Source organism: Lissotriton vulgaris, chromosome 5 (assembly GCF_964263255.1).
Source record: "Lissotriton vulgaris chromosome 5, aLisVul1.2, whole genome shotgun sequence".
In the NCBI taxonomy this organism is placed as follows: domain Eukaryota; kingdom Metazoa; phylum Chordata; class Amphibia; order Caudata; family Salamandridae; genus Lissotriton; species Lissotriton vulgaris.
This window is the reverse complement of record NC_141693.1, coordinates 1,489,483,289-1,490,060,004: the sequence shown is the minus strand read 5'-3', so window position 1 is coordinate 1,490,060,004 and position 576,716 is coordinate 1,489,483,289. Positions and strand designations below refer to the sequence as shown.

Here is a 576,716-nt window from a genome sequence, read left to right as displayed (position 1 = left end):
GCCAAAGAGTCCCGTTATATATCATAGAGCTCCACAGTATGAGTCCGGCTGGACTCAATAATGATGAGGAGCTTTGGACACACCTAGAATAACTTTACAATTTAAGGCAGTGTTACATCAACATAGAAATAGCTTTATAGTGTGGTAAGAGGGTGTTATGCTAACATGAGAAAAACATACATCAACATATAATAACATAATATTGTAACATCCTTTTATTGATATGTCTTTGCTACTTTACATTAAAGAAGAATTATTGTAATATCTAAAGTAGCATACCTCACTAGGCATATGTATATAATAATCATGAGCCCATCCAGGGCACAATTCTGTTACCTCAGCATGCTTAGTAACAATATGAAGTTGAATGTAATGTTTATCCATTTCATGAACATTTACTCTATTTTCCTTGTTACCTAACTGAGGTTAAAATGTATAACAGGTAATTTGTATGGCAGGTAATGAATTGCTATTACATACACAAAAAATGATACCTGTTTATCGAAAATGCTTTTTAATCGTTAATTCGGTTAATTGTTAATGTTCATGTTAAATTTATTTTGAGCACTTGCACTTTACAAATGAAAAGAACATTATTGCATTTTATTTACCCACTATAAGATGGCCACCACACAACTGATACCTGTGGGGTTGGTTAAATGTCCGTCTTTTGTTTTCATGGCTGTGGAAACGAATGGAGGGTTTAAAATGGTTGTTGCACAAATGGGTAATCGACATTGAGAAAGCCTCGAGGCGAAACGCATCTGTCGATATGGAGGGGAGAGGACTTTAAGCACCGAATAAAGCATTTTTAGCTTTATACATCAACTCCGTGTGTGCCTCTTATTCTGCCAGCCAGAAAACTGCCTGCTACGTGAAGCAATATCTATATATATATATATATATATATATATATATATATATATATATATATATATATATATATATATATATTTACTAGCTTACCCGTAGAGCGTTGCTGCGATCTCAGAAGAAAGGAAATTTAAGGAAACTTGTTATGATAACATTTAATTTATATTGTGTCATTTTTATTGAAACTTATTCATTTTAATATGGAAAAATTTTAAAGTGTTGTTTTAATTCTGTTTATTTATTCGAGTGCTTGTGGATACACTGTATTTTTTGTTTTTCCGTCTGGTGCGTACACAAATAAATCAGAAGGTTTTCCGACGCGTGAGCTGGCCACATACAGTTGTCCATGTGAGAAGCACGGATTCTCCAAATCTAGTCACACACTTGCAGCGATTATCCTTGTGCTTTGTTGATGGTCATTGCAAAAGCGAGTCGCACCGGAAACTGTAAACGTTCAGCATTGGAAAGATTATGAGGGCCCTGGGGGGCCGGGGGGCCGATATTTAACAAATTTTTTATTTTTTTTATTTTTGCCAGAAACCTTTGCGGGAGTGTACTCAACAACTTCCAAAAGTTTCATGCAGATCGGATGAATGGTGTAGTAATGCATAAAGGACAAACAGACATACTTTTGTTTTTATATATATAGATATCTGAAGCCCTGATTCAAGGATTGCAGCACCACAATTGAAAATGTAGATAAATCTTTCGAAAAAGCTCGTCATCACCGGGTTGTCAATTTAAAAAGCTGACCACCTCTCAGATGATATATATAGTCTTAATATTGAGTGCTGCTTCGTCGCTGAGCGCTTCTTTGGAATAATCAGTTTGGAATTCAAATATATCTTTAGGATTGATCCCGTTTTGCCTCTGAGCTATTGCTCAAAGACGATGCAGGCCTTACTAGTCATCAGTCTGGAAAAGACCCTGCCCAACCCACTGTTTTCAAACTCTCCAGAGAGTCCCTAGGCAACTTACTCAGCTTTAACTACTTAAAAGCAGATTTCCACACCTGAACAAGGACTGTTACCAGTTTGGCTAATCTGTTCATTCTGACAACTACAAACAAAGACAAGTCCAGCACTGCACCGAAGAAAACGTGTTTTAAATAAAAGTGAAAGAGAGATCCAAGCTTTTCAGGAAGCTGCTACCATTTCCCACATTCATCACATGGTTGCCCTCATACACCTGAAAGACGTCACCTTCACTGGCCTCACACACTTCAATAGAGCCTAAGAGATTCCTCATCAATGACCTCCTGCACTTCCTTGGCTTCTCACACATTTCTTATCTTAGCAGTCACGTCACTTAATGTAAAGGAGGCTGACTCGACTCATACACTTCACTGGAGTCTCACTTCTGCCCCATTGCTGGCCTCCTATGCCTCAATGGAGGCTCACTCCTTGTGCTCACACACTTGAGTGGAATTCCACTCTTTTCTCCCTCACTGGTCTCATACACGCTGCTTCCCTGCCCAGGGGCTCTTACCCCAGCTCTTGAAGTTTCACCACCAGTTATCCTTATTACAGCAGCTCTTTATCTTTCGCATACTGTAAAACCCAATGACCAACAAAAAGAACAGGGGAACACAAAGAGGCCTTTGTGCACGCAAAACGCCTCCGGGAAACCGATCTGATTGGAGGGCAAACGGCAAGCACTCCAAAGGCCAAAATATGCCATTGTCTTCATAACATCACAAGTGACATTCCAGGACTGAAACCAGCCCAGGGCACATTCCATACACAGCGAGCATCAAGGGTCTTAGCCTGAGCACAAGAGGCAGGGACCTCAGATCTAAATCAGTGCCAGAGAGTCTTAGACCTGTGAAGGTTGAATTACCTCTCTGAACCTCAGTCTCCGTACAAGATGTAAAATGATGGAATTCCTCCTGTCAAACACATGGAACACCCAAGATTACTTCGAATTCAGGAAGGAGATAAAAAAAACATGGATCTTCCAAAACAGAGGATGAAAGACCACAAACAGAATGAATTGCCCACTGAAGGAGGCTATGGACATCAGATTACATGGGATCAAACCTGCCCCACGAACCAGATTTATTACCTCCACAAAGAAGGTTGACCTGATCTCGCTCATATTAATTCATTCCACTCAAGAGATTAGCACAGCTACAAGATTACGGAAACATAAAAAGGAAACTTGCTACTCATCAAGCACAACAACAAAATACTCTGATGAAAAAGCCACACTCATCACCTGACCCAGGCCCTTCCACACAGACACAACAATAATATAAACCTAAGGGGCTCTCTAACCCTCACCCCATCACTTGCGTAAGCACACAGCAGCGCATGACGGTATAAGATCACCACTCTGGTTATCATGAACAAAACCAAAGCACTTCCCATATACACCACACTGCAGATCAACATCCTTCCAGACAAGCACGGCCTGTGCTGTAGTGTGATGCTCAGTCGCTGATAGACTTCAGTATGTAAAGGGCATGAAGCACAGTAAAGTGCAACTGCAAAGCAATACAGTGGCACTCAATGGCATGACAGCACAGACTTTCTGTTTTGTTTACCACATCAGACCATCATTGACTTGTAGTTCAATCTAAACATTCCACAATGACACCAGCAAAATAATGATTGGGAAGAAAAAGATGAAAATTAAAAACGCTGTGTCCTTAATATGATATGGACTTATATGGTATCCTTACTGGATCACACCTGGCGATGTGCAAAAACCAGACTTTACCGAGGGACTCACGCCTAGAAATATTTCATCTTTTTACATTCCATTTTGAATTGAATCACCCACCAACCTCAAGTAGAAACTCATAACTACTGGAGTGGAAAGAAGTACGAGAGGCATGTCCTGTTCTCATAGGCAGCTCCAAAACCAGAGGAGCTGAAATCCTCAAACAGGGCTACTGCCAAACCCAAGACCTTGCAATCGCCTGCCAGAAACGTAGGACTCAGTCCTAAGCGGCTTCCATTCACGAACGAGCTATAGACGCACGTTTTTCTATCCCTTACAACTTTATACGTTGCTTGTATCTATATCGCGCATAATCTGTGTATTACTTTTGTTAACTATAAACAACATTGCTGCCCATGTGACCTGGTCCGGGCTCTATAAACACCTTTAATAAATACTGCATGATAAGTGGCAAGCTTTTCTCTTTCATCAAATGCCATGTTATATAAAATACATTCTATCTATTAAGAGCTTTATTTATTAAATAAACAAAGAAAAGAGGACCGCAGTCATCCCCTGTAGTCTGGATAATAATTCACTAGCATACCACAGACAGTGTAAGTGACACAATGCATCCTTAGAGCCCCTGATGACATCATAGCGTTGATTCCTTAGCGTTGGCTCTAATAGTCTTGCTTTCTGTCCGTTCCTGGCGTTGCCTTTGTGACTCCTGGGATCGACGTGAAAAGGGAAGATTTTAGGGGTACCAAAAGGCAAGTAAGGGGTAGGAACTGCTGCCACTAACGCTCCGTGTTTGCTAACCATGCCCCTACCCAACAACGCCTCATTCATAGCACGATATAGAAGTTATACCAGGCTATACTCTGAAATCACCCTTGTACCTCCTGTAAGCAAGAGGGCTCACCTCACCCTGGGGCTGATGAGAACACATTTGTGGAATTATCCATTTGACTCTGTTCCTTCCAAGAGCTTGCAGAAGGTATACAAACTGGGCGTACAAGAGAGGCTAAAACAATGCTCACATACTGATCAATCAGCTCTGACAGTTTTCTTAACTAATGTTTGACAGTGGCATCTGGAGCTGCGAAGGTGAGAGGACGCTCACAGGCACTTGGAAGGTTACCACTGGCTGACCAGAGCACAGGCCATTTAATTCAGGGAAGTAAATCTCTGCCTCTTCTATAGGTTTCTCCATCCATAAGTCTGTGTGATTAGATGGCTCTTTGGGGCGAGTCCAACGCCTCAAATAGTTTACTCAGGGATATGCCTTTATTATCAAAAAGAAGGCTGAACAACTAGGTCATGTTGGCGTGGCTGAGATGAGATCCCAATTCTGGATTGGGGTTCAGGCAGAGGAGCTCACTTTTCCAAATTACCGATCCCCTTGGCAGTTCCGGAGGTACCAGGCATCTTTTGACATATCTCTAGGGAGTGAAGCAAGTCAACTCAAGTCAAGTTTAAATTTGTATAGCACACTACTCACCCAGAGGGTCTCAAGGCGCTTGAGGGAGGAAGGGAGCTTACTTATCAAATAACCAACTTTTTAGTTTTTTTCTGACGGAGAGGTGGTTCTGTGTGAGGCGGAGGTGGGTGGGGAGGGAGTTCCAGGTCTTGGCCGCTAAGTAGGATAAGGATCTTCCTCCCATAGTGGATCTTTGGATGCGTGGAATTGCGGCAAGGGCTTGATTGGACGAACGAAGATGGCGGGTGGGGGTGTAGAAGGACAGGCGCGTGTTGAGGTATTCGGGTCCTAGGTCGTAGAGGGCTTTGTGTGCGTGGGTGAGGAGGCGGAACGTTATTCTTTTGTTGACGGGGAGCCAGTGGAGGTCTTTCAGGTGACCGGAAATGTGAGCTTGTCGGGGGATGTCTAGGATGAGTCTGGCTGAGGCGTTTTGGATGTGTTGGAGTTTTTTCAGAAGTTTGAATGTGGTTCCGGCGTAAAGGGTGTTTCCGTAGTCTAGTCGGCTTGTGACCAGTGCATGGGTGACCGTCTTTCTAGTTTCGGTGGGGATCCAACGGAAAATTTTGTTGAGCATACGTAGGATGTTGAAGCATGATGATGAGACAGCGTTGACTTGTCTGGTCATCGAGAGGGAGGAGTCCAGCATGAAGCCCAGGTTACGTGTGTGGTCCGTCGGTTTGGGTGCGCTGCCCAGGGACGGTGGCCACCATGAGTCGTCCCAGGCGGAGGGGGAAGATCCTAAGATGAGGACTTCCGTTTTGTCCGAGTTAAGTTTTAAACGGCTGTTCTTCATCCACTCGGCTACTTCTTTCATCCCTTCGTGTAGGTTGGTTTTGGCGGTGTTTGGGTCTTCGGTGAGGGATAGGATCAGCTGGGTGTCGTCTGCGTAGGAGATAATGTTGAAGTTGTGTTGGCGCGCAATGGATGCGAGGGGACTCATGTATACGTTGAAGAGGGTGGGACTGAGTGAAGATCCTTGGGGTACGCCGCAGATGACTTCGGTGGCCTCTGATCTAAAAGGGGGTAGGCGGACTCTCTGGGTTCTTTCGGCAAGGAACGAGATGATCCAGTCCAATGCTTTTCCTTGTATTCCGACGTTGCTGAGGCGTTGTATGAGGGTGTTATGACAGACTGTGTCGAAGGCTGCGGAGAGGTCAAGTAGGATGAAGGCAGCTGTTTCTCCGTTGTCCAGTTTGAATGTCGTCTGTTGCTGCGATGAGGGCGGTCTCGGTGCTGTGTTTTGCTCGGAAGCCGGACTGTGAAGGGTTGAGGGATTTGTTGGATTCGAGGAAGGCGGCAAGTTGACTGTTGACGGCTTTCTCAATGACTTTGGCAGGGAATGGGAGGAGCGAAATGGGGCGGTAGTTCTTAAGTTCAGTGGGGTCTGCTGTAGGTTTCTTCAAGAGGGCGCTGAGTTCGGCGTGTTTCCAGCTTTCCGGGAAGGTGGCGGAGTTGAGGGAGCAGTTGATGATGTTTCGAAGATGGGGTGCGATAATGGAGTCTGCTTTGTTGAAAATGTGGTGGGGACATGGGTCGGTTGGTGATCCTGAGTGAATGGTGTTCATCAGGCGGATGGTGTCTTCAGTGGTGATCGGGTTCCAGGCATAAAGGTTGTTGGAGGGGGGTTTTAGTACGGAGGTAGGTTGGGTGGGCTGGTCTCCAAAGCTGTTATGTATGTCAGCGATTTTGTTGTGGAAGAATGAGGCCAGAGAGTCGCAGAGGTCTTGGGATGGAGTAATGTCGTTGGTGCCGGCGGTGGGGTTAGTAAACTCTTTGACGATGTTGAATAGTTCCTTGCTGTTGTGGGCGTTGTTGTCGAGTCGGTCCTTGAATGCTGATTTCTTGGTGGATCGGATCAATTGGTGGTGTTTGCGGGTGGCGTTCTTGAAAGTGGCCAGGTTGTCAGTTGTTGGGTTTTTTCGCCAGGCTTTCCCGAGGGTGCAACAGATCTTCTTGGATTTCTTAAGGTCATCATTAAACCAGGGGGCTTTTTTGCTGCCTTGCTTCATTTGATGGTTTTCCAAGGGTGCTAATTCGTCAGCGCTGTGGGTGATCCATTGTGTGAGGTTGGTGGTTGCTTGGTTTGGGTCCGATGATTTTGCAGGGGGGTTTTGGAGAAGCGATGTGAAGAGCTGGTCGGTGGTAATTTTATTCCAGTTTCTCCGGAGAATTGGTTGTAGGTGGTTGTGGGTCATAGTCTTTTTGTAGTTGAAGTGAGCGCAGCTGTGGTCTGTCCAGTGGAGAGCTGTGGTGTGATTAAAGGAGATGTGCTTGCTGGAGGTGAAGATTGGGTCGAGCGTGTGCCCGGCGAGGGGGGTGGGGGTGTCAACAAGTTGTTTGAGTCCGAGATTGGCGAGATTGTCTAAAAGGGTGGTGGGGTTGCTGTCGTTGTTCTTTTCCAGGTGGAAGTTGAGGTCTCCCAGTAGGATGTAGTCATCGGAGGGGAGGGCGTGAGGGCTGATGAAGTCAGTGATGTCTTCGCTGAATTGTGTGCGGGGTCCGGGTGGTCTATAGATGAGGGGGCCTCTGAGTGTGGTGTTCGGATCAGTGTGAATCTGGAAGTGAAGGTGTTCGGCGGATGTGAGGTTGTCATCGGAGCTGGTCGTAATGCGGATGGTGCTCTTATGAACGATGGCGATTCCTCCTCCTGTTTTGGTTGATGCGGTCCTTTCAGATGATCTTGTAGTCGTCCAGGATGGCAATGGCAATGTCGGGCGCTGATGAGGCATTCATCCAGGTTTCTGTAAGAAATGCGACGTCCGGTGCTGTGGTGTCGCGTAGGTTCCAAAGTTCAATGGTGTGTCTGTGGACTGAGCGCTGTTGAGCAGGATGCATTTCAGGTGGTTAGTTTCGGAGCTCTGTTTGGAGTTTGTGGATTTGGTATGGGTCCTGATGCAGTCGAACTTGCAGGCGTGGAAGGTGAAGGGTCCATGGGTGTGTCCTGGGGCGGCTTGGTGGCAGTCTGGGAGACGGCCGGAGTTGAGTGCTGAAAGTGTTGCGGAATCGTACGTTACGCGGGTGGAGTGGGGTTTGCGGGGGACAGGGGGTCTGGCGCTGGGCGTGGTCCAGGCACGGAAGGGCGTAGACGGGCTTACCTTTGGCGCACCTTCGGCGCGCATGGGGCGCTTCCGCTGCGCGTGAACGCTGCGCGCAAGTGCATCTGACATAAGTGGATAATGGGGGGGGGGGTGGAGCGAGGGAGGGGCAGCTGGGAGGCGAGAGCGGGGAGGAGAGACTGGCCAATAGTCACAACAGCAAAATGGCAGCACAAACAGAAAGCGAAACAGGGGCACAGCCGGAATAGCGCTATGATCCGGGAAGTGGTAACAGCACAATCAGGCACAAATAATATTGCAGGCGATGCGAGCTGTCTAACAATGATTATTAAAAACCAATGAGCAAAGACAATTAACAATTATCAGCAAAGCGCTAAGATGCCAGGCGCTACGAAAATGATTTCAAGCAATGCGAGCTCAGTTAGTAATTATCACCAAGCGCTATGATACCAGGCTGCAAGGCGGAGTGTAGCGCTGCAAATTCTGGATGGTCATGGATCGTGGGGAGCGACCGCTTCGGGGCGAGCAAAGACGGTCACAGCGCTAGTCCAGATGGGACAGGCCTTCTTTATCAGTGGGAGGGAGGGGCAGCTGGGAGCGGGGAGGAGAGACTGGCCAATAGTCACAACAACAAAATGGCAGCACAAACAGAAAGCGAAACAGGGGCACAGCCGGAATAGCGCTTTCATCCGGGCAGTGGTAGCGGCACAATCAGGCACAAATAATATTGCAGGCGATGCGAGCTGTCTAACAATGATTATTAAAAACCAATGAGCAAAGTACAAGTAACAATTATCAGCAAAGCGCTACAATGCCAGGCGCTATGAAAATGATTTCAGGCAATGCGAGCTCAGTTAGTAATTATCACCAAGCGCTACGATACCAGGCTGCAAGGCGGTGTGTAGCTCTGCAAATTCTGGATGGTCAGGGAGCGTGGGGAGCGACCGCTTCGGGGCGAGCAAAGACGGTCACAGCGCTAGTCCAGATGGGACAGGCCTTCTGTATCAGTGGGAGGGAGGGGCAGCTGGGAGGCGGGAGCGGGGAGGAGAGACTGGCCAATAGTCACAACAACAAAATGGCAGCACAAACAGAAAGCGAAACAGGGGCACAGCCGGAATAGCGCTATGATCCGGTCAGTGGTAGCGGCACAATCAGGCACAAATAATATTGCAGGCGATGCGAGCTGTCTAACAATGATTATTAAAAACCAATGAGCAAAGTACAATTAACAATTATCAGCAACGCGCTACGATGCCAGGCGCTACGAAAATGATTTCAGGCAATGCGAGCTCAGTTAGTAATTATCACCAAGCGCTATGATACCAGGCTGCAAGGCGGAGTGTAGCGCTGCAAATTCTGGATGGTCAGGGAGCGTGGGGAGCGACCGCTTCGGGGCAAGCAAAGACGGTCACAACGCTGGTCCAGATGGGACAGGCCTTCTATATCAGCTTTTTTGATTTGATGACATCTGATGGAGTGGTAGAAGTACTCTCTTCCATTTCTTCTGTCTCCCTTCTGGTCTCTGTTTTTTTTTTGCAGATTTATAAAGCGCAAACTGTACCAGAAGGTATTGGAGCGCTTTACATGAGCACTGGTTAAGTTACACATTCAGGTACGGGGAGATTAAGTGATTTGTACAAAATCACAGAATGTGGGCGCGACCCCGAGACTCGAACCTTGGTTTCCAGCACCAAAGTCGTCAGTCTAGCCAACAGACCACATCCTCTCCCCTCTCTCTGTTCCGCCTGAAATAATTTGTCTGGCATCTCCGTCTCTTTCAGAATGTCTATTGCATATTTAAGACCACTGACTCATTGTCAGTGAAATTGCTCTCCCACCCTCGCAGCTCCACCATTAAGTGAGGTGCCCCTGCCCCTGCACTCTTGAGTGTTGGTGATCGAGGCCCTCCTCCACCCGCAGGTTTCCCTGCGCCTCATCCCTGGTGGTCCAGTGGGCCTCTGTCTCCTTTCTTTCTTTCTGCTCCTTCACTCGTTTTTCTCCCCTTTCTATCTTTCACCTTTCTGCACCTCTTCTCTTTTGCACCTTATTTCTGCCCATTTTTCCTTTCTCTCCCTCTGCTCCTTCGCTCGTTTTTCTCCCCTTTCTATCTTTCACCTTTCTGCACCTCTGCTCTTTTGTGCCTTATTTCTGCCCATTTTCCCTTTCTCTCTCTCTGCTCCTTCACTCGTTTTCACTCGTTTTTCTACCCTTTTTATCTTTCACCTTTCTGCTCCTTTCTGCATCTCTGCTCTTTTGTGCCTTATTTCTGCTTATTTTCCCTTTTTTCTTTATCCCTTCTTTCCTCCCTTTACCTTTCCCCGCCGCTGCTGCCCCCACGGCCCCTCCCCCCCAGCGCAACCGGCCCAATCCAGCTCCCCTCCCCGCTCCCGCCTCCCAGCTGTCCAGCCCTCCCCGACCCCTACTTAATGGCGGCCACTGCCGCTGGTGCACCGAAGGCGAGTCAAAGGCAAGCACGTCTGCGCCCGTCTGCGAACAGCACCAGGAACCCTGGACCTCCGCCCCGCCAACGCTACGACCCAGCAGCACTCCACGCACTCAACCCAGGCTGCAACAACAACTGCAAGCTAGCATCACCAGCCGACACCCATGGACCCTTCAGCTGTCACCGCTGCCGGCACACCTGCAGCACCGCCAAGAACACGGATCCAGTACAACCCGCCCACAAGAACACAACCGAACCGAAGACCCTGCAATGCATCCTCCTCAACGTCCGATCCCTCCACAAACACGCCACAGAAATCTGGGACCTCCTAGACAGCACCACCCCAGACGTAGCATTCTTCACCGAAACCTGGACCAATACCACCTCGGGACCGTACATCGCCATCCCCCAAGGATACAAGATCTCCAGGAAGGACCGCCCCACCCACCCAGGAGGAGGAATCGCCATCGTCCACAAATCCAGCCTCCGCCTGAACACACTCCCTGACGAGTCCACAGAACTGATGGAACACCTTCACTTCAAGATACTGGCCAGCCCCACCGCCGCCCTCCGAGGAACCCTCATCTACCGACCCCCTGGACCCCGCGGACCCTTCGCCGAATCCATCACGGACATTATCTCCCCGCAGGCCATCGCATCCACCAACTACACCCTGCTGGGAGACCTCAACTTCCACCTCGACAATCAACTAGACCCCAACACCACATGCCTCTTGGACAACCTCCACAACATTGGACTCCGCCAGATCGTGACCGAGCCCACGCACTCAGCAGGACACACCCTCGACCCCCTCTTCACTACAGGAAACTCCATCACCTTCAGCCACACCACCGAACTCCCATGGACCGACCATCGTTGCGTCCACTTCACCTTCAGAACACCCACCATCCTCAGACACCAGCACCTTTTTCCACAAAGAAACTGGACCAAAATCACTGATGACCAGCTCACCTCCTCACTCAACAACTCCACCCCAACCATCGCGGAAAACGACGACCCCAACACCGCAGCCCGAACCCTGCATAGATGGATCTCGGACAGCACCAACACCATAGCCCCCCTCAAGAAAAACAACAATACCCGTGCCAAGAAAGCCAGATGGTTTACCACCGAACTTTGAGAGTCCAGGCGCACATGCCGCCGCCTCGAAAAGGCCTGGAGAAACACCAAATCCACAGAAGCCCACAACAACTTCAGAGCCGCCACCAACGCCCACCATCAACTCATCAGAGAAACGAGGAAAAAAGCGATTGAAGACAGAATCTCCACCCACGCACACAACAGCAAGGAACTCTTCAGCATCATCAAGGAGTTCGCCCAAACCACCAGCGAGTCTACCAACATCCCTCCCTCACAAGACCTCTGCGACAAACTGAGCATCTTTTTCCACCACAAAATCAAGAGCATCTACGACAACTTCGACGAAGACAACCAACACACTGAGCCCTCACCAACCACCCCCGACACCCGGAAACCAGCGATTGATGACTGGACAGCCCTCACCACCGAAGACACACTGAAGACAATGAAGTCAATCCCCTCAGGGGCTCCCACGGACCCCTGCCCCCACCACATCTTCAACAGAGCCGCCAACACCACCGCACCCATGCTCCGCCAAACCATCAACCGCTCCCTGGCGACTGCCTCGTTCCCCGATGACAGGAAACACGCTGAGGTCAACCCCCTCCTAAAGAAACACTCAGCGGACCCCACCGACCTCAAAAACTACAGACCCATCTCCCTGCTCCCGATCCCAGTGAAAGTCATTGAGAAAGCCATCAACAGCCAACTCGCCACATTCATTGAAGAACACAACATCCTCGACTCCTCCCAATCCGGCTTCAGAAAAAACCACAGTACGGAACCCGCCCTCCTCGCCGCACCAGACGACATCCGCACCTTACTGGACAAAGGAGAAACAGTAGCTCTCATCCTCCTCGACCTATCAGCGGCGTTCGACACAGTCTCCCACCGCACCCTAATACACAGACTCTACGATGCAGGAATCCAGGACAAGGCCCTCGACTGGATCTGCTCCTTCCTCTCCGGCAGGACGCAGCTGGTCAGACTCCCCCCTTTCCTCTCGGACCCCACACCTACCACCTGCGGAGTCCCCCAGGGCTCCTCCCTCAGCCCGACGCTCTTCAACGTCTACATGGCTCCACTTGCCCCCATCGTCAGAACCTACAGACTCAACATCGTGTCATACGCAGATGACACCCAGCTCATCCTCTCCCTATCCAACGAGCCCAACACCGCCAGACGCAACTTTCGAGAAGGCATGGAAGCCGTCACCAAATGGATGAAAAACAGCTGCCTACAACTAAACACCAACAAAACAGAAGTACTCATCATGGGCCCAAACCCCGACGCCTGGAGCGACACCTGGTGGCCCACTGCCCTCGGAAACCCGCCAACCCCCACAGACCACGCACGCAACCTGGGAATCATCCTGGACTCCGAGCTCAAAATGGACCGCCAGATCAACTCTGTCTCATCTTCCTGCTTCCACACCCTCCGCCTCCTTCGTAAGACCTTCAAATGGATCCCCCTCGAACACTGAAAGACAGTCACTCACGCCCTGGTCACCAGCAGACTCGACTACGGCAACGCACTCTATGCCGGAATAAACAAAAACCTCATCCACAAGTTACAGAACATCCAGAACGCTGCCGCAAGACTGGTCCTCAACCTGCCAAAACACTGCCACATCTCCCAGCACCTGCGCACACTCCACTGGCTCCCCGTCAAGGCGAGAATCACCTTTAAGATGCTCACCCACGCACACAAGGCCCTCCACGGCACCGGACCAGCATACCTGAACAGCCGACTCAAATTCCACGCACCCCAAAGGACCCTACGATCAGCCCAGCTTTCCTACGCCGTGGTCCCCCGCACCAGAAAGACCAGATTGGGAGGCCGCTCCTTTTCCTTCCTCGCGGCCAAAGCATGGAACGCCCTTCCGCTCCACCTCAGACAGACAACATCGCTCCCAATCTTCGCAAGAAACCTCAAAACCTGGCTCTTCGACAGACCCCCTCCTTCATGGAATGGAACCTGCACCCACCCAACCCCCCCACCCCTAGCGCCTTGAGACCCTTACGGGTGAGTAGTCGCGCTTTAACAAACTCCTGATTGATTGATTGATTGAAAATAAATTTATCACCACAGCTTCTGTACCTGAGGTGTGGAAGAAAGCCTTAGTCATCCACTTTTGAAGAAGGCTATGGCTGATCTTTCCTGCTTCAGCAATTATTGTCTGGTCTCTTTGCTTCCTTTTTGTTGGAACCATTATTTTGTTTTAATGTGTAACAGACACGAGCATGGTATTGCGTATCATGTCTTGTGTCTGTCTCATTGTGGCATCTTTCAAAATGGAATGTAGTTGGGTGATCAGGGGTTAGAGAATGTGCAGCATCAAGTAACTGACTGATGTCAGCTTCAGACGTGTGTATCTGGATTAAACCTTCGGAAAATGACCTTCTGACTCCCTTGTCTTCTTTCCTACACTGGCGACGACAGGGAACGAATTTAAGAGTTGATCTACAGGCAGAATTATTCCAGTGCTGGAAATTTACGTTTTTATTTTTTTTGTACGTCTGAATGCAAACTCGTCTTTCGAGGCTACGTGAGAGGAAACTACTCCCTGGATTTTGAGGGATATTGTATCAGCTCATAAGATACTGTTTGTTTCAAAATTCGTATTAAACCTGCAATTCTTGTGCTGTCTGGAATAGAAACTAGTTTATCTTTAGTTTCTTCCCATGTGAGCACAAACTGGAACTGAAGATTAACAGGATAGTTTCTGAAATTTACCTTTAGTGAAACTGCCACTAAGTTCGGTGGATGTAGGTGTAACTGTTTTGTAACTACATGCTTGTGCATTCTTTAAGTTACAGCGGTATTCCATGCCTGGCATTCTGTTTTGAGCTTCTTTTCCTCGAAGACGGCAATTAGAGTAATGATGGTGCAACCTAAGGGACAAACTTTAACCTCGACGTATGACGAAATACCTTTTGTACGCAAAGGTCACGTTTAATCCTGCCATTTCAGTCGTGTTTTGACGGTGTTTTTCCAGTTTCAACAAAACGAGGGAAATATTAATTTATATTATTATAAAAGAAATAATCTTCGGTGATACACACCGCGTGTTTTAAGGTATTTACAAGGAAAATATTTTTATTACCATTTAAGTGTAAATAAATCAATTATACATTCTAAAGAACAAAATGTCAGGAATTGTTGCACCACCACCATTCTTAGAAAATAAAGGAGAACCTCCTATGGATTGGGAAGTTTAAGAACTAGTATTTCTTGCTTATGTAGAAGTTTTGGAAGAAGGAGAATGTGAAGTAGAGCGAAAACTTTCATTATTAAAGCATTGTTTAGGTGGAATTGGCCTAAAATAATTCAATACATTACCTGCATTAATTAGTCCTGGCAACATACATGTTTATGAATATGCTTCTGCACAAATGAAACTAAGGTTTGGTAAAAAGAAGAATATTGTCATGGAAAGATTTGTATTTTATTCTCGTAAACAACATGCTGAGGAATCTGTTGATGACTTTGTGTCAGCTCTTAGATAACTAGCTGTCACATGTGACTTCGAACACATCACTTATGAACAAGTTCTCAGAGATCAGATATTAATGAGAACAAATAACAAAAAAAGTACAAGAAAGATTATGGACCACTTCAGATATGTCTTTAAATGCAGCCATAGAAATTGCAAGATCCATTCAACATTCCGAGACATTTGTAAAAGAAATTAAAGGAAATGAAAATGGAGACGTTTTCAATGTTCCAAAAGAAATAGAGAAACAAAAGAAGAGCTTTACGCAAAAGAATGAGAATTTTAATAAAAATGATTGGAAATTTTAAAATCCCAGGAATGAAAGGAAGAATACCCAATGGGCCTGCTTCAGATGTGGGAGTCCTAGTCATCTGGCTAGTTTTAAAATGTGTCCAGCTATTGACAAAATGTGTTCTAAATGTAACAAGAGAGGTAATTTCAGCAAATTTTGCAAAACAGTTCGAAGAAAAGTTAATCTTGTGCAAGATAATGATGATTATGAATGCTCATATGAAAATGACATCAATACTGTTATTAATATTTGTAGTAATGCAGGAGTAGATACATTTCTTTCATGTGATATTACCATTAATAATATGAAATTGAATGTTCTTGTTGACTCATGTGCATGATATACCATTATCAGGTTTGATGTATTCAAGGGTAACTGGCCTGACAAGGAATTATCCATTCCTGATATTACAACCGGTGGGTATACAGGACATAAAATTGATTTAGTATGGTTTTTTTGGGCCGACATAACATTTTCTGAACGTTCAACTTTTGGGAAAGTGTATGTAGCAAAGTCAGGGCAATCCTTGTTGGGGTGGCCACACCAGGAACAATTAGGAATCAGACTTGATCCCAGATCTGACCCTCCTGTTTATTCTATTAATACTACTGAAAATGATAATACCGGTTTACTACATCATTTAAAGCAACATTTCCTGATATTTTCAGTGGGAAACTTGGTGAATATCAAGGTTTTAAACATGTCATTAGATTAAATGATAATGCTATGCCGGTTTGTCATAGAGTAAGAAATGTATCACTCACTTACAATGGAAAACTTAAAGATCTACTTAAAGATTTATGCGGAAAAAATATAATTGAACCTATTGAATCATCTCCTTGGGTTTCTCCGATTGTTATTTCGGTTAAATCCAATGGTGAGCTTAGGTTATGTGTGGACCTTCGTAGTCTCAATAATGCAATATGGGTCCAATGCATCCATTGCCAAACTTACATGAGATAGTTTCCACGTTGGCAGGAGGGGAGATTTTCTCATGTTTTGATTTGGCTAATGCTTATCATCAAGTTGTTTTGGATGAGGAATCAAAGAATTTTACTGCATTCATCACGCCAGAAGGCCTTTTTAGATACAAACGCATGCCCTTTGGTCTTGCAAGTGCGCCATCAGTTTTTCAAAGGTTAATGAAAAAAACTCTTGAAGGTTTACCTGGTGCCATCGTCTTTCAAGACGATATACAGGTGTTGGGAAATATGTCAATGAGCATGATGAGAATTTGACGAAAGTTATCTCAGCACTATCTGTTAAGGGGCTTACATTACGTCTGGATTAATGCAAAATCAGACAAAAGGAGGTAGAGTATTTGGGACACACCATCAGTGGGATGGGAATCAAACCCAAACGGAAACATGTTGAGAGCATCATTAATGCTCCTGTGCCTGTCTCTAAGGAACAGTTAGTAGCGTTTCTAGGGTTAATTGAATTTTATTCTAAATTCATACCAAATTTTTCATCCAAAGTAGATATATTCAGATGTCTTTTAAAGAAAAATGCAAAATTTTCATGGTTATGTGAGATGACAGCTGCATTTCAAAACTTGAAAAAGTTTATAACGGATGCTCCCTGTTTAAAACCTTTTGTACCTGGTAAAAGGTGTATGGTTATGGTAGACACTAGTAACACTGGATTAGGTGCTGTTGTTCTCATGCAAAGAGACAATGGCAAAGAGTGGATCATATCGTATGCGGCCAGGGCATTAAGAGATGCTGAGAAACATTACTCTGTCATTGAAAGAGAATTATTAGCGTGTGTTTGGGGTGCAGAACATTTTAAATCATTTTTATGGGGGACGAAATTTACTATTAAAACTGATCATAAACCACTTATCTATATGATGGCACCAGGTGGAGGGCGCACAATGTCTGCACGCCTGGCAAGGTTAGCATCCAAATTGCAGTCTTTTCAATACCAAATTGAATATGTACAAGGGAAAATTAATATACATGCTGATTGTATGTCTAGATTACATTCACCTGTTTCTGATCACATAGAGGATGAAGAATGTGAGGTTGCGGGGGCGTGGCCAAGATGGTGTCGGAGTGAGACGCACTTTCGAGTCCCTCTGGCGCCTGTACTGATTAGCTTCGTAAAGCAGTGACCGCGGGGTGCTGACCAGCATCAGAGGTGTGGCGGAGGTCACTGGCACTGAGCGGCGGGGTCCGGCGCTGTTGGCGGGACCACGAGAGCCCTGAGCAGGCCGTTGGAGGAGGGGTGCTTCCAGGCCTGGAGACACCGGTCTTGCGTGGCGAGGAGGCGGGACCCTGAGAGCGGCAGCGTCCAACCCTGGTTGTGCGCGGTGCCGAGGACCTGCGGAGCTTCCCGGCCTTCCTTGTACTGGCCGGCTTCCCACTGCACCGCCGGAGGCGGGACGGCGACCTGGGACGAACCGCTACAGCTGGTGAGGAACGCCTGTGCGGCCGGCTGATCGCATGAAGGGCGCCGCCCAGCCTACTGGCGGAACACGGACAAAGTAAGTGCGGCCATTGGTGGAGGACATCTGAGGCGCTGGAGCCGGGTGCAGCAGACGACGGAGGGGAACGGCCCTGAGGCGGCTGGAGGCAACCGGGTGCTGCCTGCACTCCTGTACGCCGTGTAGCACAGCTGGTGACGGGGAGGAGGGCCCTGGCCTGTGGGGCACCGGCAGAACGCGGAGCCTGACAGTGGGTGGACCGCGGCGAACTCGGGGCATCCCGGACTGATCAGCTGCCGTCTGGGGAGGTGCGGCAACGCTGGGTGCCCTGGGGGAGCCGGGAGGCAGGAGCTGGAGAGTCTGCAGCCGGGGACAAGCTGAGGCCCACAATAGCGGTCCTGCCTGCGCCACTTTGCGGGACAAGAGGCTGACCGGACTGCTCATCTAGCTGAGGACGGGCATAGCCATTGGAGGGAGTAAAGAGGAGCTCTGCAGAGCCGGGGGTTCTGGGCTGGGGATCCCCGGTTTACACGTCCTGCGGACTTGAACCACCAGATGCGGGGGGCACGAAGTCGCATATCAGAAAGGCACCTCGTGGCGACGCCATCTTGGCCGGGTGGCCGATGACTGCAGAGTGAATAAGCTGGGCCGGTCTGGTCTAAATTGGCTCGCTCGTTCCTTGTGTCCTGAGCTGGGTGTCTAGGGAGGTCCTGATTGGCACTGGAAACCGCTTCCCTCTCTTAGCATTGGGGCCCCGCGGAACTTGGGTCCCCCCCGCACACCAGAGCGAATTGGCCTCAGAGGAGCCCTGGTGAGGAGGACCGCCTGTGGGGAGGGATCGGCGAGGAATCAGGGCGGGGAGGGGGAGATCTCCCTCTTGGCCGCATTGTCTGAAGTGAACTGCGGAGTGCTCCGCTGTCCCGGAGGCCCGACAGTAACGTTTGCCCATTGCCCTCGGGGAGGACGGGGCCACTCTGAGCCCGCGCCACACCCGGAACCTCACGATGTCCAATACACTACGCAAGGGGAGACCGGGGAAGGATGGCGCATCCAAATCTACGCAGCAACCGGCGTCCCCCGGGGCCAGTGGGTCATCTAAGCAATCGGACGACGAGGCTCCTGCCACTAAAGCCTTTATGACTGAGCTCTTCGCATCTATCAAGGAGGATATTTCCGAACTCCGCGCCCAATTGGCGTCGGACCTCCGGGAGGTCCGGAGGGATGTAGATGGCATTGGTGAACGAGTAGCGACGCTGATGGATCACGATCTGAGTGTGGCGAACGACGTGCACCAACTACAGCAGGACATCATCCGCCTCACCGAACAGAACTTGGATCTGCAAACCCACACACAGGATTTGGAGAACCGATCCCGCCGGAACAATATCCGTATTCGAGCGGCCCCATGGGACGGAGAAGCAGGGGACTTGCGTGGCTATGTCCAGGACTTGTTCTTACAGATCTTAGATGAAGAGGATGTGCAGGAAATAAGGATGGACAGGGTACATAGAGTAGGCCTGCCCAGAAGAGGAGGGGGGCCCCCGCCGGACATCCTTGTCTGCGTGCATGACTTTCAGGTGGAGGAGCGCATCCTGCGGAAGGCCAGAGCCATCACTTCCTTGCAATTTAGGGACCACCGTCCACAGCTTTTTCAAGATTTGGCGGCGTCAACGCTCCGGAAGAGGAGGGAGTTCCGCCCCGTGACTACCTTCCTGCGGGAGCGCAATATCTCCTATTCCTGGGGGCACCCCTTCCGTATCATATTCCGCTGGCAGAATCGGCTGGCGCAACTTCGCTCCCTTCAGGTGGCAAAGGATCTTCTCGGCCTGGAGGACGTTCCCCCATCCCAGGAGTCAAGCAGCTCACCATCGAGAAGACAACATTGCTCTTCCTCCTGGCACAGAGTTGGTTCGTTCCCGGATCGGCGGAGGCCGGATCGCGCAGCTAGCTTGCAGGAGAGGGGCGCGGCGGTGGCCTCGGTGGCCTCCGCCACATTGGCAGATTCTCAACAAAGCTCGGGAGCGGCATGATCCCCGGTCTTATGGAAATTTGGCGCCGGAGGGACTCTGGCCCTAAGGTCCTAGGGGTACGATTGTACTTTTGGAGAAGACACCCCGGACCATGGCCCTGGGGGTCACTAAGTTGGTACCCTCACCCCGACTCCAGTCCAGGAGGGACTTTTCGAACTATGGTCTGCTGGAACTGCTGGGTACATTGTTCAGGTTCAGTGCTTGAGTTTTTTCCTACTATTCTTGTTGTGGGGTGAGTTGGGGGATGGGGGTCGAGGGGGGAGGGGGTTGGGGAAGTTCCATGGTGGTGACAAGGATGCTATGTGGTGTGTATGGCTGAGGTGCGCATTGGTGGTACGGTGGACTGGGGCGGAGGTGGCGTACCTAAGGTCCAAGATGACCGGTTGCCCGGTCGGTGGAGTAAGGAGCGGGGTGGCGGGGTACCCCTCGACATTACATGTGGCGGGTGAGTTTGGGCCTTTGGGAGGGAGTACTCAAGAGTTGGCATTAGCGAGGGTTGGGGTGATATTATGTGATGCCTGTTAGCATAGGGACCTGGAACGTTAAAGGGCTTAACTCGCCGCAGAAGCGACAAAAAGTGTGGAAATATGTGATTGATCATCAGCTTGATGTGGTGGGCCTCCAGGAGACCCATCTAGCGCGCAAAGACGAGCTGCGCCTTAGGCACAAGGCTTACCCTCTTATTTACAGGTCGTCCGCTGCTACGAAACACAGAGGGGTGGCTCTCCTCTTCCGCGCTGCGCTGCTCTTCCAACCTATGGAGGTGCGCAATGACAAGGATGGCCGTTGGTTGATGGTGAAAGGGGTTGTTCAGGGACGATTGTGTACATTTGTTGTGGTATATCTCCCTAATGCTGGCCAAAATAAGTTCCTACAGGACCTGCTACAGAAGGTGGGGGACTTCGCTGATGGGCAATTGTTCCATATGGGGGATTTTAATCTGGTGTGGGATAAGGCTGTGGATAGCTCGAGGACTCAGAGGGCAGACACGGGGGTGTTCTCAGGCACAACACAACAGTTGATGGGAGAACTGGGGCTGGTTGATGGATGACGATTTTATCACCCTACATCCCGGGATTACACATTCTTTTCCCATGTTCACCACTCTTACTCCCGGTTAGATTATGTTTTCCTCAGTCAGGCCCTTAAGGGAGATGTCCTGGACTCCACCATTCTCCCGCTTTCAGTTTCTGACCACAGTTTGCTGGCGCTCACCCTTCGCTGGTCTCCGTCCGGAAGCGGACAACGGAAATGGTATTTTCCAGCCTCGGTGGTCAGGGATGACGCATCGAATAAGGCACTGCGGGAGGCCATTAGGGAGTTTTTTGTCCTCAACGCCACAATGGATACTTCGGTAGTCAATACTTGGGACGCCTTTAAGGCATCCATTAGGGGTACATGTATAGGCCTTAATGCCAATCTTAATAGGATGAGGCGGAAAGACCGGGAGGACTTGGAGACCGAGTTGGCCAAACTCGAACAGGCGCACAAGCTTACTCCGTCAAGGGCGACCCTACGACCACTTACGGCGGTCCGAGGGAAACTGAGAGCCCACTATAATAACAGGGCTGAACTCACGATGTTGAGGTTGGGGCGTCAATCTTACTCCTCTGGGAATAAGGTGGGTAGACACCTAGCGCGTCAGCTGCGTGACAGGAGGGAGCGTGAATATATTGGCGGGATTAAGGATGACGCGGGCGTGCTACAGCATAGGGACGAACTGAAGGCGGGAATTTTTGGCCGCTTTTATGCGGACCTTTATGCAGGGGACAGTCTCGGTACGGAAGCACAAAGGGAGTACCTATGATGTCTGCCACTCCCCCAGATCTCGGAGGAGTGGAATGAACTATTGGAGGCCCCGGTCACCAGGGAAGAGGTTCTTGAGGTTATCAAAAATCTGAAATTACACAAAGCGCCCGGGCCGGATGGCTATACAGCCGTCTTCTACAAGACGTACGCCACCGAAATCTGCGATTTCCTAGTGGCCCTATTTAATGACATGGCTACCTCTGGCACCTCGGCCGGAACAATGGCGGAGGCAGTCATTACGATTTTGCCGAAACCGGGGAAGGATCTTACCCAGTGCGCTTCCTTCCGCCCAATAGCGCTACTTAACATAGACGCTAAGCTGTATTCAACGATTCTAGCACGCAGGTTGCAAGACCTGATGCCGGCAATTATTCATCCTGACCAGTCCGGATTCATCAAGGGGCGCCAAACTCACGATAATACACGGAGGGTGGTGCATCTTATTGAAAAGGCAGATAGGTTCCGCATCCCGGCAGTCCTTGTGGGGCTGGATGCCGAAAAGGCCTTCGATCGTGTGGATTGGGGCTTCCTGCTCAACACAATGTCAGCGTTTGGCTTTTCGGACAAATTTATTACTATGGTGAGGGCAAATTTTTGCGGGCCCAGGTCGCGGGTGACGGTGAATGGACATCTATCGGCGTCTTTCCGCACTCCAGGGGCACCAGGCAGGGTTGCCCTCTCTCACCCCTCTTGTTCGCAATGAGCATTGAACCTTTAGCGCTGGCGGTACGGGAATGCGAGGAGATACGGGGCATTCCATTCGCGGGGGAACAACATAAAATTACGCTATTCGCGGATGACATTTTGTTTTCGGTGGCGGACCAGGTACACTCATTACCCTGTATCAGGGTGGCCCTGCTGCACTTTGAAGCAGTGGCCGGCTTCAAGGTCAACTACAGTAAGTCATATATCCGGAATCTCACCCAATCGCAGGCAGAGGTGGAGCGGGTCCGCCCTTTGACACCCTTAGCGTGGGCCACTAATTCGATAGTCTACTTGGGGGTCCATTTGACTCCAACGGTGGGCAAATTATTCTCGGCCAACTTCCCCCCTCTCCTAGCGAAAACGCGAGCTGAACTGGATAGGTGGAAACCTAAATTCCTGTCCTGGCTGGGTAGAATCCATTCTGTAAAGATGGTTCTCCTTCCTAAATACTTATACCTATTTCAGGCGCTGCCCATACCATTGGACAGCGATTTCTTTCGTCGCCTCAGGACTCAGATTTTGCGATTTATATGGCAGGGGGGGGCGGGCGCGTCTCTCCTTTACGGTCTTGCGTCGGCCGAAGTCAGAGGGAGGAGTAGGGCTTCCGGACTTGCAGCTATATTATAAAGCGGCACAACTGAGGTTGCTAGTGGAGTGGTCGCAACAAACATCGGAGAAGCACTGGCTCCACATGGACCGGAGCGTGTCTGGCAGATCAGTATGGGACCTGGCGTGGAAACCAAAGAAAGACCGTCCCATTAACGCTTACATCAGCACTCCTACAGGTACGACCCTGAAGGTCTGGGACACACTTGCCTCAGATGAGCGGTGGACTACGTTTCCCTCACCTTTCACGCCCATACATTTTAACCCAGCCTTCTCACCGGCGCTCCGAGAGGGAGCCTTTGATGCGTGGAGGGAGGGGGGCTGTAGAGCGCTGACCCATTTGTTTCATGGGCAAGATCCTCTCTCCTTTACTAACTGTATGAGGGACTATGGGATCCCCCAGTCTGAACGGTATCACCACGTGCAGCTGCTCCACTGGGCCACGTCACCTGGGACATTGGAAGCGGCTACGAGACCCCCATCGCCATTTGAGGCCTTCTTATTGCGCACATCCACCATGAAAGGAACTATCTCTTTCTTGTACCAGCTTTTGCTTCAGTCTGCTGTGTCGCCTAGACCTCGTTATATGGAACAGTGGGAGGAAATGGTGGGGAGAGATATCTCTGATAACGAACGGTCTGCACTTTGGCGGGATCTCACTGCGTTTAATCACTCACTGCATCTAAGGGAGGCACACCTTAAGACACTTATGCTATGGTATCTTTGCCCGACTCGGCTCCATCGCATATATCCGGTTACGTCCGACAAATGCTGGAGGGGTTGTGGGCTCCTTGGTGATTTTCGCCATATATGGTGGGACTGCCCAGTGATTCGGCCTTACTGGGAGGAGATCCTCTCTCATATCAAGGACATTCTTCACTATCCTGTCGAGAACTCCATCGCTTCTGTCCTGTTGGGCTTGCGGGAACCCGGTCTGGAACATCAGACCCGGGCGGGCAAGAAGATCTTGTGGCTCTGCCTTGGAGCTGCCAAGCTCACGCTGGCTGCCGCTTGGAAACAGAAGGGGGCGCCAACAATATCCCTGTGGCATGCAAGGCTATGGAAGCTCTTGAGTATGGAGAGAATGGCGGACATCTTCCTGGGTAACTTCAAGAACTTTCAATTTCAGTGGGGTCCATTGGTTGCCTTTCTCTCTAAAGGGTTGCCCTCAGCCGTCAGCCCAGCATCCGTGAGATCACTACACCTCTTTCAAGTCTAGCGTGAATGAATGAATGGCAGTTGGGGTGTTTGGAATCACCACCATGGGGAGGGAGGGGGTGGAGTGGGAGGGGGGCAGGGTGTTTTTCTCCTTTATTTTGCTTTAGGGCCTTCCGGGGTGCATACGGCAGGGCTTCCTGCCCTCTACGTCTGCTGCACAGGACCTTCAGCTTGTATGCCACTCAGTGCTGTCACTTTCGCGATGTCATCGCAGTGCTACTCGGACTGCTGATCTAAGAACTTTGAGCCTGCTTACTTCGGCCTGAACTTGATATCCTTTTGTCAGTACGTGATGCCGACACTGCCGATTTTCAATTGTACCCCCTGTGCGGGGAAATGTGAGGCACTTCGGGGGCCCTTACCCTGTTTCTTACACTGTTTAACTTTAAATAAAAATTTTACAAAAAAAAAAAAATAATGTGAGGTTGCTTTCTATTCCCATGATGTAAACATGGTATGTGGTGGACAAGGCACTTTACTTGAAGAATCCTGGTTACGGGAAATGGAACCAGATGTAGAATTAAATAGAGTCAAGAAATATATTTTGCATGGCTGGCCTGAACAGAGGAAGGTATCGGGTGACATGATGAGTTATTTAAGAGTCCAAGATGAATTAGCTGTTGAGAAAGGTTTGATCATGAGGGGAGATACATTTATTCCACCTCATTCATTGAGAAATGTCATCATTGGAATTGCCCATGAGGGCAATTTAGGTATTTCTTTCACTAGGAGGCGTATAAGAGAATTTTTTTGGTGGCCAGGAATTGACGTTTGTGTTGAATATTTTGTTCGTTCTTGCACGGACTGTGCCAATAGTGACAAGTCTGCTGTACCTTTACGCTCTGAACATTGGCCTATAGATTATCCATGTAGTCCATGGGGCAAACTCGGTCTTGACATTATTGGACCGTTTGGTAATCTGCAGAGACAGGAGGCTTTTGGAATTGTGTTGATACAATTGGTCTGAGGTAAAGATGGTAAAAGAGGTCATGTCCAAGAACATTGTAGAGTTTTTAGATGATGTATTTTGTAGAGAAGGAATCCCAGAAGAAATAATCACTGATAATGGGCCACAATTTATTAGTAAAGAGATGGAAAGTTTTTTTTCAAAGTGTGGTATTGTACATAAAAGAATTGCGGTTTTCCACCCAGAGGCTAATGGCCAAGTTGAGCGATTTAACCGCGTGGTAAAGGAGGCTATACAACTTTCTGTGAGAGGTAATTTGAATTGGCGTAATGCATTGCAGTCTATGTTGCTATCATATAGAACTTCCCCTAATTCAGTTACTTTAGTTAGTCCATTTGAACTTTTGAGAGGGCACAAACCAAGCACTATACTTACTCCATGGTGGTTAAAAAGGAATCTAAATGAAGACAACCATTTTTCTAATGTTGATTATAATCTAGTTCGTTGTAGAGTAAACGCTTACAAAGCAAAGATGAAAAGAAAATGGGAATGAAACAAGGAGCCATAAGCAAACATGAACTTTCTATAGGAGATTTTGTTTGTATAAAAAAAAGGGGTTTTAAGAGGATTTCCAGTTTGGTCTTCACCTAAAAGAGTGGTGGAAGTCTTTAAACATGCTGTCAGAGTAGAGGGAGGAAGTGTATGGAATGTAAATAGAGTCTCCATATTTAAAGGTACAAAGCTTTCAGAGTGTGACCCTGATAGCAATGTGTTTTTGGATATCAAGTCACATAGTGATGAGTGTCCTGCACCAAGAATTAATGATTGTGGTGATACTTTAAGAAGAAGTATAAGAGTTCATCGTTAACCTACAAGGTATCAGGACTATGTTATGAATTAAGAATTTTTGCAAATGAACAAATTGTTTATTTGTTGAACCAATTGTTTTTATTAATATATATTATTATTGTTTTTTATGTCTTATTATTTCATTTATAAGGGGGGAAGGTGTGTTGGAACCAATGTGGTGTTTTAATGTGTAACAGACACGATCATGTTACTGCGTATCATGTCTCGTGTCTGTCTGTGGGGCTGTAGTGTCATGATCAATAGTTTGACAGAAGCACAAAAGTAGCATGACCCATTCTGGGGAAAGGGGCGGTGGCGGACTCTACGCACCTCCTCCTATCGAAGAGCATCCTCCTCTCCTTATGTACCGCTCGTATCCAGGCTGCCAGCGAGGTCCCTCAAGCGCACGCTATTGCATTGTGATGCCTCGCTTGGCCAGCAGGAGGGCCAGCACTACGAAATGCAATTGGACCTTGTAGTGTTTTAGTCATCTGAATATACCCAATGAGCAGGATTCACATGATTAGATATTGGGGAGCTCCGTGACCTTGTGCATTGTGGCGGGGATAGTGTTCCAATAGTGCTGCAGGACGGGGCAGGCCCAGAACATATGGAGGAAGGTTGCGCTAGGGGTCTGGCAGCGGGGGCAAACAAACTGTGACTCTGAGTATTGGCACTGAAGTTGCACCAGCATCAGGTATGCCCGATGCAATATAAAGAATTGTATATTTTTGAAACAGGAGTTCCAGGATAACTTTTTCTGGAATTCCAGGGTGCGCTCCCACTCCTTGTCGTGTAGTGGCCTCACAAACTCCTCTTCCCCTTTATAACGCAACTGAGCAAGCGGGGCAGGGGTAGGTTCCTGGATGGTCTAGTATATCTAAGGAATACGGCGTAACAGTGAAAAGTTGAAAATAAAGTGGTTAAAAAAACTCACTTCCTCCAAACCAAAGAAACGTCTCCTCAGAGTCTTCCCCCACCAAATCAAGCCACCTTGAGCCCTTATCCACACTGCGCCCTTTCAAACTCAAAAGCAAACCACTGACGAAATTATAACCATATGCATTGTAGGTTCCCTAATGAATCCTTGCCAGCCCAAATGCTTTCCAATCAGTCCTACCCGAGTTGTCTCCTGCTATACCAGCAAGCGAGATTAATAACTCCTCCATATCAGTTGGCTAAATATCAAAAGACCATAAGACATTATGATTATTAAACATATTCCAAAGATACAGGTACTTACCAGCCTGACCAAGTTACCTAAATACCAATAGCAAATTGAGCCTTTGTAGGTAAACTCATCGAAAAGGCAGCTTGCATGCTCTATGCATCCCATAGAGTCTATGGGATGCTCTGAGGGGGTGGACCCCATCGTCACACTTTCTTCAAGGTACCTGTCCGTCCTCGTTAGTCTGCAATCCAGACAGGTAGACAGGAGGGTGTGATACCTTGAAGAAAATGTGACCACAGGGCCCACCCCGTCGGAGCATCCCATGTAGCATGAAACTACAAACCTAAGAGATGAATCACAAGAGGTGATTATCTCCAGTATTGATCGGGTTTAAAAGTACAAACCAGATTCTTGCATGCCATTGCACTCATGCGTTTTTTTTCTTTTGGTCCTGACGAAAGCCACATTGACCCTTAGAGACATAAACATAGATGGCTGAAACATTTTGACAACTCTAAGATAAGTGGGATCAACTAATATCCCACAAACATCCACCACTGTTCTTAACATTGACCGGGACCTCCACTTTAATTAAAATACAACTGGTAAGGAGATCTTGAGCCAATTTTAACACCACTTTTCACCATCACATACACAGTCCAAATCACACACAAAAACAGCTCCGCTGTAATCAGGTGCCGTAGCACACCCTGGAAGCATTCAGCGACCAGGGTGGGAAACCAATGATGAAGCATGTCACCAACTAGGTTGGTGAGTGAGGGTTCTTTTAAAACATCCTGTGAGTTACAAGGCACTTCAGCCTTAAAGATGATGAGGGACTTGTCTCTGGAGCAACATTAAAATAGGTAGCAAGCTCATTCTTCTATAACAATCCTCAACATACTGGCAGCAGACAGTAAATCACAACAATAAGTGTGTATGAGCATACTAAATAATGAACATCCTCTGCTGCCGGCCCCCACTGGACTGATGTGTCTTGGGCTTGTTTATGACGAGGGAATACAGGGGGCATTGGAGACCCAGCTATATTAGCCAGTTGCCAGTTGGTCTGCTGACATCTGCTCACCTACAGTTTGCTGTGGACTGCACGTGCTGTGGTGCCTGAGAGGAGGTCCCAGGTACAACACCGGGAAGTGACGAGGGACAACGGCTGGAGCCTGTCAGAGGCCAGATGGCCGTCTGCGTCCTGGACGGGTGCGGGTTCTTTTGCCTCCTTATGGTGTACCTGAGCTTGGCTTATGCAGATTACGTCATGCTGCGGCACGTCCTGCTGTTCAAATACGCTGACAGTGTATTGCTTCCTATCCATACAACTGTCATCCATATCATTACTTTAATGATCCTGGTCAGCCACCTGAGGGCGGTTTTCACTGACCCGGGTCGGGTGCCTCTGCCTGTGACAGCGATAGATTTCTCGGTCCTCCATGGAGGCACACCGCGAATGAGTGAGTGGGGGAATGAGGACTGGACCATGTGTAGTCGATGCCAAACTTACAGGCCTCCACGAGCACATCACTGCAGCACGTGCCGACACTGTGTGCGACGTATGCATCACCACTGCCCCTGGATCAATAATAGTGTTGGGGAGTTTAATCAGAAATGCTTCATCCAGTTCCTTTTCTACATAGGTGTATTGAGTCTGTATGCAATGGGCCTACTGCTGTCTGCCTGGCTATGGCCTTTGGTGAGGGGGCCTTCTGGAGAGACAGAAAAGACAGCACTTCCTGATAACCGTGCCCATCTAGTGCACTGGATCATTCTGCTGGTGGAGTCCATTGTGCTTGGTTTATTTGCGTTTGTTGTTACTTTTGATCAGGTGGGCTCGATGATTAGGGATGAAACGCCAATTGAGAGGGTGAAGAACAGTCTTAGGAAGGATGCTCAACGTGATGTACCTCACACCCGTAAACCAAAGATGGAACTTCTACGAGAGGTGTTTGGTAGAGGTCATGTGATTTGCAGGTTTTTCCCATGCAACAGTCCTCCCTCATCAAGAGGTCTCTCCTACAGTCGCATCCCAGACTACGATCTGTAACGTCACTTCTCCTGGATGGGTTCTTGTTGCCATCACTTCCTTCAGAAAATCCATGGATTACTGTACAGAAGTTTACTTGTCCCATTTCAGATCCGGTTCGAGTTTTGGGGAAAAGAAACATAGTGCTGACTTGAATGCTGCTGATTGAGAGCTAGGGTTGGAGTTGCATCCGTGTGACTCGTCGATTCCCAAAGAGAACTGTATTTGTACTCTTGTACTCTTCCCTTTAGCAGCCTCTGCCTTGATAAGTCTTACCAAACAGTCCTAGTAAGCCTGGAGTCATTAGTTAACTTTTATTAATATCCCTAGAGGTGTCTCTTTCTAAGTCATTGAGAAATTGGTGTTGTTCTCTGGAAGTATGACCCCTTCTTGTGTGTCTTTTATTTTTTTTTTGCCCTTTAATTTGACTAATCCCTATTCAGTGTACTGAGGTAACTTACAATGATTTTTCTATTTATTTATTTTTTAATGAAGTCTGTGATGGGATTTTGGACTTTTGATTTTGCACTGTATAACGTGGACCCCGACCTGTGGTCATGTTTCTATTGATACACTGAGGAGGGTTTGTGTACCACAGAGTCAGACGAGGTACGAGCCTGTCATGTCTGCTGAACTGTGACGCATACGCATTCACTTCAGAATCTGGTCAATACTTAGTTTCCTGTTACAGCAGTGAAGTTTTGGAACTGTATCACTACCTTAATTTTTTTATGGCTACAAGCACTATGTTACATAAAATAAGCGGGCCCTGACTATATTCTGAAGCATGGCCCCTCAGTGCCCACATAACATGAAGAAGGATAAAGCTATTAAACCAACGCAAACCAACAAAATAGACAAATACATCCATACAGTCACATCGGCAGGGAATACCGATGATGTACATGCAAGATCTGCTGCACAACCTCCTGAGGATGCCCAGGTGAGAGAACTCACTCTATCTAATCTAATGGCGGCTATCCAGGGTACGCGAACGGATTGGGCACCAAAATAGACTCGTGGCTATTTAAGTAAATTTATTCCGGGTGGATCTTCGAAGTGTCGCTGACCACGTAACCACAGCAGAGGGGAACGTGGCAGACCTGCAGTCTGAGGTTGTCCTTCGAGAGACAGTATCCTTTCTACAGAAGTTGCCCTTCCGGCATGAAGACTGAGTTGAAGATGCTGGGGGCAGATCCCGAAGAAACAGCCTGCACTTTGTGGGCTTCACTGAGAAGGCGGAGGTACAATCAGCGGAACTGTTCCTTAAGAATGGCTTGGTAAGACCATGTGTCCACAACAGCTGGTAATTTTTATTTACGATTGGACGGGCGCATAGGGCCCTGGCTCAACCACTACCCCTGGGTCCCCCACCAAGAGCCCTTATTGCCCGGCTTTTTAACTATAAAGACAGAGACGCAATGCTACAACAGGTGCTGGTGAAAGGCCAGCCGAATTTTGAAGGCCACTCAATTTCTATTTTCCTGGACTACACCCTAATGGTCCAGGTATAGCGATGAACCTTTATGGCAGTTAAAATAAGGCTCTGTGACCTCAGATTAAGGTACAGTCTAATGTTTCTTGCAAAGCTCTGAGTGGTGTGCCGGGGAAAAGTCCACTTCTTCACAGCATCTGAAACCTCTGAATGGGTGGAGACCCTGCTGATGGCTCTTTCCCAGAGTTCAGTGAGAACTGGAATACTGACTAAGATGGTAAAAATAAAGTCGCCCGACAGTGGAGGCACACTAGGTGACGCACGAGGGCTGGTTCCTAAACCAGGCAGGTGTATTATGAAGGATAGACAAAGTGGCCCGGAATACAGCACAAACAGCACAGACGAGGGCCCACCATGATTTTCAACCATATGGTGCGCAGTGAGTACAGGGGGTGTGGGACACCAGATGGAGGCCCCACTGGGAGCCTCTGCGGATCCACTGCTAGAGACTATTGAACTCCTTTACATGGAGTCTAGCCACTAAACTTAATGGACACACGCCACAGAGGGTGTTGGTTAAAATGTATGCACAATGTACTTCTGCTAATTGCATGTTCCTGATTACGCTAGGGGGGAATCCAAGTGTGGTTAATATAGTATAGAATCCTTTATATTCTCCTCATACAGGATGGGACAAGGTGGACAGCCTAAAGATGTAGGAACCAGGGGTCATTTGACCGTCGCTGTGTTGCGGGTGTATTTTTCCCCTGCATCTGTCATGGGGCACAGATCCCGAGCACAGCATATTAGTTGTCTCTTTTTCTGATTTTTGATTTGAGTACAAGCCTGATAATGGATGTAGGGCGGGACCTGCAGATTTATGTGCAAATAGTTGTAGGTGGGACGGGTTAGCGGTACTGCCCATGGGGTGGGGAGTTGAGGGTAGGGGAAGTTCTGTTTTTGTCCTATTTCTATGAGGTAGGTGACAGCTCATGTGTATGGATGTTGAGGGATGTGGCAGGGCAATGCCCGTTGCATTGCCTGGACCCTAGGCTGATCTTAACAGAATGTTGGGATGGCTAAGATGCAACTTGAATTCCTGACATGGAATGTCAGTGGATTGGCCCAACTAGAGAAGAGTCGTAGAGTGTCTGCATACCTCAAGCGATATCATGTATCAGTTGCCTTTTTGTAGGAGACGCATGTGTGGGGGGATTGTCTCCCTAATTTGCACAGACGCTGAAGGGGACAACTATGCGCTGCATCTTATTCAGGGTTCATGCAGGGGACTTGATTTGGGTAGCCTCAGGGTTACTGTTTCAACATAGAGGGCATGCAGTGGATCCAGAAGGCCGATTTGTGGTTCTGTCCTGAGTACTGGATGGATGAAATGTCTGTCTTATAAATGTATACGCTCCTAATACTGACTGTCCAGTTCTTTAATGAGGTGGCGACAGCTGTAGCCCCATTTCTTACTACTGACATGCTGTTAAGGGTGATTGCAACTGTGTGTTAGACGCAACATTAGACTGCGAACCTCCAAAGGCCCATAAGAAACCCCATTTGACTGCCCAGTTACAGGCGGTGATGCAGAATCTTGGCCTACCAGATGTGTGGAGGGAAAGACACCCGAGCTCTAGAATATTCTCTTGTTATACACCTGCTGGGGGTTTATACAGTAGACCAGATTATTGTCTCCTGCCTTGAGGCATAGCCGTACAGACAAGTGACGTAACATATTTGGTGCAATGCATTTCTAATCACTTCCCATTGCTACTATCACTAGCAAGGGGAAGAATGCGTCCTGCGATGCCACTGTAGCAAATACAAAAGCCACAGTTGATGGACAGAATGCAGAACAATGTCATACATTCACCCCAGTACAGAGATCTGGGCCTAAATCCATCGTTTTTTTGCACTCCACACCACCCCAGTTCAGACATGGCCATATGCAAATCAGTCTGACCCTGTGCCTCATGGGAACAGTCCAGCCCGAACTGCCAAGCCATGCCTTCCCTGGACCGGAAACAAGCTTCCGAGGACCGGTTTCTGGCATTCCAGCCGTCTTCAGCCCGGCTTGCTTGAATCCAGTGGTGTGGAGAGCATGGGACTCACGTCTGAGCATACCCATCCCACTCGGGGTGACAAATGCAAAAGCCACAGTTGATGGACAGAATGCAGAACAATGTCATACATTCACCCCAGTACAGAGATCTGCAAATCAGCCTTGACCCTGTGCCTCATGGGAACAGTCCAGCCCGAACTGCTAAGCCATGTCTTTCCTCGACCGGAATCAAGCATCCTAGGACCGGTTTCTGGCTATCAGCCGTCTTCAGCCAGGATAGCTTGACTCCAGTGGTGTGGAGAGCATGGGACTCACGTCTGAGCATACCCATCCCACTCAGGGTGACAAATGCAAAAACAACAGTTGATGGACAGAATGCAGAACAATGTCATACATTCACCCCAGTACAGAGATCTGGGCCTAGTTCCATCGTTTTTTTGCACTCCACCCCACCCCAGTTCAGACATGGCCATATGCAAATCAGCCTTGACCCTGTGCCTCATGGGAGCACTCCAGCCCGAACTGCCAAGGAGACAGCTGGTGTAGCAGAACAGTCAACCTCTACAGCTCTCTTGAAAGAACCATCACCGACTGCAGTCATTACAATACCAGCTGCCTGCGAAGGTTTGAGTGAGATGGTTACTCTTATTGTATACAGATCCAAGTGCCAGAGTCCGGACGGCTGGCTTCGTATCGGCGGCCTTCTGCTTAAACTGTGGCATGAGACAGGGCTGCCCTCTATTTCCACTGCTATTTGTGCTGTCGATGGAACCATTGGTAGCGCTGCTGCACCAAAAACAGACACCCTGGGGGATCTTGGTGGGGCACACCATACCTACGATCTGCTATACGCTGATGATGCCCGGGTATATCTGCGGGATCCAGCCGGAGTGATTCCAGTGTTATTGGCGGCCCTATCAGAGTTTGCCGGGGTGTCTGGACTCTCAATTAACACCCAGAAATCACAGCTGTTGCAGCTTGGAGATTTGGCAGCAATGGACCCCGTGTTGCTCCCCGTGCTTGCACTGCCGCAGAGTCCTGAGGGTGTATGTTACCTGGGAATCAGGATAGCCACTGAGAAACAGCGATTCCTGGGCATAAATATTGGTAGGGTGGTCGCCGGGCTGCGTGCCTCAGTCTGATTTTGAGAGCTCTCCCCCTTACATAGATGGGACGAATGGTCCAAGTAAAAATGGTGGTGCTTTCTCGCTGCCTCTACACCTTACATGGTGCATTTATGAGATCCCTGAACGCTACTTAGGGAAACTGGATAGCATAATAATAGCTCTATTGTGGTCCATGAGATGGAAGAGAATAGGACTGCCCATGTTAAGGCATGCCTAAGACCGAGGGGGTATTGAACTTCCTAACCTGGAGTTGTATTACATGGCAGTCCACCTCCAGTACATCGTCCATTGGTTTAACGAGGAGGACAATTGGGAAAATTGGTCGTTGGGTGACCCAAGTGTAAGTAATAACCTTCCAGAGCTCCTCAATTGTGGGGCAAGAATACCTAAGAAATATCTATTTTTGATTAGACAGGTGGGCCGCATCTGGATACAGGTAGTAACAAGGATCCTTATGCATGGGACAAGCCTATTTGAATACTAAAGCCATTTGCTAACATAGCAAAAGAGATGTCGATATGGAAATGGCGAGAAGGAGGATGAGATGTCCTGGGCAATTTACAACTTGGCGGATAGTTTATTACATGTGACGATGCAATAGACTCATTTGCGGTAGGAAATGGACAATATCTACAGTACAGCAAGATATTTGCTACAGCACATAATATCTGGCCCAGGTTCCAAGCTGAGCCCACACATTCACAAACACTGAACAGGCTACTAGACTTGACTGGGGTCAGAGACCTATAGCACAATTTTATAGAGCGCTACAAGAAGACTCTGGTAGTAACCCAGAGTGCACACAATAGATGGACAGAAGGGTTAGGAGTGGAATTGACACGATGTGACTGGTGCCAGATCCATGAGAAGTTGCGAAGCGTGAGCTCTAACACACACTTTAAACTCATACAGTATAACTTTGGCCACCAGTTGTACCTCACCCCAAAGACCTTGTTCACTATCTACCCCTCACGATCGGGCTTATGCCCCCGATGTGGAGCGGCAGAGACTGTTTTTTTGCATTTGATATGGAGTTGTACAGGTATAGTATCCTTCTAGAGTGACGTGCTGTAGAATCTAAAAGCGGCCACTGGATGGGAGATTGAAGGCTCCCTGTAGTGTAGTTCCTATTTTCCCTATAAGCCCTGCGCATTGGAATAACATAAACAGCAGTATAGACATAGAAGTGCGGTCTTCCAGGTCTCTACTGACTATGTTAAACTTAATTGGGTTTGTACCAACTAGCTCAGAGGTCACTGGAAACTTTCTTGACTGAATAGGAAGTGATCAGCTTCCCTGGTACAGACAAGAAGGGATTCAGTTTTCCAACAACCGCATAAACATGACAACTTTGCTCCTTAGAATAAGAGTCAATCTCTAGAGTCGTGTGAAACAATAGACAGTTATTTTACTCAGTCAGTTGTGCAGATTACTTTCACCAAGGTGCAGAGAATAGAGAGACGGGCGTTTTCAATAAAAGGTATTATTTATTGAACAGTCTTTCTTCTCATGCAAGAGAAATGAATTGCCACAATCGCAAGACTTGTTATTATAAAAAGTGCGTACAGTAAAAGGAGGATTGCGAAATAATACTGTAAAAGCATTGATATGGATTCTTAGCCATACAATGGTTAAAATGAATAAAATATACACATTCATATATACATTTAGCTAACGTACTCAACTGGTGCTTCTAAATACGCCTACGCCAGTGTACCTGACCTAAGCCTAACACTTGGAAGGGAGTAAGTAGCAGTTTTAAGTTAAGTTGGTTTTGCCAAGGTTTGCTTCAATAATTCTCTCTGAGGGTTTAGTCCACACCATACCTCTGGAATAGAATGTCGGAGGTCTTGTATCTCCTTCCGGATTCGATATCCCAGTCACTCGCAAGAGTAGGCTGGAAACGCCGGAGCTGGATATTCTCGACAAGAGAAAAGACAGCGTCTCTCTCAGCGCGGCAAGGAGGAGGAGGGGCAGCGTCCGTGGGCTGCTTGCATCTGTTGGGCTCTGCAAGGGACAGCTGTTCTGCTCCTGTATTCACCACACCATCGCTCGCGCTTTGCTTAAGGCAACGCTGGTAATATTTATACCTAAAAGGTGCCTTGTTTGACGTAAGTTTTTGGACATAAGACGTCAATAAAGATGTCATTAGGAAGTGATCGTCCTTTCAGTGCTCATTAGAGTTCTATTACTAATCAAAACATAGGAAGCGGGGTTTCCCCAGGTTGCTGAGTTTTATCTTGTTGAAGAACTCGGAGTGTAATCTAGGAATCTAAGATAGTGGCTTCTGCTGTGTCATGTACTGTAATGAGCTGCAGAGGCGAGTTTCTGAAATATGGCTGAAATATGGCTCTTGATCGTTTATGCCATTTTAGGGGTATGAATGGATTATAGCCGTATAGGGGCATAAGGTCACAATATTGATCGGGGTCCTAGATTAGAACACGACACCCACTCCACGATTTTATGTCCATCAAATTACTAAAAACTAAAGCAATAAGATGCATGTGTGACATTGCCCACCCCAAAATACATATTTGCATTTGAAATGGCGTATTTGAAATACATGGAAATATAGGTACTGTACGTCTTTAAGCATAGAAATAATAAAAAAATTATAGCATATGTAATCAGTGAACGATTTTGTGAAAAATTACACATGAAATATCTCTTTATATAGAAAAGAAGGGCGAGATAATTTCATCACATATAAATGCATTTGCTGTAAAATGTGCTAGAGGCTGATGTAAAGTTATTTAGTCTCTAAATTTACTAAAAATAGAAGTTCTGTTCTTTATGAATAGGTCTACTTTAAGCAAAGAATTTGTGCCAGAAAAAAGGTAAATATTTTGAAAAAATGTTCAATCCAAAAAAAAAAATTTTCATGGTGAACGGGGGAATAGACTTCCAACGCTTTTCAGTAGTTTTTGTTGATCAAAACTGAAGGCCGAATTCAGAGTTCATGGGAACGCTGTGTGTCGGAATGCTTTTCAAAAATTATTGTTTCTGTTCAGGGGAGAACATCATATCAGACAGGCTCTCAAAAAATTGGTCTACAAAATCAGGTGACAGTTCGACCAAATTCGATAATGCTGTAACTTGGCAGGTGTGAGAATGATTGCTATCATCAAAGTCTGGATCAGCAATGCTCACAGAAGGTCGTACCTGGGTGATGTTGCTTTTATTTCTCGCTCCACTGTCACCACCTAGTCGTAGCACAGGAGTCTCAACGAATGCCGTCATCAGGATTGGTAGCTGCTGGGGACAACACAATGCATGAGCCGTTACAGGACTTAGCAAACTATCGATATCCATTGGTACTGCTGATGGAAGTGCAAGACAGGTGTCTAACACGCATTCTTCTCCGCATAGCATACATCGAAGCACAGGTAAGATGCAGGTCTGCCATATATGTCTGAATGAAATAAACCAGGTCATGTTTAGATCTCTCAGCCTGGCCAATCCAAGGACTCTAGTTATCCGGTCCCGGTAGCGTATTGCTAGGATTGTTTCTTCCATTCCTGCCGGAGTCATGTCTGCGTCTTGGCTTGCCATATCGGAGCAGGAGGGTCAAAAATAAAATGCCTGCTACAAGTCCCAAAATCAGGGGTATGCCGCCAAAGACTGAATGGACAAAATTGGGAATGATTCCCAGAATTGCTTTGAATGGTGTTAGTAGTCCCGTATAAATCGTCTTAAATACATGTTTACAATTTGGCTAAGCATTTCTGTGAAATGCACAGGGCAATTTGTTGATAAAAGGTCATGTATCTCCGAAGCCATCCTTGCAACTTGGAGATCATACGTCTCTTTTGATGACGTGATGGGCACTGTTGTCTGTAAAAGCACAGACTTCATTCTGCTTAAAGTATCAATTTGTATAGAAGAGACATTCAAACAAGGCCATATGGGAGTCTCAGAGTCTCCAGGGCCGTTTGGAAACAATGCTTGCATACAGCAAGTGACCATGGAAGTTACTTGTACGAGATATGCTTTCCCTGGCATAAGGCCACAACAGCTGTGATCCGTTATTAGAATGTAACTCCCGTTAGAGAGCTGCTTAAAGAAAGGCTCTATCTGCGTTGCAGGTGTAACATGTTGGCGGCATGAAAGGTTGTCTGAGGTTCCTTCACAGGCCCCGTGTAAATTAATACCCTGGCACAAAAGTATACCGCTTAGTGAATGTTTGCAGTTTTCACCACTAAGAAATAAATTTTTGTTGTTGTCACTATAGCATGTGTGTGTATATGGTAATTTCCATGCTGACTTAATGTACCCTTTACCCAAACGTTCATACTGGCCAGTCGGTATATATTCAAGGCAATTTTTAAATCGGAAAGTTGTTATCGGAATTGTGATAATCCCGTGTATTATCAATTCAATGACAGGGCTTTCTGACATTGTCAATGGTAATCTCTCAAGTTTTTCGATGCTCAGGATTGTATAGTCTGCTCCTTTCTGTGCCAAGCTGATTTGTTTATCAGTAAGGTTAAAGATGGAAAACAATGACGTTGTGTTGATTAAACGCCAAGGCACATAGCCTGAACGAAGATTTTGCAGCGGCCAGCCTAGCTGTACAATAGAACGCAATTGTGACTGGCCATGCTGTAACATTAGCAAGTCTTTGTCTATTATATCTATGGCAGATGATACAATACTGTCCAGTGAATATATTCTGGAGGACAGAGTCATTAACCCATTGTCCACTACAGAAAGTGATTTTTCCAAATTAATACGATCAATTTCTCGTATTTTTTCAGCAGTTTCAATTTGTGTTACTTTCCATGCCTCGTTGTAAGCCGCATATATACTGGTCGCTATGAAACGTTTTTGACGCTGTTTGCGTGGTCCCAGAATGAAATCGCGCAAATCAGCACCATCTTTAAGTAAAGTTAAGTGTTACTTAATTTCTGCCAGTGTGGATGTTTCTAGCCATCCGAGGCAGAGTTTCCCTACACTGTATGTTGTTACTATCCCTGGATGTTGTCTCTGGGAGTATCTAGGGTCTGGTCTGGTCATTGTTAACCCCTGTGTCTTATTCAGGAATCTATCTTGACAGTTATTCGTGTCAGTAGGCCAGATTAACCACTTTTTCCAATCAGGATGTGTTCTGTTTAGATGTAGAATTTTGGATACGTCTATTTCAATATCTGTGGTTGCATTATCAGGTATTGGCTTTGGAATAGACGGTTTGTTAAGGTCTTTAATCTTAGCTAGGCCAAGACAGGTTGTCTGGTGTATTGTGTCATTTAAGAACATTATTTGTCCTGGGATCATGCAGGCTCGAAATAATGCTTCTAGGCCTTGTACCTGCCAATCTTTTGTACCCCAGATGGTTTTTGTTTCAATGTTGTTTTTCCAGAAATCAAAACCAAATGTCATCATTTTTTCATAAAATGCTTCTGAATATATCAATTTAGTATTTGTCAACATTGTTTTCGTCCCTGTTTTATCCAACAGTTTATAATAAAACGTTTCTGCATCACTTGTGTTAAACCCTGAGAAGTACTGGAATTTCTCATAGAATGTTTTAGAACTACTTTTATGTGTAGTAGCACAATGTTCCCATTGGTTATACTGAAAAACATTTCTAGGTTGTGCAGATTTATGTAAGTAATGGACTCCGTAATGTGAGAAGCAGTACATCTGTTCATAATTAGACGAACCTTGTAAATAATCATGTTCTGTAAATCTTGCTGACAACACTAAATCAGACATCATATTATTAATACTTTCAAAATCCCAATCATCAGAACATGTACTTGGTTTTACAAAGTCACTTAAGGAAACCTTGAACTGGTGAGGATATTTCAAGATTTCAACCGGGCCATATACTTCATAGTCAGTTTTTTGTCCCATACTACCCCGCCGGGTATTGGAATGGCTGTGACATTTACTGTTGATAGTTCTCTTTTCTTCACGTGGGATGATTTGTGTGGTTTCAGGACTAAGTTGATGTTCTGACTTGCTGTGTCCATTGAACTGTATTTTCCCTCAATGAATTTTCCCAAACAAAGTACCATGATGAGCCAAAGCAGGAGGAAAAATATACCTAGACCAAACCAAAACTCTAACCATGGAGAAATAAGGTAAATTTCCTTGAGTTGATGAAGGAGTTCTGTTGCCTTTTCTTTAAAAGTCTTTGTTTCTGGAATCACTTCAGAGTTGCTTTGATCTTCCGAAAAGTTATCGAAGTTGATGAAGTAGCCAGAGGCAGTTCTGTCAATTGTTGGAATTGTTTTCTCAATTTGTCTTTCGGTACCACATTCTCATGCCACATCATTGTAGACTGGTGTTTCATGGCGAACTGATTCAATCTGTGTTTCAAGAGGCACGAGTTCCATGGCATTATTGCATAGTCCCTCTCTGTGCACTGTAGGTTTATCAAATGTGATTAGTCTTTCAGTTTGAACCTCTTGGATTGTTGCAAATTTGGGTATTCTGTTGTTTCTCGGGAGTCCACTGGGCCTACTGTTGATTATAGGCCACATGCTTGTGGTTTTACCAGGTCGATTGATACAACTCTGTTCTCCTTTTTACCAGCAAGAGGCGGTAGTACTACTGATCTTGTTCCGTTGATTGCCAAGACAGGTACTGCTTTCCTGTAAGAAGGCCCAAATTCCTTCTTCACCGCTATTTTCTCTCTGACTAGATCCCCAATCTTTGGAATCCAGACAGGTCTTGCTGGGGCTGGTGGTGCCTCGTCAGTGGTAATTGGCTATTGCTTTAACTTTATGTTGCTTAAGGATTTTCTTGTTTCATTCAATTCCTGCAAAACAGCCAAATGATCTTTGATGTCAAAGTCTTTATTCTTATCTTTAACCACTGATGCCTGACTATTGAGGTCCTGAACATGCATTCTAGTTCCGAACAATAGTTCGTGCGGGCTGAAACCTTTTAGAGAATTTCTTTGCAAATTGTTCAGACTAAGTTGGACACTTATTAAATGTTTGACCCACCCCTCACCCGAACCTAATACCTTCGCTGTTATAGATTGCTTTATGTCCCGTTTTTTTCTTTCTACTACACTGTTCCCTTCAGGGTGTGATGGACAAGAATACCGCAACCCAACGCCCATGCTGGCCATGGCCTCCTTATAAGCTCGAGAGCTGAAAGCAGGACCCTGGTCAGAATGGAACATGGCAATTGCGTATGTGCCGATAAAGACTCGCAGATCTTACATAACGGTTCTAGCATCAGCCGAGCGCTGGGGCCACATTTTTTAAGTGAATTTTAGTCTTAATAATTAATAGGACGCTGGATTGCATATAGACAGCATTACCCTGTCTATAAAAGGTACCTGGGCAACAGGCAGGACCGGTTCACTACTGCGATCTCTGTCGCAGTCCGGGCAGTTCTTTACATATTTATAGTGGTGCCGGCTCATCCCCGGCCACCAGTATACTGATTGTAATTCAGTCAGAGATTCCTTCATCTGTTTGTGCCTTGGACCTTCACCCATGTGTGCGTCTGCTATTAATAACTTTCTCCTGTTCATGTTTGGAATTACCCTATCCCCCACTCCAGGGATTCGAGCAAAAGGAACGGAGTTTGCATCAATTACATATGCATAATTGAGTGGATAGTTCACGGGTAGTGCTGCACAGTCGCCTTTTAAGGACGTCTTTACTGCCAGCATGGTTTCCCCGTCTATATATTTTTCTGAACGCTTTTTTGTGGCTACGGAAGCCGGTTTAGCAGCTTCCGCTGTGGCTGTAATAGCCAATGAATTCCCTGCAACATGAACGCCATCACGTTGATGACTCAGAGTGTGTATCACGTGAGTCTTCTTTAGTTCTTTCTGTAAAAGAACTACCTGTTTCCAAAGCATTTTATGCTTGATTGTGGCACCTGTGTCATCTTTGTAATCATTTTGAACCCAGCTCTGTAAATTATTATTGTAAGAGTTGACGCAAAAATGCGAATCGCACACGATTAGTGTCAGGAATTCACGTTCTGCATTTTCAAGCGCCATCTTTAAGGCTCTGATTTCAGCTCTCTGAGCCGAACAGTTTCTTACTGATTCAGTTTTTGTTATTTTCGGTCTGAATTTACCGCACAGCCAGCGACCTTTAATAATCGCGCATGCTGCATCGTAGGATTTGTTTTCTACATTGTAGTGCTGGACAAATCTGTCTGTATAGATTATACAGGAGTACTGTTGGAGAGGCAGAATCTCGATTGGCAGAGGATATTCTTGTTCATATTTTAAATCATTCAGTTTTTTCATGTGCGGGACGAAATAGTATTTCACGTCGTCCGCAGCAAGAGAATTTACCCACTGTATCCATTTCGGATCCAGTGACACTGTAGGCAAGTTTACTGGGCTGAATAGCGCCTCGAAGGCGGGTTCCGCTGTGAGGACATTGATCCTTTTGCCATGTGCTAGTTCTCGTTCTTTAGCTATAGCAGTCTGCACTGCTTTCACAGTATTTTGCGTGAGACTGAATGTTTTTTCTGCTTGTGTGTACAAATGAGATTTGTATGCTATTGGTCCCGTTTCTGCCTCATTAGAGGTCAGGTACGTGAATCCGGATCTTCCTGGGATGACTCGGATTACAAGGTTGCGTGTGTTATCACGTGTTTCTAATTTTGTTTTTGCTAACATGTCTGTTTGCAGTGATCTCAAAATTTCTGTGTGTTTTTGAGTCCAGTTGATTGGTTTAAAATCAGGTTTAATTAGTTCGTAGAGAGGTTTAACCCTCTCCGCATAATTTAGAATGTAAGTTCTTCCGAAATTCAGGAAGCCTAGAATAGATTGTAAGTTCTTCAGCGTTTTCGGTGCTTGGAGTACAGCGCACTTCTCTAAGAAGTTGTCCGCTAGGCTTTTTCCTTCACTTGATAATTCGTATCCTAAAAACAATACTGTAAGATGGGCAATTCGAGACTTTTTAAAGTTGAATTTGTAACCCTCTGCAGCGAACCCAAGTATTATGGTGTTCACTCTTTTCAAGTGAGTATCCAAGTCATCATTTGTTAAATAGATGCCATCGACATAAGATAATGCCTCATCATCATATATTTTTCAAGTTATCCCTATTTCTAAGGTTATATCTTTTCTCAGAGGGCTCCCTCTGGGGAGACTGGTGTTCTCGAGTCGGAGTTCTTTCCCTCCGTCGAGGAGACCTTCCTCTGGACTGGAAAACTTTTTCCCTGGGAGTGGATTGTTTATTTCCATCCCAGCTCTTTTTAGGAGTATTCGAATTATTTTTAATAAATAATTTTTCAGGATTTTCGAGTAGTTGGGGTTTTACTGGTTTCCCACCCAAGCTGTCTCTACCTAATTCTTTATAACATTTTTCTATGATTCTGGCAAGCTCAATTGGTTGATCTGTTATATCTGTTTCCTTCAGCTTCTGGCGGATCGCCACAGATGCCACAGATGCTGCTTCTCCACGTTGTTTAATCTATACGTGAGACCGCTGGCTGAGGTTGTCAGGCAGTGGGGTATGACCATGGTGTCATATGCCGATGACACCCAGCTAGCGGTTACGATCAGCGGGGATGCGGACCAGGATGCCCCCAGGTTTCAGAGTGGACTTAGGGCGGTAGCAAGTTGGATGAAGGCCAATTGTCTCCAGCTCAACGCGAAGAAAACCGAGATCATGATCGTCGGTAGAAGGGCGGATCTCTGGGGGGATAGGTGGTGGCCTTCGGAGCTTGGGTCGGCCCCTCTTCCGGTGACGGAATTGAAAAACTTGGGAGTGTGGATGGATCCCACTCTCAGTTTTGTGGGGCACACGAAGAAAACGGCTGCCTGCTGCTTTGGAATCCTCCGGGCTCTGCGTCCAGTCCTGAAGTTCTTCAACCCCCGCACCCGGCAGCTGGTAATACAGGCGACTGTTATATCACGCCTGGATTATGCCAGCTCTCTCCTGGTGGGCGCTAACCTGGCCGAAGTCACCCGCCTTCAGCGCGTGCAGAACGCCGCTGCCAGAGCAATTGTTGGTCTTCCCAGATCCTGCCCTGTTTCCAGTACCTTGAAAGCGTTGCACTGGTTGCCAGTCAGGGCCAGAATTCAATTCAAGGTACTGTGTTTAGCCTTCAAGATTCTAAATGGAACGGCTCCTCAAATACTTATGGACCTCCTGTCCTGGTATGTCCCCACTCGGCATCTGAGATCTCTGGGCCAAGCTCTCACTATCACTCCCAGATACAAGCTGTGCCGCGTTGGTGGCCGTTCCTTCCGGGTCAAAGCAGCCGAACTGTGGAACTCCCTTCCGGTGGAGATTCGGTTGTTGGAAGATCTTTTTTCTTTTCGTAAGGCTATTAAAACTTTCTTATTTTAACCTGGTTCCTTCTTTTTAGCTGTTGTGTTTCTTGCGGCTGTTGCGTGTTACCTTGCCATGCCCCAGGACGCCCCTTAGCTGGGGCAGCTGTGCGCAGTACAAATCCACGTAACATAACATAACATAACATATTGGCTAGTAATATAGCCGAGACCTGTTTGAAGTCTTTCAGTAATTTTATACCAAGAGTTAAAGCAGGTTCTGGACCGTATTCATTTTGAATCTGTTTTAGCACATCTGGTATTACCGTCATTGACGGAACACCATGTGTTTTCGTGTAAATGGAAGCAAAGACTGTACCCCAAGTGTCACAGTCCTCTACGTGTGGTGCGACCCCCATTGGAAGCCAGATGGTCAGAATTCTGTGTTTCTCAATAGGGGTAGGATTCGGAAATACTGCCTCTATTTGAGTCATTTTCTGCGCTAACCAGAAAGGAATTTGTTCCCGTTTTATGGGTGTTTTACCAAGACATGATTGTACGTTCTGTGGTGTAATTTTATTTGTGTTCCCCTGATGAGGGGTCAGCTGTGGAACATTAACAGCTGATTGGACTGTTGCAGTCCGCATTACATATTGGACTAATTGTCTATGTATTTTAATTAGTGTTTTAAGCTGTACTAACAGCTCCTCTTTTGACATTTTTGCAATGTCCGGATGTGGTGTGTAGCTGGCTAGAACCGGCCACGTTGCTCCTGGTCTACCTAATGGACCGAGCCTGGTAATGTGATCATTGTGTTTTAGGGCGCCTTTAAACCAGAGCAGATGCTCTTGGTATTTTAATGGGATTTCAATCTCCTCGAAAGGAGCGTACTCATCCGGTGGATCCCATACTATGTAGTAGTGGAACTCGTGTACTGCAGCGTTTGCCGCTGGAAATTTTATCCAAGAATAGAATATCTCTGTCTGCCGATATTCGTGAGCCTCTATCACGAAGACGTCTGTGCCACCTAGTGTGGTCAGTCCATTTTCTATAAGTTTTGCTGTTATAGTTTTTTCTTATGTTGACCGGGATGTCTATCGCACCCGGTTCAGTAGTCCCTGTACCATCAGGACCTTGCTGAGTCGCATTTACTGCGGCATCAACGGTTCCGTTTTCATTGCCATTATTTGACATTGTATAGCTGCAAGTTTTGCAGAGCAGGTCTCCAAGGAGACAAAGATTAGGTGCACAATATTTTGGAACACTGTATCCTTCAACGTTGAATAAACCAGAGCTTTACATAGGAATCTCTTCCTACTAAGTTCGGGCGGATTTTAACCTTTCACCCACTCCAGACGTCTATTGGAGTATTTACGGGAGAAAGGGTCTGTGTGAAAAAGGCACAACTGAGTTACTCTAACGTCTTGCGTTAGTTTTATCGCCTTACCAAACGTTGGGCGCCATGTAGTGTAGTTCCTATTTTCCCTATAGGCCCTGCGCATTGGAATAACATAAACAGCAGTATAGACGTAGAAGTGCGGTCTTCCAGGTCTCTACTGACTATGTTAAACTTAATTGGGTTTGTACCAACTAGCTCAGAGGTCACTGGAAACTTTCTTGACTGAATAGGAAGTGATCAGCTTCCCTGGTACAGACAAGAAGGGATTCAGTTTTCCAACAACCGCATAAACATGACAACTTTGCTCCTTAGAATAAGAGTCAATCTCTACAGTTGTGTGAAACAATAGACAGTTATTTTACTCAGTCAGCTGTGCAGATTACTTTCACCAAGGTGCAGAGAATAGAGAGACGGGCGTTTTCAATAAAAGGTATTATTTATTGAACAGTCTTTCTTCTCATGCAAGAGAAATGAATTGCCACAATTGCAAGACTTGTTATTATAAAAAGTGCGTACAGTAAAAGGAGGATTGCAAAATAATACTGTAAAAGCATTGATATGGTTTCTTAGCCATACAATGGTTAAAATGAATAAAATATATACATTCATATATACATTTAGCTAACGTACTCAACTGGTGCTTCTAAATACGCCTACCCCAATGTACCTGACCTAAGCCTAACACTTGGAAGGGAGTAAGTAGCAGTTTTAAGTTAAGTTGGTTTTGCCAAGGTTTGCTTCAAGAATTCTCTCTAAGGGTTTAGTCAACACCATACCTCTGGAATAGAATGTCGGAGGTCTTGTATCTCCTTCCAGGATTCGATATCCCTGTCACTCGCAAGAGTAGGCTGGAAACGCCGGAGCTGGATTTTCTCGGCAAGAGAAAAGACAGCATCTCTCTCAGCGTGTCAAGGAGGAGGAGGGGCAGCATCCGTGGGCTGCTTGCATCTGCTGGGCTCTGCCAGGGACAGCTGTTCTGCTCCTGTATTCACCACACCATCGCTCGCGCTTTGCTTAAGGCAACGCTGGTAATATTTATACCTGAAAGGTGCCTTGTTTGACGCACGTTTTTGGACATAAGACGTCAATAAAGATGTCACTAGGAAGTGATTGTCCTTTCAGTGCTCATTAGAGTTCTATTACTAATCAAAACATAGCAAGCGGGGTTTTCCCAGGTTGCTGAGTTTTATCTTGTTGAAGAACTCGGAGTGTAATCTAGGAATCTAAGATAGTGGCTTCTGCTGTGTCATGTACTGTAATGAGCTGCAGAGGCGAGTTTCTGAAATATGGCTCTTGATCGTTTATGCCATTATAGGGGTATGAATGAATTATAGCCATATAGGGGCATAAGGTCACAATATTGATCAGAGTCCTAGATTAGAACACAACATCCCCTCATGAAGTATTATTAGGCTCCTCCCCATCTCTGCAAAAAAGAAACTTAGCCATAAATTCCTGTCACTGGGGTTGGTGCGGGCTAAAAGGCGGATAGCCATTAAATGGATGAGCACCCAACCATCCGGATATAAAGAATGACTGAGAGATATTTCTGAATGGGCGGTGGCTGAAGAGGTCAGGATGAAACATTTTAGATGAGATGAACAACTAGAGGATGATCTGATAGCCTGGAGACAGATGCTCACAGACCTGCATGGGGATGAAACTGAACCTGATGTTTACAGTGAGGATGCTTGAAGAGAGATGGATGCGTATGACATATATATTGAGACCATTAGCCGCTAAGGGCTATTGCAACTTAAAATAAAAAGTTACATTGTAATGTGGAAAGGAATATCTAATGTAGAGTGAGACTCTGGCAATGCCACGTCTTTGCAACCACAATGTACAGAATTGATTTATTACTTTACTTGAACTGCACTGGGTGGGAAGAGTTGGGGAACTGTTCATACGAACAACTAATGATTCACCCGAACATTACTTGTGAGATGTGTAGAGATACTTATCCTTCATTGTACTGAATAACCAACACAAATATTTGGAAAAAAAGAAAATAAATGCGAGAAAAAAATAAGGAACAAGAAACAGAGAAAGACAAAAAATAAACTTGACTTAACTGACAAACGTTCTGCTTGAAAATGTTGCGGTGCAGTGGAATGGCAAAGGTTCATGGTCTGAAGTTGAGTTTGTTTTATAGTGTGGTGAACAGGTGAACACAATTAGCCAAAACACATTAGGTGTGTGATGCTTGCATCCATTCTACAGCCACAGGAATAGTACAGTGTTGAACACGTGCCTCGACAGAATAACTCCGTCGGCACTCCGCCGCTAGAACATGGCCAGCACAACTGTGAAATCTAAATAGGCTTGGCACAATCTTGTCACACTGATGGTGACAGAGTAATGTTAGTCAGCAGAGAAGTCTGCTGCGTCAACAGCGGTGAACCGTTTACACGATGGAAAACACTCTAGACGCAGACGGCAATTCAGCCAGCACACATCTAAATAGGGTCGGCGGAATTCCATCAGAACAACGGAGTACTTGTAAACTCCGCCACGGATGGACGACAGGAGTCCTGCCAAGATCTAAATCAAGCCCATAGTGTCTGCAGTCTGGACCTATTTTGCAAATACACATTTTTGTTTTTAAAATGTCTTGATGGTACACAATGGATATCTGCACAATGCTCCTGAGGAGGGCTTTGTTATTACAATTTTGCAACCTCCAAAGCAAGAGCACTTCAATGACCATAGAGTTACTTGTGAAAATGTGTAAGCTTGCTAGTTCTCCACTGATCCCCTGGTGCAGTGGTGGTTATGTTGGAATAGGGTCTTGTGGGTGGTCCCACAGGGAGCAGTTATAACAACCGTCAATCGTTCATCTTGCGTAGCTGTGCGAAGAATTTAATTCATCTTTTGAATTCATGGCATGGCCCGTCTATCACTATTGTAACATATTCTTCCCCTGCATCAGCTGCTGTCTTCTCCATCATGTTGGTAGGTTGGATATGTTGTGATTGATAGTCAGCTGAGTTGGCCTTTCCTGATCAGTATCTACCTCAAATTAATGCTCTTATGAGTGGCGATTGCATTTTTCAATCTTGAGACGAAAGATTAGACTCTGTAACAACAGTGTCAATTGTTGATGATACAAGAAAAAATATCCTTTTCAGTTTGGGAGTATGTCGCTCAATGGCAGGCAGTGTCCAACTGGCATACAAAATTGGGGCCTGCTGTTCCTGGCGGTCTTCTTGTAGCAGAACAGCCCCATGCTGCAGAGACTTATATTCCGGACCAGCTTCAGCATTCCACTAGGATCATAGTTGGCTTCTGGGGATGAGGGGTTGTAGTAGTTTTTTCCCATTCTATCTTTTTTTTCCTAGGATGTGTGGCTCAGTATTTGACTCAACTAGAAACTGTGCTCCATGTTGCACTCCTCCACAGAGAAGGCGATAGACCTGGTTTGTACATTAGAGAACGATGCCTTATGCGCACAAAAAATAATGCTCGTACATCACAAATAGCGCATCCAAAGTGTCCAACACCTGAGTTTCCAATTTCAAGAAGAACTGTACTTTAAAAAAAAGATGTGTGCTCTTAGCTTCTTCTGAACAATGCTCATGCTTTGAAATGCTCAGCTTCCTTATGTACTGGTCGGTGTGTTAGCAACACTTGAGTGGCCAGTTGAACTAGCTGGATTTTTTATTTTTATTTGATGGCAAGCCGGGAAGCAAACAGTTAGCAAACATTCTACATTGTGGCTTTTGCACCCAAGTTAGGGAACCTTCTAGTACAAAAAGATAGTAGTACTTTACGACCTCCAACTACCTAAATATTTTTAGGCATGCAAAGTTAAAGGAGAAACTGTGGATTTTTTTCTAATGAAGTCTTGAGCATGTAAGCGAACAAAGAAAAAGCAATAACGGAAGAATCAAACACTAGTGAGCAGTCAAATAATACAGTCGGAGTAATTCCAGTAAGAAGCGTGATCTGCAGCAGATGGCATTAACTACTATGTGGGTAGAGTAAATGGTGATGTCAAGGCAGATCTAAAGATGTTTCTAAAGAAATTCATTGAAGTTCTGCTATGGAATATGGCCATGGCGAATAGCCAGAGGAAAAATTCACTGATGAATTTGGAACGGAAAGTTGTGGAGCCCAACCGAGTACAACCTGGTACACACTCAAATGGCTACTGACAAAGATGTTAAAAATCCTTACCAAAAATATTCCTACTTTTGTACTGGAGATGCAGCAGATGGAAGATGGGTATCCTCTGTCTACATATTCAGAACCGGGCTCAGTCGGTTCCATGTGTCAGCCTTTGTCTAGATTGAAAAAGGGTTGGAGAAGAAACAAAAGAGACACAAAGAGGTGTGCAAGTCTGTACCTGGCTATCAACAGCCACACTGACAGTGATCAGGAAGATAGGGAAAAGGGGGAGTGAGGACCACTCACATTCTAAACAACATTGACAGCGGTCCCACCACTCGCCCCACCATCTACCAAATAGTAGTATTCAGGAAGTCTAATAAACAGCACACTCCAACAAAAGGACGTTATTGAATTACTAACAGGAAGTGTGCCTCCTCTTTCCCCACTTTCTTACCTAGGCCCCCTCTCTAATAGTCTTGTGGCATAAATCACACTGGTGGAAATGGTTTTGGAGGCGTCATTTATTCCAGGCAGCCCCTTCCACACCATTCCCGCCATGTCAACAATGGAATCCTCAAACTGAAAAGTCCAGCTATGTCTCCCATGCACTGCAAGAAAACTCAGCACGTAGGAAATATGAGTTATCTTACTTTCATAGAAGAGCTGAGGCTTTTGGGGTCCAACTTTAAAAAAGAATAAAGATAGATCCGCTATCCCAGCAAAACATGGCCCACTGCTGCACTATTTTTTCTGTGAGCATATCCCGACGTAGACGCAGGAGTTATTTTGGGGGAGAAAAAGGAAACAAAGTGAAGGACATCTCTAATTTTGGTCGGCCTCCCATGACTGGGGCGGTGGAAGTGGTGCCTCTGGCACAGCACATGTAAGAAGGCAGGTGTGCTGCAGTTTAAATGAAAATTGCAAAAAACACAGTTGATGGACAGAATGCAGAACAATGTCTTATATTCACCCCAGTACAAAGATCTGGGCCTAAATCCATCGTTTTTTTGCACTTCACACCACCCTAGGTCAGACAATGGCTATATGCAAATCAGCCTTGACCCTGTGCCTCATGGGAACAGTCCAGCCCGAACTACCAAGCCATGTCTTTCCTAGACCGGAATCAAGCATCCAAGGACCGGTTTCTGGCTGTCAGCCTTCTTCAGCAAGGATAGCTTGACTCCAGTGATGTGGAGTGCCTGGGACTCACGTCTGAGCATACCCAGCCCTTGGATGCCTGATTCCGGTCTAGGAAAGACATGGCTTGGTAGTTCGGGCTGGACTGTTCCCATGAGGCACAGGGTCAAGGCTGATTTGCATATAGCCATTGTCTGACCTAGGGTGGTGTGGGGTGCAAAAAAACGATGGATTTAGGCCCAGATCTTTGTTCTGGGGTGAATGTAAGACATTGTTCTGCATTCTGTCCATCAACTGTGTTTTTTGCAATTTTCACCCCGAGTGGGCTGGGTATGCTCAGACGTGAGTCCCAGGCTCTCCACATCACTGGAGTCAAGCTATCCAGGCTGAAGAAGGCTGATAGCCAGAAACCGGTCCTTGGATGCCTGATTCCGGTCTAGGAAAGACATGGCTTGGTAGTTCGGGCTGGACTGTTCCCATGAGGCACAGGGTCAAGGCTGATTTGCATATAGCCATTGTCTGACCTAGGGTGGTGTGGAGTGTAAGCATGTGCGCAAAATCCGTTCCGCTCGCGGATTTTGCGGATTTTCGGTAAATCCGCGAACTCCCACGAATTTACTGAAAATCCGCAAAATCCGCGAGCGGCTGATTTGGGGGGCAAAAGTTCCAGCCTGTTGAACTTGTAAGTATTTTAGAATGGCGCCGGCAAGCTGCCAGCGCCATCCTAAAATAGTTACTAAGTTAGCTTCAAAAGGAAGCACTAATAGATAAAATAAAGCAGGTGCTCGAGCACCTGCTTTATTTTATCTATTAGTGCTTCCTGAATCCTGATGAAGCTAATTTAGTAACTATTTTAGGATGGCGCTGGCAGCTTGCCGGCGCCATCCTAAAATAGTTTCAGGACAAAAATGTGAGTTTTGTCGAGGTTGGGCAGGTGTGCGTTCTCCCCATATCTATCGTCGAAAATTAGCTATGATGCTTGATGGAGGCATTTGCATTATTGACTTTCACAAGCTCAATCCCTGTGCAGTTCCTGTGACCACGAGCTTCTCTGATCCGTGCCTGTCCTTTTATGCACACAAGAGGCATGTGAACTCGCATATAAGCCCCGTCCGTTTGGCCCTTGCCCCTCACACTAGTGGTGTGCACCGTCTTCGCGCCCTTTACCCACTTGATGGACAGCTCACTCGAGGGACCCCAGCGCTCTTTAGTGTGATGGCCAAGTTAATCAGCCCCCCCAAAACTGTGAGTTTTGTCGAGGTTGGGCAGGTGTGCGTTCTCCCCATATCTATCGTCGAAAAATAGCTATGATGCTTGATGGAGGCCTTTGCATTATTGACTTTCACGAGCTCAATCCCTGTGCAATTCCTGTGACAACGAGCTTCTCTGATCCGTGCCTGTCCTTTTATGCACACAAGAGGCATGTGAACTCGCATATAAGCCCCGTCCGTTTCGCCCCTCTCCACACACTAGTGGTGTGCACCGTCTTCACGCCCTTTACCCACTTGATGGACAGCTCACTCGAGGGACCCCGGCGCTCTTTGGTGTGATGGCAAAGTTAATCAGCCCCCCCAAAAATTTGAGTTTTGTCGCGGCTGGGCAGGTGTGCGTTCTCCCTGTATCTATCGTCGAAAAATAGCTATGATGCTTGATGGAGGCCTTTGCATTATTGACTTTCACGAGCTCAATCCCTATGCAGTTCCTGTGACCACGAGCTTCTCTGATACGTGCCTGTCCTTTTATGCACACAAGAGGCATGTGAACTCGCACATAACCCTCGTCCGTTTGGCCCCTCCCCACACACTAGTGGTGTGTGCACCGGCTTCGCGCCCTTTACCCACTTGATGGACAGCTCACTCGAGGGACCCCGGCGCTCTTTGGTGTGATGGCAAAGTTAATCAGCCCCCCCAAAAATGTGAGTTTTGTCGAGGCTGGGCAGGTGTGCGTTCTCCCCATATCTATCGTCGAAAAATAGCTATGATGCTTGATGGAGGCCTTTGCATTATTGACTTTCATGAGCTCAATCCCTGTGCAGTTCCTGTGACCACGAGCTTCTCTGATCCGTGCCTGTCCTTTTATGCACACAAGAGGATGTAAACTCGCATATAACCCTCGCCCGTTTGGCCCTGCCCCTCACACTAGCGTTGTGCACCGTTTTCCCACCCGGCCTTTACCCACACAATCTGCGAATCCGCAAATTCGCGGATTTTGCGGATCGCGAATTCGCAAATTCGCAAATTGCGAATTCGCAAAATTCACTCCACTCCACCATGCTTAGTGGAGTGCAAAAAAACGATGGATTTAGGCCCAGATCTTTGTACTGGGGTGAATGTAAGACATTGTGCTGCATTCTGTCCATCAACAGTGTTTTTTGCAATTTTCACCCGAGTGAGCTGGGTATGCTCAGACGTGAGTCCCAGGCTCTCCACATTACTGGAGTCAAGCTATCCAGGCTGAAGAAGGCTGATAGCCAGAAACCGGTCCTTGGATGCCTGATTCCGGTCTAGGAAAGACATGGCTTGGTAGTTCGGGCTGGACTGTTCCCATGAGGCACAGGGTCAAGGCTGATTTGCATATAGCCATTGTCTGACCTAGAGTGGTGTGGAGTGCAAAAAACGATGGATTTAGGCCCAGATCTTTGTACTGGGGTGAATGTAAGACATTGTTCTGCATTCTGTCCATCAACTGTGTTTTTTGCAATTTTCACCCCGAGTGGGCTGGGTATGCTCAGACGTGAGTCCCAGGCTCTCCACATCACTGGAGTCAAGCTATCCAGGCTGAAGAAGGCTGATAGCCAGAAACCAGTCCTTGGATGCCTGATTCCGGTCTAGGAAAGACATGGGTTGGTAGTTCGAGCTGGACTGTCCCATGAGGCACAGGGTCAAGGCTGATTTGCATATAGCCATTGTCTGACCTAGGGTGGTGTGGAGTGCAAAAAAACGATGGATTTAGGCCCAGATCTTTGTACTGGGGTGAATGTAAGACATTGTTCTGCATTCTGTCCATCAACTGTGTTTTTTGCAATTTTCACCCCGAGTGGGCTGGGTATGCTCAGACGTGAGTCCCAGGCTCTCCACATCACTGGAGTCAAGCTATCCAGGCTGAAGAAGGCTGATAGCCAGAAACCGGTCCTTGGATGCCTGATTCCGGTCTAGGAAAGACATGGCTTGGTAGTTCGGGCTGGACCGTTCCCATGAGGCACAGGGTCAAGGCTGATTAGCATATAGCCATTGTCTGACCTAGGGTGGTGTGGAGTGCAAAAAAACGATGGATTTAGGCTCAGATCTTTGTACTGGGGTGAATGTAAGACATTGTTCTGCATTCTGTCCATCAACTGTGATTTTTGCAATTTTCACCCCGAGTGGGCTGGGTATGCTCAGACGTGAGTCCCAGGCTCTCCACATCACTGGAGTCAAGCTATCCAGGCTGAAGAAGGCTGATAACCAGAAACCGGTCCTTGGATGCCTGATTCCGGTTTAGGAAAGACATGGCTTGGTAGTTCGGGCTGGACTGTACCCATGAGGCACAGGGTCAAGGCTGACTTGCATATAGCCATTGTCTGACCTAGGGTGGTGTGGAGTGCAAAAAAACGATGGATTTAGGCCCAGATCTTTGTACTGGGGTGAATGTAAGACATTGTTCTGCATTCTGTCCATCAACTGTGTTTTTTGCAATTTTCACCCAAGCTTGCCACATCACTGGAGTCAAGCTATCCAGGCGGAAGAAGGCTGATAGCCAGAAACCGGTCCTTGGATGCCTGATTCCGGTTTAGGAAAGACATGGCTTGGTAGTTAGAGCTGGACTGTTCCCATGAGGCACAGGGTCAAGGCTGATTTGCATATAGCAATTGTCTGACCTAGGGTGGTGTGGAGTGCAAAAAAACGATGGATTTAGGCCCAGATCTTTGTACTGGGGTGAATGTAAGACATTGTTCTGCATTCTGTCCATCAACTGTGTTTTTTGCAATTATCACCCCGAGTGGGCTGGGTATGCTCAGACGTGAGTCCCAGGCTCTCCACATCACTGGAGTCAAGCTATCCAGGCTGAAGAAGGCTGATAGCCAGAAACCGGTCCTTGGATGCCTGATTCCGGTCTAGGAAAGACATGGCTTGGTAGTTCGGGCTGGACTGTTTCCATGAGGCAAAGGGTCAAGGCTGATTCGCATATAGCCATTGTCTGACCTAGGGTGGTGTGGAGTGCAAAAAAACGATGGATTTAGGCCCAGATCTTTGTACTGTGGTGAATGTAAGACATTGTTCTGCATTCTGTCCATCAACTGTGTTTTTTGCAATTTTCACCCCGAGTGGGCTGGGTATGCTCAGACGTGAGTCCCAGGCTCTCCACATCACTGGAGTCAAGCTATACAGGCTGAAGAAGGCTGATAGCCAGAAACCGGTCCTTGGATGCCTGATTCCGGTCTAGGAAAGACATGGCTTGGTAGTTCGGGCTGGACTGTTCCCATGAGGCACAGCGTCAAGGCTGATTTGCATATAGCCATTGTCTGACCTAGGGTGGTGTGGAGGGCAAAAAACGATGGATTTAGGCCCAGATCTTTGTACTGGGGTGAATGTAAGACATTGTTCTGCATTCTGTCCATCAACTGTGTTTTTTGCAATTTTCACCCCGAGTGGGCTGGGTATGCTCAGACGTGAGTCCCAGGCTCTCCACATCACTGGAGTCAAGCTATCCAGGCTGAAGAAGGCTGATAGCCAGAAACCGGTCCTTGGATGCCTGATTCCGGTCTAGGAAAGACATGGCTTGGTAGTTCGGGCTGGACTGTTCCCATGAGGCACAGGGTCAAGGCTGATTTGCATATAACCATTGTCTTACCTAGGGTGGTGTGGAGTGCAAAAAAACGATGGATTTAGGCCCAGATCTTTGTACTGGGGTGAATGTAAGACATTGTTCTGCATTCTGTCCATCAACTGTATTTTTTGCAATTTTCACCCCGAGTGGGCTGGGTATGCTCAGACGTGAGTCCCAGGCTCTCCACATCACTGGAGTCAAGCTATCCAGGCTGAAGAAGGCTGATAGCCAGAATCCGGTCCTTGGATGCCTGATTCCGGTCTAGGAAAGACATGGCTTGGTAGTTCGGGCTGGACTGTTCCCATGAGGCACAGGGTCAAGGCTTATTTGCATATAGCCAATGTCTGACCTAGGGTGGTGTGGAGTGCAAACAAACGATGGATTTAGGCCCAGATCTTTGTACTGGGGTGAATGTAAGACATTGTTCTGCATTATGTCCATCAACTGTGTTGTTTGCAATTTTCACCCCGAGTGGGCTGGGTATGCTCAGACGTGAGTCCCAGGCTCTCCACATCACTGGAGTCAAGCTATCCAGGCTGAAGAAGGCTGATAGCCAGAAACCGGTCCTTGGATGCCTGATTCCGGTTTAGGAAAGACATGGCTTGGTAGTTCGGGCTGGACTGTTCCCATGAGGCACAGGGTCAAGGCTTATTTGCATATAGCCAATGTCTGACCTAGGGTGGTGTGGAGTGCAAACAAACGATGGATTTAGGCCCAGATCTTTGTACTGGGGTGAATGTAAGACATTGTTCTGCATTATGTCCATCAACTGTGTTGTTTGCAATTTTCACCCCGAGTGGGCTGGGTGTGCTCAGACGTGAGTCCCAGGCTCTCCACATCACTGGAGTCAAGCTATCCAGGCTGAAGAAGGCTGATAGCCAGAAACCGGTCCTTGGATGCCTGATTCCGGTCTAGGAAAGACATGGCTTGGTAGTTCGGGCTGGACTGTTCCTATGAGGCACAGGGTCAATGCTGATTTGCATATAGCCATTGTCTGACCTAGGGTGGTGTGGAGTGCAAAAAAACGATGGATTTAGGCCCAGATCTTTGTACTGGGGTGAATGTAAGACATTGTTCTGCATTCTGTCCATCAGTTGTGTTTTTTGCAATTTTCACCCCGAGTGGGCTGGGTATGCTCAGACGTGAGTCCCAGGCTCTCCACATCACTGGAGTCAAGCTATCCAGGCTGAAGAAGGCTGATAGCCAGAAACCGGTCCTTGGATGCCTGATTCCGGTCTAGGAAAGACATGGCTTGGTAGTTCGGGCTGGACTGTTCCCAGGAGGCACAGGGTCAAGGCTGATTTGCATATAACCATTGTCTTACCTAGGGTGGTGTGGAGTGCAAAAAAACGATGGATTTAGGCCCAGATCTTTGTACTGGGGTGAATGTAAGACATTGTTCTGCATTCTGTCCATCAACTGTGTTTTTTGCAATTTTCACCCCGAGTGGGCTGGGTATGCTCAGATGTGAGTCCCAGGCTCTCCACATCACTGGAGTCAAGCTATCCAGGCTGAAGAAGGCTGATAGCCAGAAACCTGTCCTTGGATGCCTGATTCCGGTCTAGGAAAGACATGGCTTGGTAGTTCGGGCTGGACTGTTCCCATGAGGCACAGGGTCAAGGCTTATTTGCATATAGCCAATGTCTGACCTAGGGTGGTGTGGAGTGCAAAAAAACGATGGATTTAGGCCCAGAACTTTGTACTGGGGTGAATGTAAGACATTGTTCTGCATTCTGTCCATCAACTTTGTTGTTTGCAATTTTCACCCCGAGTGGGCTGGGTATGCTCAGACGTGAGTCCCAGGCTCTCCACATCACTTGAGTCAAGCTATCCAGACTGAAGAAGGCTGATAGCCAGAAACCTGTCCTTGGATGCCTGATTCCGGTCTAGGAAAGACATGGCTTGGTAGTTCGGGCTGGACTGTTCCTATGAGGCACAGGGTCAAGGCTGATTTGCATATAGCCATTGTCTGACCTAGGGTGGTGTGGAGTGCAAAAAAACGATGGATTTAGGCCCAGATCTTTGTACTGGGGTGAATGTAAGACATTGTTCTGCATTCTGTCCATCAGCTGTGTTTTTTGCAATTTTCACCCGAGTGGGCTGGGTATGCTCAGACGTGAGTCCCTTGCTCATTGCACCATCAGGATTCAAGCAAACCGGCTGAAACTGGGATGGTGCAGTGAGCTAAAAAACGGTGTTGGATCTAGCCCTGATCTCTTGACTGGGTGAGAGCTTTCTGCTTAATTCAGAGACTCTGTCCCTCACCACCCCTTGTTGTAAATATCAGACGTGAGTCCCAGGCTCTCCACATCACTGGAGTCAAGCTATCCAGGCTGAAGAAGGCTGATAGCCAGAAACCGGTCCTTGGATGCCTGATTCCGGTCTAGGAAAGACATGACTTGGTAGTTCGGGCTGGATTGTTCCCATGAGGCACAGGGTCAAGGCTGATTTGCATATAGCCATTGTCTGACCTAGGGTGGTGAGGAGTGCAAAAAAATGATGGAGTTAGGCCCAGATCTTTGTACTGGGGTGAATGTAAGACATTGTTCTGCATTCTGTCCATCAACTGTGTTTTTTGCAGTTTAAATGAAGTCTTAGGTTTTGACTGCTTGGCCTCACTAACCGTGGAAATTCAAAAGCTTAAAAGGAGCCCATGAGCATCTATTGAGCTCTCAGTGGTACCTAGTTTCTAGGGTTTGAGATACAACAAGCTAATAATTGTTGCAAGGATTGCCCTTTTGCCACAAATTATTCATTGTCTGTAGAAGACAAAATGGCATAAAGGACATAATCTAGTTGCAAGGCCTTAAGAACCTGACCCCAGCTGCCCCTCTCTTACAGAGCACACCATGAGTAGTGAATAGCTGGAATTCTGTAACACCAACTGCCACCCAGCAGAGGAAGGGATAGTGCCAGTCAGATGGCACAACCCCTGCATTATCTACTGCCAGTTGCCTGCCAAACAACTGTGATGTAAGAATCGGATGGCTGTAATAGCCACCTGGATTTCACATCAGCTGGCAAGCAGGAGAGATGAAGGTAGGCCTCCCTTGCTCATAGTTAGAGGTCGAGCCCAGCGATGATTTGGGGGTCTCCACTGGCCCTTCACATATATGCAGTTTAGTGAGGGACTCACCAAGGAGCCGTCAGTCTGTGGTAGGGAGAGGTGGCTCTTCTCAACCCTGAGCACCATAGTAAACTAAGTGTTACCCTCCCTGTGATGTAAAAGCTCCATAAATAACAAGGAAGCCCTGGGGAGCCCTTCCCCTTTCGAAAAGTACAAAAAAGAATGCATGTTTAGGAGTGGGCAATGGTCCCACTCTCAAACAAACTCTTTTGGAATAGGTTTTTTAATGTAAATCTGTTTCCTTTAAGGAAATGGGCTGCATATTTTTTTTTTTTTACATTACTTAAATCCAATCACAGACATGGAGTTCAGCTGATCCCAGCGGGCAAACATCCCTGTGATGGCAACAAATCAGAGAAAACTGCAATGTGTGCCTACCGTGTGAATACTGATGAGGTAGGTCGAATTGTGACCCACTCTGAATGATGTTTTAGTTGGTTTGCAAAATCAGAATCAATTTGCAAAAAGTCAGTGCACAAATTCCGATCACTTTTAGTGAATCAATTCTTTGTACATCAGGCTCATAATGCTTTCTTTATACTCTTTTTTTAAAGGTATTTGCTTGTGGGTGTATATGTGTATAAGCATTATTAGTGAGCAGAGAGTTCAGTTTAAATAAAAACTTCAAAGATTCTGAGACACAATTCTACACTTACACCAGCATGCCCGACTCAGAGTCCCTGGACACAAGTAGATGCATTTGTTGAGGGGTGTAATCAGTGGCGGCTCCTCCGCTAAGGCGGAGAAGCGTCGCCCCACTGCTCAAAAGGAGAAATAAAAGGATAATAACATATAGTTACCCTATTCAGTCAGTGGTGGCGCAAGGCTGGCCAGAGCAGGGGAGGAGTGGCTTGCACTCTCTAAGTGTGCATGAACTGTATTGCCGGCCCTCTTGGGCCAAACAAACAGTTCATGCACACTGTGCATGTTCCTACCAGACTGCATTACACAGCCTGGTCAGGAACATGCCCAGCCTCCCTGTTCTAGTCTAAGCGCTGATCCATGGTGCTCAGACCAATCACAATGCAGCGTTATGATTGGCTCAGGAGAGCCTGTGTGCCCGGGTACTTCCTGCTGCCGGCCGGGACAGGAAGATGACGGGGACAGAGGAGAGGCGGCGGCCAGCAGGCAGTTAAAGATAAGCCTTTTTTTAATAACATTTCTCCCCTCCCTCGCCGCACCACACCTGTCCTGTAGAAGCCGCTACTGGGTGTAACATCCCAACGCACCCCCGCTCCTCAATAACTATGCCCCTGTGTATTACGAATCTGAATACCAAAGTGATATTCTATGCCAGGCTACGTGGCCTTTCAACATTTTCTCCACCAAATGCAATTACATACCTATAATACAACTACATCAACCATCCTAAACTCACAGAACATCACCAATTTTATTGGCTGCAACAACCAACACTCTTCTAATCCTCACAGGCATTTATCTGCAGGCCTCCTCAGGTAAGGTAACAGTAGCAAGCGTCACACTTAGGGCAGCAACACACTATTTAAAAGCAAAAAAAAGGCAACGTAAAATCGAAAAAATTAGGAATTAAAGCAAGTTTAAGGGACTACGTGTCATTCTGATAAGAGTGCTGAACACTATTAAAGCATTTACCATCGTCTGTATATCACCAGTGAATATTATGCATTGCGTTGTCAGTCACTTTTAGGTTTGCCTTACAAAAGAAATACTGAATATATATATACATACATTTTGTTCGGTTTTAAAGCAAATCTAAGAAAGAGTTTCTTCACATACTTGTCACATAAACTAAACTCTTCTATGTTGTTTAAAAGCGTCATGACAGAGTTGGCATGGCAACCAGAGCCAGTTGCAACCTGTCAAAAAAAAATTCTAAGTATATAAGAATAAATGTGGCGCGAACCAGATGTAGTGAGCAAAGCGGGTGGATACCGCCGAAACGCGTCTGAGCTATAACATGGAATAAAGGATCTTACTTTGGCAATATTCGCGGTCTCAGCGCCTTCTTGGATCGAAAAGTGTTGGACTGGTATTGGATATTGAGGATTCACCATCCTGGGAATCCTTACGCTGACCCTCCTCGTTTTGGCTGCGCTGTGTCTCCAGGTTATCGATTGGTGTTTGCTTTCAAGGAGAAAGACACACAGCGCTCCCCGGAACTGGCATTGGGGACCCGAGTACGCTGATCACTGGCACAGTGCCGACCTGCCGGAATTCTGCGATCGTTGGAGGGTAATCGCATTTTTAGGTCTCGCCTGTCGATGCGCATGCGCATCGAGCAAGGCGAGAGTATTGGGACTTATCCGCTCTTTATCCACACTGCAAGGAATCGTGGCGATTCCTTGCAGTGCCCGTGACTTTTAAGCTCAATGCGCATGCGCATTGAGCTTAAAAGCGCGTGCACGTCCGTCTTTGTTTACCCGCTCCGCCCCCTCCCCGCCGTCTCGCATTTCCCCCTGCCGCATCAAAGGCTTTCACGGCCGGCCGGCCATGCTTTCAGTTTCACGACCGGCCGGCTGTGTCAATTACATTCCAAAGCCCGCTCTCCCTGCTCCGCCCCCTGCTCCGGCCGAGACGCATTTCTCCTCCCTCCTCCCCCCTCCTGGGTCAGTTTCACTTGCCACCCCTACAGCCTGTCCTTTACACAGTGACATTTCTTTATAAACACTTTCCTTTAAAAGACTAACTCAAATTATGCCTGAAGAAACATCTCATTGTAACACATTGAAATACTTTATAACACAGTCATAAAAGCAAAAACCTGCTTTTACTTTAGCTTATGAACAAACTCCTACTCTTCCATTAACAATGCCTTTCACACAGGCACACGCACATGGCATATTAGGTGGCAGAGAAGCAGAGATTTCGAGGGTGTACTTTAGGCCGATTTTGTTTTTATGTTGCCATCTCTCTGTATTTTGGGAAGTTGGGAAATGTGTGAAATGTTTACGGCAAACACTTGGATGGCACAGAGGCCCATATTTAAAAACAAGAGATCTCTGAAGGTCCACCCACAAAATCAGTGCCCCTAGTTTAACCTCACATACATTCTCTCTCATTCGCCCCCTCCCTCGTCTTGCACGCGGGGTCTCTACTTCTGCTCGGCTTGATTGTAAATCTTTTTCTGTGGACTGCGCGCCGCCCGCAGGTACTCAATGATGTCTCGCTTCACCACGGACACGTTGGTTCGGGGGTGCCAGCGTCTGACGGGCTTCCCATCCGGGTCAACCAGAAACTTCTCGAAGTTCCACTTGATGTCATTCACCTTGAGGTTATCCCAGAAGAGACGATTGGTGGGATTCCCGAAGCTGTAGCCAACAGGCGGGCAGGCGTTCTGCAAGGAAGACAACGTAGGAATGTTTATGAATATATTCATTGTGGGCCGACCAGAAATAGTGTTTCCTTCTGGTTAAACCATTACAGTGTTGCATTTACTGATGGCTTTGCTGGGTCAAAGTGTGACCAGGAACGCTGCTGCTCCATGTTGTACACTGCATATTTTAGTAAGTACAACCTTGTTTTTAAACCTAGCAAAAGGAAGCAGTGTTTTGTGAGGAGATTCTTGTATTTGTGGGCATGGATGCTAGCTTCCTTTCAATGCCTTTCTGCGCCTCCTTGGAGGAAAAGATTCAGCTACCTGCATATTACATTCGTTCTGCTGCTGAGGCTAATTGCTGTCTCATAATCTCTCTGCATTGATGTGTTTTAGCAGGAAATGTATATATGCCGGACCAAAATGTACATTATGTAAGCATGCTGCTCCACCTGGCCATTTTCTAGCATCAGCCGGGGTTCATTTAAATGACAATAGACTTTTGATAGTTTTGCTTGGCTACCTGCTATTTTGTATTACACGCTCGTTGGGCTTGGACCTCCTTATGTGTTGTGTTCGATTTTTAACATCATTATTCTCCTTTTAAAATACACCTTTCCTTGCATTGGTTCTGTTTTAAACCTAATGGCTGTTAATTATATATTTTTTTTCTACTTATTTGATTTTAAAATTAAATCGCACTTTCCTTTGGCTTTGACGTTTTTAAACATGAGCATTTGCACTATTTTTATGATAGAACACGTAGCCATGAACCGGCCCACTATGGCATTGTTGAACACCCGATTGCGCTTGTACAAGAGAACATGGCATGCCGGTATCTCACTCACGTTTTCACAGGTCACACGTAATTTTAATATGAGACATCCCATACCGTAGCCACCCTCACTCACCCTCACCCTCACTCACCCTCACCCTCAACCCCTCACCCTCAACCCCTCACTCTCACTCATCCTCACTCACCCTCAACCCCTCACCCTCACTCACCCTCAACCCCTCACCCTCACCCTCACCCCCTCACCCTCCACCCTCACTCACTTTCAACCCCTCACCCACCCTCAACCTCAACCCCTCACCCTCACCCTCACTCACCCTCACCCTCACTCACCCTCACCCTCACTCACCCTCACCGTCACTCACCCTCACTCACCCTCACCATCACTCACCCTCACTCACCCTCACCCTCACTCACCCTCACCCTCACTCACCCTCACCCTCACTCACCCTCACTCACCCTCACCCTCACCCTCACTCACCCTCACCCTCACTCACCCTCACCCTCACTCACCCTCACTCACTCACCCTCAACCCCTCACCCTCACTCACCCTCACTCACCCTCACTCACCCTCACTCACTCACCCTCAACCCCTCACCCTCACTCACCCTCACTCACCCTCAACCCCTCACCCTCACTCACCCTCACTCACCCTCACTCACTCACCCTCAACCCCTCACCCTCACTCACCCTCACTCACCCTCAACCCCTCACCCTCACTCACCCTCACTCACCCTCACTCACTCACTCACCCTCAACCCCTCACCCTCACTCACCCTCAACCCCTCACCCTCACTCACCCTCAATCCCTCACCCTCACTCACCCTCAACCCCTCACCCTCACTCACCCTCAATCCCTCACTCTCACTCACCCTCAACCCCTCACCCTCACTCACCCTCAACCCCTCAGCATCACCCTCACTCACCCTCACTCACCCTCAACCCCTCACCTACCCTCACCCTCAACCCCTCACCCTCACCCTCACTCACCCTCAACACCTCACTCGCCCTCACCCTCACTCACCCTCAACCCCTCACCCTCACTCACCCTCACCCACCCTCACTCACCCTCACTCTCACTCACCTTCAACCCCTCACCCTCACTCACCCTCACTCACCCTCAACCCCTCACCCTCACCCACCCTCAACCCCTCACCCTAACTCACACTCACCCTCACTCACCCTCACCCTCACTCACCCTCACTCACCCTCACTCTCACTCACCCTCACTCTCACTCACCCTCACTCACCCTCACTCTCCCTCAACCCCTCACTCACCCTCACTCACCCTCACTCACTCACCCTCACTCACCCTCACCCACCTTCACCCTCACTCACCCTCACCCTCACTCTCACTCACCCTCACTCACCCTCACCCTCACTCACCCTCAACCCCTCACCCTCACACAGTGCAATAGGTCTCGGAGCATTTGAGTTAGAGCTTTTAAATTTGTTGATGGCTTTTTTTATTTGTAATTCTTTAGCATTGGCTACAGGAAACAAAAATGCTAAAGATTTACAAAAAAAACCCATAAACAATTCTAAAAGCACTAACTCTAATGCTGCGAGACCTATTGCATTTCCAATGCTTGTTTCAGGTAAGACGGCGAGTGCAGTGTGTAACAGCAAGCGGGCCACGCAGGGGTTTATGGGAGAGGTAGTCCCGGTGAGTGAAATACACACGGGCAGTGAATTTTCAAAGTGACATTGCAATTCCTAGTATGGCGGCGGAGTGGGAAAAGGAACGGGAAGAGGCAGCACTGGACATCTTTAATGATGTGGATACAACCACATTGTCGACCAATAAACCCACAACCCAGAATGCTGAGCATACAACTGATGACATTAAGAAATTAACTATTGAATTAGAAAAGCTGCGCAAAAAAAAAGTTTCGAAATGGTGGGAAGTGAAATCTTTAAAGAGGTATCTGGATGTGGGGCGTGTGCCCAGAGGGCTCAGAAGCCTGGTGTCCCCTACATATGAAAACCCTGACCCAGCAATGTTACAGGACTGGGCAGATAACAGCGCGCAGTCGTCACAAAACATGCTAAACATCCTTATAAAATATGCTGCCAATGACAGAGAGAAACTAATAAAGAGAATAGAGAAAATACACTAGGAACTCGAGAAAACCAGGAAGAAGTCGCGAAAGTGATGAAAGAAATTAAAACAAAGGTAATTAAACACGAAGTTCAAATAAAAGAGAGAAAAGCCATAAAATTTCAAAGAGATAGGAATGATTACCTGAATGGAAGGATATATACCTTTGCTAAGAAAATCGACAACATTAGTTGTCAGCAACAGCGAGTAACCCAGGCGCAAGTTCAGAACAAAGTGAAACAGAATGGAGCTCAGAAGTAGAATCTGATGTAGAAAGCAACACAAGTGGCAACAAGAAAGGCAAAGTGCTGACCCCAGTGCAGGAGTTTGCTTTTTTACGCATGCAACGTATGACGACCTTGCGACCACGACGACCACGCCAGGAGTGGGTGAAAGGGAAACAAAATCAAAATCAAAAACAAAAAGCAGACGCAGAAAAGACAGACGCTGGGGAAAAAGCAGTACAAAAACAAACAAAGGGACAATACAGAAGAAACAAACGCCGATAATGCAGAGCTACAACATGGGTAACATTGACAACACAGTAATCAACTTGACTAACATGGATTTGACAACAAAAGAAATGGAAATTTTATAGCTTGGACTCACATATTGCACACAAACTAATTTTGACTACGCACAAACTAGGATCGACCTGTTCCAGTTTGTGCGAAAACTCAAATTGCAAAAATATTTCATCAACACTAACAAAAAGAACATAGAAACACCAACAACTCTGGAACAAACTGGGGCTTTAACTACAGCTGACATGGGGACACTCAGAGACATCACAGCTCTGGATCAAGAGGACATAACCAGCAAAATCTCTCCCTGTAAGGCAGCGGCAAGATCAGAATTGGATATATATCAGACAATATGCACTCCTTTTAAACCAAAATCAGTTTTTATGCCTGTGTTACCAAAGGATGGGTTAGATCTCTTCTCTGACAATGTAATCAAGGATTTGAAAGAACTGTCACTCCTGAGTACAAGGGATTTCACCACTGGCAACCACAACCAGAGAATAGAATACAACAACTTAATTTCAAAAATACAAGCAAGACCGGACATCATGGTGAGGTGGTCAGACAAAGGGGGGAATATAGTCCTGTGGCCACTCACAATGTACAATAAAGAAGCACTCTCGCACCTACAGGACCAAGACTGTTACAAGCGAATCAGCTCAACACACATTGTGGGGATTCAAGAGAAGTACCACAATTAACTATATCACTGGAAAGGAATGGGCCTTATCAATAACCATGAATTTGACTTTCCCAAAAATGACTATGCCATAATCCCCCAACTCTATTTGATACCAAAGATTCACAAAAACGCAGAACAGCCCCCGGGGAGACCAATAATCTCAGCCATAGGAAGTCTGTTCGAGAGCACTAGTATTTTCATTGATCACTTTTTACAACCTCTAGTGCGTGATTTACCAGCTTTCATAAGAGACAATGGGGACTTTTTGAGTAAATTGTATGATTTTGATTGGAATGATGACTACTTGTTCATGACCCTTGATTTGATTTGATTGATTTGATTTGATTAACGATTTGTAGAGCGCCTGGTGACCCGAAGGCATCCCCGCGCTATAATGTTTGTAATATCCAAAGGAGGGGGGAGCAGGGAGAGTAGGGACTTTATTTTGGGAATAGGAGCGTTTTCAATTTTTTTCTGAAGGTCAGATAACTAGGTTCCAGCCTCAGGGTACGGGGAAGGGCATTCCACCCGGCAGATGCCTTCACGGAGAATTGTCGGCCACCGGTCCGTGTCTTCCTGTACATGGGGATGTTGGCCAGCCGCTCATTCTCAGACCGAAGGGATCTGGGGGCCTTATACGGAGTAACCAGGTCACTGAGGATCGTGGGGCCAACGCCATTCATCAATTTGTGTGCGGTACACATGGCCTTAAATTCCACCCTCTGGCGCACTGGCAGCCAATGAAGGGCCTTGATTGCTGGTTTGGCTGATACTCTGGAGGGAAGGTTCATAAGTAGTCGGGCTGCTGCATTCTGTGTGCATTGAAGTTTAGCCATGGTGGCTTCTGGGGCTCCCAGGTATACCATGTTGCTGTAGTCCAACCGAGCCAGTATTAAGCCTTGGACTAGGAGTTTTCTCGACGTGGGCGGGAGTAAGGGGAGAATCTTGCGGGTGGACCGCATCAGCCCGAAACAGGTTCCTGCAGTTTTGGATGCTTGCGTTCTCATCGAGAGCTCGGGTTCCAGCCAGACTCCTAAGGTCTTAATTTCTTGTTTCGGGGTGGGAGTTTCCCCGAACACGTCTGGCCAGACCGATGAGGGGATAGTTGCCCATTGCTTGCCCATGAGCATAACTTCGGTCTTTGACCCGTTTAATTTCAGTGATGATTCACACATCCAATTGTGGATATCCGTGAGGCAGTTTGCCAGATTGTCCGGGTGGTCGTCCAGTTGGGATAGGGAGACGACCAGCTGAGTATCGTCAGCATAACTCAGCTAAAACCTGGAACTCCCTTCCCACTTACCTTCGCCTTACTCAGAATCACCTAGCATTCAGAAAGCAACTTAAAACGTGGATATTTGACAAGTAATTCCCCACCCCTCCTCAAGCGCCTTGAGACCCTCTGGGTATGTAGCGCGCTATATAAATTCTTTGACTTGACTTGACTTGACTATTTTAATTCCGAAGGGGGTAACCACATCTTCAAGAAGGGCCATATAGGCGTTAAAGAGTGTGGGGCTTAGAGACGACCCCTGGGGGACCCCGCTCGTGAGGGGGAGGGTGGTCGAATGGTAGTTGCCATCCCATACCTGGAACGAGCGCCCAGTAAGGAAGGACTCTATCCACCTGAGCGCCGCCCCTGTGAGCCCTGCTGCCTCCAATCGATGGAGTAGGACACGATGGTTGACTGTGTCGAAGGCTGCACTAAGATCCAGGAGGATCACTGCCACTGACCCTCCTGAATCCAAAATGCGCCTTGCCTCCTCGATGACGGCAAGAAGGGCGGTATCTGTGCCATGGCTAGGGCGGAACCCAGTTTGGGATTGCCGTAAGATGTTATTTACCTCGAGAAATTGTGACAGTTGACCATTGACCAGATTCTCGGCCACCTTGCTAATGCAAGGAAGGAGTGAAATTGGCCGGTAGTTTGCCATGTCGGCAGGGTCCAGCTGGGGTTTTTTTATGAGTGCTTTAACTACTGCACTCTTCCAGCTAGAAGGGACAGAGCCTTGGGCGAGCGAGCTGTTTATGAGCTCCGTGATCGTGGGCACGATGGCTGGGGCTATGGTTTTAAGAAATCTAATGGGTGCGGGGTCCAAAGGTGAACCGCTTTTCATTTTGGCCATGGTTGAGTCTACCTCGTTCCAAGTAACTGCCCTAAACGTTGCTAGTTGATGGCCCAGGCTGCTTCCTGACTGACTGGTGGGAGTTACATTGTCCATGTGGCATGGTCGACGGGGAGGCGGAAGGGAGGCTAAAATGTGGCCGATTTTGTCATTAAAGTATGTAGCTAGTTCATTACTTCGGTCTACCGGGGGAGTGGTGGGGGGTGAAGGAGCTGGGATTTTCAATAGCTCTTTTACGATAAGGAAGGATTCCCTTGTTGAGTTGGTGGAGTTTTTATCCGTGTATCGTAATGGGAAGCTTTGGTATGTTTCAGTGTTGCTTTGTATACTTTCACTGATTTCTGATAAGCTTCCTTGCTGGCGTGCTGCCAGTCTTTCCTCCATAACCGCTCGGCTTTCTTGCACTTTTTGCGCAGCGTCCGCAGTTCCGGGGTGTACCATGGGGCGGATCCTGGTTTCCCGTTTTTATCCTCCCGGGTTCTAATGGGAAGTATGGAGTCCAGGGATGTGACGATCCACTCCCTGAATTTGCTGTCAGCGATAGACGGATCTGCCGAGTAAGTCGGGGTAGTAGACTTCAGTGTTCTGGCCCAGTCTTCTGTGGAGAGCTTGGACCATGCCCTGTCCCTGGTATATGTGGGAGGTTTGTGAGGTTTCCTGAAAACTCCTGGCAGATGGAAGGAAACTAAGAAGTGGTCCGTCCAAGGGAGGGGGAGGGATTCAATAGCTCGCATGGTGGGGATGTTTGTGAACACCGGGTCCAACAAGTGACCTTTGTTGTGTGTGGCTCCTGCGTTTAAGAGGTGAAGGTCGTAGGCCGCCAGGCCCGTGATCAGGTCGGCTGCCCCTGTGTCTAAAGGGTCATCCAAATGAATATTCAGGTCTCCTAGTACCATAAAGTTGGTAGTAGAATGGGCCTGTGATGCTACCGTTTGACCTTTGACGTGCAATCACTATATACTAGTATAAGACACAATGATGGGCTAAGAGCACTACAACACTACTTAGGCAAAAGACCCATATCCTTATACCAACACACCTGCATGTTATTGGAGATGACCGAATGGTCTCTTAATAACAACACATTCATCTTCAACAGGCTACACTATAAACAGACGCAAGGTTCAGCCATGGGTACTTGCTTCTCCCCCAGCTATGCAAATCTGCAATTCTGCATATGGGATGGTGGGAGGAGCAGGTATTGGGGGTCAAACACCTAGAACTAATGACAAACAATGTAGTAGTCTACAAACGATTCATAGATGATATCTTCATCCTATGGAAAGGGTTGAGTGAGGGCGCGGAAACCTTTGTATCAGAGATTAATGAGAACTCTTTGAACCTTAAGTTCACTTGCACCACCAGCAGCACAACAATAAAATTCTTAGATTTGGAACTCTTCATAGCTAACAACAAAATACATACACAGACATATAGGAAGCCCACGGCAGGAAATGCATTACTACATGCCCAAAGTTTCCACCCGACCAAACTCAAGGAGTCGATACCTTATGCAGAGTGCCTTAGAATGACACGTAATTGCAGCACTAAAAAAGATCTGAGAGATGCGAAGGAAAACCTTTTTTCAAGACTGAGAAACAGAGGTTATAGTCAGAGGACCCTATATAAGGCAGAAATAAAGTGTGGGGAAAAGAACAGAAAAGATCTCCTGTTCCCAGTACAGAGTAGAACTAACAACAACAAGGACAAAAATACACAAAACACCCCGAAACTTATCACAGGCTACAATACGTACCATGCCAACCTACGTAAGATCTTAAACAGGCACTGGCCATTGGTACGAAATGACCCGATCTTAGGTCCGCTATGTGGGAAATCACTCCCAGTTACTTTTAGGAAGGCAAAATCCATGAGGAGCCAGTTAGTCTGCAATGCCCCAACCAACACGAAAACAACTACGTGGCTCCAGGCACAAAGGGGATTCAGGAAGTGCACCAAGTGCAAAGCCTGCAAACATGGGATCAACATCAGCTCTGTTACACTACCTTTCAGACAAAAACCCTACACGATCAGGGGGAGTTTTTCGTGCAAGACTGAATATCCAGTCTATGTACTGGTGTGTATTTGTGGAAAAAGATATGTGGGGAGCACCATCCACCAGGCACATGTAAGAATCTTGCAACACCTTAGGGCAATAGCAAATGATGACCAAGCATACCCCGTGGCTAGGCACATAAACACACATCACGCAGGAAACACTCAGGATTTGACGTATTTTGTAATTGACAACATACCCAAGAACATCAGGGGTGGGAATTGGCAATTGGCGTTGAGACGCCTAGAGTCAAGATACATAATTATGCTTGATTCTAAGATTCCCAATGGGTTAAATGCTGATGAGTCCAGACTTGCTTGGCCAAGTTCTTGAACCACTCTGGTAACATCTGTGACTCTCCAACAGAAAATATAAACTTTATATTTTTTTTGTTTTTGACATGTTACACAAAACACATATTTTATTTAAGAGCACTTTAAACACTGAGCAACCCGGAACATGTCAGTTATGCTGTGATCCAAGGCATAGGATTGACAAGCCCAGTAGAACGCTAAACATGGGTATTTGATGTTACCATATTCCACTTGGACTTTATGTAAGCAACACTCCTTGCCCTACCTACCTGTGTGTCAGTAACATCACTGCTAATACGTGTGTTTTTGGTTCACAGATCACCCATTGCATTAGGCAACAGGCAAGGTCATAACTTTAAGACCCTGTATATTGGAAGTTTGGGTGATCACAGCGTTAATTGGTAGTCATACAGATCGCAAAAGTACTTGGGTTTGTGATGTGGCCTTGAAGCCTTCTAAAAACATCGGGTTTTCAATTCAATGTACATAATGACGAATATAATGTCATGAGTTGTTCCCAGTTTGTTTGGTTTTCAACCCTTTACGCTCATAATTTTGACAATTATTTTAAGTTATTGTATTTTATTTGAGTAATGTTTATTATCATGTATTCTACACATCTTAATTTGCTTGGCACAGAACTAACAAATGTGGAATTAACATTTTGTTTGGTTTCAAAGCAAATCTAAGAAAGAGTTTCTTCACATACTTGTCACATACACTAATCTCCTCTATGTTGTTTAAAAGCGTCATGACAGGGTTGGCATGGCAACCAGAATCAGTTGCAACCTGTCAAAAAATGTTTCTAAGTATATAAGAGTAAATGTGGTGGTAGCCAGATGTAGTGAGCAAGGCGGGTGGATACCGCCGAAACGCGTCTGAGCTATAACATGGAATAAAGGATCTTACTGCAAAATTCACGGTGTCAGTGCCTTCTTGGATCGAGAAGTGTTGGACTGGTATTGGATATAAATATATATATATATATATATATATATATATATATATATATATATATATATATATATATATATATATATATATATATTCACTCCGATCTCCTGCACAAACACTGCAACGTGAAGGAATCACAAGCCACTCCAGCCGGGTAGGTTCCAGATATTTTTAATGGGCACAAAGAAGACGCGTTTCGAGCGCACAGGCTCTTGGTCACATGGTCATATATATATATATATATATATATATTCACTGAAAAAACCATAGGTTTCACACCAGTTATAGTTAGGAATTAGCATTTAAAAAACCTATTAAATTCACTGAAAAAACCATAGGTTTCACACCAGTTATAGTTAGCTGGAAATTTTACTGACATGAAACCATTGAAATTCCCACTTTATAGTTAGTTGGACTCACTATAACTTGTGCGCCTGCAATGCACTGCTGATGACGTCACATATTACATCACTCATGACATGGTCAGTGACATCACTCATGACATCACTGATGACACCATCCAGTGAATGTGTGTCTTTCTGAAAAATAAATATGTTTTATATATGTATTTGTAAAGGTCGATGGACAAATAAATGTTTAAATAAGTGTGTAAATGAATGTTTTTTTAACAAAATATTGATTGGTTAACTGGCTTATAAAGTGTATCTTAGTGAATACATATATTAGCAAGTAATTTTTAAATATTTAAATATATGTATAAGTGTTTCACTTTGTGTATAAGTGGCTGCATGGGTTGGTGACTGACTCACTGTTTGTATGTGTTTTGAAGACAGCATATGTGCAGGACTGTATGGGTGGATGAGTGTGTATATGTGTGTGTTAGTGAGTGAATGCCTGCCTCACTAGTGTCTTTATGAGTAACTACATATGTTTTAATCTAGTATATGTGAGTATTGATGTATATAAGTGAGTATATGTGAGAGTGAGAGATTGAAAGAGTTCCTGTTTAAATAAGTACGTGTTTCTATAAGTGATTGTTTAAGAGAGTAAGTATGTGTAAGTTTCCTTAGAAGTAATGTTCTAGTGTGTGTATAGCTGTATATGCAAATAAATGGATGTTCAATAGTTTATTTGCATGTGTGAGTATGTGTGTGAGTAACTTTTGGATGACTGTCGGTGTGTAACAGGATGTATATGTGTATCACTACATATGATGAGTGAGTATATGTATGAGTGACTATATAGAACTGTTGCTGAATGAGAGAAGGTGTATATAGATGGTGGAATTACTGAATTGGTTGTTGTAACTGGTATGGGTATCTCCATTTTTTTGAAAATGTTAGTTTCTATTTTTGAATATGTGTTTCAAGGGTTACATAACACTGAAAGGAGGTCTGTCAGTCTGTCACAAGGATGGTGTCATCAGTGATGTCATGAGTGATGTCACTGACCATGTCATGAGTGATGTAATATGTGACGTCATCAGCAGTGAATTGCAGGCGCGCAAGTTATAGTGAGTCCAACTAACTATAACATGGGAATTTCAATGGTTTTATGTCAGTAAAATTTCCAGCTAACTATAACTGGTGTGAAACCTATGTTTTTTTCAGTGAATTTAATAGGTTTTTTAAATGCTAATTCCTAACTATAACTGGTGTGAAACCTATGGTTTTTCAGTGAATTTCAAAGGTTTTTTAATAGCAAATTTCTATAGCTATGAAATGTAATATTTTTTATAATGAATCCTATATTGTATATTTATGTAATACAATTTTTTTATGTATATTGTTCATGGTTTTTTTTTTTTTGCCCTGGAGCGCTCCCGGTGCGCGTCCCGGTGAGCGCACCGGTAAGCGCAGTCTTGCGGCGCGCCCCATGGCGCGTACCAGTGAGCGTCCCGTTAGCGCTATTGCTGCGAACGAAAACATCATTGTGACGTATCGCGTAGCCGCGTCCGCGTGATACGCACGGCGTAAACGCACCCGGAAGCACTCGAGGGCATACGATCGCGCAACGTAAGCATCGAATGCGCTTACGCGACGCGCCCCTGGGCACTCCCCGGGGCGCGTAGTGTAAGCACGTCGGGTCATGTGACCTAAAAATAACACTTTTTATTGGTTCAGGACAGTTTTGGTTTCCAAATGATGAAAGCCCTGGTCATGTGACCTGAAAATAACACTTTTCATTGGTTCAGGACAGTTTTTTTTTCCTAATGATGAAAGCCCCCACCTTTTTTCCTCATTCTCACTTTGTACTTTGAGTGAAGAAGACCTGTTGAAAGACCTCTCTGTACCTTTTTGGACTGAAAAATGGCTTCAGTAGCAGCAGCGGCAGGAGCATCTCAGCCACCACCACCACCACCACCAAGAGGACCACCACAACACCACAGTGGTGGCGATGAAGAAGAGGGGGAGGAGGAGGAGGAGGAGGAGGAGGGGGGGGGGAGGAGGACGTTCCTGTCAGAAGATAATACCCCATATAGGCCAAAGCAGCACATTATCTGGGAGTTTTTTTCCATCCCAAAAAACCTCAAAAAAGTGAATGCGCCAAGGGTTACTTGCCTAATCTGTGGCACTGAACTTTCAAGGGGGAACCCTAACAAGAAGTACTCTTTTGGCAATAACACCATGATTCGCCACATGCAACGCCGGCATCCTAACAACTATGCTGCGGCAGAGGTCCGAGAACTGGCCAGAAACCCTCCCCAATCTTCACCCAGCACCTCCAAAAGAAAGCAACCCACTTCATCGGGTCCAGAGACAAGTGAGATGGTCCCAAACATACAACCCCAGTTTGGGCAATACAAGATCACTTGTATATTTTGTGGTAAAACAATTACCTATGGTGAGCAAAGCATAAAACTCATTAACCGTGCTGGTGACAACCACAATTGCCCCAAAAAACCTGATTTATTTTTGCTCCAGCTGAGCCGTTTACAATTCACTGTTTTTTGTTTCTCCCCATAAAAATAACAAAAAAAATATAAATTGTTCATAAAAGCCAAAAAAAGTACAAAATGTTCAAAAAAACAAAAAACAATATATAAAACAACAAAAAGAAGAAAAAAACAGTTCTTTTTAAAACTACCTCAATTTATAAAAAAAAGCTACATTTTTTTAGAACTCTGTCATTCCTTTTTCCCCATGGTACGCTCCCCCGCGCAAACAAATGTTTTTTTTTTTGCCCCGCGGGGCCCTTTTATGGCCCCCACATCAAACCTAGGGGGTCAGGGGGGGTCTACTCTGCCCCCTTTTGGTCATTTCCCCCTTTTGTTTTTGCAACCTCTTGTGTCTCGATCCTACCGAGACACAAGATGGCGACCGCTCCGGACTGTTTGGAATGTTGACAGACACCCGAGAGCCAATCAGCTTTCCGCGCGCGAACTCGCGTAGCGCTCTGGTACGAGCCCCGGGGCGCGCTTATAGATATATATATTTTTTTTAACCTAAATTACTCAAAATCCACTGGACCACATATCTTGAGACATAGCAAAGGCACATCGGGCTACCAGTCCCTACAATTTTGCCAAGTTTGGTGGAAATCCATTCAGCCGTTCGGGCTAAAAGTGAGTTCGACCGCCCTATGGAAATTAACATGGGGAAAACACGTTTTGGGACCCCCCTTTTATCTCGGCCCCCGCGTGACGAATCCCCCCAAACTTTCAAGGAAGGAGCGGAGCTTCGCGAGGCAAATTTGAGGAAAATGTCAGGCAGATTCCTCAACCGGCTCCAAAGTTATTCCCAATAGAATGTTGCGAATTCCCTATACAAAATAATCCTAACTATAACTACCTACTGGCGACCGCCAGGAGGTAATATATATATATATATATATTCAGTATTTATTTGTAAAACGTAAGGTAGGTGAGGTAGCTGACTAAATGAGGCCAGGCCAAGATTAAAAGTGACTGACAACGCAATACATAATATTCACTGGTGATGAACAGCGTGCAACCACCCACACACAAGATTGCCCTTGATTTAGGAATGCCAACACAGTTGAAGGTAAGTTCCTTACTTTATTGCAGGTCGGGACAAACAGCACATTTACTCCTCCATATAGCGCCAAACGTTTGGGGCCATCATGCCTTTGCTCACTGGCTTTGAACACAAGCGCTGCTGCAGAGCCAAACTTAAACCTCATGCCCCGCCCTGATGGGACTTCGAAATGTCTCATGGGAGAGGTAGTTCGTGCATTTTATGTATTAGTTGCTGCAGTCATGTTGTGTGCAATAAAACCCTTTCCCCAAGTGGGTTACTCTGAGGAAAACAGCAGTGTCCCTCCAATAACACCACTGCAACAGCCGTCCTTCAACTCCACATGGCTCCCAAAATATGAGAGCAGCAGTCCGCAGATTACCCAGAGGGGCTTTCCCACTACAAAGGCATCGCCGCAATTCAACATCCACACACAAGATTGCCCTTGATTTAGGAATGCCAACACAGTTGAAGGTAAGTTCCTTACTTGCTCAAAGGTGCAGTTCCATTTTGATGCAACCAAACGGGGACATTGACACAAACTACATTACCCAGAATCCATCTGATGAAGCTCATTTGAGTCGCCCATCTGAGGGCTGTTCATTATAAATTAGAGGGAGTGTCTACAGAATGCTTTCCCAGGTAGAGCCTCTGAAGACGAGCAACATGGCTCAGAAATGCGTCAGGCTTCCATCCCTGACAGGGGAGCTGCAGCTGCCAGCGCGCACAGGGGTCCTTTTCCCGTTGAAATGATACCGCTGTTTGAGTGCGAGCCTAAGCCAGTGGGCACCTTGGAGCTTGAAATATTAACGCAGCAGTCCGGCCGCGTGGCTTGCACCACTCCAAAGAAGGGGGTCACGGGTTCTGCAAACACAGAGTCCATTAGGTGGAACAGTGTGTGAGAAAGTGCTATCTTTCTTGCATTGGTATGCCCCCACTTTTTTCTGAACTGCTGATGTACTTTGACTGAGTGTGCCCTGGGTTCTTGCCAACCAGGTACCCAGGGCCTGTGTTCCTTCCCTAAAACTGTGTTACAACTAAAAACCTAATTGGCATCTGTAGCCACCTGTCAGCCCCTAGTAAATGGTACCTTAGGTACCCAGGGCATGGTGACCAGAGAAAACCCCTGATGGCTGCAGCACCTATTGTGCCACCCTCAGGGGCCCTGTACCCTGGCACCCACACACTGCCTTTGCAGGCTAAGTGCCTAAGTACAGAACTAAACAAAGAGTCGACATGGCACACATCCCTGTGTGCCATGCCCTCCGAACCCACCTTCCTGGCATACTTCAGTCACCCCTCTAGCTGGGTGCCCTATGCCAGAGGTGTGGGTACAGGTGCAGGAGCCCTGTGCCCCTACAGTACCCAGGACCATTCCTGGGCACTGTAAGTGCAGTGATGCCATTAAGAGTGTATGGTGCTGGGAGGTTGTCATTACGAACTCCACAGCACCATAATGGCTACACTAAAGACTGACAAGTTTGGTACCAAATTTCTCAGCACATTCAACCCGCACTGATGCCAGTGTGGGATTTATTGTTAAATGCACCAAAGGGCATCTTAGAGATGTCCCCTGAAACCCTAACCTACAATCCACGTCTGGCCTGACTGGCTGCAGAGGCTGCCTTACAGCAGACATGTTGCTGGACCCCTGGGTGGAGAGCCCCCTCTCTCCTGGGCCTGCAACAATGCACATCCTGGGCGAGGTGCTAGGTCTCCTCCCCCAGGGTGGGCAGAGGGAAGCTTCGAAGGCATGTTGCCTCTGTGAGCTTCTCCAGACCATTTGCTGTACCCAGCAACTGGCCCCCACCAGTCCTGACCCCCACTTTGGCGGGAAGACTGGCGGGAAAAACTACGTCAGGAAGGGGGGGTACCAGCCTGTGCCAACCCCACCCCTCAGGTGGGGGAGACGAGGTGAAGCACGACCCCGGGCTCCGGCCATCTTGTAGATGGGGAGCCCTGCCCAATCACAGCTAGGCTCCTGCCCCCTCCCACAGGAGAGGAGCAGGCTAGGGGGTGTACCCACCCCAGGACAGGGGCCTATTGCTCCCTGTCCTTGCCCTACCTGTAACGCCCCTAAATTCTGTATTTAGGGGCTCCCTGAACCTTACCTCCTTTGATCCCGATAAGAAAAGAAGAAAGAAGATCAAGAAGAAGAAGACCCGTCGTGCAGCTGCTAACAACTGACTTGGCCCCAGCCCTACCGGCCTGTCGATCCTGGAACCTGCTCCTGCCTAATCCCGGCGACTCCTGCGGACAGCAACCTTGGGACACCCAGAGAACCTGCCTGCCTTGACCCTCTTAAAGCCTGGGACTCCCATCAGCAGAGGCTCTGCTGCAAAAACACCCCTGGTGCCAGCCAGGAAGCTCCGGACCAACCCACTCTGCACCCGCCGAGCCCGGCCCGTGCCCGAGGGATCCAGGACCACGAGGACGTCACCCCAGCGACTGGGACCCGAAGTCCAGTGCCCAAAGACCTTCCTCGACGACCCCGACGACGCCTGCAGCCTCAGGACAGAGAACCCCTCCGACCGCAACCAGCAGGGGGTAAGATTTCCTGACCTCAAAAGACACCCCTGCACTCTGCGCCCCACGGCCCCCTGTGCCCAACTCCTGGGTGCCTACCTATCCACCATGATCCCAACTTACCCCTCGAAGTGTTGGTCGCTCCAGAAGATCCTTCGTCCCCAAGCCTGCAGCCTTTGTTCCCTTTTCAGGTTCCTCATCGAATAACATTGAGCACCCGAACGGCTCAAAAGCACCCTGCAACCAGCCGCCCGAGTGCCCTTGGCAGTGCAAGTGTACCCTATCCTACTTCCCCATTTGCCCTGAGCAAGTGACCAGGAGCCCAGCTCCCACAGCTGTGTGGCCTGCTAGCCAGCAGCCACCAACCGGAGGCCCCCTTTCCCTCATTGGATAACATTGGCCCTAACTACCTCTGCATCCGGCCGCCCCTGAGCCGCTATCGGTGAACCAACTGTACTTACCTGACCCTGGGGGACCCCTGAGTCTATGCCCAGAACCCTAACTTCACCAGCCAAGTACTCACCTGGAAACCTATAACTCACTTACCTGCCATTGGATAACATTGACTAGTTTGACTCGAAAAATCTTTCAAATGTGAAGTTTTGGAAACTAAAAATATTTATATAAAATCACCCGAATTCCGAATTCAGAAGTACTCACCTGTGATCAGGGGAGAAGCCAGTACTGTACCTTGTAGCCCAGTACTGAACCGCCAAAGTAATCCTTACCGGGTTTACTAGTAATCTGTATTTTCTTCATAGGAATGCATTGTCTACTTTTCTATGAAATTTCTTCTGTGTCTACTTTTGAAAACTTGAAATATTCTTTAAAAATCATACAAAATACTGAAACGCAATTACCTACCTGTTTTAAGTTGAGACCCCAGTGCTGGACATAGGAGCCCAGTACTGTATTACAAAAGTAACAAGATCGTACTTTACTTGCAACCTGAATTTTCTCCCATTGGATAACATTGTCAGATTTACATTGAAAAGTTTCTAAGTGTGAACTTTTAAAACAGCTTTTAATGCATGAAAATTCACTACAGTAACTAAAATGTTTTTACTAAATTGGTTTCAGTTTAGACCCCAGGACTGAATCTAGGATCTAGTCCTGGAACTACTAAAGTAATCTGTATAGTAATCAACTGTACTTATATGTTGAAAACCCATTGAGCACAATGCTAAAGTGTGTCTAGAATTGTGTTGCCTTCTGCAACCCCTGTATCAATTGTGTTCACAAACTTTATTGCTTCCTGGCAAAGTAATTACATGAGAGTAGACATATTGAGAAAAGTATATTTCTATACCTGTTGGTTCTAAAAATAAAACCACTATATCTTTTGATATAACAACAATTGGCCTGGAGTTCAGTCTTTTGACTGTGTGAAATCCTTTGCTGACTGAGTGTGTACAACTAATGCTTTACACTGTCCTCTGGTACTGCCTTACTGCTCGACCAAACTACCACTTTTGAGAGTAAGGTCAGTCCTGACTTTAACCTCTGCTTTCCCAGGTCGAGCCTCTGAAGATGAGCAACACTCTCAGAAATGCGTCAGGCTACCATCCATGACAGGGGTGCTGCAGCTGCCAGTGCTCACAGGGGTCCTTTACCCGTTGAAATTATACCGCTGTTTGAGTGCGATACTAAGCCAGCGGGCACCTTGGAGCTTGAAATATTAACACTGCAGTCCGGCCGCGTAGCTTGCACCACCCCAAAGAAAGGGGTCATGGGCTCTGCAAACACAGAGTCCATTGGGTGGAACAGTGGTAAAGGAATTAATGGACCTTTTGCTCGCCGGAGCCCATCTGAGGGCTTCAAAATGGAACTGCACCCAAATGGGGACATTGACACAAACTACATTACCCAGAATCCATCTGGTGAAGCTCATTCGAGTCGCCCATCTGAGGGCTGTTAATTATAAATTAGAGGGAGTGTCTACAGAATGCTTTCCTAGGTCGAGCCTCTAAAGATGAGCAACACGCCACAGAAACACATCAGGCTTCCATCCGTGACAGGGGAGCTGCAGCTGCCAGCGTGCACAGGGGTCCTTTCTTTACCCGTTGAAATGATACCGCTGTTTGAGTGCGAGACTAAGCCAGCGGGCACCTTGGAGCTTGAAATGAATATATATATATATATGTATATATATATATATACACACACATATATGAGTGCGTGTGTGTGTGCGTGTATATACACACGCACACGCATACATTAGGGGCGCCTGTTTAAGTGTCAATCACATTTTGCTTCGCAGCACACAGCATGGGGCAATTGATCAGTGCCTACATCCATTGAGTGATGGCATTTTTCCTGATCAGGTTCACAGCTACCTGAAAAGAAATGCACTTCAGTCCCTGAATTCATTGGCTGCCTGGGCTTTTCCTTTATTTTTATATTTTTGTAAATTTCTATTTTTTGTTACCATATTGCATATATTATTAAAAAAACATTCCACACTTCATATGGCCAGGCCTATTTGCTTTGCCAATACGTATTAGGGCGTGTTGTGCTGGAATAACACCGCAGTACTATATTTAATCTTAACACATTATGTGGTGTTACTTAAAAATTGTTTGATTTAGGTGAAAAAAAATCACAAATGCCTGTATGATAGAACTCATCATATGCATGCCAGGGAAGTCCATCGCAGCCTCCTGCCCACGAACAGGCCAAAGTGTTCCAACCTGTTTGGGTTGGTAACGAACGGGTTGCTATTATTTTGACGTTTCACTCAATGTCGGCACTTAAGTTTTCCAAACTTACATCAAAGACCAAAAAAGGCAGATATGGAAGTACTTAATTTCCAATTTTCTAAAGGCGTCATTGACCCTCGAGTTGATAGAGAAACAAAATGTGCATTTAAGACGAATTGCAGTAATTCACAATTTTCGACCCATCACTTTGTGCGGTGTGATGTGAGGCCTGAGCCACAGGGGCCGACGGGACGTTGTTAAAGAGCAGTGCCTCGTGCAGTTCTCTCTCTGCAGGGTCAGTTCCGGCCTGCTGTTCGCCCTCCCTTTGAAGTCAGGAAGTCCAGTGGGAGTTGTCGGGGGAAGGATGATTGGGGTCAGTGACACCGTACACACCCACCCTCGTCTCATCTCATGAATGAGGAGAGCAGCTGTTTCACATGTCTTACTCGAAGCATTAACTGCTCTTTGGCCAACACTGCCGCCGTGTGGCACACAGTAATATTACCGGCAGAGCCAATCTGTTTGCAAACGCGGGTGAGCAGAAAAGGCTGCAGGAAGAGTGTGATTTGGCAGGAGGATCGCGTTCTGGTAAATGTAAGACAGCGACCACATAGGGAATGAAAGCAAGTCAAGTCAAGTCAAGTCACAAAACTTATATAGCGCACTACATACCCATAGGGTTTCAAGGCGCTTTAGGAAGGGGAGGAGGATTACCTTTCAAATATCCAGGTTTTAAGTTGCTTTCTGAATGCTAGGTGGTTCTGGGTGAGGCGAAGGTATGCGGGGAGAGAGTTCCATGTTTTAGCAGCCAGGTAAGAAAAGGATCTGCCTCCCATGGTGGTCTTGTTGATGCGAGGGATAGTGGCGAGGGCTTGGCTGAAAGAGCGTAGTTGGCGGGAGGGGGTGTAAAAGGACAGACGCGAGTTGAGGCATTCTGGTCCGATGTCGTAGAGTGATTTGTGTGCGTGGGTAAGCAGTCGGAAAGTGATCCTCTTATTGACGGGTAGCCAGTGGAGGTCTTTGAGGTGACCAGAGATGTGTTCGTTGCGTGGGATGTCTAATATGATTCTGGCTGAGGCGTTTTGGATTCGTTGGAGTTTCTTCTGGAGTTTTGCGGTAGTACCTGCGTAGAGGGTGTTTCCGTAGTCCAGTCGGCTCGTGACCAGAGCGTGGGTGACAGTTTTCCTTGTTTCGGTGGGGATCCAGCGAAATGTTTTTCTGAGCATGCGAAGAATGTTGAAGCAGGAAGAGGATACGGCGCTGACTTGTCTGTTCATTGAGAGTGAGGAATCCAGGATGACGCCTAGGTTCCGTGCGTGGTCCGTCGGGATGGGTGCTTTTCCGAGGGCTTCCGGCCACCAGGAGTCGTCCCATGAAGAGGGGGACGTACCTAGGATGAGTACTTCAGTTTTGTCTGAGTTCAGTTTCAGACGGCTGTGTTTCATCCATTCGGCAACTTCTTTCATTCCTTCGTGTAGGTTAGTTTTGGCGGTGCTGGGGTCATTGGTGAGAGAAAGGATAAGTTGGGTGTCATCTGCGTAAGAGATGATGTTGGAAGGAAATGGTGTATGCAATGTGTTTCTTTTTTTTATATGAAATCTTTTTGTTTTGTTGAACAATATAAAGACAGCACTTATACATAGGGTGACCAGACGTCAGGGTCGGATTGGGATCACAATTCGGCCCGGGCACTGACGAAAAAAGTGGCCCACATTCAAGAGGCGTGGCCCATATTTAAGGGGCGTGGCCCACATTCAAGGGGCGTGCCCTTTCATGAAACACCATTTGCACAGACAAGGAATGAAGTGGGAGGATACTGTTCTTGCACAGGACACAGGGCCAAGGTGACAATGGCCTACATGCTGAGCAACTAAAAAAAATAGCAAGGCCCCTTTTTGTCACAAAATTATTCCAGCCCTCCAGCACAGGAGCACCTGAAAAGCAGCAAAGCCCCTGCTATTACTAACCTACTTAGCCCTCCCCAGACCTTCAGCACAGAAGCACCTGAAAAGCAGCAAAGCCCCTGCTATTACTAACCTACTTAGCCCTCCCCAGACCTTCAGTTCAGGAGCACATGAACAGAGGTAAGGCCCCTGCAATTAGTAAATTAATCAACCCTCCAGGCCTTGGGAAAATGTCCTGGTAGGGGAGCACAAAACACAGCTTTCTGGGTCATCCAAGGTAGCCAGGTAGCCAGGGGGTAGGCTGAGGTGAAGCTGGTGCATGGGAAGTGCCTTCCCAGTGTGTTCTGGCAGTTTGAGTATTTACCATTTACTGTAGTATTACCCTTGTACCTGTGTATGGTACCCTTTTGTAACTTGCACACGTCACTTTTCTCTTGTAACACACTGTTTGCTACCTCTCACTTTTGTTTGCTTTAGATACTTGCACAAGTGCCACCATTGCCTACGTAACGTTTGTTCTTGTGCTGGAGTGTCTGCCATTACTTGCAGTATTATATCTCTACTTGTATTTTGTACGCTTTTGTAACCTGCACACATATCACTTTTTCCTCCTGTAATGTATCGTTTGCTCCTCTTGCATTTTGGTTGCTCACTATTGTCACTTTTGATTCATGGAACTTAACGTTTGCTTTTGTAATTTGTCCACTTATAATTTTCTCCTCATGTATTATTGCTGTTCCTAGTGTGAAGCGCTCTGACACCTTCGGGTAAAGTCCGCGCTATATAAAATTGCATAAATAAATAAATAAAACCAAAAATTTCCAAACATCACCAGGCCCCCACAGCAAGACCCATTCTTCCTCGCCCATGATGCCCTGAATGTGAAGGACTGTGGGCGAGGAGTTTTTTTTTTTTTTAAATTATATTTTTATTGCAGAGTTATAAACAGCAGGAAAAAGGTAAACAGCCAGTGCACTTGTGGGCCCCCCCCCGTCCAATAACAGTTCACAGTTGTACACAGCCATTCAGCCCGCATCCCGGAGGCCGGGCGGCATATCAGATCGCTCTAGAGGAGCACAACACAGTGTACGTCCCATTGGGACCCTGGCGTAAGGTCGTTTTACGTATCTGCTTTTACCCCCCCACCCGCAACAACATTCCCGTCAGCCATCCCCGTGGTATCAACGTAAGTGCCCCCGTCGGGGCCTGCTCTAGGCTATTCGGCCTTCGTGCCAGGCCATCCCACCCAATCAGTCCGCCCGCTACTCAATACCCCCCGTCCCAGTGGGTCGAGGCCTCCAACAGCAACCCTCCAATGGCTTCCGGCCCCCCCCAGCCCCCCTACAACTAACCCCCCAACGCCCCCCCCCCTGGCAACTGCTAAGGTGTGTACTTCGCTCTACCGAACTGGATGGTTCCATTACAGTGCGTAATGACATACTTCTGTGTTCGCCCCGCGGTGTCCAGCGGCTTAGTCCTCGCCGTCCTCATCCTCAACCAAAGCATCACGCAGAGCCTGTACCACTAACTCCCAAGCACGCGCCGCATCCAGAGCCCTCTCATTCCCCAACTTCACTGCTTGCTTCATCCGGAGCACGCTCTCGCAGTCAGACCATCGCAACAACTCACTCTTCCATCTACGCAATGAGGGACCCCCCCTGGCCTTCCAGTGCCACGATATTTCCCTTTGAGCCAATATCAGACCCAGATCTATGAATTTACTGGTCACCTTGGTGTGCTTAGTATGCGGGAACCAGAGCAATAGACACGTCGCCATGTCGAATTCTACCTCCCTGTCAGTCACTTCATTCAGGAGTTCCCCTACCTCCGCCCAATAAGTTCCTAGTTGTGGACACCCCCAAAACAAGTGGTCCATGTCCGCCCCTAGGGACGAGCACCGGGGGCAACAGGCATCCGGCACCCGAAAGTGCCGCTGTAGTTTCTCTGGAGTTAGATAGGCCCTATGGAGCACATAAAAATGGACCTGCTGAAAGCGCGCGTTCCTGGTGCCCTTCCACGTGCGTCGCAGGATATGGCCCCATGCCGTGTCCGGTATGGGCCGGCCAACGCTCTCCTCCCATTTAGCTTTGAGCCCATGGAGTGGTTCCAGCCCGTCGTTCAGCATCCTATTATGGAGGCACGTGACAGCTTTGAATGTACCAGCCGCCATCACCACATATTGGCATGCCATAGTCGTCGCAGGTTCCAGGAGCCCCTCTTTCCAGTGCTTTTGCATGGCAGCCACTACAGCCGCGTGTAGTAGGAAGCCCCCCTCAGGCAGTCCGAACTGGTCCCGGAGCACGTCGAACGGTGCCAACGCCCCATCGATATACAAGTCACCCACCACCTGCAGCCCCGCGTCCTCCCAATCCATCAACGGGGACCAATCCCCTCCGTGCGGCAAAGCCGTCAACATCCCGATCGGAATCTCCGGGGCATAAGGCCGCGATGCCCTCGCTCTCCGGAGGCTCCTCTGCCAGCACAGCCGGAGCGTCCGCTCCTCCATGGTGAGGGCCCGTAATTCGAGCCGTTGCTGCATAATGATGTACGACAGCACGTGGCGCTGTATCCCCCGACCCCGGTCTTCCTCCGGCCCCCGGAACACCCTGGCTACGTTCTGCGTAAGGACCTGCAACTGCGCCGCTAAATAATACAGCTCCAGGTCGGGCACGGCCATGCCCCCCTCCAGCTTGGGGCGAAGTAGCGTACTCAAGGCTATCCTGCGACGGCCATGCCCCCACAGAAAGCCAATGATCATTGACCGCAGTTCCCTAAACACCCCCTGGGGAATCCAGACAGGTAGCGTTCGGAAATAATAAAGGAAGCGGGGGAGCGCCACCATTTTCAACAATGCTATCCTGCCCAGAACTGTCAGCGGGAGGGTCGACCAGAAAGACAAGCTACCCCGCAGTGACCGGACACAACGGCCAATGTTACCCTCCAAAAGGTCAGTAGCCGAGTGGTAGATGCGGACACCCAAGTAGGTGATGCAAGAGGGTTCCCACGCCACACCCAGGTCGCTGCTAGGGGCTGGCGATCCCGCTCTCAGCGGAAACACGCAGGTCTTCGCCCAATTGACCTTAAGGCCCGACAGTCGGCCGAACTCGGACAGCAGATCCATCGCTCCAACCAGTGCCCCCGAAGTGTCAGCTAGGTACAGGAGCAGGTCATCCGCATAGAGCGATATATAATGCCATTGCCCATCACTCACCATTCCCGCGTATCGGTCGCCTGACCTCGCATGGACCGCCAAGGGTTCCATCGCCAGGGCAAACAACAGAGGGGAGAGAGAGCATCCCTGTCGTGTTCCCCTGCCCACCGGATACGCGGCAGATACCAAGCCGCCCAACCGAACTCTCGCCGTCGCCGAATTATACAAGACCCTCGTCCACCTCCGAAACCCATCGCCCATGCCAAACCGCTCCAGCACTCCATCCAAGAAAGGCCATTCCAAACTATCGAAGGCCTTCTCGATATCCACGGACAGAACCGCCGGCGATCCCTCTCCATCCAAGATGGCGTCCATTATTCCCACCAGGCGGCGGATATTCATCGCCGTGCTCCTCGTGGGTATAAACCCGGCCTGATCCCTGTGCACCAGGCCCGTCATGTGCGGGGCTAGTCTAGTGGCTAGGATGCGACTCAGGATCTTATAGTCCACCGTTAGCATGGACAGCGGGCGATAAGATCTCACGTCCGCGGCATCCCGGCCGGGCTTGAGGAGTGGCACTATCAAGGCCTCCCGCATGGAGGCAGGCAACGCCCCCTTCTCGAAGGCCTCCGTATACACCACCAGCAGCCTGGGCGCCAAAGCGTCTACATAGTGCTGATAAAACTCGATTGGGAGTCCGTCCACCCCGGGCGTCTTATTACGGGCCATATGTTTGATAGCCACTCGAATTTCCGTTAGCGTGATCGGGCTACCCAGGTCCTTCGCGTCGTCCTCGTCCAAGACCGGAAGCGGCCTCTCTCCCAGGTACTCCTCGATGTCCTGGACCCCCACTCCCAGCTGACTCCGGTACAATTCCTCATAGTAACCCCTAAAGCGGTCCAATACAGCTGCCTGGGAGTACACCATCTCTCCCCGCGCGTCAATAATGCTGAGGATCGGGCAACCCCTAAGTTCCGGGCTAGCTAATCTGGCTAAGAGGGTACCCACCTTGTCCCTTTCTGTGTGTGCCCTGATAATGTACTGCCTATAATCATAGCATCGCAAACGTTCCGTCTCCGCGGCCACCGCTTCCTTCGCTTCCAATAACTGGGCCTTTAGATCTGGCCTAGTGGGCCTGCGGCACTCCAGGTCCCTCAAAGCTTCCTCCGCTTTCATTAAGTCATTCAGCACAGTCGTTCGAGCATTCGAGAACCTGCCCAAGCACACCCCTCTCACCACCACTTTCATTGCATCCCATTCAACAGACCTGCTCGTCGCCGTTCCTTCGTTCACACCGAAATAACTATCAATGCCCTGCCGGACCGCATCGTCGAATACAGAATCCTCTAGCGTCTCCGGGCGAAGCCGCCATGTTGGTATTGCTGAGCGCTCCCGCTGCCATTGGATATGCACTAACAGGGGGTTATGATCGGATATCGTCCTAGCAAGGTACTCAGCATGGGTAATCAATGGGGCTAGGGAGCTCCCGCAAAGCACCGAATCAATCCTGACATGTAAATCATGTAGAGCGGAATAAAAGGAGTAATCCCTGGTTCCCCTGTGCCTCTCCCTCCAGACATCCAGCAACCCCCATCGTTCTTGCCAGTCCTTCCTGTGCGCGGCCAGCCTGCGCACAGGAGAGTCTACTAGGGGGGGATGGGACCTATCCAGAGCCACATCCGTAATCGAATTGAAGTCCCCTCCTAGCACTATCGGGCCCGCCAGGAAAGAGGCCAAGGACCCCGAGAGGCTATCAAAGTATCGGCCTTGGTCAGAGTTCGGTGCATAAACACAACATAAAACCACATCCCGTCCATACAGTCTCCCTTCCACCGCTACAAACCTGCCATCCGAATCTATTACCTGATTCAGCACCTGAAAGGGTATCCCCGCCCTCACCCAGATCAAGACCCCCCTGGCATACGCTGAGTAAGTGGTGCCAAAAACCTGGCCCGCCACCTTTTCTGCAAGGCAGCGCACTCTTTTTTGGTGAGGTGAGTCTCCTGGAGCATAGCTATCTGAACCCCCCTGCGTACCAGGTATGCATGTACTTTGTGGCGTTTCACCATAGTCCGCAGCCCCCGGACATTCCACGTCAGGCATTTCAAATTAGGTAATGTCCCCATACCAAGTCCGTACAGTCCGAATTAAACTCCAACGGTCCATGACCCCCCCAATGCAGTTGCCCCCCCCCAAACAACCCCAAAACTGAAACATTCCCCAAACCCCACTCCCCAGGACAGAGCACACGAACCCAATGGCCGCCCCCATCCAAACCTTGATCCAACTTCTCGCACACTTACCCTGTGGTCTCCACCACAGTCGACCTTAAGGGCCTAGGGGGGGTGAGTCGCCGCCGACCCCAGCTAGCGGAGCCCGCGTCCCGCCCTTCATCCCCTCTGATACACTCAGCTCCCCTGCCCGGCAACCCGCCCTCCAGCAACAGGATATCACCCTACCATGAAGTCCCGGTCTAGGCCAAAGTCTATCTTAGCCGCAGAAAATATTATCTGAGGTCTGTGGGGTCACTGTCGGCCCCTTCTGGCTCTCTGCTTCCGAAAGTTCCTCTCCTGTTCTGCTGCCTTCTCCTCCCGAGTCCGTTTCGGCCCGTTCACTGTTCTGTTGCGACCCTGTAATGGCCGCCGTCGCTGCGAGTGCATCCCTCTTCTCCGCCGCCATTTGAGCCTCCCGCTTCTCCCGCTGGCGCCTGTTGCGGGACCTGATGCGTTGTGACTGCCGCACCCGGGGCTGCTTGGGCTGGTCTCGCCTACTTTGGTGTGTCCTGTCCGTCCCCGCTCTGTACGATTCAAGCCAGTGCCAAACTTCGTCCGGAGTGAGGAAAAAGTGTGTGGTGCCATCCATGATAATCCGCAGCTTGGCGGGGTAGAGCAAGGAGTACTGAATGCCTTCCTCCCTGAGCTCCTTCTTCACAGCCAGGAACGATGCCCTGTCCTTCTGGACCGCCTGCGTATAGTCCGGAAAGATCGTTACCTTGCTGTTCTCCACCCCATAAGGGCCCGACATCCTGGCCCGCTGGATGAGGAGGTCTCGGTCTTTGTAGTGGAGGAGCCGCACCACCATTGGTCGGGGGGGGCGGCCAAGCCCCGGCGGGCGAGCGGGCACCCGGTGAGCTCGCTCCAGAGTGAAAAAAGGAGTAAGCCCCTCCGGCGCCACCACAGTGCGGAACCAGTTCTCCATGTAGGCCACCGCATCCTCCCCCTCAATCCGTTCCGGCAGGCCTACGACCCGCACGTTGTTCCGCCTATTGCGGCCTTCGGCATCCTCCGCCCTCCGCTCTAGAGTGTCCAGTCGGGCCAAAATGTCTGTAATCCTGTGCTCCGCGGTCACCACCGAGGGCTTCAGGTCCAGCAACAGTTGGTCATGATCCTTGACCCGATCCGCCAGCTTCGCGTGGTCCGCGCGTAGCAGCCCCAGGCCCGTGGCCACTTGGGCAATGTCGTTGTGCAACGCCTCCTTGGTGGAAGTGATCGCCTCAAGGATGGCATCCAAGCGCCGGTTCAACCGCTGTTCCTGGTCAAGCTCCGGGGAGGGACTCTCACTCAGCCGGGTCGATGTCGCCGAGTCCCCCTCGCGGCTCCCGGGCATCGGCCCTCCGATCGCCGCCATGTCAGGGCGCTGCGTCACAAGTCCGGCCACCCGTACTGTGGGTGCTCCCGTGGGTCCGTGCCGATTACCGGGCACCGGGCAATGCAATGCCACCGCCAATGGTCTCAGGAGCAATGATCAGGCGGATGAGCTCCGTTCCGTCACCCCCACTGGACCTGTGGGGGGAGGATGAGCCGTGGGACGGTTGCCGACGAGAACCCCCGACCTCCTGGGTGAATCGGGCAGCGTCCCCCGGTCTCAGGGCTTCGCGCCGCCAATCCCAGTGCGTCGGGCAGCCGGGTGCGGGGTCCCTCTCTGCTTGGCGACAGTTGGACTCAGGGCTGAAGTTCGGGACCGTCCGACCTCCACGCCGCCATTTTCTTCACACCCCGGTCTACACCTCGGCCGCCTCTTCCTCGATCTCCTCGGGGCCAGCAGTCCCCCAGCGATTCACCGATTACGTCCAGCTGTCCCCTCACCCTTCAGAGGGCAGGAACGTTGTCTCCGGGTCGCCTAGGGTCCCGAAAAACAGGAGAATTAGCGGGATTCCGCGCGGAGCTGCGAGCTCACGCCGCCATCCCGATCGGCGTCCAAGCCACGCCCCCCGACTGTGGGCGAGGAGTTAAGACTAACACAGTTTCTGGGCTGCATGGGCGCCAGGGGGCCGAGGTGCAAATGTCTCAAAGGCCTGAGAAACACCTGGCCCCCAGGGAGGCCGATTATTGCAAACAATCACCCCTGCCCAGCCTCCGCTTGATTGCTTGGCAGGGTAGGGGTGAAGGAGAGGCCACAGCTGACAATCGCTGTCTGGCCGCACAGCAAGGCTGCTTTTATTTTCTGTGTCTCTGTCTCCGTGCACTCTGTGGGCCGTTTTTTTTTCTCCCCTTTCCTAGTCCACTCTCTGTGGACTGGGACAGGGGAGAAAAAAAAAACGGCCCACAGAGGGCACTGAGACACCGGCCCTTCGGCCCATGCCCGAATGCCCGCCTTGCCAATCCGCCCATGCCAGACGTCCTGAATTTCCAAACACAGTCCCGGATTTCAAAGGACTGTCCTAGTGTCCCGACGCTTTCCTTAATTTTAAGCTTATGTCCCGGTTTTTTGGGACAAAGGTCACGTCATCCGGAAAGGAGACCTGAAAGGTGTGCTCTCCTTAAGTAAATTGTTTGTTTCTTTCAGGCAGCGCAGCAGGTCGGCTGCAGCAGAGCAGATGCGGAGACAGAGTGGAGATGGAGGGCAGGGGGACGCAGGGTATATGTTGTGGCATAGCTAATGTTATATGTGTGTGCGCGCATATATGTATATAAATGCATATATATATTTTATTTTTATTTATTTATTTGAAAAGTTTTATATAGCGCTGGCTAGACCCCTGAGGTATCAGAGCGCTTTACAGGAGGATCAGCGAATTACAGGTTACATAGTTACATCAATTAAATCAAAGAATCACGGAGGGAGGAGGAGGGGGAAGGAAGAAAACCCAACGGGGAAACGAGGAAAACAATGTCAGATGACCGCCTGGGTAGGTGACAGCTGAGAGGGTGAAACCAGGGCCTGACTCGTCTATAGCTGCATGTGACAGCTCCACCGAGCATCGGCCATGGTTGCTCGTGCACTGAGGTAAGTACAAACAGCTTTGGTAATCACCCAGGGGGCATCGTCAAAGGTCCATCGAAAGTTCCATCAAAGTTCCACCGGGCGAGGGCCCTGTTGATCCGGCTCTGTGGTGTGTACAATGTTCAAGGTTTCAGAGGATCAGCAAGTTACGGGTTAAATAGTTACATCAATTAAATCAAAGAATCATGGAGAGAGGGGGAGGGAAGGAAACACAACGAGGGAACGTGGAAAACAATGTCAGATGACCGGCTGGGTAGGTGATGGCCAAGGGAGTGAAACCAGGGCCAGACTCCTCTATAGCTGCATATGACAGCTCCACCGGGCATCAGCTAGAGTTGCTCGTTCACAGAGGTAAGTACAAACAGTTTTGGTACCAGCCCTGGGGGGGGAATCTTCAAACATGGTTCGAAATTTCCATCAAAGTTCCACCAGGCGTGGGCCTTGTTGAACTGGCTCCGTGGTGTGTACAATGCTCAAGGTTTCAGTCCGGGGGCATTGTCATAGATCAAATTGGTAGCACCCATCCCGGAGTTACTGGGAGGCCAAGACTTACTATAGGGTTGATATGCACTCGATATCAATGCTTCCAGGGGGCAGGTCAAGACAGCCATTTTATGGTGAGGCATATAGAGTGTGTAAGACCAGGATTGTAGGGCACTCAGCTGTTGCCCTAAACAATTCTCTCAGTGTGAGTGAGGCTGACGTAGGACTAAGTGTAAAAAAACAGTCCCATTGCAAGTCTTTTGCGCTGTGGAGACCCTGATGTGATATTATGTTCTAACTGCCTAATCTGTAATTCTCCCTTGAGGAGCACTGTTAGTGTGTGCCTCGCTTGAAATAAACTGTAGTCCTTCTTTTATTTTACTGAAAAATGTCCTAGTTTTTGGTTTTACAATTTTTTGTCCACCTAGTGCCTTCTGATGATATTGAAGGCAGCTCCTGTGTCGGGTGAGGAACAGTCGGATCCCTCCCCCCTTCAGACACGATTGTTTCACGCTTTCTCTGTAAGACCGTAAGAGCCTGTGTGCTGCTCACATTGAACATCAGTAGCCCTGCAGCCCTCCGCAATTTTCATTCAAATGAGGTAGTGATACATAACATTTTTCAAACTCGAGCCAAGGCGGTGCTTGGCGCTTCATAGGCGGCTCAGTTCAGTTCCTCACACACGTCCCTACATCCACGATCAGGGCGACTTGGGGGGGGGGGGGGGGGGGGGACTCTGCATCACCCTGAGATCAGCCACAACAACGGGGCACGCTTCGGAGGCGGCCCAAACCTTCACACACAGTCTCCCATCCGGGATGAGGTGGCTGAGGTGGGGGGGAACACCCTGAAAGCCCAGTGATCAGCCTCTGGAGCACTCAGAGCCCGGGTTGTGCTGTCAGGGAAATCGACTCACCCAGCGGCTGCGGGGTCGAGACCATGAGGGTGAAGCACAGCTCCTGTATAATAGGGGGGCCCAAGGGAATGACCTCTCTGAGAACCGCAAGCACAGGCAGGCTGCTGGTGTCCTGGATGCAACCAGTCTCAGTGAACCTAGACTGCCTAAATCATGGGTACTCACAAACTTTCTCTCGGGGGCCAAATTTACAGTGTGGTTTATGTCCGAGGGCCGCACCGGTGGGGGCAGGGTCAGTGGGGGAAGGGGCGGGGCTAGAGCAACAACAAACAAAATTTGACCATGAGGTTGATCACAGGTCCCTGCAGCGGACGCCTTCGCCCACTGAGCCACCAGACCCGGCATACACACATCTCTCTCTCTCTCTCTCTCTCTCTCTCTCTCTCTCTCTCTCTCTCTCTCTCTCTCCCTCTCTCTCCCTCACTCTGTCTCCCTCCCTCTCTCTCCCTCACTCTGTCTTTCTCCCTCCCTCTCTCTCCCTCACTCTGTCTCCCTCCCTCCCTCACTCTGTCTCCCTCCCTTCCCCACTCCCTCCCTCCCTCACTCTGTCTCCCTCCCTCACTCTGTCTCCCTCCCTCACTCTGTCTCCCTCCCTCACTCTGTCTCCCTCCCTCACTCTTAGCGGGCTCCCTCACTCTTAGCGGGCTCCCTCACTCTTAGCGGGCTCCCTTACTCTTAGCGGGCTCCCTCACTCTCCTTCCCTCACTCTCCTTCCCTCTCCCTACTTCCCTCACTCTCTCCACCCTCACTCTCTCCACCCTCACTCTCTCCACCCTCACTCTCTCCAACCTCGCTCTCTCCAACCTCGCTCTCTCCAACCTCGCTCTCTCCACCCTCGCTCTCCCTCCCTCCCTCACTCTCCCTCCCTCGCTCTCCTTCCCTCGCTCTCCTTCCCTCGCTCTCCTTCCCTCGCTCTCCTTCCCTCAATCTCTCCTTCCCTCAATCTCTCCTTCCCTCACTCTCTCCCCTCTCCTTCCCTCACTCTCTCCTTCCCCCACTCTCTCCCCTCTCCTTCCCTCACTCTCTCCTTCACTCACTCTCTCCTTCCCCCACTCTCTCCCCTCTCCTTCACTCACTCTCCCCTTCCCTCACTCTCTCCCCTCTCCCTCCCTCACTCTCCTTCCCTCCTTCCCTCTCTTTCTCTCCTTCCCTCGCCCTCACTCTCCCTCGCCCTCACTCTCCCTCGCCCTCACTCTCCCTTGCCCTCACTCTCCCTCGCCCTCACTCTCCCTCGCCCTCTCCTCGCCCTCGCCTCGCCCTCACTCTCTCCTTCCCTCACTCTCTCCTTCCCTCACTCTCTCCCCTCTCCTTCCCTCACTCTCTCCTTCCCTCACTCTCTCCCCTCTCCTTCCCTCACTCTCTCCCTCCCTCACTCTCTCCCCTCTCCCTCCCTCACTCTCTCCCCTCTCCCTCCCTCACTCTCCTTCCCTCCTTCCCTCGCCCTCCCTCACTCTCCTTCCCTCTCCTTCCCTCCTTCCCTCTCCTTCCCTCCTTCCCTCTCCCTCACTCTCTCCTTCCCTCTCCTTCCCTCCTTCCCTCTCCCTCACTCTCTCCTTCCCTCACTCTCTCCTTCCCTCACTCTCTCACTCCTTCCCTCACTCTCTCACTCCTTCCCTCACTCTCTCACTCCTTCCCTCACTCTCTCACTCCTTCCCTCACTCTCCCCTTCCCTCACTCTCCCCTTCCCTCACTCTCCCCTTCCCTCACTCTCCCTCATTCACTCTCCCTCATTCACTCTCCTTCCCTCGCTCTCTCCTTCCCTCACTCTCCTTCACTCTCCCTCCCACTCTCCTTCCCTCACTCACTCTCTCCTTCCCTCACTCACTCTCTCCTTCCCTCACTCACTCTCTCCTTCACTCACTCTCCCCTTCCCTAACTCTCCCCTTCCCTCACTCTCCCCTTCCCTCACTCTCCCTCATTCACTCTCCCTCATTCCCTCTCCTTCATTCCCTCTCCCTCCCTCTCTCCTTCCCTCACTCACTCTCTCCTTCCCTCACTCACTCTCTCCTTCCCTCGCTCTCCCTCGCCCTCGCTCTCCCTCGCTCTCCCTCGCCCTCCCTCGCCCTCACTCTCCCTCGCCCTCACTCTCCTTCCCTCCCTCTCCCTCGCCCTCCCTTTCCCTCCGTGTCTCCCTCCCTCCACCTTGCCCGTGTGTGCCCGGCTGAGACAGCTTCTGGGCAGGCACACACACAAACACAGCCTCACCGGAGCACTTCACGGGTCTTCAAAAGACCATTCGTTTGTTAATGAGGCTTTGTCACCTCTTAGCCCCCCTGCAGCCCCACTCTGACTACGAAGGGAATCGCCCGGCCCCCACAGAGCAGCAGTCTGAGTCACGCTGCTGCAGGGGTGTTTGCTGACACTGTAAAAAAAAAATGTTTTAAACACGGCTACATGTCTGCAAGGTCCGCGGGCCGCCAGGGAAGACTTGCCGGGCCGCTGACGGCCCGCGGGCCGTACTATGAGTACCCATGCTAAATGCATCCGCGGGACTCACCAGCGTCCACACATCAGGACTCGGACCCCTCCCAGCCACTCACCAGACAGACGCAGTCCCAGGGGAACATCAGCATCTTCCACGAGCATTTGGGTCAGCCTCAGGGAGAGTGGCTGCAAGTACGTCCCGAGCTCCCCGCAACGATATGGAGATCCGCTCCCTGGTCCGCGGCAGCTCAGGGGGAGCCCCGTTGTTGCAGTCGGCAACCGAGCAGATTGCCAGAGAATACGGCTGCAACCATGGCCAACTCTTCCCTGCGGGCCGTGAGGCAGACCACATCAATGCGGCAACAGTTCTCTCTGGTGTTGAGCAAATGGGTGGACATGCGGGCACAAATGGGCATATTCACAAAAAAAGTGATCCCCAGCCCTGGAGCCACTTCCCAGAGCTCCCTCCCAGCATCTATCTTGGGATCTGAAGGCCATCTTGGGATATATATATAAATATATATATATACTAGCAGCCCGCTCCAGCGTTGCCTGGGGCAGAAGGGGACTGGGGGCAGCATTTTAGGCTTGCGTGCACTCATGGCTCCCGCTCGTCCCTCTGTGTGCACCCGCGGCTCTTGGCTGCATCACTTACCTCACCCGCCGGCGTTGCCCGGGGCAGAAGGGAGCTGGAGGCAGCATTTTGGGCTTGTGTGCACTCATGGCTCCCGCCTGTCCCTCGGTGCGCACCCGCGGCTCTTGGCTGCTTCACTTACCTCACCTGCTGCTCCTCCCCGCGCTGCTGATTTTACCGCTCCACTGCTCCTCCGCTTCTCGCTGCTCCTCCCCGCGCTCATGTCCTCCGCTCTTCCTGTTGCTCCATGAACGCCGCTCCTCTCCGCGCTCCCGATGTCATCACGCAGACGTCGCGGCCGGCGCTACTTGCAAGGTACTACTTTATTTTTATTTCAACATTTTTTAAACAACGTATATTTTTTATTTTTATATAGCCTATGTCCTTCTGCTTGCCCTGAGGTTTTCAAATATGTCTTGGGTGTTTGGATTGGTGGGGTACTTTTCGAGTTTACCTGGCTCAAAGGTCACAGTTCTCTCTTTATAATAGAAGTATAGATATCTTGGTTATAGACAAGTTATGAATGTCTTTATTCATGGATTCAAAATCTTTTAAAACCTCTTTTGAGGTCGAGGACTCCGTCGCACTGCGTAAGCAGTGAGCGGAGCTCCGAGATGTTAGGTTTTTTAGTGTAGGGGGCTTGAACCTGCCCCTCTTCTCCATTGTCTGGCCTCGTAAATGCTGGCCAGCCATTGGAGGAGAGGGGTGTCACTCCCTTTAAGCCCCGTCTTTTTCGGATTCGAGGGCGTGTTTTTTTACGTTCTTTCTATCTGTTACGTCATCCGTCACTCAACAAAAAACACGCCCCCGATTCCGAGAATGTCGGAGCTTTGCGGCAGCTATTTCTGCCGGACCGCGTCCAGCCCTTGCCCCCGCCGCGAGTGTCAGAATATGACTTGTGATATGACGAAGTGGGCAAAAGGGCTGGAATAGTAAGCCTTAAACGCCAGAGTCAGCGAAGATAAGGAACCAGCCTGCCTGTTTGTGTGCTCTTTGAGCTCAGGCTACGTAAGAATCACCACTGCGTGCTGATTGGCCTGTGTGCTCAAAGCGGATGGACGCTTAACCGGCGACCAATTCCCTCTTCTCTCCAACTGGAAGTGCCGGCGACCAGTTCTCCCTGGTTTCTCAGCAGAAAGTCTGTTGTCAAACTGTTCCATGAGGGAATGGGACACATTATTACTCCGGGCCTTCGTGGTGACCCGGGGGCGACACCCGTAGAGTGTTGCGCACTTCACATACAAGCTGCATTGACCAGTGCTGTGCTTTCCAGGGCGGGCCCAGCGACACACAACATACTCCGTTTACCAGCACGAAAACCTTTGAACACCGCACAAGCCACACAAGTGCACGCTGCTTTCGGGTCATAGTAGCAAACGTAGGAAAGTAAAAAGCACTTTGCACACATACACAGTAGTACTGCTCGATTCACACATACACACTATGGAATGTAAGTGCGCTATACACACAACTCGTACACAGCAAACACAACACACGTACATCACAGGAGATTGTGGTGCGTGTTGGCCCACGTTTTAGCAGGAGACATTTACACACCACAGATATGATGCACACCTCATACATGGAACAGGGGGCTGGGGTAATTGACGTATTTAGTCGAAGACGAATGGTGGAGCGCCTCTGCACTGTTCTGAGTGTGTCAGGAGCCTACTGGGCGCAGTTCCTGGTGTAGATAACATAAGCGAGCGGGATAAGGCTCTGGCTGCAGTTTTCTGTCTGCAGCCTTCAGATCGCCAGCTCCTAATCAAGAGGGCCGACTTGGCATTTCAACTTTCCGAGGCCGATTAAATAAAGTCCATCAACGGATTCGTAGTCACAGTAGTTACAGCGATACAAAGCCACAAGGTAACGGCAGCAATGTATTGTTTGTCATTCTTAACCCCTAGCTGTGCTTTGAGCGGGCGCCCGTCCCGTCCTTCTGTCAGCAAGCGGCTGAAAATTCGTATTCGAGGCGCTGGTTCTGTGCTCTCATTATCATATCTGCCAAATTATCTGCCATTTCCCTAACTAGCAGTTTCCCCGCTGTGCGGGTCTGTGCTGCCTCGCCTGGTAATTACCCTGTGAAATATCATGTACAGGCAGGAGGTCCTCCGCCCGCCTGGTGAGGGGTTGGGGAAGCAGGCACCCCGTCCACCGCTAACACACACCGAAGGGACAAAGGGTTAACTAGGTGCAGGTCATTTATCTGTGAGTCAGGCCTCCCCATACCGGAGGAGTGTGTGTGTGTGTGTGTGTGTGTGTGTGTGTGTGTGTGTGTGTGTACACCTGCGAGTCTCTCTTTGTAAATCTAGCAGTCCTCACCTGTACTCGCGAGCCTACCTTTCCTCTCATGGTGTGCGCCATTAGCCATTACTTATGAGATTATCTGCGCACACCTGTTGTGAGCTGTTGCATCCTGGGGTGCGGGTTCCGCAGAGTGAGAAGGGACGACAGACCAGATACCGGGTTGTTTCATTTTATTTATTATCTCAGCGCTACATACAGCTAGAGATGGGCGAGCCAACAAGATGGCAGGCAGGACCGAGCCTGAGCAGAGCCAAGGGTGCACAGGCCGAGTCCTAAAAATGCTTGCTATGTAAATGGTGCAACAAACATCATTTACAATATGACAAAGTCTCTTCAAAATAAACAAGCATTTACAATGCAATGGTTTCGCCTTTGGAAAAGTTAGAGTTATTGGCATTGTAAATGACAAAATTTGTATTTATGTGTTGGTTTTGAAAACAGATAAATAAATGGCATTGTCATTTACATTGCCATTAGCTTAATCTCTGCAGTCACCACTCTGCACTCCCTAGTCACTCCCTAGTCACGCTCCACTCCCTAGTCACTCTCCACTCCCTAGTCACTCTCCACTCTCATTTTAAGCCTAGATTTTCATGATGCCCACTTTATTGACTGGTCCGAAGTTACAATTAAAATGAGTACATTTCTCACAAGAATTACAAAGGTATGGAGAATTGTAGGCATCAGCAACAGGTATTGGATATCAGTTTGTGCATGAAGAATTCCGGAAAAGAGTAAGTTACGCTACTGCCACTGAGAACTGTACCTAAACCAATAACGAGCACTGGCAAAGCCAAAGAGTCTGGCTTTATTATCCGGCCTTAGCGCTTTTGGCTTTTGCAATGATGGTTTTGTTTGATAGCACTTTATCAGTTTTCTAACCAGGTAAGCCAAAGAATTGTTTTCAAAATGTCGGCCATCTAGGAACAGTAAAATAATTAAAGTACGGGGGAAAAAAACATAAGGAAAACCATTAAAAAAAGACCAATCCTGCATATGTACATACAGACAGCATGCTCTGAATACTTTGCTAACTTTACCATTCCCAAGATGACTAACGTGTTATGGAGCCATGAGTGACCTATCTTAGAACGCAAAATAATTAGAAAGAATTTTTAAAAAAAGTATTCAAAGATAACACCCTATGTTTGCACACCGATGAACAGAGTCTTGATTGCCTGCAGGCTTTTCTTCAACAGTAAGCCTTGTCAGCCACTAACACATATGAAGTTGTAAGGCAGTGATCTATTTAACACTTTCCAATATGCCTGAACACATGTCTTTTCACTTTACGACTCACTAGTGTGACGTATTAACTGGACCACTGCTGCTAACTCCAAGCTGCATTTCAACTAATATTGTAATCTTAAATGTAAATTAAGGAGTGAGGCCAAAAAAACGAACCAGTTATGAGGCTTGCAACCGTAGGATTATTGTGGATCGAGGACAGGACTGATGCAGCCTAGAAATCAGGCATGCTGCTTAATGGAGATGCTAGCATGGCAGTGAACAATCTGAAATGTAGAGACTGGAATGGAAATCCCGAATGCCATAGCTCTAAAACAAACACACAAAAACTATCCACTCGATCTATCAATGTTTTTGATTTGAGAAATAAGCTTTCAAGCGGCACCGATTTGGAAAAATTATACGGTGGTACCGTATTCCTTCTCAACTGTAACTCTCACCCCTCTGAAGAGTTAGTTCACTTTAGTCATGCCGACTATATAACGATGGCAAGGGCTGTACTGTGCGGGAACAGACATTCACTCTCATCAAGGTTCAAGGCTGCCCGCACAGCTTCTGGGGTTTACTTGGACATGGGGGAGGGGTCCAATTTTTGTAAGCAAGGGGGTACAGATACCGGTGAGATGGTGCCAATCTTACAAGTGTGTCACTTTCACGCCCTTAAATAAGTGTGTCTCATATGTGCCTAAAAATAGATTGGAACACCGAGGCTCAGTGTGTGTACAAACACAGGAAGAAACGCAGCACGCACAAGTGGCGCACAGAGGCAGCAAGCAAGCACGCCAGAACGCCCGAGGTGCGGAGAGTGACCACACGCCGGACAGCGCAGACACGGAAGAGGCGCCTGCACACCCTGGGAATAGGGGTCCGACGCCACAGAGACCAGGACTAAGTGATACCCTCCGTGCGCGAGCGCTGTAAACACGACACCGGGTTGTGACTGGCCTGTGAGCGGTTGCACCTTTGTTCATGCCGGGACCGTTTGACAACCACAACACAACCCGCAAGGGCATAGACGAACTCCGCAGGGTCCTCCTCTCTGCCAGACAATTATTTATTATACCGAGCAATCTACCCTCTCACTCCCAACCCCCAAAATAATAAAATAAGGGGGGGGCGGGAAAGACACGGACAGCGGGAGGGGAGGGGGGGGGGCGGGAAAGAAACGGAAAGCGGGGGGGGGGGCGGGAAAGGACCAGACAGGAAAGGAAACACTCACCTGGACTTGCTCGGCCGGCGGTCGGCCGCCAAATGGCCCAAACAAACCTCAACCAGCCAAAAAAAAGCCTCGCCCACCGCCGCATGACGTGGCCAAAAGAGAAAAATTCTTGGGAACGCCCCCGAATCTGGTCCGGCCTTGACGGACAGATCCGGCACCCAATGGCTAGCCTCCATTTATGGAGCTAGCCAATGGGAGCCGGGGGACGTTCCTGAAGCACTTATAGTTAACAATGGATTTCGCCTGCGCCGAAAAGCTGCGCAGAGCGCAGCCTTCGGCAGGCGAAACCCAAAAAAGAGTATACTTAAAGTTTTTAAGGTTTCACATTAATATAGCACTGCATTGAGAAGTACTTATTAAAAGAGAGAGTTTTTAATCATAAACGTAGATCCATTCCTGCCCTGTCCCCACATTGGCGACAGTGCCATGAGCAAACTAAGAAGCAGGGCAGTTGTCATGTGAACCCTGTATGTGTCCCACATTCTAATGGGGCAAAGGAGGCGCGGGCCTTCACGTTTTTAAATCTCGAGGAACCAGCCCTCTAGGCTGATATTTAGAGTTTGTTTTAGTAACCTTATTGTGTTTGAATTACTGAGGATACCTTTGTTCTGCCGCCAAGTCATACCATGAAGTGTACACAGAGGGCTGCTCGCACGACGTTCACATCCCCAGAGGAAACCTAGAGCGAGAAAATGAATTCACACACAAAGGTAAAGAGGGGAAAGTGTTTGGTTTGGAAAAAAACCGACAACGGGCTCTTTGACGTGCAAAGATAAATATGCGATTTTGGGTACATACATACTTAAGCGCAGAGGACTAAAGAAGGTGAAGTTATGTATCTAAGTTCCTTTTGGCGCCGAGAGCCTTGCCAATGGAAAACCTAATTGCTTATGTCTCCTTACAAAAAGGTGCATTTCACATCAGCATGCGCGGTCATGCTCTGTAAGCCTTTCTACTTTGTTTGAAAAGTTCACTGTAAGTATAGCAGACAGGTGTGTGAAACCATGGAGCTTTCTGCACACTGTCTTGCCAAGTCGTCAAAGTGCCTTCCCCGAAATGGCTATTTGCACCTGCATGAGGTCAGGTTGTCCGTGGAGGTGACACACACACATAGATATGTGTTTCTTCCCTTTCACGTTTGACTTTCTGTTTCTGGTCAGTAATCTAAAGCATTGTATGAATGTATTGTGTGCTGGCTGAGGTCAGTTTTGAAAAGAAAATCTTCAATGTTATAGTTTTTGTGGAGATAGACCGGCATCGTTGCTATTCTAATTAATGTCCTGTGCATACTAACATTGGTTTGTCCCTCTGAAGATAAATATTTATAATCTTATTTTAGTATGCTTTGAAGTGGCTTGTTTCTGAAATGTTCCTGCCCGAAGAATGGCAAAACGTGACAGCACTTCACCGAACTCTCGTGGACAGTGGCGGCTGGTGACATTTGAAAGTGGTGAGGCGGAAACTGATAATCATACTGCACCGTAGCGAGCGAGCGTAGCGAGCGAATCTGAACCCCCTAAGGAGGGTTTGGGGGGATTTCCCCCGAGAAAATGTTGAAAAAATGGTGCATTTTCAAGCAAATTTGAGAAAGCAGGAAGGTTAATAAAGCAATTGTGAAAGTGCAGGTATTACATTATTAAAGAGCTGTCATATAACATAGATAGCTGGCGGGTACCAGGCGCTGGGATGCGGGTTTCAGTAGAGGAACCGCGTCAGGCCATCACATCCCTGCTTTTATGATACTGGGGGAACGGGGCTTTGGGTGTGCCTTGCTTGAACATGATACACACGGACACGGAGGGACTGCCAGGAGAGTGGAGACATTATAAGACCGGACCCGGCCATCACATCCCTGCTTTTGTGATACTGGGGGCACGGGGCTTTGCTTGAACATGATACACACGGAGGGACTGCCAGGAGAGTGGAGACATTATAAGACATGCGGCACCGCTTGTGACTGCTCTTTCAGAGCCATTGACTTGAGCAAATTTATGTGGAAATTGTGATTTAAAACACACTATTCGCCCCTAGTTTATTAAAAATCTCCTAGATGGGGAAACTTTACCCTCACCTCAGAACAGAAATCGGGCCCCGCTGGAATTTGAGCCAGTAGGCCGCCTCACCACTTTCAAAGCCCACCGGCAGCCACCACTGCATTCTGGGCCCTTTCCACTCACCTTCACACTTGCCGACCACCACTGAACATTCTAATGTAAACCATACGTAAAACACCGGTTTATATCTATTTATTACATACTCCACCATGCTGCTGTCCTCCCACCGTACTCATGACATTTGTTATTCATACTCGACTTCTCATAGTAGCACTATTTAAACATCCGCTAGCCCCAGCAGGCGTCCCTGCTCGTCTCCGATAATTAGAAAATGAAGCACGCACTTCCGAATTGCAGACTGCATAGGCACACCTCAGTAACCTTATTTGCAAATTTCAAACCTGTTCAGTGTTATTTATAGCCCTCATTTCAATAAACCCACTCATTATGTCGTTGATGTTAATGAGTCAGGCCTGCTAAATATAGCCTCTTCCTGCATTGCTCAAATCAGGCACGGCACCCCAGTATGATGCCACCAGGCCCAGCCACCACCCACAACACGCAGTCACACCGGTCCGCCCGCGAATGGGGACTGAGTGAATGTGTGTGTGTGCGCGGAGTCCGCGCACACACAATTCACTCAGTATCCATTTTATTTCTAAGTGAGTGACTGTCTGACGGTGACCCGCACCCGTGACCTCCATCGATTCGTAAGTTACGTAAGTCAGACCGGCCAGCCATTAAAAAAACTTAACTTACCGGTTTCAGACAGTCACAGACTGACTCTCAGTCTTACGTTGTCAGTCGAAGAGAAGACAACTGTTGCACTGCACACTGGACTGCACAGGCATGAGTCACGAAGTCTGAGTCACTCTTCTCGTGACTCTGGTGTTGTTGTTGTGCAGTCCACGTCAGGGCGCAGTGACGTCCCCACAGTGGTGCCAATCACAAGTACATGGATCCAAATGGCCACATGTGATTGGCCATACAGCGCTGAGCACAGCCAGTCAGTCAGTCAGTCAGTCAGTCAGCCAGCCAGCCAGCCAGCCAGCCAGCCAGCCAGCCAGCCAGCCAGCCAGCCAGCCAGCCAGCCAGCCAGCCAGCCAGCCAGCCACCCACGCGCGGCAGCACCACCATCCTCATGTGCAGCCAATCCTGGCACAGGCATAACATCGCCACTGCGCCAGGATTGGCTAAAGAGCAGGGCTAATACTGCCCATAATGAGACCCGGCTCCCCCGGGTCTCTGCCTGTGTCACGGCTAAGGGAGGAGGGAATGGGCTATTGCGTGTGTGCGCATGCGTGGGCAAGTCATAAAAATGACTTGTCCTAAATGCGCACACACTGACTGCTGCCTGCCACGACCCTGCCAGCCCCACATGCCACTCAGTGCTGCAGGCCCCCACACCTTCCGCGATCGCACTGGATGACATCACGATTTGTGACTCCGGTCCGGCCTCAACTGCTTAGTGCTTGTGGCTCATAATTTTACTTTCTTTAGTGTGTCAGAAAAATGTTGTGATAGCAGTGACGGTCATCCATGGATAGTGGGGCAACGCCCCAACGCCCCCAATGGACAAACCGCCACTGCTCCTGGAAATGAGTCATGATTTGATGATTTCTCTTGGTACCTGGTGCATTACTCCTTGAGTCGCCAAGCCCTTAGTAGTGTCTGTCTAATGAAGCCTAAGACAGTATTAAGAACGGCAGAGTTGCTGAGGATGGAAGTGCTGTCACTGGTCGGTCCCTTGATTGCGTTTGGGATACTCTTTAAATCATAAAACTACCACAATACCAGTGCTAAATTCTACTTGATAACTAGTAACATACCACATTGCGCCATCACTGAGGTAGTGATTCACATTAATGTGTATTTCAACTGTATCTATTTAAGGCCCATCAGCAAAGCTATATTGGTTCTAGTTGTCAACTATAGGAAGCACATCGCTTTCTACCACACCTGTCTCTTGCGCCCCCCCCGTTCCCGAAGGAGTCATGGGCTAGAGATTTGGGAACCTCTTTAACTATTGCCCTATTTTAGTCCGGAACTCACTGACAGCCATCCCTTTCTTAATGGCCTTTATGCTTTATTTATGCCCGGAAAGATTATAAATGTTATCTTAATCTTTCATTTACCTCTGCTCTCCAACTCAGAATGGGGTGTGGCTACTCTAAGTGGATATATATACGCGGAGCCCACCAGGGGGCAACATAAAAGTGACTGACACCGCAAGCTGATGTGAGTGCGCGGGAGGAACCGATGATGTCATGGCGGTCCTCTGAGGAAGGTCTATGTTAGACCGAAATATATAAGGACAAGAAACGCCAAATAAATCAAGCTTTCACCCACCTTCCTGTGTGCAGCTCAACTTTGTTCCTTAGGAGCATCCCTGTTGTTATATATATATATATGTATGCAACAGCTACAGCCTCCCAGAGCTCCGTATCACACGACCATGGAAAACCACACGAATCCAGCGTAATTAAAGGCACAAAGGTTTATTTAAAAGCTGAGCCTAACAAAATCTGACGCGTTTCGGGCATCCGCCCTTGCTCACAGACTCATATATTTATATATATATATATATATATAGAGAGAGAGAGAGAGAGAGAGAGAGAGAGGGAATGGACTTGTCACTAAGCTACAGAGAGACCTAACCTCAAGATCACATTGACATTGGTGACGGGCAGAGTAAAAGTTAGTCTGCTGGACTGATACCAAAGTGGTTGCAATGAATGTTGGAAATTGGTTTGGTATGCTAAGCGGAGTACCCCAAGTTCAAAGCGTAGCCTGAGTAGATAATTCCTTTATATTCTGTTAGGTATTAAGGTCAGTGTGCAGATGTTTTCACACTTTTAAGTGACACTAAAGGTTAGGTTTGGGTAGTGGACTTTCCAAAGAAGCGGACAGTTGAAATGAGACATATATCTGCAGAGTCGTAACTTTGTGAGTAATTAACCACATTTGAACTATTTTCCAATCTTTATCCGTTATTCTGCATGAGTCAGATATAGCTGGAGTGGGAAATGCATAACTATTAAGATGTTCACCTATAGTGTGACGGAAAGGAAGGCTTCCTATCAAAAATTATTTTCCAGGGGCAGGAAAAAGGTTTTTATTGAAATATCCGCGATTTCCAAAATGCTTTCATGCTTAGTTTCGACAGTGTGGTAATTCTGCACATGTTTTGTTAGGAAAAGCTAGCATATACTTGAATTCTACGTGTCTGCAATATATTAACACACAATAATTCCATATTTACAGGCAACACATCCCTCTGCCTGGGCCATTCAAGAATTATGTGGTGAGTTGGTTCTAAATCTCCTAGGTGTTGAGGCGCATAACTCATTAGCCATTGATTTTTGAATTTTTTATGCATTACGGCAGAATAATCATAGTAATTGTTCATGTTGCCCACGCATCACAAACTAAATTGTTTTAAGGTGGTTTTATCATACTTGTTGAGACATCCGTGTCATGAACGTTTGTCAGCCATTAAAATGTTTCTTTGTGACGCAAACTCCTAACCTGGTTGGTTTGCCTACTGAACCAGCCTGTGCGTTTCATACATCACAGTTCAGTGAATGAAATAGGTTCCGGAGTCCATTCGGTGCTTTCAAAGAAAAGCACACATGTGTGTGGCTCTGTGTGTGTGTGGCTGTGTGTGTGTCTGTGGCTCTGTGTGTGTGTGGCTCTGTGTGTGTGTGGCTCTGTGTGTGTGTGGCTCTGTGTGTGTGGCTCTGTGTGTTTTGTGTGTGTGGCTGTGTGTGTGTGTGTGTGTGGCTCTGTGTGTGTGGCTCTGTGTGTGGCTGTGTGTGTGTGGCTCTGTGTGGATAGCTTTTTTTGTAGGTGGCTCTATGTGTGGATGGCTCTGTCTGTGTGAGGGTGGCTCTGTGTAGGTGGCTCTATGTGAATGACTCTGTGTGGGTGGCTCTGTGTGGGTGGCTCTGTATGTGTGTGTGGGTGGCTCTGTATGTGTGTGTGGGTGGCTTTGTGTGTGTGGCTCTGTGTGGGTGTAAATGCAATAGGTCATGCATTTGCGAGTGATTAAGCTGTTAGCATTGTAAATGACAATGCCATTTATTTAACGATTAAGCTATTGGCATTGTAAATGACAATGCCATTTATTTATGATTTAAAAAAAAAAAGTCATGAGCAATGCCAATAGCTCTACCACTAATAATGCCGAGACCATTACATTGTAAATGCTTGTTAAAATCTGCTCTTCGCAATATACTGCATGTTTTCAATGGCTAACTTGGACTATGAAATCTTGTTCCTTTAAATGTGTTTTTAACTAGGATACACTTTTTTTGCAAACGAGGGAGGGTCAAACCAACCTCTTTATAATCACACTGCACCTATAATCATGAGATCCGGACGAAGGACGCTGGCCGAAACGCGTAGGTTGTTTGTTGCTTTGATGCACTTGGCACTTTGCACTTTTCACTAAAGAATGATTGAGAGAAAAAACTGAAAATAGAAATAAAAATAATGAACGTCTAAAACAACTACTTGCCTTAAGTTTTGCTACTGGGAGTGCTGCCTTTCTGTGCCCCTCTGAAGTTTGGAGTTGGAATCTGAGGGAAAAACACAGGAATCCCGTTTTTCCATATATATATATATATATATATATATATATATATATATATATATATATATATATATATATATCTCAAAATAAATGTATGTATATGTGCATGTGTACACATTTACAAGGCTATGCAACATCAGGGCATGCCAGACATAAAAGTAAGGCTAAAGGCTTTAGTCCTACTTTTATGTCTGGGCTGTCCCGGTTTTCCTAAGGTGGCCAACTGGCATGGGTGCAAATTCAGGACAATGAGTGTAAAAATTCAGGACAAAGGGTTAAAATTCAGGACAAAAATTCAGGCCAAGCCAGAATTTAGGACAACATTTCAGGACAGAAGGTATGTTTTACAGACACATAGGAGGAGGTTGCGCAATATTACATAGGTGAATAGACAACCAACACAAGTACAAGCCAAAATTAGTTAATATTAGGTTGAGACAACCTTGCACTACATCTGTTGTGTGTCCGAATTAAACTTAAACACCAGCGTTTGCATATTAAATAAATAAATAAGTGAAGAAAAAGATCAAGGCTGAAGACTTCTCAAATCGTACATGTCCCCTCTCCCCCATTAAAAGAAAAAAACCTGATCCGAGCAATCACCCCAAGGGGGTGGGATGTGTAAAAGCTAAGGGTGCTGGGCGGGGAAGGCAGGGTAAACATGAAAACAATTACAAATGCAGAAACTTTGCACTATTGGAGCAAAATAAATATATAATAAAGGACAATTATATTTGTACCATTATCACTGCTTGTGTGACAGTTTAAGAGGCTAACAGTGGATGCACCTGGGTAACATGTGCCAAAATGAAACCTCCACCTCCCCAGAGCTTGGCCCCTGGTGAGGTGACAGGAGCCCATAAACAAAAGCAGTTTGCCATGCCCTGGTCTCTACAAGGAGGAGGCCCAGCAAATGCTGTCACTGCACAGAGGCCCATTATCATTCTGTATGTAATAATTAAGCCGACATACAGAATGATAATGGGCCGATAGCAGCCTTTGCCAGGTCGGAAGCGGCTGCTGCAGGCCACTGATCACAGCAGGAGCGCAAGATGGCCCCTGCAGTGAGAGTTACAGAAATTTCAGGCTACTCGAAGGGGGACAGCTTGCTCCAATGCCTGAATTACGGACAAAAGGCATCCGTGGAAGAACCTTCACGGGCAACAGACCAGAGGCCCAAATAAAGGGCAGTCTGTGAAATGTATGGACAGTTGGTCACCCTAGGTTTCCCCTTTCAAAATTTGGTCACCCTACTTATACATCTAAAATCATAGTAGGATGTCTGTGGCAAATCATGCATCTGAAGAATTTATTTTTGTCCCGACCCTCCCCCTGACCTCCTGCCCCTTGTTAGTTCTGACTGAGCCATGTGTCCCACGTTTTAGGACATTTGCGGAGACACCCTCTCGCAGTGTAAACTGTTTGTTCACTTGACGCGTAAACATTCATACCCAGTGCCCCTCTGTTTCTTAATAAAGAGAAAAACACGTTTTTTAAAAAAGGGAGAAAACACACCAAGGTTTTAACTTTTGCAAGCATTTTCTTATTCTTAAATGTCTGGCATGAATTGATCACAGATAAACATAGAAATGGGTTGTCCAAAACATCAGTGACATAGGAATCACAAATAAAATGAGGTGCTCAAGTGAGTGATAGTGACAGGTGATGATCTGACTGTGCAGTGACACAATAACATATAGAGACATCAATTTACATCAGTCCATAATTTGGAATCAATGGTTTCAACAAACACGTATATTCTTTCTTTATCAGTTGAAACTTAGTATGGACAGATTTATAATACAACGTTGACGTTTCGACCCTAATAAGTGGTGCAGACTTTCTTGCAACCGTATCGGGTCTTCATCAGGACAAAAACAAAACCAAAGGACAACCTGATGACTTGGATGGGTATCTCTGCTTGTACAATCGTCTGAGCAGGAGGGGTGCCAGCCAACACCCTCGGGATGGGTTTCTCAAATGGTAGTATCTTCGGCAGTGTATGTTGATTTCTTCACCAACCGATGAAGAAATGGGGGGGGGGGAGTGCAGCGGAAGCGATCACTGTTGGGTAGAGCAGCAGGCGTCTGTCTCCTTCTTGAGTCGGCGAATAATGGCCATCCAAGTCATCAGGTTGTCCTTTGGTTTTGTTTTTGTCCTGATGAAGACCCGATACAGTTGCGAGAAAGTCTGCACCAATTATTATTATTATTTTTTTTAATTTTTAAAACCTTTATTATAAAAGAGCACACAGCTATTCAGCCTAACATCCAGGAGGCAAGGCAGCTTAGAACCAGGAGAACAAAAGTGCAAGGTGATTCACATCAGAACATTGCAGGTTGTTTTTTATTTTTTATGAAGAGAACTAAAACCAAGAAAAGAAACGCCCAGAGGCGCGTAAGAGTGGCAATGGAATCATCAGAGCTGTCAGGGAGTCGGCAGAAGGCAGAGGAGGACAGGTAGAGAATCAATAAAGGAGGATAAATGATAGGATGGAAGAGGGGAGGAGGAAAAGGCAGGAGCAGTACAAACAGCATAAAACAGTTGGTGTCACAGGTTACGGTGATAAGAGTTCGTACAGAGGGACAGGTTCTGGCGGCAGGCACACATCGCCCCTGTACGCGTTCCATGCCCCCCACACTTTATTCCACGTCTGGGGCCGCCCCCTGGCTACATAGACCGTTTTTTCCCGGAACATGCACCAATCCATGTTGGCTTTCCATTGTACCACCAGGGGGGCTGCAGCAGCACCCCACTTTTGAGCAATATCTCGCTTGGCAACCATATTGCCCAGGGTCACCCAACGAGTCTGCGCCGTGTTGTGATCAGACGGTTCCCAAACGTTGAGGAGACACCTCCGAGCCTCTGCAGCCAACACCACCCCAGTCACCTCCCCCATAATCCGGTGCACTCTCGCCCAGTAGGGGGCAATGACGGGGCATTTCCACAGAATGTGTAAAAAGGTTGCGAGGGCACCACAACCTCGACGACAAAGTCCGTCGGGTGAGAATCCCATATGCAAAAGACGAGGGCCGGTGACATACACCCGGTGCAGAATCTTGAATTGCACCAGCCGGAGACGGGAGGAGATAGCGACCTCCTTAGGGGAGGACACTGCACTCTGCCAATCCTCATCGTCAAGTTCCAGGCCGTCTGCCACCCATTGGTCCCGCAAGCCTAGGAGGAGATCAGTGCGAACATTGATCAGTTTTTTATAGGGCAAGGAAATAGCACTGTCAGGTATATGGCCATCCAGTATCCTGTCCTCCAAGGGGGAGCTTTCGGGGATCTCTCCCTCCGTCGGCCTGGCAGAGAGCAATGCGTGTCTCAGCTGGGCGTAGCGGAAAAACTCCGAATCGCCCAAACGGTATTCGGCCTGTAACTGAGGAAAGGTCTTGACTTCACCCTTAGTAATCATATCGTCCACCCTGGAGATGCCTATGAGGTCCCATTTGTCGAAGCCCTTGGTGTGCCACAGCTTACCCAAGATATCAGAGCCATACAGTGGGGTAAACCTGGTCAGTCTGCCCTGCCAGCCCTGTGCTTTAGTGATCGACCACCAAATGTGAACCGCTGCCTTGGTCGGGCCTGACATCCGCCGATCGAAGGACCTTGAGTACAGGGCCCGATAGTAGTTCCCACCGCTTAAGAGCCACCTGTCCATTGCGTAGCCGGGACTTTCAACAGGGCCATAAAAGCCGTGGTTGAGAGCAGTGAGCTGAGAGGACCAGTAGTACCGACGCACATCCGGCAGGGCTATGCCTCCATCGTACCACGGTAACGTAAGCTTCTGGATGGCGACGCGGGGTCGACCATCCCAGAGCAAGGCCCGTTGCAGACTCTCAATCTCCCGAAAATAGCGAGCCGGAACCGGGTCTTGAGTGTTCTGTAAGGCATATAGGAACCTGGGCAAGGACATCATTTTGAACAATGCTGCCCGGCCAAGGAGAGAGAGCGGGAGTATGCGCCAGCTATCCACGTCTCTCCGCAGCCGCTGGAGAGGGGGGAGCAGGTTGTGATCGTATCGCGCTTTAGGACTCCCGGAAATGTATATTCCCAAGTACTTAAAGCCCTGTCCGGCCATCTGGATATTGCAGCCTCTAGGGAGGCGTGGTGTGTCCCCCTTTAGGATGTAAAGAGAAGACTTGGCCCAGTTGATGACCAGGCCAGAGTGACGGCCAAAAAGCCTGAGTACGTCGCAGGCCACAATGAGCGACTTGCAGGGGGAAATGAGATAGAGCAGAATATCATCTGCGTACAGGGAAACTCTATCTTCAAAGCCCGGGGCCCAGGAAATGCCATGTAAGTCCGGGTGTGTACGCAGCATGGCCGCAAGCGGCTCGAGAGCCAGGGCAAACAGGAGAGGCGACAGGGGGCAACCCTGCCTGGTACCTCGGTGAAGGGCAAAGGACGCCGACACGCGGCCATTGACTGTGACATTAGCCAACGGGCAAGCGTAAAGGAGTTTCACCCAACTCACAAAGACCGGTCCAAACCCAAGCTTCGCCAGCACAGCCCAGAGGTAACTCCACTCAAGAGAGTCAAAGGCCATCGTGGCGTCAAGAGAAGCAAGCTCCGCCGGTTCCACCATGGAGCCGACGCAGGTTAAGGGCAGTGTTCCGGCGGGGAATGAAACCCGACTGGTCCGGGTGTATTAAATCACCAATGACTCCAACCAGTCGATTAGCAAGCAGTTTGGCAAGGATTTTAGGCTCCGCATTGAGGAGAGAGATAGGGCGATAGGATCGACACACGTCCCTCGGTTTTCCCTCTTTGTGAATAACCACAATGGTGGCCAGCCTCTGGTCCAGGAGAAGTAGGCCCTCTTCCAATGCCTTCAAAAACATAGTCCGCAGGTACGGGGATACCACATCCGGTCGAATTTTATATAACTTGACCGGGATACCATTGGGACCAGTCGCTTTACCCGATCTTAGTGCACGCATCGCCAAGGCGATCTCGTCAGCGGATATGTCTCGATCTAAGTCGGCACGGTCCTCTTCAGGAAGACAGGGAAGGTCAATCGTCGAGAGGAACGCCGCCGAGTCAGCCTCGGAACGGTCTGAGGTGGAAGTGTAGACACCCCGGAAGTAATCAGCAAAGGACTCGGCAACAGCACTCGGGTCCGTAACGGTAACCCCGTCTTCGCCCAAGAGCTCAGGCACAACGCAGCTAGCCATTTCGCGCCTGTCCAGCCAAGCCAGCAGTTTCCCAGCTTTGTCGCCAACGTCGTAAATACGACCTTGTTGTTCCTTGGCCAGGATAAGGGCAGCATTCGTGGCGAGATCATGGTATTCCGCCTGTTTAAGGGAAAGGGCATGCAAAAGAGAGGGGTCGGGCTCAGGCCCCAATCGGGACTCGAGGCGCAAGACCTCATCTTCAATACACGTGAGGTCGGCATCTCTGACTCTTCTGGCCTCCGCTATGAGAGCAAGAGCTTCCCCCCTTAGCACCGTCTTAAATGCCTCCCACAAGGTAACAGCCGAGCCAACCGAGCCCACATTCTCCGAGAAGTAGAGGTCGATGGCCTTAGCAAGGAGGGTACGAGTTTTAAGATTGCGGAAATACCATGGGTTAACCGCCACCGGCCGGTCAGACAGGACGACGTTAAAATCAAACGAGACCCACAACGGGGAGTGATCGGAAATGCCCCGTGCCAAAAAACGGGCCTCAGACACGGCAGGCGCGTGTGCAGCTAAGGTAAAGACGTAGTCTATACGAGAGAGACTACCATGGGCACTCGAAAGGACGGAGAAATGGCGGAGTGCGGGATGCAGAAGCCGCCAGCTGTCCACTAGACCCATTGAGTCAAGAAAGGAAGGCAGCCACAGTTGGGAGCTGCGGAGATCTCTCGGCGGATGGCGGTCAAGGGAGCCAGAGCAGACTGAGTTAAAGTCACCCCCCATTATCAATAGACCATCAGGCAAGGACAAAATGGCGCCACCAAGGTCCTGGAAAGTACCAGATTGGAGGCCCGGGGGAACATAAACCGAAAGTAGCGCAAGGGAACGCCCTTCCCATCTCCCCGCCACTGCAGCGAAGCGTCCCCTCTCATCAATCACAGTGACGTCTATCTCAAGGGGAAGGGACGCACGCACTAGGATTCCCACCCCCCGGGAGCCCAAAGAGAACCCAGAGTGGGCCACCATCTTGTAGCCCTTACGGTTAAGAGCTTTGCACGAGTTTCCAATCAAATGCGTCTCTTGTAAGAGCACAACATCGGGCATATGTCTCTTAAGCAGTTGAATCACCACCCCTCTCTTAACATGGTCACCCAACCCATTAACATTCCAACTGATCACTTTCAATTTCCTACCCCCCATCGTCCCGTAGTCCGCCCCACCCAACCCCACAAACCCGAACAGCAAGTGAAGAACAGCAGTAAACATGACCCATTGCCTAGAGGAAAGAAGAGAGAAAGAACAAACAAACAAAGAAACTTGCATAACTGCACCCCCCACCCTGCACCCCTGCATCAGACTAAAAAGCCCCCCCAACCAGCAGTGTGCCTGTCGCCCCATAAACTATTCTACGAAAAGTCCCAGAGGAGTAAGGAATCTCCACGAACACCTCCCGCCACCCTCCATGTAACGACAGGAAAGTCGACAAAGCCACTTAAGAACAGTACCGACAGTCTCATGAAGCGGGGTCACCAAACGCCGAAGTTATACAGTAGAGCTAAGTCTCATAGATCCGAGCCACCAGCCGCACCTCCATCATGTCCATCTTGAGCGTCCCGACGCGGCGACAGTGTGTCCAACCATTCACTCACATTCTCGGCGAAGTCAAAGAACAGGGCACGGCCTTCATGTTCAATCCGGAGTTTGGCAGGGAACATCATAGAGTACTTATATCCCATGTCTCGCAGTCGCCGTTTTACACCCGCGTAACTCTGACGCTGTCGCTGAACAGCCCTAGTAAAGTCTGGATAGAAATGTATTTCAGCGTTCTGGTACTGAAGCGGGCCATGCCGTCCGGACGCCTGCAAGACCGCGTCTCGGTCTCGGAAGTTGAGAAGCCGTGCCACGATGGGTCTAGGCGCCACGCCCGACTTCGGCGGGCCGCCCGGCACCCGGTGGGCACGCTCCACAGAGAAAAAGTTACTAAGACCAGACGGCGCCAAATGGGTCTTTATCAGGTCTTCCACAAAGAGGTCCGTCGCCGCCTCCTCCGAGCCCTCCGGTACACCGACAATGCGGACGTTCTGCCGCCTGGCGCGTCCCTCAAAGTCCTCCAGCCGCCTCGAGAAATGTTCCGTAGTCATCCGCAGGTTCCGGACCTCGGTTTGCAGGTCCGAGACGTCGGCTGTGAGGCTGGAGGTCTTAATGTCCAGTGTCTTCACTCGATCATTAGTCTTGCCCAAGTCGGCTCTAATGAGAGTCAGATCAACAGCCATAGTGTCCACCTTGTGGGTCAAGATCTCATGTTGTTGCTGCATGTCGGCCCGAAAACTGGTAATGGCCCCCATAATGTTGCTTAGGGTAGGCTCGGAGCCGTCAGGCGAGCCCGTCGATGGAAGGCTTTTAGCAGAAGACCCCGTGGCAGGCGGTGTCTTCGGCTGAACATACCGCTCAATCCTATTCTGTTGCGTCTGTGCTTTTCCGCGAACTCCTTTGTTCGACGTCTTGTCGGGGTCCCCTCTGCCCGCCATGATGGTTCCGATGAGGACAAAGGGCCGCGCCAGCCAAGCCCAAAACCAGCGAACCAGGGAGAGAGTCCGAGCTAGACAGGCAGACCAGGCCGATGGAAGCGAGCACTGGAGACACTAGCACTCCGCCAGCAGGGACAGCAGTCAGTCACTACGCAGTCCAATCGTGCGGAGTGGCGGAGACCGGAGAGACAATGGCACAGCCCTGGCACGGAGTTCAACTCGACGTAGCTCAGCGTAGGAACCACCAATTCGAAGGCGGAAGGCAGCTCCCGCCTCAGTAGACCACCAGCAGTAAGAATCCACCAGCGTGGATCAGGATTTCAGTCAGGATATATGAGGAGGATCGGAAGGTCCGCGGAGCTCCGAGCTTACGCGGCCATCTTGGTTGCCCGCGAAGCTCCTCCTCCTCTGCACCAATTATTAGGGTCGAAACGTTGGCATTGTATTCTAAATCTGTCCATACTAAGTTTCACTGAAAAGAAAGAATATACATGTTTGTTGAAACCATATATTCCAAATTATGGACTGATGTAAATTGATGTCTCTATATGTTATTGTGCCACTGCACAGTCAGATCATCACCTGTCACTATAACTCACTTGAGCACCTCATTTTATTTGTGATTCCTATGTCACTGATGTTTTGGACAACCCATTTCTATGTTTATCTATGATTAATTCATGCCAGACACTTAAGAATAAGAACATTCTTGCAAAAGTTAAAACCTTGGTGTGTTTTCTCCCTTTCTTTTAAAAAAACGTGTTTTTCTCTTTACAAATGCTCTATACAGTATTTCCAAAAAATAATAATGTGAAATATAACAAAAAGTATTGAAAATAATTGAGCTTAAACAAAGAAATTGTCGTACTTCCAAACAGAACCACTGTTTTTGTATAAAGCTTAGAACCCAGGTTCTGAGGGTCACTGGGCCACCCATTAGAATTAATGCCTCTGTTTCTTAAGGCACTAAATAACAAATAGATGAGTCTGTTGGTCAGGCTGACTTTGAAGTCTGGAATCCATACTATCGATTTTGGTCGATTAAGGCGATTGAAACCTATGGTCGCAATTCACTTCAGTTGGTAGAGGTGGGGAAGTCAGAAAAGTAGAGCTGAGCCAGACAGGAGAGTAATCGATGTATGCGTGAAGCCATTTAAAGGCAGAGCACTATACCTATATTTGATGTACATGTTTTTTACCAGCATAGGTGTTAACTTTGTCAAAAGACTTCACATTTAAGTGTTCATTTCTTTAGCAGAAATGCATGTGCACATGATCCTTTGTGTACTTTTCTGATGACATGATCTTGTAGCCACAACTTGTACATTACTTTAACTTTAGATTTCTTATAAGCAGCAACAGTATCATGCTGGATGGTAGCCCATAGAAACCTGTTCACGTTCTCAAATACCAAACATGCTTAAACTATGTAAGTGAACTGCCCCTTGCACATCCTAAATAGGCAAACATTTTATATAGTGATTTAGTTCTGGTGCCACCAAACTCTTCTCCCGTACATGAGTGGCCTACTTTTTGCCAATGTTGAGGTACAGATCAAACCTAGGTCAGTCATAAGCAGTGTGTTTGGCATGCTTATAGGCATATTTAAAAGCTGTTTTAAGAAGTTATTCTCACATACAGTTAACTTTGAAGAATTCAAATAACCCCATATTTCAGAGTCGTACTGTGACGTCTTTTGTCACTGAACTTTTTATACTTCTATAGCTGGGGAGATCATTCGCCAGCGATGGTCTTGTGCAAACGAATAGTTACGCCTAAGTGTTGATCTAAAAGGTTTCTTAAACTCACAATTTGGTTCTTCTTTTTTAAGTAGGATGATAATTTAAGCCCCTGGAAATCAAAATCTTGAACTCTCTGTAGGGGAATTACACTGAGCTTAGAGCTATTGCTAAAACACCATACATGTAAGTCTGTCCCCAGGGTCTAAGGAAAAAGAGATACTCTCCGAATGTCTTTACCCAGATCAGACAGCCCCCCCCCCACAAAGAACATGTATGTCTATAAAGTGGCTTTGTTGTAAACTCCACTCTTGTTGTTTCATTGGGGTACCCTCAGTAGCAGATAAGAATTTAACAGAATAAATATTGCACGACATAATTATATTAATTCCCTTGAAGTGCCTTAGCATGCTTAGCAAATTGTTCCTACAAGGAATACCATGCGAACCCTTTAAGACATTGATCGGTGTAAAATCTAATTGTTTTTTTTTCAAAGACTCCCCAAGGCTCCATTCTAGTGGAACGGGCGATTTACTGATTTCTTCAAGTTGTGCAGAGAAAAGATTTTTGAATGAGGGTTAGCCTTCCTGGTCTGTGTGCCACTAGAGTCTGCTGCCTCGCTTCCTGCCACAAGAACCAAGACCTTCCAGGTTCGGTCCTGCCGTCAACCACTTGGGTGCTTACTGCATTTTGGTAACTTTGTGCTCTGGTTCTTGGTGTTTTTATTCCTCTGGTTAATTTCTTAATTTAGATTTCTGGTTTTTAATTGAGCTCTTCTGGTTAATTTTTAGTGCTCTCTTCCCCGCCCTCTCCCGTTGTTTCTTCCCACCCGCTGATGCCCGCTCCCATTCTCCCGCCTCCCTGACAGCCCCTTCCACCTTCCAGGACCACTTATGCAGGCTGCTGTGCGGCTGCAATGCTGGTGCCAAAGGCAAGCCAGCCTGTGCCTGTCCGTGCCTGGTGCCAGGACCCCTGACCGTCCCGCCATTGGCCGCTACACTGCCAGGGAGTTCCTGGCCCTGGACTCCAGAATAACAGCTTCTGCACGTCCTGCCCCTTATCAACCAAAGGACCCTTCACCTGCCACCAGTGCCGCTTCTCCTGCAACACAGGACCGCCAGCCTGCAGTGGATCCTGTGTCGCTTGAACTCAGAAGACCACCAGAAGACCACGAACAACACAAAACCGCTCTACTGTATCCTGTTCAACGTCTGTTCGCTCTGCAAATATGCCACGGAAACTTGGGACACCATCACCACCCTCTCCCCTGACGTTGCCTTCATCACTGAAATGCGGCTCAACCCCTCCTCGAAACCCGACATCACCACTGCTACACCAGACGGCTACAAGATGTTACACCAAGACCGCACCAACAAAAACTGCGAGGGTATCGCCATCATCTTCAAGAAAACCATCCAATGCACCGCCACCCCACGTCTCTCATGAAACTCTCAACTTCTAACTACAGACGGATGCCAAGATCACAATAAGAGGCCCCCTCATATACTGACCCTCGGGACCCCAACCGGCCTTCTGCGGTGCCATCTCCAACCTCGTCAGCCCTCCTTCCCATCGACTCGTACCACTGCACCCTACTCGGCAACCTCAATTTCCACATCGATGACCCCAACAATGCCAACTCCATAACCGTTTAGGAGAACCTGAACAACACTGGCCTCACCCAACTGTTCACCGAACCCACGCATAAAGGCAGACACATACTCGACTCCATCTGCACCTCCAGTGACAGAATCAAATTCAGCCATGTCACAAAACATACCTGACTGACAATGCCATAGTTCACTGCACAATCTCCAACACTCTGCGCACCATCACCAAGCATCGCAGCTTCTCCCACCCCAGCTGGGGCAAGGTAACCGAGACACAGTGGATGCTTGCCCCCAGCACCACCCAACCAGAAGTTTCATCAGACTTGACCAGGCCATCCAGAATTTCTCCACATGGATCACCAAATGCGCCGACAGAGTTGTCCCATTAAAACAGGCAAAAAACAACAAAACCTCCAAACACACCAGCTGGTACACCCGAGAGCTCAGAACCACGAAGCGCAACTGCTACAGACTCAAGAAATGATGGCGCCTCACAAGGAACCCCTCTGACAGAGCAACTCACAAAGCAGCCATCACAGCCCGTATCAACACTGCAGCCAACAACATGAAGGAACTCTTCAAAATAGTCAAGGAGTTTTCCAACTCGACAGCCTCAGAGAACACCATCCACCCCTCCCAAAAAGTCTGCAACAGCCTCTCGGACTACTTCCACAGCAAGATGAACACCATCTACAACAGCTTTTATCCCCAACCCACTGCTCTCAACAACCTCAACCATCCAGTGCACACCAGCAGAATGATCGCCACATGGTCTCCACTCACCATTCAGACCACCACGGCCATTAAGTCTTCCATACACTGCGGGGAAACCACCGACCCCAGCGCCCCTCCGTCCATTTAACCTTGGAACAGACCCAATCAGCATGGAACTTACCAGCATCATCAACACCTTCATCTCCACTGCAGCCTTTCCGGACAAATAAAACAGGTAGAAGTCAGACCCCTCTTAAAGAAACCCTCAGCCGACCACAGCAATCTCAAAAATTATATACCGATCTTCCTGCTCCCCTACCCCGCCAAAGTACTTGAGAAAGCCATCAACCAAAACTCACTGAATACCTGAAATGAAACGACCAACTCGATGCCTCTCAGTCAGGATTCCTTGCCAAACATAGTACTGAGACCTCACTAATAGCTGCCATGGACAACATCAGACTCTGTTTCTACCACTGAGAAAATATGGCCCTGATTCCTCAACCTCTCTGCTACATTCAACACCATCTCCCACCACACCCTCATCAATGGACTCTACAAAATCGACATACAACAAAACGCCCTAAAGTGGTTCGCCTCTCTCCTCACAGGACAAATACAGAGCACCTACCTGTCTCCCATCACTTCCGAACCAAGGACATCATATGCAGTGTACCCCAAGGATCATCCCTCAGCCCCACCCTGTTCAATACCTACATGAGCCCAATCGCAGACAAAGTCAGACCCCACAGCCTCAGCATATTCTCATAGGCACACAACACATAACTAATCCTCTCGCTTACCAAGGATCCCTCTAACGAGAAAAAATCTACTTCTGCAATGCCATGACCAATGTAGCCCACTGGATAAGAGGCAGCTGCCTCAAACTCAACTCCGACAAGACTGAAGTACTGATCTTCGGGAAGAATACCTGGGACCACAACTGGTGGCCAGTAGAACTCGGAACAACACCCACACCAACAGACTATTCATGAAACCTGGCATAATCCTCGACAGCGAACTGACCATAAAACGACAAGTCAATGCAGATGTCTCCTCCTGCTTCCCAAACCTCCTACTGCTCTGCAGATTCTTCAGATGTATCCCAGTCAACACCAGAAAGACTGTCACTCAGGCCCTTGTCACCAGCCACCTCGACTGTTGCATTGCTCTCTACACCGGCATCTCAATCCAGCTTCTTAGAAGTCTCCACACCATACAGAATGCTGCAGCCAGACTCATCCTAGACCTCCCCAAATAGACCCACATCACCCCCACCTCAGAAACCTCCACTGGTTCCACATACAGAAAAGAAAGCCTGTTCAAGATCCTCACCCATGCCTACAAAGCTCTACACGATCAATGACCATCCTACATTTATTCAATTTCCATCCACCCACAAGGCACCTACTCTCCTCCTCACTCGCCCACAGGCACATACCTTGCATCCATCACAGCCACAGCGGGGGGCGCTCCTTCTTTTGTATTGCCACTAAGGCCTGGAACAACCTGCCACTGTGCCTCCGTAAAGCACCATTCCTGGCGTATTTCAGAAAGAAGCTCAAACGAACAAGTCCGTTAACGCTTTTTCTGGTCTGGTGGATACAGTATCTGCCTGTGGATTCCTCACCTTGTGAATATCCCCCTGCGTCAGCAACATTCGGAAATTCTTTTGTAGCTCTACACGCCGATGACGTCACAGAAGCACGGCATAATAGGCCTACGTCAGCGTGATGACATCAGTTCCGCCCTTTTTTCCGTACCTTCGAGGCACACGGACGGACCAACAACAGTAGATATATACACATGGTACACAGTACCAAATAATCAAAGTAACACACACAGTGTGAAGACAATGTAGTTAAGCAAATAGAATAACACACTACTTTTGAAAGTAACATATATACATTATAACATTGCCATTATTGTAGGTATACAAGGGTGGACAACGGAGAGGCGGGTGGGCATGTGAGGAATCCACAGGCAGATACTGTATCCATCAGAAAAAAAGCGTTACCGAAGGTAAGTAACTTGTTCTTCTGATGGATACATCTGCCAGTAGATTCCTCACCTTGTGAATAGATTCCCACAGCAGTCCCCACTCCCGGAGGAGGGTGTCCACCCTTCTATACCAAGAAATCCTGAAGGACAGAGCGCGCAAAATTACCATCCCTCCTCACCTCGGAATCTAAGCAGTAATGCTTCGCGAAAGTGTGGAGGGAGGCCCAAGTTGTCGCTCTACAAATATCCTCTACAGGAACACCTCTAGACAAAGCAGAAGTAGTAGACTTTGCTCTAGTGGAATGAGCCCTCAAACCCCCTGGAGGTTCCTTACCGGCCAGAGAGAAGCATATCTTGATACACAAGACAATCCATCTTGACAGCGTGCGTTTGTGCACCGCTTTGCCTCTTCTGGCGCCAACGAAACCCACGAAGAGTTGGTCATAAATCCTGAACTCTCTAGTTCTGTCCAGGTAAAAGCTCACCGCCCTCTTTGGGTCCAGACGGTGAAGTCTCTCCTCCTCCTTGGAAGGGCGAGGGGAAGGATAGAAGGTAGGGAGGGTAATGGACTGCCCCAGATGGAAAGGAGTCACCACCCTAGGCAGAAAAGCAGCCCTGGTCCTGAGTACCATTCTTTCAGCATGAATGGTCAAGAATGGGGGTTTCGAACACAGAGCTTGAAGCTTACTTACCCTCCTTGCCGAGGTAATTGCAATCAGAAAGACCGTCTTAAAAGATAACAACCTCAAGGGACACTTCTGCCAAGGTTCAAAAGGTGATCCCATCAAGAAAGTAAGGACAAGGTTTAAGTCCCACTGAGGTACAATAAAAGGAGTAGGAGGAAATTTATTTGTAAGGCCTTTTAAAAATCTTAAAACAATAGGAGACTTAAATAAGGACGGCTGATCCGGCAGACAAAGGAATGCAGACAAGGCCGACAGATAACCTTTGACTGTCGCTACAGCAAATCCTTGCTGGGCCAACGAAAGAACAAATTGAAGAATGTCAGACAAATGAGCCTTCAAAGGGTCAATGGACTTCTCCCCACACCAAGAAACAAACTTGGACCACCTATAAGAATAGATAGACTTGGTGGAATGACGCCTGGCTGATAATATGACATCCACCACGTCATGTGGGAGAGAAAAAGAATTTAGGTTGCCCCGTTCAATCTCTAGGCATGAAGGTGTAAGGTCTGGAGGTGGGGGTGTAGAACCTGCCCCAGCGACTGCGAGAGGAGGTCTGCCCTGAGAGGGAGACGGAGCAGAGGGCACGAGGAGAGGTGGAGAAGATCTGTGTACCACATCCTTCTTGGCCAATCCGGGGCGATCAATATGACTTGGGCTTGGTCTTGGCGAATCTTCCTCAGAACCTGAGGAATCAAGGGTATGGGAGGAAACGCGTAAAGTAGTTGCGACCCCCAAATCATCTGAAACGCATCCCCCAGGGCCCCCTGCATCGGATACTGGAGACTGCAGAATGACGGGCAGTGAGCATTCTCGTGAGTGGCAAACAGGTCCACCCGAGGAGATCCCCACATCCGAAAGACATGGCAAACTACCTCTGGATGAAGCCTCCACTCGTGATCGGCCGAGAACTGCCGACTGAGACTGTCTGCACGAACGTTCAGAACTCCAGCCAGATGATTTGCCATCAGACAAATCTGTTGGTCCTGAACCCAGGACCAAAGTCGCAGAGCCTCTCTGCAAAGACAATGCGACCCCACTCCTCCCTGCTTGCTGACATACCACATCGCGGTCATGTTGTCCGTTAGGACTTGAACCGACTGACCGCAAAGGGAAGGGAGGAAGGCTTTGAGTGCCAAACGTATCGCCCGCAACTCTAGAAGGTTGATGTGAAGTAACCTTTCTTCTGGAGACCAAAGACCCTTGATCTCCAGATCCCCCAGATGAGCACCCCACCCTAGAGTGGATGCATCCGTTATCACGGTGGCTACCGATGGAGGCAAATGAAAATGCTTTACTTGAGACAGATTGCCTTACACGCTCCACTAAGACAGATCCATCGCAGCTTCTCTGGAGATCCTGATTGACTCCCTGAGATCTCCATTGTGCTGATACCACTGCCTGCGGAGGCACCACTGGAGTGCCCTCATGTGCCAGCATGCATAGTTGACCAACAGTATGCAGGAAGCCATCAGACCGAGCAGGCAAAGGACCTTCAGGACTGGAACGACCGCTCCTTTGTAAAATAAAGGAATCATTTCCTGTATGTCGAGAATCTTTTGTGGAGGAGGGAATGCCCGACACACAGTGGTATCCAGTACCGCACCTATGAACAGGTTGCGCTGAGAGGGCACCAGGGAAGATTTGGGCACGTTTATTGAGAAACCCAACCTGTACAACAACTGTGTTGTAACCTGCAGATGATGGAGCACCCTCTCTAGCGACTCTGCTTTGATCAGCCAGTCGTCCAGATAAGGGAATACCGGTATCCCTGACCTTCTAAGATGGGCTGCCACCACTGCATCACCTTGGTGAAGACTCGAGGTACAGTAGTAAGACCAAATGGAAGGACCCAAACTGGTAATTTTGCGACCCCACCGTAAAAAAGGAGATACTTCTTGTGCGACTTCAGGATGGGAATATGAAAATACCCATCCTGTAAGTTGATTAACACCATCCAATCATTTTCCAGCAGCGCTTGAAGAACCTGCGCAAAGGTGAGCATCTTGAACTTCTCCTGTTTCAGATAGAGGTTCAAGACCGTGAGGTCCAAGATTGAACGAAGTCTGCCATCCTTCTTGGGTATCAGGAAATACCGGGAGTAGCATCCCTGTCCCCTTTCCCTCTTCCGGAACCACCTCTATCGCACCTTTTCTCAGTAACACCAGGACTTCCTCCTGCAGAAGAAACAGGTGGTCCTCTGAGCAAAAACCTTGGCAAGGAGGGTAATTCGGAGGGAATTCCCGAAAGGGAAGAGCATACCCATTCTCGACAAGATTGAGAACCCAAAGGTCTGACGTGACCGATTCCCAATCCTGTAGAAAATGAGTAAACCGACCCCCCACAGGACCAACATGATCTGGAATGGCGGATCTAGGGCTGCTTTGTTGTGGTAGGAGGGGGGTGGGAAGAGGAGGAAGAGGAGGAAGAGGCTTGACGCCCTCGAGGACGGCCCCTGAGTCTGCCTCTGTACGATTTGTACAGCGGATTCTGCTGCTGCAGCTGCTGCTGTGGTTGCTTGAAAAATCGAAAGGAAGACCTTCCGAATCCTCTATACCTTTTACTCACAGAACCTCTGGACTGGAGGCCCAAAGATCTAGCCGTAGCTCTACTATCCTTGAATCTCTCCAAGGCAGCATCCGCCTTCTTCCCAAACAGGCCCGAACCATCAAATGGCAGATCTATTAAGGTAGCTTGAACATCAGCAGAAAACTCAGATGACTTCAACCAAGCAGCTCTCCTGGTAGCAATTGATAACCCCATGATCCTTGCCATAGAGTCAGCTGTGTCCAAGCCACTTTGGATGACTTGGCGAGCAGCAGCTTGAGTATCAGCAAGAACCTCATTGAAGCTCTGCTTGTCCTCGTCAGGAATCTTAGGAACCAACTGCTTCAGAGAGTCCATTAGAGCGTGAATGTAACGCCCTAAAAGGCAAGTGGCGTTTGTTGACTTGAGAGCCATGCTAGCTGAAGAGAAAACCTTTTTAGCCGAATGATCTAGTTTCTTAGACTCTCTGTCACCAGGCTCTTGAGGTGGAGAATGAATCGACATCGGGGACCGATTCGACTCTCGACCCGGAGACTGCTCCTGTGACCCATCAGGCGATGGCTCACCTTCTGGCTCCGGTACAGTAGGTGAAGGAGAAACATAATCCTTCCAATGTCGACGACCTGGAGACTTCGACTTCGGATCCGACTCTCTCTCGGAATGACGTCGAGACACGTGCTTCCTTTTCTTATGCTTCTTCTTGGATCAAGAAGCATGCCCCGAAGCCGACCTCGAAGCCGACCTCGACCTCGAACGGGACCTCGAACGTCTGGAATGGGACTTCGACCTTTTCTTCTCCTTCTTGCCTTTCAACTTCGCCACAAGAAGCTTTGCCTCCCTTTCTCGCAATGCCTTGGGGTTCATCTTCTTGCAACTGGGACAGCCTTGGACGTCGTGGTCAGATGAGTGACGCCACACACAATCTTCATGCGGATCAGTTATAGACATCATCTTGCCGCATTCTCCACAGAAAAGGGGGGTGGTGATGAATAGAGTGTCTGAATTAAGCAGACCACTCTTACCCAGTCCAAGGATCAGGGCTTGATCCATCACCGTTTTTTAGCTCACTGCACCATCCCAGCTCAGAACCTGGCTACATGCAAATTAGTCTGTTCCTGTCCCAGTGCATGATGGGAACAGGGCAAACCAAACTACCAAGCCAATTCTTATACTGGGAAGGAAACAAGCTTCCGGGGACCGGTTTCTGGCATTTCAGCCGTCGCCGGCCCGGCTTGCTTGAATCCTGATGGTGCAATGAGCAAGGGACTCACATCTGAGTATACCCTTCCACGCTTATGGTGGACAAAATGATTCAGAAAAGGGGGGTGGTGATGAACAGAGTGTCTGAATTAAGCAGACCACTCTTACCCAGTCCAAAGATCAGGGCTTGATTCATCACCACCCCCTTTTCTGAAGCATTCTCCACAGGGTTTGAAACCAGTTTTCTTCTAAGACATCTTGAAAAGATACAAGAAAACACTGGAAATACTCGACAGTAACAGAGTAACAAACAAGCTACCGAGGATCCCTAGAAAAACCGTTAGCGTCGACGACGCGGAAAAAAGGGAACTGATGTCAGCACGCCGATGTAGGCCTATTATGGAGTTGGTGACGTCAGTGGAGCCGCGAGCGATGCCGTGCTTCTGTGACGTCGTCCACGTCGGCGTGTAGAGCTACAAAAGAATTTCCGAATGTTGCTGACACAGGGGGATATTCACAAGGTGAGAAATCCACTGGCAGATGTATCCATCAGAACTGGCTTTTCGACAGAAACATGACACCCTCATCACCCAGATACCTCTAGAGGTGATAGTGCTGCGCTGTAAAAATGCTGATTGATTGATTGATTGAACTATGAAAGAAACTTGGCTTGTAGCCCTTCAGGAGGTATTTCGTCAGGTAAAGGCTCTGGATGTTGATTAGTTTGGTTGATTATATTGTTATTGCTGGGGGTTTCCTCTATGTTAGTTTCATAGGGGTTCAATCTCTTATCTACTCAATCCATAACGTGACTTATAAAATTGTTGTGGACTACAGGCTTGAAGTTGGAAAATACTTTTTTGACTGTAGACTTTTTTTTCGCTGGAGGTTTTGGCTCTTTTACCAGGTTGTAGGTTTTCCCAAGTGTTTTAAAATTTTCTGAAGCTTTCTCATTTTCTTCTTGGTGCAGATAAGCTTGGAACTTTAATTTCCATTGGAACTGGTGACTATTCTTTCTGGAACGGGTTCATTGTTGTACTCTGATGACGGCCTATTCTCTGGGCCTTCCTGAAGTTGCACTGATTGGCCTGGTGGCAATAAGCCACACTCTACACGTGAATTTTGTCTCAGTCCTATATGTGACATGTTTCTATTGTTCTCCTCTACTGCAGGGTCAGAGAGTTTTTTTTAGCTTTATGTATTACCTTAGGAGTGTCCAATAAGTTGTCTGACTTACTTCTCGTTTAGTCCTTCTTTGTGTTTCTGGATATTAATCAGTTTTATGTCTTCGATTATAATATCTAATTTTATTGAGGAGATGCATGGCTTCAAATTATTGAAAATTAATGTCACTGTATTCCAGCCTAACTCAAAGGTTCTTTCTTTCTATACAGGATATATTCTATATTTGTCAGTGGGACTGTCTGCATTGCTGTCTTTTGTTTTTGGGCCAAAAGGATAATCCAGATAGTTGCTCAATATTGCATGTTTTGCCTACACCTACACAGTTGGAACATCATCTATGGTTTAGCTGGCTTTGCTTGTATTAGAAGACAAAAATGATGAGGGAATCTCCACCAATAGTAGGTTTGGCTGCTAGGGGGCCATCTGGGACACCCAGATTGTCACATGGAGTTCAATGCAGAACTCCAAATGTTTCCAAGCCTTCTGGAATTCCTTCTGTCACACTCTCCAAGTCATTATCCGTTGTTTCAAGGTATGTTAAGGCCTTTCAAGACGTTTCAGGAAGTGATTTCTGACCTCTAACAACTATTAAGCTTGGCTCGTTGTCAGACCAACTCAAATCTTGCCCATAGGTGTAATTCGAGCTGTTGTGCTGGAAGCTCTGAAAGGCCTCCACTCCTTAGCTAGTCAAATTAGGCATTCCAACACACCTAAAGGAAGAGCTCCTGACCTTTGTATCATTGAAAGAGTCCAAGGTTTTTTAAATCATTCTGTCAGGGCTATTTTTTAGGTCGAGCCTGAGCCAGCACATATGCACTGCGCTGCGAAACTTGTGGTGGAGTAGCGAATGGTTGTATGTCACTACAACACGGGCTATTACCACGCGTGCCGCTACAACGACTTGCGCTGTAAGCGCTGGATAGTGGAATAGTTTAATTTTCTATTCCAAACTCCAGCCCACGTTACAGTAGGGAAGGTGTTGGAATAGAAAATTAAACTATTCCCTATCCAACAGCGCCCTCCAGCGCAAGTCGTTGTAACGTCTTGCCTTGTAAAAGCAGCGTAGTAATGGCAGCGCGTGGTAATACCCGCGTTGTAAAGGCTGCCCACCGTAGTGAATAGAAGCTATGCCCACTCTCTGCCCATGTTTGCCATTGGTTTGTGTTATTGTCTGTCCTAAATGCTGGCTTCTGAATCATCAATAAGCTTGTTAGTCCCTCCTTAGTACCGCCTTGTCTTCATTTGTCACCTCCCATGGCGACTGGCCCCTTTACTTCGAGTGCTACACAGTACTGTGAGCACTATTTTCTTTAATAAGGTTCTACTACTGCCTTCTTTACTACCCCCTCCTCCGTTGTCGTGCCTTCTCTTCCCCCTTCCCCCTCCCTCCCTCCCCTTGTCCATGCCTTCTCCCTCCCTCTCCCCGCCGGCCCTCCCATTGTCCGTGACTTCTTACCCCGCCTGAGCCTTCTCCACACTTTGCGTCCTACTTTCCATAAGAGGTCCTGTGCAGGTTTTCACGCCTTCGCCTGTTGTATTCAAACCCCTCCCCTCCTTGGCCTCGCCCCAAGGTGAGCAGATTCAGTGTCATTCTTGGCAACACTTTCTTTGTCTCCCCTGCTAACAGAGGTTGGTTTTTCTGTTCATCCCTCACCTCACATGCAGCGAAACTAGACCCGAGTGTGTTTTTACGGTGCCATCCTACCAGACCTGCGTGCGCTTATGGCGCCCATATGGCTGCTTTGAAGACTTAAAGCCGTCAAGAGTGCGGCCACTCACCTGAAGATGGTTCTTCTGAACCGTGTGGTACACAAGGCCCGGCCTAAGGCACCCACACAGGCCCTCTGAGATGTGTGAATTTTGTATGTTTCCACCATTCTTTGGAAAGTTTGATGTAGCCCTAGTTTTTGTACATGTTGGCAAACTCCGTCCCTATTTCGGCGAGCTTAAGGCGATTTTAATGAAGCCTACCAAAAGTAAAACACTTCATTTTAGCAGCTAACACTGTTCCTTAAAAAATATTGTTTAAGTAGTTCACATGATAATAGCATATAATACCATAAATGCAGTGACAGCCAATTTAGGCAGGAAACTCATTTTTAAGCAAAAAATTGTTTTAATTTAGTGTTTTCCCAATTTAAATGTCGTTCTTTTCAGCAACGTTTAATTGGATAATTAAATCCCTGCATTTTCCTAAATATCTCTCATATCTGTTCTCAAATGTTGAACGTGTGTTTGTAGCACAATCACCAAAGAACGCAAAGACGAACGTGAAATACTTGAAAGTCATAGGACAAGTAACTGGTTTAAAAAAAAGTTATCTTGTTAGGTCTCGACCAGCAATGCTGTAGGTTGAGATTATAGTAAGCGGTCCGAAAAGTCTACCTAGCTGCGGATCGCGTACAGTTCATGTGACCCAGGCGCGTGCACATCAAACACCATCGGCCTCGGCATCAGACTTCAAAGGAAACCGCTCACCCCCACCCCCCATCAGACTTCAGAGGATGCCGCTACCGTGCCACGCAATGCCAAGAGCTTGTTCTAGATTGGGGCTTTACTGATATCAATTGTCCGTTTTACCTGAGCTTAGTTCATCCTCGCATTAACGTGCTTTGACTAGGTAGTTGTCTTCTTGCTAACTTTTAGATCAGCAGTGGCGCTGCCGCATGCGATCTTCTTTTACTTCTAACATATTGACGGCCACCTTGTTTCCATTTATTCAATGCTACCTTTATTTGTATCCTACACAAAACTGTAGCCTTTTAAGAAACTCTGCCAATCCCCTTGAGCACGACACGCCTTTCTTAACTACACGATTTTGCATTGGGCTGTTTAAACACCCGTATTTAATTTGCTCTTGTTTGCCGAACCGTTTCTAGCCGTGTTACCAGAAAGACGCCGAAGTAGGAATGTTCCTGACCGGCCACGATATATTTTTTACATAGACAAGGTACGCCTATTAGCTCTGTGTTCCAAAACGATGACCGTTCTTTTGTTACTTTGTTTCCCCTTATTCGGCACTTTTTTCGAAAGTATGTCCGCCTTTGTATTAAGAGCTCTTCACATAGCGGACAGATTATCCGGAGCCTCAGATTCATGGCCGTGACTCACTCACCCTCTCACCCTCACTCACTCTCTCACTAACCCACCCACCCACCCACTCACCCTCACACACCCTCTCGCACACCCTCTCACCCACCCTCATCCTCACACACCCTCACACACCCTCACCCTCACCCACCCTCTCACCCCATCAACCTCACACCCTCACACCCCCTCATACCCTCACCCTCACACACCCTCACCCTCACACCCCCACACCCTCAAACCCCCTCACCCACCCTCACACCCCTTACATCTCCTCACACATCCTCACACTCCCTCACCCTCACACCCACTCACCCTCACACCCCCTCACCCTCACCCCCTTACATCTCCTCACACACCCTCACCCCCTCACCCTCACACTCCCCCACCCTCACACCCACTCACTCCCTCACCCTCACCCTCACATCCCCTCACCCTCACAGCCCCTCACCCTCACACCCACTTACCTTCACACCCCATCACCCACACACCCCATTCACCCTCACACCCCCACACACCCCCTCACCCTCACACACACCCTCACCCCCTCGCCCACCCCCTCATCCTCACACCCCCTCACCCTCACACCCCCTCACTCCCATACCAAACTATTCATTTCGCTATTTTCAAAAACAAAACATTAAAAAAAATTGTCATTTACAATACCAATAGCTCAAACTTTCCTAAGGTGTAACCTATTGCATTGCAAATGCTTGTTTTCATCTTATGATTCAGTTTTTAATTAAAGGAGCCTGGAGACGCAAAGGCAGAACTGTTGCATAATGAGGTGGCAACACAACCTTTGACCTCCCAAAACCTCCGTGCTGGACCTGTTGTCTAATGGTGTCTCTCAGTTTTGGCAATGGCACGCATGTTGGAGGGTGACTTTGCCTTACAGACCTATCGAAATACTAGGTCCATTGTTTGATAGTGTAACACGAATTGAATCCATGCACTAGAGAGTGACCTTTCACCTCACGGGCATTTGGAAAATTGGGGATGTTGGATCGCTTGTCTCGTGGTGCAGCATCATTGGAGAAAGCCAATCACATGGTAAAGCGTGACCATCCATCTTAGAAACTCTCTGGAATTAGAATATTGAGTCCCTTGTGTTACACACTTTGAGCAATTGTCTGTTGGACGGCGACCTTCCACCTCAAAGATCCGTAGCACCCTGGTTCACAGACTGATGTTGTCCAACAGAATGCTGGGGCATTTGCATTGTGGTGTAACACAACAGGAACTGTCATGTGCTCAACTTGGCCTTTCACCCCACAGACTGTCCATTGTATTTGCCTGTCATATTCAGGACTATTGGACAGTTTTGTTTCTGGTGCAGGGGTTTAGGGACATGTTCGGTGTTGACATTTTCAACGACCAGTAGATTTGACTTAGCTTTTCATCCTTCTGGAGTCAATAACCTGGTCATCACTGAGCTGAGTAATGCTGACAACTCTTATTTGTGTCTTTAGGCTATGAAGCCTTCCTAAAATAGGCAGAGAAAATGAAGATTTTATTAAAGACACAGAGGCGGATATTATAGGCAAATCTATTTAATTAGTGGAGTTCTCAGCAGCAAAAATCTGACTTTTTGTAACATCACAAGGAACCCTATGTCAGTTTTGCCTGCTGATGGCCCATACCTGAGAATCTGGGACTGGGCGCTTGCCCCAAAAAAGATCTAGGGCGTGTCCACTTTTTCTGTGGGTGCGTCACCCAGGGGAGTGATTGACTGCAGCTGGTTTGTCACAGCACCTCTGGGTGTCTTATTACCGGTCCCCGACAACAGAGTGGAAGATGCTGGCATTGACAGGTGTCAGTCAGGGATGCCGTTTCCACTTTAAGTACTATTTTCTGTAATGACTTTCTTATACTGCAGGCACGGCATGCTTTCCTGCATCATTCAGCGCGCCATGCGCGCTTTCACTTTCCAAGCAGCCCGGGACAATGGCGGGCCGCTTCTTTGAAGTGAAATAGGTCTCGCATTTACAAGAGTCTGAGCTATTGGCATTATATAAATGACAATGCCTTTTATTTATGGGTTAATTATAAAAACAGATAAATAAAAGGCATTGTCATTTACAATGCCGATAGCGTGAACTCTCGCAAATGCGAGACCTATTGCATTGCAACTACTTGCAGCTTATCATATAGACTAGTGCAGTTATCGTAATTGGCCCAGTTTTCTTCAAAGCTAAATCTGAATAAGAATTGGACTTTTGACTAATAATGCTTATTTTGTTTAGAGTATTGATAGTCCATGTATCGAGATTATTAGCCGCATATCGAAGACTGTATGCTTCGGCCCCATCATAGCCATATTTGGTTTGGCAGCTAATTTAGACTGCGTACATATTACATTTTTTAAGCAGCAGATAAGTTGTGGGATGCCATTTTGCCTCTTAGCAGTCGTCCAATTGTTCTTGTAGGTAAACATTTAGGTGAAGTCTTAGTGTAAATAGAGTGAAAAAGAGATTTAATAAGAAATAAGTTAAAATGCCTCAAAGATCAACCCTTCCCTGCCTCAGTAGGTTTGCATGTAGTGAGTTTGTGACACAACCACCACTACAGCCTGTCACTAATGTATAAAAATGCATATAGAAAAGTTGGATAGACATAGGTGAAGTTAACATTACTGAATACCAAAACAATTTTATATCAAATGTAAAACATGATAGGGTGTGAGAAAACCTGATTTTGTAAGATCATGGGACACAATCTTATCTTCGTTCTCTGAGGATGAACCGGACCAGAACCAATTACCTTCATGCTACAGTAGACGACTGAGAATGAATTGAGAGAATTAAATACCTGTCCTCCTAAACAAGGGCAACTCATCGGGCCAGCGTACACCCCACATAGATTAAATAAGGAAGAACTGTGGTACCCAAAGTAGGTATAAACACACATCTTCTTTAATTTTCAATTAGAGCTGCCTTTATTTTAATACATGAGTTTATAGCTATCATCAAAATGCACAGAGCATCAAATTGACCTATTCTTACAGTATGCTTAAAGAAAAACCTTCCGGTTTCAAAGTGCTTTATTTCGAGTATTACTCATAAAAGCAGACAAACATACATGTAATAAAAAACAATTAAATTTACAACGTCATATTAGACTTAAGCACACAATTAATATTTAGAAAAACACAATACATGAAAGAATTATCATAGGCAGGATAGATATGAAAAAGTGCCAAAATAGTGATCATAAATAAGCAATTTTTAAAAAAGACAATATATCATAAAATTTCTAACCGATGATACATTAAAATTGAATATGTTATAAAAGGTGAAAGATGAATACAAGTCTAGCAGTCTCTGACCAAATAATCATTTTTTCCAGAGAATAGACTGAAGCCTAGCAGTCTCTGAGTATATCATAACTTATTGCAGAGAATAGACGTGTACTAACAATCCTGTAAACAACAGATTGAGTTATTGCCCTCTAATCGTTCTCTGTCTTAAAACCCAAGCCCACCCCAGGTACTTTGCAATGGCAATGATAATCCAATTAGCAGATGTAGTTCTTAAAATCCGCAGTGCTACCATGCTATTTTTTGTTCCTAGGTTCCTACACATTGGGGCCAACCAAACTCTCCTAGGAATAGAGTACCTTGAACATGAGAACAGAAAGTGACCAAGGGTCTCATTACCTACCCCACAGGCAGGACAGGTTGTCGCGCCCCCTGCTTTCCATTTAGATGTTAAGTTGGATAAAGGCAAGGAACCAACCCTCAGTTGAAAAAGCAGTTTCCTGTCCATGGGCTTTAATATGTAATCCCAATACATTTCATAATTTGGGTACAGCTTGGTCTCTAAGTAGCTAGTGGTCATGGACCCACTGTTTAAACTAAGCATACTTTTATTAACAACATGTTCCCAGTAGATACTTTTTATAGTAGACTTAGAAGGGAATAGGGCCCCGGCTGGGTCAACCCAAAGAGCATTAAGTCCTATCTCGAACAAGGCAATCTTCAATGATTTAAACCATTTAATTTTGTTGTAGCAATCTCTAGTGACAACATCTTTAAACCCATTCGCATAGTGAGAGAGCTCTGGCGTGGTCCAAAGCCTACGCCAATATAAAATCGGGCGTAGTTTGGCCTTGTCAGAAATTGCTCTCCTGCCTAATTCATATCTTAGAGGCAATTGCGGGCTGCTCTGGGGGACGCCTATCAGATTCCTGTAAAATTTATTTTCTGAGGTTTGGAGCTCCTGAAGGTTTTCATACCCCCATAGTTCCGCACCATACAGTGCAGACCCTATTGCTTTTGCCTCGTAGATTATCAGGGGTGGTTTGATGGGCTTAGTAAACGATTTCCTTTGCTCTTTAATGATTGTGCCAGCTATTTGCTTATGCCTTAATATAGAAATATTAAGGTGAGACCGCCACCTGTTATCGTTGGAAATATGTATCCCTAGGTAGGTGAAGGATTTAACAACCTCCAGGGTACGACCACTCAACGAAATATTAGATTTAAAATTTCTGTGAGGGTTGAAGGCCATGAGTTTTGTCTTGGACCCATTTACCTCCAGTCCATGAGCTACACAGAAATCATCAAATATTGCCAGTGCTTTTTGCAACCCTGCTGGTGTTTTTGATAAAATTAAAGTATCATCGGCGAACATTAAAATTGGAACTTTTTCACCTGCAAGGGAAGGAGCATCAACTGCCTGGGACTGCATGGAAGAAACCACACCATTAATAAAAAGAGTGAACAGGGTAGGCGCCATTGAACAACCCTGCCTAACCCCACGCTCAACTGGGAATTAGACGGTGTCATTACCATACCCACCCCAGCGAATTTTGGCATAATTGCCCTCATGCAGCCGCATGATTAGGGACAACAATTCCCCGGGGACCCCAAGTGTCACAAGAACTTCCCACAGTTTTGACCTTGGTACCAGGTCGAAGGCAGCCCGCAGATCAACAAATGCTGCGTACAGGCTGCCTCCGCCTAGCACCACGGTCCTCCACTGAATCAGCTGGAGGCGGAAGACTTGGTCGACAGTGCTGGTTGCCCTGCGAAAGCCAGCCTGGAAGGGGGATAAGATGTTATTATCCTCAGCCCAATCAAGCAGCCTATTTACAATTACTCGACCGACTATCTTTTGGACAGTATCGATCAAACTGATCGGACGGTAATTACTCGGCAGAGCACGATCCCCTTTCTTGTATATCGGGATGATGACGGCACCCCTCCATGTCACAGGGATATCTGCACCTCTGGCGATGTGGTTGATTAGCAGATGGATGTATTTAGACCACCTTGCAGTATCGTTTAAAAAAACGTCTGCAGGTACACCGTCGATGCCAGGAGCACGACCTTGATGGACAGATTTAAGTGCCATCATTATTTCATGCTGCGTAAAGGTGTCAGCTTCCATCGTTTCATGGGGTACACAAACGCTATACGTAGCCAGGTTGCTCGATGCGTATTGTTCACTAAAAAATTTAACCCAAGCATCCTGGGGGACGTTATTTGTAGAGGCATCTTCAATCCTGTCATGGCCCCATTTAACTATATGCCAAAATAACCTAGAGTTATTTTGATCGCTGGCACTCTGTAACATATTCCAATGGGCTTCGTCCCAAACTTTTTTAGCCTTAATTATTGAAGATTTATATTGTACCCTAGCCATCCTAATGGCCTCCTTGTTTTTATCTTTAATCGCGGCCCATAAACGGGCCCTGGCCCCCTTACAGTCTTGGTTATACCATTTGGCTGGCCTAAGTTTCCCTGGCTTTTTGTTATTAGTCGATTTTAAAAAATGGCGTTGTATTTCTTTGAAAAGGTCATTGTGGACCTGAGTAACTATGTTCTGGGTAGATGGTAACCCGACCACACCCTCAAGGGCCACAATGGCCCTATCAGTTGCCATATTTATTTTTCCCAAAGCCAGCAGGTCAGATTTAACACTGGTCCACCTCAGCCTGCGCATATCATTAGTGGGTATAATCAAAGGCGGGAGGGGTTCAGCACAGGTATTTAAAACGGCATCGGACTTCCACCAGTTATGAAGGACACATAAAGGGTCATGATCGCTCTCTAACCTTTCCAACACAGCCATATCAATGACCTTTGGCCATAGAGACATACTACATATTACGTAGTCAATACGGCTCTTGTTTCTTCCATTGTTAAAGGTCATGGCTGGTATTCTGTCAGACTTTGTTCGGCCATTCAAGGCCCTTAACCCATGTTCAAAACACATAGCGTTTAGGCCAAGAATGTCCTCAGTCCAACAAGTTATTGGGACTGCATTGAGAGCGGGGATATCCCATAGGGTGTCTTGTTCCATACCCAATTGTACATCGCCAGTGTCTAAAGGCTCAAAAGTGCGATTTAGGTCGCCGGCTATTAATATGTTATTCCCTGATGAATGAGTTTCTAATAGATTGTACAAAGACAAACCTTCCACTGAAGAATACTTGCCTAAGAAACATTCTACAAACGAAAAACTGCATCATGCAATGCCAGGCATATAAGACAAACTCAGATACAAACATCACAAAATACATACATCAGAAACAGTAATACTGTTACCCAAACAAAACAGTAGGTACATAACAGATAATCATCAGATACAAAATAGAAGAGCGACATATCAACAGACGAGCACCAAAATAATGAGCAACACATTGTAGTGCAGGACATTTTTGACTGCAGGGTTCTTCGGAGTCTTAGGGCTGGAGCAGAGCTTGACGCTTGCTATCTGCCCCACGCTATCCACTTCATAGGGACCGGTTGAGGAACAGAGTTTTGAGTTGGCTTTTGAATTCTACAAAGGAGATAATGGTCCGGATTTGAGGGGGAATGGAGTTCCAAATTTTGGGAGCGCTTCCGGTGAAAGATCGATCCGCAGTTTTTTTTTCTAGTTTTGGGTGGGATGAGTAGGAGGGAGTTTGAGCTTCTCAGGTTCCTGGACTGGCCGGCTTTTATGAGTTGTTTCACCAGGTACTCAGGTTTGCCAGTGTGAAGGGCTTTATGGGTGAGGCAGGCTGTTCTGACGCTAATCCGCATTTCGACTGAAAGCCACTTAAGTTCCTTGAGTGCATGGGAGATATGATCGAATATCTTGATACCAGTGATCATTCTGACGGCCGCATGTAACTTTGTTTTGATGGGAGCCAGATGTGATTTGGGAATTCCTGAGAGGACTGCGTTCCCATAGTCCAGTCTTGACAGTATCAGAGATTGGGTGGCTTGTTTCAGATCATTGGGCGGAATGTAGGGTTTTATTTTGTTCAGTAGTCTGAGGTCAAGGAACACGCTTTTGGCCGAGTTCTTAATGTGTCTCATCATGTTCAGTTTTGGGTCTAGGGTGATGCCTAGAGATTTGACAGAGTCTGCAAGAGTGAGATTCCTGTTGAGCGCATCAATGGCATTTAACCAATCAGCAATTTGGGGGTTATCTTCCTTATTCGAGATGAGGAGTGTCTCAGTCTTATCAGGATTTAGTTTCAGGTGGTTGTTTGTCAACCAGTGTTGGACATCTTTCAGGACATCATTAAGTCTTTGTATGTCTTTGAGAGAAGTAGTTTCCAGATAGATCTGAATATGATCAGCGTAGAGATGGTAGCGGATGTTGGCTTTTCTAAGTAGTTTGGAGAGAGGTTCCATGTAGATGTTAAAGAGTTGCGGTGAAGGCACCGAGCCTTGAGGGACGCCCTTGTGTCTTGCTGGAGGTCGGGAGTGAAGTTTTTTATTTTTATTTTTTGTGTGCGATTGTGAAGGAAGGAGGAGAACCATTTGAGGACTACCTCGCCAAGACCAGCTCTTTCTTGGAGAGCCCTTATGAGGAATTTGTGATCAACAGTATCAAATGCTGCCGAGAGGTCAAGGAGAATGAGGAGGCAGCATTGGTCTAGTGGTCCATGTATATCGTCGATGATGTTGAGAATCGTGGTTTCTGTGCTACAGCCTTTTCTGAAGCCAGACTGATGGTGGTCCAGGAGGTTGATGTGGTCCAGGTGCTGGGTTAGTTGATGTAGTACGCATCTTTCTAGTGTTTTTGAGAGAAGGGAAGGTTCGACACAGGTCTAAAATTACTCAGATTTGTCGCATCTAAGCCGGGTTTTTCAACAGGGGGGTGACTTGACCCATTTTAAGGCAGTCTGGAACCGCTCCGTTTTTCAGGGAGCTATTTATGATCGTGCTCCAAAGCGGTGCAAAGGCGTGCTTCATTTTTTAAGGCAGTAGGGGAGGAATGGGGTCTAGGACATGAGCTGAGGGTTTGGAATTGGAGATCAACATGATTATCTCAGTTTCTTGAATGGGACGAAAACTAAGCCAGGAATTGGGAGAAGAACCAGGAGAAAGATCAGGCGACCTGTACAGAGGAGGACACAGGCTTGGAGGTTTGTTGTCTGATAATGCTATAGAGCTCCTTGGGTCTGTTTTTGACACCGTCCAGCGCTGAGCGGAAAAGGCTGGATTTCTTGTTTTTGATTTGGTTGTTATTCTTCCTACAGGCTGATTCGAGTTGATCGTGGAGGATGGAGGTAGGGTTATTTCTCCACTTTCTTTCCTTGGCTGTTAGTTTTCTCCTTTCGAAGTTGAGGTCAGAGTTGAACCAAGATCTGGATGGGATGGCTCTGCTCTTTTTGGGCTTTAGGGGAGCTATTTTGTCAAGCATGGACACTAGCTTTGCATTGTAACAATCAGTGAGGTCGTTAGTGGAGAGGTGGTCATTGGTGTCCGGGAAAAGTGAGCTTATCTGTTCTTCGAGGACTCCCAGGGGAACCTGAGAGAAGTTTCTCAGCCATTTGGGGGGTCTTGCAGAGGTGATTGGGAGAGAGTAAGTTGATTGATATGAAATAAGATCATGTGGTGGTCTGACCAGTCATCGGGGAGTATGTGATTGATAGTGATTGTGTTTCTTTGAGCAATGATGGCATCCAAGGTGGCTCCTTTGTAGTGAGTCTCCTCTGTGCAGCACTGGATTAAATTGTTATCACAGAGGAGACTGGATAGCGATTGGATTAGTGGGTTGTCGGTCTCATTCCACCGTAGGTTCAGGTCGCCAAGAATTAGATTATTGGTATCACTAAGTGCACCCTGAGCTATCAGGTCAGATAATTGTTTTCTGAATGCAGCGGTTTTACCTGGAGGATGATAGAGAAGGTGACAAAGTAAAGAACTATTATCTTTGGTCTTGATGTTGAATGAGAGACATTCAAATGCGTTTTAGTCGTATGAATTTATTTCAGTGATGACCATGTTGTCTTTATGGATGATAGCAACACCTCCCCCTCACTGGTCTTTTCTGTCCTTGTTGATGAGGGAGAAGCCCGGGGGTACAAGCATGTCTAAGCATGCTAGGGATAGCTCATTGAACCAGGTCTCCGTGAGGAACGTAATGTCAATGTCATGCGAGAGGATGGCCTCTGCTAGTCCAGTTGCATGCAAAGAAGCCGACCTGCAATTGATGAGTAAACGGTTGGTAAAAAGCTCTTTGGTGCTGGCGGTCTTTTCTGTGGGCGCTCTAGGTATGGTGGTAAGGACGGGCAGTCTCTGGGGTTTTGTGCAGGGAAGGTCTTTTCGGAGACCTGTGATCACTTGGATTTTGGATTTAGGGGAGTCAAAGGGGGATGTCGTAAGAAGAGGCTAGAATGGCTGCTTCGTTGTCGGACATGGCTGCTTCTGTTCAAGTGGGTCTTGAGGTCAGGGGTTTAGTATCGGTATTTGAGCGACTCTGAGCCCTAAAGGGAAGGACTACGATTCTTGAGACTTTTTGTGGCCAGGGTTTCCGTGATCCTTCTGGGGGTCTCTGAGGCTGAGTTTCATGGGTTTCTGAGGGCCAGGAGGGGCTCTTGCGGCTGTTGGTGTTGGCAGTGGGGGAACCCGGGGAGGGGATTGGTGGGATATGCATGCTTTACCTAGGTTGGAGAGGATTTTGGTTAGGCCCTGGGAGATCACGTCTATCTGGTTTTCAAGTGGCGTGAGTCGCTGAGCCATAGAGTCATGGGAGGGGTTGAGGGCATCTTGGGATTCCTCTTGTGTGGTGTAGGTCGGGTTGAGGGAGTGTTGTCTCTTATTTATTGTGTGGGACAGGTTGCCCCTTTTTGAAATCATGGGAGGGAGGTGGATTGGGTCATGAAATGAATTTGAGTATTTGAGATCTGAGAGGGAACTAGTGAGGTTAGGGGTCACTGTCGGCGGGGCTCGTTCGAGGGGTTGCGGGTAGTGGGTCCAATGGGGTGGGGGGAGGTTGTGTTTTCCTTAGGGAGCTGTGGAGTATGCTTGGTAGGGGTACTGTGTTGAGTGGAGACTGGGGGAGCTGTGCGGTGGGGGCATGTGGTGGTGTGGATTGAGTTTCCTGTTGAGGCCGATTAGCTGGAGGCGGAAGTTGGGTTGAGGCGGGACGAGGCAGGTGGGGGGAGCTTTATCGAAGTGAGGGGAAGAGGGAGTCGAAAGCTTCAAGGTTAGCTGTAGCTGAAGGCGGGGGTTGGGTTGAGGCAGGTGGGGGAGAGCGGATTGAAGTGAGGGGAAGAGGGAGTCGAAAGCTTCAAGGTTCTCATTGTTTGCCTGAATGAGGACAGTGCCGTTAAGAGTAGATGGTCACAGATGTGATCCCTCCTCTAGACGAGCGATTAGGGAGCAGGGATGTTAATTTGCAGCTGTGTGGTGTGGATGTGGTTTTGGCAATGTAAAGTTGCGTTCTAAGCGGTGAGATCCAGTCTTCTGGTCTCTCCGTGAGGAAAATTAGGTCCATCTTAATCAGACCTTTGGAAGAGGAGTGGTAGATGTCTGTAAATAGGGTTTCTCTGTGTTGTCGGATTAGTTTCTGTTTGAAGTTTTGTCTCATTTTAGCAGAGAGGTGGGGGGAGTTAATAGTGTATGAGTTTGGGCTATGGGGTTTCAGATGTGTAGGTAGGGATTGAGAGAGGGGGTTGGCGAATCAAGAGCCATAGTGGGGGTACTGTGTGCAGGGGGGATAAAGTCTCTGAAAGGGAGTATGCGTGAGGTGGAGAGAAAGGTAAATCAGATCAAGCGACAGTAAGTTGGAGTTGGGTTGAAGGTTACCGTTGGTGTCTGATCTGGGCCTGTTATGCGTTATAGTCGGGACTCCGATGGTCGGGTGACGGCCATCTAGGGCTAAGCAGGGTCCTGAGAGGGGTAGTAGGTCTAGTGCTCTAATTTCAGGGATCTTCTTTGAACATGGAGCGGGTCGGTGGTATCTTCTTGTGCAGGGCCCTTGCATCTTAGATTAGGTTAATAGGGCTTGTCAGATGGTAGGCTGTGGCTCTTAGAACTCTAAGGGGCAGCCATCCTTGGGCCAGGCAGCCTCGGCAGGGGGCATGGGGCTTCCTGTTGGGCTGAGCGCTCTAGAGGAAGGTTCCAGTTTCATTGGGGGCAGAGGTGATCTTGTCCCATAAAGGTGATAGGCATCAGATCTAGGGGATTGAGCAGCACAGTAAGGGTTATGGATCCACCATTTTGGAGTCAGGCGGAGTCTAGGGGAGATGTAGCGCTTCTCTCGGGGGTTTGAGCACGCTGCAGGGCTAATCTGGGTCAGTTCTGGGCAGGTGCTAGGGGTAAGATATCTCTGATAGTGGGGAGGGGGGACCTTGGGACTTGTAGGGCTCTATTCCTTAGAAGTTGAGGTCGCATGTGGCGGCCATTTTGAGGCCAGTCGAGCTAAGCAAGTGTGTCCCCCTACTCTAGGGACTGCGGCTCTGAGCAGGCAAGAGCAACGGGAGAAAGCAGGGATTAAAAAGAACCTGCAAGACTCAAATAAAGGGGTAAGGAGTGTGTAGTGATAGATGAAAGAGACATGAGGTGAATAAAAGACTAGACAGCCTCGGTATTCGCAACCAAAATTCTGCAAAGGAGACGGTTGGGCCCTGCCACTTACTCTTTTAGAAATTAAGCCCCTAACCATATGCCTTGAGGCATTCAGCCACTGTACCCAATGTGGAGGACAGATTTTGCAATTCATGGAAGAGGTCATCACCTTCACAGTTTGAGCTGAAGAGTTCACCATGACAAGACCGGACTGTATTCATCAGTCTGGTATTTATTGACAAGACCTTGAGATTGCAGCTGGGAGAGTGGCTTTCAGCTCTCTTGCACTGGTATAGTATTGCATCATTTATATAGCACTTACTACCCCTATGTGGGGCGCTGAAGCACTTGCCTGCTGGACTAGCATGCTACACCATGTAGGGTGTGTAGTTGGAAGGATGCTGTTTTTGTTTTAATCCTATGTGGGAAGTGTCCATGTCATGTGTGATGATCTCTGAGGTGCGGTCACCCTGTTATGAGTCGCAGCACGTACCAGTTTGTTGCATGATGTGTAAGAGACATACACCCAGTTTTATGGTTTTCAGTATGTGGTTAACTTTTGAAAAGCTTTGCAGGTCTCGTTATGGTAATGTATATGATAGTCTGTTAAGCTGTTTACTGCACTGGGTTGTGTGAGGACCTTAGGCTTAATGAGCAAGTCAGAGCATGGCAGGTAGGACTTTAGAAATGGAGCGGAGGCTGCCATCAAAGTATTTTTCAGCAAAGGTATTAGGGCTTCAATGGACAATGCCATTAAAGCTTCAGTGGTCATGACTACATAGTAGTGGCTGGTTGCGTGCTTACCTTCTTATCTCGGGCAATAGTGTCCAGGTTGGTGTCTGGATTCCCCAAGTGCAGCCTTTTCTTGGAAGGAGACTCAGGGATGCATTCACGGGAGCAATTACCATCCCCGGAGACCATGCAGGGGTGTGTTGTTGCTGTCAGCTGATGAATAGGGAAAGTCCTTGGGTACTTGCTGACTCACTATGATTCGCAGAAGCTGTACCAGAAGAAGTAGAAGGTCAAGAGGAAGCACTGGAGCTCTTTCTGTATCTGTAAGGAGGCTGGTGGAGCAAGAGGGGGAAGGAGTGGGAGAGGCGAAGGTAAGAGAAAGGTGGGAGATGATGAAGAGACCCAGTGGGACGTGGACTTGGGAGGGTGACCAGAGGAGGAAGAGAGGACAACGGAACTGGGAGACAGAGAAACAGTTAAGAAGTAGAAGGCTGTATTGTTTAGGTAGGATTGTCGATGCTTCTGCTCCTAATAGGGAAGCGTGAAATAGTGATGCTCAACTGGTGCAGAAGTAGTGGCAATCCGCAACTGTCGCAATTGTCGAGCAGGAGCCACTTTCTCAACAAACCAAGTTATTGCTGCCATAGCAACAACAAACTCTATAGCACAAATGATTTTCTTATTGCAGATCTTAGCAACTTTTGATCTTTCAGCAGGCATGATTATTTTGTCGTAAAGAAAAAACAAAAACATGCGTTGGTGCTCTTATCCCTGGGCAGCTTATGATTTCTTCTCTGAGGGTCAAGAAGGGTGTCACGGGGGAGGAGCTACGTCACCAACCAAGATGGCCGCATAGTCTCCCGGCTCCGCCGACCTCCGTCTTTCGGTCTGATATCCTGTTGACTATCCTGGTTTCCCGCACCGGATCCGTGTGTGTGATCTGACCTGCTTTCCAGTGGTGCAGTCCCGGAGTTTCTCCGCAGTTGTGGAGCGGAGATACGTCTATGGTTGTGTGAGGCCTACTCCAGCGGGGACGCTGGGGTCTCAAGTGCAGGCCCTGCCGGGTCCGAGTCGAACAACAATGGACTGCTGTATGTGGTAGGGTCCGCTCTCCGGAACAATCGGACTTTTGATTGGTATGCTACCGCCAACTGCCTGGTGTTTCAATAGTAGGTGAGGAGACGAGGGACGCATGGCGATGTGTCGCGGGGGTCCCTGACCGGGGGTTCGGCAATCGCTTCGTAGATCCCCCCGGGTCGGTGCCTCGTTGCGTATTATTGACTGCTAAACAGTCCCTCACGGCTTACTCCTGCTCCGCCTAATTTTGCCCCGGAGAAGGCGCCGCTCCGTGGGGACCACCATGCTGGAGGAAGAAATGCAGCAAGCGGAGCAGGCACGAACTGGCCCGTCATTGCGAACGGTGCTGGAGGCACTTATGGCACTCAGGGGAACCATTGGTCCTTGCTGACTCCCCTCCCCTGTCGGTCTCTCAAGATGGCGGATGGGCTACAACTTGGCTTCGGAGACGGGGAGGGGCACCATTGTCACCAATCATCCATATTGAGAACTGCTGCACTTTTTTCAGCTTCGTGGAAATGGCTTTCTTTAACCAATGACTTTAGTGCATTTGATAGACGGGGCCAGGGTTGAGATTGTTATTTGGGTCTCTCACTGTCGCATAGGTTTGACGGGATTGTGTCTTTTCTGATCTAACGGAGTCCGGGGCGGGGTTGGTCATGACGGGGGAAGGAGACCGGGAGTCCGTAGTAACATGCCCTCTTCCGATTTCCCTCACAAGTAGGGTCTTTTGCCTTTTCTATCTTTCTCTCTCCTATATTTCGGGTTCTATTATTGGGCGACAGGCACGCTGCGAGGGGGGTGGCCGTAGTCATCAGCAGGGGTGCAGGGTGGGGGGGTGTGGGGATGGGTGTTCGTTTTTGTTTTTGTTCTATGGCCTCTTCTCTTCCTTCTCTTTTCTTGTCCTTTTTTCTTTTCTTTTTCAAGTTAGTGTAGTTGGTTCGGCTTTCTTGCATCCTGATCCCTATACCTGTACCTTGATTGTTCGGGGTTTTGGTGCTCTGGGGCGATCAGTACTGATGGAGTCGACGAACAAAATGCGCTAGTTTATCCTGATGACTCAGGTCTTACTCCGTTGACTCAGTGGATAGCGAATTTCTTTTGGACACGTTGTTTCCTGGCTCGCCCTTTTCTGTGATCCGAGACACTGTGCGGTACCCGACTCTTCTACTTAATACTTAAAAATGAAAACCTCCTATCCTGTGTTTAAATCGAATTACTTTTGCAACCGGTACAATTTGTGCATTGAGATCCTATGATTAGCGGCCAGCCCTGGGGGTTGTAGGCCCTTGTCTGTATTTGATTGCAAATGTTCAATAAAGGTTTTCAAAAAAAAAAAAAGGGTGTCACTTTGCAGGACTGATCCCCCCTTTGCCACATCGGCACTCCGTTTCACCAACCCAGGGCGGTAGCTCAACCAGTCCTTTTCTACAATGCAGGCTCTTTCCTAGGTCTTAGTTGGTATCGCGGTGCTCCAGAAATCGTGTGGTCCGGGAAGACTCCCTCAGATTCGTCAGGTGAGATAGCGTGGCCCTTCTCCGTTTCTCTCGATGATCAGTCAGCACAGCAGATTCGACCAAGGCAGGCGACACTCGCTTACAGCGAGTGCTATGGACCCAGTTCTTCCTGTTCGTCACTCGAACTGCTGTCCTCATCGCAAGGAGCACTTGCTCTGGTCCTCGCCACCTCGGCTCCAAACTGTTCGACCGCTGGTCTCCAGGATGGAGTTCGTGGGCCTCACCTGTAGATCTGTCTGGAAGAGCTTCTCAAACCTGTTGATGAATAGAAATCAAACTGCTGGTTAACTGTGCCAAATAATCATTCATCAGAACACATGGTACATCATGTACAGGGCGTGGCTTAGGAACTCCCCAAATGTTCATCGGTCTCCCAAATACCACTTCATATAGTGTAAGGCCAGATCGTGAATGTGGCACCGATCTTATGGACAGCAATGCCAAAGGTAGTGCATCTGGCCACTTCAAAGACGTGGAAGCAAGTATTTTTGCTAATTTCAGCTTTAGTGTAGCGTTGTAACTCTCCACTAATCCTGCTGATTGCGGGTGGAAGACTGCATGGAATTTCTGTTTGATCCCTAATCCTTTCAAGACATGATCAACAACTTGCCCAATAAAATGAGGTCTGTTGTCACTCCACAAAAGTTAACAAACACCATATCTAGGGAAAAATTATTTTAAAAGCACATTCGCTGTAGTAAGAGCCGTATTATCCTTTGTAGGGTACACCTCTATCCATTTACTGAAGGCACATACCACCACTAGAACATACTTTAGATTGTTACAGCGCTCAAGCTGGATGTAATCCATTTGCAAAACTTCAAAAGGTGCAGTTGGTGTAGCAAACCCTCCTGTAGGAGTTAGTGTCCCTTTTCCAGGATTATACTGCCAACAGATCAAAAAGGATTGTCCTATTCTTTTTGCTGTACTGGCAATCTCTGGATGCTCCCAGACTTGTGTGAGCAATTTCGTTATTGCTAGAGCTCCAACATGTGCCGGCCCATGTGCCATTTCGACCATAGGATGTAAATAAGCAGCAGGCAATTTCCACTTATTCTTCTCTTTGTTGCGCCAACAGCCCTCATCATCTAATATTCCTTCTTGAGACCATTGCTCAAGTTCTTTCACAGAGGCAGATCTCAGCTTGTGATTTCACTACGTACATGTATGTAGTGCTTTGTTGCATCGCAGTCTCAAGAGCTATGCGATCTGCAAAGGCGTTGCCTTGTCCTATCTTATCAATGACTTTCTTGTGCGTGCTACACTTAATAGCAGCAATATTCTTTGGATATGTAAGTGCAGTCAAAAGATTATGCACTAGTTCTCCGTACATTATCTGCTTCCCGTGGGATGTAAGAAAGCCTCTTTCCTTCCAGAGTAGGCCCAAATCATGGGCCACTCCAAAAGCATAGCGGCTGTCTGTATAGATGTTCACACGCAAGTCAGTGCTAAGTTCACACGCTCATGTTAAAGCCATTAGCTCAGCTGCTTGAGCAAACTTCTGTGGTATGCGAGCTTTCTCCACTACTGTCTTAAGTGTCGTAATTGCATATGCAGCTGAGGTCGTACCATCTGGTAATTTCAAACAGGACCCATCAGCCCACAGTTCCCCATCTACATCTGAAAGGGGCACATCTTGCAAGTCGATGTGACCCTTTGTCTGTTCCTCAGTAAGGAAGATACAATCGTGAGATTCTTGTGAATGAGCCTGAGTCGCTGATATAGCAACAAAGTAGCTGGGTTCAGTATCGCACATCTCTTTAAAGTAATGTGAGGGGCCAACAGTGTCAACTCATATCCTGTTAAACGAGCACTAGTCAAGTGTTGCGTCTTGGTCTGATTCAAAAGCGCATCTACTGCATGGGGTACTAGCACCAACAGTTTATGTGACAAAACTCTGACGTATGGACACAGCTGTTGCTGCAACTGAACGGAAGCACCCAGGCAATGCTCGAGCAACAGGATCAAGAACCGCTGAAAAATATGCACAGGGACGCTGCTGGTCACCGTGTGCCTGTACTAAAACTGACAATGCACACTCATCGTTCTTGTGTACATAGAGTGTAAAAGCCTTGTTATAATCTGGAGTGCCTAACACTGGTGCTGAACAAAGAGCTTGTCGTAACTGACGAAAAGCATCTTAACATTCATCGGTCCATGGTAGGTGCATTGGAGTGTCTTTAGTCAAAAGCGCTAGCACAGGTTTAACAATAAGTGAAAATCCTAATATCCATTGCCTGCAGAACGAAGTCAAACCAATGAATGCACGGACATCTTTCTGACTAGAAGGTACTGTGTCTAAAATTACTTGTATGCGATCTGGTGTAAGTGCACGACCCTCCTTAGACAGAAGGTGACCTAAATAGGTTATCTTCGGTCTAAAATATTGCAATTTCTTTCGTGACACACTTTATGATTGTGTGTAGCAAGCAAAGACAAAGTACATTCTTCACACTGTTCGGGCTTATCGGCTGCCAACAAGATGTCATCGACATATTGTATGAGAGCCACTCCTTTAGGCAAAACAAAAGAATCAAGTTGTCTTTTCAATGCTTGACTGTAAATGCTAGGACTCCCAGTGTACCCTTGAGGAATTCTACAATATTTGTACGATCTATTATTCAAAGTGAAACCAAACAAATATCGGCTATCAAGATGAATAGGAATCGAGAAGAAAGCATGCTTCAATTCAATCACAGAAAATGTAGTTGCTGTTGGAGGAACTAGGGTAAGCAGTGTTATGTCCAGAACCACAGGGTACTGCGGTACTACAATCTTGTGGACTTCTCGCAAATCAATGATGAATCTGTAAATCCTAGTGTAAGTATCTTTTCTCAAAATGGGAAGGATAGGACTGTTACAGACATTATAGGGAACTTCTTCTACAACCCCCACTTTAATCAAATCATGAACAATACGTATAAGTGCTTCTTCTCCTTCTCGAGAAATTTTATATTGAGGCAATCGTGGCAATGAAGCACCTTCCTTGACACTAATATGCACTGGCGGAATAACCATTTTCCCTACATCAGTGTCTGACGTAGCCCACAAAGTACTAGGGAGTGAAGCCAATGCAATGTCCTCTTTAACAATACAGGACCTCTCCATCACAGGGTAGTTGTCATTCAAAATAACCCGTACTCTTTCTGGAGAACATCGTATCGTCGCCCTGAAATGCTTGAGCATATGAAGTCCCACAATATTATCTGGTGTGTTTGGAGAAAGCAGAAATGGACATGGAGCAGAAAATTTGTCAACATGAAATGCAAGTGGTTGTGATAACGAGCTAAGGGAAGGTGTTCCATCGAAACCTATCGATGTAATAGTTAAGCCTGTAAGGGGAGCCCTTGGAACCAAATGTTTAGATCAGGCGCTACGAGTAGCTCCTGTATCAACCAGAAACTGATCAGTAGAACCCAAAACATGTGCTGTTAAATAGGGACCCTTCTGATCTACTGGAACTTCAACCGATTCCTTACCTCATCCTAGGCAATCCTAAGCATAGCACAATCTTTCAAATCAGACGGCACAATCAGATATTTGATATTGATTTCGTCTATCAAAAGTGTTAAACCCATCCTGTCCACGTGTATGAGCATCAAACCTAGCATGATCATCCGTGTTTCCTCTAGGCCCTGAATATCCTGAACGATTTCGCATTTGTCCCCGACCACATGGATACTGCTGAGCACGTAGTGCCGGACAATCAGAAGCCCAATGTCCAAATTTCTTGCAATACGCACACTGATCAACAGACAAATTTGAACAAGTATAAGAGGAAAAGGACGAACCATAAGATCCACGTCCACCTCCGTTATTGCCTCTAGAAGGCGGACCATAAGCCTGAGCCAACATAACCTTTGTTTTTAATTCTTTAGTCTTTTTATCCTAATTGCCTATCGCTTCTAATTCGTGTCGTTCGTAATAGCCATTCGCTTCTAATTCCTGTCGTTCGTAATAGCCATAGTTAAAAGAGAAACCGGAGAAGAAGTAGTCCATGAACTCTCGCTGGCCTTAGGCGACTAGCTATTCCTGGCAACAGGTTTGCGACATATTTATCGATGAACATATGCCTGCCCGTGTCATCGGTCAATGACTGGCCACTAAAATCGTGGAAGGCCTCTCCAAAGCACGTGAAGAAGTCCGAAACCGATTCATCAGTCTTTTGCTTACAAGACGCTAATACAGTCCAATCTATCTTTTTAGGGGGAATAATAGTTTTTAACTTAACTATAATACGTGCTATAAGATCTAGAATTAACTGACACGGTTTGTGCGCAGGTTCTCTTTCCTCATCTAATTGTTCTAAATCTTTCCATAATACCCCCAAAGTCGCACGACCATCAACTTTACGCACAGTTCTCCACATATCAGGTGGTAATATCAAACCAAAAATCAGGTCAATATTGGGTAAAGTCATAGTAGACAACGGCGAAACATTCACCTCATCCTCCTGGACTTGTCAGCAGCCTTCGACGCGGTCTGCCATTGCACTCTAAAGACGCACCTCTTAGAAGCTGGAATCCAAGAGAAGGCTCTTGACTGGACCACCTCCTTCCTCTCCGGCAGAACCCAGAGCGTCCGCCTCCCACCCTTCCGATCCGAAGCCACCGACATCTGCGGTGTCCCCCCAGGGCTCATCCCAACGCTGTTCAACATCTACATGGCCCCCCTCGCACAAGTGGCCCACCATCACGACCTCAACATCATCTGCTATGCTGACGACACCCAGCTCATCCTCTCCCTCACCAAGGACCCACACACCGCCAAAACCAACCTCCACGAGGGATTGAAGGCCGTCGCTGATTGGATGAGGAGCAGCCGTTTGAAGCTGAACTCGGACAAGACGGAGGTCCTCATCTTCGGACCCACCCCCTCAGCCTGGGACGACTCCTGGTGGCCGACCACACTGGGATCAGCACCAACACCCACCGATCATGCACGCAATTTAGGATTCATCCTAGACTCCTCCCTCTCCATGTCTAAGCAGGTCAATGCTGTCTCCTCCTCCTGCTACAACCCCGTCTGCTTCCTGCTACAACACCCTCCGCATGCTCCGCCGGTGGATCCCAACCGAAACCATAAGAACTGTGACACAGGCCCTTCGCAGCAGCAGACTGGACTACGGCAACGCACTCTATGCAGGAATCCCAGCCAAACACCTACGACGTCTACAACGCATCCAAAACGCCTCTGCCCGACTGATCGTCAACATCCCCCCACCGCAGCCACATCACCACCCACCTGAGACCTACACTGGCTCCCTGTTGACAAGAGGATCACCTTCAAGCTCCTCACCCACGCACACAAAGCACTCCACAACGCCGGACCAGCCTACCTGAACAGCAGACTCAGCTTCCACACCCCGACCCGCCAGCCTCGCCCTCGCCGCTGTCCCCCGCATCCAACGAACGACCTCCGGTGGCAGATCCTTCTCCTGCCTCGCCGCCAAGACCTGGAACACCCTCCCTACCCACATACGGCAGACCCAAGACCTACTCGCCTTCAGAAGACTCCTCAAGACCTGGCTCTTCGAGCAGTAGCAGCACCCCTCCTCCCCTCAGCGCCTTGGGACCCTCACAGGTAAGTAGCACATTTTACAAGTACTCTGATTGATTGATAGTACAAGAGCTAATAGCACCCTCAACTTCCTCATAAAAAGCTGCTAGATTTTTCATGGATCCGTTAATGCAGTTTTAAGAGCCATAACATCTGCTCTATTCTGAGGAGTGTAAACCCAATTATAAATAAAATAACCCTTTGCATCAGTAGAAGCCTGATCCTCACTCGTACCCACTCCTTTAGGAGGAACATACAAAGGTGCAGCCTCCCGTATAGGTCTCACAGGCACTAGAACATTCTGATCTGTTTCGGGAGTAGAAGCTGGTGCCATGTTAATCCGGGAAGTTTGTGCAGCTGCTTCTGCTGCCTTTTTCTCCTCTCGCAAACGGACTGATTCAGCATGCAGTTTAACCAAACATCTGATTGTATCAGCCACCTGAGAGAAAACAAAAAGATCACGCAGTTGCTTATAATCATTTGCTATATCAACGGGCTCCAATTCTTCCAAATATTTTCTAAACCGCTCAAGGACTTCTGCGGCAAAAACCTCAGTAAAATATATTTGCTCCCTTTCAAGCCAATCCTTTATGCTATCTAATAGTTCAGAAGCAGGAGCAACTCTACGAACGGTTTTACGAGCAGCAGCTCTAATCTCAGACACACGCTCAGCGGACAACATAGAACGAGTTTCTCGTGCTTTGTCCTGGTCTGTAGGAGAGTCCTCATTTGAGTCATAAGGAGCAGAAGGAAGAGTATAAGGAGGTGGAGAACGATCTAACAAGAGAGAATTATCTTGGGTTTTATTAAGAATAGGATAAAGAGGTCTACGAACAGCGTATTGGCCATTTACCTGTAAATGACGCTCCCTATCTTCTCTCTCTTTAATTTCTTTATTTTTTATTTCCAATGCTTTCGCATGAATGCTCTTACGCTGTTCTTTTTCAATCAAGGCTTGCTCATGCACTTCTTTCTCCCACATTAGTACACACTCAAACATGTTTGGTCTAGCCTTTCGCTAAAACTTTCTTTGTTCCACATACCGAATCTTTCGCAAATCAAATGACCCATGCATACGCCAACGGAACTCGGGATCCTTAAGAGTATCATTATTCCATAACTTGCTGTACATTATAGAAGAAATACCATATTTAATATACATGTCCCTATTAGGCGTCCCCTCCGGTGGGGTGGGGGCGGTTGTGCTTCATCGAGTCTCAAATTGGTACCACTACAAAAGCAACACGTCCTACGAAGTGTGCTAGAAACAGGCATGCCAAAAATAGTGCAAATATGCAGTATTATAACCAAAGTAGCACTTAAGGTACTGTAGTACGTTGTGCCGTTCAAATCAATTCAAACAGAGAAAAGTCTCCTCATTACCTGCCTATATAAATTGCAATTAATATATCGATCCCATACAAATCCAAAGTTGGCCAACACAAATTCCAAAGCCACAGTAAGCGTTACTAAACTACCTTACCAATCCCAGGCATCAAAACCAACAGCAAGTGCCGCATAACGACTCTTACCAATCACTTGGTGTCCAGGTTCCAACTGCCAAGTTCTCAAATCGACCAAATGGTCACTGCATGGCAAATCAACAGAAGAGATCTCAGTCGAGGACTGGCACCACCTGGAGGGTCAGATCAGAAAGAGAGGAAAAACGCTGTGGTTGCCAAGACGCGGGTCTCCTCGGGCAGTGATCGTACAAAGCAAGATTCCAATCCTCCTTTTCGACCACTCCTTCGGGTATCCGAGTCGCCGATTAGCCCCACGTGTCGGGCACCAATTTGTGGTAGTGAGCCTCAGCAAGGTCTACCAGTGCAAGGGGTTCACCCTTCTCTGCACAAGTCCTCTGACCAATAGGATAGAAGTTGGCACAGAAACTGGAATAGAAAATACAAAGTTTATTAACCTCATGAGGTGGAACTACATTCACACAACACCCTTCAGCAATGTATGAAGTAGCACACTGAATGGAAGGAGCTTGGTCCTTTTACACCCACAAAGGGGCTCAAAAGAAGGCGGTACAAGTACAAGAAGTAGGTTTTAGGCACATATAAGGTTGCACAGAAAATGCACAGTCAACAAGTGGGAGGAGCTAGCAGTTGCTAATTCTGGTGAACACATCCTGACATTTACAGACTAATAGCAGCTGCATGGACAGCTGCAAGCTCAACTGTGCATGTGCAAATTGGAAGAGGCTTAATATAACCTGTCTCTAGGCAGATTTCAAGAACAAACAGCAAGGTAGGACAGAGCACATGGCATACACGTGGTAGCACATGGCAAACAAAATGGCTGTCAGAAATACAAAATGGATTCCACAAAACAGACAAGATAGCCTCTATGTACAGGATGGCTTCTGCTAATGCTAACCCAATCGCTGCCAAATTACAACAGCACTGCCATATTCCCCTACAGATAGGGCCAATGGAATTATGCGTTTGTGCAGCCTCTGTGTTTTTCGCATAATTATGATTTGCCACATAATGTCTCATCGGCTGCAATATCTGCAGATTGTAATAAACAAAAAAATTGTTTCTAGCCGAAACGGGTTAAAAGTCACTAAAAATGCAGCAACATGTTGCCTTTGTAAAGGTTGACTGGTCACCATTCTGTTGCTTTTTGAGTCTTAAATTGGCACTCAGGAAGGTGAAAATGTCCAGACAGTGTTAAAGTAAAAATTTGCAAAATAACGAAGTAATACTATCAGGAAATGTTCTGCGTTTGCCGCATAATTTTCCTGGTCTTGCTTTATTTGCTCATATATTGGGTCACACCTGCCATATAATTCCTGTGGCCCTGCCTATAATCTAGTCTGACCCCGATAATCCCAATGGACACCAGCCTCTTTGAGCTCATTTGCTGGCCTCGGAGCGACCCTTTCAGATCACCTTCCACACAGACTTCACTCTCTTCCCCCTGCCACCCCGCTCCACTGACCCACCACACCTTCTACCCAACAGTAAAATGTTGAACACCTGGTAATTTGAAAAGCCAGCCTTCTCTTTAGCCTGACACCTCCCCCTTACTGTTCGTAATAAGTCTATTTGTAGGCACCTTGAGGCTTTTGTGTGTCGGGCCCTGTAAATCCCCAATATCGATACCTAAATGTTAAATTATAACTTTTTTTAATGTCTGTGTCGTGATATGTAATCAGGGACACTGGAAAAACGCAGCAAGAGAACTGCAAATTAAACTCACGGTTGTTTAAATGATGTAATAAGCAAAGGCAAGTTATGCGCAATATTCTGATAGTATTACTTGTTTTTTTTAAATAAATTTAACACACTAATACTATCTAGGCAAGAGATGTGCAGCGTTAATATAATTTAAACAAGTGAAATTGCAACAGAAGGGTAACATTTTGCAAGTGGTCGGCTTCTGCCACAGCGCAACACATTGTTTTTTTCAACTAAGGTAGATCTGTTTCAGCCAGAAAATAATTTGCATTTTGGTTGAAACTTACAAATCATACAGCAAAAGGTAAAATAACGAGGCACGCCATGTAAATCCATAATGAATGTGGGGAAATGTCACAGACAAAAGAATTGCATGCCATTGTTTTGTTCGAATGAAAAGCACAAATGACTTAGTCTATTTGTGCAGCAGCGCAGAGTTAGAGGCCTGGAGACGCTCACCGAACCCTGAATGTTATATTTAGGCTTTCCTGTTTTCAGTTTCTATTTTTGGTAAATTCTGGTGGTGTTTTTTCAGTGTTTTCCAGTGATTTCCATACCTCAAAAAAACAGTGCTTTTCAGAGTTTACTCATTTCCGCGCCATAAAAAACAACTGAAACGGTGTTTTACCGGGGTTTATGGAACACTTTGCTTTTATGATTGCTTTTTCAATTTTTATTCAGAAATTGTATACTGCTCTACAGTTCAGTTTTACTTTTTTTTATTCAAGAACACATACATACTCCCATGCACTGACTACCTTCCCACGAGTTACCCAAAATGCTGGTTTACTTTCTCTAATTGTTTATACAGCCTATATTACTATTAAATGTAAAGCAAGATTGTTTTATGTTACACACACAGAAGTTCGGTTTTTAGAACACAGATCCTTCACCAAATTATTTCAATGTGCTCGCAAAGTGAATAGCTAAGGAAAATGATTAGGGCTCCCGGTTTTATGGTTTTTATTTTTTTGCCATTTCCATCTGTATTTATCCATATTTATTTTTTGGGCATTTTTTCTGTATTTATCCACATTTATTTTTGGCACAAACAAAAGACGACGCTAGAGCTAGAATTTTTCCACATTTATTTAAATTGACAATTTTATTCGTTTTCTTGTACAATATAGTCTATATGTACTAGAAAACAAATAACAAGCATTGACATAGCCAATAAGTCTAGCCTTTGGGATTTTATAAGTATTTAGTTATGCAGCACAATATCCTTGGTGCAACAATATCAACTATTACATGGATAAAGACTTATAACGTCCCAAAGGCGAGACCTATTGGCTATGCCAATGCTCGTTAAGGTTCATGTGACACCAGTTTGCATGTGGAAGAATAGGTGCTTCAACAGCTGAGCACTGATTTTGAGGCTACGCAATAATAGTCACAGTATGCAATTGCAACAAAAGCGTGCACATTTGTAAAACAGTTAAACTTCTATTCAACGCTTAAAAATTAATGCCCTCATAGGAAAATAGTTATCAGGTTTAAAAGATTCCAATCAAGCAGTATGTCATAGCTCTGGGAAACCAACATTAATGACTAAATTAAACAAAAATTAAGTAATAATATATTCTTAACACAATGTTCTCTTGCAGACTATGTAAACAGAAAAAAATGGTCAGTTTTTTTTGGGGGGGGGGGGGGGGGGGGGGGGGGGGGGGGGGGGGGAGGGATGTGTGGTCCCTACTTGTGGGAGGCTTTTTCACTATTTCACTACATGCATTTCCCCACTGTGGCAGTAAAAATAAAATAAAAAGTAAGAAATAGCGAATAGGCAGATTGGGAACACATGGGATACTGGAATTAGTCAACAAAACCTCTCTAAGTAATGTAAATGCTCCTTTGAAGACCTGCGAAAAACGTGTGCTTGTCAAATAAGATGCCAGAAACAACAGCTCAAGTTGCAGCAGCAGCCCGGGCTCGGACACAGGACAGAGGACAGGGGGGCTAGGGGGGTGAAGGGGTGTTGCATTCCTTTGAGCCCTGTGATCGGTGTGCAGCCTGATGACAGGTAACTGGAGACAAGTCAGAGGGCATGTGCAGGGCCATTAGGTAGCGCTTTCGCGCGCTAATGGCCCTGTTAATCGCAGAGGGGAATTTCCTTTAAAAAGACAGTTAACGAGGCTTTGTTGTTTATTTCTCCCCTTCTAACCAGACTGCAGGCAGTGTCTACCCCCTGTGAGAGCTGCCTTTTACACGGGTGCTACGTGCCCAAGTCCATTAGCAAAACTTTGCTACCATCTGTCAGTGTCCCTTTGTTTCTACTCGGCGCCCTGCTGCTCTCTAAAGCCCTTCCCTTATCTAATCGCGCCTTATCTTCCATTCGAAGTGCCCCGTCCTTGCAATACCCAACGCCAGTGTGCCAAATTTACTAGTATTTTGCTGTTTATAAATATACAGACATAGGAAATATAGATTTCCGTCTGTATTTATATGTATAAATCCGTAAAAACGGAAAACCGGGAGCCCTAAAAATGATACGTAGTTATGGGGCAGTGGAATTATGCGGCCGAAGAGGAACAATTATGCTGCAGAAGAGGGCCAAGTATGCTGCAGAAGAGGGCCAATTATGCTGCAGAAGAGGGCCAATTATGCTGCAGAAGAGGGCCAATTATGCTGCAGAAGAGGGCCAATTATGCTGCAGAAGAGGGCCAAATTAAGTGGCAGGGTTGACCGAATTATGCAGCAAGAAAATGTAAACTATGCTGCATAATGCGGCACATTTGCTGATAGTATTGCTTCACTATTTCAACACTTGTTAACACTGTCTGGGAATAGGTTGTACCTCATTAGTACCAAGTTTAACAGTCAAACATAGCCATAAGCACAGAAAGGTGACCATTCAACCTTTACAATGGGCCTTCCATTACACTGCAACACATGGCACGAGGCTTTGCCAATGCTTGTAGCTAATTGCGATCAGGAGCTAAACTTTCCTAAAAACAGTTTGTTTTCAAAACAGGCGTTCCAGCTATAGCTTTAACATAAAATAGCACCTTCATTCCCCATCGCTTATTGCAGTATTATACCTCTACTTGTACTTTGTTCGTTTTTGTAACCTGCACACTTCACTTTTTCCTCATGTAATGTACTGATTGCTACCTCATGTATTTTGGTTGCTCGCTATTGTCACTTTTGATTCATGTAACTTAACGTTTGCTTTTCTAATTTGTTCACTTGTAATTTTCTCCTCATGTATCATAACTGTTCCTATTGTGAAGCGCTCCGACACCTTCGGGTAAAATCCGCGCTATATAAAATCGCATAAATAAATTGCTGGGTCCCTTGGCTTACATAACTGAACGATATTGGTAGAAGTTTAATACCTTAAGTACCACAATTAAAAGAAGAAAAAAAATTAAACAAAGGTGTCGTGCAGTCCCCAAAGATCTGAAGATTTGTTTATTCTTCATTTGCCACTTAAAAAAATCTGGTGGTGGGAATTGCCCCTTAACTCCCCACTCAAAAATCTGGTTGAAGGGTGATACATCCCTCGTAGTTTGTGCCCCCACCACGAGCAGTGGGTGGTACATGTGCACTCTTCGCAGAAGCACGACGGAGAGCACTAGGTCACGAGCGAGATTCATTTATATTTATTTATTAGAGCTCGGTTCTTGGCTCCCGGCCATGGCGTAGCACTCGGAACTGCAGGCAGTGGCAAGAGAGCTCAGGAAGGGGAGGGGGGGCTTCACTGCTGGAATTGCAAGGGGCGCTGTACATCCAGTCGGACAGTGGCTGTAACAAGGGGTGAAAACAAAAGCCTAAATTACAAGTAAATGGTCTTTTAAAGACCAGTTAACTACTCGTGTGTGGCTGCAATGAGACAGACGCCAGGCATCAAAGCTGTGCCAGCCCGAGGTGACACACACGACGGGGGTGGGGGGCTGATGCAGACACTCTTAAGAAAGTCTCTTCTGCCGGGATACCGGAAGAGCAGATGCTCGTAATTAAAATGGACTTGAGGAGCTGTTTATGGGGTCACAATCCTGGGATAGCATAGGCTGCGGCTAGTCAGGCCTGAGGTGAACTGGCAAAAAGACGTATATACAAGTGGTGCAGTAGTTTAAAAGTAAATATATTTGGTAGAGCTGTTCTTGGTCAAAGTACAAGTTCATACTTCCTGCAGAGCGGATTGGAAGTGCTCTGTTAAAGGTGTGCGGGTCGGGCATGCTGCACGTCACCATGGAGGTGCAGACGCTAAAGGGAGTGGTATCCTAATGCATCAATGAGTGCCACAAGCCGCTTCTGACCTGCCCTCACGGGTATCACGGCCTGGAGGGCCTCTTGCAAAGGCTGTAACCCTTCCCTTTCCCAAATCGTCACTGTGTGACACTTGGGAACGGGAGGGGTTGTACGAGGCGGCTCTAATTGACTGAAAGGCAGCCTCGGGAGTACAGGGCTGAAACTGTACATGCCCAGGGCTGCTTAAAAAATGTGACGCTTTAACACGTCATTACTCGGCGGTCCCGGGGACTCCGCAGTGTTGCTGGCCTGGGCTGGCAGAATTTCAGGCCATACCAGACGGCTTAAGTTAAATTCATTTTCAGCCAAAAACATGACATAACTGGCGCATGCGCTTTAGCGCATGCGCCCCTATGAAATCTGCCCGGGTGCCTGATGTCTGTTTTTTGACGAGGCGATCTGCACAGTATGCTTTGTTTTTAAAGCAAAATGGATGGTAATTGCTTTTTGCAATTACCATTCATAAAGCTGTGAAATTACTAAGGGCGCCCAACTATAGAAACTGCCACTACACAGAACCATCGCCGAATGCAAAGCGCAGTGCCCGTTTCAAGAGCAAGGCGCTGAAAGTAAGTGTGTTTGCAGGCCATGAACAACGGGAGGAGGGGTAAATGTTTCATGGAATTACCAATGCCTTGGCGATGAGGAGCCTCAGTCAGAACAGAACAGCACAGAGTCAGTGGCAAAGTACCTGCGTGTGCAGAGGCAGTTAAAATGGATCTGCCTCTGCAGCATGACGCAGCTGAGGGGTGAAAGTCTAAATGTAGTGACCCAAACGTGAAGGAGCTTCAAGTGAGTTGAAACGCTTTTGGGGTAAGGGAGTTTGTGTATTCACCCCGAAGCGCTGTACTTGCTCCCATAAATAATCAGAGAGATAGTGTCGCTGGTTGAGGGGCTAGAGGAATAATATCTAGAACCCCTGCGCGGCGTATTCATGAGTGTATGAAGACTGCGGAATACTTCTGGAACAGCGCTGTGTGATGTAGAAGTATTGCGAAGCAAGCGCTTTCGCACAGGAACAAAAGCCCTGGGACAGCAGCTGACTTGACGCGCTGGCGCACTTCGAATAAATAGACCGGCAGAGTAGAATGCATGAGACATGCTGAAAGGAAAACAGACACGCTGAGAAGAATTCATGAGATGCGCTTTGGCTCCCTCAAGTGGCCAAAAGGTGTAAATGGCCAAGTGGTGAATCAAATGTGAAAAATTCAGCGATACTCTGTTTAAACCGGGTCAGCTGATTTGCAGTCAGTAGGGTAGTATCGGGCAGAGTCGGTTTTAACCGAATTCCGGACAGCCTAGTTATATTATTTTACAACTCAAACAGCGATCTGGGGCCCCATTTCCTTCTTTGCACTAGGGCCAAAGACACCTACGGCTACCCCGCCATCATGGCTGCAATATATGATGGTCACTCCATTAAAAAAACTTAAATAAACAACCTGGTACAGAGCATGCTCGGAGAAACCGCATACATTAAGTTACGATGTTTAAATAAGGTTCGAACCATAGATTTTCCAAACTATTACTCAGCATACATTTGAGAAGCACTTATTCAGAAGTTGTGGCTGCAACAGATGAAAGCACAATCAGTTGTGCCAGCACATTAGACTCTAGAGTGCCTATCCTATATTCAGCTGAACATCCTTCTTCTGTGCGAGCATAAGGCACGAAGCTCCCTTTTGCCCCAGTGGAAAAATAAAAAAATAAACATGCAAGGCCGAGGGGACAAGATGCAAGCCTCTCAGAGAATGGGGGCTAGAGCGTGACAGCGACGCAGCACAAAGGCACTGCAACACTAGGCGGGGCCTAAGGGAGACAGTGCGGTCACCAACCCCACTTCCAAAGAAACCAGACAGAGAACCAATGCCAACAGATCTCGCCAAGACGAGCAGTGCATGCGCTGCAACGCAGGCGAGACCTAAAAAGGGGGTTGAGGAGGAGGGAAAATCATTAGATCGGCCTGTAAGGTACAGCAGAGGGGTGAAGGGAGGTAAGAGTTTTGAAGATAGAATGAATGGCAAAAGATTTGAGGCAGGATAAAGCTTAAGCAAGGATTCAAAAGATTTGAGGCAGTGCCAGATTAATGTGACAAGGGGAATGTGAAAGAGTCCTAGAAGTAGAGGGTGAAAATGTTCAGGGTAAGCGAAGGGAAGCAAGCAGTCGAGTAGATTTGTGTATAAGGGAGTCAGCAACTAGAGAGTTAGAGATTGAAGAGGAGGCTGTACAGTATGAGGGCTGGGAAAAGAGAATAGGGAGGATGTGAAAGGCAATGACTGTGTACAGAAGCATTAGAGGAGGGTACAGGTTTCTCTCAGATGTATCAGTAGAAATAGCGGGTGGAACTAGACTCATTGGATTGGACGTTTGACTCATTTATGAACTCAGAGTGCTCAGAACATTTTGTTTTGCATTTGTTAACCTCAAGTTTGGGGATATGGTTTGGGGTTGTATGGTAGCAAACCCTTGAGCACCATCAATCTATTACTCATTGTCTTTACTGCGTCCTGATAAAAAAAAAAAAACAGTGAACGCCTTATCTTAGACTTGGCAACCCTGTGAATTTGATTGATGTTCAACGCCACACTACTCCATTCTACATCACTCCAGTACTCCATGACACTGCACTATAAGTCATCATAATAATGTACAGCAATGTACTCCGCTCTACGCCATTCCACAACACACGATAAATCTTTAAACACTCCGCTCTGCAACACTACTTTACGATGCTCCACACCACTAACTTATAGCCATGCTGACCAGCAGCCAAGCTGGTGTACAACATAGCTAAAACATACTGGCAAAGTCAATAGTTCTGGCACGGGTGAGACCTATTGGCTTTGCCAGTGCTTGTTTGTATGTACTCCAATTACTCATCTTCTGGGTGATCGGGGTCATAGTTCACAGGCCTATGTATGTATTTACTGACCCATGCAAAAAGAACAATTGAGGGACAGAATGCAGAACAATGTCTAGCATTCACCCAGGTACAGAGATCTGGGCCTAAATCCATTGTTTTTGTTGCTCCCCATGCCATTCTTATTTCAGGGATTCACCTCATATCAGCCAGGATAGCTTGACTACAGTTGCCACTGCAATCAAGCTAGCCGTCCATCATCTCTTTGTGTTTGCTTTACTGACCTATGCACAGACTGTCTCAAACGAGAATGCTTGACTGACTTGTATATATTTAAAGTTTTCGTTGTAAAGTTGTAATTCACCTAAATGACCAGTACTCATGAACAGGTGAAGATCCCATAATGGAGTAATATCAAAACCATCAATTCTAAACCATACTCTGTTTATGCCTAGTAGATCAACAAAGTTGTACTTGCAGTGGCTACATAGAGAACGAACTGGAGTAGGGTGTGCCCAGAAGTGGGTCCCTTGCTCTGTGCCACTTGATGCTAGCTTGGCTGGTGAGGGGTGATACTCTGAAACCAGTCCCACGATGCTCTTGTACGATCCAAGAAGGACCTGGACGGACTGTTCCCATGAGTAACAGGGGCAATACTGATTTGCATATGGCTAGGGGCCATGGTGTGAGAAAGTGCCTCTTTTTGCCTGGTTTTCATGTGGTTTCAATTGTTGTACACAGGGGCCCTGCCAATTAGGTCCCATGTGCCAGTGCTCCATCCTGAAAACAAAACCTCAATTGGTACCTCTGCCCTCTATATGTCCCTAGTAAAAGTTGCGCTGGGTACCTAGGACCTGAATTGAGTTTTCTGGGACAACGACACTGCCTACGAGGTAGAAAATGAGTCAATGCCACCATGCCTGGGTGACATACCAGCCAGCCCTGCCTGACGGTATAGGTAAGTCACCCCTCGAGCATGCCTTACAGCCCTGTGGCAGGGTGCACTATACCTCAGGTGAGGGTATACCTGTATGAGCAGATTTGCCACTATAATAATAATATTGGGCACAATTTCCTAATATTCAAAGTGCCAGTGCTGCTTTTGTGATGAGAACCCCAGCCTCTGCTGCTAGCAGCAGATAGCAGCCACTGGTTTACACTCCCACTTTGGGTAGGAACACTTAGGAGAGTAGAAAGTGTGCCCACCTCTGCCAACTCCACCCCCCCTCCTCGCCCCCCCCCCCCCCAAGGTGAGGGAGAGGAGGTGAAGGACGTCTTTCAGTCCGTCATCTTGAATATGGGGAGACCCCTCCAATAAGGGGTAGGTCTACGCCCCTCCCAAAGGAAGAGAGCAAAATAGAGGGTGTACTCCTCCTAGGTTAAGGTGCCCATTGGCACTACCTGTAACTTCCATAAAACCCCCCTAAATCAAGTATTTAGATGGTTTCCCCCAGACCTAGAAACTAGATCTGCAACGACCTAAGAAAGAAGATATCCCATAGAGAAGACTGAAGACGGCGACTGGCCTGTCTCCAGCAAACCTGTTTTGCAACCAGCAACCTCTGAAAACCCTGGGAGGATTACTGCCTTTGAAAAAGTCTCCAGAGGACAGCGGCCCTGCCCAGAAGAATCCACCTCCAAGGACTCCTGGATAGATCCAGGCAGATCCGCATATCCTGCCCACGGTCAGAGTGGCTCCCCTGCGATCCAGACCTCCAGTCTAGCGTTGACTGACCGCTCCGGATCTCCACTATGTCTGCAGCCTGAATCCAGAGGCCCTGCGGCCATAAGACTCCACCACCAAAAGGAATCCCTGGGCCTTGGTGCACTCAACAGACTGAGCCTCGAAGATCTCCTACATAACATTACGGTCTGTCTCCCTCTTGCAACCTCCAGTGCGACGCCCAGCACTGATTTTGAATCCTGCCACCCATGTACAACTGTCGGTATATGTTTGCTGCTTCATGCCCGCCCCCATGCTTGTGCTAACCCCCAAATATTGGCCCCTGCAACCAGTGTGGTTCCAGGCACTCTCAGTCTCCATTGAAACGCATTGGGCAGAACTGAGACTGACCTCTGCACCCAGCCGCCCCATGCGCCACAGTTTTGGTACTCAATTGATCCGTGCTCATCTTTGGGCCAGAAAACTGGGTTTGTTAAGTGTGGTACTTGCACATTAAATCGCATTATTATTTCCCCATAGGATACCATTGAACTGCATCTGCTTTTGAAATTTTTCTAAAATTGGTGTTGATCTTTGAGTCTTGTCCCCATTATTGGTCAACGTTGTGCAACAAAGGTCCTGCACGCCTACCCGCTAACACTACCACCAATAGATCACTTTGGGTTTTACATTGAGCCCTGTTCACTTTTTGGGAATCCCTGAACTCTGTGCACGGTATAACCACCTAGTAACCTACCCAGATGCTGATGGTATTCCCCTCCTGTGCTGAGGGTCAAGGATTATGGGTGTGTTCATGACGAGCTCAGCTCGTCATCAGCACAGCTCAACCGTGCCTCATGAAGAGCCGAGCTCGTCATGAGCATCTGAGGGGTCAAAAAATGTCAGCACTCCGTCCATCTTGTGGTGACTACCACAAATGGGCAATTTCTGTTTTTTTTTTTCCTCCACTGTAAGTGCCCCTTTCCAGTTTACATATAATTTATGCATGCACAATTTTCCCACAGGAAGTGGGCAGCGATTTACCTCTTATAGGTTGAAGAGTCCCAGATTTTTCCTTCGTTTAAAGTGGGATCTCAGAAGTAAAATCAGGTTGCAAACTCCTTCAAAGATATTCAAAAATAGATGCAAGATTTCTAGATTTGCATCAACAGCCAAGCCATGCAGACCGCTCTGTCCCTTTCTGTTTGCGCAACTCACTATTAATGCGTACACTATAAATGCTTCATGGAGAAGGCACCCGCCAGCAGGCTGACTTGAACATTCACAGCTGACAAATGTGATATGAAGTAATCTTAGAAAAATGAATGAAGCCATCCATTCTGCAGCGTGGTAAATCACATCCCATATAAAAGGCAGTGATCAAGAGAAATGTCACCAAATGCAGTCCCCCCTAGTGTAATTTTGGCCCTACTCTGTGGAACACTACACATTCAAATTTGACACGAGTTATATTACAAATTGACTGAAGATCTGAAATGACAAAGATGTGCTCTCAACAGGCAAGAAGAAATTACACTTCACTAACAGTCTGGTTTATTTATCAAAATAATTTCAAAAGAAACACAAAGTTATCAAAGACACAGTAAAATTGATAAGCCCGGGATACTCCAAAACAAGAAGCGGGTTCCTCCTGCAACTTCCACCAACCAAACAAATGCTTTCTTGGATGCACTATTTCTTCAAATGTTCACTTGATACTGCAAGGTCGCAGATAGAAAAACTACAGTTCATGGATGAAGCTGCTTAGACAGTGACGCTTTGAAGTAAAGTGATGTTGTCCCCTTTCAACATGATACGACCTGCAAAAAGAGTGAAAATATATGTTTAAACCCATTATGCTAAAAAAACAATATGTTAATTCCCCAGCACGCCGAGCCATCTTTAAGTATTTACAACAGAACACTTGCAGCTTCATTATCACATCTTTCAGACACACCTCTTTGCCGTTTAGGTTATGCACTCACCCAACTGTTTCCTGGACTTGGTCTTCAAGTGAACTTCTTGTGCATCATCAAGCACCAAGTTCATGTATTCGTCAAATCCCTGAGGGGGGGGGAAAGAAAGATTTTGGAAAGGTTTCCATTATGGGGGTAGATTGAAGAGCAAGTTTAGGAGAGCTACGGAACATGTTCAACATACAACACTGTCCACCCCGAGATACACAATTCTGGATGTGGGCAAAATTATTGGAAAAAAAAAAAAAAAAAAAAAAAATCTAGATTACTGATGCTGAAATGCATCATAATATGCCAATGAAGTAACCAAGTATAATGACCCAAGTGTTGGTTTAAAGCTGAGTGGCACACATTTATTGTCCTTTCCTATTAGTACTTTTCCTTTCCTGTCTCATGTTTTGGTATGTGTTGAGCTTTATAAATTCATCACAGGCAAGCACAATTTTATAGGTGTGCAGAAGGTGCTTCTTAAACTAGCAGGGCCTTTTTGATCCTTTTTCGTTTTATACTTGGTTATATGGGTAGGTAAACCTGTAGAATAGAATTATGGTTGGAGGTGAGGCCGAAAAGATGCACCATTCAACTATTTTGAAGAATGCCAAATAATACACTGTGGCAAGAGTTACACCCTTTGGGTGCATGCAAACACCGCTGGTAAGGCCAATAGGGTTTTGTTTGACAAATAAATGGCTTTGCAATAGCTTGTACTGAATGAGTTAAGCTGTAAGAAAATCTAATCAAAAATGTCCAACACGTGTACACACCCACAGCAGTCATCTCGAACTGTATCCACTAAAAGCATAAGAAAGTTCTTTCAAGTTTGTACACCCCAAATGTGCATGCACTCAGTAGATATGGGTTTAAACTGCGAACGCGTTCAAACGCAGTTATCTAGAAATTGCATTTTTCCCCCAAACATCACAAACTTGGCCCAAAGGCATCACAACACTTTACAAGAGCGAAAGACTACATTACACAAGGACAAATGGTATTTTTCTTACTTTTTTTAAGGCATGGTAAGAAGGTAATTTGCCCTGAATCACAGTTAAACCCGAAGTTTGGACTCGACCCTGGTTGCCCCAGTACTCAAAGTTTGCAGCTCTGGCCGTTAGGGAGCACCACCTCCCAAAACGCTATTAGAACTTTTGAGCTCTGCATACTAGCTTTCGGTGGTTGCATTATGCTCTGGTTTCACTTTGCTTTAAAATTACAGAGAAGCAGTTGTCACGATAAAAACACTAGAGTAACTCTAGACCAATAGCAGGTCGGCGATATAGCTTTTAAAAAGATATAGGAATTAATTTAGAGAAGGATGCCACAGAATGAAACCCAGAAATGTGCTCCACACTCATTGTACACCCTCAACACAAGAGATATACAATGTACCCTGGAAAGTGATAATGGAAAGTTAAATGCCCGACAAGAATGCTTTAGCACTGAAGTGGTTCCAATGCATAGGTGTATGAACAGTCCCAGGTCTCGAAAAATCTGAAAAATTGTTCTAGTCCTACAGGTCTAGTACCTCCAAAAATCTCCTCGACCTAACAGTAACCTACTAGACCTCAGTCTCTAAAAGCGGAGCAATTGTGACAAGATAAGATTTAAAGGCCTTTTTATTGCTCACAAAGCAAATGAGCAATAAAGATGCCTTTAAACCTTATCTTGTCACATTTGCTCCGTTTTCAAAGACGGAGGACAAAAGTTAGTATGCTTTCCTACTCGCCAGAAAGGGCAAGTAGGACCTAAAAATAGTTTGACCTCATAAATTTTACCTCGCAAATGCGAGCGGTCGAGTGGATTTGTCGAGCCCTGAGTCCTCACCCTCAGCCCCAGGTTACATGTTTTTAGGTCTCGCCAGCGCATGCGCTGCAAGACATTAAGTAAACAGGCTTTTAAAAGTCCTACCACCGCTTTTTGGCTGGCCTTGAGCGTGCGGGAACGCACACAATGACGAGCAGAGGCGCCATATGGCTTTCCTCTAGTCATGGTGCGCGCACCTTGCACACCATCGCCAGCAGACGTGCCCTTTTTTTTTACTTGCAGCGCTGATACATGCACGCATGGCGATCGCTTTCACGGCCGCGCGGCAATTGCTTGTTACCTTTGCATTTTGATCTATGTTATTGTTATGCCGGCATCAGGAATCGTGTCTATGCGGATAAGTACCTCACCCCTACAAATTAAACTGCATTATTCATTGGAGCATGAGCCCGTACTGACTTCGCCTCCTCACTTCCTAACATCTGGCTGCCGGAGAGAAACGCTGCACACATCGTGAACAATAACAGGAAGAAATGGATGTTTCTTTCCATTGAGAACAGAACGAGTACCTTTCAGAACTAGCACATCTGTTAACCTGCTGTAAAAAATAGGATTGCACTACATAGCACTCTGCGGGGCACATGACGACTGCACTTCCAACCAATGGGAGACGGATGTTGCAACCGCATCAGCGTGCAAGAGATCTGAAAAGAAATCTCTTTGCTAGGTGAACGTTCGTTCACACAGCCCCCACAGCCAGAGCTCTTGGCTTCCACTCACCTCATTTACACTCTCACATTTACATTTTTCTGTGGTCATAATAACGTCTGCCGGCTGATTAATGCTCACTCACCCTCTGTATTCTATTGGACAATATCTCACGCGGAGAGGTGCGAGAACAATCTCTCACCCGGGGAGGTGCAAGAACAACGTATCAGGCATCCTTCCTGAGCACAGTAACTGGGGGCACTGCTGTTTCTTGAAGTCTAGAATGTTCCAACTAATTCCTCGCCATCTCCATTACAAAAGAGTTGTCCTTTCACCGTCCAGTTCTTTAATTGTGTGGTGATCCACCTTTTTAGGGAAATTGTTTTCTACTCCACCTTTAAAAGATAATAAAGGCCCACCCCAGAAGAGGAGAGGACAAATACTACACCCCACCCCCATCACACTGTGCACATCGAATCAAAAAGGTAAAACTGGTCATGTAATGAATGCCCTTTGCCCAGTTATCACAACATCTCCCAATAAACACATTCTAGACTCTCCCCTCTTCTAGCCCCCCCCATTATCCTTTTCAATCCCGCTAAAAGACTCACATGTCCACTGCTCAAATTAATTCATATTGTCACTATACTACTCCACGACTAATCCTTTGTTTTTTGGAGTCTCGTGCTACTCGCCGAAAAGCACGTTGACGCCCCGTATGGGGGTAGTAAGCGATAGAGATATCTATTTTTATTTTTTATTTAAAAAGTTTTATATAGCGCAAACAAGATCTTTACAGATATCAGAGCGCTTTACATAGACGGGTACATGAGGGAGCAAAGTCAAACAGGTAAACAGGCTTTACATAGAAGGGTGCATGGGGGAGCATATTCAAACAAGTAAATCAATAAATCACAGTATAAATAGTACAACTAAGTGACAAAGCCAATCATGTGATTGATAAAACAACTCATACAAATAAGTCAAGGGTCAAACATGTAATACAGATCGGTGCAGGGTGTTAATAGGGTTCGAGATAGTAGCTCAAGTGTATTTAGCCATGAGGATAGCTTTTACTTCTTTTTTAAAGAGTGTAGTGGAGGAGATAAGCCTGGTTTCGGGAGGGAGTGAGTTCCAGATCCTAGGCGCCATTCCTGAGAAGGAGCGCTTGTATGTTTTTTCCTTCCGGAATCTTCGAGGTTCCAGCAGGAGATTGTTTGTGCCTCTCGTGTTTCTATTTCCCCCAGAGATTGTCAACTTCTGTAGCCGGGTGAGTTTAGGTGTACCGCCTTGTGTGTCATGCAGGCGATTTTCAGATGTATTCTGGCTTCAAAAGGCAGCCAGTTCAGGGATTTCAAGTCAGGGGTAATGTGGGAGTACTTTTTTGACCCAGTGATTAGTCTCGCTGCAGCATTTAGAGAAGCTTTTAGTGGTGCGGTTGTAGTTAGGGGGAGTCCGCAGAGGGCGGTGCTGCCGTTTTCAATTCGTGGGATGACTAGTGCTTGTACTGCAGTTTGGAAGTCTTTGGCTGGGAGGTAGGGTTTAAGTTTCCTCAGAGTATTGATCTGGAAGTTCGCTCCCTTTGTTGCCTTGCTGATATGTTGCTGCATGTTAAGATTAGTGTCGAGTGTTATGCCTAAAGATTATGCTGAATCCACGATGGTGGGTTGGACATTAAGTGCGGTTAGGAGTTTAAGCCAATGTTGAGTGGTGGATATCTTCGCTGGAGGTGAGATCAGAAGGAACTCTGTTTTCAGGGCATTGAGTTTGAGGTGATTATCGGCAAGCCAGGATTGGGTGCAACTGATCGTTGAGTTCAGGAGCAGGATGTCATTGGGTGATTGTAGCTTGAGGTAAAGTTGGGTGTCATCAGCGTACATGTGAAAGTGTATATTGGATGCTTGTAGCAAGGTGGTGAGAGGTTCCATGACTAGGTTGAACAAAGTTGGGGATAGAGAAGATCCTTGGGGGACGCCTAGCGTTACAGGTATTGGCGAGGACATCAGGTTGTTGCTCTTAAATTTTTGCGACCTGTTGTGAAGAAAGGAAGTGAACCACTTTAGGACAGGTCCAGATAAGCCCATTCTTGTGTTTAGTAGTTCTAGTAGATTCTCATGTTTAACGGTGTCGAATGCTGAGGAGAGATCAAGAAGGATGAGGAGGCAGGTGTCGTTTTGGTCTAGCATTTGAAGTGCGTCGTCAATTATGTGAGTCATAGCAGTTTCTGTGCTGTGTCCTGCTCGGAAGCCTGACTGGTGAGGGTTGAGGAGATCGAATTGCTCAATGTGTTTAGACAATTGTAGTTGTGCGCATTTTTCCAGCAGTTTGGCGAGAGTGGGGATATTGGTGATGGGAAGGTAATTGTTGAGATCCGAGGGGTCGGCTGTAGGTTTCTTTAGCAGAGGTGTGACCTGGCCAACTTTGAGGGAGTCCGGTATGATGCCTTGTTGGAGAGAGCTGTTGATAATTTTAGTCCAGAGAGGGAGAAGAAAAGGGGTAAAGTCTTTTACTGCGGAGGCAGGGAGGGGGTCCGTGAGGTGATTGGATGGTTTCAGGGTGCTGAGCAGTTTGCCAATTTCTTTTTCCGAGTATATGCCGAAGGTTGACCATGTAGCATTGTTTTTTGGTTCAGTGGGTGCTAGGCATTGGGGTTTGGAGTAGAGGCTTGCGTCAATGAGGAGATCGCTTTTTATTTTGTCGGTTTTTTGGATAAAGAAAGCAGCGAAGTCTTCACAGGAGGGGTTTCAGGGTGCTGAGCAGTTTGCCAATTTCTTTTTCCGAGTATATGCCGAAGGTTGACCATGTAGCATTGTTTTTTGGTTCAGTGGGTGCTAGGCATTGGGGTTTGGAGTAGAGGCTTGCGTCAATGAGGAGATCGCTTTTTATTTTGTCGGTTTTTTGGATAAAGAAAGCAGCGAAGTCTTCACAGGAGGGTGCCTCACGCCCAGTGTTTAGTGGTTGTGGTTGCTCCTTTGATTGTGACTTGATTAGCTCAAACAGTTTTCTCGGGCGGTTTTTTGCTTGGTCGAGTTGGAGGCTGAAGAAGTCAGATTTTGAGCGTTTTATTTTCCTGAAGTAGGCGTTTCTCTTTTCCTTCAGATCTTTTAGGTGCATTGCGGAGGGGGCTGATCTCCAGGTCCGTTCTGCCATTCGCATGTCTCGTCTGTCCTCGTTGAGACTCCCGTCGTACCATGGTTTGGAGATTTTAGTAGAGACTCTTTTTAGCTGCATAGGTGCGACCTCATTAATTATAGAGGTCATAGCGTTGATATAGTGGTCAGTCAGAGTTTGGACGTCCGTGGCACCTGTAGGTGGGAGTAGGAGATTGCAACTGTTAGGGGGCAAAGAGCCTGGTTTGAGTTTTTTCAAGTCTCTTTTCCAGACTTTGGGCCTGGAGAGTTGAGCCGGGATGATTTTGACTTTTTCATTGATAAAGAATGTGATAATATAATGATCTGACCAGTCACAGGGTTGGATGGATTCGAGTTGGATAGACTCCTCTTTGGAGATGATCAGGTCGAGGGTAGAGCCTTTCTCGTGGGTTGGGCTGTTGCATATTTGGGTGAGGTTAAGGGCAACAAGGAAATTTTTTAGACTATTTACCACTGCGTCGTTGCGGTCATTCCAGTGAAGGTTGAAGTCACCAAGGTATATTTGGGTGAGCTGCCGTCCGGAATTGGTTGAGATCATATCCATGATTTGTTGGGAAAAGGTGAGATTGTCCCTGGGTGGGTGGTAAATGCTGTGAAGAGAGCATATCGGTTTGCCCTCACTAATGATGTCGAGGTAGATGTATTCCCAGGATGTTGGGGATGGTAGGGATGTGGAATTGACTGTCTGAACAGAGAGGTTGTCCCTGTAGATGCATGCGATTCCACCACCTATTTGGCCTTTTCTGTCGAGCCTGATAATGTGATAGTTGGGAGGGACCAGAATGTCCATTATGGGTGTCGAAGATTCAGTTAGCCACGTTTCAGTCAGGATGATTAGGTCAAGGTCCTGCGATAAGAGTAGTTCAGCAATGGCGGCGGAATGTTTCGTGGCCGATCTGCAGTTGAGAAGAGTGCATTTGAGACGGGGTGTGTAGAGGGTGTTAGATGGTTCTAGGGAGAGAGGGATTTTTCTAAGGTTATTGGGGATAGAGGATCTGCTGTTTAGTGTGGGTGGTCTAAGGGGATTTGGGTGTATCGTGGGAATGTTGCGGTGTGGTGTGGTTGAGTGAAGTTCGGGGGCTGGGTCATAGGAGCGGAGAAGGGTGAGTGTGTCGAGGTCAGAAGAAGAATTGTGGGTGCGGCGAGGGCGGTTGTTGCGATTAAGAACTGGGATTGAGGTCGGATTGGGGTGGGATAGCTGAGCGCAAGAGTTAGTCGGAGGGGTGGGGGACAAGTTGGGCGGGGATGTGATGTGTGAGGGGTTGCGGGGGCGATGCGGGGGACGAGGGCAGTTGCTGTGCCTATGAGCCGGGATTGCCGTCTGGTGTGGGGCGTGATTAGGGTGGGAGTCAGCCGGCGGAGTAGGGGACAAGTTGGGAGGGGAGATGGAGGTGGGTGGGGGGGTGTATGGGGCGTGTGGAGAGTAGTTCTTTGATGGCGTGTATCTCTTCTTTGATCTGAGTGAGGGTGGCCGTGATGTATTCCATCGAAGGGCAGGTGATGGGGGTGGGGGTGACCATCAAGGGTGAATGGCTGACCAGGGAATTCGTGTGCATGTGGGAGAGAGGGCTGGTGTTAGAGCAGGTCTGCGTTGTGTTGGTGTGAGGGATGGGGTTAGGTGGGCGAGAGGTTTTGCGCGGTAGGGGTGTGGATGAGGTAGGGAGGAGGATGGTGTTATGGGCGAGGGCATTGGTGGTAGGCGGGGGGTCAGGGTGTAGGCAGGGAGACTGATAGCCGTGGTGGGGGTGTAGGGAGGGTAATGGGGGCTGAGAGTAGGAGGGGAAGTGGGGTTGGAGATGGTCCTGTTGAGGGGGAGGGGAGTTAAATTAAGAGAGTGGGTATGTTCTGCGAAGTTGGTTGGAGGGTAATGAGGACTGAGAATGGGGGGGATAAATGGGGGGAATTGTCGGAGTGCGTGTTATTCTGGTGGTGAACTACGTTAGGTGTGTTATGGGTGGGAGCTGTGCTGTCAGCGGCGAGCGGGGTGTTAATGCCCGCTGTATGTGTGATAGGAGAGTTGAAGGTATGTGTGGAATGCGTGTTATTCTGGAGCTGGACTACGTTAGGTGTGTTATAGGTGGGAGCTGTGCTGTCAGCGGCGAGCGGGGTGATAATGCCGCTGTATGTGTGATAGGAGAGTTGAAGGTATGTGTGGAGGTCCGCGAGTTGGTAGAAGGGGCGGGGGAGAGAGCGGTGTAAGAGGGGGAGCGATCCGTGTCTGTGAGTGAGTGCTGAATTGCGATAGTGGGGTTGTGGGTAGGGGATGGGAGGTCAGGGGTGGTAGGTATGTCCCTGATTGAAGCGTATGTAGCTGTGAGGTCATGATTGGCGTGACTGGGGGAGATGTGAGTGTTTGTCCGTGAGTTGGAGAGGTGTTCTTTGAAAGTGGGGAACATGTTGTCTAGTAGTTCCAGGTTCCTGTCTGTCGATTGTGATAGGACAATCCCGTTATTGTAAATAGTGATGGTGGCTCTGCCTGGAAAGACTTGGGATGGCGTGATGGAGAGTTAGACTATGAGCGGTTTTTCTGGTGGAGGATACGGTGAGTAGGGTGAAGAACGCGTTTCTCCATTGTGCTCTGCGTGTGGTGTGGAAGATGATATCAGTGTTCAGGGATCCATTGACCGGTGAGAAGTAGGTGTCAGCAAAGGGCGTTTCCGGGTGTGACCTAAGGAAGTTGTGTTTAAAGCGTTTGGCGGCTTTTTTGGTGAGTGATGGTGGGTAGTTGATTTTGTATGTGTGTTTGCCGATAGAGTCCATGTTGCGTTGAAGGGTTAGGTGGGTATGGGAGAGTGCACTAGTGCACTATAGTGGTACAAATGTACGGAAAAGCAAATGTGCCAAAACAGGTGCATACAGTAGGTTACACAGTAATAAGTTATAGATTACCAAAGTGGCAATAGTAATCAGGCAGCCTCCCCAAGAAATAAGAGAGCAATAGAGCAAGTACATACGGTAAATTCTAAGGCACAAGGTGTAAGAATAGGCATAATACTGATAATATATCAGGGTAGGGTACAATGGGAGAGTGCACTAATGCACTATAGTGGTACCGATATGCAGAAAACAAATGCGTGCAGTGGGTTACACATTAATAGGTTATAAATTACCAAGGTGGTACAAGTGGTGAACCAACACAGCCAGGATATAAGCGTATGCGGTAGAGCAAATAAATATGGTAAATTACAGAGTACAAAGTGTAAGTGTAGGTACAATACTGATATAATATATAATATACGGGCAGTATACAAAAAATAGATATGAGGTAGCATACGGTAAACTACACAGTACAAGGTGTAAGTAAGTGTAGGTGTAATCCTGATAGTGTATAAGGGCAGGATGCAAGAAAAAACTATGAAGTGGCACACGATACAGTTTACAGTAATATACGTAAATATATGAGGAATCAATCGGTGCATTCCAGGAAAAAGTGAGATAGGTGCAGCTTACAGGAATGAACAATAGACTGATACAAAAATGGTACTAATGATGTACTGAGACAGGATACCGGTGCAACCACAGAGTTGCATGATGATGTATGTGAGGTATACCTCATGATATCGTGCAGCTTACAAAAAGTACACTAAACAAATCAGGAATGATATACTGAGACTAGGTGCCGGTGCGGCCAAAAATCTGCGTGAGGCAGAAATGACATTAGCGAGCAGCCAGAATTAGTTGAGGTAGCGCTCTGTACATTACCAGTAGGAAATACTGCGTAATAGGTATAGGTATATGAGGTAGCAATCCGTGCATTACAACTGTTCAAAATCCAGGCAGAAATATAATACTACAGTAATAGGCAGACATTCTTTTCAATATGAGGTAGCCATCTGTGCATTACAAGATATAGGCGCAAAATATAGGTACACAAGTGTTCAAAATATAGGTAGGCATCTGAGCATTACAAATGCTCAAAATATAGGTACACAAGAGTTCAAAATATAGGTAGAAGTACAATATTGCAGTAGTGAGCAGGTATCCTTTCCCAGGAAGGTGTAGATAGATCACAGAGCAGATAACTCAGAACTGATGAAAGTGACTAGACCAGGCTGGCCGCCCACTAGAGAGACTAGTCTAAAATGGCCGACACAAAGGTGAGAGAGGCAGTAGTCCTCTGTTCGTTGCTGTTACCTAGATAGCAGGGAGGAGCAGTTTCCCTTCACAGTCCTCTGTCTGCTGCTATTATTTTAAGCATAAGGGTAGCTTTCTGTTTCTGTTTGAGCAAGCCATGCTCAGTCTAGCTGAGAGGAGTTCTTATCTCTGTGGGGGAGTTAGCTGAGGGGCCTCGTGGACATCAGAGGTAGGTAGGAAGGGGAGATTTATTGCTACAGTTTTATGGCCCCAGCCATTTTGAACAAAGGAAGTAGTTTTTTAGGTGGGCGAGTGAGAGAAATAAATACCTTGAGACACTGTGTGCCTGTTGCGCTTGCCAGCAGAGTTTTGCAGAATTTTGCAGAAGGACTGTTATGTTGTAGTCCGAAATTGGCTCAGTCCCTTCTCCTTCGTAGATGTGTGTGCACTGTGTAAACGTGATGGCAAATCAAGGCTCCGTGTTACCCTATGAGGCCGGTCAAACGATTGCCATGTATCAGGGCTCCGTGTTACCCTATGAGGCCGGTCCAACGATTGCCATGTATCCAACAGTGACAGTGGGGCATGCTACGGTCTTCTGCCGCCCCTGCAGCTATTGTTGTACTCTGGGTTAACTTCTCTCGCTCCTCAGGGCAGGGCGCCACATCCTCCGATCGCATCCAGTTTCTGGAGCATCCGGTGGCAGTCTCTACTCCTCCGTCGTCGTCTCTGCAGTGCTGGGTGATGGGGGGGGGGGGGGGGGGGGGGAGGTCTGCTGCAGTGTCCCTTTGCAGTCACTGTGCGGGCGGGAGGGGGGCCTTTTTGATGCCGTTGGGGCTCCTCTGCTTTGGCGCGGCCGGTCTTTTTAGAACTCCACAGCCTCCGTGATTCACTGTTCCACTGCTGTGGAGCGAGCGGGCGACGTCCGTTAGGCAGACTCCCGGCACTTCAGCCGCCTCTGCGGTTCGGGAGGGTGTCTTCATATGCTGCTGTGAGTCCTTTCTGCCCCCCGGTGACTCTGGAGCTCCTTTGTTACTTTCCGGTGCACGGAGGGGGGGGGTCTCTCTCAGCCCTCCGATGCAGGTGATGCAGGATGATCCGCGGCGAGGGTTCGGCAGGCTCCCGGTGCTCCAGCGATGGTGGTGTCTGCGTTTTCAGACTCCAGCCGCGGTGAGGGTTCAGTAGGCTCCCGGTGCTCCAGCGAAGGTGGTGTCTGCGTTTTCAGACTCCAGCTGCCAGTGCTGGTCTTATGGCGGTACGATCCGCGGTGAGGGTTCAGCAGGCTCCCGGTGCTCCAGCGATGGTGGTGTCTGCGTTTTCAGACTCCAGCTACCGCTACTCCAGTCAGTGAGCAATCCGGCTACTTGTGCTGCTTTTTCGGATTCCGTTCCGTCGTGCTGGTGGTCGTGCTGGTGGGTGCTAACAGGGATAATGCCCTTTAAGGGATCCCAAGCACCGGGAGCTCTTCACAGGAGCTCCTACCAGGCGGCCATCTTCCCTGGCCTGGCCTCTATCTCTATATAAATAAAATTACGATATTCAGCTCATACTTACATAGATGGCATGATCCTCACCCCTACATCATCCAAATTGACATGATGTTACTCGCATCACTTATAACACCACTTAAAATGACCGCCAATTAACAAGCTGTGACCCAAGCACATACAGTGGCACTCTGTCATCACCTTACTCTGGAGCAGCAGCATACATGTCAACTTGAACAATCTCATATTCAAGTGTGAGGAGGGGGCGGGCATTGAAGTGGGTGGGGCCTCAGGCCAAGAAGTACCTACGAGGCACTTTTTAACCCCACCCCAAACAGACGCCCTCCTCAAAAAACAAGCATAGGTCTCCCATTTGGGACCTTACAAGTGCTTAGCCATGCAACAGTTGGTGTTGTTGCACCAAGGATATTCTGCTGCATAACTAAATAGGTATAAGGTCCCAAAAGCGAGACCATTTGGCTATGCCAAGGCTTGTTTAATGCAGCATCAGTGTGATGCAAGGCAGACATCGACCACACAATACGTTGTAAAAGACTAACATTTATCTGGGGAGTTTTTAACCACCGTTTCGTGTGACATACGAAGGAGTGAGACTGCTGTTGCATGTCTGATGTACATCTGGCATTTAATAGTGTAGATGATGTCAGAAAGAAAAGGCTATTTGAGAAATACAAATACTATCAGTTTGGCCCGCCTACCATAGGATTCAAGGACCTTATGTCAATTTCCATCACCAACCCGCTTAAATAATCCAGCCCAGACTGCAAACCTGTTAATATAAGAGTAGTAAGGCAAGATTGTGGAAGTTATATGCTTGCGGATCACATAATGACAGACTTCAAGTGCGCGAAAAACTGACAGTTTCAAAGTCTGGCTGAACAGTTCCAGTTGGAACATACAAGGAGCACTACTTCAGTCCTATCTTCAGTCAACAGATACCAGGTGCTGAGACAGTGAGTCATAAGTATATTTTACAGCCTGTAGAGCTGTGGTGAGAAGATAAACCCCCTACCACCAATCAAAACAACGTGGACACGTTGTGAAGCCATCTCAAGTTAGCATGCCATTTGAAAGGATTGAACAGGGCACATCAGCTTTGCAGTCTGATACATTTATTTGAGTTTGCAAAAAAAATAAAGCAGGTACAAGAGCTGAAGAGTGAGGGGGGAAACTAAAACTAAAGGACTACTCGAGATCCCCCAATATTAAGTAAGTAATATGAAATGTAAGTTGCCATCATTGCACATAAATTACCCAGTTCCACAATGGCTGCTATATAAACAGTACCTGCTAAAAATGTTTACCGGAAAGCGCAATGCAATTTAAGTAAAAGTAAAGAAAAAAAAAATCTGGCGACCAATACGCAATGCTGCAGCATGAGAAGCACTCTTGCAAACGGCTCACGAAAAGAAAATGAAATTACTTAGATGGGCGCTCACCGGCTGAGCAGATTAGAAGCTGGCCAAATCTCTGCAGCACTTTCTTTGGTACATTTCAAATACAATATAAAACATTTCCTTCAAGTCAAAGCAATCACAAGCAAGCTTCTGCACCAAGTTTGAAGAGGAAAATCTACCCTTCTTTTTCTTTAAGTAGTCGTGCCTGGCATTCCGCACAATTCTATGGCAGGATGAAGTGTCAGATTATGCTTCGCTATCTTAACTGCAAAATTCGCAACAGCCAATGAAGAGTTAAACACGAAAAACTACATTTTCCAATAAACTTAACCAATCAGCACATGTATAGTCCTTTAACCGCCAGAAGTCTTGCCTCTTTGCTGCAGCAGCCAAAAGATAAGTCAATCTTTGTGTTCCTATCTGAATATCTGGTTTACTACGGTCATAAAAGAAGAAATTTCAGCCTATGGAATTCCAGACTGATGAAGCACTTTTTTTGGCCAATTCAGAAGATAATCAAGTGAGAAATAAAATTGGTTTTGTACAAAGATTGCTCCATTGCAGGTTATAGCCAGTATTGTGGGCCTACTGGCTTCATCCATCAAGACAACATGTATAGGTGCTGGACACTTGGAGTTCTTAGCGGGCTTGTTTTCCCTCAAAACCATGTACAATCAGAAAAATGTTTCTTGTATACTGCTTTGGATGGACTGTTTCAGCTGTAGACCTTATCAACAAACCGTGGGGGTGGGAGGCAGGCAACGTTATGTTGTTGGGAATCACCAAGGACCACTGACATTACAGCCTCCAATTCAAGACTTCAGTAGTAGTGCAATATCTACTGGGGAAGAGCAATGTGGTGGCAGACTAGAATTACATTCATTATATTAGAAAGGCTCCAGCGATGGATGTTACATCCTCGCTTAATTCAATATTAACAGCAATTAGGAGGTCTGAGATTGATCAAATTGGAGAAATTTCAGTTGGAGACCGGAAATGTTGGCGCTAGCAATAGATCTTTCAAAACTGGAGTGGGGCTCTTCATCAGTCATCTCTCAGTTATTGATGCTCCAGGGAATGGTTGCCCAAGTGATAGAGAGTGGATCAGTTTCCTTTTTTGGTGATTTTATAAGACTTAGTGCATGCTTTGAAAATGCCTGGCCATTCACAACAAGCTGACTTATTTATCTATACCTGCACACTTAAAGCAACTATTTTGAGGGGGTCCAACACGAAGAGACCCACCGAAAAGTTACACACAATCCTCTCCAATAGTAAGACTAAATTTGCCTTGGGTGCACTTGGTGATATACAACAAGGGAGCAACGACAATGTGCAGTGATAAGCAAGCACAAGGGTGTAATGTAAGTCTGGAGTGGTCTTAAGCCCAAAAGGATAATGTGCCGTTTGGCAAGTTCCTTAGATTAAGGAGAAATTGCTCCAGTTTGGAGGACTTCTATAAACATGCTGAGAATACCAAGACAAAGTTGAAAGCACGGGGTTATCCCAACAAATTGATAAAACATGCACTTAACGTGCACGTTTCTATGACAGACAGTTTGTTAGATCAAAATAAAAATAACAGAAATAATGCCTCTCTGGATAGAGTGGTTTTTGTGACAGTTCTCGCATGTGAGCAACCAAATTAAAAATAGTTAACAGTCATTGGAAAATGTTAAACTTTAACACAGACAGCCTAATAAACCTTTATTCTCCCTTCGGCGAAATAAGGCAATCAGAAACTGCCTAGTTCATACATATAAGCCTCTAAAGGAAACCCAACTAACCCTGACCGGCAGTGTAGCATCTGGTAACTACAAATGTGGGACATGTTCCATATGTCCCCACTGTATTATCAGCAAGAACCTTGAATAAAATGGCAAAAAGGTAACTCCCCCGACTTTTAATAATTGCCGCAGCCAGAATGTGGTGTACCTACTTCTTTGCCCTTGTAATTTAGGTTGCGTAGGTGAGACTAGCAGAGAATTGCGTATCCGTGTTCTTGAACACAAATCAGCTATCAAATCAGCTAACCGCACTAATAAATTTAATACACCCTTGAACATTTTAAACCTTTGAACCACTCGTGCGAGGACCTCAGATGGTTCATTCGCGAAAAAAATCAGGACCTATCGGCGAGGTGGAGACATAGATAAAACAAGATAGATAAGAGAACAATGGTATTTTTGCCATCTCAATACCATTCTAAAAGGCCTTAAAACGAGGGAAGACTGGGCTAAATGTCTATAATGTTCCAGAGCAAGAACATGGGATAGGCTGTAGATCCGGAATGTGGCCCTCCGGTTTCCATAAGACGTGTTTTGGGTTCGTCTCCACTAGTCTTATTACATATTAATTTCGGCATAATTTAAAGCCCATTCCAGTTGTTCTAATTGTTCCCCTTATGGGGTGCATTTTGTGAATGTTTATGATAGTGACACTTATATAATATAAATCACCTTCCACTTTTTCATCGTATACCTTTAGCAAGACACTCTATGGCATTCTAGGTATGTCCGCCAGCGGAATATAGTTTCCTGTTTCCTCGCTGTTTCAAGCGATAGGCCGCTTTTACTATATTGTCCCCGAGCAATCTATGCCAGTCTATGACAAATTCAAATTCCGTCGCATTTTGATATTTTTATTTCACTTCGACCCAATGTCGGGCATTAACAACAGATAGGGCACCTTTACCTTTAATACATATTATGTACAAGGAAGCCGATTGGACTCCTTAGTTTACCAATGGAAAGGCTATTCTAAATAGCAGCCATTGTGAACCTACGATTCAGATCCGGACCAGAAAGAGAACCCCTTCCTGGAGGAGGAAGGGCGGAGCTCAGACGATGTCAGGACCAATTAGCCTCCAGGATTTTCAGCTAATTGATTTGCAGACTTCAATAGCTTGACTGCAATAGGCCCACGGGGACTAGCTAAATTGGCCAATTAAAGATCACTGAAGGGTTATTAAACAGGACCGGAATGTAAGATCCGTGTCTTCATCACGGATCCCCAGTACACGCCGGTGTTACCAGAGACCTAGTAGGTAATAACTAGCCGAGAATTCTATGCCGATTTTCTAGCAGGCTTTGATATTTTCAGCTGCATTACATTAATTAATGCGGCACTTTGCTTATTAACCTTCAAGGTAGCTGCAAGTACCCTGACAGCAAGTGAGCGAGATGGCATTAACCCACACCTATACTCTATATACGGGAGAAGCTTATCTTTTTAAGACACCGCTGCAGGTATGCCTCTCAGATATAGTGTTTGCCCCAGATAGGTGGCTAGAAGAAGGATTTATTAAGTTTTAAGAATAATAGCCCTACCTCTCTCCTCTCCCCCATCAGGTCATCTGGTACTTGAATTTTAATGGTCACATTTTGAAAAATCCACTGGAAGGAATACTGGTTTTACTTGTAAGAGTGCAATAAATACCGGTTCGCAGACTTAAACAGGTAGGCTCCAGATTAACATTTTAGATACACGAAATGATGTAACGTAGAGAGCTTTTTTGATTGGCGCTCATTTTCTATTTAGGAAAGAGAACCGCCGCAGAGTTTCACGATTTTCACCAGACCAATGGATCATAATACGTGCAGACTTTGATATCTAGAACTTAAGCTGCCTGGGAAATAAGGGTAAGAGTAATCCTCAATTAGACCCCCCCTAGATCTGGCACTTAGTCATATATGAAATGTGAGTAATCAAAAATCTCCCGTGTTTGGTAAAAAACAGTTATGTATTGAGATCATGCATATTGAAATCAACTTTTTAAGTAGGGGCTTATGATTATAACCCCCCTTTAACTGTTATTATACAGCAATTCTGTTGCACATTACGCAAAATTTGTTGCCACCAAGCTGGGGCAGTGGGCCACGGTATACTTTGTTGTTTTTCTGTTGTTTTCTCTCTAAAAGTATGAAGTTAATAAACGACACGTATAAATTTCAAGTAATGGAGAAGAGGGAAAATGTAACAGACTGTGAACCCAGGAAAAATGTCGCTATTTAGTTTTTTGGTCGTTATAGTTAGAACATTACAGGCCTTATAATGGGGCTAGCGTTATTAGATTGTGTTTACATTGGTCTAACTATAAGTATTTATAATAGACCTCACGTGTTTTTCTAACTGTATATATATTTATTATAGGGAGATCTTACTGACCCCCTTATGGCGACAGATAAACAGCAAGTCTTGACAAAGGTGGTTATGACCATTAGAACCCATTGAAACGCGTCGACGCCTATTCCTTGTATAATTCAAGACTGACATCGATGTTGACGTACAGATGCTGTTGTAGCAAAATATCGATGGAAACATAATGAGTCCGAATGTACAACCTGTATTTAACAATTTTCATGTTTTAAAGAGGCTAAACGAGTTTGCTACATTGGAGAACGATGCGAATAAAGGTATAGTTCCTAGCGAACACATGAATAGAGTCTGTGCATCCTACGACTTAACGGATTTGTATTTCCATTATTTGATGAATACTGTGTGCTGATCACTTATTTGCAACAGTGAAAGCTGTGATCCTGGTTACACTCAAGAAACACCAATATATCCCAACTAGTTGATTCTATCTGGAACCACTTGTGCTGATTTTGACATGTGCAAGTTTGATGGCTTGTCACTCATACAGGCCTAAGAAACAAACTTAAAGTTCTATGAAGCAATAGAATACTTTATTTCTGGAACTTGCTAAACTGATCCTCCAAAGAAAGGGCCTTTTGGACAGCACATTTCGAAATACTCACTTCAGTGAACTTCATTACTACTTATAAATGGTATTGCTGTCTACTATCAGCAGCACGCGCCTTGCAGGCCAAGTATCAGAATGAACTCAAACAAGGTTCAAATACTGTTCAGCGGGGGAAAAAAGCGTATTTTACAAATCAGCAGTACAATCTATTGTAAGTAAAACAGATTTTCTATGTATGCATTACTTACAATGATGCAGCCCTCTATCCGCATGTTCACCTGTTCATACAGCCATACTTGGATTTTGGACCTCTTAACAAAGGGAGAAAGCATAGGTGGTAAACAACTCTGCCCATTTAAAACAGTTACTCGCTGGGTCTAAGAGGCAATTTAGTTAGCAGTGAATTTCACAGGCAGACAGCAATGCAAATCATATGCAGTGGCGCAAGCGAAAAGTTGACAACATCCTCTAGTCTAGACTCTTAAATTTTATGTGGAGTAACTGGAAGCGTAGCATTTGAGAGAGCTGGTAATATGTATGGCAGGTAAATTTTATTAAACAATGGAAACATTGCATTTTCTGTTTGCAAGTGTGCACGGTTTTATTTTTAAATATTTCAAACCGGGCTTGGAAATCAGCAAAATGTGATGTATTCTTCCACAACCAACCAATATAGATAGCGCCCACCCATTCCACTCCCTTCCAGCCAGCAAGTTCAATGCACTACTCCCCAATTAATTGTGTATACTTACATTTTGTAGGTATCTGAAGATGAGATTCTGAAAAAAAAGCAGTTAAGGAAAACCACCAAACGGAAGAAATGCAAACGATGGGGAACAATAACCATTTCCACCTCTCTGGTGAATCTGTAAAAATGTGGTTGAAGGAAACGGCAGAGTTTAATAACAGCAGGGGCAAACTCTAGAATGTGGTTATAGGTATGAGAACTTCTATAACACTGTACAAAGGGGGAGGGGTGGTGCGTGCCTTATTTCTTTACACATCATGACTACCTGGTCTACGAGGAAGATAATGGTACTAACACGTTTCCCAAACAGCACCTTATGCTCGCCTAGTAAACTATTCCCAAACATTTACCTTTACAACTTAGGTCTTCAGTCCACCGAGGGGTGTTTGCAGCTCCTTTTGTCAGGCGGTAAGACTTTTTTTTTACTCTGAAGAAGGGAGTTCACCGCCCCAACACCCACTCTCGCAGGACATTACATTTTACACGATAACGTACTAACATGCGCGTCAAAGTCGTTTACCTCACGGATGGTTTAAAATCACAAGCCACAACTAATGGCCATTTCACCATTAATAGATTAATTAAATCACATAGTACTACAGAAAGGCAATTTTACAGTACGAATTCCTAACTGTGAGCTATCCCAGACTCGCTGGGACATTACTTTCCGGTACGCACCACTCGCATCTAAGATTTTTCCACAAGCTTTTAAGGATACGCTGGCTTGAACAATGCTTTTTGCATATTCGCTCCTCACTCTGGCTTACCCTCCATTCAATCAAACGAATTAGTTAGCAGTCCTAAGAGCTCAAATAAAAGCATGTTGGCGCCTAAGGGTCGCTAAGATGTGTGCCAACTGTCTACAGTAACCTGTACATGAAGTCTGATCTCTTTTCGGTTTTTAACTCGCTCTGACACGCCCTTGGCGGCACCCACTCCTTGCGCGCCGTACACTCACAAAGGAAACCCACCCAAAAACAAACATGCAACATTTTCAAATAGGTTACGTGGTTCACTCGCCATTCAACAACTCCCCATCCCCCGCCTTCACCATACATCGTATTGGGAGACACTAATATTTTGGGACAACTATACAAAATAGTCTCCGTCCTTCGCCTAATGCGCGACAACGGTTTCAGGATACAATGGGCTGTACCATCACTTTCTGCACCTTCGGACCTTGCCCACGGTAAGCCATGACTGCAGCTGTTGAGACTGAGAAAGACCGGAAGACAAACGAGCCCAAACGCACGGTGAGCGCGAGGGAAGCAGGAAATGACGCCACAAACTGCGCGCCGGCATAGACAAAAACAACGGACAGACATAGTATGTTTTTTTTTTTTTTTTAGCAGCAGTGGAAATAAACGAAAGACTGTTGTTTGTATTATGGGCGGTAAAAGGAACAGAAAACACATAAACCTAATCTGCAATTATGTGTTTTGGTTTAAAACAACAACACGTGGGCCCTTTAATACTGACCTAGATGCCAGGTCTTTGCTGTTCTAAGGTATGATATTTACACGTTATCTGGCGGCTTATTTGTGACATTTCAGTGCTTTATTCTAGCTGTCAAGGTTCAATCTGCATAATGTGGTATTCTAGATTAGGTCTTCTGTAGAATTATTAGTGGTAGAACTGTTAAATGTCATGGAGAATGTTGGGGGAGGATTCATAGGATCGGTCGTGCCTGTCCGGGTTTCTTTCTGTGGTTGTTAAGCTGTCTCTGTCTGGAATACATCTTATTATCAAGACCTACGTTTCCTGACATCCATTACTACATAAATATTGGCGGCTTTTGGGCTGTCTCTGTCCGGAATACATCTTATTATCAAGACCTACGTTTCCTGACATCCATTACTACATAAATATTGGCGATCTTTGGGCTGTCTCTGTCCGGAATAAATCTTATTATCAAGACCTACGTTTCCTGACATCCATTACTACACATAAGTGTGACATTTTACATACATGCCAATAGACCCGTTTCAGGTGGGAGACTCCCGATTTTTCAAGCAAACAATAGCTTTATTGTACCTGTTTCCTGCCTAAAATTACATTTTCTTCAATAGAAGTCAATGGAGCAATTACATTCTCCATAGCTGCCAAGGTTTCAAATTGCGTATGTGTGACATTTTCATAATTTCAGTGTACTGAGTGACATGCAACGACTATGAGTGACATTTTACACAATCAAAAATCAAGCAATGAATACGATGAAAACAAATCGATATTAAAAATGACAGCCATTTGAGGAAAGAGAAACTGTATAATAATCCCAGAACTGCTGCAAAGCACCAGAAATTGAAGGGCACTAACCGACATGACACACAGGCTCTCAATTTTGGGACAGGACTGTAACCAAACTGAAACAATATGTGAGAAAGGTCCCAGCACTCGTATTTTAGCTGCCTCAGTGTCATAAAGGAAGACGCTCAGTCCAACTGTATAGTTGAGTAATAAGGCTTCCCGCAGCTACCAGCATACCATGTAAAACACTTGCATTTTTTCAATGTGCACTCGCTGAATTCCGCCGTAGAAATGAAATGTCACAACGTTGGAAGGTCCATCCTAAGTCACACACCTGATCGTGAGCCAAAAGTTCCATTACCTCTTCAAAATTGGCGCAATGTCCTCTGCTTTTCATGCCGCACCGGCCGTTGACCATCGGAGAGAACTGTGTCACTCACAATGTAAGGGAACTAACTGGAGCCGACCGGGTAATTTTTGTCTGGAAAACTTTATTGGCAACGCGGTTGGCAAAAGGAGAACACCGCAGTAAAGATTGCCAAGAAGGAGGAAAACTTCCAACCACAAAATGGCGGCACGCATCCCTGATGCTGTTCAGGGTGGCTTGCTGCAGGAGCATGCACCAAATGTCCACCACAGCAAGTCATTGGAAGAGGAAACGGACGTCACAGAAGATAGATTGCAGGCATCACTAGACCGTTAAGGCTGCACATATCGAGTGCACGTGCGCGGTGGGGGCTCATGGGCTATTTGAAAGGCAGCGGTTAAACTACCATGAAGCAAAAGTAACATCTCGAATATCCAAATAAGTAACGTAAAGTGCCCCACACACTGGTATAACACGGCCCCAGTCCCTGCCTCTCCAAACATGTGCGTCGGCTCACTAAAGGTGCCCCTCGTAACACATACGCTGGGACAGCTTGCAAAGTACTCCCAGTAACTGACTTGTCTAAAAATGTGCATAAGCTTACCAATGGTGCCGTTATTTTTGACACTCATAAGTCTTCTCCAAGGCATACTCTCATGCAGGCGCCTAGCTTCACAGACAAACCAATAAAGTGTGTCTATATTAAAGAGTGTGCCAAAACAGGGAAATTTGTAGCGTCTGTGGGAAGTGTGGAGCTAGCGAGGCAGATCACGGTAGAAGACTTCCAGGTGACACTATGGAGTGTGCCACACAGGGAAACTTGTAGCGCCTGTGGGCAGGGTGAAGCTGGAGAGACAGATCACTGTTGAAGACTCCCAGGTGACGGTAGACTCCTCATCAATGAGAAAACAAACGCCAAGTCTGCAGGCTGTCCAGATGGTATAGGACACTGGTGGGGCTGGCCAGGGCGTTACCTTAGAGTTTCAATTGACGTTTTGAAAGTCCTTAATGCCTTTAGTTCCTTGTAGTTCCTTAGTTGTCTTTACTCCTGACTTCACACATAGGTTCAAGATCGCTGCCAAATTGTCGTAAAGGAAGATGCACAGTCCAACTGTATAGTTAAGTAATTCTTTATTGTAGCTTGGTTCTAGGATAGGTGAGTAGGAGAAGATTGAAGGTACAGATGTAGCCCCACCAGGAGCAGGCTCCTAGCAGCTCAGCCTGAGTTGACTAACTGACACTCTAAACACAGAGAGGCATTCTATAATGTCATGGTACATTCTAACAGAGTAGTACAGTGGAGAATGGTAGAGAAGTAATTTACTACACTCAACCTGCTATTAAATTATAATTACTAGTCACAAATTAATTACAGAGTGACTCTGGAGCACAGTTGCCTAGCATACCACAGCACTGGGCTCTCTGTCAATTTGTTTCCTCGTCCATATCGAACTTTGTAGCATTAAAATGCAAAGTATTTGTATGAAGATTTTGGAAAATGTTCACATCTACAGATCCCTCACCAGGCACTACAGAATGAGAAGAATACATTGCGAAAAACATGTTGGATGAGAGGTACTTTGTTAAGGGAAAAAAGTGTTTATTGCAGCTGTTGAAATCCCGGAACAGCTTTCTTACAATAATACCACGGGCTGTCACTGGCACAAATACACACCTGTCTCCCTACATCCCGTTGAAAACAATCCTGCTCTGTGTTTGTCTAAAATATGAACTCGGCTCATGGAAGATGAAAGAGATGTTTTAATAAGAGGTAAATTATAAAATCCTAGGAAATTAGTTGGTGCCTAAAATATATTCCTTTAATATAATGCAGCACTTTCTGATATTGGTGTGGAACAGTGGCAGATAGGTGAAAGAAAAGGGCGGCGGGGTGTGGGTGGGGGGGTAGAAAGAGAGTGCAGAGTAACTTAGATTGAAAGTGGGGGAGATGAAAGAGAGGAAAGACAGAGAGAGGCACGCAGTAGCACATTGCACTTTGGGGCTTGCCGTTTTGTTAGCATACAAAGTGCTGCAGGCCACATTGCCAGGCAAGTCATTACGCCCACTGGGCATAGCTGCGCGTTATAAATAATATTTCATTCATTAGGTGTTAACTAAAGTGCAAGTGTCCAATATTTTGTCAAGCTCCACAGGAACTTGGCTCCAGGAAGAGCGCACACTTCTGCAGTAGGAGTTGGCTCTAAACTGCTTTTCTGATACTGTCCTGTCTCATGTGTATGTTGAGACAGAACAACGAAGACCATCTATCGAAGCAAGCTTTGTTAAAGTTAGGGAAATCAACAGTAAAACGGTAAACATGGCGCTGCCCACTGGACACAACAGACCCTCAAACAGCCCAAAAATATTAGCTAAGGATAACCATCTTACCTTTTAGTTCTTCCCTCTATATTGCACTGGCTGTGGCGCAGCAAGGAAAACGAAAGCTGTGGGCCGCTTCTTTAACATCTCTAGCATCAATCAGCTACTGTGTACTGCGGTGGCACCTTCCTCAAAAATAACAAACATCAAGGCACCATCCCCTGAATCCACGTAAGGGCATTGCAGGGTCCTCCTGATTTGATTTTATATCAACTTGGGTGGCGCAGGCAGACCACCTGGTACAGTATGCTGTAGCGGGAGGCCGGCTCGACTAGTTGTTTAAAGTCACGACCAGCTCGCGCAGCCCCTATATTACAGTTCAGGGCAAAAGTGTATTTGATACAGCAGGCCCGATTCTTAGGCAGCACAGAGCACGCTCTCTGCTTAAATACAGCTCTAATACTCTAGGTTCCTTGAGCGCACCTCTACAGGTGTAGTCATGGCATTATAAATGTGTGACTACTGCATTTCAGTGCAGCAATCCAGAGCACCACACTGAAATGCGTAGTCTAACGCCTGATGCGTAGTACTTAGCAGGACTGATTCTCCCGATTTCTGTTTCAAAATCTCCCACTTCCCTGTCCTAAAATGTTGGCATGTATGCATTTAGGTGTTAGTAGTTTGTTTATGTGTTAGATTTTACTCGGTGCCCACTCTGATCAGTGATCACACTCGGCAACTCTGGGCATTAGCTTGCCTCATCTTCACTAACGGCCCCACCAGACCGCCGGGGATGCCTGGTCTCACCATGGAGATACCCATTAAGGGACCATCTCTCAGGGAAGCCAGGAAGGGTTTCGCAGCGGTCGAAGCGCCTTGGGACCCTCCGGGTAAGTAGTGCGCTATATAAATGCCTATACATACATATACATACATACATACATAATGCCTTATATGTGACTAGGTGTTCAATGCAAGATAGGAGGGTCATAGCTGCCAAGGTTTCAGATTGCTTATGTGTGACATTTTCATAATGTCAGTGTAATTATGAGTAACATTCAACGGCTATGAGTGACACTTTCTCGTGAGCAAAAATTCAAGCAATGAAGTCGAGGGAAACATATAAATATCAGAAATTACACCCATTTAAGCAATGAAAAACTAAGCGCCTATCTCTGCCCCCACCCTCACATCTTCCCAGTTCGTGCCTCCGAGATTATCATGATCCTAGAGACGAGTCATAAATAATAATGCCTGTGTGCATTTTGATTGCCCGCTACACAGTTTAAAACAAAACGTCAAATTTAACAACAAAATGTGTGTAAAAAAATAAGAGTCGAGTTGCTACACATGGCATGCATGAGTCCACTGTCCAGGTATATAATTACAGAATGGAAACATGAAACTACATATTCAGAGTCAAGATACAGATTCAGAGTCCAGATTTCTAAAACCAGACACCTTGTACCGATCACAGTGGGGCTTTTTTAATTCATGCTTACCACCCCCGTGTCCACGACCTCATCTGGGCTAATCATCTCCTGCGTCACTACTTGCAGGCTTAGGCTACTAAAATTAAATTATATATTTACAGTGTACTTGATATAAATGATCAACATGTAGGTTCACACAGACCTGAGCGGCAGACAAGTCTTGCAGGACAGATTCGGAACTTAGACAGTCAGATCTTCTGAAAACATAATCCCTGCATCTGCAGCATGACTCTCTGCATTCTCTCGGGTCTCCTAATGATCGTGCATGATGATGCACAGCACGCACTAAACTGGCGGCACAGACAACAGCACGGCAAAGAAACACAACCGCCGCCCGTGGCCAAATAAGAAGCAAGCTTCAGTCTAATCACTTCTTGTTGGCAAATCACCACACTGTGTAATTGTTGTTATGTGACCCTATGTCATGTGATGCGGCCTCCCTGGCTGGGTGACTCTCAGAAGCTGAACATATGTCATTGCAGCCATTACAGATGAGTCACAAGGCCCGCTACACCCACTGCCACAAGTCAACTTCAATCAGGCAGCATTACACAGTGTGCTGTAGGTGCAGTGCACTCTGCCAGATCAGCGCGCGGTCCGGGCTACTTGCTTGAGTGCTTTTAAAGGGCATTGCTTCCATCTAGCATGTCAGGGCTGATGCCGTCAAGAGGCGCTGTGTCGTCTATGCGCGTGCAAGTACATTATGAACTTAAGCAGCCAGGGACTCACGTCTGAGCATACCCTGCCAACTTAAGGCGAACAAAGCGATACAAAAGGGGATGATGGACGGAGCGTTTGAGCAAATCAAACACTCATCCCCCAGTCAACTGATCTGGGTTTAATCCATCACCATTCTTTAGCTCACTCAGCCAGCCCAGTTCAGTCATGGCCATATGCAAATCAGTCTGACCCTGTGCCTCATGGGAACAGTCCAGCCCGAACTGCCAAGCCATGTCTTCTCGTAAGAAGACCCTCACCAGGAAGTTTATAATTGAGGTTGAGCTGATGTCAGAGACGCATTTCATTTCTGGCCATCTTGAATATAAGTTAACCAAATTGTATGGGGAATTCCTCTCTCCTGTCAGTGACCCAATGATGTTGATATCTATTGCTACATCCATCTATGGACTTTTAGTTAGGGTGTGACAATGCAAGGGTGGAGTGTGTACATAGCTGCAAAGGTTTCAGAATGCTATGCGTGACATTTTCATAATTTCCATGTAATTATGAGTGACATTTCAACGACTATGAGTGACACTTTCTATCGAGCAAAATCAAGCAATGAAGACGAGGGAAACCTATAAATATCGGAAATTACACCCATTTGAGCAATGAAAATTTCAAAAAAGATCTTAAAACAACTGCAAAGCTCCAGAAATGGAAAGGAACTAAGCTAGTGCCCTTTTAACCTGATCGGACAGTGGCCACAGACACTCTGCATTGGCCAATGCTCAGGAGAGTGAGGCTGAGGCACACATAGGTTACAGCCAGACAGGGCGCTGTTGTGTGTAAAGCGGTATGTCCCCTTATGAGGAAATCCATACATATGGCAGACAGGGGTGTGAAATTTACTAAAATATCTACTTGTCCATGGGGCAGGTTGCTTCATAAATCTACTTGTCCTGTAACAAAATCCACTTGTCCCTTTGGTGCCATGTAGTGCTCCACAAATTATGGCAGCAATCTCATTATATAAGAGCTCTTATATAGCCTCTCGGCTTATGCCAGGGCATAGCCCATAGTAGTGTTTGAATACAAGTAATCATTTTATGTTGCCACGTTTCCGCAGCTCCACATACTGGGACTGAAGATGGTGGTAAGCAGTAGTTCCAGGCTTAGAATGCCCTCTTGTATCTGTGCAAACCTACTAACGTGCTTGTTTTAGGGTTTTCAACAAATCTTCTCTAATCTTTCCCATACTGAGAAATGTTGGAAATTTACTTATGAGAGTGGCATACGTAAACCTTCTTTCAGAGTTGGGAAAAAAGTAGTTGGAGGGAAAATGAACTTTCAAACATCCAGGTTTCACATGAGCAAATCTACACATGCATATTTGCTCATGCTAAAATGCAGTTCACAAATATTTGGTAGATGTACAATTTCTTGCCCTACTAATGTATATTCTTGTGAATTCACGAAAGCCGTATACCAAAGTTGCACTTTTGAGACTTTCTTTAATAATTGGGCCCCTAATTTGGTCTGGCGTTAACCATGACCTTTTGTGTTTATTAAAATTCTCTCTCCAAATTGGCTGGCTTCACTGTGAGTGACAGCATTCTGCTCTTTCACAAGGAGCATATCGGTACACAAAGTAGTTTTGTTCAGTGCCAGTAACTAATGTGGCAGTGTGTGCCTTTTTGAGACCAAAAACAATTTTTGTGTTTCCCAATGTTTGTTATAATGGTGAGGGCCTGGTAGCTCTCACATCAATAAGGTTTTACAAAAGCCATGCCAAAACAAGTCACACATTGCCAAAACTAAAAAGCTGACCACCAATGTCAGACCTTCTGGCTTTGCCAAGGCTTGTTTATTTTTTTCCCCATAATCTTATTGAAACTGGTTACACAAATTTTCCAATATGAATATTTTTGGGAAATATTAGCATGCATCAACACATTTTACTAAATGATGTTGCAAAGAAATGGTACCTGAAATTTTACAGTAGTTTAGCAAAATGTTATTTGCCTACTTTCATTTTTTAAAGGAACATTTTATATTGAAAGCAAAGAAACATTAATCTTGCTTTCAAGCTTCTGCAAATATTTGCATCTAATCAGAGAGCATTCTCTGAGCATCATGCATAGCCTCATGTTGCTAAACTTTGAAACCGTGTGTACACATTTTCATACTGGAACCACTGTCAGTAGTGCAGTCAGAACGTACATTTACTTAGAGCGCTCTCCGTAATAATAAAGGCTTTCAATTAATGAACCATAAATACAAGTTTTGAACAGCATTAACACATGCACACAAATATTAACTAAACTACAGGAAGTACCCTTCCCTGATCCTTAATGTGGTACTGCAAACTGGCAACCAAAGGGTTTGTGCTGCAGGGGGTTGGGCCTACTTGTCCCAAGGACAAAATACACATTAAAACTTGTTGCCCTTGACCCCAAACAATATGTCCTGGGCGTCGGGCTATAGGAATTCCACATCCCTGGGCAGACACTGACAGACCAAAAGAGAAATGGTTAAAGTTTGACACAGGCAACAAAAGGGTGTGCAGTTGAATTGTTTTATTAATCCACCATCCGATTTGGGAAGAGGAGCATTTTTTTATCAATTACTCAGATAAGGACGGATGTCCCATTAATCCTGAACACAAAAGCCTGGAACAATTATTAAAGTCAGAAAAAGTAATGGTAGCAATGTGGAAAGTGTCTAGACTAATAGCCATTCCCCATTTTTACGTTGAAGAGAAGTCATAAGCACAAATAGAGCTATATATATATATGTACTGTAGCACATAAATAGGTAAGAGCTGTCAGTCAGACCGTCAAATCACAGAGAGAGAATAAAAGAGAGTTGCACTCGAGAGACAGTGAGTTTAGGTACCTTCAGGTCTGTGGATTGATGCTGGGCTATCGCTGTTGCCTAGGAGATAAACTATAACGTGCACTGTTTTAGATAGTGTCTTGTGCATGCATTTAACAAGAATTACTTTTCAAATTATGTTGCTCAGGGACACTAATGCATGTTACGATTTTCAGTGCTAAGATACTTCAGAATTGTGAATGGAAAAGCAGACAAGCTAATTAAATATAATACAGATCTTGTTTTTAATTAATTTAGGAAACAGTCACTGTACGGGACCTCTATTCGGGAACCCACCAACCTTTCCCTCACAAAGCTCGAGGTTAGCACATCTCAATATGTACGTCACAGTATCAACCTATGGAAAAGTTATCTTACCATCATGAGGTTAAGTGCCTGCTGACGAGACCCTGGACACCTTCATAGGCAACAGGTTGGTTGCTATGCTCCCATAACTGTTAACCCTCTTAACCAAACTCTGGCCTTGCACTTTTGGCGCTCCATAATTGAAGGCAACGACTCTGGTCTGCAAGGCCATGGCCATTCGAATTTGCTGCCCGGCCCACCTCCATTGATAGTCTTCCAGGCCGCTCCGCTGTCCTGACCCATATGAGCCCCAGGTGGGGCCGTCCTATGACAGACTGACTTCTCTCAGCTCCCTCGGCTGCTTATATATATTGAATTAAGCGTGAAAGAGGTAATAAAGAATAGCTTATAGCAGGCATTGGCCCAGGCCGGTGCGAGCTGCAGCAAGCCGCGCTGAGAGCACCATGGCCAGCACCATGATTATTTGCTGTGCTCTGGCCATGATTATACGCAGCGCTGCCCACAAACTAGCCACCTGCCTTGTAGGTCCCAAAACAAACTGCCCGCGCTCCGGCAGCTGAATGTGACGTCCGCCGTGATGATGTCATGCTGATAGAGCCGTGCCGCGCCGCAGGGATTGGAAAGCACAGTCATGATACATTGTAGCAAGCAGTTGAGTGAGGTTGCCAGCAGACGCAAGCCATAGGTGTCGCGCTGCCACAGGTTCAGCTTTAAGTGACAACTGACACACAGTGACATTGCATTTCAGTGTGGTAATGCGGAGTACCACATTGAAATGTGTTAGTCTAATGCCTGATGCCTGGCACTTGGCAGGACTGTGTGTAATTTTGCTGCCTAATCACTGGTGGAGCTAGCTATGCAATTTCTTATCTCTCTCTCCACTAGTCCACCCATCTCAGACCACCAACCAAAAGTCTAACCTCAACCCTTGCTTGGTTTTGGTGATCCCCAAATGGCCTTTGTGCGCTATGTCAGCCAGCTTTCTCCTTAGTGTTTCAGGAGGTATCAATTTGGTGCCTCTAACGAGGTACCTATCTACTTCTAATAATTCTTCTCTGACCAGCCAATATGGCCTCAGCCCCTCTTCATTCTTTTCTACACATCCCACCCCAGGATTAACAAATCTCATACTTTCCTTAGAATGGGATTTGTTTCTAACTCTTTTTTCAAATTTCCCTCCTCAACTACCCCTTTGAAGATCACACACAAATTTTCTTTGTTTAATTCTATATCCTCACTTCGGTTGTCACAGACTCTCTCTTCCTTTTCCGTGTCTCTTACCAATTGGGACAATCAATCTGCTGCAAAGTTACGTGTATCAGGGATATATTCAACGTAAAATGTGTATTCTTGTAGATTAATGACCCATCTTTTAATTTTACTGGAAATTACCTCCAGTCCATTTTTTGGGTCAACACCTCCTTGAGTGGCTTGAGGTCTGTCCTTAACTTTACCATAGCCCCCCCCATATAAAGTTCTTGAATTTATTTAGTGCTCAGTACACTGCCAGTGCTTCTTTTTCGATTACTGAATAGTTGACCTCAGATTGCCTAAGTGCTCCTGCAGCAAATAGAATGGTTTCCTCACCGTTTCCACTTTCTTGTAGAAGTACCACCCCTAGCCCTTTTGAACTGGCATCTGTTGCAATGATGTTTTTTCCCCTGAAACAAATGTTTTCAGGTCTAATGCAGTGGTCAGGGCAATCTTAACATCTTTAAATTCTCTCTCACAATGTCCATCCTACTCATAGGTCTGCCTGTTTTTGAACAATTTGGCTTTCAAAGTTGCTGATGAATTTACTATAAAATTCTATTGTTCCTAAAAAGAATCTCAGCTTGTCTTTGGTTTTGGGTGCCACTAATTTTATTATGGTGTTTACCAGATCTGCTTTGAGTTGTACCCCTTCATAATTGAATTTATGTCCAAGATAGCTTATTTCAGTACCAGATGGCTTCATGCCAGTGAGACACCACTTTTCTATCCATGGACTTTGCTTTTACATATCATTCTTATCAGGAGTGTTTGGTCCAATTATAAGGAATCAAGACTAAAACTCCCAGAATGCACAGATAAGTTAACCCAAAACGGGAAATGTGGTGTCCAATGACATGGTCATCTGCTCACTCTATGTGAGATAGTTTGAGCGTCATTTTATCACAAGTAGAACCAAGCAGTTGCAACAATAAAATGAGATACATTACAGACATCACCCTGGTCGATACAAATTAACTGTCTTGAAATAACCTCAAAACATTTGTAACACCATTGGGCTGTATAATATCAAACACACAAAAGGTGATGGGAAAAATACTTGCAATTTGTCCAAATACTGGCAATCGCTCAGTGTAGCATCCCAACCCATCGTTCCTTTGCTCACCATGCCACTTCAGTTTTCACCCAGCCCTATGCAAATCAGCCATGGTCCTGCTTCTCATGGGAACAGTCCGGTCTAAACTGCCAGGCCAGATCCTCACTGAACCAGAACACAAGCAATTTAGCCAGTTTTGACCCGACAAGGGCTCATTAACCAGATCTAGCTTGTTTCCAGTGGCACAGTGAGAAAGGGACCCACTTCTGGGCATAGCCTTGTCACATAGGGCAGTAGCAGGATGGAGACAGTTGACTTATTGTGTAGCAGGATAAGCATCAGCACTTGTGCTGAGATAGCTGGGTTGCTAAAACAGAAGTTATGTTCTGTTAACTTCTCATCACACCTTCTGAGGATGGAACACTTTTGGCGATGAGGCAGTGAACCCATGTTTGACCACTTGAGAATTAGGGTTGCCACCTTTTCAAAAGAAAAATACAGGCCATTTGTTGTAGTGTGAAGAGTGTGCAAAGTCCTGGACATGATACTAAATAGGACTATAAGCAAAATCAAATGTACTCAATTGTAACATGACTTTCTGTCCATATTTACTTTAGTTAATAGTCAGGGATTGTCAACTGAGCTCTAGAACCCACTTAAACGTGCTATCTATTTATATTTGCTGTTTGAAATATGTACAGATGAGGGCTAAAAATACTGGCCTTAGGGGATTTTGCTTATTTTTGTACCGGCTGGGTAATTAAAAAAACAGTGGTGCTGTTAAAAAAACGGCCAGGTGGCAACCCTACATGTGACTCGCAGGATAATAAATTACTGGGTTGTGGTACACAAAACTCTGATACTGTGTGAGGAACTGTTGACTACAGGATGTAAGGATCTCCTTTGTGCATGGTATGTGACAAGAGGATGTATTCTTTAAAAACCATTGCCAATGTTATGGGCCTAATTTGGCACTGTTAGAACGCTTGAAGCAATGGTTGTAACCTTTGCTGTGCCACCCACTGTCGTCCTCGAAACCCAATGCGGTGAACCTACTGTGCATTATTATCCTTGTGAGTGATGCATGCCTGGTTACTTACCAGTAAATCTCATTATCCTTAGTCACTATTGTCCTCGTCACAGTCATTACTTTTGAGGCGGACTCCGCATCAACCAGTAGAGAAGATTAGTAAATCAGACGATTAACCCCACCATCTTGGTGCTATAAGCTCTAGCCTACCCACTTCTCATCTTGCCAATACCAAGCCCATGAAGGCTAGCTGTTGAGGAGGGCAGGGTGGGTCATAATGACTGTGACAAGGCAATTAATAAGGATAATGAGATTTACTTGGAAGTAACCAGGCATTATCCCTATGTCCCATGTCCTCATTCCAGTCATTACTTCTGAGGATTACCCAAGCATAAACTGGGCTTCACCACCAACCCGAATACTCTAATAAACTAACTAGTACACCAATCCTGATTGTTCAGTTTTAATCAATGCACTAAAAATAAAAACATGTAATTATCCTCCATTACACTCTCAGTGCAGTAGTGTTTAACAGAAGTTGTAGCTGATTCCCAAGTGGCTGCTTGAACAATTTCAGACAAAGGAAGCTCTAGTGCTTCAGCCCAGGAGAATGTAACCCTTCTGGTGAATCTCCTTTGAACGCCTTCTGGTAGATGGACCTTAGCCAAACAATATGCCAAAACAATAGTTGATCTGATCCATCTACTCAACATGATATTGGATGCTTTTTGACCCTGGTTAACTCAATCAATATAATGAAAAACTGTTCTGAATTTCTATACCCCACAGATCTTTGGAGGTAAATCTCAACTGCTCTCTCAAAATATAATACATGATAAATTCCCTCCTCTTTGGAAGGAGAAGTACAAAGCAAGCAGCACCATCTCCTATTCCCTACGCGATTTGGAAGACACCATAGTGAGAAAAGCCGGATTATGTTTAAACAAACTGCATACTCCAGAATTGGTAAAAAAGTAGGTTTGTGTAGCAAATCAGTAAGCTCACCTTTCCTCCTTCTTGAGGTGTTCACTAGTAAAAGATTCCACCTTTAAAGACAAGTACTTTAAATAAACAGACATAAAATATTTAAAGGATACCCCCTGCTGAGCTTTAAGGACCAGGGGTGAATCCCAAGGTGGAACATCAAATCTAGAGGTAGGTCTTGAATTAGAAAAGCTTTTAAGAAGTCTCCCCACTAAATCAAAATTCTTGCTAAAAGCAGATCAAGGTACGTTATATGCTCTGATGGCTGCCCACCGAGCCCTTAAGGTTATGACAGCCAACTGCTTCTGAAAATGATGGAGTAAAAGTTGTAGAGCATTAGTAACTTCACACTCTACTGCTGATAGGGATCTAGAGGAATACCATTTCTGAAAATTCCTCCAGTGTTTGTCGTAAGATTTCAGAGTAGAGACCCTGAATGATACTAGCTAAATGTTCCAGCACTCCTCCAAAGCCTAACCCTCGCAATGTCCAGACCGACAGTGCCAGTTTCTGAAGAGCGAGACACTCCACGATCTGAGAGGACAGGGAGATAGTGGGATTTTCCAGGGAAGACGAATCGCTAGGGATTTTCAGAAACAAAAACATGGAGCAACAGGCTAAAAATAAATTACCACTATGACCTCGGCTGCTTCCCTCTGTACCCATGTAAGAAGGTAAAGGATGAGAGGAACTGGTGGGAATGCATACAGCAGTTGAGTAAATCTAGGTTAAGATAGTGAATATACCCCCTCAAGCTTCTGCATCCTGGTATAGAGAGAACAACTTTGGTAATTTAGTGTTCTCTCTGGGAGCAAAGAGGTATAGCAAAGGTTCCCCGAACCTCTGGAGAGAAAACAATTGGGAGGATAAGAAGACTGCTTGGTCTGTCCGCTACTACATTCTCCTTTCCCCTGATATGAGTTGCCTTCTGGGATAGGAGATGGCTCTCTGCCCAACCTCCTGTTTCACATATGTTCACATATGATACTGCTATTGTGTTATCTGTTCTGACAATCACATGATGATGGAAACACAGCATTGACTGAAGGATTGTATATAGTTCCTGCCAATTCGAAGTTTTCTTTTTGTTGATTGTTGACCATCTTCCTGGAGCCTCCATACTTCCCAGCATTTCTCCGCTACCTGTAGGGCTGGCATTCGTTGTAATTATTACCTCCGGAGATGACTGAAAGGGAAACCCCTTGCTCAGTGAGTCCTCTTTTAGCCGCCACTATAGCTGCTTTCTGATCTGGTCATTACAATGATCTTCTTTACCCAATCTGACGAAGACTTTCTACAATATATTGAAAGATGGATAACAAGAGGCCTCATATGAAGTCTTGCCCAATAGATCAGAAACACACAGGAAGCCACGTGTCTCTGAACTCTAAACCACAGCCTCACCGGTGCCAATGTTTGGGATAACAGGGATATGAATGTTGCTTCCAGGCTCACTGCTCTCTCATCTAGAAGAAAAACCAGGCCCTGAAATGGATTCTGATAAAACGCCTGTTCTGAGAGGGTTCCAATTTGCACTTCTTAAGGTTGATTAAGAGACCATAATGCTTCACTCAATTGTTCATTACTCTCCAACCTTCCATCACCTCCTCCCTTGATTGAGCATGGAGAAGCTAGTGGTCTAAATAGGGAAACCTACTCTATCCCTGCATATGAAGAAGATGCTTAGAGGGAGCCATCATTTTTGCAAAAACCCTTGGGACTGACTTGATCCCAAAGAGCAACACCTGGAATTGATAGTGCTCCTTTAATGGAAAAAGTCTGAGATACTTCTGATGCATCCTGGCAATAGGAATGTGGAAGTAGGCATCAGTTAAATCCATTGTGATCATAAAGGACCTATCCAGAATCAAAGAAATAATCCCTTGCAGAGTTTCCATCCTGAATGGTATACTCCTTATCCACTTGTTCCCTAAGACTATGAAAATTCTTGAGTACACTCTCTTGCCTCTTTTCTTTATTGGGACAGGAACCACAGCTCCTGTTACAAAGAAATTGTGAAGTTCTACTTTCAACAGCTCCTTAATTACTATGTCCCAACGTTCTGGCATAGGAATGATCCCAAAATCTACAGGTGTCTCCAAAAACTCTATTTGGTAACCCTCCTTCACCAGCGGAGTCACCCAGGATTCAGAAGTAGATTCTTCCCATGTTTCTGGGAACATTTCTATTCTTCCTCTCACTGGCTGAGGAAGGTTCATTTAGCATAGTGAGGAGTGCTAGTTCTTAGTGGGAGATCCAGATTTTCCTTTCTGTTCCCCTTGAATTCTGATCCATTTCCCTCTTTGCCTCCCGAAAAAGGAAACTTGCTGTTGTTATTGTCCAGACCTTCTTGAAGGCTGACAAAAGGAAGACTTTGTAGAAGAAAACTGTGAACCTGGTTCTGACCCACCAACACTTTCTCTTGTACAACTTTTATTCCAGATCTGTTCCAAACAGTGTGCTTCTCTCAAACGGCATATGCAAGGTCACCGATTTTTGAGCTGCATCAGTATGCCACTCCTTAAGATAAATATTTTTTTTGGCTGAAATTGTTGCTCCTTTGGCCTGAGCTGATGCTCTGTGTCGAAAAAAATGTCAGACAAAAATTCCACCTGCTTCTCCAATGACTCGAGCAGTGCAGCACACTGAGCTTCTTCATGTGTTGCCTTGAAAAGATTTTTAATATCTGTGAAAACTGACTGCACAGTGTATGCCCCACAAATTCCAGCACAAATTGCCAAATGTTCTCCTGCATAAGATTTATTTAATGCAGAGTCCATTTTCTTCTCTGGTCCTTCAAGATACCACCCGCTTCCACAGAGATTCATCCAATCAAACTGGCAAAAAAAGAATCCACTGATACAAATGCAGGCATGGATTTTTATATATTCTCCAAGTGATACAATCTGGACATAAATTTGGGCACCTTAATGTTGTCTGGATCCTCACATTCCCTTTTCAATATATCAGCAACATACTGCTGTATTGGTAGACCCAAAGAAGTTGACTGTTGAAACGTTCTCCACATGGGTTCAGTAGAGGTACGAGGTAACTCCTCTTAAGGAAATCCCATATTCTGCCTAATCCTGGTCAAAATCTCTGGCAACATCTCCTTGTCAATATATTTTCCCTTTTGCCCCAAAGGCAGAGGCCCTACATCCTTATCTTCTATCCCTGAACTAGATATATCACAATACTGGTCGTTGTCTGGAGTCACTGGCTTTGGCGCATTAAGGCTAAACATGGTTTTCGGTACAATCTTCCTACTTTTCTCCTCCAGGGAGCGTTTCTCCTGACTAGGCTTCTTGCTCTTACAGGCAGAATGAGAAGAAGAGGAGAAGGAGTATGAAACCCTCCTCTTCCGAGAATGTTTGCCCATTCTGATAATGCTGTAGAAAAAAGCTCCACAGAAACAGCTCTCCCTTTCTCCAAACAGGGCCAGTTAAAATTACAATAAAGTCTTAACTCACATTGGCTCATTAAACAAATTCACTACCCTTGTGGGACCTGAAGGGTATAAAGCAGTGCCCCTGCACATATGCAGACTTCAGTAGCATGCCGATCTCTACCGCAGACACATTAAAAACCGGAGCTCCACTGGTACCTCTGTCTCTGTAAACAATTAGCAAGCCTCCTTAACAGATGCAGTAGAGACATGAAGATTAGAACCTTTGTAAGCTTCACAATAAGAGACTGAGAACTTCACCACTAGTCCTCAAGTGCGGCCCACAGTGTGCATCTGGAGCTCCGCTCTCTCCCAACACCATGAGAGAGCCCTCTCTACTGGCCGAACGCCAGGACCAAGACCCTTCACCTCCTTTAAGTTAGTCACACAAAAGGCCCCATCAAAGTTGTCTGAACCCCATCCCACTTACCAGCACCCTCCTATCCATGCGGGAATGTGTTCATGGGGGACAGGGTCAAACCCACCCCCTTGTGCCCACTTCTTGTCTAATGCATCCCACGCCTTTCTGCCTCCTATGTCAGGTACAAAAGAGAGCTCAGGCACAAAGATGCAGACCGAGCCCGGCAGGCATACCACACTTCCACCTTCCTCTTCCCAGTAGGTAGGATTAAACAAGCATTTGCAATGCAATAGGTCTCGCATTAGGAAAGTTTGAGCTATTGGTCTTGTAAATGAAATTTTTTTTATTTATGTGTTGTTTTTGAAAATAGCTAAATTATTTGCTTTGCCAATTACAATGCCAATAGTTATAACTTTCGCAAATGTGACACCTATAGCATTTGTAATGCAACATGTTTTGTATTTACGTGACTTAGATGTATTGATATTACAAATAACAATGGCTTTTAATTTTTTTAAATAATTAATACTTAAATAAAAGTGATTGTAATTTATAATGGCAATAGCTTAAACTTTTGTAAATAACTTTTGTGAAGATTATGTTCAGTGTAGTTCTTTGTGCCGAAAATCCAAGAACAGAAGTGAAATATTAACTTCCTTTTGTGACATTTGTAATAAAGCTTGAAACATTGAGAGAATATATTTGAACCAGTGATGCTGTGGTGGTGCTGAGTGATGCTGTGGTTGCGCTGAGTGATGCTGTGGTTGCGCTGAGGGATGCTGTGGTTGCGCTGAGTGATGCTTTGGTGATGCTTTGGTGGTGCTGAGTGATGCTGTGGTGGTGCTGAGTGATGCTGTGGTGGTGCTGAGTGATGCTGTGGTGGTGCTGAGTGATGCTGTGGTGGTGCTGAGTGATGCTGTGGTGGTGCTGAGTGGTGCTGTGGTGGTGCTGAGGGATAATGTGGTGGTCCTGAGTGATACTGTGGTGGTGCTGTGGTGGTGCTGAATGATGCTGTGGTGGTGCAGAGTGGTGCTGTGGTGGTGCTGAGTGATAATGTGGTGCTGAGTGATAATGTGGTGGTGCTGAGGGGTGGTGCTGAGTGATGTTGTGATGGTGCTGAGTGGTGCTGTGGTGGTGCTGGGTGGTGCTGTGGTGGTGCTGAGTGATAATGTGGTGGTGCTGAGTGATAATGTGGTGGTGCTGAGTGATAAGGTGGTGGTGCTGAGTGATAAGGTGGCGGTGCTGAGTGATAATGTGGTGGTGATGAGTGATGCTGGGGTAGCGCTGAGTGTTGATGTGGTGATGCAGAGGGCAGAAAGGCACAAAAAACGAGTCTAACAGAGGGCAGAAGGGCAGAAAAACAAGGGAAAAACGAATCTAACAGAGGGCAGAAGGGCAACAAAACAAGGGAAAAACAAGTCTAACAGAGGGCAGAAGGGCACAAAAAACGAGTCTAACAGGGGGCAGAAAGGCACAAAAAATGAGTCTAACAGAGGGCAGAAAGGAACAACAAGACGTCTTTAGCAAATCATCTGGTATGCTTCGACCTAAAAAAGTACAATGGCAAACCCAACAGGTTTAATGGCGAAACCTTTTGGCTTTGCCAATGCTCATTCTTTGTCCCATTTCTGCCAATGGCTTGGTTCTTGGTGGCGCGTAAATTGTGTGCGATAGGATGCCGTGCAACTATGTAGTAATGGCTGTTTTTATAAATGATGTAATAGGAGTGAATTTGAAGCATTGTTTTTACTACTGGGAGATGGAATCTTGCATCCCAGTGTGTGCTGGCAGTACTATGGGGAAGGCAGATATTGACTTATTTTGCGAGAGAAGATCTGCAGAGATAAATAGGAGATTTTGTTTTTTATTTTGGCATGGGAGCATTGTTTTTTTAGATTGCGAAGAGTCAGTGGGATCATTGCAAGTTTAAGCAAAACACAAGAATGCAACGCCGTGCTTGGAGTTATAACAAATATCCTCCCGAAGTAAAGAAAACAAGAACAAACAAGCTCTTGGCATTGCTGTGGGGAGTGGGGGAGGAGAAATGCGAGACACGGCCTGGCGGCCGTGAAAAGTGTGACGCAGGGGACGGGGGAGCGGATCCTTTTATAAATGATGTAATAGGAGTGAATTTAAAGCATTGTTTTTACTTCTGGGAGATGGAGTCTTGCATCCCAGTATGAAGAGCACAGCTCTTTCAATCTGCGGCAGGGTAGAGGCTTGCGAGTGTGTGCTGGCAGTACTATGGGGAAGGCAGATATTGACTTATTTTGCAAGAGAAGATCTGCAGAGATACATAGGAGATTTTGTTTTTTTATTTTGGCATGGGAGCATTGTTTTTTTAGATTGCGAAGAGTCAGTGGGATCATTTTGTTTTTTTATTTTGGCATGGGAGCATTGTTTTTTTAAATTGCGAAGAGTCAGTGGGATCATTGCAAGTTTAAGCAAAACACGAGAATGCAACGCCGTGCTGAAGTTATAACGAATGTCCTCCCGAAGTAAAGAAAACAAGAACAAACAAGCTCTTGGCATTGCTGCGGGGAGGGGAAGAGGAGAAATGCGAGACACGGCCTGGCAGCCGTGAAAAGTGTGAAGCAGGGGGCGGGGGAGCGGATGCCTTTGAAGTGAAGCTCTCGGAGGCAGGCGGCTCGGGGAGCAAATGGTAATCTCGTGCACGAGCACATGCACTCGCCGTAATCCGCCTGGCGGTTTCAGAGCTTGGTCTGCCCTCAATACTCTCGTCCTATTATCGCTTGCGCGAATAATAGGACGAGACCTAAAAAAAGGAAGTGAGGAGTATAGGCTAATGTTTCTAACTCCCACAGGGTAGGGTTTACCTTCCTGTTTTTAGGTCAAGCTTTCAAGACCTCTTATATACTTTAGTATACTCTTCATATACTTTAGTACATACTTCTTTGTGGGCTTACTGCTTATCTTTGGTTTTGATCCAGCAGGTTACCAGAAACACTTGATCTAACACCACATACTCACCTGGGCCCATAAATTCATTCAAAACACAATGGTAATATCCGCTGGGGTCATGTTTTTGTATAATTTCTCACGATTAGTTATCGCTAGTCCCTAACCAATCTTTCATTGATCAAAAGTTCTTTACTCTGGTCAATGAACCATTAGTTGGAACTACTTGATGGTGAAATGACATAGGATTGTAATGGGAAACAACCTTTACAACGCAACTTTTACAACGCACTACCATTACAACGAAACTTTTACAACGCAACATCCATTACAACGCATGCATTTACAACACAACCATTACAACGCATGACACTACAACGCACACCATTACAACGCATGTCATTACAACGCATAGCATTACAACGCATAGCATTACAACACATAGTACTCTTACACTATCCAACACTTACCCTACTGTTGCACCCCCTGGAGTTAGAATAGTAATTTTTACCCCTACACTATCCAACACTTACCCTACTGTTGCACCCCCTGGAGTTAGAATAGTAATTTTTACCCCTACACTATCCAATACTTACCTTACATGCAATGTAATGTTATGCGTTGTAATGGTATGCGTTGTAAAGGAAGTATGCGATGTAATGGAATGCGTTGTAAAGGTAGTTTTTAAAAATTCGTTGTAAATGCATGCGTTGTAATGGAATGGGTTGTAATGGATGTTGCGTTGTAAAAAATGCGTTGTAAAGGTAGGCGTTGTAAAAGTATGCGTTGTAACGTCATACATCCGATTGTACTATACTTACACATTAGAAATGATCAGAGTCGGGATGTCTTTTAAAGTTTTTTCCTAGATTAAATTCATGTGAACCACTTACACAGTACAGACCAAACTCCATTCTCACAGGAAGGAAGATTCAAATAAGTCAATCAAGTGCATTCATTTATACTTTGCAATGACACTGCATGAAAAGGAGAAGACAGAGAGAAAAGCACAGAAGGGCATACATAGATGTAGATATAATTACCTATTACGGTGTGAAAACGAACTCCCAGGCCTAGGAATTGGGAAGGGTCCCCCAGGAAAGGTTTGGCGAACAAAGGTTTCAGGACAGGAATCAGGAGAGGACCAGACGACCTCTCTATCACATACGCTTATGTAGCACCCCTCTCTGACACTCTCTTCCTCCTCGAGATTCTTCCGCGATCTTCTTCGGAATTAAATTGCTTAAGGTAATTGGTTCTTTGTTTAAAATCCCACCCCTTATGTTTTATACATCAGTCTTTATTCCCACCCCTGTTCATAATGTAATTGTCACATTTTAGAAGAACAAAAACAGTAGTTCTCAGGGACTTTCGTCCTGGTTCCCATGAAAGTAGCAGTTTTCAGCCTTGAACGATGTTCATGTTGACTTGGCGTCTTCCAGCTAGGTTGCATCATGCATGCATAGCAGAATGAGATGGAATAGACTGTGGCTTATGACTGCAAGCCCATAATAAGCACTATTGAAAGAGTCAAAAAGACAAATGTTAAAATCAAAAATAAATGATTTCACTGTATACCACCTACCTCTACTCTAACCCCATTTACTTAATATTACTCTTCCTGCATTAGCATTAGTAGAATAGCTGGAATTAGTTTTTCAGTAAGCAGGTGGCAAGCTTGTGAGTTTCCAGCAGCCATCTTTTTAGCTACTGCGCAAGTGCAGACAGTTTCCCTCCAAGCATAGATACATCACACTACGTAGGTGCAGTAGACGCATGCACACTAAAAAATTTTAGTTAGCGGCCATCTTGGCATCACTCTCGAGTTACTGGTTAGTAAAACACATAGGCTAGCTTCGTTCTAATGCTCAAGTGCCATGTGAATGATGTTATTTCCACCAACGAGTTTTAATACGAGGTTAGTAGTTACATTAGAAGATTGCGTCCGAGCAATTCTCATTTTTCATGAGACCTTGCTCCATCAATCCCCTCTCTGATGGCATTTTAAAGCCATCACAAAATTACCCATCCCTCATCAGATGCTAACTTTAGCAATTCTCAATTTCACTTCCCTTTCTGTTCTTGCACTTATCTTTAATCCTTTAATTTGCTCATATAACTTGCATTTCATCTCTTCTAACTGTATTTCTTCATAATTTCTTATGTTTGCATTTCCATTTATTTAATATCTCTTCCTTCTCAGTTTATTAGTACAACACTTACACCATATTATTATTGATAACACTATTATTGCTATACCCACTATAGGGAATAATATTTGTCCTAAGAGACTTTTCCCTATTTTGGAAAACCAATTCCCTACTGAAGAAATACTTTTTGTTAGTTTTTCCCATACATTGTCAACTTCCAGTGGCTTCAATTCTTCTTGCATTTTTGTAATATTCCTAATATATCCTTTGATTTCTGTGCTTTTATCTGGAATTTCGCCCTCTTTAGCTAAGAGTATATCAAGCGCAAGTCAATTTTACAAAACCATAGACCTAATCGCAACCATTTCTGTATTAATCATCAAGAAGCCTCCAGCAGTATCAGTCAATAGACGATAAACTACTGTTGACAGTTGACAGATTCTATGAGATTTTAGTATGACTCCCACTGAAGGTATCAATGCACTGAATATGTCACCTATTATTTCTGAAAAACTAGCTCTCTTTCTACGTGTTAGTCCATTAGTGTTTTCATTGCTTCCAGTGATTCTGTTGACATGACAAATCTTTGGAAAAACAGTTCCAAAATAACAACTCCCATACCACCTGGCAGGCAGCTTATAATAAGCTTTATATTCCCACAATTCCAGGAAATACTGGATCAGTTCCCCCTTTTAGTCCCCAGCTCTCAGAATTAGGAAGTTATGTTCTCATTCACTTGAACCAATAAATACGTTATTATAATCTGTCTTTCATCTATGGAGGCATATTTTCCCTGTCTTCACAAAATCTAGGGTCATCGCAGTATGTTCTTTGCCAGCTGTATAAATTCCTTCCTTTTCTGCCTATGATGGAATATGATGTTTCTGTTCTGTAGCTTTTCTTTGAAAATCCTGCATCCTCTCATCAACTAAATTCAAAAACACTTTATCTTCTTCACATAATGAACATGTTAGATTATCTTTCTGTGCCTTTTCTATATCTAGTGACTTCGTTGTTAGGAAAAATTCACCCATAAACTGCATCTAAACTACTTTTTACTGGGTTCATATTCTTTCGAATAATAATAATATTTTTTTCCCTGTTTTGTAGTATAAACTTGACAATACACTACAAGAAGTGTCATATGTTAACGGTAAATGGTGATATGTTCCTCCTTCAGCTACTGATGTAGGAAATTTCCTACAAACATAACTCACTAATCTCCATTGTCTCAACATACTGGAATAACAACTTTGTAAATACATTTAAAGAGGTATTGTGATATTCACCATGTTACAGCTTTACATGTATATGTTGTTCTTGATGTATTCGTTGTGTGATCTCTTGGAGGCAGCTCTAGAATGTAGAATGTACTGGGTGCCTAGCTACCAAGTCCTCCAGTGCCAGTTACTACAGTGGGTAGGACGATTTTACTATATGTTCCTGAAATAAAGAAGAACCTTCTTACTACATCCTGCTATCAATTGTATCCTTTTCTCATTGGAGACTGTTGGACTTGGCCCTTTTGGCAGGTTCACCCCTGAGCTTTTTGCCTTTTAAATGTTACAGAATTATAGTGATTTCTGGTCTTTGCGCACTTTGACACTGTGTCCCAGTATAAAGTGCGTGCGCTCTCTGAGGGCGTGTGTGAGATTGGCCTGCCCTCTCATAGGAATGCATGGGGAATATGTGTGTCCATGGTAGTTCCTGATGTGTGGGGAGTGCAGGGCCGAGTTTGGTGTGTGCGGACTCGTGTGATTAAATGCTGCGCGATGATGTGCGCGGATTTATTGTGTCTAGTGTGGAAGTGCCACTTCTAGAAGTTGGCATGTCTGTGCAGTGAATGTGAATTGACTGTCTGGCTTGTGATTGGCTGGAGCTGGCTGGTGTGCCTGGCTCCAGGAGTCAGGATGGGTCTACCCCGGTGGTGAATGGAGGGATCTGCATGTTGATGGGAGGGAGGAGTGCACCTGGGACCTGAATAGGGCTGGGCCTTCCCTTCACAATGCTGGCTCCACCCCCTGTGGTGTGTCTGATGTCCCTGGCCTGTCCCTTGAATAGGGAGAGGGGCTGAGCAAAACAAAGTACTCAAGAACTAGTTGCATCTGGTTCGCCCCATGCCTGCACCTTTGACAACAAAGGATTTCTGTGTATAAAAAGAGGCTGTGACCTCATGTAAAATGTTCTTGTTCCTGACTTAAATCTACCAGGTGTGTGCTGCTGCTGGGGCCCAGGGGAAGGCTTGCCTCCCTGAGCCCTGCCCAGCCGCTGGAGGACTTCTTTTTCTGGGAGCCCCTTTGCTTTACTTGCCATTCCCAGGACCTTGGACAGACTTCATGCAGCCCTCCTGCGCCTGGGAGTGCTTTTCTTTTTATACCAGGTCCTCTGGTTACATCTAGCGCCTGGGAGCGCTGTTTCTGAACAATGTCCAGCTAATGGGGAGCGCTTTATTTTCCCCTCGCAGCGCTGGACTGCGATCATCCTCGACGGAACCCCAACGTAGGGATTCCCCGATCTTACCTGCCTTGCGGGTGCCCACCTCGGTTATTGTCATATTTATCTACATGTGCCACCCTGCATTATGGCCTTGATTATTTTATAATTGCGGGTGCCCACCCCGCATTGCTATTTTTAATTTAGAGGTAGCCCACCCCTCACGATCCGATCCCTGCCACCTCGAACCGATAAGACAAGAAAAGAAGTCACCGTGCAAGACGTTTCATCTGAGTCTGTGGAGCCTCTTATATATCAAGCGTCCTACCATAGATAAGTTCATTACTTGAACTTAGAAGGTACTTTCCTCACTTTCTTTTATTTTAAAAAAAAGGCTCTCTCGCACTCTTCCTAGTGTACCCGGTTTCACCGAGTTTAACGGTCACCTACTCATGGCTTGAGACGTTGGACTTTTAAATCCATTGAGTGCAGAGTTGGTTGATCTCGGTTTTAATACGTTGGTACAACAAACAAATGTTCATATTATATGATTTTTAACAATGCTCTGACTTAACACGCCTTATAAAAAAAGCACTTGTGACCCTCACCGGCTGCTCGAGATTCTACAATCGAGGTGCGGTGAGAGAATGCCATTGTGTCCTTCTTCTGGAGGACTAGCATGGCAAACGTAATCAGTGCTGCATGTCACTGAAACGCGCTGGTATTCCCATCGCAACAAGTTGATGCGCGTCTTAGGAGAAACGTGCTCTTCACCAAGCTTCTGTTTCTATGACGTTTCACGTCGATGTTTGGATCTATGAGCCATCAATGGTGCAGTTGTTGCTGACAGGTATCCTTTTCCAAACATCACTGAAATGTTGTCGCAATTGAGGGATTCCCGAATTTTCTCCACACTGAACTTGCGTGCTGCCTATCATCAGGTCAAGATAGATGTTGCTTCCATGGACTTGACTGCCTTTATTACTCCTTTTGGGACTTACAAGTTCACTCGTCTTCCATTCGGTTTAGTATCTGCAGCCTCTGTTTTTCAGAGGGTAATGGAGGACGTGTTGAAGGGTGTAGAGGGAGTCGAGATCTTTCTGGATGATGTGTTGATTCATGGCTCTTCACAACTTGAACATGATGCGAGATGTGTGCTGGGACGTTTTCGCATGAGAGGTTTAACTCTCTGTGAAAATAAGTGTAAGTTTGATCTTACCAAAATTGATTATCTTGGTCATCGCTTTACATGAATGAATGAATTACACACTTGGTATAGCGCATGGCTACCCTAAGGCATCCCAGCGCTTTTGACCCAGGGCAAATCACCACCACTCATCGGAAAATGAAGGTCTTAAGTTGTTTCCGAAACGGGAGGTGGTTTGGATGAAGTCGGATGTTCTCTAGTACATTGTTCCAGAATTTGGCCGCTTGAAGGGAGAACAACCGTCCCCCCATTCAGGATCTTTTGATCCTTGGAACTGTCAAGAGATTGAGTTCACTCGACCTAAGGGCTCTAGAGGGTCGATAGGGGCAAAAGAGTGGGCACAAGATAGCAGGACCGTTATTTGTGATAGACTTGTGGGCCATGCACATAGCCTTGAATCTTATACTCTCCTGCATCGGGAGCCAGTGTAGGGCACGCAGGGCAGGCTTCACCAAGCTGTGTCTAGGTAATTTGACTAAAAGTGGGGCAGCGCAGTTCTGGACTGACTGCAGAGTCTTGATCGTGCCCATCGGTGCTCCAAGATAAAGTGCATTAGAGTAGTCCAGTCGAGAAAGGATCAAGGACTGGACCAGGAGACGTCTGGCATCTGGTGGGAGGAGGTTCAAAACCTTCCTTAGTACCTTAATCAGGCCAAAACATGTTGCGGCAAACTTCCTTGCCTGCACCTGAAATCCGAGAGAGGGATCAAGCCAGACTTCCAAACTCTTGATTTGTTTTTTGGGGACAGGAGGGAGACCCAGACAGCTCGGCCACCATGGATCAAGGTACAAGGGGGCCTTGTACCCCATGATCATGATCTCAGTTTTGGTTCCATTCAATTTTAGAAATGAGGCTTCCATCCAATCACAAACCCTTGTGAGACAGGGGGACAGATTGTTTGTTGCAGTGGTCCCAGCCTCAGTTCTAGTTAACAAGACCACTAACTGAGTGTCATCGGCGTAGGTGACCAGTTTAATTCCCCAGGGAAGCACCGCCTCAGCCAAAGGCCTCATGCAGATATTAAATAAGGCGGGACTTAGTGATGATCCCTGGGGAACGCCGTAATGTAAGGGGAGCTGTCTCGATGTAACATCCCCTTCGAAAACAGAAAATGTTCTTTCTGCTAGGAAGGATTGTACATGTGATGGCGTCAGACCCAAGGTTCGCTTAGTAAAACAAGCATTTGCAATGCAATAGGTCTCGCATTAGGAAAGTTTGAGCTATTGGTCTAGTAAATGACAATTTTTTTATTTATGTGTTGGTTTTGAAAATAGCTAAATTAATAGCTTTGTCATTTACAATGCCAATAGTTATAACTTTCGCAAATGTGACACCTATAGCATTTGTAATGCAGCATGTTTTGTATTTACGTGACTTAGATGTATTGATATTACAAATTACAATGGCTTTTAATTTTTTTAAATAATTAATACTTAAATAAAAGTGATTGTAATTTATAATGGCAATACCTTAAACTTTTGTAAATAACTTTTGTGAAGATTATGTTCAGTGTATTTTATTGTGACGAAAATCCAAGAACAGAAGTGAAATATTAACATTTCTTTGTGACATTTGTAATAAAGCTTGAAACATTGAGAGAACATATTTGAACCAGTTGTTGAATGGTTGCGCAGATTGATGCTGGGGTGGTGGTGAGTGATGCTGTGGTGGTGCTGAATGGTGCTGTGGTGGTGCTGAGTGGTGCTGAATGGTGCTGAGTGATACTGGGGTGGTGCTGAGTGATACTGGGGTGGTGCTGAGTGGTGCTGTGGTGGTGCTGAGTGGTGCTGTGGTGGTGCTGAATGATGCTGGGGTGGTGCTGAGTGGTGCTGTGGTGGTGCTGAGTGATGCTGGGGTGGTGCTGAGTGATGCTGGGGTGGTGCTGAGTGATGCTGAGTGGTGCTGTGGTGGTGCTGAGTGGTGCTGTGGTGGTGCTGAGTGGTGTTGTGGTGGTTCTGAGTGATGCTGTGTTGGTGCTGAGTGATAATGTGGTGGTGCTGAGTGATAATGTGGTGGTGCTGAGTTATGCTGTGGTGGCGCTGAGTGGAGCGGCTGAGTGGTGCTGTGGTGGTGCTGAGTGATGCTGTGGTGGTGCTGAGTGATGCTGTGGTGGTGTTGAGTGATGCTGTGGTGGTGTTGAGTGATGCTGTGGTGGTTCTGAGTGATGCTGTGGTGGTTCTGAGTGATGCTGTGTTGGTGCTGAGTGATGCTGTGTTGGTGCTGAGTGATGCTATGTTGGTGCTGAGTGATGCTGTGGTGGTGCTGAGTGATGCTGTGGTGTTGCTGAGTGATGCTGTGGTGTTGCTGAGTGATGCTGTGGCGGTGCTGAGTGGTGCTGTGGTGGTGCTGAGTGATAATGTGGTGGTGCTGAGTGATAATGTGGTGGTGCTGAGTGATGCTGTGGTGGCGCTGAGTGGAGCGGCTGAGTGATGCTGTGGTGGTGCTGAGTGATGCTGTGGTGGTGTTGAGTGATGTTGTGGTGGCGCTGAGTGATGCTGTGGTGGTGCTGAGTGGTGCTGAATGGTGCTGAGTGATACTGGGGTGGTGCTGAGTGATACTGGGGTGGTGCTGAGTGGTGCTGTGGTGGTGCTGAGTGGTGCTGTGGTGGTGCTGAATGATGCTGGGGTGGTGCTGAGTGGTGCTGTGGTGGTGCTGAGTGATGCTGGGGTGGTGCTGAGTGATGCTGTGGTGGTGCTGAGTGGTGCTGAGTGGTGCTGTGGTGGTGCTGAGTGGTGTTGTGGTGGTTCTGAGTGATGCTGTGTTGGTGCTGAGTGATGCTGTGGTGGTGCTGAGTGATAATGTGGTGGTGCTGAGTGATAATGTGGTGGTGCTGAGTGATAATGTGGTGGTGCTGAGTGATGCTGTGGTGGCGCTGAGTGGAGCGGCTGAGTGGTGCTGTGGTGGTGCTGAGTGATGCTGTGGTGGTGCTGAGTGATGCTGTGGTGGTGTTGAGTGATGCTCTGGTGGTTCTGAGTGATGCTGTGGTGGTTCTGAGTGATGCTGTGTTGGTGCTGAGTGATGCTGTGTTGGTGCTGAGTGATGCTGTGTTGGTGCTGAGTGATGCTGTGTTGGTGCTGAGTGATGCTGTATTGGTGCTGAGTGATGCTGTGGTGTTGCTGAGTGATGCTGTGGCGGTGCTGAGTGGTGCTGTGGCGGTGCTGAGTGATAATGTGGTGGTGCTGAGTGATAATGTGGTGCTGAGTGATGCTGTGGTGGCGCTGAGTGGAGCGGCTGAGTGATGCTGTGGTGGTGCTGAGTGATGCTGTGGTGGTGTTGAGTGATGTTGTGGTGGTGCTGAGTGATGCTGTGGTGATGCTGAGTGATAAGGTGGTGGTGCTGAGTGATAATGTGGTGGTGCTTAGTGATAATGTGGTGGTGCTTAGTGATGCTGGGGTAGCGCTGAGTGATGATGTGGTGATGCAGAGGGCAGAAAGGCACAACTAGGGCGACCCCCCCCCCACTCTAGCTTCAGGATGTCCTGACATTGAACCTGGTGCCCACGCCTCTTGTTTGTGCACTGAGAATTGTCATCACAATGTCTCAGTTAGCAAGACTGCTACAGATCTCCGAATGCCAAAGCCCAAGGAAGTTAGCATAATGTCACAACCAGAAGAGAATTACTCTCGTCATATACAATTACAGACTTTGGTGTATCATTCTGCGTCCCCTGGACACCATGGATTGCCATGTGTAAGGGACTAACATATGTCAAAATTATGATGAATCAACAAGCATTTAATTGTATGTCTTGTAGAAACATTGCATATAGAAATTAATTGAACTCCATAAAAGCAAGACGTTGTTTTTCAAACGTGTGGTTTCCTATAATGTCACAATCACAGCTGCCAACTTAAGTGATTTTTAGTGTCAACATTACCAATCTAACCAATTCGTATTCTGGTGGAAACTTTCCCCGGTCCTTCCTCTCAATTTAAATAGCTTTTGAGCAATTCTTCAAAGACGTCTAGGTTTTCCCAAAGCTGGCCTCGGGTCAGTATTTTAAGCAACTCCTTGAGTAATCACTCTGAATGATAAAAATACCAACTCAAGATACTCCATTATACCACTCATTTCAGCGCGTAATATCAAATCAGTCTCATGTGCCACTGGATTATTTACGCAGTCTTCTTAAACACGCCTTGCCACCCAGCATCAGTGTGTGGTGCATTTAGGTCAGGTGGCATAATAGTAAAAAAAATAAAAAATGCCTCAAATGCATGCACCACCAGTAAATCTACACGCAGTCAGCAAGAATAAAACGAAGTATGCTGGGGGGGTCCTCCCAGAAAGATAGCGTTGAAGCTCATACAGTCATTGCCATTTCAGCCCACGCTGTTCAATGTGCTGTCAATTTCTGTCAGCAGTCGTACTGAAGTGGACTGAGCAACTGCCTTCACTGGTCCCCGAGCAGCCACGAGACGGTAATGACATTTGAGCACAGACCATTTACCGACGTTTGAACAGACACTACGAAGGGAAAATGTTTCTAAAATCATATGCCATTCGGTTGGTTGTGCTGGCTTCTAATTTTAACGGACTAAAAAGGTTTCCCGAAGATTGAGTTAATAGTATACTCTAATTATTTTAACTACATGTAACATGCTTCCAATTAGATACATCACATTAAATCACTGAAAACATACCTACTTATAAAAAAAAGAACGCCATCTTCCAGCCTATTCGACCCTTCAATGAGCTGTTTTTGTTGTATACATAACGACACGGCCGTGCGCTAAATAAATAGGCAGGAAAAATTTTAAAATAATTTACATAAAAGCATGTTAACCTTCTGCATATCACTGATAAATTACATAAACTCCCAATAGATTAACACATTCTGCCCTTTATGAAACGTTGGCCACATTCTACATTTACAGCTACAGGGCCATATGACGCTACACTGATGAGGCGGATCCCGAGCCCAGACTCAAGACGCAATTTTTTTTTTTACAAAAAGTGATGTATAAAACAAGCATTTGCAATGCAATAGGTCTCGCATTAAGTTTGAGCTATTGGAATTGCTAAATATTGCAACACCAATTGCAACAAAAGTCTATAAATTGTAGGCCAAAAAAAATTGTATTTATTTTTGTAGCAATGGTGGCATGCTGCACTGATGGCTGGTGGTGTGTGTGCCTGTAGAAATTGTGCACTGATGCCTGGTGGTGTGTGTGCCTGGTGGAAGTGTGCACTGCTGGCTGGTGGTGTGTGTTCCTGGTGGAAGTGTGCACTGCTGGCTGGTGGTGTGTGTGCCTGGTGAAAGCGTGCACTGACATCTGGTGGTGTGTGTGTGCCTGGGGAAAGCGTGCACTGACGTCTGGTGGTGTGTGCCTGGTGGAAGCGTGCACTGACGGCTGGTGGTGTTTGTGCCCGGTGAAAGCGTGCACTGACGGCTGGTGGTGTCTGTGCCTGGTAAAAGTGTGCAATGATGATGTGGTTGTATGTGTGTTCGTTTGTGTGGTTGTGGTTGTGTGTGTGTGGTTGCGTGTGGTTGGTTGTGTGTGTATGGTTGTGGGTGGTTGTGTGTGTAGTTGTGTGTGGTTGTGTGTGGTTGTGTGTGGTTGTGTGTGTTGTGTGTGTGGTTGTGTGTGTGGTTGTGTGTGTGGTCATGTGTGTGCTTGTGGTTGTGTAGGCGAGACCTAAAAATTAACCACAAGCGCTCAACACAGCAACAGGCAGCCTTGCAGGACAAACCGGAGATTTCAGCCCTCCACATCGACCCCCACAAACAAATGCCAAAAGTAGCCACAGCAGAGCCCAACAGGCACCCGCCAGACAGGCGAGGAAAAGCGAGAAGCACAAGCAATGGCGACCCCGGCCAGCAACCTCTGGTAAGGCAGTCTTGCGCAAAGCGGACCACAGAAAAAGCAAAGTATACACCAGCTGGAGAGACAGCAGCACAGACCTCTGACCAGGTAATCCATGGCATAAAGCTACGCCCACCCCAGCCAGATGGGAAGCACAGCAGGATTCCGGCTTGGCGTCCCAACCCCACAATCCTCAGAGTAAACCCAGCCAGAGAAAAGGACCGCAGACCACCAGCCGAACATCAATTAACAACTGGTAAGTGTGAAAAGGGCATAACTGAGGGGTCAAAGACAAAGTAAGAACAGTATGTATCAAACAGGCAGACACCCTTAGACACCGGTGGAAGGGCCGCCCAGCAAATAACCAGAAGGAGAAACAAGTCAAAATGCACATGAAAAAAGACATCTGTAGGTTTATTCCCTTTCAACGAAAAAGCCTTCAATCCATATATGTTCGCGCAGTGCAGCTCTTATCTGACTGCGTACTGATGACCCAAAGGAGGTTGATTTAAGTACAAGAGGCTTGCGATCTATTTATTTAGGAGCCTTTCAGGGTCACCCAAATGCTAATTAAGGCGTGTAGCACAGTTATGGCACAGTCACACAGTTGGAAAAACTAGTGCCCTGCGATGCCCTCTGAGCTGTCACAATGCACACACAACTATCGCTGTAAACGCCTCGATGTTTGAAGGGTGAGACACACAGACAATGCTTTTGACTGGTTCCATTTTAATTGAATAACATTCCTATTTGAAGGTGGAATATCTCCAGGCTAATGTACCTGCTGAAGAGATCTGTATAACTAACAGCTTCGAATTCTTAACGGGCTGGCTCGTCATGTTTGTATTGATTTCATAATGACAGTTCAGTTTAAATTAGCAATCACAAATTCCGTCACATATAAATAACTCGCTGTACGGGCTTAAAGAGAGATCAGCCTGTGGGGGTTCTGGGGTTAATCAGATAAGTACTCTCAAGGCTCTGGTCGGATGGTCTGTACCCAACATGCCACACATCCACTCATTCCAGTCCATGTGTTAGCTTAGCAGGTTCAGCTGCTGCTGCAGGCATCTGCTTGGAGATTATTTGTCTAGCTCTCAGAGTGCCCCATTGAGTTCATCTGCCTGCTGCTGAGGTCTGCGTGTACCCTCACGTCACAGGTAGCTCAGTGGGTTGCATGCTGGGTGATCAGATGCATATGTAAAAACTGAATCACGTTTCCTCTTCAGCTGCAGGGTTGCAATGTTGCATCCTTCTACACTGTACCTAATATGTATCTTTGGATTGGGGAACAGGTACGCTTGAAGCACGTGGGTTTTTAAAAAATGGACAAGTATGGACAATAATGTATGTGTCAACTGTCATTCTTAAGATGTATACTCTTTTACCTAAATAACTGAGACGTATACACTGATGTAGGAAATGCATTTACTATCCTTCCCCAGTCCAGCAAGTAGAAGGGGGATCTTACCCAACTCTGCCTCCTTGAATGACGCCTCCCCGCACCTCTGCAGTCTGATCCCAACAAGGAGCAATCTATTAAAACCAGGGCATTTCCCAAGAACCTGTACCTGGTGTCTGGGCCTGCCATAGCTGCTTTGAGTGCCAGAGAGCTGGACAGCAGCGGCACGGCAATATTACCCTCGGACCAAAGTCTGCGAGCAGCGTCACAGATGCAGGGGCCTCAGTTCATGGAAAGAGTAACTGACATACATAATGCCTTCTGCGCCAGGACTGCCTCATGTGACCCCGCGGGACAACCTTCATAGATTTCTTTTAGTAGTTACTGACAAAGTAGTCCAGATGGTTGCAGCATTTATGTGTTCATTGCAGAACGTTTAGATGTCTGTCTAAGCTATACATCCCAACCCGACTTACACCGAGCGAGGTTAGGGGAGCCCGGAGCAGGCTCCACCCCTTTCACAAGAGTTTGAGAGTTCTCCCGCAGAATAAAACAAAACGGACAGCAGGAAGGTCCATCCAAGCAGCTCTACTCAAGTCTGCACAGCAGCGTAACTAGGTACCCAAGCAAGCTCCGCAGCCTCACAAGTGCTGCTCTAAGGCCTATGAGCGAACAGACAATGAGTCACGGCGGTGCCCGGGGGCAATATGCTCACAATCCTGCAGGCTGAGGGCTGATATTTTCTGCCGAAAGGTGAGGCTGCAAATTCAGATCGCGCAGCACTGTGATTGCTGTGAAATGTGCATTCCTTGTCAGAGGAGCGTGTTCAGATCCTGCCGGGATGGGAGCTTGCTGGGAGCTGCCCGGGAAGCAGCAGCAAAGAAGACTGGGAGCAGACAGGAAATGGATAATGGAAGTATAACAGAAGGCAAGAGCAGTAAGTAAAAGAAGAGAGGAGGAGGTGTAAAGAAAAGGAACATGAGAAGACCAGGGTTACGTAGGAAGGAAGAGAAAGGAGACAAGACCTAGACGAGCATTGGCCGCGCGGCCGCGAAAGAAAGTCTAGCTAGAGGCAGTAATAATAATTTAAAATAGTCAGCCCAGGAACCCTCCAAACTAGTTAATCTGCTCACGGCGGATCCCCCGCCATATGAGATTGTTATTTCACTCGCAATTATACAGTGTTTAACAATGATTTATTATTACCACTGTTAGTTACAAGGTGTCAGCTTGTAGACACGCGCATATGGAGCAGGATTACTGAATAAACCATAAAACCAGAGAATGATCATGTTCCTGTGAAGTGCGACTTAAAACGTTTTCAAGTGCAAAGTATGTGGAGATGAAATTAAAGCTGAAAGATGCATGATTTTCTGAAGCCTCGTATTCCCATGCCGGGGAAAAGCCATTCTGTCTGATGCAGAGGAATAAAAGCGCTCGCCCGGTATGTACATGGCTGGGATACAATCACACGCCATATAAAACAAGCATTGGCCGGGCAACAAAGAAATAGCAAGCATTCGTGGCCGCGAAATGAAATTAAACAAGCGGAAAACGAAAGCCGTGGAAAACTAGATGTGCCGGCCGGCCAGCAGTGAATAATTAGGGGAGAGATAGGGGAGGTGCTGGGGAACAGATGGCCGTGAAGCAGGGGGCGGGGCAGCGGAACCCTTTGAAGTCACGGCCTGCGGCGTGAATAAGTGACGGCGGGGGGCGGGGCAGCGGAACCCTTTGATGTGGCAAATGCTGCTGGCAGGGGGAAGCCTATGGGGAAATGCAAGCTCGTGCACGAAGGAGCTTGTGGTCACGTGATTTCACGTGAACTTTTGAAAATGCGGATCGTAAAAAGTGGATGGACGGCATTAGGTCTCTCTACGAGACCTAAAAACCACACAACCAACACGATTATGGTATTTTTCAAGTTGCAACTTTTGCAGCGTGATGCTGCCCTGCAGCCTCTGGGTTGATTCTTATTCAAAAACAAATCAACTGACACAATGGAAAAAAATCTGCCCACATGGAGTATGCAAGAACAAGGAAGCACACTGAATTTATGTGTCTGTATTTAATATAAAATTTGCATAAATCTACTAAGTCGTCAGCTCTATCTTTAACAGTGCACAGACCATGATTGGTGTTCATTGGTTGACATTCGAAAAGTGCTGAATACAGCCTGTCTCAGTAATCGATAGGATCTGTGCATTGAGACACAAGGGCGAGATTATGCTGCAAAGCTTTATGACAGTCTGGGCCGCACAGACTGTAATAAAGGTGCCCAGACAGCATGGGACGGACTCAGGACGGGCAGATAGCAACCAACCAGCAGAAAATAAAAGCAACGCGGATCCTTATTTTAAACTGGAACCAGGGGTTATCGTCTGGCTCGCAGCCAAACCTGCTTCTGCGAGCAGCCTGGTATTCACGCACAGCTGTTCTCATAGTTATCGACAAATGCTGTGACATGTATTGCCCTGACCACTGGGCTGGCTATTTTCCAGCTTTTGATCGGCCGCTGGGAACAATAGGCAGTCATTAGCTACGGAACTGACTTTAGACCACCATTAACATCTATTTTTGTGAAAAGCGGAAGCCAGTGGGTGGCACGCGCTACAACTTTCAAACGTTGACATTTCTAGATCCATTCAGAGTTCTCTCCAAGTAGACTAATGTAAATGTTTCTATGACTCGCGAAACATTGACCAGGATAGAAACAAGCATTGGCCCTGGAACTGGCGAACTCGGCACTAATAAAAACAAGCATTGGCCCAGGAACTGGCGAACACGCAACATTGACCAGGATAGAAACAAGCATTGGCCCAGGAACTGGCGAACTCGGCACTAATAAAAACAAGCATTGGCCCAGGAACTGGCGAACACGCAAAATTAATTAAAACAAGTGACATGCTTGAGAGTCGCAATATACGTTTAAAGCACCAAAATAATTGGCGCCGATCTCAGAGGATATTATTGTACATTACAGGGGTACTATTTCAAACGATATTTTTTAGTGTGATTGTTATTAAGTTATTGCCGCCCCGGACGTCGCAGTTCCATGTTGGGACACTCTTTTCCCGCCCTTCCTCGAACCCAGAGTGTCGGCTTGAGGGGGCTCCGGGGGGAGCTTTTAATATGTTTCTTTTTCGTTGCAGGCGGAGTTACTGGGCGATCCGGAAGAAGAGAGGTGCAAACGCTGGACGTCAGCGGGCACATAGGGGTGCCAGAGCATAACCTCAGAGCCTAACCTGTAACCTCATGGGAGGTGCAGGAATCCGTGTCGGCGCCCCAGTAGTCCTTCGGGCGGTTGTGGGCCTGCGCAACCGGGGGGTTGCCTAGTCACGCCCCGCAATGGGCGTGTCATTATAATTATGGTAATTGTACAACAGTTGGGTGGTTCGCCACTGTGTTGTTTGGCTCAACAGGCAGGCAGGTGGCGAGAATGCGGCCTGCCCTAGGATCGCCCGTAAGCTAACCCACCGTCATTACATATGTTGTATGTAATAAACCTGCAGCAATTTTTACCCAAACCTAACACTTGTGTCTTTGTGTTATTTGCGGGTTTGGGCATGTGGGGCGGGGGTTCATGTGGCCCTGATGTGACTAAGAAAGATGGACCCATGTTAAAAGCTGCACAGCCAGCAATGATGTAAAGGCGTCGGGCGCCTTTCTTTTCTATTTAATCACGTTCAGACATGCATACAAGGGGATAAGGGGGGAGAGTGAAAAAGCCCCTTTTGGTCTTGTTGTCACCCTGGCTGGCTGCTCGGAAGCTGAGCTATGCATGTTGCCCCCCTCCCCCGCCCACCCCCCCCCCCTATTGCATGCCGCCTGCTGTGAACGCCCCCAGGACTGTTGTGCGCTAAGTTGATGCCCCTGCTCTGTGCTCAGCTGGCTTCCACATATGTGTTCATGTTTAGTTAGCAAATAACCAAACCTGCTGCCCCTTTCCGGAATATCTGCAGGGATGTCCGCAAGAGAACAGCGTCAACATGACCATGTAGAGAAAGCGGACAAAAATGTTAGGGACGAGGCGCCATTGTTAAAGCACTGCATTTTGCCTCATTTGAAAAGGAAAACAAAGAATTTTTAAAAGTTGATTTATGTGAGCAGCGCAGCATAAACGACAGGCGTGCCATGTTAAGTCTGCAGCAGCCTGGCGAATTAAAAACAAGAGACATAAAAAGAATGGCTTTAATAAACAAGAAAGTGAAGGAGTGGTGTGCGTAAAGCTGCAAAAGTGAAAGCATTTGCAACCTGACACAACACAGATGGCAGTTGATCACGCTGCTGACTTTGGAGCTGGAGAACAGGGTTCGAGACTCGGCGTGGGCTCCATTATTTAATTATTAAACAATAAACAGCGATCTGGGAGGTGGGTGGGAAGAGACAAATTAAAACAAATAATACACATGGGGGAAGACAGATATAATTTAAAACAAGTGTGTATTGCTGCTAAACTGTATTTCTGCCCCTATCTATAATACTGTGTCTGTCCTGGTAATGACTGTAACATGCATTGCTGCTGTCAGGACGGTACTTGAGCTGCACAAGATGCCAGCTTGCCCTGCTACAATCTATGCTGTAAATATACGATATTAATATGAGCTGCTGCTGTCAGGACTGCACCCGATTTCTGCGTGACAGGAGCTTGCCCTGCTGCCATCTATGCTATAAATGTCCTGCATGTGAAGCTAACATGCACTGCTGCTGCCGACACTGCACTTGATCTGTGTGAGAGAGCAGCTTGCACTCTGCTACCCAAGCTGTAGTGCTTTTGTGTTAGTAAAGCTTCAGAAAATGTTCAATATACTAAAAGCCCAAACTAATGGCTAGTTTACGCTGCTCCCAGTTTCAAGGGATTAGATACAATTCAAAATTTGCAAACATTCGTGACAAGAATTTTCAATTCTATTAAGGACTAGGAGGCGAGGATTATGCTTAGTCTCATTTCTTTATTGAAATGCTCAGCAGCCAAGTAAAAAACCACATTACCCAGAAACACTTGGGTAATAACCATAGAGTCTCATTAGCATAAATAGGTGAACAGACAATCCCACTTCCTCTTTCTTTGGTGAGGAGAATCCAGGAAACAGTAAACAATCCAAAAGTCAATGCAACAGCCAATATCAGTCCAATGAAGGCAACGAAGGGAGACATCCCAAACAGCTGAAGGCAGAAAAACAGAAGACTTCTTTAGAGAAGATAACAGGCGCTCCTACGAGGAACTGGAGGCGCATCACTTGGGATCAGAACCTGAAAAGAGACACAAAGCCGTAATAGCCATTCCAACAAAAACAGACATATTCCGAAGTAAGGGTGGGAAAAGAAGACGATGCAATATATACTGTTGTAACAGAGTAATGCAAAACAATTGTCAGTAACATAATGTACAATCTATGGGTGGGATAATCCTCGCCTCCTAGTCCTTAATAGAATTGAAAATTCTTGTCACGAATGTTTGCAAATTTTGAATTCTATTGCAGGACAGGAGGCTCCGATTATGCTTGTTCAAAGCTCATCCAACACCACAGACGCAACCGAAGGTACAGGTTTAAAGTAAAACGTCTTAAACACAGAGTCTGTTGACCAATCAGCAGCTTTCATAAGGTCCCCCAAGGTGACCCCCAATGAAAAAGCCTTAGAGGCCATGGCTCCCCGAGCTGAATGAGCCCCAAAAACAGAAACATCGATCCCTGCCTCTCCCATAAGCCACCGTACCCAGCGAGCCAACGTAGCTGGAGTAACGGGGCGGAAAGGCTTCAGCAATGCAATTAACAGTTGACCATGCAAATCAGAACGAATAAGAGAAGTACTCACCTCATAAGCTTTCAGGCATTGGACCACACAAAGGTTGGGACGGGCCGGAAAAGAAGGGTAAGAGATAATGTCAGTATCAGTCTTGGTGCGCCGGGAAAGGCGAAATTCAACCCCTTCAGGAGTAAAACTCCGACCAGCAAGGTCCAAAGCGTGAACGTCAGAAATCCGTTTGCAAGAAAGCAAACATAGCAACATGGTAAGCTTGGCCGAAAGTTGCTTGCGCGAAAGCAAGAAATTAACCGGCCAGGCTTCCAAAAATCGCAAAACAGCCGAAACGTCCCATAAGGCCACATATTTGGGGCGTGGAGGGACAGCCATACGAACGCCCTTAAGGACCTTGGACACCAAAGGATGTTCCCCTACAGGTTTACCATCAATTGGGACATGACCTGCTGAAATAGCAGAGCGGAAATTATTGATAGTACGGTATGCCAGACCAGAAGCCGAATACAGGGAGGCTAGAAAATTGACAACTAAAGAAACATCCGCTGATGTTGGATCAGCTTGCCGTTGAGCACACCAGTCACTCCAACGTTTCCAGGAACCCCTGTAGCGCTTGTGGGTATTTGGTGCCCAGGCGTTACCGAGGAGTCTGGTAGCGTCCGAAGAAAGGCCCGACACAGCCCATCGTTCCCCGAAATCCGCCACGCCAGGAGAAGGAGAGAGCCTGACTGAACTAGGGGATGCGGATTCTGAAGCGGATCTAACAGGAGATTCAGCTTCGGAGGCAGAAGAAATGGCAATGCGCAAGTCATTTCCAAGAGAACAGGGAACCAAGGTTGGGCCCGCCACAGAGGAGTGATCAGAATCAGCTCCGCCTGAAAACGTTTCACATATGCCAGAACCCTGGGGATTATCATAAACGGGGGAAACGCATAACACAGGGAGGTCGGCCACGGTTGAAGGAAGGCATCCGTTGCCAGAGCCTCCGGGTCCGGTCTCCAGCTGAAGAACCGGGGAAGCTGTGCATTGAGTCGGGACGCAAAGAGGTCGATCTGACAAGGGCCCCAGGTCCGTAGAAGTTGTCGAAATACCCGCGGATGGAGTCTCCAGTCGCTGAAATCCCTCAGGTACCTGGAATTCCAATCCGCCACCACATTGCGACAACCCGGAAGGTACTCCGCAATAACTGTGATCCCGTTGTGTAGACAATAATGCCAAAACTCTTTGGCGATCTCCGCCAACAACCTCGAACGAGTCCCTCCGAGCTTGTTGATATAACGGACCGCTGATACATTGTCCATTCGGAGAAGTATACAGCAGCGGGACTGAAGTGGAGACAGACATTTGATCGCGAACGATCCCGCCAGTAACTCCAAACAATTGATGTGGAGACAACGCTCCTGGGGGGACCATCTGCCCCCCGTCGTGACCGATCCGCAGCGGGCTCCCCAGCCCCATTGACTGGCATCCGACTCGATCACAATCTCCGGAGAAGATCCGAAGAGGGCCCTGCCGTTCCAGGCCTCCATGTGATTCAACCACCACGTCATTTCCGACTTCGCCTCCTCCGACAGAGGGATGTGATCGGAATAGCGTAGGCCCCTCTGAAGATGTTGAATCTTCAAACGCTGCAACGCACGGTAATGCAGTGGAGCCGGAAATATCGCCTGCAGAGAAGACGCTAAAAGCCCTACAACTCGAGCTAACGATCTCAACGACACCGTCGGACTCGAGACAACAGACTTCAATTCCCGTTTGATGTAACGAACTTTCTGACGAGGTAGCAGAAGTTGACAAGAAAGGGAATTGATTTGAAACCCCAAGAAATCTATCACCTGTGTAGGTTGAAGAACAGATTTGGGAACATTCACCAAAAATCCCAGGGACTGGAGCAGATCTATGGTCCACGTCAGGTGAGACATAAGCTTGACCGGACAATCCGCTAACAGGAGGATGTCGTCCAAATAGATGATCAAGCGAACTCCGCGACTGCGGAGATATTCCACGACCGGACGCAACAGTTTCGTGAAGCACCACGGTGCTGACGAAAGGCCGAATGGAAGAACCTGATATTGATACCATATCCCCAGCCATTGGAATTGAAGAAAGCGGCAATGGGGCGGAAAAATCGGAACCGAGAGGTATGCATCCTTGAGGTCTAGACGGACCATCCAATCCCGTTCCCTCAGGAGATCCCTCAACAGATGGATTCCCTCCATCTTGAAGTGGCGGTAAACCACTCCCGCATTGAAGTCCTTCAGGTTCAGGACCAACCTCGATCCCCCTCCCTTCTTCTCCACAAGGAAGATTGAGCTGGCAAAGCCCTGAGGATGGCGCACCGTCGGCACAATCGCCCCCTTGGCCTCCAGAGACCTGAGTTCCTCTGTGATGAACTCTCGACTTTGGTTTGAGAAATGGAGAGGATAAGGAAGACGGGACTGACAAACAGGATGATAAAACTCTAGCTTGAAGCCCTGAACTGTCTCCAGCACCCATGCATCGCTGGAGATTGATCGCCAGTTCTCTAGGAAAAGGCGAATCCTGCCCCCCAGAACAACACTGCATGCAGGAAGAATGCTCACCTGAAGTGGCGGAATCGTGGTAGCCGCCGGCGGATCCACCAGCACGTCCTTTTTTGAACTGGCCACGGCCTTTCCTGGAGGGATAGAAGTTTGAACGTGGGGTATATCCCGAGTCCTGCTGACCTCCACGTTGGGACTGGTAGCCCTTCTGGGAGGGCTGCTGCTGACCACGGCCGGAGGAACGCCCCCTACTTCTTCCGGCCCTGTTGAAAACCGGACGAAGGGTCCGGCGAAGAGACGCCTGAGCTTTATCCAGGCCGGCGAATGTATTCACAAAGTTGGTCAGCTCCTTCAAAAATGGTTGCCCAAAAAGAAGGCCCTGAGCCGCAGGACCCGACTCGGAAGTAGCCAACTCTTGCAGTTTAGGATCTAGTTTCAGCAGAATGGATCTGCGCCTCTCAGCAGAGAGTGCGCAGTTGGCATTACCCAACTGGCAAATGGCGCGCTGAGCCCAATTAATCAGCTCATCCGGATCCACCATCCGGTTAGTACTCTTAGCCAGGAAACCGAGGTCCAACATTTTGGTAAGAGGGCCCAGGAGGTCTAAAACCTTGTCCTGGCAAGCCCGCCAGGACCTATCTAGACCCTTCTTGGGATCTTTCGCAAATTTTCGGAGGTACGTTGTCATAGTGGGATCCACCTCAGGGGTCTCCGCCAGATGATCAGCCAAGTCTGGTCGTGGGCACTCAGACCGGAGACGGGCACGTACCTCCTTTTCAAAGGGTTGGCGTATGTGCTGCTGGACGTATTCTGTCACAGCCTGAGAAGGAAGCCAAGCCGTGGACTGGGGGTGGACAATGTCCGCCGGCTCAAAAGTCAGGACAGGTGGATGTGAAGACGCATCAACAAAATGCTCCTTGCATTTCTTTTTCTTGGGAGGAGGAGGAGCGGGATCCGAAGAAGAGGATGATTGCAGGTCATCGCTCTCATCTTCCTCAACAACAGCGTCAGGTTTGGCAGAGGACAAGGACAGCGCCAATTTTTTGAAGACAGAAGAATGTGGAGCTGCAGGAGAAGAAGACGACTTCTTAGCCGCAGGGACCCAACCCTGCTGCTCAGCATATTTAGTCAAGTGCCTTTTGAGAGGCATAATAGCACGCACTAGTGCCTTATTCATCGAGTGCTGGACTCCACGGTCCAAAGCCTCAACCAAATGTTGCTCCATGGTGTCTGGAGCCTCCTCGTCGTACTCTTCGTCATCCTCATAAAAGTAATCACTCATGGTTCACCAGTAATGTGAAAATATATATGCCCACAAATGAGGAATCCAAGGTATAAACAAGCCAAAGGCTCAAATAAAGGGGGGTGAAAAAACCCTCACAGCAAGCCCAGAGCTGTAGAGACTACAGGCCAAAATATAGTTAGAGAGTGGAGGGAGGGCTCACTGTGACCAAAAACGTCACCCTAGGCAAAGCCTATGCCAAATTTTACAACCAGTATCTTAGTGCAGACACTGGCGTCGACAGGGTCAATCCTGGAGGCTTGTGGGCGGTAACGCCGCAGGGGACGTCCTTCTGAAGAGCTCCGGTGAAGTAAACAACACGGAGCGCCGGAAACATCAAAACGCGCATGCGCGTTAATCCGGCCGCCTGAACAGGAAGGAGAGCAGCTCGCGCACACCGCGCGAGGCAGCCCAGACCCCAGAAAAACCACTCCACAAATAAACAGAACTCGGGCACAAAGCGCCCGACTTCAGGGCGGAGAAGCCTCGCACCCAGCCGCGCCGTCACCAGAACGCAACACGAACGGGACGGAAGGCAAACACAACCAGCGCGACACGCGTGTAAACGGCAATACAATCAGCGCAACACACGCGGAAAACAAAGCGGCAAGAATGCAAATTAGAAGCCGCGCAATGAACACACAGTGCAAGGCAAATAACAGGAATAAAGGTAAGAAGCACTTAACTGGCTGCGGAGCAGCAAAGAAAGAGGAAGTGGGATTGTCTGTTCACCTATTTATGCTAATGAGACTCTATGGTTATTACCCAAGTGTTTCTGGGTAATGTGGTTTTTTACTTGGCTGCTGAGCATTTCAATAAAGAAATGAGACTAAGCATAATCGGAGCCTCCTGTCCTGCAATAGAATTGACTATAGGTAAGCCAAAGGCTGGGAGTACCTAATATCGATGCCATCATCAAAACTGTTGAAGGTCTTTAAATGATCAATTACCACTGTGACACACATTTTATTTTCACCTCCATTAAGACAGATTCAAGGATTGTAACTAACGCTGTGAAACTGCTGCGCTTGGCTCAAATTTCAGACTGAGCTGCATTTAGCAATGGGGGATGATGTAACGGAAGCAATATAGTTGGTACTAGATTCTCAAGAATGAAATAGAAGTTATGAGAAATGGAGTGGGAGCAGTAGTTTTTTTTCAAAACTTGGCAGAATGCCTTTGCTAATAGAGAGGTTAGATAAGTGGGTAAGAAGTGCTGCCAGAATCTAGGGATCTTTCTCGACTCTTACATGTGTGTATCCCTCACTCACAGGTAAAGCTTAGGAATGTAGAGGAGATCACGGTGCCGGTTTTATCAAAAGTCGCTGAAACGCAAAATGGTCTTTAGGTGGAGGTAGAACACTACTCTACAGTGTGCTATGTAATGTGCGCTCTATTAGACAACCGTCTGAGAGTCCACATCTATGCAGGGTGCAAAGAGGAAAATAACTGAACATTGAAATACTGCATGTGTGTGCCTAGACGTAATTTAGCGATGAAACTGCAGGTGTACGACTGACACATCCGAGAGTCGTTATTTTCTGCATAGTGACAGTTCTGTGCGCAAGTGAGGGGCAAATATGCATTAGTGTGTATTGTTATGCCCTATTATGTTATACATATTTACGTGTGCTATTTTCTAGCTCAGCTTACGTTTCCCATGTGTGGCAGAAAACATCAGAGTAGGAATCAGCCACAAGGGCCACGAGGTACCAGAAGCCGAAGGCCAAGTTCTACAAAAAAACAAAGCGCTTGGCACACGGCGTGAAACTTCAGCAGGCAGACTGCAAGGAAGTGATCGAAGAGTCCGTGAAGGTTTGGAGGTCGGGACCTGGCAGGATGGGAAATGCCACTATTATTAAGAGTAAAAGCGCACTGTAATGCGCTGAAACTAAAAAAAACCAAGCACTGTAAAAACAAACAAGCATTGCTCATTTAACGCTATAGTCCGGAAGCAACATGGAAGCTTGGGAAGGCGGGACTTGGTGGTATGGAGACGGCCGCTTTGTTAAAAGTGAAAGCTTGCAATTAAAAAACAAGAAGAGTAAAAACAAACAAGCACTGTTTATTTAACGCTATAGTCCAGACGCAACATGGGAGGTTTGCGGGGCAGGACCGGCCGGTATGTAGAAGGCCGCCATTGTTAATGTGGCACACAATTATGTAAGAATTTGCATCCTTGAGTGTTTGTGCTGCGCGCCAATGTTACACGAAAAGCAGACCAAAAATAAAAAATTCATGTAATACATAAAGTCAAATAATTCCGATTTACACAATATTACTGTAGCGCAAAATGTCCCTGTGATCTCACCTGCATCATTTAGACTAGTACCGGGGGAGGGCCGGAGCAGGAGTTTTGAGCAAGAGACCAGGGCATCTGCTTTGATAAAAAAAAAACAAGGCAGCGCTGGGAGGGGGGCTGGGCACGAAGGAAGGAGAAATGTGAGTCACGTCGGCTGTGAAGTGTGAAGCAGATCCCTTTGAAGCTCTCGGAGGCAGGAGCAAATGGTAAGGGGAGGAGAAATTGTAAATTGTTGTTTCTTGTAAAGCGCACTGCTACCCGGAGGCCTCGTAGCGCTATAGACCGCTGGGGAACCCGTCCTGGCTTTCCCTGTGAGATAGTCCCTCCTGGGGGTCTCCAAGGTGAAACCAGGCATCCCCGGCGTTTGTGTGGGGCCGTTGTGGAGATGAGGCAAGCTAATGCCCAGAGTTGCCGAGTGTGCTCCCTGGTCGGAGTAGGCACCGATGCGAGAATTATCAGTCCGCTGATCCTGGTCCAAGACCCTGCCGCGTCGGGAATCGAACCCTGGTCCCGGGCCCTTCTCTGCACTCGGGTCTGCCGCCTCTAACCAGTGAGCCGCACCAAATGCTGCTGGGGTGAATGCCTGAGGCCAAATCCGGATCGTAAAAATCAGCTTTGTGGATGGACGGCATTAGGTCTCTCTCTACGAGACCTAAAAACCATAAATGAACTCCCGGGTCCTCAATCCAGAGAGGAGTTGGTAACATTCTTGGGTATGGCACAATATTATAATAAGTTTGTGTCTAATGGGTGGACAGGTATTAAGTCCTTGTCTGAGGATGCACGAAAATTTTGGAATGTGAGGCACAAACTTTCGTTATATAATATTTTGGAGGGGGACACGCCTTGTTCCTCCGTCCCCTCTTTGGGAGAAATCATTCATTTGGCACACAATGGTCACTAGGGCATCTATAAAACGAAGCAAAGAGTTTGTTCTGATGGCCAGGGGTCGATATTCTTGTGGAACGGCTGGTCAGAGAAAGCTCTGAGTGTAGAATGTGTGATAAAGTGTGTAAAACTAGAACATAACCAGTGGTTGTTCGTGAATCCCCGACCAGATGTTGGCAACATATTGCACTTGATCTTTTGGGTCCTGTTTCTTCCAAGATGGGACAGTTTTACGTTCTGGTACTTATTGATATGTACTCTAGGTGGCCGGAGGTCAAAGTTACTCAAGGTATTGACACCAGGGATGTCATAACATTTTTAGAAAATATTTTCTACAGGGAAGGACTTCGTGAATCTCTCTTGACTGACAATGGTGTAAAACTGGTGTCAAGAGAAATGGAGGATTTTCTAGCTAAAAAAGGGAATTATTCATAAACGGTGCTCTCTTTATCAGAGCGATTCAACCGTGTACTAAAAGAATCTATCCAGTCAGCTAAGGAACAAGGTCGTGACTGGAAGATCGCAATTTGTGAGAAAGTTATGGCTTATCGGTTGACTCCCCACTCTACAACTGAAAAGGTTCCTTTTGAGTTGTATAGGGGACGTACAGCAAACACACATTTGTTTCAGTCTTGGGTGAGATGGAATGGGGCTGACATCAGTGTTCCTGAGGATCCACAGTGGAGGGCTCTTCAGTATTTTAAATGTGCTAAAAGGAAAGCCAACTTCGGTCTCAGACATGCTGCTGCTCTCACTCGTGTCAATGTAGGTGATTGTGTGAGGGTAAGGTTTCCACAGAAGTCTGGAGGTACTACTCCTCGCAAAGTTGTTAAATTATTTCTTAATGCAGTGAAACTTGATGATGGGCTGTTTTTATTTCTCTTTCCTTGCATTTATTTTTCTTTCATTGTATGGGGTGGATGTGTTATGTTGTGTATTTCTTTAAGAGCAAGAGTTAAGAATGTAGAATGATGTTATTATGTGGATTCCATGTTAGGAGTCATTCCAAGGAAGCTGTTGATACTGATACATCGCTTCCCTGGCTCCCACCTGTTTTATTGCTTATCTTATCTTTTCCATTAAATATCCTTTTTGCTATATTTACTCGACTGAACCTCTTCACTACATGGGCGCATTTGGAATCTTGGTAGAATTTCCCCTCGTACGCTCATCTCTTTCTTCCGATTCTCATTCTCAACCCAACTTCCCCAAGGGTATTACTCCTCTGTGCAGGAGTGCTGGCAAATGTGCAACTCCTGTAAGACTACATGATTACATTTGCAACTGATATTATCAATCTTTGTTCATATGTTTGTGTTTGGGGGAAGGTGTTTGGTGTTCACCATGTTACTGCTTTACATGAATATGTTGTTCTTGATGTATTCATTGTGTTGATCTCTTGGAGGCAGCTCTAGAATGCAGAATGTACTGGGTGCCTAGCTACCAAGTCCTCCAGTGTCAGTCACTGCTGTGTGTCCTGTGGGTAGGATGCTTATACTATGTGCTCCTGAAACAAAGAAGAACCTTCTTACTACATCCTGCTATCAATTATATCCTTTTCACAGGTATCATTGTCAGTTACTGTGTAGTGTAAATCTATCTCATCTGATGCTTCTAATTCTACTCTACCTCCTTTCATGTTAGCTGTCTTTTCATTTAGGTTAGTGTCATTCTTTTTTATCTGTTATCATAAGATAAGGAACTGCTATAGTTAAAAATAGCCATACTAGTATCACTAATAATAAACTACATATATAAACCCTACACCATCTTTTTATACAATTTCTTTCTGCTCTTTCTGTAACTCTGGTCTCAGCCATTTTGATTTCAAGAAGCTTTCTTTTCTTTCTTTTAATTTGGAACCAAATTCTTTTAAGTACTTCAAGGAGGTCTCACTTCCCCTTCAATCTGTTCTACGTTTGCTTCTTCAGATTTTTCATTTATGTCTAAATTCTCAAACTCTTCTAGAATCACATAGGTCCATTCAGGTCCTTTGAATTTATTGTTTTATATTTTAAATCTTGAACTTCTACGAATGTTTTTAGCAATTGACTGCTCACCCTGAGTTGGACTTGTAACTTCGTTCACTTGTTTGGGATCTTCATTTGTTTTTAAACGATATCTTAATCTTTTGACCCCACTTGGTCAATTGTCACCTTTTCTGACCCTTTTGACTTGCACTTCTTGATCTCTTTCAGGAGCTCCTTTGTTTTCTTTACGTTGTGGCACAACTTGATTTTCTTTGTTTTCTGAGTTCCTTTCTACGTCTCCTCCTTCAGGACTTGTCCGTGCTGCTTTTTCTACCTGAACTTGTTCTTCTGTTTCTACCTGTTCCTGTTCAGGTATTCGGTCAATTTGTTTTTTTTCTTCTTCCTCCCGATTTTGTTCTTCTACTCCTAACTGGTCCTGTTCAGGTCTTACTACATTTTTGTCTTTTGCCACCTGAACATGTTCTTCTACTCCTGTCTGTCCCTGCTCAGATCTTACGACTACTTCGTTTGCCTGAATATGTTCATCTGTCTTTATCTGGTCCTGCTCAGAATCTTCAGTTTCTTTGTTCAATTCTTCCTGCGCATGTTCTTCTATACCTGTCTGATCCTCACTATTCTCTTGTTCTTCTAGCTTTACCTACTCCGTGTTTTTGATGAAGATTTCAGGTATGTCAACTATGGGTACCCAGTCCTCCTGACTTGTGCTCGGTTGTTCGTTGTCAAACTCTCTAGAGTCCCTTGCTCCAGGCTCTTTGACTGTACAACCTTCAGCAGCTTCAACTGTTTGCGTCAGTTGTGGTCTTTCCTCATTAGGAGCTGACACCCTTTTTGTATGACTAACATGTACCAGTTTGGTAGGCCTGCACACTTCACTGCTGTGGTCGTGACCATTAACTTCTCTTGGCTCATCCCACCTTGATGCTAGGCACGACTCTCTGATGTGATTCTTTATCACCACCCAATCTCCAGAATTCAAATCATGAGCTTGATCCGGGTGTCTGGTCATTGCCTCTTCTCCAACCTGGTGAGAGATAGAACGCACTAGGTCAGCCAATCCTTTGCAACAGTCCAATACTAGATCATCAGTTATATTCAGCAATCTATGTCCTTGTATAAATGCCTGTCTCATTTCTCTTCCCATGATGATTTCATGAGGACTCAATCCAGTGTTCCTGTCAGGAATACTTCTGAGTCCCATCAGAACAAGAGGCACTGCATCTGGCCAACTCATTGAAGTCGATGCACACATCTTTGCCAATCTCGACTTTATTGTGCCATTCAATTGTTCTACCACTCCAGAAGCCTCTGGGGGGTATGCACAGTGCAGTTTCTGTTCAATTTTGACTGCTTCACAGATTATTCAAATAATTTCATGGTTAAAGCGAGTTCCTCTATCTGATTCCAGAGTTACTGGAAAACTATATCTAGGGATGAGTTTCCTCAACAATAGTCTGGCAACAGTTATGCTGTTGTTTCTCCTTGTGGGGTATGCCTCCACCCACTGTGAAAACAAACATACAATCACTAGGACGTACCTCAACCCTTTACATGGTGGTAGTGCTATGAAATCTAATTGTAGCCTCACAAATGGTCCCTCTGCTTTCCCAATTCTTCCCCAACTGACCACTGTTTTTCTTCCTGGATTTATTTTCTAGCATGCTAAACATCTCTGGCAAAGACTCTCTGCGACTGCCCTAAATCTCGGCTTGTACCAATCTTGTCTGAGTAGTCGTATCATTGCGTCCCTGCCTACATGTGCGTCTCCATGATACATTCTTGCCATTTGTGACAGCAAACAATCTAGCATAGATGGTCTGCCATCATGGTGCACCCACACAACATCTGCTTCCCTTTGTTCACAACCTTGTCTTATCCAATTTTCCTTTTCTCTTTCTTCCACTTCTTCCTGCAATAGTCTCACCTTCTCCCATGTTTCAAGAACTGAAAATGACATAAGTTGGCAGCTGATTCCACTTGTTTCCATTTGTTTGTTTATTGACCATTTGCTTTTAGCACAATACTGAGCAACTTGGTCAGCGTAACGATTACCAGCTGTCACTTTGTAATTTCCTGACTGGTGAGCAGCACACTTGACCATTGCTAGTTCTCTTGGCAGTTGTATTGCTTCCAATAATTCCTTAACAAATTTTCCATTTCTAATGGGGGATCCTGATGAAGTCATGTATCCCCTTTGTGACCACAACTGGCCATAATCATGCACAACTCCGTAACCATACTGGCTATCAGTATATATGGTTACTTTCTAATTTTTCCAAATTTTGCAAGCTTTAATTAAAGCGATCAATTCGGCTACTTGTGCATATTTGACTCTAGTTAAATAGGAAGCTTCAACAACCCCAGTCAATTTGCATACAGCGTGAGCGGCACTCAGTCCACCTTCTTTAACTCTTGGACAGGAGCCATCAATGAATAATTCCCGTTCTGGCTCTTTCAGTGGTTCTTCCTGTATGTCAGGATGTGCCTTAGTGCACATTTCTGTAACATCTAAGCAGTCCTGTTCAGTATCATCCCTCACTTCTTCACATGTCAGGTCTGGCAATAGGGTAGCGGGGTTCATTATCATACACCTGATCACTGTCACATTCTCTGCTCCTAAAATGATTCTTTCATACTTAGTCATCCGACAAGGGGTAAGTTGCTGTGTTCAAGTTCTTGTTAACTCTACTGAGTGTGGAACATATACCTTTAATGGATGTCCCATCACAATTGTAGGTGCATTTTGGGGGCACATCTGATTTCAGCCGTCCATTACAAGCCCTGATGAAATGCTTAAGCGTTAGTGCCATTATTTGGACTGCTACCGGTGTCCATGATCTGGGAGGTGGAGCCGCTGGGGCGGTAAGTACACCTACGGCCTGTTCATGCTGATCAATATTATCAAAAAGTGGGTGCTCATGGCGACTCGTGCTTTTACTCCCTTCCTGCTGGGTACTTTGGGTATCAGGGTGGAACCTAGCTTCATGGTCCGATGCAAGGGACCCGCTAATCTGTGTGAGCACATGGCCACAACCCACTGTTTCTGTTAGCCCCACCCCGCCGCTTTGGGGCAAAGTCAATCAACCATATCTAAACAGTTGTAACGGTTGTGGTTTAGTAGTGGGCCTCAGGGGTGGATATTCCCTCTCCTATCCTTATTTCCTCTTCTCCCTCCACTAGCTCCCACTATCGTCTAGCCGTCCTCTGCTACCCGGTTAGTACTCTGTAATCCTAGTGGATAGAAAAAAGACAGAGGCAGAGGCCGGATAGTCGTGTTAAAATCTTGGTATGGCCAGGCGCATATGCGAGAGACTGTTCTCGGGTCTCTAATATTAACCAAAACACAGTACCCGCTGATCTTTTTGGTGGTGTTGCCTACCCATGATAGCCTACGTACCATCAAAATCTCGCTCGAGATTTGGGGGGGTAGAGGCCTATTTTTGCTCAACCAACGAATGACCTTGTTTTTAAGCGAGGCAAAAGATTCACTTACGGATGGCTCCAAGGCAGGCACTGCCGTTAGAACAACTACGAAGGGGTTCGCCTCGGGAGGTAAATTTAGTGTCAGCTTACTTGGAATGATACTGTCTTCTGGTGGTTCCTTTCGGCAAGATTGATCACTATTGTTAGGTATAGTCGAAGTCCCCACCAGAGGTTGGGACGGGGCATTCATAATAGGGGTGCACTGCACTAGCGAGCCCCCCTCTGTATTAGGGTTGGAGCTATCTATTAAAGATTTCCCCTGGCCCTTTCCCTTCGCTCCCTCCTCCAGCATAGCTTTCACCTTATTCAGTCCATCTCCAACAGTCACAGTGGCTCTTTCTATACTTGTCAACCTCGATTCCAACTGGGCAAGTTTGACTTTAAGAGGGTTCAGTAATGTCTTGAAAAGTACACCCAAATTAGCAATCGTCGGCTCACCTTCCGGTGATATCGAAATGCTGGTATTAGGATCGCCCAAAATTGAAGTAGGCGGACTCACCACTAAGGGGGCAGGAATAACAGGAGTCCCTATGGTGACCATTCCTTTGGATACCAAGCAACTAGATTGCTTGGCGAGCTTTGCCTTTCTCCCCCCAGATTTATGGGCCACACGTTTCCTTTTGGGTATAGCCCCTTCACGGTTCCCCCGTAGCTGCTTGCCACTCTGTTTTTCTAAACTATCTTTTACGAGATCCACTTGTGCATTAGATAGAACATTACTTTCACATGTAGTTGGTAGTTTGCGATCATTACATAGAGGTGCAACACCCCCCGAGAGTTGAGACCCATTAGAGTTTACAATATCTGGTGTATCTGCACATTCATTGGTAGTCAAATCCTCGTGCCTCTCCGGCGTTTTTCGCATTCATTATATACCCCAGCGAGGATCTCTTAGCATTAAGAAGTTCTTGTGAGAGGCGCCGCTCCAATATGGTGATTTCATGCGCTAAATGTGAACTAGCTCTTATAATGAAGTTGTCCATAATACCTGCAACGAGTTCACTCGATGATGCAGCTTTGCTCCTCAGTCGCCGACCTGCCATTTTGCTCTGTTCCAATGGGCGAGAAAGCGCTTCAACGGCTTACGGCGACTCTTGCTTCACTTCTGTGTAGGCGGCAAAATAAAAGGGGGATGGCCCTGTCCGGTCTCTCCCGGTCTAGAACGGGCTAAAACGGACCCACCCTTGGCCCGGGCTTCGCCCGGCGCACACCCGCCCTCGTCCCGCGATACGCGGGAGCGGTCGTGGCTAAATAGAGGGAGGAGGTGGGCGGGAAGAGGGCCAGCTGCGTCTGATCAGTATGCACGCAAAATTCTGGTCCTCGCAGTCCCGCTCCCTTGCTGTGCTTTGTCAGCCCAGGTCATTAAATCAATTGGCAGCAGTGTCTCTCCAGCGGTCCCAGAAAGGCAAGTATTTTTGGCAAATGAAAGTCTCTGCACCCACAGGAAAACGGCTGCGAGCGGCTGAGCCGTGATGTACTGCAGGGAGGAGGTGGGCGGGAAGAGAGCCAGCTGCGTCATATCAGTATGCACGCAGAATTCTAGTCCTCGCAGTCCCGCTCCCTTGCTGTGCTCCGTCAGCCCAGGTCAGTAAATCAATTGGCAGCAGTGTCTCTCCAGCGGTTCCAGAAAGGCAAGTAATTTGGGCAAATGAAAGTCTCTGCACCCACAGGAAGACGGCTGCCAGCGGCCTCCGCGGAGCGGGGGCCGCGAGCCTTAATGTACTGCAGGGAGGAGGTGGGCGGGAAGAGGGCCAGCTGCGTCTGATCAGTATGTGCGCAGAGTTCTGGTCCTCGCAGTCCCGCTCCCTTGCTGTGCTCCGTCAGCCCAGGTCAGTAAATCAATTTGCAGCAGTGTCTCTCCAGCGGTCCCTGAAAGGCAAGTAATTTGGGCAAATGAAAGACATATTAATCCAGCTACACCGTCTTCAACAGCACTCTTGCATCCAATAAGTGAAATTTTTAAAATAAATCTTACTGCCAGCGTTACTCCCAGGTTCCACGTTTCAATTGCCAAGTTGCTCCTGCTTGCAATGGCCCCACGTGTGCTAACGGTGCATTACAGAACCAGCATCCATTCACATGACGAGCCTACATCTCTCCCAGCTTTAAGTTTACAATGCCTAATTCAGCATTTTTACAATGGAATACAGTGATGAACAATCAGCGCTCTTCCCCAGTCGGTCAGCCGCTTTTTATTAAAGCGATGTTGCCGCGAACCTCCACATCTCTCCAGCACCCATAACTTTAATAACATCCAGCCGCTTCGGCCGTAACAGCCCCAGGTGTACTCAGCGGGACCCACCGCGCACACGCCGGCCGAGGCGTCACTCTCCGCTTGCCGCCACCAGTTCCAGCACCAGTTCCGGCGTTCTAGCTGTCACCGGCGTTCAAGTGGTCAGCGTCTTCAGGTCTGCCAGACGCTTAATCCCACATTTTCTCGCCTCTACGCTTCTCCTCCGAACAAATGAACAGCCACAAACCAGAAGCGTCCAACGGGCTTAAACAGGTGAGCCGAGTCCCTAGCGAGAGAGCTTCTCACACACACGTCCGCACTGCAGACGCCATCTTGCCTAATATGAGTGTGGAACATATACCTTTAATGGATGTCCCATCACAATTGACTCACTCTGTTCTATGCTCATACAGGCAGCAGCAACTGCTTTTAAGCAGCCTGGCAAAGCGGAAGCCACAGGATCCAAAGTAGCTGAAAAATAGGCTACTGGACGTTGGCTTAATCCATGTCTTTGTGTTAAGACTAAGGCTGCACAACCTTCTCTCTCACAACAGAACAGTTCAATTTCTTTTGAATAATCTGGCATTCCTACAGCTGGGGCTTCACATAGACAACTTCGCAATTTCACAAAGGCTTCTACAATTTCATCATCCCAAACAATTGGATCTTTTGCTCTTTTCCGTGTCATTTGGAATAAAGGCTTTGCCAGTAAGGAGAACCCAACAATCCTTTGTCTACAGTATCCCACCACCCCCAGAAATATCCTTATCTCTCTCTGTGCACTAAGACTGAATTTCGGGGCATAACTAACTTTTCTAGACACTTTTTCAAAATCTGATTAAAAATAGATGGACTTTCAGTATACCCTTGAGGAACACGATTCCATGCTAGATTACGATCCTCAAATTTTAACGCAAAAAGGTACTGGCTTTCAGGGTGTAAAGGAATCGAGAAAAAGGCTTGACACAAATCAATAACAGTGAACCAGCCAGCATTCCAAGGTATCTGATATAAAATCACTGTTGGATTTGGCACCACTGGACAACAAGGTACTACAATTTTATTGATTTTCCTTAAATCTTGCACTTTCCTGTACATCCCACTAGGCTTTTTGAGACCTATTATAGGCGAGTTACAAGGACTACTCATTTCTTGTAGAATGCCTTGTTAAATCAATCGATCAATTTCAGAAGATACTCCTACTTTAACTTCTGAACTCATTTTGTATTGTCGGGTGTTTGGATAAACTGCACCTTACTTCACAGTCACTTTCATTGGATCTACATTTGCCATTAGACCTATTTCTTTTCCGGTGAAATCCCATACTTCTGGATTTACTGTATTCTTCAACTCTTCTGGTAAGTCTTTTTCTGTCATTAATGAATACATTTCGTCAACTTCAGTTCCTTGCTTAGCTAGCATAATTTTGTAAATCATGTCTTCGTCAGGGGTTTGAAAAGCAACACCATCCGGTGTGCAATAAATGGTGCAGCTCATTTTGAACAAAAGCTCTCTACCTAACAGATTCACTGGACTTGAATCGCAGACTACAAACTTATGCATATCTTTGAAGGTTCTAATTTGTGCCTCCATAGGCTTTGTGATTGGGGTTCGGATCTGCTGATTAGGCACTCCAACAACTTGGGTACAGTCGCCCGAGAGGGGTAGGTTTGGGATGTCTGCTGTTCTCTCAGCAGAACGGGCAGCACCAGTGTTTAATAGAATAGTGATGTCATTACCTTCCACCTTCCTACAAATGGACCTATCTGATCTACCGGTAAGGATGTGCCAAGTAAACATTCTCCTCCTCCCCTCTCAGGCACCGTCATTGCACATACACATCTTTTTCAGTATTATTCTGTAAAAATTATTGTGATACCACTGAGTTTTTCTTACTGCTTCCTGGAAATCCACGTCCACACTGTACTGTGCCTGATTCAAACAATTTTGCATAGGGGCAGGTAGTAACTGATACTTATGATTAACTACCTGCTGCGGTTGATTCACAAATCCCTCATTCTGCGTCTGTGGATTTAAGTTTTGATTTGGGCCATTATTATCCTGGATATTTTTACACTCGTTTTTCCAATGTCCAAGCTTTCTGCATCCATGACAAGAAACTTTTTCTTTGCATCCTCTTTGCTCATTCGTCCCTTTTGTTTACCACTACTTGCCACATTATCACTCTGACTGTGTTCCTTTGTCTGGCCCCTTGTTTGACCATCTACGTTTATTCCTTGCTGTTCTGCCAATTTCACTTGTGCCCACATCATCTTTTCTTTCAGCTTCTTATGCCTATCCTCAATGTCATCCCCACAATACTTAGCATACTTTAATATCTCATCTATGGTCTAACTCTGCCAACAAATCTTATGCTGTTGAATCATCTGACTAATCTCAGGTTTTAATACAGTAAGAAATCTATATACGAAATGTCCCATATCCTTGTCTCCAATACTCCCGAATCAACTATACTGCTTGAATATCTGCAATAACCTTTCATAATAGGAATGAACAGATTCATTTTGCTCTTGGGTAGTCCTATCTATTTTTATCCAATCTGTTTCTTTTGGAGGTGTGTTGGACCCGGCCCTTTGTGCAGGTTCACCCCTAGACTTTTTGCTTTTTCCTAGCCTGTTTCTGGAACCTGGTGTTGGTGATTCTAGGCCTCTGCGCACTTTTTTCACTGTGGTACAGTGTAAAGTGCTTGAGCTCTCTGTATGAAGAGTGAGTGACCTGCCCTCCCATAGGAATGAATGGGGAATATGTATGCCCATGGTAGATTCCTGATGCGTGGGGAGTGCAGGGTCGAGTTTGGTATGTATCAACTCGGGAGAATGAATGCTGCAAAATGATGTATGCAGCTTGTTTGTGCCTAGTCTGGAAGTACTACTTTTGGAAGTTGGTATATTTGTGTAAGTTGGTGCTAGCGTGTGATTGGCTGGTGAGTCTGCCCAGGAGTGCCTGGACCTGCTGGTGGATGGACTGTCCGGTTTGAGTAGGACAGGGTCTGCAGGGTCTGCAAGGTCCCAGAGGAGGGGGTCTGAGTCAGCCGTGGATGAAAGGCCCCTCTGCTGTCAGGGAAGGGAGGAAAGAGCGTCTGGTGGTGCCGGGCCGTGCCTGTCGGCCACCCTGCTAGCTCTCCTTCCTGATGGCTCACTGTCACCTCTGGCCCTGAAGCTGTCAGGAAAGACGTAAACCAGAAACATTCCAGCACTCGGGGTCCCTTGCACGAAGTACTTCAAAGGCATTCCTGGCTATAAGAAGGAGATGAGTCTCCTTCCAACTTGTTCTTGTTCTAGCTCTTGTGGCTGACTTGGATCTACCAGGGGTGGGCGCTGCCCAACCCCTGGGTGCCTGGATTCCTGGACTCCTGGGGGACCCTTCTGCCCTGCCTGGGCTGAAGGGGGGACTTGGCTTTGCCCCTGGGGAAGCTCTGGGACCTTGGCAGCATGGAGAAGCTGCCTTTTCCTGGGGAAAGCGCTGGAGTTGGTTCCTAGCGCCTGGAGGCGCTGTGCTTTGCCTGGAGCACCTGGGAGTGCTCTGCCTGCTGTCTGGCGCTTTGGAGCGCTTCATTTCCCCCCAAGCGCTTGAGAGCGCTTTCTTTGGACATTCTAGCGCTCTGCCTGCTGTGTAGCGCTTTTCCGGCCCGTTTATAGCGCTGGATGTGCTGAGGACGCCTGCCTGCATTGATTCAATGATCAACGAGTGCCCACCTCGCTCTGCCGTGGTGAAAACAAACCACGAAGGGGCCGCGACCGGATTGGCCGAGACCTGAGGAGAGCTGTGCTCTGATTGGCCCGTGGATCGGCGAGGCCGCGCTGCCATTGGTTGGCGGCCTCGCGTCATGAGGGGCTCGTCGCAGGAGCCGCGACGCGATTGGCTGGGCCGCGCCGAGGAAGAAGGAAGATGGCGCTGCCTGCCGGCGGGTCGGCCGGGCCCCTGTGAGCTAAGGGAGCCCGGCGGCGTTTGAGGAGACGAGGCGGCCGGTTGGCAGGGCTCCCGTGTCCCGAGGGAGCCCGGCAGGAGGAGAGAAGTTCGACCGCCCCCGCCGCGAACCCAGGCCGCCAGCTGGTGGTGTCCGCGAGGTTCCGGTGCGGTGAAGAGAGCCCCGCCTGCTGCCGCCACAGAGGAAGGTGCCGCCTGGAGGAGTCCCGCCTGCGGGAAGCCGGTGAGTGCAAGCGGCTGGGAGGGGGCTCCGCGAGGCTGTGGTGGGGCCGAGGCGAGGCGCCAGCTGTGGGACGGAAGATTGGGCGGCCCCGTATGGCAGTGGGCCGCCCCAGCGTCACGCAGAGCCTGTAGAGGCTCCCACAACACGGGGGCAGTATCTTGAGCCAGAGTCCCCCGTGGGGGACTCCAACGGAGCGCGGATGCTTTGGGCGGTCCCGCTTGGCAGAGGACCGCCCCAACGCGATGTACAGCTGAGAGGCTCGTGGGGGCCATGTCGCGAGGGGCTCTTGAGGGCCCGCATTGCTTCGTGTTGGTGCCGGGTTAGAGGCACTGCTTCAGGGCGGCCCCGGATGGCAGCGGGCCGCCCCAACGGTGTGTAGAGCCCGTTTGGCTCCCGAGAGGGCCATATTCGAGAGGGGGGGGACTTCGGGGCATATTGTCGGTGCTCGTCCCTTCCCGCCCCTGAGTGTGAGGGCTAGAGTCCGGTGAGGCTCATGGGGGCACCATTGCTTTAAGAGCCGGTGTGGCTCCAACGTTTGGCTCAGTGTTTTGAGAGCCTGTGTGGCTCAGGTGGCGCAGTTCTGTTGTTCTCCAGGTGCCCAGCACTTAGTGGGCACCTGCCACGTTTAGGCTTTTTGAACATTGAGACTGGCGCTGCATGGCAGCGCAACCCTGACACTGAGACTCAGGGCGTCTGAGCCCCAACAAGGCCGTTGGCCTAGGGACTGCCACAGGTGGTGGCTTATGTGAGTTGTGCGCAATCATATGGTTATTGCACCTCTGAATGTGATTTCTTGCATCATGTGTTATTCCTGCACCTCTGAAGGTTTTTAGGCCTCATGTGATTTTTGCGCTATTGCTTTACTCTTGACACCTCTGAATGTTTGATGCATTATGTGTCTTTCTCTTCTTGCGCTGCACCTCTGAATGTTTAGTCATCATGTGTCTTCTTGCGCTGCACCCCTGAATGTATTGTGATTACATCATGTGCTCTGTCCTTAACACCGCTGAATGTGTAGGTCTATACATCATGTGTTTTCTTTCGTTACTACTCCTCTGAATGTATATTCATGCATCATGGGTAGTGTGTTTTGAGCTATACCCCTAAGTGGATTTCATCCTTAGGTGGTTGTTCTTTCTAGTACAGGTGGTCCTAGGGAGGTCCTGGGTACCTGCGTGACATGCTCCTAAGGTGTTTAGGGTTGCGTAGTGTGTACTTACCTGTTCCCAGTAGTTACTGGATGTGATTCATAACTGTTACTTTGTGCTACAGTGATTTTATATGCTTATTCTAATTTCTGACAAGTATTTCTATTTCGGAAAGTGTTGAATATGACAGTGGCCCATGTGGCCCTGTCTTGTGAATAGTCCCATGTGAATATTGCCCGTGCCAATTGGCACCATGTATATGTGTGATTTTATCTGATGTGCTTTTACAATACAAAAGGTATTTTTATAATAACCTTGTGTGGAGTCTCTTTTGTGGTGTACCTAGTATGTTGTTGCTATTGTGCGCTGACGCAAATGCTTTACACATTGCCTTCGAGTTTAGCCTAGACTGCTCGTGCCAAGCTACCAAGGGGGTGAGCAGGGGTTATCTTGGCGTGTGACTTCCTTGCCCTGACTAGATTGGTGGTTTCTGCCTGGCTTTGGCATCAGCCTTAGCCTACCAGAAATAGCCAGTTCTAACATTGGTGGGTCAGCGGTGCGGATTTGGACTTGTGTTTGCGAAGTGCCATAGCGACAACTGGCTACATTACAAAACTCTGCAATTGTTTTTTTCAGATAGTCACATGTTTGGGATTATTGTTTTGATTTTTTTCCTCAAGAGTGTCATTTTCAAATGTGTTTCTGCGCTTTATGGTTAGCGGCAGATGAGAGAAAGTGACAGGGCGGGACGCCAGTAGAGGGGGAGGTTCCCATAGATTAGGAATCCCTTGCTGGGTCCCTTGTCCAATCCCAAATCCTGTACCTGTGTGGGTAGATGGAAGAGAGGGAGTGTGAGGAGAAAGGACTAGCTCAGGAGGGTGGTTATCGCCTGAGTGTAGTGTGTGTGTCTGGATTCCCCAGTGAGGTAGGATCCAGTGGTGGCAGCTTAAATTTGTCCAGTGCGTGTGAAATCCCATTCCCCGCTCCCAGAGTTTGGTACCTGTGTCACGTGTGGTCAGGTTGAGTGATCAGGGGTGGTCAAAACTGCCTTACCAGTCCGAGGGGGGGGAGTGTGCGCATGAGTTATGTGCTGAACTGGAGGAGTTGGTGTGAGTTTTCTTTTTGTTAAAGAGCTTGCATGAGAGGTGTACCTCTGGTGGTGTGCAGGAGGTCCTGCAGAGGAACTGGACAAGAAGGTGGACGTCTGGCGGTGTGCTAGATGTCTTGCAGTGGCATTAGGGAGTGATTCTAAAAGCAGTGGCTTGTGTATCTGTTGATCCTGTGTAGGTGAAGAGGTTCATGTGTAGCCCAGCTAGATCCCAGTAGGATGGTAGGGGTGTAGGGGCTCACGCCCTGTCTCAGTGGAGGCGGAGGGAGTGTGGGACGGTGTGTCCCACGTTGGCCTGAAACCTTATCTCAGGGCCCGGAGGGTTCCCTAAGGGAGTGCCAGGTCAGGGGCCTAGGCTGTACATACAGGTCATTTGAGGAGGATCTTCCTGTGTCTAGAGGACGGGGAGTGTCTGTAACCAGAACTCCGGCGGTCCTAGTGTTGGGCAGTACCGCTCCTAAGTGGAGGGTGCAGAAGTCCTGGCTCGCTGAGCATTTGACCGTCTAGAGTGCTTGACCATTTGTGGGGCCTCTGGAGGTCGTTCCCCGAGGAGGGGGGAAAGCCAGGTTGGGGTGTGGCCTGACCTGGAAGGAGTACTGGAGGAAAGTGTGTCACTGATACGCCGCTGGCGTGTGCTCTGTCTAGCCCTGGACATACTGAGAATCACCCTGTGATAGGGAGTACTGAAGGAAAGTGTGTCACTGATACGCCGCTGGCGTGTGCTCTGTCTAGCCTGGGACATACTGAGAATCACCCTGTGATAGGGAGTACTGGAGGAGAGTGTGTCGCTGATACGCCGCTGGCGTGTGCTCTGTCTAGCCTGAGACATACTGGGCCTGTAGTAGTGGAACTGGAAGGGGGTGCAGAGGGACGGTGTCCTTACTTCTGACCCCGGTGTAACCTGAGGGTTTTAGATCTTAGGTTAGGAGATTAGGAAACTTCTAGGTCAAGAGGAATCTCTGCCCAAGTGGATCAGCTGAAGAGACTGAGGGGGCTGCCCTAGCTGTGTGGTCTGGGGCCCACCTGCAGTTTGTTGTTTCCACTAAGGTAGAGGAAAGGGGGCTTTGCGGTGTGCTGTGTCCCCCCACCTGCTTGAAGAGGAACTGTGCTGTGTGCTTTGTACCTCCGAAGTGGAATAGTTTTCAGGTGGTAGACCAGTGACGGAGTGAGGTCCTGATCTGGTAGGAGAATTGTGTTCTGGTGAATGCTTCTCTGTGAGGGTGCGGAAACCCAGAAGTAGAGGTAGGTTGGGGCATTCTTGCCCATGACCTCTGGTCAGCTTGGGGGTGTGGACCCTAGGTTGTTGGATCAGTGGTAGTTGTAGCTACACTGAGAGAGAGAGTGGAGAATGGCTATTGTGTGCCAGGGGTTATTGCCCCCCGCTCTGTGAATTGGTTAGGACCTGTGATTTGGATGGTCTTGGCTGTGGATGACTAGGGAGTCCCAGTGGGGTGTCCTAGTTGTGTCAGAGAGTTATTGTTTAGAGGTAACCAGGTAGGTTCAGAGTGGCGAAAAACCAGGGGGTTGTCCCTGCCGGGCAGGTCCGTGTCCGTGGTTTTTGTCGCCCAAAGCAGTGAAGCCCATCAGTGGAGTGATTGGTCTACCCTGCGTTTTGGCTGGAAGGGGGCTGTGTTGGACCCGGCCCTTTGTGCAGGTTCACCCCTAGACTTTTTGCTTTTTCCTAGCCTGTTTCTGGAACCTGGTGTTGGTGATTCTAGGCCTCTGCGCACTTTTTTCACTGTGGTACAGTGTAAAGTGCTTGAGCTCTCTGTATGAAGAGTGAGTGACCTGCCCTCCCATAGGAATGAATGGGGAATATGTATGCCCATGGTAGATTCCTGATGCGTGGGGAGTGCAGGGTCGAGTTTGGTATGTATCAACTCGGGAGAATGAATGCTGCAAAATGATGTATGCAGCTTGTTTGTGCCTAGTCTGGAAGTACTACTTTTGGAAGTTGGTATATTTGTGTAAGTTGGTGCTAGCGTGTGATTGGCTGGTGAGTCTGCCCAGGAGTGCCTGGACCTGCTGGTGGATGGACTGTCCGGTTTGAGTAGGACAGGGTCTGCAGGGTCTGCAAGGTCCCAGAGGAGGGGGTCTGAGTCAGCCGTGGATGAAAGGCCCCTCTGCTGTCAGGGAAGGGAGGAAAGAGCGTCTGGTGGTGCCGGGCCGTGCCTGTCGGCCACCCTGCTAGCTCTCCTTCCTGATGGCTCACTGTCACCTCTGGCCCTGAAGCTGTCAGGAAAGACGTAAACCAGAAACATTCCAGCACTCGGGGTCCCTTGCACGAAGTACTTCAAAGGCATTCCTGGCTATAAGAAGGAGATGAGTCTCCTTCCAACTTGTTCTTGTTCTAGCTCTTGTGGCTGACTTGGATCTACCAGGGGTGGGCGCTGCCCAACCCCTGGGTGCCTGGATTCCTGGACTCCTGGGGGACCCTTCTGCCCTGCCTGGGCTGAAGGGGGGACTTGGCTTTGCCCCTGGGGAAGCTCTGGGACCTTGGCAGCATGGAGAAGCTGCCTTTTCCTGGGGAAAGCGCTGGAGTTGGTTCCTAGCGCCTGGAGGCGCTGTGCTTTGCCTGGAGCACCTGGGAGTGCTCTGCCTGCTGTCTGGCGCTTTGGAGCGCTTCATTTCCCCCCAAGCGCTTGAGAGCGCTTTCTTTGGACATTCTAGCGCTCTGCCTGCTGTGTAGCGCTTTTCCGGCCCGTTTATAGCGCTGGATGTGCTGAGGACGCCTGCCTGCATTGATTCAATGATCAACGAGTGCCCACCTCGCTCTGCCGTGGTGAAAACAAACCACGAAGGGGCCGCGACCGGATTGGCCGAGACCTGAGGAGAGCTGTGCTCTGATTGGCCCGTGGATCGGCGAGGCCGCGCTGCCATTGGTTGGCGGCCTCGCGTCATGAGGGGCTCGTCGCAGGAGCCGCGACGCGATTGGCTGGGCCGCGCCGAGGAAGAAGGAAGATGGCGCTGCCTGCCGGCGGGTCGGCCGGGCCCCTGTGAGCTAAGGGAGCCCGGCGGCGTTTGAGGAGACGAGGCGGCCGGTTGGCAGGGCTCCCGTGTCCCGAGGGAGCCCGGCAGGAGGAGAGAAGTTCGACCGCCCCCGCCGCGAACCCAGGCCGCCAGCTGGTGGTGTCCGCGAGGTTCCGGTGCGGTGAAGAGAGCCCCGCCTGCTGCCGCCACAGAGGAAGGTGCCGCCTGGAGGAGTCCCGCCTGCGGGAAGCCGGTGAGTGCAAGCGGCTGGGAGGGGGCTCCGCGAGGCTGTGGTGGGGCCGAGGCGAGGCGCCAGCTGTGGGACGGAAGATTGGGCGGCCCCGTATGGCAGTGGGCCGCCCCAGCGTCACGCAGAGCCTGTAGAGGCTCCCACAACACGGGGGCAGTATCTTGAGCCAGAGTCCCCCGTGGGGGACTCCAACGGAGCGCGGATGCTTTGGGCGGTCCCGCTTGGCAGAGGACCGCCCCAACGCGATGTACAGCTGAGAGGCTCGTGGGGGCCATGTCGCGAGGGGCTCTTGAGGGCCCGCATTGCTTCGTGTTGGTGCCGGGTTAGAGGCACTGCTTCAGGGCGGCCCCGGATGGCAGCGGGCCGCCCCAACGGTGTGTAGAGCCCGTTTGGCTCCCGAGAGGGCCATATTCGAGAGGGGGGGGACTTCGGGGCATATTGTCGGTGCTCGTCCCTTCCCGCCCCTGAGTGTGAGGGCTAGAGTCCGGTGAGGCTCATGGGGGCACCATTGCTTTAAGAGCCGGTGTGGCTCCAACGTTTGGCTCAGTGTTTTGAGAGCCTGTGTGGCTCAGGTGGCGCAGTTCTGTTGTTCTCCAGGTGCCCAGCACTTAGTGGGCACCTGCCACGTTTAGGCTTTTTGAACATTGAGACTGGCGCTGCATGGCAGCGCAACCCTGACACTGAGACTCAGGGCGTCTGAGCCCCAACAAGGCCGTTGGCCTAGGGACTGCCACAGGTGGTGGCTTATGTGAGTTGTGCGCAATCATATGGTTATTGCACCTCTGAATGTGATTTCTTGCATCATGTGTTATTCCTGCACCTCTGAAGGTTTTTAGGCCTCATGTGATTTTTGCGCTATTGCTTTACTCTTGACACCTCTGAATGTTTGATGCATTATGTGTCTTTCTCTTCTTGCGCTGCACCTCTGAATGTTTAGTCATCATGTGTCTTCTTGCGCTGCACCCCTGAATGTATTGTGATTACATCATGTGCTCTGTCCTTAACACCGCTGAATGTGTAGGTCTATACATCATGTGTTTTCTTTCGTTACTACTCCTCTGAATGTATATTCATGCATCATGGGTAGTGTGTTTTGAGCTATACCCCTAAGTGGATTTCATCCTTAGGTGGTTGTTCTTTCTAGTACAGGTGGTCCTAGGGAGGTCCTGGGTACCTGCGTGACATGCTCCTAAGGTGTTTAGGGTTGCGTAGTGTGTACTTACCTGTTCCCAGTAGTTACTGGATGTGATTCATAACTGTTACTTTGTGCTACAGTGATTTTATATGCTTATTCTAATTTCTGACAAGTATTTCTATTTCGGAAAGTGTTGAATATGACAGTGGCCCATGTGGCCCTGTCTTGTGAATAGTCCCATGTGAATATTGCCCGTGCCAATTGGCACCATGTATATGTGTGATTTTATCTGATGTGCTTTTACAATACAAAAGGTATTTTTATAATAACCTTGTGTGGAGTCTCTTTTGTGGTGTACCTAGTATGTTGTTGCTATTGTGCGCTGACGCAAATGCTTTACACATTGCCTTCGAGTTTAGCCTAGACTGCTCGTGCCAAGCTACCAAGGGGGTGAGCAGGGGTTATCTTGGCGTGTGACTTCCTTGCCCTGACTAGATTGGTGGTTTCTGCCTGGCTTTGGCATCAGCCTTAGCCTACCAGAAATAGCCAGTTCTAACAAGGTGCCTTTCAAAAATGTAATTACTTGATGATATTTCTTCATTGCGTAATTTGAGGGTGCTCCTATTTTTGTATCTCTTGGATATTCTTCACCAGGCCAATCAACTGTGATCTTACATTCTGTCCATAAGTCTGCCGGCACCACTATATCAAACAGACCATCTACATCTTTCAACAAAACCTTTGAAACCTTCACAAACCTTTCAACTTGTCTATACCATTCAACTGGCTTCTCTCTCAATTTTGGGAACTCGTTTGTAAAAGACAAAATATCCTGTTGATTCAATGGAACATGTACGTATCCTCCACCAGGTACCTCTCTCTTAGGGCACAATCTTTCTACATTCCCTATTTCTTTCATTAGATATGCAGCAGGTGCTTCCTTTGCCTGTGCTTCTTCCATTTTCCTTTGCCATCTCACTCTCCACTTATCAATGTCTCCCCATTTCTGAAAAAAATTCAACAATTCTTTCACTTGCAACTTTCTTCCTGACACATTCATATTTTCCAAATCCTTGTCAGTAAACTCCGCTCGGTAAGGCTTCTGTAATACCTTTGATCTCCCTATATCTATTCCCATCTCCGAGGATAGTTCAGCCAATTTCTCGTGAAACAAACTTGCATTTCTTGTTATACTCCTGCATGCAAACAACAATTCTTTTTCATCATAGGTGTCCAGTCTATCTATTCCCACATTTCCAGCAATCAAATTTTCCAATTCTACATTTAATTTATAAATATCTAATATTTTAGGAGGTGAACTCTGTTTTTCAATTCCTTGTGCCCATCTCTCTAAATCTTCTGGGGTTACTGATGTGGCACTCCTTATTCCCAAGGATGTTAGTGTCCTTCCTTCCTTTGAACTGCTAAGTAAAACTCTTTTTGGGTTTCACTCACATTGTCTCTTATCGGTAAATCCAATAATGAAATTACTGAATCACACTCACTAGCTTGGTCATCAGTTATTATGATTTCTTTTCTGGGATTATTTAATGGCATTACTGTAGCTGGTGTTTTTGGACAATTTACTTTATCTCCATACAAAGGAACAACAGGACCTATAGGTACAGGTATTGTCAATGCTTCAGGATTTACATTTAATTGGGTAGTTTTCTGTATTAATTCTTCCCTATTTTTATTCAAAGCTTCTTTTTCCTTGTCATACAGTACTCTGTTAACTGTTGGGTCATGTACAATCTGCGGAATTATTGGAGTTTCTCAAACTGGGGCACGTGGGGTAACTTTACTTGGTCCTTCTTGATACAGTGGAGGGTTTTTATTCAAAATCTCCTCTAATAACTCATCCTCTGATTCTCCATATCCAGTTGCACTCAAATGTTTTGACTTCTCTTTACACTTACTCCCTGTTTGTTCCTCAGCCATTAATACAGAATACAACCCTTCTGATGCCATCGTTTTACTCCACTGTTTCATTTGTTCTTCACACGTCTCATGCATACCTCTAGTATAATATCCTGGAAATCTTCCTCTTCAACCCTTTTCTCTCTCAAATGACTCCGTCTCTCATTCTTCTAATGCCTCATACTGTGTTAATCTAGGTCTTGGTTGTAATTTATACATCCGCATCCTCAAATTCTGCAAAATTCTTCCATTAAAAGTACTATGCTCTGGAAAAGCTAAGACACCATCATATTTTGTGTATTCTATCGAAATCTCCATCCATACACACGCATGATAACCTTTCGCCATTATCATAAATGAAGCAGGCGTTTTAGGGGGCGGAATAAGAATTGTTCTGTATAAATGACTTTTTCCTCCTTTCTCCATACATTTTTCTAGACACTCGGTGAATAAAACCATAATCCGCAAAATCTCGATTTTCCCAGACAGGGCTTCTCACACCAAGAGTCAAATGGGAATTGAGCATACAAATTTCACTAGCCAATCAAAATTTAGCTCTTATTCAGGCTTCCAATCTGGCATCAGGTTATGCTCGTAATCTGACCAATGCTAGCGCGACCTTTCGAACGACGTCAGTTCTGCTCCTTACTACTGACCCCTCCTTTACAATCTGCGTTTGTGTCAGGTACTTGAATCCTCGGGGACGTACGATGCTCAATGGGGTCCACCTCCTGATAGCCCTACGGTCTGATCAATTCCACAGACTCAATAGAGTGATCAGGTGAGGGAAGGAAAAGAAGGGGTCAGCAGGGAGGGAGATCTGAAAAGAGAAGCACACAAATATAAATATCACCTCTTGTATCTTTTATATAGATATACATAACAAACATAGATCCATTAGAATACTAGTGCTTTAATCCCTTTCCTAATATACCTGTAAAGGAAAATAACTGAGTCCTGTTCCGAGGTAGAATATTCTGAAATACGCCACTGTCTCTATATTGATCTATAGATAGAAGAATATTTATTATTTCACAAGTGGTAGCCTCATCCTAGGACATGCAGTATACTGTATGTTGCGTAATCTACCTAGAGACTCTTAGTGGCAATTAACAGAGGGAAGAGGAGCCGACCTTGAAGAAGATCAACACTCCCCTGTTATGAAAATAAGAAGTAGAAAGAGAACAGACACTTTCTGTCGATTACTGGCTTCTCGTGTTATTGACACAACAGTGGATAATAGAACCAGCAATGTAATAAAACTTTCTTAGATGTATTAATCCTCATACCATGACCATCCAGGAACCAAAAGGTGTACTCGCAACAAAGTTAATCAGGAGTCAAGAGAAGGACCCAAGCGCAGCCGCGCTTATGCCCTGCTATAACAAGGATATAGATAGACTCCAAATAGCCCCACAACAAGGTGATTAGTATGTAACCCCCACAAGAGCATACGCTCATCCAACGGGGTTACGATCGCTAGGCAAATCACCACTGTTCGGATAACCTAGGAATGGCGAAATAAATCCTCCCAGTGATAACAGCACACCAGAGGCGCCGGCAACAACCCCGCAAGAGTTGATTGACGACTCGTCCAACGGGCCGTTTAGAACTGGCTTCTGCTCGGGGGGAAGTAAGCGGAGCCCCAAACAAACAAGGTTTCAGGCAACTAAGGTTTGGTGCAAGGCACCCCTTCCGGTCTTCTGTTCGGATGTCCAGGGTCAGGATCGCGAATTAGCGGCACCCGATCCAGGAACCAGGAAGCGATATGCAGGCATCAACGTGCGTCATGACGTCAGAAGCGGCATGCGCACCACAGCCTCATGGGAGCTGTAGTTCCCTGCCTATCGTCTCTGTAAAAGCAGTGTGATTTGTCTCCTCAGTGTTCTCGTGGCACTCCCAGCATGGTTCGTGACAGTACATCCCTCTCCCGAAGAACACTGACAGAGACCAGGCTTAGTGGGGAACCGCCTGTGAAAGAGATCCGTGTACAGGCGAGAATGAACCCCAGAGGCCGGTTCCCAGGAATTCTCATCATTGCCATACCCTTTCCAAGCCACCAAGTACCACAGTCTACCCCTGAAAATCTTGGAATCCACAATGCCTCTCACTTCATGTTCCAGCTCATTGTTGATCAAAATCGGCCCAGGACCTTTCCTCGCCGATACACTGGAGGGCTTTATGAGAGACACATGGAAAGCAGGGTGTATGCGCAAAGAAGAAGGCAACGCCAATCTGACAACCACAGGATTCACCAGCTTCACGACCCTGTAGGAACCTATGTATTTGGGATTAAATACGCTGTAATGTTTAAATATAATGTGTTTAGTGGATAACCAAACGTAATCCCTTTTTTTTATACACAGGACCTGAACGCCGATGCCTGTCCGCGTATGCTGTATATCTAAGTTTTGCAGCACTCAACTCTCTCTGCGCGCCCTTCCACACCTTCTGGATCTTAGCAACCCTCTCACGGACCTCTGGCACCTGTGCATTTGTGGACGGTAGCAAAAAAGGGGTGAATGCAGGGTGGAACCCGTAAGAACAATAAAATGGGGAGAACCCTGTGGAACTATGTACTGCACTGTTATAGGCTACCTCAGCCAACCACAACATCTCCACCCATGCCTCTGAAGTGACATCTGCGTAACACCTAAGAAAAATCCTAAAAAGTCTGGTTCACCCTTTCCGTTTGCCAGTCTGTTTGAGGGTGGAAGCTTGTGGTAGTGTTGGAGACGATACCCAAGGCCGAACACCACACCTTCCAGAAATTTGCAGTAAATTGAGAACCACGGTCAGAGACGATGTACTTAGGCAACCCGTGCAATCTCACTATGTGTGTTAGTAAAAAGTGTGCCAATAAGCTAGCTGAAGGTATCTGCTTACAAGCGATGAAGTGAGCCATTTTCGTAAGGTAATCAACCACAACCGTAATGACGGTATGTCCCTTATCAGCAGGCATTCCTACCACAAAGTCCACAGATATGTTAGACCAAAGTATCTCAGTAGTAGGCAGGGGGCATAGGAGCCCAGCTTGTCTGGCATGCACTGCATTCATTTGGCTACAAATAACACAATCCTTAATCCAGTTAGAGACGTCCGCCCGTAAGGTAGGCCACCAAAACTGTCGAGTTATTCTTTCTATGTTTTGTTCTTGTCCGTTATGTCCTGCACAGGGTGAGGAATGACACCACTCAAAAGCGCGCCTTCAGAGGGAGGCGATAGGTAGCAACATCTGTTTGCCATGCATTGGAGGCCCATTGATGATCTTCCAATCCTTATTCCTCCTTATCCATTCGGCCCAAGGCTCGGCTCGGATCTTCCCTGCCACACTACGGAGAAAGGCATCAGTGTATGTAACCCCTATCAGATTTTGCGGACTGATTATGGCCTGTTTGATCTCTTCCGATGGGGTTCCTGCAGAGATCTGGCGGGTGAGGGCATCAGCCTTTTTGTTGTCTTTCCCTGGCCTGTATGTCACCAAAAAGTTGAACCCCGCAAAAAACAGCATCCATCGCAACTGGCTTGGGGTAAGGTGTCTGGCTGCCGTCATGAATTGAAGATGCGATGGTCCGTGTAAACTGTCACAATGTGCCTTGCCCCTTTCAGAAGGTGTCTCCAATCCATAAAGGCTTCCTTAATGGCTAGCAATTCCTTCTCTGCAATAGTATAATTGCGTTCGGCTGGATTGAGTTTCCGTGACATGTACGCCACAGGGTGAACTTGCCCTGTGTCCTTGTGCTATTGAGAAAGCACTGCTCCCACCGCCAGGTCCGAGGCATCTGATTTCATGATATATGGTCTCTCGGGATCCGCATGCATCATGGCCGGAGCTGATATGAATGCTTCCTTCAAGGCATCAAATCCTTCTTGAGCTTCTTCCGTCCATTGGAAGATCGTCTTCATTCGCAGTAAGCGTGTTAGCGGAGCTGCCAAATCTAAAAAGTGACGAATAAATCTATGGTAAAAGTTGGCAAAGCCTAAAAAACATTGGATGTCACGTACATTCAGTGGTTGTGGCCAATTCTTTACTGCAGCTATTTTCCTTTCAGACATTTCTTGTCCCACAGGGGTTAGCATCACTCCCAGAAATTCAACCGTCGTCACACCGAACTCACACTTACTGATCTTGCAGTAGAGTCTATGTTCCTGTAGAGTATGTAAGATGGTATGTACATGGTGTGAGTGTTCCCCAACATTAGATGAATAGATTAAAATGTCATCTATGTACACTACCACAAATTTGTCTAGGTACTCCCTCAAGACGTCATTTAGGAAGAACTGGAAGGCGGCGGGAGCGTTGCATAAACCGAAGGGCATCTCAAGATACTCATATAATCCAAAATGCGTTTTAAAAGCAGCCTTCCATTCGTCCCCGCTTCGCATACGGACCAAATGGTATGCCCCCTTCAGATCCAGTCGTGTGAAAATTACCGCCTCTTTGAATTGTTCCAATAACACGTTAATAAGGGGCAGCGGGTATCAGTTTTTCACGGTGATGACGTTTAAGGATCTATAGTCCACACAAGCGCAGAGCTCCCCGTTAGCCTTTGGTATGAAGAACAACGGAGACGCCGCTGGTGATTTAGAATCCCTTATACATCCTAGTTTCAGGTACTCATCCAGGTACGTGCGGAGTTGAGTTGTCTCGGGTCCCGTCAGAGCATATACTCTACCAGCAGGGATGACGGAACCTGGTACCAAATCGATCTGGCAATCAAATGGTCGATGCGGTGGCAGAATCTCTGCTTTTCTTTCGTGGAATACATCAGCGTAGTCTTGATATTCCTCGTGTAGTGACACCTCATGTTCTACAGCAGTGGCTACATGGTGACAAAGAGCCAAAAATGCAGCTGGACTGTTTTGACTTTGAATGCAATGTTCTCTGCAATGCTCTGAGGAAAACAGAAGAGTTTTCTCCTCCCAATCCACATGGGAGTTGTGAATTCGTAGCCACGGTAATCCGTGTATCACCCCGTAATGCGGAGCCTGTATGATGTTGAAAGCCAGTCGTTTCAGATGATTGGATCCCTGTAGCATGCTTAATTCCCCTGTATGAAAACGGATGGGTCCAGAATCCAACAGTCTCCCATCTACTGCAAACACTGCTTCTGGATTTTTCTTTTCGACGAAGTCTATAACTAAGGCAGCAGCTTGCTTCTGGTCCATGAAACATCCAGTGGCACCTGAATCCAACATGGCTTGCATAGAGTGCCATTCGTCTCGTATCTGTAAACGAATAGTCGTGTAGAAATGGTCCCTTTCACAAACCTCACTATTGTTAAGAGAAGGGATGTAAACATGGCTTGAAGCGATTCCTCCTTCTTCAAGCCCAATCGTTTCCCGCTGATGAACCTGAAGTGATTGTAGACACCTTTTTGTATTCACCCCTGGGATACTTTAGACGAAGGGTACAATTCTTTATGAAGTGTCCTTTCCTACCGTAGTAGATGCACAATCCCTTCTTGCGCCGATATTCTCCTTCTTCTATTGTGAGAGGGGCTCTCACTGCACCTGTTTCCATGGGTTCCGGCTTAGAGGCAACGCTAGTATCAGTACTGCGGGTTGATCAGCTCGCATGGGGTGATTCTCCTTTCTCTTATGTTCTCCTTTGCGTTTACTAAGGCGATGATCCAATCTTAGAACCAACTGAATAAGGTCATCACATGTGACTGGTTGGGGATTGATCATAGCCAGAATGTCTTTCATTTCCTCTCTCAGGCCTTGATGGAATATCGCTGCTTGTTTGGCTTCCGGCCACTCAGTCTCTGTCACCAGGCGTCTGAAATCATTAAGGTAGGAGATCAAACAGCGGTTTCTTTGTCTCAATTCCAGTAAATCTCGTTCTGCTGAGAGAGTCTCAGCTTGACGGTTAAACGTTTTCTTGAATTCTGCTATAAAGGAGTCCCAATCATGCATTAGAGGATCGTCTCTCTTCACTAAAGGTACCGCCCATTGTTCAGCGTCCCCCACTAGATACGAAATTAAAAAAGCTACTCTTGCTTGGTTGGTGCTGAAGGCCTTAGGTTTACATGAGAAGTGGAGTAACACTTGCGTAAGGAATACTTGAACGTTACTGCTATCCCCATTAAATCTCTCTGGTGTAGCTAAGGGTATAGGAGTAGGGACTTCCACTACCACTGACGGAACCTGGGCAGAGGAATGGGCCCCAGCATTGAAAGGATTACGCTGCATCCTATCTGCTTGAGCTTGCAGCGACGCAGTCTCTGCCCTGGAAGCACTCAACTCACCCTGTACTATAGCTAATGCAGCTAATACATCGTCTAAGGTGGCCATGGAGAGTTGTTGAGTATACCTGTAGCCAATTGCTTAGTGATATTCCATATCCTCATCCTCCCATTCAGGGGACTTCCACAGGAAATGGCGATGATCCATCCGGTAGAACCGTGCAAGGCTGTTTACTAACGGGGAGAGGTGTCAATTGCCCTAATGTCAGCAAACCAAAATCCTTGCCAATATTGTCTTGGAATGTGGCAGGCTTACCCAACAAATTGTCTTGTCCAGAGTGTGATTCTTTTGTGGATAAGACTGACATCTGCCTTTTCCAAGAGACGTGGGCTAGGGATGAACAACTCAGAGTGGGATTTGCCGCATTCCATGGGGGAAGAGGAGCTGACCTTGAAGAAGCTCAACACGCCCCTGTTATGAAAAGAAGAAGTAGTAAGAGAACAGACACCTTCTGTCGATTACTGGCTTCTCATGTTATTGACACAACAGTAGATAATAGAACCAGCAATGTAATAAGACTTTCCTGGATGTATTAATCCTCATACCATCCAGGAACCAAAAGGTGTACTCGCAACAAAGTTAATCAGGAGTCAAGAGAAGGACCCAAGCGCAGCCGCGCTGTAGTCCTGCTATAACAAGGATAGAGATAGACTCCAAATAGCCCCGCAACAAGGTGATTAGTTTGTAACCCCGCAAGAGCATACGCTCATCCAACGGGGTTACGATCGCTATGAAAATCACCACTGTTAGGATAACCTAGGAATGGCGAAATAAGATCCTCCCAGTGATAACAGCTCACCAGAGGTGCCAGCAACAACCCCGCAAGAGTCGATTGACGACTCGTCCAATGGGGCCATTTAGACCTGGCTTCCGCTCGGGGAAGTAAGCGGAGCCCCAAACAAACAAGGTTTTTAGGCAACTACGGTTTGGTGCAAGGCACCCCTACTGGTCTTCTGTTCGGATGTCCAGGGTCGGGATCGCGAATTAGCGGCACCCGATCCAGGAACCAGGAAGCGATATGCAGGAATCAACGTGCGACATGACGTCAGAGGCAGCATGCGCACCACAGCCTCATGGGAGTTGTAGTTCCCTGCCTATCGTCTCTGTGAAAGCAGTGTGATTTGTCTCCTCAGTGTTCTCGCTACACTCCCAGCATGGTTCGTGGCAGTTTGTCACACACCCGCTGTTTCCACCAATCCCAGCGTGGCTCACTGTGACATCAGTGCAACTCTGGCAACTGACCCTCCCTTCACAAGGTAATGCATAAAATTCTTTTCCTCTATTTTCATAAAAATAAATTCATTAACAACAACATATAAACTTTGCTACTCTGTCTGTTTCACTAAGTCAAAGGATAGTTCTCACTTCTGTTGAATTCCTCTCCCCATAGTGCCAGGATGCTCCTTTCGGAGCGGCAGTTTGCGCTCTACAAATTCCAAAATAACATCAACATAGTTAACTTTTCTTTACTGCAAGTAATACCTTCCGCTTAATCCTCTTTCGAGTAAGATCTTCCGTAGCAGAACGAGAGGGAATAGACTGTGGCTTATGACTGCAAGCCCATAATAAGCACTATTGAAAGAGTCAAAAAGACAAATGTTAAAATCAAAAATAAATGATTTCACTGTATACCACCTACCTCTACTCTAACCCCATTTACTTAATATTACTCTTCCTGCATTAGCATTAGTAGAATAGCTGGAATTAGTTTTTCAGTAAGCAGGTGGCAAGCTTGTGAGTTTCCAGCAGCCATCTTTTTAGCTACTGCGCAAGTGCAGACAGTTTCCCTCCAAGCATAGATACATCACACTACGTAGGTGCAGTAGACGCATGCGCACTAAAGAATTTTAGTTAGCGGCCATCTTAGCATCACTCTCGAGTTACTGGTTAGTAAAACACATAGGCTAGCTTCGTTCTAATGCTCAAGTGCCATGTGAATGCATGTTATTTCCACAAACGAGTTTTAATACGAGGTAAGTAGTTACATGAGAAGATTGCGTCCGAGCAATTCTCCTTTTTTACGAGACCTTGCTCCATCAATCCCCTTTCTGATGGCATTTTAAAGCCATCACAAAATTACCCATCCCTCATCAGATGCCAACTTTAGCAATTCTCAATTTCACTTCCCTTTCTGTTCTTGCACTTATCTTTAATCCTTTAATTTGCTCATATAACTTGCCTTTCATCTCTTCTAACTGTATTTCTTCATAATTTCTTTTGTTTGCTTTTCCATTTATTTAATATCTCCTCCTTCTCAGTTATTAGTACAACACTTACACCATATTATTATTGATAACACTACTATTGCTATACCCACTATAGGGAATACTATTTGTCCTAAGAGACTTTTCCCTATTTTGGAAAACCAATTCCCTACTGAAGAAATACTTTTTGTTAGTTTTTCCCATACATTGTCAACTTCCAGTCGCTTCAATTCTTCTTGCATTTTTGTAATATTCTTAATATATCCTTTGATTTCTGTGCTTTTATCTGGTATTTCGCGCTCTTTAGCTAAGAGTATATCAAGCGCAAGTCGATTTTACAAAACCATAGACCTAATCGCAACCATTTCTGTATTAATCATCAAGAAGCCTCCAGCAGTATCAGTCAATAGACGATAAACTACTGTTGACAGTTGTCACATAGGCAAGCTTTGTTCTAATACTCAAGTGTTGTGTGAATGCATGTTATTTCCACAAACGAGTTTTAATACGAGGTTAGTAGTTACATGAGAAGATTGCGTCCGAGCAAGTTTCCTTTTTTACCAGACCTTCACCATCAGTTTGTTTCAGTGTCCTTTGAAAATTCTTGCCTGCTAGTGGTCAGTCGTATCTATTTGTCCCTACTTTTCAATCCATGGAGCAGTGCCTCAATACTTGTACCCTTCCACTTGTCTCATTTTAGCATCTGTTTAGGGACTAGTTTTCCCTTTCTCTAAGAGCATTTGACCAGATTGATGATTCCCTACTCGTGTAACTGTTTACCTGTGCTCCAACTTCTGGTTATGTAAACAGGGCTGTTATTCTTGTTATCTCCTCACATTTGCTGTGCATTCAAAGACCGAGATAAATGCCAGGCGCAAGGTAATTTTCTTTCTCTGACATTAAAGTGAACGGATTGCCCTGTCCCCAGTCCCTCTAACTCCTCCCACTTTGCTGCTTGCCTTTGTTTCCTGCTGCTAGTTTTTGTCTAACTCAGGCTTCTCCGATTAGCTCCTGAGCTACAGGTAGCTCTCCAGCTGCCTTGGAGTAGCTCTCCTGTGTATGGACAGGCTACTAAATTAGAACGTTTTTCACTGGAGTAATATATTTATACCAACATTTAGAAGTATGTATTGGAGATTAAAATGTGTTTATTATCAGAACTCATAAGGTAATGTCTGGAGAAAAATAGTTAAAAGTGCAAAATAATTATAAAGTTGATGTTTGAGTGATATATCATCTGGTGTTGGGGAGATTTACTACTAATATTACCTTGTTCCATGATCATTGCAGTTATGGCTGCTAAATATTACCTTTGTGAAGACATTCCAAATTAACAGAATCTTTTTTACATTTTGCTGCTGGTGACACTTCCTGACACACTTAGGTGATCACTGCTTGAAATCCTACATAGGATGCCACTAATATAATCTTGTTTGATGTTGTCACTATTACAACACTAATAATATTGGTAGCTCTGAATGATATTAATTGAACATTAGTAGCTCTTGTTACAGAAAAGGTTGGAGACCCCCGATCTAATCCCTCCAACAGGCAGGTGCCTGCCCCTTTAACAATCATTGTGCTCCTCTGCACCTTTAACTCTGTCCCCTTTGACACCTTCGGTGAGCATGACGGCCCATGTGTGTGCGGAGGACGGCCAGGGGCCGTCCGAATTCTGCCCACTATTTAAATCGCCCGCACAGGGCAAAATTGTGGGGTTAATTTCCTCCTCGCCCACAGCTGGAAAAACCAGCTGTTGGGCTCTGATCAGAGCTGCTGCGACAGGGGTGCTCTGCTGCTCGGTGCGCGCTTTACATTAGCACTAGTTACCGTACAACCTTTCATATTTATTGTTTTGGGTATGGGACATTGTTATTTTTATTTATTTTTTTTAACTTTGTTTTTCGAGTTTTCAACATAGAACAATACAAAGTTTGGTAATGTGGTACAGAGCAGGAGCCCTTATATCACTCAAAACAGATAATGCATGGCAAATCAATAGCATCATATGGCGGAAATCGGTCATCAGAGTAAGTGCATTGTTTGTCAGGTAAGAACATTGTCACATTTACAGTATACAATATAAGTGAGTCACATTACTACTTATCGCAGAGATACATAAAGGATAGTGTCTGGTCTGTCATGCATAGAGACACTTAAGCATTATGAAATTGCGCTATCCGTCAGGCCATACAGTCACTTATACAGCAGGTGGCTACAAACTTAGATCTCTTATTGATAGTATCACATACCAATTCAAGGACGTTCCGTCTACCCATCCCCACCAGCCCTGGTCACACCTCCATCCTGATCCGCATCTCCATCTCCCTGAGCTAGCAAATACGTGACTAGTGGGCCCCAGATATCATTAGGCCTGCTGGGAATCGGAAGCGTTTCAGCAAAAATTGCATGTTGTTCCTGACAATGAGTCATTTCTGCAAGCCAGTCCTTAAACTTTGGGGCCCTGCCACGGCCCCATCTACACGCAACTCGCCGTTTTGCTAGAAGTAGTGTAACATCTAAAAATTTCCTGTAGGTCTTAGGGATGTGTGGTGTGTGCCCGATGAGCATTAGCAATGTATCGTGGTTAATGGATTCTCCGACCATTGTTTCGAGGGCACGGTGCACCTGTTGCCAGTAGGCATGAACATAAGGGCACTCCCAGGTGAGGTGCAGGAAACCAGCATGTTCAGCGCGGCAGTGCTCACATCTATCATCGCTGGACAAACGGAACTTGTATTTTTTGACCGGTGTGTAATACAGCCGCTGCAAGAACTTGAAGTGGATCATCTTGAGCCTACTGCTGGCCGATATCAGAGCCGAAGGTTGCAGCAGTAAAGCTACTGGTCATCAGGGATCCCTGTTGCCAGGTCAGCAGCCCAATGCATTTGGGGCTCACTTTCCGGTCCCGAGCTGCACGGCCTGATATGGCGGTACATGCCTGATACTAGATGCAAACCGTCCTGTGAACCTAACAGAAAGTGAAGTGGCGACAGGACCTCGGGCTCATTAGGAAAGCCGGGCAGGATCTCCCTCATTCCCTGGCGCAAACGTATGTAATAAAACCTGTCAAGCGGACTGGGGTCGTAGGAAGTAAAAAACAGATCTGCAGATTTGAACTGGCTGTTAGGGAAGAGGTCGCCCCAACAGGCGACTTGCAGTCGCCGACAGAGCAGCTGAAAGCCATGTTCCCGTAGGAGTTCGAGCTTAGGGTGATATACAAGTGGCATCCGAGGGGAATATGGCAGTACGTTGTCCAGCCTCTTCGCCATGCGGCGCCAGGCTTCCATAGTGCATATGACGGGTGTATGAGGTGTTTCCATGGACGTCACTGGGCAATGTAGGAGCCCATTTAGGGGGAGGGGGTTCGCGATCCAGTCCTGCCGCAATTTGAGGCATGAAAGGAGTGGGGACCATCCAGTGATATGCGTAATGTGCTTGAGCTTACAAGTAATAAGCCTCAAAATCGGGTATATCAAACCCCCCCCTTGTCATACGGTTGAGTCAACATTGACCACCTTAGCCTTGGTTGCTTACCCCCCCAGAACAGGCGACACAACTCCGACTTTAGTGTCTTGACAAAAACGCACCAGGGTAATAAGGGATATTTAGGAAGAGATACAGAAAGCGGGGCAAGACCACCATTTTGATAAGCAAAGCTCTTCCCGCCATGGTGAGGGGGAGGGAGACCCAACGATCTACCGATGTAGTAAGTTTCGTAATCGCCACACCATAATTCAGCCGCAGTGTTTCGTCTTTGTCTCGTGAGATTTGGATACCAAGATACCGCAGGTCCGAGCGACACCATTCTAAGGGGAAGTTCAGTGGGAAATCAGTAACCGCCTCGGTAAGGGGGAAAAATTGAGACTTAGCCCAGTTTATGTGCACTCCAGATAGTCTGCCGAAGACAACAAATTCCCTGAGCAAGGGATTTAAATTTTGTGACGGATCTTTGACAAAGAGCGTCATGTCGTCCGCATATAACGACACGTCGATCTGGCGCTGGAAGCATCGAACCGCGCCTTCACGGTGCAGTTGACGTAGCCTGCACGCCAGTGGCTCAATGGCTATCGCGAATAGGAGGGGGGAAAGTGGGCATCCCTGCCGGGTGCCCCTTGTGATCGCAATGGAGGGAGAAAGGCGGCCATTAATCAGAACTTTTGCTGTTGGCTTGGTATACAGCAGTTGAACCCAAGAGATAAAAAATTTGGGGAACCCCATACGCGCCAGGACAGGGAACAAGTATGGCCATTCGACCGAATCGAAGGCCTTGGTGGTGTCCCAAAAAATCGCTGCGACTTGGAGATCGGGGTGCACAGCGCTAAGCAGAGAAAACACTGTGCGTAGGTTATGGGAGGTAGATCGACCAGAGACGAACCCCGACTGGTCTGGCAGTACAATACGGGTCATCAGTAGGGACAGTCTGGTGGCCAGCACCTTCGCCAGTATTTTAACATCGCAGTTCAAGAGCGATAGCGGATGATAGGAGTCGCTGGTGTTGGTTTTTTTTCCAGGTTTCAGTAATGAGGTAATCACAACCTCGCGCATTGAGCAGGGGAGGATCCCATCAGCAAGGGATTCCTCGAAGACCTCGCGGAGGACAGGGGCCACAATATCTATGTACGCCTTGTAAAATTCGGCTGGGATTTCGTCCAGTCCGGGCGCTTTTCCATTTTTGAGTGCCATGATAGCATCCCTGATCTCATCCAACTCGAAAGGGGCGGCTAGGAAGGCCCTGTCGCCGTCACTGAGCCAGCAGAGAGCCACATCGCTGAGGAAGTCATTATACGACACTCCAGCGGTTGTGGCCGTGGAATACAGCGTATGATAATGAGACAGGAAAGCTGTTAATATGTCATCTGTGTCTCTGACTGTTCGTCCCTGTTCATCCAGAACCTCTAGAACTTTATTATGATTGTGCGGAGTTCGTGTAAACACTGCCAGGGCTCTACCAGGTCTGTCGCCTTCACAATATCTTCTCCCCTGCCAGTATTTCCCTCTAAATTTGGCCTCCCTGTTTGCTTCCTCCTCGTATCTCGGCAGTTTGTCTCTAAATTCTGCGTGTGTTTCAGTATTATCGCCTGCTACCATCCGAGTCTCCAAGTCTTTCAGTTCACCATCGAGTATGCGAATTGTGTGTGAATGTCTTGCAGTACCCCGAAGCTTTTCGATATGCAATACCCCCTGATCATGACCTTGAATCCCTCCCAGATGTGTTCGATCGACTTGACAGACCCCTTATTTCGAGGGAAGATAGCAGCTATCTCTTCACCAAATTCGGTGCGGAATACAGTGCCCAACAGGGCTGCTGGCTGCAGCCTCCAGTGTGGTCTGGGGTGGTCCCATCCAGGCATCTTTAGGTGTATTAGGACTGGACTATGGTCAGAGTATGTCCTTGGGAAGTGTACCGCCCTTGCCACCCCGAGCTAATTTCTCTAGATGTAAAAAGGTAAACCAAATGTGCCCATGTACCCATCAGCGATGTGAAATGTGTGCCCTCCTTCGGGAGGGGATGTAAGTAGCCCCAGCTATCCACTAAATTGCTCTCCGAGATCACCCCCTTCAGAGCCTCCCTGGCCCTGGGCTTGTAATGGGTCACTCCATCTGCCCTATCCAGTTGGGGCACCAGCGCCAAGTTAAAATCGCCTCCCCAAATGATGTGCCGGGACCCCACGTCTAGGACTTTACCCCATAATGTGGTAAAAACAAATTGGCATATCTATGTTAGGTGCATAACAGTTAACTAGCGTGATGGTATCACGGCCCAGGCGCCCCCACAGCAGAGCAAAGCGGCCCTCAGCATCCAACAGCTCACCACACACTTGGAATGGCACATTGCGCCTAATCAGGATAGCAACCCCCCTTGCATAAGTGGAGTAAGAGGAGAAAACACGGGCGCTTGCCCATTTGCTTGCAAAATTGGTACGTGTTTGCGGTGATAGGTGTGTTTCCTGCAACATTGCAACCTGAACCTGGTGGCGATCCAAGTATGCAGTCACGTTCCGACATTTCTTGGCATTATTAAGACCCCTTATATTCCATGCCATACAACTCAATTGTGCATCGGACCCTGATCCCGCCATAAGCTTAGGAACATCATAGAATTGTAGCATGCCATATTGGTCTCCGTAGAGTAATCTCGTTTCCGGTGATGCAAAATACCACAAGATCCAAACAACCGCCTGCCCACCTTGTAAAACATAGTCCCCTCCTCAACAGTATTAGACCCCCCTCCCACCACAGCATCCCAATCATGCCAGTAGACACCCTTTCCCGCCCAACCCCTCCCGCCTACCCCCCACAACTTACACAACTTGTACCCATGGTTGGGGTATACCCGTAGGGGAAGCAACATAAAGAGCGCACAGCCACTTCTCTCTCCGTTAGCCTCCTGTCCTGTACCACCCTTGGTGGAGGCCACAGCAGAGATAGTGGTCCCTGGAATACTTTACCCCTGGATGAGTTCAGTAGTCCCCAACTGCATTATGGCATACGATCATCGGGCATAATGTTCTCAGGCTCCAGCCGATCTGGACTGGGGCCAAGTTCGCAGATCTAGTGTGGGCGCACTGCCTCAGCTGTCCTCCTCTGCTACCGGTGGATCATCTTCAAGGTCAGCGCTGCCGCCCGACCCGCCTTCTGCGCCTTACGGAATGCTTTCAAATAGTCTTCTGCTTTTTGCGGGTTTGTGAAGATACGCTGCTTTCCTTGATGTGTCACCTGCAGCAATGCATAGTCTATCTGAGCTTTTGCGTCTATCCTCCTGCTCTAGGGGAGTGAAATCAGGATATATAGAAAAGGTGATGCCATTGTAATTCAAATTCTGCTTGGTTCGGGCTGCTCTCAATGCTACGTCCCGATCCCGATAGTTCAGCAGGCGAGCAATGATAGGCCTTGGCAGCGTTCCAGGTTTAGGGGCGGGTGCCAGCGACCTGCGTGCCCTTTCAATGATGAACTGGGGAGAGAAGGCATCCTCCCCCACCGATGCCTTGAGGAGTTTCTCCACATAGAGTTCCATCCTGCCAGTGTCTGTGGACTCCGGAATGCCCGTAACGCGAATGTTGTTGCGCCTGCTACAGGCTTCCAAATCCTCATTTTTGGCCGCTATAACCCACAGGAGGTTATCCATGCGGGCTAATTGGGATGTATGCGAGGTGGTTACGTCATCATTGTCCGACATCCGTTGTTCTGTCGTAGTTATCCGCTCCTCATGCTGGTCTACTTTATGCACTAGGGCATCCATCCTGGAGGACATTCTGTCCACCTTCTCCACCACAGTAGCAAATCCTTGTCACATCTCCTGTAGCAGACGGTGCATGTCTAGCTCCTTGGCAGGAGAAACTGCTCCGGTAATGTCCGCTCCACTAGGCCCCGCTTCAACAGGTATCGTCTTCGATGCTTTCTTAGCAGTCTCAAAATGTATTTTCATTTGGCGATTTTCTGGTCGCACCATCGTACTTTTGCGCCTCTCGCTGCCCGCCACCTTGGGGTCCGGCGATACCGCTGTGTGCCCCCCCCCCGGCCGATTGCGGAGACACGATATTTTCAGGCAAGGTACTTCTCCAGGTCAGTGTCCTGTGTCTCGTCGTGCTATGATATCATCAACAACTCAGCCAAGGTCTTAGTGTCAGGAAGGGCCACGTGCGTCCAAGGATGTTCCAACAGCCCTCACCGCAAGCGAGGTCAGGCCGAACCGATCTATCGCACGCCACCTGGCAGTACGTACAATCTATGCCGTAGGTTAGTCAGCCACGAACATGCAGTTGGTAAAACGGCAAAGTCTCCGAGTGAATATGACGCTTCCACAGGAGGTGCCTTACTTATGCCATTAATCCAGTCAAAGCTAGTCTCCCCTCAGTCACGGTCGGCAGCGGGCAATGGGGCAGGTCCCAGAGGGGCCTTGCGGGAGATAGCAGTCGTCTGCGAAGCCTCCTCTACACCCCCATCCACACGAGGGGAGCCCGTCTCTGTATTTTTTGCCCCCCCCAGCAGGAAGCAGGGGAAAACCAGACTCGGCTGCACAACGCTCACCCCGGCAGCGAGCAGAGAGTGTGAGCGTTAGCCTTGCACAAGGTCCGAAGGGAGTCGGGAGCAGCCCCATGGTCCGGCCGATCCTCACAGCCTCCGGAGCAAACACTCTACGCCGGCTCACCTCTGTTTCGTGCCTTCGCGTTGCCAGCGGGGGCCGATGCTGGTTAGATGACGCCCTCGGTGGTGACAGCAGCACACAGTAGCGTCCCCAGGGAGCCGCAACGCTCCTTACGACCAATGCCAAATCCCCACATGGGTCGCCAGGCTCCGTCAGCAGGTGTCCGCAATGCCGAGGCAGGTCAGTCCAGCAGTATTATGTCACCGGGCACCTGAACTCCGAGGGGGTCCCCCACCAGGTAGGGGAAGGGCCCGGCCGCCCCGCCGACAGCAAAGGGCGCTGCGATCTCCGCCTCCGAGGCCCGCCGCCTCGTGGCAAGCCCCGGCCTTGCGTAGCAGCCGGCACCCGGCACCTCGTCTCGTAACCTCCAGTGGTGTCGCCGGGGGAATACGGCAAGCTCGTAGGCTCGGTCCAGATGCGTCCAGAGGTCCAAGAGTTGGACCGGGCAAGGATGGCAACACGCTGCACCAATACAGCCGCTTTTGGGGAGTTCACCCTCCAAAAGGGTAGGATAAATTACGGATATATTCTCCAGGGAACGGGAGCCTCACAACTAGGCGGCCATTCCGTGCATGCGCCCTTTACCGCCCCGGTATTGGACATTGTTATTTGCACAGAATCGCAGTGTTAAGCCACCCCAACAGTTATACTGACTAGAGCCATTTTGTATCTATCTCACTCTGACTCTCATTTGGACTGCAGATTTTTGCCATACTTTTCTCTTTCACACTGGTTTCCAGCCACTTAATTATTGTAATTCGATTAGCCTGTGGTCATGGTCTGCAAAATGTTACACCACGGGACATCTTGTGGAGAAAGGAAGAAAGCATAAGATGTAGCTCCATCGCATCCAATGGAACAGTCTGACAAAATAAACTCTCGGCATACACCAAACAGAGGTTTTAACGTTAGAACAAAAAGTACATTGTGGTCAATATGGAGCTTCTAGCACAATTAACTAGTGATTAAAAGGGAAAAAAAAAGAGGTTGCGCCTAAGAAATTGCAAGCCAGCACTAAAGCAAGTTATCTTACACACCCTTCCCTTATGGTTGTTATTGTTGTGTGACATTTCTACTCAAACCATCTCTAATGAGAGATATGGTACGCAGTCGACATAATCGTGAGGAAAGCAAGCATCTACACAAGACATTGGTAGCTCAAAAAATGGTATCAATGTGGAAATATCCTTGCTTAATAAAAATTATGCATGGGGTACTATTGTTGACAGAGAATATGGTGAATTTGTCTTTAGTAGCATCTTGTGTCCCATAATTAGCTCTTCCTTGATGCATTTTCAAAGCGCTTTGAGCTTCACAAGGGGCAGGAGAGTGCTACATAAAGAAAATACAATACAGTTGGGGCCAGATGTATCAAAGGGTTTTACCCATTCTGTGTCTATGGAATTTTTTTTTGTACATATGGCCCTTAATCAGTAAACGCTGCTACATAATTTGGCCTTCCATTGACCCGGATCTATTATACTACACTGATTGCATGTTTTATTTTAGCACACAACAGCCAGAATAATGTGGAAACCGTCACAGATTTCTGGATCGGGTGCTGGACCCACTGAGCTATATTCATTTCAGTGAACCCGAACTCCCTTTGTGGACGTCCATCTGAACTATGTTTTAAGAACCATCTTCCATCATCAATTGTGTGGTGTAAAAAATGTACATGAAGTATCGATAACAATGCAATTGATGCTGATGATAACAGTAATGGTAGTTATTATTCTCATTAGTGTTATTATTATTATTATTAGTAGTAGTAGTAGTAGTAGTAGTATTAATGTATTTATGTTCAGCATATGACGTTGCAAAACATTGAGTATTTCTGTGCCCATAAGGAGGACTCTTTTAAGTCTGTGTAACTTAGGCGTAACTTGTAGTATCATCATCCACCCAAAAGATGCGATTCTGTGGCTTTGATGTTCCTCGCATGTACATGGATTTGCCACATAATCCATTATCTGCTTCCTAATTTACAGATTTTAACAAAATAAAGTGCTTGCTTCTAGCTCCAGCTTGGATCAAACTTTACTAAAACATGACGATGTGTTGTCACGCAGTGGAAGGACCTAGGCAAAGACGGACTGCTCACCTTTTAGTTTTTCATTGCTGTATTTGGGTGCTAAACTGGTACTAATGGGGGTGGAAACCTTTTCCCAGTGAGTTTGTAACGTGTAAAAATAACATAATGCATTGGAAACTCCTGAGGCGTGAGCCGGGAGAGAATAGATATTGAACAGATTTAGCTTGCTTGTATTCCTTCTTGCTAAATTGCGCCACCTGTTTGCCTCTATTACAGAATTTACTTTTTAATCGTCGTTTTTTAAACACTGTACTGGGAAGGGGGGCTGAAAAGGCACAAACACTGTCATCAAGTGTTACGTGACACCCACTTGTTGTTTACATCCTTGAGGGCTCCCTGGTGTGATTAGACACCGGAGGGAGGCTCTGGAACCAAGCTGCTTCCCGGACGGACGCCATTTGCAGTTGGTCCAGGGTCAGCGCTCTAGCCTTTTCCCCACGCAGGTCGTCGCCAGGAGCTAGGAACTATGTCAGTCCACATCTGGGTAAGAATTCTGAACTCGGTAGGAGAGCTACCTACTCCAGACAGGAGCTATTACAGATAGCCAGTTATCGGGATACACAATCCTTCCCTGACCATCTGGGCCCCCCATGCACATATCCGTTCCCCTCCAGTTTGGAAGGCCCCATAGCTTGCCGGAATTGCAGATTCCATAGTCTGTTTTCTAATATTGATTCACATGATCAAAGTGCACTAACAACAGAAGGTACTCATACTGAACTTATCTGGAAAGCCTTTTTGGCTAATGTACGTTCGCTGCCCAAACATACAACACACATATGGGACCTTTTATCATCCTCTCGCCCAGATTTGGGCTTTCTTACGGAAACTTGGCTGAAAACTACTTCCGCCCCCGCTATTGCAACAGCTCTCCCTGAGGGCTATAGGATTTTAAAACTAGATCGACCCAGAAAAGCAGGAGGAGGTACGGCTATTATCTATAAGGATCCCATAAAAGCTATTATATTAGATCAACATCTTAGCGATACTCTAGAAGTAATCATATTCAGGATAGACCTTCATTCACAATTAAGCTGGAAATGCGCTCTTGTCTATCGACCTCAGGGCCCCATTGCCAACTCTATTACACTCCTATCAGAGCTAATCGCACCTCATGTTATTGCCTCTAATAAATTCATCTTACTAGGGGACTTCAATATCCATAGTGATAACCCTCTTGATCATGAGAATTTGCTTTTCCTTAGTGAAACCTCTGCACTCTGTCTGATAAAGAAAAATGATGCACCCTCACATAGAGCTGGTCACACCTTGGACCAAGTGCTTTCCAACTCCCAGGATTTGATTTATAAAAAGACTCTCCCTCTAACATGGTCCGACCACCATCTTATCACATTTGATTTAGGTGGACCTAGAGAGAATGTTCCTAACAAAATCCCCGCCACGCGGAGGTTCAGACAATGGCATAAACTTACGCCATCGTTTTTTAAACAATCCTTTTGCATTTCCCCTCTGCTGCCTGACAGCACCGTTGAGGATCATCTCATCACTTTTCACGACTCCATTAAGCATACCTTAGACGCGACCATTCCTATAAAAATAGCCTCTACTTTGGCACGACACCCTCAAGTGCCATGGTACTCTTTAGAACGGAAAGCTGAAATAAGCAAATGCAAGGCTCGGAAACGCATTTGGCGCCGTACCAAAGAGCAGGTCCATAGGGACAATTTCAAAGAGCTCTTGGGCCTATATCATAAGAATCTAAAAAGCACTCTCAAAAACATATTGCATTGCAGCTTGAGCAAGCTGAGAACACCTCAAAAACCTTATTTCAGATTCTAAAATCTTTCATCAATCCCAAAGCTTGTAACCCTATGGATGAACCATCCCAAGCACTATGTGATAAAATTGCCAATCATCTGACCCAGAAGATTGAGGACATTTACACCAAGATTTCCACAGCTTGCACCCTTTGCATCCCGGAGTTAGATCCGGAGTTTGATAGTCCTCATCCGCACCCCCAGTCCTCTTTGATGGAATTTCCTTCTCTCACTACATCAGAAACTGAAGTACTCCTCAGAATGGTTAAATCAGGGTCTCCAAAAGATCTTATCCCAGCAAAAATTGCAAATAACCTTTCAGTGGAGTTGGCACAACCCCTCAATGTCATTCTTAACTGATCAATATCGGAGAGAAAACTCCAGAAAGAGTGGAAAGATGCACAAGTGATGCCTATCAGGAAAAATCCCAAACTCCCATCGGACGATGTTACCAACTATCGCCCTATCTCATTGCTACCGTTATACAGCAAAATCCTGGAAAAACATATTAACAAACACCTCTCGGAGTTTGTTGAAGCCTCCAGCTGTCTGGACCACTCTCAGTCGGGCTTTCGCCCCCACCACAGTACAGAGTCAGCCGTGGTTAATGTACTGGATGATATCAGAATGCAGGCGGACGCGGGTCGAGCAGTCATTCTAATACTGCTCGACTTATCCGCGGCATTCGATACTATTTCCCACCAGATTCTCCTGGATAGATTACGCACCATAGGCATTCAGGACACTGCCTTTGCCTGGATGACTGACTTCCTCAAGGATAGAACCCAGACTGTTAACCTGGGTCCTTTTAAAGCTAAAACTACCACTGTCACTAAAGGAGTCCCGCAGGGCTCCTGCCTTAGTCCCTCCCTTTTTAATGTTTACATCGCCCCTTTGGCAGTACTGCTTAGGAGGATTGGATTTACTCCAATCTCCTATGCAGACGATACTCAATTGCTCCTGACATATGACATCAATTCACCTAATATTCAGGAAATTTTTTCCAAAGGTATGCTCAGGATAACCTCATGGATGAGTCAGAACTTTCTCCAACTTAACACAGGTAAAACTGAAATTATGTTGTTTACCGAGGCAGTCACCTACTGGTCTCCAAGTTGGTGGCCGGAAGAACTAGGAACGGCACACTCTCCCAAACCAGTGGTAAAGAATGTAGGTGTCCTAGTGGACAACAAACTGAATATGGATGCGCACATAGCGTCCACCAAACGTGCTTGTTTTCACGCCCTCAGCCTATTACGTAAAGTCTTCCATTTTCTCCCCTCCTCCACCCGGAAGATCCTCATACATGCTCTGGTGCTTAGCCGCTTGGAATTTAGTAATGCCCTCCTCATTTCAGCTAAAGATTCTTCCCTGCAGTCTCTACAGGTGGTACAGAACACGGCAGCCCGCCTCGTCACCGGGGCTCCTTACCGCACTCCATCCCTCCCGCTCCTGCAAAAACTTCACTGGCTAGCCATTCGCAAAAGAATTCATTTTAAAATTTGCTGTATTGTCTATAAAGGCCTACATCAGCTAGGACCAGCATATTTGGCCAACAAACTGATCACCTACACTCCTTTGCGTACTCTCCGCTCTGAAAGTAAAGGCCTCCTAGTTATCCCGCGTATCAGGAAAGCCAGATGGGAAGGAAAAGCTTTCTCTTACTAGGCACCAAAAATGTGGAATCAATTGCCCACTGTCCTCCCCTTCTCACATAATTATCTTAGTTTCTGGAAAAATCTGAAAGCATTTCTGTTCTAAATCATCACGATCTCAGGTTTTCCAGTCTATAGTGCAGAGATACCCCATGTGGGGTGATTCAGGCGCTTTATAAGACATAAATAATAATAATAATATACTATCGCAAAATGTGCATTTTACCTCATAATTTGCTTTTTTGCTTGCCAGATAATTTGAACCTCCCAACTCACATAATTCTAATGGCCCTGTGCATAATGTAATGTGGAAAATATTTTTCTCTACAATCTGTGTGATGCATGGCATGTCTGTTGTTCTCTAACCTCTTTTATCATGTTGTAAACTGGGGCTACTGCTAATTTTTCTCAAATGATTTGTATAATGTTTCTGGTTTCAGTTTCACTCCAAAGTAAAGAGATGGATAAATGCTTTCGATACAAAACTCAACCTGTTAAAGTAGCAATGAGTGTGTTTGATTGTCAGAATGCTGAACACAATTTTCTTTGCACTGAAATGTATTGGACTGAACGCTTAGGGAGATCACTTCAGGAAAATAGCTGATTTGGATAAAAATAGGTGAAAATTCAGTGCCCTTCAATGGATGCTCTCTATATAGTTATAGTAGTGTACACATTTTTCATTGGAAATACATTATTTTGAGCTGTGCTATAATTCCAGAAGGAAATGAGGATCGCTTTCACAAGGTGAGGTAAGCAAGCTGCACTATGGCTCAAAAATAAAATTTTCTCAATTCAGCAGCTCTGGCCACATCCTCTCTCATTCCTTGAGATGTATTACTTCACCATCTAATATGTTTCTAAGAGCACCTGAAGCTGACTCAGCAGGCTGTACAATATTCTAGTGATGCAATCCACACAGAACGTTTTAGTGATGTTGACTTGCATTGAGGCCCTTGTCTTTCTGTGGCTTAAAAAACCTTGGAAAATGTTTCCTGAGGCAATCATGTATTTCTGAACCAAACTTCACGACCAAGTGTGTAGTAAATGTATAGCTCTTCAATCCCTGCGAAACCGCACCCCGAATAATGTGCTGCATGTCTAAACACTTATAAGGTCCAAAAGGTGAAACCTATTGGCTATGCCAATGCTTGTTCTTTCCTTGTTGAGGCAGAGTCCACCTCAAAAATAATGAGAAGGACATGGAAATTGGGAAAATGGCATATTTCATCCAGTGGCAGCCGGCACAATTAAGAACAGTGGGTCAGGGCGGGGTGGGGTTCGAGGAAATCGACAGTCGACAGGAAAATTAAAATTAAATACAAAATAAATAAAACCACTTACCTTGTGCTTGTTGACTCAGCGATGCGGCGTGTTCAAGGTAAATGGTTTTCTTTATTTTTTAATTTAATTTTACTTATCCTGTCATCTGTTGACTTCCCTGCCTATCGCTTCTACCTGTGCCGGCCTCCACTTCTTGTGTCAATCCAGAAGGTAGCGCTCCTGACCTTGTACAACGTCATGTAGTTATTTTTTGCTACATATTTGCCACTACCACCCACACAGAGTGGAGTGGTGTGGCTCACTGGTTAGAGGCGGCAGACCCGGAAGCAGAGGTCGGCCCGGGACCAGGGTTCGATTCCCGACACGGCAGGGTCTTGGGCCATGGTCAGCGGACTCGATAATTCTCGCCTCGGTGCCTACACCAACCATGGGTCCCACTCAGCAAATCTGGGCAATAGCTTGCTTAATCTTTACTAATGGCCCCATCAGCGCCGGGGATGCTTGTCTTCACCTTGGAGATGCCCAGGAGGGACCATCTCACAGGGAAAGCCTGGATGGGTTCCCCAGCGGTATACAGCGGGGCAGCTGTGCGCTTTACAAGTATATGACATTTAACACATCCTGTAGCAGGAGCTTGAAGCAATGTCAGTGTCTTTTATAAACAAAGTGACCCGTATTGTACCTTTTTCATCGTAATGCGGCAACCTTTATTAGTGTCAAGGTGAGAACTGTTATTTACCCCTTTGCTCTGATGAGCGAAAAGGTACAATTGCATGTTGTCCAGTGAACAACATTGTTCAGTGAACATTTCTTCCACAAACCTTTCTCCAAATGTGTACAATGAATACCTTAAATCTCACACTTCACTAAGCATTAATTCCCTCAGATAATGACGAAGAATGATGGGAAGAATTGAGGGAATACTACATTTCATCCTTAAAGGAGGAGGACTTCTCTCCAGAAAGGAAAAAGTAAATGCCGTTTCATTCTTTAGGGCTGGAGGGTTGAAGGTTTACAACCACATTAATAAGAAACCAAGGTAAGCTTGACAAGAGATGTATTTTCTTATGCACTGGAAGACTAGGGCACTTATTTCTCACACATTGTGTGTGTAGCAATTGACTGTTTAATTTTTTTTATCACGAGAAACAAGGATGTAATTACAAAATGGGGGATTAGGTCTCACATTTAAACAAGCATTTACAATGCAATGGTTTCGCCTTTTGAAAAGTTTGAGCTATTGGCATTGTAAATGACAACATTTTTATTTATGTGTTGGTTTTGAAAATAAATAAATAAATGGCATTGTCATTTACAATGCCAATAGCTTAATCTCTCGCAAATGGGGCAGGGCCATGACAAAGTTGTTGCTTTTGAGTAACTACACCGATTTTCAAGAAAATTATATAATGTTACACTTAATTACATAAAATAGGGACCCGCCATTTAACGCTTTATTTTTAGCCCAAAATGATTCCAGCGCAGTACACAATTGTCAAAATAGCTGCTGACGCTCTGGTTGTTCTTATTGTTTTTACGCACTCTCGCTATAATGGTGTTGCGAACTGCAGCGTAATAATTATGTGATCTGGCGTAATTTTGGGAATTTCATACCAATTCCTGAAATGACAATGCTGTTGTTAAAATGTCGGCCGGGCCTAGTTGTTACCAATGGTCAAAATTAAGTCCAGCCTTCCCATTACTCGCTCTTTAGGTGTGCCCGGAGATTTCACCAGTCGCCATCTTGTAAATGCTGGTTGACGTGGGGCAGGAGCGCAGAGTGCCGACCCACGTGTCAAGAGTCCCAGTGGCCGCACACATGCAGCCTGCAAGAGTCGCTGTCTGGAAAAATGGTTGTCATTGAAATGGGTATCCCGCTAACTACGACCTGGCTAGTGCCTAGAGGCATTCAGCTGAACAGGCGCTCGATAAGTAAGTTGCCAGAAGTGCTCTGTGGCGTGCACCCGCAAGCACAGTTTACGAGACTGTTGTTCCAAATGTTTTGTGGCAGGCCGGTTGTGCGGTTTGAGTTACACCCGCATTAGCGTCCCGGGGTTTCCAGGCTCCAGTGTCCGCAGGAGAGGCGGGTACTGGACCTCATAGTTACCTGTTGCTCTTGTCTAACTTTAAATTACTTGAGGGATTCCCCCTGCAAAATAAGAACTTTCTAAATAGTGCTCCAAACCGCTCTCCTGCCGCTTCTAAGCACTGTAAATAGCAGGTGTTCCCCCACCCCATGTAACAGGCTCAGTTTGCCGACCTCAGAAGGATGAGAGGCAGAGAGGCGTACCTGGGAAGTGATCCTGTGTCTAGCATGCTATGTAGAAGTTTTTGCGGCGCAGGCATTAACCCATTGAGCTCTCTGCATCTTGAAGAGCTTGATGCCTGCACAGGACCAGGGCACACGTCCCCTCAGGCCGCACCAAGGGCTGCTCTGACAACAACTCGGTACTAATCTGATTAGTATCAGCACTTTAAAACCACAGGCACTCCGGGGAGAGGAGGGGGTGGCGGAGGAGGGGAGAGAGAGGGAAAATAAAGAGCGGGAAGGGGAGTGATAGAGAAGGAGGGAAGGAAGGGCGGAGAGAGGTTAATAAAGAGCTAGGAGACATTGTAAAAAAACAGAGGAGAGGAAGGGAGAGAGGGTAATAGAACGATGGAATGAAAGGTGCATCCCATTACAAGTATATGTGGATTGCTTTGCAGTGAATTAAAATAAAAAGTACACAAAGATTGGAGCCAAGCTAGAATACCTTAGCTGAATTTGTAATAAATTCTACCGAGATCGCAGCCGAACATGAATACGGCCGATAAAGAAGCCAACAAAAATCATCACAAAAATGCGCACTCTGTTTGCATTATAGTAAACAAAGATCGCAGATACGTGTTAATCCCTTAGCTGGATTTGCTTCAAACTAAACAGACATCTCAGCTCAACGTAAAGACGTTTGATAAAAAAATGAAAACTAATCCCATTACAAATATGCGGATCGCTTTGCAGTGAATTAAATATAAAAGTACACAAAGATTGCAGCCAAACTAAAATTCCTTTGCTGAATTTGTATTAAATTCGACAGAGATCGCAGCCAAACATGAATACGTCTGATAATGTAGCAAACAAAATTTATCACAAAAATGCCCCCTCGGTTTGCATTATAGTAAACAAAGATCGCAGCTAAACATTAATCCCTTAGCTGGATTTGCTTTAAATTAAGCAGAGATCTCAGTTAAACGTAAAGCCCATCGAAAACAAAAAATAAAACAAACCCCATTACAAATATGCGGCTCGGTTTGCAGTGAATTAGACAACAAACTACAAAGAGATCGCAGGTAAACTAAAATACCTTCACTTAATTTGCATTAAATTAGACAGAGAGCGCAGCCGAATATGAATACGACCGAAAATGAAGCAAACAAAAATCATGACAAAAATGCGTCCTTGGTTTGCATCATAGTAAACAATTAATCCCTTAGCTGGATTTGCTTTAAAGTAAACAGACATCTCAGCTAAACGTCAAGCCCTTTAATAAAAAAACAAAAAACAAATACCATCACAAAAATGTGCGTTCGGTTTGCATTAAATTAGCCAAAGAAGTACATAGAGTTTGCCGTGAAACTAAAATTCCTTCGCTGGATTCACAGCAGATGATGGTGGGGAGCACCGCCTGTGTCTTGGTGTAAGTTGGTCGACCTCGTATACGCCGTCTGTATATAAGAGCTTTGGCAGTTTTTTGATCCAGGGCAGGCAGCAGCGCCTAGAGTGGGAGACGCTCCAGCCAGGGAGGCAGCAGCAGGCCCAGAGATGCGATGGTACGTGGGGGTAAACTCAAGACTGCCCTACCGAACTAAAATGATGGTAGCTGAGGCCTCGCAGGCAGGTCCTTTGTAGTCACGTGGGGGGTCCCCACTGGAGCTGGTGTGAGAAGGGGGTCGTCCTCGCAGTGAGGAGTTACTTCACTTTGCACAGGGGCGATACGATGGTACGTGGGGGAGACTCAAGGCAGTGCCGCAGAACGGAAATGATGGTGGCTTAGTCTGCGCTGGCAGGCCTGTTGTAGTCACATGGGGGGAGATCCCCGATGGAGCCGGCGTGAGAAGGGGACGATCTCGCAGTGAAAAGCGGTGTCACTGTGCCCCCAGCAGTGGATTAGCAGTCGATCACGTATGACCCTTTGTCTGGGCCTCTGAAGTATATGATGATTGTCACTTGCGCTGCCATCACCTTGCAGCTGTATCCCATAAGGAAAGTGTAAAGCATACGTGACAACTTGTCTCAAACAAGTCAGGTCCCGGGCCGGCAGCCAATCACAGCGCGGCCCGGGGAATGACGTCACGGAGGTGTCCCGGGCCGGCAGCCAATCACAGCGCGGCCCGGGGAATGACGTCACGGGGGTGTTCCGGGCCGGCAGCCAATCAAAGCGCGGCCTGGGACACACGGCAACAAGGGGCGGGACTTAAAAAAGAGTCAAACGCCCACGTTTCGCGTTCTGACTGGGAAAAAGTGATTGACAACGAGGTCTTCCAATGGCTAGCCTCCATTTATGGAGCTAGCCAATGGAAGAAGGGGCGTGTTCAAGTCCCCCATACTGTAAACAAAAGTTTTCGCCCTGCGCGAAGGCTGCTGCGCAGCGGATCGCCAGGCGAAACCTAAAAACTAGCACTGACCTGTAGATTTGGTAACCTGAATATTAAATATATCAGAGGCCAGATAGTTGTGTATTTTAGTAACCCTAGTGTCCATGACCAACTATGAGTTAATGGAGAATCGGATCTAAAGGAGGTGGCTGTAATTGTAAAGTGGGCAGAACTTACAGGAAGGTGCACAGGGCAGTTTTAAATAGTAATGAGAACAAAGATGTGCAAGAAAAGTTTTTGAGCAGAAACCGGATTCCAAGTAACAAGTCAAAAAAACAGAACCCAATAGTGGGAAGTATGGTGACAAGTGAAAAGGTGTAAATATGAGAAGCAGATGTCACAGGTGCAGAAGTTTGGAATATCTTGCATATGACAAAAAATATCCTAAATGTCATCAGAAGTGTTCGGGTGTCAAGGGACATTTTCAGTGAAATTCGCAGAGAAGGGATACCAGTTTGTTGTATATACTATTTTTTACATGCTTCTCGACAAATTGATTCTGTTGAGAGAGCTATTGTTTTCCCTTTTTGTCATTTGTACCAGTTTTTGCCATTAACTGGATGCCATTTTGTTAAGGAGGTTGTCTAGTGGTTGCGGGATAGGTGGGGACTGCAGGGTAGGATGATGTTTTTAAGCAGACCCACAGCGTGAATGCCCTAGCACGATCAAGTATTTACCTGGGACATTGAATGGGCCACTTTAATATATAATTGTATGTTGATTTTCAAATTGTTGTTTTGACTGTGTTTAACTTGCTCCTCGACCCTCTGATTCTGCAGAGAGAGCTGCTGTTTATCATGTCCCTTATTTTTACCAGTTGTTCCCATTCACAGGACGCCACTTTGTTAAGGAGGAGGTCTAGTGTATAAGGGATAGATTGGGACTGCAGGATAGGTTGATGCTTTTAAGTAGTCCTGTGGTACGGGTGTGCAGCAGACGTGTGCAATGGTCATGCCACTGGGTCGCTGCTGGCAATCCTAGGTGTGCTCATTCACATCTGTTCCGTGTCCAGTGCCACCCATGCTGCTGGTTTTAAGCCAGCTCCCATACATTCTTTAGGGTACTCCCCTATGCAGCTTAAATAATTGGACGAGTTACCTCGGTGTAAGGTAGAGCTGGATGCTAAAAACATTGTGGGGCTAGTATTGTGCTTTAAATGTAAACAGCTCCTCAATCTGGAACCTGCATTCTGAAAAGGGAAACAAAGTGAAATAAAGTAAATTAGTTCTGAGAAGAAGGATAACGCCATCAGCTTATATGAAGGTTTTATGGACATACTTTTCCTTCCTAAGTATGCTATAGAACTCTACAAAGTACTTATTGAAAACGTTCTAGATTTTATGTTTATTACTGAGACCTGACATACGGACTCCTCCAACCCAGCAATTGCAACGGCAATCCCCAGTGGTTATTCAAGTCACCATTTACACTGGACAGAGTCTTGGGAAGTGATCTTGTTATTATTTTGTCTAACATCTTCCAATGCTCCACCTACAATTTAGGTAAGATTGAAGGAGCCAAAAGTCTTGAGCTCTGTCCGGCAATTTCACATAAATGTTCTCTCTCTGGGGTGTTAGTCTATTGTCCCGCGGGACGCAGCACTACGTTTCTTGATTCAATAGGAAAAGCAATCAGCCTACACTTTTAACAATATGACAATTTTACAGTACTAGGGGATTCGTCATCTGGGTCCATCTTATCCCATTTTAACCATAAGCCCTTATTCTTAGTGTACCCAATCACACCATACTTTTGTGAAAGTCCAGTTTTCTTCACATTTATATTCCAAGAAGCAACAAAGGGATTATGCTCACTAATGCATTTACTAAGGATTTCAAACTCATTAACAAAGGGGAAAATTCAGTTGAAATTAGGACAAAGTTAATTGTTCTTCCTTTATAATTCCTATAAAATGTAGGAATTTAGTTTTTCTCCCAATCAATGTTTTTCATATAAAAAGATTAGATCATATTTCAGTATGAGTCTATTCAAGGTCTCACCATAGACCGAATGTTTAAAATGGGTTACTTCATTATTCCAATGATCCTAAAACCACAAATACATTGACTACTATACTCAGAAATGTAAATATTAAAACCTCCTACCCAAATTAAAAGAATCTTGTGGGCATTTTTTATACAAAAGATTCTAAAAAAATCAAACTGATCTATCACATGACCAGAACTGTGATAAAAAATGTTATAATAAAAAGGTATCAATAAAATGTCAGACGGTTATGGTAGAGAGAGCCATGTGATCAAAAAATGCTGTGAAGACCAAACTTCTTTTGTTCGAATCAAAGTAGTTTTAACAGAAATAAAGGTGCCCAGGGCTCCCTTTGCTTTTCCAGCTGTTGAGGGGATAGTATACTGAAAAAAGGGGTGGAATTCATCAATATAAAATTTCTCGCTCATCCAAGTCTCATGACAACAAATAATATCATAATCACTAACAAAGGATAGACAATCAGGGTCTGAGATTTTTGAACGAGCACACACCTGCAATGTTCCAGGTAACGAGATGCAGGCACTAAACTGGTGGATGAACAGAACAGGCCAAAAAGCATAACAGGGTGAGTAGCTTCTGGAACAACACAAGGATCAATGACTACTTGAATATGCGATCAATAAAGTTTTGGGGAACATGACCGACATTCATTAGTATTATATCCATCCAGAAGCTCAAAATGAGTCCGTGTAGACACATTAAAGACCATTTCCATCCCACCTGTACATCTTGCCCCCACAGAGGTGTGGCGCCGCGGCCAGGGCTACTGACTCCGGAATCTGGGGATCATGGTTCGATCCCCGGTGCCACCGGCAGATTAGCCCAGCACCATGTGACTCTGGGCAATAGCTTGCTTAATCTTCCAGACGGCCCCAAGCGCCTAGAGACCCTTACGGGTGATTGTTCGCAATTTACAAATGTGGATTATTATTATTATTATTTATTATTCAAAAAGCGGATGGGTGTTAATCATTAGGGCATTGGCCTGTAAGGGTACTCCAGAGGATGTACCTGAATCCATCCCTGGTTTGAGATCAAACACTAATGATGTAGCAGATTTCTTACTATGCTGGGTCTTTGAAATTCACCACAACACAATCTCCTTTTGTGCCCTTTTTATGTACGCCAAACTATCTCACCCTTCTAAGAGAATCTCTTTATAAAGATCATCACAACAGCCCAATTTTGATCCTAGCCAGTGCACTCCCTTATGTTTTAGGGCTAGGCCATCCTCATTTGATTCAGCAGAAAACACTGGGATGTCTTTCAGGACAAACACATAAGGGGTGCCGTCTGAGGGCAAGTGCAAAGTATCATTACAATAAGAGTGGTTAAGATTTCCCTATAGAGTGCCATGTGAGGCTACAGGGTCACAATAAGATTGCACTGAAATATGTTGAGCCCTTTTGGAAACTGAATTTAGGGAATTCACATGAGCCACATATTTCTGCATTTTCATTAATATGATCTCTCATGGGTACAGGCACATAGGTAAAGTCTTGGTTTAATGGGGATCCGTACATACCATCATTGCAGTTTGATTTCAACAAGGATAAGCTTATCCTAGAGAGTGATTGGTCTGCCAGGTCGTAAGCTTAGCTTCCATTCTTTTCATTTTCATTTCAAATCTTTATTCGGCTATCAAAGGAAAATAGCCATAAACGTACAGACAATGATAATACATATAAAAAAGAATTAAAAGCATACACTTACAGTGACAATTATTGAAAGCAAATATATTTAGTACATTATAATAAAATACTTTTCCTTGCATTAATCGGTTAAAAAATATACAGGGCAACATTATAACATAGAGGATCATCTACTGTCACCAAATATGTAATTGCTGCGTTGTGTGACCTAATCTGTTATGAGCGATTCAGAAAAGGGGGTGGTGATGAACAGAGTGTCTGAATTAAGCGGACCACTCTTACCCAGTCCAAAGATCAGGGCTTGATCCATCACCGTTATTTATCTCACTGCACAATCCCAGCTCAGAACCTGGCTATATGCAAATCAGTCTGTCCCTGGCCCAGTGCATCATGGGAACAGGGCAGACTAAACTACCAAGCCAATTCTTCACCAGAAAGGAGACAAGCTACCGGGGACCGGTTTCTGGCATTTCAGCCGTCTTCGGCCCGGCTTGCTTGAAACCTGATGGTGCAGTGAGAAAGGGACTCATGTCTGAGTATACCCTGCCACACCTATAGTGGCCAAAAACGATTCAGAAAAGGGGGTGGTGATGAACAGAGTGTCTGAATTAAGCGGACCACTCTTACCCAGTCCAAAGATCAGGGCTTGATCCATCACCGTTATTTATCTCACTGCACAATCCCAGCTCAGAACCTGGCTATATGCAAATCAGTCTGTCCCTGGCCCAGTGCATCATGGGAACAGGGCAGACTAAACTACCAAGCCAATTCTTCACCAGAAAGGAGACAAGCTACCGGGGACCGGTTTCTGGCATTTCAGCCGTCTTCGGCCCGGCTTGCTTGAAACCTGATGGGACAGGAACAGACTAATTTGCATACAGCCAGGTTCTGAAACTGGGATGGTGCAGTGAGCTAAAAAACGGTGTTGGATCTAACCCTGATCTCTTGACTGGGTGAGAGTATTCTGCTTAATTCAGAGACTCTGTCCCTCACCACCCCTTGTTGTAAATATTTTTGTCCACCCTAAGCGTGGAAGGGTATACTCAGATGTGAGTCCCTTGCTCATTGCACCATCAGGATTCAAGCAAGCCGGGCCGAAGACGGCTGAAATGCCAGAAACCGGTCCCCGGTAGCTTGTTTCCTTCCCAGTGTAAGAATTGGCGTTTGTAATTTGGTTTGCCCTGTTCCCATCGTGCACTGGGACAGGAACAGACTAATTTGCATACAGCCAGGTTCTGAAACTGGGATGGTGCAGTGAGCTAAAAAACGGTGTTGGATCTAACCCTGATCTCTTGACTAGGTGAGAGTATTCTGCTTAATTCAGAGACTCTGTCCCTCACCACCCCTTGTTGTAAATATTTTTGTCCACCCTAAGCGTGGAAGGGTATACTCAGATGTGAGTCCCTTGCTCATTGCACCATCAGGATTCAAGCAAGCCGGGCCGAAGACGGCTGAAATGCCAGAAACCGGTCCCCGGTAGCTTGTTTCCTTCCCAGTGTAAGAATTGGCTTTTGTAGTTTGGTTTGCCCTGTTCCCATCATGCACTGGGACAGGAACAGACTAATTTGCACACAGCCAGGTTCTGAAACTGGGATGGTGCAGTGAGCTAAAAAACGGTGTTGGATCTAACCCTGATCTCTTGACTGGGTGAGAGTATTCTGCTTAATTCAGAGACTCTGTCCCTCACCACCCCTTGTTGTAAATACTAATGTTATGAGCAGCAAACAGTGGTTTAAGGTAAAAGTGCTTACAATTGTAAAACAAGTTACAAAACAATAAAAAGTGCAATGTGCTTTGTTTACTTTTGTTATCACAGGGACATGGTACCATGTCAGGTGGGTGGGACTTCATTTTTGGGGATGCGACAAGGTAATAAACAATGCCACATCTCAGTCTTAGTAGGACAAAATAGTGCTGTACATAGGTCACATTGACATAATTATTAGCTCCCTCCTCTAAGTTAAAAGATTTGTACAAGGCAACAGTCGGTTTATTTTGCTCAACCTTTGATCTGAGATCCAGCCTATGCTGCAAAAAGGAATCTTTGATCTCTTTCTTTGTATGAGACAATATATTTGAGGCATCCAACCATACTGATATCTTAAAAGATTTTCTAGAGAGGAATTGATATATAATAACATGGAAACCTTAACACATCATCCAAATCTAGACAATCTAAAATAATTCATCTGGTAAAAGCCGTTTCTTCCTCTTCCAAAGTGAGGCCCACGATAACAGTGGTCTAAGCAATAAAAGATCTTCTAAAAACCGGAGTCCCACATCATGATGTACAATAGTGTTTGATGCAGAGGGTAGTAAGTATAGTAAACATGTTAGGAAGCAATTTTGCAGAGCTGTGCTATTTGCATAACCCCAAAGACCTGCCCCATTAAGGGTTGTACTTATTTCTTTTGCTTTGTAAATGGCTACCATCTCATTAATTGGACGATTCTCTAGCTTTGAGGAGAATTTAAAGATCCCTTGTGTCACCCTACTCATTTTAGCACTGGTATTTATGATATGTTGGGCTCATGAGCCATTTCCCGAAAATAAAATACCAAGATAGCAAAAGGAGTTTACTGTATGAACTGGAGTACTGTCAATTAAGAAAGTTTTACAAGATTTCGGTTTAAACATATAGACCATGGTGAATGTTTTGGATGTATTGATTACCATTTTCCTTTGCGTCTTAAAATCTAAAAATGCATCCATAAGTCTCTGGAGGTCTACCGGGGTCTGTGCTAGTAGTACTGCATCATCCGCAAATAATAGTACGGATATCAGGCGACCAGCCACCCTGGGGGCATCAGCCTGTATCGTTTGTAAATGGTTATACACCCTGTAGAAATAAAAAACCTTTGTAGGGGTTCACTGATGGGCCTGGTCCTTAAACCAACAATGAAGAGATTGGCACGGAAGCTGTAATATCAAAACAATGCATTTATTAACCTCACATGCGAGAGCCTGCGTCATACAGTACCTGCAGGCCTCTGTATGAGACAGTCTAAAGAGTACAGAGAGCAGGGACATTATATATGCATTTGTTGCATAGTCAGCATAAAACCAAGGGGAGGTCCTGGCACATACAAGCATAGTTATTGACTAATATGGGTATACAAAATTTGCTTGCTCAACAAAGTGGGAGGGGAGACATTTCTCCTTACATCAGTGAGAACAACCTGACAGTTATGCACTTGGAGCAGGTGCATTCTGGCAGCTACAGGTCTTTCTGAGCATGTGCAAGGCTCTGGAAGAGGGAGAAAGCACATGGCTAACTAAAATGGGTGCCAAGAACAAAATGGCTTTAGCTCATGCTAACAGCGATTCCTGAAAACTTTAACAACCCCATTAATAAAAAGGAAAAATTAAATTGGCACTAGCACACACCCTTGCCGTATACCCCGCCCTACTTTAAATTTGGGTGAGCATTTCCCCCAGGGCCGAAGCGTACTTGGCTGGTTAGGTTCTCATACAAACTGGAGAGAAACCCAATAATTGTCCTAGGTGCTCCCATTGAAATCAAAGATGGCCAGAAAGCATAAGTAAAGGGTACCTGCGTTTGCCCTGGTATACTTGCTGAATAGTAACTCTAAGTTAATGCATTGCTCAATGGTCCCAAGTGGTTTCCTAACCCCAAACGTCACCGGGGTTAGGATCAAATGCTCCTGCGCCCTTTCCTCAAATCTTAATAGCAGAGCCCTACTCATCACTTTCAAGGAGGTGTTTAGGAGCGAGATGGGGCTATAGTTTTTTGGGTCTGTTTTGTCCCCTTTTTTAAACATGGGAACAATAATAGATTCTCCCCAGGTATGTGGCATTGTATCAGTTACAGCTGAATTAAACACTCTAGTTAAAATAGGGCTCCATAGTTCAGGGGTGGATTTAAAAACATCAATTGGGACACCATTCGGACCTGGGACCTGTCCCCCGGTGCTCGCCTTAATAGCCTGAAGAACCTCTTTGTTGGTGATATTCAGAGGGAGAGGCCTCACCTCGCATAACTCCCATTCAGACCTTCCCATCTTCTCCCCATTATTACCAAAAATTCCAGAAAAAATGTGTCACCCATGTATCTGAGGGAAAAAAAGAGCAGAACTCTGGGATATCATCATTCTTCAAGAATGGAGCATTTACTGTAGGGAAACAACCATTACAGCACAGTCATTACAACGCACTACCTTTACAACGCAGCTGTTACAACGCAACTGCCTTTACATCGCATGCCATTACAATGCAGTCATTACAACGCATTTCACTACAACTCATCCTAATACAACGCATGCCATTACAACGCATTTCAATACAACGCATGCTATTACAACGCATACCATTACAACGCATGCCATTACCACGCATCATAAGGTAAGTAATGGAGATGTTATTATTTTAGGGTGGGTATGGGTTTTGGGGTACATAGGAATAGTAATTTTCACCCCTACACTATCCAACACATTCCCTACTGTTGCCCTAAGAGTATTATGCATTGTAATGGCATGCGTTGTAATGGTAGTTTTAAAAAATGTGTTGTAATGGCATGCGTTGTAAAATCATGCAATGTAATGGTAGTTGCAATGTAAAAACCACGTTGTAAAGGCATGTGTTGTAATTGTTTGCATTGTAACGTAATATATTCTTTACTGTATCCCAGAAAAGTTTGTTGTTCCTGGTTTTAGGAGAAATGGACACGTTTTCCCATGCTTCGTCCTGGAGTGTCTTTTGCTGGGCAGCTATAGCTAGTTTATACTCGCTCTGTAGGGATTTGATAGTAAGTAGATCTCGTGGCGATTTAGACAGGGCATGCCTTAGTACAAGTGCCATCAGACCCTCCCTTTTTGTTATTACCTGATGTTCCTGGGTACCTTGTTAAAAGTAATTTGATGTAGGTTGTGATACAGCAAACATTTTCGGTCACTATAGTTGGGGCATGATCATCCTGGAGGCAATAGGTTATTTCCCTGTGGTTAGACGCTACTATTTTCCGCATTGTCAAGCTTGGATCGACACCCGTCCACTTGGTTCTAACACCGTTTATCCTAAAGGGGTCAATATAATTAATTAAATCAAATACATCACTGCTTTGGCCCCAAAAAAAAAAACAATATTGTAAGCAAGTCATGGTCGCTAAATATGGACGGAAAGGTACTAGGGTTGTCACACACATATAGCAGAACCAGACACCAATACATGGTCTATAATAGAACACAAATTTCTCCCTGTAAATGTTGAGACTAAGTCCCTATTTGGACCACAGCCCCCTCTCCCCTAAGTAGTTGGAGATCAAATTTGGGGATCATCCGATTTACGGCTTCACCATACTCGATGTGGATAAAATGATCATTTCCCTCTCTATCCTGGTAAATATGGCCACAGGCCTTGTTGTTATATGCTCCGCATGCCTGTATATTAAAATCTCGGCCCCACAATAATACATAATCAGTGTTAATTGAAGATGAAAACCTTTCAAGGCCACGGTCAAGAGCTGTTGCCACATTGCCACCTGTAGAATCGAAAATATTGTTATAAAAGTTTACAACTACCAAATCTTTTCCTCCTTTTTTAACTAGCCACAACATTTGTGCATGGAGTCCCACTGACGCAACCTTTTTTTTACGTTAGTAGAGATTTTATTAGAGATAAGTATCTGTAAGCCCCCTTTTTGCTCGCCCAGCTTGCGACCCTATGGCTGCTAGAAAATGTGATGAATATCCTTTTACATGTACAGGGCTTATACAACAGGTTTCTTTTAGGCATATAATGTCGTATCTAGATAAGGTACTAACCCAATCGATATTCTTAGCCTTGGTTAACAGCTCATTCACCTTCCAGGTTGCGAACTCGAACCCTTCCTTAGGGGGCTTTCCTACAGGGGGAGTGTTTGATACACTTATGCGTATGTTACAAATTCTACAATTATCATCTAATCTACTCAGCGCCTCGTATCTATTAGGCATTGCAAATTCCAAACCATTTGACAGGTACGAACTTAGAGTAACCATCTGTCTTTGGGAATTCAGTACATCACTAGAGCGCTGGTCTAGGCCATTCAAGTGATAATAAAAAAAAAACAGTGGAAGTATACCCATGTCTTGTGTCTCCATAGGTAATACCCCGGCCATTTTATGGATACCACTGGCGATTCTCGGGCTTCTAAAATTAATTACTACAGAATCACCAACAAGGTTTTTTTCCAGTGGCCTCATCCACCCCATTCTCCTTTTAAACAGGATTTCATGTGCTCTACTAGGGGAGAATATGTGTCTAGAGCTAAGCTAGTGAACCACCTTGTTCTTCAGGCATTCCATAGTTTCCCTGTCCCCCAGGCTTTAGTAATGGGACGTTAACTAATACTGCCACATATGGACAGCTAGCAGGTGACAAATTAATGCTAACTAGATCTTCTAAGGGCACATTGGTATTAGGGGGGGTGTATTTGAGCCTTTTAGGTGTTGTGCCATGACATGTGTCCTAGTAGATTTGCTATTACGCTCTTGTGGATTTTTGCCCACATCACCTCTTGGCTGGAACAAGGCAAAGCCTCAGCATGAGGGGAGATGCCGCCTATTGCACTATTCAAACCAGTGTCTGGTAGTGGGGGCCACTTGACCAATGGCGTTTTGCTCCAACTAGTAACCTTTTTCAATTCCTTCTTCACCCTTCCTAGTCTATCTTTGAGGGGGGCTTAATAAACTAATAATTACAGAAGTTAGTTTATCCCAAAATGATGCCCATATTTGTTTATCTATTGAGCTAGTTCCATGTTCACACCCCTTGCCCAGCAAAATAAGATCTTCAGGGGATCTTAAATCCACAGGGATTTCATGCTGTGTCTTTCTTTTCAATTTCGATGCTGGTCGTAGCTTTAGCTGCCCATGGGATTGCTGGGCCTGGGGTGGGGGTGGGGTAGAAGTTAGTGCCTGTTCTGGTACAATTAATGTTGGTGTTTGGCAAATAGTTCCGCTTGTGCATCCTGCCCTCTGGTCATCTTGTTCATTGACTAGATCAGACTTCCCTTTAGTGGATTTTACACAGTGGGCACCCCCCGTTTTGGCCAGTCGCGGTAAGGGACATGCTGCACTCGCAAGATCAATGTCTTTCGATAGAGCTCCAACGGCACAAGCCAGAAAAGTGTCTGTGGTGGTTCGCTTAGAGGTGCTGGATTGCCCAGTCGATGGCTTTGTACCCACCGTACTGCTAGTTGTATTTTTAGAAAATAATGGGACAAAAGAAGGTAAAAATTAGACTTACTCCTCAGATATGCACGGTTGGCATTCTTTCATGGCAATACAAATCCACTGTGATCAGCGGGAATAAAACCAAGAGACTGGTCCCGACCTGACCTCTTCCAGCCGCGGACGGGCGCAGACGGGCCCGCCCGTGGCACGGGCACTGCGGGAGACCTGGGCCGGCTTTAACAAAAACCTAAACACAGAACGCCGCAACCTTAGGGCATTTGAACGGTCATAGCGAGTCAATCCCTCCTCGGACCAACTAAAACTCCTTAGAGACGCCAGGAGCCGACAAACAAGTCAGAGTGCTAAGGCAACTTACTTGTGGCACCAACTGGATCAAGCAGCAAATCGCCCCAAGGAACTCTTTGAATTGGTCAAACAACAATCAGTCGTTGGGCCTAACCAATCTGATACTCGTGGCAACCCACCCTCTTCTGATGATCTTGCTGCCTTCTTCACTGAGAAATCAAGAATCATCTCCATTGACCTCGCCTCTAAGAAGGCTCTACTACCCTCTTCCATTGCTGCCTCACCCATTGACTCCTCTGTAAGGCGTAAATCGGCCTCCATGAATTCCAAGAACAATGCATCATGGGGCACTTTTACCACATTTAGTGAATATGAAATCTTCAAGATTCTTCAGAATATCAACCCTTCCAACCACTTCAGCGACCCGCTGCCCCCTTCTATCTTCAAAGAAATCAAGAATGCACTGATCCCAAGATGGACTAAGATCGTTAATGCTTCCCTAGCACAAGGCATGATCTCAGAATGCCTTAAAGCAGCTCAGGTAACACCCATACTAAAAAAAAACGAACGCTTTAGAAAGTGGTACTGCACCGAATCAGCTCTCACTCACTTTTAAAAAAAAAATCTTTTTATGAACAGCTTAAAGCAAGTGATGGTCAACACAATTTTGCAATATACTTGTTACAGTGCCTCATGAAGAACACAAAGCCGACAGTTCACGGTCCATTTTAGAGTGAGTACATTAGCCTATCCGAAACCAATCATATTTCCGTCTCCCCGACTACGAGTGGAGGTTGGGGGGGTTCACAGATGTTCCCTCTGTAGTCGTTCCAGTTTGACCACACCGCCCCCCATTTCTTAGGGCACCCTCGTGCCATGTACACTGTCTTCTCTTGGAGCATGCAAAAGTCCATATCTTTTTCCAGGAGCCGATTTTTAGGGCCTCGATTGCCCCCCACAGTCTAGCAATGTTCCGCTTTGCCACCGTTTATCCTAGCATCACACATAGCCACGCCTTTGATGGAAGGTCCATGGGCTCCCAAATGTTTAAAAGGCACCTCTTAGCTTCCAGTCTCAATTCCACTCCCCACACTTCTTGCATACATCGCATTACACGTTTCCAGTAGGTCTGTAGCACTGGGCACTCCCATACTATGTGAAAGAAGGTGCCTACCCCCCCACATCCCCCTCTACAGAGACCGTCCTCGCTACGTCCAATCAGCTGCAGTCGTGTACCAGAAATATAGACCCGATGCAATATTTTAAGCTGAATGAGCCGGAGCCTGGCTGATATTGCTGCTTCCTTAGGGGAAGCAAGCGCACTCCTCCACCCCTCCTCATCTAATTCCAATCGGTCAGCCTCCCACTTCCCTTTGAGAGCTGGCAGTGGGTCCGGGGAGTTGTCGGTTAGTTTTTTATATGTGAGGGAGATTGCATGTTCTGGGAGATGCCCAATTAGCAGCCTATCCTCCAGGGGGGAGGCCTTTGGGAGTGTGGTCCCTGATGGAATATTCTTCTGAAGGGATTGCCTAACCTGCAAATATCGGAAGTACTCAGTTTGTGCGAGTTCGTACGTTGCTTGAAGAGAGGCAAAGGACTTAACTCCACCCGGACCCCAAAGGTCTCCAACCCGAGAGACGCCAATAAGATCCCAGTTACGAAAGCCTTTGGAGCGGCCCAGATTTCCTAGCTTCTCGGAAACCCATAGTGGGGTGGCCATGGTAAGGGTATTTTCCCAACCCAGTTTGCACTGAACTGTGTGCCATATTTGGACCAAGTGTTTTGTTGGCCCTGTGAGTGAACATCTTCCCGTATGAATGAAGTGCCGCCTCAAAGTTCCCACCCGGAAGGAGCCATCGGTCCATTTCATAGCCCGGTCGTCGCCATCGCAGTATGTGCCCTGGTTGATGGCCGAGAGGTGTGCGGCCCAGTAGTACTTGCGTATGTCCGGGAGCGCTATACCCCCGTTGATCCATCCAAGTGTTAATTTCTGTAGGGATATTCTGGGTGTGCCCGACCAAAGAAGGTCCCTTTGGGCGGCTTCACCGGCCACAAAGTATGACTGTGGCACCAGGTCGGGGTAATTCTGTAGGGCGTAGAGGAATCACGGCAATGCCATCATTTTAAAAAGAGCCGCTCGGCTCAGTAGGGACAGCTGGAGTTTCTGCCAGGTAGTGGCGTCTCGTTTTAACCGCTGTAGGGGCGGCAGTAGATTCCTCTCATACATTGTGGCTTTGTCTTTAGATATAAAGATTCCCAGATACTTAAAGCCGTCCTTGGCCACCGTGATCGGGCAGTCTCTAGGAACAACTGGGGGATCGCCATGTAGGACATACAGGATTTACTCCAGTTTATACTGTAGCCCGAGTTCTTCCCAAAGTTGGTGAAGAAGTCCAGGGCTTCCATTAGGGACCTCCGAGGCCGCGAGAGATAGAGGAGGATGTCGTCTGCGTAAGTCCTCCCAACCGTTAGACCACTGAAGTCCCTTCAAAGACACATCCTGCCTAATCCAGGCGGCAAGTGGCTTGAGACCGAGGGCGAACAGGGGAGAGAGGGGGCAACCCTGTTGCATTCCTCTGCCTAGTGGAAAGGCCTCAGAGGTTTTATTGTTGACTGTGACCTGAGCCAGGAGCTCCGAGTAAAGGAGGTGCACCCACTCTATAAAATTTGGGGCGAAGCTCAGTTTCCGGAGCACTGCCATCATGAAGGGCCATTCAAGAATGTCGAACGCCATCGTTGCTTCGACGACACCACAACCGCGGCCTCCTGAATAGTATGGCATCACTCCATTAAGACGGCGTAGTTTAAGCGCGGTGTTCCGGTGAGGCATGAAGCCCGATTTAGTCTGGGTGGATCAGTGTGTTTAGGACTGGCTGGAGCCTGTTGGCGAGTACCTTGGCTAGTATTTTGGGCTCTGCATTTAATAAAGAGATGGGCCTGTAGGAGGCACAGGAGTCCCTCAGCTTACCTTCTTTAGGGATGGCCACAATTGTGGCTAACCGTTGATCCAGCGGTAACACTCCCCTCTCCTTGCTCTCCTCGAACATACGCTGAGGTAGGGAGTAAGGCCATCAGGTTTGAGCTTGTAGAGCTCAATCGGGAGGCCATTGGGCCAAGGGCATTACCCTAATCGCCCGCCCCAACTCATCCAGGATGAGTGGCTCCTCCAAGGTGTTTCTCTCGACTTCTGAGAGAGCCGCATCCGAATGTCGGCTAATAAGGTCACAGAGTCTTCCTCCGGGCGGTCAGACCCCCTTCTATACACCCTCTCAAAGTGTCGTGCAAATTCAGCGACTATCACACGGGGTTCAGTAAGAACGGTCCCAGAGTCATTCGTAAGCTCAGCCACTACCCTATTTGCCTGCTGTTTTTTATCTAGCCAGGCAATGAGTTTACCCGTCTTATCGCCGTGGTCATATATTCTATCCTCCCTGTCTCGAGCCAGTGTCTTAACGGCGTCAGTGGCCAGGGCCCTGTATTCCGCTGCCTTAAGTTGCATCCGGTGGGTGATCCCCGGATCTCCGTCAGTCTGCGCGGCCTTTTCTAATTCAATAAGAGCGGTCTCAATGGTCACCATCTGCGCCTCCTTTTCTTTGCGCCGGCCTGTTATCGCCGACAGGGCCTCCCCCTAAGGACGGTCTTGAAAGTCTCCCACAAAATCACAGAAGACTCTACAGAGCCGTCATTGCTCTCAAAGTATTGGTCTATTGAGTGGGATAGCTTCTTTCTCAGTTCGTCACTACGGAGATACCAGGCATTAATGGGTGCGATACAGCCCTCCCGCCGGTCCCCGATTGTGAGGTGGGCCAACAGCGGGGAGTGGTCTGATATACCTCTCGCTAGATGTGTGACTTCCTGTATTGTAGTGCCCTGATCCATAGGTGTGAGAATGTAGTCTAATGGGAGAAAGAGCGGTGTGGGCCAGAAAAGAAGGTGTATTGTTTGTCTGTCGGGTGTTTGAGACGCCAAATATCTGTCATTCCGAATGCCTCTATGAAGTCGGCTAGCCACATGCGCCCCAGTGGTATGTGTTTGGGTGGATGTCTGTCGAGGTCCCCTGAGGCCACCGCATTAAAGTCGCCCCCAACTAGGAGTTGACCATCAGGGAGGGAAAGGAGAAGCTTGCCCAGATCTTGATAGTAGGACTTGGTCTGGAGACTCGGCGGAATATATACCGATACCAGGTTTAGTCTACGCCCCTCCCATTTTCCTGATACAGCTGCAAATCGGCCCTGTGGGTCAATTTCTGTGTGGTCAATAACAAGGGGGAAATTACGCCGGAGAAGGATTCCCACCCCCTGGAACCCAGAGGTGAAGCCGGAGTGAGTGGTCAAAGAGTACCCCCATCTGTTCAGTGCGTGACACGTATTTCCCAGCAAGTGGGTCACCTGTAACAACACAGCATCTGGGAGATGACGTTTGACAATATGCAATTCAATGGTTAATTTTAGCTTGTCCCCCAACCCGTTAACATTCCAACTCAGGATCTTAAGGCTTTTGTCCCACTTCTTAGCCATAGCCCTTTCTCACTGGAGAGCCAGCCCTGTGTAAGCTGGTGCACCATATGGCTTTGCAATGACACTCCCGGTGTGACCATACCAACCGCCTCCCACCATCCCCTACTGCCCCCATCCCCCTCCCCACAACACCACAACTCCCCACACCACCACAAGCCCCCCCCAACTCCCCCCTCCCTGCTTCCTTGCTCCGTAGGTTTAGAACTACCCACATCCCCAATTAGCAGAGCGCCTTTTGACCCAACTCGGAATAGGGCAAAATTAACAAAACCCCACTCCTCCCTTCATGCTAGTGCTTTCCTGTGAGGAACGTGCACCGTCCTTGATCCATCTCAATCCGGTTTCAGGGCATTCCACAGCACTGAAACGGCTCTGTTGGAGAGTGTGAACAACATAAGGCTGTCCTTGGACTCAAAAAAATCAGCCATCCTGATACTATTGGACCTATCTGCGGCCTTCGACACCATCTCGCATCGCGTTCTGTTAGAGCGTCTTGCCGAGATTGGTGTCGATGGAAACGCTCTCGAATGGATATCAAGTTACCTTGGAAACAGGCGATCAAGGGTCCAACTAGGCCCCCACACCTCTAACTCCTACAATAATGATAAAGGTGTCCCGCAGGGATCTATTGTAAGCCCGACCCTTTTTAACATTTATGTTTCCCCCTTGGCCAAGATCACCATGGTTTTGGGACTATATCCTATGCTGACGACACTCAAATCCTCGTCGCCATCAGCCAAAACCATGATGACGTAAAAAATAGGTTCAAAAACTGTATGACCAATATACAAGAATGGATGACTAGAAACTACCTAATGATGAACGCAGGGAAGACCGAAGTCATGCTCTTTGGCAAAGCTGACCAGATCTGGTCATCGGACTGGTGGCCAGACTCCCTTGGCGCCTGCCCAGTCCCTAAGCCATACGTCAGGAACCTGGGAGTAATTCTAGACAACAAGCTTACCATGTCTGCACACATAAAAAAACAGTGGGAAGTAGCTATGGCCAGATGCGTAGCCTGAGGAAGATCTTTAAATGGATCCCACTCTCAGCACGCATGCCCCTAGTCCAGGGACTTGTTGTCAACAGGATGGACTATGGGAACGCCCTGTTCTCGGCCATCAACCAAACACTACTGAACCAATTACAGGTCCTTCAAAACACAGCCGCGAGGCTGGTATTAGATCTACCTCCCCGCACCCCCTCAGCAGCATGTCTCAGATCACTGCACTGGCTCCCCGTACAAAAGCGTATAAAGTTCAAGCTCTGCTGTCTAGTCCATAAGGCAGTAAATGGACATGGACCTGCTTATCTTGAACAGAAACTCAAAGCTCATATCCCAAACAGGACACTACGCTCCTCCAGTAAAGCCTTTCTCTCCGTTCCCAGAGTCCGAACAGTCAGAAACGGAGACAGAGCTTTCAGCAAAACCACCCCAGAAGCATGGAATTCCCTCCCCATCCCACTGAGAGAAGAGCCAGATCATGTCAAATTCCGAAAACTACTAAAAACCTGCCTTTTTAATCTCTAGCTTATCGAGCCCCCGACCCCCTGAATCTATTGAGTTTTAAGGATCCTTGTCAGCTGCCAGCGCTCTGAGACCTTCGGGTGATTTACGCGCTATACAAGGGAAATAAAAAATAAAAAAAAGTGAAACTCCAGCCGCCGCCCCCTCCACCCTACTGCTTTTCCTTGTTATACCCAACTCGCCCACATTCCACTCGGGCATGTCACACCAGGCAGGAGTCAGCGCCACCTCCCAGGTGGCCAATGATTAAGCCCGCTATGGCCTGCGCTGGGCAGTCGGTCAGTATGGAAAGGAGGGAGTGTACCAATGGCTGTGCCAGTCCAATAGTGGCCCTCACTTCTTCAACAGAGGCATGTTCACACTCCCCCCCCTCCCCACCCCCCACATCAAAAATTGACTAGAAGAAGATACACACTTGACCCGCCCCTCAGCACCAAGTCACAGGATACTTTACTGTATGGAGAGGTTCACATCAGAAGTTCTGTCGTTTTCAGAGATCGGTCGCTTCTCGAAGGGTCCCCCAGGGCGGGCTCGCCGACCTCGACCTCCAGGAGCGCTGACTCTGTTCATCAACTTCCGTCCTCCCAACCATAGACGCTGGCGACGCTGCTTGAGTGTCCCTCCAGTTATCCCCGCCAGACCTGTCTCGCGGCTTTGCTGACTCACGATCAATCCCTTCTTGGACGTCTGATGGCGAGGTGAAGAACAGGGATTTGCCCCCTGCCATGACCTTTAATTTTGCAGGGAAGAACATCATGTATTTCACTCCTCTATCACGAAGCGCGCCTTGACACCCATGAAGGAGCGCCGATCCCTTTGGACTTGTAGGGTGAAATCCGGAAAGAACCGGATAGTGGCGTTCTCATAGCTCAGGTCTCCCTCTTGCCTGGCTGTCTGCAAGATGGCGTCCCTATCCCTATAGTTCAGGATTTTGGCAAAGATGGTCCTGGGCGGAGCCCCTGGCTTGGGCTTAGGGACAGGCGCACAGTGGGCCCGTTCAATCGTGAACATTTTGGACAGACGCTTAGGCTTAAGATGATTAAGGATCAAGTCCTCTAGAAAAAGTTCCACGCTGGGCCCCTCCAAATTCTACGGCACGCCCACGACTAGGATGTTACTCCTGCGAGCGCGCCCTCCTTGGTCCTCGAGGTGCATGGCCAGCTGGCGATGTTGGTGCACTAGTTCGTTCACCCTGTGTTCTATTGCCTTGGACGAGGACTGAAGTTTCCGGATATCCGCCTCATTGGTTTTAGCCTTCTCGGAGGTTATGTTGAGGTCCGCCCGGAGCAGGTTGACTTCGATAGAAACCTTGTCAATTTTTGTTTCGAGGGTGGCGCCCAAGTGTTTGTATGGCTGCCATCAGAGAAGCCAGCGACGGTTCTTTCTGTCCGGCCGACTCGCCCAACGCGCCCTCAGGTTGAGGTGAACCCTTTTGCACTGCGTACTTGTTCAGTTTATTGGATTGCGTGGCGGTGGCTTTCTTGGGCCGCATTGTAGCTAGGAGCGGCTGTACCAGCGCAGCAGGGAACCCGATGTTTTCAGGTGGTCAGTCCACCCCCTCCACTAGGGTCGCCGGCATCTCCTCCCACCGTCTCCCCAACACCAGGTCAACCGTGCCCGTTCTCGCCACACCTGTAGACGGTGGCCCCAGTCCACTTGCCGCCTATGCACTGTGAAGTCATCTCCACCCGCGACCAATGTAGGGGGGCCGTCTTATGGGAGAATCGCCCCCACGGGCACACCAGCCTGCCATCAGTTTCACCTCCACCCAGTGGTCACTGGGCGCTGGGACCTCTTTTAGATGTCTTCGAGCGCCTCCTCTCCGGATTGGCCCCCTCTCTTCAGGGGCCGGCTAAGGTGACCTCCGCTCCTCGCTGTTATCCCTGCTGCGATACCTGTGGCCCTCTGTGGTGCCAAGTGGGGCCGCGCAGTGTAATGTGCCTCTGAACGGTCAGCAATCGGTGCCCCTCTGTGGGCGAAGGATTATAGCCCCCACCGGGTCATCAGCACACACCCGCGCTGGACTTCAGGGTCTCTTCGTGGCCCCACCTAGTTGAAGTTGAAGTTAAAAGACTTGTAAAGCGCTCGATCACCGTGCGGTTTCTTGGGGATAAGGACGGAAAGGCCTGAAGTTAGACAGAGAAGGCCGCCTAGGGTGAAAAGGCACGTGAGAAGAGGAAAGTCTTGAGGGCTTTACGGAAGTCTAGGTAAGTTGGAATGGACCTGATAGTGAATGGGTGGGCATTCCAAAAGGGCGGGACCAAGGTGGAGAACTTCAAACCCCCAGATTTCTTCTTCCTAAAGCGGGGTACACATAGTAATAGTTGAGAGGAAGAGCGCAGGTCTCTGGTGGGGACATATGCTTTAATTTTAGAGTTAATGTAGGCTGGTGCAGTGCCTGCCAGGGCCTGGAAAGTCGTACAGCCCATCTTGAATAGAGAACGCTCAAGAGGGGTGACATGGTGAAATTTGGGAAGTTTGTAAATAAGTCGAGCTGCATAGTTTTGGATAAGCTGAAGACACCAAAGGTCACAAGTGGGGGCGCCGGTGTACAAGATGTTGCCATAGTCAAGGCGTGACATGACCATGGCCAGAAGAATAAGTTTAAGGGCTGCAAAAGAAAAAAAGCGGGAGATCTTACGCATGATGCGAAGTGTCAGAAAACATGATGATACCACTGTGCTGATCTGAGAGCGCATTGTGAGTTCGTTGTTGACTTTGATCCCCAGGGTTTTTACAGAGGGGGAAGGTGAGGGGGGAGCCAAGGGAAAGGGGCCAGAAAATAGAGGTCCAGGGGCTAGAACTGCCACCCATGAGTACCAGTTCGGTCTTGTCGGGGTTTAATTTGAGGTGATTGCCGTTCATCCAGTCACTGATAAAGGTCATGGTGGTTTGAAAGTTGTGGATAGAAGCAGGGAGAGGAGAAAGGTTAAAGATCAGCTGGAGGTCGTCGGCATAGTTGAATACCGTGACATCCAGCTGTTGCAGTGCAGAAGTAAGAGGGAGAATGTAAAGATTAAAGAGGAGGGGGAAAGAGAAGACCCCTGTGGTACCCCACAGTGAACGGCACGTGTAGGAGCAGAAAAATCTGCTAGCTGGACAGCCTGAGTACGGTTTCTTAGAAAGGAGATAAGCCAGGCAAAGGCGGGTCCCCTGATACCGGCGCCTCCGACACAGTCGAGAAGGATGGAGTGGCCGACCGTGTCAAAGGCGGCGGACAAATCAAGAAGATCCAAAGCCTGGGGTGAGTTGGTATCCACGCCCCCTCTAAGCTCGTCCAGGATGGAAAGAACAACAGATTCGGTAGAGTGTGACAGACGAAAGCCAGCCTGATGGGAAGCTAGAAGGCGGCTTTCCTCAATAAAGGTGCTGAGAGCTTTGGTGACATGGCATTCTAGAATTTTTCCCAGGAAAGGGAGAAGGGAGATAGGACGATAGTTAGAGAGAGAAGTGTAATCAGCACCTGGTTTCTTTAGGATAGGGATTATTTTAGCTCATTTATGCGAGTCAGGGACAATTCCCTGCATGAGGGAGTTATTAAGGAAAGTTAGTGGGGGCTGGGGACAGGCAGAAAAGATCTCTCTCAGTATGTGGGCAGGGCAGCTGTCAGAAGGGGATCCTGATTTGACCTTCGTTAACAGAGTGAGGAAGACTTCCTTGGAAATTGAGGGAAATTGGTCTAAAAAAGGATTGAGTGGAGGTTGGGGGCATTGAAAGGAGGGGGATGTGGGAGGAATATTAGACTTGATGATTGCAATTTTCTCGATGAAGTAATCATTAAGAGAATCGCAGAGGGATTTTGAAGGAACCGGTTTGAGAGTGACTCTATCAGAGGAGGCTAGTTCATGAACAATAGTAAATATTTCCTTGGGTTTGTTTTCGGCGAGGGATCTTGAAGGAGAAGTGTTCAGTTTTTGCATGAAGGATTGTTCTTTTATATTCCTGAAGTAGGGTAATGTACTGTAGTTTTAGTTCGGGACAGTATCCACGCCTCCAAAGACGCTCCGCCTGCCTTAATGCAAGTGTTTTGTTTTTAAGCTCAATGGTGAACCATCTGTTGGCCTCGTGTGCGCTTCGGGTTCTGACGCGTTTGAGAGGGGCAACTTGGTCACATGCTGCGGAGAGCCAGCTGTTGATGGTGGCGGCCTGGAAGTGGGGGGAGAGGCCGGCAAGATTGGGAGGTAAGGCTGAGAGGGAAGAGCAAAGTGTGGCTAAGTCCACATGGTTCCAGTTGCGTGCCCAGACGTTGCTGGGGAGAGGGGGTTTCGTGGCGAGTCCTTGGTCAAGGGTGAAGGAAATGAAGGAGTGGTCAGACCAGGGGTAAGGAGTGACTGAGGGGGGTAGATAGATGTGTTAACTGACCAAACCTGATCCAAGATGTGGCTGTGCGTGTGTGTTGGGACGTGAGAATGTGAAATAAAATTCAAATTAACCCCATGGCTGCTCGGCATTTTCCCCTGCTGTGCTGAGAAATCGAAAATCCCCCTTATCATGACAAGCTGGGCTCGGCATGAGCGTGTGAGCGCCCTGCTTCATGACGAGCCCAGCTCGTCATGAGCCTGGAAGGGGTTAAAGAGCAGCTCTGTGAAGTCTTTGGACATAAGTTCTTCGTGGGGGTCAGTGGGCCAAAAGTTAAAATCGCCTAGTACCAAAACGGAGGAGTTGTTGACTACCAGGGTGGCCAGCAGTTCCTGTACTGCGGGGATAAAGTAAGGCATTGGCTGGGGTGGTCGGTAAAGAAGTACACAGGTGAGAAGGACCGCAAAGGAGACCGATCGAACAACCAGACAGTCGACCGCGGTAATGGAAGGGAATGACAACGGTTGGAAGTGAAAATTTTAGCTGACTATTAGGGCTACCCCACCTCCGACCTTACCTGCGGGCCGATCGGCGCACACAGTGGGGGAGAGCCGCTAGAATATCAGGCAAGGAGTCAGGGGAAAACCAGGTTTCCGTAAGGAACAAGAGGTCTGGTTTGGCAGTGTCTAAAAAGGTGAAAAGCTCAAGATGGTGTTTGACAGCTGACCGGGTGTTTAGAAGGAAAGCTGAGATTGTGGAGGCGGGGCAGGGAGGCGAAAGGAGCAGGGGCAAGGGAGAGAACGCGAGTGTGGTGGGAGTCAGAGGGCGAACCAATGGTACCACGTTTTGGGGGAGGAGGGTGGTAGGATTAGGTTGTAGTATACCTAGGTTGCCAATATGAGTGAGGATGGGGACACTGAGTGGCCATGGGGCCTGAAGAGTGTGAAGACCCCTCACCAACGACCCCGCAACCGCCAGAACCAACCTACACGAAGGGACGAAAGATGTAGCCGAGTGGATGATAAACAGCCGCCTGAAACTGAACTCCGATAAGACAGAAGTCCTCATCCTGGGATCATCACCTTCCGCCTGGGACGACTCCTAGTGGCCCCCTACCCTGGGCAGCGCACCCAAACCAACAGACCATGCACGCAACCTGGGCTTCATCCTGGACTCCTCCCTCTCGATGACCAGACAAGTCAACCCCATCTCCTCGTCATGCTTCAACATCCTACACATGCTACAGAAGATCTTCCGTTGGATCCCCACCGAAACCAGGAAGACCAGGCGCTCGTCACCAGACGACTGGACTACGGTAACTCCCTCTACGCCGGAACCACAGCCACACTTCAGAAAAGACTCCAGCGCATTCAGAACGCCACAGCACGACTCATCCTGGACATCCCCCGACACAGCCACATCTCCGGACACCTGAGAGACCTGCACTGGCTCCCCATCAGCAAGAGAATCACGTTCCGACTCCTCACCCACGCACACAAAGCTCTCCACAACCAAAGCCCCAGTTACCTCAACGACCACCTGACCTTCACTCCCACCCGCCAGCTACGATCGACCAGCCACGCCCTCGCCGCCTTTCCCCACATCCGAAGAGCCACAAAGGGAGGAAGATCCTTCTCCTACCTGGCGGCCAAGACGTGGAACTCCCTCCCCATCCACCTCCGCCTGACCCAAGACCACCTCTCCTTCAGGAAGCAACTCAAGACCTGGCTGTTCGAGCCCCCCCCCCCCAAGCGCCTTGAGACCCTCCGGGTGAGTAGCGCGCTATACAAATGCTTTGATTGATTGATTGATTGAAGTTGCTCAGGGGAATAGTTAAGAAATTGGGCCCCGGACGGGCACAGACGGGCGCAGACGGGCTTGCCTTTGGCGAGCGCATGGGCCCTGAGTTAAGTAGGTCTCAAGCGCGGAAACTAGAGCGCTGACCTATGATGTTACTGCTAAGATGGTGCAGGCAACCCCGGCCGCCCTCCGAATCAAGCGGCAATCAGCCGTGTCGGACCGGGGCTAGGGGTGCAAGCAATCCGGTAAGGAGGTCCGAAGATTAAAAGCAATGTTATTTAAAAAATATACAGTATTTGCAAGGAGCAAGCCACACCACGCGCACAGCTAGCAACCACCCTCTGCCACCGGGTTCAGTCACGTCCGCTGCTCGTGCGCATGGGCCCCGAGTTAAGTAGGTCTCAAGCGCGGAAACTAGAGCGCTGACCTATGACGTTACTGCTAAGATGGTGCAGGCAACCCCGGCAGCCCTCCGAATCAAGCGGCACACAGCCGTGTCGGACCGGGGCTAGGGGTGCAAGCAATCAGGTAAGGAGGTCCGAAGATTAAAAGCAGTGTTATTTTAAAAAGATACGATATTTGCAAGGAGCAAGCCACGCCACGTGCACAGCTAGCAACCACCCTCTGCCACCGGGTTCAGTCGCGTTCCTAGTCCGGGGCTCGTGCTCAGCTCCCCAGTCCTGCCGGGTTCCTCACCAGTCTTCACAATGTTAAATGAGGCCTGCGACCCGCCCAGCCGACCGCTGGGGGCCGCCCAATGTAGCGCCTCGCTTCGCGGGCCCCCCGCCGGGAGGGCCGCCCACACTGTGTCGTCGTCCAGGCGCCACCCGACTAGGCCGCAGAGCCGGGGCCTGCCGTAGCGCCCAGGACACCCGTGAGACTCCGGAGTGCCTGGCCGGCACCCGGCCTCAGGACTTTGCTTCGCCGCTCAGCTCCTGCTGCAGGCTGCGCCACCGGAGCGGGCTCTGCAGGGTCCGCTTGCTCCTGCCGTTAAAGTGACGCCAAGGTGAGTGGCGGCCACGAGTGCTGGACGGATCTACGTGGGGCAAAGGGTGGCGGCTCCATGGAGCTCCGGGCTAAGCGGCCATCTTCGTTGGCACCTGGCCACGCCCCCCCCTCACTCACGTTTTTGATGACATTTTAATAATGCTCGACCAAAATGAATCCTGCCTCCTGATCCTCCTCGACCTTTCCTCCACATTTGAAACGGTTAATCATGACAGCCTCCTATCCATCCTGCAAAGTAGAATGGGTTTTTCTGATCTGGTGTTACAATGGTTCTCATCCTTCCTTCATCACAGAACTCAAAGAGCCAAGGCAAACCACTCTCTCTCCCAGCCCTCTCCTGTTCTCATGGGTGTACCCCAAGGATCCGATCTATCTCCTATCCTCTTCAATCTTTTCTTGGAACCTCTTGCACATTCTCTAAATTCCATGGACATTCTCTTCCACATGTATGCGGACGACACGCAACTATATCTGAAAATCCCATCCTCTGAAAACATCATATCACTCAATACTACCCTAATGTTTACTCAAAACTGGTTAACGGAGAATCATCTACTGCTCAACACCTCTAAAACGGAATTCCTGCTCATCTCCCCTCCGAATCTCATCCCCAAGCTAGACCCCTGGCTGAGTCACCTCACTGCTTTCAACTGTACGCCTCTCATCGTAGACGCAGCCAAGTCTCTCTATCACCATGGACAAGCACCTGAACATGAAAGGTCATATCAGCAATGTATGCAAAGGAGCTAACCACTTGATGAGATCCCTTCTGAAATATCAAACCTTTCGTTCCTCTAAATGATTTCAAGCAAGTGGTCCAAGCGCTTGTCTTGCCGAGGTTAGATTCCGGCAGTGCTACCCTCTGTGGTCTCTCCAAATATGCCCTGGCTTCACTAAGGGCTGCACTTAACTCAGTTGCTAGACTGGTTACAGATACCAAGCGAAAAGACCATATTTCCCCAGTTCTAAAATCCCTCAATTGGTTGCCCTTCGAAGCACAAATTCAATTAAAGAGTGCTGTTCTTACACCCAAAGCCCTTCACCTTACTACTCCTAAGTACCTTGTGCAAAAACTTAAACTATCCTGTGGCGTAAGAGCTTCAAAAAGCGCCTCTACCCTCCTACTGAAACCACTCATCCTTAACTCCATTGCTGCTAAGGCAATTCCCCCACTGTGCTGACTTTTCATTTACTCCATGTTTCATGACGAGCTGAGCTCGTCATGAGTGTACGAGAGGTGTACTGCATGACGTCATGAGCACCGTTCCCTCTAAGCCGCGCGCGCGCACCTCCCCCCAAGTCAGCGCGCACCACCTAGCGTGGAGCGCGCACACAGAACGTCGCTAGAGGGTCGCGCCGCTCGCTGCTTTTCAAACGCGAGCGGCGCGAACATGAGCACTTTTCTGGTGGTTGCGGCGGAGCGGGCGTGAGGAATGCAGCTAAGGAGGCGGGGGGCTGATGGGGATTGTGACGCTTGTGGGTGTGTGGGAATGGGGCAAGCTGTGGCCTTTTGTTTAAATATTGCTGTTAATCGGAGCCCTTTCACGGGCTCCGATTAACAGCAATACTTAAACAAAATGCCACAGTCTGCCCCGCGCTTTACTAACAAAAGCGTAGACACTTTCCAAACACAGCGTGTGCTCGCGCTGTGTTTGGAAAGGGTCTACGCTTTTGTTAGTAAAGCGCGGGGCGGACTGTGGCATTTTGTTTAAGTATTGCTGTTAATCGGAGCCCGTGAAGGGGCTCTGATTATCAGCATTATTTAAACAAAAGGCCACAGCCACTGGGGAACGAGCGGAAGAGAAGTCAAGAGGGCATAAAGGCACGAGTGGGACACAGGCAGAGTGAAATTATGAGTGACATTTCAAAGACTATGAGTCACACTGACTCGCAGGCAAAATCAACTAATGAAGATTAGGGAAACCGATAAATATCAGAAATTACACCCACTTGGGCAACAAGAAACTCTAAAAAGGTCTTCAAACCGGAGACAGACTGCATTTCTCAGTGATAGTGACATTTCCCCCCTGAAATAAAACCAAACACATAAGCCCATGGAAAAAGCGCCATATCAGAAATTACACCCTTTAAAACACTAATAAGCCTTGGAAAGACTTTCAAGCTGCTGCATAGTCTCTGAATTGCAAAGTTACTTACCTACTGCCCCTTTCTAAGATGAATGTTAACTTACTGCTTGTCAAAAAGAGGTTTTTGTTTTGTCTTTTAAAAAAAACAGAAACGTTCAGGTCTTACTAGCAATATTCTGCTTAGGCCGCATGTGGAGAGCAGGGCACGTGCACACTTCAGTACGGATTACATCACTACCAGGTGTAACATGAAACCGAAGTACAGAACTTCCAAGATCGCTTTTAGGTGACCACGGAAAATGAAATAATTGCGTAACATAATGTGAATGCAGAGCCTGAACACTGTCCAGAACAGAAGGACCCCACCTGCACACATTTATTTTCAGAAGGTGCTGTCACAGAGTTACAGATACCGACCACGAGAGCTGTGCTGAATTAAGTTCTCTGGTGGCACTGAAAGTATTACTGGCAGCGCGCTAGCGCTTTTAATAAAAAATGGAAGTACACTTTGAAGAAAGCTGATACCTCACTGAGGCAACTTACTGTGTGAGTCGACTTGAGCAGCAATTGTTGTACAACGGCCTTCAGTTTCGTCTAAGGAAGCCTGGATAATAATGCGCCCATATCTGCTCTTAATATGTCATCTGCACGCGACCTTTGAAACGCTCTAAATCTAAATCCTAAAACCCTACAAGCACAGAAATGAAAGTCTATCTAGCTCCTGACGTCCGCCGGCCGCGGCATGAGCCGCACAGGAACTGGGAATCGCGACCGCATAGCTGCAGCACACAGACAGAGGACAGAAAGGCCCAAGGAAACGAGTGGGACACAGACAGAGGACATAAAGGCACAAAAAAACGAGTGGGACACAGACAGAGGACAGATAAGCACAAAAAACGAGTGGGACAGAGGGCAGAAAGTCACAAAAATGAATGGGACAGAGGACATAAAGGCACAAAAAACGATTTGCAAACTGCCCTTAAGACCCTTATTGTGGCTCTGTATGTGTGAAAATGCATCATCTTTTCACTTTTTAAAGTAAACGTTTTGAGTGCCATTTGGTGCCGCAGACACGCGCGGTTTGGTTCCTGGCGCACATAGCCATGGTTGCAGCGCACAGAGACCCTCCAGTGCCGCACACAGAGGAAATAAATTAGAGGGAACATTGGTCATGAGCGTCGAAGGAGTTAAGAAAAAGAGAAGTTGTCACTGAGCTTTCTCCGGAGGTGCCCCTAAGATTTGGAACTCTCTCCCACTGGAAGTTCGCAGAATCTCCTCATTTGCGGCGTACAAAGTGGAAGCCAAAAGATTCCTAATGAACAAATTCATACCCTCATAGGGTTAGACTCACTGCTGACTTTGTTCCTACTTTTGTTCTTACTTTTGATACAGCTCCCCTTATTGTACACTGTGTTTCACCCTTGCTGCCCGCCTACACCTGTTTTATTGTATTACCCTCCTGGTTGTATTTTGCACTGTATTTTCTTTCTCTCCCTTCCTCTTATGGATATTGTTATGGATATTGCTTTTATCCTTCCCTCCATCATATTATAAAGCTCTCTGTTATCCCTCGGGATCTTGTTCGCGCTATATAAAACTTTATAAATAAATAAATAAGTGCCTCCTCGTTCAAAGGTGCAGGCGTGAGCGGCTTGGTAGCCACAGTGAACTCTGGGGCTTGATTTCCCAGCTCCTGGCCCCTTCTTGAGGGTACCAACAATAACAGTGGTCTCCCGCACTGCGGCAGACCTGGGCCAGCTTTAAGCGCCTCATGGTGTGAAGGTGCAGGCGTCGGCGGCGTGCTAGCCGCAGTGATTGCTGGGGCTTGATGTCTCAGCTCCTGGTCCCCTCCTGAGGGCACAAACAATAATTAGCTTCCATTTTGTTCTGCAGAAAGCGTTCATCATTAATTCTATCTTTTGAAGAAAGTGGTTATGTAATTCAGGAACTTGGTTTTGGATGTCATTTAACACCCTGCATCTAGAGTTACCTGTATTACTGACATTACCAACAATTTCCTCCTTAGAAAATTGGGTGTTCAAGGCAGTTTGACCATTTGAAACCGGAGCAGATGGGGCAGGACATTCTTAGTCGTCTGCTGACACCCTCTTTTCTCTTCTTTTTATGTGGAGGTGGGGATAGTAAGCTCGAAGTATTTTCTCCTATTTCATATTCATTCATCACAAATGGGCGTGTAAAGGAGATTTGGGAACAAGGGCCAAAATCCCCCCTACCCCCTCCACCCTCCACCCACTACACCAGATGCGGGCCATCTGCCTCAATTTGTAAACAGTTTCTTTGGTTTCTTTGAAATTCTGGGTTCCATCATGGGAGGGAAAGATTGCCGCTGGACTGCATCAATCCTTTCTTCAATATTCTCCAGTTGGAGGTTATTGCTCCCATAACAGAACTCAGTTAGGAATAGAGTCTATTATTTTTGGATGACATACCCTTTCATTTCCCCATTCAGTGCTTAACTTAACTTGTAAAGAAATAAGTGCCAGGCTCTCGCCAGGAGCCCACTGCAGCTTGCACCACACATGGCACCTACTATGCTTCCAATGATAGTAACAAACAATAAATATAGACTGAATAGTTACTATATTCTTTGTCCAGCCGGACAGTATTGAATGTAACATAACAAAATTAGCACAGTAATTGCAGTGTAAAATCAAGTGGGACACCACCGGTATCCAACTAATACACTTAAGACAATTCAAACAAGAGGGAAAAGGGGTTAGAGGCAAGGGGAACAGGGACTGTGGATCTAATGAATAGATGAACAGAAATCCAATAAGTACACTATTGCTTCAAATCATACATTTGTAATTATGAGCATATAGCGCATTGTGGTCGGCGACGTTTCGAACTCTATTTTAAAATACAGAGTTCATCTTTAGGACATAGAATACATCTCTTCAAATATAGCAATCATGTGACATAACCCACATCTGTGGGACAATAGAGAAGTGAAAATCAATTAACAAATAAAAGGCAACAAGCATTGGAAATGCAATAGGTCTCGCATTAGAAAAGTTGGAGCTATTGGTCTTGTAAATATAATTATTTTTTAAGTTATGTTTGTTTTTAAAATATTAAAATTATTAATATTGTTCTTTGAAATGCCAATAGTTATAAAATTAGCAAATGTGACACCTATAGCTTTAGTAAAGCTACATATTTAGTTTTTCCCTGACTTACATGTATTGATATTACAAATCCCAATGGCTTTGGTCTTTGCTTTGAGTGTTCCTGTGGTGGTGCTGATTTGTTGTGTAGCGTGGTGCTGTGGTGTTGCTGGTGTTGCGCTGAGTGTTAATGTGTTGCTGCCTAGTGATAATGTGGTGGCGCAGAGCGGTGCTGTGTTGGTGCTGAGTGATGCTGTGTTGGCGCTAATGGTGATTTTTGGGTGGTGCTGAGTGATGCTGTGTTGTTGCTGACTGATGCTGGTGTGGCGTTGAGTGATGTTGGGGTGTCGCTGAGTGATGCTGGTGTTGCGCTGAGTGATGCTGGTGTTGTGCTTATTGCTGCTGTGCTGTTGCTGAGTGGTGCTGTGGTGGTGCTGAGTGATGCTGTGGTGGTGCTGAGGGGTGCTGTGGTGGTGCTGGGTGGTGCTGTGGTGGTGCTGGGTGGTGCTGTGGTGGTGCTAGCTGGTGCTGTAATGATAATGTGGTGGTGCTGAGTGATAATGTGGTGGTGCTGAGTGATAATGTGGTGGTGCTGAGTGATAATGTGGTGGTGCTGAGTGATAATGTGGTGGTGCTGAGTGATAATGTGGTGGTGCTGAGTGATAATATGGTGGTTTTGAGTGATAATGTGGTGGTGTTGAGTGATATTGTGGTGGTTCTGAGTGATAATGTATTGATGCTGAGTGATGCTGGGGTAGCGCTGAGTGATGATGTGGTGATGCAGGGGCAGAAGGGCACAAAAAACTCGAACTTTGTGTGGCATTCAGCAGCAACTTGTTTTCCTACCTATGGATTTATATATATATCCGAGTAAACGAACTTACAAAGAGTAACACTCATCAGCTTAGTGATGTGCTATGTCACTGAAAGGATGGTGAATGGAATCAATAAATTGCCAAACAAAGAGCTATGGAAACGTAAATGCTGAAAGAAAAATTATTCCTATGCCAACTGGAAAAATTTAGTTGCTAAGAAACAGGGCCTAGCATGCAACAAAACAAAAACACAATTCAGGCAAGAACTGAGTAAAGACTGTTGAATAATTCTTACCCAGCACGTGGACAGGCAGAGGATTAGACCCCGGGACTGATGGCGCGAGGGTGGTCATTAGGGCAGCCAGATGTAGTCTGCTAATGGCTGACAGCGGAGACTGCAGCAGGGGGAATGTGCGTCCGATAAACGAGGATGACGGATAGAAAGCCACGGGTGGCATTGTTAAATGTGTGCACCCGTGTTCTGAATGTAAAAGCGGGCTCAGTGTTAAAGATTAAGTGCAGCATGCGGTCTGGGGGGTAACCAGGCTGTGGGTGACTCTTGATGGGTTTAGGGGCAGTGTGGTTATTGTACACACGTTCGATCTGAGAGTGGACTGAAGGGGTTAGAGTCGAAGTGAACCCAGATCTTGAGAGAGGATGAATTGTGGATGGAAACTGTAATAGCTGCCAGGTTTACTCGTTCGTCAGAAAGAACAAGAATGGAAACGCTCTAACTTACGAGCAAAATCTATTAAAAGCATGTAATGGAAATCGATGCGGTAACTCAGATGGATACGGAGGGGGGGATAAGGGGGAGCATCAGGAGAAATTACAGGGAATAGGTGGGCTGGACGGAGAACAAGTCGGATGGGGTGGGGGGTGGGGGAGAAGGGGAGTGAGCAGCCTTTGATGAGCGAGTGTGAGGGAACCCCATATGGGGCACTCTGTTACATCAATGACTTCAAGCAAGCTCTTTGCATTGCTGTGGGAAGGAGGGAAGGGGGGGAGGAGAAACGTGAGACACGGCAGCTGGCTCAGTGTTAAAGATTAAGTGCAGCATGTGGTATGGGGTAACCAGGCTGTGGGTGACTCTTGATGGGTTTAGGGGCAGTGTGGTTATTGTACACAAGTTCGATCTGAGAGTGGACTGAAGGGGTTATAGTCGAAGTGAACCCAGATCTTGAGGGAGGATGAATTGTGGATGGAAACTGTAATAGCTGCCAGGTTTACTCGTTCGTCAGAAAGAACAAGAATGGAAACGCTCTAACTTACAAGCAAAATCTAATAAGGGCGTGTAATGGAAATCGATGCGGTAACTCAGATTGATACGGAGGAAGGGGATAAGGGGGAGCATCAGGAAAAATCACAGGGAATAGGGAAAGTGGATCTGGCCAAAAGTGCCCCCATTACAAGTGAGAGCCCACAGAGATAAAGTAGAGGGTCAATCGGCCTGTACACAGAAGTGACAATCTTCAGCGTCTGTGGTGGGCGGGGCCTAGCACCTAGCCCGGAGCAAGGGTGCCCGTAGGGTAGTGACTAAGATGACGAGCAAGTGACACACTTAAAGGATGGTTACACTGCAGTTGTGGAAGAATCTTCTAACTGGCCCTGTCTCTTCCTATCACAAAGGCAATGCAGCTCTCTTAGGCTCGGGTGCTGTATGGCTGTCCAGCTTTGCACCGACCAACTCTAATTGAAATTATAAAAAGAAAAGCATAACTCGCTTCAAAAGAAGCCCAAATAGGCATATCCTACAGAAAGAAGTCCAACCATAAAAACGAAACAAAGACTTACAAGGACAGGGTGAAGGGTGGTCCGAGGGGGAAAGCACACAGAGAAACGATAGGAGGAGAAAGCAGTAATGTTATACTAGAGATGCCATTTTCTTTCAGATGTGAGTCCAGCTAAAGCATTCGGTGGCTAAACGTGCATAAAACGGCACCAGCTTTATTTTTTTCCAGTTATTGCCATTGTGTCAGGACTGGCTGAGAAGGTTTGTTTGGGGAGGTCTCCGTCTGTGAGCAGGAGGTGTTGTGGTTTTGTAAGGAAAAAAAAAAGAGACACGGCCTGGCGGCCATGAATAATTAGGAGGGAGGAGCTGGGGTGAATGGGAGATCGGTGTTCGAGCCTCAGTGTTGGCTCAAAAATGTAATCATGTCATTTAAAAAAACAGCAATCGCAACTGTAGTCTTACAAATATAATTACAAACAAGTTTAAAAGAGCACGAGAGAAAGTTATCTGCATGCATTTTGCAATGCAACGAAATCACGAAAGAAAAAAAAGAGACACAGCCTGGCGGCTGTGAAAGTGAAAGTAGCACGGCCGTGGGCAGTGAATAATTAAGGTGGGGTGCTAGATATAGTGAAAAGATAGGTAGTGGGAGAGACGTCCACGTATAAATTTCTCATGACAGTTGCGAGTGGCATTAAGGACATTCATGATTATAAAGGGATACACCATGCATAACACAGTTAGGGTGGAGTAATTTCAAACAGTATTACTGTAAGGATGTACGGTCTTCAAGACGGTTAAGGCCATTATGGATACTTCGGGTCTTTAAAATCCATTTGAGCTCCTCCTTGTTTAGTAGTTGGTGGACATCTGCACCTCTCGGGGTGATTTTTTATAACAGAGATAATAGTCCATTTGAAGTCAATTTCTGTGTGTCCCATTTCTTGGAAATGATCCACAAAGGGTGCATTTGGAGTGTTGCAACGAATTCGACTTCGGTGTTGGCACATCCTTAGGCGTGCCTTCTGTGTTGTCTGGCCTATATATCCCTTCTCACAGGGACAAAAGATGCAATAGATAACATTTGAGCTGTTACAGTTAGTGAAGTATTTCCATTCAAACTTGATTTCATTGTACACAAATTCTCACACATAGTACATTCTCCACATTTGACATGTCCAGTTAGTTTTGGGAGTCCCCATAGATCATTAACAGTGCTTTTGGGTTCAGTAGTGGGCAGCTCTGCGCGTACTAGATGGTTTCGTATAGTTTTGGATTTTTTCATAGCAAATAATGAGTTTTCAAGGTTCAATGAACCTGCATTGATGACTGGCCAATGTTTTTTGATGCTTTCGGTAATAGCATTGGATATGGGAGAAAATGTGGTCACACGGACCAGCCGGTCCTGTGTATTTTTGGGTTTTGGTTCAAGAAGGACCTCGCTTGGGCAGTACCAGGCTCTCTTGAGAGAGCTGCGTATTAGTTTCCGAGGGTAGCCTCTACTGCATAATTTGTCACTAAGGGTATTGGCTTCACGGAAGTAGTCTTCCTTCATGTAGCAATTTCTTTTAATGCGCAGAAACTGCAAGTATGGCAGAGAGTCACGCAGGGCGCGGGGGTGGTTGCTTTCGAAACTCAATAAGGTATTACGCTCGGTCGGCTTTCTATAGAGACTGGTTATGAGCTTTCCTTCATGGAGTTGGATTTTCTAGTCTAGAAATGGGATTTAATGTTTGTTTGTAAGCTAAATGTAATGCCGCTGCAAATATTGTTGAGCCAGTTGAGAAACTGTGTGAGTGATGCCTGTGTGTCCTGCCAGATCAAAAAAATCTAATCTATGTCCTACTTCCACAGGGCAATGCCACTGTGGAAGGGGTTCATAGCTGTGAGAATATGTCCGCACTCAAGGTGGTCCATGTACAGGATAGCCAGATTGGGGGCAAGAACTGCCCCCATGGAAGTTCCTTTAACTTGGCCGTAGTATTGCTCATTGAAGAGGAAAATGTTTTTGGTTAAGCATATTTCAAGAAGCTGCAAGATTAATAATGTAGGTACAGCATGGGGACTAGGACGTCTGTCTAGAATGTGTTGGATGACAAACATTGAGTCAGTTTGCGGAATATTTGTGTAGAGTGACTCCACATCCAAAGTACACATGGTTTTGGATGTGGAGTCAGATATTCTTCGATGAGATTTATCATATACATGCTGTCGCGAATGTAACAGTCTGTATTAGGTACAAATTCCTTGATGAAATGATCCACAAAAAGCCAGAGGGGTTCCAAAATGGACCCGCAGCCAGAAAGTATTGGACGTCCCGGAGGGGTCTTAGCATTTTTGTGGATCTTGGGGAGAGTATATATCACCGGGGTTCTGGGTGATTTGATATTGAGAAATTGTGGTTCTTTTTTACTTGGGAACCCTGCTTCCAAACCATCATCGGTGACTTGTGCTATCAGTCTCTGAATCTCTTTAGTAGGGTTTCAAGGTAATTTACAGTAGTGGTCTGTGTTGCTTAACTGTCGCAAGATTTCATTCTTTATAGGTATCTTGGGCTTGTAGGACAATGCCTCCCCCTTTATCTGCAGGTTTGATGATAAGATTGCTATTTGACTTAAGACCAAACATAGCTTCCTTCTCTGAAATAGAAATGTTATAGGGGATAAACATTCTTTGTTTTTCCAATGATGCAACGTCATTGAGTACTAGCTTTTCAAAAGTCAAGATCTCTCTTGAGATCATGTTCCCAGATGGGGAGAACGTCGCTGGTGGCCTGAATGGAGTATTATCTACAACAGTCGGTTTTGGATTCAAGAGAAAGAAGGTTTGCAGTCTTATTTTACGAAAACATCTGAGTAATTCAGTTTGCATGTCTAAGAAATTGGGGAGAACCGTAGGAACGAATGAGAGCCCTTTGTTAAGTATTGATTGTTCGCAGTGAGATAGTTGGTGGTTAGTCAGAATAAAAATAGGAAGAATATTGATGTGTTGAATGTTGTTACTTTGTAAGGTGATAGTCATATTGTCATTAGAAGATGGTATTACTACCATTGGTAGTGTTGGCGGCGGGTGTTGTGTTCGCCTGGGGGATATGGCCAGCGTTGTGTTTGTTTGCCTCTCCCTCTCCCTCTCTTCGGGGGCTCTGGTTGGCCTCGGGCTAAAAAAGGTGTTCTGTTAGAGGTGCTGGGGGCGTCACTTTGGTCTGAACTGTCGGAGGATTCTGCAGATGTATCCGAGAATCCAACAAGGTTTTGGTGCCTATTAAACCTTCCCCACGGTCTAGTGTTTTGAGGACCACTGTAGGCTCTATTGATGTAATAGTCCTTGGCTAAGTAAGGATACACATGCTCCTGTGAATAGCCCTTAATGTCTTTTTTTGCTTTGTTAGATTTTTTGTTTTGTTCAATTCTGGGAAACTCCTCGACGGTTTTTTGGACTTCTTCTAGGAGTTTCTTCGCCTCGCTAGTAGGGCACTGATCTTTAATCTGCTTTTCTAAATCGTCTATTTCAATGGTCAGTTTTTTTTAGTTCTTCAGAGGCTAAATCTGTGCCGAACACCATCCAGTGTCTATAGCACGTGTACTGATGTAACTAAAACCTGTTGTGTATTTGGGGTTGTTGGTGAATACACCTGGAATGTTGCGAACTTGTAATCCGACCGGGATAATGTTTGCCTTTAGGTATTGTGTTAGTAAGAGTATCATTAGCTGTAGACGCACAAATGTCTTTTTACTTTTCTCAAGTTGTTCACCTAGGGAAGTATTTTGGTCCCCAAGGGGTATCTGTAGTTTCAGAGAGCAAGGAGGGGCCCTCTACGATTTTCTTAATGTAATCCTCTGAGTACAAGGTTGTATGGTCAGACATGCCCAGAGAAGGATCACAAATGGGGGGAAAGGAAAAGGGTGGGTGCAGTAATGGGGTCGGGGGAGTAACCCACTTGTAGAGAAGAGGGTGGGGGTGCTAAACCCTTGCAATCTAGTGATTGCGCTACATATTGTTGCAAAAAACAAGGGAACCCAAAGAGCAATAGGTCAGGGACCTTGGGTAGTTATGTATTTTCTAAAGACAGTGGTCCCTAAACAGTTCGTGATAATAGTCCATTTGAAGTCCATTTCTGTGTGTCCCATTTCTTGGAAATAATCTACCAAGGGTACATTTGGAGTGTTGCAACAAATTCGACTTCGGTGTTGGCACATCCTTAGGCGTGCCTTCTATGTGTTGTCTGGCCTATATACCTTCTCACAGGGACAAAAGATGGCATAGATGACATTTGAGCTGTTACAGTTAGTGAAGTATTTCCATTCAAACTTGATTTCATTGTACACAAATTCTTTTCCTTCTAAAGTAGCATCACACACAGTACATTCTCCACATTTGGCATGCCCAGTTAGTTTTGGGAGTCCCCATAGATCATTAAGGGTGCTTTTGGGTTCAGTAGTGGGCAGCGCTGCGCGTACTTGATGGTCTCGTATATTTCGGGATTTTTTGAAAGCAGATAATGGCTTTTCAAGGTTCAATGAACCTGCATTGATGACTGGCCAGTGTTTTTGATGCTTTTGGTAATAGCATTGGATAGGGGAGAAAATGTGGTCACACAGACCAGCCGGTCCTGTGTTTTTTTGAGTTTTGGTTCAAGAAGGACCTCTCTTGGGCAGTACCAGGCTCTCTTGAGGGAGCTGCGTATTAGTTTCCGAGGGTAGCCTCTACTGCATAATTTGTCACTAAGGGTATTGGCTTCACGGACGTAGTCTTCCTTCATGTAGCAATTTCTTCTAATGCGCAGAAACTGCGAGTATGGCAGAGAGTCACGCAGGGCGCATGCGTTGTTGCTTTTGTAACTCAACAAGGTATTACGCTCGGTCGGCTTTCTATAGAGACTGGTTATGAGCTTTCCTTCATGGAGTTGGATTTTCAAGTCTAGAAATGGGATTGAATGTTTGTTTGTAGATAGGGTAAATGTAAGGCCGCTACAATTATTATTGAGCCAGTGGAGAAACTGTGTGAATGATGCCTGTGTGTCCTGCCAGATCATAAAAATATCATCTATGTACCGCTTCCACAGGGCAATGCCATTGTGGAAGGGGTTCATAGGTGTGAGAATGCGTCCGCACTCAAGGTGGTCCATGTACAGGATAGCCAGATTGGGGGCAAAAACTGCCCCCATGGAAGTTCCTTTAACTTGGCCGTAGTATTGCTCATCGAAGAGGAAAAAGTTTTTGGTCAAGCAGATTTCAAGGAGCTGCAAGATGAATAATGTAGGTACAGCATGGGGACTAGGGCGGCGTCTGTCTAGAATGTGTTGGATGGCAAACATTGAGTCAGTTTGTGGAATATTTGTGTAGTGTGACTCCACATCCAAAGTACACATGGTTTTGGATGTGGGGTCAAAGGGATATTCTTTGATGAGATTTATGAAATACATGCTGTCGCGAATGTAACAGTCTGTATTAGGTACAAATTCCTTGATGAAATGATCCACAAAAAGCCCGAGGTGTTCCAAAATTGACCCTCAGCCGGAAACTATTGGACGTCCCGGAGGGGTCTCAGTATTTTTGTGGATCTTGGGGAGAGTATATATCACCGGGGTTCTGGGTGATTTGATATTGAGAAATTGGTGTTCTTTTTGACCTAAGAACCCTGCTTCCAAACCATCTTCAGTGACTTGTTGCAATGACTGATTTTTCTGCTTCTTCGGGTGTTTCAGTTGATTATACAAGCAGCCATTACTTATCCAGGTCTCTTCTCAGACTTCTCTAAAGACACCTCACTTTAGAATACTCACATGAGTAACTAACTACTAAAGATGAAAGAAATCATAGCTTTGAGGGTATGTTTAGCAACGTCTCCCGACGAACAACGCGAATCTACGCGAGCAACGCACCCTGGTGCAAAATCAGCAATGTCTCCCGATGAACAACGCAAATCTACGCGAGCAACGCACCCTGGTGCAAAAATCAGCAACGTCTCCCGACGAACAAGGCGCATCTGCACGAGCAACACACCCTGGTGTGAATCAGCAAAGCCTTACGACAAACAACGCGAATCTACGCGAGCAATGCACCCTGGTGCGAAAATCAGCAACGCCTCCCGACAAACAACGCGCATCTGCACGAGCAACAACTTTCGGTGAAAAATCAGTACATACTGCATACGCTATGTTGAATTGATCTACTTAGTCGATTATTGTCTGTACGAACTTCAGGTCTAGATGCTCTTTCTGCCTTCATCCATTCTCCCAGCTCACCTAACTCGCGAACTGCTTCAATCACATCAGCTAATGTGTTTCCCGTTTGATTAATTAACAATGTCATCATCACCTGCTTATAAGCAGGGGGAGCAGTACGAATTATCTTATTTCTCACAGAAGTATTAAGCACTCCCTCCATTAATCGGTGTGCTAAATCTAAAACAATAGAGGTTTTCATCACCTCCTCTTTCAATCTCTGTGTTGCATCTCTCAATGTATACCATGGTTTCTCATTTACCGGCCAGTCTGATTCAGTTGGATATTTATGACTACAGCCATTCACAGCCAGTTGCAACAAACTAATTTGTTTGTCATTCTCATAACGTCTGAAATGTTGGTGAACAGTTGGGTCTGTGCTTAACGTGCAGAATTTCACTGCATCGCCACGATCTAACATTATCCCTCCAGCACCCAAATCAAAAATTCGAACCATCCAGGTAAGTAAACCCTCACCAAATTTCTGCCGAAATCTGTCTAAAATATCATTGATCTCTTGTTGCGTAAAGTCCTCTATGCTATCAAGCGGTACCCCATGAGGATGGTTAGGACCACCTGTCAGGTCCAACGGTCCTCAGGATCTCACGATGCTCTATAGGGTCCACCTCTCGACAGCCCCTGGGTCTGAATGAGAACAGACGCACAGGAATGATCGAGCGAGGGATAATCAGGAAGGTAAGGGTGGGAACAGCGGGGAAGGGAAGCTGAAACGAGAACAAGGCACCATGAGACAAGCACAGACTATAAATGCAATACACTTGGTATAAACCTGTAACCCCACCCTCGTGTGACCTGAATGAGTTATACCTGGTATGAAATAAGTGGGAGGCTTTGCCTGGCAATCCAAAAGGTTGAACTGGATAGTAATTCTAGGACACAAGAATCCTATGGTCAGTTACTTCAATAGCAAGGTTCCTAGTACAATACACACCACCATATAACTACATACCAACATAGATGTAAATTGTGGCTTCAACAGGGGTCAGTATGGAAGGTAGCCTGCCAGGCAAAGCTCATAAGCCCCTGTTGTAAGAATTGAAGAAAGGAGACAACAGTTATTGTCTTAACTCACTAATTTGCATTGCCCGGTTACTTCACCTGACAATACATAGTGCTTTACACAAGGAGTATCATAAAAGTCCTGGATCCTGAGGTGATAGAAACACAGAAGCCAAGCAAAATAAACAATGTCTCCGTTTGTCTGTTGAAACCACAGAAAATCGGAACCTTTGGGAATACAAAAAGTCTCTTTGCAGGTAAATCCGATATTCCCCCTATGAACCAGGCAGATGCATGGAGGATGGAGGAATGAACAATAGCCCTGGAAGTCCGGAAGCGGGTTGAACCCAGAGCAAGGAATGACCGGACACTGAAACAGTGTTCACTTGAAACTCCACAAAACAGCAAACACTGTACGAGATGCCAGTAAACCGGCTTGTCAATAACTAGAGAAGCGCTGGAGCCTCAGCCGAGAACTCCTCAGATATGGGAAGCGCCAGCCGACGCCACCCCAAGATAGAAGCTGAACGCTTCTAATGCACTCACCAGCAGGCACTGAGTACACTCACAAGAAAGGATACGCTGGAACTCACGATCTACTGCAATCAGCCACGGAACCAGAATCAACGGCGGCGCCTTCTGTTTCCTCGCCGGTAATGTTCTCTGCGCGTGTGACGTCATCACACGGGCGTCGCGCGCGCAGTACCTGGAAACATGGGAAATGTAGTTTTTGAGATTAGATCGCGTCTCAAGGCAGGGTTCGCGCCTAGCCTCCGCCGTGAGATCTAACACCACCCTGCAATTTTCTTCGATGAATCGGTTGCGCCTGCACTTCCCTGCGCACTTCTGTTTTGTCTTCTCTTTGAACGTTAGCTGGCTCTGCCCTGTTATTTTCCTCCTCACCTGATCCTGAAAACTCCGAAGAGTCCCAAATGTTTCCATCCCACTCTTCAGGATTCCAATCGAGTCCTGCCTTTGCAATAGCTAGACGTACTTTCCTGGTGTTAACTGTGCCTCGTCTATGTCTGTACTTTTATTTAGTGATACGCACTGCAGCTTTTTCTGCAACACTCTGGTACGTTTCCAATTTATCTGAGAGTAATTTGTTCTGACATCTCAATACTGTTTAACATTTAGTTACACCTCCATGCACCCTCACTCGGTTCCTATGTCCCTGTTGATGACATTCTGAATTTGATCTTTTCTACACGGATTCCACAATTGGATGGTGTAGTTCTTTTCTGTCCCTCACCTTTCTTGTCCCATATTTCACCAAAACTGGATGGTGGTATTTATTACATATGGCTGTGCATGCCTATGCAGTTTGGCTATGTAATAAGATGATTAACCCTGAGAATGGGGGACTACATGATGTCTTCTCTGTATTTTTTCTCAGCCCTGAGGAAGTCGTGGGTATTTCCCTTACGACAAAACACGTGTTGGCGGAAATCTTACCAGATACTACACATTGAAGATCCCTGAAAAATTATATTATATTGTGTTCTCCTCTGATATAATTGTATACTTTACAATGGAATGTCTGTTTGGTGTGATAGAGATTTGCATAAACATCTCAACAATGTATTCGCATTTTTCACTTCTACATACTGCTCTTCAACTTTTTACACTCGCGTTATATTTTTACATATTTTTCATGCACTATTCTATAAGCATTTAACAAAATCCATCCTCTTCGTCCTAATATAGGAAGCTCCTCTCCCCTCTCTACTGGCACTTTCTGTAAACATGATACTACCTGAGCCGGTTCAGCCTCGAGCAAACACGAGTTCCAATTTTCACTCAAACCAGATGAATTAGCCCACTCATGAGCCAATACTCCATATGGAGTTGATTCTCATCCAGGAATCTCTACAGGTAATTGAAATTCAGTCTTTGTTTTCCTAGAAAACATCTTGTATCTTTTCTTTAAGATTCACTCAACCTCAATTCCGCAAATGTCACGACGCCAAGATATTATCGATTTTCCCTGCACACTCTCAACCCGACGATCCTGTGAGTCACTACGCCAAGATGTAATGACTGGTTTTTCTCTTCTTCAGGTGTTTCAGTTGATTATACAAGCAGCCATTACTTATCCAGGTCTCTTCTCAGACTTCTCTTAAGACACCTTACTTCAGAATACTCACCTGAGGAACTAACTACTAAAGATGAAAGAAATCATAGCTCTGAGGGTATGTATAGCAACGTCTCCCGACGAACAACGCAAATCTACTCGAGCAACACACCCTGGTGCAAAATCAGCAACGCCTCCCGACGAACAACGCGAATCTACGCGAGCAACGCACCCTGGTGTGAAAATCAGCAACGTCACCCGACGAACAACACGCATCTGCACGAGCAACACACCCTGGTGTGAATCAGCAACGCCTTACGATGAACAACGCAAATCTACGCGAGCAACGCACCCTGGTGCGAAAATCAGCAACGTCTCCCAACGAACAATGCGCATCTGCACGAGCAACACCTTTCGGTGAAAAATCAGTACATACCTCATACACTATGTTGGATTGATCTACTTATACTTTTAGCATTCTTGCTCAGGAGCCGATTTCCCTCCCGTATCAACAACTACTCGTTAGAGGGGAAATAGCCCATTCCTCTATAAGCACTTGGTAAAAAAGGGGCCCGACCTTCCTTTACAAAGAATAAGAACCAAATTCACATTCCAAGGGTCTTTATTATATAATAATAGTGGTGGCAAGAAAGAAATAATGGTTAAACATCAACACGCATACACATATGAAACCCGAAAATGGAAGGCAAAATTAGATAGAATTACATATACATGGAACATCTCACCATAATGGTGTTCATCTGTGTCTTGAAGAAGGGTCCAACTCTCTCTCTCTCTGTCCCTCTCTGGTTAGGCAAAGACTCTCTGCTCCACAAACAAGACTGCACGTCTGCACCGTGAAGTTGTGTCAGACCTTCAAAGCCGCTAGACTGTTGTCTCACAGGCCATCAATCCATCTCATCTCGCTTGGACCCGCTTTCACTAATATAGAATCTAACCCTCTCTCGAAGCTTCTAGAAGAACCCGCTTACCGTTCTCACAGGATTCCTGTACCGCCCGTACCAGGCACAAAACAGCCGCTGGCCGAGCGTTTGTTGCGTCTCCGGCGCGAAGAGAGCACATTCCACCGATAAGAACCGGTCCGTGCTGGTTCACTGCTAGTGAATAACACCTCAAACATAAAACATTACCCTTCACCTAGAGGAGCTCATCAAGATGGAGTTGGGGAAGGAATGTGGCTTCGCTTGAGCATAGGCCTCTAGGCCCGAAAAAGAACAAAAACAGTGTATAAGACAGCATAAAGTTGTCAAAGCCTATCGGTAAGCTCTGCAAATAGGTGGAGTAAGAGTCGAAACTACATCATATACTGAGATGGTGGTGGGCAATGGTCATAACCACGCCACTCAGAACCGGTATCTCAGTCACTACACTTGTGCTATCAGTCTCTGAATCTCTTTAGTAGGGTTGCAAGGCAGTTTACAGTAGTGGTCTGTGTTGCTTAACTGTCGCAAGATTTCATTTTTATAGGCATCTTGGTCTTGTAGGACAATGCCTCCCCCTTTATCCGCAGGTTTGATGATAAGATTGCTATTTGACTTAAGGCCAAACATAGCTTCCTTCTCTGCAATAGAAATGTTATAGGGGATAAACATTCTTTGTTTTTCCAATGATGCAACGTCATTGAGTACTAGCTTTTTAAAAGTCAAGATCTCACTTGGGATCATGTTCCCAGATGGGGAGAACGTCGCTGGTTGCCTGAATGGAGTATTAGCTACAACAGTCGGTTTCAGATTCAAGAGAAAGAAGGTTTGCAGTCTTATTTTACGAATAATTCTGAGTAATTCAGTTTGGACGTCTAAGAAATTGGGGCGAACCACAGGAACGAATGAGAACCCTTTGTTAAGTATTGATTGTTCGCAGTGAGATAGTTGGTGGTTAGTCAGATTAAAAATAGGAAGAATATTCATGTGTTGAATGTTGTTACTTTGTAAGGTGATCGTCATATTGTCATTAGAAGATGGCATGACTACCATTGGTAGTGTTGGCTGCGGGTGTTGCGTTCGCCTGGGAGATATGGCCAGCGTTGTGGTTGTTTGCCTCTCCCTCTCTTCGGGGGTTCTGGTTGGCCTCTGGCTAAAGAAGGTGTTCTGTTAGAGGTGCTGGGGGCGTCACTTTGGTCTGAACTGTCGGAGGATTCTGCAGATGTATCCGAGAATCCAAAAAGGTTTTGGGGCCTATTAAACCTTCCCCACGGTCTAGTGTTTTGAGGACCACTGTAGGCTCTATTGGTGTAATAGTCCTTGGCTAAGTAAGGATACGCACGCTCCTGTGAAAAGCCCTTAATGTCTTTTTTTGCTTTGTTAGATTTTTTGTTTTGTTCAATTCTATGAAACTCCTCAACAGTTTTTTGGACTTCTTCTAGGAGTTTCTTTCCCTCCATAGTAGGGCACTGATCTTTAATCTGCTTTTCTAAATCGTCTATTTCAATGGTCAGTTTTTTTAGTTCTTCAGAGGCTATATCTATGCCTAACACCATCCAGTGTCTAGAGCAAGTTATACTGATGTAACTAAAACGGAAAAAGGCCACAATGCAGGAGAAGGCAGCCCCCGCCCCTTGGTATTCAGATACCCTTAGAAAGGAAAAGCCCCTGTGTAGGGTCCTAGAGAGGAGATGGAGGAAAACTAAAGAGGTATCAGATAAACTAGCATACCGGACATCACATAGAGCCTACTTCAACAGCTGTAACACAGCAAGAAGGACGATTCCCTTGAGCAAGGTCATGTACATAGACACCATAAATGGAAAAAGCAATAACTATTACAAGAAAATATAGAGTAAAAAACTGACAAAATTTATTGTATACAGTAAAGTTAAAAAAGCAGAAACCAAGTACACTGCTTAACACAGGTTAAAATAATTATAACAATAAAATAGCAATCCCACATTCAATATTGACCAGCAATATTGCTAAGAACAGACAGAAAAACAGTAAGACATACAGTTTGTGCAATACAAAGTGTGTGTTCTGATATTCTTTTTAAGGCACCGGTGTTATGCACTCTAAGACCATAATGTGTCAACATCAGTGTCTGAACCATGAATCACACTGTACTAAGGCGTCGACGCGTTTCGGTGGTTTGTTGAGATTCTATCCACCTTTATCAAGACAAAGAATCAGTTTCTGTTGTAGTATGGATACATACGTTCTTAAAAAATGGATACACAGTGTAATTAGTATCTTGGCAATCGACTCGTTATTGAAGTTATCCTGTTTACATTTTAGCAAAGACTCTGTTATTCACATTAATTCACAAATGTTCACTATACGTCTCTAGATACAGAATTTCATAACATCATAAGAGACTGAGCATGTTTGATACATTATGACATTTGAAACTCGAACAAGCTCTAGCAAGGAATCTATTATTCACATTGATTCACAAGCGTTCTGTATTAGCCTCTAGAGACAAAATATCGTAACATCATGGGAGACGGGGCATGTCTAATCTATTATAACATTTGTAACTAAAGCAAACATTTGCAAAATACATAGGGGCAGTTGCCCCTCGACTCATTCTGTTGAAAAATTTCAACAATTTATGGATAAGGTAAATTTAAACATGATATGCATAACTTGAGCGTTAGAGTAGGATGTTTTAGCCACAATATAGGAACAAGGCGATTATCCCCTTATCCCTTTCTCCTCCTTGTTCACCGCTAAATATGTTTCCCTACTAGGATCATTAACACAGGCCAAGCATGAAAACTGATCACAAGTAAACGCTGGTTGAGTAAATATCGGTATTACAGAGGACGACCGCACAACCACTATAGACCGGTCCTTTACATTTAAGAGGTAATATTATATGTTTACGTTTTTCCTCTATATGAAGGTTATCCCTCTGCATCAATGTTAAACCTACATTAATTAAGGAGTCATGGACACCTAAAAATGTGAATGCAAGTAGTTAGACTAAAGCGAAAGCTAGTATCTCCCTTTCTTCCAGCACTGGGAAATAAGCCTATCTATCAAGGGCGGCAAGGGTAACAACCTCTGAATATCAAATGGGCTATGTAAAGAGTTAGGGAACCAATATCACTATGAATTAGATATGAGAAATAACACTGCTCATCAAGTGTGATAAGGGCAATACACTCTAATCATCAAATAGGGCATGCTAGTTGGTAGGTAATCCAAATAACATGCAACTGCCCCTATGTATTTTGCTAAAGTTTGCTTTAGTTACAAATGTTATAATAGATTAGACATGCCCCGTCTCCCATGATGTTACGATATTTTGTCTCTAGAGGCTAATACAGAACGCTTGTGAATCAATGTGAATAATAGATTCCTTGCTAGAGCTTGTTCGAGTTTCAAATGTCATAATGTATCAAACATGCTCAGTCTCTTATGATGTTATGAAATTCTGTATCTAGAGACGTATAGTGAACATTTGTGAATTAATGTGAATAACAGAGTCTTTGCTAAAATGTAAACAGGATAACTTCAATAACGAGTCGATTGCCAAGATACTAATTACACTGTGTATCCATTTTTTAGGAACGTATGTATCTATACTACGACAGAAACTGATTCTTTGTCTTGATAAAGGTGGATAGAATCTCAACAAAACACCGAAACGCGTCGACGCCTTAGTACAGTGTGATTCATGGTTCAGACACTGATGTTGACACATTATGGTCTTAGAGTGCATAATGCCGGTGCCTTAAAAAGAATATCAGAACACACACTTTGTATTGCACAAACTGTATGTCTTACTGTTTTTCTGTCTGTTCTTAGCAATATTGCTGGTCAATATTGAATGTGGGATTGCTATTTTATTGTTATAATTATTTTAACCTGTGTTAAGCAGTGTACTTGGTTTCTGCTTTTTTAACTTTACTGTATACAATAAATTTTGTCAGTTTTTTACTCTATATTTTCTTGTAATAGTTATTGCTTTTTCCATTTATGGTGTCTATGTACATGACCTTGCTCAAGGGAATCGTTGTTTTATATTGGTTGGTGAACCCTATTTCCCTTGACCTCAGTTAAGGGGTACCTCTCCTTTTTCACTCACACAGCAAGAAGGACCTGTCTGGGTGTACGTATAGTGGAGGCGGATAAGTCCTCCAGGGAACTCTATAGGATCCTGGAGGAATTTACAAACCCCAAGGCCTGTAAGGAAGCCCCCCCACTCAGGACCTCTGTGAAGATCTAGCCAGGTATTTTACTAGCAAAATCGATCTGATCTATCAGTCCTTTGGATGACCTCATACGATCCAGGGGAGGAACATCTACCTGGAAACCGACCGCAAGAAGTGGTCTTGTCCTATGGGTTGGACACCTTTACTGATGTAACTAGAAAGCAAGTAGAGCCCCTATTAAGCCGTATAAAATCTGGCTCGTCACTAGACCCGGTGCCCCCAGCTGTTATGGCAACTCTCAGCACGGTCTTGGCAGATGTTCTTGTCAAGTTATATAATATCTCATTGGAGATGGCGGGTAAAGCCACTCCTAAAAAAGGTGGCAGCAGACCCGAACGCCCTACAGAACTATAGGCCAATATCTCTTCTCCCCTGCTGCTCGAAGGTCTTGGAAACTGTGGTGAACCAATAGCTATCTAATTATTTGGAACACAAGTCAAGTCAAGTCACAAGATTTGTATAGCGCACTACATACCCAGAGGGTTTCAAGGCGCTTAGGAAGGGGAGGAGGATCAATTGTCAAATATCCACGTTTTAAGCTGCTTTCTAAACGCTAGGTGATTCTGGGTGAGGCGAAGGTAAGCGGGGAGTGAGTTCCATGTTTTGGCAGCCAGGTATGAAAAGGATCTGCCTCCCATGGTGGTCTTGTTGATGCGAGGTACAGTGGCGAGGGCTTGGCTGGAAGAGCGAAGTTGGCGGGAGGGGGTGTAGAAGGACAGTCGGGAGTTGAGGCTATCTGGTCCAATGTCGTAGAGTGATTTGTGTGCGTGGGTGAGCAGTCGGAAAGTGATCCTCTTATTGACGGGTAGCCAGTGGAGGTCTTTAAGGTGACCAGATATGTGTTCGTTGCGTGGGATGTCTAATATGAGCCTGGCTGAGGCGTTTTGGATTCGTTGTAGTTTCTTCTGGAGTTTGGCGGTGGTACCTGCGTAGAGGGTGTTTCCGTAATCCAGTCGGCTCGTGACTAGAGCGTGGGTGACTGTTTTCCTTGTTTCGGAAGGGATCCAGCGAAATGTTTTTCTGAGCAAGCGAAGAATGTTAAAGCAGGAAGAGGATACGGCGTTGACTTGTCTGTTCATTGAGAGTGAAGAATCCAGGATGACGCCAAGGTTCCGTGCGTGATCTGTCGGGATGGGTGCTTTTCCAAGAGCTTCCGGCCACCAAGAGTCGTCCCATGCAGAGGGGGATGTACCTAATATGAGGACTTCTGTTTTGTCTGAGTTCAGTTTCAGACGGCTTTGTTTCATCCATTCGGCGACTTCTTTCATTCCTTCGTGTAAGTTAGTTTTGGCGGTGCTGGGGTCCTTGGTGAGAGAGAGGATCAGTTGAGTGTCATCCGCGTAAGAGATGATGTTGAGGTTGTGTTGGCGGGCGATGGCCGCGAGGGGGCTCATGTATACGTTGAAGAGGGTGGGACTGAGTGAGGATCCTTGAGGTACACCGCAGATGACTTCAGTGGCCTCTGACTTGAATGGTGGGAGGCGGACTCTCTGGGTTCTTCCGGTGAGGAACGAGGTGATCCATTCCAATGCTTTTCCTTGGATTCCGATGTTTCTGAGGCGTTGTAAAAGGGTGCTGTGGCAGACTGTGTCGAAGGCTGCAGAGAGGTCGAGGAGGATGAGGGCGACTGTGTCTCCATTGTCTAGTAGAGTTCGAATGTCGTCTGTTGCTGCGATGAGGGCGGTCTCAGTGCTGTGTTTGGCTCGGAAGCCAGATTGTGAGGGGTCGAGTGATTTGTTGGCTTCGAGGAAGGCGGCGAGCTGGTTGTTGACGGCTTTCTCGATGACTTTGGCCGGGAATGGAAGAAGCGAGATGGGACGGTAGTTTTTGAGTTCGGTGGGGTCTGCTGTTGGTTTTTTCAGAAGGGCGGTGAGTTCAGCGTGTTTCCAGTCTTCAGGGAAGGTAGCGGAGTTGAAGGAGCAGTTGATGACGTCTCGGAGGTGCGGAGCTATAACGGAGTCTGCTTTGTTGAAGATGTGATGAGGGCATGGGTCTGTGGGGGATCCAGAGTGGATGGAGTTCATCAGGCGGATGGTGTCCTCAGTGGAGATTGGGTTCCAGGCGTTAAGGATGTTTGCGGGGGGAAGATGGTCAGCAGATGGTAGGGCGGGTTGGCTTCCGGATTGGTTGTCGAAGCTGTTGTGGATGTCAGCAATCTTGTTGTGGAAAAAAGAGGCTAGGGAGTCGCAGAGGATTTGAGAGGGGGTGATGTCGTTGGAGTTGGCCGAGGGGTTGGAGAATTCCTTGACGATGTTGAAAAGTTCCTTGCTGTTGTGGGCGTTGTTGTCAAGTCGATCCTTGAATGCTGTTTTCTTGGCTTTACGGATAAGTTGGTGGTGAGTACGGGTGGCGCTTTTGAAGGCGTTCTTGTTGCTGGCGGATGGGTCTTTTTTCCAGGCCTTTTCAAGGGAGCGGCACAGTTTCTTGGACTTCTTGAGATCCTCGTTGAACCATGAGGCCTTCTTGTTTCCAAGTTTGTGTTGACGTTTTTTCAGTGGTGCTAAGGTGTCGGCGGTGTTGGATAACCAAAGGGAGAGGTTGGAGGCGGCTTCGTTGGCGTTAGAAGAGAGGGCTGGGGAGGTTCGAAGGAGCGATGTGGAGATCTGATCCGTGGTGATTTTGTTCCAGTTTCTTTGTGGAGTTGGTTGGGTGTGGATGATGGGTTTCGGCTTGTTGTAGGTGAAGTGAACGCAGCTGTGGTCAGTCCAGAGGAGATCCGTAGTGTGGCTGAAGGAGATATGGTTGCTGGAGGTGAAGATGGGGTCGAGTGTGTGACCTGCGATGTGGGTGGGGGAAGTGACCAGTTGTTTAAGTCCGAGGTTGGCGAGGTTGTCTAAGAGGGTGGCGGTGTTGCGGTCGTGGAGCTTTTCAAGGTGAAAGTTGAGGTCTCCCAGAAGGATGTAGTCTTTGGAGGGGAGTGCGTGTGGGGTGATGAAATCTGTGATGTCTTCACTGAATTTTGCGCGGGGTCCTGGTGGTCTGTAGAGGAGAGTGCCTCTAAGAGTTGTCTTGGGATCGATGTGGATCTGGAAGTGAAGGTGTTCGGAGTTAGCGAGGTTGGCGTCGGAGCTGGTAGTGATGCAGATGGATTTCTTATGGACGATAGCGATTCCTCCTCCTGTATGGTCGGTGCGGTCCTTGCGTGTGATCTTATAGTCATCAGGGATAGCGATGGCGATGTCAGGTGCGGAGGAAGCGTTCATCCATGTTTCCGTTAGGAAGGCGACGTCTGGAGAGACGGTGTCTAGTAGATTCCATAGGTCAATGGCGTGTCTGTGGACCGAGCGGGTGTTGAGAAGGATGCATTGTAGGTGGTTGGGGTCGGGAATCTGTGGTGTGGCCGTAGCGGAGATGATGTCGGTGCCGCTGAATTTGCAGGAGAAGCAGGAGAACGGTCCATGGGTGCGTCCGGGGGCGGCTTGGACGCAGTTGGGGGCGCGACCTGGATTAAGGGCTAGGAGGGTGGCGGCATCGTAGGTAATGCGGGAGGACTGGGCAGCGCAAGGGGCAGGGGGACTGGCGCTGGGCGCGGTCCAGGCGCGGACGGGCGTAGACGGGCTTACCTTTGGCGCACCTTCGGCGCGGGTTGGGCGCGGTCGCTGCGCGTGAACGCTGCGCGCGGGAATTACTGTCATATATGGATAGTGGAAGGGGAGGGGCGAGGGCGGTTCAGCTGGGAGGCGGGTCGGGCTCACGAGGGCTACAATAACAAACAAAATGGAGGCGGGGGGGAGCACAGCCGAGCGCTGGAGGAAAACGCGCTAAACACAGTGAAAACAGCGTTAAATTCCCAATTCAATTGCTAATCAAGCTGAGCGACACACAGGCAGACAGCAGGCAAAGCGATTCAGCAGTTTTTAAGCAGTATTTAGCAAGGCAGCAAAAAGCGATACCATATGTCTCCAGGGGACACTGGGAGCGACCACCCTGCTCGAGGGAGAGGAGCGACCTTTTGGACCCCTCCCAGACTGGATTTCGTGCCTCCCATAGCACGGAAGCTGCACTGTTGGAGGTGACGGATACTATAAGGATGACTTTAGATAGCGAGACATCAGTAATCCTAGTCCTCCTCGACTTGTCTGAAGCTTTTGATACCATCTCACAAATGATGCTGCTAGGCAGACTGAGGGGGATTGGGGTGCAGGGAAGGGCCCTTTAAGTGGACACTGGGAGCGACCACCCTGCTCGAGGGAGAGGAGCGACCTTTTGGACCCCTCCCAGACTGGATTTCGTGCCTCCCATAGCACGGAAGCTGCACTGTTGGAGGTGACGGATACTATAAGGATGACTTTAGATAGCGAGACATCAGTAATCCTAGTCCTCCTCGACTTGTCTGAAGCTTTTGATACCATCTCACAAATGATGCTGCTAGGCAGACTGAGGGGGATTGGGGTGCAGGGAAGGGCCCTTTAAGTGGACACTGGGAGCGACCACCCTGCTCGAGGGAGAGGACCAACCTTTTGGACCCCTCCCAGACTGGATTTCGTGCCTCCCATAGCACGGAAGCTGCACTGTTGGAGGTGAGGGATACTATAAGGATGACTTTAGATAGCGAGACATCAGTAATCCTAGTCCTCCTCGACTTGTCTGAAGCTTTTGATACCATCTCACAAATGATGCTGCTAGGCAGACTGAGGGGGATTGGGGTGCAGGGAAGGGCCCTTTAAGTGGATTCAAAGCTTCCTCTCAGGGCGTACCCAGAGTATCCAGCTAAATACGCTCGTATCACAAACCGTCAAGGTAGATAAGGGAGTACCACATGGATCTGTGCTTAGTCCAACCCTGTTTAATGTGCACGTAACCCCATTGGCCGATCTCATCAGGGGCCATGGCTTTCAAACCATCTCTTACGTGGACGACACGCAGCTAATTGTCCCGATTTGGGAGGATATTATATCCACCCAGTCAAGGTTCAGAAGCTGCATGGCTAGCATCGCTACCTGGATGAGGAGGAATTTTTTACAGCTTAACTCATCAAAAACTGAAATCTTGCTGTTTGGGAAGGCGGAGACCATCTGGTCCCCAGAGTGGTGGCCCACTGAGCTGGACGATGCCCCCCCCACCCAGGAGTTGTGCGAAGAACGTGGGCATTAAGATAGACAATAAGCTATCCATGGAGGAACAGGTCAAGACAGTCTCATGCGCCTGCTTTGGCACCTTGAGAATGCTTAGGAAGGTCTTTTCGTGGATACCTTTGTCAGCGAGGAAGACCCTTATCCAGTCACTCCTGGTGAGTCGGCTGGATTATGGAAACTCGCTGCAGGTGGGAGCAAGGGAAGATCTTTTATCTCTACTCCAGGTAGTGCAGAATACGGCGTCCCACCTTGCCCTCAACAAACCGGCAAGGACTCCATCAGCCCCACTGCTGCATCAGCTACATTGGCTCCCGGTGAGGAAGAGAGCTAACTTTAAGATGCTCTGTGTAGTTTTCAGATCACTACAGGGAAAGGGCCCGGCCTACCTTAGGAATAAACTCAGGTGGTATCAGCCAGTCCCACAACTGGGATCCAGCAACTCTAATTTTCTGTGCACCCAGAAAATACGGAAGGCACGTATTGGCGGCAGAGCCTTCTGCTATCTGGCAGGTAGCCACTGGAATATGCTTCCACAAAATCTCAGGTCCTGCAGGGAACTAACCAATTTTAAAAAACTGTTGAAGACATGGCTCTTTTAAATACATATCCTCACGATCTTTCTCCTTGTATAGCGCCGAGAGATCCTTTCGGGGATGATTCGTATGCGCTCAATAAATCTACAAAATATAGAAAACCTGTTGTGTACTTGGGGTTGTCGGTGAATACACCTAGAATGTTGCGAACTTGTAATCCGACCGGGATAATGTTTGCCTTTAGGTATTGTGTTCGTAAGAGTATGATTAGCAGTAGACACACAAATTTCTTTTTACTTTCCTCAAGTTGTTCAACTTGAGAAAACTAAAAAGAAATTTGTAAACTTGTAATCCGACCGGGATAATGTTTGCCTTTAGGTATTGTGTTAGTAAGAGTATCATAAGCTGTAGACGCACACATTTCTTTCTGGGAACATGATCCCAAGTGAGATCTTTGACAAGCTAGTACTCAATGACGTTGCATCATTGGAATAACAAAGAATGTTTATCCCCTATAACATTTCTATTGCAGAGAAGAAGGCTATGTTTGGCCTTAAGTCAAATAGCAATCTTATCATCAAACCTGCGAATAACGGGGGAGGCATTGTCCTACAAGACCAAGATACCTATTGTTAGAAATGGGGTTACCAATTCTACAGGGGGTAGCATGAAGCAGAGCGGGCAGGCCAAATTTCAGAGGACATGTGTGAAGCATTCACGCAGTACCCACAGACGACCCACCAGGCACACTACAAAAGAGGCACAACACCGCTTCTGGTTGGAAAAAGAATACGTTTTGTATTATCTCCAACCTGCAACGGTAAAACACAACAATAGCAGTAATCACAAGGGGGTGCCAACTGGTGGCAGAGCAGTAATCACAAGGGGGTGCCAACTGGTGGCAGAGCAATGAATGCAAGGGGGATTATGTACAAGGAAAAATGGAAGTAGTAAGAAAAAGGGTTAAGGAAGTCCATTAGTGTCCAGCTGAAATAAAAATGTTATAATTGGCATGAAACCTTAGCAGAATACGTGAGGGGAAGAAATACTAATGCTGAAACCCAAGGTCAATATCGCAGGGCAAACTCAGGCCTTAATCCTTGGCCTCACCTGGAAGTAAGCTGTAAGCGTAAACTCAAGCATTAGACATAAGATACACATTAGGTAGGACGGCATAGCATAACTTGCATCAGCATAACATTGAACATTGGAGGTAAAAGCCCAATATGCCTGGCCTTAGCATGAGTCCTCATTAGCATTAACAACAGGAGATAAATATGAAACCTGTCAGGCCTAAAACACCAGTGGTAACTTCAGGCAGGAATTCACAAGCACCTCCTGCAAGAAAATGGAATAACAGCCACGCTATTCTAATATCAGACCTGGGCAGGCTTACTCACTTCTACATGGGGCATCAACCTGAGGCATAGGCAACAACCTTCCCTTTCACCCCAGGAACATTTCTTTATGGAGTCATCCGTAACATCCCTGTAGACTCAGACAACAGGATATATCTAAGCCAGATCCTCCAGAACCACATTTCCTGGGGTCAACTGAAACAGGGCACAGTTCTAAAGTGCCAGGTTCCTTAAACGAAGGCCCCTATGTCGAAGGGGCACCTGGGCAGGCAGACTGTACTACTCCCCTAACCAGGGGTTACCTCTAGGGTGGGGCAGTCACCAAAGGCATAGGTCGGGCTCCCGCCCAGTCCAGTGGGCTCCGGTGTACAACTGGGGCCAACGACAGTTCCTCCTCCGGGGGCGGGCACCGACCCTGTACCCTGATTCACCCCCCAACACAGTCTAACGTAGCCCACAATCACCGGACTTCTGCTGTTCTTGCGGGGTGCTGCGGGGCTCTCCTCAGAGCATGAGAGCCCCGGGGCAGCTCCTTGGATCTGTGCGGGTCACACGGGGCCCGCAAGGCCTCACTCAGGCCCCTGCAGCACAGCGCTGGGCTGGCGGCAGCACACGGGGCTCCCCTTCCACAGCTCTTCTGCTCGTTCCGGTTGTTTCCTCTCGGGGGCACTTTGCCCTTTTTCCCAACATTTATCGCTTTTCAACCCCCTGTTTTAATATGTCTCCCCATGGTAAATAAAATTGTACAGGCCATGTGTGGTATGAGATGCCCTGTTTAATGTGACAATGCAATGCAATGGTGTTACAGTTATTAACTACCCATTATAGAAATGTACCCTGATGGAATGCTGTATTCAAAATGGATGCCATGGCTGTGCGTTGTGCCACCTGACTGCTGCAGGAGGTTAGCAGTCTAGTTTTTGAGTATCCAGCCACCCCTAGCTTTTGGAGGGAAGCGTGGCACCCAGGGTGCTCCACTCCTTCCCCTGAGCCAGCTTAAACCAGTTTGCCACAGAATTCTAGAAGGCTCTGGCACTGTCTAGGAGGAGGGTATAAGTAAGGGGGATGTGCCACTAGAGTGAGAGACAGAGCTGGGACAGGAATGTGAGGGGACCTGCTGCCACGGGATACCGCCACTTGGGCCTGTGTGCTGGATCCTGCACCCATCTAGGACACCCCTACTGTCCCCAGGGCTTGTGAAGCCCCACTTCAGGAGTTCAGGCTGCCGTGTAGGAGGAGGGCAAAGCTGCAGTGGGGATGGTGAAAGCCTACCACCCTGTTTTGATGATGCCCCCACTACCTGCTGAATAGGCCCAGTAGTGCCTACTGCTCTGTCCCCAGGGCGCGCACTCCATTTTGAAGGCGCTGTCTGGCATACCCACCAAGTTATGTGTCTGACACCACTCGCTAGCATGTATTTCTCCCACCTCAGGTCGCTATATCCCAGGCGCCTATACTAATAATCATCAGAAACTCATATGTGTATCCTAGGCGTCCTTACCACTAATTATTAGACTCTTACAAGATTACAGTTTCTCTGAATGTATATGCACCTATTTGCTCCGCATGGTTTTTATCACCCCGTGGTCGCAATAATATAGGCGCCTCGTTTACCTATTATTAGACACTACTTCAAAGATCACTGCTTGTCCTAATTTGTGTGCATGTAGCTGCCCCGCATGGTTTTTACCTTTTTATCTTCCATCCATTTTATCACCCTTTAGGATTGTGAATACCTCCCCAATCCGCCTTTCACATCTTCCTTTCTTCTTCCAAAAGTCCCTTGCTCGATCTGGATTTTCCACCATTTATTAATAGATCTAATCCTTAACGTGTAATGTTATCAGCTATTCTGCTCTGCCCAACCTAATTTATGTTCATTGTTTTTCTTGTTTTTCTTCTTTTTCCCCCATTTTTGCATTTTATTTGTTAACACCTTGGCTGCTAAGACGTTTCCCCTCCTGTGCTGATATTTATTGAATCCCATTGTTCATGACGAGCTCAGCTCGTCATAAGCACAGCTCCAGTGTGCCTCATGATGAGCTGAGCTCGTCATGAGCAGCGAAGGGGTTAATTGATTTTCACTTCTCTATTGTCCCACAGATGTGGTTTATGTCACATGATTGCTATTTTTGAAGGCATGTATTCTATGTCCTGAAGATGAACTTTGTATTTTAAAATAGAGTTCGAAACGTCGTCGACCACAATACGCTATATGCTTATAATTACAAATGTATGATTTGAAGCAATAGTGTACTTATTGGATTTCTGTTTATGTATTCATTAGATCCGCAGACCCTGTTCCCTTGGCCTCTAACCCCTTTTCCCTCTTGTTCTAATTGTCTTAAGTGTGGTAGTTGGATACCGGTGGTGTCCCACTTGAATTTACACCACAATTACTGTGATAATTTTGTTATGTTACTATATTCTTTGTCCAGCCGGACAGTATGTAATGTAACTATTCAGTCTATATTTATTGTTTGAAAATATCACAAACTGTTTAGGGACCACTGTCTTTAGTATTAAATCTTTTTTATTGAGCAATAAACAAGCGTATTGCACCTCCCAAAGCCATCCACGCCGACCCTTATACAAGGCGGTCGCAAACCGAGCCAGTGTGTATTCATGACTATCTGGCGCATCAGCCATTACAGTTAACACAGCAAGCCGCCTACAACCCAATCGGGCCGGCCGCGTCAGAAGGGGTGCCATGGAGGTGCAAGCAGAGCCGATAGAAATGCGAGAATGACCAGGAAAACCAAACAAAAGACAAAACAACCCCAGTGGTCCCACCCACCTCCCGCTCCCTCCCTTCTCCTTGTCCATGAATCGAGCCTAGGGGTAACAGTCCGTCACTGACTCGCTACGAACCAGTCGTTGTAGTGTGTGCTGGGTCTCTGCGCCTGCGCGATTGTGCTTTAGGCTCTGGGAGTGGGGTGTCTGCAAGACGCAGCAGCCGTAAGTAGCGGGGGACAGCTCAATTCCCTGAATTCCCCAGTCAGCAGGGTCAGAAAAGGTTGCCAGAGTGCTGCAAAGTCCGCTCCCCTCCCTGCCGAGGCCAATGACAGCTTTTCCATCCCCAGAATCGCCCAGAGCCGATGCAGCCATCCCAATTGTTGCGGGGCCTGGACAGATCTCCAGTGAGCCACAATGTTCTGAACCGCTGCCCCCAGTGCTTGTGCAATAAGCCTCCCTCTCCAGGATTTCAAGGGGTACATGAGGGCATTAGGAAGGCCCAGTAGAATATAGGATGGGAATCGAGGGAGCTTCGTGTCTAGATGAGAGTCTATCAGATCAAGGATGGGGGTCCAATAGGGCTGGAGTCTATCGCAGCTCCACAACAGGTGCTCCAGCGTCCCGAGTTCCCCACAACCCCTCCAGCAGCGGTCGCTGACTTGGGAGTCCCACCGGTGTAGCCTCTCGGGTGTATGGTACCAATATATGGCAACTTTGGTCATTGTTTCGATAAGACCTGTGTGGTGTGCTGAGTGTCTGGCCCTGTAATACACTCCCTCCCATTCTTTCAACGTGAGTTGGCGCCCCAGGTCCTTCTCCCATCTAGCCCTCCCCGCATTGTAGGTGTGAATGTTGGTTAGGAGTAAGTGCTGGTAGAGGTCTGAGATTAGTTTTTTGTCTGATGTGCGGGTCAGCAGCCACTTCTCGTATGGGGTAAGGTGTCGTTGCGCTCCGGGCTGGATCGAGGGGTGAAGAACCCAGTGTCGCACCTGCAGGTAGTGCAGGCGATCTATCTCAGCAATGCCATAATCCTCTTTCACCTTGTGGAAAGGGAGGATACCTTTGAGGTCGAACATGTGCCCCACGTCTCTACAGGGAGTCACCCTCCACGCCGCATAGGCCTTAGAGTCCAGTCCCGGTGTGAAGTCCGGATTATCGAATATCGGAGTCATCGGTGAGGGAAAAGAGGTGAGTCCGCGGGCTACAGCCACTCTGTCCCATACCCCGAGGACCGTGCTCGTGACCATCGAGGCGTACAGGTTGGGGGGTGTATGACAACGTGGTAGGAACGGGACGCCCTGCAGTGGGCGGCCAGCCACAGCTTGATCTTGAAAGAGCCAGTGTTTGCCTGACTCCAATTGGTGCCATTCCACTAGCGTGCGCAGTTGTGTCGCCTGGAAGTATAATGTGAGATCTGGCATGCCGATGCCACCATGGTCAGGCGGCAGAGTGGCAATGGTATGCTTAAACCGCGGGCGCCGGCCGTTCCAGACGAATCGTGCTAATTCCGACTGTGTCTTCTGAAGCCACCCTGCCGGCGGCCGCAAGGGAAGTGTCTGGAACATGTAAAGAATCTGGGGCAGCAGAGTCATGTTGGTGGCCGCGATCCGGCCGAGCCAGGACAGAGTGAGGTTTTTCCAACGCCTATGATGGTCTCGAAATTTCTTGCTGAGTTTTGTGTAGTTGGTCTCCGCGGTGGCCTGCACCGTCGGGGCCAAGAGGACACCCAAGTAGGGGATGGAGGATTCAGACCATTGCACGTCAAATTCGGCTTTGGCCTCCTCCAGGGTCTCCGGCAGCAGCGAAACATTCAGGGCCTCTGATTTTGCCACGTTTATCTTGAAGCCCGACGCCTGTGCAAATGTGTGGAGTTCCGCAAAGAGCGCCCGTAGCGACTGCATCGGGTTTGTGAGAGATAATAAGATATCGTCCGTGTATAGACTAATCTTGTGTGTGTCTCCGCCAAAGGGGATGCCAGGGATGAGTTTGTGCTGCCTCACCTGTTGTGCCAGCGGCTCCATATAGAGCGCGAACAGGAGGGGGGAAAGTGGGCATCCCTGCCGGGTCCCTCTGCCGATTTCAAACCGCGCGGAAGTGTGGCCGTTAACCCGCACTGCTGCATTAGGTCGGCGATAGCAATTAAATATGCGATTGCGCAGGACCTCTCCTACTCCGAAGTGCTGTAGCACTCGGTCGAGATAGGGCCAGTGCACCCTATCAAATGCCTCCTCCGCATCGATAGTGAGGAGCATACAGCCCGGTCTCGTGCGCGATCCGGCCTCGATGAGATGGAGGACCCGCCAGGTATAGTCGCTAGTCTGTCTTTGTGGGATGAAGCCCGCCTGATCAGGCTCTACCAGTTGCTGCATATATGGTGCTAGGCGACTTGCTAGAATGCCGGTGTAGAGCTTCAGGTCGATGTTCAGTAAGGAGATAGGCCGGTATGAGCTGCAGTTGGTTGGGTCTCGCCCGGGTTTAGGATTTACTGAGATGGCCGCTTCTAGTAGGTCAGGGGGAATGGCGCCAGGCTGATCAAACGTGTTAAAAAGGTCACGCAGGAGAGGGGCCACCTGCGGGCAGAAGGTCTTATAAAAGGCCGCTGTATAGCCATCCGGTCCTGGGGATTTCCCCACCTTAAGGCGGGATATCGCCGAAATGACCTCTTCAAGGCCAATGGGCAGATCAAGGAAGGCCGCCTGCGCCTGGTTTAGGGAGGGAAGCGTTGCGCCTCGTAAGTAATCCAGGCTGGCCTGTGGGTCTAGATAGTCAGCATCATAGAGGGCGGCGTAATAATCACCGAAAGTCGCAGCTCTGACCAGGGTACCGTGGGCGGACTGGAGGGAGCGTACGTGCTGCCTCTGGCGTTGTTCCCGTAGTCTGCTCGCCAATAGCTTCCCACAGCGATCACCCCCGGTGTAGTATGCGGTGTTTGAGGCGCATGGCGGCGTATTCCGCCACATCTTGGTCCAGGGCTGCCAGCATTTTCCTTTCGGTGCATAGCTGGCGCCACGCCCGCGCTGCTCCGGTGCGCTGGTGCATCTGCTCCAGTTCAGTTACACGTTGAGTGAGTTCGGGCCTTTTCAGCGCCCGTTCCTTATTATTAGCGGTAGCTATCGAGATGATCTCACCGCGGAGGACCGCCTTGAGGGCCGCCCACTGTGTGGCCTTAGATGTGTCCCCGTTCGCTTTATGCGTCAAAAATTGAGCGATCGCTGTTTTGAGTCGTTCCTGTGTGGTTGGGGCCTGTAAGAGACCATCCCGCAATCTCCAGTGTCTCTGGGGACTCAGCGTGGCTGCAACATGGAAGGTTGCCACCACCGGCGAGTGGTCAGATAAAGAGGCTGGGAGTATCTCCACGTCCTGAGTCTGTGTGGTTAGTTGGGAAGAGCACAAAAAATAATCCAGCCGCGCGTATGTCTTGTGGGCTGCTGAATAGTATGTATACGCTGTCGCGTGTGGGTGAGAGTGCCTCCACAGATCCGCGAGGCCCAGGTCTGAGATGTGTGCATGTCCCGGTGTCGAGAGTGCCCTCACTTGGCCGAACCTCTGACCGGAGCGGTCTGCTGTGTTGTGAAACACTAAATTGAGGTCGCCACCAAGCAGTAAGTGTGTGTATGTAGTGGCTGTAGCCACCTCTAAGGCTGTGTGCAAGAATTTCTCCGGGCCCTCGTTCGGTGCGTATACAGTGCCCACTAGTAATGTCTGGCCCGCCACCTGGAAGCTGTGGACAAGCAGCCGCCCCTTAATCTCAGCCTCCTTCTGTAAGACCCTCCCCTCAAAGGATTTGGCTACCAGTATCGCTACCCCCGCCATCTTTTTATGGGCAGACGAGAAAAACTGCCAAGGGAAGGAACGTGACTTAAGTCTATGGTGGTCCTTTGATACTAAATGTGTCTCTTGTAGGAGGCAAATGTCCGCTTTCGAGTGTTCCAGGAAGGACAGCACCGCCTTGCGCATGACCGGGTTGTTAAGGCCCCGCACATTAAGCGTGAGCACTGTCAAGGGGCGTGTCATGGCGGACGTGTCGTAAAGTCAGCTAAACCCAGCACCCGGCCTGCATGTGTCAATGGTAGGGTACCCCCTCGCCTGACGCGAATCAGCCTAGGAAACCAAATTGCAAGGTCAAAATCCCCTGGACAAGGACAGCCCCCCTCCCCCTCCCACCCCCCCCTCAACTCCTCCACTGCCCGAACTCCCACAACACCCTCCCACCCCCCCCCCACCCCCCTGTCTCAACTGTGAAAAGGTCATTATCAAACATAGCCCCAGGTCCAGACTGCAGTTTACCTGGTCCCGTGGTAGTGTGTATCGATGATGGGCAGGCAATGGCAAAGGTAACCCGTCGGCTCCCCGCCCCCGCCCCCATGCCGCTCAGCGGCCATGCTTGTCGAGGTCTCGACCACTATTTCTCATGGCACGCTGGCTGTGTCTTTTGACACCTCTTGGATGGCGGCCGCGTGTTCCAGGGCTACTGTTTCGGGGTCAGGTCTGTTAATCTTCTTCTTCTGGCGCTTGTGTCTCACTTTTTGCCAGCCCCGTCCATAGCCCGGCAGAGGCATTGACTGTGAGGGGGCCACACCTGAGTCGTCTCCTGATTCCTCTTCCTCGTGTGGGATGCCTAGTAGGTCACAAGTGTCTCTCAGGGATCTGAGTTGCTGCAGGGATCCATTCCACTTAAAAATGATGCGGAATGGGTGTCCCCAGGAATATGGGACCCCCTTCTCCCGCAAGAAGGCCGCGACTGTCTTGAAGGCTCGTCGCTTTTGAAGGGTGATTGCAGACAGGTCCTGGAAAAGTTCCACCGTCTGTCCACGGTAAATAGTGGGTTGATGTTGTCGGGCAGCTTTCAAGATGCGTTCTTTGAGAAGGAAGTCCGGAAGATAGGCGAGGATATCTGGCGGGGGGTTGGACGCTCGTCGAGGAAGGCCTACTCTGTGCGCCCTATCAATCTTGATCTCGAAGTCATCCGGCTCTCCCAGTATGTCTCTGAACAGGCCTTGTAGGTAGGCTGTCACATCCTCCCCCTCTGTCTTCGAGGGCACGTTCCGGACGCGTATGTTATTGCACCTCGAGCGGTTCTCTAGGTCTTCAGTGTGGGTCTGTAGGTCCTTCTGTTGCTCCTGGAGTCTAATTATTTCTTGTTGTAGGATATGTACGTCCTCAACCCTGGCAGAGTCCGATGTCTCCACTTCTGCTACTCGCTCCCCTAACTCATCCATGTCTTTTCTCAGTTCTTTGTAACCCCCAACCATTTCCTGCTTCAGTGTTTGGATGTCATCTCTGAGGGAAGCGAATAATGCCTCCATGAAGGACTTCGTGGCTGGCGCTTCTCCGTCCGCTCGGTCACCCATTTAGGGCTGTACATTCTGCGCCGGTTTGTCAGGGCTCTTGTCTCACTTGGCCGAACCCTTCGCCAGCATGTCCGTGATCGTGCGGCCAGCACGACGGTTGGTTGAGGACATGGTCGAGGCACAGCCTGGGGCCTGGGGTTCCCTGTTCTCGAAGCTGTCCAGGAGCTCCTGGCGCCCACTCCGGGGGCAGCAGGAGGCCGATCTGTGAAGGCCTCAACTCGGGACCCGCCGCCCCTCACTTCCCCACCTCGGAGGGCGGCAGGTCGATCCCTCCGATCCGCTCCCGTCTTCGCCTGGGTAGGTCGGGGGTGGAAGGTTACCTGCGCCGTGGTGATTTGTGCGGTAGGAGATCCAGTCTCTGCACACCGGGCAAGTGTGTCGCTCTTCCGAGCACGTCGGCCGTAGGGAGCCCGGGGATGGTCAGGCCACGGCAGCAGTAGGCGCCCAGCTCGAGCTGGGCCTTCGCTCGCGGGAGTCGCTGCAAAACCCCCCGCGCCCAGCAGGCCACTCCGCTCTAGGCTGACAGTGCCGCTTGGCGGGAGCTCAATAGTGCCCCCCGAACCTCTCACACGCCACCCCAGCTAGTGCTCCTCGCCTCCACGCGTTAGGATGAGGTCAACCTGAGCCTCGGGCTCAGCGTCCCTGCGCCACTTCTGGTCACTCCTTCTACCGGCCTCGGCCCTGCCCATGGCGCCCACGTGGCCGCCTCACCACTCTGACTGTCCCGGGCAGGGGCCGCGATGTGACGGGCGCCTCCGGTCCCGGCTGTCGTGCCGGTAGCCCCACTGATCTGAGTTCCGGCCACTGGGGTCCACGGGGTCCGCTGTGCGACAGGCCGGAAAGCCGGGGCCTCGATTTGGCGGCACTGGGGGTGTCCCTCTTCCCTTCCGCCGAACTCTCCCATGGCCAGCGGCCTAGTTCGCCACGGGCCCACAGTGCCACACATCGGGGGCTCGATTGTGCCCCCCGAGCCGCCCAGTCTCTACTCCCGCCAAAGCTCCTCACCTCCACACCTCAGAGGGCGGCCAGCCCAGGCCTCGCGGTGGGTGGCGCTGTGTCTCGTCTGGTCCCCGCTGCTGCCAGCCTCCGCTTCGCAGATGGCGCCCACGTGTCCGCTCCACCACTCAGTCCATCCCGGGCGGGGGCCACGTCGTGACAGATACCACCGACCTCCTCCGTCGTGCCTGTAGCTCCACCGTTCTGTGTCCAACCACCGAGGTCCACGGGGTTCTGCAGCGCGGTAGGCCCGAAAGCCGGGGCCTGGATTCGCCTCCACTGGACCGCTAAGGGGAAGGCGGGGTAGGCCCGAGAACCGGGGCCTGGATTTGCCTCCACCGGACCGCCAAGGGGAAGGCGGAGAGTTCGAATCTCGGGCACAGCTCCCCGGCCGGAGTACGTGACCACAGTCTTTCCGGGCGCCGCTAGCTGCGGGCCGGCCGGCTCTCTTCCAACGCGGGCTGCAGGGTCGTATCCGGGCAGCGCTGGCTAGCGCATTGCAGAGTCCGCCATTTCCTCCCTCCGCAGTCCGGGTCAGCTTCGCCGTCGGTTCCGAAAGCTCGGTCGGATCGGCTCCGGAATTGCGCTGGCAGTGCGGATCGCAGCCGCGATCACATGAGGGTCAGTGCTGCGGTCGCAGGGTCCGAGTTTATTGCTATTTAATGCTGAAAGCGGGAGCCGGGCAGGGAGCCACAGAGACCTGCGTCCGCTCAGGTCGCCATCTTGGCCACGCCCGGACCACTGTCTTTAGAAAATACAACTACCCAAGGTCCCTGACCTATTGCTCCTTTGGATTCCCTTGTTTTTGCAACGCCAATGTTAGTAACAACACAACTAGTAACCATCACACTCCTACAAGTGTGACAATTCAGATATTTCAGGCACTCAAAGCTATAAGAATAACTTGGGCCGCAGGTAACAGTAATTTTGAATGCATATTGCATTAATTGTTGCTGTCACTCTGAATTAGCCGGACAGCGCCACCTTGTGGCAGACTGTCAAGCGCTGGTGTTGACAATTAACCCCTCCAATGCTTGTGACGAAACCTCTCCGTCACAAGCCACGGGTGAGCTGTGCTTGTGACGGAACGGTTCCGTCACGGCCCGCTCGCCGCGCCTGTGCGGTGCTGACTTCGCGCCTGCACTGACGCTTTAATGGGCGGGTGGGTTCGTGACTGAACCGTTTCGTCACAAGCACAGCTCGCCCGCGAGCCGTGACGGAGCGGTTCCGTCACTAGTATGGAGCCGCCGCGCGGGTGCCCCACCCCTTTAGCGCTGCGGCGGAATAGCCGCCGCTGCGAAGGGGTTAAGTGCCTGTGCTGAGTACCAGAAAACACTAGCTCACATTAAGCGCTGTTGGCACCACAAAAAAGGATGAATGGCCTTCCTCTTAGTTGTAGATACTGTCAACAAGGCAAACAGCTTTAGAGTCAAGAGAGTGAGCCCAGCCCCCAAAAATGTCCGACAGGCGCAGGCTGACCCGCTATTGGTTGGAGCATGTCCGGCATGTGTCCAGCACTGCTGGAGGCAGCTCTTAATCACCGGCTCTGCGCTGCTGCAAATACCCACGTTTCCTGGCATAGAGTGAAGTCTGGCCGATGCAGTCCAAGCCCCCGATGAGGCCCTGAAAAGATGGTGTCCATGTTGCAGGACGGCTACTCATATATCATTGCTCCTGCTTCCTCTTCTTGAAACTCTCTCAGGTGATTGTGTCACTAACCAATATGACTCTGGAAGAAATATTAAAAAGCCCCCACCTCACTGAATAGTTGGGTTGGTGGAGCCCTTTCTAAAGTAATAGCATGTGGCACAGGAGCCACCTTCCAGCAAAGATAGTGTTTGGTCCGGTACACGTCTTCATGCAATCACATTAGTGCCTTTAACCCATTAGGGATTATTGCCCATATGGGTGAATTTCTGATTTTGTGATTCACAAATAGCAAATCCATTGAAATCGCTCTTTGGGAACTGCAAAACAGAATATATTGTAATCTATGATTTCCTAATAGCAATTCCTACAGATTTGCAATTGCTATTAGGAAATCGCAAAGTAGGAAATCGCTTAATTGCGACTTCCTAACAGGAAATCGCACAATTTATGCATATGGACCTATAATGGCCACAGACTATTCTGAATAGCCAAGAAAATGTCACATAATCAGGGTCAGACTAGGAGAAACAAATAGGCTTGCGTACCACTATGAAAATTGCCCAATTAGCAAACCACATAGCAAAAATACTGGCCACATTTGCAAATCAGGCCAGTTTAGAAATTGTAAAGACATACTGAATGGGTTTCGTGCAAGGTATGGGAGATTGCACTCATTTGTGTATACTGCAGGCAATGCTTGCGGTAATATCATGGAACTAAAAAGTATAAACAAACATTGCCAATGCAAATAGGTCTGGTTTTACAATAATGTTTCATGGCAATGTAAAGCACAACTAATAAATACCATAGGAAGAAGTATGTATTTTTGTGGAAGCAAAGAACTGTAGAATAACATTTGCGTAGGGTAAAAGGTCAGGTGACAGGCGCACCAAAGGCAAGCCCATCTGTGCATGTCTGCACCTGGATCGCAGCCAGCACCAGAAACCCTGCCCGTCTGACCACCCACAGGTACTTGCCACTGAACTCCGAACCCTGCACCCTGGACTCCACAACAACTGCTGCCCTATATATATATATATATATATATATATATATATATATATATATATATATATATATATATATATATATATGAACAGAACAATCTTCAAGAAAACCACACTTCTGCTGTGGAAACGAAGACACGGACCCAATGGTTGCAGTAAAGGAGATCTTTAATGAAAACCTCTCTGGTTACGCGTTTCGAGCAACTAGTGCCCTATATCTATACTACTATTATAAAGAGAGAACTGTGTCCTTTGAGCCAGGTAAACTCGAAAAGTACACCACCAATCCAAACACCCAAGACATATTTGAAAACCTCAGGGCAAGCAGAAGGACATAGGCTATTAAAAAGAAAAAATATACGTTGTTTAAAAAATGTTGAAATAAAAATAAAGTAGTCCCTTGCAAGTAGCGCCGGCCGCGACGTCTCCGTGATGACATCATTTGCGCTCCCTGGCAACACTTCCTGAAATGGCGGCGAATCGTGCTGCCCGGAGTGTCCGAGGCTGTGCAGCTCTGCGGATCGTGCCCACGTGCGTGCTGACATCATTTGCGCTCCCTGGCAACACTTCCTGAAATGGCGGCGAATCGTGCTGCCCGGAGTGTCCGAGGCTGTGCAGCTCTGCGGATCGTGCCCATTGACGGAAGATCGCGACCTGCTGGGAGGACTGCCGCGGCCCTGCTTGCTGCTGGGCGAAGTGGCGGCCTGTGCGGGCGGGGCGCCTGGAGCGGGACCGGACAATCCCTTAGAGCGCGGACGGGGGTGAGTTCTGGAGTGATTGGCGCTGCTTCATGCGCGGGGAGCGGGAGGTAGCAAACAGGGAATTACAGGAGTAAAAGCGCCTGGAGCAGGACCGGTGGCTGAGGTAAGGCTCAGACTCTCCGGTACATGGGCGGGAGGGGGCAGGGGCGGGAAGGGGGCGGCAGGTTGGCCCTGAACAACGGCGCCTGAGGGAAGGCTCAGGCTCCGGGACACGGACAATGTCGTGGCGGGCGGGGGCCGTGCGGGAGTGCACGCAAGCCTGAAATGCTGCCCCCAGCCCCCTTCTGCCCTAGGCAACGCTAGGGGAGGCTGCTAGTATATATATATATATATATATATATATATATATATATATATATATATATATATATATATATATATATATATATTACCTACTGGCGGTCGCCAGTAGGTATATATAGTTAGGATTTTTTTGAATAGGGATTTCTGAAAATTCTATGTTGAATAACTTTGGCGTTGATGGGCGGAATTGACTGAAATTTTCAGGGAAATTGCATATTTTGTTTCTGAGCGTCCCCTGAAAGTTTGGGGGGGGGTTTCGTCAAGCGGGGGCCGAGAAAAAAGGGGGGTCCCAAAACGTGTTTTTAACATTGAGTTTTCCATAGGGCGGTTGGACTCACTTTTAGCTTGAACGGCTGAATGGATTTCCACAAAACTTGGCAAAATTGTAGGGACTGGTAGCCTGATGTGCCTTTGCTATGTCTCAAGATATATGCTCCAGTGGTTTTTACGAAAATTAACTTTGAAAAATATATATTGGGCTACATTGGGCTATATATATGTTAGAGCCCAAATGTAGCCCAATGTAGCCCAAAGATGGCCACCAGAGACAAAAAAAACCAAATGTAGCCCAAATATCAGCCAGATGTAGCCCAACTATAGCCCAGTGACCGAATGTCCCAGAGTGTTCTAAAGAACAACTAGAGCGCTAACAGTCTTACTTATGACAAAAGTATGGCACACCTGAAGTCATCTTGATTGGAATAAAGTGTTAACACTTAAAACATTTAATTTGCAAAGGAACAAAATGAGGGGTTTCATTTTGCCATAGAAATGTGTTATATTTATATATATATATATATATATATATATATATATATAATACCTACTGGCGGTCGCCAGTAGGTATATATAGTTAGGATTTTTTTGAATAGGGATTTCTGAAAATCCTATGTTGAATAACTTTGGCGTTGATGGACTGAATTGGCTGAAATTCTCAGGAAAATGGCACATTTTGTTTCTGAGCGTCCCCTGAAAGTTTGGGGGGGGTTTCGTCAAGTGGGGGCCGAGAAAAAAGGGGGGTCCCAAAACGTGTTTTTAACTTTGAGTTTTTCATAGGGCGGTTGGACTCACTTTTAGCTCGAACGGCTGAATGGATTTCTATGAAACTTGGCAAAATTGTAGAGACTGTTTGCCCGATGTGCCTTTGCTAGGTCTCAAGATATGTGCTCCAGTGGATTTTGAGAAATTAACGTTAAAAAAATATATATATCTGTGACAGCGTCCCGGTTAGCGCCCCGGTTCGCGTACCAGACGCGTAACGGAACTTCTCGAGGAGAAGCGGATTGGCTCTCCGGTGACTCTCAACATTCTAAACAGTCCGGAGCGGCCGCCATCTTGTCTCTCGGTAGGATCGAGAGACAAGAGGTGGAAATAAACGAAGGGGGAAATGAATGAAAGGGGCAAGGTAGACCCCTCCTAACCCCCTAGGATTGATGTGGGGGCTATTAAAGGGCCCCGCGGGGCAAAAAAATAAAATATATTTTTTTTCGATTTTTCGCGGTGGAAGCGCTACCCGGTACGCGAACCGGGTAGCTCACCGGTAGCGTAACGGGAGTCCGCCATCTTGTGTTTCGGACGAATTTAGTCACAAGATGGAGGATAAACAATGTTGGGAATAGGTATAAGGGGGCACAGGAGACATATCCTGACCCCCTAGGTTTTCTGAGGGTGGCTGAGGAGGCCCATATATGTAAAAAAAAACAACCTTTTTTTTCTTCAAATTTTCGCACGGTTAGCGCCCGGTCCGCGCACCGGATAGCGTTCCGGAAAGCGTAATAAGGGGAAAACCAAGGGAAATAGTAAAATAATATTTTAGAGTGCTTTGAGGTAGGGTAGCTCTGAATAGAGCTGTTGTGTTGTGTGGGTGATGTAAGTACCAACATGTAGGTACAAATGAAGAGTCTAAAATTCAATGTACACCGTCTCCTCTGTAGATATTTTGTATGTTCTAATATGGGTTATTTAAATGTAAATGTGTGGAAAAGCACTTCATGCTTTAAAGCAATTGTATTTTTGAACTGATTGTTCTTTCCTCTTAGTCCTCCTCTTTGTTTTTTTTCCCCACACTCTTCTTCAGCATGATAATTGATAAATTCGTTCCCTCAAAAAAATTATATACATAAAAAATTATATTAAATACATATAAAATATATTTTTCCTTTAAAAGAAGAATACATTTTACAGCTTTTGATATTTGCTATTAAAAAACAATTGAAATTCACTGAAAAACCATAGGTTATAGACCATATATAGTTAGGAATTAGCATTTACAAAACCTTATTTTACTCACACAAAACCATTAAAATTCGCATATATAGTTAGTTGCACTAACTATATATCGCGCACCCGCAATCCACTGCTGATCATGTCACATATTACATCATTCATGACATGGTCAGTGACATCACTGATGACATCACTGATGGCATCTCAAATGACATCACTGATGACAACATCCAGTGAATGTATGTTTCTGTAAAGTTAAAATATGTCTTACATATTGAAGAATGAGTGGATGTATAAGTGTCTGGATGAAGGATTTAGTAGGTGCATGACTGACTGTATGAGTGAGTGATTAAATGTGTCTCACTGAGTGCATGGGTTAGTGACTAAACTGTCTTAATTTTTGCATCATTATGTCTGTTCTGTAAACTGCTGCATGTGTTGATCAGTAGCTATAAGAGTAACTATATGGGTTATTGATAGGTTGCCCAAGTATTTGTATGGGAGACTGAGTGTGTGTGTGGGTGGCTGGGAGGTGTATGACTCTGTGCATAGATGTGTGAGCAGTTGATTCAAAAGTGCATGTGGAAACAGCTGTATGGGCGGTTGACTGTGTGCATGAGTGTATTGGTGAGTGAATGGATATCTCAGTGCTACATGTCAAAGTAATTACATATGTAAAACACAGTACATGTGAGAGTTGACATATATAAATAACTGTGCATAAGAGCCAGTGAATGTGTGAGTGGCTGTATGGATCATTGTGAACTTGTAACAGGGATTGTATAAGAGAGTAAATATGTGTTAGTATATGTTTGAATAAGTAAGGTGTGTATAACTGTATAGTTGAGGAAATTGAGGTGTGATTGATTCTTTGCATGACTGACTAGGTGTGTGAGTAACTCCATGGATGAGTGACAGTCTGTGAGTGTCTGTTTACACTGAGTGTATCTAAGGTTATATTAGAGTCTGAAGAGGTTCATCGTATTATCACATGAATGATGTCATCAGTGATGTGATCAGTAATGTCAAATGAGGTGTCATCAGTGATGTCATTTGAGATGTCATCAGTGATGTCATCAGTGATGTCATTTGAGATGTCATCAGTGATGTCACTGACCATGTCATGAATGATGTAATATGTGACATGATCAGCAGTGGATTGCGGGTGCGCTATATATAGTTAGTGCAACTAACTATATATGCGAATTTCAATGGTTTTGAGTGAGTAAAATAAGGTTTTGTAAATGCTAATTCCTAACTATATATGGTCTATAACCGATGTTTTTTTCAGTGAATTTTCAAGGTTTTGTAAATGCTAATTCCTAACTATATATGGTCTATAACCTATGGTTTTTTCAGTGAATATATATATATATATGTATATATATATATATACATATATATATATATATATGTTTTATACTTACCTGTAAAATACTTACATTATTGTCATTTTTATTTGTGAAGGCATATGCGTGGTTAAAACAATTAACAGGTAAGTATTTTTATATATATATATCTGCAATACCTCGCAACAGCAGCACTCCACCCCTTAAGTAGAAATACGAGGCATGAACCAACTTTTGTTGCAGCATTCATTTATTCCCAAATAAACAGCTTGTTACGTCGTGTTTCGGCCGTCCCTGCGGCCTTGATCACATGACAATGCATTGTGCTCAGCCCATTTTTAAAGTGCCAGTGCATCACATGTTGCAATAGACATAGAAATTATACTATCTGCATAAATACATTTACAGTACTTTGATTTTATAAATACGGTCTGTATAAATACAATATATTATTTCATCAATGACAGTTTTTTTATAAATAAAAAAAACCTTCAACTATCAAAAATATGTTTGGAAAGTTGATAGCATGTATATTTCACAACATCGCTATTTTTTCATATGACTGCTTAAATGCAAGTTTTTAGTTCCATGACATATTTTGTCCAACCTATGCCATCGCAACATAGAATATGAAATCCAAAAATTAACACGTGCCCACCTAAACGTGCAAAAAGAATTAAAAAAAAATTTTTGTCAACAAAGATCAATATGTTCTGACAGTTCCTCTTGACATAACAAAACAAAATATGGTTATAAGAAAAAATTGTGTATGGAATGTAATTATAAGCAATAGAGATTCACTTTACACTACAGACAATTCCTACTTAGAAGGCTGTCGTTGATAACTTGGCACTCAAATGCGTTTCTTATCTTCAGTGATGTTATGTATTGGCCACAAGTTTTTGGAAGGATCCCCGTCAATAAAAATAAAGTGACCTGGTGCTACAGTACAAAACATCTAAAGTGACTCATGCTCAATTAGACAAAGTAAAACCTTGAATATCTATTGATATAAAATTCATTGATATACTGGTTTATTCATCATTAAGTGGGGATAATAATAATCAGTTTGCAGGGGACAGGATTGTGTTGATTTTATACAGTTAATCATAAAGTTGCAAATATATCAATATAATTATTTACACTCACTTAATTGATCGTGTGTGTAAAATAAAAACCGTTTATAAATAGGACCTATTATAAAAAGATATCGGTGACATGTTAAAAATAGCTTATTAAAAGACATATGGATAAAACCTACCCTAATGCCTTAAAATAACAGCTAAAAATAATCATGGCACATTGTAAATACACTGCAATGATAAAAAGAAATGCTTCTTGTTTTAAATTTCATAAGTAGTAGAAAAATAAATATGTATAAATACAATACAAGAACATAGCAATATAAATACTCGAATTTCCAAATGGTCCAACATATACGGTATGTAGATATATTTTTTTACACCTTTTTGTATAATCACACATAAGAACCCTCATAAATAAATTAACTGTTTACAAATACGTGTGGAGGTCCTCAGTGGTATTAAATCCTCCTGGCCATTTAGAGTCAAATTCCAGAATATAGTTAGTTTCAGTTCTTCTCATGCAAGCCTCCCTATCCCCTCCTCTATTTGTTACAGGGATGGATTCGATTGCATAGTATTTTAAGCATTGAGGTTTACTATTATGCCATACCTCAAAATGCCTTGCAACCGGATAACTTTGATCCTTGTTAGTTATTGCTCGCAGATGCTGCAAAATCCTCTTATGTACTTGCAACTTCGTGCTGCCCACATATCTCAGATAGCACTCACATTCTAAGATGTAGATACAGTACTCACTCTTGCATGTACGATGTTGCTTGATCTCTCTGGTTAACGTAAGGATGACAGTGGTGTATTTCTTGGTATTTACACCATACTGACATGCTTTGCACGACAAGCATTTGAAGAAGCCCTTGCTAGTCGGCATCCAATTTTTCTTCTTAAAGCTTTCCTGGCTGTTTTTAGTTAAAATACTGCCCAGACTCATTGCTTTGCAAAAAGTTATTGCTGGATTTGAGGGCATCAGGTCTCCAATAACAGGATCACTCTGAACAAAATGCCAGTTGTGTCTAACTATACTCCTTAATTCTTTTTCCTGCTTAGAGTATGTCAGGATTGACCTAATCGGATTGGCATCTGGACTCTGGATTTGACTCTTATTAGGGTTGTATTTCAGGAGTTCACTTCTAGGTTTTAGCTGTGATTTTCTCATGGCGGTTTCCACTATTCTTAAACTGTAGCCTCTTTCCACAAATCTTATTAAGCTTTCCTGTTGTTTTGCAATCATGTCATCTTCATTGCTACAGATGCGGCAGATGCGAAGCATCTCACCGTAAGGTATAGATTTAATAAGATGTTGTGGATGAGAGCTTGTGGCATGTAGTAAAGTGTTACCGGCCGTTGGCTTTCTAAAAAGGGTAGTACTAAGAACATTATTAGATTAAAAAAACCTGCACATCTAAGAATGTCACCGATTCCTTGCTAATACTAGAAGTAAAATTTAAATTAAGGTCATTCACATTTATTTCCTGTATAAAATTTAAAACACTTTCCTCAGAGCCATGCCAAACAATAAATAAGTCATCAATAAAACGAAGCCAAGAGAGTATATTGGATGTACAGTATTGCTCATATTTATGCCTGAGACCAGTTCCTCCCACCAGCCCATGAATAGGCACGCGTAGCTTGGGGAGAAACTGGCCCCCATGGCTACACCCTGAACCTGTTGAAAAAATTGGCCATTAAACATAAAGTAATTGTTTTCCAAACAGAAAGATAACATTTCCAAGAGCATTTTCGAATGATGGGCAAATTCCATTGGCCTGGTGCTTAGATAGTATTCGCATGCACGCATGCCGTCCCTATGTTTGATACAAGTATATAAGGAACTTACATCCAATGTCACTAAAAGCAGGTCAGAATTCCACTCAATACCTTCTATTTTGCTCAAAAAATCACTTGTGTCCTGGACATATGAGTCTAAGAATTTCATACGCGTTTGCAAAAAATAATCAATGTATTTTGAGAGGTTCTCTATTGGTCCCCCGCAGGCAGCAATTATCGGTCTTCCTGGCGGTGCAGTAAGGCTCTTGTGAACCTTAGGTATAAAGTAGATGCAGGGGACTAGAGGGTGATCTCTTTTGAGGAACTTGAACTCATCCCCACTCTACAATCCTAGTCCCTTCCATGCCACCAAATTTTTACATAGATTGTCCTGCATAGTCCTGTATTTTAGTGGATTGCTCCACCTGTAGCATTGGATGTCATCCAATTGACCATATGCTTCTTGTAAGTAGTCTTTTATCGGCCATAAGACTATGTTTCCGCCTTTTTCAGAATTGCGGATTACCAATTCTGCTTTCTGTCGTTTTTTGACCAATTGGTTCAATTTTCTCTCTTGGCTTGAATATTTTTTACTCTTATCACTGTTTGCGTGAGCCAGTTTCTTTATTTGCGCCACCATTGACTCACTGAATGTATCCAGTCCATCATGCGCTGCCAAGGGGATATATCTGGATTTGGGTCTGAACGGGGTTATTGGTTTCGTTTGGCCACTCAGTAGCATTCTTTCCTGTGTCCCTAGGTTGTCATCATTACCAAGTTGACACATATCATGGAATAAACCAATGTCACTGACTGTCAGTCCTGTGGCTCTCACTTCAGACTCTGGTATTCCTGTACCAATGTTCGTCGGTTTGTGCAAAAACATTTTTATGTCGAGCTGATGTGGCATTCATGCGAAGCATGAATGCATCAGCTCGACAACTTATGCTGCCCGTATTTAGGAGAGTGGACAGCAATCAGACGCGCGCTTTCCCATTGTCAGATTTCACCTCGGGAGCGCGCGTCTGATAGCTGCGCATGCGCGGTGCAAGCCCTGGCTCTCACACAGACACAGGCAGCCCCCACCCCTCTGCATGCACGCACGCACACACACAGGCGCAAGCCCTCGCTCACACACAGACACAGGCAGCCCCCACCCCTCTGCATGCACGCACGCACACACACACAGGCGCGCGCATGCACACGCAGGCACACTATCCCCTGCCTCTCATTCTCTCAATCACACACAGTCACGCATGCGCACACACATGCACACACACGCACGCACACACGCGCGCACACACACTCCCGCCCCCTCCCCTCCCCCACCCCACAGGCATACACACAGGCACGCACGGACTTCACATTAGCCCTGGGCCCCACTCACCGACTGCGCTCTTCCGGCGGGGCTCCTCTCGCGCTCCGCTCCTCACGGCACGGCGCGTCTCGTCTCCTCTTCTTAATTGGGGCTCCCTCAGGTCAGAGGAGCCCCGCAACAGGCGCCACACTCCTCCTTCTCCCAGGACCGGCAGGGCCCTCCATGCGCCGGCGTCTCACGGACCTCAGGAGGCGGGACATCCGGTCGTCCGCGAGCGGATTGGCCGGCCGGCCAAGAGCTTCCGGGCGCCGCGGGTCTCGCGTCTCTTCCGCCTTGTTTGTTTTTCCGATTGAGTTGTTCACGTTTAGGTGCAGTCGAGTTCTTTTACTGTTCCGCGCTGGGTCAGGTGCTACATCTTACCTCATAACCGGTCTGTTCTCAGGTAGCGTTAGCTTTTCACATGAAAACAATATGGTAGGTGCCCACATGGTCATCCCCAATGCTTTTGTAACATAACTAGAATCCTGCAACGGCTCGAGGTATGTGGCAATATTCACTAAATTATTCGCCATGGAAGGCCATATTATGCAATTAAGTTATGCGCCAGTTTGTGTCTCACTAATGTTTGGTGTTTTTTTGACATTTTAGCACACTTGTACCAAAATATGTAAAAGAAAAGACTAGTTTAAATTTTAAATCAACATCACATGTGCACACAACAATGGCGCCTGCCGCCCGCAGCCCTGTCCCGCCCTCGGAAATGCTTTGTCTTAATCAGCCTGTTTCGTTATCCTATTCAAGTTGTAAACGTGATTACTTTTTCTCCCGAATTTCTGTTCTTAGTCAGAAAGTGAAAAACACGCGCTTGTTGGCTGCTAGTAGCCTGACTCCCTTGGCAACAGCTTTACTAATGCCATAAGTCACGCTGTAGCTATAATACATGTGCGACTTGGAGATTTTATTTTTTATTTCGGTTGCTGCTATTTAAAGAGGTGGCTTTTTAAATGGACCGAATTTGGTGGAAAGAACATGTTGTCTCGAAGCCCCCTGTAACTCTCCTGCACACCAATTACAACCAACGCCGTCCATCTTCTGTGCATCATGCTGGTACCAATGCGTTTTGCACCAGTAAAGATATGTAAAAAGTGTCGCACCCTCACACTCACACACACCCTCACCCACCCTCACGCTCACACCCACCCTCACGCTCACACCCACCCTCACGCTCACACCCACCCTCACGCTCACACCCCCCCCACGCTCACACCCCCCCCACGCTCACCCCCCCTCACGCTCACCCCCACCCCCTCACGCTCACCCGCTCCCCTCTCACGCTCCCCTCTCACGCTCCCCTCTCACGCTCCCCTCTCACGCTCCCCTCTCACGCCCCCCCTCACGCTCACCCCCCTCACGCTCACCCCCCTCACGCTCACCCCCCTCACGCTCACCCCCTCACCCTCATACCCCCTCACTCTCCTACCCCCTCAAGCTCACACCCCCATACCCCCCACACACCTCCTCATCCTCACACCCCCTCACCCTCACCCCACAACCCTTTTACCCTCACTCACCCACCTACACCCTCACACCCCCTCATCCTCACAACCCTCTCACCCTCTCACCCTCACAACCCTCTCACCCTCTCACCCTCACTCAGCCACCCTCACCCTCTTAAAATAACTTTTATTTAAGTATTTAAAGAAATTAAAAGCCATTATCTGTAATATCAATACATGTAAGTCACGTAAATACAACACATATTGCATTACAAATGCTATAGGTGTCACATTTGCGAAAGTTATAACTATTGGCAATGTAAATGCAAAGCTATTAATTTCGCTATGTTCAAAAACAAAAACTAAATAAAAATGTGTCATTTACAATACCAATAGCTCAAACTTTCCTAATGCGAGACCTATTGCATTGCAAATGCTTGTCTTTAGCTTAAGTTTACGTATATATTGGTAAAGATCTGCCCTGGTTCTCGTGTAGCAGAAATTTGACTCTGGGCAATAACTCAGACCCAAGCTTAGTAATTGATTCTACGCTGCCGTCAGGTCTAAGGTACTCAGGTTGATTATGGATTTTGATTGCATTTCCTGTATATCCTGAGACCTATTCCCATTGCATACTTGCGGCTCACCAATATTCTTTATTGAGGGTTCTTTCGGGTTCCTCCCCGGCCCGAGCCAGTTTGCTTGGATCTCCTTTGTTTTGCAGCGTTGCGCCTGCCCCTCCTACGCTGGGTTTTTGTTGCGTTGCTTTGCCCTGGAATCGCGATCTCAAAGTGTCTTTTCTGTTTTGTTTTAAAATGTCAAGCTCTTCCCCCAGAGTCAGTTTAATATTGGCCAGTCTCCTTGTATCTTCATTATCCGACCCACTCTCTGCGGCCGAGCTGTTTCCCGACGATTCATCCGTCACTGGTTTGGCAGCTCCTGTATTGGTAGTGCTGCGTTTACTGGCTGTAGCCACTCTTAAGTTGTCGTAGCGGCGTCCAAATGTAAATATTTGCCCGTTGGCATAATCATCCCTGTCCCTCTTAAATGTATAGATCTTTCTGGTCTTAATGTTTTCTTCTTCTTTGGCCAATCTAATTAACATGTCTTCCCTCAGCTTGGTTGTTTGGGAAGTTTCCTTTTCGCCCACTTGTATCTTAATTGCATCCTCCAAGGCGTCTATTTTCTTCTGGAGTTCCTCCCCATCAATTTCTGCATACTTAACTAGAATTTGCATCAGGCGACGAGAGGAGTCCAGATTGCATTCGCCCCACTCAACCATCATAAGAGGATTAGGTGCCTCGTAGCTGGGGGCTAGCATAATGCGTAGCCCCCTTGGTACTCTCCCAACATCGAGGTACCTTTTAAGTGAGCGCGCCTCCCACCACTTTGATTGCTCATGGTGTTTTAGTTTCTCCAGCTCCTTGAAGACTTCTCTTATGTTAGTAGATTTGGCCCCACCTGGTTCCCCACTAGTTTCTCTACCAATGTTGGTTTCGGTTTCCAATTCATCCGAAAATATATCCTGTGCGGCGAGCTCCCGGGCTCTACGTGCATCGCCTGACATTGCTGTTTAAATGGGATTACTATTTTGCGCTGACACAACACTCTGATACTGACGAAAAAAATCCTTGCTGGCGTTGGCGTTTGCCAAACCTTTTGTCAGTTCCGTGCGTACACCTCTCCTCTCCAGTAAGCCAAGATTCTGTAACGGTATACACAGCGACCTTACCGCAGTCACGGATCCCTCTCGACACGGTATCGGCCCCCTGCCTGCTCAGCCGAACGACACTTGGGGTCCTCAGTCCATGTCTTGGTCTCCGCTCACTGCAGATCGCATACTTCTCCCGGGTGTCTTCACCACCCGTTATTGGCTAATCTGGATGGCTTCACTCCTTCCCTTGAATGGGACTTGAAAGGTGCCCCCGGGGTCCCCGCCAAAGCTTCACCACGCGGCGAAGAGTAACGGAGATTAGAGGACACAATAGACTGCTTGCTGTGGAGCCTACTTGCAGGGGAGGGGGTCCATCACCGGCAATGGTCCAATGCCGGTATAATATCTGCAATACCTCGTAGCAGCAGCACTCCACCCCTTAGGTAGAAATACGAGGCATGAACCAACTTGTGTTGCAGCATTAATTTATTCCCAAATAAACAGCTTGCCACGACGCGTTTCGGCCGTCCCTGCGGCCTTGATCACATGACAATGCATTGTGCTCAGCCCATTTTTAAAGTGCCAGTGCATCACATGTTGCAATAGACATAGAATTTATACTATCTGCATAAATACATTTACAGTACTTTGATTTTATAAATACGGTCTGTATAAATACAATAAATTATTTCATCAATGACAGTTTTTTTATAAATAAAAAAAACCCTTCAACTATCAAAAATATGTTTGGAAAGTTGATAGCATGTGTAATTCACAACATCGCTATTTTTTCATCTATACACACATATCCACCCAAGATACTTAAAATACCCCAGCCAACGAAAAACAGCACCCACATAACCCTAAAAATTCCCTCATCCTAACACACACACGTATATACTATTACACTTACCTGCAAATTATTCATCCTTATGCTCCTTGCCAGGATGTCCAAACCCTCTATTGGCAATGATCCTTATGCAGTTTGAGGGCCTTTTTGCTGTTTGCACCTGGTTGCCATCAGATTCTATGTCAGGACCGGAGGCTCCTCATTTCTTTACTGTTTATTCACAGCAGCCAGTAAAAACGAAAAACTAATAAACACTATATTAGCCATGAACACCTTACTGTCACATTACCAACCATAGAGTATCTCCCTATATAAGCTCTGACTAAGGTGATAGTCAGGGGTCGAAAAATGTACTCGACCGCTCGCAAATGCGAGTGAATTTCCTGAAGGGCGAGTCAGTTTCAAGGCCTACTTGACCGGCCTGGCGAGTGCTATCTGGGAGGGCACTGCAGTAGCAGGTGAAGGCTCTAGGGTGCAGCATGATTGGTGGTGGTGCGGTGCGTGGTGAAGGCTCTAGGGGGCAGCATGAACACAACACCTAACTTAGTGATGGTGGTATGGTGCACTGCCTATTGTTTCTGTGGGTCCCAGGGCCGTCAATCTTGTAGCGTGCGAAAGCGCTACCAATGACCGCCCTGGCCTGCCTCCGCGCTGTGCTGCTGACAGTGCAGCAGTGACGTAGCAGGCCACCACGCTCTCTCTTTGGTGGAGTCGGGACGGAGTGCAGGGCGATTTGCTTGCAGAGGTGAGTCGGTTTTTAACACTAATATATTGTTTTGTTGCACATGAAAGAGTGTTCTGTCAGCGGGGCTCCGCTCTGGACAGCTGGGGGATGTTTTGGAACCCCACGGGGTTTGGAAGCTTCTGTTTAACTTGCCCTTCACTCGAGGGTTCAAGTTATCATAGATATGCGGCATGTCGAATGAGTGGGCGGGGAGTCCGGGCTTCAATGGAGGGATAGGGGTCTATTACCAGCTGGTTTTCCAGCAGTCGCCTTTAGAACTGGACAGTAATGCGGACATAGCTCCTATATTTGGAGCCACACGGGGATGCGGCCTCCGAGCTGTGCGCAGTGACTCCCATAAACCTGATACATGGGAGCGATTTAGTACCTCGCTAGGTGTACGAAGCGCTATATACATAATACAGAAGGACGACCCAGAAAGTGCTTTGGGTCTCGCAGGTGGCTGAAAAGCGCTATACAAATATCAATTCAATACCTACTGGGGGTTCTTTCATAGGGTTTAAAATAGTGTCTTTTTTTAAATTTTCATTTTTTAGGCTCTTTGATTCCCCTTCATTTTAATATGCTCCAGCACTGGTGAAACTGTGAATACCAGTGACTGAGCAGTAAGTAGCTGCAGCGAGACCTGCCGTTCCCCCTGGTTCTGGGCCCGGGATGCCTGCGGCCTGCTCCGACAGCTCCCTATTAGGAGTGCCTGCCCCGGTTCCTTAATCGTCTTCCTGCCGGAGCCTGACAGGCCTGCTGCTCCGTGCACGGTGGGAGATGCAGCGCTCATGTGACGTGTCCACTCACCCCTCCTGCGCCTAGAAGGCACAGGCTTTATTTACAGCGCCGGTTCCTACCTTGGCTACATGTGATCCTGGGCAAAGTGTGTCTGACCCCATATTTACAGCGTGAATATCCCTGCCTGAACAGCATCTGCAAACCAATTGTTGAATTGTGTTTGAGTAAACCGTTCCGACGATTGCTCTTTTTCGAAATGGTCTGTCTGTATATTCAGTCAGTCAAGTCAAATGATCTTTATTCGGATTGTGAAACATCCATAAAAGTACACATAAAATCCAGCAGAAGTAAAAACACAAATCACATCCCACTTAATTACAGATTCATAGCGATATACAACTTTATCATGTGCAAAAATGCAATCATTAGTGCAAAATATACAATGTGCAATTAGCAATGTGCAAAATGTGCATAATGCAAGTATTTCAGTCGATTAACAGAGAAGCACGAGACCGTACAGCTGCTTAAAGAAAGCAGCTCACTCTGAAGATGGCCTCATCCGTCTTTAACAATAACAAGTCATTAAAACCTAATTTAAAATCAATCAGAGCGTTTTTTCTACAGTACGGCATTAGAAAGTGCAAAGTGTGCATTCTATAAAAACCACAAAAGAAAATAAAATGAAGCAGACTTTGTTTACCGCCTAGGTTACAGGGACAGCTTAGATTTTCCACATGATTGTTGAAGCCTAACGGGAAGCAGAGTAAATTTATAATGCTTCCGTCCCTGAACCGAAATAGCAAACTCCTATTCCACCTGCCTAGTTTTAAGCGGAGATAGCCCTGGGGCAGGGCAAATGGTTTATCACTCGGCGCTATGAGGGAGATGTATCTAATTGTAGTAGGCTTTACAGAGTCACGCCTTAGCCTCTCCTTATGGTATGAATCGTAGAGGGCCTTTTTTGTTAGGTTCTTGTGCGTCTGGTCAATGAGTTGAGGGGATGTAAAAAGATGACCCAGCCCCACACTCGATAAACTATTTTCCACAGCCTTAAACCAAGGTATACAGTTAGCCCTCTCGCAGTTTAAACAGTCCATAATAATATCGCGTGACAGGGAGGCAGCAGGATTACGCCAGATTTTTATCCAGAACAGAGGGGGTCTGGATCTTATGAAGTCCTCTATATAAAGGAGGTTTAGTTCCCTGTGACAGATGTAAGTTGGTGCACTGATGACCCCCCCCAAAATCTTCAGCCAAAATCTATTTTCTTCAGTCTGTAGTTGAGTGCAGTTAGAATAACCCCACACCTCAGCACCATAGGTTCCCACAGGTAGGCATTGTGTTCTGTAGATTTGTAAAAGTGACACAATCACGTCTGCCTGGTTGCGTTGGCGAAAGGAGGTTAAATAATTTATAGCCTTACTAATTTTGTTCCTTCCCTGGGAAACATGTGGTTGCCAAGAGCCAGTGTTGGAAAATAACAAACCAAGATAAGGGAAAGTGCACGTGCTTTTTAAAATATCATTCCCCGATTGAATATGGCTTATTTTATAGCTTTTAGTGCCGCAAGACATTATGAATGATTTTTTTAAATTGGTGCAGAGGCCCAAGTCTGCCATATATTTAACAAAACCCAAGATTAAAATTCGCAAGTCATTAGGTGTGCGGCCCATAAGGACCGCATCATCCGTATAGAGTAGTGCAGGGATAGGTTTGCCATTAACTTGTGGGACATCATTAGTTAATTTGCCCAAAGAAACACTGAGATCATTTATGTACAGAATAAAAAGCAGGGGGGCCAAGACACAACCTTGTCTAACCCCCCTGCCAATTAAAATATCATTAGAAACTTCTCCATCATTATTAATACGAACACGAACTTTCAGGTCGCCAGGAAATATAAGGCTGAGATTGTGCAGGCTAAACAAGATTACTTTGTAACCCTGACAACCTCGCTCTCCTCCCCGAAGGAGCTCTTTAAAATTGTCGACTCGTTAATCGACTTACAAACCCCTGACCCTGTTATTCCTTCGCAGGACCTATGTGATAGGATTGCCTCATTCTTCCACACTAAAATATTGGATATCCACCTAGCTCTTGAGAAACAAAGAGCTTGCATTAGTGTGTCTACTGCTCCGGCTCAGTTGAATGTGTCCACCTTCGATGCTTCCCCACTGGGCACCCTGGACTCCTTCCCACCCCTAGAACCGCAGGATCTTGAAGTCCTGCTTAATAAGATCAAATCCGGTTCCCCTTTGGATACTTGCCCTCTGAAAATCATCAAACAGTGCAGGGAGTCCTTCCTACCACCACTGCTAGAAATCATGAATCTAGCAATAAGAGATGGTGTCTTCCCCTTGGAATGGAAGAAAGCAGTAGTAAAACCTCTGCTAAAGAAGGCCTCCCTTGACCCGGAAGTCCTGAAAAACTTCCGTCCAATCTCGCTGCTTCCCGCCCCTGCGAAGATGCTTGAGGCACAACTGAATAAGCATCTCGCCGCTTTTGTGGAAAGCTCGGGTTGTCTTGACTCTTCCCAGCATGGATTCAGGAGGGAACATAGCACCGAGTCGGCCCTCACTGTCGTGCTCGATAACATCCGCACGACAGTGGATAGAGGCCAGACCACCCTCCTGGTCCTGTTAGACCTAACTGCGGCCTTTGATACCCTCTCTCCCTCAGTTCTTTCATCTCGACTGAGGGATGTGGGGGTGAAGGGCGCAGCTCTAGATCTCCTGACCTCCTTCCTCACTGGGAGGGAACAAAGAGTCAAGATGGGTGAGTTTCTATCTCCATCCCGGCCTGTGCTATGTGGGGTCCCTCAAGGGTCGGCTCTTAGCCCGACCCTATTCAACATCTATGTGACCCCACTAGCCAGATTAATAAGAACTTTCGGGATGGAGGTAGTTTCCTATGCTGATGACACCCAAATACTCGTCTCTCTCTCCCATTCAGATGTGCAGACCGTCTCCAAATTTAGATCTTGTATGGAGGCGGTTGGTCACTGGATGATTCAGAACTCTCTCAAACTGAATGGGGAGAAGACTGAGGTGATGGTGTTTGGTGGGAACGAAAAACATCTGGTCTTCCAGCTGGTGGCCTGACTCGCTCGGAGTGTGTCCCTCCCCCACTACATCTGCAAAAAATCTTGGGGTGATGATAGATCCTGCCCTGGATATGGGCAGACAGGTGAGTAGGACCATCTCCACCTGTTGGGGCCTTATCCATACCCTGCGAAGGATCAGGAAATATCTTTCTGTGCAGTCCAGAAAGCAAATAGCTGTCGCGCTTATTGGGTCACGCCTGGACTACTGCAATGCGCTGTATGCGGGGCTAAACAAGACCCTCCTGCAGCGCTTGCAGGTAGTCCAGAATGCCGCGGCCAGATTTGTCCTGGATGTCCCTAGACGCTCTTCGGCCACCTTGGCCAGAAAAACGTTGCACTGGCTCCCTTTAGAGTACCGAGTACGGTTCAAGGTCCTGTGCATGACATACAGAGCCATTGCAAGAAACAGTGACTCTGGAGTGGGTTCCATCATCTCCCACTACATCCCTGGAAGGAATCTGCGTTCCTCCGGGAAACTGCTTCTATCAGCCCCTCGTGTGCGAAGAGCTAAATGGGGTGGCAGGGCTTTTTCCACTTTAGCTCCCAAATGGTGGAATGATCTTCCTCTGGATCTTAGGTCCCTACCCTCCCTGCAGACATTTCGCGGTGCCTTAAAAACCCGCCTCTTCTTGCAGGCCTATGTGTAATGATGATTGATTCAGACTTTTGATATTATTGTTAGGCGCCTTGATACCTGCGGGTTATTGTTTTTGCGCATTATAAATTTTTATCAATCAATCAAGATGTGCCAAAAAATAAACTAAAGATTCATCTAAACCATAATTTAGCAGGACTGACCATAGGCGGGAACGGTTAACAAAATCAAAGGCAGAACCTAATTCCATAAAACCAAAATATACAGGTGATTTTTTGGCGATCGTATATTTGGCCATAAGCAGGTTTAGGTTCAAGCACTGCTCCACCGTGCCCACTTTACTTCTGAAGCCTAGCTGGCAGGGATGTAAGATGGTATTTTCTTCCGCCCAAGTGCTAATTCTGTTAAAAAGGACCCTGCCTAGGACTTTTAATGTATTGTCAATTAATGATATGGGGCGGTAGCAGCCAGGATCGAGTCTATCGCCTTTTTTAAATATAGGTACAATAGTACTTACTGCAAGACCATGTTTCCGGGACAGTGGTCGGGATAAATTATTGAAAACGTTACATAACAAAGGTGCCCAAAAGTCTGGTTCAGATTTGATTTGGTAGATGGATAGGCCATCTGGACCAGGGGCTTTGTTACCCGCGCTTTCGGTGATAGCGTCCTCCACCTCTGACAACAAAATGTTTAAAGGCTTTATTGCTGGGACGATTTCAATTGGGTTGCCAGACGCAGGAGCATTGTAGATCTTAGAAAAATGGTCAGCCCACACATCCCCTGTTATATTACAGTTGATAGGGGAGATATTGGAACCCAGTGATCTAAGATTCTTAACGGCCCTCCAAAACCCTGCAGCGTCTCGTAAGGCGGCTGTGCGTACAAGGGAGTACCAGTGATCTTTTAATAGCTCTTCAGATCTCATTTTTAAACAGTGTTTATATCTGGATCTCAGAGCCCTTACCAGGGACGGGTCACGTGGTGCAGCAGTGAGGGCAGCCCTAAGGTCCCGGTTAGCTTTAGAGCATGAGGTGTCGAACCACCTGGGATTGCTATTAATATGGGCTGGGACAGGTTTGGAAATTTCGGTTTTTATTGCCTTGCAGAGCTCACAGAATGAGTTAGCAATATCGAGCCCCGGGCTGGAGGTTGATAGACATACCGAGACTAGAGTAGGATGTTTTTTGATGACTCTAGCCAGGACATCCTGGTTGTCTATCCCCTTCCAAGCCACCCTTAACCTGTCTGTCGATGTTATTAAGTTTTTAGCCCCGATTTCTATTCTGTTCCTCAGGGTTTTGGTTGATTTAAGGCAAATTAAAATTGGATAATGGTCACTATACGGAGACAAAATAACCTCAGATTTCAGTAAAAGATCCTCGAGGAGGGATGAAATAAATACATAATCGATGGTGGTAGAACTCCCACGCCCGATATAGGTAGGGGCGGGTACATTATTCACACCAGTATCCAGTTTCTCCATTGCATCAACTAAGTCCCGTGTTGCTAACAGGTCTGATAGTTCTTCTCCTCTCCTGCAGGGTGGGGTTCTAGGGTGGATGTGTGCGTTAAAATCGCCTCCCAAGCAAATGCCATCAAAGCTGCCATATTTTTGGCCGTCCACAACTTCATCAATGAAGTTAAACAGTTTCAGAAAATTGGTATTAGGATGGGTTATGAAGTCATTATTATAGAAGTTAATAAGACATAGCTTTGACCGGCCTATATATTTCAGCGCCATGAAATTATTGTTGTTAATTGGCAGTAATTCAGTTTTAACTCCAGCTGTAATTTTAACCCAAATTGATAAACCCCCGCTGGGGCGACCAGTGGTAGAGGAAGGGACAATCAGATTATGACAGCTGTAACCCTCAAGGAGTAAAGATCTTGTGCACCAGGTTTCCTGCAGCATTAAAACATCAAAGCTGGTTACCCAATCAGTCCAAGACTTTATATTCATTTTAGCATTGAGGCCAGCAATATTCCAACTCAAGATGGATAGTTCACCGGAAGCTGTGGTAGAAGTATGGCCCTGGGCACCTTTTGTGGGGTCAGATGACAACCTGCACCTACCAGGAGAGTTCAGCATTGTTACGCTAGGACAGATAGGTGAATTGCCTACGAGGACTTCCTTATTAGTATGATCGCTAGCTGAGGTATGAGGTGAGGTATCTAATGGTCAGTCCAAACTACATGTATCCGCTAATGCGGTATATCTATTAAAAAGTGGAAAAGGCGGTGGTGCTGGAAAAAGTGGGAAGGACGGTGGAGCTGAAAAAAGTGGAAAGGACGGTGGAGCTGAGAAGAGTTGCCTGGGTGGTGGCCTATAAAAGTAGCCAAGGGCAAGGGAGTGACAACAGTAGATGGTCCCGGGTGGGTACTGTTATGATTAAGTATGTATTTAACAGTACCAGGGTACCTGAAATTTAGAACAATACAGTCCCCATTAAAGTCTTTACGTAGGGGGCCGACCCAACTCACACGACGGGCAGACAAAATTTCATTTGGGATGTCGTGACCTACCCCCTTGTGCTTGGTCAGTCAATCAATATACCTATTATTCAGCTGAACCCAGGATTCACCTTGTCCTTCTTTGAGGGGTGGGACGCCTGCCAATACTAGAACGTAAGGGCAGGCGTCTGGTGGTAAGTGGAGGGCAGGTTCTTGAGATTTTCTGTGTCTGCTGACTGCTAATTGTTCATTCCTAGCATTATTACTGCTTTGGGCCACAGGTTTTACAGTGGTTGTGTTATGGCCCTCCTGTCGTGTGCCGTTGGATGTGATGGTAGTGTTGGAAGAACCGCCAACTACGAGAGGAGTGGGCTTGGCTTTAGTGGCAGGTTTAGTTTGCCCTGTGTTGATATGCCTAGGTATATTATTGGCTGTTGGGGTACTGCTGGCAAGTTTGGGAACGTCCTTCGTGCTGCTGCTAGTACTGGGGGCACCACACAAGATAGCCTTACTAGCAGACTCCAAGTCTTTCAGAAGGCGATCACCCCCTGAGCTGATCAAGGCTGATCGCCCCTTTCCTTTTTACCTCTTCCTTTTTGACTAAGTTTTCTCATTTATCTAACCTTTTAAAAACAATATTAAATTGCTTGATCATTTGACATTCCAGTTGTTTAAAAATAGTGTCTACAATTGTCTCAATGAAATTCCCATTGGGCTTGGGTTGAATGATACTTTCAGTCAAAAACTCAGTCTGTGTGCCCAAGGAATTGTGATCATTAATGGAGAGGGTTATGGGAGAGGCCAGTTTAGCAGTTTGCGGCATTTCAATATTAACAGTTTTACCCTCAATTTGTTGCTGTTTCCCTCTGGTCCACATGCTCTGCGGAGTTGGTTGGTTCTTGTTGCGGGCAGGTTGCTTCCTTTTGTTGACAGTAGATTTCAGGGGACCCCTTTTCCTTTTGCCCTCGCCGGTTTTATTGTTTGTAGACGGGGATGAGGTAACAGACTGTACAGCGCAGTCAGGCTGAGAGGCAATGGTTATGACCAGACTGCTGTCCCGAGGCAGCGTTTCCAACGATGTTACCATGGTAGAGGATTTCAGGATGGGGATTGCAGGAGATAGCGGGAGATCGTTAGGAGGACTTGCTTGGGGTGACTGCAGGTCAATGGTACTGCAACCCAGTGACATCCTCCTTTCTGTGTTAGCCATTTCCTCCTGAACCATTATTAGGGCATTTTCCAGTAAGCATTCGAAAGAGGGGGGTGGGGTGGGGGAACTGGCGGGAGCAGGCATTGTAGGTGTGTTGTTACGCTTCCCCATGATTAATTATCCCCAGCTAACCTCTTGTTGCAGATGTTGGGGCAATGGCCCAGCCCAGCCTCTTCTGGCCTCTGAGGGCCTCAGAGGGCCCGCCCTTTGCCCGGGCTTCGCCCGGCGCGTCTCGCGCGACGAGGAAGCACTCGTTGATTTTTGCGCCTCCTAGCGCTGGCTGATGACGGGGGGGGCGGCGTCCCAGGTCCAAGGCTGCTGGGGGTTGAAGTCCTGACCAGCGGAGCCAAGCCGGCCAGTCAGGAAGTGGATTGATGTCCTCCTCGCCGCGTACGCCTCAGCGGAGCTCAGGTTAGGTCAGCTCGGCCGGCGTAGATTACCCTTGAAGTGAGCCACGGGGTCCTAGGATGCACTCGTTGATTTATGCGCCTCCTAGCGCTGGCTGATGACGGGGGTGGGGGGGGGGGGGGCGGCGTCCCAGGTCCAAGGCTGCTGGGGGTTGAGGTCCTGACCGGCGGAGCCAAGCCCGGCCATTCAGGAAGTGGATTGATGTCCTCCTCGCTGCTCGGCGGAGCAAAGCCCAGCCGCCACCCACAGACAATGGATTGCCGGTACGCCTCAGCGGAGCTCATGTCAGGTCAGCTCGGCCGGCGTAGATTACCCTTGAGGTGAGCCACTGTCTGTCTATTGCAACACCTCATTGACCCAGGTTTATTTTGGCTATGCTATTCTTTTTTTCTGGACATATATCTCTTGGACCCTCTCTGCCATGGCAGCCCTGCCCCCTCCCCCACCAGCGGCTAAACAGCCGTTATTGGAGTCCCTTGTTTTTTCCTCCTCAAAAAAGTGCTCCTTTACGCTGTCTGTCCGTCCTGGCGTTAGATACCAGGTCTCGTCTAGGTGTACAATGAATCAATTCAGTATGTTATTAAATTATGTCTTGGTGTGCAGCACGTTGGAAGCGAGCCAGGGTGACTTAGTACTACCCGTCTGCTTTTCCTTCACAGGCTCACCTTGCTAGCCGGCTTTACTCCTGTGTAGTATGTGTTGCTCTTCTCCTGTTTCAGTCCCTGTTTTTATCTGTTACCTCTGATAGGAATCCACCCCTGAATTCAATACTGTTTTCACACAAAACATTCTAATCAGAAGTATATGCGATCAAGTTGTGGGTCGAGTGCATTGCTGTTAGGTGGAGTAGAAAAGTGTACTCACTCGACCTGCAGGTCAAGTAAGATTTTTTTTGATTTGTCGAGCCCTGATAGTGTCCTCTTTCTTTGCTGCTCGGCAGCCAATTAAGTGCTTTCCCATTATACTGTTATTGCTTGTGGTTATAACTAGCTTTGGTTTATGGGTTGATGTTCTGATTATATCGCTACGATTATAATATGGATGTTATATTTGATGCTGATGCTAATTTGATTTGTGTAGCTTACGGCTAATGTTATTTGCTATTGGGATTGATATTGTGGTGTTTACCGTGCTTTTGGCTCTGAAATTCCGCTGATTTCCAAGTTACTACTGAAGTTTCCCCTCAAGTATTTGTCTGTCGCAGAGCCGAGCGTGTGTTTTGAGAGCGTTCTGCCTCCCGGACCGGGCGTCTTGCACCTGTGTTATCACTCAGTGGAGAGGGAGGAAAGGGAGCGAGGAGGCGTGTCGGGCTGACACGCAGTCCTCTTTCTGTGTAAACGAGCGGCCTGCATCATGCATGCATGGTGGCCATTTTGCCAAATTTTATTCAAACCTTCAGGCTTAAACAAGCATGGGAGCAGCTTCTACCAGCTCTACATCCCACTTGGCTCCTTTCAGGCTCCCGGTGACGCCTGACATTTCAAGTGTGTGTGGGGCTCTATAATATTGCATAGGCTCTGCCTAGAGTGGTACTGGCAAGCCCTCCCTCATCCTCATTATCATTATTATTATTATTTTACATTGGCTTGCCTGAGGTTGTTCCATTCCCCCTGATCTCTTATACTGGTTATAAGCCTTGTCTGTTTGAGTTAACCCCTCGTGTTAGAGACAGACAGTCCTCCTGTGGGATAGATTACTGCACTATAGTGCCATTATGTCCGAATATTTCTATGAGGAGGAATACTTTGATGACGAACCCTCTGGGTTCATGGAGCAAGTCCTCGTTGAAGCACTGGATGCAGGAGTGCAGCACTCAGTGAATGGAGGCATAGAGTTCCTAAAGCGGCATTTGTGCGGTATGCCCAGCCACATGGCTGGTTCACCAGTCCTGGCAGCCGTCCCATATCCAGTTGGAAAGGGGTCAGAAACCCCCACGCTGCAGATTTCACAAAACTAGACAAGCCTATGACAAATGACCATGACTATGTCACTCCAACTAAAGAGGCAGCTGTCACTGAAACACATAAGGATGACGACGAGGACACCTCCTCAGACCATACGTCTGACCAGGAAGAGGCTCCTAGACCCTACACGATCGAAGAAGGAGTGGCACATAGATACCCCTTCCCAACCTAAGCTCCTTATATTTGAGCCAGCTGAGATAGTACATCCCAATTCCACTGGTTCAATCATACCTTCGGCAAGCATTTGATAAGGACGTAAGAGCAAGGCTGAGATCAGAACACCCAAGAACAGACCTGCCAGGTAAAGTGGTGGAGACACCGGAGCTAGATCCTTCATGTGCTTGAAGAAATACTCAAAGGATCCTAAAAAAGGGCATAGACCGGGCATGGAGATCATGCCAGGACAAGATTTTAGACATGACAGGCCCCTTGACAAAAATTCTGGAGTTGGGCTTTAGAGCCATGGAGTCCGGTCTCGCAATTGACCCAGAAGAATTGATTGGATAGGCGCAGAGGGCGGTATGCCAATTAGGAATGCAAACTGCGCAATGTCCAGCGGGAGGTGACGTTCAATACTGCTAAAGCCGGACCCCAAGTTAGCGGAATTTCTTTCTTGGAATCAGGGCCCCCAGCCCAGGGCCTCCTATTCGGCCAGCACTTTCTTAAATAGCTTACTAAATTTGTCGCCACCTTTAGTAGGTTGGATAAAGCACAGGGCTCTCTCAGACATGCTTGCTGACTGGGTTTTGGCAGGGCCGGACGATACTGAGGGTAGTTGTTTGGTCGGGGTTACAACCCAGGTGCCCCGCGTGGTGAATACCACCAACAAGGAGGGGGTTACCAGGACCCCAACTACGGTAACAACTCCTCCTTCTACATGACCCGGTGTGCCAAAAACAGAATCCGGAAGGGCAGATACGGAGAAAAATGGGGGGGACCGGAGGATGCCGGAAATTTCTATGTTCAGAAGTAATGTTGAGGGGAAGGATCCAGTTTTGTCTATACACATGGCACACAATTTTGCAAGATGCATGGATCCTAGAGACAGTGCAGGGATATAAGCCAGAAATGTACAACTCTCCCAGTCAGAGTTCTCCCCTCCCTCAAATGTATTTTTCCCAACAAGAGGAGGACTTTATCTCCAAAGAGAAACGTTGTCTTCTAAGGAATGGAGCCATAGTAATCACAGACCCTCACCCCGAGGCTTTACCAGCAGCATATTTCTAGTCGAGAAGCAGGCGGGTGGATCCAGGCTAGTTTTAAATCTAAAGGATTTCAATGGATGTGTAGTATATCGACACTTCAAGATGGAGGGCATCCATCTTCTGTGCGACCTTCTTCAGGAGGGTGTTTGGATGGTCGGTCTGGACCTGAAAGATGCTTATCTGTCCGTTTCCATCTATGCACCACATTAACGCTTTTTGCAGTTCCAATTGCAGGGAGTTTGTTACAAATACAAAGTCATCCCCTTGGGTCTTTCGTCAGCACCATGGTGCTTCACATAACTCCTTCTTCCAGTGGTGGAATCATTGAGAGCATGGGGTGTTCGACTAATCATTTACTTAGACAACATCATCATTACCTCGCTCGTTGCCCTCAACTAGTGGTGACCCATCTCGAATGGTTGATCAACCTATTGCAGAGTCTGGGATTTATTGTGAACCCACAAAAATCGATACGAACTCTGGTGCAATCAATCGAGTTTCTGGGATTTCAGATCGACTCCAAGAACTGCCAGCTCCTCCTCCCAACTCAGAAAGTTAGGTCAATCAAGAGAGAGTGGAGATCGATTCTAAACAGGCAGATTGTATCATTGATATCAGTTGCCTGGGGCATCGGGATGCTGGCCTCCTTTATTCAGGCGATCTTCCTTGGTCACCTACATTACCGGCCCTTCAAAGGCTAAAGATTCAGCATCTCCGGGAAAGGCCTCCGGTATGCAGAACACATCCCTCTTTCCAAGTAAGCGAGGTTGGAGATGCTGTGGTGGCTAAACCAGATGGAAGCTTGGTGCTTCACGAAACTCCTTTATCCAGTGGTAAAATCATTGAGAGCACGGGTGTTTGACTAATCATTTACTTAGATGACCTCATCATCTTGGCTCGTTGCCCTCAACGAGTGGTAGCCCATCTCAAATGGTCCAACAACCTATTGCAGAGTCTGGGATTTATTGTGAACCCACAAAATCGATACTAACTTCGGGGCAATCAAACAAATTTCTGGGATTTTAGATCGACTCCCGGAACTGCCAGCTCCTCCTCCCAACTCAGCAAGGCAGGTCAATCAAGAGAGAGTTAAGGTTGATTCTAAACAGGCAGTTTGTATCTATGAGATCAGTAGCCCGGGTCGTCGGGATGCTGGTCTCCTATATTCAGGCGATTTTCCCGGGTCCCCTCCACTACCGGGCCCTCCAAAGGCTAAAGATTCAGCATCTCCGGAAAGGTCTCGGGTATGCAGAACAGATCCCTCTTTCCAAGGAAGCGAGGTTGGAGATGTTGCGGTGGCTAAACCACATGAGGGCTTGGTGCTTCACGAAACACCTTCGTCCAGTGGTGGAATCATTGAGAGCACGGGGTGTTCGACTAATCATTTACTTAGACAACATCATCATCTTGGCGTTTCCCTCAACTAGTGGTGACCCATCTCAAATGGTCGATCAACCTATTGCAGAGTCTTGAATTTATTGTGAACCCACAAAAAATGATACTAACTCCGGCACATTCAATCGAGTTTCTGGAATTTCAGATCAACTCCTGGAACTGCCAGCTCTGCCTCCCAACTCAGAAAGTCCGGTTAATCAAGAGAGGGTTGAGGTTGATTCTGAACAGGCAGATTGTATCATTGAGATTAGTAGCCCTGGTCATCGGGATGCTGGCCTCCTCTATTCAGGTGATATTCCCGGGTCCCCTCCACTACCGGGCCCTCCAAAGGCTAAAGATTCAGCATCTCCAGAAAGGCCTCTGTTATGCAGAACAGGTCCCTCTTTCCAGGGAAGCGAGGTTGGAGATGTAGTGGTGGCTAAACCACATGGAGGCTTGGAACGGCAGAGCCATCTTCGGATCCACTCCGGAAGTAGTGATCAAAACCAATGCCAGCCGTTGGGGTTGGGGAGCCCGTTGCGGCCAGATTTCCACTGGAGAAACTCTCATTGCATATCAATTGTCTGGAGCTGCTGGCAGGCTCCTTTGCGAACCGCTGTCTTTTACCTCGGCAGACCAACTGTTGTATCCTGCTCCGCATGGGCAACGTGTCAGCTGTACGCTACATGAACAAACTGGGGGGACAAGGTCCCGGATTCTGGCGGAGATCGCCATGGATTTTTGGCACTTCTGTCTTCAGCACAGAATTTCACTGGTAGTGGAATACCTCCTGTGTTGCAATAATGAGGTGGCCCATTGGCACTGCCGACATCTGCGGGACTTCAGCGACTGGAGACTCTATCCCTGGGTTTTCCAGTCACTGAACCGCGTTTGGGGCCCCTGCTGGTTGGATCGGTTCCAATCACGTCTCAACAGACAGCTCCCAGCCTTTTACAGCTGGCATCCGGATCTAGAGGTGATCGCCACAGACTTGTTTCTGCAGAACTGAACAGCTTCTCTGTGCTATGCCTTTCCTCTGTTTATGATGATTCCCATAGTTCTGGCATAGACCCGACGTCCCCAATAGGAGTTAATTCTGATCACCCCACTCTGGAGAGCACAAGCATGGTTCCCAGTTCTGCTGGAGATGTTATGTGCAACTCCGATCCTTTTTCCACATCGGTGGAATCTGTTGCTGGACCCTCAGAAAGCTCCACATCCATTGATAGAGTCAGGGCAGCTCCCTCTGGAAGCCTGGCGGGTTTTAGTGACAGATGGAAGGTCCTGGGCCTTTCAAGAGACGCTGACAGGTTTATTAGCGAAGCCTGGTCAGCTAACACCCACAAGCGATACTCATCAGCTTGGAAACAATGGTGTAGCTGGTGCTCTCAATGGGAAGTGGATCCCGCTAAAGCACATGTCTTTTTGATTGGGAACTTTTTAGCATCCATCACTGCTTTGGAATTAGCCTACAGGACTGTGAACAATTTCTGGTCGGCTATCTCAGGAGGGCATTTTCCAGTGGATGGCAAACCGATTGGAGAGCATCCCCTGGTGTGTAAAATTGCTCAGGGGTATCCGGATGGTCAAGCCCCTTTGTACCAAATATTCTGTATTATGGGATGTGTCTACCGTCCTGAAATTCTTGGAAGTCTGGCCTTCCAATAAGTATTTATCAAGAAAGCAACTGCCCTCCAAATTGACCATGTTGCTGTGTCTGGTGTCATGCAAGCGAGTCTCAGATGTCCGAGAGTTAGATCTAGAGGGACGTAGAATTTCCCCAGAGGGAGTGACCTTTGCTATCACAGAATGGACTAAGTGCAATACCTCAATGTTAGAAATGGGGGTCTCTAATTGGCAATGGCTGGCCACTGTCCAAGTAGTGACCCTTCTTCCTAAGTTAGAGTAAGGGGGCTACACCCTTTGATAACCCCTGCTCAACCCTGTGGTAACGTAGCACGAGCAGCTAGGCTTATCTCAGAGGCAGTGTGTAAAGGGTTTATGATCATACACAGTAACACAGTGAGGAACACCACAAAGGGACACCTTACAAGTAGTTATAAAAAATAAGTATCTTTATATATTCACTTGACAAAAGACCAATAACGTTAAAAAGCCACAATACTGTAAAATAGGATTATTCTTGAAATGCTGTAAAAATAGTTCAGAGTGTGCACATAGAAGTTCAGTTCAAGGCAGTTGTCTCTGCGACCCTTTTACTTACAAAGTACCTGGATTTCATAGCAAAACCAACAAAATGTCGCAAACTAGCTGTAGCGATGATTTTCCTCACACGAGGCCGGCGATGCGTTGAATCCTTGCTGCAAGGGAGGATGACGTGCCGGTCTGCGGATCCGTGCGGGACAAAGTGGCAAACTACTTCATGCTAGGCAAGCGATTCGTTAAATCCTTGCCGCAAGGGGGGATTATGCGCTGAGCCTGTTGCATGTGCGATCCTGTTGCGATGAGAAGAAATGGTGCTCCGAGAGGGAGCAACGCTCCGGTCCTGATGCGATGAACTTTGGGAGTAGCGAGCACTCTGGGGCCCGCAAGCGTGCAATGCGATTATTCTTGGTTTGCGAGCAATCGGCGGCAGCAGCACAGTGATATTTCTGACGCTCTTCAGCTGCTGCGGCTCGCAAATGGGCGTTAGCGATGATTTTAGCACTCTCTTCTCTGGAGTAGAACTAGAGGCCCTGTAACTCACAGGCGCTTCACCTTCAGATAGAAATCCTCGCAGGCAGGAATCAGGAGGCTGGTGGGGGAGTCAGATGTGCCTGTGACTCCAGCAGGAGGCCAGCTCTCTTATAGCCCTTGGGTGATTGCTTTAGCAAAATGAAAGTTGTCTTAAAAGTCCTTTTCCCTCTTCTTCCAAGTCCAGGAGAAACTACTGCAGGCCAGTCCAAGAAATAGCACACAAGCACAAGGACAGTACTCTCCTGCGGAGTACTTCCGTGAAACGGACAGAGGTTCTTCTTGACATCCAGCAACAATACAAAAATCCGGTGTTTGGGCACAGATAGTTATACCCCCAAAGTCTTTGTTCTCAAAGTCCCTAGTCATTGAACCCAGCCAGAACCAGTTCTGCCCAGGCCTGGAGCACTTTGTTTACCAGGCTGCATCCTTCCTTTCAGAAAGAGGGGGTCTGCCATCTGACGCACAGTAGGAGGTGGAGCCAGCATTCACCTTGCCAGGCACAGCCCTATTCAGGTCAAGGAGCTACCCCTCCCCAGTACTCAATGCAGATCTCTCTAGTCAACCCAGGTCTGACTCAGCCTGCCTTGCCCCTCTAAACCCAGACAGTCAATACACATAACAGCAGAGCAACACTGGGAGGCTTAGGCAAGAAAATACCTACTTTCTAAAAGTGGTAGTTTCAAACTCAGAATATTAAAACCAACTTTGTTAAAAGATGTATTTTATTATTCTGAGCTCAGGCATACTAAACTCGAATTTCTACCATGTTCCCTGAGTTAGTTAGGACTATAAGATGTCAGACTGCCCATTCTAGTCTATGGAGAATAGGTAGCCTTGCAGCAGTGAAAAACAAAATGGAGGATAATTCATTACCAGGACATGCTACACATATTAAGCCATGTCCTACCTTACACACACAATGCACATACCATATGGGTGACTGACATGATGCCAAGGGAAGGTTCAGAGGCTGAGAGGTGTGGGCACCTGACAGCCAAGATGGCAGTTCTGGACTGCACACAGACACTGCAGTGGCAGGTCTGAGGTAGCATTTACAAGCTGCTTCTGTGGGTGGTGCAAACCAGCACTGCAGGCCCACCAGCAGCAATTGGGTTACCAGCCCTGGGCACACACAGGCCACACTACTAGGGACTAACAGGTAACCCAAATAAGCCAATCAGGGATATACCAATTCACAGCTACATTTACACAGGGAGCTGTGGCACTGAATGGCAGTGGCACTGCGCCCAGAGCATCTAATACCAGCAAAAACAGAGGAGACAACAGCGAAACATGGAAGGGAGGGAGGGAAGGGAGACCCACGCCACTGGTGCCAGGTCAAACACTCTTCGGTATCATACCCAGCTTTTCCAAATAACCCTAAGCTGTGTGTTATGCAATGTTTAAAAGAGTATGAGGTGAGGTATGCTGAATTTCGTTCAGACATGAAAGGTCAACTACTAATTGAATTGCACTGCAAAATCCCTTTCGCCCTGTGACTCCAGCCACCTTGTCAACATGGGTTCGTTGGCTCATGGGCGAAGCCGGCATTGATGTATAAAAATTTGAAGTCCACTCAGCTCTAGGGGCTACGGCACCTAAATCTCTCTCTTTAGAGGTCAACCTCACAAATATTATGAATGCAGCTGACTGGTAAACAGAGACCTCTATTAAGTCTTTTTACTAGAAGCCTATTGTTGATGTGGCATCTGTGGTGGTGGCCAAGATTTAAATAAGCATAATTGGAGCCTCCAGTCCTGACATAGAATTAAACATTTGCAAACATTTGTGACAGGAATTTTCAATTCTATTATGGACACGGAGGCGAAGTTTATTCCACCCAAACGATATGTATTTGCATTGTACTTGCATTATATTTTTTGCATTGTATCTTCATAGTGCATAAGTTGTTCATATGTTTTCCCATCCCTTTCTGATTATTATGATGCAATATCAGATATGGAGATTAGTGTTAGGGTTTATCCTTATCCTTTACAATTTCAGGTGCTGATAGCAAGTAGAGCATCATGCACGACATTGATGTAAGATCTTCGTGTTATCCAAGGAGGTTACTGCATCTTGTTGGTTCAAGACCAGGTTCTGAGGTTGAGGCCCGTTGGGCTGCAAGTTGTCTCTTCCAGAGGAAGTTTTTCTACCATAAGGATTGATCTTCTGGATCAAGATTATTGGTGTATGGACTTAACTGTTAGATGATCATTCAAAGAAAGAGGACACTATCACCTTAGTTAGAGCTTATATAGAATGGTTGGTGATGTGACAGTAAGGTGTTCATGGGTAATGTTTATTACTTTTTCGTTTTTATTGGCTGCTGTGAATAAACAGTAAAGAAATGGGAAGCATAATCCTCGCCTTTGTGTCCTTAAAAGAATTGAAAATTCTTGAGATGAATGTTTGCAAAATGTAATTCCCCTTGATGGTTATAGCATTTCATTAATGCCCTTTTGGCGACTAGTCGCAGTTAAGAAATACTATGTACATGCGGTTTCTAATTCGCAAATAGGCAATCTCTGTTTGCGATTTCCTATTTTGTGAATCACAAAATGCGATTTCTACTGTTTAAAAATCGCATTTTGCGATACCTTTGTATAAAAGGAAAGGCAGTTTGGCATTTCTTAACGGCCCGAAATAGTGCTTTGGACCGTTAAGAAATGCTAAATCCTTTTGTATAAATGGGCCATAGTCTCCTGCGTGGGACTAAGAATTGAAGCAAACATGCCAACAGAGCCGATTTATAAGGGAGACTCCCGAATTTTAAACAACAAAAACCCGGTTTTATTTTAGCAGTCTCCTGCCCGAAATTGCCTCTACTTCAATTTAAGTCTATGGGGAAAATACAGTCTGCGATTTTACTTTCAAAATCTCTCCCATTCTTATTTTTAGGTCTCGCTGAGCCAATGCGTTTGCGCGTTGCTTCGGGGAGATTCTAGTAAGCGGTCCGAAAAGTCTGCTAAGCGGCGGATTAGACACAGTTCATGTGAGACAGGCGCGTGCATGAGGCCAGCCATGTCACACACCACCATTTGTCTGTGCCTCGGTATCAGATTTCAAAGGCTGCCGCTCCCCCCCCCAATCAGACTTCAAAGGCTACCGCTCCCCTGCCCCGCATCAGATTTGAAAGGAATGCGCTCCCGCTCCCCCCCAAGCAATGCTGAAAGCTTGTTTGTAATTGCTCACATTACCAAACTCAGTTTGCACGATTACTGCCCACACCTAGCCGCAACACCCTCCCTGAAAGCACTGAACTATTACTCCCTCTTAGAATAACCTCACCTTCCACACGATCCCTTTTAGTAAGCTGATTATACAATGCCCATACCTAGCCGTTATTCTTGCACAAATGCGCCTACCATCACAGCACAAAATCCTACCAGCCCAAAATTTTACTTGCCCTCTCACAACCCTATTGTAGCAGCACCCTTTTGGAATTCCTCGTTAAGATACCGCATAACAACCGTCGCTCACAAAAATGCACCCATAACACTTACCCGAAAATCTACCACTCGGCTTTGATAATTTAACAACAGCTCGTGCATGACTCCTGCACTTATGTGTTTTAAACGTGTGTGATAGTTTTATTACACTATCTCCCTGCCCGCAAGTGCACCGTGGATGCTTGGGTAGTGCTCCCTTTCCTTCTTCGTAAAAAGCATATTGTTTACGTATCCGGGATCATGCATGACTCCTGCACTTATGTGTGGTTATAAACCTTTTTGATAGTTTATTGACACTATCTGCCCGCAAGTGCACCGTGGACGCTTGATTAGTGCTCACTTTCCTCCTTGGTATACGGCATAGTGTTCACGTATCCCCATCTAAATCAGTCTCGCTCTTCTTCCCCTTCTCCCATCTCGATGCCCACCCCGCCCACCTTTGGATCCTACATCGGGAAAGCAACTAACTGTAAATATATGGCTACGTCCGTTTAAATGTCTGCTTGTTATGCCACATGCAGCATCTTTTCTGACATGCTCTTTCTCTGCAACACTTCTATCTCTTGTCACCAACGTTTTTATTGATTCATTGTAACCAATTGTTGAATGTGATTACTGCCGCATATTGCTTCCCTCTCTTTTTTCGTCATGCACAGGCATAAATGTTTTATTGCACCCCTTCCACCCCATGCGCTTGGAAAATCTCTTGAACCTTACATGAAATCTGCCGCACTCCTAAATAATTTCTTTGCGACCACTCGCAACACAAATCTCGGGGATATATATTATCAAAATGCAACCTATGAATGTATAACCTTAATGTAATGTCAATATGGTTTTTCCGTCATGTACTTTGTTGCTGTCCATATACCTCCTTCTGATGTTGTCTATATAACTTCTACATGGTTGAATGCCTATGTCACTCTATCTTCACACCCAATATTCCATCTGATAACGTTTGCACTCTCCTGTACCTTCCCTTTTCTAAATTGACCTGATCAAATATGTACTAATATGATACACATGTCACTACTGTTCTCATTCTTCCCACCACCACCTCTCCACGTCTCTTTACTCTCCTCACCCCCCTCACCCTCACACCCCACACCCACACACTCACTCACCCTCACACCCTCTCTCACCCTCACTCACCCTCACACCCCCTCACACTCTCACACCCTCACTCACCCTTACACACCCTCACCCTCACACCCCCTGACAACCCTCTCACCCTCACACACCCTCACTCAAACTCACCCTCACTCACCCTCACACACCCTCACTCACCCTCACACACCCTCACTCACCCTCACAACCCTCTCACCCTCACAACCCTCTCACCCTCACAACCCTCTCACCCTCACAACCCTCTCACCCTCACACACCCTCACTCACCCTCACTCACCCTCACACACCCTCACACCCCCTCACCCTCACACCACCTCAGCCTCACACCCCCCTCACCCTCACAAACCCTCTCCCTCACACCCCCTCTCCCTCACACCCCCTCACTCACCCTCACACTCCTCACCCTCACAACCCTCTCACCCTCACACACCCTCACCCACCCTCACACACCCTCACCCACCCTCACCAGCGTAGCATAACAAAACATAGCATAACAAAACACGGCATAGCATAGCATAACAAAAAAAAAGCATAGGATAGCAAAACATAGCATAGCATAACAAAACAAAGCATCGGATAGCAAAACATAGCATAGCATAACAAAACAAAGCATAGGATAGCAAAACAAAACATAGCATAACAAAACATAGCATAGCAAAACACAACAAAGCATAGCTTATCATAACAAAACACAACAAAACATAGCATAGCTAACAAAACAAAGCATAGCATAAAGAAGCATAGCAAAACAAAACATAGCAAAACAAAACATAGCATAGTATTACAAAACATAGCATAGCATAACAAAACACAACAAAACATAGCATAAGTTAACAAAACATAGCATAACATCACAAAACACAACAAAACATAGCATAGCATAACAAAACACAACAAAACATAGCATAGCATAACAAAACACAACATAGCATAGCACAACAAAACAAAGCTTAGCATAGCATTACAAAACATAGCATAACATAGCATAGCATAACAAAACAGCATAACAAAACATAGCATAGCAAAACAAAACAAAGCATAGCATAATAAAACACAACAAAACATAGTACTGCATAACAAAAGATAGGATAGCATAACAAAGCATAGCATAGCAAAACACAAAACAGCATAGCATAACAAAACACAACAAAACATAGCATAGCATAACAAAACAAAGCATAGGACAGCAAAACTAAACATAGCATAGCATAACAAAACATAGTATAGCGTAACAAAACATAACACAACACATAGCATAACCAAACATAACAAAACATAGCAAAACATAGCAAAACACAACAAAACATAGCATAGCTTAACAAAACACAACAAAGCATAGCATAACAAAACATAGCATAGCAAAACAAAGCATAGGATAGCAAAACATAACATAGCATAGCATAACAAAACATAGCATAGCATAACATAACAAAACATAGCATAACAAAACATAGCAAAACACAACAAAACATAGAACACAACAAAACATAGCATATCATAACAAAACAGCATAACAAAGCATAGCATAGCAAAACATAGCATAGCATAAAACACAGCATAGCATAACAAATCAAAGCATAGGATAGCAAAACATAGCATAGCAAAACAAAACATAGGATAGCAAAACAAAACATAGCATAGCATACATGTTCACTCACCACCACCACAGCATCATCCAGGGGCACCACAACATCGCTATGCGCCACCACAGCATCACTGAACGCCACAGCATCACTCGTGCGCCATCACAACATCACTCAGCGCCACCACAGCATCAATCTGTGCAACCATTCAACAACTGGTTCAAATATGTTCTCTCAATGTTTCTAGCTTTATTGCAAATGTAACAAAAATATGTTAATATTTCACTTCTGTTCTTGGATTTTCATCACAATAAAATACACTGAACATAATCTTCACAAAAGTTATTTACAAAAGTTTAAGCTATTGCCATTATAAATTACAATAACTTTTATTTAAGTATTAATTATTTAAAAAAATTAAAAGCCATTGTTATTTGTAATATAAAAACATGTAAGTCACGTAAATACAACACATATAGCATTACAAATGCTATAGGTGTCACATTCGCGAAAGTTATAACTATTGGCATTGTAAATGAAAAAAGCTATTAATTTTCAAAAACAAAACATAAATAAAAAATTGTCATTTACAATACCAATAGCTCAAACTTTCCTAATGCGAGACCTATTACATTGCAAATGCTTGTTAAATGTTGTCATGTGTGCTAAAGTGAACTAGCACTACAGCTTTTGGAATCCATTATAAAGGCAAAAAAATGCTGGAATCTGGATAAATCTGGTACTTTTATTCTATGTCCTCTTTATTTTCACACTTATTCCACTCCTTCACCCCATTCTGAAAATTTATTTTGTCAATGTCAACGTTTTCGTTCTGTATGGAGACCGGTCCGCTGAATTCTCTCTTCACTAATTGAGCCCGAAGCTTTGAGGCGTCCCTTTTGTATGTGTGCCCGCTGCCTACGGATTTGCCCAAGTCCCTTTTCTGTGTCGATGCCATAGACTTGCGAAGCTGCGATGGAGTCTCCATTAAAATGGCGCGGGGCGGGCCCTACACAGTGTAAGGTCCTTTGGCGGCTGGGCAGGCCCAAGTTTACGTGCGGAAGGGCGCCGTGCTCGGCACATGACACTAAGGAGTGGGGTTTCGGTTTTCCTCCTCGTCCTTGAGTTTGTTTCGGTAAACTTATTAATTTAATAGTAACTTAACAGTGTACAGAGCTTTCGGTATGTTTGGATGGCGCTGTGAACGTTGTATGCCCATTGTGTTCTTCTTTTTAAGCTTTATTACAGACAGCAAAACGGTGCCGTGCTTAGCGCTGCAGTCTTGTTTGTGTTCACGGATATGCAGTTAAATGTTTGTAATGAAAATATACAGTGAACGATCTACTCACACCTGAGATGGGACAACTGCACAAGTCAATTTGGAATTTTAGTTATCCACTATTTTCTTTGAAGGTTCGACATTCATTTCTCTCAGTAGTGAACATTGTATTTCAAGCAAATACATATCCTGGTACTTTTTCAAGAAACGTATAATACACCTGAACTTGCTCTGTACCAGGTGTGAGAACCTATCTAGTCTCTTTTTGCTCCTTACATGCTTCTATTTATTTTGGTATTCCAAAGAGCTAAAAGTAAGACATTACAAACTTGAAACAATGCGTCGTGATTTGCTAACAAAAGGCACAGAATAACTTAAGTTCTCTTCATATACATGGATTGATTTATGTTTGTTCTCAGCTCCTAAGTTTGCAGATTGCTTATGTGTGACATTTCCATGAACTCATTGTGCTTATGAGGATAGCCAAAAGAGTGACGTTTCGAGTGACATGTTAACACGAGTAAACCAAAGTATGATGAAGTCTATGTAAACTGATAAATATCACAAATTATCTCCTGTTGTTTAATGTAAGATCTAGAAAAGACCTTGAAGATTCTGCAACATCCCTGAAATGGAAGGGCACTAACCTAATTCCCCTTTCTAACATGATTTTATACTGTAAACCAATTTGTCACTGTCTGAGGATAGTGACTGCCCCTTGAGATCTTTACTGAGAGGGTAGTGAATGTGGAATCCACAGCCTCTCACAATAAGGATATTCATAGCACCCAGAAGGCCTTGCAGAGGGGGCAGCTACAGAAACGGAGGCACATTTCCCAGCCTTAGACGCTACTGCTGCAGCGCACCTTGAGGTCTTCATTGAGGAGGCAGAGAGTGAACACAGTCAGCTGCTACTTTCACGGTGGACAATCACTGTACCCTGAAGGCTTATTTAACTAATTTGGTTTCTGTTTACCGTGCACCATATTGTTGGGTCAGGGCCCCAAGAAATGCTAATGGGACCCATGTCCCTTCTGAGACCTTTACTCACAAGTGGTCACTGAGCATCACCGCCTGCTGGCAGTTCATTGACACTCTATGCTGTCCTCCTCACTCTGCGCCACCACTCTCCTTCCCACAATTTCCCTTCTAGTCATGCTCATTTTAATACTGAGTCTAAATGAATATGCTGCACATGCCGAGAGTTTGTCACTGATGGAACTCTCACTGAATTACAATAAGCTACAATAATTAAATGTAACTTCTGCACAGAGATGTGAGCCACTGAAGGCTTGAGCCAAGCTCGAACCAGATGCATGGCTCTGGCTCAGTACATGGTTCACCTGCACCCTGAAGCCCAAAACGAACTGAGAGTGGCTCCTGCCTGCAACTCACGTTTTAACTCCATGCACCAAGAATTAAAGACAAAACAATAATAATCTATGTAAAATAGGGGAAAGAAAGGGTACCCTCTTAGTGACTGAAAAATATAATGTGAAACAAGAAAAGCTGGGATCAATCCCGGCTTTCCCGCTTGACCAAATTCTGTGGTTTTAAGCAAATATTTTATTTCATGAACCTCCCTTTTTAGGTCTCGTAGAGAGACCTAATGCCGTCCATCTACAAAGCTGACTTTTTAAGATCCGGATATTGAACAGTTAACGAGAAGCGAATCACGTGACAAGCTCCTTGTGCACGAGCTTGCCCGAGCCTTCCCCCTGCCAGCAGCATTTCTCCTGCACTCGGCCCACCCCCCTCCCTCTCGATATGGTGCGCTCTGCCTCAGGCCAGCATCTCTCCTCCCGTATCGTCACGCTTCCTCCCAGTCCCCACAAGCAGGCAGCAGCTTCAAAGGGATCTGCTTCCCCCCGCCCACCAATCACCCTCCCACGCCAGCAGCTCTTCCCGCTCCGCCCCCTGCTCTCCGCCCCCTGCTGCATCAAAGGCTTTTTTTTTTTGGATCCATTTCACGTGAAGCGCTGACGTCTTGTTCCAGTTGTAGTACGTGTTTGTTTCGAATGAACTCGACCGAAGGTAAACAAACTCGACTGACGGTAACGACAAGCTTTACTTTACCAGTTGTATTTCAGTTGGCCAGGGAGTCCCTACTGTACACTACACACGGACATTCTCTACATTAATCATACATGCAACCTGTATCTCCGCTATTTAAACTTCTCCCCGTAAGCTGCTTATTGTTGTGGATTTTCACAGCGTAAATGTTCAGCTGCCCCGGCATTGTGTAATATTTGGTATCCCCTTGTCACCGGCTCTCTAAAGGCTTACGTTGCTAATATTCAAAGGTGAACAACAGACTGAACGTTTACTTATTTCAGTTGCTTTTATACAGCGTGTGTCGCCAAAAGACTGTTCCACGGTTTTTGATCCCACTTGTTTTGTTTAAATATCATGGACTTGTTACACATCAAAGTACAAGCACCGCGATCGAATTAAAGTGAAATTGTGGACCCCCAGCTTTCAATGGGTGTTCATAAACTGTAAAAGACGGGAGCCTACTCTCATGTGAGAATTTCAAATCCCATTTACGGGCGCAGACACCCGGCAGACTCCTAAGCTCCACCTACCCCTCTATTGCCACTGTCCGCCATACCCGCCCTTCACATCTGCAGCGGAGGCAGGCCGCACTTTCCAGAGTCCTCAATGTCTGTATCACATCTAATCTGCAGGCTGAATATCGAGGTACCCTACCTGTCTGTGCAGCGGCCGGGCTTGGCTCCGCCACTTCGTCTTTCCTACCGACCGGCCGGGCTTGGCTCCGCCGGTCGAACTCAACTTCCCAGCAGCCTCCAGGGGGAGGAGCCGACGACATCAATCAGCGCGTCAGGCGGCGCATAAAGCTCCGGCAGGTCCCTCGTCCCGCGAGGACGCGCGCGGGACGTGCCGGACGAAGCCCGGACAAAGGGCGGGCCCTCTACGGCAGTAAGAGACAGGGACAGGGCCCAAAACTCTGCCCACATTATTTCCTGTAAGTTTTCCTTACTTATATTGAGGCTGCAACTGCTGAAAAGCTATCCTGTGTTTTGGTATCATATGACTTTATTTTGCCGTTATTCTCTACGTTGACTTTCACCATGTCTAAAGCAAAATCTATTATAACGGTTAATACCATTGATAATTACATGGTTCAGAAGGTTGCAAAAATTAACAATGACAGGAGATCCTCACTGGGGTTGAGCCTTTCACCTGAACTGCCACTTGACAATACGCCTCTACCCACACCAGCCTTTGACATTAGCAAGGAGGTATTTCAGACACCTGAGAATAATCCATTAACCCAGCTACTAGTAGCCATTGCAGACTCAGCCTCTGAGAGTATACCTGACAAAGAAATAATACTGCTAGAAGAGGAGCCCCCAGCACCGGTACCAGCTCCAAGAGCTGTTAAGGGCGGGGAGAAGAGCCTATCCAAAAGGGGCGGGCTTCGCTCAAGTAAAAAACGCCCTGATGCATCCCCATTGGAGAACATTGGTGAAGATATAAGGGGAATCTCTGCAGGGAAGTTACTCTTGGACGAAGACCAATTTAAGAAACTGCTAAACGCCCTAGATAGTAAAATTAAAATTATTACTAAACCTCTCCTAAGTAAAATAGATCACCTCACGGAAGAGGTGAATAGGCTGGGGGGCCTGCTGCAAAAATCACTAGAAGAAGCAGCAAGTAGTGCTATGCAGAAAACACTTAGAGTCGAATCAAAAAATACACAGACTGACTCCAAGTTAGAATTACTGGAAAATACTCCCCCTATCCCCATGTTGACTACTGACACAGGAGGGGGGGGTTCTAGGGGGTTAGATATTCACATTGGTGAATCTGAAGGGCTAAGCCAAAGGGTCAGAATGGCAGATTCCAATACAGAGAAGGGGCCCGTAGAACTAATTGTGGAGGCATCTCCCCTGATATTGGTTTTGGCAAATGTTCCCCTCTTAGAACCAGGCCAAGTTGAGAACACTCCTTCCCTGATAAATAAATCACTCCACTGGTTATCAAGGAATATGGCCTTCACCCGTGGAGGTATGGACCAACTGGCACAAGAAGTTGTAAAAGCTAGAAGAGTAGAATGGATCGGGGGTGGTACCAAAAAATTTAAAGGGGATTGCGTGGTGTTACACCTCACTGATCCCGAAGTGCTGCCAAACATCCTAGCAAACATATATCCCCCTCAGCGTAGATCCACAGAAATAGTCCCGTTAACACTTGATTTCTTCTACGTAAAAAAGGGAATACCCTAAATCCCTCGGTGCTTAAAACAAAATGGAACCCTGTACTAAAAAAAGGTAAACCGCTCAGTATGAGAAGCAATTGGGGCATACCGATGGAGAATAGATTCTCTGCTCTTTCTGGCCTCAATGAGTGCGATTGACTGAAAGGGCGGATGAATATAGTAAAGGATAACACAACAGGGATTCAAGAAAGTGGTACAGGTGTCGCTATGAAGCTTATTGCAACAAACCTTAGCAATGATAGGACACTTAGTTCTAGTGGGGAATCTTCTTGTATTGTGGGGCAATTGACACCGATTCCCCGCATTATTGAATGTAGCGGGGAAACTAGCCCCCCACCCATTATGATCCACTCCATGCATGCAACACCATTACAAGGGAGGGTCAGCCAGTCGAAGACAGGTCTTAAATTTCTTTCCTGGAATCTGGCGGGAATCCACCATAAATGAGAGTCTCCCGAATGGGGTGAATTTGTTGACAGCCATGACATAATTATGTTACAGGAAACCTGGGCAGTGACCCGTGTTCATCGGTTCGGCTTTCTAAATTTTTTTGCCCCGCGAAAAAGAACCCAAAAGGGCGGCCCTCAGGGGGTCTAATCATATGGGTACGCCAATCTTTAAAATGTACCATTAAAGCGAGGCCCGTTAATAACTGTGATTTACTCCCAATTGTGATAACATGGGCCGATGGCCATGATATGGCCCTCTACAACATCTATGCCAGGGGAATTCAAGGGGGTAAAGCCTCTGAGGTGGTAGTAGCATTAGATAATGATTTAGAGAATCTCCCAACACACACCACCATCCTAGTAGGGGGAGATATGAATACTACATTCGAACCACTAGGTCATGAGGATAATGAAATGTCCCTAGATGAATATACCAAATGGGGAGTCCCACAATTGGACTTACCTGCGGTAAAGAAATGGACCGAGGTGGCAATACAGGTGAAGAGTTTGTGCTTGGCTAGGGGGCTGAGGGCAGCAAATGGTCGCACTCCCTCAGACCTCCAGGGTGTGCATACCTTTGATAATACAAGATCAAGTAGTCGGATATACTACATTCTTGTAGATGTTAGAGACTGGCACAAGATAACAGATATGAAAGTGACATCTAGATTAGAGAGCGACCACAACCCATTGTGTTTGCTCTTTAAGCAGGACCAAGGAGATAGTATACCTAACCAGGAAAGGGGCGTTATGACGTTAGATGTCATTCCAACAACCTCCGCCACATTAAATGGGCATCACTGATGGATAAGCCTGGGGATATGCAGGATTTATTGGAAGTTGTCAGTAAAGAGGTCAGCAGATTGCAGGCTCATTGCAATGAATCAAATTTTAACAAATTAATTGAAAAGTCACATCCCAAGTTTTTTGTTAATTTACAGGGGTTTTTCTTAAAAAAAGTACAGCAGAGGAAGGGTGCTGGCCCCCAGAGAAAGCGAGGGTGGTATGATCATTCTTGTAGAAAGGCACGGCAGAACCTTAGCCTAGCGTTAAGGTCTAAAGAAGGAGTGTTGAAGGCCAGGGATGATTATAGAAAAGCTCAAGCTAGGACAAAAAGGTTGTGGGACGAAAAGCAATGGTTAGATCTTAAAAAAGCCTGTGCAGCTAAACAGCAGAAAGAGTTTTGGGCCATTTTAAAATGGGGTAGGGCGGAAATTGCTGAGTGTCCAAAAAATCATGTAGCAAAGGAAGCACGGGTGGATTTTTTTAAACCACAATATGCTGACAATTCGACCTCGCTATCCCACTCGTTCCCCAAAATGGTATTTTTTAGCCATGGAATATTCTCATTGAAAGATGTAAATGTAGCATTGGACGGGGTGACTAGAGGTAGGGCGCCAGGAATTGATGTATCTGACCGGGTTAGCTGGTGCCAATATTTTGTATGGCTTGCCAATTCTATCGCACAAGGAGCAATGATACCAGCATCATGGAAGGGTGCGGAGATCATCCCAGTTTTTAAAAAAGGGGATAAGGCTTTACCAAGTAATTAGAGGCCCATCAGCCTTATCGATTCAGCTCAAAAACTGATGGGTAGAATGATACAAAATAAAATACAAGCCTGGATAGATGATAAGGATATCCTTTCCCCGTACCAAGCTGGCTTCCGACCCCTAACCAGCTCAGTCGACCAGGTATTCCATTTTTTAACTCTTTACTGGAAAAACGTGACCTTGACAAATGGTCCATTATATGCTGTTTTTGTTGACTTGAAGTCAGCATTTGACCTAGTACACCGACAAAAACTATGGATTGTTTTAAGTGAACTTGGAATTAGCCCCGAGTTATTGACCTTGCTCGTGCGCATGCACGAAAACAACTACGCTAGGATTAGGTGGGGTGCACAGGGGGACGTCACAGACTCTTTCCCCGTGGAGCGTGGGGTAAGACAGGGATGTGTCCTCCCCAAATGTGAACAGTACTGGGATTTGATCACAAAACCCCTGGATAGAAAGTTGCATTTCCAGTTCAGAGTTGGCTCCCTACCTTTAAATGCTTTTACTCTTAAATGGTCTCCAGGCAATGTAAATACATGTTGTTACTGCAAGGTACACGTTGAGGACATCCCATATTTTTTGTTCGCTTGCCCACTATATGCTGCCCCAAGAAGTAGATGGCTAAAACCGGTTTGCAGGAATTTGGGTATAAGGAACTACCTAGAAGCACTAAGAATATTAAGATCAAACTATGCTCCCAGTCTTGCAATCGCCTTAGCCAAATACTTGGGATGGGCCTGGATAATTCGCACGCGCACTTTAACTGCAATTGATTATACATGATGGAAAATATCTAATTTTAAGATCAATCCCATTTATCATGAACTAGGTACTGTGACTCCGATTTCTTATGTATGAATTTTTAAGCTGAAAGAATTCGCCAGCATTACTGTATTTGATTGTATTTAATGTGTATTTTATGTCGATCTTAAATTTAGCGTAGTATTTATTTCTGTTTAGAATAGGGAAAAAATGCTTTTATGACAATGCTGTCGAATAAAGTATTGAAACTTGACTTGTAAAGTAGTAATTGTATTGTAATTGCATTTATATAGCGCTTACTAACCCCGACAGGGCGTGGAAGCGCCTCTTTGGCGAGTCTCATTGACCGAGGCTGCAATCTTTGCTGTTCATTGACAGTTACTGAAGCAATGTTTTCTTGGGCTTCAACGGATGACGTCGGAAATGCTGAAGAGCCCAGCCCCGGCCTCTGAATAGGTTTCGAAAGAGGAGGCAGGCCGCCTGTTTTTGGGCAACACTTGCATTTTCCTGGACCAAACAAACTTTCCATTAGATGCCCCTAAGTAAAAAAAAGAAACAAATAATGGGAAATTGCTCCTGACTTGAATATATAAAGCGAGCTTGTGGTCCCATCCACCTGGCGCTGACACCAAGCGGCTTGGGGTTTTATAGGAGTGTAAAGTTTACGTTTGGCTGAGTGGGTTATGGGGCGTCAGGGAACCATACGAGCACAGCGCTGTGAGTCTATGCCACACAAGAGTTCAGGCGATCCCGTGCTACTTAACCTCCTTGGTAATCATGTGACAACTCTGTCCTTTATTCCACATCTTGCTTCGGTGCTAACACGCAGGGAAATTCTGTTGATACCACTCTTGATGTGTGTGTGTAAACGGAAAAGGGGCATCTTGAACATATAAGAATAGTGCCAGAAGCTGATTTTATTGCATTTCAGTTTTATTAATTTGTTTACATAATGAGGTCATGAGAAGGTGCAAGTTAAATCATTTTCACATGTGAATGTTGGATGTGGCTAAGGCACTAATCAGTCTCTTCACTCATTATGTAAAAGCCAGACAAAGCAAAATCAGTTATCTCTACTGGTACAGGGTTCCTCATGGACTAGGGTTTCTTTGGTTATATCTCTATTACACATCTTAAGTAGTTTGTAATATAAAAAGTGTTGTGTATTTCGTCAATTCTTCTGCAATGTATGTCCCACTGCAATAAGGACGGACTGGGGCAAGTGTATTTGCTACGTTCTGTATTACACACACTTAGCAAGATAGTACCAACGATGTTCCCCTTGTTGATTGCATGGCTGCTTTGTGCAATAAGCTAGTTCAGCATGTCAGGGGTCCGTGAGTGGAGCAGGATACGGAGGTAAGTGCCCGCGGTAAGACTGCAGCCCTGCCAAGGGTCAACCAGGGGTTAAACCCCACACACACAACTCCACATATACATACACATACACACACAACACCACACACACACAACCACACACACAACACCACACACAACCCCACACACACAAGACACACACAACTCAAAAAACCAACACCACCCCACACACACAACACCCCACATACATCTAAACACACACACAACACCACACACACACACCACACACACACAACCCCCCACACACACACAACCCCCAACGCACACACCAACACACACACACACCCCTCACACACACCCCTCACACACACCCCACAAACACACAACAAAAAACAACTCACACACAGAACACCACACACGACACACACACAATTCTACACGCACACAACACCACACAAACCACCACACACACAACCCCCCCCCCCCCCACACACACACACATACACACACACCCCACACTCAACCCCACAAACAATCCCACACATAACTCCACATACACACACAACCGCACACACACACAACCCACACCACACACAACCCCACACACAACACCACATACAACCCAACAGACACAACACACACAACTCAACACACAAACACAACCCCACACACACAACCAAACACACACACAACCCCACACACACAACTACATGCACACACCACACACACACAACCCCCCACACACAACCCCCTCACTCACACCAACACACACACCAACACACACACCACACACACACATCCACACAACCCCACACACACAAAACACCACACAAGACTCCACACACACAATTCCACACACACACACACACACCACACAAACCATAACACCCACAAAACCTCAGACACACACACACAACCACACACACTCACACCCCACACAACCCCCCACTAACACACACACACACACAACACACGCCCCACACACACACACACACCCACACACACACAACTGCACACACACACCACAGCCCACACACAAAACCCCCAACCCCACACACATTGCAATACAAATGCTATAGGTGTCATATTTGCAAATGTAATAACTTTTGACATTGTAAAGGACAAAGCTATTAATGTCAGCAATTTCAAAAACACGTCAATAAAATTTTTGATTTTGACATTTACAATACCAATAGCTCAAACTTTCCAAATGCGAGACCTATTGCATTGCAAATAGGTGTCACATTTGCGAAAGTTAAAACGATTGGCATTGTAAATGACAAAGCTATTAATTTCGCTATTTTCAAAACCAACACATAAATAAAAGATTTGGCATTTACAATACCAATAGCTTAAACTTTCCTAATACGAGACCTATTGCATTGCAAATGCTTGTTTCTACATTATCACATATGAGAACTCCTTCAAATATGTGATTTCAGGACATGCGTTGTACAAAAAACTCTTGTGTTTGATTTATTGGAATATAATGTTGCTCTATGTATAATAGGAATCTAAGCCACATGTATGGTGCATGTGACAAGTCCACAATGCAAGTGTGGGTCATTTGTGATTGCAGGTAACTGAACTCCACAAAGCATCTTACGATTGTAACAGCCTGCCTGGAGACAGAGCACAGGCTCCTCTTTTGCCCCAAGGCTAAAGGAGGCTGACATGTTTAGGAATTCCCGCATCCAGTGCCATACAGGAATAAAGTGACAGAGAGGCTGTGCACAAACAACAGCCAACACTAAATGTGTAATGATAAAGTGTCAGCATATCCATGACAACCTCATCTTTTCTCGACACAGCAGGCTGCCTGTATTCCCCGGAACTGTAGAATGACAGCTCACACAGGGACTCGCAGAGCTGTGCTGAGAGAGTCTCAAGCAATTCCGAGGGGCAGAGAGGAGCTGTAAATGTGTGAAAAACATTTCAGTGTAGTGATGCATTAACCAACATTGACATGCATTAGTCACACCTGCCATGCGTAGCAATTGGCAGGACTTTTAGGCTTTCTCTTTGTGTCGTGTGTTAGTCAAAAATTATTTGGCTGCTTCAGGCCACAGTGGTGTTCCACTCCAGCAAGAGACTCTCTTTGGGTTCTCTCAGGACTAGAAATCAAGGTGCTCTCTCAGAGGTTGAAAGGCTTTGTTTCTCCTAGTGCAGTATAACATTGTAGATAACAATGGAGCTTAATCCTGACTTCTGCAGTAATCCTGATTAAGGCCTAGAGGAGATTTTGCACCATAATTGGAATTACAAGAAGTGCTCCAAGAACATATTTTGACACACAAAAACCTGCTGAAATTTGTGACATTGAAAAGTCACAAGACTTCAGGTTTTGCAGGGAAGGGACACCAAACAGCTAAACTGTCTGCAACATGCTATGGGATTATGAGGATGCTTCATAAAGTTCTTCCTCTCCTCCAGTTTCTCGCAAGAAGGATAATGGTCCAGGCTCTGATTCTTTCAAGCATGGACTACGGGAATGCCATTTATCTAGGAGCTCCTAAGGCCACGACAACTAGACTACAGATCATTCAGAACTGCGCAGCCCGTTTGCTCCTAGGTCTCCCATATCGGCAATCGGCTAAGCCTGCCTTGAGATCACTACACTGGCTACCAATAGTAGAGAGAATCAAATTCAAAGGACCAACAGATAACAACACCAATAGAGGACTACAGAGAAAATCCTTGTTTTATCCACCACTTCAAGCATGGCACACAAAGTACTGGCTTTTCAACAGGCTGTAGTACGGGACATAGATCTCCTGTATCAGGAAACCACGCAAGAATTTCACCTTTCAATAGTAGAGTAAAGAACGCTTCCTGAATTGTCAAACATGGACTCCATTGTAAAAAAAACGCGGATAAAGGGGAAGCATTTTCTGGTCATGCCCAAGGATCTTTACAGAGAAGAATGTTTAAACCTACTCCACAACACCAGGAATTATGAAAGACTAGAAAGAGACCCAACAAGAGGCATTGTGGAAGACATCAAATATATGGTAAAGCCAGTAGAATAAATTCGCTGGATAACCATACATGGGGCTGATTTCATATGTGAAAAACACCCCAGAGTGCCGTATTTTTATATTCTCCCAAAAGTGCTCAAAGGCAGGCATCTGCCACCCGGTAGGCTGATAGTTTTACGTATAGTATCAGTACAAGAACCCCTATCAAAATTTGCAGACCATTTCCTGAGACCACTTGTAATGAAGATGCTGCCTAGTGTAAAGATACTAAAGACACCCTGGACACCCTGGTGGGCATACTGTTCGATCCTGAGGCAGGGATACTGGTCACCATGGATGTGAAGGCCTTATCTACTGGCATTTCTCAGAAGGAATTGCTCAGAGTGATCAAGACACCAGACAAGGATATATCATGGGACTCCATAACTCCAATGGGCTTCTTGTTGGACAGCACACATATGCCGCCCACAAAAATTACTTTTGGTTCTACTGGCAAAAACACAGAACCTCTATGGACAGTACTTTTGCTCAAATATAGCCTGCCTGTACGTACACAACTTTGAAATGGTGCTTGTGATGAATTTCTTAAACCCTTTCATCTCTAAAATTAGGATGGGAGAATGTTTCATAGATTATTTTTTTTTATCATCTGGAGAGTTACTGAGACCCAGATGCAGGACTTCACAAACTGGATTAATGACAGAAACAACTTCCAAAATGTCACTGACTCTGCAAGCATGGATGAAAAATTATTCTTGCCCTTCAAGATTAAGGCAGGGAAGAACACCCTGCAGAGTGAGGTCCTTTACAAAGCAACAGATTGAAACAGCCTCCTGAGGTATGATAGTTTTCATCCCTAGTCACTAAAAGAAAATCTACTGACTGGCTAATTCCCACGCCTGAGTAGGAATTGTACAGAGAAACAGATTACAAAAAGCATACAGCAAGCTAGCTGAGAACATGAAAGAAAAAGTATATCCAGAGAGAGTGGTACAGAAAGCAACCAAACAAGCATTAAATAACCCTGGAGAACAATTACTTCCACGCTAATAAAATGAACAAAATCATTTACAGACACTTGGACATACTGGTGTGAGGGCCACTAAAATGCAAGAAGACTTTTTTCTCATTTAGACTTGGATAACCAATTACAGATATGATAGTAGACATGAGATCTAAGGTCACTAAAGTCAAGCCATCTGCAAGACCAATGCTGAGACTTCCAACACTCACTGGGAGTTTTCTCTGCAGACGTTGCAATGTTTGTCCTTTGACTGGAAATGCCAAAGAATTGGATTTTGGTGTAAGTACCACCTGGATTCTCAAAAAACACACTAATTGTGACTCTAACAATGTCATTTACACCGTGATCTGTGCCTGTAAACTTAAAAGTGTCAGTATGACAACAAGAAATTAGAGTCGTACATTAATCATTTTATGTAATATTTTTTCAATTTCTTGTTCTGAGACCCAAGGTGTGAGACAGTACAAGTACAATAGGATGGATGACTATGGCACTGGAGCTTGATTTTCTCGGCAGGAGAAAAAGATGGCGTCTTTCTCAGTGCGTCAAATGGGAGGGACGGCTTCCTTCGGCACTCGCATCAGCTGGGCTTCGGATAAGTAGATAGCCGCTCTGCTCCAAACCACGTGTGTTGCTTAAGGCAAACACCGGTATACTTATACCTGGAAGGTGCCGTGTTTGACGTAAGGTTGGACATAAGACGTCAATAAAAGATGTCACTAAGAACTGGCTGTTGTTTCGGACTCGCAGGAGTTCTAGGACAAATCAAAACAAAAGCATGGGGAATTCCCAGGTTGCTGTAGGTTTTGTTTGTTGAAAGAACTCGTTGTACTTTCTAGGAGTCTAAGGAAGTAGCTTTGCCGTATTTGGATTGCATTGGCTATTACTAAATATGGATATGATTCTTATGCCTTTATAAGGGTATGATTTGTTATAACCACATAAGGGCATAAATCGGGAATATTTAATTAGGGTCCTAAATACGATCACAACACCCACTCCACGTATAATGGCCATCATTACTAAATACTAAGCAATATATAAACATATAGGTATGCATGTGTTTTCCAGCCCACCCCAAAATACATTGAATGCATTTGAAATGGTATAAATACACAAAAATGAGTATTATACTGTACGCTTTCAAGCAGTGGTATCATTCAGATAATGCAAATATAAATATCAGCTGAATGAATTGCGAAAATTACATTTATGAAATGGCTCTTAATACAGAAGAGAAGGTCGAGACCATTTCATCACATATTTATACAAGATTGTACATGTGCTAGAGGCTGATACAAAATATTGTCTCTAGAGCCTCTAGGAATAGAAGCTCTGTTCTCTAAGAATAGTTCTACTCTAAGCAGAGTACCTTGTGCCTGAAAAAAGTAAATATTTTGAAAGTTGGGAAAATAATTTTGATTTCAAGGGAAAAAATAGTTCCAAGTGTTTTCAGCAGTGTTGTTTATAAAAACTGAAGATTATTTTATAATTGAGTGTGAGTTAGTGACTGAATGTAGTGAGTGTTTGAATTGGTAATTAGTTTTACCTCCCAAAAGGAAAACTTTGTTTTACTTAACAGTTATTTGGAGCTCCATTTCCCTTTGGGTTACACGGAGTCCCTCTCTTTGGTTTAAGAATATAAAAACTGAAGGCCAAATTCAGAGTTCAGGGAACGCTGTGTGCTCGCTATTTCAATTGTTATTCTCGTTGTTAGGAGAGAACATTACCTCAATTAGGCCAGCAAAAAACGCGTCTACCATAGTAGGTGAAAGTTGGGCCAACTCCGAAAAAGTTAAAATAGTGCATATATGCAATGCATTGCTATCATCGATGTCAGGATCAGCAATGTTCACAGAAAGTTGTACCTGTGTGGTGCCGCTTTCATCTCGTACTTCACCGCCACCTAATCGTAATGGTGAAGTGTCAACGAATGCCATCATCAGAATCGGTAGCCGCTGGGGACAACACGTTGCATGAGTCGTTACTGGACAAAGCAAAGCGTCGATATCCATTGGTACTGCTGATAGTAGTGTAAGACAGACGTCCAACACGCATTCTTCTCCGTATAGCAGACATCGAAGCACAGGTAATATGCAATTTTGCCAGATCAGTCTGAATGAAAGAAACCAGGTAGTATTCAGATCTCTTAGCCGGGCCAATCCGAGGACCTTAGTGATACGGTCTCTGTATCGTGTTGCTAGGATCGTTTCTTCCATCGTAGCCTGAGTTTTGTCTGTGACTTGGCTAGCCATATCGGAGCAGAAGGAACAAAAATAAAATTCCTGCTACAAGTCCCAAAATAAGAGGCAGGCCACCGAAAAGAGAATGCACAAAATTCGGGAAGATGCCCAGAACTGTTTCAAAAGGTGTTAACAGTCCTGAAAAAATTGTCTTAAATACATGTGCGATGCCACTGGTATCTGACATGTTTGAAATTTGGCTTAACATTTCTACGAAATGCACGGGGCAGTTTGTCGATAATAGGGTATGTATCTCTGCTGCTGTCCTTGCAGCTTGCAGGTCATACGTCTCTTTGGACGAGGTTAAAGGCACAGTTGTCTGTATAAGAATAGACTTCATTCTGCTTAAAGTATCAATTCCAATAGAAGCGATATTCACAGAAGGCCATAATGCTGCCTCCATGTCTGGATTGCTGTTTGGATACAATACTTGCATACAACAAATGACCCTGTAAGTAACGCTCACAAACAAGGGTTTTCCTGGCATCATGCCACAACAGCTGTGGTCACTTAATATAACGTAGCTACAGTTGGAAAGTTGTCTGAAAAAGGGCTCTATCTGTGTAGCTGGGGTGCCGGGCAGATGACATGAAAGGTTGTTTGATGAACCTTTGCAAGATCCATGCAAGTTTATACCTTGACATAGGAGTGTACCGCTCAGTGATGTTTTACAATTATTACCACTAAGAAATACCTCTTTCCCCCACTCCAACATCTATGTGTATAAGGTAAATTCCAGGTTGATTTGATGTATCCTTTACCCAACCTTTCATACAGGCCTGCTGGTATATACTTTTGGCAGTATTGAAACTGAAAAGGGTTGTAATGGTGCCATGTATTATCCATTCAATGACAGGACTTTCTGGCATTGTCAATGGTAATCTCTCAAGTTTTTCAATGCTCAGCACCGTATAGTCTGCTCCTTTTTGTGCCAACGAGATTTGTCTATCAGTAAGGTTAAAGATAGAAAATAGTGACGTTCTGTTGATTAGACGCCATGGCACGCGACCTGAACGGAGGTTTTGTAACGTCCAGCCTAGCTGTACAATAGAATGCAATTGGGACTGACCATGTTGTAACATTAACATATCCTGTTCTATTATATCAATAGCAGATGATACAATGCTGTCCAGTGAATAGATTCTGGAGGACAGAGTCGTTAACCCATTGTCCACTACAGAAAGTGTTTTTTCCAAAATAATACGATCAATTTCTCGTATTTTTTCTGCAGTTTCAATTTGATTTAATTTCCAAGCTTCATTGTAAGCTGCGTATATACTGGCGTATATGAAACTTTTTTGACACTGTTTGCGAGGTACCAGTATGAAATCTTGCAAGTCAGCACCGTCTTCAAGTAAAGTTAAGTGTTGCTTAATTTCGGGAAGTGTGGATCTCTGTAGCCAGTCGAGGCATAGTTTTCCTACACTGTATGTTGTAACTATCCCTGGATGTTGTCTCTGGGAATATCTTGGGTCTGGCCTGTTCTGTTTGAACCCCTGTATTTTGTTCAGGAATCTATCATGACAGTTATTAGTGTCTGCGGGCCAGATCAACCATTTGTTCCAATCAGGAAGTGTTCTGTTTTGTTTTAAAATATAGACCACGTTTAACCCCTCATCTGTAGTGGTGTTTCTATCAGGCATTGGCTTTGGTATAGACGGGTTGTTTAAATCTTTTATCTTGGGTAAACCAAGACAGGTGGTTTGCTGAATTGGGTCATTCAGGAACATTATTTGTTCTGGGATCATGCAGGCTCTGAACAATGCTTCTAAACCTTGTACCTGCCATTCTTTTGTACCCCAGATGGTTTTTGTCTCAATGTTGTTTTTCCAAAATTCAAAACCAAATGTAGACATTTTTTCATAAAATTTCTCAGAATAAAGCAGTTTAGTATTTGTCAACATGTTTTCACTCCTGTCTTATTTAACATTTTGAAATAGAATGTTTCAGGATCAGTGACATTAAACTCCGAGAAGTATGGGAATTTCTCATACAATATTTTTGAACTGCCTTTTGGCTGGGTTGGACAATGTTCCCATTGATTATAACTAAAAATATTTCTAGGATTTGCAGAATGCAGATAATGATGCCCAAAGTGGTTGAAACAATACACTTCCTCATAATTCGACGAACCCTGTAAATAATCATGTTCTGTAAAATTTGCTGACATTTCTAAATCTGACATCATATTATTAATATTTTCAAAGTCCCAATCATCAGAGAAGGTACTAGGTGATACAAAGTCACGTAAGGAAATCTTAAATTGGTGTGGATATTTCAGGAGCTCAACCGGGCCATAGATTTCATAATCAGTTTTGTCCCATGCTATACCACCAGGTATAGGGATGGCTCTGATGTTCACTGATGACAGTTCTCTTTTTTCAATGTGTGATGAACTGTGTGGTTTCAGGACCAAGTTGATGTTCTGACTTGCTGTGTCCATTGTACTATATTTTCCATCAATAAATCTACCCAAACTTAAAACCAAGATAGCCATAGAAGGAGAAAAAGTACACCTAACACAATCCATAATTTAATCCATTGTGAAGTTAGATATGTTTCTCTCAGTTTATGAAAGAGTTCTCTGATTTTTTCTTTGGATGTTTTTGTTGCTGGCTTGTCTCCATGTTCACTTGGATCATCGGAAAAGTCATCAAAGTTGATAAAGTAGCCAGATGCAGTTCTGTCAATTGGTGGGAATGCTTCCGGATTTCTATTGATCTTTGCATTTTCTTTTGTTACATTTGTATAGTCCGAGGCTACATCGTTGTAGACTGGTGTTTCTTGATGAACTGTTGCAATTTGGGGTTCAAGAGGCACAAGTTCCATGGCTTTGTTGCATAGTCCTTTTTTAATTACTGCAGGTTTGTCAAATGTGATTAGTCTCTCAGTTTGAACCTCTTGGATTGTAGCAAGATTTGGTCTTCTGCTATTTCTTGGGAGTCCACTAGGCCTACTACTTATTATTGGCCACATGGTTGTGGTTTCACCAGGTCGATTGATACAACTCGGTTCTCCTTTTTTCCAGCAAGTGGCAGTAGTACTACTGATCTTGTTCCGCTGACAGCTACGACAGGTACTGCTTTTCTGTAAGAAGGCCCAAATTCCTTCTTCACCCCGATCTTTTCTCTGACCAGATCCCCAATCTTTGGAATCCAGACAGGTCTTACTGGGACAGGTGGTTTTTCTTCAGTGGTAGTTGGCTTTAGCTTTTCGTTACTCAAACTTCTTCTTGTTTCATTTAAGGCCTGTAAAACCGCCAAACGATCTTTGATATCAAAGGCTTTTTGTTGCACCACTGAAGTCTGACAATCCAAGTCCTGAATGATCATTCTAGTACCAAATAAAAGTTCGTACGGACTGATACCTCCTAGAGAATTTCTTGGCATTTTATTAAGCCTACGTTGGACACTTATTAGATGTGTGACCCACCCGTCACCCGAACCTAATACCCTCGCTGTTATAGATTGCTTTATGTCCCATTTTTCTCTCTCCACTACCGCATTTCCCTCGGGATGAAATGGACTAGAATACCGCAATGCAATGCCCATGCTGGCCATGGCCTCCTTGTAAGCCCGAGAGCTAAACACAGGACCCTGGTCAGAATGTAGCATGCCAATTGCGTATGTGCCGATAAAGACTCGCAAATCTTTTATAACAGTTCTGGCGTCAGCCGAGCGATGGGGCACATCCAAATGAATCTCGTACAGGAATCCACTGCGACCATGATATATTTATAGTTGCCGTCCCTTTGTAAGGGACTACAGTGGTCCAGGTAAACACATGCTAATGGTTTGTCTAAGATTAGAAGGGGAGTCTGCGCTGGTCGTTTCACTGTTGATACTTTCATTTTCTGACATATTTCACATTCTAGAACATAGTTCCTAGTCTGTTTTCCCATTCGTGGCCACCAATATCTCTGTTTTAATAATGATACTGTGGCGGAAACACCAGCGTGAACAGAGGCAAGACCTTCGTGTGCCGCTAAAATTAGTCCTAACCTGTGCTCCATATTTGGATTTGCTCTATCCCCCACTCCAGGAATTTGAGCAAACGGAACGTTGTTTTCATCAGTTTTGTATGAGTACTTTACTGGAAAGCCTTTCGGGAGTGTCTTACCGCGGTCTTTTACTGAAGCACTGACAGCTTGCATTATCTCGCTGTCTATTTTTGTATGGCAGCTACGGAAGCCGTTTGTACAGCTGCTTTCGCGGCCTCATCAGCCAATGAATTCCCCGCAACGTGAACGCCATCACGTTGATGACTCAGTGTATGAATCACATGAGTTTTTTGTAGTTCTTTTTGTAAACGAACTACCTGTTCCCAAAGCATTTTATGCTTGATTTTGCCACCTTTTGCATCTTTGTGGTTGTTTTGAACCCAGATCTGTAAATATTCATTGTAAGACTGGACACAGCAATAGGAATCGCTCACTATTAGTGTGGGGAATTCTCATTCGCTATTTTCAAGTGCCATCTTAAAAGCCTGTAGTTCAGCTCGCTGAGCTGTACAGTCTCCGAGTGATTGAGTTTTAGTTACCAAAGTTTTAAATTTTCCTTCGTGCCAACGACCTTTAACAATCGCGCACGCAGCACTGTAGGCTTGTTTACCTCCAACCACGGGTTGTGCTGAGCCGTCTGTATATATTATACAACCGTAATGTTCTAGAGGCAGAATCTCGATCGGCAGAGGACATTCATATTCATATTGTAGAAATTCTTGTGTTTTTAAATTAGGATCAAATTCGTATACTACGTCTGGTGCAGCAAGAGAATTAACCCATTGTATCCATCTCGGATGTAAAGCTTTAGCATTGGGGATGCTTGCTCTTGTTACTGCTTCTAGGGCAGGTATTGGTGTAACGATAAATATTTGTTTACCTCGTGCGAGGGTTCTGTCTTTTGCTACAGCAGTTTGAACTGCAGTTAGAATTTTTTCAGTTGAACTGAATTTCATTTCAGCTTGTGTGTACAAATGCGATTTGTAAGCTATTGGTACCGTTTCTCCCGCATTAGAGGTCAGGTATGTGAATCTGCATCTTCCTAGGATGACTCGGATTACAAGGTTGCGTTCGTCTGCGCGTGTTTGCAGTTTTGTTTTAGTTAACATGTCTGTCTGTAATGATCTTAATATTTCTGTGTGTTTTTTAGTCCAATTAATTGGTTTAAAATCAGGTTTTATTAGTTCGTAGAGAGGTTTAACCCTCTCTGCATAATTTAGAATGTATGTTCTTCCGAAATTCAGGAAACCTACTATTGATTGTAAGTTCTTCAGCGTTTTTGGAGCTTGGAGTACTGCACACTTCTCTAAGAAGTTGTCTGCTAGGCTTTTGCCTTCACTTGATAATTCATATCCTAAAAATAGGACAGTTAGATGGGCAATTCGTGATTTTTTTAAAGTTACATTTGTACCCTTCAGATGCGAACCCAAGTATTATAGTGTTCACTCTTTTCAAGTGAGTCTCCAGGGCATCGTCTGTAAGATAGGTGTCATAGACATAGGATAAATGCCTCATCATCATACATTTGTAGTAACTCTGTTACACTGGCTGAAAATAATCCTGGGCTGTTCTTGAATCCCTGTGGGAGACGACAAAATTGTTTTTGGGTCCCCATCCGTGTCATACGTGGACGATACTCAGCTAGCGGTCATGATCAGCGGGGATTCTGGGGTGGAGGCCCCAAGATTCTGGGACGGACTACGGGCGGTGGCCAGTTGGATGACGTCCATCTGTCTCCAACTGAATGCCAAAAAAACAGAGATTATGGTCTTTGGCAAACAGACGGAACTCTGGGGCGACATTTGGTGGCCCCCTGAGCTGGGTCCCACCCCCACTCCGGTCTCGGAGATAAAAAATCTGGGGGTGTGGTTGGACCCCACTCTTAGTTTTGTATGCCACACCAAAAGGATTGCGGCTTGCTGCTTTGGCATCTTGCGTAACCTGAGACCCGCACTCAAATTCTTTGACGCCGCAACCCGTCAACTTGAGGTTCAGGCGACGGTGTTGTCTTGGCTTGACTATGCCAGCTCCCTTTTTATAGGGTTAAATCAGGCCAAGCTCACCCGTCTCCAGCGAGTGCAAAATGCAGCTGCCAGAGCAGTTGTAGGCCTTCCTAGGTTCTGTCCTGTTTCCCACACCTTACGTGCTCTCCATTGGCTACCCATTAGGCAGAGGATTCACTTTAAAGTGCTTTGTATGTCCTTTAAGATCTTTAAAGGCCCCTCTGCCCAGATCCTTCATAACCTTCTGTGCCCCTATATTCCGGGTCGTTCTCTACGGTCTTCGGACCGTGAATTAGCAGCAGTTCCACGTTTCAAACGCAGCCGAGCTGGGGGACGCTCCTTTCGGGTGCGTGCTGCTGCTTTGTGGAATGCCCTTCCATTTAATCCGGACCCTCGTCGACCTGCTTTCATTCCGTAGGGCTGTCAAGACTCTTCTGTTCCCGTAGTCCTCTCCCTTCCGAACGTCCATCTCTTCAGTTATGTTGTGTGGCTTCCTTGTCAGGCGCCGGGACGCTCCTTTGCTGGAGCAGCTGTGCGCACAATAAATGCCAGTAACATAACATAACATAACATACTTGAGAAAGCGGTTAAATATCTGCTTTCAGGTGCTATGTTTTGACAGAAGAAACCATTTGAAATATCTAATGTCTTTTTATATTTTTTGCGAACAATAATATTCATTAGTGCTGCACTGTGTGAGTTTGTACTGCGAAAGTTTTACAGCAGAAGTTTAGATGTCTGTAGTCCAAAACTAGACGATATGAATCGTCTGGCTTGGAGACAGGAAACAAAGGATTGTCATTTGTGAGGTGCATGTTTCAATCACCCCTGATATTCAAGTTGATCTAAAATTTCTTTTACTTGATTTTTAGCTTCTTGCTTAACAGGATACTGCCTCTGTGCAGTAGGTTGAATTTTTAACTGGATTTTATGGTGAGGAGAATCCTCATCCCATCCTACATGCTTTTTATATAATGCAGGGGCTTGGGCCACTGCCCATTTTCTAGCAAGTGTGTATTTCTTATTGTTAGACCCGTCTGCTTCTGAGAGTCCTCTCACCACTATGATTTCTTTTGTTCCCCTATACCTCCCAAAATTTGTCGCTTTTCTTTGTCTACCAGGACCTTTTGTGTGCTGTTTCATGGGGCTAGATGTTCCTTGACGCCCAGTTGTTCACAAGGTTTTTAGCACCTATTTACAAGGCACCTGGCGAATCCTGTGACATTATAGACTGGGATTGGCAACCTGTATGAATGACCTCAAAATGGTGGCCGTCCCTTTTCCTCATGTGAGTTACTCCCCTTGGAGCCTCCATGAACCTTGACCTTTCAAGGTTTTGGCGCCCTTTTACTTGGCACGCATTCCTGACTGGAATTACTTTATTTTCCCCAGGTACACAAAATGGCTGCTCTAGAACCCCAGTATGGTGGCTGTTAGGGTCCCAAATACCTCTCAGGAGTGCCATGTCATTGGCCTAGCCCAAAGAAGGTTCTAGAACCTACTGGCACGAGCCAGCACCTCAGGGTACTGGCTATATAAAGTCCAGCCCCTGGCGGCCATTTTAGATGACCAGAAGACTAGATAGGATAATGATGTTCCAGATCTAGGTGAAGAAGGAGATTCCAGACTTGACACCAGATTGACACCTGCCCTGTTGACCCCTGAGGCGGCTGGTAGCGCGGGCAGTAGAGCAAGCAAGGGTCACTGGCGTGGATCCTGACTGGCGTTCCAGTCAGCTGTGTGTGCGGTGACCTTGCGCCTACAGCGCCTGCCCAGCGAGTGCCTCGTTGTCCCCAAGAGACTGTGGCCGTGTTCGTGTGCCTCCCCGCCCCCCCCCCCCCGGTGGTGAATTACGACAGACTCGGGTCGCGAGGCGAGAGCAAGTTCGCCGCGACCGCGAGAGTCTTCTGTGCCCCCTTTTGTGACAGGCACCTCCAGCGAGGAGCTCGGACGTCTCCGAGCTCCACCGGCGTAGAGTGCTTCCTGCGCAGACTGAGGTGAGGTGGTGCGCCGGGGCGGGGAAAGGCCGGCCTTCGTTGGGCGGGACTACTGTCTCTGCCCCTCCCCAGTGAATCGGCGGCTGTAGCTGTGGGCGGGAACCATCCCTGTTTGAGGAAGTCGGAGGGAGGTCCGTGGAGCCCCTGAGAACCCGTCGCTGGCGAGAGAAGTGCTGAACCCGACTGAATCGCTTTTCGATTGCAGCCGATGTGAGATGGGCCCGTTTCTTCAGGTGGGAAGCGGTGATATAAAGGAACTGTGAACCGGCACTTATTTGACTGAGGGCGAAGATTGTGTGACCCACTTGTGGGACACCCCCGAGCCGCACGGCCACCAGCTGCTGCGTGTGCCCCATTGCCTGCCTTCTGCCTCGCCGCCGGCCTCGCTGCCGCCTTGGTCGCTCCCCTTTGGTTTTCGCCAGCTGTTTTGCCCTGAATTTGTGCTTGTTTTCTCGTGTGCCGTGTGATCGTTTCGTCAGCTGTTTTTCCATTGTTTTGCCCGCCATTTGTGCCTGTATTTTTGTGCCGTGACATCGTTTTCGTTTTCCTTCCTGTTTTGCCTATTATTTGTGCCCTCCATTTGTGCCTGTTTTATTTCATGCAACCTCTGTGACGTGTTTCAGTTTCCTTCCTGTTTGCCCGCCTAACTCGCCGCCCTCCGATCTCCCTCCCTGCTTCCCGCCACCGCCATTTGCCCCGCCCCTTTTCTCTTCTGTTCCCTCCCCGCTCCCGCCTCCCAGCTGATCCGCCCACCCGCGCACTTGGCCTTAAATGGCGACCGTGCGACGCAGGTGAGTGTGACCCACTTGTGGGACACCCCCGCGCCGCACGGCCACCAGCTGCTGCGTGTGCCCCATTGCCTGCCTTCTGCCTCGCCGCCGGCCTCGCTGCCGCCTTGGTCGCTCCCCTTTGGTTTTCGCCAGCTGTTTTGCCCTGAATTTGTGCTTGTTTTCTCGTGTGCCGTGTGATCGTTTCGTCAGCTGTTTTTCCATTGTTTTGCCCGCCATTTGTGCCTGTATTTTTGTGCCGTGACCTCGTTTTCGTTTTCCTTCCTGTTTTGCCTATTATTTGTGCCCTCCATTTGTGCCTGTTTTATTTCATGCAACCTCTGTGACGTGTTTCAGTTTCCTTCCTGTTTGCCCTCCTAACTCGCCGCCCTCCGATCTCCCTCCCCGCTTCCCGCCACCGCCATTTGCCCCGCCCCTTTTCTCTTCTGTTACCTCCCCGCTCCCGCCTCCCAGCTGATCCGCCCACCCGCGCACTTGGCCTTAAATGGCGACCGTGCGACGCAGGTGAGTGTGACCCACTTGTGGGACACCCCCGCGCCGCACGGCCACCAGCTGCTGCGTGTGCCCCATTGCCTGCCTTCTGCCTCGCCGCCGGCCTCGCTGCCGCCTTGGTCGCTCCCCTTTGGTTTTCGCCAGCTGTTTTGCCCTGAATTTGTGCTTGTTTTCTCGTGTGCCGTGTGATCGTTTCGTCAGCTGTTTTTCCATTGTTTTGCCCGCCATTTGTGCCTGTATTTTTGTGCCGTGACCTCGTTTTCGTTTTCCTTCCTGTTTTGCCTATTATTTGTGCCCTCCATTTGTGCCTGTTTTATTTCATGCAACCTCTGTGACGTGTTTCAGTTTCCTTCCTGTTTGCCCTCCTAACTCGCCGCCCTCCGATCTCCCTCCCCGCTTCCCGCCACCGCCATTTGCCCCGCCCCTTTTCTCTTCTGTTACCTCCCCGCTCCCGCCTCCCAGCTGATCCGCCCACCCGCGCACTTGGCCTTAAATGGCGACCGTGCGACGCAGGTGAGTGTGACCCACTTGTGGGACACCCCCGCGCCGCACGGCCACCAGCTGCTGCGTGTGCCCCATTGCCTGCCTTCTGCCTCGCCGCCGGCCTCGCTGCCGCCTTGGTCGCTCCCCTTTGGTTTTCGCCAGCTGTTTTGCCCTGAATTTGTGCTTGTTTTCTCGTGTGCCGTGTGATCGTTTCGTCAGCTGTTTTTCCATTGTTTTGCCCGCCATTTGTGCCTGTATTTTTGTGCCGTGACATCGTTTTCGTTTTCCTTCCTGTTTTGCCTATTATTTGTGCCCTCCATTTGTGCCTGTTTTATTTCATGCAACCTCTGTGACGTGTTTCAGTTTCCTTCCTGTTTGCCCGCCTAACTCGCCGCCCTCCGATCTCCCTCCTCGCTTCCCGCCACCGCCATTTGCCCCGCCCCTTTTCTCTTCTGTTCCCTCCCCGCTCCCGCCTCCCAGCTGATCCGCCCACCCGCGCACTTGGCCTTAAATGGCGACCGTGCGACGCAGGTGAGTGTGACCCACTTGTGGGACACCCCCGCGCCGCACGGCCACCAGCTGCTGCGTGTGCCCCATTGCCTGCCTTCTGCCTCGCCGCCGGCCTCGCTGCCGCCTTGGTCGCTCCCCTTTGGTTTTCGCGAGCTGTTTTGCCCTGAATTTGTGCTTGTTTTCTCGTGTGCCGTGTGATCGTTTCGTCAGCTGTTTTTCCATTGTTTTGCCCGCCATTTGTGCCTGTATTTTTGTGCCGTGACATCGTTTTCGTTTTCCTTCCTGTTTTGCCTATTATTTGTGCCCTCCATTTGTGCCTGTTTTATTTCATGCAACCTCTGTGACGTGCTTCAGTTTCCTTCCTGTTTGCCCGCCTAACTCGCCGCCCTCCGATCTCCCTCCCCGCTTCCCGCCACCGCCATTTGCCCCGCCCCTTTTCTCTTCTGTTCCCTCCCCGCTCTCGCCTCCCAGCTGATCCGCCCACCCGCGCACTTCGCCTTAAATGGCGACCGTGCGAACGCGCAGCGGTCACGCGCAGCGGGCGCGCCGATTGTGCGCCGAAGGCGCGCCGAAGGTAAGCCCGTCTGCGCCCGTCCGCGACCGGATCGCGACCAGCGCCAGGACCCCTGGCCCCCGAAGACCCCGACCGACCCGCCTGACGTACTCCGCCGCCACCCTCATCGCACTCAACTCCGGCCGACTCCCAGATTGCCATCAAGCCACTCCACGACGTACCCACGGACCTTTCAGCTGCCACGCCTGCAAATTCACCTGCATCCGGACCTGCCTCGCACCAGCACCCGCCAAGTCGAACACCAGCAGCACCCACCTCAAGTGCATCCTGCTCAACACCCGCTCCGTCCACAGACACGCCATCGAACTCTGGAACCTTCTAGACGCCACAGCCCCTGACGTTGCCTTCCTCACGGAGACCTGGATGAACGCCTCTTCAGCTCCCGACATCGCCATCGCTATCCCAGAGGGCTACAAGATCGTCCGGAGGGACCGCAACGCCAACCAGATGGGAGGAGGCATCGCCATCATCCACAGGAACACCATCCGCCTCACGACCAGCACCGACAACACCCTGACCACCGCCGAACACCTGCATTTCCAGATCCACACCAACCCGAACACCACCCTCAGAGGCACCCTGATCTACCGACCCCCTGGACCACGCACACAATTCAGCGAGGACATCGCCGACTTCGTCAGCCCGCATGCCCTCCCCTCCGCTGACTACATCCTCCTGGGGGACCTCAACTTCCATCTGGAGAACAACAACAACCGCAACACCAGCACCCTGCTCGACAACCTCGCCAATCTTGGACTCAAGCAACTAGTGTCCACCCCCACCCACCTCGCCGGACACACACTCGACGCAGTCTTCTCTTCCAGCACAGACATCGACTTCAGCCACGCCACAGAGCTTCAATGGACGGACCACAGCTGCGTCCACTTCACCTTCAAGAGAACGACGACCCACCACCACCAGCAACAGGCCGCCCGCAGAAGCTGGAACAAGATCACAGCAGACCAGCTCGCCACCTCCCTGAGCCAGCACCCTCCTGCCAGCTCAGCGAACCCCAGCCAGGCCGCCGACAACCTCACGAAGTGGATCAGCATCTGCGCGGACGAGCTCGCCCCGCTGAGGACCCCGCCCTGCAGACCCGGCAGCAAGAAAGCCCCGTGGTTCACCGACGAACTCAAGAGCTCCAAGAAGAACTGCCGAGCCCTCGAGAAAGTCTGGAGAAGGGAACCCACACCGGACAACAGGACCTCCTTCAAGCTTGCCACCCGGAAGCACCACCAGCTGATCCGCGCCGCCAAGAAAACAGCATTCAAGGACCGGTTGGACAACAACGCACACAACTGCAAGGAACTCTTCAACATCGTGAAAGAGCTTTCCAACCCCAGCGCAGGAAACAACGACATCACCCCATCGCAAGACCTCTGCAACTCCCTCGCTTCATACTTCCACAACAAGATCGCGGACATACACAACAGCTTCAACAACCAACCAACGCACACCATGACCGAACAACCACCCCCCACCACCACCCTCCACGCCTGGACCCCGATCAGCACCGAAGACACCATCCGCACGATGAACTCCATCCACTCCGGATCACCGACCGACCCCTGCCCTCACCACGTCTTCAACAAGGCCGACGCTGTCATCGCACCCCACCTGCGAGACATCATCAACACATCCTTCGACACCGCCACCTTCCCTGAGAGCTGGAAACACGCCGAACTCAGCGCTCTACTCAAGAAACCAACAGCGGACCCCACCGAACTCAAGAACTACCGCCCCATCTCGCTCCTCCCGTTTCCAGCCAAAGTCATCGAGAAGACCGTCAACAAGCAGATGGCCGCCTTCCTCGAGACGAACGGATCCCTCGACCCCTCACAGTCCGGCTTCCGAGCCAATCACAGCACCAAGACCGCCCTCATCGCCGCCACCGATGACATCCGAGCCCTGATGGACAATGGAGAAACAGCGGCCCTCATCCTCCTAGACCTCTCCGCGGCATTCGACACGGTCTGCCACCGCACCCTAGTACAGCGCCTCAGCAACATCGGAATCCAGGACAAGGCGCTGGAATGGATCATCTCCTTCCTCGACGGAAGAACACAGAGAGTCCGCCTACCACCGTACAAGTCAGAGGCCTCCGAAGTCATCTGCGGCGTCCCTCAAGGTTCATCTCTGAGCCCCACCCTCTTCAACGTCTACATGAGCCCCCTCGCGGCCATCGTACGCAAACACAACCTCAGCATAATCTCCTACGCCGACGACACCCAGCTGATCCTCTCCCTGGCCAACGACCCCGCCTCCGCCAGAGCCAACCTGCACGAAGGGATGAAAGAGGTAGCCGAGTGGATGACGACCAGCCGCCTGAAACTGAACTCTGACAAGACGGAGGTCCTCATCCTGGGCTCTTCACCCTCCGCCTGGGACGACTCCTGGTGGCCTCCCGCCCTGGGCACCGCACCCAAACCGACAGACCATGCACGCAACCTGGGCTTCATCCTGGACTCCTCCCTCTCCATGACCAGGCAAGTCAACAACGTCTCCTCGGCGTGCTTCAACATCCTACGCATGCTACGGAAGATCTTCTGGTGGATCCCCACCGAGATCAGGAAGACCATCACCCAGGCCCTTGTCACCAGCCGACTGGACTACGCCAACGCCCTCTACGCCGGTACCACCGCCAAGCTCCAGAAGAGACTCCAGCGGATCCAGAACGCCTCAGCCAGACTCATCCTCGACATCCCACGAACCAGCCACATCACCGGACATCTGAGAGACCTTCACTGGCTCCCCGTCAACAAAAGAATCACCTTCCGCCTCACCCACGCACACAAAGCCCTACACGACCAAGGCCCGAGCTACCTCAACAGCCGGATCAACTTCTACGCTCCCAAACGCCACCTCCGATCAGCCAACCACGCCCTCGCCGCCGTCCCCCGCATCCGAAGAGCGACTACAGGAGGAAGGTCCTTCTCCTACCTGGCCGCCAAGACCTGGAACTCCCTCCCTCCCGACCTGCGCCTGACCCAAGACCACCTCTCCTTCAGGAAGAAGCTGAAGACCTGGCTGTTCGAGCAGTAGCAGCACCCCCCCCCCCCCCCCCCCCCCCCCAGCGCCTTGAGACCCTACGGGTATGTAGCGCGCTATATAAGTGTCACTGATTGATTGATTGATTGATTGTGACCTCTTCGGCAGCCCCTATCGTCAGTCTAAAGACTTTGAACTGGTGCCGCCTGAGTGCTAGCGGTGACAAAGCCCGTAGGCGCGCTTAGACCCCACCGGCAAGCAGAGATCTCAACCCGGTGGCAGCCGAGTGTAAATGAAGTGTTCACTGTGTTTCCTTGCCTTTTTAGATACACGCGCATATCCCCCGAGTGATTCTTAAAGAGTCCCAACACTCCTTTTGTGCCCAGAAAAGCCTGTATTCATTCTCAGTGAAGTCATCATAAACTGTAAGAGTAATCTTTCCATCCTGAAACGTATTTGCAAATGTAGTGTTCCTGAAATATTTAATTGGTGGCAGCGATACCAGAATGAACATGTGGTTGTTTATTTAACACCTTGGCTGCTATGGCTTTTCCCCTCCTGTGCTGGGAATCTGTGAACTCTATGTTACATGACGAGCTGGGCTCGTCATCAGCGTGCGAGGAGGCTACACCATGACGAGCCCAGCTCGTCATGAGCCTGGAAGGGGTTAAATGAACCAGTATTTATTCTGCTAAACAGAAAGTGATATTTATTCTATTTATTGAAGATATTTATTCCCGATATTTATTCTATTTATTGATGATATTTATTCCTGATATTTATTCTATTTATTGATGAATTGTAATCCTGAGCTTATTTATTGTATTTATTCCAAAATCGAAACCCAGCAAATTGTGGCCAGAAGAATTGCAAAATGTGCTTTCCTAATTGATCCCCAGTCACAACAGAGAATTTTTACATAAAGGAATCGTATTTTTCTACAACAGTGGTGTGGTGTCCTTCTTTTTGGTGGTTGTACAAGGAGATAATATTGGGTCAAAGCCGGCTTAACACGATAGCCTTTACTTGCCTTGACACTTGAGCCAAGCTACCCCCTTTGTGCTGGGCTTGCCCATCGCAGGTCCAACACTTATGAATTGGAATGTGATTTGAGAAGGCAGGCATAATCATTTCTTCGCCATGTGTGCACTCCCTGACACACTCTGGTGGCCAGTGTTTCTCTGCTAGAAGGATATCATAGCCTTTAGATAGATTCTCCCAAAAAAGACCTCTTATTTTCCTAGTTTTATCTCCCTCTATACGTAATGTTATTTCATATAGTTTATGGGGCACGCTCACTCGAGTGTCTGCAGTTTCCACTTGAATGTATTCATTCGTGTCCACTGCTCCAGAAGATTCATCAGGATCTTGGGAGCTATGCTCACTTCTGCTGCGCTGTCTAGCATTGTCTGGGCCCACTCTCCGTTTTTCAGTTGTGTCCTCAGGATTCTCGGCATGTTTTATTTTAATACTGACTACCTTCTTTCTGGGAAATTGTAATTTTTTACTTTGCTGAGCAGGTTCCTTGTCTTTGGACTTGACGTGCTCTTCCTTATGTTCTGACCGTCCTCTTCTTTCCGATTTCTTTGATGAAGTCTGAAAAGATCGAGAGGGACGTGTATCAATATCTTGATATCTGTCAGGTTTTCTCAAATTGTCCCTATTTCTAAGGTTGTATCTTTTTTCAGAGGGCTCCCTTTGGGGAGACTTGCCCCCCCCCCCCTTCTGAAGATCTATTTCTTCGTTGGGGAGACCTTCCTCTGGACTGAAATTGTTTTTTCTCTGGGAGTGGTTTGTTTATTACCCTCCCACTTCTTCTTTTGAGAATTGAGATTATTTTTAATAAAAGTTTTTTCAGCATTTTCAATTAGTGTATTTAGTTTGTAGATTGTACCGTCAATTGTTAATTGAACTAAATCCCTATATGCTCTTGTTAATTCTTTTAACTAAGAGTTCTTCGCTTGACATTTTTTCAATGTCGGGATTTGGTGTGTAGCTGGCTAGAACCGGCCATGTGGCTCCTGGTCTACCTAGTGGACCGAGCCTGGTAATGTGATTTTGATGTTTTAGGGCGCCATTAAACTAGAGCAGGTCCTCTTGGTATGTTAGTGGAATTTCAACTTCCTCGAAAGGAGAGTATTCCGCTGGAGATTCCGCTATTTTGTAGTAGTGGAATTCATGTGTTACAGCGTGTGCTGCTGGAAAATTTATCCAGGAATAGAATACCTCTGTCTGCCGATATTCATGTGCCTCTACCACAAATATGACCGTACCAACTCTTGATGTTACTCCATTTTCAGTAAGTTTTATAGTAATGGTTTTTCTTCTATTGACCGGGATGATTATTGCATCATGGTCGTCTTCATTAAACCCTGTAAGGTCTGCACCTGGTTGATTCGCATTTACTGCGGCTTCACCGGTTTCGTTGTTGTCGCCATGATTTGACATTGTTTATTGAAAGTTTCTTGCAGAGCAAGTTTTTGAGGAAACAAAGATTAGGTGCACAATATTTTGGAACACTGTATCCTTCAACGTTGACTAAACCAAAAACTAATACATAGGATTCTCATCCTACTAAGTTCCGGCGGATATTAACCTTTCACCCACTCCAGACGTCTATTGGAGTTTTTACGGGAAAAAGGGGTCTGTGTGAAAAAGCACGACTGAGTTACTCTAGTATCTTGCGCTAGATTATCGCCTTACCAAACGTTGGGCGCCATGTAGTGTAGTTCCTATTTTCCCGATAGGCTCTGCGCATTGGAATAACATAAAAGATAGTTTAGACGTAGGACTGAGGTCGACTAGGTCTCTATTGAATATGTTAGACTTAATTAGGTTTGCCAGCTAGCTCAGAGGTCACTAGAAACGTTCTCGAATGAACAGGGAGGAGTGAACTTCCCTGATTAGACGAGAAGGGATTTAGCTTCTGACAACCGCATAAACATGACAACTTTGCTCCCCCCAGAATAAGGAGTATATTTCCAGAGTTGTGTGAAAACAATAAATAGCTATTTCACTCAGTCAATCGTGCATACTTAGTTTCACCAGAGTGCAGAGAAATAGAGAGACGGGCGTTTGCAATAAAAGGTGTTATTTATTGAGCAGCCTTCTTTCTCATTGAGAGAATTGCCAATATTGCAATACTTGTTATAAAGTAAAGTGCGTACAGTATAAGGAGTATTATGAAATAATACTGTAAAAGCATTGATATGGTTTCTGAGCCATATGATACTTAAAAGGTATAAAATATATACAGTTACATACAATGATAAAAGTTTGGCTAAACGTACTCCACTGATGTTTCTAAATACGCCTACCCCAGTGTACCAAACCTAAGCCTAGGACAGGGGAAGGAGTAAAGGAGTTTTAAAGTTAAGTTAGTTTTGCCAAGAGTCTGACTCAAGAATTCTCTAAGGATCTAATCAGCTCTGTACCTTGGTTTTAGAATGAAGGAGGTCTTGTATCTCGCTCTCAGGACTCGATCTCCCAGTAACCCGCGTGGGTGACTGGAAACACTGGAGCTGGATTTTCTCGGCTGGAGAAAGAGACAGCGTCTTTCTCAGTGCGTCAAATGGGAGGGACGGCTTCCTTCGGCACTCGCATCAGCTGGGCTTCGGATAAGTAGATAGCCGCTCTGCTCCAAACCACCGTGTGTTGCTTAAGGCAAACGCTGGTATATTTATACCTGGAAGGTGCCGTGTTTGACGTAAGGTTGGACATAAGACGTCAATAAAAGATGTCACTAAGAACTGGCCGTTCTTACGGACTCGCAGGAGTTCTAGGACAAATCAAAACAAGGTTACTGGAGGTTTGGTTTGTTGAAAGAACTCGTTATACTTTCTAGGAGTCTAAGGAAGTAGCTTTGCCATATTTGGATTGCATTGGCTATTACTAAATATGGATATGATTCTTATGCCTTTATAAGGGTATGATTTGTTATAACCACATGAGGGCATAAATCGGGAATATTTAATTAGGGTCCTAGATACGATCACAACAAACCAAATGGAGGGCCCTGGGGGATGGTGAACGGCGTACAAGACAAATAAAATGGTGGTGCAGGGGGGAGAGCAGTGGACATGCTCCCCCCCTCACTAAGGTGGTTCTCGTGGGACAAATAGTGAAAGGATATCAGGGGTGTGGAATTTTTAAAAAACTGTACTTGTCCAAGGGACAAAGGGATACAGTAATCTTCTAGCCCTGTAAAGAAATCCACTAGTCCCACGTACTCTATAAAACTAAAAGCTATACAGACTAGCAAGGACTTATTACTAGTCAACTATAAAACCCAAAGTATACTTGACCATTGCTGCCTCTTTGCCCTTGCAAACTCTCTTATTATAAAGTATTACCTTCCAACACTGTTTTCTTGCTATCAGCAGTAATTATTTGCCTTTCCACTAACTTGCCATAGGGCCCATACCAATTCCACATCTTCATTATAGGGTTCATAACCTGCCTGTTCTCTTTGCTTACAACAAGGGCTTCACACACTTACTGTTAAATTACACCACTCCCTTACTACCTTCACACTATATGCACTGGAATGGATATCCCTCTTACTACCCATCCCATGACCTTCTCTCCACTCCCTCATCACAGGCTCTATACCCTTGCACATTTCACTGCAGGTTCTCCTTCCCTCTCAAGAGGTTTTATTCCCTCTCCAGTTTCACCATAGGCTTCATCCCTTCTAAACCCCTCTCTTGTCTACAGTTGCTACCTTGCCTCCGCTTATCACAGGCTGTTCAGCCTTCTTTACCCACCTCTGCAATCTCATCTAAGCGCTCTGGGCAACCCTTTTACCTTAACCAGCTCACTTTGCTTCCTGCCTTCCATCTGCCCTACCAACTGCCTCCACAGTAACAGAGGAAGGAGTCAAAATTGAGAGGCCTAGACAATACAGCTCTGAGAGTGGATATTTCAATAGTATACTACCCAATTCAATGAAGGGAATGTTATGAGACTCACAGATGGCCCGGAGGTAGACCTCAAGGGGACCAGGCTGGATTGAGGTGGAGAGAACAGACACCCAAGCTGTGAATTATTGAATACCATCACCAAGCAATATTCAGTGAACTATAAACCGTCATCAAGCACCTGCATGTAAACTGCAAGACATGGGTTTAGAACCTTGTTTGTTCCCAATCTGTTATTATAAGGCTGCTAAAGTTTTTTTGAACATTATTAATAGACCATCCCAGGCACTGTTATATGTTAAACCCCAAAGTTCAATGCCTTTAAGACAATGGAGTAAAAGAAGCATTGAGCATTTTGAAACACGCCCAATGTCCCCCTCCGTTGCTTGCTGCCTGCCTCTTGGTTGGTATTTTGTTCCCACTAGTTGAGTTTTTTGCGTTTTCGATAAGTGCCTCTTGGGATCTCCTGCATTTAATATTTATTAACCTTGACACTGTTGATCTCTAGCTGCCTGAGTTGGAGGCCTTCATCCTCCCACACATCACCTGTTGCTCTGTATGAGCCAAGCTGGATACCCCTGAAAACTGTTGGAGCCATAGATGCCGACAGACCCGATTCAGACAGGAGACTATTGGTTTAAAACCGTTTTATTTTGGCAATCTGCCGCCTGAAAATAATGCATCTGCTTCAATGAAGGTCTATGAATAAAATACAGTCACACGATCTTTTTTTGTTTATTTATTTTAAATCACCCTCTTTATAATTTCCGATTGTTAGCATGTATGGTTTTAGCCACGGTGAGGATTTCAAATAATTAAAAGTTACTTGTGCGGTGCTTACTATCGGCTCATCGTTGTGCCAGCAGGGGCAGGTGAAGAATGAGGGGCCTTTTGTGCTCCTTTTTCTATTCTCCTGTTTTTTGGCCCAGACTTTGTACGTCAGCAGTTATCCCATCTCTCTTATCTCCTCCTTATATTTCCAACAAGCCCGTTATTTTTGTTCTTCAGAGCCTACGCAAATGAGACAATCTATTCCCCTAGACAGAAACGGCTTTCCTGTAGAAAATGGCATCACAAATGCCTTCAAATGGCAGCATGTATCTTTCTGAACAGTAAATAGAGGAATGTCCCAGCAGTTCCTTGAATCGTGGACTTCAGAACTATCTACAAGTGCATCAAATACTTCCTGCATTACTGATTTTAAGGTTCTCTGGTGTTGTTTCACACACAGCTGTCTTCAGGGGCTTTTAAGCAGTGAGAAATCTGTGTATGTTTTATCAAACAAGTATATCTTATATCCGTAACCCTTTATGCAATTGAGGGCATCCAGTGGCACCACATCCTCCTTGTAAAGCTTTCCTTCATCTTCAGCTCGCAGGGCTCCTCTGACTTCTTACTCTTTACACGAATTTGCATACACAGCATTCCTGTACACTCTCAAGGAATCGTAACATACAACATGCACCTTCCCTGACCTCGCTCATATAGGCATCTACCACTGCAGGGGAATCCGCCCAGCAGCACTAGTGGCATATATTTGTTTAACTAAGAGCGCACGTGCAGCAACTTTTAGCACCCGGAAGCATAATTAATATGGGAGCCGCCATCGCTAACTGGCATCCTTGAAGTGTGAGGTCTCCGCCTCTCGGATTGATAGTGAGCACAAACTGTCTCGCAGCCAGGCTTAGCTTGGTTACCGTAATTAATTAAAAATAGGCGCATTCACTAAGATTTCAGATTCCAATTGAAAATAACTGGTTTGTGATTATATTAGATGAACAAGGGTTAAAGAGAATGTCTACTTGTCCGGAGGACTAAGTAGACAATAAAACATCTTGTCCGCAACAAGAATCCTCATGTCCAGGGCGTCGGGCGATACAAATTCCCCACCCCTGGATATCCACGAACAGCCGCCGCTGGGACTGCTATGAAACCTGTTCTGGTTGAAGGGGGGTGATGAGTGACAGATGGTGACAGAGCCTGGCTGAAGGGAATAGCGGTGGAGCAACCAGTAGGGTTACAAATGCCCTGGGTGCTGCAGCAGGAGAAGAGAAGGGGATCTTGCAGTGCCCGTCGGAAGTGGCCAAAGTGTACTGCACCCAGGGACTCATGGCGCAAGGACACTGACCCTGTTTGCCAATTGACCGGACCTGAGGGAGGAAGCTGTCGAGAGCATTCAGAAGGACTCAAAGTCCCAGGAGCCTCACAATCTCACCTTGTCATCACCTGTGCTGGGGCCGAGCACCGCCCACTCTGTTCCGTACTTAAGACTGAGTCATATCTGCTGCGCGGTAGCGCGCCGGGAGAAGCCCGGGACAAGGGCGGGGCCGTCTAAGGCCGTCGTAGGCCAGCCTTGCCACCCCCCTAACGTGTCCCCAACCCAAGCTAGAGACCTTGCCTGTGAATCGGACTGTGAGCATTGTATACTGATTTAATCACATGTACCTGTTTTGCTTTTAACTCGCCACCTTACAAACAGGAAATATGGCACAACGATCTGGGAAGGGGAGGAAGTTAGTGCCAAACACCATAGGGGGCAGCATTACTGGGACATTAGACAACTTCATTACTAGAGCAGCGGTCGTCTTAGAACGTGAAATAGCCCTCACAGAAAAGCGGCTATCTTTGGAATCCCTTGGCTCGAAGCTGTCCTCATTGGGTAATATTAAGAATGCTGTAACCCCAGAACAACCAGGTAGTCAGAGATATAGTGGGGATAGTTTGTCAGAAGTGAGTATAGGACTAGCTGGGCGTAATACCAACTCCTCTGTGAACACCACATTAGGCAGCAGTATACTATCTGCAGAAAGTGGGCCTGCTGAAACAAGCCCCACTGAAGTTTTAGCTGTTCCCACACCAAAAATGTTCGTAACCTGCCCCAAACAAACCGGGGGGGGGGGGTGGGGGGGGGGGGAAAGAGAGGTGGGGGACGACAAAAGGGCAGATGTCCAAAGGTAATGAAAACATCTAACATTATGGCAAATTTAACTCCCCCAGTAAATTCTTCATCAGCTAATGCCCCCAATGCTCTGCAGAGCGAACCCACAATAACCATCTCCAACGCCACTCTACAGCTACCTAAACGTCCGACATCAGCGTCATATATCCCGAAAGGCCTTGTAGCACAAGTGGAACAGATACTGAAGTCATTTATGCTTCCACTCATAGAGAGAATGAAGGTAATAAATTAGAATCTGGGTAAGTTACTACAACAGGCTACTTTAGACAACACCCATACATTGGAAAGCCTGGCAGCCTGCATGCAAACTAGTGGCCCTGTCTCACAATCCAAAAAACCCACAGAGTCTAACAAAAGCACACCACCTATATCCCGTCCTACACTTACTACTGTAGATGAGGAACAACATAATTTAACCAACAGGGAGCATAGGACAGAGGTAGAAAGAATAAATACAAAGGGAAAAATAGGAAAAGAATGCGCTGAGGTGGGAAACAGGAAAAACTGGAAAAATAGCCCTGTACCATCAACTGAGGTTGAGGGAAATTTAAACATAGAAAAGATAACTAAAAGCGTGGAAAACCTCCCGGTTAATGATCTACCTCCACAATCTACCCCACTGGTGATCGTATTGGGTAATGTACCATCCCTCCCTGAGGGAGGTAATGAGGATTGCAGCCAACTTAAAAATAAGGTAACCCACTGGTTGTCCCGCAATACTGTAGAAGGACATACGGCCGTGCATAATGTTATCATGGTCTGGCGTGTATCCTGGCTGGGTAGTTCCAGGAAATCGAGAAGGGGAGACTGTATAGTGATAAACTTTAATAGTCCCGCGCTGGTAGAAAGGATATTCAGGGAAGTGGAGTCCGGAACAGCCTTCAGGGGACAAGGTATAAAGATACTGCCACTGGGTTTTTTTTACAGGAGGGCGACCCTATGCCGAACTGACAACTGGAACATGGGTCTACACGACAGACCATTCAATCATAGAGATCAATCGAGGTTGGGCTTCTTACCTTTGGGACTAAATGGGGACCATACTTGGGGTGGCCATGGCTATTCCTGGTTTCCAGTGGGCCCAAATAGATATGCAGCTCTCTCTGGCCTTAATGACTTTGATTGACTGCGTGGGAAGCTTGACATACTAGTCGCTGAAGATAGTAGTTGCTCACCCCCTGATAGGCATCTCTCAGACGCCCTGGGGTGTGTATCAATGATTCTTTGGATCTAAATGAGTACATCCAGGATCACAATGTACTCTCATGGAATATTGCGGGGCTGGTAGACAAGGTATCAGACCCCCTATGGGTGCAGTTCGTCAGCCACTTCTCGATAATATGTTTTCAAGAGACTTGGCTTGTTAACTGCAACCTTTCGCTGGTGGGGTACAGAGCTTTCTTTGTTCCGGCAATTGGAGCAAACAGTGGTAGAGCAATGGGAGGTTTGGCAATCTTTACTTCCTTGGCCTTGAGATGCAACATCAGGGTTACCCCTTTTGAAAATAGAAACATACAGGCTATCTCTTTGAGGCTAAAAAACAGCAGCCTTCATGTGATACATTTTTATAATGCCATCCATAAAGAAGCGGGTTGTGGGATTGCCGAGTTGAATAACTTTATAGAACAGCGCTGTGGCCTTTTTAGAAAGAATTTGATGATTGTAGGCGATTTCAATGTGCACTTATGCACCGACCCTAAAGTTAACGACATTGGGACGTTGAGTTGCCCGCTCATATTGGGACTACATTTTGAGCACTCTAAACAGGGAAATGGTCTTGATGATATGCTCAATAAGTTCGATCTATCCTCCGCTATGAGTTTCGCTTCTCCACTTAGCAAACAAAGGGAACCGACCTTTAAAGGCCGAGGCGGCGGATCCTTTATAGACCATATACTGCTATCCAGAACCATCCTATCTTCCCTTCAGGGTTTTTCAATAGTACCAAGCGTATGTAGCGATCACAACCCAGTCTGTGTCACTATGGGTGGGAGCTTCATGAAGAAAAAGGGCGCAGTAACAGGTTCTAACATGCTGCAACCGACTGACGGTGGGCGGCGGCTAAAATGGAACCAAGTGATCCCGTCCCTTTTTCTTGAAAAATTCTAAAGAGGTCTGTGCGGCAGAATTTTCTTGTTGCCTTCATGATGAATCATCAGCTGTTGGTATTCTCAAGGCCTTTGAAGGGATTGCTTCCAAAGTGGGGGACATGTTATCTGCCGCAGGGAAATCCATGGTGTTTAGTGATCCTAAATAGTTCTGTCTCTTATGTTCTAAAGCCGCAAGAGATCTCAAGGCGGGGCTGAAAAAAACACCAAGGGACAGAACCCAGATCGGTATACTCCGGAAAAACTATAAAAAAAAGTGCTGGCCACTCGAAAAACGGAAATGAAGGAAGCGATCTGGAGGGAGCTCCTAGACCCACTGACCCTATCTAGTAGCTCCAGATTCTGGAGCATTATTAATTGATCTCCTTTTTTAGTGGAAAGAGCTAAAGAAGTGGGCACCAACATAGCGGAGGACAAATGGGTGTCTCACTTTGCTACCATTTTTAAAAGTACATCTATCCCGTCGTATGTGCCGCACAAGATATTAGGCAAGAGCGTAGTCGTGTTCTCTGTGAACGAAATGGAGGAGGGTATAAATAACCTTACACACAAGAAGGCCCCAGGACCGGACGGTATCCCCCGGACCTTTTTAAATTAAATCCTTCCTTTTGGGCTCTGATCCTGGCTGCAGTGGGCAACGCCGCGGCTAAAGAAGGATGCCCAACATCTTGGGGAGTTTCAACAATAGTGCCAGTATTTAAAAAGGGAGACTGTAAATGCACTATGAACTATAGGCCAATCTCCCTGATTGACTCAGTTGTAAAGGTTATAGGGGGAGTCATATTAAAGAGATTGTTTGCTTGGGCAGAGGAGAATAAGATCATCTCGGATATCCAGTATGGGTTCCGCCCAGGCCACTCGACCATGGCACAATGCCTAAATCTCTATTTGATCCTAGGAAAGTACACCATTGCTCGAACAGGGACCGTCTACATGGCCTTCATGGATCTTTCGTCCGCTTTCGACTGTGTCAACCGGGGAAAGTTGTGGCCATCCAAGAGGGCCATGGGAGTGGAGCCAAATTTGGGGGACTTTCTGATGGAATTGCATAGAGACACAAGGGCAAACATCAGATACACTAAAGACCTCAAGGTAACTAGGAATTTTAACACTGAAAGGGGGGTGCGACAGCGGTGTATATTGGAACCCTTCCTTTTTAATCTTTATATTAACGACCTAGAGGGAACACTGCTAGAAACAGGGGCTGACTATCCGTATGTGGGACAGCGGGCTTGCCCGTCTTGCTATATGCAGACGACGCAGTCCTTTTGGCCCGTACCCCAATAGGGTTACAAACCCTACTTGATGCTTTTCATGGGTTCATGGCTAAAAGAGATCTGTCCATAAATAACTCTAAATCCTATGTGATGCAGGTAGGGTCGCGCCCAAAAAGACTGTATCCCTTCATGGTGAATGGTGATATAGTGCCAATATGCACAACCTTTTCGTACCTGGGCGTCCTGATGGATGACCGGCTTAATTGGGTCGCACTCCTAAATAAGAAAAGGGGAGAGGTCACCAGGGCTAATGCTGCGCTATTTGGCTTTGCAGCCAAAATGGGCAATCGCCCTGTGGCTGCTATGTTAAAAATCTATCGAGCCAAGAGCGTATCTATAGCCAGTTACGGGAGTGACCTATGGGGATATTCCGGACTTGAGGGTCTAAAGGTGACGAAAAAGAATTTTTTAAAACAGTTGCTGTGTGTTCCAAAGGGGACTGCGAACCTATTAGTACACGAAGAAACCGGCACCCCTTACATCTGTGACATTTTGGCTTTGCGCCCATTAACTTTCTGGCTAAAATGTTAGCTTAACAAACATCTTGATCTCACACATGAACTTCTTAAAGAGATCATGAGTTTGGATCACATGATTTACATTCCATGGTTGAAATACTTAAAGATGTGTTTTAGAGAGCTGGGACGCCCGGACTTGTTTTTAACACCTGATTGCATCACCGGAGAAGATGTGGCGCTTGTAAAACACTCCTTTACCCTATGTAAAAAAATGGAAAGAGAGGAAAAAGAACTGCTGAAGACCAGTGTCCGTAAATGCATGATGTTTAAAACATCTCTAGACTTGGAACCATATTTATTATGGCCGTTACCAGCCTATGAGCGATTTCTATCAATCAGGTTTAGAATGGACTATTTTCACCTTTTATTAGTTGTTCCAAGGGGATGTTATAAAGGGAAAGTGCTAGCAACCTGTGGTGCGACAATATGTCTCCTCAGGACATGCTGCACTTCATGTTTTTTTGCAAATTTTATGAAGTACCCAGGATCTTTTATTTAAAAACTCTTTCAAAAAAGTTCAATTTTGTGCAAGCGCGTCCCGCTCTCTATTATTTGCAACTGTTAAAACCTGAATGTATTCCTTTTGTGGCCGGGTTTTTGAAATGTTCGCTGAAGTACAGAAAAAGCCTGGATTTTTAAATGTATCGGTCAAAGTATTCTATGTTTTTACTATTTATTGGAATTTTCGTGATGCCCTCCTCATCTCGTAAACAGTGAAGTTACATTATTATCATTGTTCTACAAATCGGGGAATGTGTGCATCTTTTGTGTATGTATATTGTATATTTTAACTCGTGATTGTAATGTATTTTGTAACTTGTAACTTTTATGGTTTCGTATTAAGTAAACCGAATAAAGTTCATTGAATTGAACTGACTCATGGACTACCCGTACGGTGTCTTGGGAGCAGATATGGTAAGTACCAAGCCAGTAGCATCATCGAAAGGGCAGGAGGCATTGGGGACTGCCAAAGCCCCCATCCAGCAGTCGCCAGCGCCGATGGATCGCGGGTTGGAATCCCACACAGAGACTATTCTCGTAGCCATCAAGGACATAAAAGAAAATTGAAACGGAGGCCCACTATGTGAACTTACTAAGTGAAGACCATAGGAAACTAGTGGATTGGGAGGCGGACACAGAATCAACTTTGGCCTAGACTTGCCCAACAGGGTTGGAACATTTAACCCACAAAACGTTGTTGGAAAAGGAATTGGTGGTACTGAGGGAGAAATCTAATGATTATGGAGAAGGACACTCACGCCGGAACAATGTTAGAGTGGTAGGCCTACCTGGGAAGGCGGAAGGCCCATCGATGGAACTGTTTTTTGAGGATTGTCTGGCTTTGAAGGTCTTGGAGGGTAAGACCTGTAAATGGTTCACAGTGAAATGGGCTCAAAGGGTGCTGAGTAAGTCGCTGATCCCCGGGGCTCTGCCCAGAGCAGTGGTGGCAAGGTTACTGAACTATTGTGATAGAAACACAATATTGCAAAGTGGGAGTTGTGGTTGGCTGTTTTCTTTTTCTGGGGTATGGAACCTGGGGTTCCTGGGTATGAATGGGGGAGGTATGAAGAGCCTGCGAGGCATGTGGCAGTGGGCATTGTTGTGCACACTCTCACATTGTTGACCTGGAATATAAATTGGAATTAAGAGAGGATTGGTGGTGAAAGTGCTAGGTCAGTATTTAACAGATGTGGTATTTCTACAGGAGACACACATGAGGGGGAATCACACTCCATCTTTAGGATGGGGAAATATGAAGAAGTCGGCCAAGCACGTTTCACTACACCTTTCCACGTGACGAAAGTGTGGATGGATGTCCTGTCATAAGACGGTATCTATTGGTCCTGGGAGTTTGGGAGGGCAAAACAGTCACTTTTATTAATGTCTATGTTCGCCTGGGCTGCAAGCTGAAACTCTTCGCATCCTTTGACTTATGGTGGACGTCCCACAGGTGGTGACCTCCTTGTGGGGTGACTACAATATGACTATGGACCCCTGCCCTTGGCTGTACTTGTGTTCGGCAGGTGCATCAACTCAATGTTGGGAGACTAGACGGGTTTGTCCGGGTGCTGGGTCTGGTGGATATCTGGGTAGCACTGCATGATCAGATCAGGGGTTATTCATATTATTCAGGGGTCTACAACATGCACTCCCAAATTGATAATTGTTTTGCACTGAGACCGCTCCTGCATAGATTGGTGGGGATGGACTGTAAGTCCAGAGGAATTACTGATCATGCCGAGCTGGAGATTACACTGGCCATGCCGCGTTTGAGAGGGGCTGGTGAGTGGAGAATGGTGATATGGCATCTCACTGACCCCCTAGAGGTGTAATGGTTGACTAGGGTCACGAAATTGTACTTCACAAAAAATGCTGATTCCGTTGGTAGTGCTACTGCCTAGTGGAAGGCCTTTAAGACCACAATAGAAGGTGAGATAATATTGGGGAAGGTGAGTTATAAAAGACAGAGAAAGCAGGTCTGCAAGGAAGCAGAGCAAGACCTCCAGTATCTGGAGGGAATGCGTGCCCGCACCCAGACACCGGAGCTTACTCTTAGACTGGTTTGGAAAAGATGGAATCTCGAGCCTTGGTGACCAGTGAGGTGAGACAGGTACTCATGGCCAAACAAGGCAGGATATATAAAGTGGGAGACAATGCGGGCAAGTTGCTAGCATAGCTGACAGCTAGGGACTTGAAACGATCACACATTAGCGATATCAGGGACCCGAAGATGAGAGGGTTACGGGTAGCGAAGAATTGCAGAAGTCATGGCAGACTACCTGCGGGGTTTCTATGCGGGAAGATGGCCCGTTAAAGGTTCTAACCTTCGGGACTTAGTCAGGTATTGCCCGTGTAGAACGTTGATGCGCCAGAGGGCAATTGAGCTCGAGGAAGATTTAACAGAGGGTGAGATACGGACCGAGCTTTCCCTGCTGCAGGGTGGGAAGGCTCCAGTTTCCAATAGGCTCCCAGTAGAGTTTATCAGGTGGCTGCAAAAATAGCAACCCAGCTACTTACATGTGTGTAGAGGCCCACGGGATTGGGGAGCTTGCACAGGATTTGAGGACAGCCATTGTGACACCTATCCTTAAGCCAGTGAAACGGCTGGGCATGTGGGATTCCCATCGACCGATCTCCCTCCTTAAAACAGGCCTGTTGTGCTGTTCCTTACGCAATGCGCCCGGCAGCCCTGGTAGTCCCCCAGCATACCCCAAGGAAGGAGGCGCTGGCCACGCGATGAAAAGCGCCTACGACCTCTAACAGGCAAGATGTAAATTTGACCAGGCCTGTTGTGCTGCTCTGTCCGCAACGCTGCCTGCAGCCCTGCTGGGGTAGGGCTACGTCCCCCAATATACCCTGAGGAAGTAGGGGCTGGCCACGCGCTATAAAGCACCTATGACCTCCTGCAGCCCAGCGGGCACGACGATGGCGCGCCGGAGGTGCGCCAGAGGTAAACCCGTCTGCGCCCATCCGCGCCACGCCGGGCCCAGGGCCAAGTACCTCGGTCCCACCCCTGCGTAAGAGAATAACATACTCCAGGGAACTAATGGGACAACTCAACCAGCCCCCTATGTCCCTTTGTGCCCACTCCATTAGAGTCGATGGCTCTTGCAACAACTGTCTCCACTGTACATATAAACTATCCACCCCGAAGACTGGTCTTTCTGCCCAGACGGTCATCAAAATGGCTATGGTAAATTGCCGATCGCTGCCTAAACACGCGCAGGAAATCTATATGCTCTTAGAGGAGAAACAATTGGAGATTCTGTTTTTAACTGAGACATGGCTCTCCTCTTATCCTGATCCGGAGATCGTTCAGGCTCTGCCCCAAGGCTACCTCATACAACACTTGGATCGAGTGAAGGGAAGGGGAGGAGGGATAGCCATAATATATAGAGACCACCTTCTGTGTCGGTTTAATGGTAGTCCCCTCTCTGACTGTGAAAACATTCAATTCACCATCCAAGTGTCCCCATGTAAATTCCTTTCGGGAGTTCTTATTTACCGTCCCCCGGGACCCATGGGACAGTTCTGCAGCTCTCTCTTAGAAACCTCCATGGCCATGGCCAGCACTCTGCCCAACTTTATGATCCTAGGGGACCTAAATATCCACTTTGATAACAACAATGATAGTATAGCTTCGGATTTATTACTAAATCTAGCAATCCACCAGCTCCACCTGGGGAACGACCAACCTACGCACACTCTGGGGCACCTATTGGATCCCATTTCCTCAAACATCCTGGACCTTAAAGTCAGAGCACCTATTCCGATACCGTGGACCGACCATCTGCTTATTCTATAAAGCTGGTGGATCCCGACTATCCCACCCCCACGCAAGCGCCCGGCAGACCCGCACGCCCTTGGTCTAAACTAGACACTGTTAAATGGAAGTACACTCTGGAGCTCTCCCCGCCAAATTATGAGGCTGACCCCGTAGCCGCAGATGTCAAGCTTTCCTCGTGGATTGAAAATTCCCTTAACGTCGTTCTCCCTAAAAAAATCCATCTTAAACCACTCTGCCCTGGTTTACTCAGGAGGTCCGCCTCCTGAAAAAACTTTGTAAAAGATCTGAAAGACTATGGAGGAAGGACTACGACCCCATCAAGAAGAGAGACTATAAACTCACTATTCATAACTACAAAAGGCTCTTAAAGCGGCGCAAATAGCCTTTTCGAAGAAAACATTAGAACAGCCTCTAGCTCGTCAAGAGAAACCTTTCAAATTGTGAAAAAACTTTTAAATACCCCGGAGCCCACATGCCCGGGTGACCTCTCGGACAATCATTGTAACGAGCTAGCAACCTTCTTTGACCAAAAGATCCAAAACCTTCTTAAACAGCTCCCCCCCCTCCGTCCTGTGGACCCACCTGATCCATGTCCGAGACAGTCGCAGAACCTTAACATAGGTCTGGACACGTTCATCCCTATCAGTGAGGACACTCTGTCCACTATTCTTCAGTCTATTAAGAGTGGCTCCCCCCTTGATCCAGCCCCTGTTAAGATCTTAAAACTCGTGGCACCCACCATCCTTGCCCCGATGGTAAACGTAATCAATTCCTCTCTGTCGCAGGTCCTGGTTCCCCCCAGCTGGAAGAAGGCGGTGGTCAAGGGCCTATTAAAAAAGCCTAATCTCGACCCCCTAAATTTGACCAACTTTAGGCCGATTTCTCTCTTGCCAAGCACCTGCAAGATGGCAGAAAAATTCATAAACAACCAACTATCCAACTGTCTTGAGTCCAGGGAACTGCTCAAACCCTCACAGACAGGCTTTCGTCCGGGCCAGGGTACCGAGACTGCGATGGTGGCGGTGGTCGAAGAGGCCAGGAAGATCATCGATGCAGGAGGATCAGTGGCAGTGATCCTCCTGGATCTTAGTGCAGCCTTCGACACCGTCAACCATCGTGTATTGGTCCAACGGCTCAGGGACCTAGGCCTCTCAGGGCTCGCCCCGTCCTGGCTGGCATCCTTCCTTCATGGCCGCTCCTTCCAGGTAGCTGAGGGTAACCATCTCTCCAAAGAGACTCCTATACACTGCGGAGTGCCGCAGAGCTCTTCTTTGAGCCCTACGCTCTTCAACGTATAGGTCTCCCCTCGAAAAAATTGTCACCCCTCATGGCATCAAACTTCTGACATATACCGACGATACCTAACTTGTAGTATCACTAAGCCACCAGGAAAATCCTACCATCGATCTCCATTCCTGCCTTGGAGATATAGTCAGGTGGATGGACAGATCTCACCTTAAACTGATTGGTAACAAAACAGAGATTATTGTAATGGGCAACCAGTCTCACTTTCGTCCAGAGACCTTGTGGCCCCCTTGCATGGGTCCTCCTCCTATTCCTAAACCTGATATCAAAAGCCTTGGGATCTGGCTGGACCAGGAACTCACACTCAATACCCAAGCAAGGAAAACAGCCGGAGCCTGTTATGGTCTCCTCCGTACTTCCCGTAAAATCCTCCTGTTGCTCCCCTTTCAGTCCAGGAAGCTCCTAGTCCAGGGCGTTATACTGTCCAGATTTGACTATGGAAATGCCCTCTACCTCGGTGCCCCTAAGAAAGGGACAGCCAAACTCCAAGTAGTGCAAAACACTGCTGCCCGGATCCTTACGAATGCCAACAATCGGTGCTCGGCCAAACCGGCCCTTAGAGCACTGCATTGGCTGCCAATATTGGAAAGAGTTCAGTTCAAGGCTCTCTGTCTCACACACAAAATACTTCACGGTAATCCCCCCCTGTCCTCAAAGATCTCATTGTCCCATACACCACCAACGGAACCCTTCTGTCCACAAACCTCCACCTGACCCTGACACCCAGGATCAAGAGGGCCCGATCTGGAGGCCGACGTTTCTCATACATCGCCTCTAAACTGTGGAACTCACTCCCTCTGGATTTGCGCGCTCAACCCAATCTCCTTCCTTTCCGCAAACTTCTGAAGACCTGGCTGTACCCGTAAATTCTCCCCTTTTGCTGTCGCTGTTTCTATCATCAGCGCTGGGACGCTTACGGGCAGCCATGCGCTCTAGAAATTTCCAAACATAAACATAAACACAGCGCAGGACGCACCCGGGCATCCGCCCAGGCCAAGACCAGGCCCGTCTTAGCCTTTTGTAGACTGGCAGAGACTGGACTGGGCCCAAAAATACTGTGAGTTTTGCTTATTTAACGCGAGGACCATTTATGTCTGTTGAGCTCAGTTTGTAGTGTCTATGGGCAAGAAAAAGGTTGCACCTAGGTGCTCCAGATCTCTACAACAGCCATCACCGTGTACGCGCACCACAATTGATATTTTTTGTCGAGGGTAGTGGACTTAGTGTCCAATGAGATTAAACTTGTTGAGTGCTGGGTTTTAATGACAGGTGATGACCTATACTCAGAGCCACCACCCACACCAGTGGGTACTATTACCCTACACAGCAATGATCCCTCTGACCCCTTTGAACAATCGTCTATGCCATTGAGCTTATCTGTCAGGATAGCCCTGGCGTTTGCTATAGGGCAAGCCTGTTGGCTGAGAGGCCAGGTGTAGAGAATTGGGCTGTGTGAAATCTCTGCTCCCAGGATAAAATCCCAATTTAGGTCTAAGGCTCAGATCTAAACCGAGGCCCTTCAGTGCAGGAAAAAGGCTGTAAAATCTAAGTTGCCAGGTCGCATCGCAAAATCGGCTGTACCCTGGTCAGATGATAATGTGAAAGAGCATGTTCCAACTTTTGACCCTTGGGACTGTATGAGTGTGCTTTTAAGCGAATTTCTAGATACAAAACTTCGCCTGCTTCCCAACCCGCTGGATACATTCAAAGCCAGACTAGGTCAAATTTGGGAGGGGTCCTTTCAGAAATAACAGCCTGATTTGGATACAGAAACCATTCCCTCGTCTGGTCCATCAATACAATCTGCACAGGATTTAGTTTGCAATAGAGGAGGCAGTGGTACGGATGCCAACATTGAACCTCAGGCCAATGACATGGAACTTGCCCTACTCTTATTGACATGAAGGATTGTTGTGAAGACCCCGTTAGTGTCTCCTGTTGATCAGGTTGATATTAGCATACGAGGGTAGGATCCCTCTCTGTGATATATCTAGCTCCTGCCTCATGTCCATATGTTGTTGTGCTATCTAATGTTCCTAGTCTGCCTCATGACCAACCAGAACGCAAAAGGTTTCTGCCAAATAAAGCAATACAATGGCTGAATTTCATCAGGCATGGACAATGGGATTTTTGCAATGAGATTCTCCTGGCACAGCAGTTGAGTGGGATTGGATGTTTGGGAAAGAAGTTTAATGGTGATTTTATAATCATTAACTTAACCCTCTTGTGGGTGAAGTCCTGTCGCAAGCTAGAGCTGGCTTGGTCAAACCTAGATTGATTAGGATTCTGCCCTTTAGTACCTTTTTGTAGGCATTTGGCCCCGGTGTTATGTAGTTCTCATGGGCCTCAGACCCTGCCCCAATCTAATAGCAGTCTGCACCAGTATCGGCCACTACTCCTCCAAAATGGATTTGCGGCCCTGACAAGGTTGGAAGACCATGATTGACATCAGGAGAGTGGCAGTGGGGCTGTAGCAGGGGGTCCCGGAGACTCAGGGGTTATTATTTCCTCAGCCACTATGTCAATGTCACAACCACAGGGTAGGATTTTTGGGAATATGTCCCCAGAACATCTGCGATTCCAATATTATCTTATATAACCCCCAAGGATGAGTGCGCAAGTAGAATTGGTAGATGAGAGTAGATCTACTGTTAGCTTTTTTAGTTGGAGTGTAGCTAGCTTGGCTTAGAAAATTCATAATGACGGTTGGCAATCTTCATGACATTATATTTATGCAGGAAACCTAGGATGTTAAAAGGCCTGTTTTTTACAGATATATGTGCTTCAATGTCCCAGCCTTACCCTCGCCAGCAGGTCGTGCTAAGGGGATTTGGCGGCCTGGTTTAAGGTCAATATTGGCTGTACAATTTCTCCTATTGTGTCTGATATGAACAAGGCTCCCTATTTTCACTGATTTTTACAGATAAATACAAACAGAAAACTACGTGTTTTCTGTCTGCATTTATTTTTAAAAGTGGCTAAATACAGAAAATGTGCTTGTTTTAAATGGCTCTTCGTGCATCTTACATAAATTATAGCCCAACAGCTGAGCAGATGGACAGCACGGAAAATTAAAAAATAAGATGAAAATTTCTTTAAATAACTGCATGTGTCAACATACATTTATGGTATAATGCTAATATTTGCCAATGGATGTACTATTATGTAGTATTTGGCAACTTAAATATCTAAAACACGACAGACAAAGTATGAGTGCGTATCTATCATTTAAATAAATATGGAAATGTACAGTTTTACAGCTACATTTTTACGCTAAACACAAAATAAATATGGATAAATACAGATAAAATGGCCCAAAAATAAATGTGGATAAATACAGATGGAAATGTTAAAAAAATAAATACCATAAAACAGGGAGCCCAAGATATGAATGTGGGACAGGTTTTTAATCTCTGTTGGGGGGAATACATTTAGAGTACATATGCTGAATTTTTATAATTTTTTATAATTGTGATTTTTCTAATAAGGGGAACCAATACTTTCAGGGCTTGTCCTCCTTGGTTGCCGCATTAGAATAGTAAGTAATATAGACAGACAAACCTTCTGGCAGGCAGGCATGCAAATTTAATGCCAAACTGGGGCTTTTATTTCCCTTGTCGCAATCTATTTTTGACCCCTCATCAACAGAAGTCAATCTGAATGTCATGGATGCCAGGGGACATTTATTATACTCACTGCTGGCAGACCATGATCTAGAAAATGTGCTCACCAGTTTCTCTCCTTCAGAAATCCAAATTTGTACAGGGAAGGGTAATGGGTCCATAATAGATTTTATTTTTAGTTTGCCGAGTCTGTCTCCGTTGATGCTGCGAGCTGGTTTATCACTTGTGTCACCCCCAGATAAAGTAACTGTTCATATTACTGCAGAAGCTTGAACAGATCATTTTTCTATTGTTTATTCTATTGATGATGTGTAATCTGAAGGAGGACAGTGTAAGTATACTTTTAGTGGAAACCTCCCTTTTTTTTAAAGCTATCCATAACAGCCCCCGCAAGAAGGCTCTGGCCCCGGAAAGAGGTCCCAGGTTCTGGGATCCCGTGCTAACCAGTGTCTTGAACTCAGTCTGTCGGGTGAGGGTACCGTTATCTTGGCACATGCCTATTGTTCCTGTCTTCAAAAAGAGTAATGCCCATGATCCTAGGTGTTACATGCAAATATCCCTGCTCAACTCCACAACTAAGATGATTAGCAAAGTAATCCTGGATCGTCTTCTTCTCTGGATAAATGAAAACAATGTTCTCTCCCAATTGCAATATGGTTTTAGGAAGGGTCTCGGACGATTGAACAGTGCCTCAGTTTACACCTTATCGTGGCTATCTACTAAATCGTAAAGGGTGCCCCTATCCATCAGGCATTTATGGACCTGTAGAGCGCATTTGTTTTTGCCAACGTGTCCAAATTATGGGCTACCCTGTTATCCCTGGGCCTAGAGCACGGCTTGGTCTCTCTACTAAAACTCCTTTACCAGGATGTCGCGGCCTTAGTTAGTTTTGGAAATGTTCCCACGTTAATATATGCGGATGACGCGGTACTTCTTGCCAGGACGGCCACCGGGCTCAATATTTTAACTTCAACTTTGTAACCTTTATTAGAGAGCCTGACTTAGAGACACATTTTGTGAAGACTTTTGCAATGACGTGTGGTCCAAGAAACACTTAAACCCGTACCTTAAGTATTGAAGGAAGGAAACTGGGTAGGGTGAGCTCCTTTCCATACCTTGGCCTGCTCGTAGTCCTCCTGCCTTAGAAGCAGGATGGCTCTTTTTTCGCACGCAGTTGATATTACCTTTTCCTTTGCTGCATGTATTGACAGGAAAACTGTTGCTCCAATTCTGAAAGTTTACAAAAGGAGGTGTATTCCAACTGTGATATTGCATGGGGATCTGTGGCTAGAAAGAGATTTGGGCGATTCAGGTTGAGGAGAGCAGGTTCTGTTGTCACCTACTGGGGGTTCCCCTAGCGACTCCACACTTCTACTTGCACCAGTAATGGTTGGACTATGTACAAGATCTTATTAATTTATTTACCCCTGATTCCCTAGTGCTCAATATGGTCGAATCGTGAAGCTGAACTTAACCCGGCAAACATAGGAGACTGCCTTTCCTGAGAACATGGAATGAAAATGTTGTGGCTAAATGACATTACGGATACTTTTTTGTCCCTGGGCTGTGCATGTATGTTTGAGAATCCAGGAGTAATAGTAAAAATAAGCTAAAATCTGGATTTAGGATTGTTTTCTAAAGCACAGACAGTCCTCCGTGGAGGCGGCTGAAGTGGTAAAACCATCTGTGAGAGATTACTGTGTAATTCAGATGAAAGAAGGGACAGTGCCGTGTTTACTTTTTTTACAGAATGTTTATGAACGGACAATGCTGACTAGATTTAGACTGGGTACAGTTTGTTGAATGTTATTTTTTCTGCTAGGGAAATGCTCCTTTTCTGATGGATGGATTTGCCCATGCGACGAGAAATCGCCTAGGTCATAACTGCATTTCGTATTTTTTTGTAGTTATTACCTACCCTATTCTAGAATGTATTATTGCCCCTGTTACGTAGGTATCCGTTCTCTAAATGATAAGCTGCCCTGCTCTTTCTCCAGCAACTAAACGATTATGACATGCTATCGGTTTGGCTGCTTTTTTAAATGTATTCTAGCACAGAGAAAGCCTATCATGTTTTAGCAAGCTATCAGCTTGTCATCAAACGATCATGATACATATCATTTATCTGGTTGTTTTCCTTGCAATGCACTTTAGTATTGAGAAAGAGTATGTCATTCTAATTGATGTAATGTTTGTTCTTTGCGCTATATCTCCTAGATTTTATTATTCCCTGTACCTGATCCCAAACAAAATATTGTAATTCCCAATTAAGCTGAATTTTAAGTAAGGTTTAATATTGTGGTACATTTTTTATGTTGTATGTGTTTTTTAGTGTCTGTATATATTTATTGTTTTTTAAACCATGAGATTATTTGTAATGTGCATATGTTTTATGATCTTTGTGTTGAGATTGAATTAAGACAATTAAATTGAGATACTAAAAATTCCTGGCCAAAGCTGAGGCCAACAGTTTGAGGGGGGTTATCTTGGAATTCGTCCATTCAGACTAGCATGGGTTCATGTGTAGCAACATAAACCTCCTAAGGGGTTCACAGATACACCTGGTCCTTTTGAATGAACAAAGAAGAGATTGGCACGGAACTGTAATAGAAAAATACCATTTTTATTAACCTCAGATGAGGGAGACTGCGTCATATGGTACCCTCAGGCCACTGTAGGAAGCATTCTAAGGAGTACAGAGAACAGGGGCCTTATATATGCATAGGTTACACTAGCATAAAACCAAGGGGAGGTCCTGGCACATGGAAGAGTGCTTACTGATTAATATGGCTATACAAAATTTGCTTGCTCAACAAAGTGGGAGGAGAGACTATACTGAGCACATCAGTAAGACTAGCCTGACAGTTCTATACTAGGAGCAGGTGCATTCTATCAGCTAGGCCTTTCCGAGCATGTGCAATGCTCTGGAAGAGTGAAAAAGCACATGGCAAGCACATGGCTAACTAAGATGGCTGCCAAGTACAAAATGGCTTTCAGCTCATGCTAACAGATTCCTGCAATCTTTAACAGATGGTCCTTTTAGCATGAGCTAAAGACATTCCTATGAACTAGTAGGAACATAGAAAATATTTTGCACATTTATTTTCATAAATTCATCAATATCCTAATCCATTGCTAGGTGGTATTTTGCACATTTATTTTCATAAATTCATCAATATCCTAATCCATTGCTAGGTGGGCATCTTTCATTCTAAACATTTCATTAAGTGGGTATATATAAGGTATAAGCAGGAGTACAAAGGGAACAAAGCATATAGATAGCAGGAGAGAGTAATGACTATTATCACAAACAGAATTATCAATTTTTCCCACCCTAAGCAAAAAGCCAATCCTAGAACCATCTAGTCCAATTCTATGTAAAGAACATTTTCTGGGCTCCTATGCATTTTGGTGACCATCCAATTCAATTTCAGAATAGCCAACAGCACATTTCTAATAAAAACATTTTCAATAGACTTTTTCAGTGTTCCTTTTATAAGGGCTAGAGTATAAATCAGACCCTCCAGTTTATCGCGATTTCGCGATTCACTAAAAAATCGCGAAATCGGCAGACTACCGCGATGGCCGCGATAATAACCATATTGGCTGCGATATTTAGAAAAAAAGTGTCTCTACCGGCGGGAGACAGCAAATCAAACAATGCCTTTTATTGGCTGTGCGCCCCTCCCCACTCGTGTGTGTCAGCAGCTTCCCGGGGATACACAGACAATCAGTTGTTTAGCTGCCAGCCGCACCCGAGTAATTAACAGGTCTTTAAAAGACCTTTCATGTCTAAAGCTGAGGCTGGGGCTGCAGTTTTGCCCCATTTGTTTCTCATTTGGGCTTCGCGCCTTAGAATAATAAACTCCAGTGAGAGGGTAGAGCTGCTTCTGGGAAAGGCATCCCCCCTCCAACCGCGTCACGCTGTGCTGAGAAAGCAGTGGGGCCCCCAGCTACCGAGGATACTGCACGCTGAGCTCTGCAATAACAAAGCGACGATTCTGGCAAACAAAAGTAATAAACAACCGTGGGACGCCCTGTCTCCTCATGTTATAAAATATGACTGAACAGTTGAATTTTGTAGATTTTCAGTCACATTACAAAAACAATTCGCAATGACACCCTAGATGTAAAAATGTTTCCATCTACTGAATGTTCACAGACATGTATGTGGCATTTTACAGGGCTTCTTCCACTTTTAACCCTTGCCCCATCTTGACGGCGAAGCTGTGCGCATTAAACACTTATACTTATTACAACTGACTGCACACACTTTATTCCAGCTTTCACAACACAATGTGACAAATCGATGTTTTTGTAAACTGTATTTGTGACAGCAAAAATAACTATTTCTTACACTATTATTGAAAAACAAGCTTTGATAACGTCAATAGGGTGGACTTTTGCATAGTGAGCATAGACAAACTATTCATTCACATAGTGACACTGATTATATATTTATGCATACATACACAAAGGGCAACATGTCTATAAATATCGATGCAGCATAGAAAAGACCAGATGCCCAAGGAGCAAGGATGTCACTTATGAGGGTGTGTTTGGTTTAAGCGCCGGAGGGGATCTTAGAGGGCTCTAGTAAGGTCAGAGGTGCCGGGGACTGGGCTGAAGGACAAACCAGAAGCTCATAGAATATTTTTTGAAACAATGGAAGGTAATAAGACGTAGGCGGCTCAATGTCCAACTTAAAGGACAAACTATGGTGCTACCTTGTAAATAGGAATCATGTATTGTTTAGCGCAAATCTTTTTCATGAACATATGCTTACTGATCAAAAACGCTCTGAGACTGTTATATTTCTATGCACAAACAAGAGTTCTGGTCATTCGTATGGGGGCTGACTTGGGAGGTTGGACTCAAGAGTAAATAGCACTCAGGGCATCGACGTGTCCTGTACATACTACAGTTTATGATGAATCAAGAATCCAAGCTCTAAGCTTTGCAAAATGGCTGGTGAACCAAAGTAGACTATAACAATACCAAAGAAGGTGATTCCTAATGGTTTATCCCCCGAGAGTCCTGAGTTACCCAGAGGGCCACTTTACCATGGGTTGTTATTGTGGTCGTTTCCAGTATTGGCTACTCACTACACATCCCTGGAAACCACAACAGCATCCTCCCGAGATACCGAAGGCTTTTGTGTTTAGTGCAGAGAAATGTGCTGCATAATTTACTATTATGCTTGTGATCAATGTTTCTCATGAGGGTCGAGCGTGCAATAAAGTCTGAAGGTTGACCATACTGTGTGAGCTTATGTGAACAGCAACGGACAGAAGAAACAATGTGGGATCAGAGTGGACAGCCTTGGCAGCAATGGCCTCTAAACCAGCAACAGTGGATACAGACATCCCAAAATCAACAGGACTCAAGTCCTATATGTAGCCATAATTAAAGTTTTGAAAAAAAGATTTCTAATTCCTTCCCTCATCTATCGCTCCACTATCCTTTTTAATCCAAATAACAGGAGTGGCCCTTTTCAGCGGCGGGCCCTGGGGGGATTGCTTTTGGGGCATTTATTCATTAGTTTATGTCCTATATGCAGCCTTGAAGCCAAACAAAGTGTCTACATTGTAAATAAACCAAAAATACATAGCTTCATGTTGTTAAACAACTAAAAAAACGACGATATCTGTGTTTGTTGTAGGAAAAACCGCCAAATAAAATGCCGCTAAATTGCCGCTAAATTTCCATATTTGTGCCGCTAAATTTCCATTTTTGTGCCGCTAAATTTGCTAATCCATGCCGCTATATCCTGGGGGGTCTGATAAATCATTATACTTTTAGGAGGAAGGCAAAGTCGCATTTTTAACTGCTCGGAAGAATATTTCTCTCGCAAAAAAAGATATATATACCTAATACAAATATTAAAGCAGTTAAACATATTATTAAAAAAAAAAATCCTGGCTCCAAGGGACCAGGTGCACCACACAGGGTCATAGGAATTAGGACGAGGAGCCGCAAAGGACTGCTCCTGCTAAAAAATGGGATGTCCAAAGGGGTACATTATGAACAAAAAAAGAAGACCTTGGGAAATTGAAGCATCAGTACAACCAGCCAAAGGGGAGTCTTCTCCCTGTGTCCGTTTGAGCCTCACAGGCAGGCTCTTGTTGTTCCCACGGTGGAGCTGCACAACTCACAAATCAGGAATCACGGCCCAGTTTGAGAAGGAAAAGAAGTCTTTCTTTTAGGATAGGGCAATCACCCCCCCCCCCCCCCCCCCCCCCCCCAGGGCAAATGCCCTTGACTATCCTGTCCAGTGTCTCAGGGAGTGCACTAGTTTTCTTCACTTCGGTCTAACAGGCACCAGAGACACAGCACCTGTACCCTAAACTCAAGTCTTTCCCTACCTTCTGTATTGCTCTGTTGGCGCACTGCTCTTTTGCTGGGGCCACAAATTATCCAGTATGCCCAGGCACTCATGATCAACAAACAAAGGTGCAAACTTGCATTCACTTCGGGACCAGGATTCAAAGGCCTGATGCTAGGATCTCTGAAGCAACCCTTGTTACAAAAGGGGTCACCTCAAAAAAAAAACCTCCTCGCCGTTCTGGTCGGTCTGTGACTCTCAGCTGGCATCAAAAACTTGATCCACAATTTCTCCTTTCTGATTTGTGACCCCGTCTTTCGCCCAAGACAGTGGCAGGGGTACACACTTCACATCCCAGTGCTTTCGCCTTCACTGAGGTCCTAGTTGCCAGCCACGCCTGTGCTGGTTACCTTCACTTTGGCTTCATGCTGGACTGGTGCTGACTCCCCAGGCTGGATCTGATGTCCGGGCCCCTCTGGTAATGGTTGTAAGGCACCAAATATCTATTGGTGAACAGAACAAAAGGTCTTTAGACAAAGCACAGAAATAATCTATCAACAGAGAGGATAGTCTCAGAATACTTCCTAGTCTTGGGACGCCCCATATATTAGCAAGGCATCCAAGAACCACTTCATCTATCTGAGAGTAAAAAACCCTGGACCTATTACTCTATTTGAAGCAGCTAAGGAAGTCTGTGTTCATTTACTAAATTCCGAGGAAAAGAGAAAAATAATACAGACATACTCGAAATCCTTACATTTGTGTATTCCTATATTATTAATCTGAAGAACCCTCAAGAAAAAGGGAAATGTTCTACATTTTTATTCATAGACTTTACATTGCTTATACAGGCCTGCAGACACTTCTAAAATGATTTCTCTTAATAAAAGCACCTACATTGTACGCTTAGGTCCATGCTCTCATGTTATAGGCGCAGCAGGAAAATCTAAAAAAACTCCTAATTTAATAGGGATGCTTATTACATAAAGAACTAAAAATAAACTTCAACATAGTGGGTACATTTTCACCAGCAGAACATGTTGTGACAAACAAACTCCTATAGAACAATATTTTCTTCAAAAATGTTTGCTAAGGATCACATGGGCGTCTTTCCTGCATTCTACTTTTCACGATCCAAACTATGCAACATCAGCTCTGATAAGGACTGTCAGCTTATTTACACATACTAGCTAATAATAATGGTGTTATCACCCGAGAATTTTAGAACAAAAACTACCCACATCTAGTTCCACTTAAAGGTCAAATAAGGGAACAGCAATCTAGACTACTCATCCTTTCTTAATTTCATCAGACAGGATGGGCAGTAACATATCATATTTATATTCATTTTATTAATTCTAACATTTCTTAAAACAGTATTACTGAATAACCAATTAAATGTCTCATGGCTATTTCACAGACAGCTTAGGCAGACTCAAAAGAGATTGAGAAAAAGTGAGAGAAAACATAAATTTGCCTACCCTTAATTTGTAGAGGAGATAGCCTCCTTCCTCCATTTCGACAATAGGAAAACCTGAAACAGGTTTTACTTCTGTCGACACTATCCACTTCTATCTGTGGCAGCTGGGCACAAATACACTTGTAGGATGTAAATAGTACATGTAGATAGCTAGAAAACATTAATAACCAACCACCAATCCCTTTACCAAGTATACTAGTTGTAACATGAGGGTGAATGAATTCAAAGTAAATCCCATTCTCCTTATCTCAGCCCTTGCACAGTAATCTTCAAACTAAAACCATTATTTGTATACACATGGCAGAGCTATGCTCTTAATCAGAGCCCACATATACCATTATATTTCCTTCTGTTCATATGAGTGCACAAAAACTTGCTTTTGCCAAAAATAGTAAGCAAAACTTCTCTTTCTCTCCCTGTGCTGTAAAAAAAAAGTTTCAAAAGTGTAAAAGCAAAGCTTGCTCTGAGCCCTGCTAGGCTTCTAAATGCAAAACTCGACCTTTAACCCTTACCAGCTGTCCCATTTATGTGCAAGGCTTTCCATGCAGCTTTTCCAATTCAAAGCAACAATGAAGAATCACAACTGAAAGGCAGACCAGTTTATTCCTGTTTTCCAGTAATTTGGAGGTACGCTTAATAACTTCTGCTGGTTTTTTATATTTAGTTTCATTTGTGTGCAGTGTGCGGTGTGCTTTCCTAGCAGTATAGAGGTCTGCTGTTCATTCTATACTTACATTTGTGCATTTACTGAAGCCTAAGAGCAGTTTGAAAGCTGCTCTGAGTGGCAGAACTGCTTTTAAACTGAATTTTGCCCAATTCCGACTTTGGTGTTTGGGGCACTTAAATATGAATAACCTACAATGTTTTGGCATGTTAATCATCCTCAGATTGTCCTCTACATATCCCAGAGATGGGGGATCAGAAATGTATAAGGTACACCCTTATAAAAATGAGTTTTGTACGCCTGAGTGAAGTGACATTTTCCATTTTAGTTCCCCCCCCATTGCCGTAAAACGCTGCTTAAATTCAACTTTAATGCTAGGAGTTCTGACGTAAATATATAATTTACTCTCTTAATTTCTATGCTGGTAAGTACTTAATCAATAATAACTCAAATCGGAAAGAAAGAACCAGAGTCCGTGGTGTTAGAGTTCTTAGGGGTTTTATTCCTCAAAAGGGAATGGTCAGGACCATAATATCATGTTCTTCCCACCGCAGGGGTGGAAGAAGGGATAGAGCGCTGCATTTTATTGACAGTACATAGCTTATATACTTAATTCATGTCATAGGAAACAGTATAGTAGGCGTAACAGCGGAGAGAAGACAAGATAACAGTATACACGTGTTACTAGTACGTAATCAGAAAGCATGGACTAGGCGTGAACTGGAGGTGTGTGCTAGAAAACGTCACAGATGGGTGTCACAAAGGGGTGGCACTAACAGAAATGTTGCAATGTCAGCAGAAATCGGAAGCTTGGATGCGCGGGCAGCTGCATGACGTGTGATAGACGTGAAACTGGAGGGGTGCAGGGGACTTGACATTTACACTGACGGAAAGAGACAGAAGTCTGGCATGTCAGATCAACTTGTACTTCTATCATATCTGATATCTGATGTTTAGGAACCATATTATCTGGACGGAAAGGTCTCTAGGGCAGAAGCCGTTCTATACTAACTGTGGATGCGTGTATAAGCGCCTGAGTGTCTGCATGAGAAGCGTGGGGGCACGGGGCCTTCCATGGAAGCATGGTAACAGAAGCTATGAATTACTTGCACTGAGACAGGTCGGCCCTTTGGCTCTGCAGCTCTGCAGCTGGAGAGGATGTTTACTGAAGCTAGTAGGCAGGAATGCATTTTCGAGGAGCGGAACAGATAACTCGAAGGTTATAGTCAGTCTTGGCAGAAAGCAGGCTGAGCTGAGCGCGAGGGGCCGCGCTGGAAGTAAGTCAGAGTTCACGGGTACAGAGGCAGCCTGGGCTGAGGCTGTCAGAGTCAGAAGCCAGAAAAGAGGCTCGATGGCAGAAATTCAGGGCCTACCTTGCCAGAGCAGGAAAACATGTAAAGTACACTACAAAAAGACGGTGGCATAGCATACTTAGGAACAGGTTATTTAATCCATTCAGGGTGGATCTGAAAGAGGACAAGTTAACGTTGGACACAAATGTATTTGCGTCTTCATATCTGACACAGGAGGGAAGTTACATGCACTTTTAGCTGGTACATGGAGTCGGTGGGGTACGCGCTAGGGAACACAACTTGACCATAAAATTTATATTACCTCATTCCCTCCTTGTTCCCTACGGACCCTTCATGATATATCGATCCTCATGAATCGATCAGTTTGTTCTTGTAACATCATTTGTTCTTCTTTCTTTCTTTTACGTTTTGAGAGAAAACTGGAATGTTCAATACAAGATGTGGCACACAGTCCACAAATCGCTGGCCCGCACTGCAGGCACAGGCAGCAACTGAATACTAGGACTAGGCCAATGCCTAGGAAGGATAGGATCTTCCATCCCCAAGCGGTTAACGTTGTCCAGAACCAACCGGACCAAGTCCAGGTGCCTGGATTCTGATGTATCTGATTTGCAATTTTATGGAGACGTGTAATAGCTTGATATACAGATGGTGCGTTTTGTGGTATGAAAACACAGCAACTTGACCCGATGACCTTACAAGCTCCACCTCTATCTGCCAAGATGACGTCAATAACAAGACGATTCTGAAGGACAACAACCCGCATGGCGGACTGTTCTTCTGTTAGGTTACCTAGGGCGGAGGCAGTTTCATTCACTACTGCTTCAAGTGTTCTAGTTAATCTGCGTATTAATTTACTATTTTGAACTGGTCCTAAGAAGAAAAAGAATCCTTTATTAAAATCGGTATACTGTTCCCATGCCGTTTCTGTGTAGTCGACAAGTGGGATATCTCTTCTGGGTCTATTCTTTACTAGATTTGTATTTCTGTGGTAATCAGGAGGAGCTAGGAAAACAGGTGGCAGAAGGAATGCAATGTAACAGGTACCGTCCCAATCTGGAGGTAGGCGTATGTATGCGGTATGACCACAAACAAAGTAAGAATGACGAATAGCTTTGAAGGACGATTTTCCATGATCACTGAATTCGATCACAGTAGTGCATTTACTATGACCTAAGTGTACTGAACCTTTCTTCCTGATACATAATTCGCCAGTGACTGGCAATACTGACATAGTGGGTATAACAGGTGCGGCTTCGGATTCAACAGTAAGAATCATAAGGCTAATTGTGTAATTACCTAGTCCATATACTTCATTTTCTAGATCAGTTCCTATTCTAGTGGGGAGTCCCTCCTTATCCGGGTAACAGACGTCGAGCAGGACCAAGTTCAGGTTTCCCCAAACCCAGCCCCCGTCGAAAACAGCAATATCAGGATCTAAGGAATTAATTATTTTAAACCATGCACCGCAGGAGCCATTGTGAGTGAACGGGTACGGAAAGAGGGGCAGAGCTCCCTTGTAATTCTGGTAGGGAGGGAGTCGGCCACATATCCAGCAGTCTGTAGCATTGTTAGTTTGATGGGAATGATGTAGCATACTAATGAATGTATTGTTGCGCAGCGCAAGTCTGTAGGAGAGTTCATGAGGAGGCAACTTGCTAAAAGTGTGTTCAGCAGAAACATTGTAAACAGATTGTTCACGCCTGAAAATAGGGTAGTAGATAGGTAGAAGGATGCTAGCAACAATAATTAAAATACTCAGAATAAACATGATTAATAGTGTCACTATACAGTGACTACGAAGTGATTTACAATATGCATGTTTCTTAATTCGTCTCTCTCTCTCTCTATCTCGATCTAGGGGATACATGTCAGAAACTATTTAACCGATTCACCTAGAGGAGGACTTAAACAATTAAACTGTCTGACTTGCTAGATCGGAGTTTCGATCGGTACTCCTCTTGGGGAGTTTTTTCTCGTTCAGATTCTGTAAAGTCTTTTGCCTCAACACAGTCTTTGGTGGGGGTGGACGAGTCTCGGTCTGGTTTCAGTTCATGGAATTTTTTCACATGACTCGTATGGACCCACCCCTTTCTCCCTTCGATCTTCACGGCAGTCCTCGTGGTGAGAAGGACGGTCTTCGGCGATTTCCAGCGGGGCTCCAGCGGGCTCTTCCTATCAAAGTTTCGTACCAATACTAGGTCCCCAGGACGGACATCATGTGGCTTTACATCAGTGTTGTCGGGGAAGGCTGCGGCAACCTGTGAACGACATGATTGGAGTGCAGACATCAAGGAGGCAAGGTAATCTGTCAACATATTGCAATCAACATCAGTAATTTTTTTTGGAATGGGCGTCCCCCACATATTCGGTGGTCTTCCAAAGATCACTTCGTACGGGGATAGCCCTGATCTCGAATGGGCAACCATCCTCATGTAGAACAGTGCCACTGGCAGGGCGACTATCCAGTCGACCCCTTTCTCTTGACATATTTTAGCAAGTCGTGTTTTTAATGTCTGATTATGCCTCTCTACAAGGCCTGCGGCTTCGGGGTGTCGGACACAATGGAATTTCCACTGGTATCCTAGCAATAAAGAAACTTCTTTCATTAATGCGGATGAGAATGGCTGACCGTTATCTGAGTACACGACACGAGGCAAGCCGTATCGTGGGAAGAATTCACGAACCAACTGCCTGGCAGTGGTCGGAGCAGTGTAATCTGGGACTGGGTATGCTTCGGTCCAGCGGGACAGAGCACAAACAACTACGAGAACATATTTAAATCCTCGACAACGGTCCATCTGGATATAATCCATCTGGAGGACTTCAAAAGGGTGATCGGGAGGATGAAATCCACCTTGCTCTACAGGGACGCTTTTACCTGGATTGAACTGACAACAGATCATGCAAGTACGCACTTTCTGTTTTGCTGCTGCTCGTAAGTGTTTATTGTTCCAAAGATTTTGTAAACTGTCTAACATCGCTTTCTCTCCTAGATGTGCTGGACTATGTGCTGTATTAATCATGACTTGAACCATAGAGTCAGGGAGAAACCATGTAGATTTTCCCTTCGTCATCCAACCTTGATCTGTCTGGATCCCTCCTAGTTCAATCCATTTCTTTATTTCTTCTGCGGTAGCATGTGTCTGAATATCGATAACATCTAGTGTGGGATCTCTGACTGTCATACAATGTGTCGGTCCGGTTGTCTTTGTCATGTCAGTTGTCTGAGTGTGAGTCAATGCTGTATGTTTTGCTGTCTGGTCTGCCAGGTCGTTACCCTGGGAAACAGAATCTGTGACTTTAGTATGTGCTTTACACTTCATGACGGATATTCCTGAAGGCAGATGTATTGCTTCTAGCAGTGCTTGAATGAGGGGACCATGTTGGATCTTGGCACCATGAGAGGTCAAAAAACCTCGTTCTTCCCATAGCATGCCGAAGTCGTGTACAACTCCGAACGCATAACGGGAATCAGTATATATGTTGACATTTCTGTTCTTGGCTAGAATACATGCTTGGGTCAGAGCAATAAGCTCTGCCGCTTGAGCGGACAGTGTGTCAATACGATGTGTTTCTTTTACTTCGGTTTCAGTGGTCACGGCATATGCGGCCACTAATTCTCCTGTACTTGTTCGCATGCATGAACCATCCACATAAAGTGTCAGGTCTGGATTTGTCAATGGAACATCTGTTAAGTCTCGTCGGGGCTTTGTTACTGCATTAATGATCTCTATGCAATCATGCGGGGCTGGATCTGTCATAATTGTAGGTAACAGTGTTGCGGGGTTCAGAATGCTGCAGCGTCTGATTTCTATGTGTGGCTGGAATAGTGTTAATTCGTAACCTGTCAGTCGTGCTATGGTCAAGTGCTGAGTCTGGGTTCTATTTAAAAGAACCTCTACAGAGTGTGGAACTTGTACTGTTAACGGATGGCCTAAAACAATTGAATCGCTCTGTCTTATTGCTAACGCTGTTGCTGCTACTGACTTTAAGCATGCAGGGAGTGCCTGGGCTACTGAATCCAATGTACTTGAAAAATAAGCGCAAGGCTTATGTGAACCTGCTTGATCTTGAGTGAGGACAGACAATGCTGTACCATCACGTTCTGTAACAAAAAGTGTAAACGGTTTGCTGTAACATGGTGTCGCTAAAACTGGTGCTTGGCATAATGCTTTCTTTAATTCCTCAAAGGCTTGTGTATGTTCCTGAGTCCAAGGGAGGACAGTCGAGGTTGCTGCCTCCTGCGTCGTTAACTGGATGAGTGGTTTAGCTAGAAATGCATATTGAGGAATCCATTGTCTGCAGTACGAGGTGAGGCCTATGAAGGCCCGCACTTCCTTTTGTGTCTGGGGTCGTGGCATATTTACAATTAACTGAATGCGATCGGGAGTGAGCTGTCTCCCCACTTTGGACAGCAAGTGACCCAAGTACACAACTTGCTGAACACAGAATTGTAGCTTCGAAGGAGACACCTTGTGTCCCTTGTCTGCCAGAAAATGTAAAACTGTCAGTGATGCTTGTTCACATTCGGGCTCACTTCGTGCGGTGATCAGCAGATCATCGACGTATTGCAGTAAAGCGGTGTTAACTGGCATTTGAATACAATCTAGTTGTCTTTTCAGTGCTTGACTATAGATGCTGGGGCTTTCTGTGAATCCTTGAGGTGCGCGGGAAAATTTGAAGCTTCGTCCATTTAAACTGAATCCAAAGAGATATTGGCTCTCTGGATCAATAGGTACACTGAAGAAAGCGTTCTTGAGATCAATTACAGTAAAAAACGTTGCTTCTGAATCAATAGCTGTCAATAGGGAAGAGATATCGGGGACCACAGGGTACTGTGGTACAATACATTTGTTCAGTTCTCGAAGATCAATCACCAGCCGATATACTGGCGGTGCATTGGGGTCAGTACGTTTAAGAATTGGGATGATAGGTGAGTTACAGATATTGGAGTCCGTCTCGACGACCACTCCTTGTGCTATAAGCTCTTCAATGATTTCCAGTAAAGCCACTACAGCATCGGGGGGTAACTTGTATTGTCTGATTCGTGGTAGAACAACTCCTGTCTTGAGTGTAACACGGTATGGTGTGATATGCATACAACCTACATCAGTTGGGCCTTTTGCCCATAGGTGATCTGGTACATTTTTCAATCTGACATCGAATTCTCGCAACACATAGTGACCCTTGAAATCCCGTAGAAAGAGTCTAACTCCCTCCGGGGAACAGCAGATTATAGCTCCTAGAGCCTTCAATGTTTTAATTCCTAACAGATTTTCTGGGCATGAGTTCGTAAGTAACAAATCTGTAACTCGTGATAATGGACCCACAGCCAATGGTACTGGTTCCGATACTTCATTTACAATAGGCTGTCCTGAAAAACCAAGGGAAACATTCTGTGAGCCTGAGAGGGGTGCCCCTGGGACTTCATTATGGCTGATTGTGGTGCGGCTTGCCCCTGTGTCAATTAAAAACTTTCTGTCTTTTCCCAATACGTGACTGTGTACATAAGGACCTTCTTGATCTACAGGAATTTCAATAAGAGGCAAGCCACCTTCCCTCTCTAGGCTGTTTCATGTATATCGGGGGTAATCTGGATATGCAGATTGGGCATACTGGTACATCTGTTGCGAAACTTGCTGAGTCGCGGCAATGGGCTGTGGCTGTGGTACCGCTACTGTCTGTGCTGAGTGTGGTGGAGCATGCATAGGCTGTGTATTCTGCATGGGCTGTACATTTTGTGAGGTCTGTTGCTGGACCTGATCTTGTCTAGGCGGATGCGGTCTCTCTTTAGTTTTACCTGTTGCTATATTATGTTTCAGGACGGGGCATTCATGTACGTAATGACCTGGCTGCTTGCAGTAATTGCATGTCCCTTTAACGGGAGCTGTAGTGTGACTTGTCTGGGTCCCACCCTTCCTTTGACCGTCGGCTGGGACCGTCTGAGCTACTAACATTTTCATCTTTGTGTCTTTCATGCGCTTCTGTTCTTGATCCTGTTCTTCTCGAATTCTATTCTGATGGTATTGGAGCATCTGTAACATCTGGGATGGCGTATTTGCCTGCCAAGTACTTTCAACTTTGTACACTCTGTTTTTAACTAATGGTAAGGAGTTCTCGACTAATTTTGATACAAAAAGGTGTGGATATGATTCACTACTTGGTTTTAGGCCACTATTAATAATGAAACATTTCTCGAATCTTGAATAGAAGTCACTAGTATCTTCATCATGTTTCTGTTTACAGGACGAGATCGCGTCCCAATCTTCCTTTCTAGTTGTCAATAATCTTGGCAGGACCTGTACTATTAAACCGGGTAATGCTTTAGTCTTATCCCCAAGGCCTACCCCTGGGACACGTTTGCTTTCTTCGTCTTCTATTTCTGCCCATACAATCTTTTTGTCCCCCACCTCCCATTCTTTTTCCTTTAATTTCTCGTAGATGCCCGTAGGCAACAGCACCTTCAACATTTTCATGATATCCTCATACGTGTAATCCCCCATTAGTAACATGTCTTTAAGCTCTCTGTGAAAACCTGCAGGGTCTTTATCATGACACGGGACTAGTTTCTTCATTTCTAACAGCTCTAACTTAGTCAGTGGCGTGTGTACATATACACGTTTCAAGAGGTGATCCGCACCCATAACTGGGTGTACTTCTCGTAAGGGGTTCTGGCTTTCAATGCCACTCCCGCATTGCATGTGGTACATTTTCCTTTCTGGAGGCGGGGCGGGAACATATTCAGAGCTTATGAAAGTGTTATATTTATGTCGTTGTTCTAGAATTATTTGTATTAACTTGGTACTGAAACCTCTCCATCTATCCATGAGTAGTGCTTCTAATGTTTCGTGTAAGGGACCTGGATCGGAATGTTGGTTTCTGTATTTCGTGAGGAGGTGCTGAATCATGTATACACCTGCTAATTTCTGTTCGTCTGGGGAAAGGTTCAGAAACGTCTGTGCTACGGTGTCATCATTATATATGTCTGGATTTTCGGCCCATAATATGGCTGACCGGGCTAGTTCTTGTTCATCCATCGAATTGAGTACATGGTACCCCATTCTTTCTCGTAGTCTTTTATCAGCCTCCTGGAACTGATGTTCAGAAGAATTCTGGTTTGTTAAAGCAGAGAGAAAAACTCTCTTGTTTTCCGGACGGATGCCCTTCCTAAGGTAAGTTCCCTTACCTACATACGCTATAGTATCTGTAGTCCTTTCTGGTTCTTCAAGTTCTTCTTTCTCCTCGGAGGAAGCTTTTTCTTTCTCTTTTTGGTGTACTGCTATCACTGCTTTTCTAATTTTCTTGTACATACTGGCTATGCAAGTCCCCTTATCATGTTTTCCCTCAGCTATATTTTGACCCCACTTGTTTAGTGCATCCAATTCACTTTGATCTGTTCCGGGCCTGTCTCGTTCTCTTATTAGGCAATTTATGAAAAAACGTAGTATCTGTGCTTGAACGTCAACTTTCTGTTTCTCCATGGCATCCTTGATACTGTCAGGGTCTTTCCCTGTCTGAACAAACTCATATATTCTATCTAGACGGTCCTTCATTCCTACATAGCATAGCAAGATATCAGTAGCAGATCTTAACCGTAGTGATGCCAATATCATTAGATTGTCTTTTCCGGGTACTGGATCATATCTGCAAACTGAAAGGTTTTCTTTTAATGCGTCAAGGCGGGGTGACCTGAACGTGAGAGGACTCTGCATATCCCTGAGATTGAATCTGTGTGTTAATGGCGGGGTCCGAAGACCCGCGGTCGCACCTCCTGAAGCGGATGCTTGGGCATTATCTCCCTGTGGAGTCTGTATCTGAACTTGAATTTGTCGTTTGGTAGGATCAGGTAGACGTGGTGTCGGTAGGTCAATTTTGGGTGCGGGAAGTGGCGGGGCTGGCGGAACGGGGGAGGTCTGTCGTGGTACCGGCGGGACATGATCTGGGGGCGGGGTGCCACCCCCGTCCCTGTCAATAGGCAAGGCACGAACAGGCAGATTGGTGTAAGCCGGTGCTACATCCTCTAGATAAGAATTTAGGAATATGTCTTTAGTAGTCTTATGCATTACTTTAGTTGGAACTAATGGTGGCGGTAGGTTTTTCGGTATTTCTGATAGGACCTCAGGTGTACCCTCGGCCGCGAGATACATACCGTTTACGAGATTGTTTCGGGCACGGTCTATTTGCTCTGTTCTTACTCGGATCCCTTCAGTAACTAATTCGTTTTCTTCGGCTTTTTCTGATTCTTTAAGTCTGTCTTCTCTACGGAGTGCTTTCTCAGCACGCTTATGTGATTCCTTACGCCAAAATTCTATGGCGTCTTTCTGAGATTGTCTAGCTTTCTTTTTCCATAGCACTTCCTCTACCTTCATGATGCACTCGGCGTCCCATGTTCCGGTAACAGGCCATCTGTGTCTTTCGTCTAGATGCTTGGTATAGTCGGCCCATAACTCTAGATACAATATGGCATCTATGCCATGTTTGTGATACATAAAGTTACCTGGAGTGTCCCTAGGGGGAATAGGAATTTCTTCCTCTAGTATCCCTTTCCTAGTTCCTATCTGCTTTAACTTGTTGAAAAACGGCATCTTGTTTACTTATTACTGAATACTCAATCCTTACTACTTAATACTGGATACAGCTAGTTTATACAAGAAACACAATAATGCACATTAAAACGGTCACATTCATACCACGACATTAATCACATGAAAAGACATTTGAGACATAGATGACTACCCTCTATACTGGATGTACTGCTAAACAGTACAGATACACTGGTGTAACAGTGCAGGAATTCAGAAATTCAGAATACTAGATATACTGCTAAACAGTACAGATACACTGCCTAAAAACAGTGCAGACCGGACTTGTGTACCCAAACCCGTCTAGATACGTCCCAGCAATGGTACTCACCGGGAAGCACGGAAACAGAAGGCCTCGGAAAACTCGGCTGGACTGGACTCGACTCGGCTCGACTTCGGAAAACTTCGGAAAACTGGTGGGCCTCTTGACACCTCGGACCTTGCTTCTTTCGGCTAGGCTCTGGTCGGGATCCTCCGCACTCCTCACCGCCTCGTCTGGGCACTGATCGCAGTCTTCGTCACCTCCGTGGGTCAGAGGGAGATGCAGGAAATCCTGCCGGTACGCGTAGTTTCCATCTAACTGATGGCAGGGGACAGAGCTTGCAACGCACCAACCGGCGCGTGAGGTGGGGGAGGGGTCCCTATTCGGGCGCCAAAATGACGTAAATATATAATTTACTCTCTTAATTTCTATGCTGGTAAGTACTTAATCAATAATAACTCAAATCGGAAAGAAAGAACCAGAGTCCGTGGTGTTAGAGTTCTTAGGGGTTTTATTCCTCAAAAGGGAATGGTCAGGACCATAATATCATGTTCTTCCCACCGCAGGAGTGGAAGAAGGGATAGAGCGCTGCATTTTATTGACAGTACATAGCTTATATACTTAATTCATGTCATAGGAAACAGTATAGTAGGCGTAACAGCGGAGAGAAGACAAGATAACAGTATACACGTGTTACTAGTACGTAATCAGAAAGCATGGACTAGGCGTGAACTGGAGGTGTGTGCTAGAAAACGTCACAGATGGGTGTCACAAAGGGGTGGCACTAACAGAAATGTTGCAATGTCAGCAGAAATCGGAAGCTTGGATGCGCGGGCAGCTGCATGACGTGTGATAGACGTGAAACTGGAGGGGTGCAGGGGACTTGACATTTACACTGACGGAAAGAGACAGAAGTCTGGCATGTCAGATCAACTTGTACTTCTATCATATCTGATATCTGATGTTTAGGAACCATATTATCTGGACGGAAAGGTCTCTAGGGCAGAAGCCGTTCTATACTAACTGTGGATGCGTGTATAAGCGCCTGAGTGTCTGCATGAGAAGCGTGGGGGCATGGGGCCTTCCATGGATGCATGGTAACAGAAGCTATGAATTACTTGCACTGAGACAGGTCGGCCCTTTGGCTCTGCAGCTCTGCAGCTGGAGAGGATGTTTACTGAAGCTAGTAGGCAGGAATGCATTTTCGAGGAGCGGAACAGATAACTCGAAGGTTATAGTCAGTCTTGGCAGAAAGCAGGCTGAGCTGAGCGCGAGGGGCCGCGCTGGAAGTAAGTCAGAGTTCACGGGTACAGAGGCAGCCTGGGCTGAGGCTGTCAGAGTCAGAAGCCAGAAAAGAGGCTCGATGGCAGAAATTCAGGGCCTACCTTGCCAGAGCAGGAAAACATGTAAAGTACACTACAAAAAGACGGTGGCATAGCATACTTAGGAACAGGTTATTTAATCCATTCAGGGTGGATCTGAAAGAGGACAAGTTAACGTTGGACACAAATGTATTTGCGTCTTCATATCTGACACAGGAGGGAAGTTACATGCACTTTTAGCTGGTACATGGAGTCGGTGGGGTACGCGCTAGGGAACACAACTTGACCATAAAATTTATATTACCTCAGTTCACAGTATGATTATTAGGCATTGTAAAGATTAAAAAACAAATGTAATGCACTCATTTTGAATAAATTTTTTAGTCATATAATCCCAAACATTTTGTTTTTAATAACACCAACCCTTTTGATGGTTCCACATATGAAAAGCAAGCTTCATACCATTCATATCATATTTAAACACATTCATTTATAACCCTAAGCACAGAAGCCTTACTTGAAACATGAACATTCTGCACCTCTTTTTAAAGGACAGTTATTATTTAACATCAAAACCATGGATGTGCTTATGTAAAAAGGCATTAAGAAAGGAAAATCCCTACTTTCAATCTGTTTTCTGTTCTCCAAAATAAAGAAACTGTCTTTGGTAACTTTTAAAAGCATGCAGGCCTCTATACCAGGTTTACACTGACTTAAAATCTATTTGACTCAGCAGTTTCCTTGTGGCTTGCGATCAGGAATAGCCACGTGCTATTGACGCAGCTGTTGCTGTGACCAGCAGGCGTCAAAGTCTCACACCTTTTAAGCCAGCACAAATCTTTGTCTAATACAATTTATCTAAGGAAAATGCTGTAATATTTTGTATTCTAGTCATAATTATTACAAAGTACACAATTTCGTTTTTAAGGCCTATTTTATTCCTATTGAATGTGAATTCTAATTTTGTCTTCAGCATTGTGGCAATTTGCACACATGTATAGTTTCTTACTCTGTCAATTTAATAGTAACATGCAACTATTTAGCATATGTTATTTAATTGATTTCTGGATTTTTATTTAATATGGAATTAATTAAATGACATTTTGCATAACAGAATGATGACAAAAAAAACAAACACATTGAGCTCATTCCAGACATTTACAGAAGGGGGTCATACACTCAGAACACAGAATACAGCGCGCTTAAGGCTAGCCATTCTTACACAAAGAGCGCAATCGCTATTTACTCACACAAGTACCACCGATATCAAACCTCATAGACGTTTAAACACATGATTAAACCACAAATCAACACTTAGGACAGAAACAAAAGAAAGCCCACAGACTGTACTTAAACCAAACCATTTGTAAATACTAATTGTAAGTCATATTTACAGGAAAAGCTTCTCAAAAGTAGCCCAAAAGACTGCACAAAAAAAACAGCCCAAAGACTGTTCCATGTTCAGGAAACCAAAATACACCAAATTCGCTAGTTTTGGCTGGCAGAACACTCAAAAAGCGCTCGGCATATCATTACTCATAAAACTTTAAAGTGTGCAAATCAGGGTCCTTTTTTATGTACATATTTAATTCCATGGGGTACATAGTCACCAACGAAGAAGTACGTTTTTATACCTAAACCTATTTAAGTATCCCATCTAGGGGAGCCGGCTGATTCCATTCTATTTCCATAATTGAACCTCCAAAAAAGCTACACATTCTACGATATGTGCTAACAGGCATGCCAAAAATATTGCAGCATATGCAATATTATACGCAAAGTAGCACTTAAGTTATGGTGTGCCGTTCGAATTTTATAAAAAGTAGAGACAATCTCCTCATTACCTGTCTATATAAATTGCAATTCATATATTTCCAAATATTGGCCAATTTCCATACAATTCCAAAACCAAAAAGTGTTGCAACAAACTTATTTTTTATTTATTTTTATTTAAGAAGTTTTATATAGCGCTAGCCTGACCGGAATCTATCGGAGCGCTTCACATCAGTTACAGAGCAGAGCAAAAGAGAGCAGAACATAGTACAATAAAGCGAAACATTCCAGATAAGAGTAATAGTAATGACAATGATGAAGAGTTCCATTTCAGGGTCTTGTTAACACCGCATCCGAAAGGGGTGCAGTGTCAATTTCAGCACTCCGACTGCTCCTATCTGTTCGCTAGGGATCGAACGAGGAAAAGGATTTTGAGCTGACTTTTGAATTTAGCGAAGGAGGGAATAGTTCTGATGTGGAGGGAATAGAGTTCCAGATTTTGGGCACATTTCCAGCGAAGGACCTGGCCACGGTTTTTTGTTTTCATGATTTTAGCAGGATGAGAAGTAGGGTGTTAGAGCTTCTGAGGTTCCTGTTCTGACCTGGTTTTTTGAGTTTGGCCACCAGATATTCGGGTTTGCATGTGTGAAGGGCTTTATGGGTGAGGCAGGCTGTTCTGAAGTTCGCCCGCATTTCTATTGGTAGCCACTTTAGTTCTTTGAGTGCTGGAGAGATGTGATCAAATTTCTTTATTCCAGTGACCATTCTGGCAGCCGCGTTGAGAGTTGTTTTCAGAGGAGCAAGATGTGTTTTAGCTATTTCCGAGAGGACTGCGTTTCCATAGTCCAGTTTTGACAGCACTAATGCTTGGGTGGCTTGTTTGAGATCTTTGGGCGGAATTAAAGGTTTTATTTTGTTTAGTAGCTTCAGGTTGAGGAAGGCGCTCTTAGTCGAGATCTTAATGTGTTTGGTCATGTCCAGTTTTGAGTCTAGCACAGAGGTCTTCAAACTTTTTGATGCCGAGACCCCATTGTAAAACCTTTTTAGGAGTAAGGACCCCCTTCCGACAAAAGTTTCTAGAAACTGGTAGTCCTCATCATCAACTTTTGACAACCATAAATGTGCCTCATCACATCCATCCATCATTCATCCACCTACACTTTCACACATCCATCCATCCTTCATCCATCCACCCTTTCATCCATACATCCACCCTTTCATCCTTCCATCCATACATCCATCCTTTACCCATCCACCCTTCCATCCATCCACTCATCATTCATCCACCGACCTTTTCACACATCCATCCATCATTCATCCATGCAACCTTTTATCCATCCATACATCCATCCACCCTTTCATCCTTCCATCCATACATCCATCCTTCATCCATCCACCCTTTCATCCATCCATCCACCCACCCACCCATCCATCCACCCACCCACCCTTCCATCCATCCATCCATCATTCATCCCCCCACCTTTTCACACATCTATCCATGCATCATTCACCCATGCAACCTTTTGTCCATCCATCCTTCATCCATCCATCCACCCTTTCATCTTTCCACTCATCATCATTACACCCTTTCATCCTTCCATCCATACATCTATCCTTCATCCATCCACCCTTTCATCGATCCACCCTTTCATCCATCCACTCATCATTCATCCACCCACCTTTTCAAACATCCATCCATCCTTCATCGTTACATCCATCCACCCATCATTAATCCACCCACCTTTTCTGTGGCTCTCTCATTGGGGGGAGGGGTCAGTATCTCTCTGCGTCTTCTTCCTTCTTCTTTCCCGCTCATGGGAGGGCATCTATGTGCCTCCCTGCTGGGGGCGGGGGGGGGCTGGAGGGGGCAGATAGGCCGTAACAACATCTCACCATTAAGAACAGACTCTCAGGCACATTTCTCCCGCACAGGCGCCAGGTATGAGGGCTCCTGGGACTTGAACCAATGATTTATGGGACGTGTCACGGGACCCACAGCTCCAGGCACACAACGTCCATTGAACTCAAAGGGCTACACTACAGCCTCCACCCCCAGCCCCCCCAGCTAGTGTATGTGAGCCCGGCTGAAACAGCTTCAGGGACACACACACAGCCACACCCGAGTACTTCACAAGTCTATAAAAGACCTTTTCTTTGTTAATTAGGCTTTGATGTTTTTCACCCCTCAGTGTGAATTAGGCCTCCGCCGTGAGCACCCTCAATCAGCCCAAAGCCAGGAACTGCCTGCCCTGACAGAATCTGCAACCCCCTTCCAAGGCCTCCACGACCCCCTTCCATTGCCTCCACGACCCCCCTGGGGGTCGCGCCCCACAGGTTGAAGACCTCTGGTCTAGCGTGATGCCTAATGCTTTAGCAGAGTCGGCCAGGGTGAGGTTCCCATTAAGCTCTCGAGCCGAGTGGTCGCTCCCCAGCGTTTGGTATCGTTGATTGCATTCTGCCTTCTGCATTCACTTGCCGCTTTGTGCTCTGTGTTAGTTTATCAAGCAGCTTTAGCTCTGTTTTGCTTTGGACTCTATCTGCCATTGTTTGTATTCTGTTTGCGCGTCTGTTTACCCCCCAGCGCTCCGCTGCCATTTTGATTGTTGTTGTGCTCACAGTGAACCCGCCCCGCCTCCCAGCTGAGCCGCCCTCCCACAAACTACTTCCAGCGCTCGTTCCCCTCCAAGCGCTGTGACTCGCTCTCAGCTCTTGAGCCGAGTGGTCGCTCCCCAGCGTTTGGTATCGTTGATTGCATTCTGCCTTCTGCATTCACTTGCCGCTTTGTGCTCTGTGTTAGTTTATCAAGCAGCTTTAGCTCTGTTTTGCTTTGGACTCTATCTGCCATTGTTTGTATTCTGTTTGCGCGTCTGTTTACCCCCCAGCGCTCCGCTGCCATTTTGATTGTTGTTGTGCTCACAGTGAACCCGCCTCCCAGCTGAGCCGCCCTCCCACAAACTACTTCCAGCGCTCGTTCCCCTCCAAGCGCTGTGACTCGCTCTCAGCTCTCGAGCCGAGTGGTCGCTCCCCAGCGTTTGGTATCGTTGATTGCATTCTGCCTTCTGCATTCACTTGCCGCTTTGTGCTCTGTGTTAGTTTATCAAGCAGCTTTAGCTCTGTTTTGCTTTGGACTCTATCTGCCATTGTTTGTATTCTGTTTGCGCGTCTGTTTACCCCCCAGCGCTCCGCTGCCATTTTGATTGTTGTTGTGCTCACAGTGAACCCGCCCCGCCTCCCAGCTGAGCCGCCCTCCCACAAACTACTTCCAGCGCTCATTCCCCTCCAAGCGCTGTGACTCGCTCTCAGCTCTCGAGCCGAGTGGTCGCTCCCCAGCGTTTGGTATCGTTGATTGCATTCTGCCTTCTGCATTCACTTGCCGCTTTGTGCTCTGTGTTAGTTTATCAAGCAGCTTTAGCTCTGTTTTGCTTTGGACTCTTATCTGCCATTGTTTGTATTCTGTTTGCGCGTCTGTTTACCCCCCAGCGCTCCGCTGCCATTTTGATTGTTGTTGTGCTCACAGTGAACCCGCCCCGCCTCCCAGCTGAGCCGCCCTCCCACAAACTACTTCCAGCGCTCGTTCCCCTCCAAGCGCTGTGACTCGCTCTCAGCTCTCGAGCCGAGTGGTCGCTCCCCAGCGTTTGGTATCGTTGATTGCATTCTGCCTTCTGCATTCACTTGCCGCTTTGTGCTCTGTGTTAGTTTATCAAGCAGCTTTAGCTCTGTTTTGCTTTGGACTCTATCTGCCATTGTTTGTATTCTGTTTGCGCGTCTGTTTACCCCCCAGCGCTCTGCTGCCATTTTGATTGTTGTTGTGCTCACAGTGAACCCGCCCCGCCTCCCAGCTGAGCCGCCCTCCCACAAACTACTTCCAGCGCTCGTTCCCCTCCAAGCGCTGTGACTCGCTCTCAGCTCTCGAGCCGAGTGGTCGCTCCCCAGCGTTTGGTATCGTTGATTGCATTCTGCCTTCTGCATTCACTTGCCGCTTTGTGCTCTGTGTTAGTTTATCAAGCAGCTTTAGCTCTGTTTTGCTTTGGACTCTATCTGCCATTGTTTGTATTCTGTTTGCGCGTCTGTTTACCCCCCAGCGCTCCGCTGCCATTTTGATTGTTGTTGTGCTCACAGTGAACCCGCCCCGCCTCCCAGCTGAGCCTCCCTCGCCCCTCCCCTTCCACCATCCATATATGACAGTAGCTCCCGCGCGCAGCGTTCACGCGCAGCGACCGCGCCCAATCCGCGCCGAAGGTGCGCCAAAGGTAAGCCCGTCTAAGCCCGTCCGCGCCTGGACTGCGCCCAGCGCCAGTCCCCCTGCCCCTCGCGCTGCCCATCCCTCCCGCATTACCTACGATGCCACCACCCTCCTAGCCCTTAACCCCGGTCGCGCCCCCAACTGCGTCCAAGCCGCTCCTGGAAACACCCATGGACCTTTCTCCTGCTTCTCCTGCAAATTCAGCGGCACCGACAACATCTCCGCTACGACCACACCACAGATTCCCGACCCCAACCACCTACAATGCATCCTTCTCAACACCCGATCAGTCCACAGACACGCCATTGACCTATGGAATCTACTAGACACCATTTCTCCGGACATCGCCTTCCTTACGGAAACATGGATGAATGCTTCCTCCGCACCAGACATCACCATTGCCATCCCTGAAAACTATAAGATCACTCGCAAAGACCGAACCAGCCACACAGGAGGAGGAATCGCTATTGTCCATAAGAAATCAATCCTCATCTCAACCAGCTCTGACGCCAACCTCGCTAACTCCGAACACCTTCACTTCCAGATCCACATCGACCCCAAAACCACTCTCAGAGGCACCCTTCTCTACAGACTACCAGGACCCCGCGCAAAATTCAGTGAAGACATCACGGACTTCATCACCCCACACGCGCTCCCCTCCAAAGACTACATCCTTCTGGGAGACCTCAACTTTCACCTTGAAAAGAACAACGACCGCAACACCACCACCCTCGTGGACAACCTCGCCAACCTCGGACTTAAACAACTAGTCACTTCCCCCACCCACATCGCAGGTCACACACTCGACCCCATCTTCACATCCAGCAATCATGTCTCCTTCAGCCACACCACGGACCTCCTCTGGACTGACCACAGCTGCGTTCACTTCAACTACAACAAACCAAAACCCAGCATCCACCTCCAACCTACCCTGCAAAGAAACTGGAACAAAATCACCACGGACCAAATCTCCGCATCGCTCCTTCGAAACACCCCAGCCCTCTCTTCTAACACTAACGAAGCCGCCGCCAACCTCACCCTTTGGTTATCCAGCACCGCCGACACCTTAGCACCACTGAAAAAACGTCAAAGCAAACCTGGCAGCAAGAAGGCCTCATGGTTCAACGATGATCTCAAGAAGTCCAAGAAACTCTGCCGCTCCCTTGAAAAGGCCTGGAAAAAAGACCCAACCACTAGCACCAAGGACGCCTTCAAAAACGCCACCCGCACTCACCACCAACTAATCCGAAAAGCCAAGAAAACAGCTTTCAAGGATCGACTTGACAACAACGCCCACAACAGCAAGGAACTTTTCAACATCGTCAAGGAATTTTCCAATCCCTCAGCCAACTCCAACGACATCACCCCCTCTCAAACCCTCTGCGACTCCCTAGCCTCATTTTTCCACAACAAGATTGCAGACATCCACAATAGCTTTGACAACCAACCCGGAAACCAACCCACCCTACCATTTGCTGATCATCTTCCCCCCGTGAACACCCTTAACGACTGGAACCCAATCTCCACTGAAGACACCATCCGCCTGATGAATTCCATCCACTCAGGATCCCCCACAGACCCATGTCCTCACCACATCTTCAACAAAGCAGACTCCGTCATAGCACCGCACCTCCGAGACGTCATCAACTGCTCCTTCAACTCCGCCAGCTTCCCGGAAGACTGGAAACACGCTGAACTCACCGCCCTTCTAAAAAAGCCCACAGCGGACCCCACCGAACTCAAAAATTACCGCCCCATCTCGCTTCTTCCATTCCCGGCCAAAGTCATCGAGAAAGCTGTCAACAACCAGCTCGCCGCCTTCCTTGAAGCCAACAAATCCCTCGACCCCTCACAATCTGGCTTCCGAGCAAAACACAGCACTGAGACCGCCCTCATTGCAGCAACAGACGACATCCGAACTCTACTGGACAATGGAGACACAGTCGCCCTCATCCTCCTTGACCTCTCTGCAGCATTCGACACAGTCTGCCACAGCACCCTTTTACAACGCCTCAATAACATCGGAATCCAAGGAAAAGCACTTGAATGGATCACCTCGTTCCTCACCGGAAGAACCCAGAGAGTCCGCCTCCCACCATTCAAGTCCGAGGCCTCTGAAGTCATATGCGGCGTACCACAAGGATCCTCACTCAGTCCCACCCTCTTCAACGTATACATGAGCCCCCTCGCGGCCATCGCACGCCAACACAACCTCAACATCATCTCTTACGCGGATGACACTCAACTGATCATTTCCCTCACCAATGACCCCAGCACCGCCAAGACTAACCTACACGAAGGAATGAAAGAAGTTGCCGAATGGATGAAACAAAGCCGTCTGAAACTGAACTCAGACAAAACAGAAGTCCTCATCTTAGGTACATCCCCCTCTGCATGGGACGACTCCTGGTGGCCGGAAGCCCTCGGAAAAGCACCCATCCCGACAGACCACGCACGGAACCTAGGCGTCATCCTGGATTCTTCACTCTCAATGAACAGACAAGTCAGCGCCATATCCTCTTCCTGCTTCAACATTCTTCGCATGCTCAGAAAAACATTTCGCTGGATCCCCTCCGAAACAAGGAAAACAGTCACCCACGCTCTGGTCACGAGCCGACTGGACTACGGAAACACCCTCTACGCAGGTACTACCGCAAAACTCCAGAAGAAACTCCAACGAATCCAAAACGCCTCAGCCAGGCTCATATTAGACATCCCACGCAACGAACACATCTCTGGTCACCTTAAAGACCTCCACTGGCTACCCGTCAATAAGAGGATCACTTTCCGACTGCTTACCCACGCACACAAATCACTCTACGACATCGGACCAGAATGCCTCCACTCACGACTGTCCTTTTACACCCCCTCCCGCCAACTACGTTCTTCCAGCCAAGCCCTCGCCACTGTACCTCGCATCAACAAGACCACCATGGGAGGCAGATCCTTTTCATACCTGGCCGCTAAAACATGGAACTCACTCCCCGCTTACCTTCGCCTTACCCAGAACCACCTAGCATTCAGAAAGCAACTTAAAACGTGGATATTTGACAAGTAATCCTCCTCCCCTTCCTAAGCGCCTTGAAACCCTCTGGGTATGTAGTGCGCTATATAAATTCCATGACTTGACTTGACAATAGCTTTTAACCCCTCGACCATTTGGGGGTTCTCTTCTTTGTTCGAGATGAGGAGTAGTTCGATTTTGTCCGGATTCAGTTTTAAGTGGTTACTTGACAGCCAAAGTTGCACTTCCCTTAGTGTTTCATTGAGTCTTTGAATGTCTTCAGCAGAGGAGATTTCCAAGTAAATTTGAGTATCATCAGCATATAGGTGAAAGAGGATGTTAGCTTTTCTGAGTAGAGTGGTGAGGAGTTCCATGTAAATTTTGAAGAGTTGAGGGGAGAGCACTGATCCTTGGGGGACTCCCCTCTTGACTGGGTGAAGGTCGAACTCAAAGCTTTTTTTTTTTCACTACAAATTTTATTGATTGATCAGGTAAAAGCACATACACAGTTCTCCACAATCAGGAGGTTACTGCAAATTGTCAACACATATATATCATTGTAGCCCAATCAATACAAGAAACATTTCGCCCTAACCCTCCCACCTCCAACAGCCCCTCCGTAACCCCACTACCCACCCCTTATCCCTCCCTAGCCCTGTACACGCGATCATATCAAACCTCCTGTAAGTGCTGTTTGTATGCCAGGTGCCATGTGCCACTCTAGGCCTGGCGTCCATCACCCAAGTCCATATCGTCGTCAGGTTCTGCTGGGGGATCCAGAGTCAAAATTCTGTTAACTGCCCACCATTTCCAGATTTTGTAATGTTTCCGGGGGCAACCTCTGGCCTCGAACACTGGGCGCTCCAACCCCATAAAATAATCCAGTCCAGCTTTCCACGCACTCAGGGGGGGGGGAGAGGGGGGGCTCGCTCATTCTTCCACGCTCGTGCCAAGTCCCGCTTGGCCACCACCAGGCCCAACAGCAAAAGGTGGCGCTTGTAAATATTCCCACCTACACCCTCTAACACATTAAGGAGACCCAGTCGATGCGTGCGGGGGAGATCCCAGCCCAGCACATCCGACAAACAACTCCAAACACCATTCCAGAACCGAGTCAAGCCAGCACACGACCACACAGTATGTATCAGGGAACCAATCTCAGCACCACACCGCATACACTCCGGGGACCCAATCAGGCCTGCTTTCCACAGTCGCTCCCGTGTATAGTAGGCCCTGTGCAAATTTTTTAATTGGGTTAGTCGGAGTCGTATCGCAATGGCAGTCCCACGCGGGGACTCCAGTGCCTCCCTCAAGTCGTCTTCATCTAGGGGCCCTACGTCCTTTTCCCAGGCGTCCTTCAGCGAAAGCAGGGAGGAGGAACAGTGAGTGACCAGCGTCTGATAGATGCGGGACACCTTTTTATCCCCAAGATCACCCATGAAAATCTTCGCTTCCACGGGGCTGAACTCCGGCAGAGACTCCAACCCAATTAGGCTAGGCGCCAGTGCATGACGAAATTGGAGATATCTGAAGAATTGAGTTTTAGGCATGTGGAACTCATCCCGTAGTTCCTGGAATGACTTAAGAGTCACACCGGACATAACGTCTCCAAGCGAGGAAATCCCTATAGAGTCCCACCCGCCAAACCCAGTCAGCGAGGCCAGCGCGGGGAGTCGTCCATTGTGCCACAATGGGGTCTCCGCCGTCAACCGTCCCCACCAACCCATGCAGCGCAGCGATTGCCTCCAAACTGCAAAAACCACTTGCATGGCTAATGGCAGCCGCCTCCTGAGCCCGGCCGAATACAAGATGGTATGTAGCGTGTTATTCCCCATCAGCGAGCGCTCCAGAGCATATGCCGGGTCACCTCCATCCCAATACCACCAATCATTTAAGACCCAACAGATGGGAGGCCTGGTAATATGAGAGGATATCTGATGTAGCTAGGCCACCACAATATGTAGATATAAAGCATGTACGCAGCGCTACTCTAGCGGCACCCCCAGCCCACAAAAAGCGGCCCAGGACGGAATTGACGTGCCGGAACCATTGGGGTGTGATTGGGTGAGGATGGTTCTGCAATTGATAGAGTAGGCGCGGAAGGGCGACCATTTTAAAAATTGCCGATCTGCCATAGATGCTCTTTTGACACCCTTTGCTATACTGCACGCTCTAATACGGGGCAATGTGTAAAAACTGTGAATTCGTTTACTATACTTGAATATGACAATAGATTAAAAATATTGCATATAGATTTGGAGTTTGCTGTTGTCTATTCTTTTGTTTTCATCATTAATTGAGCAGGGCTGTTTAAATAATAGATGCCTTTCAATTGAATAAGTTTTGATTTATTGCTTGTTTGGAGAAATAAATAGGTCTTGGACCGTTGTTTGTTTATATCAGTAGTATACCCGGGTCCAGTACCTTTTGGGTTACCCCATTTCTTTAATGGTTACCTTGTGCAGTTTTTCTGCGAGGGTTGTATGTATTGTCGAATTGTGAGTTATTATGTTGAAAAAGTGTTTTTGTTATAGTCAATGAAACTATTCTGATTAGAAGTCCATAAACTAGAGAATGTCGGAGAAAGAGGCCTTATCTTATAGCGAGGACTATATAGATAAACTCTTACTTGAGGAGGGTAGTGGTACCTTTCTTGCCGACACTACTACAACTAGTGATTTATCATTGAATGAAAATATCACTAAATTGGAACGCCTGGAAAAGAAGTTAATACGCACTAGGTTACATGGGCATACTTTGGCGAAATACTTGAGATCGAACGTCATCCCAATCGGACTTCAAGTCCGTAACGAACCAGCCATCTTTCTAGAGAACCCGAAGTTTAAAGAGGGCTTCAGCTTCATATCCAATACATGCTCAAGACATTGGATGGTCTTGGGCATTGAAACTGCAGTAGCTGAAGTAGAAAGGCTTACCAGGGAGATAGCTATCCTGAGAAAGGAAATCATTGATGACAAAGCCTTAGTTAATGCCAAGGAGGCCCTAGAGAGGTTAGAAAAAACCATCCGGGAATTTGACATATACACACAGGGTACTAAATTGGAAAAAGTGGCTAAAGATATCAAGGCATACGACAAAAAGGTCACGTATCCTTACCTGCAGGAAGGGTATTATACACAGGATCAGAGAGGAGGTTTCTCTAGCCGAGGCCGCGGAGGGTACAGACGTTATAACACCTTCTCAGGCTCATCAGCCAGCAGTGGCTCAGATAGTGATCTAGAACGCCCAGGTACGAGTGCGGGGTCAAACTCCTCGGCCCAGAATTTTCAAGACCAACAATCTTTTTTTGGCGAGGACCAATGGTGGGGACCACGCGGCAGAGGCCGTCCCTGGGGACGACCCAGGGGAACACGGGGTGTGACATGGAACCGAGGGACAGGCAGGGGCAAGAAAACATTCCAGTCGGACTCCCATGTCGAGATCAGAACGAGACGCCAACACTACAGATGGTAGTATATAGACCAGAGAATCCGGTCATAAATCTGTCCGACCATGTATTGACTCAGCACGAACAGAGTGTGCTCTCAAAAGGGCTCTCTTTTGTCCCTACAGCCATGCCTAATGATTTCAACTTAAAGATTGAACTACAGCAATTTTTTAGGAAGATTAGTCTAAAACACTATTTCCAGAAAGTTCCCCATAATCCAACTTTCTCGGCTAGCGGGCTGAGACCTCCCTCCAAGTTTAATCCGCCTTCACATATGGTGGATAGTAAGATCTTAGCCTATGAACAGGTGGTTATACGGGATGTGGAACAGATTCTCAATACCAGACAGTATGTACCATATAATATGAGCAAACAGGAAAAAACAGCCCTCTACAATTTGAAAAATAACACTGATATTGTAGTGAAGCCAGCCGACAAGGGGGGGGCTATTGTTATTCAAAATGTTGAGAAATATAAGAGTGAGATATTATCTCAATTGCATGTTGAGGGCAATTACAAGCTCCTTAAGAAAGACCCGACTAAGGTGATCTGTCAAACTGTTGGTGCTGTGACCAGCCTTGCACTGCAGGAAGGATACATCACCAAACAGGAATTTGATTTTTTAAACAACAGATATCCACGCATGCCAACGATTTACACGCTCCCTAAGGTGCACAAACGCCTGGAGGATCCACCAGGGAGACCCATCATTTCAGGGTGTGGTTCCGTTTTGGAACCACTGTGTAAATACATTGATATATTTCTCAAACCTATTGCAATCTCTACCCCCACCTATTTACGTGACACCACGGCAACTATACAATTAGTTGATGGACTCGAGTATGATCCGGAAACCTGTTTACTTGCAACAATGGACATTACTGCCCTATGCACTAACATTCCTCAGCAGGCAGCGCTGGATTGCATTGAAGCTGTCCTGAACCGCAGACCGGCACCACACAGGGTTCCCACTGAATTTATCCTTAAACTCTTAAATATAGCCATGACACAGAACTTCTTTACGTTCCAAGGAAAATTCTATGTTCAGACCAAGGGCGTGGCTATGGGGGCGAGCTTCGCTCCCAATCTAGCCATTATATTCATGAATGAATATGAACACATGTTTGTGCTGAGTCAAAACAACCCATATAGAGACCAAACCCGACTTTGGGCCAGGTACATCGATGATGTCCTTCTTATCTGGAATGGTAGTAAATTGTCCCTGACTGAATTTCACAACTGGCTTAACCAACAACTAGCCGATATCCAATTTACACTAGAGTGTGACAACCATATGATTAATTTTTTGGACTTACAAATAAGGTCCGATTGCGGGTGTCTGTACACTACCTTGTATAGGAAGAGCAGTGAGCGTAATACGCTCCTTAGGTATCCTCGGAACCTCAGGGACAATTTGCCCTTTGGGCAGTTCCTGAGGCTCCGTAGGAATTGCACAAGGAAGGAGGACTTCTTTGATGAGTCATCTCTTTTGATTGCCAGACTAAGTGAGAGAGGTTACCCCATACGCCTACTCAAGAAGGGACGCAAGCGAGCCTGGCACAACCACCGGGATCAATTGCTTATGGTACAAGAGAAGGATAAAAATGAAGAAAGGTTGGTGTGTGTTACAACGTTTAATACCAGAAGCAATCAAATTAAAAAAGCCATAAATCGGCATTGGCATCTGGTACAAAACGAAGTGGGTGGACTTCCGACACCCTTACACGCTTTCAGAAAAGGGAAAAGCATCAGGGACCATTTAATTAAATCACTTCTTCCAGTCACGACAGTCCCCTCCCAGACCACACTTTGGGGCCTACCCCCAGTAATGGGCCACAGAAAATGTGGGAATTGTAAAGCATGCCCTTTGACTTTGGAATGCACCACCTTCTCCCACAATGAACAGACACACACGTTGAAAGTACACAGTAACTGTAACACCACAGGGGTGATCTATGCCATCATGTGCCCCTGTGGTTTTATGTATGTTGGACAAACAATACAGAGAATTAAATGTAGAATCCTCCAACATGTTAGTCGGATACGGTGTAAAACTGTGGGAGCTCCTCTCGTGCAACACTTTACAACACTTGCACATCAACCTGAGAGCATCAAATGGTGGGTGATTGAGAAGGTACAAGTAAATCCAAGAGGAGGTGATCTCCAAAGCATTCTGAGCAGAAGGGAATGCCGTTGGATATACCTTCTTGACACGGCTAACAAGGGTCTAAATGAATTGGAGGAAATTAATAGACAGGTTGCTATTCTCTAATTTCACCCCTAGCCTTTGATGACAATGACTATATGAAACACTGATATATGTTTGTTTTTTTGTTAAGTATTCTGTAAATATTGTGTAATGTGTTTTTTGAAAAATGTCCTTGTAAATATGTATAGTGGGCAAAATGTTTTAACTGTGCACACCATTGGGAATTGTTTGTTCATAGTTGTATTCCCAAACTAAGATGGCCGCCACATTTAGTGTTGGATATTACCTCGATAATTCTGTATATAATTTGTGAATACCTATATAATTGGTTATAGATCTTATGGAGCGGTTTGTGAATAATATCTGAAAATATGAAGGTTTATATATTGCCGTTTTTTAATATCCGGTAATGAGGTAAAACGATAACGATATTTTAGTTCGTTAATAAATTGTGAGTTCAGCTCGTTTCACCCGCTTTGGGGTGTGTAACTGACGAGAAGCGGTGGATTCCAAAGACCGGCGTAGTCCTTCACCGCTGTTCATTACCAGGAAGGACGCCGGCTTAAACATAAACAAGGGGCTGGTTAACGCCGCGTTTCCTTCGTGAGCATTTGGCTCAGGTATTCCCATGACGCGTGTCCCTTCGTGGAACTCCGCATTACTTGAACGGTAAGCGCCCCATGAGGCCCTTGTGTTACCCGTTAGGAATATAATTCCCCCGGTTTTTAACTCACGCAGGCACTCATGATAGGCTTCCTTTCATTTCAGCTGCCTGACTTTTCTTTAAATATCGGCGATTGATCAGCCCTTAGCTCCTAGACACAGCTATACCAAAGAATATGCCAATTCAGGTAATGGCAACCTGTGATGCTTTTAATTTTACCATTCGGAAGCACCTAAACACTGGTAGGTTTCCTCACCATTGGGTCCTTTATCCCTTAGGTGTTTACAGCGTGGGGAATTGTCCAATCCAAATCGTACTTCGAAAATTGTCCAATAATTGGGATTGGAATCTAAATACAAGGTGAGCCTCCCCTCCCCCCTCCTTTTCAAATTAGTGATCATTTATAATGTTGGCAGGTTGGTCCAATTATTTACAAGTGCTGTTATAATTATTACAGCTTCCTGTTTTCAAGACATCAAGTGGAAAATGTACATCCATCTAGGATAGGAAACCTAAATATTGAAGAGGTAACCATTTTTACTTGGATGTGAATGGTTTGAATTTTTGACGGGACCGTACATATAAATTTTACATAGGCTCCCCATTGGTTTTCCAGAATACCTGTACAATAAGAAATTTTGGATTCATATGGACTGAGCCCATTTGGAGTGGGAATAACGACCTCTACACCCCGAGAAGGGTAAGCACCTCTGGACTTCTGTCCTTGTGTTACTGACTAGGCAACAGCCCCAATCCTTATGGTCATTTATATCTTTCACAGGGTCAACAAAGAGATCCCTGTGTTGCCCCGTCCAATATGTCCTGAAGAAGACTCGCATGGCCCAGGCATAATCAACCGCAAGGCCGCAAGACGAGTCGAAACGTCGACACTTACCCAAAAACCTGGACAACTAACTATATCCCTCTGTGATATAGTGCAGACATTTTTTACATCCTATGTCTCAGAATAACATTAGGGATTTCATGTGGACTAATTGAAGTGGCCAGGACACACGGTTCCGGCTTTCATTGGCTGGTGTTTTTGGAATTATTTAAATTATCCTTTATAATTCTGTGTGATTTCTTTTCTTTTCACCTTATCACCTTCACGCTCTTTTGACACCCTTTGCTATACTGCACGCTCTAATACGGGGCACTGTGTAAAAACTGTGAATTCGTTTATATATATTCGTATATATATATTTGTTTATATATATTCGTTTACTATACTTGAATATGACAATAGATTAAAAATATTGCATATAGATTTGGAGTTTGCTGTTGCCTATGTTGTTTTCATCATTAATTGAGCAGGGCTGTTTAAATAATAGATGCCTTTCAATTGAATAAGTTTTGATTTATTGCTTGTTTGGAGAAATAAATAGGTCTTGGACCGTTGTTTGTTTATATCAGTAGTATACCCAGGTCCAGTACCTTTTGGGTTACCCCATTTCTTTAATGGTTATAGATGGTAAGGGGCATTCGAGACCAGGTTTTAACGTCCGTTTGGACCCTCTCCCACACTGGCAGCACGTTGCGCTCCCATGAGAACGTCGCAGACTCGGACAAGAACACTCCAAGATACAATATGCCCCCGGCCGCCACTCGCAAGGCTGACGCCCACGGGCCTGCGCCCGCCCCGTCACCCAGCACCCACAGGGTGGACTTGCGCGGGTTAAGGTAGAGGCCCGATACTTCACCAAAGATACGCATTATCTCCAACACTCGGGGGCCCGACCTATTTAAGTCAGTGAGGAAAAAGAGGACGTCGTCCGCATAGAGGCCCCCATCCCATACAAAACCACGTAGCTGTGCATCAATGTGGACCCAAGAAGCGAGGGGCTCCATAACCAACGCAAACAAATATGGGGACACCGGGCAACCCTGGCGGGTCCCCCGGCCGATGGTAAACCTCTCCGAGATAGCTCCAGAGACACGCACGGACGCCGTGAGATCCATATATAGAAGTTTGATATAGGAGATAAACACCGGGCCCAAGTTAAGATGAGGCAGGAGCGCAAACAAAAAGGTCCAGCTCACAGAGTCGAAAGCCCTGTCTATATCCGCCAAGAGCAGGGCCGCCCCTCTCCCGTGGCCCTCATAGCATCTATGGCCGTCTGCACCCGGCGAATATTGTGACGCATCGCTCTGCCTGGCATAAAGCCCGCCTGATCCGGGTGGACCAGATCGGCTATATAAGGGGGGAGACGGTTCGCCAACACCTTAGCCAACAGTTTAGCCTCGAAATTGAGCAACGATATAGGGCGATATGAATCGTGACGGTCAGGGGGCCTACCCGGTTTCTGAAAAACCACCACCTCCGCATGGCGCCAATCAGCTGGCAGCCTACCCAATTCTCGTGCTGCCTCTAGTGCGGCCCTGTAGTGGGACCCCAATTGGAGATGACATTTCTTATAAAATTCACACGGGAAGCCGCTCGGCCCAGGTACCTTCCCTGTGTTGAGCTGTCCCAGAGCATCAGTTCCTCCGCCGTGAGTGGAAGGTCCAATGCCGCTCACGTCTCAGTGGAAACTGCCCTCGGGGGCAGGTCAGCGATGAATTTGTCAATTGCCTCAGCTGAAAGGCAATCCTGCGGTGCATACAGGTCCGCATAGTAACTGGCAAAGCTAGCTGCCAGTGCCGCCGGGTCCGTAACGGTGACACCGTCACCATCCGTAAGACCAGGCAGGGCAAGTGGCTGCAGGGTACGCTGGCACAGCCTGTGGAGCATAGTACAGGACTTGTCCCCCCATTGATAAACCCTGCTCCGCGTGGCCAACCACGCCTGTCGAGCCTCGTCCAGTAACACCGACGCATAGGACTGCTGTGCCTGCAGAAGCAGCCGCACCGCCACAGCGTCCCCCTGACACTGTTGCTCCAGAGCTTCCACCCGAGCCGCCGCCGCCACTATGACTTCCCGACGCCTGCGACGGGCCGCCGCACACCACGCAATATCAATTCCCCTCAGAGTAGGTTTCATGGCCTCCCAGACGACCGTCAAATCTGTGCCTTCCACCAGATTTTCTCGCCAGTAGTCAGCAATTGCCCTACGCATATGTTGTACATTGTCAGTTTGCTGAAGGTGCCATGAAGACATCCTCCACCGGAATGGCTGTCTCGCCCTCTGTAGGTCAACCCCCATAGCCACAGGGGAGTGATCGGACAGCCCCTTAGGTAGGATAGCAGCCTCTCGCACTCTATGTAGGAACCTACTAGGCACAAAGATATATTCCAACCAGGAGAAGGACCCATGGACAGCAGAGACATACGTATACTCACGGGCCCTGGCATGCATGTGTCGCCAAACATCCGCCCAGCCCAGCCCCTCCACCATTGCGCGCAGCCGGGTAGGGGCGGCAGTAGCAAGCGTCTCCTGCAACCTCCGACCGTCCTCATGCACATCCATCACGTCATTCCAATCTACCCCCAGCACTGCTAGGGAATCCGGGATTTCAGCCCATACAGCAAACAGACGCTCAGCCAGGGACCACTGCAAGGGGGGAAGCATAAACACTGCCAAACACAATTGATTCCGTGCCTACCATCCCCTGAACAAACACATATCGGCCCTGGGGGTCTATTTACGGTCTCTCGTGTACGTAAGCCAGGCTCCGATGGATCAGGATGGCAACGCCCCTGGAGCCCCTGGAAAACCCTGCATGAAAAACTTGTTGGTAACCATACCTTTGCAGGCTAAGCACTTTCGTCCCCATCATGTGAGTCTTTTGTAACAACAAAACATCCGCCGCTTCCCTCTTGCCCCACTGCAATATCGCCCCCCTCTTGATTTTATCCAGCATCCCTCTAACATTCCAGCTCAGTATACGTATTAACTCTCTGGAGAGCCCTGGGGTGGATGCCTCAGCCATAATCCCACGGGACCCAACACAAGAACGCCCCGTACCAGGCCCAGGCGCACAGCACATCACAGAACAAGGCACCAAAAGTCACGTGTACACCCCCCAACCAACCCAAACCCTTCCCTCCTCCTGCCCCCCAAACAAACCCCTCAACTCCCCATCCCCTGTTCCCCATCCCCCACCCCAATACCTCATAGAACACTGAAGCATCTGTCGCGGCATGGGCAACCTCGGGCCCAAAACAGAGCGCCCAAGGCCAACCATACCAATGGTTCCCAACTACCCTCTGAACAGAACCCCCCCCCCCCCCAAAGTCAACTCCCACTCACGTAGGAGGCAAGTAGCCCCTAGAAAAGAGCACCCCGAACCCCACCCCACGACCCCACCCAATATCATAATGGCAAACTAGCTGTGGCAACATACTCAGCGTTCAATCATCAGTACAGTAGAGCACAGCTCCTCCAAGCTGGAGCCTATGGCGTCTGTAGATAGACACTGGACCCTGCATACTCTCAACGGCCCTTTCCAGAGTGATCAGAGTCAGTAGGCTCAGCATATTGAGTGCCACTACGAGAATTGGAGCGTCTCCGAGATCTAGACCTCCTGTTCCTTTTGCCCCGTGCATTTTGGTCACCCCGGTCCAGCGATGGATCCCTCGAGTGGCCCGGGTCCAAGCCCGGCTGAGCATGCGGCCTGACTCTCACTGTTTCATCAGTCCATTTGAAAACGTCCTCCGGCGTATCCAAGAAGTGAGTTCGTGATTGGAACTATTCCACCCATAGGCGGGTCGGGTAGAGCAAGGAGTATTGAATCTTCAGACCTCGCAGTTTTGCCTTGGCGGCAATAAAGGAGTGCCGCTGCTGTTGTACAATTCTGGTATAATCGGGGAAGATCATGATCTTGTGGTTCTCAAAGAGAAGGGAGTCCTTGGCCCTCGCTTCCCGCAATATGGTGTCTCTGTCATGGAAGTTTAGTATTCTAGCAATCACCGGCCTGGGCCGCTCTCCCACTGGCTATATATATTTACAACAAGGGGTGGTGAGGGACAGAGTCTCTGAATTAAGCAGAAAGCTCTCACCCAGTCAAGAGATCAGGGCTAGATCCAACACCGTTTTTTAGCTCACTGCACCATCCCAGTTTCAGAACCTGGCTGTATGCAAATTAGTCTGTTCCTGTCCCAGTGCATGGTGGGAACAGGGCAAACCAAACTACAAAAGCCAATTCTTACACTGGGAAGGAAACAAGCTCCCGGGGACCGGTTTCTGGCATTACAGCCGTCTTCGGCCCGGTTTGCTTGTATCCTGATGGTGCAATGAGCAAGGGTCTCACATCTGAGAATACCCTTCCACGCTTAGGGTGGACAAAAATATTTACAACAAGGGGTGGTGAGGGACAGAGTCTCTGAATTAAGCAGAAAGCTCTCACCCAGTCAAGAGATCAGGGCTAGATCCAACACCGTTTTTTAGCTCACTGCACCATCCCAGTTTCAGAACCTGGCTGTATGCAAATTAGTCTGTTCCTGTCCCAGTGCATGGTGGGAACAGGGCAAACCAAACTACAAAAGCCAATTCTTACACTGGGAAGGAAACAAGCTCCCGGGGACCGGTTTCTGGCATTACAGCCGTCTTCGGCCCGGTTTGCTTGTATCCTGATGGTGCAATGAGCAAGGGTCTCACATCTGAGAATACCCTTCCACGCTTAGGGTGGACAAAAATATTTACAACAAGGGGTGGTGAGGGACAGAGTCTCTGAATTAAGCAGAAAGCTCTCACCCAGTCAAGAGATCAGGGCTAGATCCAACACCGTTTTTTAGCTCACTGCACCATCCCAGTTTCAGAACCTGGCTGTATGCAAATTAGTCTGTTCCTGTCCCAGTGCATGGTGGGAACAGGGCAAACCAAACTACAAAAGCCAATTCTTACACTGGGAAGGAAACAAGCTCCCGGGGACCGGTTTCTGGCATTACAGCCGTCTTCGGCCCGGTTTGCTTGTATCCTGATGGTGCAATGAGCAAGGGTCTCACATCTGAGAATACCCTTCCACGCTTAGGGTGGACAAAAATATTTACAACAAGGGGTGGTGAGGGACAGAGTCTCTGAATTAAGCAGAAAGCTCTCACCCAGTCAAGAGATCAGGGCTAGATCCAACACCGTTTTTTAGCTCACTGCACCATCCCAGTTTCAGAACCTGGCTGTATGCAAATTAGTCTGTTCCTGTCCCAGTGCATGGTGGGAACAGGGCAAACCAAACTACAAAAGCCAATTCTTACACTGGGAAGGAAACAAGCTCCCGGGGACCGGTTTCTGGCATTACAGCCGTCTTCGGCCCGGTTTGCTTGTATCCTGATGGTGCAATGAGCAAGGGTCTCACATCTGAGAATACCCTTCCACGCTTAGGGTGGACAAAAATATTTACAACAAGGGGTGGTGAGGGACAGAGTCTCTGAATTAAGCAGAAAGCTCTCACCCAGTCAAGAGATCAGGGCTAGATCCAACACCGTTTTTTAGCTCACTGCACCATCCCAGTTTCAGAACCTGGCTGTATGCAAATTAGTCTGTTCCTGTCCCAGTGCATGGTGGGAACAGGGCAAACCAAACTACAAAAGCCAATTCTTACACTGGGAAGGAAACAAGCTCCCGGGGACCGGTTTCTGGCATTACAGCCGTCTTCGGCCCGGTTTGCTTGTATCCTGATGGTGCAATGAGCAAGGGTCTCACATCTGAGAATACCCTTCCACGCTTAGGGTGGACAAAAATATTTACAACAAGGGGTGGTGAGGGACAGAGTCTCTGAATTAAGCAGAAAGCTCTCACCCAGTCAAGAGATCAGGGCTAGATCCAACACCGTTTTTTAGCTCACTGCACCATCCCAGTTTCAGAACCTGGCTGTATGCAAATTAGTCTGTTCCTGTCCCAGTGCATGGTGGGAACAGGGCAAACCAAACTACAAAAGCCAATTCTTACACTGGGAAGGAAACAAGCTCCCGGGGACCGGTTTCTGGCATTACAGCCGTCTTCGGCCCGGTTTGCTTGTATCCTGATGGTGCAATGAGCAAGGGTCTCACATCTGAGAATACCCTTCCACGCTTAGGGTGGACAAAAATATTTACAACAAGGGGTGGTGAGGGACAGAGTCTCTGAATTAAGCAGAAAGCTCTCACCCAGTCAAGAGATCAGGGCTAGATCCAACACCGTTTTTTAGCTCACTGCACCATCCCAGTTTCAGAACCTGGCTGTATGCAAATTAGTCTGTTCCTGTCCCACTGGCGGCTTCTGTGTCAGGGCCCTATGGGCGCGTTCGATCACGAAACAGCAGGATAGAACATCTGGGGGGAGCCAACTCTCCGACCACTGGGACAAGAACTGTTCCATTTTGCCCTTCTCACAGCCCTCCGGAAAACCCACAAAGCGAAGGTTGTTTCTGCGCGCTCGCCCTTTGGCATCCTCCACACGAAGCGCTAGGCCCTTTTGAATGTTTTCCATCGCCGCCATTTTCTGCTTCAGGGTTCCCACATCATCCTCCACAACTGAAATCCTGGATTCGGTCTCAGTGATATGTGCCACTGCTTTTCGTAGGTCTTGGCGCAGCAGGGTCACGTCCGCCCCAACTGCCCCTATCTTGGCATCCAGCATGTCCCGGGACTGGGTTATCGCCGCCATGAGCGCCGCATTGTCTGGTCCCGATCCCTGGCCACCACCCGGTGCTCCGGGCCCCCCACTCGGTCCCGTGAACTTGTCGATGGGTCCTTGCTTGGCAGGCCCACTCCCCCCTCTGGTCATGGCCGAGGCTCTCCCCGGGGCCGCTGCCCACGGAGCGTTCGCAGTTTTTCTCAGCACCCCGCACCTCCAGAAACGGTCAAAGGTGTTGCACACGAATGTCCTCTCCGCCCCAGGCCCACAATCCTTTCACACTGCTGCAGTCTGTTGCTGGGGGGGGGGGGCACACACTGGGAGGTGTATGGGCGCACCCTTGTTGTAGGTGCGCCGCGCGGTGCCCGCCGGGCCCCGGCTCTCTGCTCTTGGTCCGGCCTGCACTCCACCAAGGACCACGCGGCACCGCTGTCTCCCGGCCACCCAGTGCCCTTGTTTCACCGTTTAATGGCGCCGGGCCCCAACAGGGATCACAATCGCCGATTCCAGTCCCCCTCCGCCCTTCGTTATCACTCACAAAGGGGACCCCGGAAAGTCACTCACTGAAGCCGTCACTCCGCCACCTCCGACTCCCTCGCAGGGCCTCTCCCGGTCTGGGTGTGATACCTGCTGAACCGCTCAGCCGCCCCTCTACTCACAGGTCAGGGAAGTACTGCAACTCTGTGTCCGGTTTGTCGGGTGGGCCCTGTATCAGAGGTCTCAGCGCCGCCGGATGCTCCACACCGCAGCCAGGAACCACCAGACTCTAGGTCCCGGCCGCACGGCTTCGATGTAGGCCGCAGCTTCCCTTGGGCGTCTCCGACGCACTGGCCGTCTCAACCTACTCGGCAATTAATGTAGAAGATTCGCCCACAGGTCCACTGTCAAGGAGAGGCGCTGGGCCCAGGATGAATGATGGCACGGCCCGCCCGTGCGGAGTCATCTTGATTGGGAGGCGCCAAAATCGAGGCCCCGGCTGCACTTTCCGGGAACAGGCCGCAGGCCGCCTCTGCCGCTATGTCCGCGTCGGAGGGTCCGGGAACACAGCACTCGGCGCCAGAGGACCCTTCCCACCTTCCGCCACAAGTGCCCCAGGTGTGATCTGCAGATCGGGTCCGGGGGCCAGGATAATTCGACGGATAAGTGGCGGGCTGGCGGGAGCTCTAGAAGGCTGCGTCCACCATCTTCGCCCGCGAAGCCACGCCCCCCGGACTCAAAGCTTTTGATTTTGATTCTCTGGGAGTGGTTGTGAAGGAATGAGGAGAACCATATTTGAGGACCACCTCGTCTAGACCGGCCCTATCTTCGAGAGCCTTGAGGAGAAGTTTGTGATCTACTGTCGGGATTGGAAGCAGCGCAAGAACACGCACGCGCCACTAACCTGATTCCGATGGCCAGCAGAGACGATAAGACGATAGTCCTCCCAACTCCCCTCAGCACAATACCCAACAATGGAAATATCACCACTATCTGAGCATGTACGGAAGGGCGCCGTGAGGTGGAATGGCAATGGGGTATCTGATGCTCTCTGTGATCTCTGGTGGACGTGTACCCACGAAGTCACCGGTATTGATATACTGCAGGGGGAGGAGAAGACGGAGAGCAGAAGATAAGTACCACAAGCTGCTATTGCCTGAACTCCCTTCCCCTCTGCCACTAAACTCACCGACTCCTCCACACCTGGCGCCGTGAATGAATCCAGATAATGTACGTAACATGGTTATGGGGATCTTGCCAAAAGTACTTAGAAGTTATCTCCACTTCTCTGTCTTCGCACACCTCGGTTTGCCAATATTAGGTTCTGTAGGGCTTCTCGTACGAGGCGTTATATATACACGTCTCGTAGTGACCACAATGCTCCTTGTGGACAAGAATAGTTCCAGGTAACTAAGACGTTTTGATCCAATTAGAACTGGTAGTAGTTAGACTACTTAACCCCAGAGTAAATGAAAACCAAAAGGATGTGCACTCCGCACATATGGGACAAAAGGTTACCAGTGAAATTAAGAGAAAACGTAGGAGGCGAGCCCGCACTCCACAGGTATACTTGCAATGCAGGATACGGCTTGTATTAACGGACCCACAGGAACTCTGACCTCACAGGCTCTTCGTCAGCGAAGCTGGGACACAGGAACTCTGACCTTGCAGGCTCTTCGTCGGCAAAGCTGGACCACAGGAACTCTGACCTCGCAGGCTCTTCGTCGGCGATGCTGGAACACAGGAACTCTGACCTCGCAGGCTCTTTGTCGGCGATAAGCTTTGATGCAACGAACTCCGGCGGGGACACACCATCCGACTCGATGGAGAACCCGGAAACAAATTGACAAGCACCGTACCGTTCTTTGGGAGGAGTTTAAATAGAGTCCTCCCATTGTCCCAATCTCCAGCGCCGCATGGCCTTCTGGGACATGTAGTATTTCCTTAAAGGACGCCCAACACGGAGTCTCTTTCTCCCTGCTACGCCGGCATTGGCGATCGCTACATCTACTGTGTCGAATGCTGCCGATAGGTCTAGGAGAATGAGGAGGCAACATTGGTCTGAGTCAAGTGATTTGTGGGTATCATCGATTATGTTGAGGATTGCGGTTTCTGTGCTGCAACCTTTCCCGAATCTCGACTGATGGGAGTCGAGAGGTTGGTATTGTCCAAATGTTGAGTTAATTGTTGGAGTACACATCTTTCTAGGATTTTGGAAAGAAGAGGAAGGTTGGAGATGGGTCTGAAGTTGTTTAAGTCATTTATGTCCAGGCCTGGTTTTTTTCAGCAGTGGGGTGACTTGTCCCACTTTCAGACAATCTGTAACGATTCTGGTTTATAGGGAGCTGTTAATAATCCTGCACCAGAGTGGGGCTAGGGAGAGTTTCAATTTTTTGGTGAGTTGAGCAGGTAGAGGGGTCTAGGGTGTGAGATGAAGGTGTGGCGGTGGAGATAAGATTGACTATCTCTTCTTCTGGAATGGGCTGGAAGAGTGACCAGGGTTTAGTATGGGAAAGGAAGCGCTACCAAACACCCCAACCAGGCTGCTATAGGGAAGGGAGGCGCAATTGAGGTCCAGAGAGCGCTCGATCTTGGAGATCTTATCATTGAAGAAGTTGGCGAAGTTGTTGCACCGTTCTTTGGATACCTGCCGTAGGGACATGTCAGTTTTGGAGGTTTGTTGTCTGATGATATTAAAGAGCTCCTTGGGTCCATTGGGGCTGTTTTTTGCGCTATCCAGTGCGTAGGGGAAATACATGGATTTTTTGTTCTTGATATGACTGTTGTATTTCTTCCGGACTGTTCTGAGTTCATCGCGATGGATGGTAGTGGGCATGATCCTCCAGCGTCTTTCTGTGGCTCTTAGTTGTCTCCTTTCTTCATTGATGTCTGAGTCGAACTATGATCTGGACGGAATAGCTTGATTTATTTATTTATTTATTTTAGTTTTAGGGGTGCTAGTTGGTCAAGCAAGATTACCATATTCGTGTTATAGAGCGGGGTGAGATCGGTTGTGGACAGATCATTGCCGCTGGGTAGGAGCAAATTTAGCCTTTCTTCCATGACGTCCAAGGGAATCTGGGTGAGATTTCTGGACCATTTGGGGGGGGGTCTTGAACAGGAGCCAGGGATAGAACTCTTTGGTTGAGTTGGAACAAGACCATGCGGTGATCTGACCAGTCCACTGGAAGAATGTTGTCGATCGTAATTGCGTATCGATGGGCAATGACGGCATCCAAGGTTGCTCCTTTGTTGTGAGTTTCTTCAGAGCAGTGTTGGGAAAGAATATTGTCGCAGAGGAGATATTGAGAGATTGAATTAGTGTGTTGTTGGCTTCGTTCCATCGTAGGTTGAGATCACCCAGGATTAGGTAGTTAGTGTGTTTAAGTGCGCAATGGGCAATCAGGTCGGATAAGTGTTCCCCAAATGTGGGGGTGTTGCCTGGTGGGTGATAGAGAAGGTGACAGACTAATGGGCTGTTATCCTTAGTCTTGATGTTGACAGAAAGACATTCAAAGGAGCTATACTTGCAGGAGTCCATTACAGCGATGTCTATGTCGATCTTTTCTATCTTTGTTGATGATGGTGAAACCTGGGGGCTCAAGCATATCTAAACAGGGTGGGGAGGTCTCATTTAGCCATGTCTCTGTGATGAACGCAATGTCTAAATCCTGAGAGAGGATGGCATCTGCTAATTCCATTGCATGCTTTGGGGCTGATCTACAGTTAATAAGCATGCAGTTAGTGGATAGTTTCTTTTTGCTAGGATACTTTTCTTATGGGGCCCTCGGTATGGAGGAGAGGGAGGGCGGGGGTCTTGTGATTTTCGAGGTGAGGTAGTCTCTTCTGAAGCCTGTGATCACTTGAATATTGGATTTAGGGGAGGCTGTGGGAGGAGAGTCGAATGTGGATGCTAGGTCCACTGCTTCTTCAGTGGACATTGCTGCTTTAGTTCTAGAAGGTCGTTGTGTCTGGATCTCAGCATCCTTACTAGGGGGGCTCTGTACCCCAGACGCGGGGGCTTTGATTCTTGTGAGGGTCTGTAACGGGATCTCAGTGTTGATTTTAGTGGGCCTCCGTAGCCAGTTCTCGAGGGAGAATGAGGGCCTGAAATGGGGTTTTAGAAGGTTAGAGTTGGTCGGTGAAGATGCCCTGGGTTGGGATTGCTGGGGCTTTCGAGCCTTGTCTAAGTTGGTTAGGATTTCATCAGGGCCCCTGAATATTATTTCTAACTGACTTTCTAATAGGGTTTTCCGGGGCTGGGGGCATGCAGTTTTGGGTAGGGACATCTCGCGGGGTGGAGGCAAGGTGGAATTGTGAGGTCTAATGCTAATTGGGTCGGCCAAGCTGTCTCTGTTCGCGACCCTTGGTAGGGGGTTGAGTCGTGAGCTCTTCCTCAATGATTTTGCAGGAGTGAAAAAGGGGTCAATAGACCGAGCCCGTGGGATGGTGATGTGATGTTGAAGAAGATGAGTCTGTGGGGGCGGTGGGATCTGATCTTCCTCGGAAGATTGGTGGTCGCGATTCGTGGGAACGGAGTGGTAGGAACTTCGAGATGGGAGGCTGAAGGATCTCACCAGGGGAGTGGAAATAGATATTTGCTTCGCCTGATGGGGCAGGTTGACCGGGTAAGGGGGTTGGGGCGGAGCAGGACGAAGAGAGTGAAGATTGGCGGAACGAAGAGCAGGGAAGAGGGAGTCGAAGGCCTCTAAGTTCTTGTTGTTAACCTGTATCAAAACTGTGCCATTTGAATAAATGGTCACTGATGTGTTCCCGTTTCTAGTCGCCTGGTTAGGGAGAGAGGTCGTCAGTTTACAGTTATGTGTGGTAGGTTGTCGTTTTCGATATGTGAAGTTGCATTCTTAATGTAGTGTTCCAGTTCTCAGGTCTGAAAATGAGATCCATCTTTATCTCCCCTTTGGAGGTTCAGTGGTAAGTGTCCACAAATAGTGTTTCTGGGTGCTGATTAGTTTATGTTTGAAGTTTCTTCTCGCTTTTAGGGAGAGGTTAGGGGGGGAAGCTAATTGCGAGGGCGTTCACACCGTGCGGTTTCATGTGGATCGGCATGGATGGGTTGACGGAAATTGGAGTGCCCGGTGACATTGTTGCGTTTTTTAGAAGAGGGGGCCGAGCTGCTGATAGGGAGGTGGATCTCCATTGGTCAGGGAGTGTCGACTGTGGGAAACTGAACACGACATGTGGTTGGCAGGTACGTGGGGGCCCTCACTACTATGGGAGCCGTGAGACTTGCTTGGGAGAAAGTCCACTGCGTAGTGATGGAAGCAATAGGTGGCTGTGGGATCTAGTTGCCACAATAGGAGTCGGTGGGATTCTGTTTGCCTTGGTCTGAGGTGGTAGGACAGTAACCCTCATAGATGAGGGAGCCTTTGCGACTAGATTAGGAGAGTAGCTGCTGCGTAATGATGGAGGGAGTGAGGGCGAGGGCGGCCATCTTAGGATCAGGCGACACAAATGGGCGAGATAAAGGTTGGGGGGCACAGATTCGACAGAGAGATTAAAGTGATTGCTGCAGGGGGGTGAAAATGTCTTGAAACAGGTCTGGTACCTTAGTGTAGACCAGGAGTCACCAGCGTCGCTGGAGCAATTGGAGGGTAGTCCTTTTCAGTCGCCATCAGAAGGTCAGGCAATCTCTGGGCTCCGGGAGGACGGACTGATTCCTCATCAAGGCACCACTAAGCAAGTTGGGTAATGTGTTAAGGTCGCGCTTTACTAAGCGTCCTGGGTATGTCCTTGAACTGCGTGGAAAGACTGACAATTATTTAAATGCCACTCTCTATTTGCCAAGAGGGATTAACGTCGGCCATCTTAGGGCCAGACATCGGATCCGTGCCGGTCCGGAGCGGGATCGAGTTCCATTTTTGGCTTCCTTTTGGGTAGATCAGAGGGGGGGGGAGCCATGCCATAATCCGTTGAGTGCTCCGGTGTGCGGGGGCAAGGAAACGGAGCTTCTTGTGTTCTGCGATCAGGAGCGTCCATCAAGTGACGTCCATAGCTTCGGCCGTCTTAGGGCCAGGCATCGTCTCTGTGCCGAACTGCAGCGGGATCAAGCGCCTTTCTAGGCTCCCTTTTGGGCAGATCAAAGCCCACGTCTTAATCCGCTGCATGCTCTGGTGTGCGGGGACAAGAAAACGGAGCTTCGTGGGATTTACGATCACAGGCGTCCATCAAGGGGTCCATCTGTCATCCTCGCTGGCCGCCTGCTGGGCAGCGCCGTCTGCGGGATGATGATCCCAGCCACGGGTGCCCCCGATGCAGCTCAGGACTCCTGCGGGATAGATCGCCGGGCTGACCTGGGGATAACTTGAAAGGCTTTGTTTCCTTGGGCTCCGAGACTGCGTCATACGGTACCCCCAGGCCACTGTAGGAAGCATTATAAGGAGTACAGAGAATAGGGGCCTTATATATGCATAGGTTACATTAGTCAGCATAGAACCAAGGGGAGGTCCTGGCACATGTAAGTATGCTTACTGACTAATATGGCTATACAAAATTTTCTTGCTCAACAAAGTGGGAGGAGAGACTAAACTGAGCACATCAGTAAGAATAGCCTGACAGTTCTATACTAGTAGCAGGTGTATTCTATCAGCTAGGCCTTTCTGAGCATGTGCAATGCTCTGGAAGAGGGAAAAAGCACATGGCAAGTATGTGGCAAACTAATATGGCTGCCAAGTACAAAATGGCTTTCAGTTCATGCTAACAGATTCCTGTAATCTTTAATACATGCCTCCTAGATCCACAAAGCTCGATCTTTGGAGGTTCCAGAATAAGATGGCAGCTGACAGAAGATAAGGGTTCTGCTGGTGGTGGTCTCCTTTGATGCTCACGACGGCGCCAACTCAGTGGAGTGGCCCTTTCTATTTACAGTTCTGGAGAAGATGGGGTTCGGGCCGAAAGTTGTGGCCCGGGCCGCTTACTGTTTACAGATCCAAGGGCGACACTCAAGGTCAATGGGATCCTCTTCTGGGACTTGCTCGTTCGAAGAGGCATGTTACAGGCTTCGTCACTATCGCTGAGGCTGTTTGCATTGGCGATGGAGCCACTTGCAGAGAGGGTGTGCATCAACACCCAGATTGAAGATTGGTCTGTTGTACTTCAAATATTCAAGATTTATTGGAAATAATCCGTGCTACAGATTAATTGAGAAGTCCTTGATCTTTCCGGCTGCCTTTTCCCCATGCCACTTAGAGCTGAGCATGGGCATTTTAAATATCAGGGAATTTTGCTTTCCAGGGGCAGACGCACTCCCATTACGAGGATAAACTAGCAACGCTCCTCCAAAGATTGGAGACATATGTTAAATACTGGAAAGGGCACCTATGCTCTCCATGATGTGTAGAGCGGCGTTGTTTAAAATGGTAGCCCTGCCGCGTTTTACATTGATTCTCTAGAACAGTCCGTATGGCATCATAGCGTCATTTATTAAGACATTTAAGGTTTCTCCCCTGAGGAAGTTGCTGTGGCAGGATGGCGCCCCAAGGATAGTCCTCTCCAGTGCTCGGTGTATGAGAAGGACATATCTCTCCAGAGTGTATTGCACTATTATGAGGCCTCACAAGTTAATGTTGTTAATGGATGGGCATATGTGCAGTTAAATGACCCGACTTATCGCCTGGATCGGGAAGCCCTTGGGAAGAAATTGTATTTGCAATTATTGGACGGTCTGAGAATGTGTAAGGGTGCTCCCCGGCAACAAGGAGGGTGCTAGCACTCTGGCTCAAGTTGTTGAATAGAGAAGTGGACTGGCACAGGAGGCTCATGACAAAAAACCCTCTTTGGCTGAGTGCATTGTCGGGTCATCCGAGTTTACGGCAGTGAAACAACATAGGTATTCATACTCTTGCAGAGGAGTGAGATTTGAATAGGGTGGTTCCATTCAGCATCTTAGAGTCGAATATGATATACCAGCATCCCAAGTGCTTAACTACGTCCAGCTGCGGCATGCACTGAGGACAGAGGTGCCACAATCTGGAATACAGATTGTTGGATGGCCCACTGATTACCAATGCAAAAACCACAGTTGATGGACAGAATGCAGAACAATGTCATACATTCACCCCAGTACAGAGATCTGGGCCTAAATCCATCGTTTTTTTGCACTCCACACTACCCCAGTTCAGACATGGCCATATGCAAATCAATCCGACCCTATGCCTCATGAGCATAGCATACCCATCCCATTCGGGGTGACAAATGCAAAAACCACAGTTGATGGACAGAATGCAGAACAATGTCATACATTCACCCCAGTACAGAGATCTGGGCCTAAATCCATCGTTTTTTTTGCACTCCACACCACCGCAGTTCAGACATGGACATATGCTCAAATCAGTCTGACCCTGTGCCTCATGGGAAGAGTCCAGCCTGAACTGCCAAGCAATGCCTTCCCTGGACCAGAAAAAAGCTTCCGAGGACCGGTTTCTGGCATTCCAGCCGTCTTCAGCCCGACTTGCTTGAATCCAGTGGTGTGGAGTGCATGGGACTCACGTCTGAGCATACCCATCCCACTCGGAGTGACAAATGCAAAAACCCCAGTTGATGGACAAAATGCAGAACAATGTCATACATTCACCCCAGTACAGAGATCTGGGCCTAAATCCATCGTTTTTTTGCACTCCACACCACCCCAGTTCAGACATGACCATATGCAAATCAGTCTGACCCTATGCCTCATGGGAACAGTCCAGCCCGAATTGCCGAACCTTGCCTTCTGTAGTAGGGGATCTCTTTGTATAGTCATAATCTAGTGAATAGTCCCGCCCATGTGCGTGGACCCCGGCAATCAAAAATAATCTCTTAAGTTGTCAAATCATGCAGAAACTGCAAAGACACTTAAGAGAGAATTTAAAGACAAATAATGCAGCCTATATCCACAGGCTACACTGTCCAGTACTTCAACTAGAAATTCCACCAAATAACACCACACACAGCACAGCCTGCCCAGTTTCTACCATAGAGAAACTTGCCTCCACCAGTAAAAGACTCTGGAATGATAGAGAAGAAGGCATGGACAGACAAGCCCCATAGGCTGCCATTATGTGGCTTAAAATAGGATACTGTGCCTTTAAGAGAACTTTCCAGAACTTCTCCCAGTATCCCAGAATGCATAGCAGGTCCCTCTACTTTCAGTTCTTTTTTCCGGCTCCTGCTAACAGGACCCTGGCATTGAGCTCTCCCTTGTTTCAAGGGTTTATTGGATATTTTGGCACTTTTGTGTTTTAAAAGTGTTTCAGTTTACTTTCTTGGTGTTATCTTTCTCTTTTGTGTGCTGGTTCAGGCGTTTTAGGGCTCTAAAATGCCTGGTCTTTTTGATAAGTGTCCAGCAAGTGGGAGGAAGAAGGCCAAGAGTGATCCACACGACGTCTGCATCGTCTGCCTCCCTGAAGATCATGTCCCTGAAGACTGTGTCATCTGCCAGCAGGTTACTGCTCAGACTCTGAGGGACAGGATGAAGATTAGGCTTTCAGGCCTTGAGGAGAGACGTCTGCAGGCTGCAGGTGGGTCTGGGCAGGCTGGGAAGGTTCCTTCTGCCTCTGCTGAGGCCTGTGGGGGCTCCCCAGAGGCAGGAAGCCCAGCAAACGGTCCCGGTCGACGTCGATTGCATCGACGACGACGACGAGTGGGATGACGGCGGTGTGTTCCCCTTCTCCCCGGGGCTCCGGGTCGAGACGGCGTGACGGCTCGACGTCGAATGGCCTGGAGAGGTCGCCGTCGAAGCCACCGTCGCCGTCATCGTCATCATCGACGTCGGAGTCTTCCTATCGACGTCGGAGACGAAGTGACAAGTATCGGCGCTCACCGTCGAGGCGACACCGCCGATCGCCGTCGAAGCACAGGTCGGCGTCGAGGGGCTCCTGGACGTCGAGGGCATCAAGACGGAGGAATCGACGCTCGTCGTCGAGGATGGAACGGTCGACGTCGCGGAGGCGGCGTACGACGTCACGGAGGAAGAGGTCGACGTCGCGGGGACGGCATTCGACGTCGAGGAAGAGGAGGTCGACGTCGCGGAGGCGATGTTCGACGCCGGAGTCGCGGAGGTGACGTTCGACGCCGAAAAAGCGACGCTCAGCGTCGAGAAGGAAGAGGTCGTCTAGGAGTCGTTCTGCCTCCAAAACGGCGCAAGAGGGATTCTGGTCCCAGAAGTCAGACTGCTTCTAGTGGAGGACGCAAGAGGAAGCGATCACCTGCTGATGGGGCTGGATCTCAGCCCCCTTCGCCTAAGGAGTCGCCGGGCTCGGTGTACACAGAGGTGTACACGCCATCTCGGCCTAGGTCGCCACCTCCGCCTGTACCTAAAGAGGATCCTCCCCCCAACCCTCCACTTCCATCAGGCGACCCTCCGCCTCCAGTTCCTCCGCATGGGCCCGCCCCTCGGTCGGTGGTTCCTCCGCCGAGGTCCACTTCGTTGCCTTCTCTGCCTGTACCTCCTAAGGGGACCCCGAAACCTAAACCCCAAGAGGAACCAAGGAAGACCCCACCACGGAAACCGGTGGAGCGGCCACGGGCTGGCAGGTCTCGCTCTCGCTCTGGGAGGAGGGAGAGATCGCGACACAGATCGTCCACGCGGTCGAGACGCCGCCATAGGAGGCACGACTCTCGCTCTCGCACAAGGTCCTCTGGTACCAGAGACTATTCACCGACCTTGTCGGGGTCACCAGACACGAGGGTGTCCCCGATTGATGACCTGGTGGCGTTCCATGATGTCCTTTTGAGGGGCGCTGCGAAGTTGGGCATATCTTTGACGGTGCCTACCCCTAAGACTTCAGTCATTTTTGAGACATTGCATCAGAAACACCTGTCTCGTCCTCTCCTGCCTCTGGTGCCGGGCCTGGAGGAACCGGCTATGGCCCTTTTTCTCACGCCTCCGGTGACGAAGGTGGCTCCATCGAGGCTGCTGAAAAAGTACCGGGCTCCGGATTCGGACCCGGCCTTTCTGAGGGTGGAACCCCCTCCGGACTCTGTAATTGTGACGGTGGCCCGCAAACAACATACCACCACCCCGTTTTCCACTGTTCCCCCGGATAATGAGTCCAGATGGATGGATTCGGCAGGGAGGAAAGTGTGTGGAACATCGGCTACCTCCATGAAGGCTGCGAGTGCCACGGCGCTGTTGGGCCGCTACGACCGCGCCCTCTGGGACTCCCTCGAGCAGTTTGCGGAGCACTTACCTCGCGAGAAGCGCGAGGACTTCCAAGAAGTGCTGAATGAAGGGATGCTGGTGGCGAACCAAATTATCAGCGCTGCAGCGGACTCTTCCCTGTTGGCAGCTCATGGGTTTTGCCATGGGGTTAACCAACAACGTCACGCCTGGCTCCATCTTACGTCCCTGAAACCGGACGCACAGCAGAGGGTAGCCAACCTGCCATTCTCCGGCGAGACCCTCTTCGGGAAGCATGCGGACGATGAGATGGCCCGCATGAAGGCGGAGGCCGAGACGCTCACGGCTGTGGGCCTGGAGAAGCCTAAAGATACGAAGAAGTCGTACCGCCCATTCCAACGGCGGTTCGGTGGGCAAGGCAGAGGACGTGGCCAGGCTTCGGGACAGTCGCAACATCAACAACAGTTCCGTAAGCCGTTCCAGAAGCGCCAGAAGGGCAGAGGAGGCCAGCAGTCGGCTCCGGGGCCCAAGGGCCAGGCTGGGTCTAGGCCCTAGGAACCTACTTCCTCCGGATCTGTTACCCATTCCGGCAGGGGGAAGCATTCAATTTTTTCTGGCAGAGTGGAGAAAAATTACTCAGGACAAGTGGGTGCTGAATATTGTTTGCAATGGATACAGTCTTCGGTTCACCAGCCCGCCTCCGGCGATCCCTCCGGTCAGCTCGCAGTTTCAGCTGGGCGAGCTCCAGGTGGAGGCCGATATCCTGTTACGGAAACGGGCGATAGAAGACGTGCCTCTGTCCCAGAGAGGAAGAGGCCTGTACTCCCGGTTCTTCCTGGTTCGCAAGAAGGACAAGAACGAGTTCAGGCCTATTCTGGACTTGCGACAGGCAAACAAATGGATTCGCAGGGAAAGGTTTTGCATGCTGTCGTTGCATCAGATTTATCCTCAGTTGCAACAGGGAGACTGGCTGTGTGCTATAGACCTACAGGATGCTTACTTCCATGTGCCCATTGCACACAAACACAGGAAGTTCCTGCGGTTCCAAATCGGCGCCAATCATTATCAATACACAGTACTCCCATTCGGACTGACGTCTGCGCCGAGAACATTCTCGAAGTGCATGGCGATGGTAGCAGCACACCTGAGGAAGAACAAGGTGTTTGTCTACCCGTATCTGGATGATTGGTTGATCAAGGCATCCTCCTTCTCGGAAGCGCGAGCACACTTCCAGAACACGTGCGTTCTCTTGAACAAGCTGGGGTTGCACATCAACATGGCCAAGTCTGTCCCGACTCCGGTCCAATGCATACAGTACTTGGGAGCCTGCATCAACACGCTGTCAGCAAGCGTGTCTCCTTCGGAAGAGCGACGATTATCTCACCTGCGGAAGGCTCAGGCTCTTATGACAACTCCATCTACAGCAGTGAGGACGGTGTCTTCTCTACTGGGATCAATGGCCTCTTGTATCTTCCTGACGCCACACGCACGGCTGCACATGAGACCGCTGCAGGAGTGCTTGGAAGACCAGTGGGATCAGAGGACGGGATCTTGGGACGACAAGATACGACTGTCTCTGCATGCTCTTCAGTCTCTGAAGTGGTGGTGTTCGGCTGAGAATCTCCTGAGAGGGGTTCCCTTCCACAAGGACATTCCCTCGCAGACTGTCGTGACGGATGCTTCTCTCCTGGGATGGGGAGCGCATTCCGGGAACCTACAGATTCAAGGTACGTGGTCACCGATGGAGGCCACGTATCACATCAATTTCCTGGAACTCAGAGCTGTTCACTTGGCACTGAAGGCCTTTCTTCCGTCCTTCCAGACCAACTCCCTGCTTGTACAGACAGACAATACCACCACGATGTACTACCTCAACAAGCAGGGGGGCTCGAGATCACGCACTCTGTCACAGGAGGCGCAGGCGATCTGGCACTGGCTCCTAGCCAGAGGACTGACGATAACGGCTACCCATCTACCAGGTGTGCAGAATGTTCAGGCAGACGCACTGAGCAGGCTGGTTCAGGAAAACCACGAATGGGTCATAAACGACAAAGTACTAGGAGAAGTCTTCGCAAGGTGGGGAACTCCGGACGTAGATTTGTTCGCCACCGCCGAAAACAGCAAGTGCAGAGACTTCGCCTCCAGGTACTACCAGCAGGGGACGCTGGGGAATGCGTTATGGATCAACTGGACGAACCGCTTTCTGTACGCCTTTCCTCCCATTCCCCTGATTCCGGCGGTGCTCATCAAGCTGGCCCGGTCCAGGGCTCGGATGATACTCATTGCCCCGGAGTGGCCCAGGCAGTGGTGGTTCACGGACCTGCTTCACCGGTCTCTTCTTCCTCACATTCGGCTGCCGTGCAGGCCGGACCTTCTCACGAAGTTCGGGGGACGGATGTTACACCCCAACCTCTCGTCTTTGAGTTTGGCGGCATGGCTCCTGAGATAGTGCAATATGGCCATCTGAATCTGCCTGAGGATTGCATGGACATACTGAAGGAGTCTAAGAGGCCTTCCACTCGAACTTCATATGCTTACAAGTGGAAGAGGTTTTGTATCTGGTGCCAGTCTAAGAACCATGACCCTACGACCTGTAAGGAAGATGTTATCCTTCCTTACCTTTTACATTTGGCGCAGTCTGGCCTTAATGTTCATTCCATTAAGGTTCATCTAGCTGCATTGACTGCCTACAGGAAATGCCCTTCACAGACTTCCTTTTTCCAGATCCCTGTGATCAAAGATTTTCTGGAAGGATTGAAGAAAGTATTCCCTCCTGTCAGGCTTCCTTCGCCTTCATGGGAATTGAATGTGGTGCTGTCCAGATTGATGAAGGAGCCTTTTGAACCTATTCATAAGGCTTCGTTGCAGCACCTGTCCTGGAAGGCGGCGTTCCTCGTGGCCATTACATCGGCCCGCAGGGTGAGTGAAATTCAGGCGTTGTGTTGTACTGAACCTTATACTGTATTTCATGCTGCTAAGGTTGTTATGTGTACTCACCCTAAATTTCTTCCCAAGGTTATTTCTGATTTTCATGTCAACCAGACCATAACTTTGCCTACGTTTTTTCAGAACCCTTCATCTCCAGCGGAAAGGTCTCTCCATTCCCTGGATGTTAGGAGGGTGTTGAAATTTTATCTGGATAAAACCAAAGATATTCGTAGGTCTGACCAGTTGTTCATTAATTATGGATCAGTCAGGACGGGTCTTGCTACCTCTAAGCAGTCCATCTCTAGGTGGATTGTGTCCTGCATACAATTATGTTACCAAAAGGCTAATAAGACCGTAGGAGGTAAGCCTAAGGCTCATTCCACCAGGGGCAAAGCTGCCACAGCGGCTTTGCTCCGTAACGTGCCGATTGCTGAAATCTGCAAGGCAGCCACTTGGAAGTCGGTTCATACCTTTGCTAAGCATTACTGCCTGGACACTGACGCCAGGGCAGACGCTCAGGTTGGGCAGGCTTCGCTGCGGAACTTGTTCGCACAGTAGTGGCATTATTTTCTTTCTCCACTGCCGCTTTGGTGTGGGGATGGGCTTGCCATTCTATTCACTAGATTATGACTATACACAGAGATCCCCTACTACAGAAGGAGTAGTTTCTGTCCTGTAACTCCAGTTCTGTAGTAGGGGTATCTCTGTTATAGTCATAAGCGCCCGCCCTCCTCCCCGGTGGAGATATTTCTTCATGTAAGGAATGCGACAGGTCTGGTGTGCTTCGCCTTCAAAAAGAACTGAAAGTAGAGGGACCTGCTATGCATTCTGGGATACTGGGAAAAGTTCTGGAAAGTTCTCTTAAAGGCACAGTATCCTATTTTAAGCCACATAATGGCAGCCTATGGGGCTTGTCTGTCCATGCCTTCTTCTCTATCATTCCAGAGTCTTTTACTGGTGGAGGCAAGTTTCTCTATGGTAGAAACTGGGCAGGCTGTGCTGTGTGTGGTGTTATTTGGTGGAATTTCTAGTTGAAGTACTGGACAGTGTAGCCTGTGGATATAGGCTGCAATATTTGTCTTTAAATTCTCTCTTAAGTGTCTTTGCAGTTTCTGCATGATTTGACAACTTAAGAGATTATTTTTGATTGCCGGGGTCCACGCACATGGGCGGGACTATTCACTAGATTATGACTATAACAGAGATACCCCTACTACAGAACTGGAGTTACAGGACAGAAACTACTCCTTCCCTGGACTGGAAAAAAGCTTCCGAGGACCGGTTTCTGGCATTCCAGCCGTCTTCAGCCCGACTTGCTTGAATCCAGTGGTGTGGAGTGCATGGGACTCACGTCTGAGCATACCCATCCCACTCGGGGTGACAAAGGCAAAAACCACAGTTGATGGACAGAATGCAGAACAATGTCATACAATCACCCTAGTACAGAGATCTGGGCCTAAATTCATCGTTTTTTTGCACTCCACCCCACCCCAGTTCAAACATGGCCATATGCAAATCAGTCTGACCCTGTGCCTCATGGGAACAGTCCAGCCCGAACTGCCAAGCCATGCCTTCCCTGGACCGGAAAAAAGCTTCCGTGGACCGGTTTCTGGCATTCCAGCCGTCTTCAGCCCGGTTTGCTTGAATCCAGTGGTGTGGAGTGCATGGGACTCACGTCTGAGCATACCCATCCCACTCGGGGTGACAAATGCAAAGACCACAGTTGATGGACAGAATGCAGAACAATGTCATACATTCACCCCAGTACAGGGATCTGGGCCTAAATCCATCGTTTTTTTGCACTCCGATGGATTTGGGCCCAGATCTCTGTACTGGGTTGAATGTATGACATTGTTCTGCATTCTGTCCATCAACTGTGGTTTTTGCATTTGTCACCCCGAGTGGGATGGGTATGCCCAGACGTGAGTCCCATGCACTCCACACCACTGGATTCAAGCAAGCCAGGCTGAAGACGGCTGGAATGCCAGAAACCGGTCCTCGGAAGCTTGTTTCCGGTCTAGGGAAGGCATAGCTTTGCAGTTCGGGCTGGACTGTTCCCATGAGGCACAGGGTCAGACTGATTTGCATATGGCCATGTCTGAACTGGGGTGGTGTGGAGTGCATAAAAACGATGGATTTGGGCCCAGATCTCTGTACTGGGTTGAATGTATGACATTGGTTTGCATTCTGTCCATCAACTGTGGTTTTTGCATTTGTCACCCCGAGTGGGATGGGTATGCTCAGACGTGAGTCCCATGCACTCCACACCACTGGATTCAAGCAAGCCGGGCTGAAGACGGCTGGAATGCCAGAAACCGGTCCTCTGAAGCTTGTTTCCGGTCCAGGGAAGGCATGGCTTGGCAGTTCGGGCTGGACTGTTCCCATGAGGCACAGGGTCAGACTGATTTGCATTTGGTCATGTCTAAACTGGGGTGGTGTGGAGTGTAAAAAAAAACGATGGATTTGGGCCCAGATCTCTGTACTGGGTTGAATGTATGACATTGTTCTGCATTCTGTCCATCAACTGTGGTTTTTCCATTGATTACCAAGGCGATTTCCCTCACATACCGGACTCGGATGAGGAATATGCAGGGGAACTTAGAGCTGCTAAAGGTCAGGTGGCAAAGGGATATGTGCGAGATAGAGGATGATGACTGTGGGGTGGCGTTGCACTTTCAGAGGCTGGTGGCGATTAAGGCCCACTACCCTTTAGTGCAGCTTAAGATTTTACATTGCATTTACTATATTAGAGTCCTTCTGCATAGAATGGGGAGGATTCCTGATAAGTGGTACCTGCGGAGATGTGGATAGAGCGGAACCTTTATTCATACATGTGGACTTGTCCACATCTCCACACTTTTTGGGAAAGGGTGAAGCACAGATTAGAGGGCACCACAGGTATACATGTAAAACCAAGGCCACAGTTAGTGGTGTTAGGTACTTAGAGTATGCTGGACGCTTCCTCGTAACAGCAGCTATTATGTAACCTGTGCTTTATATTGGTGAAGAGGGAACTGGCATGTACATGGGGTCCTGGGTGGTCTAGGAGGTGAGAGATTGGGAATGGGAGAGGGATCTTTGTTATTCAAACGAAAAAGGGTTTTATAAAAGGAGAAGCTGTCCCCCAAAAATTTTGCAATCTCTGGAAAGATGGGTATATGAGGATTAGGGTATGACAGGCAGGCCACACATCACTGATTGGATTTGGAGGGCTGGACACCGGGCAATATGAGGATGATGCTTGAAATACACGGAGCATGGCTGGCTAAGAGATGATTTGGGCGCCTACCTCCGCTGCGTGGGGGTGCGCAGGCAGAAGGATGGTGATCCCCCCACAGGGTGGAGGTGGGAAGGAGTGGGAAAGGGAGAGTTGCTGGTTGTATTTGTTGCGATGCTGTTTGATAAAACCAAATATATACGTTATTTAAAAAAGCATCTGGATCCCTGGTTCTATCCGTTTTAAGATTTAGCAAGAACTCGCATAACTAGATGAGTCAGTTGGGGTGGTATTTACCTTCCATGACGTAGAGATTTCACCAATAATGAAGCCTGCATGTTGTATATATAGTAGGTTAGGTGATTTCACCAAACATCTTTGGATACCTGCAACGTGGACTAGATACCAACAGGTAAAACCACTGCTTTAAAGACCTAGGACTTAAAACTTCACATTCCCAGTCAGTGTTTTGCATTAGAAAAAGGAAAGGACTTTAAGTTAGAGGTAAGCAAAATAATTAACATAAAAATAAGATACTCATAGAGTCATAGAACCTTACCACCTGTGGCCCAAGAATCAACTACAAATGGTTCTTTAGCTTCCTTGTGCCAACTGAGCCATGTTGTCAGTGGTACCGCTACATTCTTTTCAAACCAGTGTTGGTAGATATTTTCTGATGGTAGGGCACCCACAGAGACTGGGGTGTTTTCCAGCAGTATAACATAGTACTGGCAGCCACTGGTCAAACAAGAGTGGCAGAGGACCACACGTTCCCCTGGCAATAACTCTGGAGCCGTGAATGCTAGAATTATAATTCTAATTGCCCCTATTAAGCACAACCACTTTCAGCCAATGGAACTAGATCGCGCAGAGTGGGTTGAAGGCCAACTGTGTCCTGGTGCACACCATCTGTCCTCTGGTGCCCAATGGCAAATTAGTGTCATGAAAGGGAACAACTGACCTTCCTAGTTACAGTACAGGAAGTCTTGTGGTTAGACTTCATCAGCTCCTGACTGGCATGAAGGTTGTTCTTGTCCTTAAACATGAGCTAGGCCTCCTTTTTATCGTTTTGCCGAGACAGAGCACCTACACTAGTATCAAGTGAGGGCACTAGAATATCCTTTCCAACTCTCTCTTACCAAAGTGAGGGGGCATGGACCTGGTGTCCATAGAGAAGTTCAATAGAGCTAAAACCTTTATCTTTGTGACACACCTACATATAGCCAAAGAGATGACATGGTAGGAGGGTGCACGTCTTCTTCCACAAGGGTTCTTATAAAGCTCTCATCATGCCCTTCAAGTTCTTGTTAAACCTTTCTAACAACCCATCGGTTTTTGAGTGATAGGATGGGTAGAAGTAGTAGTTCACAACCACTTAATCTAATATGTCTTCCTGAAGGAAGACACAAAGTAGGTTCCTCTGTCAGAAATCACAGTCTTGGGAAATCAGACTTTGTTAAAAAAAAAAAAAAAGAGAGTTCCTTACTACTGCAGAAGCAGTAGTGCAGTTCCGGGATACTGTGTCAGGGTACCTAAAGGCATCATTTATTACAAGAAATGTATATTATTTGCCTGATGAGTTGTGGGGGGCAAGGTGGCCAACACTGGTGAGCCCCACTCCTTCCCATCACCTAAATGTACCAGGAGTGCCCTGGTCTTATCTGATGATTTGCCACTCGACTGGTAAGTTCTTCAAGTCCTGCACAACTTAATTTCGCTCATACTAGGCCATTAGAAGAGAGATGGACAGCCTCGCCTTATTTATTTTTCTGCCCAAGTGCCCTGATATGACCCAAATAAGGTTGCCATAACTCCAGATGCAAGTAGTGCTGAAAGCAAAGGCTTATTGAAGAGCTTCCCAGCAAGTGCCGTCCACAGTGCAGCTCCCTTCCAATAACTGACTACAGTTCTTATCACAACCTTCTCCGCATTCTCTGGGGTATAATTGTTTAGAAAATAGTACATAACTAGGCCGCATAAACGAGAGTACTTGTTACGTTACAGAAAAGTGCATGTTTATTTGTTGTGCACGAGCTGAACTTTTTCATGTGTTATATTTGTGTTCATGAAATCATCGAAATTCAGCAGCAAAGCATGGTCTCTGTCCCTGGGTGCAAATGTAGCCGATTTCTAGCTTCCTCGAGCAGGGGTGTACTTATTACGCGGCTATGAGATAAACCTCCGTTGTTATGAATGTGTACAAGCAGTTTTTTGTATTCTTGTGTTTTTGCATTAATAAAACATGAGATGTCTTATGTGCTACAAGTAATGTAATCTACAGCCAGTAAAAATAATCTGCAAATACGTGTTGTTTTTAATTTAATAAACGATTGGATTCCTGCACAGGTAACAATTTTAGTGCTGGTCATTTACTTAAAACCTTGGCATAAATTTGTGTGTTTTCTTTGTCCAGCACCTTATTAAAGATGTTTTTTTGGGGGGGGAGAGACAACCTTCCCTGTTTGTTGCTTGAGAAAGGGCTAGATGCTTGTAGTCCTTTCTGTATTTAGCCCAATTTACTATTATTCATTTGATTATTTAACGAATGTGCCTTGGCTACTTAAAGGCACATGACATTTTGCATTATTATGCATTATTATGATTTTCGTTTTACACTAATTCCCTTGACTCTAATGACTTTTGGTTCCTGTAATGGTGTTATAAAAATACATCTACACCTACTGAGAATTGGAAAACCCTTATTGTGCAGGTTTTGTTAGTGGTCTTGAGTGAGTGTTAAAGTTTAGGATTCTCCCTTTCGTGCCCATCAACCCTCTTCAATTCGAGGTGGAACAACGACACAGCGATTGGAATGTTGGGTAGAATGCTGATGACATAGGAATTGCAGCATGCAGCATTCCCCCCATGGACCATTAAAAACAAAATATATTACTGCCTAATCATATTTACACAAATAATGTTATTAAGAATAACTACAATAACATGTTTCCATTACATTTTTTACACAAGATATAAACATTTGTCTAGGTGCTTTTATTATATGATGTCCGAAATAAATACTTCACAATCCATAATCCTTGAGGCTTTTTGATATAGTTCTCTATCTTTTAGAACACTAGCGTGTTCTAGTATTCATAGGCTTCACATTCGGAAGTGTGCATTCTTTTTCTCAGTTCAAAATCTACCGGTGTCATATTTTACTTGGCATACCACTAGTCTGCTTTTATGAAATACAAACTCATCCTCTACAGTTACATAGGTATTTCCCATTTTGATGACTTTCAAAGATTCTGAAAAATAAGCCGTTCCTTTGAGCGCGGATCTTCTGCATTCAGTTTCTTAACACTCCTCTGGATATCCTACCTTGCTTTATACTCATTCTGCCTGTTCTTGATTCTTTCTTGTACTTTCTTTAGACTACTTATATCGCCATTCGCAGTAATTTGTTTTGTTCTTCGTTTTCTTACCTGTTAAAAATTCAATAGTACTATGATGCATAGATAAATGTTCACTTGAACTGTGCCACCACATGGTTTTATTTATGAGATCCTTCTAAGGCAACTGACTGACTGAATGCTATTTTATACTACCAAGTTGATTCTTTCAATCATACTATTTGCCCTTGGACTAAGTGCAATTTTGTTGTGAGCAATATGTCTTTCTTTAGGAAAACGTTGTGTTTCTTTTGAAAAAAATGGGGCACAATTATAAGAAACAATTGTTGACAAGACCATTCCCTCAGGAATATGGTCTCAAGAAAGCTGAATATTTTGAGACTGGTAACTTGAGAACCAGGGGCTGGCAAGAGGCTAGATGGTCCAGTAATGTGTGTGTCCACTTTTTCCCAATTGTGTGTCCTGTGAAGGTAAGTAATTGCATTTACCCTTTCTCCTTAGGGTGTCAAGAAGTGCGCTGAAGTGTTATGGGTCAGTTGTACCTATAACTCTGGGAAAGGGGAAAAGGGGAGGGTGGGAAGGGGTTATAGGACACACAATAGTGACCTGCCAATCCGGTCCTGAAGAAAGCCCTCCGACCTGACTGGGCAACCATAGGGCTGAAACATGCCAACTGCTTGACCACCTATTTCCTAACACAGGTGCTATAGCTCAGTAGCCCTTCTATTCACGCATCACAAATCTTTTTAATCTTGCCCCACCCCTGACTAAAGAAATTTGAACTAGGGGCAAGGAGGCAATTTTAAGCTCACTCCACTCTCACCCTCACTACTCCTGATCATCATCCCTGATCACTACTGCGAATAACCAGTTGGTCTCCCTCCTGGTGGAGAAAGCACATATAAGACCCAATGATGATGCTTTCACGTAAGAAACAAAAGCGGACTACCAAGATATACCGCTACCACGAGTAATGTGTGAATGAGGGGTTTTTTACACGGTAAGAACCCCAGACCCTGGTAAAAACAGGACAAGTGATCCATTCTCCCCTGATTACTTGACATTTACAACATTTTCATAAATTTAGTGTGTTACAACAATTATTGCAGCCATTTAATGTTGCACAGATAAACTTGTGAAGAATTCTGAAACTGCTAAATAAAATAAATAATGTAGTCACCATAATGAGGAATAAAAACCTTAATATATAAAAAGTGGTTACCGGAGTCTGATAGGCTTCTTCACAATTGCCTCGTTTCATAACTTACTTCAGTTCATATCACATCCTTCTTGCCATTCTCTGGGCTATGATGTATGCAGCAAGTAAAATGATAATTGGCATACTCACCTAACTAAACCTCATAGGCAAGCTGTAGTAGGACTTTCTGGTGCACTTGTGGCACTACTAGCCTCTTGCCAGCCCCTGGCTCAGGGCTAAAGGGAACAATAAAAAGGAGTCTCTCATCACAGGACACATTGAATCGGCCAAATTCCCCCAAAACGAGCTCTTTACAAAAGATTTACAAGGAAAGCCAGCCAAGATTGTATCTCTACAATCTTGGCTCCCTCCTGTCAACTGGGAGCATGTTTTGGATCATCTTTTTGAGGCTTTTATTCATCATGTGATACTTTTTCAGTGGTGGAAGGAATGTGGACGTTTTAAGAAATAACCAAAACTGCTGCCAGCAACCTTTAGCCAATAAATTAATTGCAAGAGCAAGCACACTATTCCTATGTCATCCCTGACCCCTACTACCATGATTGAGTCCTTACCATCCTCCTGTTTAATACCACTCTTCCGGTGGGTGTTGTGTTGTACTGCACGGGTCAGCGCGAGTACATGCTTGGTGCAAGGCTTCGCTCGTGCATTTCTCCTCATGGACTCGCGCCGACTCGTGCTAGTGTTTTCATTCAACCTTGTCTCGAGTTTTATTATTGTTCAAATGTGCATCACTCGTGACCATCTTCAGTTTGTTGTAGATGTACTGTATGCTGCAACTGTATTAAGAGTCAGTTACTCGCTATCTTCTTGAAGACTGGAGTTGTATGCAGGGAGTGCTTCATTTATACGAATAAACTTGTTCTACCATCATTTACTTGTTGATATTTACTCAACAATTTGGCGACGAGGGACGGAGCATTGAACCTTTCCACGAAGCACTTCCTGTCCGATTTTATGCTAATTTACGCATTTTTTCGGAACTTTGAAAAGATTTAAAACATCTTCATTGATTCCTGTACCTGCATAGGAAGCGACGAACAGCCATCTGAAGAGCTGATTTCACATCCGAAGGGCAGAATTCATTTATATCCTTTATCTGCGTGTGGATATGCGCGTCTTCGTTTCTTGATCGCGCTAATGAATCCTTTCACTACACGCATTGGCTGAAGTTAAAGCGGAAGCGATTGCTGCACTTCTTATGATACTCTGAGACGCTGCTTTCCATTGGTTTCTTCGTTTTTGATGAAACTAAAGAGGTGACTTCGTTTCTTTTCTCCGGCTGTGTCTCATTTCAGTTTAAAAAAACGAGGAAATTATTTAAAAAAATAAACGGAGTGAAAATTAGAAAGGCAGCGAAACGGATGGGGATTTGAAGTACAGGAAAACTTACCATAATCTTCAAATGAACACAGGGAAATGTTCTGATTTTCCAGGAATCGTTTGACTATTTTTTTTTCTTCTTCAACATTCAAGTACTTTATTTTTTTCTCATTATTAAGACTATTTTTTTTTGTTCTACTTGTTAATGATATTCAGTGTAAATTAACTTATTTAGTTGCTTATTTCCATCACTATGTGTGCTCAAGGCTATACTCTTTCTCCTCCACAAAGTTATTGGTCAGCTGGTAGTTCTCCTTGTATGCCTTGGATTGAATGGAAAGCTTACTTCTTAAATTATATTGAGACTTTAGATGCAAATGGTAAAATGAAAGCCCCAGAAAAAAAAGGTATTTTCTTACACTGTTTGGGACCTGAAGGATTAAAAGCCTTCAATCAACTCCCTACATCACAAGCAAGTGGTGACATGAATGTATTTGATAAGGCTGTATATGATTTTGATAAGTACTGTTCTCCCAAAGTATGTATAGGAATTTCTAGATTTAAGTTTTTCAAAGAAAACAGTTAAGTGAGGAAACTGTAGATAACTTTGTCTCGTCTCTGAAAACATTAGCCTTAGATTGTAAATTTGGAAATTTACAAGAAGATCTTATAAGAGATCAAGTAGTTATGCACTCTAAAAATGAGACCATACAGGAAAGACTATGGATTAATGGTGATGAGAACTTAGATTTTGTATTAACCATTGTTAGAAAAGCTGAACTTTCCTGTAGGAGTGCATTACAAGTTAAAGGGAAAGATGCTTCAGTCAGTAAAAATGTTGTTGCAAAAATTAATCATAAATATGATAGTAAAAATAAGGATGTCCTTAAAAAGAAACAAATATTTTCTCCCAAAGCAAATTCTGAAGTTTCTAGGGGTAATCTTAAATGTTTTAGATGCAACAGCAAATCACATTTAGCAAATGACAAAACTTGCCCTGGCTTGAAACAGAAGTGTTCCAATTGTGGCTTAAAAGGACATTTCACTTCTGCTTGCAGAAGGGGTAATGTCAACCAAAAAGTCAAGTGCATTGAATTAAGTGAGAATAGTGATGAAGAAGATTTCACAGATGATTCCAATGATTGTTCCTTTGTTTTGAACATAAAAGATTCTGTAGTCTTAAATGTAAATGACCATACCATTAAGAAGAAGCCATTATGTGATATGGGTTTTGGAGGGGTAAAGATCAACATGTATGCAGATTCTGGATCACCTTATTCTATAGTGTGTGAATCTGTCTGGAAGAAATTATTTGTACCAAGACTAGGTAGTTATTTGGAAGAAAGTGATATTAATCCTGAGGGATATTCTGGTGGAAGGATAGATATCTTAGGATTCAGAACTTTAGTTTTCAGGTTTAAGAACAGAAAGTGTATTGCGAAATTATATGTCTCAAAGAAGGGTCCTTCAGTTCTTAGCTGGTTTGACTTTGGTAAACTTGACATTGTACTGGATCCTAATAGTCCCAATCCGGTGATGTTGATTGATGAGCAAAATGGCATTTCTTCATTGATGTTAAAAAAAATTCCAAATGTTTTTTCTAAAGGCATTGGAAAGTTGACCAACTTTAAACATGAAATTTGTTTAAAAGATAATGCTTGTCCTAAAATACATAAGGCTCGAAATATCCCCTTTGCTGTCAGAGAGGAAGTCAAGAATGAATTAAATGCTTTGGTAGAGGGTGGTATAATAGATAGAATAGAGTCTTCTGAATGGGTTTCGCCCATAGTGGTTGCTAGACGGGCCAATGGCAAGGTGAGATTATGCATTGACCTTCGTCATCTTAACAATAATATTGTTGTAGACCAATTTCCTCTTCCTCGTATCTCCGAAATGTTGTCTGTGGTTGGGGGGTCAAATATTTTTTCAACCATCGATTTATCTGCTGCTTATCACCAGATAGAGTTAAATGAGAAGAGTAAGGACTTGGCGGCATTTATTACAACCTTTGGGTGCTTCAGATTCAACAGGATGCCTTTTGGTCTGGCGTCCGCAGCAGCAATTTTTCAGAGGGTCATGCAAGATATTTTAAAAGACTGTAAAAATGCTATTTGTTTTCAGGATGACATATTGGTTTTCAATGATGACAAGGACAAGCACATTATTGCTTTGGAAGAAGTCTTGAATGCACTTAATGTACATGGCCTTAACATTAAGCATGAGAAATGCAAATTTGGTGTTCATTCTGTAAATTACTTAGGTCATGAACTATGTGCAGAGGGTGTCAAACCAAAACCTTCACTTTTAGAAGCAATTAAATCGGCTCCTCATCCTTTATCTAAAGACGATGTAAGGTCCTTTTTAGGGTTAGTTGAGTTCTACGCTAGGTATGTACCTGACTTTTCGTGCAGAACATATAATATCAGGCAGTTAATTAAAAATAGAGTTGTTTTTGAATGGACAAGTGAATGCGAGAAGGAGTTCTGTGATGTGAAGAATGCTATCTGCTCAGCAAGTGCGCTCTCTTGCTTTGACCCTTCTCTGGAAAACATTATTACTACCGATGCTAGCGCAAAAGGACTGGGTGCTGTGTTTACCCAAAAGAATAAGGAGGGAAAAGAAGTTATTATTGCGCATGCTTCAAGGGCCCTTACTCCTGCTGAGGAAAAGTATTCCACAATAGAGAGGGAGACTTTAGCGTGCATTTGGGCTTTGGAACATTTCAGAGTGTTTGTCTGGGGTAAGGAATGTACACTAAAGGAGTGATCATAAACCTTTGGTACGGCTACTCACTACAGAAGGTATGTTGAGAGCTTCAGCCCGTATTGCACGCATGTCCATGCGTTTGCAGGATTTTATTTATAATATACAATATTTACCCGGGAGAGAAAATGTTTCTGCTGATTTTTTATCTAGGATGCCTTTACCAATACAGGAGGATTTACATAATGAATGGGACAATTTCCAGATTGCCATGATTCATGATGAGGGTCCCATTTCCATTGATCAAACTTTGTGGAAAGAGAAATTTGAGGATGATGAAATTTTAAAGAATGTTGCCAATTATATCATTGGTACTTGGCCTGAAAAAAAGTGTTTGAATTCAGAGTTGAAAAGCTTCTGGGAAGTAAGGTCAGAACTTTCATGTTGTGAGAACATCATCAAAAGAGGTGAACGCATTGTGCCACCAGTGGGTGTGAGGAAGATTATAGTTCTGCAAGGTCATGAAGGTCATAGTGGCATGGTTAGAACCAAGCAACAAGTTAAGCATTTATTTTGGTGGCCAGGGATGGACCTGTTTATCGAACGATTGGTCAGAAATTGTGTGGTATGTGCCAACTCTGATAAGTCTCTAGTTACTTTGAAACCCAATATGGGTGCACATACTATTCCAAACAATCCTTGGGAAACCATTGCCATCATGGGTCCTATTGGTTGCGAATCCAAGTATGTTATAGCAGCCATTGATATTTTCTCTAAATGGCCAATTATTAAAATTGTCCAAAAAATAGATACCGATTCGGTTCTAGGTTTCCTAGATAAAGTTTTTATTGAAGAAGGTTTACCAGTAAGGATTATATCTGACAATGGTGTACAATTTATCTCAAAGAAAGCCAATGATTATTTTTCAAGGCTTGGGATTGACCATTCCACTACTTCCTTGTATAATCCTAGTGGAAATGGGGTAATAGAGAGATTCAATAGGGTTCTGAAAGGAGCTATACAGTTTACTAGTAATGATGACAAAAAATGGGAAGTAGAAATTTTTAAGAAGGTGTGGATGTACAGGACAACCACAAATTCAATGACTGGGTATTCCCCTTTTGAGATCATGAGAGGAAGAATCCCTAGGACAAAGGTGAATCCCTCGTGGTTGGTGAAATCCACTCCTTCTGATGTGGATCTGAGTATAGTTAAGGAAAACCTTATTCGCACTCATTGCTCAAACAAAAAGTACTTTGATGAGAAATGTGGTTCGAAAAAGGATCCCAAAGTGGAAGTTGGCATGATGGTAAAGGTCAAAAAACCATGGAAGGTCAAGAAAGGTGAAAGTTCATTTATGGGTCCTTTTGAAGTTTTGGAGGTTTTAAAAAACTCTGTGAGATTATCCAACAATAAAGTTTGGAATCTGAGTAGAATTGCTATTCTCAAAGCTGACAAGGATGTTTATTGTAAAGAACCTGTTCCTGAACATCCTGATTTTTCCTTTTTGGATGAGGATTCTCGTGATACAGATGCTTTACCTTGTTGCTCAAGTAGTTGTTATACCAATCAGGATACTGCTCCTACTGTACCTTCCTGTTCAGGTAACAGTACCACCAGCCAAGATGTTACTGTTCAACATGGTGTTCCCTTACCTAAAAGAGTCACTAAGAAACCAAAGTGGTTGTCTGATTTTGTTGCTTTCATGACTGGAAAAATGTAATTTACAGTGTTATGTAATTTACAGTGTTTTCTTTTGTTTTTTTCATAAGGGGGGAAGGTGTGTTGTGTTGTACTGCACGGGTCAGCGCGAGTACATGCCTGGTGCGAGGCTTCGCTCGTGCATTTCTCCTCATGGACTCGCGCCGACTCGTGCTAGTGTTTTCATTCAAACTTGTCTCGAGTTTTATTATTGTTCAAATGTGCATCACTCGTGACCATCTTCAGTTTGTTGTAGATGTACTGTATGCTGCAACTGTATTAAGAGTCAGTTACTCGCTATCTTCTTGAAGACTGGAGTTGTATGCAGGGAGGGCTTCATTTATACGAATAAACTTGTTCTACCATCATTTACTTGTTGATATTTACTCAACAGTGGGTAGGTGAAGAGACGGCCTCTGGAGGTCTTGCCTATATCTTTTTCATTAAGTATGCACTTTCAGGGGGGGTCAGTAAACTCCTGTTATACCATGGTTCCGAGGGTGCTGGCGTTTCGGAGGGCAGTAACCACATAGACAGTCTGTAGAAATACCTGGGAGTTGGAGTGAATCGTAACACTTCGAACCCCATCCTGAGCTTCAGTCTCCCAGAAGTCGGAGATTTTCATGGACAGCTCTGCTATTCCTTCCTTAAAGCCTTCAGGGGTAGGTACCTTAGCTATGCAGTCCTTCTTTGTATGCCTCACTTGTCACTTTTGGAGCAGCCACTACTTGTTGATGGGGGAAAATCTGTTCTGCCTTTCCCTTTATGGTTCTGCCTATTAAAGCAATTACTTTGGGCTCATTTCTTGCCGTATGTCCCGGGAACTGGCAGCTGACACTTCTTTCAGGTTTTTAGTCATACTGCTGGTAACCCTTATCCCGACTGGGCTTAGATCCAAGTTACTCAGAATCCTTCTGTTTAGCCCTCATGGCACTTAACTTGCCAGTAGTTACACTGCTTATGATCGATTTCCTTCAAGTGCGCACTCCTCCTAGAGTCACTCATTGAGCCAAAGACAAGTCAAAGAGTCAAAGAGTCAAAGTCCTTGCCATTCTACCCAGTCACCTGAGTTATTCAACCTTGCCTCGTAAGAGACCCCACCATTTTCACATTGATCCTTGAAGTTTCTTTCTGTACTGGACTGGTGGAGGCAGCCCACTCCTCCATCTCACAGCACCTTTCATAAAGTATGCTGCAGTCACTCAGCATCACTCACTCACGTATGGCCCACTCAACAGGAGAAGCCTCAGTAGAGCCTCCACCACTTCAGCAGAGCCTAGCTTCAAAAATAAGGGATGGGTATTTTAGTTTTGATCCCATTATGATTTACCTTTGAGGATTACTGTGTCACCCACCACACTGTGAGAATACTATGTGCTAACTGTATTTGGAAAAAAATGAAATTGTATCCTTCCTTCCTGATTGAGGGACCCGATTTGATGGTGTCACAGGAAAAGTTGGCGAATACCTACTCCTGTGTATTGTTCAGCTTCCTTTCAATCGCTAGGTGGGCAAGAAGGATATCATTTACTCTCATATTTCACAAATCCATGATACTGGGTCCATAGCCAGTACCCAAACAAACTCACCTTATGAGCGAGTTTGTTAATTACAGTGCATGCTAGCGGACGTGTTGCCTTAAAATGGATGCATAAAAGTGTGGTTTAGATCTACAGAACGTACCAACAAAAACACAATGACATCATAATGCCTGTGTCGTTTATCTCCTTCCTGCTAAGGACTAGAAGGGAACGTATTTAGGTCAAAGTTAAACTAATAATTGTACTTCAAAACTACTGAGACAGTACCAAATTAATACCTTCTGTCCTTTTGTAATAGATTAAAGCAACAACTCTCTCTTTGGCATAACCTTTAAGAACCTCATTACAACTGCCAAGCTAAATTCTGATCTCTGCAAGCACTTGTTTGTTTACAGATTGTAATTACGAGCTGTTTGATAACTATCACACCCTCGCAATTTTGTTCTGATGGATAGGTCAAACCTGCAGAAATGTATCTAGAGAAAGGACCCCTAAATAAGGCAAAATGTATAATTTATTGTGTTGAATACTGATTCTGAAAGCTATGCCTCATTTGCATTTAAAAACTCAAAATTAGAGGTGCTTACCACATATGGTAAATACCACACCCTTGGGTAATAGTATTTACTACATGTGGCAAATACACCACCCTATTCCACCTAACATTTAATGAGGAACTAGGCCAGTCTATTTTATGTGTTGCACACAAACACTGCCCATTATTCAGCCCAAACTCTCATCACTTCACTCTGGGAATTAGTGAAGTGATGTGGAGTGGTGTGGCTCACTGGTTAGAGGCGGCAGACCCGTAAGCAGAGAACGGCCCGGGACCAGGGTTCAATTCCCGACGCGGCAGGGTCGTGGACCAGGGTCAAAACGGACTCGATAATTCTCGCCTCGGTGCCTACTCTAACCAGGGAACACACTCGGCAACTCTGGGCATTAAGCTTGCCTCATCTCTACAACGGCCCCCCACAGACGCCGGGATGCCTGGTTTCACCTTGGAGATACCCAGAAAAGGACCATCTCACAGGGAAAACCAGGACAGGTTCCCCAGCGGTCTTCAGTGCCAGGATACTCCATGGAGTCGCAGTGTGCTTTACAAGTACACCCACATTTACATTTACATTTACATTTACATTTTAACTGTCCTAAGGCAAAGTCAGTGTCAGCAGTCTATTTGCAAAGTCAACACTAGGGCCTGTAACCTTTTAACTTAATTCTCCGCACAGATGTAACGCAAGGTCCCAAGTGGAATATGTTAGGCCTGTACCCAGGATGCCAGCGCTGTCAAAGAAAAGATCTGTTAAAAAGATACTTATTTGTTTCTCTAAATCACTATTCCTTTATAAATATAAATATTAGCTAGAAGGTTCAGTTCATTTCTGCACTTAGCCCATTTTAAGCACTCTCAACATGTCAGTGCTTAACAGAAGTTTTGTATTTTCGCAGATGTTAGATCCACTTCAACTTGATTGAGTCATAGGATTTTCCTTCAACTTCCCTTACAGCACTGATCGTGTAAAAGGCTACAATCACCATCCGAACATGCTAACTAGCTACTGTAGTGGACACTGCATAATATTGTCGCTACTTTTGACTCTTCCAACTCCAGCTTCTTAACCTTTACTTCAGTGGCTAGCCTTTAATATTCTAACTTGCTGCCTTTCTCCTTCATTTCTCACCTTTCATTCCTCCTCCTCCCTCTATTATTTTGGACCTCTCTCCTGCTCCTCATCCAGGTGTTGCTTCCTCTTCATGGGCCAGTCTAATCTTATGCAGTTCAAAATCCTTAGCCTTTGCATCCTTGCGTACCATTGCTTCACGGAGTGCTGATACTAACCTTGTCACTAAATCCAAGACTTCAGATAGCGTAGATCCATCTAAACTAGCAATCTGGGGGCGTGGCCAAGATGGCGGCGAGCTAAGACGTGTTTTGTCTTCGCTCCTCCACCCGCCGATTTCTAGCACCGGTCTCTGGCCCTAATCGCAAGGATCAGCTGTTGTGCTTCCTGAAACACCCAAGAACACAAGACGACCTACCGGGTGATCCCTGGGTCCATGCGAGGGTCTCCGCGGCTGCCGGCTCGGGCCTGCCCTGGGCCCCGGGACTGGCGTTGGAGACGATCGGCGTGCTGCGTGGAGTGAAGCGGCGGCCCTGATCTCGAGCTGTGGGGGCGAGTGGCCCCACCTGCGGCGCCACAGAGACAGCAACGCGCCTCTGCCTTGGTCTGCGGATCCCGGGAGCTGCCGCCGGAGCCCGTCTGGAAGCCTGGCTGACTTCCGCATCCCCCATGAGAGCGCTGCTGGAGGAGAGACAACACCTTGTGGAGACTGCGGAGCTCTGACGCCACAAGACCGCTGGAGCCCGGGCGGTGACCCCTACGACCTCCTTGCACCCTGCCGAGCTTCCATTCTGCTGAGCCCGCGGTATTAATCACCGCCGGGGGCCCTTTTGACCTCCCGCCTTGCTGACTCTTGCCACCCTCGGCCGCGCGAGGCCCGGCCTGACTGGCTGCTGGTCAACTCTTGGTCCGCCGCGCCTGGAGACGGCAAATTGACTGCGCGTTGGGCGCCATCTTGGCTGCTTTCCCATCCTGCTTGCCCGGCCCCGGCGCGGGCTTCTCCTTATGTGGTGTTGACATCGACGCTGAGTGGGACGGCCGATCGAGGGCACTTCGGCCTCCGGCCCAGTGGCCCACATCAGAGGTTTCCCCGGGTGCACTGTGTTGCCTTCGCGCGGCTCTTGCTTAGACCCTGGCCTAGCGATTGCCTGCCGCCTGCCTTCGTGATCGCAGCTGCCCCTGCGGGGCGTAATGGAGGTTGGTTCCTGCGGCTAGCACTGGGGGTCTCCCTCCGAAGAGGGCTCCTCAGGGTGTGCAGCACTACCCGAGGGTGACGCTGCACATTCAGAGCCTGATCTCATTCGGACATTGTCTCGCTCCCTGCACGTCCTAGGCCCAGTACCCTCACCGAGACAGCATTCCCGCCTCTCTCCCCACAAGGTACTCCTCCGCCTGGCCACATCCATACAAGCGTTTGATTTACTTGCAGGGTCTCCTCACAATCACCCCGGGGCATTCCTAGCACCTGCAGGCGAACCCTCTTACCAGCCCCCGGGCCTGTGCACTGAAGGGACAAATCCGTGCGCTTGGCCCATCGGTCACAAAGCCGCTTGGACCCTGTTCCATCTCTCTGGTGGCCGCCACAGCTGGAGTGGAGAGGACCCTGACCATGACATCAGCCAGGGGTCGGAAGGACACACCAGACAAAAGAACGCACTGAAGAACCTAGTCGCCAAGGCACAAAGTAGGGGGTCTGGTGACCCGAATCGTTCAAGCCTATCGTCACAGATGGCAGCCTCGTCGGATGCTCCTGTGACACAGGGCTTTTTGGAGTCTCTATTTGCGCCTTGTGTGAGGACCTCCAAACTGTCAAACGCAATCTAACCTCGGAACTTAGAGATGTTCGCAAGGATGTGGAGGACATAGGGGAGAGGGTGGCGACTCTTGAAGACAAAAGTGACTTGCGAGACACTGAGATGGCGGCTTTACAACAGGAGGTACTCTGCATTCACGAACAACAGGTAGATGTGCAGTCTCATTTGGAGGACCTGGAAAACTGCTCCTGGCGCCATAACATCAGGATTCGAGGGGTGGGCACTAATGAAGAGGCCGGGGACATATTTACCGATGTCCGGGAATTGTTCAATCATATTCTGGGTAACCCCCTGGACACTAAGTTGAAATTGGATCGTGCCCACAGGGTGGGCCTGCCCAGGGCGGTGACAGCACCCCCGCGGACATACTGGTTTGCGTCTAGAACTTAAATACTAAAGAAGAGATCTTGCATAAGGCACGCTCCCTGCAACAAATCTCCTTCTGCTGCCAGATACTTTCCCTTTATCAGGACCTCGCAGCAATCACCCTTCAGAAGCGCAGATCCTTCCGGCCCATCACAGAAGTCCTCCGACAGCGCAACATCCCCTACTCCTGGGGGCACCCGTTTTGCCTAGTGTTCCGGCAAAATGGTAAACTATTCCAGCTTTGCTCTCGGTCGGAGGCCATTAAGCTCCTCAGGATCACTCTCCCGGAAGAGGCAGAAGAAAGAGCCCATTCCGACCAAGGGTCCGGCGATGGAGCGCCGCAGTGGAGACAGCAGAGGCAGCATTGACGGGCCCGCCGAACGGATCCTACATTGAATAAGATGGAGCAGCAAGCGGCTCTGGAGGCCTTGCCGGGGGCTTTGGCCAAAGCGTCAACTGACTGATTATTCTTGGTTACATTGACAAATCCTTTCTTTATTATGTTTGGGGTGGAGGAGGGGGGGTGGGAGAGCTGATATTGTCCACATGATCGCCCAATGGACTTCCTCTCTGTTCATCCCTGGATGACGGACGATGTTAGAACATTATACTATTTTCAATGCCTGTTGCGTTTTATGAGGTTTTTTTTCTTTCTTTTCTTTTTTTCGCCCTCTTTCTCCTCCTTCCAGCTTGTGGCTCCCTGTGGCCTGCAGGCTACTTCTGCCTTTTAGCCGCTGGGATGCTGCTGTATGAGGAATGTTCTTGGCTGTGTCAGGGTCCAGTCTTTACAGGGCTTTCCTTGGGCCGTACACACTCCTCTCAGGTCTGAATGCCACCTTCTTCCATTAAGATCCTCACCCTCAATGTGAGGGGCCTTAGCAACCCGATCAAGCTGAGGGCACTGCTCTCTTATCTTGAGGGCACGGGCCGATATCTGTCTCATCCAAGAAACCCATCTCCTCTCCAAAGACTGCCACAGGCTCCGATCCCGTTCCTTTCCAACTCAATTTCATTCTGGACCCCCAAAGAGAGTTGGGGTGGCCATCTTGGTTTCGAAAAACTTTCAGGGAAGGGTGGCGCAAAAGGGGGTTGAAATACGAGGTAGGCTCCACACATACCAATTCACTACAGGGGGACGCACTTTCACGGTGAGTTCCATTTACACACCCAATGACGGCAAGGAACGCTTCTTGGGTGAAGCACTGATGGAAGTGATGGCCACCCAAGATCGTCAGATATTGATGGGGGGACCTCAATTTAGTGTTTGATAACATCACAGACCGCTCTGCACAACGCTCTAGTCAAGTTGGTTCCCTGTCCCCGACCGGACACGCCAACTTACACAACCTTGGCCTTATGGACTTATGGCGACACTTCCACCCTGAAACAAGGGACTACTCCTTTTACTACAATGCATATAAAACATACCCCATATTAGATTATTTTTTGGGCACTAAACCCATCCTGGACATTGCGCTCTTAGCTGACATACTGGCGGCGACCCTTTCCGACCACTCCCCTGTGGTGCTCATCTTAGCTTTTCCGCCGCCGCACACACGACTAGACCCTGGCGATTCAGAGACACTCTTCTCTACCGCCAAGATACGGTTGCACGTATACAGCGGACTTTGGACGATTACTTGCTACATAATGACAACCCAGACACAATCCTTTCCACTAGGTGGGCGGCTCTCAAAGCGGTGATAAGGGCCGAAGTGATAGCCATATCCACAGCTGACAATAAAGAGCGCCAACGGACGAGGGAGGAATTGACCCTTAGGGTGCGGGAACTGAAGCAGATGCACCACCGCACTGGGGCTCAGCGGGCTTGGAGACAATTAACGGCTGCCAGATCACAACTGACTGCCCTGGACAGGGATAAGGCAGAATATGCAGCAATGCGCTTGCAATATTCCTTCTATGTGGGAGGGGACATGAAGGACTGGGTTCTTTAAGACCCAGCGGTGCCAGGGCACAACACCTGAAACCTTCGTGGGTAACCTGCTCCGGCGTACGAATCACAGAGACACGGGACACTTCCTTCGGCGTCAAAGATTCAAGGTTTATTTGCTGCAGGGAACACAGAAGTCACGACAAGTACACCACGTGCAACTTGGGGAGACTGCTTCAAATTGGTTCTGTGGATCGCTCCTTTTATACAGTTTTTACCCATAGAGTTACATTGAACACAAAAGTTTACAACCCGGTTCCCATCATTATCCCCCAGAGGGGTCGCTTTTGGTCACTTTGAAACACATGAGGTCCGGAACATAAGTGCGGAAACATTTGGCGGTTCCCAACTGTAAAAACCCATCTTCCCACCATTAGCGAATTCCAATCAGCAGTAAAATAGATCGAAATAGGAACAAAGACAGGTGTGAAGGAAGACGGAGACAGTGGGGAGATCGGAAAGGGTGTAAAAGGGGAGGTATCGGGAAACACGAGATACAGGCATCAAAGGGACGTGCCTAATGAGATGCACGGCTGAGACAATAAGTCCGTGCGGCAAGATGAGCCTCGAGCGGCACCATCTGCTTTACAGTAGCATCCCCCTCGTCATAAAGACACTTACAAAGAACATGTGTCTTCCGCAAATATCTTGGGAGTCCCAGGGTCGCGAAGCGGACAACGTCCGTTCGCTGGCTACTTGAGGGCAAGAGACAAAATGGATGCCGTATCTAAGATGGAACCCGTGGGTACAGATGAAAAACTCACATAACAAACGAACGGTTTAAGTTAGCACAGCGAAACTGCGCACACTTACTAAACTCGGCATTTGCGGTTCATAGATACCAGACTCGACCATATTCGTACGAGTCAAAAACACCACTTACAATTGTCACGGAACCTCAGACGCTCCTTTTGCCCTCATGTAGGCAAGCACTAGTCGGAATCACATTCGATATTCATCAGACCATCGAGATGTTGCTGTAGCATAGCTCTGTCCAACCGAGTCCCCTTGGTAACAGGTGGTTGTCTCATACACGTTGTAGCACAGAGGCCACATAAGGCAGGACCACACTGCACACAAAGGCAACACGTGAACAGGAACACCACAACGACTCCGATGATCATCAGAATCTTCCAACCCCAAGTCGACATCAGGCCCCAAAACCATCCAAGTAGCGTCCAATCCCCTACATCCACGTGTATGGATTCGGAGATCTTATGCAACCTCGAGATGGCTTGATAGACAGTAGGGGCGTTATCTGGAATGAAAATGCAGCAGCTCGAATGGATCACCTTACATACCCCACCTCGATCTGCTAAGATGACATCTAAAACCATTCGGTTTTGTAACGTCATAAGTCTATCCGCCTGAAGTTCTGTGGTGATATTACCAAGGGCACTGGCAGTAATATTAGCTGTCGATTCTACCACCCGAGTCAACTGTCTCAGGTTCCTACTATTAACCATAGGTCCCCAAAACGGGAGGAAACCCTTGAAAAAGTCTCCTGCCTCTTGACCGGCAGTATCCTCTTCGCTAATTACGCCTCGCACAACTCTAGTCTTATGATAATCGGCATCTACAGTGAACGTCGGAGGCAACAAATTTGCAATGAAACATGAGCCCATGAAGTCAGCGGGCAACCATGCATATGCACGATCATAGCAGATAAAGTATGTACCCTTGGCAGCCAGGAACACAGGGGACGAGACCATCGGCAGTATGTAATTTTCAGTGCAAGCACTTGCTCCAAGTCGGGCTTGCGATCTTCGGCCACGACCCATGAGACAAAAATTACCAGTGTGGGGTACGACCCATATCGGAGGCGAGCTTTTAAGCTGCTTTTCGCTAGTGAACGCACTATATTCACCTCTACTTAGGACCCTATAGGCCTGTATCTCTTCTTCGGGAATAAGCGAGGGATCATAGATATCAAAATCCTCTATTGCTATCGACAAAGGTTTTTGATACGAGGTAGGACCAGAGTAGGGGGAACGTGGTTCTCGAATGGGGTGGAAACCCAGTGCGCTTCGAAACATTGTTTGAAATGCTCGAGCTGACCCTTGGGAACTATACGGTAACACCAGATATGGAATTCCCTTATCCGTAGTATGTGGCATCAACCCACACACCCAACAATTAGTAGTGTTAACCACTAACTGATGCTGATGAAGGAGCTGAATAAAGGAATTGTTGCGGAATTCTACACGTCTAGCCTGTTCGTGTTCCGGTAACATGTGAAAGGAATGGGGAGAGACAGTGGAGGTAAGTTTAGGGTCAGGAGTTGGAGTAGGTGTAGCAGAAGGTAAGAAGTAAGACATCGCATAATACACCCCACCCGCCAATAATGCAGAAGCAGTCAAGAACAATACAAACAGTTGGAATATAAAACATTTGGTACGACTGAGTTGCTGCAGCTTGAATCTGTGAACCTGAGCTCCCTCCAAATCATTCAGCTTCGAGAATGCCATTCCCTACGACCGTCCGCAACGTTTCTTGACGCACTTCGTTCTGTGTAGCAATAGTCAATCCCTAGGAGTTCCCAGGAACCGACGGCCTTTAACCTAGCGTCAAGACCTACTATCCAGAAGGAAGTACGCGCGCGGCCCTACGGCCTTCAATGCACAGTATGTATATATGCAAAAACAAAGTCTCTCAGCTGTGGAAGCAAAAAGTACAAGGAATATAATCACAGTAATATGAATGTTCAAAACTGATCACGGAAAACGGGATAATGCAGTTGTCAATACAGCAAAGCAGGATCTTTTATTTGTCCTTAGTGCGAGATCGCAAAAAGTATCGGGTTTTTCCAGGACGTGTCTGCTCGTCAAACAAAGGATCCGTCGAAGAGACAGCGTCCTGCTGATCAGTTGAGTGTTCTGGTCTTGAGTCTTTTGATGCTAATTGTTCAACAGTGTCTTTCTGCTGCGCTGAGGATTCTCCAACAGGCTGTGCGTCGCTAAAAGGCACAAACGCCGGCAATGTTTCTGTTTCAGATGACGCAATGCCTCTCCTTACCCACGGGTCTGCCGGCAAAGGAATGGGTACTCTTTTGGTGTGGGTGGCATGCACCCAATTCTTACGTCCCTCGAGACGAACGGCAGTCCTCGTGGCCAGGAGCACTTGATAGGGTCCAGTAAACCTCGGGTCCAGGTTATTCTTGCGTGAAAAATTTCTCGTCACCACCCAGTCTCCGGGCTGGAGCTGGTGGCCTGGACCCTCCGTCTGCGTCGGCAATGCGTCGTAAACCTGTTGGTGAATTAACCTCAGTTTAGCAGTCAAGTCATGTAGATAATCGATCAACATTGGGTACTCAAGATCAGAGAACATTCCTGGCCTAGGAACCCCCCACACATTCGCAGGACGGCCGAACACTATTTCATAGGGACTGAGCCCTACTCGGGAGTGTACAGTCGCCCTAGTTGACAGTAATGCCAAAGGTAAAGCGTCAGGCCACGAAAGACCAGTCGTAGCCTGAATCTTCGCTAACTTTAGTTTAAGGGTGCCGTTGTACCCTTCAACCAATCCAGCTGACTGGGGATGATTGGCGCTGTGGAATTTCTGATTAATTCCAAGGCCCTTACACACACTCTTCATCACACTACCCACAAACTCACTTCCGTTATCTGACCACACGACTCTAGGCATTCCATACCGAGGAAAATATTCCTTCAGTAGGATTTTCGCAGTAGACAAAGCAGTATTGTCTTTGAGAGGATAGGCCTCGATCCATCGGGAGAATGCGCAAACCACAACTAAAACGTATTTCAGGTTATTGCATCGCTCCATATGGATGAAGTCCAATTGAATCACCTCAAAGGGGAATGAAGGGGGAGCAAAACTGCCAGGAGGAGTTGGGGTTCCTTTGCCAGGATTGTACATCATGCACACCATGCAATTTTTCACCAGACGTTCAGCACATTTCGTGATACCATCATTCTTCCACACAGGAGACAGTAATTTACAAATACCTTTCGCGCTAATATGTGCTAACCCATGTGCCATTGTCACAACGGCCAGCACATACGCATCCGGTAACATCCATCTTTTCTGATCAGACAAATCAATCCAACAACCATTCGCATCCAACTTCCCCGTACTTTCTTTCCACTTCATCTTTTCAGTCTCGGTGGCCTCATTCTGAATTTCTTTCACACTTTCGATAGTATCTTCACACATGCTTGATTCTGTAGGCCACCTAACCGAACTCGTCACATACATCCGAGTGCTAAGGTTCCGGGCAGTCTCCTTAGCAGTCTCATCCGCAAACGCATTACCACGACCAACGTCATCCGTCACCTTACGATGCGCGCTACATTTAACAATCGCAACTTGCGTAGGCAAAGTCAATGCATCCAAAAGGTCATTCACAAGCTGGCCATGCTGAATCTTCGTACCATGCGACGTCAAGAAACCTCTCTCTCTCCACAATCGTCCAAAACTGTGAGCGACGCCAAACGCGTATTGGCTGTCGGTAAACACATTCACACGTTTCCCTTTCGCTAACACACACGCTCTAGTAAGAGCAATCAATTCTGCAGCTTGGGCAGAATTCTGATTCAACCTCGCAGTCTCAACAACAGTATTCAACGTTACAACAGCATAAGCAGTAGTCACATCGCCATTCGGCAACTTAAAACATGACCCATCCACATACAAAGTACCATCCGGATCTTCCAATGGGGTGTTTTTAAGGTCCACTCGACCTTTTGTTTCCTCTTCGGTCCTCAAGTAGCAATCATGTTCTGCTACTTCATCAGACTCTGCGCTAATTGGTAACAAAGTTGCCGGGTTCAGAACATTACAACGTTTTATCTGAATGTGGCTTGCCAACAGCGTCAACTCGTACCCAGACAACCTCGCACTCGTCAAGTGCTGAGTTTTCGTTCGATTCAAAAGAGTATCGACTGCATGCGGAACCATCACCGTAAGCATATTATCCATGACCAATCCTGCTGATTGTCGGATGGAGACCGCGGCTGCCGCTGTTGCTCGTAAACAACTCGGCAATGCTCTAGCTACCGGGTCCAAAGTCGAGGAAAAATATGCACATGGACGTTGCCTACCACCAAAAGGTTGCGTTAAGACACTCAAAGCACAACCTTCCCTCTCGTGAACATATAACGTAAACGGCTTACTGTAATGAATCACGCAATTCAGAAAAACTTTTCTGACATTCTTCCGTCCATGGTAAAGGAGTTGAAACATCCTTGCACGTAAGAGCCACCAATGGTTTCGCTAGCAATGAAAAATTAGGAATCCATTGCCTGCAGTACGACGTGATACCTAGAAAGGCACGCACATCTCTTTGGGTTGTTGGCACAGCCATTCGCGCAATCGCTGCAATTCTCTCTGGGGTCAATCTCCTTCCCTCCTTTGACAATAAGTGACCTAGATAGGTTACTTCTTGACAACAATATTGGAGTTTAGAAGGGGACACCTTATGATTCAACTCACAGAGATGTTGCAGCAACGACACCGTAGCAATTCTGCAAATGTCCTGAGTATCAGCAGCCACCAATAAGTCGTCGACGTATTGGATCAAAGCCGCACCGACCGGCAACCTAAACGCATCTAGTTGACCCTTCAAGGCTTGGCTGTAAATAGATGGACTTTCACAGTAGCCCTGAGGAGCGCGTTTGAACCGGAAGCTGCGTCCACCAAGAGAGAAACCGAAAAGGTCTCTGCTCTCCTCGGCAATCGGGATGCTGAAAAACGCATTTTTCAAGTCAATCACCGAAAACCATGATGCAGAAGCTGGAATCAGAGTCAGTAGCGCCGTGATGTCAGGCACAACAGGAAATTGAGGAACCACAATTTTATTCACCTCCCGTAAATCGATAACAAAGCGATAAACAGGCGGTTTTGAAGGATCAGTACGTTTAAGAATGGGCAGCACAGGGCTGTTGCACACGTTTCCCCGAGTCTCTTCAATAACATCTTTCTCGATCAAATCATAGATGATCGCTAACAGTGCTCGTTCACCATCAAGGGAGATACGATATTGGGGAATACGTGGCAATCGCACATTCGATTTCAACTGAACAACATATGGTGAGATATCAAGTAGGCCCACATCATTTGGGCCCGTTGCCCACAAAGACGCAGGAAGAGAACTCAATTCCGGTGGGAGCTTATCGAGAGACAAATACATGGGAGAGACAACCCTCTCTCCTAACGTAAGCTTTACACCCGCAGGAGAACAATACAAAGTCGCATACAAACGTTTAAGCAAATCCAGGCCCAAAAGATTTTCAGCACAACCCGTAGTCAAAATCAACGGAGCTTCTAGCTCACGTGGCCCAATTTTAAGGGGCAAAGGGCGTGAAACTGGATTGCTAACAGGGGCGCCAGAGAATCCAACGGAAACATTTGTTAAGCCAGACAAAGGTGCGCCAGGGAGTTTCGAATGCATGATAGAACTTTTCGCTGCACCAGTGTCCAACAGAAAAGGCTCAACGACGCCCGATGTAGCAACTGCGACGTAAGGCCCTCTCTGATCAACCGGAACTGATACCACTCCCTCTCCTTGTCTATGGCTGTCCTAGTAATTACAGTCGTCAGTTCCCTGATCGACGTAATAATCGTCTACATTGTACTGCGCAGATCGTCCTTGCGATGATCCACGTTGATCGAAACAATTATTAGAATTAGATGAGTTATCTGAGCGATCGTTCTGAGCACCACGACCTCTACCACGCGATGCCTGCTGCGAACCACCACGACCTCCTCTAGACGAGTTACCACTATTACGTTCATTTAAAACAGGACAATTGAATTTAATGTGACCCTCTTGTCTACAATAAGCACATTGATTGTACCCTAACGAAGATCTTTGGGAAGAGGAGTCATTACGATTTTGAGATCGGTTCGATTGCGGCTGCGATCTATTCTGCTGTGAATTATTCTGATTCGAACGTGGAGGATACGCTTGCTGAAGCAGCACTTTAGTTTTCAGCTCTTTCGTCTTTTTGTCAGCACGGTCGTTCTCTTCTTTCTCTCTGTTCTCATAATATTGTGCCGTAGCCAATATCTGAGCTGAGGTAGAAACGGCCCATGCACTTTCCGAATTTTTTAACTTATTGCTCAAATCAGGCAATAAATTTGAAACAAATTTATCCACAAACAACCTTTGACCACCCTCAGTGCTCATATCCTGCCCACTATGGTCGATGAATGCCTCCTCGAACCTCGTAAAGAAGTCGGAAACACTCTCATCTTTCTTCTGCTTACAAGCTGACAATTTGTCCCAGTTTACCCTCATAGCTGGCATAAGCGTTTTCATTAATGTTATTATTCGTTGAGGAAGAGCAGTAATCAACTGGTCGGGTTTAGTAGCAGCCACTTGTCCGGCATCTGCCGCTACAATGGCAGCCCAATCACCGCCTAATTCATTCGGATGATTTTCCTGCCGAATCTTAGCCCATACCGGTTGCGGTACGACATTGCCGAACAACATATCGATATCGGCAAGATTCATTACCGTAGCATCTACGAGCTGCGATAATTCCTTATAATACCCTGTAGGATTTTTGCGTGGATCAGGCAAAGATTGCTTCACCTGTAGCACTTCCGATCGTTTCCATGGGAGATGTATCCACACTCTCTGGAAATGCGCCACTGTCGCAGGGTTAGCAGTAGGATCAGCTGGTATCCAAACCGGCGGAACTTCGCGCATAGGATATTGGCCAGACTCGTCTGGTTGTTTTTCAATGTCCTCAACGAACAATGCATGAGGTATCGGAGCGGGACGAAAAGATAGCAACCGCTCAACAGCACGTCGAACGTTGGTATCCACTATCAGTCCATTTGCGAACTGAAGCTGGAGATCAGACAGAGCGGTGAGCACCTCGTCAGGCGCATCGGCCGCTATCTGATCATGAAGGAACTTACACATTTCGTTGAACACATATTTCTGGGTCGGTATATTAAACTGACAAAATGTATCAAGGACAACACGGGGTGGACATCTAAGAGGATTTACCATCCAACCCATCGCCATATTATATAGCGCAACGCGTTCTCTGTTTCCAGGAAGCTGACTACGTCTCTGAGGACCATCGGAACCAGCGGACCCATGAACAGGTCCGAGCGAATGAAAGAAACTAGCCGCAAGAGGAGTAGTACAAGAACGAGTAGAAGGAGAAGCATACGATACAGGACTAACAAGAGACGGAGTAGAAACAGTAGCAACAGTAGGAGTTAACAAAACAGGAGCAGTAGCAGGAGCAGTAGCGGGAGCAGGAGTATGTGGAAGCGGAGGAGCAGTAGGGATAGCAACAGGCAAAGGAGCAGGAACAGTCGGAAGGGCGGGTGCAGGTTGAGGAACAGGCGGAGGAAGAATAGGTGCAGGAACAGGTACAGGGGGAATCACAGGGGCTGTGGTACCCTGTACGTACGGAGGTGGCGACTTCATAAGATAAGACATTAAGGAATCCTCAACTGGCTCTTCCTTCTTTTCCGACTCCGTAGGCAAAGCAGGATAACATTTATCTACGGTCATACGCTGTAGTCTATCAAACACTTCCTTATCCTTAACCTCCTTATCTCGCTGAAATTGCTCTGCTTTCTTCACTATGGTAGCAACATTATCTCGCTGATTACGTTTAGTCTGTCTGATTTCTTTCTGTCGGGCTTCTTTGCGCCACAACCGAAAGGCATCAAACATGGCCGGCCTTGACTTTCTTTCGAACAATTTAATCTCTAGATTATCTAAGATCGGTGCCTCGAAGCTACCGTGCGGTGGCCAGCGAAGGTCACCATCCTTTTTTGTATATTTGATCCAATAATCATTAAAGGTAATTGGGCCTAGCCCATGTTTACTATAGAGCTCATACGTGGGAGTTCCAACCGGAGGTATCGGACACGAGTCCTCCAGTCGGGAATCCGTACCACAAGGCCTGAAACAACTAAACAAAGTACTGCGACCAGGCATCTTGCACACTAGCCGAGTTTCACAAACTTCAAGGGTTACGGGATTTACCAAGTCCCAGCAAAGAACAAAACCCTCGGTTTTTGGCGGCTGCAGTCGTCAAACAACACAACAAAGTACGCTAGCAAAGTGTCACCGACAAAAACACTCACACAGCGTTAACAACAAAAACACTCGCTAAAGTGTCAACAACCAAGAACTCTGGGACCGACCCACAAATACTTAACTCAAAGATCGATGGCGTCACCAGGAAGGCCCGTCAATCGTCTCGCTATACCAAGGTCTACGCCAGGCGCCAAAACAGGTCTACAGTCAGGGCAGCAGTCCGTCGCAGCCGTCCGGAGGCGGGAATCTTCGCGGGAAAAGTCTTCGGGCCACTTATTTCGACAACAGGATCGATGAAGCGGAGTGCACCTTCCCTCGGAGATTTCACACGAAGTTCCTCACGATCGTCGGGCTTGGACCGGTACCACTGATGCAGCCCCACGTTGGGCGCCAACTGAAGGACTGGGTTCTTTAAGACCCAGCGGTGCCAGGGCACAACACCTGAAACCTTCGTGGGTAACCTGCTCCGGCGTACGAATCACAGAGACACGGGACACTTCCTTCAGCGTCAAAGATTCAAGGTTTATTTGCTGCAGGGAACACAGAAGTCACGACAAGTACACCACGTGCAACTTGGGGAGACTGCTTCAAATTGGTTCTGTGGATCGCTCCTTTTATACAGTTTTTACCCATAGAGTTACATTGAACACAAAAGTTTACAACCCGGTTCCCATCATTATCCCCCAGAGGGGTCGCTTTTGGTCACTTTGAAACACATGAGGTCCGGAACATAAGTGCGGAAACATTTGGCGGTTCCCAACTGTAAAAACCCATCTTCCCACCATTAGCGAATTCCAATCAGCAGTAAAATAAATCGAAATAGGAACAAAGACAGGTGCGAAGGAAGACGGAGACAGTGGGGAGATCGGAAAGGGTGTAAAAGGGGAGGTATCGGGAAACACGAGATACAGGCATCAAAGGGACGTGCCTAATGAGATGCACGGCTGAGACAATAAGTCCGTGCGGCAAGATGAGCCTCGAGCGGCACCATCTGCTTTACAGTAGCATCCCCCTCGTCATAAAGACACTTACAAAGAACATGTGTCTTCCGCAAATATCTTGGGAGTCCCAGGGTCGCGAAGCGGACAACGTCCGTTCGCTGGCTACTTGAGGGCAAGAGACAAAATGGATGCCGTATCTAAGATGGAACCCGTGGGTACAGATGAAAAACTCACATAACAAACGAACGGTTTAAGTTAGCACAGCGAAACTGCGCACACTTACTAAACTCGTCATTTGCGGTTCATAGATACCAGACTCGACCATATTCGTACGAGTCAAAAACACCACTTACAATTGTCACGGAACCTCAGACAAGTGTGGGCGACTACTTGGCACAAACTGCGGGAAGTCCGACAACAAGATGGAGTCCGGGAGGTCAGGGGTCGCTCAGGAGCGCTTTACACGACGACACAGCCATAACCGAGACATTCCAGGAATTTTACGCGCAGCTCTATGCTGAACAGCCCTTAAAGGCATCGGCCATTGACTTATACCTGGCTCAGGCCCGCCTTCCCAGCTTAACGCCTGACCAAGCGGCCCACATAGAGAGGGAGATCAGGGTCGAGGAGGTCATTGCTGCCATAGCCCGCTTTAAATTGGGTAAATCGCCTGGCCCCGACGGTTACACCGCAGCCTTTTATAGGCAATTTTGCACTACGCTGGCCCCCCTACTTACCCAGCTCTTTAACTCCTTGGCCGAACCTGGCGCAATCCCTGCATTCATGCCAGAGGCAGCAGTCACCATTATTCCAAAGCCGGGGAAAGATAAAACATCATGCAGATCCTACCGACCTATCATGCTATTAAATATTGATCTGAAACTGTATACTGGGATCCTAGCTGCCCGCATAAGCCCTCATATGCAGGGATTAATGGATCCTGATCAGTCTGGCTTTATACTGCAGTGCCAGACGGGCAACAACACCAAACGAGTCGCACACCTGATCGAAAAGGCTTCCCGAATTCCTGGAGAATACATACTATTGACGCTGGATGCGGAGAAAGCCTTCAACCGCGTCCATTGGCCATATCTTGTGCAGACACTGATACGCGCTGGTATCCGAGAGAAGATGCAAACCCACATCTTGAATTGTTATCGTTTCCCCACTGCTACAGTCTGAGTGAATGGCCACACCTAAGCACTGTTCCCTATCAGTAGGGGCACTGGACAAGGGTGCCCTCTGTTGCCCCTGCTCTTTGCACTCTACATAGAGCATTTTGCTCAGACAGTCCGATATCACCCCCAGATCACTGGTATTTGCTTTGGTGGGGACACCCACACTGTAAGCCTTTATGCAGACGATGTGCTGGCCACTTTCACTCACCCTACGACTTCCCTGGGGAACTTCTTGGGAGAGCTAGAGGCCTTCAGGAAAGCCTCCGGTTTTAAGATCAACCTGACGAAATCCGTGGCGCTCAGTCTATTCCTACCACAGGCCGTCCTGGCGGACCTTCAAGCCTGTTATCCATTGCACTGGTCCGATGAGTCGGTTCCCTACCTAGGCATACAGCTGGCTCCAACTCTGCAAACTATGAGACAAATTCGTTCGGGCTGCGTTGTTGAAATGGAAACAATACCCAATATCGTAGCTGGGGCGAATCGCAGCTGTCAAAATGACTATTCTTCCCAAGCTTTTGTATCTTTTACAGACCCTGCCCCTCCCACACCCCACTGGATTGCTGCAAAGGGCCCAGACTGACTTTTCCTCCTTCATCTGGCAGGGGCGCAAGCCGAGAATGAAGCGGCTAGTGTGCTTCCTTCCACCGCATGAGGGAAGCCTCGGAGTCCCAGACCTAGCCCTCTTATTACAATGCCACTCCACTCCGGTACCTGGTTGAATGGAGTAGAGCAGAATCTGAGAAACATTGGCTTTTTCAGGACCGGGCTGTTGCTGGCACGTCTCTTATGAAGATCCCCTTCATGCCCAAACACCATCGCCAACCCAACCTGTATGCTTCTCATGTAATGCGCTCCATCCATAAGGTTTGGGACCCGGTCAATATACGGCATGCTCTCACCACATTCCCCTTCCCGCTCACCTCCTTCCTTGACCACCCAGATTTCGGACCGGCGTAGGCCTTTGGGCCTTCCCGCTGTGGAGTGAAGCAGGTTTTGGCGTCTTAGGACAACTGTACCACAAAGGTGAGATCATTCCCTTTCCGCAAATTCCAGCTGACCATGGCCTGCCTGAATTGGAACGCATGCACTACCTACAGGTCCGTCATTATGCCTTACATCCTGATAACCGGGCGCATGCGTCACGACTTCCCACTCAATATGAGCGATGGCTCATCACACGGCCCTCAGACAAGAAACTGATCTCAGATCTCTACAAAATGCTCTTGTCCAGATACACTCACACTTACCACGCCGGACGGGCAAGGTGGGATAGAGATCTGGGGTGTGACCTTAGCTCTCAGGAATGGGACGGCGAATGTTATAGGGCCCGCCACACAGCAACGCATGTAGGCCTGACTGAAATCTTCACCAAACTCGTATACCACTTGTACTACACACCAGAAAGACTGCATCAGGCTGACCCACACATAACCCTGACTGTTGGAGGGGCTGCGGACAGAGAGGCTTGTTGGTTCATCTCCTTTGGGACTGCACACATATTCAATCTTACTCTCCACTTCTCAGTAAATGAGTTTAGTGGTAAGCTTCCATACCTGAATTTTAGGAAGAGAGTTCTGTCGCTGGGTGTTTGGATAAAATCCAGAAATGGTTTGAGCTTTCTGACAGACTTATTGTTCAGAAATTGGTCGGTCAGAGGTCCCCACCTTTGCCCCTCTAATTCCTCCTTTCGGACCCAATCCCAATACATTTTCTTAACAACATTTTTTGGTGGGGGGGATTGAGTCCACCAGAGCTCACCCAATCCTAACCGCGTGACCAACTCTTTCAGCTTGCTCAGCCGTCGGATCTTGACACAGCCGCCCAAGCTGATTAGTTCGTCAAATGCTGCGGCGTAGTTTGCTAGATCTGTTGATCTTCGCAGGCGCACCCAGAACAATAATGGGCGCAGGCGGACTATATCCTTGATTGAGCGTCTGCCCAAATCAAGAAAAAGTGGCTTTATAGGGGTTGAGACTGGGAGCGAGACTAGATCTCGCAAAAACGTATTCTCTGCCCTAACCAGTTCCGGGATGTTCTCGAACCCCCAGAGTTCGGAGCCATAAAGCGCTGAAGCCAATGCCTTCCCTTCAAAAACTGCCAGGGCTGGGGCTATGGGTCTGCTGATCGAGCCTCGCTGGTCTCTTGCGATAGCTCCTGACACTCTTTTATGGTTCAGGAGCATTTTCGAGACGTCAGAATTCCAGGTCATTTTATTGTTAATTCTTATTCCCAAGTAATCAAATGCCTCGACTACCTCCAGGGGCGCCCCATTGAGTGAGATGTTTAGCCTTTTTGCTTTTTTAGATGAGGACAATACCATCAGCTTTGTTTTGGAGGTGTTGATGGTTAAGCCACGCTCATCACAAAACAAGCTGAATTTGTCCAGAAGTTTCTGAAGGCCCATTGGGGTCTTAGAGAGCAAGAGGGTATCGTCTGCGAAGAGGAGGGTTAGTGTTTTTTCCCCCGCCAGGGCTGGGGCGTCCGCCGGGTCCTCCTTCAGATGGTCCACCACCCCATTCACAAAGAGTGAGAACAGGGTCGGCGCCATCACACAGCCCTGGCACACCCCCCTTTTCACAGTTACCCCCTCTGTCCGCTCTCCCTGGCTCCCCCATCTAATCTTGGCATAATTGCCCTTGTGTAGTTTCTTTATTAGTTCAAGGAGATAGATCGGGAGACCCATGTCATGTAGCACCTGCCACAATTTGGTACGGGGCACCAGATCAAAAGCGGTTTTCAGGTTGATAAAGGCCAGGTAAAGGGAACCCCTCCCGATGGACACAGATTTCCATAAAACCCCAAAGAATCTGAAAACCTGGTCCATCGTACCCACTCCCCGCCTAAAACCTGCATGGAAGTGTGACAAGATATTTCCTTCTTCCAGCCGTGCTCCCATTCTCGAGACAATGACCCTGCCAACTACCTTCTGCACCACTCCGATTAAACGAATCGGCCTGTAGTTGGCAGGGTCCTCTCTGTCCCCCTTCTTGTATATTGTCACCACCTCGGCCGCCTGCCACGACTCCGGGACATCCTGGCCTGAACAATTAGGTTCAACAAGAGACTAATGTAGGCAGCCCAGGTCGCTGGGTCATGTAAGAGTAGGTCGCCAGGCAGGCCATCCGGGCTGGCAGCCTTGCCTGGGGCCATGTTTTTAATGGCTAGCTCAACCTCTTTAGGGGTAAAGGGGTCGGGGTCAAGAGGGCTTTCCAAGCTAGATTCCAGATAGGGCACAGCTATAGGCTCTGGTTCCAACTCCAACGCCGCATCACCACAATATAGGTTCGAGAAATGGACATGCCATTGTTGTGCAGTAATGTGGTTTACAATAGGATCCGAGCCTCTCCGATTAGAAACGTTAATTAAGTCCCAAAACTTAGCTGAATCTTTTGCTTGGACTGCAAGTTTTAAGTTTTGCCAATGGTCTTCCTCCCATTCCCGCTTTGCCACCCTTAAGATGTTATTGTAGTCCTTCCTAGCCTCTCTTACTGCGTACAAGTTTTTTGACCGTAGTGCTAAGGATATTGCCTGTCTCTTTAACCTACACAAGGGAGTATACCATACATTTCCCTGCTTTAAACCTTTGCTATTATGACTTCTTGGGACATTTGTGGAGAAAAACAACCCCAACTTCTCCACCATTTCCCTGTAAAGGTTACTTGCCTCAGAACTCTGTTTAGTGCCCAGGGATACATTAACAGTATCAAGCTCTATATTTCCTAGGTGCACTGTCTCTTTAATGCGATCTAGTATGTCTTTTTGGCTTACAATCCTATTCCATTTAAGTCTGCGGTTGCAGTTGGAAGGGACTACTTCTTTTGATGAAAGAAGTGGGACTTTAGGAACATCCACGGTAGCTCCCCATCTAATTTCCATACATAATGGATTGTGGTCGCTATCCTGTGACTGCTTAATCTTCATATCAACAAGGTCCCCCATGAGAGCATGTCCAACAATAAATAATCAATCCGCGATGGGCAGCCAATTCTATTAAAAGTATTGGCACTTTCTGGGTCAGATAATGTTCTTCCATTGAGAGCACGCAAATTGAACTCAACAGTCAGGGCATTAATTTGAATCGCCCTGGGTGACCACTTTTTGATTGGGGGCAAGCTCAGCACGGGTATAGAGTGTTTTGCGTCCTCCTCGCTGGTTCCCAACAAATCATCCTCACTAAGGGGCTCAAAAGTACTATTTAAATCTCCTCCCACCAATACTTTAGCCCGTGAATGGATACCTGCCAGAGCTGATTCTAAGAGCGATATAGTGCCCGATATTTGGGCCCCCGGTGTGCCTCGGGCATACACATTAAAGAGCTCCACCTTATAATTATTCTGGGACCCTTTGATTGTTAAGTGTAGAATGTCTTCCGAACTGGAGTCGTTCATTTTATTGGACCAATTCAGGGCCACATTAACCCAAATAATAAGGCCACCTGCTGGCAGGCCTTTACCTGAGCTCGTTGCCGAGATAAAAAAGGTAGTGTACCCTGACTTATATAGGGGGGTCATACTCCACGTTTCCTGGAACATGCAAGCGTCATAATTGGAAACAAATCTGTTCCATTCCGGGATTACCATTTTTTTCTAAAGGCCTGCAATGTTCCAGGAAAGGAGCTTAATTACTTTTGCAGTCCTACTCTCCACAAGAGGGGTGCCCTGAACTGCTTGGCCGTTAGATGCCCCACCGGGGAGACCTGAGGTCAACTGCACAATGGGTGGCAAGATCTCTTACCTCTCAAGTGCAGGTGTTTCTGCAGGGGGGGCAGTGTAAAGTCACTATCGCTGGCTAGTCAATCTATACTATTGAGCTCAGAGTCGACCTGTTCCCCTATAAAAGCCCAGAGTGGCATATGCCTATTTGAGTGTTTGGGTGGGCAGGACCGAAACTCAAGGGCCAGCAAATTCTCTGCAATTTTCCTATTGTATAACTCAATTTTAATACAATCAGTTTTAGAACTGCAGAGGGTCATTCTTTCCACCTTGGCCATATCTTCTCTAATGATGGAACGACACACCCTGATGTGACTCAGCCAGTGTATGGCTTTGTTATGAACAGCTTCCCTATCCTCTTTGATAGCACTTGTGCCTAACTTTGGGACTTTAGTCATATAAACAACTAATGGGTTGTTTCTGGAGGGGGGATGGCGATTAGATGCAGTAACCTGCCTGGTTCCTACATTCATTCCTCCTGGAGTGCTTTCTTTGTTTAAATAGGAACCCCTGTGCTTGCCTTCTTCTAATCTAGATTTCACCATTCCCGCGTATGTGCTCAGTTTGGGTTGCCCTATTACCCTATTTTCATTTGAAAGCTTATGCCCTAGGCTCCCTCCCACTCTGCCCTCCCCCTTATGTGGTTGAATATTGGGAGCAGTTGACCCCTTTTTAACAACCCTAGTGGGAGGTGAGGGTGCTTTAACCAAGAAGTCATTAAACATGTCGGGTTTCTGTTTGTCAACAAACCCCTTTAAAATATTTTTAATAAAATCCAATTTGTTCTCTAATTTCTGCATTAATATCCTGTTTAGATGGAAACAGTTCGTACAACCCACACCCCCAGCGGGGGTCCCTAGCCAAAACCTCCTCACATTCACTTACAATATTTTCAATTCTGACAAGGGCACAATTAGTTGTCGCAAGAGCTGATTTTTTTGGATTTTTTCCCCTTTTTTGCCAGCACCTGGGAAAGGCCCCCCTCAGTTGCCTTCCTCTTGCCCATAATTCGCTATAAATTCACTCCCCAGCAAAATATCACTACAGTGATATAGCACCAACTTTTATGCCCACTCCCGTTTAAAAGTCCCACAGTACCTTGTTCCCAGCAATTGGGATGTCCTTGTTCAGTTCTTAGGGAGGGGGCCCTGCCCTGCCTCGTCCTGCCACAGACGGCCCGCCCTTTGCCCGGGCTTCTCCTGGATGCTCCCGTCCGCGACTCGTGGGCGAGAGGCGTTCCCTCCTGATAAGGCGCCTCCAGGCGCGTCTACGTCGTCAGAGTCGCCGCATCGAGCCCCGGGGCAGCTGGGTGATGTAGTTCCCCAGCTGCGTGTGCCTCTGGGTGAATGTAGGCAAGTGTCTAAGCCGTTTCCCTCACGGCAGGTCAGGAGGGTGGATGTGCTGCTTAGCGTGCCGTTGGCGTGCCGGTCCCCTCACGGCTGAAGTGCGGGTCCCCAGAGCGCTTCGGCGCTCCCTCCTGATAAGGCGCCTCCAGGCGCGTCTACGTCGTCCGAGTCGCCGCATCGAGCCCCGGGGCAGCTGGGTGATGTAGTTCCCCAGCTGCGTGTGCCTCTGGGTGAATGTAGGCAAGTGTCTAAGCCGTTTCCCTCATGGCAGGTCAGGAGGGTGGATGTGCTGCTTAGCGTGCCGTTGGCATGGCGTTCCCCTCACGGCTGAAGTGCGGGTCCCCCGACATATGCATGTTTTGTTTTCCCCATTAATATTAAAAGCTGCCTAGCGATCCCATGTTGCGTAACTTCTTGAGACTGGTCTGATGCTTTAACTAATACCATTCTAGGACTGGTAGCTTCACTTTTCCCATCCTACATGTGGCCTACAAGAACAATTAGGTAAAGTGCTGTTGTAAAAAAAACAATACAGGTTGAATGTTGTTTATTGACATGACTATATTTACAGTTATTTCTAAAGCTTTGCTCTATTTAGTGTTTCTTTCACCTACTTGAAAGAAACTTTACATATTAAGGTACTCACCAAGTTGTAATTATGTAGGGTCCATATACTCTTTAAAACCCTTGTGGTTCTGGCAGTTTCATCACAGGAATTCATATTGTTTCATATTCTGCAGTTTCATATTGAATGTAATAAGTACCGTTTATGTTTTATGCAATTTCAATAAAGTATAGTCTTGAAGTATGCTTACAAAATATTTCATGAAAGCTGTGTAGTCTCAAATAGCGTGATACAGCGTTGGGCTTATGTTTTGCTGATCCTGATCCCTCTTTTGCATCAAATAGGTCTCAGAATCCGGCAGCACCGCATACTCACCATGGAGGGAGACGCTACCAACTGGAGATGTGAGGAGGTATTTGTCAGTCACGTGGAGGATGCCATCACCTTCTGGGCTCAATGCATAGACAGAGGTCATGAGATCGCCAAGTTATCCGATCATCTAGCCAAGATCTGCCCCTTGAGCAATGTTGTTTTTAGTAATCCTGATATGGGCAGGATTTATGGTGGATTGTTTTCATTTGACAATACTTGGTACAGATGCCGATTACAAAATATAAGAAACAAAGAAAGCTGGCAGGTAACCTACGTCGACTATGGAAACTCTGAAATGCTGAACAGGTCAAGCATTGTTGAACTCCCAAACGAATTGCAGTTCACAAGCTTAGCGAAAAAATACAGACTGTGGGGCTTGCATCTCTTTGACCCAGATATCTCCATGTCAGAACGGGGTACAGCATTTTTGATCAGTATGATCAATGAAAAGCAGGTAACAGTTCGACACAAAGTGACAAACAAGGATAACACTGTTGTTGTTCAAGCCAAATACGGCAATCTTGATATTGGTGAAGAGGTTTTGAAAAAGGGATTTGCTTTGCCCTGCAAATGCCCACCCAGCTTTAAACATACTGAAGAAAGCAACATGCCCATACATTTCTCTCACCTGAAGCTTCAAATACCGACACCATGCTCTAGCAGACGAGTTGAAAAAGTTCCTTTAAGTAATCACAATGGTAAGCTAAAACCTAATAGACAGCAATGCCTTTCTATTAGGCAGAAACCTTCCTTGGAAAAGAATGAAAATAATTCTAGAAATAATGCAGCTCCAATAAAAACATCACCTGTCTCTGCTCCAAGTTTTGCTACTTTAAACAACAGTAAACTAATGGGAAGTGAAGAATATAAAAATATAAAATATGAGTTGGATCTTTGCCCTACGAATTGCCGATCTTTAGAATCTCAATTTTTGCCCCTTAACCCCAAAGAAAATAGAGAAAAAGTGATAGCTGAGAAATGTTGCCGACATCTAGAAATACGCTTGAAGACAGCTATCGGGGATAAGCTGCGAAGTTTATCTGCCAAGATCGCATTAGTTAAAAAAGCAAGGCACAACAATATGGCTGTTCGTCTTGGAGATGATCTCTCTGAGGCAATAAGAGTTGTTTCTGAAAATGATATTACTGCTGTACCCTCCTTAAAAATACTTGAAGAAAATTGGGGGAAATACAATCAAGCACAGCACAAGATTCAGTTGTGTAATAATATGGTTACAGTGCATCACTTAACGGATGAGCGCAACGAGGCTCAGCAGAGTCTATTTACAACAGTGCAAGCATTTATTCTGGAAGTTGATGTGATAGCCTTCACTGAGCGCGCACACACCTTAGAGGAACTATTGTGCTCTCTAGAAGCTGTGTACGGTAAAGCCATAGAAATGAACACTTCCGATAAAATTTTATGTGAATTCTATGAATGGAAACAAGCAAAACTGGAAACATTTAGAAGAGTCCAAAGAGATACAGAGGATTCTATGCAAGTGCTATTCCAGTGGTTTAGTGGCCTTAGAGAGATTTTTGACCTCACGTCTGCAGTATCTTTAAGTTCCGAAGAGTGTGTGGGTGACATTGATGAGCTCCTCAACAAAGTCGAGTCAGATGTTGGCAAGGAACTAGACTTCTCTACAGCGGTGCAAAATGAAGCAGACACTAAAATAATAATCTGTGCTTACAACAAACTTATAAATATGATCAATCAGGAAAAGCAGTATATTAAATTGGTGCTGAAAAGACATGAAGACTGTGTCAGGTTTAAAAATCAGATAGCGGAATGGCTTCATGAAAGCCCTAATGTTGACGAGTTATTGAACATTAAGAAGAACCTGAAAAGTATAAAGGCTCAGTTAAGGTGCCGAACACTTGAGCAAAGAAATTTGGAAGAATCTGACAATGTCAACAAATCTGATGTTAGAAGGATAAAGGAACATATAGCTGAACTGAGACAAAACACATTTGAAATAATGTGCCAGGAACAGAATGAGTATGAGATGCTTAGTGACTTGGTTAAAAATTATTTCCCTGAGTTACCACTGCTTTACCCGGAAGCCGGAATTATAAACTATATCAATTCTGGGGGACTCTTGTGGATTAGTCTCGAACGTGAGCTTTTTGATGCGGAACCACTGAAAGAACTAAGCAACAAGAGGCCTGTTGTCTGTGCTGACTTCCAAGGTCAGAAGGTTCTAATTAAGGGATTGTGTGTAGGGTTTGATACTGAAAAAAAACTGATAGAGACAGCAGCCAAGTACCATATGGCCTGGGCCGAATCGAAGGAGAAATCAGGTTTGTTACCTTTGATGTCCCTTTTCTTCGGCAAGTTTGATCCCATGGCCTATTTGATGGTACCGTTTTGTTCTGGGGGAAGTTTAAGAGAGGTTCAAGCAAATCAGCCTTTAACCCCAGTAGAAGCTGCAAATGTGATGAAAGGGGTGGCTTGTGGCTTGCAGACTCTACACAAAGTGAACATTGTGCACGGATCAGTGCATCAGAACAATGTATTTGCTGTAAATCGTAAGAAAGGAATACTTGGGGACTTTGATTTCACTAAAACAGAGGAACAGCGCAATCTGTCTAACTCAGTTGGCTGTTTGAATTTAACAGCACCAGAAGTTAAAGCTGGACAGCAGGCTTCTCATTCTTCTGATATGTATTCATATGGTTGTCTCCTATTGTGGCTGTCTCAAGGAGAACATTTTAAAACAAAGCCTGATGGAACGCCTGACATCAGCCAGCTTCATATGGACATCAAGCTTAAGCAGCTGCTCTTAAGGTTGGTATCTGCTACTGAAAGAATGACAGCTGGACAGGTAATTGAAGATGAATATTTTGAGCTACAGAGAGGCTTAACCAGTTTCTGCCCCCAAAAGACCAATGCATGAAGTATAAGCTGTTGAGAGAGAAAGGATGCATGAAATCTATATTTAGGTTCACGAAAATCGTTGTTGCCAGTTCCAAGTAAAGAATAAGCAATCCGATCTAAAGAAACAATCTTGTCCTTGTATAAGGGTTTTTGCTATTATTTGAAATGTAATTTACATTTCGTAATCCTTATAATTCTCCGAAATAGTTGACTAAGACCATAGTTTTATGACACAGATTTGTGGCTCACAAAAGTTATTCAAGGCAAGGCTTGAAGTCATGTGGTTACCAATGCTGTAAGTACGTTTTCAAAATAAACATTTAGCATTTGCCAATTATTTTTCATGCAATTGTAGTTTCTCTGTGTACTTTTATTTTCTGACGTTACTCTTAGCATTAATGGAGTGGTACGTGCTCTATGAGAAAAACATTCATCATAACTGGTCTACATTTACGTTGTGAACGTTGAGAGTTTTTAGAAAGATTCTGTTTATCCACATAGATTTTAATACATCCAACTTCATATAATTGATATTATTAAAGTAGAAGCACAGTAACAATCTGGACTTAAAGCTTGCAACGGCTGCCCATGCAGGCAAGGGCTGTGGGGCTGGGTGGGGGATGGGGGAATTTCGACAGACAAGGGAAAATTAATTATTCAATTTTCGCTCGTAGTCGTCTGTCGAATCCCCCTTCAACCCAGCCCACCGCTCTTACCTACACAAGAGCCTTGGCTGAAAGCTTGTCTTGAAGCAAGATAAGTTTGGAAATTGGGGACAATCTCTGCAGGCGAATGCCCCCAGGATGCTCGTAGGACTGGGGTACACTTAGTCATATGTCGGGTATGGCTATTGTCTAAATGAAAGTGTTTTTGTTCTCTTTTGAATAGATGTGACCTACATTCAGTGATAACATATTTATCTTCTGCATGGCTCAACCCTTCCCGGGTGACACTCCTCTAATCTCCATCTCCTTTTTTCCGTACCAGTACCCAGCTTTTCATTATTGTTGTATGTTCTGTTAAACGCAGTTGTATAGAGAAAGCCCGGTGTTTATGAAGCCTTTGTGTACATATATCCATTTGGATTTATGTATACTACAGTTCCTAACACTCTGTTGAGCTGACTAGACAAATCAAAGCTTCACCCCTACCTTTTGCATTGATCAAACATAGTTTTTTAATAAAAATCCATAAAAAATAATTAAAAATTGAAAGCATCCTTTGTTGATGTATTTAGAGCTGCTTTGGTAAGAGCACGAGGAGATAAATGTAATTCCTGGCTAAATGACAGATTACTGAAGTACTGAATGAAAAGTTGTATGCCCATTAGGCTGCATTCGAATTCTCCCCAATTAGAGTCTCATGCTCTGTTGAATTTTCATTGGCCCCCTATGTAAAGAGGTGAAGTTTTGTCTTATTCTTTTTTTACCCAGAATGCGTGAAAGCACATACATGTGGTCTCCCCTTCTCTGAGGGGGGAACCTAAGATTCTTTACTGAATTTATGAACCTTTTTAGCTTTTGTATTGAAGATTAATCAGTCCAATAAAGTGAACTGGAACTGAAATGCTTTTTCTTTGCTGTGAAATTGTTGTATGGCATTTTAGGATCCAAGCGAATTTTCCCCAATTCATGCCCTTATATAGGTACAACTCACATTTCCCTAATATAGGCATAAAAATCATACCCATATTTAGACATAGCCCATGCAGTCCAAATACAGGCATGGCAACTTCCACCCATACCAAAACGTCACAACGATTTCTTGGAAAATCGGCTTAAGCAGTCAGGGACCTTCCCTTGCTTGAATATTGATTTGTCCAAGAACTCATGAATTTTACAAAGAACTACTATTCCCTTAGGGTTCTTTACTGACGTTATTATGCCCGACTTTACGTCAAACTAGGCACTTTTCAAGGTATAAATATGCCTTCATTTGCTCTAGCAAGGACACGGTGGTTCGGAGCAGCTCGACTATCTACGTGCCCGACGCAGCTCGCTACTGCAAGTGCCGAAGGAAGCCGACCCTCCAGCTGACGTACTGATCAAGAAGCTGTCCTATCTCTTGCTGAGAATCCAGCTCCAGTGTTTCGAAGCTCCCCTTGCGGGGTGTTGGAAATAAAGTCCGAGACAGAGATACCAGACCTCCTTCATTCCAAACTAAGGTATGGAGCTGATTTGACCCTAAGAGAAATCTTGGATAGATTCTTGGCAAAGAAAACTAAAATCTATGCTACACCACACTTACTTCTTCCCTCATACTAGACTTAGGTTAGGTAGGCGTATTTTAGAAGCACCAGTTGAGTACCATTAGCCATTGTTATTTATATTTATATATGGTTTAGAAACCATACAATGCTTTTACAGTATTATTTTATATTATTGATCTTGCTGTACGGAATATACTTTGCAGCCTGCATTACGATTGAAGAAGTTCACTTTACTTGCATGAGAAAGAAGACTGTTCAATAAATCCTTTTATTGAAAACGCCCGTCTCTCCATTTCTCTGCACCTCTGTTGAAACGAAGCATGAACGACTGACTAAGTTAAATACTTATCTATTGTTTCCGTGACTCTAGAGATATACTTCTTATTCTTGGGAAACAAAGTTGCCATGTTTATGCGGTTTTCAGACACTAAAACCTTCTTGTGTATTCGAGAAAGTTTCTACTGACCTCTGAGCTAGCTGGCACTCACTATTAAGTTTAGTATATTCGATAGAGACCTAGTCGACCACAGTCCTACGTCTAATCTATAGGATATACAATTTCAATCCGCAGAGCCTATTGGGAATATAGGAACTACACTACAAAATGTCAGACTCACATGTTCCAAATGGTTCCATGTATGTAGATTTAATAACATTGGGTATATTTGGGTGGCAGTGGTGGGGCATGACTGAGGTAAGTAGGAGGGATGCAATGTTGTTTAAAGGAGGAGAGTGCAAATTAGAACACACATTATTCTCTGCAAAATAATTTCAGGATGGGTCCCCATGTTTCTACAGATTCTTCATCATTCATATAAACAACAGCTTTGTCTTTGGCTATAGAGGGCCGGAGTATGTGTAGTGGTATGACATATGACAGATTGAGAGCATGAGTTTACCCTTTGTGCTTGTACTGTTATCGTACCAGGTGCAGTGCAGACTCACAACACTCACAGTGCTCAAATGCTTCTTTGCAAATCCTGGACTTGTGTCAACAGGTGCCTCTTGGGTCGTTTTTGGGCGGCTGGGCTGCATAGTGCTCATCGATCCTAGGCATTTCGTTCCACTGTAAAATACGCCATTTTGTTTTCCAACACGTGGCTTCCTGGATTGTTAACTCTCACTGCGTCATACAAAAGTAACACTGAACTGCATCAGTGACGAGAGCAGGCCTATGCGCATCACCTAATCTCTTCCGGGTGTTATTCAAAAGCTGCTCCAGCTGCGTGGCAGCAGTGAACTGTTATCTGCTGGATTGTCATTGTTTTCGCTTGTTTTAACAATGTTTTATGGACATAACTGTGAGGTATTTACTGAAGATAGCCTTCTCCGCTTGCTGGCCCTCTCCATATTCAACACCTGCTGCACGATTTACAAACCCATAACAACCAGCAGCAACCTCACCATCTCTTCTTCTCACCACTCTGTTAGCCAGGATACCATCAGACTGCAGTCTAAGTGTAAAAAGAAACAAGCATTGAAAATGAAATAGGTCTCGCCCTCGTTTAAGTTAATAACCCAAAGGAGTTAGGTCCTTTTTGGACGTGGACAAGGCTGGACCATATATAAATACATTTTTTGCTCGTTTAAGTTAAAGCAATTCTGTTTCTAATTAGGTGGTTTTTTAGCTTTGCTTTTATTAGTGTTTTTCAAACTTTCATGTACATAACATGCATATGGATGCATATATGTATATGTATGCATGTATTTATATAGATCTGAAGATGTGTGTATATATATGTTTATATGTGTATGTATATATACACACACATACATATATATAAATACATATGTATATATATATATATCCACCACTCCGCTTTCACATAAAGAAAGGATTGTCCGGGCCGAAAGCGTGTTTATTTAGGACAGCTTCGCATATATATATATATATATATATATATATATATATATATATATATATATAGCAGCGTGAACAAGGGTACTTGTACTCGAAACGCGTCGCTGATGGTTCTGTGAGAGACTAATAAACTACATTTGCTGATTTCTGTGGTCCGTTCCTTTCCTTTGTTGGCGTGGAGGCGTGGGTCCCGAGCGCAGAGCAAGCGAAGAAGGAAACTTTGGTATTTTAATATATATATATATATATATATATATATATATATATATATATATATGTGTGTGTGTGCGTGTAGAGAGAGGTGTAGAGAGGTAGGGGGTAGAGGTAGAGAGTAGTAGAGAGAGAGGTAGAGAATAGAGATTGAGTAGTATAGAGTTGAGAGTGAGTAGTAGAGTGTGTAGTAGAGAGTGAGTAGTAGAAAGTTAATAGAGAGTTAGTAGTAGAGAGTGAGTAGTAGAGACTGTGTAGTAGAGACTGTGTAGTAGAGACTGTGTAGTAGAAAGTGTGTAGTAGTCAGTGTGTAGTAGACAGTGAGTAGTAGAGTGTGTAGTTGAGTGTGTGTAGTAGAGAGTAGTGAGTGTGTAAGAGTGTAGTAGAAAGTAGTGTGTTGCAGAGAGTGTGTTGTAGAGAGTGTATAGCAGAGTGTGCAGTAGAGAGTGTGTAGTAGTGTGTGTAATAGAGTGTGTAGTAGTAGAGAATGGTAGGGTAGTAGAGAGTATGTAGTAGAGAGTAGTAGAGTGAGTAGTAGAGAGTGAGTAGTAGAAAGTAGTAGAGAGTGTGTAGTAGAGAGTAGTAGAGAGTGAGTAGTATGTGTAGTAGTGTGTAGTAGAGTGTGTAATATAGAGTGTGTAGTAGAGAGTGAGCAGTAGAGAGTGAGTAGTAGAGAGTAGTTGAGTATGTAGTAGAGTAGTAGAGAGTGTGTAGTAGAAAGTGAGCAGTAAAGAGTAGTAGAGAGTGTGTAGTAGAGAGTCTGTAGTAGAGAGTAGTGAGTGTGTAATATAGAGTGAGTAGTAGAGAATAGTAGTGTAGTGAGTGTGTAGTAGTGAGTGTGTAATAGAAAGTAGTAGAGTGAGTAGTAGAGTGAGTAGTAGAGAGTGTGTAGTAGAGAGTGTGTAATAGAGAGTGTGTAGTAGAGTTAGTAGTAGAGAGTGAGAAGTAGAGTAGTAGAGAGTAAGTAGTAGAGTAGTAGAGAGTGAGAAGTAGAGTGTGTAGATGAGTAGTGAGTGTGTAGTAGAGTGTGTAGTCGAGTGTGTAGCATAGTGTGTAGGATAGAGTAGTGAGTGTAGTGTAGAGTGAGAAGTAGAGAATAGAGTAGTGAGTGTGTAATAGAGTGTGTAGTAGAGTAGCAGAGACTGTAATAGAGTGTTTAGTAGAGAGTGTGTAGTAGAGAGAGTAGTAGAGTGAGTAGTAGAGTGTGTAGTAGAGAGTAGTAGAGAGTGTAGTATAGAGTGAGAAGTAGAGAATAGTAGAGTAGTGAGTGTGTAGTAGTAGTGAGTAGTAGAGTGAGTATTAGAGTAGTAGAGAGGGTGTAGTAAAGAGTGTGTGTAGTAGTGTGTAGTAGAGAGTGTGTAGTTGAGTGTGTAGTAGAGAGTAGTAGAGAGTGAGTAGTAGAGAGTGAGTTGTAGTTGAGTGTGTAGTAGAGTGTGTAGGTGAGTGCGTGTAGTAGAGAGTAGTGAGTGTGTAAGAGTGTAGTAGAAAGTAGTGTGTTGCAGAGAGTGTGATGTAGAGAGTGTATAGCAGAGTGTGCAGTAGAGAGTGTGTAGTAGTGTGTGTAATAGAGTGTGTAGTAGTAGAGAATGGTAGGGTAGTAGCGAGTGTGTAGTAGAGAGTAGTAGAGTGAGTAGTAGAGAGTGAGTAGTAGAAAGTAGTAGAGAGTGTGTAGTAGAGTGTGTAGTAGAGAGTAGTAGAGAGTGAGTAGTATGTGTAGTAGAGTGTGTAATATAGAGTGTGTAGTAGAGAGTGAGCAGTAGAGAGTGAGTAGTAGAGAGTAGTTGAGTATGTAGTAGAGTAGTAGAGAGTGTGTAGTAGAAAGTGAGTAGTAGAGAGTGAGCAGTAAAGAGTAGTAGAGAGTGTGTAGTAGAGAGTCTGTAGTAGAGAGTAGTGAGTGTGTAATATAGAGTGAGTAGTAGAGAATAGTAGTGTAGTGAGTGTGTAGTAGTGAGAGTGTAATAGAGAGTAGTAGAGTGAGTAGTAGAGAGTGTGTAGTAGAGAGTGTGTAGGAGAGTGTGTAATAGAGAGTGTGTAGTAGAGTTAGTAGTAGAGAGTGAGAAGTAGAGTAGTAGAGAGTGAGAAGTAGAGTAGTAGAGTGTGTAGATGAGTAGTGAGTGTGTAGTAGAGTGTGTAGTCGAGTGTGTAGCATAGTGTGTAGGAGAGAGTAGTGAGTGTAGTGTAGAGTGAGAAGTAGAGAATAGAGTAGTGAGTGTGTAATAGAGTGTGTAGTAGAGTAGCAGAGACTGTAATAGAGTGTTTAGTAGAGAGTGTGTAGTAGAGAGAGTAGTAGAGAGTGAGTAGTAGAGTGTGTAGTAGAGAGTAGTAGAGAGTGTAGTATAGAGTGAGAAGTAGAGAATAGTAGAGTAGTGAGTGTGTAGTAGTAGTGAGTAGTAGAGAGTGTGTAGTAAAGAGTGTGTGTAGTAGTGTGTAGTAGAGAGTGTAATATGGAGTGTGTAGTAGAGTGTATTAGAGAGTGTGTAGTATAGAGTAGTGAGTGTTGTAGAGAGGGTGTTGTAGAGAGTGTGCAGTAGAGAGTGTGCAGTAGAGAGTGTGCAGTAGAGAGTGTGCAGTAGAGAGTGTGCAGTAGAGAATGTAGTAGAGAGTGTGTAGTATAGAGTGAGTAGTAGAGTAGTGAGTGTGTAATAGAGAGTGTAGTAGAGAGTAGTAGAGAGTGTGTAGTGGAGAGTGTGTAGTAGAGTGTGGAGTAGTGAGTGTAGTAGAGAATGTGTAGTAGAAAGTAGTGTGTAGTAGTGAGTGTGTAGTAGTAGAGAATAGTAGAGTGTGTGGTGGAGAGTAGTAGAGTGAGTAGTAGAGTGTAGTAGAGTGAGTAGTAGAGTGTGTAGCAAAGAGTAGTAGAGCATGTGTAGTAGAGTGTGTGTAGTAGAGTGTGTAGTATTAATGCTAGGAGGCCCTGGTCTACAGCAGTATCTAATACTCACCACGAGCAGCTTTACCCGCATATTGCTAACCCGTTTCAGGGAGGGCAGTTTCTTTAGACTTCTGACCTTCCCCGTGGTCAATAACTGGTCTAAACCTTTGGCCCTGTGCCCATGCGATGACATGTCCCAACAGTCGATGTTACATTGTGTCTTTTTTTGTAAATTTTATGCTACAATTAGGAAAAGGTATATTCTCAGCTTATTTAAAAACTGTGGTCTGAGACAGTGCAGACCAGCCCAACTAAAATTACAAAGAATGGAGGATGAGCTTACCATGTATAGCATCTCATTGTTTTTAAAAAGCTTGCTGAGGTACAGATTGTCAATTATCTGATTTTTTTTAACCTTGTATAGAATCCTATGGCATTTTGGTTTCGATTTGTTAATGCTTTTTATATAAGGGCTTTTTTAAGGAGTTATTTATAATAATAACATATGATATGTGATGTACTAATTGCTTATTATTAACAAATGATATGCGATGTATTAATTGTTTTCTTTTAACATGTGCTTTTATGGACTTCTGTTACCGAATCCGAATAAAGCTACATTTTGACTTTGAGTGTGTAGTAGTAGAGAATGGTAGAGTAGTGAGGGTGTTGTAGAGTGTGTAGTACAGAGTAGTAGAGAGTGAGTCATAGAGTAGTAGAGTAGTAGAGAATGTGTAGTAGAGAATGTGTAGTAGAGAGTAGTGGAGAGTGAGTAGTAGAGTGTAGTAGTGTGTAGTAGACTAGTAGAGATTAGTAGAGAGGGAGTAGTAGAGTGAGTAGTAGAGAGTAGTAGAGAGTGTGTAGTAGAGAGTGTGTAGTAGAGAGTGTGTGTAGTCGAGAGTGTGTAGTAGAGAGTTTGTAGTAGAAAGTAGTGTGTTGTAGAGAGTGTAGTAGAGAGTGTGCTGTAGAGAGTGTGTAGTAGATAGTGTGTAGTAGTAGAGAATGGTAGAGTAGTAGAGAGTGTGTAGTAGAGTGTGTAGTAGATAGTAGTGAGCGTGTTGTAGAGTGTAGTAGAGTGAGTAGTAGAGAGTGTGTAGGAGAGTGTGTGTAGTAGTGTGTAGTAGAGAGTGAGTAGTAGAGTGAGTAGTAGAGTAGTAGAGAGTGAGTAGTAGAGTGAGCAGTAGAGTAGTAGAGAGTGAGTAGTAGAGCGTAGTGAGTGTGTTGTAGAGTGTAGTAGAGAGTAGTAGAGTGTGTAGTAGAAAGTGTGTAGCAGAGTGTGTGTAGTAGTGTGTAGGAGAGAGTGAGTAGTAGAGAGTGAGTGAGTAGTAGAGAGTGAGTAGTAGAGAGTGTGTAGTAGAGTAGTCGAGTGTGTAGTAGAGAGTGAGTAGTAGAGGGAGCAGTAGAGAGTAGTAGAGAGTGAGTAGTAGAGAGTGTGTAGTAGATTAGTGAGTGTGTAATATAGAGTGAACAGTAGAGAATAGTAGAGAATAGTGAGTGTGTAGTATTGAGTGTACTGTGTACCTAAAATACACACGGGGCCTGTGCCTGCGGTTGTGTGTCTGTGCACACAGGCCCTGTGCCTGCGGTTGTGTGTGTGTGCACCCCCGTGCCTGCCCTGTGGTTCTGTGTGCATATAGTGCACACAGGCCCAGTGCCTGCAGTTGTGTGTCTGCACATCGGCCCCATGCCTACGGTGGTGTGTCTGTGTACATAGCCCCCCGTGCCTACGGCTGTGAGTCTGTGCACACAGGCCCCGTGCCTACGGTGGTGTGTCTGTTGCACAAAGGCCCCGTGCCTACTGTGGTGCCTTTGCACATATGGTGCACACAGGCCCCGTGCCTACTGGGGGTGTCTGTGCACACAGGCACTGTGCTTACGGTTGTGTATCTGTGCACACAGGCCCCGTGTCTACGGTGGTGTGTCTGTGCACATAGGCCCGTTCCTACGGTTGTGTGCCTGTGCACATATGGTGCACACAGGCCTCATGCCTACGGTTGTGTGTCTGTGCACATATGGTGCACACGGCCCCTGTGCCTGCCCTGCGGGTCTGTGTGCATATATTGCTCACAGGCCCTGTGCCTGCGGTTGTGTGTCTGTGCACACAGCCCCATGCCTGCGGGGGCGGCAGGCCTTGTAATGCCTGCGGTTTGGAGTTGGTTCCCTTTCGTGCCTCGTCCCTACCTCTTTGCGGCCCTGCAGCACCTCATTAGCCTGAGGGAAGTGTAGCTGGCGGCGGCGAGTGAAGCGCTCAGCTGTCACAACAAGAGCGGATCCGGCACCTGCAGAGAGGCGCCTCCATTCAAGGCAGATAATTGGGTTCACAGAGGGAGGGGGGCAGAGCCTGAGAAGAGAAGCAGCATCCTCTCCTCCCAGGCTGGTGTCAGACCTCAATCAAAGCCAGCAAGGCAGGAGTAGCTGCGAGAGTGGGAGAGGCAGAAGGACTAAAACAGAACCCACGGAGAGGAAAACAGGAACCAGGACCAGGAGGAAAACAAGAGAGCAAAGGAGACAGGGAGCGGAGAGAGTTAAAGGGAGGAGAGCTGATGGATTGGGAGAAAACTGAAAAACAATTCAGAGGGAGAGGGAGAGCGGAAAGTAGGGAGCTAAGGAGGAAGGAGACAAGGGGGAGAAGATAAAAGAAATAGGAAACGAGCTGTCAAGGTAGAGAAAGAGAGCCACAAGAATGAATACGAGAAGAGGAAGAGAAACCGAGAGCAAAGGAGAGAGAGAAACGAGAGAGATATGAAGAGAACAGTGGGAAGTAGGCTTCTCTTTTTCTGCTGTCCCACTTGGACGGCTCGGCCTGCTTTCCTTCTGGCATAAAAGGTTTTATGGGGCCATGTGTTTGGCCCCCATAAAGATAAGAAACCTTTTACGCCAGAAGGAAGTCAGGCCAGGTCGTCCAAGTGGGACGGCCAAAAAAGAGAAAAGTGTAGGTCATCAACACCTCTTTCCCAATGGCTGGCCACCGTTTAGCATAAACGGTGACGCCGGCCAATGGGAAAGAGGGGCGGGCTTCAAGCCCGCCAGTGAAAGCTCCTCAATTTCATTGAATCTCGCCAACGAGTCTGCGCATGGGCACCCTTTGCAGGCTCGACCTAAAAAGGCAGCATAGATACATTGTGATATGGTCAAGCATGGATGTATAAGGAATCTCTTCCATATGATTGGCTGTGAGGTACCTTCTTGATTGGAATTGTTAGGAGTGGAGGTTTCAGATATACACTATCCACATCTTTTTGGAAAAATGTTACTCACTTGCCATTTCTGAATAATATTGGCTATTTTTATGCTACTTTATCAGTATTTGGAGCTAAGAAATACTGTTTGGACATTGTGCTCACTTGACAGATGAATACTTTTCTCATTTGTCGTCGTTATTTTCAACAGATTTAAATATTTACAGCTTAGTTTTGCTAATATTTCCATCATCTAAATGCCACTGTTTATTCTGCAAATCCCCGATGAGCCACAAAATGAGCGGGAGAATGGTTTGAGATGTTCTTAGTGTGTATGCAAGTTTTGGATAGTTAGGGTTGTTTCCCTCACAGAAAACCATCCTTACCGAAGTACTGTTTACGGTGGAAAAGCTTAGTCAGTTTAAACTGTTACCTGCCCAGATTAACGCTGCCAATTTACATACATTCAAACAGTTGTAAACTTGAAAGAGATGAAAGACCCGTACTGTCATTGAGCACTACAAATTTTATTTTAGGAAACACAAACTGGGGTAAAAGCACTGAACATAAGGTTGCAGCCGTCAAGTCCTGTGCTGCAAAGTGCATTTTTGAAAGTATAAACTATGATCAGGCTTTCGGGGATCAAATTTTGATTAACCCAAATAACAAACAGTCAGAGGGATAGTTCGATCTGCATTTGAGCTTGCTAAGAGTATAGAGCATTCTGAGAATAAAATAATGGAGGAGATTAGGGTTTTTTGGAACAATGGTATCAAGCCATCATAAAGAAGTAAAGTTCAGGAAAATAAATGATGTTCGTAGCACTTATGTGAGAAGTGGAGAGCCTGACCTTATGGGCCAGGTGGCGCAGGGCACGCCTAAGATCTCCGGGTTCACCTGCCTTGGCAGACAGAGACACGAGACACTCTGTTAGGCGTAGAAAAGCAGATTTATTAGCTGCAGCTAAGCACAGTTGTCCTGTAAGTACACCAATGGTAGGTTTTCAGGAGACTGCCACTTAATTCCATGGCGCACAGTCTATTATAGTACACAAGTTTACAATGACAACTCCCAAAACATACAAAACTGACAAATCGGAATAGTTTGAAAACAAGCTATCGAATGTCTAAAACACACCCTTCTTTCAGACCCTGTGTGCTCTCCTCCCCTCAAGTTAATAAACACTAGTGCCCGTAATTCAATTTGCAAGTGGTAGAACATGTTTGAATGCTTCAAAGGATAGTTTATGTAACAAGAGAACACAAGAAGAGGATAGCAAAGGTCAGTTAAACAAGATAGAGTCAAGAAGAATGGTGGGACCCAAACAGTGGAGTAAGATATGGATTAATCAGTCTAGACATGGATTTACAGACTCGGCAAACCCTGACATCGGTTTCGTAAACATGTGCAGGAGTTACTCTTTAACGAGAGAGACACGTAGCAGCTGAAAAGGCAAAAACATCGCGTTCACCACGTTCGCTGTGCTGCCTGAGTGAGGCAACACAAAATGGCGGTTAAACACAAAATGGCGGCTAGATACGAAGTGGAGTCGAAAACCACGTAACCTCAGACCCTCCTTTTGCCATACTCAGGCAAAGCACAAAAGGACTCATGTTAGTCTGAGTCGATATCAATGGTCATGAGGTCATTGAGTTGTTGCTGCAACATCATCCTAATATTCTCTGTTTTCTGTGTTACTGGCTTAGAAACACACACAGTGGCACAAAGTCCGCAAATGGCTGGACCACACTGTAAACAAAGACAACAAGAAAAGTTGATCGCTAGAATCGCTCCAAGGAAAGTTAACACTTTCCATCCCCATGTGGACAGTAGTCCCCAAAACCATCCTATCACAGACCATTCTCCAGTGTCCTGATGAATGGACTCGGAGATGACATGTAGCTTAGAAATGGCTTGGTATACTGTAGGGGTATGATCAGGAACGTAAACGCAGCAACTAGACCCAATCAATTTACAAACTCCTCCTCTATCTGCAAGGACAATGTCTAGAACCATTCGGTTCTGCAAGATCATAAGGCGATCCGCCTGAAGTTCAGCTGTCAAATGACTAATGCTCCAGAAGTTATGTTTATGATCGCATCGACCACACGAACTAGGCGTCTGATGTTTCTACTATTAACCATTGGACCCCAAAAGGGAAGAACCCCTTTCAGAAAATCTCCTCCCTCTTATCCGGCTGTGTCTTCCGCATCAATAACCCCTCTACCAAATCTTTTTCTATGGTGATCTGCAGGAGCAGTATATGTCTGAGGAAGAAGAAAGGCTATATAACATGTTCCGGAGAAATATGTGGGAAGCCATGTGTAAGCTCTGTCGTGGCAGATAAAGTATGTACCTTGAGATGGCACTAACGGTGAAGAAATCAAGGGTGTATAAACGTATGTGTGGGAACAATTACTCTTTTCTTGCTTAATTTTGGTATTCTGGCCATTTATTTATAAACACAAATGACCTCTTTGGGGTAAAACCCAAATTGGTGCAAATCTCTTCTGTTTAACCTTGTCAGTAAGACTAGTGATATAACGAGTCACATTCCATCCATCATATGCTCTCTTCTCATCCTTGGGAATTTTACCAATATCAGCGATTTTTGCCATGGTCACTATTCCCTTTATCAAAGGACTGTGGCTGAAATCCACTCCACCATTATAGGATCCACCAGGAGGATATCGGAGTTGGTTCTGGTATGTATTAGAAAACATAGCCAGATAAGCCCAAGCAGAACCTTCATACGAAAATGGAAGGACCAAATACGGTATCCCTCTCTCTGTATTATGTGGTACGAGCCCACAAACCCAACAATCAGTAGTATTTACTACCAATTGATGCTGATGTAGCAATTGGATAAATTAGTTGTTGAGATATTCCATTCTTCTCATCTGCTCATGGTCTGGGAGTGAGTAAAATTTGTGCGGAGAAATAGTAGTAGAGGAAATCAAAGAAGTAGAAGTAGGAACAGGTTCCAGCTGTATACTGTGTACGATCCATCCTACACATGCTAATAAACTACATAAACATACTAAAATACATAATGCTACGCCACAACAACTGAATAATAATTTCTTATAATGATTTCTTTTCATTATCTTAATATCATCCCCTTTTCCTGCGCTATCCATTACTCTAAAGGCGTTGCTCACGATAATCTTCCTTAATCACTTGGCTGTGATTGTTAGCCGTCCTATGACACTGCAAGTCCTGTTGACCTAGTCACTATTCAGGTCACAGCCTAAGACTCCTACCGTGACCCTGCAACTTGATGGATAATGGAAAAGGAATGTTTTTCTTTTTAATAAAAGCAAAATTATAAAACACAGAATTTAATTGTCTTTAGGCAACCTTTTTCTTAGGTTGTACCGTGTCTTGCCAGGTATCGTTTGATCCTTAAACAAAGTCTCTGGATCCGATGTTTTTAGTCGTAAGTGTGAAGGTACAGCTTCCTGCAAAACATCGTCGTCCTCTTTCTCAGAACTAGTCCAATCCAGGCGTGCACTGCTGAATGGTACAAATCTGGGTACTTTCTCACAGTCACTATCACCAACACCTTTTCGGACCCACTGGTCATAAGGTAAAGGTAATGGTACCCTTTTACAGTGCACGCCGTGGATCCAGTTTTTCTTTCCAACGACCTTCACTGCTGTACGGGTGGTTAGTAGAACTTGTCTCGGCGGCCCCCAACGAGGTTCCAGATTCTTTTTCCTCTGCAAATTCTTCAGACAAACCCAATCCCCAGGTTGGATGGAGTGTCCTGGATTGGAGGAGGCCTCCGACAAATCGTTTTGGACCTGTTGACGAATAATACGCAATTTAGTGGTGAGGTTGTGCAAATAATCAACCAACAATGGATACGGAATATCTGAATATTTATTGGGTCGAGGGACTCCCCAAACATTGGCTGGACGTCCAAAAACAATCTCGTATGGGCTAAGCCCCAAACGAGAATGGACAGTCGTTCTTGTTGAGAGGAGTGCCAAAGGCAAGGCATCAGGCCAGGAAAGGCCTGTGCTGGTCTGAATCTTTGCTAACTTAAGTTTAAGAGTGCCATTATAACACTCCCGATGACTGAGGGTGGTTTGCCGCATGAAATTTCTGTGTAATACCAAGACCCACACACACCTTCTGCATAATTTGACCTACAAATTCACTCCCATTGTCACTCCAGACAATGCGCGGCAAACCCAACCTCGGGAAGAATTCCTTCAGAAGGACTTTGGCAGTAGACAAAGCAGTATTGTCCTTTAGGGGGTAAGCCTCTATCCATCTGGAAAAGGCACAAACCACCACCAGGACAAACTTAAGATTGTTGAAACGTTCCATATGGATGTAATCTATTTGCAGTACCTCAAAAGGATACGTAGGGGGAGCAAAGTGGCCTGCTGGAGTTGGAGTTCCCTTTCCTGGATTATACATCAAACAGACAATACAATGCTTCACTACATTTTCTGCACATTTAGGAATACTTTCATTCTGCCATACTGGAGCTAGGAGTTTACATATACCCCTTGCATTAATATGGGCTGGTCCATGAGCCATAGTAACTACAGGTAATACATATGCATCTGGTAACAACCATCGCTGATGCTCTGACAATTCCGTCCAACATCCCATCGTGTCCAACATTCCCGTACTCTCTCTCCACTTACTCAATTCTTTCTCAGTTGCCTCCTTCTGAATCATTTTCACGCTTTCTACTGACATACCAACATCTGCGACCCATCTTGCCGGTCCTGCAACATACATGCGACTTTCAACATTTTGTGCCGTTTCCCTCGCTATTTCATCCGCAAATGCTTGATTTGATTTATCCATTTGTAGAGCGCGCGAATGCCCGAGGGCGTCTTGGCGCTGTGATATACCTCTGACTCTTGAAGATGTTGATTAGGGCTATGCGGAGAAAAGCCACGTTTTAACTTCCTTTCTGAATGATTTCAAAGATGGGCTGTTTTTTATATCTAGCGGTAGTTGGTTCCAGATTCTTGCCGTGTCTACCAGGAAACTTCTTCCGCCCCAGTTAGCTCTCTTGAATCTTGGTACCCTGATTATTTTCTTTTGGCTGGATCTAAGAGGTCTATTTGGCTCATATAGTTTTTAATGGGATTTTAGAAATTGTGATCCAGTTCCATTGATTGCTTTACATGCTAAGCATAGTGATTTGAATTGTATCCTCTTTTCAATTGGTAGCCAATGTAGATTTTTTAGTTTGTGGCTGATTGTTTCAAATTTTGGTATCCCTAGTATCAGCCTGGCTGCTGCATTCTGCAGGCGTTGGAGTTTGAGTAGGATTTTCTTCCTGGCTCCGGCATATAGGCCGTTCCCGTAGTCCAGTCTGGACAAGGCTAATGCTGTCACCACTGTCTTGCGTGAGTCATGTGGTAGGTAGGGTAGGATTTTCTTAATCATTTTTAGGATGTACCAAAGTAATGATGCCAGTTTATTTGCTTGGGCATCAAAGGAAAGATTGGTATCTAGAGTGATTCCCAGATTTTTAACTTTTTCTGTTGGTTCGGGACATCCTCCTAGTTCTTTTGGCCACCATGAATGGGACCATATTTTTGTGTCCCCTCCTAGTATCATAACCTCACTTTTGTCCCCGTTTAGTTTTAGGCAGTTTGTTCTCATCCATTGGCTGATTTGTACCATGCAGATTTGAAATTTTTCTGCTGTGTTCTCTACGTCTTTATTTATTGAGACCACGATTTGGGTATCGTCAGCGTAGGATATTGGGGTAAATCCACAGTTCCTTATTATTTGTGCAAGGGGAGTCGCATACAGATTAAAAAGAGTGGGGCTCATCGAGGAGCCCTGCGGGACTCCACATGGTAGGTTGAATTGATTGGATTTTGCCTCTCCCGATTCTACTGAGAAGGTTCTATTCTCTAAATAGGAGGCAATGAGTGCACAAGCTAGTTCATGTAATTGTGCTGTTTTCAGGCGTGTTATGAGGATCTCATGACTGACTGTATCGAAGGCCGCCGATAGATCAAGTAGTATCAAGGCGACCTTCGATCCGTTGTCCAGTACTTGCCTGCGTTCCTCCACTGCTGTGATAAGAGCAGTCTCTGTTCCGTGCTCTTCACGGAAGCCGAACTGTGAGTGGTTCAGCCAGTTGCCGTCCAGTAAGTATCGGGATAATTGTTTATTTAATAGTTTCTCTAAAACTTTAGCGGCAAAAGGGATCCTGGCTATTGGTCTATAGTTGTTCGGGCTTTCGCAGTCCAAGTTAGGTTTTTTTAGAAGTGGCCTGATCGTTATCATTTTCCAATCATCGGGGAAGATATTGGTTTTAATGATTTGGGAAAAGAGTTTTTCTAGTACTATGCTCAGTTGTTCGGAGCAGATTTGCATTATTTTGGATGGACAGGGGTCCATTGGGCTACCTGAGTTAGTGGTGTGGATCTCTTTTTGGATCTGTTCTGCTGTCGGGGGAGTGAGACAGGGACAAGGGTCGAGGAATGCATTTCCTCGACCCACATCATCAGTGATCTTTTTATGCGCACTACACTTCACAATCGCTATTTGAATAGGCAAAGAAAGTGATTCAAGAAGGTCAGTCACCAACTGACCATGCTGTATTTTAGTGCTGTGGGAGGTAAAGAATCCTCTTTCTCTCCATAAACAGCCGAAGCTATGGGCAACGCCAAAAGCGTATTGACTATCTGTATAAACGGTCACTCTCTTTACTTTCGCCAACACACATGCTCTCGTCAACGCAATCAACTCTGCAGCTTGCGCTGAATTCTGTGAAATACGTTCAGTTTCTACTATTGTATGTAGAGTTGTAACAGCATAAGCTCTTGTCATCTTGCCATTAGGAAGCTTGAAACAAGACCCATCTACCCACAGGATCCCATCCGGATCCGTAAGTGGTGTATCTTTCAAATAAATTCGACCTTTTGTTTCTTCTTCCGTACGAAGAAAACAATCATGCTGATCTTGTACATTTTTCTCATCCAAAACAGGCAACAATGTTGCTTGATTCAGAACATTACATCTCCTTATATGTCTGTGACTAGCTAAAAGCGTCAACTCATATCAAGACAAACGGGCACTCGTTAAGTGCTGGGTTTTTGTCCTGTTCAAAAGAGTATCTACTGCATGTGGCACCATAACATTAAGAGTATGATCCAACACCAATCCAGCAGCTTAACGAATGGAAATCGCTGCTGCCGCTGTTGCTCTAAGACAACTGGATAATGCCTTAGCGACTGGATCTAATGTAGCCGAATAATAGGCACATGGCCCTTGTTTGTCTCCAAATTGTTGTGTCAAGACTGATAATGCACAACCTTCTCTTTCATGAACATAGTGTGTAAAAGGTTTACTGTAATCTGGAGTACCCAACACAGGAGCAGAGCAGTACGTAAGTCAGAAAAACTCTTTTGACATTCATCAGTCCAAGGAAGAGGTTGGGGCGTATCTTTCAGAGTGAGTGCCAACAAAGGTTTAGCTAGTAGGGAAAAAATCGGAATCCACTGTCTACAATAAGAGGTAATGCCTAAGAACACAAGTACCTCTCTTTGTGTGGATGGTACAGACATTTGTGCAATTGCATGGATACTTTCTGGGGTCAATCGCCTTCCCTCCTTCGACAAGAGATGACCTGAATAGGTAACCACTTGGCGACAATTTTGCAACTTAGAAAGTGAAACTTTATGGTGTAGATCAGACTAATGTTGCAAAAGTGACACAGTCGCATTCTTACAAACATCTTCCGAATCGGCAGCCTGTGGTAAATTTAAATTACCTATACTTAATTTATGCGGTAAAGATCAATAAGAATAACTCAGTCAAAAAGAAAAGGCAGAGTCCGTGGCATCTGAGTTTTAAGAGGGTTTTATTCCTTAAAAAGGAATTGGTTCGAACCAGGTATCATGTTCCATCACCACGAAGGTTCAGGAAGGGAATTACAATGCTTTATTAACAGTACATCATATATATAGTCAATGCATTACAGTGGTGATGGGTTCAGAAGGCGTAACAGCTGAGAGAAACGAGATAAAGACATAAGTACGTAACAGAAGGCGTGCACGAGGGCGTACACGGAGGTGTGTGCTAGAAACATCACATAGAGGTGTCACATGTGGGTGGATCCCTAGAAGAATCCTGCAGAGTCAGCAGAAACATGTGGCAGAGATGCGAGCGCAGCAGCATGACGTGTGATTGACGTGTAACTGGAGGGTGAAGGGGACTTGACATTTAGCCCTACATGAGGAGACAGAAGTCTGGGGTGTCAGAACAACCTAATCCCAAATCATATCTAATATCTTGTGTTTGAGGAACTGTATTATCTAGAAGGAAAGGTCTCTCGGGCAGAGGCTATTCTATACTGACTGCTAGTGCGTGTATATGTGACTACGTGTCTACGTGTAAAGCAAGGGGGCCATGGGCCTACCATGGTAACGGAAGCTATGAATTACTTGCATGGAGACAGAAAGGCCGGGCCCTTTGCTCTGCAGCTGGGAAGGATGTTTACCTATACTACTTAGACAGGAATGTATTTTTCGAGGAGCGGAGCAGATAACTTGAAGGCTGAATACAGTCTTGGCAGGCAAGCAGGCCGAGCCAGGCACCGCTAGCCGCGCAGGGAGTAAGTAAAAGGTCATGGATACAGATGCAGGTCCAGGCTGCAGCTTCCAGAGGCAGAAGGCAGGAAAAGGCTTGAATGGCAGAAAACAAGGCCTAACTCGCCAGAGCTAGAAAAACGAGAAAGTGCACCATGTAAAGACGTTGGCAAGGCACACTTAGGAACTGAATATCCGACCCATTCATGGCGGATCTGAAAGAGGACATGTTAACGTTGGACGCAAATGTATTTGCGTCTTCATAGCTGGTTGTGGAGGGAACTTACATGTACTAGAAGCACGTACATGGAGCCGTTGGGGTCTACGATAGGGGACACAATTGACCATAAAAATTCATATTACCTCAAGCCACTAACATATCATCCACATACTGGATAAGAGTAGCACATGATGGCAAAGAAAAGGTGTCAAGCTGAGATTTCAGAGCTTGACTATAGATGGAGGGACTCACACAATAGCCTTGAGGTGCACGTTTAAATCTGAAACTTCGGCCTCCGAGAGAGAAACCAAAGAGATCCCTACTTTCCTCAGCAATGGGAATGCTAAAGAAAGCATTTTTGAGATCAATAACCGAAAACCAAGCTACTGATGCAGGAATCATAGTAAGCAAAGCAGTAATATCCGGAACAACGGGAAACTGAGGGACAAAAATGTTGTTGACCTCTCGGAGATCTATCACAAAACGATACACAGGTGGCTGAGAAGGATCAGTACGCTTAAGAACAGGCAGAACAGGACTATTGCAAACATTTCCTCTGGTCTCCTCGACCACACCCTTCTGAACCAAGTCATGAACAATAGCCAACAAAGCTCTCTCACCATCGTTAAAGATTTTATATTGCGGAATACGTGGTAACTTAACATCAGGCTTAACAATAATCACATAAGATGGAATTTGAAGCATACCAACATCTTTCGGACCCGTAGCCCAAAGCGTAGCAGGAAGCGAACGCAGTTCGAGTGGCAATTGGTCTTTAGATACGTACATCGGAGAAGTCAATTTATCACCTAAAGTAAGATGTACACCGGAGGGTGAGCAATACAATGTAGCATGCAGGCGCTTCAATAAGTCCAAACCCAATAAATTCTCTCCGCAACCCGTCGTCAAAAGAAGTGGAGCTTCTAAATCGTACGGACCAATGGAAATGGGCAAAGGACAAGAAACAGGGTTACTAACTGGGGCGCCAGAGAATCCTACAGAAACATTTGTTAAGCCAGACAAAGGTGCCTCAGGGAGTTTGGAATGCATAATAGAACTTCTCATTGCACCAGTATCCAAAAGAAATGGTTCTGTAACACCCAATGCTACAACATTAACATAAGGTCCATCCTGATCCACTGGAACTGATACGACTCCCTTACTCTGTCTACGGCTGTCCTAGTAAGTGAGGAAATCAGCATTCTCACTATCTGTGCAATAATTGTCGTAATATTGTGCAGACTGATAATTCCGCTGGTCAAAGTAATTTGTAGAGTCCTGAGGGGGAGAGGGACGTCGTTCCTGAGACGACGCACCACGCCCTCTACCTCTGGACACTGACCGAGAATCTCCACGACCCCGTGGCGCTAATCAATCAATCAATCAATGACATTTATAGAGCGCGCTACATACCCGTAGGGTCTCAAGGCGGTGGGGGGTGGGGGGGTGCCGCTACTGCTCGAACAGCCAGGTCTTCAGCTTCTTCCTGAAGGAGAGGTGGTCTTGGGTCAGGCGCAGGTCGGTCAGGAGGGAGTTCCAGGTCTTGGCGGCCAGGTAGGAGAAGGACCTTCCTCCTGTAGTCGTTCTTCGGATGCGGGGGACGGCGGCGAGGGCGTGGTTGGCTGATCGGAGGTGGCGTTTGGGAGCGTAGAAGTTGATTCGGCTGTTGAGGTAGCTCGGGCCTTGGTCGTGTAGGGCTTTGTGTGCGTGGGTGAGGAGGCGGAAGGTGATTCTTTTGTTGACGGGGAGCCAGTGAAGGTCTCTCAGATGTCCGGAGATGTGGCTGGTTCGTGGGATGTCGAGGATGAGTCTGGCTGAGGCGTTCTGGATCTGCTGGAGTCTCTTCTGGAGCTTGGCGGTGGTACCGGCGTAGAGGGCGTTGCCGTAGTCCAGTCGGCTAGTGACGAGGGCCTGGGTGACGGTCTTCCTGGTCTCGGTGGGGATCCACCAGAAGATCTTCCGTAGCATGCGTACGATGTTGAAGCATGCCGAGGAGACGTTGTTGACTTGCCTCGTCATGGAGAGGGAGGAGTCCAGGATGAAGCCCAGGTTGCATGCATGGTCTGTCGGTTTGGGTGCGGTGCCCAGGGCGGGAGGCCACCAGGAGTCGTCCCAGGCGGAGGGTGAGGAGCCCAGGATGAGGACCTCCGTCTTGTCCGAGTTCAGTTTCAGGCGGCTGGTCGTCATCCACTCGGCTACCTCTTTCATCCCTTCGTGCAGGTTGGCTCTGGCGGCGGCGGGGTCGTTGGTCAGGGAGAGGATCAGCTGGGTGTCGTCGGCGTAGGAGATTATGTTGAGGTTGTGTTGGCATGCGATGGCCGCGAGGGGGCTCATGTAGACGTTGAAGAGGGTGGGGCTCAGAGAGGATCCTTGAGGGACGCCGCATATGACTTCGGTGGCCTCTGACTTGTACGGTGGTAGGCGGACTCTCTGTGTTCTTCCGTCGAGGAAGGAGGTGATCCATTCCAGCGCCTTGTCCTGGATTCCGACGTTGCTGAGGCACTGTACTAGGGTGCGGTGGCAGACAGTGTCGAATGCCGCGGAGAGGTCTAGGAGGATGAGGGCCGCTGTTTCTCCGTTGTCCATCAGGGCTCGGATGTCATCGGTGGCGGCGATGAGGGCGGTCTCGGTGCTGTGATTGGCTCGGAAGCCGGACTGTGAGGGGTCGAGGGATCCATTTGTCTCGAGGAAGGCGGCCATCTGCTTGTTGACGGTCTTCTCGATGACTTTGGCTGGAAACGGGAGGAGCGAGATGGGGCGGTAATTCTTGAGTTCGGTGGGGTCCGCTGTGGGTTTCTTGAGTAGAGCGCTGAGTTCGGCGTGCTTCCAGGTCTCAGGGAAGGTGGCGGTGTCGAAGGATGTGTTGATGATGTCTCGCAGGTGGGGTGCGATGACAGCGTCAGCCTTGTTGAAGACGTGGTGAGGGCAGGGGTCGGTCGGTGATCCGGAGTGGATGGAGTTCATCGTGCGGATGGTGCCTTCGGTGCTGATCGGGGTCCAGGCGTGGAGGGTGGTGGTGGGGGGTGGTTGTTTGGTCTTGGTGTGCGTTGGTTGGTTGTTGAAGCTGTTGTGTATGTCCGCGATCTTGTTGTGGAAGTATGAAGCGAGGGAGTTGCAGAGGTCTTGCGATGGGGTGATGTCGTTGTTTCCTGCGCTGGGGTTGGATAGTTCTTTCACGATGTTGAAGAGTTCCTTGCAGTTGTGTGCGTTGTTGTCCAGCCGGTCCTTGAAAGCAGTTTTCTTGGCGGCGCGGATCAGCTGGTGGTGCTTCCGGGTGGCCAGCTTGAAGGTGGTCCTGTTGTCCGGTGTAGGTTCCCTTCTCCAGACTTTCTCGAGGGCTCGGCAGTTCTTCTTGGAGCTCTTGAGTTCGTCGGTGAACCACGGGGCTTTCTTGCTGCCGGATCTGCTGGGCGGGGTCCTCAGCGGGGCGAGTTCGTCCGCGCAGTTGCTGATCCACTTCGTGAGGTTGTCGGCGGCCTGGCTGGGGTTCGCTGAGCTGGCAGGAGGGTGCTGGCTCAGGGAGGTGGCGAGCTGGTCTGCTGTGATCTTGTTCCAGCTTCTGCGGGCGGCCTGTTGCTGGTGGTGGTGGGTCGTCGTTCTCTTGAAGGTGAAGTGGACGCAGCTGTGGTCCGTCCATTGAAGCTCTGTGGCGTGGCTGAAGTCGATGTCTGTGCTGGAAGAGAAGACTGCGTCGAGTGTGTGTCCGGCGAGGTGGGTGGGGGTGGACACCAGCTGCTTGAGTCTAAGATTGGCGAGGTTGTCGAGCAGGGTGCTGGTGTTGCGGTCGTTGTTGTTCTCCAGGTGGAAGTTGAGGTCCCCCAGGAGGATGTAGTCGGCGGAGGGGAGGGCATGCGGGCTGACGAAGTCGGCGATGTCCTCGCTGAATTGTGTGCGTGGTCCCGGGGGTCGGTAGATCAGGGTGCCTCTGAGGGTGGTGTTCGGGTCGGTGTGGATCTGGAAATGCAGGTGTTCGGCGGTGGTCAGGGTGTTGTCGGTGCTGGTCGTGAGACGGATGGTGTTCCTGTGGATGATGGCGATGCCTCCTCCCATCTGGTTGGCGTTGCGGTCCCTCCGGACGATCTTGTAGCCCTCTGGGATAGCGATGGCGATGTCGGGAGCTGAAGAGGCGTTCATCCAGGTCTCCGTGAGGAAGGCAACGTCAGGGGCTGTGGCGTCTAGGAGGTTCCAGAGTTCGATGGCGTGTCTGTGGACGGAGCGGGTGTTGAGCAGGATGCACTTGAGGTGGGTGCTGCTGGTGTTCGACTAGGCGGGTGTTGGTGCGAGGCAGGTCCGGATGCAGGTGAATTTGCAGGCGTGGCAGCTGAAAGGTCCGTGGGTGCGTCGTGGTGTGGCTTGGTGGCACTCTGGGAGTCGACCGGTGTTGAGTGCGCTGAGGGTGGCGGCGGAGTACGTCAGGCTAATGATCCGCCATAACGCTGCAACAAAACCGGACAACTGTTCTTAAAATGACCTTCCTCTTTACAATAGGCGCATTGATTAGGACCCAACGGAAATCGCGGAACTGAAGATACAGGTTTTTGCCACAGCTTCTGAAACTGTGGAGGCTGTTGAAATTGGGGCTGAGCAGAACGAGGAGGATAAGCCTGTTGCAGAAGAACCTTCGTTTTAATTCTTTAGTCTTTTTCTCCACTTTTTCCTTATCTTCCTTATCCCTATTCTCATAATATTGAGCAGTAGCTAATATCTGGGCAGTTGAAGAAACAGCCCATGAACTCTGATTGTTTCAATTTATGCCATAATTCTGGAAGCACATTAAAGACGAATTTATCTACAAATAATCGCTGTCCACCTGTAGTACTCATATCTTCACCACTATGGTCGATGAAAGTCTCTTCGAAACGAGTAAAGAAATCAGAGACGCTTTCATCAATCTTTTGTTTGCACGCTGCTAACTTAACCCAGTTAACGCGTACAACAGGCATCATCGTTTTCATAAGATCTATTATTCTACTGGGCAACTACGTAATCGGATCATCAGGCTTGGTACCACCTATTTGTTCTGCGGCTGTAATAGCAGCCCAATTACCATCTAAAGATTGATCATGGTCTTGTCTACGAATTTTAGCCCATAAAGCTTGTGAGACTACATTTCCCATAAGTAAATCAATATCTGCCAAATTCATAATACATGCATTAACAGTCTGAGACAATTCTTTATAATACCCAGCAGGATTCTTACGAGGGTCCGGTGAAGACTGCTTAAGTGCCAACACTTCTGATCTTTTCCAAGGATCATGTACCCATATGCGCTGAAAATGAGCAGGTACAGGCGGATGAGCGTTTGGGTCTGCCTCTCTCCATATTGGAGGAACTTCTCGCATAGGATATTGTGCCATTTTACGACGAACCGCAGGATCAGGCTCAAGAGAATTTTGAGAGAAAAAGGAAGATCGGAAAGTAACAAGCTTCTGAACAGCAGACTCTACATCAGGACCCACAATAAGTCTCTTATCAAATTGATCCTGTACTTCGAACAAATCCTGAGGAGGTGAATCCAAATCCATATCTTCCCACCATTTGATAAGAGTGTTGCACATAGTATTAAAGACATACCTCTGCGTAGGCGCGTTCCATTGCAGAAAGGTGTCTAAAATATCACGCACACTATATTGTAGACTACTCATGATCCAATTACGAGCAAGAGAATCTAACTTAGTCCGTTCTTCCAAATCTGGAATCTGGCTACGAGATTGTCTTCGAGACGAAGCAGGAGAAAAGAAAAGAGGTCCAAGAAAAGGTGACAGAAGACCAGAAACAGTTTCAACTAAACTGTGTCGAGCTGTAGGAGAATCTGACACTAGAACAGGAGACAACTTATTCTGTAAAACAGGAGAAGAACCAGTAGCAAAAGAAGGTAAGGGTAAAGGAGACTGAAGCACAGAAGATTGGGGTACAGAAGTCGGTGGCAAAGGGGGCGAGGTGAAATCACAGGAAGATGCAATTGTGCAGGAACCAGAACAGCTGGATTAGCAACAGGTTGTAATGGAGGTGCATTAGCAGCTAACACATAAGGTGTAGGTAACGTCAATAGATGGGACATGAAAGGATCTTCGTCATAACCCTTACTCTTTGAGGCAGTAGGTAAAACAGGATAACATCTGTCTATTGCCATACGATGCTGTCTTTCCGAAACCTCAACCATCTGATCAGCTTCATCGTTTTTAAACTGTTGGGCAGCCTGCAAAATCGTCATATCCTGCTCTTTCTTATCTTTCTTCATTTGCTTAATTTCTTTCTGTTTGGCTTCCTTACGCCAGAGGCGGAAAGAGTCAAATATTGCCGGTCGGGCTTTTCTCTTAAATAAAATCGTTTCCAAATGATCTAGTATATCAGGCTCAACGGTGCCATTTTGTGGCCACCTTAAAACACCATCTTTCCTGGTATATCGAATCCATGTTTCATTAAAAATAATAGGACCAAGACCATGTTTTGAATAGAGCTCGTAAGTGGGAGTTCCAACCGGAGGAATGGGACAAGAATCCTCTAGCCGTGAATCCCTAGAACAACCAAAACAACAACATTTCCTAAACTTACTAAATCCAGGCATTTTGTAACGAACTGGACTTCTTACAAACGTCAAGGGATTTTTAGACAATATAGTCACAGCACAAACGTACTTACCCCTCAGCTTCGGTTAGTGCACTAATCGAATAACAAAAACAAAAAGTGGGCGCTACCCACGAATACTTAACTAAATGTTTTCTCACGCCAACAGATGTCCGTCTAATGTCTTGCGATACTAATCATCACCAGAGGGCCAAGGCAGGGCGACAGTCAGGGCAGCAGCCGTCGGGAAGGAGTAGCCACGCTTTAAAAGACCTTCGGTCCACTTCGACATACAGGGGTCGCTCACGTGGTTCGCGAAATCCTCCGGAATTTTCTTGCGAAGCTCCTCACGACTCTTGGGTAAAACTACTACCACTGAAGTCGCCCACACGTTGGGCCGCCAATTGGAGAACCTGACCTTATGGGCCAGGCGGCGCAGGGCACGCCTAAGATCTCCGGGTTCACCTACCTTGGCAGACAGAGAAACGAGACACTCTGTTAGGCATAGAAAAGCAGATTTATTAGCTGCAGCTAAGCACAGTTGTCCTGTAAGTATACAAATGGTGGGTTCTCAGGAGACTGTCACTTAATTCCGTGGCCCCGTCTATTATAGTACACAAGTTTACAATGACAACTCCCAAAACATACAAAACTGACAAATAGGAATAGTTTGAAAACAAGCTATCGAATGTCTAAAACACACCCTTCTTTCAGACCCTGTGTGCTCTCCTCCCCTCAAGTTAATCAACACTAGTGCCCGTAATTCAATTTGCAAGTGGTAGAACATGTTTGAATGCTTCAAATGATAGTTTAGGTAACAAGAGAACAAACGAAGAGAATAGCGAAGGTCAGTTAAACAAGATAGAGTCAAGAAGAATGGTGGGACCCAAACAGTGGAGTAAGATATGGATTAATCAGTCTAGACATGGATTTACAGACTCGGCAAACCCTGACATCGGTTTCGTAAACATGTGCAGGAGTTACTCTTTAACGAGAGACACACGTAGCAGCTGAAAAGGCAAAAACATCGCGTTCACCACGTTCGCCGTGCTGCCTGAGTGAGGCAACACAAAATGGCGGTTAAACACAAAATGGCGGCTAGATACGAAGTGGAGTCGAAAACCACGTAACCTCAGACCCTCCTTTTGCCATACTCAGGCAAAGCACAAAAGGACTCATGTTAGTCTGAGTCGATATCAATGGTCATGAGGTCATTGAGTTGTTGCTGCAACATCATCCTAATATTCTCTGTTTTCTGTGTTACTGGCTTAGAAACACACACAGTGGCACAAAGTCCGCAAATGGCTGGACCACACTGTAAACAAAGACAACAAGAAAAGATTATCGCTAGAATCGCTCCAAGGAAAGTTAACACTTTCCATCCCCATGTGGACAGTAGTCCCCAAAACCATCCTATCACAGACCAATCTCCAGTGTCCTGATGAATGGACTCGGAGATGACATGTAGCTTAGAAATGGCTTGGTATACTGTAGGGGCATTATCAGGAACGTAAACGCAGCAACTAGACCCAATCAATTTACAAACTCCTCTATCTGCAAGGACAATGTCTAGAACCATTCGGTTCTGCAAGATCATAAGGCGATCCGCCTGAAGTTCAGCTGTCAAATTACTCAATGCTCCAGAAGTAATGTTTATGATTGCATCGACCACACGAACTAGGCGTCTGATATTTCTACTATTAACCATTGGACCCCAAAAGGGAAGAAACCCTTTCAGAAAATCTCCTCCCTCTTGTCCGGCTGTGTCTTTCGCATCAATAACCCCTCTACCAAATCTTTTTCTATGGTGATCTGCAGGAGCAGTATATGTCTGAGGAAGAAGAAAGGCTATATAACATGTTTCCGAGAAATATGTGGGAAGCCATGTGTAAGCTCTGTCGTGGCAGATAAAGTATGTACCTTGAGATGGCACTAACGGTGAAGAAATCAAGGGTGTACAAACGTATGTGTGGGAACAATTACTCTTTTCTTGCTTAATTTTGGTATTCTGGCCATTTATTTGTAAACACAAATTACCTCTTTGGGGTAAAACCCAAATTGGTGCAAAGCTCTTCTGTTTAACCTTGTCAGTAAGACTAGTGATATAACGAGTCACATTCCATCCATCATATGCTCTCTTCTCATCCTTGGGAATTTTACCAATATCAGCGATTTTTGCCATGGTCACTATTCCCTTTATCAAATGACTGTGGCTGAAATCCACTCCACCATTGTAGGATCCACTAGGAGGATATCGGAGTTGGTTCTGGTATGTATTAGAAAACATAGCCAGATAAGCCCAAGCAGAACCTTCATACGAAAATGGAAGGACTAAATACGGCATCCCTCTCTCTGTATTATGTGGTACGAGCCCACAAACCCAACAATCAGTAGTATTTACTACCAATTGATGCTGATGTAGCAATTGGATAAATGAGTTGTTGAGATATTCCTTTCTTCTCATCTGCTCATGGTCTGGGAGTGAGTAAAATTTGTGCGGAGAAATAGTAGTAGAGAAAATCAAAGAAGTAGAAGTAGGAACAGGTGCAAGCTGTATACTGTGTACGATCCATCCTACACATGCTAATAAACTACAAAAACATACTAAAATACATAATGCTACGCCACAACAACTGAATAATAATTTCTTATAATGATTTCTTTTCATTATCTTAATATCATCCCCTTTTCCTGCGCTATCCATTACTCTAAAGGCGTTGCTCACGATAATCTTCCTTAATCACTTGGCTGTGATTGTTAGCCGTCCTATGACACTGCAAGTCCTGTTGACCTAGTCACTATTCAGGTCACAGCCTAAGACTCCTACCGTGACCCTGCAACTTGATGGATAATGGAAAAGGAATGTTTTTCTTTTTAATAAAAGCAAAATTGTAAAACACAGAATTTAATTGTCTTTAGGCAACCTTTTTCTTAGGTTGTACCGTGTCTTGCCAGGTATCGTTTGGTCCTTAAATAAAGTCTCTGGATCCGATGTATTTAGTCGTAAGTGTGAAGGTACAGCTTCCTGCAAAACATCGTCGTCCTCTTTCTCAGAACTAGTCCAATCCAGGCGTGCACTGCTAAATGGTACAAATCTGGGTACTTTCTCACAGTCACTATCACCAACACCTTTTCGGACCCACTGGTCATAAGGTAAAGGTAATGGTACCCTTTTACAGTGCACGCCGTGGATCCAGTTTTTCTTTCCAACGACCTTCACTGCTGTACGGGTGGTTAGTAGAACTTGTCTCGGCGGCCCCCAACGAGGTTCCAGATTCTTTTTCCTCTGGAAATTCTTCAGACAAACCCAATCCCCAGGTTGGATGGAGTGTCCTGGATCTGAGGAGGCCTCCGACAAATCGTTTTGGACCTGTTGACGAATAATACGCAATTTAGTGGTGAGGTCGTGCAAATAATCAACCAACAATGGATACGGAATATCTGAATATTTCTTGGGTCGAGGGACTCCCCAAACATTGGCTGGACGTCCAAAAACAATCTCGTATGGGCTAAGCCCCAAACGAGAATGGACAGTCGTTCTTGTTGAGAGGAGTGCCAAAGGCAAGGCATCAGGCCAGGAAAGGCCTGTGCTGGTCTGAATCTTTGCTAACTTAAGTTTGAGAGTGCCATTATAACACTCCCGCTGACTGAGGGTGGTTTGCAGCATGAAATTTCTGTCTAATACCAAGACCCACACACACCTTCTGCATAATTTGACCTACAAATTCACTCCCATTGTCACTCCAGACAATGCGCGGCAAACCCAACCTCGGGAAGAATTCCTTCAGAAGGACTTTGGCAGTAGACAAAGCAGTATTGTCCTTTAGGGGGTAAGCCTCTATCCATCTGGAAAAGGCACAAACCACCACCAGGACAAACTTAAGATTGTTGAAACGTTCCATATGGATGTAATCTATTTGCAGTACCTCAAAAGGATACGTAGGGGGAGCAAAGTGACCTGCTGGAGTTGGAGTTCCCTTTCCTGGATTATGCATCAAACAGACAATACAATGCTTCACTACATTTTCTACACATTTAGGAATACTTTCATTCTGCCATACTGGAGCTAGGAGTTTACATATACCTCTTGCATTAATATGGGCTGGTCCATGAGCCATAGTAACTACAGGTAATACATACGCATCTAGTAACAACCATCGCTGATACTCTGACAATTCCGTCCAACATCCCATCGTGTCCCACATTCCCGTACTCTCTCTCCACATACTCAATTCTTTCTCAGTTGCCTCCTTCTGAATCATTTTCACGCTTTCTACTGTGTCTTCACACATACCAACATCTGCGACCCATCTTGCCGGTCCTGCAACATAAATGCGACTCAACATTTTGTGCCGTTTCCCTCGCTATTTCATCCGCAAATGCATTTCCTCGACCCACGTTATCAGTGATTTTTTTATGCGCACTACACTTCACAATCGCTATTTGAATAGGCAAAGAAAGTGATTCAAGAAGGTCAGTCACCAACTGACCATGCTGTATTTTAGTGCTGTGGGAGGTAAAGAATCCTCTTTCTCTCCATAAACAGCCGAAGCTATGGTCAACACCAAAAGCGTATTGACTATCTGTATAAACAGTCACTCTCTTTACTTTCGCCAACACACATGCTCTCGTCAACGCAATAAACTCTGCAGCTTGCGCTGAATTCTGTGAAATACGTACAGTTTCTACTATTGTATGTAGAGTTGTAACAGCATAAGCTGTTGTCGTCTCGCCATTAGGAAGCTTGAAACAAGACCCATCTACCCACAGGATCCCATCCGGATCCGTAAGTGGTGTATCTTTCAAATCAATTCGACCTTTAGTTTCTTCTTACGTACAAAGAAAACAATCATGCTGATCTTGTACATTTTTCTTATCCAAAACAGGCAACAATGTTGCTGGATTCAGAACATTACATCTCCTTATATGTCTGTGACTATCTAAAAGCGTCAACTCATATCAAGACAAACGGGCACTCGTTAAGTGCTGGGTTTTTGTCCTGTTCAAAAGAGTATCTACTGCATGTGGCACCATAACATTAAGAGTATGTTCCAACACCAATCCAGCAGATTGACGAATGGAAATCGCTGCTGTCGCTGTTGCTCTAAGACAACTGGGTAATGCCTTAGCGACTGGATCTAATGTAGCCGAATAATATGCACATGGCCCTTGTTTGTCTCCAAATTGTTGTGTCAAGACTGATAATGCACAACCTTCTCTTTCATGAACATAGTGTGTAAAAGGTTTACTATAATCTGGAGTACCCAACACAGGAGCAGAGCACAAAGCAGTACGTAAGTCAGAAAAACTCTTTTGACATTCGTCAGTCCAAGGGAGAGGTTGGGGCGTATCTTTCAGAGTGAGTGCCAACAAAGGTTTAGCTAGTAGGGAAAAAATCGGAATCCACTGTCTACAATAAGAGGTAATGCCTAAGAACGCAAGTACCTCTCTTTGTGTGGATGGTACAGACATTTGTGCAATTGCATGGATACTTTCTGGGGTCAATCGCCTTCCCTCCTTCGACAAGAGATGGCCTAAATAGGTAACCACTTGGCGACAATTTTGCAACTTAGAAAGTGAAACTTTATGGTGTAGATCAGACAAATGTTGCAAAAGTGACACAGTCGCATTCTTACAAACATCTTCCGAATCGGCAGCCACTAACATATCATCCACATACTGGATAAGAGTAGCACCTGATGGCAAAGAAAAGGTGTCAAGCTGAGATTTCAGAGCTTAACTATAGATGGAGGGACTCTCACAATAGCCTTGAGGTGCACGTTTAAATCGGAAACTTCGGCCTCCGAGAGAGAAACCAAAGAGATCCCTACTTTCCTCAGCAATGGGAATGCTAAAGAAAGCATTTTTGAGATCAATAACCGAAAACCAAGCTGCTGATGCAGGAATCCTAGTAAGCAAAGCAGTAATATCCGGAACAACGGGAAACTGAGGGACATAAATGTTGTTGACCTCTCGGAGATCTATCACAAAACGATACACAGGTGGCTGAGAAGGATCAGTACGCTTAAGAACAGGCAGAACAGGACTATTACAAACATTTCCTCTGGTCTCCTCGACCACACCCTTCTGAACCAAGTCATGAACAATAGCCAACAAAGCTCTCTCACCATCGTTAGAGATTTTATATTCCGGAATACGTGGTAACTTAACATCAGGCTTAACAATAATCACATAAGATGGAATTTGAACCAAACCAACATCATTCGGACCCGTAGCCCAAAGCGTAGCAGGAAGCGAACGCAGTTCGAGTGGCAATTGGTCTTTAGATACGTACATCGGAGAAGTCAATTTATCACCTAAAGTAAGATGTACACCGGAGGGTGAGCAATACAATGTAGCATGCAGGCGCTTCAATAAGTTCAAACCCAATAAATTCTCTCCGCAACCCGTCGTCAAAAGAAGTGGAGCTTCTAAATCGTACGGACAAATGGAAATGGGCAAAGGACAAGAAACAGGGTTACTAACTGGGGCGCCAGAGAATCCTACAGAAACATTTGTTAAGCCAGACAAAGGTGCCTCAGGGAGTTTGGAATGCATAATAGAACTTCTCATTGCACCAGTATCCAAAAGAAATGGTTCTGTAACACCCAATGCTACAACATTAACATAAGGTCCATCCTGATCCACTGGAACTGATACGACTCCCTTACTCTGTCTATGGCTGTCCTAGTAAGTGAGGAAATCCGCATTCTCACTATCTGTGCAATAATTGTCATAATATTGTGCAGACTGATAATTCCGCTGGTCAAAGTAATTTGTAGAGTCCTGAGGGGGAGAGGGACATCGTTCCTGAGACGACGCACCACGCCCTCTACCTCTGGACACTGACCGAGAATCTCCACGACCCCGTGGTGCTAATGATCCGCCATAACGCTGCAACAAAACCGGACAACTGTTCTTAAAATGACCTTCCTCTTTACAATAGGCGCATTGATTAGGACCCAACGGAAATCGCGGAACTGAAGATACAAGTTTTTGCAACAGCTTCTGAAACGGTGGAGGCTGTTGAAATTGGGGCTGAGCAGAACGAGGAGGATAAGCCTGTTGCAGAAGAACCTTCGTTTTAATTCTTTAGTCTTTTTCTCCACTTTTTCCTTATCTTCCTTATCCCTATTCTCATAATATTGAGCAGTAGTTAATATCTGGGCAGTTGAAGAAACAGCCCATGAACTCTCTGATTGTTTCAATTTATGCGATAATTCTGGAAGCACATTAAAGACGAATTTATCTACAAATAATCTCTGTCCACCTGTAGTACTCATATCTTGACCACTATGGTCGATGAAAGTCTCTTCGAAACGAGTAAAGAAATCGGAGACGCTTTCATCAATCTTTTGTTTGCACGCTGCTAACTTAACCCAATTAACGCGTTCAGCAGGCATCATCGTTTTCATAAGATCTATTATTCTACTGGGCAACTACGTAATCGGATCATCAGGCTTGGTACCACCTATTTGTTCTGCGGCTGTAATAGCAGCCCAATTACCATCTAAAGATTGATCATGGTCTGGTCTACGAATTTTAGCCCATAAAGCTTGTGAGACTACATTTCCCATAAGTAAATCAATATCTGCCAAATTCATAATACATACATTAACAGTCTGAGACAATTCTTTATAATACCCAGCAGGATTCTTACGAGGGTCCGGTAAAGACTGCTTAAGTGCCAACACTTCTGATCTTTTCCAAGGATCATGTACCCATATGCGCTGAAAATGAGCAGGGACAGGCGGATGAGCGTTTGGGTCTGCCTCTCTCCATATTGGAGGAACTTCTCGCATAGGATATTGTGCCATTTTACGACGAACCGCAGGATCAGGCTCAAGAGAATTTTGAGAGAAAAAGGAAGATCGGAAAGTAACAAGCTTCTGAACAGCAGACTCTACATCAGGACCCACAATAAGTCCCTTATCAAATTGATCCTGTACTTCGAACAAATCCTGAGGAGGTGAATTCAAATCCATATCTTCCCACCATTTGATAAGAGTGTTGCACATAGTATTAAAGACATACCTCTGCGTAGGCGTGTTCCATTGCAGAAAGGTGTCTAAAATACCACGCACACTATATTGTAAACTACTCATGATCCAATTACAAGCAAGAGAATCTAACTTAGTCCGTTCTTCCAAATCTGGAATCTGGCTGCGCGATTGTCTTCGAGACGAAGCAGGAGAAAAGAAAAGAGGTCCAAGAAAAGGTGACAGAAGACCAGAAACAGTTTCAACTAAACTGTGTTGAGCTGTAGGAGAATCTGACACTAGAACAGGAGACAACTTATTCTGTAAAACAGAAGAACCAGTAGCAAAAGAAGGTAAGGGTAAAGGAGACTGAAGCACAGAAGATTGGGGTACAGAAGTCGGTGGCAAAGGGGGCGAGGTGAAATCACAGGAAGATGCAATTGTGCAGGAACCAGAACAGCTGGATTAGCAACAGGTTGTAATGGAGGTGCATTAGCACCTAACACATAAGGTGGAGGTAACGTCAATAGATGGGACATGAAAGGATCTTCGTCAGAACCCTTACTCTTCGAGGCAGTAGGTATAACATCTGTCTATTGCCATACGATGCTGTCTTTCCGAAACCTCAACCATCTGATCAGCTTCATCGTTTTTAAACTGTTGGGCAGCCTGCAAAATCGTCATATTCTGCTCTTTCTTATCTTTCTTCATTTGCTTAATTTCTTTCTGTTTGGCTTCCTTACGCCAGAGGCGGAAAGAGTCAAACATTGCCGGCCGGGCTTTTCTCTTAAATAAAATCGTTTCCAAATTATCTAGTATATCAGGCTCAAAGGTGCCATTTTGTGGCCACCTTAAGACACCATCTTTCCTGGTATATCGAATCCATGTTTCATTAAAAATAATAGGACCAAGACCATGTTTTGAATAGAGCTCTTAAGTGGGAGTTCCAACCGGAGGAATGGGACAAGAATCCTCTAGCCGTGAATCCCTAGAACAACCAAAACAACAAAATTTCCTAAACTTACTAAATCCAGGCATTTTGTAACGAACTGGACTTCTTACAAACGTCAAGGGATTTTTAGACAATATAGTCACAGCACAAACGTACTTACCCCTCAGCTTCGGTTAGTGCTCTAATCGAATAACAAAAACAAAAAGTGGGCGCTACCCACGAATACTTAACTAAATGTTTTCTCACGCCAACAGATGTCCGTCTAACGTCTTACGATACTAATCATCACCAGAGGGCCAAGGCAGGGCGACAGTCAGGGCAGCAGTCGTCAGCAGCCGTCGGGAAGGAGTAGCCGCGCTTCAAAAGACCTTCGGTCCACTTCGACATACAGGGGTCGCTCACGTGGTTCGCGAAATCCTCCGGAATTTTCTTGCGAAGCTCCTCACGACCCTTGGGTAAAACTACTACCACTGAAGTCGCCCACACTTTGGGCCGCCAATTGGAGAACCTGACCTTATGGGCCAGGCGGCGCAGGGCACGCCTAAGATCTCCGGGTTCACCTGCCTTGGCAGACAGAGACACAAGACACTCTGTTAGGCATAGAAAAGCAGATTTATTAGCTGCAGCTAAGCTCAGTTGTCCTGTAAGTACACCAATGGTAGGTTCTCAGGAGACTGTCACTTAATTCCGTGGCGCACAGTCTATTATAGTACACAAGTTTACAATGACAACTCCCAAAACATACAAAACTGACAAATAGGAATAGTTTGAAAACAAGCTATCGAATGTCTAAAACACACCCTTCTTTCAGACCCTGTGTGCTCTCCTCCCCTCAAGTTAATCAACACTAGTGCCCATAATTCAATTTGCAAGTGGTAGAACATGTTTGAATGCTTCAAAGGATAGTTTATGTAACAAGAGAACACACGAAGAGAATAGCGAAGGTCAGTTAAACAAGATAGAGTCAAGAAGAATGGTGGGACCCAAACAGTGGAGTAAGATATGGATTAATCAGTCTAGACATGGATTTACAGACTCGGCAAACCCTGACATCGGTTTCGTAAACATGTGCAGGAGTTACTCTTTAACGAGAGAGACACGTAGCAGCTGAAAAGGCAAAAACATCGCGTTCACCACGTTCGCCGTGCTGCCTGAGTGAGGCAACACAAAATGGCGGTTAAACACAAAATGGCGGCTAGATACGAAGTGGAGTCGAAAACCACGTAACCTCAGACCCTCCTTTTGCCATACTCAGGCAAAGCACAAAAGGACTCATGTTAGTCTGAGTCGATATCAATGGTCATGAGGTCATTGAGTTGTTGCTGCAACATCATCCTAATATTCTCTGTTTTCTGTGTTACTGGCTTAGAAACACAAACAGTGGCACAAAGTCCGCAAATGGCTGGACCACACTTTAAACAAAGACAACAAGAAAAGATGATCGCTAGAATCGCTCCAAGGAAAGTTAACACTTTCCATCCCCACGTGGACAGTAGTCCCCAAAACCATCCTATCACAGACCAATCTCCAGTGTCCTGATGAATGGACTCGGAGATGACATGTAGCTTAGAAATGGCTTGGTATACTGTAGGGGCATTATCAGGAACGTAAACGCAGCAACTAGACCCAATCAATTTACAAACTCCTCCTCTATCTGCAAGGACAATGTCTAGAACCATTTGGTTCTGCAAGATCATAAGGCGATCCGCCTGAAGTTCAGCTGTCAAATTACTCAATGCTCCAGAAGTTATGTTTATGATAGCATCGACCACACGAACTAGGCGTCTGATGTTTCTACTATTAACCATTGGACCCCAAAAGGGAAGAAACCCTTTCAGAAAATCTCCTCCCTCTTGTCCGGCTGTGTCTTCCGCATCAATAACCCCTCTACCAAATCTTTTTCTATGGTGATCTGCAGGAGCAGTATATGTCTGAGGAAGAAGAAAGGCTATATAACATGTTCCCGAGAAATATGTGGGAAGCCTCCACCCCCGATTATGGACAGTAAATACCTGACAAGCACCTTTCGTGGGCTCTACGTAAAACCTCTTGGTATCTTTTGTGGAAGTATTGTGATTGATTATATAAAGAGCAAAATAGTTGCATGACCAGTAGGGGCAACTTAATGACTGAACTAAGATTTGAAATGTTAATAAGGGAAAGTGGGTTTGCGAATACAAATGAAAGGCGTGTGAGGACTTGAATATTAATCATCTCTATATACGTAGCGGCCCAAACCATCCTTCTATTGCTTGTAAGCACCGTGAACGAGTATTTCTTTAACCCAATTCAAAAACCAATTTCTTTCTAAAATGAGAAGCGAAGGGGAGGGGCGATAATTATGATTGTGTTTCATTGTACATGTGTGGTTCTGCGGTGTTTATGTGGAGTTACGCCTTAGTGTTTTTAAATGTCTGTGTCTGTGATGTGTATAGGACGATAGGAAAGCCCTTGTATCTTATGTGTCCCTCTTCTGTCTTAACTGTGTGTACATCTGTGTTAATATCAGAGAATGTGGGTATACAGTTTTTAGGGTTTAACTATAGACATATGGTGGTTTTTGCCCAGAGTATCTGTATTCCTTCAAGCCTCAGCCTCAAAAAGTGCAGATGGCGCCTCGGAGCAGGGGTGTCGCTGGAGTTCGTCGGCTGACGGGTGGGTGATCAGACGCGTTAACGAGCTCTGATAAAAATTTGCCTCTGTGTCTGGTGTGCAACACATTCTTACTTCGCTGTCGTTGGAGTAGCGCCTTGGCGTGTATCGTCAGATGGCTCAGAGCAGCGCCTCTCATTAGCCTCCATTCACTGACATCATTGGTACAAAGTGCGCAGGTTGACAGCACAGCCTGAGCCCGTGCCAGGGACGCACAAACCTCGACTCTCCACGTAAAAGGGGGTTGTACAAGAGTGAAAAGCATGGAGTCTGGTGAAGGGTGTTGCGGGGGGAGGGGAGACGCAGTGGCTCCGAGGAGAAGCAATAGGTGTTGCTTTCGGTATTGTAAATAACAATGGCTTTTCATTTTTTAAAAGGCATTACCATTTACAATGCCAATAGCTACAAAATTGTCAGTTGTGAGACCTATTGCATTGTAAATGTTGCTTGGATTGCTCCTAGAGAGGAGCGTTTTGTTTAACATTTACACCCGCCTCAGGAGGTTTCGGGACTTATACCGGTCCTATGCACTGGGGTTTCTTCCTGGGCTCAGTGAGAGACATTCAGGACAGCGAAGCCCGATTTAATTAATCACTCGGGCTCAGCTGTTGATGGGGCTTCTCTTCTGCATTACAAGTGGGTGCAAGACGTATAGCACCTGCCTATTTGTGTTACTTATTTTACGGATTTGAGCATACTCTCACACTCCTTTGTGGGTACTGTATTAACTAGACTGCCTACTCCCTGATCATCTGCATATGTAAGTACACAGGCACAGGGGGTAATTTAGTGATCTATAGTGTGCCTTGGGTGTGTGTGTGGTTACAGAATTAATGCTTGTTCTTTTTCTTACACACAACGATGGTCTGTAGATGGTATTTTCCTAGAGAAAGTCTATTCCTTGGATACCTGGACTAGGAGTTTCTATAGGAAGAGTGCCGCTGTGTTTGGTTTCAATATCCTTTTTTCCCCTTACGCACTGCAGTATGGGTGGAGTGTTTCCGTCCCCTTGTGGGGTAGGGCAAAGGGGATTTGGGATCGGCGCATCGACCTGCTAGATCTGTTTCTGGAGGCTAGTGCATACCATTTCAATACCTGACAAACGCAGAGATAGGTGATTCTATTGTTGAGTGCTTGCAGGAGGAGAAAATTGTGGTAATGCTTGGATCCAGGGCTGATCCTCAAGCTTATGTGGTAGATGCCAGGTGTAATGATGCCGAAGAAGCAAGGGACTCTAAAAGTGTCTTGGGAATAATTGTTACTTTAGGTTTGGGTTTAGGTTTAAGAGAAATTCAGGGAGTTTTTTTTCTACACATTAGGGAAATACTTTGAGCATTGCATTATATGAAAGGAAGGAGTTGTTCACTTTTGGCACCACGTAGGAACGTTCCCTTCTCTTTTAGACTGAATTTGAAGGAGACACTGAGTGATCTATAGTCTGAGAACATAACAACTCCTGTATAATGTTCTTCATGCTTGGACCCAGTTGTGGGTTTGCCTAAAGAAATAGGAATGTGCCCTTTTTACACTGATCTCCGCAGTTTAAATGATTCAATTTGGATAATTCGTGAGCCTCTCCAAAGCTTGCGTGAAATGATCTAGACATTGGCAGGTGCAACCACACATATCATTGGGCTGTTCTGGGGGAAGGATCTACGCATCTCACTGACTCTAGAAGCCTTGTTCCAGTACAAAAGGATGCCTTTTGGTCTTGAAAGGGCGCATCTATTTTCAAAAGATCATGAAGGAGTCTCGCTGAATGGTGTGGAGAGTGAAGTTGCCTTTCAGGGAGATATTCTTGAATGGGACTAAGAACAGTATGATGCAACATTGGTGCAAGTCCTTCAAGCTATGCCAGCCTGGGCTTAAACTGAAACTTTACTGAATGTGACCTTTCTAGAAGACGAAATATAACAGTAGGTGGCAGGGTATAGACAGGCGCACACCCACTATTTCATGAACGTCAATCTGCATATATCTCATCCATACTATGGTGCTCTAAAAGGAAAGACGGCCACCACACATCCTTAAATAGCCGAATAGCTCTGTTTTTCAGACACCTTTGGGCATACTATAATTAATGGTCCACACAAAAATTGTCCATTCTTGTGATTCTTCAATTCTTATCTTCAAGACTCTAGCCAACACGTGTTTAATCGTACTGGTGTTATGCCTTCAACTTCATAAGGACTAAAGGTAAACACAATACAAAATATTAATTTCTTTGTAATAATCAATATATCTCAATGAATACATTCCAAATAGTAACTATTAAAAACCACCATCAAATTACTAATTAATAAAACATCTTACTCTGGGTAGAACCCCATAGGTTCAACACCATATAATACAGCAGCATAGTACTGCAAAGGCAATTTTGTAATAATACAGTGTCTACAGATTATGCTAGAATATCTCAGACACTCTAGTTCTACGCACGTTTTGTGAAGAATTTATCTACGAAATAGGAATCATTGAGGGCTAGTCTTAAAAATAACATTACATTTACGGGGAGAAAAGCAGAAAGACACGTTTAATTCTCTCAAGAAAGATAATGTGAATGCATCTTGCTTGAAAACCTTTGTTCTGTAAAGAGAATACATCATTCCTGTGGATGCCAGCAATTGTGGGCTGGGTGCAGTATTGGAGCAGTGGAATGCCATGATGAATGGATTGTGGCTCCTGTTTCTAGGATGTTTCATGATTCAGGGCTCCTTGCTTGCACCATTGCTGCTGAGTACTTTAAGATGTTTGTCTGGGAAATGGGACCACATTTATGAATGGGACCGATCAGAAACCACTTCTGAGAATGCTTTCTCTGGGTGAGGGAAGAACCCTCATAGGCAGGTTAGCCACATTAGCTGTCAAATGTTAGCCATATTAGTTTGAAATAATAGATATAGCTGAAAAATGTAACCAACATGCAGACCTCATGTATTATTTTGGTTAGCAGTTCAGCAATTGCGTCATGATGAATGAAAATGAGGTTGTTTTTGGCCTCCATGACATTGATTTGAAGTCTGTGTCTGACAAGATGGTTTGGTTGCAAGCAATTATGAAAAAGTCAGTCCTCAACAAAGTAAAAGTCTGGCAGCCTGAGAAACGGATATTACCAGGAGAATTCAAATCATTCACCACAATTAAAACATAATTGGCACAAGAGAAGTATAATCATGGGAGTGCTCTCTGTATCAAAGAAGCCTTTTCTCTTGTGTTTATAGATACTTTTTTGCCAGAGTTTAAAGTCAATTTGTATGTTTCCTCTGATATTGTCATCAATTCTTTGGAGGATGTCTTTTGCATTGAAAGTTTGCTTTGATGCTTAATTTCTGATAACGGTCCCACTTTACAAGTGGAGTGTGTTGGTTATCTTGTATCTTTTGAAAAATGTGTCATTTCTCATAAATATATTGCAAATTATCATCGTGAAGCCAACAGACAGATTGAGTGTTTCAACTAGGCAGCAAAGAAAGCCATACAGTTGACTGTCAACGGTGGAAATTGTTGGGGTAAAGCTCTCCAAGCAACTCTCCTTTCCTTTTCTCTTTTTGAACTGCTGTGAGACTGCAAATCTGGTACTTGTTTAGTTCCTTGGTGGCTAAAATGGAAGATAAATGGGTTGGAGAAATCCACAGTGTTGAAAGAGGCTATATTTGAAAATGTGAGAAAGTGAGTGAATGTATAGAGGAAGATGAAGGAGTACATGATGGTTAAGAGGAGGAAACTTTCCAACAGAATTGTATATGACGGGGAATTGGTTATTATCAAAATACCAGGTAATCAGATGGAACTGAATTTTAAGTGGAATGATCCAGTCAAGGTTGGAGAGATTTTGAATGGAGCAGTGAGCGTAGAGGGTGGAGTTGTGTGGAATCTGAATGGTTTTTGACTGTTTGTGTGAGTAGATGTATAGTGTAGAGAGCATCTGGAATAATTTTCAGTATGTCAATATCCTTATGTCTGAAAACCTATGGGAGATAGTTCTAAGAGTCTGGAGTGTGACTGTGGTGCTGGTCCCTTTCCTGATAATGTTGCTATGGGAGAAAGTCACAGCGTATTTTGGATCCTATCATGGACAAGAAAATTAGGCGCAGTTCTGTACCTAAGATCTTTTTAAAGTTTTTCTAGAGGGTTATGGGGGCAAGGTTGATGTGGGTTGAACCACTTAATGGTCGTTATAGTGTTTGTTTTTATTTGAGGGTTATTTAATCATATTTTGTGTTCTGTTGTTTTCTGGTGTAATGCATTAAGCCTACTTAGAATTTAGTAGTAGTCAAGTGTTACTTAAGATATTGTAATTGTGTTCATTACAGTTGTAATGTAGTGTTGATGTTGTATTTAAAAATAGTGTTTTGTGTGGGTGGGTATTCTATGTTTTTTCCAGATTTACATAACAGAAACCATTTCATGAATCAAGACCTGCAGGCGTAAGATCTTCCCCTACCTCGCTGCGAAGACCTGTAACTCCCTGCCTCTGCACCTCAAGCAATCGCCATTGCTGCCGCAATTCAGAAAGGACCTCATGACCTGGCTCTTCAACTGAACCGCAGATTCACGCCCTCCCACTCAGCACCTTCAGACCCTCACGGGTGAGTAGTCACACGCTATGAGAAACCTGATTGACTGATTGATTGATTGATTGATTATGGACCTGTGGTTTTTGCGCTTTTTCCCAAAGAAAATGAATTTGGTTTCTAATAAATCGATTTCATTATTTTTAATTTCGATTGATTTTTGGGTTTCCTGGAGTGTTTCTTTTTTTCCGTTTTTGGGGGGCTTTTGAATGGTTCCTATAAATTTGGAATACCGTGATGGATTTACCTTGGACTTTTTCATTTTCTTTCCTGCTTTTATACATTTCACTTTTTCCTCTATGTATTGGATTTACTTTGTTCCATTTTGTGTTTGTAGAAAGTTGTGCTGTGTGGTTGTTGATTTTCTTGATTTTCTTTATTAATTATTAATCATATTAATTGTATTAATCAGTCTTCTTTTGTTTGTTATTTGTAGTTTTTTAACTTAAGTTGTGGTGGTGTGTAGTTTTGATAAGCTTTGTAAGTTAGTGATTAGGTAGTCAAGTGTTTTTATAACAGGGATTTTGCTATTACTTCTAAGTAGTGTTGTTTATAAGGATTCTAACTTTACTTTGTAGCATGCTTACACTCTACAGGTTTGTTTACTAATTTAGGTGTACATTGTGTTACTGATTGCCCAATTCTTAGTTGTTGTAGCTTTGTTATTTTTGTTGGTATTCTAAGGTTTTGTAGAATGTAGGTTGGGCTCTCCCTATTATGACTTGTCAGGCATCGTACCATCCTTCTACTGCGTTGTTGGTTTTGGCTTCTTGAACCACGGTGATGTTTTAGACATTCCACCATGGTATGTGGAATTTAGGTTGGCGTCTATGCTCATAAGTGACCAGTCTGCCAATCCAAGTGTTTACAAAGTAGTCTGTGGAGGGACTTAGCTTTGTTAATTTTATTGGTAAAATTGGCTTTCTATAAGTAAGGTGTAGTAGTTAGCTACCTCTGTTGCAGCTACATAGGCTAGTGCAATTAGGTAATGCATATTCTAAACTTATTGCAGGTTGTTGGCGATGCTTCCAAATGCTTTTATCAAAATGGTAGTAACAACCTTGAATAGTTGATTGTTGGTACAGTTTAGGCGTTGTTTGTATCATGTGGTTAATTTCCTGTTGGGGTAAAAAAAAGTTGTATTAGTTATATTTTAAACTTTGTTTGTGGGTATTATGCAGGGGTTGAGGGCTTTTAGCTTTATTTTTTACATTTAAGGTGTAGTTGATAGGTTCATTCATATCTCTTTATTCAATTATTAAACAATAATCATAAAATGACACATCATAAAATCAGCTAAAATCCTTAAATAACAAAGTACAGTCATAACATAGCCTAACCATCAAAAAACAAGTTACAATAAAAAAATAGATTAAAACTAAAGATGAGTCTAAAAATTAATTGAGTTGTACCAGTGCAGGGCACTTTTTAAAAATCCGCCCTCAGAGTAGCAAACAGCAGGCTCGGACATCAATCGAAGAAAATAAAATGATGGTCTGTATTGCCGATATTCACAAGCTTTAAGAATAGGTAATAAGTGTCTGCACCAGAAGGGCTCATAATAGCAGCAGAAAAAGTAAAGTGCTCTAGCATCTGCAAAGAGGAATTATCACAGGGGCAAACTAGTATACGTTTAGGATCATACTGGCCTGTTGGAAAGCAGAGATGACTTAAGATTTAGCCTACCTGAAACTTAGTTAGAATGGACCGTTTCCAGACATTTCTCACCGGGAAGAGTAAGGCTCAAGACAATCAAAAAACTTTGATGGCTAGATATTCGCTCCAGGTTAATTTATCCAATTCCCTTTGCTCCCTGGTGGCAGAGGCAGATCTAATTTCAACTCTTTAACCTTAATGCGCTTACCCGTACAAAATTATGAGGAAAGCAATACAGGTCAGGCCTGCCCAATGTCTCAGTCGTGTTCTTTATGTAACCCACATTGTGGAATCTTGTGACATTATCAAATTCTAAACAGTCTAAGATCACATCACAGTTAAGGGACTATGCTGTTTGCTCGAAACCGCCATCCATAGGAGGAGTGGGGCAAGTTTTAAATGATCTTTCACATAAGATAAACTCAGTTCTTCTTAGAGGAAAAATTGTAAATTACTTGGGCCGAGGTCTAGTAATCATCTACAAAAATGGTTCACCTCCTGCTGAATTTTCGAGCATTTCTGGTACCCCAATATGGCTGCCCCATAAGTTAAAACTGGTAGACTTCCAACAGAAGCAATATAGACTTGCTCCCCACTGTAGCTGCCAGTCCAACTAGAACCCCTACTGACTGATTAAAACACAAACAACAGTGTGCAAGACGCAGTAACCAGCTATTCTTTGAATCAAAAGTGATCCCAGATAGGCAAACTCGCTAACCCGCCTGACGTTTTTCCCTTTGATGGGAATTGGCCTGATTTTGCATTTTTGCTTCCCTAAAGCTATATAAAGGGTCTTAACTATGTTCGTTTCTAGGTTGTCCATGAATACAACAAACGCATCAATAAGACCCCTAAGACTGTTTGGGGTTCGGGAAAGCAGGACCTCGTCATCGGCATAGAGTATTGCTGGGATAAAAGTTTATTTCATCTTGGGCATGTCCTTCCCCTGTGATACTAAAAACTAATTTAAACCTTTAGGGCCAGATGTAGGTAATCCTATTTTACTGATTCTAAATTACAGAATTTTACCGATTAGGTATTTTAGAATTGGTAAATGGGATGTAGGTAAAAAATCGGTAAAAGTTACCGATTCGGTAACATTCGGAATCTCCGATTCGGTATTTACGGATTCGGTATTTACTGAATCGGTAAATACCGATTTGATAATTCCCATTCATTCCTATGGGCATCTAGGCCCATAGGAATGAATGGGAATTACTGAATCGGTATTTACCGATTCGGTAAATACCGAATCCGTAAATACCGAATCAGAGATACAAAAAACAAGCAAATGAGCAAACAACCAATCACGTGCATTCACCCCATCCCTCAACCAAGCAACAGAGGAACCAACCAATCCTGTGCATCCACCCGACCCCACAACCAGGAAGTGGCCACACCCATGCAGGTGCAGACTAACAGAACATCCAGGAGAGCTGTGAGACACTGTTTGGCTGTACTGAGCTGAGCAGAAGTGCAGTATGGATTCACAAGACTCCCAGATGGAAGGTGCTGACCGGAAAAGAAAACTAAAGTTCTGCACAGGTGAACTGCAGGTGCTGGTGGAGGAGTTGGTAAAACACCACACCCAGCTTTTTCGCAAACAGTCTCTGCAGGTAGGTGAGGCTGTGAAGAGGAACACCTGGCTGGGAATCCAGGCTAAGGTGAACGCCATAGGGGTGACTACAAGAGAAGTGGATGACCTCAAGAAAAGATGGTATGATCTGAGGATCATTACTAAGAAGAAGCTGGCATCACAGAGAAAAGAGGCCAATGTCACAGGGGGAGGAAGGAGCAGGGCACCTGCCCTTACGGACCTGGAACAGCTCGTGGAGTCCACCCTGGAGCCAGAGAGCATATTTGGGATTGGTGATGCTTACAGTTCAGCCCGAGCTGCAACAAAACAAGGTAAGGGATATGTCCATAATTCCTCCCCCCTTGCCTGTCTCCCTTCCCCAATGTGGCTGTGTGTTACACACTCCAGTACAGGCTTTGGGATACACCAGCAATGCATCATGGGAGAGGTAGTCATTGCAACATAAATAAGTACAGTCATCATGAAAGAATGCCAGGCATGCCACACACTACATTTAGAGGCAGTTGAGGACCATGAAATTGTGTTACTGGATTGTAATTTAATATTGAAAAGCATGGTTGCAGCACCACTAAGCCAATGTCCATATCTGTCCACAGGAGAGTCATCCCGCAGGACTGTGCAGGAGAGAGAGAAAAGGGCACCCCAAAGGGAGAGGAGTGAGGATGCAAGCAGGAGTGCAGGGCCCGACACTGTAACACCTCCAGCACCTAGAACACAGGCAGCTGCCACACCAGAGGCAGGCACAATACCACATCCTTCGTCGCCTCTGCTCTATGACTCTCCACAGCAGGACCCACAAACACAGTCACCATCATCAGCTTAAGAGGTGTCGGAAGTCTTCAGGCCCAGGAGGCATGATGTTCCCCCTCTACAAATCCTTGCGACGTCCTCTGATGAGGAAAGGGAGGGTGACACCCAAACTGAGCCAGTGGAGGCAAACATTGCTGGGCTGCCGTCCACTCCTGTAGCTGTGCACAGAGGTGCTAGACGCCGTAGGGTCCGGGAGGGAAGCACAAGTGGCCATGGTGATGGGGTCTTCTGCGGGCTGGAGGCCACGATGGTCATAGTGCGGCGCCTGCAGGCGAAAGCAATTACTGCAGTACAAAGACAAATGCCCACCTGAACAGTAACATGGACAACATGAACCGGGGCATCACCTCCATGGCGGAGAGCATGAGGGACATGGCAGATGGGATGAGGGACATGTCCCAGTGCATTGATGTCACTTTGTGAAGAATTGCATGATGACCGCACACAGAGGCGCAGGGAGAGGCAGTATATGCAGCATCAGACGAAGGCCATGAACCGTCTTGCAACAGCAACTTCCCTGCTATGTCGCCGGTCTGTTGCAATGCAGGATGGGCTGGTGCATTGCTTCACAGATCTTTCAAGGGGGATGGGGAGAGTTACAACAGCTATGGAAGTGCTGCTTACAAACCAGTCAGCCAACGCTTGAGATGTAGGTGTGGGGGACACTGATGACACCACCAGTAGGAGCAGCAGCACACCTATACAGAACATTCGGAGGAGCAGCAGACGCCAGTCTACAGGCCCTGGCTCAACAGCCAATGTTCAATCCCAACCTCAGGCATCCCGTAGTGTTGTGCTGGGCGCAGACAGTAATGCTGCCCACACTCGAGAGGACATGTTAGGATGAGGTAACCCTTGCCTGCCTAGTGAGGCTTGTCACAATTTGGACTACAATGATGTGTCATTTGACATTTACCGTAGTGTCCATTAAACTACGTCATTCACCACCAACCCCTGGCGGTGTCTTTTTACTTAAAAATAGCTGCATGCGATCTCTACTCGTCTCAGTCTCCCATCAATAGGTGGCGCCACTCCTGCTGCATAGGGCTCTGGCTGTTCAGTTCCATCATCAATGTCCTCATGATGTGTTATTTCAACTTCTGTGCCTTTCTTTGTGGCAAGGTTGTTCAGCATGGCATATAGTGGATAATAGTTTATTCCCCAGGTAGACGAGTTAACAACAAACTCTTTTGACCAACTCTCTTTAAATATTATAGAAAGGAACAGTGAGGCATCTAACCAGCTGGAGCTTCCCAGTTTATTAAACTAGAGTCCGTCAAAGAAGATATTCCTAGGAGTACCACGTTAACACGAGTGGTAAGGAGCAATACCCACCCTTTTCTATAATACTATGCAATGTTGTAACAGGACAGTGTGTAAACAATAGTACATATTATATATATTGCAGGAGAACCAGCGCGCATCAAAAGCTGTAGGTACAGATTAATGAAGTGTAAAGAGAGGCGGACTTTAAGTACCCTGATCATCATAAAAAGGTACTTGTTTACCTAACATATAAGAATTTTACAACGTGTGTTTAATAATTGGAATAATCCATAGATCTAAAAATGCTCTATCTTTGCTCCCAAGATTGCCGCTCTTTTTGAGGAATTGAATGTATGGCACATCGAGGAAAGCTCTTTCTAGCATGCTAATTGACATGTGAGAAGGTAAATAATAGAAGAAATTTGTTTGGGGACTCAGTTCAAACTGGTAGCGGAGAGTTTCAAGAAATTAATAAATGTGAAACTGAATAGTAAATGCCCTCCTGACAGTAGTGAACATCATGGCAAGAGCAAGGTGGGATCCCTAAAGTTAGGAAATAACAAGGATTGCCCCTTTTTCAGTATAAGAGCACTATAAGAAAACAGAGAATAAAACCCTGACTCATTTGATCTCGAGGGTCTATGAAGAACTTAAGAAAACCTATCAGGTTTCTTATAATACTAATAGGATTGCGAGTCTCACAATCTAATAGCATATCATTTGTTCACAGGTATCTAATTGACAGTGGCAACCACCCAGTGCCCAGACCATAGGAGAGACTAATCACTAAGTCTTGAAAAAGATGGCATCATATCAGTAATTAGCCATCGAAACGCGTCGACGCAGATAAACACACAATCAAGAGAACCAATCTGACCTGGAAGTCTACTAAATATTGGGCCTAGGTTTAGATTTCAAATAAGCAGGTTCTCAGATGTGTCACTCTAATGACTAAAAATTGATGTCTCTTGTTTGTCTCTCCCCTAATGTTTTCTTTTTCCTCACTCTGATTACAATTGAATGTATTGTGTGTAAAAAGTGACAACTGTTTTTAAAATCCTTTTTTTATTGTATAAAATTGAGTAATGAATTGTTTTTAAATTGGTGTTGTAATCATGTTAGCTATGTGAATGTGCTTTAGGACTATGATTTATAAGTTACATATGTTTTAATTTATGTGTATCTGTGTACAAAAAATTTCTTTTGTGCTCACTTTTTTATCTAAAAAACAAAATAAAAAAAACTCTCTTTAATAATCCTTCAATAGAAGTGTGGATAGTCTTGGAACCCATATGGTTTGGTGTTTGCATAAGAATGTGTTTGCATGATTAGGTAAAAATTAGTACGTCAGCCAAGGGATAATTTCTGCTATACTGCAATGATTTTACAGCAGATGATAGGAGTGTTCTGCCGTGCACCTCCACTCTTGTGGAGGCAGCGAAACCTGCTTTTTAAAAGTCCAAATGTACGTTCAACAACGTTGTGTGTTGCTCTGTGTGCCACATTGTAACGTCTCTCACTGCTGGTAGATGGATTCAGGTAGGGGGTTAGAACAAAGAACCGAACAGCATAAGCGCTATCGCCTAGGTAAAAGAAATAGAGT

General features: G+C 46.5%; 2 protein-coding genes and 2 pseudogenes across 6 annotated transcripts; 2 read left to right on the top strand and 2 right to left on the bottom strand.

Annotated features, from left to right (window-relative positions):
- The first annotated feature begins 28,323 nt into the window (after positions 1 to 28,323).
- LOC147712813 (palmitoyltransferase ZDHHC3-like) lies at positions 28,324 to 29,201 on the top strand. Its single transcript, XM_086920380.1, has one exon. The coding sequence runs from the start codon at positions 28,324 to 28,326 to the stop codon at positions 29,185 to 29,187; it is 864 nt and encodes a 287-aa protein (XP_086776506.1). The 3' UTR covers positions 29,188 to 29,201.
- A 134,154-nt stretch (positions 29,202 to 163,355) lies between these two features.
- SNRPE (small nuclear ribonucleoprotein polypeptide E) lies at positions 163,356 to 183,135 on the bottom strand. 2 transcript variants are annotated; one of them, XM_086923475.1, is made up of 5 exons: positions 182,992 to 183,135; positions 181,852 to 181,878; positions 181,348 to 181,410; positions 163,804 to 163,882; positions 163,356 to 163,638 (listed from the first exon to the last, which is right to left on the bottom strand). In XM_086923475.1, exons 1-5 carry the CDS (start codon positions 183,043 to 183,045, stop codon positions 163,583 to 163,585), a joined length of 279 nt encoding a protein of 92 aa, XP_086779601.1. In that variant the 5' UTR covers positions 183,046 to 183,135; the 3' UTR covers positions 163,356 to 163,582. The 2 variants fall into 2 exon arrangements, with proteins under 2 accessions (XP_086779601.1, XP_086779602.1); XM_086923476.1 differs by having other exon boundaries at positions 183,004 to 183,060.
- Positions 183,136 to 183,251: 116 nt separating this feature from the next.
- On the top strand, positions 183,252 to 528,262 carry LOC147712810 (serine/threonine-protein kinase 31 pseudogene; annotated as a pseudogene). Of its 3 annotated transcripts, none has more exons than XR_015296022.1 (2): positions 183,252 to 183,354; positions 525,023 to 528,262. The product of XR_015296022.1 is annotated as a serine/threonine-protein kinase 31 pseudogene, transcript variant X1 (transcript). The 3 variants fall into 3 exon arrangements; XR_015296024.1 differs by lacking the exon at positions 183,252 to 183,354 and adding an exon at positions 273,683 to 273,793 and having other exon boundaries at positions 525,023 to 528,246; XR_015296023.1 differs by lacking the exon at positions 183,252 to 183,354 and adding an exon at positions 379,087 to 379,233 and having other exon boundaries at positions 525,023 to 528,246.
- LOC147712811 (protein KTI12 homolog pseudogene) lies at positions 413,741 to 414,236 on the bottom strand (annotated as a pseudogene).
- Positions 528,263 to 576,716: the final 48,454 nt, after the last annotated feature.

Coding starts and splice junctions, on each gene's coding strand:
- LOC147712813 (XM_086920380.1), top strand. CDS start 28,324: ATGGCCGTCTGCGTCCTGGACGGGTGCGGGTTCTTTTGCCTCCTTATG.
- SNRPE (XM_086923475.1), bottom strand. CDS start 183,045: ATGGCTTACCGTGGGCAAGGTCCGAAGGTGCAGAAAGTGATGGTACAG. Junction 181,411..181,851: donor TCTTCAGATACCTACAAAAT/GTAAGTATACAC, acceptor CCCTTTGTTAAG/AGGTCCAAAATCCAAGTATG. Junction 163,639..163,803: donor CAAGTCCAGGAAACAGTTGG/GTGAGTGCATAA, acceptor CTCTTTTTGCAG/GTCGTATCATGTTGAAAGGG.